The 576,716-nt window shown below is 46.7% G+C and overlaps 1 long non-coding RNA gene across 1 annotated transcript; it reads left to right on the top strand.

Moving 5' to 3' along the window:
- The first annotated feature begins 317,286 nt into the window (after positions 1–317,286).
- LOC138250490 (uncharacterized) lies at positions 317,287–554,509 on the top strand. Its single transcript, XR_011195022.1, has 3 exons — positions 317,287–317,327; positions 320,263–320,345; positions 553,135–554,509. It is a non-coding gene; the product is annotated as an uncharacterized lncRNA (long non-coding RNA).
- Positions 554,510–576,716: the final 22,207 nt, after the last annotated feature.

Here is a 576,716-nt window from a genome sequence, read left to right as displayed (position 1 = left end):
TGACCTGAAGCCCTGCAGAGAAGACAACAACTTCTTTGGCCCCAGCCCTACCGGCCTGTCTCCCCATTTTGAGAAAAACTGCAACAACGACGCATCCCACAGGGTCCAGCGACCTCTGAAGCCTCAGAGGACTGCCCTGCATCTAAAAGGACCAAGAAGCTCCAGAGCACAGCGGCCCTGTTCAACAAACCTGCAACTTTGCAATAAAGAAGCAACTTTTAAAGACCACATGTTTCCCGCCAGAAGCGTGAGACTTGCCACTCTGCACCCGACGCCCCCGGCTCAACCTGTGGAAAACTAACTGTACAGGGACGACTCCCCGGCAACTGCGAGCCCGTGAGTAGCCAGAGTTGATCCCCCTGAGCCCCCACAGCTACGCCTGCAGAGGAAATCCAGAGGCTCCCCCTGACTGCGACTGCCTGCTTCAAGGAACCGAACTCCGGTACAGGAGCGACCCCAGGGTGACCCACTACCTAGCCCAGGTGGTGGCTACCCCGAGGAGCCCCCCGTGCCTGCCTGCATCGTTGAAGAGACCCCCGGGTCTCCCCATTGAATCCTATTGAAAACCCGACACCTGTTTGCACTCTGCACCCGGCCGCCCCAGTGCCGCTGAGGGTGTAACTACTGTGCCTGCTTGTGTCCCCCCGGTGCCCTACAAAACCCCCCTGGTCTGCCCTCCGAAGTCGCGGGTACTTACCTGCTGGCAGACTGGAACAGGGGCACCCCTATTTCCTTTGAAGCCTATGTGTTTTGGGCACCACTTTGACCTCTGCACCTGACCGGCCCTGAGCTGCTGGTGTGGTAACTTTGGGGTTGCCTTGAACCCCCAACGGTGGGCTACCTTGGACCCAACTTTGAACCCTGTAAGTGTTGTACTTACCTGTGAACTTAACATTTACTTACCTCCCCCAGGAACTGTTGATTTTTGTAGTGTCCACTTTTAAAATAGCTTATTGGCATTTTTACCAAAACTGTACATGCTGTTGTGATTATTCAAAGTTCCTAAGATACCTAAGTGAAATACCTTTCATTTAAAGTATTGTTTGTAAATCTTGAACCTGTGGTTCTTAAAATAAACTAAGAAAATATATTTTTCTATATAAAACCTATTGGCTTGGAATTGTCTTTGAGTGTGTGTTCCTCATTTATTGCCTGTGTGTGTACAACAAATGCTTAACACTACCCTCTGATAAGCCTACTGCTCGACCACACTACCACAAAATAGAGCATTATAATGATCTCTTTTTGCCACTATCTTACCTCTAAGGGGAACACTTGGACTCTGTGCACACTATTTCTTACTTTGAAATAGTATATACAGAGCCAACTTCCTACACCAGTCTACACCGGTTCAGGGATCCCCCCAGCCCTGCTCTGGCACGAAACTGGAAAAAGGAAAGGGGAGTGACCACTCCCCTGACCAGCACCTCCCAGGGGAGGTGCCCAGAGCTCCTCCAGTGTGTCCCAGACCTCTGCCATCTTGGATGCAGAGGTGTGAGGGCACAATGGACAGCTCTGAGTGGCCAGTGCCAGCACGTGACGTCAGAGACCCCTCCTGATGGGTGCTTACCTTTCTCTGTAGCCAATCCTCCTCTGTGGGCTATTTAGGGTCTGATGGTACTTACACCTTGTGCTGGGTCCAGGTATCCCTTATTAGTAGATTAGTAGTGTTCTAGCAGTTTAGGCTGATAGAGGTAGCTATAGCAGAGCAGGTTAGGCTGAACTAGGAGACATGCAAAGCTCCTACTGTACCACTTATATCAGATAGCACCATATCACAAGAAACACAATAATCAGAGTTACTAAAAATAAAGGTACTTTATTTTAGTGACAATGTGCCAAAAATATCTCAGAGCATATACTCCCTTAGGAGGTAAGTAAAATACACAAAATATACACACAAACAAAATCAGGTAAGTAAACAGTTAGAAAAGTAGTGCAAACGCTGTAGAAAACAGTAGGATGCAATAGGCCTAGGGGTAACACAAACCATATATTCTAAAAGTAGAATGCGAACCACAAATGGACCCCAGGCCTAGTGTAGTGTGTAGAGGGTTGCTGTGAGTGTAAGAAAACACTAAGGGTGTCCAAGATAACCAACCCCAAGACCCTGAAAAGTAGGAGTAAATGTACCCTACTTCCCCAGAAACACACTAAAGTTGTGATAAGACATTCTGCAAAGACTACCACTGACTTGAAAGCACTGAAGATGGATTCCTGGACCTGAGGACCTGTAAAGGAAGGAGACCAAGTCCAAGAGTCACGCCAGTGTCCGGGAGGGCAGGAGCCCACTAAACCCCAGATGAAGGTGCAAAAGGGCTGCCTCTGGGTGGAAGAAGCTGGAGATTCTGCAACAACGGAAGGTGACAGGAACTTCTCCTTTGGTCAGAAGATGTCTCACGGCGTGCTGGAGGATGCAGAGTTGTTTCCACGCAGACAGACCACAAACAAGCCTTGCTAGCTGCAAGAGTTGCGGTTGAAGGTTTTGGGTGCTGCCAGGGCCCAGGAAGGACCAAGAGGTCACCCCTTGGAGAAGGAGACTGAGGGGCGCTCTGCAACAGGGAGAGCCCATGCAGAAGCAGGTAGCACCCACAGAAGCACCTGAACAGGCATTCAGAAGACCTGAGCACGGCGGTCGTATCAGCACAACAAAAGGGAGTCCCACGAAGTCGGAGTCCAACTCAGCGAGTTGCCAATTGCAGGACGGAGTGCTGGGGACCTGGGCTAGGCTGTGCACAAAGGAAGTCTTGCAAAAGTGCACAGAAGCCCCAGCAGCTGCAGTTCACGCAGTACACAGGCTTACTGTCTGGCGTGGGGAGGCAAGGACTTACCTTCACCAAATTTGGACAGAAGGGCCACTAGACTGTTGGGGATACTTGGGTCTAGCTCCTGTGTTCCAGGGACCATGCTCGTCAAGATGAGAGGGACCCAGAGGACCGGTGATGCAGAAGTTTGGTGCCTGTGTTGGCAGGGGGAAGATTCCGTCGACCCACGGGAGGTTTCTTCTTGCCTTCCAGTGCAGGGTGAAGGCAGACAGCCCTCAGAGCATGCACCACCGGGAAACAGTCGAGAAAGCCAGCAGGATGAGGCGCTACAATGTTGCTGGTAGTCTTCTTGCTACTTTGTTGCGGTTTTGCAGGTGTCCTGGAGCAGTCAGCGGTCGATCCTTGGCAGAAGTCAAAGAGGGAAGTGCAGAGGAACTCTGGTGAGCTCTTGCATTCGTTATCTGGTGAGATACCCACAGGAGAGACCCTAAATAGCCCTCAGAGGAGGATTGGCTACAGAGAAAGGTAAGCACTTATCAGGAGGGGTCTCTGACAGCACCTGCTGGCACCGGCCACTCAGAGGTGTCCATTGTGCCCTCACACCTCTGTATTCAAGATGGCAGAGGTCTGGGATACACTGGGGGAGCTCTGGGCACCTCCCCTTGGGAGGTGCTGGTCAGGGGAGTGGTCACTCCCCTTTCCTTTGTCCAGTTTCACGCCAGAGCAGGGCTGGGGGGATCCCTGAACCGGTATAGACTGGCTTATGCAAGGAGGGCACCATCTGTGCCCTTCAAAGCATTTCCAGAGGCCAGGAGAGGCTACTCCTCTCAGGCCCTTCACACCTATTTCCAAAGGGAGTGGGTGTAACACCCTCTCTCAGAGGAAATCCTTTGTTCTGTCTTCCTGGGACTGGGCTGGCCAGACCCCAGGGGGGCAGAAACCTGTCTGAGGGTTGGCAGCAGCAGTACCTGCAGAGAAAACCCCGGGAAGTTAGTTTGGCAGTACACGGGCTCTATGCTGGAGTCCCGGGGATGCTTGGAATTGTCCCCCCAATACCATTCTGGTATTGGGGTGACAATTCCATGATCCTAGACATGTTACATGGCCATGTTCGGAGTTACCATTGTAACGCTACATATAGGTATTGACCTATATGTAGTGCACGCGTGTAATGGTGTCCCCGCACTCACAAAGTTCAGGAAAATTGCCCTGAAAAATGTGGGGGAACCTTGGCTAGTGCCAGGGTGCCGTCACACTAAGTAACTTTGTACCTTATCTTCACTGAGTGAGGGTTAGACAAATAGGTGACTAATAAGTTACTTAAGTGCAGTGTAAAATGGCTGTGAAATAACGTGGACGTTATTTCACTCAGGCTGCAGTGGCAGTCCTGTGTAAGATTTGTCTGAGCTCCTTATGGGTGGCAAAATAAATGCTGCAGCCCATAGGAATCTCCTGGAACCCTAATACCATGGGTACCTAGGTACCATATACTAGGGAATTATAAGGGTGTTCCAGTGTGCCAATCAGAATTGGTAAAATTAGTCACTAGCCTGCAGTGACAATTTTAAAAGCAGAGAGAGCATAAACACTGAGGTTCTGGTTAGCAGAGCATCAGTGATACAGTTAGGCACCACACAGGGAACACATACAGGGCCCACTTTATGAGCACTGGGTTCCTGGTTAGCAGGATCCTATTGACACAGGCAAAAACAAACATACATACAGTGAAAAATGGGGGTAACATGCCAGGCATGATGGTACTTTCCTACATCTGACGTCCAATATTTATACCTGGGGCCCTTCCTCTGGAAGGTGGGAGAAGCTTCTAGAGGTTTCCCTTTGAAGTTCACAGGCATCCTGCCTTCCCTGGCTCCAGACTAACCACAAGGGGTATGCAGCCCTCTGTGTGGAGGCAGGACACAGCCTATTCAAGTGTAGGTAGAGTTGTGCTCAGCTCTGCCCTCCCATGATGGCAGTGATGCCCCCCAGGCACATCTAAGCTCCATATTGTGTGTGGCTGTCTTAGATGAATACACTGAGCCCAGCTGTCAGCTACACCAAGTGATGTGACCCAGACACAGGTTACAGGCACTCAGGGGCATATTTATACTCCATTTGCACCTAATTTGCATACTTTTTTAATGCAAATTCGGCTCAAAAGTAACTCCATATTTATAATTTGATGTTAGACCCATCTAACGTCAAAATATTTGAGTTGCACCATTTTTTAGATGTGTGAACCTACCTTGCATCAAAGAGATGCAAGGACGGTGCTCCCATCTACAAAATGGTGCTAACCCCATAGCCCCATATTTATCCCCCCGTACTTAAATAACATATAGGCGGGAGGAGGGGCTAAATAATGATGCAAAGCTTGCTTTGCACCATTATTTAACACCTGGGTCAGACCAGGCGTTAGGGGACCTGTGGACCAATTTACATGGTTAAACACCATGAAATGGGTCCACAGGAGCCCTCCTCAAGCTCCAGGAACACCCCAACCCACACCACAGGGACACCAGAGGATGAGATCCCTATGGGTCGCAGCATTTCTTTTGCCACCCATAGGGAGCTCAGAAAATTCTTACACAGGAATGCCACTGCAGCCTGAGTGAAATAACGTCCACGTTAGTTCACAGCCATTTTACACTGCACTTAAGAAACTTATAAGTCACCTATATGTCTAACCCTCACTTAGTGAAGGTTAGGTGCAAAGTTACTTACTGTGAGGGTACCCTGGCACTAGCCAAGGTGCCCCACATTGTTCAGTGCAATTTCCCTGAACTTTGTGAGTGCGGGGACACCATCACACGCGTGCCATGTAACATGTCTAGGATCATGGAATTGTCACCCCAATACCATTCTGGTATTGGGGGGACAATTCCATGCATCCCCGGGTCTCCAGCATAGAGCCCGGGTACTCCAAACTAACTTCCCGGGGTTTCCTCTGCAGCTACCACTGCTGCCAACCCTCAGACAGGTTTCTGCCCCCCTGGGGCCTGGGCAGCCCAGTCCCAGGAAGGCAGAACAAAGGATTACTTCTGAGAGAGGGTGTTACACCCTCTCCCTTTGGAAATAGGTGTGAAGGGCTTGGGAGGAGTAGCCTCTCCTGGCCTCTGGAAATGCTTTGAAGGGCACGGATGGTGCCCTCCTTGCATAAGCCAGTCTACACCGATCCAGGGACCCCCCAGCCCTGCTCTGGCATGAAACTGGACAAAGGAAAGGGGAGTGACCACTCCCCTGACCAGCACCTCCCAGGGGAGGTGCCCAGAGCTCCTCCAGTGTGTCCCAGACCTCTGCCGTCTTGGATGCAGAGTTGTGAGGGCACAATGGACAGCTCTGAGTGGCCAGTGCCAGCAGGTGATGTCAGAGACCCCTCCTGATAGGTGCTTACCTTTCTCTGTAGCCAATCCTCCTCTGAGGGCTATTTAGGGTCTCTCCTGTGGGTATCTCACCAGATAACAAATGCAAGAGCTCACCAGAGTTCCTCTGCACTTCCCTCTTCTGCCAAGGATCGACCGCTGACTGCTCCAGGACACCTGCAAAACCGCAACAAAGTAGCAAGAAGACTACCAGCAACATTGTAGCGCCTCATCCTGCCGGCTTTTTCGACTGTTTCCTGGTGGTGCATGCTCTGAGGGCTGTCTGACTTCACCCTGCACAGGAAGCCAAGAAGAAATCTCCTGTGGGTCGATGAAATCTTCCCCCTGCCAAAGCAGGCACCAAACCTCTGCATCAATGGTCCTCTGGGTCCCCTCTCATCCTGACAAGCATGGTCCCTGGAACACAGGAGCTGGGTCCAAGTATCCCAAACAGTCCATTGGCCCTTCTGTCCAAACACGGTGGAGGTAAGTCCTTGCCTCCCCACGCCAGACAGTAATCCTGTGTACTGCGTAAACTGCAGCTGCTCGGGCTTCTGTGCTCTTTTGCAAGACTTCCTTCGTGCACAGCCTAGCCCAGGTCCTCAGCACTCTGTCTTGCATTGCCCAACTCGCTGAGTTGGACTCCGACTTCTTGGGACCCTCTTTTGTTGTGCTGAGTCGACCATCATGCTCAGATCTTCTGTACACCTGTTCAGGTACTTCTGCGGTTTCAGCCTGCTTCTGCATGAGCTCTCTCTGTTGCTGAGCGCCCCCTCTGTCTCCTCCTCCAAGTGGCGACCTCCTGGTCCTTCCTGGGCCCTGGCAGCACCCAAAATCCTCAACCGTGACTCTTGCAGTTTGCAAGGGTTGTTTGTGGTCTTTCTGCATGGAAACAACTCTGCATCCTCCAGCACAAGTGGGACATCTTCTGACCAAAGTTCCTGGCACCTTCCGTTCTTGCAGAATCTTCAGCTTCTTCCACCCGGAGGCAGCCCTTTTGCACCTTCATTCGGGGTTTAGTGGGCTCCTGCTCCCCCCGGACACTTGCGTGACTCTTGGACTTCGTTTATATGTCCTCAGGTCCAGGAATCCATCTTCAGTGCTTTGCAGTCAGTTTTTGTCCTTGCAGAATCCCCTATCTCGACTTTACTGTCTTTCTGGAACAGTAGGGTAACTTTACTCTTACTTTTCAGGGTCTTGGGGTGGGGTATATTGGACACCCTCAGTGTTTTCCTACACTCCCAGCGACCCGCTACACACTACACTAGGCCTGGGGTCCATTCGTTGTTCGCATTCCACTTTTGGAGTATCCGGTTTGTGTTGCCCCTAGGTCTATTTTTCACTATTGCATTCTATTGTGTTCTACAGTTTTTGCACTACTTTTCTAACTGTTTACTTACCGGATTTGGTTTGTGTGTGTATATTTTGTGTATATTACTTACCTCCTAAGGGAGTATATCCTCTGAGATACTTTTGGCATATTGTCACTAAAATAAAGGGGCATATTTATACTCCGTTTGCGCCGAATTTGCGTCGTTTTTTTTAACGCAAATTCGACGCAAAACGAACTCCATATTTATACTTTGGCGTTAGACGCGTCTAGCGCCAAAGTACCTGGAATTAGCATCATTTTTTTGCGTGAACACCTTCCTTGCGTTAATGATATGCAAGGTAGGCGTTCCCGTCTTAAAAAATGACTCCGATGCATATGCGTCGTATTTATACTCCCGGGCAAAAATGACGCCCGGGAGTGGGCGGGTCTAAAAAACCCGCATTTGCGCCGGATTTTAGCGCCTGGGTCAGGGCAGGCGTTAAGGGACCTGTGGGCTCAGAATGAGCCCAGAGGTGCCCTCCCCTGCCCCCAGGGACACCCCCTGCCACCCTTGCCCACCCCAGGAGGACACCCAAGGATGGAGGGACCCACCCCAGGGACATTAAGGTAAGTCCAGGTAAGTATTTTTTTTACATTTTTTTTGTGGCATAGGGGGGCCTGATTTGTGCCCCCCTACATGCCACTATGCCCAATGACCATGCCCAGGGGACAGAAGTCCCCTGGGCATGGCCATTGGGCAAGGGGGCATGACTCCTGTCTTTGCTAAGACAGGAGTCATTTCAATGGGGGATGGGCGTCGTAAAAAAATTGCGCAAATCGGGTTAAGACGATTTTTTTGCCTCAGCCTGACTTGCCCCATTTTTAGACGCCCAAACGCCATTTTTCACTACGCCGGCGCTGCCTGGTGTACGTGTTTTTTTTTCACGCACACCAGGCAGCGCCGGTCGGCTAACGCCGGCTAACGCCATTCAATAAATACGGCGCCCGCATGGCGCTTCAGAATGGCGATAGCCGGCGCTAATTTTTTTGTCGCAAAACTGCGTTAGCGCAGTTTTGCATCAAAAAGTATAAATATGGGCCAAAGTACCTTTATTTTTAGTAACTCTGAGTATTGTGTTTTGTTATGGTATACTACTAAGTGATATAAGTGGTATAGTAGGAGCTTTGCATGTCTCCTAGTTCAGCCTAAGCTGCTCTGCTATAGCTACCTCTATCAGCCTAAGCTGCTATAAAAGCTCTAATCTACTAATAAGGGATAACTGGACCTGGTACAAAGTGTAAATACCACAAGGTACCCACTATAAGCCAGGCCAGCCTCCTACAATGTGTGAGAAAAACTGTACGGGAGAGTAACATCCATTTTAACTTCACTTTTCCTCTAGGTCAGCACCCACCAAAAGAAGGGGATTTGGCGTGCCATCGCCAAGGCAGTGCGGACCCTGGGGGTCTACCATAGACGGAGCACAAACTGCTGGAAAAGATGGGAGGACGTGTGCCGCTGGACCAAGAAGACGGCGGAGGCCCAGCTGGGGATGGCCTCCCAACGCGGAAGGGGTGCCCTTCGTACCATGACCCCCCTGATGTACCGGATCCTAGCGGTGGCATATCTGGAGTTGGATGGGCACTTGAGGGCATCACAGCAGCAACAAGGGGGTGAGTATAGTCTCATTCAGCTGTCCCTGCGCGCATTACAAGGTGTCTGGGTGGGGGAGGTGGGCTGTGGGTACCCCTATGCCAGGGCAGACGCACAAAGGTAGATCCATTGATTTGCAGCCTCATTCCCTGTCCAACCCCAAAAGTAGTATTTGCCCTCTACACCTAGTCAGGCTCCTATGGCTTCTAGCTGTGCATAATATGGTTCTCAACAGAGTCCCCTATGGGCATGTGCTTTCCCCTGCCCTGTCAGTGCATGGCTTAGTGCATAGGGCTGCTCCCTGTGTGTTGTGTCTGCCAACGGTGGTAGTGTTGCATGCATTGACTATGTGTCTCTTCTGTCTCCCCCCCTTTTTGTTTTGTCACCCTGTGCTTGCGTGAATTAGCATCATCTGGTGGAGGAGCAGTGGCACCAGAGCAGGAGGGATCTGCATCCCACATGGCCCTGGAGGGTGAAGTAATGGAGTCCAAAGGCACCAGTGGGAGGGAGGTTGAGGGGAGCTCCACGATGGGGACAGGAGCAGACACCAGCGACTGCTCCTCTGATGGGAACTCCCTTGCGGTGGCTGGCACCTCTGTGCCCACCACATCAACAGGTACAGCCGCCACCCCCCCACCAGCACTGCCCTCCCAGCAGCCCCTCATTGAGTTTCCCGTGCGCGCTCATCCAGGAGGGTGGGCATCTCCGTCGCCCCAGGCACCTCAGCCCCTGCCCCAGTCAGCCCTGCTGCCCTCAGTGAGGAGGCTATTGACCGCCTGAGATCCCTCACTGTTGGGCAATCTACCATTTTGAATGCCATCCAGGGTGTTGAGGAAACAAATGCATACCTGGAGGGCATTCATTCTGGCCAGGCGGCCCAACAGAGAGCATTTCTGGCTCTGGCCTCAGCACTGATGGCAGCCATTGTCCCTGTGTCCAGCCTCCCCCCTCCAACTTCCTCTACCCAGACCCAATCCCCTGTACCTCAGCCTATCCCAAGAACACCATCAGACCAGCATGCACACTCATCAACACACAAGAGTGGACATGGCAAACACAAGCACCACACATCCCGCCGGCACTCACACAAGCACTATCCCCATGCAGATACACCAACATCCACTTCCTCCACTGTGTTCCCCCTTCCTCCACTTCCTCCCTCCCTGTCTCATCTCCACTCACACCTGCATACACTACATCATCATCCACTACCTCCATCACCAGCACGCCCATCACCACACACCGCTCACGTGCACTCACCACCCCCACTACCATTCACACATCCCCTGTGTCCTCTCCCAGTGTGTCTGTGAGCCCTCCTCCCAAACTACACAAACGCAGGCACACACCCACCCAACAGCCATCCACCTCACAACAGCCTCTGGCCCATGCACCTTCCCCCAAATTCAGCAAATGTACACCTCCTATAACCACTACCTCTTCCTCCACTCCCAAACCCCCTCCATCTTCCCGTCCCAGTGTGTCTAAGAAACTCTTCCTCGCAAACTTTGACCTCTTCCCTACACCTCCCCCCCGTCCTTCCCCTAGGGCCAGGCTGTCCAGGTCCCAGTCCAGCATCTCAGCCACCAAATCCTCCAGACCAGTGGTCTCAGCAAGTCCAGTCACATCGCGGGCACCACCCATCAGGGCTGCCAGTGTGCCACCTAGCGAGGCCAAGGAGCAGACCATTCCGCCACCTGCCAAGGTGAAGAAGGTGCCCACATGCCAAAGGGAGAAGCTGCACCTACCAGCAAGCAAGGGTTCCTCCAAGCCAAAAGGGGACAGTGGAAAGGCACCAGCAGCGACATCGAAGGTGGGGAAGGGACACAAGCCAAAGAGAAGGTCAGGACAGGGCACGGAGGCTCTGGCTGAGGGACCAGAGTCACCCCTTCTGTCAACCACAACATCAACCAGTACGGCAGTGGGCACCGCCACCTGCACCGCCACCTTCACTGCCACCAGCACTGCCATCTGCACGTCTGCTGCCTCACCAACAGTCCCCAGCATCATCCCCAGTGGGCAGCCGTCCAAGGCTGCAGGAGACGTCCTGCTGTGTCCCTCAACAGGTGCAGACACATGCACCACCGCCAGCACCTCCGCCACAGACACTGCCGCAACCACCGCCACCAGCCCCGCGGCGTGCTCAGACAGTGCCACCACAGCTGACATGGCAATCATCCCCAGTGGCCAGCCGTCCGAGGCTGCAGGAGACGTCCTGGACCCTGCCCAGGGTACATGAGGCATGACTCCCAGCACTGTTTGTACCAGCAGGTGCCAGGCGAAGTAGCAGCAGGGTGGAGTGTGTCTCTGCCTCCATGGAGTATCATGCTACCTGTTCCCAGGCAATCTCATGGCACACACACCCAGGTGGGGGAATGGGACCTGCCACACTGCATGTGAAGCACTCTAGGCACCAAGCCCCCTCCAGAACCAGTGGAGATTCACATCCACTACCTCAGTCCTTGGCAGGATGAAGCACTCTGGGCACCAAGCCCCCTCCAGAACCAGTGGAGATTCACATCCACTACCTCAGTCCTTGGCAGGATAAAGCACTCTGGTCATAAAGCCCCCTCCAGAACCAGTGGAGACTGTTATCCACTTGAGAGACTGTGGCTTTGCACTCCCCAGGATAAAGCAGTGGGCAAACCACCCACTGGAGAGACTTAAGAGACTGTGGCTTTGCACTCCCCAGGATAAAGCAGTGGGCAAACCACCCACTGGAGAGAGTTGAGAGACTGTGGCTTTGCACTCCCCAGGATAAATAAGTGGGCAAACCACCCACTGGAGAGAGTTGAAAGACTGTGGCTTTGCACTCCCCCGGATAAATCAGTGGGCATGGAGCCCCATTGTGGAGCAGTGGCGTCGCCCGTTCATCCGGCTGAGGCGCCTCCCCCTCCCCCTGAGGTGCCTGTTTATTTTCCATCAGATGCCCCTGCAGTGTTCTCTCCGTTTCGAGTCAGGTATCTTGTGTGGGCTTCGCCCATGCATTTTGGGACACTGATCCTCGGACATTGATTTGATTAATATCCGGACATGTGTAGTTGGTGTACATACTTGTATATACTGATTTTTTAATTTGGCCTATCTGATTTTTATTGATTACACTCGTAACAATCATTTCCTTTTGTCCTTGCATTCTACCAGGGGGTGACGGGGTGTATATGTGATGTTGCTGCATGTATTTGTGTGTATGGTGTTGTGGGTGAGGGTGAGGGGTGGGGGTGTTGCGTGTTGTGTGGGTGTGTCACTCTCTTTTCCCTCCACCCCTCCCCTGTGTGCTAGGTGCAGTACTCACCGTGGTTGTCGCCGGCATCTTTGCTGCTCCTGATACAAGAGGAGGTAGACCAGCATGGGCAGGACCTGTAGTTTGGGCTCCATGGCGTCCTGGTTGTTCGTAAAGTGTCGAAAGGTGAGTGGTTTCCGTTCCAAGTCCTGTTTCAGCTGTGCTTTTGATGGCGTTGGTACCGCCCCAGAAAAGCTGGTGGATACACGTGTTGTAATACAGTGGGCGGAACCTTGTGTTCTGCCTGTCTATTGGCGGTTACCGCTGCGGTGTTTCTTTCTACCGCCATGGCAGTCGGAGTGTTAAAGTGGAAGTCTATGTTGGTGGTTTCCGCCATGGTCGTGATTCCATTTTATTTTCCGCCAGCCTGTTGGCGGTATTACCGCTGCTTTAACACCGACCGCCAGGGTTGTAATGAGGGTCAAAGTGGCTTCATGCGTTGTGCATAGTCAGGAATGTATGTTCTGCCAAAATTAAAAAAAACAAGTAAAGAATGTAATTTCCTTAGCGTATTTGGTGGGTTCAGTTGTGCACATTTTTCTAGGAAGTGTGGGTCCAGGCTCTTTACTTCGTTTGATAGCTCATATCCCAGGAACAGTACACTGAGAAAGGCGATCTTACTTTTCTTAAAGTTGAATTTATAACTGACTTCTGCAAACCCCACAATTATGCGATCGGCTCTCACAAGAGGAATGTTCAGGTCGTCGTTTGTGAGATAAAGGTCATCCACATAGGATAACGCCTCAGGATCAGTATCATGTAATATTGACGTTACTCGGGCTGAGAACATCCCTGGGATGTTCTTATAGCCCTGGGGTAAACGGCAAAAGTGTTTTTGTGAGCCAAATGAGAATGCACTCAGGTCCCTACTTTCTTCCGCTAAATTCTGGCAGAAGAACCCGTTGGATATATCCAACGTCGTTTTATATTTTTTGTGCACCAGTGCCGTGCTATGTGAATTTTGTATAGCATAGGTACGGGTATGGCTGTTTAAATGTCTGTAATCTAAGACTATTCTATAGGAATGGTCTGGCTTTGCACCCGGGAATAACGGGTTATTCATTGCAGAGGCGCAGGGCTCAACTACCCCCTGATATTCCAGCTGAGTGAGGATCTCCCTCACTGGAGCTTTCACCTCGTGTTTAACTGGATATTGTGGCTGAGACTGGGGTGTAGACCTGATTGGTATTATATGACATGGAGACTCCCTGTCCCAACCTACATGATTGTGATATAATGCAGGTGCCTGTGCTAGAGCCCAACTGACAGCTTAGGCTTCCTTTTTAGTCGCTGGAACAAGATTAGAGAAACAAGGCAAAATTACATTTTCCCCATGTGGGAGCTTACGGACGGGTTCAAGTGGCCAATCTCTTTTGGCCAATAGGATGTCACAATTAAGTTTGTCCCAAAAGATCACACCGATGGTGTGTTCCACGTCTCCCTCAATTTGGATCTTTAGATCATAAAGTCTATCTGGTGGGAGTACACACCTGTCGGCCGTTTCAACTGCAACAAAATAGCTAGTTGCTGTCGCATCCAGATGTTCTCTCAGACTCTGGCAACAAATTGTGACCTCTGCTGCGCTGTCTAGCAGTGTCACTGCCCACGTCTTGTTCTTCAGCAAAGTTCTCAAGCGTATTGCCATTTTTAAGTGGTAGTGCGGCCACTTTTTTCTTTTTAAACTGTGACTTTTTTGTGAAGTCTTTTCTTCTTTTTTTACTGTAGACTGTGGTGAGTCTTTCTTTTGTTTCACATAGTCCGGACATTGGTCTGGACAGCCCCCTGTCTCGCTACACCTATCCGGAGCATCCTGAAAGGAACGAGAGGGGCGTGAATCAGTATATCTATCAGGAGTTCTAATATTCTCCCTATTTCTGACAGTATATCTCCTTTCAGAGTTCTCCAGATGTGGAGAATCTGCTCTCTGCTTCTGTCCTTCTTTAAATTGTTTTGGCTTCTCCCAGCGCTTTTTCAAACTCTCTTGTGTCTGTTTGGTACCTTCCTTAGAGGTGGTACTGTGTACTTCCAATTTCTTTGGCTTGGCTCCCAAACGATCCCATCCTATACTAGAATATGTATCAGAAATAATTTTTGTTAGCTGTCTCTCTTTTTCCAAATGTGGAGTTTCCCGGAGATGCTGGCGTATAGCCAGTGCCACAAATTCCCCTTTAATGTTACTGAGTATTATCAAGGATACTGCGTCATAATTATGCCTCTATTTCATCCCCACATCTAGGACAGGTGCTGCCCCATGCTCATTCTGAATATGTTTTAACACTTCCGGTAAAATGGCAAGTGTTGGGGTACCATGTGTGGTAGTATATATTGCAGCGAGGGTACCATCCCAAAGGGCAAGCACATTGTTAGAATTCTGTGTTTCTCCTGCGGTCCCGTATGGGGAAACACAGCTTCCAGCTGATTTGTTTTCTGGGCTATCCAATAAGGTATTTTCTCCCGTTCTGTGGGTACGTTACCCATAATAGTATGTACTGTTTGTGGATTAATGCCAGGATTCAATTGGTATCCAACAGGTGCTAGTGGTGCTGGACGCGCTGGTGTTGTGTTCAAAGTCTGCATTACGAACTGAACAACCCTTCTATACAATGTTACAATTTCATTATATGAGTTTCGCAGATCTGCTACTTGCATATTTTGCATATCTGGGTGAGGTGTGTATGTGGCAAACATAAGCCAAGTTGGTCCATCATTACTTAAAGGACCTAATCTCACTTGTTGTATAACATGTGGTAGGGCGCCTTCAAACCAATTCTGATGCTCTTGATAGGTGAGCGGTATTTCGTGATACTGGTATGCTTGGTTCCATTGAGGTACATTAGCAATTCTATATGTGTGAAATGTGACTGACCTGGCGTCTTCCTCAGGAAAGGTGACCAAGGCATAGAACGTTTCTGTTTGGTAAGCTTCATTAGCTTCTACTATGAAAGTGACATCCCCGCCCTCTTCTCTTAAGCCATGCGCTGCTAGATGTAATGTTAATGCTTGTCTAGCATTTTCAGGAATGTCTATGTTCATATTTAAAAGGAGGAAAGAAAAAAGAAAAATGTTTTCCTTCTTGTGTTGGAACATCAAGTGGGGAGTCTATTCCTTTTTAATGAGTTTGAGCTCGAACAACCTACAGCCTACTCAGGTGTTCCCTGTTCAGCTCAGGAGGATTTCCCAAAGACCACGGTCATCTCCGTATAATGGTACTTTATATCGGGGTACCCGTAAATTAGTGCCTAAACACCATCGTTGGTGGTGCCATGTCGTAGTTTGGACTCTTGCTGTGGGCAAAACTGCTGATTCAAGGATGACAGTACTGATGTTTGTAGGTGACTATGCCTATCCTACAACAAGTTGCAACTGTAGTCCCCACCCTTCCGGCTCACTAGCAGTACCTCATCAACAACCCAAACAGGTAAAGGTGATTTGTGGCAGCCTTTACGCATGGACTCAGAAGTATAACATCTCAGGGAGTGTCGTGGTTAAACAGAGATTACCCCTCTCTCACAGATATATTATGTCTTAACCAAACACAGGCAATGACGAAGATGCAGTAATGTTTCATTAGTTTTGTTGAATACTATGCGGTAAATCGTATTGGCTGCAATGAGGAGAGCTGGGTATGTTAATCCTAATCTGCCAATGCCATGTCTCTGGAAGGAGCCTCCAACCCTGGTTACCTTGAATGAGGTCTCGAGCTCAGACTTCAGAAGAACACAAAGTCTGGGTAAGTGTCAAGACGGCATGCAGCATCGATAGCAACAATGGTATCTGGTCGGTATCCCTCTGATTATCTGTCTAAAGTGTGATATATTTATATAGATCTACTTGGACCTCTGACGTAGGTTGTTCCAAAAAAATAGATAACGCTGCATGCTTGGGGCAGTAATTTCTAATGTGAGCACCTACAGTTTGTTTGTCTTTGTTGTATGAGTTTACGCCTTAGCACCGTGACACTGATAACATAACTCTAAACAAAAAGGCCTAACTATAAACAAGGCAGCCATCTTGGAAGAATTAATTAAATAAATGGTCTAAGACAGAGCAAGCTAAGTAGGTTAAAAGTCACTAGGTAACAGGGGCACAAGTCTGCAAGCCAAAGGCTAAGCTAACTCCTGTTATCCATTTAAAACAAACTAGGATCCACTACACCAGAGTATTGCTTGGTTAGCCTCTTGCCTGAAATCTCTGCAAGCATTGCAATGCTTGTTCCTCAAACTCCTCAGTCTCCCTAAAGTTACGTTTGAGTCTAAGAAACTCCCCAAAGGGGATAGTATTCTTCTGTTTGTAAGGATGCCCAGAACTATAGTGCAATATACTATTTCTTGCTGTGGGTTTCCACAAGGTTCGGCTATGTAGCACTTTATCCTTCACATACAGCTACAAGTCCAAAAATGTTATTGTGTGTTTATCATATTCTAATGTCAGTTCAATGTTTCAAGAATTGGGATTTAAGAAAGTGTGATATGCCCGCAAGTTTTCCTCTGACCCATCTCAAATACAAAAAATATCATCAATGTACCAATACCACACAAATACATGGTGATAGCCACCATGTTGTTTCTCGTTCCATGCATGTTCTCTCTCATACCAACCTATGAATAGATTGGCATAAGAGGAAGCAAACCTAGCACCCACAGCTGTACCCCGCAATTGATGGAAGATTTTTTTCTGGAACAGGAAAAAAAAATCCAATGCAAAGTGTGTCATGTCCACAAGCATTTGTATATGTTTATAATGATTCACACTCTTGAATGAAAAAAAGGATTGTAATACCTGTAGACCATGTGAGTGAAAAATAATGGTATAAATACTCTTAACATCCATAGTTACCAGAAAATATGATTCCTCCCATAGTATGCCAGATCATTTTTTTTAGCAAATCCTTGGTATCTCAAAGATATGAAAGAAGTGCACTTACCAATGGAGACAAATATATGTCTATATACTCAGTCATCCTTTCAGTTAGGGAACCAATACCTGAGATAATAGGTCTACTTGGTGGATTAGTACCCCCTTTATGTATTTTTGGTAAAAAATAAATAATTGGAATAATAGGATCCTTGACCAATAGATAACAAAATTCCTCTACATCAAAAAACCCTTCTTTATACCAACTATTCAATAATGTATGACATTGGTCCATAGCCCTATTGTAATCCATACGATGACATTTTTCATAATCTGTATTTACATTCAATTGTCCCAGAGCTTCCCGTTCATAGTTGTCAAAATCCATTATAACCACATTTCCTCCTTTGTCTGCTTCCCGTATAATAATAGTGACACCTTGTTTAAGACCTTTCATTGCTGCTAACTCTTTCCTAGTGAAGTTGTTAACATATTTGACGCCATGCATCATATCAAAATCTTTGACAAAAAGATCATAGACTATATCTATCAGGTTCTCTTTTAGAAGAATGGAAACAAAGGTGGATGTACAGGCCAATCCACTATCCTGAAGATTATGGTCCTCTATTGACACATTGTTTTGCTAAATTCTCAATGTCCAGCATATCAGACTCATCCAAGCCCATAAATAGATGTGTATTAGATAAGTCTTGTATAGTCAAGGAAGAATAGTTGGGTTCTAATGCAACAGGTTGAGGTGTGACAGGTTTGTTAAAATAATTGTTTTTTTAAGTTCCAATAGTCTAACAAATCTATAAAGGTCAGATTTGACTTGAAAGTTGTCACAATGGAATATCAGAGAGAAGGATAAGCCTTTTTCTAGGACCTGCATCTCATCAGAATTAAGCTGCCTTGATGATATCTTAACTATCAAAAAAGATTCAAGTCTCTTGTCCCCTCCTTTGTCATTGACCTGGTTTGAACCCCTGAAATTAGTGGACCACCTCCTGGTACGTTTCTGCCCACCCCTACTTCCTCTCTTTGGGTACGTTCTTGATATAATTTTCTTTCCTGATTCCACAAGTTTTCTGCCAATCTCATTTTCTTTAATTAGTCTTATAAAACTGTTGTTGGATTTACTCATCTGACATATCTTGCCATCTGTATGGTAACTCCTAGAATCTACACTTGAGGAGTCTGAGAGTTAGATGCTATCTAACAAGGGTGTTTTAATTAGGAGTTCTCTCCCGTAACCTGAATCAAATTTACAGGCATATGAATAAATGCACCCGGAATTATAGTCTCTTTCATCCCGGAATAACTTGGTACATTTCCTGTCTTTGATCTCTTCCTGGTACCTTTCCAGTACACCTTCCAAAATGTAATAATTCTATCTAGTACCCTATTCTAATTTAAGGTCCAAAATAGCAGTTTTGGTATCTTCAATTTCCTTCCTCAGTGTCGCCATTTTGATACCTGCCTCTTCAATTAATATCCTCATAAGATCATTAGAGGTTTCCGATAATTTCCTTTCCCATTTTTCAGACTCTTCAGCATCTAGGTCTTCTACCAATGGCAAAAATATTAATGCGTAGAACCTAGAACACTAGGAATCCTACCAATTTCCAAATATCTTTTTAAAGTTGCAATTTCCCACCATTTTGGGGATTCCTTCTAGGTGAGCGATTCTAATTTGAGAAGTAAATTCCGTAATCCCATAGGGGTATTGCTCCTACCACTCCTTATTTCTACAGTAGATGTATTAAAAAGGTTTCCCGCCAGCTATTCTGGGGTTTTAAGATAATTAGTCATTATTACAAACAAGAACCATTACAAATGATCAAGAATCATACAATAAAAATGACAGGTACCCACTGTAGTCAGTTTACCCCCCTGACTAAGTATTCCACTATACCACAGAAAAGTGGAGAGAAAAAACTCAATACTAGAAACATTTACACAAAAACAAATTAAATATACCAGGAACATTAAATAATTGAAAAATAATTATTATATTATTCAATTAATACAAATTCATTGTATCAAAAAGACAAGACAAATCACTATGTCTATCACCTATCTGATCATGAGAATTGTTTCCCATATAACATTTTCAGCAGTGAAATGCACCAATAATATTACATGTACATTATAATTGCACCTATAATGTTCATAGCATGTACATCATATATTGATTATAGTTGCCAAAGTGTATCCACCCACAAGAAGTAGCTGAAGTTGCCATCCATTGTAGTTGTCAATACGTGTTTCGCGGAATATCCACTTAAGGGCTATACATAGATGGCACAAGAACAAGAAGAACACAAAAAGAAAACCTAGAAAAATGTGAAAAAATATTACACTGAATTCAGACCTAAGATCTTCAACTAACAATCTATCTTGCACAATGTCTCATAGTACATCATAGGGAACATATACTAGTTACTAGCACAAGAGACAAATATGTAATGACAAAAAAGAAAAGCAAAGGTAGAATGTATGTATATCAATCTGTCTCTGTATCAGCCATTAATGAAAAAGAGAAAAGGAAAAATAGCAGAACTTCAAAAGGCCATATTAGTGAAGAAATAGTCAACCAGAATCGACACCTGAGCAAAAGCACCTTAATAATTCATTAAAATATGAAAATTGACAAAATATACCTACAAACATAACCAAACATATATAGTTATCAAAATTCATCCAAAAACAGACCAACATAACCGTCTTAACTCCTAAAGTAATTGCTTCATAATACGCAACAAAACTCATCAACCAAAACTGATAACTCATAAAGGGCCTGAATAGGAAAACAGATGTAGATATATCAGGTCCCTGCTCCTCTTGCATATTCACACAAAATATAATATCAAAACAAACCAAACATCATTTTCATACCTACTCATACTCTTTTTCATCTATTCAAATACTCCATCACAAAGAAACTGTACATATCCTTTGCCATATGTGACATCTTCAACACGTACACACTTTGTTTATTTTAGTCACTGATTTAACTCAGATCGGTAACTAGGAAAAAAAAAGGAGCTACCTCATTTTGTAGGTGTGCACATGCATGGTGTGTGTGCCTACATAATGATTTCGCCAGGCAGCGTCAAGGGCTTTTAAAAAAAAATCTTTAGCCATGGTGCTAAAAAAACAAAGGCAAGAGGTCACAAAGGTGAGACCTATTGGCTCTGCCAATGCCTATTGCTTTCTGTCACTTTTTCCTTTGTTTGTTTTAAAAAGTATGGACCATTTTGTCCTTGTTCTACAGCAGTATTGTGTAACCTGATATGCTGTCTAATTTTCCAAGATGGCAAGAACAATGAGGGCCCAATTCAGAAAGGTAAACCGAGACCTGCAGTCTAGGGCCAAGTTTCAGAAAGGTTGTGTGTCCCGTTTGTGTTACTTTTGCAATGCAAACTCAACGCACAACCTTTTGGGGATTAACAAACTAACGCAAATTGGTGTTTACGTTGGTTTCTATCGAAAAGTAATGAAACACAAAACGCTGCTCTGCATTAATTTGTGCCATGGGGCATTAAACAGGTTGTACATGCAACCACTTGTGCTTTTTGAGGCAAAACTGTGTCTACTAACATTAGTTTTCTTTGCACCAAAAATGAACATCTTTTGAAAGCAGGTGTTAAATGGAGAAATGTTTCCATTTCTCCCCCCTTTTCCAACTTTGCTTTTGTTGAGCACTGTACAGCTAACATACAAAATGGGAACAGTTTTAAAGTGAGTCTAAGCAGATGATTTTGTACTGGAAGTATACCCTTCCAGTACAGAACTTATTCTAGCCTCACACACAAACCCTTGCACTTCGGTGCAAAGGTGTGTGCATCGCTTTGGGCACTGAAAATCTTCATCAGCGCTAGGGAGATGGAAGGAAAGTGCAATATCTGTGTGAATATGGCACTCTCCTGCTCTTTCCCTGTCACGCAACGTAGCACAACATTTTTGGCTCCTGCACTGCTGTGCCTGACAAGTTTGTCTGGGCCTAAGACCTGAAGTTCAAGGTCGATATCCACAAAGGGACCTATGAGTAATATCTTTACATTTGTGGATTGGGCCCTCAGTTTCAATGTACTATAGTGGCAGTCTCAAGAACTGGTAGGACTGAAGAGACGTCCTCAGTATCCATATAACAGCTGACCAAGAACTCTCAGGCAAAGCATAAATGTTCTCTTGGGCATGGTTTAAATAGCTTTGGCTGAACCTCTCCCAAGATGACATTCTCACTGAATTCTTATAGGAAACCTCCCCTATCACCATTGATTCAGAGCTCATTGGAAAGCTCCACAGCCGCACTTGGATTGAGGGCCTGATTGAGATCATGGAGGACGTCTGTCATAACAGTGACGGACATCCCATCTGCCACAATCTAAATCCCGTAGAATAGGATTTAGATTTCGCCCGATGGGATGTCCATCACCATTGCGATGGAGTAACTTGTCCGCCAATATCTAAATCAGGGCCTTAGCCGGGATATGAACCAAAGAGTGGGAATACAGTAACATACATGGGTTACTTTTTTTTAGAGAGTTACCTTTTTAAATCTAACTCCCATAGTTGACATTCAAAGGATTAGAAGGAATACAGCCTGTGGATATGTTGCGTGATTAGCGGATCCTGACTGTAACCCCTCCCAAAAGTCCCCCTACTCATATAGATTTATCAGGGTGTCTGTGGTTAAACCTTTTTTCAGTGTTAAATCATGAGTCAAGGATTCCCACAGCCTATTCTCTGGATCATATCACCACCAATCAATCAAACAGTACAGCATACCACTTGAACATCTGGAGTCTAGGATACTTTTAACTTCAAATTCTTCATGGTCATCAATATCTATAACTGGCAATGGTACAAAAATCTTTATCTTTTCATGACAACTCCTGAGTAACGATGCAATTTTTTTTCGATGGATACAAAAATTGGATAGTAAATTCAGCTGCATTACAAATGAGTTAATTAGCAGTCACCTCTATGATTCTATGTACTCAGGTTGAATTTGTTTTCTCTTAGGCCCTTGAAGTTGCAAATTCAGTTGAAAGTCAGACTCTGTCACCTTCTAGGAAAAGAGTTTCTTGCTGATATTTTCGACCTGCATATAACTTATGATCCTCCCTACATTTTGGTAAGCAATATGGAGCTGTTTTCATTACTTTTCATAGCTACCCATAAAATTATTTTGGAGGGGTGGGCTCCGGCCTTCGGATGGGGCTGGGGCGGCCCTCTGGGTGTTGAGCCACAGTTGCGGCTAGATCTTGGCCCTGGAGATGTGGCCAGCCCCCGCATGCGGAGACGGGAAGAGGCTGTGGGCTGGAGTGCGGAGGTGTGGCAGCGGCCGTCCAGGCCGAGATCCGGGATGACTGGAGGTGTTGTGGGCACGCCCTGCCGGTGGTGGATCCACGGCCGGTAGGTCGGGTACTGGCAGTGCGGAGGAGCCCACGTGGCCTACAGTTGAGGCCGGGGCTGCCTTCTGAGCGTTAGGCCGCGGCTGGATCCTGGCCCTGGGGGTGTGGCCTGCCCCCACATGTGGAGAAGTGAAGAAGCCGGGGCCAGGAGTGCAGAGGTGCGGCAGTGGCCATTCATGCCGAGATCCGGGGGAGTTGGAGGTGTTGTGGGAGTCCCCCCACTGGTGGCACCTACTGTGGAGCTGTGTGTGGGCCCCGTGAGGCCGGTTGGCCCTCTTCCTTGCATGGGAGAGCAGAGTCTGCAGGGAAGAGAATCGGGCCCCGCCCGGGAAGAACAGGTGGATGTCTGCATGTGGTGAGCATCCGGAGAGCAGTGATTCTGGCGCAGTGAGGGGCAGCGGCGGCTACATCAGGCCGCTTGGATCGGCACTCGTCTGCCCAGGCGAGGGAGTGGAGGAGAGGCTGGGGCCACCAAGGAGGGGTTGCCATGAGGGCCCGTGAAGCCTGGCGGCCCCTCCCTTGAAAGAAGACGCTCAGCCTGAGGGCAAGGTGCTCAGAGGGTGTTTGGGGGGGAGCCTGAGGTGGCAAGGCCTCCCCCGAACTTCCTGACCATGCGGTGCAGCGCAGCCTGAAAGTAGGTGAAGAGACCCTGGGAGGAGTGGGCAATACGCCAGAAGAGGCATCGTGACGCTTCGGCTTGGCGAGACGACATGGGAAGGACAGGGCTGGCAAACAGTCTCTGGCGTCCCAGCAGCGCATCGATTAGTTCACCACACAGGCAGCCCTCCAGGGTGTGAGCGATCCGACATTAGGGGGTTCCACCGCAGAGGGGGTGAGCACGATCCTCCAGGCCATTCAGTGCTCACAACTGGCGGTTGAGACTAAAATTGGTGAGGTACGTGAGGACGTGGGCCTGTTGTGGCAGGATCTGCGGATGGCAGTCGGCCGCATCACGGAGGTCGAGGATCGAGTTTCTCAGGCAGAGGACGAACTTGCAGAGCTCAAAACTTAAGTTGCCCAGCTGATGACCCGCACGGACGAATTGCACCACTGAGCCGAAGATGCAGAGAACCTTCCAGGTGCAATAACTTATGCTATCGTTGGATTCCCAGAAGGAACGGTGGTGGGCCAGGCGATCGAGTTTTTGGAGAGCTGGATTAGATCCTGGGTACCAGAGAAGCATCTCTCCCCCTGGCTTGCAATTGAATGGGCCCACAGGGCGCCCGCACCCAGACCTCTGCCTGGGGGGCCCAGGAGGCCAATGATCGCACAATTTTTTAACTTCAAGGATTGCAACACCATCCTTAGAGAAGCTAGAGCGTGCCCGGACCTCTGTTGGGACAACCACAGAATCTTAGTATTTCCATACTAAACCCGGGAGGTGCAGACCAAGCGCTGCTCCTACAAAGGAGTTAAGCAAAAGCTCAGGGCAATGCAGTTAACCTACATGCTCCTTTACCCTGCCCGCCTTAAAGTCCTCATGGACGCGAAGTCCTTCTTCTTTGACTCACTCGAAGTGGCGTGAGACTGGCTGACTGAAGAGAACCGGCTGGCCGGAGGGGTCCCTTTGGACCCGGGGGGGCTCCCCGGGTCCTAGCCAAGTTGATCTCCCGGGAGCACTGGGGGGACGCAGACGCACCCGGTCCCGCCGTAGGAAACGGTGTGGTCCGGGCTGTCCGCCGGCTGGGGACTCATGGTCGGGGCTCCCATGTCCTGCCGGGGGGACCCCCTTGGACGTTCTCGATGAGAAGAGGCCTGCACGGGTTGTGGAAGAGGACCGCCTCAGCCAAACTCCCTCACTCTCCTGAAGGGCATTTCGCTCAGACTTCCTGCAGCCGGGGTCACCTAGGAATGTGTTCTTCCTGTTTGACACTGGGTGTGGGTGGAGAGGTGGCTATATTGCAGATTTCTGACTAAATGGAGGAGTCCACCACTCCACACCAATGACAGACTCTCTGTGTTCAAGGTTTTGGTTGGGTTTATGGGCGACAGATGCTCAGGGGTGGAAGTATTGGGTGAGGGGCTGTTGTGGGGGAGGGGAGTCACTAACTTCACAGCAATTGTATGTTTTACTGTGGTTGTGTTGCTGTTATTTTAACTTTGCTTCTTTTAGGTGGTCACATCCAGGCCCAATGGCAGACATGCTAGATATATCCTTTCTAGTTCCCCTCATGCGCAGTATCCCCTGATGCAAGTACTTTCATGGAATGTTAACGGGCTCCTAGATAAAATTCAGCGGTCCGTGGTTTTTAGTGCCCTCCACAGATACGCCCCCTCCATGGTCCTCCTCCAGGAGACCCACTTACTTGGTATTCATTGCCCCATGCTCGAAGGTTTTTCTAAGGGCTCCAGGGGGGTCGCTGTTCTGCTGCATCGCTCCTTGCCGATAGTGATAACCGCTACCCAGTTGGATCCACAGGGGCGCTATGCAGTGGTGTCTGGCATGCTCGGGGGCAGCTGATTAATATCCTGAGTGCCTATGCTCCTCCTGGAGCGTTTGAGCGGTTCTAGCTTGCTCTCCGGGACGTATTGTCAGGGCTCCCTCCGGGCCTGACCTTGCTGGGTGGGGACTTCAACTCCGTCATAAATCCAGCACTGGATATCTCCGGTCCTCTGTCCGTGAGTCGTTTCTACCGGGCCTCTGTACTGGGCAGCTGGGCCGAGAACCTTGGTCTATGTGATGTGTGGTGTATATGGCACCCTAGAACCCGGCAGTACACTCACACGTCAGCGGCGCACCACACTCCTTGGACTGCCTGTAACAAGGGACCCGACTCCTGGACCAAGCACTGCACTCGCAGCCCCGAGGACCTGAAGGAACAGAACCTCTGTATAGGATTGACCCCCAGGCGACCCTCTGCCTAGCCCAGGTGGTGGCTGTCCCGAGAAGCCCCCCCTTTGCCTGCCTGCACCGCTAGAGTGACCCCTGGGTCCCTCCATTGAAGCCTATTCAAAACCAGACGCCTGGTTTGCACACTGCACCCGTCTGCCCCTGGGCCGCTGAGGGTGTGTTTTGTGTGCCTACTTGTGTCCCCCCCCAGTGCTCTACAAAACTCCCCTGGTATACCCCCCGAGGACACAGGTACTTACCTGCTGGCAGACTGGAACCAGAGCACCCCTGTTCTCCATAGGCACCTATGTTTTTTGGGCACCTCTTTGACCTCTGCACCTGACTGGCCCTGAGCTGCTGGTGTGGTAACTTTGGGGTTGCCTTGAACCCCTAACGGTGGGCTGCCTATGCCCCAGGACTGAGACTTGTAAGTGTTTTACTTACCTCCTAATCTAACCTTGTAGGAAAGTACCATCTTGCCTGGCATGTTACCCCCATTCTTCACTGTATATATGTTGTTTTAGTTGTATGTGTCACTGGGACCCTGGTAACCCAGGGCCCCAGTGCTCATAAGTGTGCCTGAATGTGTTACCTGTGTAGTGACTAACTGTCTCACTGAGGCTCTGCTAATCAGAACCTCAGTGGTTATGCTCTCTCATTGCTTTCTAAATTGTCACTGACAGGCTAGTGACCATTTTTACCAATTTACATTGGCTTACTGGAACACCCTTATAATTCCCTAGTATATGGTACTGAGGTACCCAGGGTATTGGGGTTCCAGGAGATCCCTATGGGCTGCAGCATTTCTTTTGCCACCCATAGGGAGCTCTGACAATTCTTACACAGGCCTGCCACTGCAGCCTGAGTGAAATAACGTCCACGTTATTTCACAGCCATTTTACACTGCACTTAAGTAACTTATAAGTCACCTATATGTCTAACCTTTACCTGGTAAAGGTTAGGTGCAAAGTTACTTAGTGTGAGGGCACCCTGGCACTAGCCAAGGTGCCCCCACATTGTTCAGAGCCAATTCCCTGAACTTTGTGAGTGCGGGGACACCATTACACGCGTGCACTACATATAGGTCACTACCTATATGTAGCTTCACCATGGTAACTCCGAATATGGCCATGTAAAATGTCTATGATCATGGAATTGCCCCCTCTATGCCATCCTGGCATTGTTGGTACAATTCCATGATCCCAGTGGTCTGTAGCACAGACCCTGGTACTGCCAAACTGCCCTTCCTGGGGTTTCACTGCAGCTGCTGCTGCTGCCAACCCCTCAGACAGGCATCTGCCCTCCTGGGGTCCAGCCAGGCCTGGCCCAGGATGGCAGAACAAAGAACTTCCTCTGAGAGAGGGTGTAACACCCTCTCCCTTTGGAAAATGGTGTGAAGGCAGGGGAGGAGTAGCCTCCCCCAGCCTCTGGAAATGCTTTGTTGGGCACAGATGTGCCCAATTCTGCATAAGCCAGTCTACACCGGTTCAGGGACCCCTTAGCCCCTGCTCTGGCGCGAAACTGGACAAAGGAAAGGGGAGTGACCACTCCCCTGACCTGCACCTCCCCTGGGAGGTGTCCAGAGCTCCTCCAGTGTGCTCCAGACCTCTGCCATCTTGGAAACAGAGGTGCTGCTGGCACACTGGACTGCTCTGAGTGGCCAGTGCCACCAGGTGACGTCAGAGACTCCTTGTGATAGGCTCCTTCAGGTGTTAGTAGCCTTTCCTCTCTCCTAGGTAGCCAAACCCTCTTTTCTGGCTATTTAGGGTCTCTGTCTCTGGGGAAACTTTAGATAACGAATGCATGAGCTCAGCCGAGTTCCTCTGCATCTCTCTCTTCACCTTCTGATAAGGAAACGACTGCTGACCGCGCTGGAAGCCTGCAAACCTGCAACATAGTAGCAAAGACGACTACTGCAACTCTGTAACGCTGATCCTGCCGCCTTCTCGACTGTTTTCCTGCTTGTGCATGCTGTGGGGGTAGCCTGCCTCCTCTCTGCACCAGAAGCTCCGAAGAAATCTCCCGTGGGTCGACGGAATCTTCCCCCTGCAGGCACCAAAAAGCTGCATTACCGGTCCCTTGGGTCTCCTCTCAGCACGACGAGCGAGGTCCCTCGAATACAGCGACGCTGTCCAAGTGACCCCCACAGTCCAGTGACTCTTCAGCCCAAGTTTGGTGGAGGTAAGTCCTTGCCTCACCTCGCTGGGCTGCATTGCTAGGAACCGCGACTTTGCAAGCTACTCCGGCCCCTGTGCACTTCCGGCGGAAATCCTTCGTGCACAGCCAAGCCTGGGTCCACGGCACTCTAACCTGCATTGCACGACTTTCTAAGTTGGTCTCCGGCGACGTGGGACTCCTTTGTGCAACTTCGGCGAGCACCGTTTCACGCATCCTCGTAGTGCCTGTTTCTGGCACTTCTCCGGGTGCTACCTGCTTCAGTGAGGGCTCTTTGTCTTGCTCGACGTCCCCTCTCTCTTCAGGTCCAATTTGCGACCTTCTGGTCCCTCCTGGGCCCCAGCAGCGTCCAAAAACGCCAAACGCACGATTTGCGTGTAGCAAGGCTTGTTGGCGTCCTTCCGGCGGGAAAATACTTCTGCACGACTCTCCAAGGCGAGAGGGATCCGTCCACCAAAGGGGAAGTCTCTAGCCCTTTTTGTTCCTGCAGAAACCTCAGCTTCTTCTGTCCAGTCGAAGCTTCTTTGCACCCGCAGCTGGCATTTCCTGGGCATCTGCCCATCTCCGACGTGCTTGTGACTTTTGGACTTGGTCCCCTTGTTCCACAGGTACCCTAGATTGGAAATCCACAGTTGTTGCATTGCTGGTTTTTGTCTTTCCTGCATTATTCCTCTAACACAACTCTTTTGTCCTTAGGGGAACTTTAGTGCACTTTGCACTCACTTTTCAGGGTCTTGGGGAGGGTTATTTTGCTAACTCTCACTATTTTCTAATAGTCCCAGCGACCCTCTACAAGGTCACATAGGTTTGGGGTCCCTTCGTGGTTCGCATTCCACTTTTGGAGTATATGGTTTGTGTTGCCCCTATCCCTATGTTTCCCCATTGCATCCTATTGTAACTATACATTGTTTGCACTGTTTTCTAAGACTATACTGCATATTTTTGCTATTGTGTATATATATCTTGTGTATATTTCCTATCCTCTCACTGAGGGTACACTCTAAGATACTTTGGCATATTGTCATAAAAATAAAGTACCTTTATTTTTAGTATAACTGTGTATTGTGTTTTCTTATGATATTGTGCATATGACACTAAGTGGTACTGTAGTAGCTTCACACGTCTCCTAGTTCAGCCTAAGCTGCTCTGCTAAGCTACCATTATCTATCAGCCTAAGCTGCTAGACACCCTATACACTAATAAGGGATAACTGGGCCTGGTGCAAGGTGCAAGTACCCCTTGGTACTCACTACAAGCCAGTCCAGCCTCTTACATTGGTTGTGCAGTGGTGGGATAAGTGCTTGAGACTACTTACCACTCTTGTCATTGTACTTTTCATAAGAGAAAAATATACAAAACAAGGTCAGTGTATATACACATAGCCAAAAAGTTTTGCATTTCCTCTTTTCACTCTTTTCTAAGTGCTGAAAAGTACTTCTAAACTTTAAAAAAATTCTTAAAAGTTTAAAAAGTTTTTTCTGTCTTTCCAAAAAGTTCTGAAAACTTTTTTCTCTTTGTCTATCACTTTAACTCTCTCTAAAAATGTCTGGCACAGGCCAAAATGTTGAACTGTCCAAACTTGCATATGATCACCTTAGCTGGAAAGGAGCAAGGAGTCTCTGCATAGAGAGAGGTTTGAGTGTAGGGAAGAATCCTTCCTTAGAACTGTTAATTAACATGCTTAGAGTACAGGATAAGGCCATAAGTGCCCAATCTGGTGAAAAAGTAGCTAATGGTTCTCAATCTAATCCAGGGACTCCCCCAGGAAAAGGTTCAGGAAAGAAACTTCTCAGCCTGCCCATTACTAGACAGTCTAGCATAGTTGGTACAGAGGTTGAATCACACCATACTGGTGGTGTCCTCTCACATTATACTGTTAGCCAAGCTGTTAGGGTGCCCTCTGTAAGGGACAGGTCTCCTTCTGTTCATTCCCATCATACCTCTGTATCTAGAAATGTCCCTCCCACCCACCCTGATGACAGATTGTTAGAAAGGGAGCTCAATAGATTGAGAGTGGAACAAACCAGACTGAAGCTCAAGAAGCAACAGCTGGATTTGGATAGACAGTCTTTAGAAGTAGAGAGGGAAAGACAGAAGTTGGGTTTAGAAACCCATGGTGGCAGCAGCAGTATTCCCCATAGTCATCCTGCAAAAGAGCATGATTCCAGGAATCTTCACAAGATAGTTCCCCCTTACAAGGAGGGGGATGACATTAACAAGTGGTTTGCTGCACTTGAGAGGGCCTGTGCTGTACAGGATGTCCCTCAAAAGCAGTGGGCTGCTATCCTATGGCTATCATTTACTGGAAAAGGTAGGGATAGGCTCCTTACTGTAAAAGAAAATGATGCTAATAATTTCCAAGTTCTTAAGAATGCACTCCTGGATGGTTATGGCTTAACCACTGAACAGTACAGGATAAAGTTCAGAGAGACCAAAAAGGAGTCTTCACAAGACTGGGTTGATTTCATTGACCAGGCAGTGAAGGCCTTGGAGGGGTGGTTACATGGCAGTAAAGTTACTGATTATGACAGCCTGTATAACTTGATCCTGAGAGAGCATATTCTTAATAATTGTGTGTCTGATTTGTTGCACCAGTACTTGGTGGACTCTGATCTGACCTCTCCCCAAGAATTGGGAAAGAAGGCAGACAAATGGGTCAGAACAAGAGTGAACAGAAAAGTTCATACAGGGGGTGACAAAGATGGCAACAAAAAGAAGGATGGTAAGTCTTCTGACAAGGGTGGGGACAAATCTAAAAATGAGTCTTCATCAGGCCCACAAAAACACTCTGGTGGGGGTGGTGGGTCCAAATCCTCCTTTAATCAGAACAAGGAAAAGAAACCATGGTGCTATTTATGTAAAATAAAAGGCCATTGGACAACAGATCCCAGTTGTCCAAAGAAAGGCACCACAGCTCCTACCACTACAACCCCTACTGCTACACCTAGTGTCCCTACTAATAGCAGTGGTGGTGGGAGCAAACCTACTAATAGCCAATCCAAGGGAGTAGCTAGGCTCACTTTTGGTAATTTAGTTGGGGTTGGTCTGATTAGGGAGACCACAGAGGCTACTTTAGTCTCTGAAGGGGCTATTGATTTAGCCACTTTGGTTGCTTGCCCCCATAACTTGGAGAAGTACAAGCAACTAACCCTAATAAATGGTGTTGAGGTCCAGGCCTACAGGGACACAGGTGCCAGTGTCACAATGGTGATTGAGAAACTGGTGCACCCTGAACAACACATACTTGGACACCAGTACCAAGTAACCGATGCTCACAACATAACACAAAGCCACCCCATGGCTGTTGTAAATCTCAACTGGGGGGGGGTAACTGGTCCAAAGAAAGTTGTGGTAGCTTCAGATTTACCTGTAGACTGTCTATTAGGGAATGATTTGGAGACATCAGCTTGGTCAGATGTGGAGTTGGAGGCCCATGCAGCTATGCTGGGCATTCCAGGGCATATTTTTGCTTTGACAAGGGCTCAGGCCAAAAAGCAAAAAGGACAGGGAAGCTTGGATCCTGGAACAATGGACCAAGTGCTCCCTAAAGCTAGGGCTAGTAGAAGCAAACCACTTCCTACTATCCCTCCCTCTACAGTGGATTCTACTTCTGAGGAAGAAGAATTCCCTCCCTGTGCAGAACCTACACCAGAGGAGCTGGAAGCAGACACTGCTGAGCTTTTGGGTGAAGGGGGGCCTGCCAGAGAGGAGCTGAGTGTGGCACAGCAAACCTGTCCCACATTAGGGGGTCTCAGACAGCAAGCTGTCAAACAGGCTAATGGGGATGTCAGTGACTCTCACAGAGTTTACTGGGAGGACAACCTCTTGTACACTGAGCATAGGGATCCTAAACCTGGAGCTGCCAGGAGATTAGTGATTCCTCAGGAGTACAGAAAGTTCCTCCTAACACTGGCACATGACATTCCCTTAGCTGGGCACCTGGGTCAAATGAAAACTTGGGACAGATTGGTACCATTGTTTCATTGGCCTAGGATGTCTGAGGACACAAAGGAATTTTGTAAGTCCTGTGAAACCTGTCAAGCCAGTGGCAAGACAGGTGGCACTCCAAAGGCACCCCTTATCCCACTGCCTGTGGTTGGGGTTCCCTTTGAAAGGGTAGGGGTTGACATAGTTGGCCCCCTTGACCCTCCTACTGCTTCAGGCAATAGGTTTATCTTAGTGGTAGTGGACCATGCCACAAGATATCCTGAAGCTATTCCTTTAAGGACCACTACAGCTCCTGCAGTGGCAAAGGCCCTCCTGGGAATATTTTCCAGGGTGGGCTTCCCAAAGGAAGTGGTATCAGACAGGGGAAGCAATTTCATGTCTGCATACTTAAAGGCCATGTGGAAGGAGTGTGGTGTAACTTACAAGTTCACAACACCCTATCATCCACAAACAAATGGACTGGTGGAGAGATTTAATAAAACTCTCAAAGGCATGATTATGGGTCTCCCTGAAAAACTCCGCAGGAGATGGGATATCCTTCTACCATGCCTCCTTTTTGCCTACAGGGAGGTACCCCAGAAAGGAGTGGGCTTCAGCCCCTTTGAACTTCTTTTTGGACACCCTGTTAGGGGTCCACTCACACTTGTAAAGGAGGGTTGGGAACAACCTTTAAAAGCTCCTAAGCAGGATATTGTGGATTATGTACTTGGCTCAGATCAAGGATGGCTGAGTACATGAAAAAGGCCAGTAAAAACCTTCAGGCCAGCCAAGAGCTCCAGAAGCAATGGCATGATCAGAAGGCTGTTTTGGTTCAATACCAACCAGGGCAGAAAGTGTGGGTCTTGGAGCCTGTGGCCCCAAGAGCACTCCAAGATAAATGAAGTGGACCCCACACAATTGTTGAACAGAAGGGTGAAGTCACCTACTTGGTTGACTTAGGCACTGCCAGGAGTCCCCTTAGGGTGCTCCATGTCAACCGCCTGAAACCCTACTATGACAGGGCTGATCTCACCCTGCTCATGGCAACAGATGAGGGACAGGAAGAAGACAGTGATCCTCTACCTGATCTCTTCTCTTCCACAGAACAAGATGCTCTTGTGGAAGGTGTAGTTTTGGCTGATTGTCTTACTGCTGAGCAGAAAGATAATTGCATAAATCTCCTAGGACAATTTTCAGAACTCTTCTCTACTGTGCCAGGCGCCACTTCTTGGTGTGAGCACACTATAGATACTGGAGACAGTTTACCTGTCAAAAGTAAGATCTATAGGCAGCCTGACCATGTCAGGGACTGCATAAAGCAAGAAGTTCAGAAAATGTTGGAACTAGGAGTGGTTGAGCACTCTGACAGTCCATGGGCTTCTCCTGTGGTACTGGTACCAAAACCCAATTCTAAAGATGGAAAGAAGGAAATGAGGTTTTGTGTAGACTATAGAGGTCTCAACTTGGTAACCAAAACTGATGCTCACCCTATACCCAGGGCAGATGAGCTCATAGATACACTGGCATCTGCCAAGTATCTAAGCACTTTTGATTTGACTGCAGGGTATTGGCAGATCAAATTGTCAGAAGATGCTAAACCTAAGACTGCATTTTCTACCATTGGAGGACATTACCAGTTTACTGTAATGCCTTTTGGTTTGAAAAATGCACCTGCCACTTTTCAGAGGTTGGTGAACACAGTCATGCAAGGGCTGGAAGCTTTCAGTGCAGCATATTTGGATGATATAGCTGTATTTAGCTCCAGCTGGGATGATCACCTGGTCCACCTGTGGAAAGTTTTGGAGGCCCTGCAAAAGGCAGGCCTCACTATCAAGGCTTCAAAGTGCCAGATAGGGCAGGGTAAGGTGGTTTATCTGGGACACCTTGTTGGTGGGGAACAGATTGCACCACTTCAGGGGAAAATCCAAACTATTATTGATTGGGTTCCCCCTACCACTCAGACTCAGGTGAGAGCCTTCCTAGGCCTCACTGGGTATTACAGGAGGTTCATTAAGAACTATGGCTCCATTGCAGCCCCTCTTAATGACCTCACATCCAAGAAAATGCCTAAAAAGGTATTATGGACAGCAAGCTGTCAGAAAGCTTTTGAGGAGCTGAAGCAGGCAATGTGCTCTGCACCTGTCCTGAAAAGCCCTTGTTACTCTAGAAAATTCTATGTCCAAACTGATGCATCTGAATTAGGAGTAGGGGCAGTCCTATCACAACTTAATTCTGAGGGCCAGGATCAACCTGTTGTTTTTATTAGTAGGAGGTTGACCCCTAGAGAAAAGCGTTGGTCTGCCATTGAGAGGGAGGCCTTTGCTGTGGTCTGGGCTCTGAAGAAGTTGAGGCCATACCTGTTTGGCACTCACTTCATTGTTCAGACAGACCACAAACCTCTACTTTGGCTAAAACAAATGAAAGGTGAAAACCCTAAATTGTTGAGGTGGTCCATATCCCTACAGGGAATGGACTATACAGTGGAACATAGACCTGGGAGTAGCCACTCCAATGCAGATGGACTCTCCAGATATTTCCACTTAGACAATGAAGACTCATCAGGTCATGGCTAGTCTTATTGTCCTTCATTTGGGGGGGGGTTGTGTAGGAAAGTACCATCTTGCCTGGCATGTTACCCCCATTCTTCACTGTATATATGTTGTTTTAGTTGTATGTGTCACTGGGACCCTGGTAACCCAGGGCCCCAGTGCTCATAAGTGTGCCTGAATGTGTTACCTGTGTAGTGACTAACTGTCTCACTGAGGCTCTGCTAATCAGAACCTCAGTGGTTATGCTCTCTCATTGCTTTCTAAATTGTCACTGACAGGCTAGTGACCATTTTTACCAATTTACATTGGCTTACTGGAACACCCTTATAATTCCCTAGTATATGGTACTGAGGTACCCAGGGTATTGGGGTTCCAGGAGATCCCTATGGGCTGCAGCATTTCTTTTGCCACCCATAGGGAGCTCTGACAATTCTTACACAGGCCTGCCACTGCAGCCTGAGTGAAATAACGTCCACGTTATTTCACAGCCATTTTACACTGCACTTAAGTAACTTATAAGTCACCTATATGTCTAACCTTTACCTGGTAAAGGTTAGGTGCAAAGTTACTTAGTGTGAGGGCACCCTGGCACTAGCCAAGGTGCCCCCACATTGTTCAGAGCCAATTCCCTGAACTTTGTGAGTGCGGGGACACCATTACACGCGTGCACTACATATAGGTCACTACCTATATGTAGCTTCACCATGGTAACTCCGAATATGGCCATGTAACATGTCTATGATCATGGAATTGCCCCCTCTATGCCATCCTGGCATTGTTGGTACAATTCCATGATCCCAGTGGTCTGTAGCACAGACCCTGGTACTGCCAAACTGCCCTTCCTGGGGTTTCACTGCAGCTGCTGCTGCTGCCAACCCCTCAGACAGGCATCTGCCCTCCTGGGGTCCAGCCAGGCCTGGCCCAGGATGGCAGAACAAAGAACTTCCTCTGAGAGAGGGTGTAACACCCTCTCCCTTTGGAAAATGGTGTGAAGGCAGGGGAGGAGTAGCCTCCCCCAGCCTCTGGAAATGCTTTGTTGGGCACAGATGTGCCCAATTCTGCATAAGCCAGTCTACACTGGTTCAGGGACCCCTTAGCCCCTGCTCTGGTGCAAAACTGGACAAAGGAAAGGGGAGTGACCACTCCCCTGACCTGCACCTCCCCTGGGAGGTGTCCAGAGCTCCTCCAGTGTGCGCCAGACCTCTGCCATCTTGGAAACAGAGGTGCTGCTGGCACACTGGACTGCTCTGAGTGGCCAGTGCCACCAGGTGACGTCAGAGACTCCTTGTGATAGGCTCCTTCAGGTGTTAGTAGCCTTTCCTCTCTCCTAGGTAGCCAAACCCTCTTTTCTGGCTATTTAGGGTCTCTGTCTCTGGGGAAACTTTAGATAACGAATGCATGAGCTCAGCCGAGTTCCTCTGCATCTCTCTCTTCACCTTCTGATAAGGAAACGACTGCTGACCGCGCTGGAAGCCTGCAAACCTGCAACATAGTAGCAAAGACGACTACTGCAACTCTGTAACGCTGATCCTGCCGCCTTCTCGACTGTTTTCCTGCTTGTGCATGCTGTGGGGGTAGCCTGCCTCCTCTCTGCACCAGAAGCTCCGAAGAAATCTCCCGTGGGTCGACGGAATCTTCCCCCTGCAACCGCAGGCACCAAAAAGCTGCATTACCGGTCCCTTGGGTCTCCTCTCAGCACGACGAGCGAGGTCCCTCGAATCCAGCGACGCTGTCCAAGTGACCCCCACAGTCCAGTGACTCTTCAGCCCAAGTTTGGTGGAGGTAAGTCCTTGCCTCACCTCGCTGGGCTGCATTGCTGGGAACCGCGACTTTGCAAGCTACTCCGGCCCCTGTGCACTTCCGGCGGAAATCCTTTGTGCACAGCCAAGCCTGGGTCCACGGCACTCTAACCTGCATTGCACGACTTTCTAAGTTGGTCTCCGGCGACGTGGGACTCCTTTGTGCAACTTCGGCGAGCACCGTTTCACGCATCCTTGTAGTGCCTGTTTCTGGCACTTCTCCGGGTGCTACCTGCTTCAGTGAGGGCTCTTTGTCTTGCTCGACATCCCCTCTCTCTTCAGGTCCAATTTGCGACCTTCTGGTCCCTCCTGGGCCCCAGCAGCGTCCAAAAACGCCAAACGCACGATTTGCGTGTAGCAAGGCTTGTTGGCGTCCTTCTAGCGGGAAAACACTTCTGCACGACTCTCCAAGGCGAGAGGGATCCGTCCACCAAAGGGGAAGTCTCTAGCCCTTTTTGTTCCTGCAGAAACCTCAGCTTCTTCTGTCCAGTCGAAGCTTCTTTGCACCCGCAGCTGGCATTTCCTGGGCATCTGCCCATCTCCGACGTGCTTGTGACTTTTGGACTTGGTCCCCTTGTTCCACAGGTACCCTAGATTGGAAATCCACAGTTGTTGCATTGCTGGTTTGTGTCTTTCCTGCATTATTCCTCTAACACAACTCTTTTGTCCTTAGGGGAACTTTAGTGCACTTTGCACTCACTTTTCAGGGTCTTGGGGAGGGTTATTTTGCTAACTCTCACTATTTTCTAATAGTCCCAGCGACCCTCTACAAGGTCACATAGGTTTGGGGTCCATTCGTGGTTCGCATTCCACTTTTGGAGTATATGGTTTGTGTTGCTCCTATCCCTATGTTTCCCCATTGCATCCTATTGTAACTATACATTGTTTGCACTGTTTTCTAAGACTATACTGCATATTTTTGCTATTGTGTATATATATCTTGTGTATATTTCCTATCCTCTCACTGAGGGTACACTCTAAGATACTTTGGCATATTGTCATAAAAATAAAGTACCTTTATTTTTAGTATAACTGTGTATTGTGTTTTCTTATGATATTGTGCATATGACACTAAGTGGTACTGTAGTAGCTTCACACGTCTCCTAGTTCAGCCTAAGCTGCTCTGCTAAGCTACCATTATCTATCAGCCTAAGCTGCTAGACACCCTATACACTAATAAGGGATAACTGGGCCTGGTGCAAGGTGCAAGTACCCCTTGGTACTCACTACAAGCCAGTCCAGCCTCCTACAAACCTTTACTTACCTCCCCCAGGAACTGTTGATTTTTGCACTGTGTCCACTTTGAAAATAGCTTATTGCCATTTTTACAAAGACTGTACATGATATTGTTTTCATTCAAGTTCCTAAAGTATCTAAGTGAAGTACCTTCCATTCAAAGTGTTTACTGTAAATCTTGAACCTGTTGTTCTTAAAATAAACTAAGAAAATATATTTTTCAATATAAAAACCTATTGGCCTAGAGTAAGTATTTGAGTGTGTCTTCCTCATTTATTGCCTGTGTGTGTACAACAAATGTTTAACACTACCCTCTGATAAGCCTACTGCTCAACCACACTACCAAAAACAGAGCATTAGAATTACCTACTTTTGCCACTATCTTACCTCTAAGGGGAACCCTTGGACTCTGTGCACACTATTTCTTACTTTGAAATAGTATATACAGAGCCAACTTCCTACAGTAAGTAATTACAACATCAAAATTATTACAGAACAACTGTAAGGAAATGCCTCCTCGGCATAGTTACCTCCTGATTTTTTGCCTCTGCTGATGCTAAGTTTTGATTGAAAGTGTGCTGGGACCCAGCTAACGGTACCTTTGCTTCCACAATTGGCACAGCCCTGGCACTCAGATAAGTCCCTTGTAACTGGCATCCCTGGTACAAAGGGCCCTGATGCCAGGGAAGGTCTCTAAGGGCTGCAGCATGTCTTATGCCACCCTGGGGAGCCCTCACTCAGAACATGCACACTGCCTCACAGCTTGTGTATGCTGGTGGGGGAAAAAGACTAAGTCGGCATGGCACTCCCCTCAGAGTGCCATGCCAACCTCACACTGCCTGTGGCATAGATAAGTCACCCCTCTAGCATCCCTCACAGCCCTAAGGCAGGGTGCACTATACCACAGGTGAGGGCATATGTGCATGAACACTATCGGGGTCATTACAACATTGGCGGTAAAAGCCGTTTACCGCCGTGCAGAAGACCGCCAACACACCACTGCGGAAATCCGCCACAGCTATCATGACCCACAGCACGGAATCCGCCAAAATTCAGACACCGACACAAGTCCGCCACACCAAAGGTCAGCGATAAACTGGCGAAAACAAATCCTCCACCGTCAAGCCAACAGAAATACGCCCACACTATCACAACACACGAATCCACGCGGCAGTCTTTCAACCGCGGTATTCTATTGGCGGTACACACCGCCGCGCTCAAAATACACACACATTTACAAAACACAACCACATTGGATAATTCGAAATACACACATCTGATACACATACACACCCCACACCCAATACAATATAAAACACACACCCACATCACCCACAAACCCCTACAACAAAAATTGAGAAAGGAGCAAAGAGAGAGACACTACAAACTACTACCAAGCATCCACAGGCACACCAGACCATCACCCATACAACTTCCACGCACCTCACACAACACACCACTACATATCAACACACTTATCACCACACACACCACTCCACAGATCACCCATACTACCCCATGGCACGGCAAAGATACCCCAGGTTCTCGGAGGAGGAGCTCAGGGTCATGGTGGAGGAAATCGTCCTGGTAAAGCCACAGCTATTCGGAGCACAGGTGCAGCACACCTCCATAGCTAGGAAGATGGAGCTATGGCAAAGAATAGTGGACAGGGCCAACGCAGTGGGACAGCACCCAAGAAATCGGGAGGACATCCGGAAGAGGTGGACCGACCCACGGCGGAAGGTGCTTTCCATGGTCTCAAGACACCACCTTGCGGTTCAGCGGACTGGAGGCGGACCCCCACCTCTTCCCCCATAACTAACAACATGGGAGGAGCAGGTCTTGGTGATTCTGCATCCTGAGGGCCTCGCAGGAGTAGATGGAGGAATGGACTCTGGTAAGTCAAATCTTCACTATTACATCCCCCACCCTACCTGCATGCCATCACATACCCCCACCCTCACCCTCACCCCCATCACTCCAACTCCTCACAAATGTCCCAATATCAAAAGCCACCCATCCCAACACCAAGCCCTGCATGCAACACCAAAGCATGGACACCCATCACCAAAGCATGCCCACTGCACATACCCATTCACCCCCCTAAACCATCATCACACAAGGTCCCACACAGGAATGCAAGCACTGGGGTACACGTTCACCCACCCATTGCACACCATGGCACACACAGATGTAATAAACATCCTTTTATACCCCTGCAGGACCCCTACCCAACGTCACCGGACAGGAGGGTCCACACATGTCCTCACCACCAACAGAAGAGGCCCACAGTGATGACAACACCTCTGTCCAACTGGATCTAGATGACCAGCCCGGCCCATAGGGAACCTCTGGACAGTCGGTTCCCATCACACAGTCACAGGCCACTACAGAGCTTCCACCCTCTGGAAACACCACCACAGAACCCACCCAGCGGGCCCATACCTCTGTCCCCAGGACACGTCAATCAGCAGTGTGTCCACCACTACAGGGAACCCAGGCTAACCCACCACCCCAACAACAACAGGGGCCTGGGGGCAGTGGTAGTGGGCACACGGTCCAGGGGACGGAGGCCCAGGAACACAGGGGAACTGGGAGGGCTACTGTGCAACAGGGGAAGGACAGGCCAAGGGAACCCATTCTCCACGAGGCCCTCTCCTCCATCATGGGAGCCTACCACCACTCCCAGGAGACAATGGCAACGGTACTAGCCAAGTTTCAGGAGACCCAATGCCTGCAGGAGGAACAGTATTTGGGCTTCATGGAGGAACCCAGAACCATCAATTCCACCCTGGGCACCATGGTAGGGGTGCTGAAGGAAGTACTCAACACCAGGAGGAACACTCTGGCACAACAAGGGGCCCCTGACACTAGCATGGATGATGAACTGCCCACCACCTTCGCCGGCGCTAGTGGACAGGACGCCCCGCCACAGGACCACCACACCAGCACCCCACCCCCTGCAGAGGGAGAACCACCCCACAAACAGTCCCTGAAATCCAGGACAAAGACAGAGAACGATGCCATGACCCCCGCCAAGAAATGAGACCACCCTGAATGTCATCTTTCTGTCCCACTTTGTCACCCTGTCCGTCCTCAAACTGCCCCAGCTCCACTTCCTATGCCTATTTGGGCAATGCACCTGTGAGACTAATAGACTGGACTCTGCCAGAAAACATTCCTCCACCATCACCCCTCATAATTTTACAACACCCTCCAATATTTAGCACTTAAATAAACACCCTTGAAGCACAAAACAATCTGGAGTCAGTCTGTGATATCGAAAGTGTGTATAAGCAATTACAGTGACAAAATGCTCTTTTAATTGTAATGTTAACATACCTATGTCACACAGCACTAGTCCATGAAGAAACAAAGCAGATGGCACACAGTGGGACTCACATCTGTGAAATCGTAAGGGAAAGTGACAACTCAGTGACCATACACTGGGTGAAAACGACAGACAGAAGAGAGGTAGTTGTGTCAAAGTACATGTAGTTGGCAGGTCTGTACTCTTACCTGTGTCTCACTGGAAATATTGCAGGATCACCGCGTTCCTGTTGTCCATGTCCTCTTCTTCTGCTTCCTCGTCTTCACTGCCCACAGGTTCCACAGCTGCAACAACACCGCCATCTGGACCATCCTCCTGCAGAAAAGGCACCTGTCGTCGCAAAGTTAAGTTGTGAAGCATACAGCAGACCACGATGATCTGGCACACCTTCTTTGGTGAGTAGAATAGGGATCCACCTGTCATATGGAGGCACCTGAACCTGGCCTTCAGGAGGCCGAAGGTCCGTTTGATAATCCGCTGAGTTCGCCCATGGGCCTCATTGTAGCGTTCCTTTGCCCTTGTCCTGGGAATCCTCACTGGGGTCAGTAGCCATGACAGGTTGGGGTAACCAGAGTCACCTGCAAATGGCGAGGGACAACTGTTAGACACACACTAACCTGTAGGGATATCCACAGACCCAGACAACCATTCCCACTGTCTTTCTTCCAGGTGCTCACCTAATAGCCACACACGGTGCCTCTGGAGTTGCCCCATCACGTAAGGGATGCTGCTATTCCGCAGGATGTAGGTGTCATGCACTGAGCCAGGGAACTTGGCATTCACATGGGAGATGTACTGGTCTGCCAATTACACCATCTGCACATTCATGGAATGATAACTCTTCCAGTTTCTGTACACCTGTTCACTCCTGCGGGAGGACCAAAGCCACATGTGTCCCATCAATGGCACCTATGATGTTGGGGATATGTCCCAGGGCATAGAAATCACCTTTCACTGTCGGCAAATACTCCACCTGAGGGAAAACAATGTAGCTCCACATGTGTTTCAGCAGGGCAGACAACACTCTGGACAACATGTTGGAAAACATAGGCTGGGACATCCCTGATGCTATGGTCACTGTTGTTTGAAATGACCCACTTGCAAGGAAATGGAGCACTGACAGCACCTGCACTTGAGGGGGGATTCCTGTGGGATGGCGGATAGCTGACATCAGGTCTGGCTCCAGCTGGGTACACAGTTCATGGATTGTGGCACGGTAAAGCCTGTAGGTGATGATCACGTCTTTCCTCCATTGTCGACAGGTCCACCAGCGGTCTGTACACCGGAGGATGCCGCCATCTCCTCACCTATCCCAGCAGACGGTGCCTATGAAGGACAAAAGCGAGCACAGAGTCAACCAACTTAGAGGTACGTACCCACAGCTGACACAGAACACGAATCCTAATCCGAAAGGTGGCCTGTATGTGTGTTGAGTCTAGGCCTAGGTATGTGTGACGCAGTTAAAAATTAAGCCATGTGGGCCCCTGAAATGGCGGCTGCCTGACCTCTAAAGTGGGACAATGGGATGTGAGGTAACTGCCCTGGCGTTGTACACCGTCGCGGTAGGCGGTCGAAGACCGCGGCGCAATGCTGCATTGGTTAACATTGGACCCTGTGGGTCCCAGGAGCCAATGACGATGTACGCCGGCGGTGACGGTACGCACCGCCGCAGACGTGACCGCCATTTTCTGTCTGTTCAATCACTTGATACCTGATCTTCGACAGGAGAGGACCTACACTGCAAGTGCTGCTGTGACCTCGGTCTGGAAGAGACAATGGCTCGAGTGTCTGGGGAAAGGGCCCCTGCCTTCACATCGGAGGAGTTGGAGAAACTCGTGGATGGGGTCCTTCCCCAGTACACGCTACTTTACTGTCCTCCAGACAAACAGGTAAGTACACTGGGAGCATGCTGTATGGGCTATGCCTGTGTGGAGTGGGGTGGATGAAAGATGGGGGTGGGGAGATTGAGGCGTGCATGAAACGACGATGAATGCATGTGCCACATGGCAAGGGTAGGGATGGGGGCCAATGACTGTGATGCTGCAGTTGGTAATAACATTTCTCTTCCCCCTGTACAATTCATCTAGGTCAGCGCCCACCAGAAAAAAGATATTTAGCATGCCATCGCCAAGGACGTCCGGACCCTGGGGGTCTACCACAGACAGAGCACCCACTGCCGGAAAAGATGGGAGGACATTCACCGCTGGAGCAAGAAGACGGCGGAGGCTCAGCTGAGGATGGCCTCCCAACGTGGGAGGGGTGCCTGTCGCACCATGACCCCCCCTGATGTTCAGGATCCTGGCAGTGGCATACCCGGATTTGGATGGGCGCTTGAGGGCATCACAGCAGCCACAAGGGGGTGAGTACACTCTCATCCTGCTGATTTTGCGAGCAGTGGAGGTGTCTGGGTGGGGGAGATGGGCTGTGGGTTTCCCTAGGCCAGGGCGAGTTTAGTAGGCAAGGTCCCTCTGTAACGCAGGCCATGTGGCACCCCACCCCACCTCTGTAGAGTGCCAAGTACACCTAGTCATGCCCATGTGTCATCCATGTGTGCAGATGTCGTCCATAGCCTTGTAGGCCATTTCCCAGGGATTGAACAGTGGAGCCCAAGAGCGCGGCGTAGTGCAGGGGGCTTCTGTGTCTGTTGTGTCCGTCAACAGTAGCGGTCATGCATGCACCCAACATGTCTTTCTTCTGTCGTCCCCCCCTTCTTGTGGTCTCCCTGTTCTTGTGTGCATTAGCATCATCAGGCGGAGGAGCAGTGGCACCGGAGCTTGAGGGAGCTGCATCCCACATGGTCCTGGAAGGCGACACTACGGACTCGGAGTTTACCAGTGGGACGGAGGGCGAGGGGAGCTCCACGGCGGGGACAGGAGCTGACACCAGCGACACAGACTCGTCCTCTGATGGGAGCTCCCTTGTGGTGGTGGCCACATCTGTGCCCCCCGCATCTACAGGTACAGCCGCCACCCCCCCTACCAGCTCCGCCCTCCCAGCAGCCCCTCAGCCTTTGCCACGTGCTCGCTCACCCAGGAGGGCGGGCATCACCTTCGCCCCAGGCACCTCAGGCCCTGCCCCAGTCACCCCTGCTGCCCTCAGTGAGGAGGCCATTGACCTCCTCAGGTCCCTCACTGTCGGGCAGTCTACCATTTTGAATGCCATCCAGGGTGTAGAAAGGCAGTTGCAACAAACAAATGCATTCCTGGAGGGCATTCATTCTGGTCAGGCGACCCTTCATAGAGCTTTTCAGACTCTGGCCTCAGCACTGATGGCAGCCATTGTCCCCGTCTCTAGCCTCCCCCCTCCAACTTCCTCCACCCAGACCCAATCCCCTGTACCCCAGCCTATCCCAAGCATACCTTCAGACCAGCATGTACACACGTCAACACACAAGGGAAACTCAGGCAAACATAAGCACCACACATCCCACAGGCACTCACGCAAACATCACACACATGCAGACACACCAACATCCACTGCCTCCACTGTGTCCCCCTCCTCCTCGTCTCCCTCCTCCCTCCAGTCTCGTCTACACTCACACCTGCATGCACTACATCTACAGCCACTACTGCCATCACCAGCACACACACCACCACACCCCACTCACGTGCAGTCACCACCCTCACTACCATTCACACGGTAGTGTGTAGATATTCACACGTCCCCTGTGTCCTCTCCCAGTGTGTCTGTGACGCCACCTCCCAAGATACACAAACGCAGGCACACACCCACCCAACAGCCATCCACCTCACGACAGCACGCATGCACCTTCACCCAAAGTCACTAAACGAACACCTCCTACAACCACAACCTCTTCCTCCAATCCCAAACCCCCTCCAGCTACCAGTCCCAGTGTCTCCAAAAAACTTTTCCTGTCCAACCTTGACCTCTTTCCCACACCTCCCCCACCCCGTCCATCTCCTAGGGCCCAACTCTCCAGGTCCCAACCTAGCACCTCAGCCACAACATCTCCGGGACCAGTGGTGCCTGTAATCACGGGAATCTGGAGTGCACCGGCCACCAGGGCAGCCAGTGTGGCACAGAGCCACAGCAAGGACAGTCCCCCACCTGTCAAGCATCAAAAGTTGGCCAGTGCCCGGCGGGAGAGGGGGAAGACTCCAGCCACCAAAGCCGCTCCCAGGGGTCCCGGTGGGAGTGTGTAGTCAGCTGCGACACCTTCCAAGGTGGGGAAGGGCCACAAGAAACACAGCAAGTCTGGGAAGCGCAGCACGGCGGAGAAGACCACCATCATCCCCACTGCCCAGGAGGCACCACCATCATCCCCGCTGCCTAGGAGGCCACCGCCAGCACCTGCCCTGCTGCCCAAGAGGGCCCTGTCATCATCCCCGCTGCCCAGGAGGCCATCGCCATCAACCCCACTGCCCAGGAGGCCACCGCCAGCACCTGCCCTGCTGCCCAAGAGGCCACCGCCATCATCCCGCTGCCCAGGAGGCCACCGCCAGCACCTGCCCTGCTGCCCAAGAGGCCACCGCCATCATCCCCACTGCCCAGGAGGCCACTGCCATCATCCCCGCTGCCCAGGTGGCCACCGCCAGCACAAGCCCCGCTGAGCTAGAGAGGACCGCCAGCACAAGCCCCGCTGGGCTAGAGAGGACCACCAGCACAAGCACCGCTAGGCTAGAGAGGACCGCCAGCACAAGCCCCGCTGGGCCATGAAGGACCGCCAGCACCAGCCACGCTGGGCCAGACACGACCGCCAGCACCAGCCCCGCTGGGCCATGAAGGACTGCCAGCACCAGTCCCGCTGGGCCAGACACGACCGCCGCCACCAGCCCCGCTGGGCCAGAGAGGACCGCCAGCAGCTGAGTCACTGCAAAGGAGCCCGCCGCCTCAAGCACCGCTGAACAGGGCACCGCCGCCTCAAGCATTGCTGAACAGGGCACTGCTGCTCAAGCACCGCTGAACAGGGCACCGCCGCCTCAAGCACCGCTGAACAGGGCACCGCCGCTACAAGCACCGCTGAATAGGGCACCGCCACCTCAAGCACCGCTGAACAGGGCACCGCCGCCTCAAGCACCGCTGAACAGGGCACCGCCGCCTCAGGCACCACTGAACAGGGCACCGCCGCTACAAGAACCGCTGGCCCATGAGCGCCAAGGGCACTGACGCTACTGAGTCCGTCACGAGCAGGATGAAGCACTCTAGGCACCATGCCCCCTCCAGAACCAGTGGAGATTGTCATCCACTACCTCTGTCCTTAGCAGGATGAAGCACTCTGGGCATCATGCCCCCTCCAGAACCAGTGGAGAAAGACATCCACTACCTCTGTCCTTAGCAGGATGAAGCACTCTGGGCACCATGCCCCCTCCAGAACCAGTGGAAACTGTCATCCACTACCTCTGTCCTTAGCAGGATGAAGCACTCTAGGCACCATGCCCCCTCCAGAACCAGTGGAGACTGTTATCCACTTGAGAGACTGTGGCTTTGCACTCCCCAGGATGGAGCAGTGGACAACCCACCCACTGTATAGACATGAGAGACTGTGGCTTTGCACTCCCTAGGATGGAACAGTGGGGAACCCACCCACTGTATAGACTTGAGAGACTGTGGCTTTGTACTCCCCAGGATTGTACAGTGGGCAACCCACCCACTGTATACACTTGAGAGACTGTGGCTTTGCACTCCCCAGGATGGAACAGTGGGCAACCCACCCACTGTATAGACTTGAGAGACTGTGGCTTTGCACTCCCAAGGATGGAACAGTGGGCAACCCACCCACTGTATAGACTTGAGAGACTGTGGCTTTGTACTCCCCAGGATTGTACAGTGGGCAACCCACCCACTGTATAGACTTGAGAGACTGTGGCTTTGCACTCCCCAGGATTGTACAGTGGGCAACCCACCCACTGTATAGACTTGAGAGACTGTGGCTTTGCACTCCCCAGGATGGAACAGTGGGCAACCCACCCACTGTATAGACATGAGAGACTGTGGCTTTGCACTCCCCAGCATTGAACAGTGGGCAACCCACCCACTGTAGAGACTTGAGAGACTGTGGCTTTGCACTCCCCAGGATGGAACAGTGGACAACCCACCCACTGTATATAGACATGAGAGACTGTGGCTTTGCACTCCCCAGGATGGAACAGTGGGCAACCCAACCACTGTATAGACATGAGAGACTGTGGCTTTGCACTCCCCAGGATGGAACAGTGGGCAACCCACCCACTGGAGAGGCTTGAGAGACTGTGGCTTTGCACTCCCCAGGATTGAACAGTGGGCAAACCACCCACTGTAGAGACTTGAGAGACTGTGGCTTTGCACTTCCCAGGATGGAACAGTGGGCAAACCACCCACTGTAGAGGCTTGAGAGACTGTGGCTTTGCACTCCCCAGGATTGAACGGTGGGCATGTGGCCCTCTCGTGGATTTGGTGTTGTGCACTCAACCGGCTGAGGTGCCCCCCCTTTCCCTCCCCCTGAGGTGCCTGTTTTCTTGCTCTCTGATGCCCCTGCAGTGTTCTCTCCGTCATGGTCGGAGATCTTGTCTGGGCCTCGTCCATCCCGTGTGGGCCCAGTGTTCCACAGACTTCATTGGAGCACTACCTGGACTACTAAGCTTGGTGTATATTTTGTTTATGGTGTATATATATATATATATATTTTTTTTTTGCATACTTGATTTTAATATATTACAATAGTTACACTCATTTCCTTTTGTCTTTGCATTCTCCCGGGGGGTTGGGGGGTGTAACTATAATGTATCATGCTGCATTCTTGTGTGTGTTGTAGTGGGTGAGGGTTGGGGTGGGGGTGTTGCGTGTTTCGTGTTGCGTGTGTGTGTCCCTGTTTTTTGCCTCCCCTGTGTCGTAGGTGCAGTACTCACCGTTGTCTTCGCCGCCGGCGTTCGTGCTCCTGGTGGAGGAGCAAGAAGATAAGGGCTGGCAGGATGTGCAGCTCTGGTTCCATGGCGTTCGGATTCCTCGTGGGGTGTGTAGAGGTGAGTGTTTTCCCTTCGAAGTCCTGTTTCCGCCGTATTTTTGTCCACGGTGAATCCGCCCCAGAAAAGGTGGCGGATTGGTAGGTTGTGATACTGTGGGCAGTACTTTGTGTTCCACCTATCTGTTGGCGGTGACCCCCAAGCTGTTTGTCTGTACCGCTGTGCGGTCGGAGTGTTAAAGTGGCTGTCTTTGTTGGCGGTTTCCGCCACGGTCGTAATTCCAATTTTTTTACCGCCGGCCTGTTGGCGGTCTTACCGCCGCTTTAACACCGTCAGCCAGGGCTGTAATGACTACCTATGTCCATACAGTGTCTAAGCAAAACCTTAGACATTGTAAGTGCAGTGTAGCCTAAGAGTATATGGTCTGGGAGTTTGTCAAACATGAACTCCACAGTTCCATAATGGCTACACTGAAATCTGGGAAGTTTGGTATCAAACTTCTCAGCACAATCAATGCACACTGATGCCAGTGTGGAATTTATTGTAAAATGCACCCAGAGGGCATCTTAGAGATGCCCCCTGAATACTAATCCATCTACTAGTGTTAGGCTGACCAGTTCCTGACAGCCTGCCACAAACCAGGCGAGTTGCTGGCCACATGGGGAGAGTGCCTTTGCCCCTCTGTGGCCAGGAACAAAGCTTGTACTGGGTGGAGGCTCTTCTCACCTCCCCCTGCAGGAAATGTAACACCTGGCGGTGAGCCTCAAAGGCTCACCCCTTTTGCTACAGCACCCCAGGGCATCCCAGCTAGTGGAGATGCCAGCCCCTCTGGCCATTGCCCCCATTTTTGGCAGCAAGGCTGGAGGAGATAATGAGAAAAACAAGGACGAGTCACCCACCAGTCAGGACAGCCCCTAAGGTGTCCTGAACTGAGGTGACCCCTGCCTTTAGAAATTCTCCATCTTAAGTTTGGACGATTCTCCCAATTGGATTAGGGATGTGCCCCCATCCCCTCAGGGAGGAGGCACAAAGAGGGTGTAGCCACCCTCTGGGACAGTAGCCATTGGCTACGGCCCTCCCAGACCTAAACATGCCTCTAAATTTAGTATTTAGGGGCACCCAAGAACCCAGGAAATCAGATTCCTGGAACCTGAACTACAAAGAAGGACTGATGACCTACAAGCCAGCAGAGACGACGGACGACAACAACTGCTTTGGCCCCAGCCCTACCGGCCTGTCTCCTGAGTCAAAAACCTGCAACCAGCGATGCATCCAACAGGGACCAGTGACCTCTGAAGCCTCAGAGGACTGCCCTGACCCCCAGGACCAAGAAACTCCTGTGAGCAGCGGCTCTGCTCAACAACAGCAACATCTTTGCAACAAAGAAGTAACTTTTAAAGAACTCATTCTTCCCACCGGAAGCGTGAGACTTCACACTCTCCACCCGATGCCCCCGGCTCAAGATCCAGGGAACCAACACCACAGGGAGGACTCCCCGGTGACTGCGACCCCGTGAGTAGCCCGAGACGACCCCCCTGGACCCCCACAGTGACGCCTGCAGAGAGAATCCAGAGGCTCCCCCTGACCGCGACTGCCTGTAACAAGGGACGCGATGCCTGGACCAAGCACTGCAATCGCAGCCTCCAGGACCTGAAGGAACCGAACCTCAGTGCAGGAGTGACCCCCAGGCGACCTGCTGCCTAGCCCAGGGAGTGGCTGTCCGGAGAAGCCCCCCCTGTGCCTGCCTGCACCGCTAGAGTGACCCCCGGGTCCCTCCATTGAAGCCTATTTAAAACCCGACGCCTGCTTTGCACACTGCACCCGGCCGCCCCTGTGCTGCTGAGGTTGTGTTTTGTGTGGCTACTTGTGTCCCCCCCAGTGCTCTACCAAACCCCCCTGTTCTGCCCCCCGAGGACGCGGGTACTTACCTGCTGGCAGACTGGAACCGGAGCACCCCTGTTCTCCATAGGCACCTATGTGTTTTGGGCACCTCTTTGACCTCTGCACCTGACCGGCCCTGAGCTGCTGGTGTGGTAACTTTGGGATTGCCTTGAACCCCCAACGGTGGGCTACCTTGGACCCAACTTTGAACCCTGTAAGTGTTGTACTTACCTGTGAACTTAGCATTTACTTACCTCCCCCAAGAACTGTTGATTTTTGCAGTGTCTACTTTCAAAATAGCTTATTGCCATTTTTGCCAAGACTGTACATGCTATTGTGATAATTCAAAGTTCCTAAGATACCTGAGTGAAATACCTTTCATTTAAAGTATTGTTTGTAAATCTTGAACCTGTGGTTCTTAAAATAAACTAAGAAAATATATTTTTCTCTATAAAATCCTATTGGCCTGGAATTGTCTTTGAGTGTGTGTTCCTCATTTATTGCCTGTGTGTGTACAACAAATTCTTAATACTACCCTCTGATAAGCCTACTGCTCGACCACACTACCACAAAATAGAGCATTAGAATTATCTCTTTTTGCCACTATCTTACCTCTAAGGGGAACCCTTGGACTTTGTGCATGTTATTTCTTACTTTGAAATAGTAATAGTATAGGCTTCAATGGACATAGGGGTGCCCCGGTTCCAGTCTGCCAGCAGGTAAGTATCCGTGACTTCGGAGGGCAGACCAGGGGGGTTTTGTAGGGCACCGGGGGGGGACACAAGCAGTCACAGAAAGTACACCCTCAGTGGCACACGGTTCAGAGTGCAAACAGGCGTCAGGTTTGCAATAGGATTCAATGGGGAGACCCGGGGGTCTCTTCAGCGATGCAGGCAGGCACAGGGGGGTTCCTCGGGGTAACCACCACCTGGGCTATACAGAGGGTCGCCTGGGGGTCACTCCTGCACTGGAGTTTGGTTCCTTCAGGTCCTGGGGGCTGCGGGTGCAGTGTGGTTTCCAGGCGTCGGGTTCCTTGAAGCAGGCAGTCGCGGTCAGGGGGATTTCCTCTGCAGGCGTCGCTGTGGGGGCTCAGAGTGGTCAACTCTGGCTACTCACGGGCTCGCAGTCGCCGGGGAGGCCTCCCTGTAGAGTTAGTTGTCCGCAGGTCGAGCCGGGGGTGTCGGGTGCAGAGTAGAAAGTCTCACACTTCCGGCGGGAAACATGTGGTCTTTAAAAGTTGCTTCTTTGTTGCAAAGTTGCAGGTTTGTTGAACAGGGCCACTGTTCTCGCGAGCTTCTTGGTCCTTTTAGGTGCAGGGTAGTCCTCTGAGGCTTCAGAGGTCACTGGACCCTGGGGGATGCGTCGCTGTTGCAGTTTTTCCCGAAGTGGGGAGACAGGCCGGTAGGACTGGGGCCAAAGCAGTTGGTGTCTCCGTCTTCTCTGCAGGGCTTCAGGTCAGCAGTCCTTCTTCGTCTTCAGGTTGGAGGAATCTGTCTTCCTAGGTTCTGGGGCCCCCTAAATACTCAATTTAGGGGTGTGTTTAGTTCTGGGAGGTTAGTAGCCAATGTCTACTAGCCCTGAGGGTGGCTACACCCTCTTTGTGCCTCCTCCCGGTGGGGAGGGGGGACATCCCTAATCCTATTGGGGGAATCCTCCAACTGCAAGATGGAGGATTTCTAAAAGTCAGAGTCATCTCCGCTCAGGACACCTTAGGGGCTGTCCTGACTGGGGAGTGACTCCTCCTTGTTTTTCTCATTATCTCCTCCAGCCTTGCCGCCAAAAGTGGGGGCAGTGGCCAGAGGGGCGGGCATCTCCACTAGCTAGGATGCCCTGTGGCGCTGTAACAAAGGGGGTGAGCCTTTGAGGCTCACCGCCAGGTGTTACAGTTCCTGCAGGGGGAGGTGAGAAGCACCTCCATCCAGTACAGGCTTTGTTCCTACCACAGAGTGACAAAGGCACTCTCCCCATGTGGCCAGCAACATGTCTGGTGTGTGGCAGGCTGGCAAAACTAGTCAGCCCACACTGGAAGTCGGGTATGTTTTCAGGGGGCATCTCTAAGATGCCCTCTGGGTGTATTTCACAATAAAATGTACACTGGCATCAGTGTGCATTTACTGTGCTGAGAAGTTTGATACCAAACTTCCCAGTTTTCAGTGTAGCCATTATGGTGCTGTGGAGTTCGTGTATGACAAACTCCCAGATCATATACTCGTACGGCTACCCTGCACTTACAATGTCTAAGGTTTTGCTTAGACACTGTAGGGGCATTGTGCTCATGCACATATGCCCTCACCTGTGGTATGGTGCACCCTGCCTTAGGGCTGTAAGGCCTGCTAGAGGGGTGACTTATCTATGCCATAGGCAGTGTGAGGTTGGCATGGCACCCTGAGGGGAGTGCCATGTCGACTTAGTAATTTTCTCCCCACCAGCACACACAAGCTGGCAAGCAGTGTGCATGTGCTGAGTGAGGGGTCCCCAGGGTGGCATAAAACATGCTGCAGCCCTTAGAGACCTTCCCTGGCATCAGGGCCCTTGGTACCAGGGGTACCAGTTACAAGGGACTTACGTGGGTGCCAGGGTTGTGCCAATTGTGGAGACAAAGGTACAGTTTAGGGAAAGAACACTGGTGCTGGGGCCTGGTTAGCAGGATCCCAGCACACTTTCAAATCATAACTTGGCACCAGCAAAGGCAAAAAGTCAGGGGGTAACCATGCCAAGGAGGCATTTCCTTACACAACCCCCCCCCAAACAAAAGAGGATGAGACTAACCTTTCCCAAGAGAGTCTTCATTTTCTAAGTGGAAGAACCTGGAAAGGCCATCTGCATTGGCATGGGCAGTCCCAGGTCTGTGTTCCACTATAAAGCCCATTCCCTGTAGGGAGATGGACCACCTCAACAGTTTTGGATTTTCACCTTTCATTTGCATCAGCCATCTGAGAGGTCTGTGGTCCGTTTGAACTACAAAGTGAGTACCAAAGAGGTATGGTCTCAGCTTCTTCAGGGACCAAACCACAGCAAAGGCCTCCCTCTCAATGGCACTCCAACGCTGCTCCCTGGGTAGTAACCTCCTGCTAATGAAAGCAACAGGCTGGTCAATGCCATCATCATTTGTTTGTGACAAAACTGCCCCTATCCCATGTTCAGAGGCATCAGTCTGCACAATGAACTGCTTGGAGTAATCTGGAGCTTCTAGAACTGGTGCTGTGAACATAGCTTGTTTCAGGGTGTCAAAGGCCTGTTGGCATTCTATAGTCCAGTTTACCTTCTTGGGCATTTTCTTAGAGGTAAGTTCTGTGAGGGGTGTCACTGTGGATCCATATCCCTTCCCAAACCTCCTGTAGTAACCAGTCAAGCCAAGGAATGCCCAACTTTAGTCTGGGTTTTTGGAGCTACCCAGTCCAGAATAGTCTGGATCTTGGGTTGAAGTGGCTGAACTTGGCCTCCACCTACAAGGTGTCCAAAGTACACCACAGTACCCTGCCCTATCTGACATTTGGATGCCTTGATAGAGAGGCCTGCTGCTTGCAGGGCCTGCAAAACCTTCTTCAGGTGGACCAGGTGATTCTGCCAGCTGGATCTAAAGACAGCAATATCGTCAAGATAAGCTGCACTGAAGGACTCCAAGCCATCAAGGACTTGATTCGCCAACCTTTGGAAGGTGGCAGGGGCATTCTTTAAGCCAAAGGGCATTACGGTAAACTGATAATGCCCATCAGGTGTGGAGAATGCTGGCTTTTCTTTTGCTCCTGGTGCCATTTTGATTCACCAGTACCCTGCTGTCAAGTCAAAGGTACATAAGTATCTGGCAGCACCCAGTTTATCAATTTAATTAATCTGCCCTTGGGATGGGATGGGCATCTATCTTGGTGACAGAATTAAGTCCTCTGTAGTGCACACAAAACCTCATCTCTCTCTTACCATCTTTTGTGTGAGGGGTGGGGACTAAGACCACTGGGCTAGCCCAGGGGCTGTCAGAGTGTTCAGTGACTCCCAATTCCAGCATCTTGTGGACTTCCACTTTGATGCTTTCCTTAACTTGGAGAGACTGTCTGAAAATGTTGTTTTTGACAGGCATGCTGTCTCCTGTGTCCACATCATGGGTACACAGGTGTGTCTGACCAGGGGTTAGGGAAAAGAGCTCAGCAACCTGTTGTAAGACTTTCTTACAGTCAGCTTGCTGTTGGCCAGAGAGGGTGTCTGAATAGATCACTCTATCTTCTGAGCCATCTTTAGGGTCAGTGGAGAGGAGATCAGGGAGAGGTTCACTCTCAGCTTCCTGGTCCTCATCTGTAACCATCAACATGTTTACATCTGCCCTGTCATGAAAGAGTTTGAGGCGGTTCACATGGATCACCCTTTTGGGGGTCCTGCTAGTGCCTAGGTAGGTGACCTGACTCTTTCTCTCTAGCATTGGGTAAGGGCCACTCCTTCTGTCCTGAAGTGCCCTGGGAGCCACAGGCTCCAGAACCCAGACTTTCTGCCCTGGCTGAAACTCAATCATAGCAGCCTTTTGGTTATACCACATCTTCTGGAGTTGTTGGCTGGCCTCAAGGTTTTTACTTGCCTTTTCCATGTACTCTGCCATCCTGGAACGTAGGCCTAGTACATAGTCCACTATATCTTGTTTAGGCTCATGTAGAGGTCTCTCCCAGCCTTCTTTTACAAGAGCTAGTGGTCCCCTTACAGGATGGCCAAACAGAAGTTCAAAGGGGGAAAACCCTACTCCCTTCTGAGGCACCTCTCTGTAGGCGAAAAGCAGAAATGGCAAGAGGACATCCCATCTCCTTTTGAGCTTTTCAGGGAGCCCCATGATCATGCCCTTCAATGTCTTGTTGAATCTTTCCACAAGACCATTGGTTTATGGATGGTATGGTGTGGTGAATTTGTAAGTCACCCCACACTCATTCCATATGTGCTTCAGGTATGCTGACATGAAGTTGGTACCCCTGTCAGACACCACCTCCTTAGGAAATCCCACTGTGGTAAAGATACCAATGAGTGCTTTGGCTACTGCAGGGGCAGTAGTGGACCTAAGGGGAATTGCTTCAGGGTACCTAGTAGCATGATCCACTACTACTAGTATGTACTGGTTCCCTGAGGCTGTGGGAGGCTCAAGTGGACCCACTGTGTCCACACCCACTTTTCAAAGGGGACCCCCACCACTGGAAGTGGAATGAGGGGGGCCTTTGGATGGCCACCTGTCTTACCACTGGCTTGACCGGTGGCACAGGAGACACAAAACTCCTTTACTTTCTGGGACATGTTAGGCCAATAGAAATGGTTGACTAACCTCTCCCAAGTCTTGGTTTGTCCCAAATGCCCAGCAAATGGAATATGATGGGCTAAGGTCAGAATGAGCTTCCAAAACTCCTGAGACACTACCACTCTGCTAGTGGCACCGGGTTTGGGATCCCTTGCATCAGTGTGAAGGTGTCCATCTTCCCAATAGACCCTATGTGTTCCAGTGATTTTTCCTTTGGTTTCCTCAGCAACTTGCTGCCTGAGTCCTTCAAGAGAGGGACAGGTTTATTGCCCCTTACATAACTGTTCCCTTGTGGGTCCCCCTGGGCCTAAGAGTTCAACCTGATAAGGTTCCAACTCCATCGGCCCAGTTCCCTCAGAAGGCAGAACTTCTTCCTGGGAAGAGAGGTTCTTTTTCTTTTGTTATGTTGAAGCTGGTTCCCCAGTCTTCTTTCCTTTTCTCTTGGAGGGTTGGGCCTTTATTCCAGGCTCCAACACCTCTTTTTCACCTTGAGCTCTGCACTGTGCCCTTGTCTTGACACACACTAGTTCTGGGATACCCAGCATGGCTGCATGGGTCTTGAGTTCTACCTCAGCCCATGCTGAGGACTCCAGGTCATTTCCAAGCAAACAGTCTACTGGAATATTTGAGGAGACTACCACCTGTTTCATGCCAGTGACCCCCTCCCCATTCTAAAGACACCATAGCCATGGGATGTACTTTAGTCTCATTGTCAGCGTTGGTGACTGGATAAGTTTGGCCAGTCAGGTATTGTCCTGGGGAAACCATTTTGTCTGTCACCATTGTGACACTGGCACCTGTATCCCTCAGGGCTTCTACTCTAGCCCCATTAATAAAGAGCTGCTGCCTGTATTTTTGCATGTTAGGCGGCCAGGCAGCTAGTGTGGCTAGGTCCACCCCACCCTCAGAGACTAATGTAGCTTCAGTGTGGACCCTGATTTACTCTGGGCAACTGTTGATCCCACCTGGAGACTGGCTATTCCAGTGCTAACTGTAGTAGTAGTAGAAATGGAACCTTTCTTGGGACAGGCCTTGTCTCCAGTTTGGTGTCCCTGCTGATTACAGCTACGACACCAGGCCTTTTTGGAATCAACGTTTTTACCCTTGTACCCAAATGAGGATTGTGAAGAGGCTTTGGACCTACCCTCCTGAGCAGGTTTTTGGGGACCTGTAGAAGACTCTTTACTTTTTCCCTTGAATGTCTCAACACTCTTCCCCTGGGGAGTCTTTGTGACCCCTTTCTTTTGGTCACCCCCTGTGGAAGTCTTGGTCACCCTTGTCTTGACCCAATGGTCTGCCTTCTTTCCAATTCTTGGGGAGAAACTGGACCTAGGTCTACCAGATGCTGATGCAGTTTATCATTGAATAAATGACTTAAAAGGTGTTCCTTCATAAACAAATTATACAGCCCTTCATAATCATTACACCACTCCCCGTAATCCAACCATCCAGTGTTTTGACTGAGAAGTCTACAAAATCAACCCAGGTCTGGCTCAAGGATTTATGAGCCCCCCTAAACCTAATCCTCTACTCCTCAGTTGAGAATCCAAAGCCCTCAATCAGGGTAGCCTTCATGAGGTCATATGATTCTGCATCTTTTCCAGAGAATGTGAGTAGTCTAACCCTACACTTTCCAGTGAAAATTTCCCAAAGGAGAGCACCACAGTGAGATTTGTTTACTTTTCTGGTTGCACAAGCCCTCTCAAAAGCTGTGAACATTTGGTGATGTCATCACCATCTTCATATTTTATTACAATCCCTTTGGGGATTTTTAGCATGTCAGTATTCTCTCTGACCCTATTTAAGTTGCTGCCACCATTGATGGGAGCCATCTCTTGTCTTTCCCTTTCTATGGCTAGGAGCGGTCTCTCCAAAGCAAATCTTTTGGCTATCCTGGCTAACAGGAGGTCATCTTCATTGAGGCTGCCCTCAATGCTTCCAGAGTGTTGGACTCCCTTGTGGGAGAAGCAGCATCTCTGACTATCACTAGTGGAGTCAGGGTTTGAGAAACCCTCAGCTCCCTAACTAGGACAGGAGGGGGAAATTCTCCTCCAGGGCCCTAGTTTCCCCCTCTGTAAGGTTGTCTTCAGAGGGGTGGTCTCTAGCAAACTCTGTCAAAAGCTCCTGGAGCTGTACTTTGGTAGGGTTTGATCCAGTTTTTATATTTTTTATTTTACAGAGAGTCCTTAACTCTGACATCCTAAGATGCAGGTAAGGGGTGAGGTTGAGTTCCACCACCATCTTATCTGTACTAGACATTATTTCTCTAAAAGTTGGGATACTTTTTAAGAATCTAAAACTATCGTTAGAACTGAATCCAAACTTTTACAAACTTTTAAACTCTAAAAGAAATGCTAACAGGGACCTACACCAGGCCCTAGCAGGACTTTTAAACATTTAGAAAAATAGCTAAAATTTCACAAATCTGCTTCTAATGAAATTTTTTGGAATTTAGTTGTGTGATCAGGTATTGGCTGAGTAGTCCAGCAAATGCAAAGTCTCAGACCCCACCGTTGATCCACCAATGTAGGAAGTTGGCTCTGTATATATTATTGCAAAGTAAGAAATAGTGTGCACAGAGTCCAAGGGTTCCCCTTAGAGGTAAGATAGTGGCAAAAATAGATAATACTAATGCTCTATTTTGTGGTAGTGTAGTCGAGCAGTAGGCTTATCAGAGGGTAGTGTTAAGCATTTGTTGTAAACACACAGGCAAATAATGAGGAACACACACTCAAAGACTCACTCCAGGCCAATAGGATTTTATATTGAATAATATATTTTCTTAGTTTATTTTAAGAACCACAGGTTCAAGATTTACATTAAACACATTAAATGTAAGGTACTTCACTTAGATACTTTAGGAACTTTGAATAAAAGCAATATCACATACAGTCTTTGTAAAAATGGCAATAAGCTATTTTCAAAGTGGACACAGTGCAAAAATCAACAGTCCCTGGGAGGTAAGTAAAGGTTAGGTTTGTAGGTAAGTAAAACACTTACAAGTCTCAAAGTTGGGGCAAAGATATCCCACTGTTGGGGGTTCAAGGCAACCCCAAAGTTACCACACCAGCAGCTCAGGGCTGGTAAAGTGCAGAGGTCAAAGAGGTGCCCAAAACACATAGGCTTCAATGGAGAACAGGGGTGCCCTGGCTCCAGTCTGCCAGCAGGTAAGTACCCGCGTCCTCAGGGGGCAGACCAGGGGGGTTTTGTAGGGCACTGGGGGACACACAAGAAGGCACAGAAAGTACACCCTCAGCGGCACTGGGGCAGCCGGGTGCAGTGTGCAAACAGGCGTTGGGTTTTAGATAGGAAGTAAAGGAGGGACCCGGGTGTCACTTCAACGATGCAGGCAGGCACAGGGGGGGCTCCTTGGGGCAGCCACCACCTGGGCTAGGCAGAGGGTCACCTGGGGGTCGCTCCTGCACTGGTGTTCGGTTCCTTCAGGTCCTGGGGGCTGCGGGGTGCAGTGTTGGTTCCAGGCGTCGGGTCCCTTGTTACAGGCAGTCACGGTCAGGGTGAGCCTCTGGATTCTCTCTGCAGGCGTCGCTGTGGGGGCTCAGGGGGGTCGTCTCTGGTTACTCACGGGCTTGCAGTCGCCGAGGAGTCCTCCCGGAGGTGTTAGTTTTCTGCAGGTCGAGCCGGGGGCGTCGGGTGCAGAGTGGAAAGTCTCACGCTTCCGGCTGGAAACGTGAAGTCATTAAAGTTGCTTCTTTGTTGCAAAGAAGTTGCAGGTTTTTTAACAGAGCCGCTGTTCACTGGAGTTTCTTGGTCCTTGGGTGCAGGGCAGTCTTCTGAGGCTTCAGAGGTCGCTGGTCCCTGTTTGATGCGTCGCTGTTGCAGTTTTCTTCGAAGTTGGGAGACAGGCCGGTAGGGCTGGGGCCAAAGCAGTTGTCGTCTCCGTCTTCTCTGAAGGGCATCAGGTCAACAGTCCTTCTTCTTGTTAAGGTTGCAGCAATCTGGTTTCCTCAGTTCTGGGGTGCCCCTAAATACTGAATTTAGGGGTGTGTTTAGGTCCGGGAGGGCAGTAACCAATAGCTACTGTCCTTGAGGGTGGCTACACCCTCTTTGTGCCTCCTTCCTGTGGTGGAGAGGGGACACATTCCTAATCCTATTAGGGGAGTCCTCCAAACTTAAGATGGAGGATTTCTCAAGGCAGGGGTCACCTCAGCTCAGGACACCTAAGGGGCTGTCCTGACTGGTGGGTGACTCCTCCTTATTTTTCTCATTATCTCCTCCAGCCTTGCTTCCAAAAGTGGGGGCAGTGGCTGGAGGGGCGGGCATCTCCACTAGCTGGGATGCCCTGGGGCACTGTAACAAAAGAAGTAAGCCTTTGAGGCTCACCGCCAGGTGTTACAGTTCCTGCAGGGGGAGGTGAGAAGCACCTCGACCCAGTACAGGCTTTGTTCCTGGCCACAGAGTGACATAGGCACTCTCCCCATGTGGCCAGAAACATGTCTGGTGTGTGGCAGGCTGGCAGAAACTGGTCAGTCTACACTGGAAGTCGGGTATGTTTTCAGGGGGCATCTCTAAGATGCCCTCTGGGTGTATTTTACAATAAATTGTACACTGGCATCAGTGTGCATTTATTGTGCTGAGAAGTTTGATACCAAACTTCCCAGTTTTCAGTGTAGCCATTATGGTGCTGTAGAGTTCGTGTTTGACAAACTCCCAAACCATATACTCTTATGGCTACCCTGCACTTACAATGTCTAAGGTTTTGCTTAGACACTGTAGGTGCATATAGTGCTCATGCACATATGCCCTCACCTGTGGTATAGTGCACCTTGCCTTAGGGCTGTAAGGCCTGCTAGAGGGGTGACTTACCTCTGCCACAGGCAGTGTGAAGTTGGCATGGCACTCTGAGGGGAGTGCCATGTCGACGTACTCATTTTCTCCCCACCAGCACACATAAGCTGAGAGGCAGTGTGCATGTGCTGAGTGAGGGGTTCTAGGGTGGCGTAAGACATGCTGCAGCCCTTAGAGACCTTCCCTGGCATCAGGGCCCTTGGTACCAGGGGTACCAGTTACAAGGGACTTACCTGAGTGCCAGGGTTGTGCCAATTGTGGAGACAAAAGTACAGTTTAGGGAAAGAACACTGGTGCTGAGGCCTGGTTAGCAGGGTCCCAGCAAACTTTAAAATCATAACTTAGCATCAGCAAAGGCAAAAAGTCAGGGGGTAACCATGCCAAGGAGGCATTTCCTTACAGGTGGTCTTGTCAAAATGTTTGTATTTGTTTGTTAACCTCCCTCTTCTTCTTTTGGTGAGCTTTATGCAGTGTCTTCGCTCCGCCTTGATATGCCTCTTCTGGTCTGGCCGGCAGCCCAGAATTGCTTGGGAGAAGCTGACGCTTCCGTTTGAGTTGGGTGGCCTGGCTGCCCTGGATCTGGAGCTATACTATCTCTGTGCTCAGGCTCATTTTGTACACTATTGGCTGCGTCCGGTCCGATATCTGCTGCATCTTGTGCCTGAAGCCGACGCGGTGTGGCCGGATGGGTTGCCTCGCATACTTGGGAACCCTTACCAGCCTAGGACGCGCATCGTTGACACTGTGCTGAGTACCGCGCGCGCTTGGACTGCGTTGATGCGTCGCTCTGGGGTGGGCGTGCCCTTTGCCCCCTCGCTGCCGGTTCTGTCGGTTGCGGATGCTGAGATGTTTCGAAATGGGAAGCTGCGCGGCTTTCTTCATGATTCAAATCTAGCTGCATTGGGGGACTGGTTTGTGGATGGTCATCTGATTTCTCCGGGGAAGGTGCTTGGGGGCGGTGATGCCACTGCTTTGTGGCAGCTGTATGCTCTGCGAGTTTGCCCCATGCTGCGTGCTCGATACTCTGGTTCTTCTGATACTCCATTGGTGTGTCAGGCTTTGGAGGTGCTCAGTCGCCGGGCTTATTACTAAATTGTACAATTGTATGCAGAATCAGCGCAGTGGGGTTGTGGGGTTAGATAGGAATCACTGGGAGGCGGATCTCAGTGTGACTATATCGGAGGAGGAGTGGCGGAGATGTGCGCATATGCGAGCTCTGTCCCCCAATTATAGGCTGCGTTTGATCCACTTCAAGTTCCTGCATCGCCTCTACTACACCCCACGAGGTCTCTGTTCTATGGGCCTTCACGCAGATGCGGGTTGTGAACGGTGCCACGCCCCTGATGCCGGAGTCCTTCACCTCGCGTGGGAGTGCGCCGAGGTCCACGCTTTTTGGATGGAGGTCATTCATATGATGGAGGAGATGACTGGTTTGGCACTGCCCCTGTCACCTCGATTGGCGCTGCTTGGCTGTGTGGATAAGGTGAAGCAGACCTATAGGAGGCTGGTGGGACTGCTTCTCCTGCTGGCCAAGCATAGGGTTGCTATGTGTTGGGGCCGGGCTCCTCGTGGATCGGATTGGTTGCGTTATGCTTCTTATTGCAAAGAGCAATTGATGATTTTTTGGGAGCTGGCGCTTGAGGGTTCGCGGCCTCGTGGCATATGGGCACCACTGCGTACTTTCCTGGAATCTTTATAGTGCAGATGTGCATGTATTCTGTGTGTGACCATGCGGCGAGGGGTCTGATCTCTGATGCATTCTACTGTGCTGTGCTTATAATATGTAGCAGCTTGGATGTTGCTCACCACTGTGCCCTACCTTCTGCCCGCCCCTTCCCTCTCTTCTCTCTGTCTCTGTTGGTTTTGTGTTAGTTCCTAGCCCTATGAATGCTAAATTTCTTGTCTAATGTTCCTGGGTTTATGGTATTTACGTGTACATTGCTATGGTAAGGGCTCCTTCGATTGCTCCGGAACTTTTTGAGGATGTACATAGGTCGGCATCCTTTGGGTGCTTCGGCGTCCAGTAGTGGGGTCCTAGATGTTGACTGGAACGTTGTTACATTGGCAATGGTTTTTTTGTTCATTGGGCTTGTCTACTGTTGGTTTCATTGTTGGTTTTATTGTATGTTTCATATAATATTCAATAAAATAAAAAAAAATGTGCGGCCCTGCCTTCTTCACCTGCCCCTTGAGGAGTAACCGACCTGTCCTGCCGCTACAGGCTCCAAGAAACTGGGAGAGCTGCCAGTGCTCCCAAAATCTCCAAGATGAACTCCCTTAGAGTAGAGGAGCTGCTCCCCTGCATTCTCAGGCACCTAAGAAAGAACTGTGAGGACGGGGACCGCCAAAAACCCAATGCCAGACATCAGCACTGCACCCAAGCCACCTAGCCCGAGCTAAAGTGGGCCAATGGTGTCATTGTGGTCCCCAGCCCTCCAGAGACGAAGACCACCCAAGCTTGCCCTCTGTGGATTTCCTACCGGCTTCTGCAACCTGATTCTGCAGACCCCCCTCCACTGCGACCTCCTCTGGTGACGGTAAATCTGACCTCTACATTCAAACACCCTAAACCAAGGAGAAGAGGGACACTGGTGTCCCTACATGCCAAGCTTGTGAGACCCAAGCCCACCTGTTCGGTGCAACTCCCCCTCCCAGTCCATGCCTGCACTCTGTTTCTGTGGGCCTCCTGCATCACGACTGCCTCTAGTGACGGTAAACCCAACAGTCCAAACCACCTCTGTACGTGAACGTCCCAGACTGAGGAGAACTTGACCACCGGTGTCCCTACATCCCCAAGCATTGCAAGAGCTGAACCCTCTTGTGGTTCACTGGGACTGGACGCTTGGTCCACCCCTGCAGCAACTTTGTGACCGGACCAATCCCCATAGATTTATAAGGGGCACCTGAAACTGAATTGCACCGCTGCACCTGGCTGCCCTGTTGGTATGGCATTGGGTCTTGCCCCATATTGACCCTAAGACCAGGAGACTGGTCTTGTAAGTCTTTGTACTATATCTGTAGACAGTTCTTGTTCTTTCTCCACAGGATAACATTGCTGCACTAGAAAAACGCACAGTCTACTGTTGACAGCTAAAAACATTCAGAACTCAAAAAGTACTCACCTTATTCCGATGATCTTGGTATCTAAATTAATATAAAAGTATGTGTTATTTTTGTAAATTGGTGTTTGATTTCTTTATTGAGTGTGTGTCTAATTTACTGCATGAGTTTGTGTTTTACAAGATTAGCACTACCCTCTGATATGCCTAATTGCTCGACCACACTACCCAAAAAGAGAGCATTTGGGATGTCATTTGTGCCTCTGTGATAACTTCTGGGGATGGCTTGGACTCTCTGCCCAGTGTACCTCATTTTGGTCCATTATATAAGGAGCCATATTCCTACATTGGTGGTTGTAATGATATTTGTGTTTTGACCACTGACTCCATGTTGCACTTAGCCTAGCAGTACACTGTCACATTAGTGAGCATCAGCTTCATTTTGCATATTGACTTTATTTTAGCATTAGCCACCGCCCCTTTAAAAGCTGCAAGTAGTTTTCCACGTTATCATGTTTTTATTCTGCTTGTTTTCGTGTTCTTTCCCACCAAGGGCTTAGGCTGATGAGAATGTACATGGATGGCAGGGAACGGTTTTGTTTTAAAAGGGCACCTTGGAATTTTAGTCAAGTCCCAACGTGGTCTTTTCAAAGCTGGCCTAAAGTAATCAGCATTTTTTTAAGAATAAACCTATGAGGAGGGAGTTTCTAGAACTTTCCTCTCTTGTTTGTTCAAAGTATAAGAGGCTAAGACCAGATGGACCGGAGAGTTATTCAGATCTGAGGTGTGCTATCTTTCCATCTTTCCTGTAAGGATAATTGATCTCTCTCTCTCCACGATCGATTCTGGGATCTGGTGATCTGATGCTGATAGGAGGGAGATGAAGCAGATGTGCCTGTGCCTCAAGGTGATGCACACTTTTTAATTCTTGTTATCTGCTTTGCATTGTGACATACATATATATATATATATATATATATATATATATATATATATATATTCTCAAATAAAGCAGTTTCCTTACTGTAGGAAAAGGAATCCGAACACCATGGTAATGCAATCATATTTTATTGACGCGTTTTGGCCGTAGCCTTGTTCACAATACCATTCCAAATCATTCTAACCACATAAATACAAAAAAAACATAAAACATAGACAAAGGACCAATTTCGAGAGCAAATTCCCCAGGGCAGACTACTGCGGCAGCCATTTTGGAGTGTAGCTTGTCACATAACAAGCCCAACAGAAATAACAAACAACATAATAAAGAATGATTTGGAATGGTATTGTGAACAAGGCTACGTCCGAAACGCGTCATTAAAATATGATTGTATTGTCATGGTGTTCGGATTCCTTTTCCTAGAGTGAGGAAACTGCTTTATTTGAGAATATTTGGGTTTCTGGGACCCGTACTGGATCTCTCAAGAATCCGCCTCGGCATTCCATTCCACCAGAACAGTGTTCGTTTGTTTATATATATATAGAGAGAGAGAGAGAGAGAGAGAGAGAGAGAGAGAGAGAGAGAGGGATACATATATTTGCTGTGTATATTGCAGTGGAGAATCATTTGTACATGATTGCATTGCTGTGACCATTTTTAAATATGTGCTTTCAGCATGTTGATCTTCCTTTACAAACCTTGCAAAGTGAATTAATAAATGTCTTCTTTAGACTAAGAAGCACATTCCAGAGATTTGTGTCAGTGCATGAGTGTTTCAGCTCAGTCATTAGTGAAGCAAAACAGTGGTACAGCAGTGGGATGAAGACTTTGCCTGTACTGTACTACTCTGTCAGCATTGTGATTCCACTAAAGAATCCACAATTGACCTTAGGTGCGAAAACATTTTTCAAGTTATAATCTTTTGCATTTTTTTCTAAATTTATAATCTGATCTGTCAGGGCCTTGTATAAGTCCCACAGTCCTGTTGTGTTTAGAAATGTAAAAAAGTATTAGATAGTTAGTGTAGGAAGCTGGCTCTCAATATTGTTCGCTAAAATTAAGTATACTGGTCAGAGTCCAGTGGATCCTCATTGGTTTTGCAGAGGCAAAAGTAGATAGGATTAATGCTCAATTTTGTGGTAGTGTGGGTGTAGGAGGCTGGCCTGGCTTATAGTAGGTACCAATGGTGCTTACACCTTGTGCCAGGTCCATTTATCCCTTATTAATAGTTTAGTAGTGTTCTAGCAGCTTAGGCTGATAGAGGTAACTATAGCAGAGCAGCTTAGGCTGAACTAGGAGACATGCAAAGCTCCCACTATACCACTTATATCATATAGGTACTATATCATAAGAAAGACAATACTCAGAGTTACTAAAAATAAAGGTACTTTATTTTAGTGACAATGTGTCAAAAATATCTCAGAGTATTTACTCCCTTAGGAGGTAAATAAAATACACAATATATACATACAAACCAAAATCAGGTAAGTAACACAGTCAGAAAATAGTGCAAACACTGTAGAATACAATAGGATGCAAAAGACCTAGGGGCAAAACAAACCATATACTAAGAAACTGGAATGCAAACCACGAATGAACCCCTAGGCTAAGAAAACACTAAGGGTGTCCAAGATACCCCACACCAAGACCCTGGAAAGTAGGAGTAAAGTACTACTATTTCCCCAGAAACACTCTAAAGTCGTGATAGAGGATTTTGCAAAGACCACAACAGACTGCAAAGCACTGAAGACGGATTCCTAGACGTGAGGACCTGCAAAGGAAGGGGAAATCCTTTGTTCTGCGATTCCTGGGACTGGGCTGCCCAGACCCCAGGAGGGCAGAACCCTGTCTGTGGGGTGGCAGCAGCAGTAGCTGCAGAGAAAACCCCAGAGAGCTGGTTTTGCAGTACCCGGGGTCTATAGTGGAGTCCCGGGGGTGCATGGAATTGGCTCCCCAATACCAGATTTGGCATGGGGGGACAATTCCACAATCTTAGACATGTTACAGGGCCATGTTCAGAGTTACCATTGTGAAGCTACACATAGGTATTGACCTATATGTAGTGCATGCGTGCAATGGTGTCCCCGCACTCACAAAGTCCGTGGAAATTGCCCTGAACTATGTGGGGGCACCTTGGCTAGTCGGTGCGACTCGCAATTTCCGAATCGCGAATCGCATGTAGAATGGTGTCTCAGACACCTTCTGCGAATCTCAAGGGGGTCGCAAAGACCCACCTCATTAATCTTAATGAGGTGGGTCGCAATTTGCGACCCCCTTGAGATTCCCTGCACTCACAGGGATGGTGGCCTGCTGCAGACAGCAGACCTCCATGTCTGTGACTGCTTTGTCAATAAAGCAGTTTTTTTGTATTGCAGCCCGTTTTCCTTAAAGGAAAACGAGTTGCAATACAAAAAAAAACGAAACCATTTGGTTTAGTTTTTTCAGCGTAGGCAGTGGTTCATTGGACCACTGCCTGCTCTGAAAAAACATTTTTTGTGACATTCACAAAGGGGAAGGGGTCCCTTCCCTTTTGCCAAGGAGTTACCACCCACTTCAAGTGGGTGGTAACTGTGAATTGCTTTGCGCCCACTTTCGCGGTCACAAAGCAATTCTGCATCGCGGCTGAGTCGCAAATAGGAAGGGAACACCCCTTCCTATTTGCGAGTCGCATTCCTATTTTGCGAGTCGGTACCAACTCGCAAAATGGGAATGTGCATCGCAATGGCCGTTTTGCATGGCCCAAACTGCGATTTTTGCAGTTTGCGCCATGCAAAACGGTTACTACATCTGGCCCTTAGTAACTTTGCACCTAACCTTCACTAGGTGAGGGTTAGACATATAGGTGACATATAAGTTACTTAAGTGCAGTGTAAAATGGCTGTGAAATAACGTGGATGTTATTTCACCCAGGCTGCAGTGGAAGTCCTGTGTAAGAATTGTCTGAGCTCACTATGGGTGGCAAAATAAATGCTGCAGCCAATAGGGATCTCCTGGGACCCCAATACCCTGGGTACCTAGGTACCATATACTAGGGAATTATAAGGGTGTTCCAGTGTGCCAATTGAAATTGGTAAAAGTGGTCACTAGCCTATAGTGACAAATTTAAAGGTAGAGAGAGCATAAGCACTGAAGTTCTGGTTAGCGGAGCCTCAGTGACACAGTTAGGCACCACACAGGGAACACATTCAGGCCACAAACTATGAGCACTGGGGTCCTGGCTAGCAGGATCCCAGTGAGACACGCAAAAAACTGACATATGTATAAAAATGGGGGTAACATGCCAGGCAAGATGGTACTTTCCTACACTTACCCATAGTAGCCCATGCCCTGGGTACCTAAGTATTTTTTATTAGGGACTTATAGTGTTAGCTAAAGGTGTATCCAATTACTTTTACAATGTATTAGGGAAAGAACACTGGCACTGGGAACCTGGTTAGTAGGATCTCAGTGCAATCCAGTCCAAGTTGAATTCAGAAACCATGCAAAAAGTGGAGGCACTGCAACAGGATGCTAGTTTCTAACAACATGGAGAAAGCAAGCCAAAATCTTCAGGCCACTAAGGAGCCTGAAAAGCTCTGGTATGACCAAAACACTGCTATGGTTGAGTTAAAACCAGGGCAGAATGTTTGGGTGTTGGAGGCTGTTGCTCGCCAGGACAAGTGGTCTGGGTCCTATACCATTCTTGAAAAGAAAGGTGAAGTCACCTATTTGGTGGACTTAGGTAGTTGCAAAAACCCCAAAAGAATTATACATGTCAACCGCCTAAAACCCTTCTATGACAGAGCTGATGTGACTATGCTCATAGTTACATATGAGGGACAGGAAGAAGAGAGTGAACCTCTCCCTTATCTCCTCTCCAGATACCCACAAGATGGTTCTGTGGATGACGTGGTCTTATCAGACACCTTCACAGAACAACAGCAGGCTGGTTGTAGGCAAGTCCTCAACCAATATGCTGAGTTATTCTCCCTGTCCCCTGATTGGTGTACCCATGATGTGGACAATGGGGACAGCTTGCTCGTCAAAATCAAAATTTACAGTTAGACCATGTCAGGGACAGCATACAAGCTTAAGTCAAAAAGATGTTGGATTTAGGCGTCATTGAACCCTCAGAGAGTCCCTGGGCTAGCCTAGTAGTTTTAGTCCCCAAACCTCACTCAAAAGAACAGAAAACGTAGATTAGGTTTTGTGTGGATTACAGGGCCTCGATTCTGTGACAAAAACTGATGCACACTCAATCCCAAGAGCTGATGAGTTCATTGACAGACTAGGGGCAGGGGCATATCTGAGTACTGTTTATTTAAAATCAGGGTACTGGCAGATTGGCCAGAGCCCAGGAGCAAAAGAGAGTTCAGGATTCTCAGGTAAGGTTGGTGAACCAAGTCCTTGCTGGGCTGGAATCCTTTAGTGCAGCTTACCTAGATGAAATAGCTGTCTATAGTCCCACCTAGCAGGATAACCTGATCCACCTAGGGAAGGTTCTTGAGGCTTTGCAAAAGGCGGGTCTCACTATCAGGGCCAGTAATTGCCAGATAGGGCATGGTAAAGTTGTTTACTTGGGCCATTTGGTTGGTGGAAGCCAAGCTCAACCAAACCCAAGATTTGTACCGTTCTGGCTTGGGACCCACAACCCAGGCACAAGTCAGGGCATTCCTTGGCTTGACTGGGTATTATGAGATTTGTGAAGGATTATGGCACCATAGTTTCACCCTCATTGAGCTAACCTCCATAAAATGCCCAAAAAGATTAACTGGACAGTGAGCTGTCAAAGGGCCTCTGACTCTCTGAAGAATGCTATATTCTGTGCTCCAGCCCTACAAGCTCCAGATTACTCCATGCATTTTTTTTGTCTAAACAGATGCCTCAGAACCGGGGGTAGGAGCTGTCCTAGCCCAGAAAAACGATGATGGGCATGACCAGCCTATTGCTTTTATAAGCAGAAGACTACTCCCTAGGGAACAAAAATGGAGTGCCATAGCGAGGGATGCCTTTGGTGTGGTTTGGGCCCTGAAGAAGCTGAGGCCACACCTGTTTGGCTCTCACTTCATAGTTCAGACTGACCACAGGCCTCTCAGATGGCTACAACAAATGAAGGGTGGAAACCTTTAACTACTTAGGTGGTCCATTTTCCTACAAGGGATGAACTTTCAAGTGGAACACAGACTTGGGACTACCCATGCCAATGCAGATGGCCTTTCCAGGTTCTTCCACTTAGATGATGAAGACTCACCATGGAAAGTGTAGTCTCATCCTCTTTTATTTGGGGAGGGGGTGGAAATAGTGTGAGAAAAGGCCTCTTTTGTCATGGTTAGCCCCTAGTTTTTGACTGGTATTTGATGTAGTCTCAAACTTGTCAGTGCCCAGGGCCCCTACTAACAGGCTTTCCCGGACCAGATCTCTTTCCCTAAAACTGCTGATATGCATTGGCACAATTGGCAACACCTTTAGCTGCCACTATATGTCCCTAGTAAATGGTACATAGGTACTCAGGGCATGGGGTACTAAGGGTAGGCCCCTGAGGGCAGCAGCACAGAATGTGCCACCCTCTTGGGCCAAGCACCCAGCACTGCCATTGAAGGCTGAGTGTTCTGATGCAATCCTAAAAGACAATCTTGACATGACACACAGCCTGTGTACCCTGTCCACTACACACTGGGGCCCTCATTACAACCCTGGCGGTTGGTGTTAAAGCAGCGGTAATACCGCCAACAGGCCGGCGGAAATACAAATGGGATTACGACCATGGTGGAAACCGCCAACATAGACAGCCACTTTAACACTCCGACCGCCACGGCGGTAGAAACAAACAGCGCGGCAGGCACCGCCAACAGACAGTCAGGAGACAAAGTACCGCCCACTGTATTACAAGAGGCCTATCCGGGGCAGAACCAACGCGATCAAAAGCACGGCCGAAACAGTACACAGAAGGGAAAACACTCACCTCTCGACACCCAATGAGGAACCAGGACGCCATGGAGCCCGAACTTCATGTGTTACCCATGTTGGTTTACCTCCTCTTCTACCAGGAGTACGAACGGCAGCGGTGGCGACCACGGTGAGTACTGCACCTACAACACAGAGGAGAGGGGGAGAAAAGAGAGTGACACACACAAGCAACATGCAACACACCCACCCTCACCCTAACACACAACAACATACACACAAATACATGCAGCAACATTACATATACACCCCCCACCACCTGGAAGAATGCAAGGACAAAAGGAAATGATTGTAACGATTGTAAGCAAGAAAAATCCATTAGTCACAATTCAGTATATACAAATATGTACACCCAACTACACAAGTCCGGATAGTGTACTAATCATTGTCCGTGGACCACTGGGCCCAAAATGCATGGGCGAGGCTCACACATGATACCTGACTGGAAACAGAGAGAACACTGCTGGGGCATCAGATCGAAAATAAACAGGAACCTCAGGAGGAGGGGGAGAGGGGTACCTCAGCCTGATGAACGCATAACGCCACTGCTGCACGAGGGGGCTACATGCACATTGATTTATCCTGGGGAGTGCAAAGCCACAGTCTCTCAAGTCTCTCAAGTGGGTGGTTTGCCCACTGCCTTATCCTGGGGAGTGCAAAGCCACAGTCTCTCAAGTCTCTCCAGTGGGTGGTTTGCCCACTGCTTTATCCTGGGGAGTGCGAAGCCACAGTCTCTCAAGTCTCTCCAGTGGGTGGTTGGCCCACTGCTTTATCCTGGTGAGTGCAAAGCCACAATCTCTCAAGTCTCTCCAGTGGGTGATTTGCCCTCTGCTTTATCCTGGGAGAGCAAAGCCACAGTCTCTCAAGCGGATAACAGTCTCCACTGGTTCTGGAGGGGGCTTTGTGCCCAGAGTGCTTCATCCTGCCAAGGACTGAGGTAGTGGATGCCTTTCTCCACTGGTTCTGGAGGAGGCTTTGTGCCCAGAGGGCTTCCTCCTGCCAAGGACTGAGGTAGTGGATGCGATACTCCACTGGTTCTGAAGGGGGCTTTGTGCCCAGAGTGCTTCATCCTGCCAAGGACTGAGGTAGTGGATGCCTTTCTCCATTGGTTCTTGGGGGGGCTTTGTGCCCAGAGTGCTTCATCCTGCCAAGGACTGAGGTAGTGGATGTGATACTCCACTGGTTCTGGAGGGGGCTTTGTGCCCAGAGTGCTTCATCCTACCAAGGACTAAGGTTGTGGATGTGATACTCCACTGGTTCTGGAGGGGGCTTTGTGCCCAGAGTGCTTCATCCTGCCAAGGACTGAGGTAGTGGATGCCTTTCTCCACTGGTTCTGGAGGGGGTTTTGTGCCCAGAGTGCTTCATCCTGCCAAGGACTGAGGTAGTGGATGTGATATTCCACTGGTTCTGGAGGGGGCTTTGTGCCCAGAGAGCTCCATGTGCAGTGTGGCTGGTACAATTCCCTCACCTGAGTGTGCTTGCCACGAGACACGCCATGGAGGCAGCGACAAACCCCTCACTGCTGCGGCTGCACCTTCCACCTGCAGGTGCAAACAGTGAAGGAAGCAATGCCTCATTGAAGCTGCCTAGGGTTCCGGAACTCTCCTCCCGCCTCAGACGACTGACCACTGGGGATGGTAGCCATGTCAGCCGTGGTGCCTGTGTCCAAGGACGCTTCAGGGCCGGTGGCGGTACTTGCTGCAGTGTCTGTTACAGCGGTGCTGGTGGCAGTGCATGCATCAGCACCTGCTGATGGACACAGCAGGACATCTCCTGCAGCCTCAGACGGCTGCCCACTGGGGAAGAGGCTGGAGACTGTCATTGAGGCTGTAGACGTGCCGGGGGGCGGTGCAGGTGGCAGTGCAGGTGGCGGTTGTAGCGACAGGGCTGCTAGCGGTGTTCGCCGCCGTACAGTTTGGCGTGGTCGTGGACAGAAAGTGTGACACTAGTCCCTCAGTCGGTGCCACCATGCCCTCTCCTGACCTGCTCTTCAGCTTTTTGCCCTTCCCCAGCTTTGATGGTGCCGCAGTTGTCTTGCCACTATCCCCTTTGTTTTTTGCTGAGCTGTTGGTGGCTGGTACTTTTGGCTTATCTCTCTGGGATGTGGGCACCTTTTTCACCTTGGCAGGTGGCAGAATGTCCTTGCCCTGGCTACGTGGCACACTGGCAGCCCTGATGGGAGGCGCACTCAATGACCCCGCAGTTGCTGGCACCACTGTGGCTGGGGATTTGGTGGCTGAGGTGCTGGGCTGGGACCTGGAAAGCCTGGCCCTAGGGGAAGTACGGGGGGAGGTGAAGGGAAGAGGTCAAGGTTTGCCAGGAAAAGTTTTTTAGACACACTGGGACGGGAATATGGAGGGGGTTTGGGAGTGGAGGTAGAGGTAGTGGTTGTAGGAGGTATACGTCTGCTGAATTTGGGTGAAGGTGCATGAGCCAGAGGCTGTTGTGAGGTGGATGGCTGTTGGGTGGGTGTGTGCATGCGTTTGTGTACTTTGGGATGAGTGCTCACAGACACACTGGGAGAGGACACTGGGGATGTGTGAATGGTAGTGGGGATGGTGAGTGCACGTGAGCGGTGTGTGGTGATGCGCGTGCTGGTGATGGAGGCAGTGGCTGAGGATGTAGTGCATGCAGGTGTGAGTGGAGACGAGACAGGGAGGGAGGAGGAGGACATGGAGGAGGGGGACACAGTGTAGGCAGTGGATGTTGCTGTGTCTGCGTGGGGATGGTGCTTGTGTGAGTGCCTGTGCGATGTGTGGTGCTTATGTTTTCCTGAGCCACTCTTGTGTGTTGATGAGTGTGCATGCTGGTCTGATGGTGTGCTTGGGATAGGCTGAGGTACAGGGGATTGGGTCTGGGTGGAGGAAGTTGGAGGGGGAGGCTAGACACAGGGACAATGGCTGCCATCAGTGCTGAGGCCAGAGCCTGAAATGCTCTCTGTTGGGCTGCCTGCCCAGAATGAATGCCCTCCATTTGTTTGTTGCAAATGCCTCTCAACACCCTGGATGGCATTCACAATGGTAGATTGCCCAACAGTCAGGGATCTCAGGAGGTCACTAGCCTCCTCACTGAGGGCAGCAGGGCTGACTGGGGCGGGGCCTGAGGTGCCTGGGGCGAAGGAGATGCCCACCCTCCTGGGTGAGCGGCCATGGGACACACGCTGAGGGGCTGCTGGGAGGGCGGTGCTGGTAGGGGGGGTGGCGGCTGTACCTGTTGATGCTGTGGGCACAGAGGTGCCCGCCACCGCAAGGGAGCTCCCATCAGAGGAGGAGTCGCGGTCACTGCTGTCTGCTCCTATCCCCGCCATGGAGCTCCCCTCACCCTCCGTCCCACTGGAGGCTTCAGACTCTGTTGTTTCGCCCTCCAGGGCCAAGTGGGTTGCAGCTCCCTCCTGCTCCGGTGCCAATGCTCCTCCGCCTGATGACGCTATTGCACACAAGAACAGGGAGACCACAAAAAAGGGGGGGGGGACAGAAGAAAGACATGTTCAGTGCATGCAACACCACCAACGTTGGCGGACACAACACACAGGGAGCAGCCCTCTGCACTACGCCATGCACTGACAGTTCCTAGAACTTTCAGCTGACCATGAGGTACGAGGCCTAAGACCAATTGCTGCACACCTGGAAGTCACAGGAGCCTGACTAGGTGTTGATGGCTATTACCACTGGTGGGTTTCGGGTGCCACATGGCCTGCCTCACAAGGGACCTTGCCTACCAAGTTCGCCCTGGCCTAGGGGAACCCACTGCCCACTCCCCCATCCAGACACCTCGTAATGCGCGCAGAGTCAGCTGAAAGAGAGTGTACTCACCCCCTTGTGGCTGCTGTGATGCCCTCAAGCGCCCATCCAACTCCGGATACGCCACAGCCAGGATCCAGAACATCAGGGGGGGTCATGGTGCGATGGGCACCCCTCCCAAGTTGGGAGCCATCCCAGCTGGGCCTCCACCGTCTTATTGCTCCAGCGGTGCAGGTCCTCCCATTTTTTCCGGCAGTGGGTGCTCCGTCTGTAGTAGTCCCCCAAGGTCCAAATGTCCTTGGCGAAGGCACGCCAAATACCCTTCTTCTGGTGGGTGCTGACCTAGAGGAATGGTAGAGGGAGAAACGAAATTACTTACCCGTCCGGACCGTCATAGTCATTGCCCCACAGTTCGCACCCTTGCCCTGATGCACATACACTCCCCATCTGCACATGCAGGCCTCAGCCCCCCCCCATGTATCTCCCATCCACACCACTCCAAACAGGCATTGCCCATGCAGCATGCTCACAGTGTACTCACCTGTTTGTCTGGAGGACCATAGAGTAACGTGTACTGGGGGAGGACCCCATCCACCATTTTCTCCAACACCTCCGCGGTGAAGGCAGGGGCCCTTTCCCCAGACACATGAGCCATTGTCGCTTCCAGACACAGGTCACAGCAGCACTTGCAGTGTAGGTCCTGTCCTGTTGAGGGTCAGGTATCAAGTGAGTGAACAGACAGACAAAATGGCGGTCACATCCAGGGCGGTACGTACCGTCACTGCCGGTGTACATCGTCATTGGCTCCTGGAACCCATAGGGCCCAATGTTAACCAATGCAGAATTGCGCCGCAGTCTTCGACCGCCCACCGCAACGGTGTAGAACGCCAGCGCAGTTACCTCATATCCCCTTGTCCCACCTTACAGGTCAGGCAGCTGCCATTTCAGGAGGCCACATGGGATGGCTGTTAACTGCGTCACACCTATCTAGGCCGGGAATATAGACAGATGCCGGCTCATTGCGGATTAATAACGTTTCTGCAAATAACACATTGTGATACCTCAGTGTTGGATGACTCTCTGCTCGTTGTTCTCCTCCAAAGGGAACGTCCGCTGGGGCAGGTGATAAGATGGCGGCATCTTCCGGTGTACAGACCCCTGGTGGACCTGTTGACAATGGAAGAGAGACACATCCTAGTCACCTACAGTTTTGATCGTGCAACAATCCAGGAACTGTGTGACCAGTTGGAGCCGGACCTGATGTCAGCTATCCGCCATCCCACATGAATCCCCCTCTAGTGCAGGTCCTGTCTGTACTCCATTTCCTGGCCAGTGGGTCTTTTCAAACAACAGTGGCCATGGCATCAGGGATGTCCAAGCCAATGTTCTCTAACGTGTTGTCCAGAGTGTTGTCTGCCATGCTGAAACACATGCACAGCTACATCGTGTTTCCTCAGGTGGAGGATTTGCCCACAATGAAAGGTGACTTTTATGCCCTGGGACATATCCCCAACATCATTGGTGCCATTGATGGTACACATGTGGCATTTGTCCCCCCGCAGGAATGAACAGGTGTACAGAAACCAGAAGAGCTACCATTTTGTGAATGTGCAGATGGTGTGTTTGGCAGACCAGCACAGCTCCCATGTCAATGCCAAGTATCCTGGCTCAGTCCATGACGCTTACATTTTGAGGAATAGCAGCATCCCTTATGTGATGGGGCAACTCCAGAGGTACCGTGTGTGGCTAATAGGTAAGCCCAAAGTCCCCACACAGTTTCATTTGCTGTCTGGGTATGGGGCTGTCCCTAAGGGTTAGTGTGTGTCTAACAGTTGTCCCTCGACATTTGCAGGTGACTCTGGTTACCCCAACCTGTCATGGCTACTGACCCCAGTGAGGAATCCCAGGACAAGGGCAGAGGAACGCTACGAGGCACATGGGCCAACTAGGAGGGTGATCGAATGCACCTTCGGTCTCCTGAAGGCCAGATTCCAGTGCCTCCATCCGACAGGTGGCTCCCTATACTACTCACTGAAGAAGGTGTGCCAGATAATCGTGGCCTGCTGTATGCTGCACAACCCGGCTTTGCAACGCCAGGTGCCTTTTCTGCAGGAGGATGGGCCAGATAGTGGTCTTGTGGCAGCTGTGGAGTCTGTGGACAGTGAAGAAGAGGCGGCAGAAGAAGAGGATATCGACAACTGAAACAACATCATCATGCAATACTTCCAGTGAGACACAGGTAAGAAGATGCCACTGCTTCCCACATCTCATTCTGTTGTTGGCACTAGCATAAGTCTGTCTTTTTCATTTAGTGTATGGACGCTGACTTGTCACTTTGACTTTCCATTTCACAGATCTGGGTCCCACTTTGTGCCCTCTGCTATGTTTACTGTTGGCCTACAGCTGTGTTACATTGGTATGTGAACAAGTAAATTGACAGTGCTATATTCCATAGTTATTGCAATTACACATTTGTGAAAGCACAAACTGACTCCAGATTATTTTGTGATTGAAGTGTGTTTATTCCTGTGCTAATAAGTGGAGGGGTTTGTAAAATGGGCTGGGGGGATGGTGGAGGAATGTCCATGGCAGAGTCCAGTCTATTTGTTTAAGGATGGACAGGGTGACATAATGGGACAGAAGGGTGACATTCAGGGGGGTCTCATTTTCTGGCGGGGTCTTGGCAATGTTCTCTGTCTTGTTCCTGGATCTCAGGGACCGTTTGCAGGGTGGTTCTCCATCTGCAGGGGTGGGGTGCTGGTGTCCTGTTGTTCCTGTGGCGGTGCCTCCTGTCCATTAGCGCCGGCGAAGGTGGAGGGCTGTTCATCGTCCATACTAATGTCAGGGGCCCTTTGTTGTACCACTGTGTCCCTTCTGGTGTTGAGAAGCTCTGCCAGGACCCCTGCAATGGTGGTGTTAATGGACTTCAAGTCCTCCCTGATCCCAAGGTACTGTTCCTCCTGCAGCCGCTGGGTCTCCTGAAACTTGTCCAGTACCGTTGCCATTGTCTCCTGGGAATGATGGTAAGCTACCATGATGTTGGAGAGTGCCTCGTGGAGAGTGGGTTCCCTGGGCCTGTCCTCCCCCTGTTGCACAGAAGTCCTCCCAGTTTCCCTGTTATCCTCTGCCTCTGTCCCCTGAACCGTGTGCCCACTGCCACTGGCTTGTGACAGTGTCAGGGGAACCGACTGTCCGAGGTCCCTGATGGGCCGGGCTGGTCATCTTGATCCAATTGTGCGGAGCTGCTGTTATCACTGTGGGCCTCTTCTTTGGGGGGGACTGGATATGTCTGGCACTTCCTGTCTGGTGACGTTGGGTAGGGGTCCTGTTGAGGTGTAAATGCATATTTATTGTATCTGTGTGTGCCATCTTGTGCAATGGGTGGTTGACCCTCTACTCCAGTGCTTGCATTATTGGCTTGGTGGTTGTGTGATTGGTGATTTTGGGGCATGAGTGAGTCTCTGTAGTGGACATGCTTGGGTGATGGGTGTCTATGCATTGGTGTTACATGCAGGGCTTGGTTTTGGGATGTGTGGGTTGTGTTGGTGGGGTATCTGTGGGTTGTTGGGGTGATGGGTGTGAAGGTAAGGGTGGGAGTATGTGATGGCATGCAGGTGGGGTTGGGGGGATAAGGTAGTAAAGATTTGCCTTACCAGAGTCCAGTCCTCCTGCTACTCCTGCGAGGCCCTCAGGATGCAGTATTGCCAAGACTTGCTCCTCCCATGTTGTTAGCTGTGGGGGAGGAGGTGGGGGTCTGACGCCAGTCCTCTGAACCACAATCTGGTGTCTGGAGACCACGGAATGCACCTTCCCCCGTAAGTCGTTCCACCTCTTTCTGATGTCATCCCGTGTTCTTTGATGCTGTCCCACTGCATTGACCCTGTCGACAATTCTGCGCCATAGCTCCATCTTCCTAGCAATGGATGTCTGCTGCACCTGTGATCCGAATAGCTGTGGCTCTACCCAGACGATTTCCTCAACCATGACCCTGTGCTCCTCCTCAGAGAACTTGGGGTGTCGTTGAGGTGCCATGATGTGGTGTGGGTGATGTGTGAGGTAGTGTCTGTTGTGATGTGTGACGGGGTGTGTTGGTGTGTGTTGTTTGAGGTGCGTGGATGTTGTGTAAGTGATGGTGTTGTGTGTCTGTGGATGCTGGTGTTGTTTTAGGTAGTGTCTCTCTGTGGCCTGCTTTCAAAATTCTGGTAGTAAGGGTTTGTGGGTAATGTGGGTGGGTGCTTTATATTGGATTGGGTGTGTGGGTCTGGTGTGTGTATGTGTATCAGGTGTGTGTATTTCAAATTGTCCAATGTGGTTGTGTTTTGTATATGTGTGTGCATTTTGAGCGTGGCGGTGTGTAACGTCAATGGATTACTGTGGTTGAAAGACCGCTGCATTGATTTGTGGGTCGTGATAGTGTGGGCATATTCTTGTTGGCGTGACGGTGACTTGTGTGTGTGTCTGTATTGTGGTGGATTCCGGGCTGTGGGTCATAATACCTGTAGTGGAATTCCGCGGTCGCAGCGGTATGTTGGCGGTATTCTGCACAGCGGTAAGCGTGATTTACCGCCAGGATTGTAATGAGGGCCTGAATGTACCAAAGGTAAGTCTCCCCTCTGGCAGGCCGTCCAGACATAATGCAGGGTGCACTACATTGAATGTGTAGGCATAGCTGCATGAGCAATATGTACCTACTGTGTCCTTGCCAAACCTGGGACATAGTAAATGAACAGGGAAGCCATTTTAATACATATCTTGTAAGAAAGTAGCCTCTTTCTAGCATGGTTACACACATTTTTGGCTTGTTTGTGAGTGTTTGTCAGTGTTTTTTTTACTGTCTCACTGAGATCCTGGTAGCCAGGACCCCAGTGCTCATAGTTTAAAACCCTGTTTGTCAGTGTGTTTTGCCTGTCTCACTGGGATCCTGCTAGCCAGGACCCCAGTGCTCATAGTTTGTGGCCTATGTGTGTTGTCAGTATGCTTGACTGTGTCACTGAAGTTCTGCTAACCAGAACTCCAGTGCTTATGCTCTCTCTACTTACTATATTTGTCACTACAGTTTAGTGACTCCATATTCCAATTCTGATTGGCACACTGGACCCTCCTTATAAGTCCCTAGTATATAGTTCCTAGGTACCCAGGGAATTGGGGTTCCAGGAGATCCTTATGGGCTGCAGTAATTCTTTTGCCACCCATAAGGAGCTCATACAAACCTTTCATCAGTACTGCCACTGCAGCCTGAGTGAAATGGTGCACACACTATTTCACAGTCATTTTACACTGCACTAAGTAACTTATAAGTCAACTATATGTCTAACCTTCATTTACTGAAGGCTAGATGCAAAGTTACTGTGTCTGAGGGCACCCTCACACTAGCAAAGGTGCCCCCACGTTGTCTAGGGCCAATTCCCCGGACTTCATGTGTGCGGGGACACCATTATAAGCATGCACTAAATATATGTCAATACATATATTTATCTTCACAATGGTAACTTTGAATATGGCCATGTGAGGTGCTTAAGATCATGGAATTTTCCCCCAAATCCAAATCTGGTATTGGAGGGCCAATCCCGTGCACCCTGGGGGCTCCACCATGGACCCCAAGGACTGCCAAACCAGCTCTCTGAGGTTTTCCACTGCAGCCCCAGCTGCTGCCACCTCGCAGACAGGTTTCTGCCCTCCTGGGGATTGAGCAGCTCAACATTTCCTTTGGGAGAGGGGTGTTATACCCTATCCCATTGGGAATAGGTGTTACAGGCATGGAGGGGTGGCCTCCCAGAGCCTCTGGAAATGCTTTGAAGAGAACAAATGGTGCCCTCCTTGCATAATCCAGTCGACACCGGTTCAGGGAACCCCAGTCCCTGCTCTGGCACGAAACTGGATAAAGGAAAGGGGAGTGACCACTCCCCTGTCCATCACCAACCCGGGGTGGGGCCCAGAGCTCCTCCAGAGTGTCCCTGGCGTTAGCCATCTTAGATTCCAAGGTGCGGGACCCTCTAGAGACTTCTGAGTGGCCAGTGCCAGCAGGTGATGTCAGAGACCCCTCCTGATAGGTGCATACCTGGGTAGGTAGCCTATCCTCCTCTCGGGGCTATTTAGGGTCCCTCCCCTGGGTGTTTCCTCAGATTCGGTTTACAAGATTCCCCAAGGACTTCTCTGCATCCTCTGCTTCAGCTTCTGACTGTTGGATCAACCGCAGACTGCTCCAGGAACCACTGTAAGTGCAACAAAGTATCCAGGACGACTCATGTGACCTGCAATTTCAGCTCTAGCCAGCATTTGCAACAGTATCCAAAGTGTGCACGCTCTGAGGACTGTGTGTCTTCACCCTGCACCAGAAGAACCGAAGGACTCTCCCATGGAGTGACGGAGTCACTTCCCTGCTTCTGCAGGCACCCTTCTGCAATGACAACTGGTACTCTGGGACTCCACTCCTGACAACGAGAGTGCTCCCTGGAAGACAGGTGGTAGACTGAAGTGACCCAGATTGTGCAAAGGTCCAGCTGGCCAAATTTGGTGGAGGTAAGAGCTTGCCACCCCCTGCTGCAACAGTATCCCTGTGCACCATGTCTTCTGCAGCTCCTTGAGCTTCTGTGCACTCCTTCCAAGAATCCTTCATGCACAGTATAGTCCAGGTCCCCAGCACTCCATCCTGCAATGCACAGCTCCCTGAGTTGTTCTCCCGCAGTGTGGGACCTTCCAGTGTAGTGCTGCAATGACTGCACTTTGCATGTTCTTTGTCCCTGTGTTCTGGGACTCCTGTGGGTGCTGCCTGGTCTTCTGAAGGCTCCTTGAAGTGCTGAGAGACCCCTCTGTCTCCTCAGTGCGAGTTGAGACCCCCAGGTCCCTATTGGGTCCAGGCAGCTCCTATTTGATTCAAACTGCATACTCGCATGAACCAAGGCTTGTTGGCGGAATCCAGTGACGCAAACAGCCTGCATCCAACAACTCAACGTGGGACATCTCCTGCCCTTCCCGGACTCTTCTTCGACTTCTGGTCTTCGTTTCCTCTCTCCACAGGTCTTCAGGTCCAGAATACCATTGTTTGTTGCTTGCAGTCTTGCTTGGTTCTTGCAAAATCCTTTATCCCAACTTGTAGTCTGTCCTGAGGAAACTTGCTGTACTTTACTCCTGCTTTCCTGGGCTCTACGGTGGGGTACTTTACTTACCTTTTGGTGTTTTCCTACACCACCAACGCCCCTCTACAGACTACACTTGCCTAGGTTGGAATTCGACATTCGCATTCCACTATTTTAGTATATGGTTTCTGTTGCCCCTAGGCCCATTGTAATCTATTGCATTTTCTACTATTTGTACTGTTCTATGACTGTTAACTTACCTGATTTTTGGTTACTAGTGTATATACTGTGTATATTATGTACCTCCAGAAGGAGTATTGCCTCTAAGATATTTCTGGCCTTGTGTCACTAAAATAAAGTACCTTTTTTTTAGTAATACTGAGTATTGTCTTTTATTGTGTATAAGTACTGTGTAACTATAGTGGTATTGCAGGAGCTTTGCATGTCTCCTAGTTCAGCCTAAGCTGCTCTGCTATAGCTACCTCTAGGCAGCCTAGGCTGCTGGAACACTGCCTTCATTTCACTAATATTGGATAACTGGACCTGGTATAAGGTGTAAGTACCATAGGTACCCACTACAAACCAGGCCAGCCTCCTACAGTGCTGGACACTGGTCAGCATGAGTTTCACAACTACATTATGTCTACTCTGAACCATGGGTTGTTTCTTATCAAACAACTCAGAATGAGAAATTCAAACTGGTACCAGTCTTGGATTTATTACGAAATTTACCCAGGAGTCACTTTAGAGGTGCCCCCTGCAAAAACTAACTACTCTGGCATGGTTGCTGGTCGGTCACAACCAGCCTGCCTCCACCAGACAAGCTTCTGGAACTCTCGGGTCAGAGATCCTGTTCTCTGGGTCCCAGAACAAAGCCCTTCCTTGGAGGAGGTGGAAACGCCCCCTCCCTCAGGAATGTGAGCTTCAAAGGGATTACCACCCTTGAAACTCGACCCCCAAGCCTGCTGCTAGCAGCAAATGTCCGCCACCATTGCAAACCCCCACTTTAGGCGGGAGGAACGGTGGGAAAATACACAAAGAAAAGGAGGAGTGTTCATCCCCAGCTTGCACCAGCCCTAAAGTGTTGCATGCGAGGTGACCAGCTCCAATTCATTTCCCTCTATCCTGCCTGAAAGGAAAATATCCAATCAGGTGTAGGGAAGTGTCCTCTGCCCACAGGAAGTGGTCACTTAGTGGGTGTAGCCACCCTGAAGAAGATTACCCATTTGTCACTACGAGGAGTTCCCCTAAACGCCCACTAAATACAGTATTTAGTGGGCATCCCTAGATCAAGGAATCAGATTTCACTGACAAAAGAAGACCAGCAACAAAGAAGACCCAAAGCTCAAGAACTGCAAAAACTAACTACTCTGGCATGGTTGCTGGTCGGTCACAACCAGCCTGCCTCCACCAGACAAGCTTCTGGAACCCTCGGGTCAGAGATCCTGTTCTCTGGGTCCCAGAACAAAGCCCTTCCTTGGAGGAGGTGGAAACGCCCCCTCCCTCAGGAATGTGAGCTTCAAAGGGCTTACCACCCTTGAAACTCGACCCCCAAGCCTGCTGCTAGCAGCAAACGTCCGCCACCATTGCAAACCCCCACTTTAGGCGGGAGGAACGGTGGGAAAATACACAAAGAAAAGGAGGAGTGTTCATCCCCAGCTTGCACCAGCCCTAAAGTGTTGCATGCGAGGTGACCAGCTCCAATTAATTTCCCTCTATCCTGCCTGGAAGGAAAATATCCAATCAGGTGTAGGGAAGTGTCCTCTGCCCAAAGGAAGTGGTCACTTAGTGGGTGTAGCCACCCTGAAGATGATTACCCATTTGTCACTACGAGGAGTTCCCCTAAACGCCCACTAAATACAGTATTTAGTGGGCATCCCTAGATCAAGGAATCAGATTTCACTGACAAAAGAAGACCAGCAACAAAGAAGACCCAAAGCTCAAGAACTGAAGTCCTGCTGCACCAAGAAAAGGTGCCACACCCTGCCTGCTCCACCCGGGACTTGACAATTGCCTCTGACAGGTTGCTTCAGCGTTGGACAGACTCTACAAACTGCCAGAGAAGCACCACTCTTCAAAAATCTCCAAAGATCTCCCTCCAGAGCTAAGGCATCACTCTATTGTAACAAGGAACCAAAGACCCAGTGAAGGCCATTTCACTGACCTGCTGCTGATCAAGAAACCAGACACCCCCACCGTCCCCCCTACTATTCCTATTACCTGTAGAACCCCTTGCAGCGGTAATTCGGAGCTCTAACCTAATATCAGGAATTTCAATCCCAGGCGGATGCTCCACCATCTACCTCTATGCAGGCGATGTTTTGCTCACTCTCACTGACCTACCCAACTCTTTACCAGCTCTCAAACAGATATTAACTGAATTTGAACATCTTTCGGGCTACCGGATAAATTGGGATAAAAGTGAGGCTCTTCCCCTTTCCCCTGTAACAGTCAGCTCCTCCCTACAAGGCTTACCAGTTAAGAGGAAACACTCACGTCTCTGCTACCTGGGCATTGATATAATAGAGGCCTAGAAAAAATAGTGACAGATAACCTAGATCCCTTAATTAATAACATGAAACGAGATTTTGAGAAATGGAAACAACTAGGACTCTCCATGTGGGGCAGAGTACAAGCAGTACCCTCCCTAGATTCCTCTATGTACTGGGTATGCTCCCCCTACATATACCACTAGCCCTCCTCCGAGAGATCGACCGCTGCATCCGTGCCTTCGTCTGGGGATCCATGCGCCAATGACTGCCCAGAGCCACATTACTAGCCCAACATGAATTCAGAGGTTTAAATCTCCCTTCCGTAGAACACTTCTTCCGCACTACACCTATCGTAGCTGACCCTCTTACTTCCGAATGTACGGGATCCACCACTTTGGGTGACAGTGGAAAGGACACTTGCAGAGGCTCCTCACGACCTACAGATAATATATAACACAGACCTGATGGGCCAACGAGCCACCAACCCCATGTCTTATCCAGGTGACTGGTTGACACCTGTTTCACACGCTCGACTGCATCTTCCACTAAGAGAGGAGTCACTTTCTCATCTAGTGCTTCCCATAAAACCAGCGCTGCCCACCGGTTCAGGAGTCCTGCCACACCAGAGAACGGGTCAGTTGCTAACCACCCGAGAATGGATCTGGCTTGTGCTCTATGTTGCCTTCCGCTCTCTGCCCCATTTTTCTTACGTCCCCAAAGAGGCATTATTGACTTATACCCCACTCCTGGTACCAAAATGTCTTATCCAGGTGACTGGTTGACCCCTGTTTGGTATAAGTCAATAAGGACGCTCAATGAAGGACCACACGCCAATTATAAATACAATTTAGCTTTATTAGAATTTCAGGTAAATGTAGGCATTTAGCACATTAACAATAGTAGAATAAGAATAGCAATGAAAAGCATCTATTTATATAGAAGTACACTACAAAGAGCATCTATGCATATATATAAGCAAAGAGTTATTTGACAGACATAAGCTTTGATTAACTGTATACCAAAATGCATCACACTATGATGTTCAGGAAGCAAAATATAAATGAGTTGAATACTTCAGATAAGCTTTGATTTACTGCACACCAAAATGCATGTTTCAGTTACTGCAGCAGGCTCACACTACGATGTTTAGAAAGCAAAATATAAACGAGCTGAATACTTCAGATTATAAACACAGTGCAAGCATAAATAATCAATCATAATAATAGAGCAGAGAAACAAAGGCCTTTCATCCCTGTGTGTAACTTAACTTAGTCGACAAAATGCTGGGAAGCCCTCTACAGCCTGCTTGGACCTCTCTCCCCCTCAAGCATCACGGTTAGCAAAACAGGGAGGCAGCGCTGGGCCATGGCAGCTTTCACAACTCCATCTGCGAGCTTCAAATCCCTCACCCTCACTTCAGTGCTTAAATAATTCGAAGCTTGGATTCTATCTCTTTCTGGCATTTTCTAGCTATGTTATCAGCACTTGGCTGCTCTGCCCTTGCCCAGCCTTTGTTTTCATTCCATCTTCTCCCTGTACTCTCGTTCTCAAGGTTGAGACGGAGTCTTCTACACAATCAAGCTTGAAAATAATATCATGAACTTTTCCACGTTGTTCGGGGGTTTCAGCAAGCATCTCGCCCATCTACACTGCTCAAGCTAATTAACCTTTCTCGTCACAATGTCTTCGGCACCTTTCACTATACTGATCACTCCACCTCTTAGATGAGCGCGATGCATGCGAAACAGATATAATTTATTTTGACATTCCGCTAGCTAGGTTGCTACTAATACTTGTCAGCGTTATTCTAAGTTCCTGCATCTTAGTATAAAGCTGTTTTGTGCATACATATAGTTTACATAGTATAGTCATTAGCGTAACACAAACAATCAATAACCAAATTAGCTGTTGTAACATTATATTTAGGGGCATATTTATACTCCGTTTGCGCCGAATTAGCGTCGTTTTTTTCGACGCAAATTCGGCGCAAAACCAACGCCATATTTATACTTTGGCGTTAGACGCGTCTAGCGCCAAAGTATGAGGAAAGAGCGTCATTTTTTTGCGTGAACGCCTTCCTTGCGTTAATGAGATGCAAGGTAGGCGTTCCCGTCCAAAAAAATGACTGCGACACAAATGCGTCGTATTTATACTCCCGGGCAAAAATCACGCCCGGGAGTAGGCGGGGCAAAAAACCCCGCATTTGCGCCTCTTTTTAACGCCTGGGTCAGGGCAGGCGTTAAGGGACCTGTGGGCTCAAAATGAGCCCACAGCTGCCCTCCCATGCCCCCAGGGACCCCCCCTGCCACCCTTGCCCACCCCAGGAGGACACCCAAGGATGGAGGGACCCATCCCAGGGACATTCAGGTAAGTTCAGGTAAGTATACATTTTTATTTTTTTAATATTTTTTTTTGGCATAGGGGGGCCTGATTTGTGCCCCCCTACATGCCTCAATGCCCAATGACCATGCCCAGGGGACATAAGTCCCCTGGGCATGGCCATTGGGCAAGGGGGCATGACTCCTGTCTTTACTAAGACAGGAGTCATGTAAATGGCGTCTGGGCGTCGTTAAAAATGGCGCAAATCGGGTGGAGGCAATTTTTTAGCGTCAACCTGACTTGCACCATTTTTAAGACGCCCTAACGCCATTTTTCCCAACGCCGGCGCTGCCTGGTGTATGTGGTTTTTTTCCACGCACACCAGGCAGCGCCGGTCTGCTAGAGCCGGCTAACGCCATTCAATAAATACGGCGCCCGCATGGCGCTTCAGAATGGCGTTAGCCGGCGCTAAACTTTTTGACGCTAAACTGCGTTAGCGCAGTTTAGCGTCAAAAAGTATAAATACGGGCCTTAGCGTCTTCATAGCTCCTAGTGCCCAGCCTAAGAAAATGTCATACCAATGATGCTCAGTTATTTGCTGGATGCATGAAGCAGTGTGCATAAGCTGTTTAGCGTTTATGGTCATCAGTATGGCTGTATCCTTGGTGTATGTAGCTGCCATATCAAATTTAGCAAAGGTAACTTATGCGTAGTGCCTGATTGCCTCTAATCTGGGTAGCTTAACAACAAGCGAGATGTTCCACTCTAACTACGCACGCATTTGCGTCTGTAATGTGGTTATGGTGAACTTAGTCGGTCAGTACAATATGTGAGTGCTTATGTCAATAATGCTGGTAATATTGCACATACACATTACTTGCTCTCCGGTGGTTTGTATAAATCCGTTAGCAAGTAAGGGATGATTAATGACATAACGTATGCTCTCTGTCCCTATCTGATATAAATCTGTGCCATTTAATAGGATAAGGTAACCATTCATATTCTCCCAGTATTGTGTGAAGACATGGATCAAGCACCCGTCCAGTGTAGGTACATACCCAACACTTGGACCAATCTGCACATCTAGTGAGATCTACAGTGTGATTTGTTTAATCAATCCACTTTTTGTCACTGTGAGGTATCCACCATTCTTTTACTTATCACTACGGGGAGCAATATAAAGGGGCACCATGGGCCATATTTATACTTTTTGACGCAAAACTGCGCTAACGCAGTTTAGCGCCAAAAAAATTAGCGCCGGCTAACGCCATTCTGAAGCACCATGCGGGCGCCGTATTTATTGAATGGCGTTAGCCGGCGTTAGCCGACCGGCGCTGCCTGGTGTGCGTGAAAAAAAACCACGTACACCAGGCAGCGCCGGCGTAGGGAAAAATGGCGTGTGGGCGTCCTAAAATGGGGCAAGTCAGGCAGAGGCAAAAAAAACTTCTTAACCCGATTTGCGCCATTTTTTTTGGGCGCCCAACCCCCATTAACATGACTCCTGTCTTAGCAAAGACAGGAGTCATGCCCCCTTGCCCAATGGCCATGCCCAGGGGACTTCTGTCCCCTGGGCATGGTCATTGGGCATAGTGGCATGTAGGGGGGCACAAATCAGACCCCCCTATGCCACAAAAAAAATAAAAAAAAAATACTTACCACAACTTACCTTTTCTTCCCTGGGGTGGGTCCCTCCATCCTTGGGTGTCCTCCTGGGGTGGGCAAGGGTGGCAGGGGGTGTCCCTGGGGGCAGGGGAGGGCACCTCTGGGCTCATTCTGAGCCCACAGGTCCCTTAACGCCTGCCCTGACCCAGGCGCTAAAATCCGGCGCAAATGCGGGTTTTTTAGTCCCGCCCACTCCCGGGCGTCATTTTTGCCCGGGAGTATAAATCCGACGCAATAGCATCGGAGTCATTTTTTAAGACGGGAACGCCTACCTTGCATATCATTAACGCAAGGAAGGTGTTCACGCAAAAAAATGACGCTAACTCCATGAACTTTGGCGCTAGACGCGTCTAACGCCAAAGTATAAATATGGAGTTAGTTTTGCGTCGAATTTGCGTCGAAAAAAACGACGCAAATTTGACGCAAACGGAGTATAAATATGCCCCCATATGTCAGGAGGAAGATCACTTCTTGCTATATCAAAAAGAGCATAACACATTTCTTCCTCACAGTGAAACTGTATGGGCTTTACCCATATTTCTTCAGGCAAATGCAATTGTTGTCTCCAATATTCACCCTGAAGCCGTCCCTATTCTGCTTCAAACTCTGCATACTGTTGATTAACAATGCTTTGCTATAGTATGCACTGGATGCCCTTAGTCACTGTTTGTGTGTTTTAAAAGCTTTTTTATTTCTCCAATTGTTCATAAGTGAAATTATGCCATTTGCCAATCGCGATACAACCCATGCAGGACTTTCCATACTTCTTGTGAGTGTGTGGGCCCCCATTGAGAAATTACTTTTATGGCCTCTCCTGTACTATATCCTGTAGAAGATGGCTGATTCTTAATGGCTTCAACATCAAAAGAATTCAGGGCCCCTACCCCGATTCCGGTGGCCCCAGCTATCAAGGACTCCAGATCTCTTCTAATGCGTAACTTTGGCATGGGCCTAAACTGTGGTGTCCATGGTGCACATAATGGATCATACTTTGAGACGTTCCCCTTGGCAATATTTATCTGTAACACAATACGATTAATTATGCTTGCATGCAGAGCTTGCTTACGTCCTATTCTATATCGAACTATAGAAACGTTGCTTAAGTTGCTAACCATGTGTCTTTCGGTTACATAAAACATGAAGGCTGGTAGTTTGGAGTATCGAACTCCTTTGGTTCCATTGTTCATTGTAACAACCACCATATGTCCTGGTATCACAATATTTACATATCATGTTTAGCATATAACTTAAAGCCTGTACTGTTGCTGGCGTCCCCTGCAACTCGTTCAGTCCGTTGGCATGTCGGATTTGCTGTCCTGTTACCTTCCGGGTCACAGCTTTGGCAGCCATCCACTTGCCTCCAGGTACCTTCACGTTGCAAAGTGAAACATTTCCCTGGTCATCAGTTACGTTAGCGGCTTGAGGTGCACAAGTGACATGAAGGTCCGTAATGACATTCTCTGCTATCATCAACGCAGATGTCATTGTTTATGACCATGGGGTAGGTCTCACTGCAGGCACAAAATATAGGTCCATTAAAGTTCTTTAAAAGTACAATATACGTACTCCCCACCCCTTGACTCAATATCTCTCCTGTCTCTGGCTTTTTCCCTGGATAATTCACCCATACTTTTCTTCCTGTGCTTCCGAATCCTCCCTCACCTCTCTGGGTATTATCGGGTCGGCAGATCTTTCTTCAATGTGTGGGGTGTACGCTTGTTCACAAATCAATTGTGCAAGTCTGTCATGTGCTGATGACTTTACAGTAGTATCTCCTTGGTTCAGTACTACTGCTTTAACCTCTCCTCTAAAATCTGGGTCTATGACTTCCCCTAGCACCGACACTCCCTTGATGGCTAGGCTGGATCGAGGGGCAATTCTACCATATGTTCCAGGTGGTACTCTTACTCCTATTCCTAGGGGAACAGTCTTCACCTGTCCCACGGGTATTTCTCCATCCTCTGGAGCAAACAGGTCCAGTCCTATACAGCCAGAGGTAGCCTGTAAAGGTAATCGAGGTCGAGGGTCTGTTTTCCAGACAATCATTGTGTGGGTGATTTCTTTATCATGCCTTTTCATCCGAATGAAAGGAGTCTGCTGCCCAACTGGTCTCTTGTTCAATTCGAACAAGGCTTTGTCTAAATTACTACTCCATGCTTTTAGAGTCTGATGTGCTGATAACTTTTTTAGCTGTTCTTTCAACAATCCGTTATATCTCTCAATCGTGCCTGCAGCTTGTGGATAATAACTAAGGTGTAAAATCCACCGAATTCCCTGTTCCTGCGCCCAATCCTGCACTGTTTTACCTGAAAAGTGTGTACCCCTATCTGTTTGGATTTCATCAGGTACCCCATAATGTTTTATCAGGTGGTTTAACCCTTGCAAAGTGGACTTCTGATCTGCAGACTTACAGGGCATACCCAACATAAGGCCAGAGTAGGTGTCCACCATGGTCAATACGTAGCTTTTTCCTCCTTCCTTTGGTAGCGACCCGATATAGTCCAATTGCCACACTGTAGCATCTGCGGTTCCTCTTCTGATATGGCCGCTAGGCTTCTTTTGCAGGGGCAGTTGTCTTATCTGGTTGCATGTGGGGCATTCCTTTACTGCTTGTTGCACCTGTACTTTAGTAACTGGAATCTGTCGTTGCTGTGCCCAGTTTGCTAGAGCAGCTTCAGCCTCCTCATTGATGACCACTGTTTGTGTTTTGGCCATCTGATCTGCGGTGTTGTTGAATAGAGATGCAAGTGAGGTGTCCGATGGGCAATGGGCATCCACATGTCCCACATAAATTTGAAATTTTTGCCCTTTCTCCCACATCTCTTCCCATAGCTGCTTGCCTCCCCAAATGGGGGTGCCTTTGATTTTCCATCCATCCTTGCGCCAAGTCGGGCCCAGCTTACAAGTCCTTGGTAAGTGGCCCAGCTGTCAGTGTACACAAACGTTTTCTCTCCGATGGGGCCTGTTCGATCACTGCTGCTACCCCCTGCAGTTCTGCAAGCTGGCTTGATCCATTATCTCCTCCTCGCAGCAACAGCGTTTCTGTAGCAGGCTGGAATGCGACTGTTTGCCATTGTCTTTTTCCTTGATGGTACCGGGCAGTGCCATCTGTAAACCATGCATTTTGCTGTTCTTCTTCAGTGAGTTGTTCAAAAGACGGGGCTGTCTTAAATGGGGAGGATTCCATTTCAGAGGGCTCTGGCGCAGGGGCCATTGCCTGCAAGTCCACTGCCCCTAGCGTATCTTCTTGTAACTTCAACACTCCTGCTGGTCCCGGTTTTGCCCCCTGCTGCAGATACCATTTCCACTTCACGATGGTAAACTCCTGCACTCTGCCTACTTTAGTGCCAACCCCTCCTTCTCTCGTCCAACCTAGTAAGGGGACCCTCTTTTTTCCCTGCCTCTGCCATAGGCTCCACATCACTACATCATCTACATCATCCTGTACTATCATTTCCAGCTCAAACGGGTCTCCTCCTGTGATGGGACCTAACATAAAAGGATTCTGTAATGCATCTTTTGCCCCAGTGTCCCACAATCTCACCAACCATTTAAACGAAGGCTCTGCAGGCATCTGCCTAAACATAGGGGTTATCTCCAACAACTCACTCTGCGTATAATCTCTTACCAAACTAGAATTCTGTATTTGCCCACCATTCATTCCCTTTTCACCTTCAATTTCACCTACACGTCCTTCTCCACTTTCAACTCCACCTAGTTCTGTTACACGTACTTCCACCTCATCCTCCCAATTCCAGTCATCATTGTCTGAGACTGTTCCATCCCAAGTATATGGATCCAAATTTTCTTTGCATACCAATGCCCTCACTTGCACAGTTGAGGGTATTTTAGGCTTCTGCCTACTCTTCTGTTTGCATACCAGTGCCCTCACTTGCACAGTTGAGGGTATTTTAGGCTTCTGCCTACTCTTCTGTTTGCGTACCAGTGCCCTCACTTACACAGCTAAAAGCATTTTAGGCTTCTGCCTACTCTTCTGTTTTGCTACTCGTACTGCTAATGTGGTGCACCTTGCCTCCATTTCATCACCCCGAGTCACTGCACTTTCTATGGTCTCTTTCATAAGTAACTGCCTTTCCTGCAAGGCTGCAACCTCATCCTGCAGTTTTGTCTTCCTGTATACCATACGGAGCGCAGACAGGAAAAGCCATCCCACTTGCCCTGCCGCTTTCAGCTCCAGCTTCTCCCCTCTTAGTTTCACACTCTCGACTGCATCTTCCACTAAGAGAGGAGTCACTTTCTCATCTAGTGCTTCCCATAAAACCAGCGCTGCCCACCGGTTCAGGAGTCCAGCCACACCAGAGAACGGGTCAGTTGCTAACCACCCGAGAATGGTTCTGGCTTCTGCCCCATGTTGCCTTCTGCTCTCTGCCCCATTTTTCTTACGTCCCCAAAGAGGCATTATTGACTTATACCCCTCCTGGTACCAAAATGTCTTATCCAGGTGACTGGTTGACCCCTGTTCGACATAAGTCAATAAGGACGCTCAATGAAGGACCACACGCCAATTATAAATACAATTTAGCTTTACTAGAATTTCAGGTAAATGAAGGCATTTAGCACATTAACAATAGTAGAATAAGAATAGCAATGAAAAGCATCTATTTATATATAAGTACACTACAAAGAGCATCTATGCATATATATAAGCAAAGAGTTCTTTGACAGACATAAGCTTTGATTAACTGTATACCAAAATGCATCACACTACGATGTTCAGGAAGCAAAATATAAATGAGTTGAATACTTCAGATAAGTTTTGTTTTACTGCACACCAAAATGCATGTTTCAATTACTGCAGCAGGCTCACACTACGATGTTCAGGAAGCAAAATATAAACGAGCTGAATACTTCAGATAAGCTTTGATTTACTGCACACCAAAATGCATGTTTCAGTTACTGCAGCAGGCTCACACTACGATGTTTAGAAAGCAAAATATAAACGAGCTGAATACTTCAAATTATAAACACAGTGCAAGCATAAATAATCAATCATAATAATAGAGCAGAGAAACAAAGGCCTTTCATCCCTGTATGGAACTTAAGTTAGTCCACAAAATGCTGGGAAGCCCTCTACTGCCTGCTTGGACCTCTCTCCCCCTCAAGCATCACGGTTAGCAAAACAGGGAGGCAGCGCTGGGCCATCGCAGCTTTCACAACTCCATCTGCGAGCTTCAAATCCCTCACCCTCACTTCAGTGCTTAAATAACTCGAAGCTTGGATTCTATCTCTTTCTGGCATTTTCTAGCTATGTTATCAACACTTGGCTGCTCTGCCCTTGCCCAGCCTTTGTTTTCATTCCATCTTCTCCCTGTACTCTAGTTCTCAAGGTTGAGACGGAGTCTTCTACACAAACAAGCTTGAAAATAATATCATGAACTTTTCCACGTTGTTCGGGGGTTTCAGCAAGCATCTTGCCCATCTACACTGCTCAAGCTAATTAACCCCTCACGTCACAATGTCTTCTGCACCTTTCACTATACTGATCACTCCACCCCTTAGATGAGCGCGATGCATGTGAAACAGATATCATTTATTTTGACATTCCGCTAGCTAGGTTGCCACTAATACTTGTCAGCGTTATTCTAAGTTCCTGCATCTTAGTATAAAGCTGTTTTGTGCATACATATAGTTTACATAGTATAGTCATTAGCGTAACACAAACAATCAATAACCAAATTAGCTGTTGTAACACTATATTTAGCGTCTTCATAGCTCCTAGTGCCCAGCCTAAGAAAATGTCATACCAATGATGCTCAGTTATTTGCTGGATGCATGAAGCAGTGTGCATAAGCTGTTTAGTCGGAGTCTTCTACACAAACAAGCTTGAAAATAATATCATGAACTTTTCCACGTTGTTCGGGGGTTTCAGCAGGCATCTCGCTCATCTACAAGAAACCAAAAGCAATAGTACCAAGGAAGATAGTCATAGGATTAGGGCGCTCACAGTGAGTCCATATAGTAACATTCCAACTTAATCGTGGCACGGTGCTCCTGGCAAGAGGATCTTCCTTAATCCTCTAATGTTTCAAGGGAAACTTAACAGTGGACAAAAACAAATGTCAGGGCACTCATGAATCCATGATAATGCATCCAATCTTCATTGAACAATGACAATAATATCTTGTAGAGTTCGAGCCCATTTAATGTGTACAGTATACAGTTCAGCACAACAAAAAAGGCCGTCCTTGAAATCAAAGATTATGTAGCAATCACAGCCGAAATTCTTGTTCCCAGTATCGGAACTAGCGACGCTAGTTCCGATACTGGGAACGCCGCGAGATGACTTGATCGTGGTGTGTTCCCCTACTTCAGATAATATTCATTATTAGAAAGGTACGATTTGACACTACTTCGTAAATATTAACAATGTTGGACTGACTATGCTTATAAAGACATTGCAGAATTTGTAAGAAGATTATTTCCACTTAGAATGCTTACTTAAATTAAGCCCTGATGAAGTCCTTAAGAGAACATTTTCTCATAGGATGAAACACGTGTTGGCTGTGTTTGCTACAAGAATTCAATGGATTCATGAGTGCCCTGACATTTGTTTTTATCTCGCTCATCTACACTGCTCAAGCTAATTAACCTTTTGCGTCACAATTTCTTCCGCACCATTCCCTATACTGATCGCCCAATAATTGGAGCCATGAGGAAAGCTTGGCAACAGGCACACCGCTCTCTGAAAATAGACCCATATCTACATGACCGAGCCCCCCTATGGGAAAATAGAGGGTTTCAGATAGGAGGTAAGACCATTCACTGGAGGGACTAGTATCTAAAAGGTATCATAAGGATAGACCAATTCATTTCGGTAGACAGCTGGAAGATGTTTAGAGAACTCCAGGGCGAATTCGATCTCCCCGAACACTATTCATGGCTCTATCTACAGCTACAACACTGTCTAGTACAACGGCTAGGACGTTCCCCCCGACGACTGGCACACTCTGCAATACTCCAATACCTAGAAGCAGGGGGCCAAATGAAAGGGGCTGTGTCGGGCTACAAGCGGTGTTGAATCGGCACCTCTTCTCACTACCACTTCTCGATTCCCTTAAGGATAAATGACAAACCTGACTACAGAACGATTACGAGCTAGATGACTGGGCTGACCTAATTAAGGCTAGAGATCGAGGAGCCCGTGAGGCACGCCTGAAATTCTGTCTTTTCTAGACTCTACATGACTGGTATTGGACCCCCCAGAAACTATGTGCGGCACGACTCCTATCCCATGCGTCATGCTGGAGATGCCCTCACACTCATTGTGACCTTACCCACATCCTATATGATTGCACCGCCATACAACCCTTCTGGCGGGCGATAGGACGTACTCTTAGGGAGGTGTTACCTTTACAGCCAACCCTCACACCATCTCTCATACTCCTACACGATACAGGGGAGCTGCAACATCTCTCACGACCCCAAAGACGATTATTGCATACCGCACTGGCTACGGCAAAATTATGTATCCTCAGACATTGGTGGGCAACAGCTGCTCCCTCCCAAGAAGAGTGGATCGGCGCAATGTCTCAGGCGGCCTCCCATGAACGCCTCATATATGACCCGCAGGATAAAACGGACGTATTTTTACAAACATGGTCACCCTTCCTACCCGACCTGACAAACTAAGTTTATCCTACGACGGACAACAACCACCTAATTTATACAAACAAAAGATTACCACTTCCCTATTAATTTATGCAATATTACCCTCAGCTATATTATATCCCCCTTCCATCCCCTTGATGGAGCCGCCTGAACAATGATGTCTCAACAATGACGTCCTTTTTGACTACTCCCCCGCAACTCAAATCTGCACAGATTATTTATTTTTCCAACCCCAACGCTCCCTTGCCCCCCACTTCTACCTCATCACCTCCAGTAAATTATCATCATTACTGTCCTCCCTACTTTCTAGCACCACCATCTCACCTACTACATAATCCTGATTCTATATGTGTCACCCTTACACCCCACACACACCCATTTTTTTTTTTCCTTCTCTTCTTCTATACCATCGCCCCCCTCGGTCACCATCGCTATAGCCACCACTGTCATCACCACGATCACCATTGTCATCCTTTTTATTATTATTACTATTGCCATAATTGGTGCTATTATCCTCATTGCCCCTCTCAACCTTCCCTTCTCAGGATTGACATCGTTATCATCCTCTGCAATACTATCCAACTAAGTTGAACACCCCCTAATAGTGGGAACATCCCCCTCCTTAGCAATAGATCATTTCATCACCAAGCTAACCCAGGCCGCGAATCACTTTCCTACACATTAGAATAGAACAACACACCTATCTCCGACCAACATCCCTTTAACGGAGACCGCCCGAATCTACTCCCCCCACATCATTACTTATTGAGTCTTTATAATCCCCTCTGTGCAACTGCCCTCCTTTTGGCCCCCTGAATCATCTCTTTAACTGACAGCTTCAACTAGTGGAATCTGGACAACAGGAAAGAGAGTGGACTACCCACAATGGGATTAGTTTCTGAGCAAGGTGTCCCTCCTCAGATGAGCTCCGCCTATCCAGCTGTCAAACTCCCACTACCTTATATACTTTAAACAAACTGGAGAGGAGAATTCTGGAAACTCCTCCTCCCATCCGGTGAGCAGTTGTTCAAACGCTGGCCATACCAGGTCGGTGTGGAAAAGAGCACGCTAGAGACTGGCCAACTCTCAGAGTGTTTTTCCAAGACCGGGCTGTTCCCTGCTTTACCATAAACATTCTCAGCCTTGTACATCTTATCATCCTTACTCCCCCATGTTATGTGCCCATCCTTCAGTGAGAAAGAGTGAAAACACTTTGCACAAGCTGTGCGCAGAAAAATACCTGCGCCACCGATGTGACGGTGTGTGACGCTAAGCTCAGCACAAAATGGAGTCAGTGGTCAAGATGGAGCTGGTAGTTAAATACAAATAGCATTACAGCTATGAACACAAATAGCACTTAACATTATATTTATTTTGTTGTTATGGATATTGTGAGCGACATGACACTCTGATCCCAATGTAATAAATGTCACATCCACAATTAAAATTGATCCATACACTATAATCAATCAATTTGTGTTTTATATGCAAATTACTGCTAAACAAAAACATTTCTGTATGATTCAAATATGAGTGTAATTAACTTTATTTTACATTTGTTTTATCTAGGAATATTAAAAACAAATCACCCTTAGCTTCTGTTTGCCAGAAGGGTTACTCCATCAAATGTGACATGCATACCATACACATAATTACAAGTAAGACACTATGGTGGTCATTCTGACCCTGGCGGTCTTTGACCGCCAGGGCGGAGGACCGCGGGAGCACCGCCGACAGGCCGGCGGTGCTCCAATGGGGATTCCGACCGCGGCGGTAAAGCCGCGGTCGGACCGGCACCACTGGCGGGGTCCCGCCAGTGTACCGCCGCCCCATTGAATCCTCCGCGGCGGCGCAGCTTGCTGCACCGCCGCGGGGATTCCGACCCCCCCTACCGCCATCCAGATCCCGGCGGTCGGACCGCCGGGATCCGGATGGCGGTAGGGGGGGGTCGCGGGGCCCCTGGGGGCCCCTGCAGTGCCCATGCCACTGGCATGGGCATTGCAGGGGCCCCCGTAAGAGGGCCCCTACAAGTATTTCACTGTCTGCTGCGCAGACAGTGAAATACGCGACGGGTGCAACTGCACCCGTCGCACAGCTTCCACTCCGCCGGCTCGATTCCGAGCCGGCTTCATCGTGGAAGCCTCTTTCCCGCTGGGCTGGCGGGCGGTCTGAAGGCGACCGCCCGCCAGCCCAGCGGGAAAGTCAGAATTACCGCCGCGGTCTTTCGACCGCGGAACGGTAATCTGACGGCGGGACTTTGGCGGGCGGCCTCCGCCGCCCGCCAAGGTCAGAATGAGGGCCTATATAATGCACCTGCAATAAAGTGAAAAAGGATTTTCTATTTGTTACATTGTCATGGAGTAACTTACCCAAAAAGTGGTAAGTGAGCACCAGCGTGTGGTACTTAATGGTAGCGCACAAAGCCAGGCCACACTATTTGAATTCATTGGCTTTGTATCCCAGGGTTGTTTGTACTTATTTCATACATTAGCAAAGGGATCTGTCCTACGCAACATGTCACCTTCTGGCTCAAATAAGCTTTTGCACAAGAAAGTTGTTTGTTGCTGACATTTGTGCTCCTCTGCCTTGTGCACTTTAGCTTAATGTAGCAAGAGTGCGGGTGCTGAGCTGTAGTACATTGTGGCCTACTAGTCTCACTATATGTTGCAATTAGAGAGCTGGAATGAGCTGCAGATTTGAAATATTGTTTACATTTTTGTATGGAATAGCCAGTGCCAGTCACTTGAAGAGCATCCCACACAACAATAGTAAAACTCCTGTGATTTGTCGTAAGCAGGGTTGAACTGGCCTTACCGCCACCCAGAGGACTGCTTTAAGGTTGGATGAACTTACTTTGCTGATATGGCTCCTTTCCATTCAAGGCCTCCAGGGATGTTGGCTAGTTTGAACATTTTTACCAGGTCGGATTGCTTTCCAGTCCTGCCCTAGGCATTAATATTGTCCATGATCTGTTTTTGCATAATGTTTTGGAGTTCACCTACGCACAATATAGGGAAGGGAAAACAAAGCAAACTCACGTCACTGAAGGGCATAATCCAAAAGTACTATTGGTTTGATAATGGCTCTGTAATTAATTAGCAGAAAGAGTGCTGATAGTAGGAAATAGGTGATATGATTTTAGGAAGCTGGCCTGGTGTGTGGTGGATACCTAAGGTACTTACACCTTATACCAGGTCCAGGTATCCCCTAAAGCCCATGCAAAAAACTGTAGTCACACAGCACTTACACACATGAAAGAAAACACTCAGTTGTATAAAAATAAAGGTACTTTCTTTTTGGTCACACAATACCACAAAATACTAGAAGGGCAACCTTCCAATAGGAGGTAAGAAATACACTAATTATATACACTAGTAAACAGTAATAGGCATAGAAAATGTTAGAAAACAGTGCAAATGCAGGTAGACAATAGCAACACTAGGGGGAGCCCAAACCATATAGTTAAAAATGGAATGCGAACACAAGACCCCCACCTAGGTAAGTGGAATGTGTAGAGGGGAGCTGGGAGTACTAGGAAACCACAGAGGTAAGTAACACAGTTCTCCCCAGCAACCAGGGAAGCAGGAGTAAATCACTAGAATTTCCCCAATTCACCCAAAAGGAATGAAAAGAAGAAAAGAAGACACCCAGACAAGACTGCAAGAAACCAGCGGTTGATTCCTGGAGAGGGAGACCTGTGGAGAGAGAGGACCAAGTCCAAGAGTCACAGTGGAGTCCAGGAGGAGAAGATGCTACTACCCACCCAGGTATAGTTGCAGGAGTTGGTCGTCGGTGATGAGAAGGTCAGCACTGCAGCCGGAGAAGAATTTTGGAGGGGTGCAAACGATGTCCCACGCCGGGAGGAGAATTGCAGTTGGGTGTTGGTGCAGGAATTCCACCAACAAGCCTTGGCAAAGACAAATATTATGGTTGGCAGAAAGTGGTGCTACCAGGGACCAGCAAGGCCCATGAGGACTCAACCCAGGAGGGGGAGTCAGAGGGGACCCTCGGCAACACAGAGTGCCCACAGAAGCAAAGGCAGCACCCACAGGAGTCCCACAGAACGGGGACACATGAGTCGCAGAAGAGCCCATGCAGCACAACTGAAGATGGTTCCTATGCTGCAGGAGAACCATGCAGAGGGCTGTGCGTCGCAGGGAGGAGTGCTGAGGGCTGGAGCAGCCTGAAGATCCCTTGGAGGAGATGCAAATAAGCCTTGGCAGCTGCAAGAGACGCTGTGCACATGGGCACTATCCTGCATGGGAAGGCAATGGCTTACCTCCACCAAAGTAGGATAGCTGGCAGCGAGGACCAAGAATACTCCTACGGACCACCACCCGCGATGCAGGATCCACGCAGCTCAGGATGAGTGGAGATCCACGCAGCCGGTCATCATTGCAGTAGGTGCCTGCGGATGCAGGGGAGTGACTCCTTCACTCCAAGGAAGATTCCTTCTTCCTTCTCATGCAGACTGAAGACTTGCTGCCCTCAAAGGATACACAGCCAGGGAAATGTTGCAGAAGCAAGAAGGAGCTGTGGAAACAATGTTGCAAGAAGAGTCTTCTTCGTAAATGCAGATTGTTGGTTCCTGGATGGTCCAGCCGCAGTTCTGAAGGACACAAGTAGAAGCAGAGGGTGCAGAGGAATCCTGCTGGAATCTTGCAAGCTGAATCTGAGGACCTACCCCAGAGGAAGACCCTAAATAGCCCGGAGAGGGAGCTTGGTCACCTAACCAGGTGACCACCTATCAGACGGCGGCTCTAACATCACCTGCCTGGCCACTCAGATGCTCCCAGAGTTCCCTGACAACCTTGAATTCAAGATGGCAGAACCCAGGGACCCTCTGGAGGAGCTCTGGGCACCACCTCTGGAGTGGTGATGGACAGGGGAGTGGTCTCTCCCCTTTCCATTGTCCAGTTTCGCGCCAGAGCAGGGACTGGGTGGGGGTCCCTGAACTGGTGTGGACTGGTTTATGCACGGAGGGCACCAAATATGCCCTTCAAAGCACACCAGTGGTCTGGGAGGCTACCCCTCCAAAGCCAGTCACACCTATTTCCAAAGGGAGAGGGTGTTACCCCTTCTCCCAAAGGAAATCCTTTGTTCTGCCTTGCTGAGCTTGACCAGATCAAGCAGCAGGAGGACAGAAACCTGTCTAAGGTGTGGCAGCGGCTGAGGCTGCCTAGAAAATCCTAGAAGACTGGTGGCAGCAATGCTGGGCGTCCTCTAAGGAGCCCTCAGAGTGCATCGAATCATACTTTCAATACTTGCAACAGTATTGGGGTATGATTCAGACATGTTTGATACCAAACATGCCCAGGTTCGGACTTACCATTATGTAGCTTGACATAGGTAGTGACCTATAACCAGTACACGCGTAAAAAGGCGTCTCTACACTCAAGAAGTCCATGAATATGGAGCTGGAGTTTGTGGGGGCACCACTGCTAGTGCAGGGGTGCCCTAACACATAGGTACCTGCACCCTGCCCTATGGGCTGAGAGGGCCTGCCATAGGGGTGACTTACAGTGACCTGGTGCAGTGACCTGCAATGAAAACAGGTGTGTGCACCCAGGCAGGCTGCCGTGGCAGGCCTGCAGAACACTTTGCATGGGCTCCCTATGGGTGGCATAATATATGCTGCAGCCCATAGGGATCCCCAGGTACCGCAAAGCCCTGGGTACCTGGGCAGCATATATTAGGGACTTACATGGGGGGACCAGTATGCCATATGTGGGGAGAAAAAGGTACAGTTACCAAGTTTTAAGGGAGAGAGCTTAATCAATGCGGTCCTGGTTAGCAGGATCCCAGTGGAAACAGTCAAACTCACTGACAACAGGCAGAAAGTGGGGGTAGCCATGCCAAGAAAGAGGGTACTTTCCTATAATGAGGAAAACATCTTTAAAAAGTAGAGTAATACGAGGGCTGTTTATTGTATGTTCAAAGAACACATCAGAGATCAGTGCGTTAAAAGAAGACACTTTTTTATTCGATAAAGCATGTTTAGTTTGCCCCCTTTTTAGGTTTCGCCTGTATTTAATATAAATCTTCAAAGGGCTTACATCCTGCCCCCTTGCTTTCCTTGCTTTTCATGAGTTCCTGTACTTGTCACTTACTTTTCCTCCATTTCTATTGGCTGTAACTCTATTTCCTGCATTTACCAATGATTGTACCTCGTGTGTTTGCTCTTATCAGTGTCCCGAGGCCCAAATACTGTCTTCATCCTTTTCGGTGTCTAAACTTATTTTTTTAATTGATTTGCTACTTTACACATAGCGTGAACCCCAAAGAAGGTATCTTAACTCATCACAGGCACAATGAAATTATGGCCCTCATTACAACCCTGGCAGTCGGTGATAAAGCGGCGGTGATACCGCCAACAGGCCTGCGGTAAAAAAAATTGAATCATGACCACGGCGGAAACCCCCAACACAGATAGTCACTTTAACACTCCGACCGCCACAGCAGTAGCAACAAACACTGCGGCGGTAACCGTCAACAGCCAGGCGGAAGACAATGTACCGCCCACAGCATTACAACAGGCCTATCCGCCAGTTTTTCTGGGGCGGTACCAACGCCATCAAAAGCACAGCGGAAACAGTACTCTGAAGGGAAACGACTCACCTCTTGACACTCAAGGAAGAACCACAACACCATGGAGCCCGAGCTGCACATTTTTCCAATGCTGGTGTACCTCGTCATAAACCAGGAACACCAAAGCCAGCCAAGAAGACCACGGTGTGTACTGCACCTAGCACACAAGGGAGGGGTGAGAGGAAAAAGAGAGTGACACACAGACGCAACACCCCCACCCCCACCCTTACCCCCAACACCATACACACAAACAGATGCAACAACATTACATATACACCCTGTAACCCTCAGGAATAACGCAATGGATTAAAATGAGTGTAATAGTGCAATTTTAGATAAATACGCACTTAAATCAATAAACAGTATGTACAATATATACAAAAGGAGGGACAATGCCCACTCCAAAATGTCTGTGGCCACCAGGGCCATAACACATAGGCCAAGGCCACACTTGACTCCTGCCTCAATACAGAGAGAACACTGCAGGGACATCAGGTCGAAAAAACACAGGCATCTCAGAGGATGGGAAATGGGGGGGGGGCACTTCAGCCAGAAGATGGTACAACGCCACTGGCCTGGAGGGGGATCCATGCCCACAGCTTGGTCCTGGGGAGTGCAAAGCCACAGTCTCTCAAGTGGGTGGTTTGCCCACTGCTTGGTCCTGGGGAGTGCAAAGCCACAGTCTCTCAAGTGGGTGGTTTTCCCACTGCTTGGTCCTGGGGAGTGCAAAGCCGCAGTATCTGGAGTGGATGGCTTTTCCACTGGTTCTGAAGGGGGCTTTGTGCCCAGTGTGCTTCATCTTGCCAAGGAGGGGGTGAGTAGATGCCTTCTTCCACTGCTTCTGGAGGGGGCTTTGTGCCCAGTGTGCTTCATCATGCCAAGGAGGGGGTGAGTGGATGCCTTCTTCCACTGGTTCTGAAGGGGGCTTTGTGCCCAGTGTGCTTCATCCTGGATGGTGCAAGGTCACAGTCTCTCACCTGGGTGTCACACCTACAGGTGTCGCAGGGGCCAGTATGCACTGCATGCCATGTAGTCACGACTACTCACTGCTCGCCAGCGGTGACGGCTGCTTAGTGGATGGCAGTTGTGCTGCAGGTGGCGGTGCTGTCAGTGGTGGAGGAAGGCTCCAGCCCTTCCCCTGCATCCTCGGACGGCTGCCCACTGCGGCTGCTGCTGCTGGCAGTGGTGCTGCTGGCGGCGGGGCATGTGGCGTTGCTGGCAGCGGGACAGGTGGCGGTGCTGGCTGCGGGGCAGGTGGTGGTCCTGGCAGTGGTGGGGGTGGCTCCAGCCCCTCCCCTGCAGCCTTGGATGGCTGCCCACTGGGGCTGCTGCTGCTGGCAGTGGTGCTGCTGGCGGCGGGGCAGGTGGCGGTGCTGGCAGTGGTGGGGGGAGGCTCCAGCCCCTCCCCTGCAGCATCGGACAGCTGCAGTGCCATGACTGGTGTTGTGTGCCCCTTCTTTCCCTTGGCAGATGGTGGTGCCTCCTTGCTTCTGCCAGCTGGTGTTCCTTTACTGCCCTTGCTGGCTGGTGGTGCATCCTTCCCCTTGCTAGGTGGCGGCCCCTTCTTGGCCTTGGCAGGTGGCGGCCCCTTCTTGACCTTGGCAGGTGGGGCTGGCACACTGGCTGTGCTGACGGGTGCCTCCTTGGAGCCTCTCACACCTGCAGTAGCTGCAGAAACCACATTGGCCGTGGACTTGGTGGCTGAGATGCTGGGCTGGGTTCTGGCTACCATGCCCGAAGTGAAAGTCAGGTGGGGGAGGGGTAGGGAATAGGTCAATGTTGGCAAGGAAAAGCTTCTTAGGGACACTGGGGTGGGAAGAGGGTGAAGGTTTGGGAGTGAAGGAAGAAGGAGTGGTTGTAGGAGGTGTCTGTCTGCTGTGTTTGGGTGCAGGTACATGGGCTGGATGCTGTTGTGAGGTGGATGGCTGTTGGGTGTCTGAGTGCTTGCATTTGTGTACTTTGGGAGGAGGGGTCACAGACACAGTGGGAGAGGACACAGGGGATGTGGGCATGTATGTGGGGTGCTGACTGCCCGTGAGGGCCGTGTAGTGATAGGCATGCTGGTGATGGAGGTAGTGGATAAGGATGTAGTGCATGCAGATGTGAGTGGAGATGCAACTGGGAGGGAGTTGGACAACGAGGAGGATGGGGACACAGTGGAGGCAGTGGATGTTGGTGTGTCTGCATCTGGATGGTGCTTGTGTGAGTGCCTGTGGGATGAAGTGTGGTGCTTGTGTTTGCATGTGCCAATTCTGTGTGTTGATTTGGGTGCATGCAGGTCTGAAGGTGTGCATGGGATAGGCTGGGGTTGAGGGGATTGGGAATGGGTAGAGGAAGTTGGAGGGGGAGGCTGGAGACAGGGACAATGGCTGCCATCAGTGAGCTGGCCAGAGCCTAGAATGCTCTGTGTTTGGCCGCCACGCCAGAGTGAATGCCCTCCAGGTATACATTTGTTTGTTGCAAATGTCCTGCTAGACCCTGCATGGCATTCAGTATGGTTGACTGCCCAACAGAGAGGGATCTCAGGAGGTCAATAGCCTCCTCACTGAGGGCAGCAGGGCTAACTGGGGCAGTGACTGAGGTGTCTGGGGCAAAGGAGATGCCCACCCTCCTGGGTGAGTGGGCACGGGAAACACACTGAGGGGCTACTGGGAGGGTGGTGCTGGTACAGGGGTGGCGGCTGTACCTGTAGTTGGGGTAGGCACAGAGGTGTCCGCCACCACCAGGGAGATTCCATCTGCAGAGGTGTTGCTGTCGGTATTGTCCCCTCCTGTCTTCGTTGTGGTGCTTCCCTCTCCCTCTGTCCCACTGGTGCCCTCACTGTCAGTGGATTCGGTCTCCAGGCCCATGTGGGATGCAGCTCCCTTTGTAGCCAGTGCCTCTGCTCCTCCGCCAGATGATGCTGATGCACACAAGGACAGGGTGACAAAACAAAAAGTGTGGGGAAGAGACAGAGGCTACACTTGGTCATTGCCAGCAACAACACTACCATTGGCGTACACAACCCACAGGGAACAGCCCTATGCACTAGGCCATGCATTACCAGTTACAATGCTAGTCACCAGGCCATGGGGTACAGTGCCTAACGCCATTAGCTGCACACCTGAATCCCACAGGACCCTGCCCAGTAGTAGATGCGCAGTAACATAATTGGGGTTGGAGTGCATCTGAGCTTGCCCATCATTGAGCCTACCCTGCCATGTTCGCCCTGGCCTAGGGGCACCCACAGCCCACATCCCCCACCCAGGCAATACCTTTACATGCACAAAGTCATGATTCTGAATCTGTACTCACCCTCTTGTGGCTTCTGTGATGCCTTCAAGCGCCCAACCAACTCCGGATAGGCCACCGCCCTGATGCGGAACATCAGGGGGGTCAGGGTACAACGGGCAACCCTTCCTCGTTGGGAGGCCAGCCCCAGCTGGGCCTCCACCGTCTTCCTTGGCCAGCGGCACAGGTCCTCCCACCGTTTGCGGCAGTGAGTGCTCCCGCTATCAAAGACCCCCAGGGTCCGCACCTCCTTGGTGATGGCACTCCAAATACCCTTTTTCTGATGGGAGCTGACCTGCAGAAAAAGATACATAACAAAAGGTATTAGTCATACCGTCCGGACTGTTACACTCACGGCCCACCATATCCCTCCCATCCCCTTACGCATATACATTGAACACCATACATGCAGAACTCTGCCCAGGACCCCTCAGACTTCCCCCCACACAAAGCTTACACACGCAGCACTCCATACATTCATGCCCCATGCATCATGCGCACAATGTACTCACCTGTTTGTCTGGAGGACCATAAAATAGAGGGGACCCAATCCACCAGTCTCTCCAACTCCTCTGAAGTGAAGGCAGGGGCCCTTTCCCCTGACACTTGAGCCATTGCCGCTTCCAGACACAGGTCACAGCAGCACTTGCAGTGTAGGTCCTCTCCTGTTGAAGGTCAGGTAGCAAGTGAGTGAACAGATAGAAAATGGCGGTCACGTCCACGGCGGTGTACATCGCCATTGGCTCCTGGAACCCATAGGACCCAATGATAACCAATGCGGTGTTGCACGGTGGTTGTCGAGCGCCAACCGCAACGGCGCACAACGCCAGCGGAATTACCTCATTTCCACTTGTCCCTCCTCACAGGTCAGGCAGCTGCCATTTCATGGGGGCACAGGCCATGGCACCTAACTGCGTCACAGCAGACATAGACACATCAACTGACTTACAAGTTCACATACTGTTTCTGTAAAGCAAAAATTGCATATGTTTGAATATGACCTTCTGCTCACCGTTTTTCACCCTAGAGTTCAACCACTGAGGATGAATAGGAGATGGAGACATCCCCCAGTGTACAGACCCCTGGTGGACCTGGCGACAAGGGAGGACAGGCACATTATCCTAACCTACAGACTTGATAGGGCCACAATCTAAGAACTGTGTGCCCAATTGGAGCAGGACCTGATTTCAGCTATCTGGCACCCCACAGGTATACCCCCTCTAGTGCAGGTCAGTGCTCCATTTCCTGGCAAGTGGTTCCTTCCAAGCAACAGTGGCCATGGCATCAGGGATGTCACAGTCTATGTTCTCAAACATGCTGAACAGAGTGTTGCCTGCCCTGATGAAACACATGCACAGCTACATCGTTTTCCCCCAGGTGGAGGATTTGGCCACAGTGAAGGCTGACATCTATGCAATGGGACATATCCCCAACATCATTGGTGCCATTGATGGTACACATATTGCCTTTGTCCCCCCCCTCCCCCTGGAGAAATGAACAGGTGTTCAGAAATCTAAAAAGCTTTTACTCTCTGCATGTGCAGATGGTGTGTTTGGCGGACCAGTACATCTCCCATGTAAATACAAAGTATCCTGGCTCTGTGCATGATGCCTTTATCTTGACGAATAGCAGCATCCCATATGTGATGTCTCAACTTCAGAGGCACTGGGTGTGGCAAATAGGGGAGCCCATGGTCCCCACCCAGTTGATGTAGGTATATGGGTGTGGTGTTGGCCCTAATGGTGAGTGTGTGGCTAACAGGCATCCCTCGATATTTACCGGTGACTCTGGTTACCCCACTCTCTCATGGCTACTGACCCCAGTGAAGAATGCCAAGACAAGGGCAGAGGAACGTTACAAAATGAGGCACATGGGCGAACAAGGAGGATCATTGAGCGCACCTTTGGCCTCCTGAAGGCCAGATTCCGTTTGCCTCCATCTGACAGGTAGATCCCTGTAGTACTCACCCAAGAAGGTGCGTCAGATCATCGTTGCATGTTGCATGTTGCACAACCTAGCCTTGAGACGCCAGGTGCCTTTTCTGCAGGAGGATGAGCCTGGGGATGGTTGTGTGGCAGCGTTGGAGCCTGTAGACAGTGACGAAGAGGAGGCAGAGGAAGAGGATGTGGACAACAGAACTACAATAATTCAACAGTACTTCCAGTGACACACAGGTAAGACACTGTAACTTCACCTTCCATTGCAGTTTTGTGTTGGACATTGAACATGGCAGCCTGATTTCCCTATTTCTATGGCCACTTACTGTACCCTTTGGCATCTCTATTTTCAGATACATATTTCAATTAATTGACAGACTCCATACTTGTATTAGTTCCAATGGGGATGTGCAATGGGCTGGGTTGATGGTGGAGAACTGTCCAGGATAGAGTCCAGTCTATTGGTATCATAGATGCATTGTCCAAGGGGGCATAGGAAATGGAGCAATGTCAGTTAAAGGTGGACAGGGTGACAGGGTGGGACACAAGGGTGACAATCAGGGGAGTCCTATTTCCTGGCGGGGGTCTTAGCAATGTTCTCTGGCTTCTGCCTGGATTGCAAGGACCTTTAGCGTGGTGGTTCTCCTTCTGCAGGGGGTGGGGTGCTGGTGGCCTGTTGTTCCTGTGGCAGGGCCTCCTGTCCACTAGTGTCGGCAGAGGTGGAGGGCTGTTCTTCCGTATGGCTAGTGTCAGAGGCTCGTTGGTGTGCCACTGCCTCCCTCATGGTGTTGACTATGTCTGTCAGCACCTGTGCAATGGTGACCAGGGTGGTGTGGATGTCCCTCAGGTTCTCCCTGATCCCCAGGTACTGTCCCTCCTGCAGCCACTGGGTCTCCTGCAGTTTGGCTAGTATCTGGCCCATGGTCTCCTGGGAATGGTGGTATTCTCCCAGGATGTTGGTGAGTGCCTCATGGAGATTCGGCTCCCTGGGCCTGTCTTCCCCCTGTTGCACAGCAGTCCTCCCAACTTCCCTGTTGCCCTGGGCCTCTGTCCCCTGAACTGTGTGCCCACTGCCACTGACCCCAGGTCCCTGATCGTCCTGTGTTTGTGGGGTTGCCTAGGGTCCATGTAATTGTGGACACACTGCTGATTGACGTGTCCTGGGGACAGAGCGATGGGCCCGCTGGGTGGGTGCTGTGGTGGTGTTTCCTGAGGGGGGAGGCTCTGTGGAGGTTTGGGAATGTGGCTGGGTCACCGACTGTCCAGAGGTCCCTGATGGGCCAGGTTGGTCATCCTGATCCAGGCGTGCAGAGCTGCTGTCATTACTGTGGGCCTCTTCTGGGGGGGACTGGATGTTGCTGGCACCTCCTCTCCGGTGACGTTGTGTGGGGGTACTGTGGGGATGTAAATGCAGTGTTATTGTTTCTGCGTGTGTCATCTTGTACATGGGTATGATTTCCTCAATGGTTGTTATTAGCAAGGCAACTTTGGCTTGTTTGAGTTTTGATTTGGTTGGCTAAGTGATTGTCACTAGTGTGCATGCTATGATGATGGGTGTCCATGCAGGTCTGTGATGGTTGTCCATGCATTGGTGTTGCATGCAGGGCTTAGTATTGGGATGGGTGGGTTGTGAGGGTGGGGTATATGTGAGGTGGTGGATTGATGGTGGCAAGGGCAGGGGTGGGGTATGTGATGGCATGCATGTAGGGGGGTGATAGCAATAGAAATTTGACTTACCAGAGTCCAGTCCTCGTGCTACACTTGCCAGGCCCTCAGGATGCAGTATCGTCAAGACTTGCTCCTCCCATGTTGTTAGTTGTGGGGGAGGAGGTGGAGGTCCACCACCAGTCCTCTGTACAGCTATCTGGTGTCTTGCTACCATGGAACGCACCTTCCCCCGTAGGTCGTTCCACCTCATCCTGATGTGATCCCTTGTTCTGGGGTGCTGTTCCACAGCGTTGACCCTGTTCACAACTCTACGCCATAGCTCCATCTTCCTTGCAATAGATGTCTGCTACACCTGTGATCCGAATAGCTGTGGCTCTACCCGGATGATTTCTTCCACCATGACCCTTAGGTCCTCCTCAGAGAACCTGGGGTGTCTTTGTGGTGCCATGGGTATAGTGTGAGGGGTGTGTGCGAGGGTGTGTGGGGTGATGTATTGGGGTGTGTGCTGTGAGGTGCGTGGATAGTGTATGGGTGATGGTGTTCTGTGGCTCTGGTTCTGTGGGTGCTCTTGGTGTCTCTCTCTCTCTCTGTTGTAGATTTTTTTGGAGTCGTAAAGGGTTGTGGGTAGTGTGGGTGGGTGTTTAATAGTGGTGTGGGAGTGTGGGTGTTGTGTGTGTCTGTGTATCAGTTGTGTGTAGTTTGAGTTGTCCAATGTGGTGTTGTTTTGTTAGTGTGTGTGTATTTTGAGCGCGGAGGTGTGTCACGCCAATGGTTTACTGCAGTTGAATGTCCTCCGCGGTGATTCGTGGGTCATGATGCTGTGGGCGTATTTCTATTGGCGTAAAGGTGTGGGTTTTGGTACTGCCAGTTTATCTCTGACCTTTGGGCTGGCGGACTTTTGTGTGTGTCTGTATAGTGGGGATTTCTATGTGTGGGTCATAATACCCGTAGCGGTATACCCCTGCAGTTGCAGTATGTTGGCACAGTCACCATGGCGGTAAGCGGCACTTACCGCCAATGTCACAATGAGGGCCTATGTAATTTGCACAGGAACTGGATGTTGTGCCTCCCACCGAGACTCAAACTCTGATCGCAACAACACTGACCTATCCCATGGGAAAACGCGCATTCACTAGCCCACCCCCACTCCCCCCAGGGGCCAAAGCAGGCACCCACTCTAGTTTTGTTATGTATTCTATCTTTATGTTTCATATGCCTATCAATGAACTATGACTCCCTATGCGTACCTGATGGAAAACAGTGCCTTGTTTCCGCCACTGAAAATACCTAAAATAACATTGTTGCATAAATAAAATGCCTTCTGCGTTTACTTCGAGACAGACACTTGTACTTCTTGAGAGTCGTTTTTTCAGTATCTATGGCAGCGCTGATAAGAATCCTGTTTCAGACATAATTTTTCAAAAACGTCACAAAATTTGAAACTTGAAATCTCACCGTAGATAGCGATCATTATGCTTTTTCAACAAAGCCACTGTCAGCTGCATTCTACTTATTCTGAGCCCGGGAGACCGGTGAGGCTGATTCTTTTTACTTATTCTGCTTCCACCACTATTAAATACGCCCAGCGCCCGGTGTTGCGGTCGCCTTAACTCAGTGGCTGCGCTTGAGCTGTACCCATATATCAGAAAGTTGGTCGTATTGCATTGACTTCACGAATCTTGGAGGCACCATTTATGGGCCACTTATTAATCTGGGTGTTTTTGTACCTCACCTACTCAGATATAGAACTATTTAGGATTTTCACTCTTCCGCTCCTACAGTTTTTGTTGTTCCCATCGAAATGCTTATAATGTGGAGGACACAATTTCTCCTCCCTTGCCACTTCAACACGGAACTATCTTCTTTAGCACTCTTAGAGCAAAGCTAATTTTTCAAACCTTCCCAAACTACTGTAAAGCGCCTTTTCTACACCAGAGCGGTTTTATAGTCTATTTTGACAATTTCAGGTTGTTTTCTAGCACCAGGATCCCTTTTGGGCTACAGCTCAATATGTAAACAAATCTAACGCCTCCTACTTCTTGACATGAGAGGAACTCTGTTTTGTTTTACAGAGAAGTTCACTGGCACATGCAGTGGCATAGATGGCTTTCCTATGATCTTGTTGGATTAGGATAACTCAAAGTCTGCAGTGCACACATTGCACCACTTTGTAACACTTTGGCCCGTATTTATACTTTTTGACGCAAAACTGCGCTAACGCAGTTTTGCGTAAAAAAAATAGCGCCGGCTAACGCCATTCTGAAGCGCCATGCGGGCGCCGTATTTATTGAATGGCGTTAGCCGACCGGCGCTGCCTGGTGTGCGTTAAAAAAAACGACGTACACCAGGCAGCGCCGGCGTAGGGGAAAATGGCGTTTGGGCGTCCAAAAATGGGGCAAGTCAGGCTGAGGCAAAAAAATCGCCTTAACCCGATTTGCGCCATTTTTTTACGACGCCCAACCCCCATTAACATGACTCCTGTCTTAGCAAAGACAGGAGTCATGCCCCCTTGCCCAATGGCCATGCCCAGGGGACTTATGTCCCCTGGGCATGGTCATTGGGCATAGTGGCATGTAGGGGGGCACAATTCAGGCCCCCCTATGCCACAAAAAAAAAAAATATATATACTTACCTGAACTTACCTTAATGTCCCTGGGGTGGGTCCCTCCATCCTTGGGTGTCCTCCTGGGGTGGGCAAGGATGGCAGGGGGTGTCCCTGGGGGCAGGGGAGGGCACCTCTGGGCTCATTCTGAGCCCACAGGTCCCTTAACGCCTGCCCTGACCCAGGCGTTAAAATCCGGCGCAAATGTGGTTTTTTTTGCCCCGCCCACTCCTTTTTTAAGACGGGAACGCCTACCTTGCATATCATTAACGCAAGGAAGGTGTTCACGCAAAAAAATGACGCTAACTCCATGAACTTTGGCGCTAGACGCGTCTAACACAAAAGTATAAATATGGAGTTAGTTTTGCGTCGAATTTGCGTCGAAAAAAACGACGCAAATTCGGCGCAAACGGAGTATAAATATGCCCCCTTGCGCCGCATTATGACTGCGGCAGGCATAATTTATGGAAGAAGGGCGTTTTTCTGTTAGGGGGACAACAAAAATGGCGCAGTGGAATCTGAGAGATTCCACGGAGAAATTTTTATTGGCTATTTTTAACACCTGCACAGAGCAGGTGTTAAAAGGGGGCATACCATTCTTTTCAATGGGCCCCTATGTAACATTTTGGCACTAATCCTGCACATTTGGCGCTAATCCTGCACAGTACCTCAATAGCGTCAAATATTTTGACGTCATTGCCCCTACTGTGCACCATGGTGTGCTGTATATTTAATACAGCGGACACATGGTGGCAGTAGAGGGGCACTAAGGGACTCAAGAAAAGTGGTGCTGTATTGGATGCAGCGACACTTTTCCTAAATTCAGGTCTAAATTTCAATTTGGAAGAGGAAAGTTAAAAGCGTTCCTTCCAGATTGTGAGTTGCTACAGTATGTATCAATGGTTTTTGGTTGACCCCAAGTTGAGATAGTAACTCATTTGCAACCGATTGGTTGTTTTCCCCTTTGGGAAGTGGTGAGGCAATTCCTTGCTTATCTTGTTCATCACAAAATAAACATAGTTCGGCTCTCCTGAGACACAGACCCCTTAAATGGGGTCATCAAAGAATTTTCTCTTCCTGTAATGCCGGTTCCAGGGAAGTAATGACCCAGAACCACAAAAGCTTAAATTTTCAATTGTTAAAATGTATGTCAAGCAGGTTTGCTACTTCTTTTAGTAAATGGTCCAGAAATGTCCCTAGTTGATGTGTACTGTCCAAACAATGACTCGCCCGTATTCTTTACAAACCTTCAAGACAAATGTAATTCGCATCAAGCAGCATACATAATTCGGGGCAGTGACCTTAATATGATATTGTACACCCACCTTGGCAGATTCAAAAAGAACCTCAGATTGCTGCCACAGGCTTCCACGAATATCAACCAAATATTGCAAATGGAAGGATGTATGGACATCTGGACAGTATGACTCCCTAACACTAAACAATTTACTTTCTACTCATTGGTACACAACTCTTGCGCATGAAACACCAAACAATTTACTTTCTACTCATTGGTACACAACTCTTGTGCATGCATAGATTATTGACCAGTTCCCAGACACATGGCATCTTGGGTTGTGAACACACCTAAAACACTACCTGATAATTCCCCAGTTATAGTAATACTAATGTGCACCCCTTCACCTTCATGCAGGCAAACTAATGCTTTCATGCTAATACATTACAAGACCTCACTTTAAAAATAGATAATTGTACTGCCATAACAGAATATTTTCAAATCATTATAGGTTCCATGAACAGCTTTGCATCAATCTTGGAGGCGTTCAAAGGCTCACATATGTGGGGTCTGTCTACTTGGTAAAGCAGGAGTGCCACACGCCTTAAGAAACAAACTTACCAAGCTGAAAGTTCGATTAACCCAGCTGGAAATACTATACGATGGTAAGTGCTCAAATCAGGTGCTTGTTGAAATTAGAGATCGACTCTGAGATTGTAAAAAGTCTTTGAACCAGGGAACTAAATCCATTAGGCTAGCCATCTAGACGGAGAGAAATTGGTGAGTGACAGACCTGGTGATAGATTGGCCTGGACATTTCAAGGTCAACTCAAACAACACATACCATACACCATGACATCAAAAGAAAAGAAAAAACTTTTAATCCCTTGTGAGAAAAGGTCTCCTTTGTCATGGTTAGTCCCCACTTTTGGCCTGGTATTTGATGTAGTCTCAAAGTTGTTAGTGCCCAGGGACCCTGCTAGCCAGGATCAATGGGCCAGGTCTCTTCCCCTAAAACTGTTGTGATGCATTGGCACATTTGGCAACACATTTAGCTGCCACTAAAAGTCCCATGCCCTGGGTACTTAGAAACCCAGGGCATGGGGTATCAAGGGTAGGCCCATGAGGGCAGCAGCACAGATTGTGCCACACTCTATGGCAATGCATCCAGAAGCAACCAGCACTGCCATTGCAGGCTGAGTGTTCTGATGCAGTCTGTAGGAAAATGCCACTATTGGCATGGTCACCTCCCGATTTTTTGCCTAGTGTTGATGCAAACTTTGATTGGGGGTGTGCTGGGACCCTGCTAACTAGGCCCCAGCACCAGTGTTCTTTCCCTAAAACTGTACCTTGTTTCCACAATTGGCACAGCCCTGCCACACAGTTAAGTCCCCTATAAAAGGTACCCCTGGTACCATGGGCCCTGTGGCCAAGGAAGGTCCCTAAAGGCTGCAGCATGTATTATGCCACCCTTAGGAACCCCTCACTCAGTACTTGTACACTGCCTTGCAGCTTGTGTGTGCTAGTGGGGAGAAAAGACAAAGTCGACATAGCACTCCCCTCAGAGTGCCAAGCCCACAAACTACTGCCTGTGGCATAGGTAAGTCACCCCTCTAGCAGGCTTTACAGCCCTAAGGCAGGGTGCACTATACCATAGGCAGGGCATAGCTGCATGAGCACTATGCCCCTATAGTGTCTAAGTCAAACCCTTAGACACTGTAAGTGCAGGGTATCCATAATGAATATATGGTCTGGGAGTTAGTCATTACGAGCTCCCCCACACCATAATGGCTACACTGAATACTGGGAAGTTTGGTATCAAACTTCTCAGCACAATAAACCCACACTGATGCCAGTGTGGGATTTATTGAAAAATGCAAACAGAGGGCATCTTAGAGATGCCCCTGTATGTTATCCCAACTGCTAGTGTAAGTCTGACCGGTTTATGCCAGTCTGCCACTTCCAGACGAGTTCTGACCACATGGGGTTAGTGCCGTTGTGCACTCTGTGGTCAGAAACAAAACCTGTCCTGGATGGAGGTGCTTCACACATCCCCCTGCAGGAACTGTAACACCTGGTGGTGAGCCTCAAAGGCTCAAGCCTGGTGCTACAATTCCCCAGGGCACTGCAGCCAGTGGAGATGCCTGGCCCCCGGACAAGCCCCCAGTTTTGGCGGCAAGTCCACAGGGATCACCCCCTCAGCCAGGACCACCCCTAAGCTGTCCAGAGCTGAAGTTACCCCCTCCTTGAGAATCCTCCATCTTGCTTTTGAGAATTAGGACCAATAAGGATAGGGATGTGCCCCCATCCCCAGAATAAGTCGGCGCAAGGAGGGTGTTGCCACCCTCAGGGACAGTAGCCATTTGCTACTGCCCATTGACTCTAACACCCCTAAATTTAGTATTTAGGGGCGACCCTAAACCCAGCTCTTCAGATTCCTGACGACCTCAAGAAAGAAGAAGGACTGCTGAGCTGAAAACCCTGCAGAGAAGAGACGGAGACAACAACTGACTCACCCCCAGCCCTACCGGCCCGTCTCCTGCTTCAAAAAGCTGAAAGAGAAGAAGCAACGCGTTCTGCAGGACCAGCGACCCCCTGCATCACCGAGGACCAAGAAACTCCTATGGACAGGGCACCTGTTCACAAAGAAGACAAAGAAACCATCTTTAGAGGAACTCTTACCTCACTCCAGAAGCGTGAATCCAACTACTCTGCACCCAACACCCTCTGCCCGTGTCCAGAGAAAACAACTAGCCGGAGAGGATCCCTAGGCGACTCTGACTACGTGTCCACCCTGGGCTGACCTCTCTACACCCTCACAATGATGCCTGCAGAGGGAATACCAAGGACCCCCCTGACCACGACTGCCCAGGACGAAGATATCCGTTGCCTGGAAACACACAGCACCCGCTGCCCCCAGGCCCGAGAGAAACCGACCACTGGTGCGGCAACGACCAGCATGCAGCCCTCACCCTTGCCCAGACTGTTGCTTGCCCGAAAGACCCCTCTGTGCCCTGCCTGCAGTGCCTAAGTGACCCTCAGTTCCCTCAATAGAGTTCTATTCAGAAGCCGACACCATGTTTTGCACCAGTTTCCTACACAATCCTAAAACACAGCCTCAACAAGGCACTGCAGGCAGCTTGTGTGTCCTGTCCACTACACACTGCATGCACTATAGGTAAGTCACCCCTCTGGCAGGCCTTCCAGCCCTGAGGCAGGGTGCACTATATTTTATGTGTGGGCATAGTTGCATGAGCAATATGTACCTACTTGTCCTTGCCAAACCTGGAGCATCGTATGTGTAGGAAGTTGGCTCTGTATATCATATCTCAAAGTGAGAGATAGTGTGCGCAGAGTCCAAGGGTTCCCCTTAGAGGTTGATAGTGGCAAAATGAGATAATACTAATGCTCTATTTTGTGGTAGTGTGGTCGAGCAGTTAGCTTATCAGAGGGTAATGTTAAGCATTTGTTGTACACACACAGGCAATAAAGAGAACACACACTCAATACTTAACTCCAGGCCAACAGGTTTTTATATAGAAAAATATAATTTTCTTAATTTATTTTAGAGCCACAAGATTCAGAATTTAAGTAAGTACATAAATTGTAAGGTACTTTGCACAGGTAAGTATGGAACTTTGAATTAAAACAGTAATGTACACAGTTTTTGGCAAAAATGGCAAATATCTATTTTGAAAGTGGGCACAGTGCAAAAATCAACAGTTCCTGGAAGAGGTAAGTATTGGTTAGTTTCTCAGGTAAGTAAAGCACTTAAAAGTTCAGTCTCCTGGGCATAGGCAGCCCACCGTTGGGGGTTCAAGTTAACCCCAAACATCCAGCACCAGCAACATAGGGACAGTGAGGTGCAGAGGTCAAAGTAGTGCCCGAATAGCATAGGTGAATATGGAGAATAAGGGTGCCCCCGTTTTAGTCTGCTAGCAGGTAAGTACATGCATCCTCGGGGAGCAGGCCAGGGGGGTTGTGTAGAGCACTGGGGGGGTCACAGACAGGCACACAAAATACACCCTCGGCAGCACAGGGGCAGCCGGGTGCAGAATGTGAAGTAGGTGTCAGGATTCAGATAGGAATCAATGGAGAGACCCAGGGGTCACTCTGGCAATGCAGGCAGGGCACAAGGGGGCTTCTCAGACAAGCCACTGACTGGGCACAGATGAGGGCCACCTGCTGATCACTCCTGCACCGGTAGTTGGTTCCTCTCTGTCCTGGGGGCTGCAGGTGCAGTGCTTTTTCCAGGCATCTGGTTCCTTTCTTACCAGGCAGTCGCGGTCAGGGGGAGACTCTGGATCCTCTCTGCAGACGTCACTGTGGGGGTGCAGGGAGGTCGTCACAGGGTGTCCACGTCGTGGGAGTTGCCTGGGGGTCCTCTCTGCAGTGTTGATTCTTCTGGACACGAGCCGGATGCAGAGTGTGGAGACTCATTCTTCCAAAGTGAGGATGGAGTATCTTTAAAAATGGTTTGTTTATTGCAGTTTTGGACAGAGCTGTTGTTCACAGGAGTTTCTTGGTCCTTCAGGTGCAGATCAGTCCTCTGAGTCCTCAGAGGTCGCTGGTCCCGCTGGATGCGTCGCTGTGCAGGTTCTCTGAGTCTTGAGTAAGGCCGGTAGGGCTGGGGCCAAGTCAATTGTTATCTATGTCGTCTCTGCGGGGCTTTCAGGTCAGTAGTCCTTCTTCTTGTTTCAGGTTGCAGGAATCTAGTTTCCTGGGTTCAGGGTTGCCCCTAAATACTCAATTTAGGGGTGTGTTTAGGTCTGGGGGTAGTAGCCAATGGCTACTGCCGTTGAGGGTGGCTACACCCTCTTTGTGCCTCCTCCCTGTGGGAAGGGGGCACATCCCTAATCCTATTGGGGGGAATCCTCCAAAACAATATGGAGGATTTCCTAAGGCAGGGGTCACCTCAGCTCAGGACACCTAAGGGGCTGGCCTGACTGGAGAGGGACTCCTCCTTGTTTTTCTCATTATCTCCTCCAGACTTGCTGCCAAAAGTGGGGGCTGTGTCCAGAGGGGCAGGCATCTCCACTAGCTGGAGTGCCCTGGTGTGCTGTAACACCAGGCTTCAGCCTTTGAGGCTCACCGCCAGGTGTTACAGTTCCTGCAGGGGGAGGTGTGAAGCACCTCCACCCAGTACAGGCTTTGTTCCTGGTCACAGAGTGCACAAAAGCACTCACTCCATGTGGCCAGAAACCCATCTGGATGTGGCAGGCTGGCAGGAACTGGTCAGCCTAGCACTAGTAGTTGGGCTGATATACAGGGGGCATTTCTAAGATGCCCTCTGTCTGCATTTCTCAATAAATCCCGCACTGGCATCAGTGTGGATTTATTGTGCAGAGAAGTTTGATACCAAACATCCCTGTACTCAGTGTAGCCAATATGGAACTGTGGAGTTTGTGTTTGACAAATTCCCAGACCATATAATCTTTATGGCTACCCTGTACTTACAATGTCTAAGAATTGGCTTAGACACTGTAGGGGCATAGGGCTCATGCACATATGCCCTCACCTGTGGTATAGTGCACCCTGCCTTAAGGCTGTAAGGCCTGCTAGAGGGGTAACTTACCGAAGCAACTGGAAGTGGGTTGGGGCATGGCACTCTGAGGGGAGTGCCATGTTGACTTAGTCTTTTTCTCCCCGCCAGCACACACAAGCTGTGAGGCAGTGTGCATGTGCTGAGTGAGGGGTCCCCGAGGTGGCATAATACATGCTGCCGCCCTTAGAGACCTTCCCTGGCTACAGGGCCTTGGTGCCGGGGTACCATTTACAAGGGACTTTGTTGTGTGCCAGGACTGTGCCAATTATGGAGACAAAGGTACAGTTTTAGGGAAAGAACACTGGTGCTGGGGCCTGGTTAGCAGGGTCCCAGCACATTTTCAATCATAACTATCAACAAAAGGCAAAATGTTAGGGGGTAACCATGCCAACAGTGGCATTTTCCTACAGCTGCATTTTTAATAATCTTGAGACGTTGGATCAAATAAGCCAGAAGACCCAGGTACAAACTTTTAGCATAATCAAGTCTAGAAGTTACCACAGTATGGAGAAAGTATGTACAAAGATCGAGTATGCTATTAGACAGAGTGACAAAGGCACTCACCCCATGTAGCCAGAAACCCATCTGGATGTGGCAGGCTTGCAGAAACTGGTCAGCCTAGCACTAGTAGTTGGACTGATATACAGGGGGCATCCAAAAAGAATGCACTTTTGTAGGGTTCTGAACAATGGATTTCATACTTTGAATGAAATGGTTGAAGGTCAGAATTAAACCAATCAATGTGCAAGAAAACACATTTTGAAAGTATATCGTAATTCTACATCATGGAGTTTCTCACTGAAACCACATGTACTAGAATACATATTTTCACAGTCAGTGTGAGTCTGCTAAGCCAGGGAGGTGAGATCTTGAACATGCAATTTTGCTGAAACTACATTTTAATATTCTTACCAAGGTTGTTTCATGCCTGTGAAAATACATTCCAACGTTATTCTACTGAGACATGAAAACATGAGTTTGTCACAAGACAAAAAAGTGTATTTTTCTTGTGTGTGATTGGAGGAGGCTGGCCTGGCTTGTAGTGGGTACCAAGGGGTACTTACACTCTGTACCAGGTCCAGTTATCCCTTATTAGTGTAGAAGAGGTGTTTCTAGCAGCTTAGGCTGACAGAAAGTAGCTATAGCAGAGCAGCTTAGGCTGAACTAGGAGACATGCAAAGCTCCTACTATACCACTGGTGTCATATGCACAATATCAGAAGAAAACACAATACACAGATATACTAAAAATAAAGGTACTTTATTTTTATGACAATATGCCAAAAGTATCTCAGTGAGTATCCTCAGTATGAGGATGACAAATATACACAAGATATATGTACACAAATACCAAAAATATCCAGTAATAGCAAAAGGAAGTAATGCACGCAGTGTAAAGTTACAGTAGATTGCAATAGGAGCACATAGGTATAGGGGCAACACAATCCATATTCTCCAAAAGTGGAATTCGAACCACGAATGGACCCCAAACCTATGTGAGCTTGTAGAGGGTCGCTGGGACTGTAAGAAAACAGTGAGGGTTAGAAGAATAGCCCACCCCAAGGCCCTGTAAGGTAGGTGTAAAGTGCACCTACAGCCCCCAGAGAGCACAGAAGTCGTGATAGGGGGTTTCTGCAAGGAAGACCAACACCAGCAAAGCAACAACTGTGGATTTCCGGACCTGAGTACCTGTAAGACAAGGGGAACAAGTCCAAGAGTCGCGACAGTGTCGAGAGTGGGCAGATGCCCAGGAAATGCCAGCTGAGGGTGCAAGGAAGCTGTCACCGGATAGAAGAAGCTTTGTGTTCTGCAAGAACGAAGAGGACTAGGAACTTCCCCTTTGAAAGATGGATGTCCAACGTCATGAAGAAGCTTGCAGAGGTGTTCCCACGCAGAAAGACCACAAACAAGCCTGGCTAGCTTCAAGGGTCGCGGCTAGGGTTTTGGGTGCTGCTATGGCCCAGGAGGGACCAGGATGTCGCCACTTGGATGAGGAGACAGAGGGGGCACCCAGCAAGTCAGGGAGCCCTCACAGAAGCATGCAGCACCCGCGGAAGTACCGAACAGGCACTTGGAAGAGGAGTGAACCGGAGTCCACCCGAAGTCAGAAAAGGGAGTCCCACGATGCTGGAGGACAACTCAGAAGGTTGTGCACTGCAGGTTAGACTGCCGGGGACCCAGGCTTGGCTGTGCACGAAGGAAATCCTGGAAGAGTGCACAGGAGCCGGAGCAGCTGCAAATTACACGGTACCCAGCAATGCAGTCTAGCGTTGGGAGGCAAGGACTTACCTCCACCAAACTTGGACTGAAGAGTCACTGGACTGTGGGAGTCACTTGGACAGAGTTGCTGAGTTCCAGGGACCACGCTCGTCGTGCTGAGAGAGGACCCAGAGGACCAGTGATGCAGTCTTTCGTTGCCTCCGGTTGCAGGGGGAAGATTCCGTCGACCCAGGGGATATTTATTCAGAGATCCTGGTGCAAGAAGGAGGCAGGCTACCCCCAGAGCATGCACCACCAGAAAACAGTTGAGAAAGCGGCAGGATGAAGCAATACAAGGTTGCAGTAGTCGTCTGTGCTACTTTGTTGTGGTTTTTCAGGCGTCCTGAGCAGTAAGCGGTCGATTCTTTGGCAGAAGGTGAAGAGGGAGATGCAGAGGAACTCTGGTGAGCTCTTGCATTCGGTATCTGAAGAATTCCCCAAAGCAGAGACCCTAAATAGCCAGAAAAGGAGGTTTGGCTACCTCGGAAGGAGGATAGGCTAGTAACACAGGTAAGAGCCTATCAGAAGGAGTCTCTGACATCACCTGCTGGCCCTGGCCACTCAGAGCAGTCCAGTGTGCCAGAACACCTCTGAATTCAAGATGGCAGAGGTCTGGGGCACGCTAGAGGAGCTCTGGGCACCTCCCCTGGGAGGTGCAGGTCGGGGAGTGGTCACTCCCCTTTCCTTTGTCCAGTTTAGCGCCAGAGCAGGGCTGGGGGATCCCTGAACCGGTGTAGACTGGCTTATGCAGAGATGGGCACCATCTGTGCCCATCAAAGCATTTCCAGAGGCTGGGGGAGGCTACTCCTCCCCAGCCCTGACACCTTTTTCCAAAGGGAGAGAGTGTAACACCCTCTCTCTGAGGAAGTCCTTTGTTCTGCCTTCCTGGGCCAGGCCTGGCTGGACCCCAGGAGGGCAGAAACCTGTCTGAGGGGTTGGCAGCAGCAGCAGCTGCAGTGAAACCCCGGGAAAGGTAGTTTGGCAGTACCCGGGTCTGTGCTAGAGACTCGGGGATCATGGAATTGTCTCCCCAATGCCAGAATGGCATTGGGGTGACAATTCCATGGTCTTAGACATGTTACATGGCCATGTTCGGAGTTACCATTGTGATGCTATACATAGGTAGTGACCTATGTATAGTGCACGCGTGAAATGCTGTCCCCGCACTCACAAAGTCCGGGGAATTTGCCCTGAACGATGTGGGGGCACCTTGGCTAGTGCCAGGGTGCCCACACACTAAGTAAATTTGCACCCAACCTTCACCAGGCGAAGGTTAGACATATAGGTGACTTATAAGTTACCTAAGTGCAGTAGTAAATGGCTGTGAAATAACTGGACGTTATTTCACTCAGGCTGCAGTGGCAGGCCTGTGTAAGAATTGTCAGAGCTCCCTATGGGTGGCAAAAGAAATGTTGCAGCCCATAGGGATCTCCTGGAACCCCAATACCCTGGGTACCTCAGTACCATATACTAGGGAATTATAAGGGTGTTCCAGTATGCCAATGTGAATTGGTGAAATTGGTCACTAGCCTGTTAGTGACAATTTGGAAAGCAGAGAGAGCATAACCACTGAGGTTCTGGTTAGCAGAGCCTCAGTGAGACAGTTAGTCATCACACAGGGAACACATACAGGGCACACTTATGAGCACTGGGGCCCTGGCTGGCAGGGTGCCAGTGACACATACACTAAAACAACATATATACAGTGAAATATGGGGGTAACATGCCAGGCAAGATGATACTTTCCTACACCCCCCCCCCAAACGAAGGACAATAAGACTAGCCATGACCTGATGAGTCTTCATTGTCTAAGTGGAAATATCTGGAGAGTCCATCTGCATTGGAGTGGGTACTCCCAGGTCTATGTTCCACTGTATATTCCATCCCCTGTAGAGATATGGACCACCTCAACAATTTAGGGTTTTCACCTTTCATTTGTTTTAGCCAAAGTGGAGGTTTGTGGTCTGTCTGACCAATGAAGTGAGTGCCAAACAGGTATGGCCTCAACTTCTTCAGTGCCCAGACCACAGCAAAGGCCTCCCTCTCTATGGCAGACCAACACTTTTCTCTAGGGGTCAACGTCCTGCTGATAAAAGCAACAAGTTGATCCTGGCCCTCAGAATTGAGTTGTGATAAGACTTCCCCTACCCCTAATTCAGATGCATCAGTTTGAACAATTAATTTCTTGGAGTAACATGGGCTTTTTAGGACAGGTGCAGTGCACATGGCCTGTTTCAGCTCCTCAAAGGCTTTCTGACAGCTAGCTGTCCACAATACCTTTTTAGCCATCTTCTTGGAAGTGAGATCATTAAGTGGGGCTGCAATGGAGCCATAGTTTTTAATGAATCTCCTGTAATACCCAGTGAGGCCTAAGAAGGCTCTCACCTGGGTCTGAGTTGTAGGGGGAACCCAATCCACGATTGTTTGGATTTTCTCCTGAAGTGGTGCAATCTGTTCTCCACCTACCAGGTGTCCCAGATAAACCACTTTCCCCTTCCCTATCTGACACTTTGAAGTCTTGATAGTGAGGCCTGCCTTTTGCAGGGCCTCCAAAACTTTCCACAGGTGGACCAGGTGATCATCCCAGGTGGAGCTAAAGACAGCTATATCGTCCAGATATGCTGCACTGAAAGCCTCCAACCCTTGCATGAATGTATTCACCAACCTCTGAAAAGTGGCAGGTGCATTTTTCAAACCAAAGGGCATTACTGTGAATTGGTAGTGCCCTCCAATAGTCGAAAATGCAGTTTTTGCTTTAGCACCCTCTGATAACTTGATCTGCCAATACCCTGCAGTCAAATCAAAGGTGCTTAGATACTTGGCAGACGCCAGTGTATCTATCAGCTCATCTGCCCTGGGTATAGGGTGAGCATCAGTTTTTGTTACTTGATTGAGACCTCTGTAATCCACACAAAACCTCATCTCTCTTTTTCCATCTTGTGAGTGAGGCTTTGGTACAAGCACCACAGGAGAGGCCCATGGGCTTTCAGAGTGTTCAACCATTCCTAGTTCAAGCATTTTCTGAACTTCTTGTTTTATGCAGTCCCTGACGTGGTCAGGCTGCCTATAGATTTTACTTTTGACAGGCATGCTGTCTCCAGTATATATTGTGTGCTCACACCAAGATGTGGTGCCTGGCACAGTTAAAAAGAGTTCAGAAAACTGACCTAGGAGATTTATGCAGTTGTCCTTTTGCTCAGCAGTAAGACAGTCTGCCAAAACTACACCTTCCACTAGAGCATCCTCTTCTGTGGAAGAGAAGAGATCAGGGAGAGGGTCACTCTCTTCTTCCTGTCCCTCATCTGTTGCCATGAGCAGGGTGAGATCAGCCCTGTCATAGTAGGGTTTTAGGCGATTGACATGGAGCACCCTAAGGGGACTCCTGGCAGTGCCCAGGTCAACCAAGTAGGTGACCTCGCCCTTCTTTTCAACAATGAGATGGGGTCCACTCCATTTGTCTTGGAGTGCTCTTGGGGCCACAGGCTCCAATACCCACACCTTCTGTCCTGGTTGCTACTGAATCAGAACAGCCTTCTGGTCATGCCACTGCTTTTGGAGCTCTTGGCTGGCCTGAAGGTTTTTACTGGCCTTTTTCATGTACTCAGCCATTCTGGATCTTAGGCCAAGTACATAGTCCGCTATGTCTTGCTTAGGAGCTTTTAAAGGTTGTTCCCAACCCTCCTTTACAAGTGTTAGGGGACCTCTTACAGGGTGCCCACAGAGGGGTTCAAAGGGGCTGAAGCCCACTCCTTTCTGGGGTACCTCCCTGTAAGCAAAAAGGAGGCAAGGTAACAGGACATCCCATCTCCTCCTGAGTTTTTCAGGGAGTCCCATTATCATTCCTTTGAGAGTTTTATTAAACCTCTCTACCAGTCCATTTTTTTGTGGATGATAAGGTGTGGTGAAGTTGTGTGTTACACCACATTCCTTCCACATGGCCTTCAAGTATGCAGACATAAAGTTGCTACCCCTGTCTGATACAACCTCTTTTGGGAAACCCACCCTGGAAAAGATTCCCAGGGGGGCTTTTGCCACTGCAGGAGCTGTAGTGGTCCTTAGAGGAATAGCTTCAGGATATCTTGTGGCATGGTCCACTACCACCAAGATAAACCTATTGCCTGAAGCAGTAGGAGGGTCAAGGGGGCCAACTATGTCAACCCCTACCCTTTAAAAGGGAACCCCAACCACAGGCACTGGAATAAGGGGAGCCTTTGGGGTGCCACCAGTCTTGCCACTGGCTTGGCAGGTCACGCAGGACTTACAAAAATCCTTTGTGTCCTCTGACATCCTAGGCCAGTGAAACAGGGGGACAAGCCTTTCCCATGTTTTAATCTGACCCAGTTGTCCAGCCAAGGGAATGTTGTGTGCCAGAGTTAGGAGGAACTCTCTGTACTGCAAGGGAATGACCAATCTCCTGGCTGCTCCAGGTTTTGGATCCCTTGCCTCTGTGTACAAGAGGTTGTCCTGTGAGAAAACTCTATGTGAGTCACTGACATCCCCATTCTGCTGTTTGACAGCTTGCTGTCTGAGACCCTCTAATGTGGGACAGGTTTGCTGTGCCACACTCAGCTCCTCCCTGGCAGGCCCCCCTCCACCCAAAAGCTCAGCAGTGTCTGCTGCCAGCTCCTCTGGTGAAGGTTCTGCACAGGGGGGAAATTCTTCTTCATCAGAAGTAGAATCATCTGTAGAGGGAGGGATAGTGGGTAGGGATTTACCCTTACTAACCCTAGCTTTAGGGAGCACTTGGTCCATTGTTCCAGGATCCAAGTCACCCTGTCCTTTTTGCTTTTTGGCCTGAGCCCTTGTCAAAGCAAAAATATGCCCAGGAATGCCCAGCATTGCTGCATGAGCCTCCAACTCCACTTCTGCCCAAGCTGGTGTCTCTAAATCATTCCCTAGTAGACAGTCTACAGGTAAATCTGAGGCAACCACAACTTTCTTTGGACCAGTAACCCCCCCCCCAGTTGAGATTTACAACAGCCATGGGGTGGCTAAGAGTGTTGTTATGAGCGTCTGTCACTTGGTACTGGTGACCAAGTAGGTGTTGTTCAGGGTGTACCAGTTTCTCTATTACCATGGTAACACTGGCACCTGTGTCCCTGTAGGCCTGAACCTCAACACCTTTTATTAGGGGAAGTTGCTTGTACTTATCCATATTAAGGGGACAAGCAACCAAGGTGGACAAATCAATGGCACCTTCACAGACTAGCACAGCCTCTGTGGTCTCCCTAACAAGACCAACCCCAACTAGATTACCAAAAGTGAGCCCAGCTAGTCCCTTGGATTGGCTATTAGTAGGCTTACTCCCACCACCACTGCTATTACTAGGGGCACGAGAGGTTGCAGTAGGGGTTGTGATAGTGGGAGGCTTGGTGCTTTTCTTTGGACAACTGGCATCAGTTGTCCAATGGCCTTTTACTTTACATAAAGAGCACCATGTTTTTTTTTACTTGATTAGAAGAGGATTTGGACCCACCACCCCCACCAGAGTGTTTTTGTGGGCCTGATGAAGACTCATTTTTAGACTTGTCCCCACCCTTGTCTGAAGACTTACCATCCTTCTTCTTGCCATCCTTGTCACCCCTGTATGAACTTTTCAGTTCACTCTTGTTCTGACCCATTTGTCTGCCTTCTTTCCCAATTCTTGGGGAGAGGTCAGATCGGAGTCCACTAGATATTGGTGTAACAAATTAGACACACAGTTATTCAGAATATGTTCTCTCAGGATTAGATTGTACAGGCTTTCATAGTCAGAAACTTCACTGACATGTAACCACCCCTCCAAGGCCTTCACTGAATGGTCAACAAAGTCTACCCAGTCTTGTGAGGACTCTTTTCTGGTTTCTCTGAACTTAATCCTGTATTGTTCAGTGGTTAAGCCAAATCCATCCAGGAGTGCATCTTTCAAACTTTGCAGTTATTGGCTTCACTTTCTCTGACAGTAAGGAGCCTATCCCTACCCTTTCCAGTGAAAGATAGCCACAAAATAGCAGCCCACTGCCTTTGAGGGACCAACTGTAACACACAGGCCCTCTCAAGTGCAGCAAACCACGTATTAATGTCATCCCCCTCCTTGCTTTCACCAGAGCTCAAGCCAAGAAGCAAAAAGGACAGGGTAACTTCGATCCTGGAACAATGGACCAAGTGCCCCCTAAAGCTAGGGGTAAGAAGGGTAAATCCCTACCCACTATCCCTCCCTCTACAGATGATTCCCCTTCTGAGGAAGAGGAATTTCCTCCCTGAGCAGAACCTAACCAGAGGAGCTGGCAGCAGACACTGCTGAGCTTTTGGGTGGAGGGGGACCTGCCAGGGAAGAGCTGAGTGTGGCACAGCAAACCTGTCCCACATTAGAGGGTCTCAGACAGCAAGCTGTCAAGCAGCAAAATGGGGATGTCAGTGACAGTCATAGGGTGTACTGGGAAGACAACCTCTTGTACACAGAGTCAAGGGACCTAAAACCTGAAGCTGCCAGGAGATTGGTCATTCCCCTGCACTACAGAGAGTTTCTTCTCACCCTAGCACATGACATTCCTTTGGCTGGGCATTTGGGCCAGACGAAAACCTGGGAAAGACTTGTCCCCTTGTTTCAATGGCCTCATGTGTCAGAGGACACAAAATACTTTTGTAAGTCCTGTGTGACCTGCCAAGCCAGTGGCAAGACTGGTGGCACTCCAAAGGCCCCTCTAATTCCACTTCCAGTGGTTGGGGTGCCCTTTGAAAGGGTAGGACTTGACATAGTTGGCCCCCTTGACCCTCCTACTGCTTCAGGCAATAGATTTATCTTGGTGGTAGTGGACCATGCCACAAGATATCCTGAAGCATTACCTTTAAGGACCACTACAGCTCCTGCAGTGGCAAAGGCCCTCCTGGGAATCTTTTCCAGGGTGGGTTTTCCTAAAGAGGTGGTGTCAGGCAGAGGTAGCAACTTCATGTCTGCATACCTAAAAGCAATGTGGAAGGAGTGTGGTGTTACCTACAAGTTCACCGCTCCTTACCATCCACAAACAAATGGTCTGGGTATGATAATGGGACTCCCTGAAAAAGATGGGATGTCCTGTTACCTTGCCTCCTTTTTGCTTACAGGGAGGTACCCCATAAAGGAGGGGGCGTCAGCCCCTTTGAACTCCTCTTTGGGCATCCTGTAAGAGGTCCACTTACTCTTGTGAAGGAGGGTTGGGAACAACCTTTAAAAGCTCCTAAACAGGACATAGTAGACAATGTACTTGGCCTAAGATCCAGAATGGCTGAGTATATGAAAAAGGCCAGTAAAAACCTTCAGGCCAGCCAAGAGCTACAAAAGCAATGGCAAGACCAGAAGGCTGTTCTGATCCAGTAACAACCAGGACAGAAGGTGTGGGTATTGGAGCCTGTGGCCCCAATAGCACTCCAGGATAAATGGAGTGGACACCATCTAATTGTTGAAAAGAAGGGTGAGGTTACCTATTTGGTAGACCTGGGCACTGCCAGGAGTCCCCTTAGGGTGATTCATGTCAACCGCCTAAAATCCTACTATGACAGTGCTGATCTCACCCTGCTCATGACAACAGATGAGGGACAGGAAGAAGAGAGTGACCCTCTCCCTGATCTCTTCTCCACCACTGAAGCAGATGCCTTAGTGGAGGGAGTAGTGTTAGCAGATTGTCTGACTGCAGAACAGAAAGACAACTGCATCAATCTCCTAAGCCAATTTTCAGACCTCTTTTCACTTGTACCAGGTACAATATCCTGGTGTGAACATACAATTGACACTGGAGACAGCCTGCCGTCAAAAGTAAAATTTATAGGCAGCCTGACCATGTCAGAGACTATATTAAACAAGAGGTGCAGAAAATGTTGGATTTAGGGGTGATTGAACCTTCTGAAAGCCCCTGGACTAGCCCAGTGATGCTTGTACCTCAACCTCACACCAAAGGTAGAAAGAGAGAGATGAGGTTTTGTGTAGATTACAGAGGGCTCAATCAGGTAACCAAAACTGATGCTCACCCTATACCCAGGGCTGATGAGCTCATTGATACAAAGGCCTCTGCCAAGTATCTTAGCACTTTTGATCTAACTGCAGGGTATTGGCAGATTAGATTGGCAGAAGATGTTGAACCCAAGACTGCATTCTCTACCATTGGAGGGCACTACCAATTCACAGTAACGACCTTTGGTTTGAAAAATGCACCTGCCACTTTTCAGAGGTTGGTGAATACAGTCCTGCAAGGGTTGGAGGCTTTCAGTGCAGCATATCTAGATGATATTGCTGTCTTTGGCTCAACCTGGGATGATCACCTGGTCCACCTATGGAAAGTTTTGGAGGCCCTGCAAAAGGCAGGCCTCACTATCAAGGCCTCAAAGTGCCAGATAGGGCAGGGGAAAGTGGTTTATCGGGCCACCTGGTTGGTGGAGAACAGATTGCACCACTACAGGGGAAAATCTAAACTATCATGGATTGGGTTCCCCCTACAACTCAGACCCAGGTGAGAGCCTTTTTAGGCCTCACAGGGTACTAGATTCATCAAGAATTATGGCTCCATAGCAGCCCCTCTTAATGATCTCACTAGCAAGAAAATGCCTAAGAAGGTGTTCTGGACAGCTAGCTGTCAGAAAGCTTTTGAGGAGCTCAAACAGGCCTTGTGCTCTGCACCTGTCCTAAAAAGCCCATGTTACTCCAAAAAATTCATTGTTCAAACTGATGCATCTGAATTAGGGGTAGCGGCAGTACTATCACAATTAAATTCTGAGGGCCAGGATCAGCCAGTTGCTTTTATCAGCAGAAGATTGACCCCTACAGAAAAGCATAGGTCTGCCATAGAGAGGGAGGTCTTTGCTGTGGTCTGGGCACTGAAAAAGTTGAGACCATATGTGGTAGGCTACTGGGGGGACAGAGGAGTCTGAGCCTTAAGTAGGGTGAGTGATTTTATTTATATATTTAATCTAGTGCAGTTCAAGTGATGTACAGGTGTTGTGATGTTTGTAAGTCTTGTTGATTCTTCTGTTATCTTTTAACCATCTTGTCTTTACTCTTCCTTTAGGCTCGGTGGACGTCAGCTCATCTTGTCTCCCGCAGATACCGAAAAAATAAACACAGGAGATACCAAAGGTAAGTTGGTTGTGGGGTGTTTTGTGTGGGTTTTTAGGGTTGACATGCAAGGAGTGAGGGTTCTCAGGGTTTGGTGGTGGAGGGTGCCCAGCTGTGAGGGTGTGGGGCTCAGGTACTTTCGGCACGCTCTGTCTCTTCTATCATTCAGAGCTATGCCCCAAAGTGCTCTCAAATGCTGCCCCGGTGTTCCCTTTCCCCTGGCCCACCTCCGACCCTCCCTTTGTTTCCCCGGTTCCCTTCCCCTGTGCACCTATTGCTCTTCTGTGGGTTCTCTGTCCTAAGAAGGACCGTACCTTGTTTAGCCACGACCCTCCAGGGTCGTGGCGGTATTTGTAGACCGTTGTGTCTCAACTTCGAGTGGAAGCTGCCTCCCGGGTCTCTGGAGTCTTGTCAGGGCTGAAAACCTCCCTCTCGGCGTCCGGCGGTCTTTCCTTCTCCGTCTTCCTCGGCTCCGCACGAAACTCCCCCTCCTTGAAGTCCATCGTTTCTTTTCTCTCCCGAATTCGGAAATCCGTGGATGAAGCGTCCGATGGCGTTCCCATGGTAACATGGGAACGCGGAAGTGTGTTGAGAGAGACGCGCGAACGGCGCCAGCTCAGGGAGTCACAAGACGCGGTCGAGGAGACCCGTCTACACTCCTCATCCCATGATCGGGACTGGTAGAGGACCGAAGAGGTGGGGAACCAGGACAGATAATCGGCAGGACCCTGATGAGTACCCGGTACGTGGCGGACCTGAAAAGTAAAAGGTTGGAGCTCAAGAAACCATCGCAGCACTCTAGAATTCGAGTCCTTATGGGAGGCCAACCAAGTGAGAGGGGCATGGTCGGTATAAAGAACGAAAGGTCTGCCCAAGAGGTAATACTGCAAGTTTTCCACAGCCCATTTAATGGCCAGACACTCCTTTTCAATAGCGGGGTAATGACACTCTCTGGGAAGGAGTTTTCTACTGATGAAGACAATGGGATGATCATGACCCTCCCTGTCAGGTCACCTTGACCGACCTTAGAAGCGTCGGTATACAAGTGGAATAGCCTGGTAAAATCTGGACACTTAAGGACTGGTTCGGTTGTAAGGGATCGTTTTAATTGCTCAAAACTGGCGAATTGAGAATCGGATAACGGGGCCAAAGTGGAGGGGCGCTGTTTTGTTAGGAGATCAGTGAGAGGGGCGACAATCGTGGAGTACTGGGGTATAAACCTCCGGTAATAGCCCACTAAACCTAAAAAGGAACGTAGGTCTTTCTTGGTCTTTGGCATTGGCACTTGTGATATGGCCTCAATTTTATTTTTCTGGGGTTGGAGAGTCCCGTTACCTATTAGATAACCTAGATAGGATATTTGCGTGTTCCCCAGGGTACATTTCTTGGGATTAGCCGTCAGCCCGGCTTCCGCCAAGGCAGTGAACACTTCATTGAGATGGTGTAAATGATCGGGCCAAGTGTCGCAAAAATGAGAATGTCATCCAAGTACACTGCTGCAAAGTCATGGAATGGTTTTAAGAGCCGGTCCATTAAGCGTTGAAAGGTAGCTGGGGCCCCGTGGAGACCAAAGGGCAAGACAGTAAAGTGATAAAGGCCTGATTGGGTCACAAAAGCTGTTTTCTCTTTGTCCTCCGGTGCGAGGGGAATTTGCCAGTACCCCTTTGTTAGATCGAGTGTGGACAGGTATTTGGCTCTCCCTAACTTCTCTAATACGTCATTTACACGGGGAATAGGATACGTGTCAAAGAGTGATATGTCTTTTAGCCTACGGAAGTCGATGCAAAATCAAACAGATCAGTCGGGTTTTGGAACGAGAACCACCGGGGAACACCATGGGCTCACAGAGGGTTCGATCACCTTCAGGGCTTACATTTTGTTTATTTCTTCTTCAATTATATGTTTCCGGGCTTTGGGTATGCGGTAGGGGCAGAGACGAATAGTCCGACCCTCAGGTGTTTTGATTTTGTGGTGGATTAATGAGGTTCTCCCTGGCGTCTCAGAAAAGAAATGTGAGTGATGTTGTAAGAGGGAGGATAGTTGGGACTTTTCGGTTTCGGTAAGAGAACTGTTTATGCATGGAGCTTCTTCTGGTTCCTTGCTGCTAGTGGGGTAGAGCTCTAACCCTAGACCCGTGGATGGTGTGATAAAAAACCCGTCAGCTGATTTGCTAGTGACATCCTCCGGTTGTTCCCATTTTTTTAGTAAGTTTACATGGTATATTTGGGTTTTTGTGAAAGGCTTGGCGGTACAAAGGACTCAGACCCGTATATAGGAGAAACCTAAAAGGTTTTTTTATTGATTGTGGTAAAGTCTAAACTGTTCGTATAGTGCAACAACACAAATGTCCTTTTAGGAATCGCTTCCCGTAGGGTCTTCTTGTTTTTAATGTTCTGTTTTTATTCCTTCTCTCCTAGGTCTTTGTGGATTCCTGGGTCGCGTCTCTCCCTCTCGTGGTCCCGGAAAAACAAGAAGACAGGAACAGGACAAATGGTAAGTGGCGTTGTGTGGGGGTTTTTGGGTTAAGTTAGTAAAGGAACGTGAGGGGGGGAGGAGAAAGTAGCGAGGGTGGTGTGTTAGGGTGTACAGGTATAGGGATATACCTTTGTGAGGACGTGGTGGGGAGTTTTCAGGGTTAGTGGTCTCACACGGCTTTAAGTGCTCAGCCCAGCTAGTCACCCTTTACTGCTCCGTCAGCGGTGACCCCTTTGGTTCCAACCCCCCCCTTTTATCCTAATTATTATTTACAGAATACCACTGTCCCCTCAACAAGGACCGTACCTTGTAAAGCCACGACCCTCCTGGGTCGTGGCGGGGCTTGCTTCCTTCGGTGTCTTGGATTCTTGCTTCGTCGTTCTTCTGGCGTGCCGCCCTCTCCTTGGATTCGGCTCCAGCGTCTTCCTCTCTCAGGGTTTTGTCTCCGTCTTTCCGACGCTCCTCTCCTCCAGCGAGCCCCGCCCCTCTCCCTTGGAAGTCCGTCTTTTGTTGTGCACCTGACACGCGGAAATCCGGTGTCGATGTTCCGGGCGGCGTCCATGCGTCCCCATGGAAACGCGTAAGGGTTTCGGAAGAGGTGCGCGAAAGCCGCTAGTCCGTAGAGTCTGTAGACGAGGTCGATGAGACCCGTCTACACTCCCCATCCCAAGATCGGGACTGGTAGAGGACCGCAGAGTCCGGACAGCGGGACAGAAAATCGGCAGGGCATTGATGGGATCCGGAGATGTGGCGGACCTGAAAGGTAAAAGACTGGAGCTCAAGAAACCAACGCAAAACTCTCGAATTAGTGTCCTTATGGGAGGCCAACCATGTCAAGGGGGCAAGATCAGTGTAGAGGACAAAAGGCCTGCCCAAGAGATAATACTGTAAACATTCTATGGCCCACTTTATCGCTAGGCATTCCTTCTCGATAGCAGGATAGTGACACTTCCTGGGAAGGAGCTTGCGACTAATGTACACCATAGGGTGGTCATGACCCATCTCGTTGGGCTGAGCTAAGACGGCTCGAGACCGACGTTGGAAGCGTCGGTGTAGAGGTGGAAGGGCTTGGAAAAATCCGGACACTGTAAGACCGGTTCCGTCGTAAGGGAGTCTTTGAGCATTGGAACCCCTGAATTTGAGAGGCAGTAAAAGGGGGAAGTTTGGTGGGGAAATGTTTCTTCAGAAGGTCGGTGAGGGAAGCTGCAATTGTGGAATATTGCGGAATGAATCTACAGTAGTATCCTACCAATCCTAAAAAAGAACAAAGTTCTTTCTTGGTTTTGGGGACAGGTATCTGTAAAATGGCCTCAACTTTATCTTTTTGGGGACGTAGGACCCCGTTACCAATAAGGTAACCGAGATAAGCAATTTGAGTTTGACCTGGAACGCATTTCTTTGGATTGGCCTTAAGGCCGGCCCTCGCTAACGTGTGAAATACTTTTTCTAGGTGATGTAGGTTTTCCGACCATGAATCGCTAAAAATGACGATATCGTCGAGGTATGCTGCCGTGAACGCCTGGAACGGTCGTAAGAGCCGGTCCATCAAGCGCTGAAATGTAGCAGGTGCTCCATGAAGACCAAAGGGAAGAACAGTGAAATGGTAAAGACCAGATTGGGTTGCAAAGGCTGTCTTCTCTTTGTCGGAAGGGGCCAGTGGGATCTGCCAATAGCCTTTCGTTAGGTCTATAGTAGACATATAGCGGGCATTTCCTATTCTTTCCAGTACCTCGTCCAACCGAGGAATAGGATATGTGTCAAATAGAGATATGTCGTTCAACCTCCTGAAGTCAATGCAAAACCGGATGGACCCATCCGGTTTTGGAACAAGAACAACCGGGGAGCACCAAGGGCTGTTGGAGGGTTCAATGACCTTTAGGGATAACATTTTCGTAATTTCTTCTTCAATGATATGCTTCCTTGCCTCGGGGATCCAGTAGGGCCATAGGCGAATGGTCTGGCCCTCCGGTGTTCTAATATGGTGTTGAATCAGAGAAGTCCGGCCGGGAGTCCCTGAAAAAAAATCTGAGTATTGTTGTATCAATGTGGTTAACTGGCTTTTTTCTACTTTGGACAGGGAATAGTTGACACAGGGACTTATGCATTGCTCTACGTTTGGGGTGGGATAAAGGTCAAGACCTAACCCAGTGGTTGGAGTGATTAGGAACCCAGTAGCCGGGAGGTTAGGAGTGTTTTCAGGTGTTTCCCATTTTTTTTGAAGATTAATATGATAGATTTGGGTCCGTTTTGGATGGTTATTAATTTCAATAAGATAGGTGACGGGAGAAACTGCTTTTACTATACGGTAGGGTCCTTGCCATTTGGCCAGTAGTTTATGTTCGGATGTGGGTCGCATTATTAGAACCTGGTCGTTAGGTTGGAAAACCCGTAGTTTGGTGCCCTGATCATAATACGTTTTTTGGTTTTCTTGAGCTTCTTCTAAATGTTTTCGTACTTCCTCCCAAATAGTTTGCAATTGTGATTTTAACTTGTGGATATATTCGAGTAGAGGCTTTTCTTCGTTATCCTCTTCCTCCCACATTTCGGCTGCCATGTCAAGTAAGTTACGGGGTTGTCTCCCAAATACCAGTTCAAAAGGAGTATGTCCATTGGAGGATTGTTCATGAGTCCGGATAGCATAAAGAACCAGAGGTAGTTTCTGGTCCCAGTCTTTTCCAGAGTCATCTACTGTTTTCCGTAGTAACGTTTTAATGGTGCGGTTATATCGTTCCACTAAACCATTCGTTTGAGGATGGTATACTGCGGTTTTTATCTGAGAGATCCCTAGTGTTTTACATATCTGTTTCATAAGGGCCGATACAAAAGGAGTTCCTTGATCAGTTAGGATCTCTTGAGGAAAACCTACGCGGATTTTTTTTTTTATCATGGCTTGGGTGACTGATTTCGTGGTTGTGCTGGTAAGAGGGACCGCCTCAGGATATCTGGTAGCGTAGTCCATCAAGACGAGTATATAGGTGTGACCTTTAGATGACGGTAAAAGAGGGCCGACCAGATCCATACCCACGCGTCTAAATGGAGTGTCTATAATAGGTAGAGGTTGTAAAGGGGCTTTCCTCAAGGCTCCTGGTTTTACTAACTGACACCTAGGACATTGTGTGCAGTATTTTCGGATGTGTGCATAAACTCCGGGCCAATAGAAGCATCTCAATAAGTATTCTTCCGTTTTTTCTCGCCGTAATGTCCACCCCCTGGTTGGTTATGGGCCAGGAACAGGACCTGAGTCCGGTAGGCCTCTGGTACCACTAGTTGTTTCTTTTCTCCATTTGAGGTCATAGTGACTCTATATAGCAGGTTTTTATGCACCAGGAAGTAGGGACCTACCTCCCCGGTAGAATCTGCTTTGGCATTCTTCCATGCATGGACGAGGGTGGAGTCTTCCCGCTGGCTAATTCTAAAAGAGGCTGGGACATTATCAACGCTGGCTACCATCCTCTCTGGGGAATTCTCGGACCTGTCTGTGGCATATTTTCGTTTCTCTTCTCTTTTTTCCTTCCGGGTTAGTTTCTTCCGGTCTGAGGAACCCTCAATGTGACAGTTAGCAAATGGGGCATCCAACCACCAATCAGAAGATGGTTCTGGTTTTCTGGTTTGGTCTAAGAGATCAAGGAATCAAGAGTAATCTGTGCCAATGACACATTCTTCTATTAAGTGGTCCATAATCGCTATGGGAAGAAAATCGTGATATGTCCCCCATTCTATTCTGACCAATTCTAGGGGGTAGTTGGCCTTGTCTCCGTGAATACAACATATAGTAACCCACTGACTCGGGCCAGGCTTACGTTCCTTACTAAGGGGGTGATTCTGACATTGGCGGGCGGCGGTCGCCGCCCGCCAAGCGGGAACCGCCAGAAGACCGTACCGCGGTCAAAAGACCGCGGCAGTCATTCTGACTTTCCCGCTGGGCTGGCGGGCGACCGTCAAAAGGCCGCCCGCCCGCCCAGCAGGAAAGCACCAGCAACGAGGAAGCCGGCTCCGAATGGAGCCGGCGGAGTTGCTGGTGTGCGACGGGTGCAGTTGCACCCTTCGCGATTTTCAGTGTCTGCGAGGCAGACACTGAAAATCAATGTGGGGCCCTGTTAGGGGGCCCCTGCAGTGCCCATGCCCCCAGGGGCCCCACGACACCCGTTACCGCCATCCTGTTCCTGGCGGTGAAAACCGCCAGGAACAGGATGGCGGTAAGGGGGTCGGAATCCCCATGGCGGCGCTGCAAGCAGCGCCGCCGTGGAGGATTCCCTGGGGCAGCGGGAAACCGGCGGGACACCGCCGGTTTCCCGTTTCTGACCGCGGCGGTAGAATGCCCACGGAAGCACCCCCAGCCTGTTGGCGGTGCTTTCGCGGTCGTTGGCCCTGGCGGTCGGTGACCGCCAGGGTCAGAATGACCCCCTAAATCTCTACGGATCACCGACTGGCTACAACCTGAATCAATCAAGGCCTCTATTGGGGTTCCATTTATCCTTATGATTTGTTTGAAAGTGTTATTCCCTTTTCCAATACACAACACCCTACCCCGGGTGACTCCTATTTCCATGGGTTCAACCTCTTCATTTTTTTGGGACATCCTCTTGCAATGTGACCCCATTCGCCACAACTGAAGCACTGTGGTCGTTGCATAGGGCTAGAGTCTCCACTTCTAGGATGTCCAGGCTCCTCGAAAGTTCGTCGAGGAGGATATTTGAGGGGTCCTATGGGTGGTTTGCTTAGGTTCCTGGGGCCCAGAGTCTTAACATCCACAGACCGGTGGTAAGCGCAACCAGATCGACGGCCAGTTCGGTATCTATCTTAGGGTGCTGTCGTATCCAGTTTCAGGTACTACCAGGAAGGGATTGTTCCAGGATAATTGCTTTAATGACGTCTTCGCAGTCTGTCCCTAACGGCCCCAGTCATTTCAGACCCAAGTCCTTAACCCGAAAATAGAAAGTACGGGGATCTTCGTTCTGTCCCCATTTCACTTTTTGAAACTTCATTCGGTATCGTGACCCACTCTCTCTAGAATACTTTTCTTAATGTCCTTATTTGGGGTAGTGCCCCCGGGATTTGCAGCCTGGTAGGCAGTTTGAAGGATACCTGTCAGAAGGGGGGCGATATATTGGCCCCACCGGTCTTCAGGCCATTGAGCTGAAGAGGCCACCCGTTCAAAGTTTGTGAAGAAGGAGTCAGGGTCTTCTCCTTCCTGAACTTTTGCAATACCGAGCTGGGAACGTTAGGGTCGACTTTGCTGGCCGCAATGGTGTCCGTCAGTTTCTGCAGCGCAGTCTCGTGCACCAGCTGGTTACTAGCCATAATGGTGGCTTGACTTTTCAGAGCTGTTTGAAGGGCCTCACGATCTTCCTTTGCCTCTCTTTGTTGTGCCTCCCACACCAATTGCAGGTGGCGCTGGCTCTCAGCCAATTGTTTGATCATATCCTCTAATGTGGGTTTCTCCCCCATTGTATCGGTCCTTACGCACTGCCTGGGAACCTAATCCCACTTCTGACACCACTGTGGAAGGCTTGGCGGTACAAAGGACTCGGACCCGTATATAGGAGAAACCTAAAAGGTTTTTTTATTGATTGTTGTAAAGTCTAAACTGTTCGTATAGTGCAACAACACAAATGTCCTTTTAGGAATCGCTTCCCGTAGGGTTCTTGTTTTTAATGTTCTGTTTTTATTCCTTCTCTCCTAGGTCTTTGCGGATTCCTGGGTCCCGACTCTCCCTCTCGTGGTCCCGGAAAAACAAGAAGACAGGAACAGGACAAATGGTAAGTGGCGTTGTGTGGGGGTTTTTGGGTTAAGTTAGTAAAGGAACGTGAGGGGGAGGAGAAAGTAGCGAGGGTGGTGTGTTAGGGTGTCACCCTTTACTGCTCCGTCCCCGGTGACCCCTTTGGTTCCAACTCCCCCCCTTTTATCCTTATTATTATTTACAGAATACTGCTGCCCCTCAACAAGGACCGTACCTTGTAAAGCCACGACCCTCCTGGGTCGTGGCGGGGCTTGCTTCCTTCGGTGTCTTGGATTCTTGCTTCATCGTTCTTCTGGCGTGCCACCCTCTCCTCTCTCAGGGTTTTGTCTCCGTCCGTCCTGCGCTCCTCTCCTGCAGCGAGCCCCGCCCCTCTCCCTTGGAAGTCCGTCTTTTGTTGTGCTCCTGACACGCGGAAATCCGGTGTCGATGTTCCGGCCGGCGTCCATGCGTCCCCATGGAAACGTGTAAGGGTTTCGGAAGAGGCGCTCGAAAGGCGCCATTCCGTAGAGTCTGTAGACGAGGTCGATGAGACCCGTCTACAGTTCTTTTTGGATGTGAATTCAGTTCGATGAGGTAGGTGACGGGGGAAACTGCTTTTATCACTCTATAGGGTCCTTGCCATTTAGCTAAGAGTTTATTTTCAGATGTTGGTCGCAGTATGAGAACTTGGTCATTAGGGTGGAAAGATCGTAATTTAGTCCCTTGGTCGTAATACGTCTTTTGATTTGTCTGTGCTTTCCTAGATGCCTTCGCACATCTTCCCATATGGTTTGTAAATGTGATTTCAGTTTATGGACATATTCCAGTAAGGGTTTCCCTTCATCTCCTTCCTCTTCCCATGTTTCTGCGGCCATATCAAGGAGACTACGTGGTTGTCTTCCAAAGACTAATTCAAAAGGACTATGTCCTGTGGAGGATTGTTCATGAGTCCAGATGGCATAAAGGACCAGAGGTAGCTTCTGGTCCCAGTCCTTTCCGGAGTCATCTACTATTTTCCTCAATAGGGTTTTTATGGTACGGTTGTAGCGTTCCACTAAACCATCCGTTTGGGGGTGGTATACAGATGTTTTATCTGAGTGATCCCTAATAGTTTACAAATCTGTTTCATAAGGTTTGATATAAAAGGAGTGCCTTGATCAGTGAAGATCTCTCGGGGAAATCCTATTCTAGAGTAAAAGGTTATCATGGCTTGAGCCACCGTTTTCGTAGTCATGCTGGATAAGGGAATTGCTTCTGGATATCTCGTAGCGTAGTCTACCAGTACCAGAATGTAGGTATGACCTCTGGATGAGGGAAGGAGGAGTCCGACCAGATCCATACCTACGCGACTAAAAGGAACCTCAATAATGGGTAGGGGTTGTAACTGAGCTTCCTTGGGGGTTCTTGGTTCCGTTAATTGACACCTAGGACACTGTAAACAGTGTCTCCTGATGTGAGCATAGACCCCTGGCCAATAGAACCTCCGTAAGAGATACTCCTCAGTCTTTTCTCTACTGTAGTGGCCAACCCCTGGCTGGTTATGAGCTAAGAACAGGACCTGATTTCGATAGGGTTCGGGTACAACCAATTGTTTTTTTTCTCCCTTTGCAGATGTGGTTATTCTATACAGAAGATTCTTCTGTATTAAAAAATAAGGACCCACCTCGTTTGTGGACTCTGTTTTAGCCATGTTCCAGGCGTGACAGAGAGTAGGGTCTTGCCGCTGACTAGCTCTAAAAGAGACGGTTGTGTCACTGGTTCCTGCTACTAGTTTGTCCGGGTTTGACTCATCCCTAGACTCCTGATATTTTAGTTTCCCTTGTCTTTTCTCCCTCCTGGTTAGTTTTATGCGAATAGGAGGACTCTCAATAAAGCTGTTAGAAAAGGGTGCTTCTGTCCACCAGTCCGGGTATTGTTGGGGTACTCGGGTTTATCTAGGAGGTCATAGAACCGGATATAGTCCGTCCAGATGATACAGTCTTCTATCAGCCTGTCCATAATCCCCACTGGGAGGAAATCGTGATACTCGCCCCATTCTATCCTGACGAACCCTAGTGGATATTATTCCTTGTCCCCATGAATACAACAGATAGTGACCCACTGGCTTGGTGCTGGATCTGTTGGTTCCAATAAGTCTCTGCGTATTATGGATTGACTACAACCCGAGTCAATTACGGCGTCTATAGGATTTCCATTTACTTTGATGACCTGTTTGAACTTATAATTTCCCTTGCCTGTACATAATACTCTACTCCGGGTGACCCCGATTTCCATGGGTTCGACCCCGTCATTTTTCCTGGGACATGCCCTCGCAATGTGTCCCCACTCCCCATAACTAAAACACTGGGATTGTTGCATAGGGCTACCCTCTCCATGTTTGTGGGGTACGGTTTCTTCCAACGGATGTCGCAGCGAATATTTAAGGGGGGCCAGGGTTGGTCTTACGGTGGTTCTGGGGTTTATGGGTTTAACATCCGCAGATCGGTGATAGGCACAGGCCAGGTCTATGGCGAGCTCCGTATCGACCTTAGGATGTTGTCTTATCCAATTCCGGGTGCTGTTCGGAAGAGAGTCTAGATATTGTTCCAGAATAATCGTTTTTATTACATCTTCTCTGGTCGTTCCTAGGGGTCCCAACCACTTTAATCCCAAATCTTTAACCCTAAAGTAAAAAGTGCGAGGATCTTCACTCTGTCTCCATTTCACTTTTCTGAACTTCATCCTGTAGTATTCTGCGTCATGACCGACTCTTTCTAGGATACTACTCTTAATATCCTTGTATGGTGTGGTGCCTCCTGGATTAGCGGCCTGGTAGGCTGTCTGTAGAATTCCTGTGAGGAGCGGTGCGATATACTGTCCCCACCGTTCTTCAGGCCACTGGGCAGAAGAGGCCACACGTTCGAAGTTTGTGAAGAAGGAGTCTGGATCTTCTCCTTCTGGGAATTTTTGTAAGACAGAGCTCAGGACATTAGGGTGTACCTTGCTGGCTGCTATGGTGTCAGTTAGTTTCTGCAGCGCGGTCTCATGTACGAGCTGGTTGTTAGCCATGATCGTAGCCTGGCTTTTTAAGGCTGTTTGGAAGGCTTCTCTGTCTTCTTTTGCCTCACGCTGATGTGCCTCCCAGACTAGTTGGAGGTGTCGTTGGCCCTCCGCCAGTTGTTTAATCATGTCTTCTAGCGTAGGTTTTTCCCCCATTGTGGGTACCACACAGTAGCCTCTCAGGTTAAAATCCCACTTCTGACACTACTGTGGTAGGCTACTGGCAGTACAGAGGAGTCTGAGCCTTAAGTAGGGTGAGTGATTTTATTTATATATTTAATCTAGTGCAGTTCAAGTGATGTACAGGTGTTGTGATGTTCGTAAGTCTTGTTGATTCTTCTGTTATCTTTTAACCGTCTTGTCTTTACTCTTCCTTTAGGCTCGGTGGACGTCAGCTCATCTTGTCTCCCACGGATACCGAAAAAACAAACACAGGAGATACCAAAGATAAGTTGGTTGTGGGGTATTTTGTGTGGGTTTTTAGGGTTGGCATGGAAGGAGGGAGGGTTCTCAGGGTTTGGTGGTGGAGGGTGCCCAGCTGTGAGGGTGTGGGGCTCAGGTACTTTCGGCACACTCTGTCTCTTCTATCATTCAGAGCTATGCCCCAAAGTGCTCTCAAGTGCTGCCCCGGTGTTCCCTTTCCCCTGGCCCACCTCCGACCCTCCCTTTGTTTCCCAGGTTCCCTTCCCCTGTGCACCTATTGCTCTTCTGTGGGTTCTCTGTCCTAAGAAGGACCGTACCTTGTTTAGCCACGACCCTCCAGGGTCGTGGCGGGATTTGTAGACCGTTGTGTCTCGACTTCGAGTGGAATCTGCCTCCCGGGTCTTTGGAGTCTTGTCAGGGCCGAAAACCTCCCTCTCGGCGTCCGGCGGTCTTTCCTCCTCCGTCTTCCTCGGCTCCGCACGAAACTCCCCCTCCTTGAAGTCCGTCGTTTCTTTTCTCTCCCGAATCTGGAAATCCGCGTCTGAAGCGTCCGATGGGGTTCCCATGGTAACATGGGATCGCAGAAGCGTGTTGAGAGAGACGCGCGAACGGCGCCAGCTCAGGGAGTCACAAGACGCGCTCGAGGAGACCAGTCTACACCATACCTGTTTGGTACTAACTTTATTGTTCAGACAGACCACAAACCTCTACTTTGGCTAAAGCAAATGAAAGGTGAAAACCCTAAATTGTTGAGGTGGTCCATATCTCTACAGGGAATGGACTATACAGTGGAACATAGACCTGGGAGTACCCACTCCAATGCAGATGGACTCTCCAGATATTGCCACTTAGACAATGAAGACTCATCTGGACAAGGCTAGTCTTATTGTCCTTCGTTTGGGGGGGGTTGTGTAGGAAAGTACCATCTTGCCTGGCATGTTACCCCCATTTTCACTGTATGTATGTTGTTTTAGCCCTTGTGTCACTGGGATCCTTCTAGGCAGGACCCCAGTGCTCATAGTGTGTGCCCTGTATGTGTTCCCTATGTGGTGCCTAACTGCATCACTGAGGCTCTGGTAACCAGAACCTCAGTGTTTGTGCTCTCTCTGCTTTTAAAATTGTCACTGCAGGCTAGTGACTAATTTGACCAATTCTGATTGGCACACTGGAACACCCTTATAATTCCCTTGTATATGGTACTTAGGAGATCCCTATGGGCTGCAGCATTTCTTTTGCCACCCATAGGGAGCACAGGCAATTCTTACACAGGCCTGCCACCGCAGCTTGAGTGAAATAACGTCCATGTTATTTCACAGCAATTTTTCACTGCACATAAGTAACTTATAAGTCACCTATATGTCTAACCCTCACTTGGTGAAGGTTAGGTGCCAAGTTACTTAGTGTGTGGGCACCCTGGCACTAGCCAAAGTGCCCCCACATCGTTCAGGGCAATTTCCATGCACTATGTGAGTGCGGGGACACCATTTCACACGTGCACTATACATAAGTCACTACCTATGTATAGCGTCACAATGGTAACTCCGAACATGGCCATGTAACATGTCTAAGATCATGGAATTGTCACCTCAATACCATTCGGGTATTGGGGGGACAATTCCAGGATCCCCCGGGTCTCTAGCACAGAACCCGGGTACTGCCAAACTGCAATTCCAGGGTTTCCACTGCAGCTGCTGCCAACCCCTCAGACAGGATTCTGCCCTCCTGGGGTCTGGGCAGCCCTGGCCCAGGAAGGCAGAGCAAAGGATTTCCTCTGAGAGAGGGTGTTACACCCTCTCCCTTTGGAAATAGGTGTGAAGGGCTGGGGAGGAGTAGCCTCCCCCAGCCTCTGGAAATGCTTTGATGGTCACAGGTGGTGCCCATCTCTGCATAAGCCAGTCTACACCGGTTCAGGGATCCCCCAGCCCTGCTCTAGCGCAAAACTGGACAAAGGAAAGGGGAGTGACCACTCCCCTGACCAGTACCTCCCAGGGGAGGTGACCAGAGCTCCTCCAGTGTGTCCCAGACCTCTGCCATCTTGGAAACAGAGGTGTTCGGGGCACACTGGACTGCTCTGAGTGGCCAGTGCCAGCAGGTGAAGTCAGAGACCCGCTCTGATAGGCTCTTACCTCTCTTGGTAGCCAATCCTCCTTTCTTGGTAGCCAAACCTCCTTTTCTGTCTATTTAGGGTGTCTCCTCTGGGGTATTCTTCACATAACGAATGCAAGAGCTCACCAGAGTTCCTCTGGACTTCCCTCTTCGACTTCTGCTAAGGATCGACCGCTGACTGCTCCAGGACGCCTGCAAAACAGCAACAAAGTGGCAAGACGACTACCAGCAACATTATAGCGCTTCATCCTGCCGGCTTTCTCAACTGTTTCCTGGTGGTGCATGCTCTGGGGGCTGTCTGCCTTCACCCTGCACTGGAAGCCAAGAAGAAATCTCCTGTGGGTCGACAGAATCGTCCCCCTGCTAACGCAGGCACCAAAAGACTGCATCACCGGTCCTCTGTGCCCCCTCTCATCCTGACGAGTGTGGTCCCTGGAACACAGGATCTACGTCCAAGTGACCCTCACAGTCCAGTGATTCTTCAGTCCAAGTTTGGTGGAGGTAAGTCCTTGCCTCCTCACGCTAGACTGTAAACCTGTGTACTGCGTGATTTGCAGCTGCTCTGGCTTCTGTGCACTTCTCCAAGGATTCATTTGTGCACAGCCTAGCCTGGGTCCCCAGCACTCCGTCCTGCAGCGCTCAACCCTCTGAGTTGGACTCCGACGTTGTGGGACCCTCCTTTGTGACTCTGAGCCAGCTCCGGTTCACAAATCTTTTAAGTGCCTACTCTGGTACTTCTGCGGGTGCTGCCTGCTTCTGTGTGGGCTCTCTAAGTTGCTGAGCGCCTCCTCTGTCTCCTCCTCCAAGGGGCGACATCCTGGTCCTTCCTGGTCCCCAGCAGCACCCAAAAACCTCTACCACGACCCTTGCAGCTAGCAAGGCTTGCTTGCAGTATTTCTGCATGGAAATACTTCTGCAACCTCCAGCATGTGGTGGGACATCTTCCATCCAAAGGTGAAGTTCCTAGCTCTCTTCGTTGTTGCAGAATCCTAGGCTTCTTCCATCTGGAGGCAGCCTTCTTGCACCTTCATCCGGGGTTTCCGGGGCTCCTGCCCCCCCTGGACACTATTGTGACTCTTGGACTTGGTCCCCTTGCCTTGCAGGTCCTCAGGTCCAGGAATCCGTCTTCAGTGCTTTGCTGGTCTTTGTGGTTCTTGCAAAATCCCCCTATCACGACTATTGTGTCCTATTGGGGTAGTAGGGGTACTTTACTCCTACTTTTCAGGGTCTTGGGGTGGGGTATTGTGAGAAAGTAGCCTCCTTCTAGCCTTGTTACCCCCACTTTTGGCCTGTTTGTGAGTATATGTCAGGGTGTTTTCACTGTCTCACTGGGATCCTGCTAGCCAGGGCCCAGTGCTCATGGTGAAGACCGTATGTTTTCAGTATGGTTGTTATGTGTAACTGGGACCCTCCTAGCCAGGACTCCAGTGCTCATAAGTTTGTGACCTATATGTATGTGTTCCCTGTGTGATGCCTAACTGTCTCACTGAGGCTCTGCTAACCAGAACCTCAGTGGTTATGCTCTCTCTGCTTTCTAAATTGTCACTAACAGGCTAGTGACCAATTTCACCAATTCACATTGGCATACTGGAACACCCTTATAATTCCCTAGTATATGGTACTGAGATACCCAGGGTATTGGGGTTCCAGGAGATCCCTATGGGCTGCAGAATTTCTTTTGCCACCCATAGGGAGCTCTGACAATTCTTACACAGGCCTGCCACTGCAGCCTGAGTGAAATAACGTCCACGTTATTTCACAGCCATTTACCACTGCACTTAAGTAACTTATAAGTCACCTATATGTCTAACCTTCACCTGGTGAAGGTTGGGTGCTAAGTTACTTAGTGTGTGGGCACCCTGGCACTAGCCAAGGTGCCCCCACATCGTTCAGGGCAAATTCCCCGGACTTTGTGAGTGCGGGGACACCATTTCACACGTGCACTATACATAGGTCAGTACCTATGTATAGCGTCACAATGGTAACTCCGAACAGGGCCATGTAACATGTCTAAGATCATGGAATTGTCACCCAAATGCCATTCTGGCATTGGGGACAATTCCAAAATTGTCACCCCAATGCCATTCTGGCATTGGGGAGACAATTCCATGATCCCCTGAGTCTCTAGCACAGACCCGGGTACTGCCAAACTGCCTTTCCCGGGGTTTCACTGCAGCTGCTGCTGCTGCCAACCCCTCAGACAGGTTTCTGCCCTCCTGGGGTCCAGCTAGGCCTGGCCCAGGAAGGCAGAACAAAGGACTTCCTCAGAGAGAGGGTGTTACACCCTCTCCCTTTGGAAAAAGGTGTCAGGGCTGGGGAGGAGTAGCCTCCCCCAGCCTCTGGAAATGCTTTGAAGGGCACAGATGGTGCCCATCTCTACATAAGCCAGTCTACACCGGTTCAGGGATCCCCCAGCCCTGCTCTGGCACGAAACTGGACAAAGGAAAGGGGAGTGACCACTCCCCTGACCTGCACCTCCCAGGGGAGGTGACCAGAGCTCTTCCAGTGTGCCCCAGACATCTGCCATCTTGGATTCAGAGGTGTGCTGGCACACTGGACTGCTCTGAGTGGCCAGGGCCAGCAGGTGACGTCAGAGACTCCTTCTGATAGGCTCTTACCTGTGTTACTAGCCTATCCTCCTTCCTAGATAGCCAAACCTCCTTTTCTGGCTATTTAGGGTCTCTGCTTTGGGGAATTCTTCAGATACCGAAAGCAAGAGCTCACCAGAGTTCCTTTGCATCTCTCTCTTCACCTTCTGCCAAAGGATCGACCGCTGACTGCTCAGGATGCCTGCAAAACCGCAACAAAGTAGCAAAGACGACTACTGCAACCTTGTATTGCTTATCCTGCCGCCTTCTCGACTGTTTCCTGGTGGTGCATACTCTGGGGGTAGCATGCCTCCTTTCTGCACCAGGAGCTCTGAAGAAATCTCCCGTGGGACGACGGAATCTTCCCCCTGCAACCGCAGGCAACAAAAGACTGCATCACCGGTCCTCTGGGTCCCCTCTCAGCACGACGAGTGTGGTCCCTGGAACTCAGCAACTCTGTCTAAGTGACTCCCACAGTCCAGTGACTCTTCAGTCCAAGTTTGGTGGAGGCAAGTCCTTGCCTCCCCACGCTAGACTGCATTGCTGGGTACCGCGTGATTTGCAGCTGCTCCGGCTCCTGTGCACTCTTCCAGGATTTCCTTCGTGCACAGCCAAGCCTGGGTCCCCAACACTCTAACCTGCAGTGCACAACCTTCAGAGTTGTCCTCCGGCGTCGTGGGACTCCCTTTTGTGACTTCGGGTGGACTTCGGTTCGCTCCGCTTCCAAGTGCCTGTTCTGGTACTGCCTGCTTCTGTGAGGGCTCCCTGACTTGCTGGGCGCCCCCTCTGTCTCCTCTTCCAAGTGGGGACATCCTGGTCCCTCCTGGGCCACAGCAGCATCCAAAAACCCTAACCGTGACCCTTGCAGCGATCAAGGCTTGTTTGCAGTCTTTCTGCGTGGGAACACCTCTGCAAGCTTCTTCACGACGTGGGACATCCATCCTCCAAAGGGGAAGTTCCTAGTCCTCTTCGTTCTTGCAGAAACCAAATCTTCTTCCATCCGGTGGCAGCTTCTTTGCACCCTCAGCTGGCATTTCCTGGGCATCTGCCACTCTCGACATTGTCGCGACTCTTGGACTTGGTCCCCTTGCTCCACAGGTACTCAGGTCCGGAAATCCACTGTTGTTGCTTTGCTGGTGTTGGTCTTCCTTGCAGGAACCCCCTATCACGACTTCTGTGCTCTCTGGGGGTTATAGGTGCACTTTACACCTACTTTTCAGGGTCTTGGGGTGGGCTATTTTTCTAACCCTCACTGTTTTCTTACAGTCCCAGCGACCCTCTACAAGCTCACATAGGTTTGGGGTCCATTCGTGGTTCACATTCCACTTTTGGAGTATATGGTTTGTGTTGCCCCTATACCTATGTGCTCCTATTGCAATCTATTGTAACTTTACATTGCTTGCATTACTTCCTTTTGCTATTACTGCATATTTTTGGTATTGTGAACATATATCTTGTGTATATTTGGCATCCTCATACTGAGGGTACTCACTGAGATACTTTTGGTATATTGTCATAAAAATAAAGTACCTTTATTTTTAGTGTATCTGTGTATTGTGTTTTCTTATGATATTGTGCATATGACACCAGTGGTATAGTAGGAGCTTTGCATGTCTCCTAGTTCAGCCTAAGCTGCTCTGCTATAGCTACCTTCTTTCAGCCTAAGCTGCTAGAAACACCTCTTCTACACTAATAAGGGATAACTGGACCTGGTACAGAGTGTAAGTACCCCTTGGCACCCACTACAAGCCAGGCCAGCCTCCTACATTGGTTGTGCAGCGGTGGGATAAGAACTTGCAACTACTTACCACTTTGTCATTATGTACCGTCCATAAGAGAATAATATACAAAACAAGTTCAGTGTATGTACACCTAACCAAAAAGTTTTGCTTTTCTTCTCTTACACTATCTGCTAAGTGCTGAAAAGTCCTCCTAAACTTTCAAAAAGTTTCAAAAAGTTGAAAACGTTTTTTTCTTGTTCCTTAAAAGGTCCTGAAACTTTTTCTATCTTTTATCTGTCTCTAAACCTTTTTCTATCATGTCTGGTGTAGGAACTCCTCTTAATTTGGTCAGTACAACATATGACAATCTTAACTTTAAGAGCCTAAGGAGTCTCTGCATTGCTAGAGGTTTAGTGGTAGGTAAGAACCCTTCTAGAGAGTTACTGTCTAATATGCTTATTGAGAATGATAAGGCCCAGGGTGGCACCTCATCTGAAAAGTTGATAGATAGCTCACACTCTCACTCAGGGGAGCCCCTTGGGAGAGTGTTACAGGGTTCCCTTCTTAATCTGCCCCTTAGAAGACCACCTAGCAATGCTGGTAGTAATAGAAGCTCCCATCACAGTAGGGATGTTTTTGTTCCTGTAGGCCAGGTTGTTAGGGTGCCAACTGTTAGGGACAGGTCTCCCTCTGCTCATTCAAATCTTTCTTATGTGTCAAAACATTCCCAACCCACCCACCCTGATGACAAGATGTTAGAAAGGGAACTCAATAAGTTGAGAGTGGAAGAGACCAGGCTGAAGCTTAAACAGCAACAGCTGGCTCTAGACAGGGAATCCCTAGACTTAGAAAAAGAGAGACAGAGGTTGGGGTTTGGACTCCATGGTGGCAGCAGCAGTATTCCTGATAGCAATTCTGTGAAAGAGCATGATTCTAGGAATCTGCACAAGATAGTTCCCCCTTACAAGGAGGGGGATGACATTAACAAGTGGTTTGCTGCACTTGAGATGACCTGTATGGTACAGGGGGTCCCTCAAAGGCAGTGGGCTGCTATCCTATGGCTATCTTTCAGTGGAAAGGGTAGGGATAGGCTCCTTACAGTGAAAGAAAGTGATGCCAATAATTTTACAGTTTTGAAGAATGCACTCTTGGATGGATTTGGCTTAACCACTGAACTATACAGGATTAAGTTCAGAGAAACCAGAAAAGAGTCCTCACAAGACTGGGTAGACTTTGTTGACCATTCAGTGAAGGCCTTGGAGGGGTGGTTACATGGCAGTAAAGTTTCTGACTATGAAAGCCTGTAGAATCTAATCCTGAGAGAGCATATTCTGAATAACTGTGTGTCTGATTTGTTACACCAATATCTAGTGGACTCAGATCTGACCTCTCCCCAAGAATTGGGAAAGAAGGCAGACAAATGGGTCAGAACAAGAGTGAACAGAAAAGTTCATACAGGGGGTGACAAGGATGGCAAGAAGAAAGATGGTGAGAAGTCTCAGGATAAGCATGGGGATAAGGGTAAAACCAAAGATCGTTCTTCAAATCCTAAACACTCTTCAGGGGGTGGGAATAAATCAAATTCTTCCTCTTCTTCACAACATACACACATTAAAAAGCCTTGGTGCTATGTGTGTAAAAATAAAGGACATTGGCAAGGGGATAAGTCCTGTCCAGGTAAACCCCCTGAGCCAACCACCACTAATACATCAAACTCTAGTGCCCCTAGCAGTAGTGGTAATAGTGGTGGGACTGCTGGCAACAGTCAAGCTAAGGGTGTAGTTGGGTTCACTTATGGGTCCATCATAGAAACTGGGGTAGTCAGTCCAAAGACAGTTTCTGTCACACCTACTGGCATTGGCCCTGCCACACTGGCTGCTTGTCCCCTTACAATGGATAAGTACAGGCAGACAGTTTCAATAAATGGTGTTGAGGCCCAGGCCTACAGGGACACAGGTGCCAGTATCACTTTGGTGACTGAAAACCTAGTGGCTCCTGAACAACACATCATTGGACAACAGTACAAGATTATTGATGTCCATAACTCCATTAAGTTTCTTCCCTTAGCTATAGTTCAGCTTAGTTGTGGTGGAGTTACTGGCCCTATGCAGGTGGTAGTGTCACCTAGCTTACCTGTAGACTGTCTCTTAGGTAATGACCTAGAGACCTCAGGTTGGGCTGAGGTAGAGTTTTATACCCATGCAGCCATGCTGGGTATCCCTGAGGAATTGTTCCCTCTCATTTCTACTGAAATGAAAAAGCAAAGGAGAGAAAAAGGCCTGAAAACTCAGGATCCCTCTCCAACAACAGGTAAAAAGGGTATCACATTATCCCCTAACCACCCTGCCATTCAGGATACCATGCCTGTGGTGGGAGAAACCTCTCCTGGGGTGGCACCTGTACAATGGGAATCATCAGCTGGCATAGCTGTACTCCCTGAGGTGAAAGTACCTCTCTGTGAGATAACTAATATTGGTGAGAAAAAGAGCACCATTTTAGTTAACATGGATCATCCCTCCAACCCTCCCAGAGAAACTTTAGTGCAGAAACCCTGCACTGCCTCACAACACTTAGGACAGCAGCCTGCCCTAGTGTGGAGCTCATAGGACAGCATCCCTGCCCTGCTCCAACTCAAGAGAAACAGCATCCCTGTTCTTTCTTACATCCCTATGGACAAAGTTTTTGCCCAGCTATGGTTTTACTGAGACAGCATCCCTGTCTGGCATTCTCATCACTAGAAATAGGTCCAGTGGACAATTCCCACTGTTCTAAACTAAAACTTACTAATAGAAACTCTGAAAATATATCTTCACATTGTTGGTTAGCTAAAAAACTTCAAACAGGGTGGTTTACATCCCCACAGGGAAGTAACCATATAGTGGATGATAAAGGGAGTAACCAGTCTATTGCAAGGCTACTCTCCACTTATCACCACTTAGACAATAAAGTCTCAACTGGCCAAGATTAGCCTTATTGTCCTTCATTTGTGGGGGGGTTGTGTGAGAAAGTAGCCTCTTTCTAGCCGTGTTACCCCCACTTTTGGCCTGTTTGTGAGTATATGTCAGGGTGTTTTCACTGTCTCACTGGGATCCTGCTAGCCAGGGCCCAGTGCTCATGGTGAAGACCCTATGTTTTCAGTATGGTTGTTATGTGTCACTGGGACCCTGCTAGCCAGGACCCCAGTGCTCATACGTTTGTGACCTATATGTAGGTGTTCCCTGTGTGATGCCTAACTGTCTCACTGAGGCTCTGCTAACCAGAAACTCAGTGGTTATGCTCTCTCTGCTTTCTAAATTGTCACTAACAGGCTAGTGACCAATTTCACCAATTCACATTGGCATACTGGAACACCCTTATAATTCCCTAGTATATGGTACTGAGGTACCCAGGGTATTGAGGTTCCAGGAGATCCCTATGGGCTGCAGCATTTCTTTTGCCACCCATAGGGAGCTCTGACAATTCTTACACAGGCCTGCCACTGCAGCCTGAGTGAAATAACATCCATGTTATTTCACAGCCATTTACCACTGCACTTAAGTAACTTATAAGTCACCTATATGTCTAACCTTCACCTGGTGAAGGTTGGGTGCTAAGTTACTTAGTGTGTGGGCACCCTGGCACTAGCCAAGGTGCCCCCACATCGTTCAGGGCAAATTCCCCAGACTTTGTGAGTGCGGGGACACCATTTCACGCGTGCACTATACATAGGTCACTACCTATGTATAGCGTCACAATGGTAACTCCGAACATGGCCATGTAACCTGTCTAAGATCATGGAATTGTCACCCCAATGCCATTCTGGCATTGGGGAGACAATTCCATGATCCCCCGAGTCTCTAGCACAGACCGGGGTACTGCCAAACTGCCTTTCCCGGGGTTTCACTGCAGCTGCTGCCAACCCCTCAGACAGGTTTCTGCCCTCCTGGGGTCCAGCCAGGCATGGCCCAGGAAGGCAGAACAAAGGACTTCCTCAGAGAGAGGGTGTTACACCCTCTCCCTTTGGAAAAAGGTGTCAGGGCTGGGGAGGAGTAGCCTCCCCCAGCCTCTTGAAATGCTTTGATGGGCACAGATGGTGCCCATCTCTGCATAAGCCAGTCTACACCGGTTCAGGGATCCCCCAGTTCTGCTCTGGCGCGAAACTGGACAAAGGAAAGGGGAGTGACCACTCCCCTGACCTGCACCTCCCAGGGGAGGTGCCCAGAGCTCCTCCAGCGTGTCCCAGTCCTCTGCCATCTTGGATTCAGAGGTGTGCTGGCACACTGGACTGCTCTGAGTGGCCAGGGCCAGCAGGTGACGTCAGAGACTCCTTCTGATAGGCTCTTACCTGTGTTATTAGCCTATCCTCCTTCCTAGGTAGCCAAACCTCCTTTTCTGGCTATTTAGGGTCTCTGCTTTGGGGAATTCTTCAGATACCGAATGCAAGAGCTCACCAGAGTTCCTCTGCATCTCTCTCTTCACCTTCTGCCAAAGGATCGACCGCTGACTGCTCAGGACATCTGCAAAACCGCAACAAAGTAGCAAAGACGACTACTGCAACCTTGTATCGCTTATCCTGCCACCTTCTCGACTGTTTACTGGTGGTGCATACTCTGGGGGTAGTGAGGTACTGGGTTTTTCAGAACCGGTACTGATCCGGTAACCCAGCGGTGCCAGGGTACACCCAAAGACCTCGGGTACTTTTCTGATTCAGACTACAGAAACTCAGAGTCTTCTAGGTGAAGTAAAAGATCGAATTTATTGGCTGCAACCAATTGACAAGCGTCCTAGAAGTACAACAGCACGACTTGTATGTTCTCAGGAGACTGTGGCCCTCATTCTGACCCTGGCGGTCGGCGGAGAGGCGGCGGTCGGACCGCGAACAGACCGGCGGTCCAAAAAATGGCATTCTGACCGCGGCGGTCACCGCCGCGATCGACCGCCACTTTCCCACTCCGACCGCCACGGCGGTCATGACCGACGGGCTGGAGTTTGCGCACTCCGGCCCGGCGGTCGACCCAAGACCGCCAACCGTATCATGACCCTGCTTACCGCCGCGGTTTTTGGCGGTCGGGAACCGCCATGCGAACCATGGCGGTAGGCACTATCGGGGCCAGGGAATTCCTTCCCTGGCACTGATAGGGGTCTCCCCCACCCCCCACTACCCCCCACGAGTCCTCCCCCCACACCCTCCACCCCCCCAGAGGTGGTACGAACCCCCTGCCCCCCCACCCCGACATGCACATACACGCACCCCGACATGCACTCACCCCCAACATGCACATATGCACACCCCCTACACACACACATACACAACGGGGGCACATACCCGCACACATACATGCCAACATGCGCACCCGCCGAACTACACACATTGCCCATAGGCACAGCAGCACCCCCCGCCCGCATGCACGCACTCACACACCCCCTCTACACACCCCCATGCACGCACACATCACACAACACCCCCCCACCCCCTCTCCTCACAGACGATCAACTTACCTTGTGCGTTGGTCCTCCGGGAGGCGACGGGAGCCATAGGGACGTGACCGCCAACAGAAGACCGCCAACAGAAGACCGCCACACAGAAATGTGGGTCGTAATTCTGGGGGCGGTGTTCTGCTGGCGTGGCGGTGGAGGTTGACCAGTCTCCACTTTCCCGCCGACCGCCAGTGTGGCTGCTGGCGGTTTTCCGGCAGAACGCTCCCAGCGGTCGGAATACGCGCAGCGGCATACCGCCGCGGTCGGCGGTCTTTACCGCGGCGGTAACTCGGCGGTCTTGCGAAAAGACCGCCAAGGTCAGAATGAGGGCCTGTGTGTCAATGCAAAATCAGGTTTCCTTATATACAGTTTTTTAAGCTTCAGGCAAACATTCTTGACATTTTGGTTGGTCATTCACATGTTTTCACTACAAAGGAAAAAACAGTGTCATGATGAAACCTCATATTTCATGTCATCCAACCCATAATAAATTACCCGGCAAGGCCTAGAATTTCACATCAGATAAGTGTGGACCCCCAATAAAAACGGGCACCTCCCCCTCGTAAAGTAAGAAGAAGAAAAGAGCAGGTGCAAGTGTGAGCAAGATTAGGCAGGGTGTGTGAGCGATAATAAGGGTTTTATGGCATGGTGTGCCTTGATGCTATCTGATTCGGCCACTGGGAGAGGGACTGACCAAACAGGTTTGGCCTGAGGCAATGGTTCCAGCTTGCCCAGGTCAGAGAAAAGTCAATCAAGGTGTACGTGTCCTTGGAATCAAATCCGACTGTATTAGAAGCCTATGTGAGGGCAACTTTTAAAATGGCTGCCGTGTATAAAATGGGAGCCACGAGTGCAAGACGAGAATGGCGATTTCGAGGTGAAAACGCTGCTGGAATTGAGCGAAAATGCTGATGCTTAGTGTACTAGTCATTATCGGTCTTTTGATACTAAAATCGTACTGTTGTGGCAAAGCAGATTACATGGGTCCAGAATTTTTAGAACCACAAACCCTCCTTTTGCCCTTACATAGGCAATAAACCTATTCTCATGCTAATCTGAGTCCAGGTCTATGTTTCTAAAGTCGTTGAGATGTTGCTGTAACATCATCCTAGTATTTAGCTCGTCTCTTGGTGCAGGTGTCCTTATGCATGATGTAACACAGAAACCACATATCGCAGGAGCACACTACACGCATAGACAGAACAGAAAAAGAATGGCCAATATAATTCCAATGACCATTAGAATCTTCCATCCCCATGCTGATATCAGTTCCCAGAACCATCCCATTAATGACCAATCTCCTTTATCTAAATGAATAGATTCGGAAATTCTATGCAGTTTGGAGATGGCCTGGTATACTGTTGGAGCGTTATCTGGGACAAAAACACAGCAACTCGACTGGATCAATGTACATACTCCACCCCGGTCTGCAAGGATGACATCTAATGCGACCCTGTTCTGAAGGGTCATAAGACGATCCGACTGGAGCTCAGCAGTCAAGTTACCAAGGGCACCAGCGGTTTCAGCCACGGTGGATTCAACCACTCTTATCAATTGCCTTATACTCCTGCTGTTACTTATTTGTCCCCAGAACGGCAGAAAACCCTTTACGAAGTCCCCAAATTCTTGTCCTGCAGTGTCTTCTTCACTGAAGACGCCTCTAACTATCCTTGTCTTGTGGTAATCTGCCGCTGCTGTGTAGGTAGGGGGCAACAGGAACGAAACGAAGCATGTGCCCGAAAAGTCAGGGGGCAACCATGTAAAGGCTCTATCATGGCAGATGAAATAGGTACCCTTAGCTGCCAAGAGCGGAGGGGAGGTCTGAGATGCGAAGACATATGTCTCAGTGCAGACGCTTTCCCCTAGCTGAGCTCTGGGATTCTTGCCAGTACCTTGCAGACACAGGTGACCCTGATGGGGTACAACCCAAATCAGGGAAGATATCTTAGCTTGCTGTTTCTCATTCATTGTGGCTTCATATCCGGTCATGTTCCATCCTATATACGCCATTGTCTCATCTCTGGGGATAGTCTCGTAGGAGATATTGTCCTTCATCATGTCTATGATTCCTTTAACCAAAGCATTTTTCTTAGGGTTGTCTTCCGCAAAACGTAGGGGGTAGTGTGCATAGATGAATATCGTTCTGAATGCCCACACGGAACCATTGTGGCTAAAAGGCAGGATCAGATAAGGGATACCTTTATCTGCTGTGTGAGGCATAAGACCACACACCCAACAGTTAGTTGTATTTATCACTAGTTGGTGTTGGTGCAAAAGCTGGATGAAGGAGTTATTAATGAATTCTAGTCTCCTAGCAGATTCATGTTTAGGGAGGAGTTGAAAACAATGTGGGGAAACAGTGGAAGGAGGAGGTGCAGACGAGGTAGTGGGTGCCAATATCACATTAAAACAGAATAAAATATATCCCATAAAAAACATAAGTATACTAAATAACATAAAAATGCACAGCAGCAAAAACCGTTTCCTGGTTATCGTTTCACATATTCTCTTCTTGAAACTCAGTCTTTTAACATGTTCTCCATTTTGGAAAGATTCCATCCTCTAACCGTTGCCGTTCGTGGCGGTTGGTTTACTTCACTTAGGAGTGTTCTGAATGTTCCAGGCCGCCCTAGAACAAACCAGACCTGTAGACCTTGTGTCCACAGGCTACCCCCCTAAGTCTTTTCAGCCACGATCCTACAGCCGAACCCGGATGGAGGTTCAAAAAAAATACAAAAAGCAAAAAGTCATTCAAAAATAATTTTCCATATTGGAGAACTTTGCTAAAGAGAAGAAAAGTAAACTATTTTATTTGTCCTTTATTCTTGGTCGTAGATTATAACGGTTAGTCCAAGGTATTGTGTGGTCCTGAAAAAGGAGTTCAGGTTCTGTAGTGTCCAATCGAACTGACGGTGATACTGCTGATTGTAAAATGTCATCACTTTCTTTCTCAGTGAGTGTTCCTTTTATTCGTGCATCGCTGAAAGCAGAAAACGTGGCACGGTTTCAGTCTCTGAGTCGGCGACACCTTCCTGGACCCACCGGTCACATGGCAGAGGTAGGGGTACCCTTTTGCAATGGGTCCCATGGATCCAGTGTTTCTTCCCTTCTACTCGAACAGCTGATCTTGTGGAGAGAAGAACGAGGTGCGGTCCGGTCCACCTGGGCTGCTCGTTTTTGGTTCGCTGAAAGTTCTTTATTAAAACCCAGGATCCAGGCTCAATAGGATGACCTGGAGATTCAGAGACCGGAGGCAAGGTGTCGTGGACCTGTTGATGTAAGACACGCAATTTAGCCGTCAATTCATACAAATAGTCAAGCAAGACAGGATGCTCTATCTCGCTGAACTTCTTGGGCCTAGGCACTCCCCATATATTGGCCTGGCGGCCAAAGACTATTTCGTAAGGGCTAAGTTTCACTCGTGAATGCACAGTCATTCTGGTTGATAGGAGTGCTAAGGGTAGAGCGTCAGGCCATTTGAGACCAGAGCTCGCTTGTATCTTGGCCAATTTTAGCTTTAGAGTGCCGTTATAGCACTCTACTAATCCAGCTGATTGGGGGTGATTTGCAGCGTGAAACTTTTGGTTGATGCCTAGCCCTTCGCATACTTTCTTCATCACTTGACCCACAAATTCACTTCCATTGTCACTCCAGATCATTCTCGGCATTCCGAATCTAGGGAAGAACTCTTTCACAAGGGCTTTGGCTGTGGATAGCGCAGTATTGTCTTTTAGGGGATAGGCTTCCACCCATCTTGAAAAGGCACAAACAACGAGTACATATTTTAAGTTGTTGCACCTCTCCATGTGGATGAAATCTAGCTGCAAAACCTCAAACGGATACGTAGGAGGTGCAAAATGACCAGCTGGAGTTGGGGTTCCTCTACCAGGGTTGTGTTTCAGGCATACCATGCAATTTCTAACCACATTTTCTGCGCACTTGGGAATTCCTGTATTTTGCCATACTGGGGCCAACAACTTACAAATCCCTTTCACACTGATGTGAGCCATTCCATGAGCCATTGTAACTACTGCAAGCACATACGCATCGGGTAGCAACCATCTTTGATGTTCTGACAACTCGACCCAACAACCATTCGCATCCAATTTACCCGCACTTTCTCTCCACACACTCAATTCTCTCTCTGGGGCTTCAGCTTGAATCGACTTCACGCTTTCTATCGTGTCTTCACACATTCCAACATCACCAATCCATCTTGCAGGGCCCGCGACATACATTCGGCTCATCACATTCCTTGCCGTTTCTTTTGCGACCCCCTTCAGCAAATGCATTCCCACGCCCAAAATTAATGGGCCACACCAAACGCATATTGGCTATCGGTATAGATAGTCACTTTCATTCCTTTTGATACTGTACATGCTCTTGTTAGGGCTATTAACTCAGCTGCTTGGGCTGAATTATGTGGGATACGTGCAGCTTCAACAATCGTACCCAAAGTTGTCACAGCATACGCCGCAGTCGTGTCACCATTCGGGAGCTTAAAGCACGAACCATCCACCCACAAAGTACCATCACTCTTTGCAATGGGAGTGTCCAGAAGGTCTATTCTCCCTTTCGTTTCTTCTTCTGTTCTACGGAGACAATCATGTTGTTCAGAAGTATCTAACTCCGTCACAATTGGCAATAACGTAGCTGGGTTAAGTGTAGTGCATCTTTTTATATGTACATGGCTTGCTAACAATGTCAACTCGTAACCTGACAATCGAGCACTAGTTAAATGCTGTGTCTTGGTTCTGTTTAACAACGTGTCCACTGCATGTGGAACCATTACGATTAATGTGTTATTCATCACTAAACCAGCAGACTGGCGGATAGAAACAGCAGCTGCCGCTCTTAAGCAGCTCGGTAGTGCCTTAGCTACTGGGTCTAAGGTTGAAGAGAAATAGGCGCATGGATGCTCTCTGTCTCCAAACTGTTGTGTCAAAACTGCTAACGCACAGCCTTCTTTCTCATGGACATACAATGTAAAAGGCTTGCTGTAGTTGGGGGTACCCAACACAGGAGCTGAACATAATGCATCACGTAATTCGACAAAACTTTTCTGACAATCTTCAGACCATGGGACGGGATTCGGTATATCTTTACAAGTTAATGCCACCAAGGGTTTGGCTATTAATGAAAAATTAGGTATCCATTGTCTGCAATATGATGTAATATCCAAGAAAGCACGCACTTCTCTTTGTGTTCTTGGCACACTCATTGCTGCAACAGCTCTGATTCTCTCTGGGGTCAGTTGCCTTCCCTCCTTCGAAAAGAGATGACCTAAATAGGTCACTTCTTTTTGACAATACTGTAACTTTGAAAGGGACACTTTGTGGTGTAAATCAGATAAATGACGCAATAATGACAATGTTGCTTCTTTGCAGATCTCCTTAGTATCTGCGGCAACTAGCAAATCATCGACATATTGAATGAGAGTGGCGCCATCAGGTAACATAAGAGTGTCAAGTTGTGCTTTCAAAGCCTGACTATAGATGGATGGACTTTCACAATAGCCTTGAGGAGCTCTCTTAAATCTGAAGCTTCGTCCTCCCAAATTGAAGCCAAAAATGTCCCTGCTCTCTTCTGCAATAGGGATGCTGAAGAAAGCATTCTTCAGGTCTATTACTGAGAACCAAGTGGCTGAAGCCGGAATCATTGTCAACAATGCAGTGATATCGGGGACGACTGGAAACTGTGGCACAACTATTTTGTTCACCTGTCTAAGATCAATTACAAACCTATAAACAGGTGGCTGAGTAGGGTCAGTATGCTTCAAGACAGGCAAAACAGGACTATTGCAAACGTTGCCTCTTGTCTCTTCAATTACATCCTTCTCAATCAGATCACGAATAATTGCCATCAACGCTTTTTCCCCTTCACTAGAGATCTTGTATTGGGGAATACGTGGCATTTTAACATTGGCTTTTAATGTTATCACATATGGCTGAATTTCCAAAAGACCTACATCATTAGGTCCAGTAGCCCAAAGAGTATTAGGAAGAGACGAAAATTCTGATGGAAATCTGTCCTTTGACAAATACATTGGTGAAACCACTTTCTTACCCAATGTGAGTTGCACTCCAGAAGGAGAGCAATACAATGTCGCATACAATCTCTTTAACAGATCTAGTCCTAATAAGTTCTCGCCACAACCTGTCGTCAAAATAAGGGGTGTTTCAAATGAACAAGGTCCAACAGAAAGAGATATAGGGTTAGAAATCGGATTTCTAACTGGGGCGCCGGAAAAACCTACTGATACATTTGTTTCGCCAGACAAAGGTGCGCCAGGGAGTTTTGAGTGCATAATAGAACTCTTGGTAGCACCAGTATCCAACAGAAAAGGTTCTGACACACCTGATGCAATCACCTCAACATAAGGCCCACTCTGATCTACTGGAACTGAAACAACTCCCTCTCTTTGTCTATGGCTGTCCTAGCAATCATTACTGTCCAAATGCTCACCCTCTGTATAGTAATCATCAGTATAGTACTGAGCCGTCCTATCAGATGCATTAACCTGTTGATCAAATCTGTTCATTGAGTTTTGAGGGAGGAATGGGCGCGCGTTCTGGGGAACATATCCACGTCCTGTTCCTCTAGGTGCTTGTGGAACACCTCGACCTCTTAAACCGGAAGTATCATTTGCGCGCTGTAGCAAAGCAGGGCAACTATACTTGAAATGACCCTCTTCCTTGCAATATGAACACTGATTGGGACCTACTGGGATACGTGGTTGAGCATACTCGGCTCTTTGCGGGTTTCTCTGAAACGGTTGGGGCTGATAGTTATTCTGATAGTTTTTCTGTGCACCACTATTCTGACCACCACGTGGCGGGTACGCTTGTTGTAACAGAACCTTCGTTTTCAAATCTTTTGTTTTCTTCTCTACTCTATCTCTCTCATCTTTATCTCTATTTTCGTAGTACTGTGCAGTAGCCAATATTTGTGCTGAAGAGGAAACTGCCCAAGAACTTTCTGAATCTTTAAACTTTTTACACAACTCAGGAAGCAGATTATGCACAAATTTATCGACGAACAAACGTTGACCACCTTCCGTGCTCATATCTTGACCACTGTGGTCCACAAACGTTTCTTCAAACCTGGTGAAGATATCTGATACCGTTTCTTCTTTCTTTTGCTTACATGCAGATAATTTATCCCAGTTTACACGCATCGCAGGCATTATAGTTTTCATGTAATCAATAATCCTACCAGGAAGCTCTGTCACTAAAGGCTCAGGTTTAGCACCACCAATTTGTCGGGCATCTGCAGCAGCAATATTAGCCCATGTGTCACCTAATTCTTGAGCATGGTCTGCATGGCGAATCTTTCCCCATAAAGGCTGTGGAACAACATTCCCAAACAACATGTCTATGTCCGCTAAATTCATAATGCAAGACCCCGCAGTCTGTGACAATTCCTTGTAATACCCTGTAGGATTCTTACGGGGATCAGGCAATGTCTGCTTAAGGGCTAAAACTTCAGCTCGCTTCCATGGAACGTGTACCCATACACGCTGGAAATGAGGCAGGACAGGTGGATTAGCGTTTGGGTCCCCTTCCCTCCACTGTGGGGGAACTTCTCTCATGGGGTACTGTTTCCCTTTCTTTTTAGCAGAAGAATCATATTTAAACAATAACCTGGAAACACCTTCAGTCCTAAACGACAATAACGTCGCAACTGCTTTCTCGACATCTGAACCCACAATCAAACCTGTCGAAAAATCAAACCGTACACGACACAACTTAGGCGGATTGGGCTCCAAACCATTTTCCTCTAAATCCTCAGAAAGGAAAGTACACATTTTCTCAAAAACGTATCTCTGTTTCGGTTCTTCCCACTGATGGAAGACATCCATAACAGACTCTAGTTCATATCTCGCTGGTTCAGTAACCCATTTATGCGCCAAATAATTCAGTGTCTCTTTCTCCATACCATCAGGCAATTGGCTACGCAATTGCTTACGCTCTGTAACTGGGGTCGTAGCTAATGACCCAAAGAGAGGGGATAAAAGACTAGTCACAGTGTTTGTCATTCTCTGACGGATAGAGGGAGAGGTTGACAAATGAACAGGAGGAAAAACAGAATGAGACAAGGCAGAGACAGAAGCAGTATCAGAAACAATACCAGGAGTGGTAGTCGCTATAGTAGTCAAAGTTGTAGGAAGTAAAGGCAGAGCAGATGTCAAAGCCGGTGGCCCTTGAGAAGGCTGCACCGGAGGAATAGGAACCAACTGAAGAATAGCTGGTGGGTGCTGGGGAGGAGCAGGAGGCAATGCAACCACTGGTTGTGCAACTAGAGGTTGCGGAGGTGCCGTTGCATTCTGCGCATAGGGTGGTGGCGAACTTAGCAAATGCGACATTAGGGGATCTTTTTCAGAGTCTTTTGCTGCATCTTGCTGAAGAGGCGACAAAACTGGATAGCATTTATCTACTGTCATTTTATGTCGCCTATGCAACTGCTCATTCAACTGTTCTGCTTCGTTATCTTTAAACTGTATAGCAGCTTGCATAATCGAAATACCTTTTTCTCTCTTATTTTTCTTAGCTAATTTAATTTCCTTTTGCTTGGCCTCTTTACGCCATAAGCGGAAAGAATCAAACATTGCCGGCCGGGCTTTCTTCTTAAAAAGTCTAACTTCGAGGTTATCTAAGATTTCTGTGTCAAAGCTACCATTTTGGGGCCATTTTAAAACACCATCTTTTCTGGTGTAACGGATCCATACTTCATTATATGTGATGGGGCCTACTCCGTGCTTCACATATAGTTCATAAGTTGGAGTTCCAATCGGAGGAACCGGACATGAGTCCTCCAACCGGGAGTCCCTTTTACAACCAAGACAAAACAAATTTCCAAGTCTGCTAAGACCAGGCATCTTCGCTCACTAGTCTAGCTTCAAACTTCAAAGGATTATCGTTTACGATAGTCTCGTGAATACACGAGTCCTTCGGCTTTGGTACTTGCAAGTTCCAAATCAAAGTGATCCCGAAGGGATACCAAACCAAATGTCCAACTTAAGGACCAAACCAAGTGTCCAACTAAGGACCAAATCAAGTGTCCAACTAAGGACTGGGAGACGCTCCACTTATACTTAACTGAAAATATCAATGACGTCACCAGAAGACTCGTCTTATCGTTTCGCTCTACCAAACATCAAGGGTCCAAATCAGGGCGATAGCCAGGGCAGCAGTCCTTCGTAGCCGTCGGGAAGCGGGGCACCTCGCAGCAAAGACTTTCGGACCACGTCGACATGCAGGGGTCGATTAAGTGGCGGCCTTCCTCCAGAATTTTCACACGAAGCTCCTCACGAACCTCAGGCTTGGACCGCTACCGCTGGTATCGCCCCACGTTGGGCGCCAACTGAGGTACTGGGTTTTTCAGAACCGGTACTGATCCGGTAACCCAGCGGTGCCAGGGTACACCCAAAGACCTCGGGTACTTTCCTGATTCAGACTACAGAAACTCAGAGTCTTCTAGGTGAAGTAAAAGATCGAATTTATTGGCTGCAACCAATTGACAAGCGTCCTAGAAGTACAACAGCACAACTTGTATGTTCTCAGGAGACTGTGTGTCAATGCAAAATCAGGTTTCCTTATATACAGTTTTTTAAGCTTCAGGCAAACATTCTTGACATTTTGGTTGGTCATTCACATGTTTTCACTACAAAGGAAAAAACAGTGTCATGATGAAACCTCATATTTCATGTCATCCAACCCATAATAAATTACCTGGCAAGGCCTAGAATTTCACATCAGATAAGTGTGGACCCCCAATAAAAATGGGCACCTCCCCCTCGTAAAGTAAGAAGAAGAAAAGAGCAGGTGCAAGTGTGAGCAAGATTAGGCAGGGTGTGTGAGCGATAATAAGGGTTTTATGGCATGGTGTGCCTTGATGCTATCTGATTCGGCCACTGGGAGAGGGACTGACCAAACAGGTTTGTCCTGAGGCAATGGTTCCAGCTTGCCCAGGTCAGAGAAAAGTCAATCAAGGTGTACGTGTCCTTGGAATCAAATCCGACTGTATTATAAGCCTATGTGAGGGCAACTTTTAAAATGGCTGCCGTGTATAAAATGGGAGCCACGAGTGGAAGACGAGAATGGCGATTTCAAGGTGAAAACGCTGCTGGAATTGAGCGAAAATGCTCATGCTTAGTGTACTAGTCATTATCGGTCTTTTGATACTAAAATCGTACTGTTGTGGCAAAGCAGATTACATGGGTCCAGAATTTTTAGAACCACAGTAGCCTGCCTCCTTTCTGCACCAGGAGCTCTGAAGAAATCTCCTGTGGGACGACGGAATCTTCCCCCTGCAACCGCAGGCAACAAAAGACTGCATCACCGGTCCTCTGGGTCCCCTCTCAGCACGACGAGCGTGGTCCCTGGAACTCAGCAACTCTGTCCAAGTGACTCCCACAGTCCAGTGACTCTTCAGTCTAAGTTTGGTGGAGGTAAGTCCTTGCCTCCCCACGCTAGACTGCATTGCTGGGTACCGCGTGATTTGCAGCTGCTCCGGCTCCTGTGCACTCTTCCAGGATTTCCTTTGTGCACAGCCAAGCCTGGGTCCCCGACACTCTAACCTGCAGTGCACAACCTTCTGAGTTGTCCTCCGGCGTCGTGGGACTCCCTTTTGTGTCTTCGGGTGGACCCAGTTCACTCCTCTTCCAAGTGCCTGTTCCGGTACTTCTGCGGGTGCTGCCTGCTTCTGTGAGGGCTCCCTGACTTGCTGGGTGCCCCCTCTGTCTCCTCATGCAAGTGGCGACATCCTGGTCCCTCCTGGGCCACAGCAGCATCCAAAAACCCTAATCACGACCCTTGCAGCTATCAAGGCTTGTTTGCGATCTTTCTACGTGAGAACACCTCTGCAAGCTTCTTCACGACGTGGGACATCCATCCTCCAAAGGGGAAGTTCCTAGTCCTCTTCGTTCTTGCAGAAACCAAAGCTTCTTCCATCCGGTGGCAGCTTCTTTGGACCCTCAGTTGGCATTTCCTGGGCATCTGCCCACTCTCAACATTGTCGCGACTCTTGGACTTGGTCCCCTTGTTCTACAGGTACTCAGGTCCGGAAATCCACTGTTGTTGCTTTGCTGGTGTTGGTCTTTCTTGCAAAAACCCCCTATCACGACTTCTTTGCTCTCTGGGGGTTATAGGTGCACTTTACACCTACTTTTCTGGGTCTTGGGGTGGGCTATTTTTCTAACCCTCACTGTTTTCTTACAGTCCCAGCGACCCTCTACAAGCTCACATAGGTTTGGGGTCCATTCGTGGTTCGCATTCCACTTTTGGAGTATATGGTTTGTGTTGCCCCTATACCTATGTGTTCCTATTGCAATCTACTGTAACTTTACATTGCTTGCATTACTTCCTTTTGCTATTACTGCATATTTTTGGTATTGTGTACATATATCTTGTGTATAGTTGGCATCCTCATACTGAGGGTACTCACTGAGATACTTTTGGCATATTGTCATAAAAATAAAGTACCTTTATTTTTAGTATATCTGTGTATTGTGTTTTCTTATGATATTGTGCATATGACACCAGTGGTATAGTAGGAGCTTTGCATGTCTCCTAGTTCAGTCTAAGCTGCTCAGCTATAGCTACCTTCTATCAGCCTAAGCTGCTAGAAACACCTCTTCTACACTAATAAGGGATAACTGGACCTGGTACAGAGTGTAACTACCCCTTGGAACCCACTACAAGCCAGGCCAGCCTCCTACAGGTATCTTGGACACCCTCACTGTTTTCTTACAGTCCCAGCGACCCTCTACAAGCTCCCATAGATCTGGGGTCCATTTGTGATTCGCATTCCACTTTTGGAGTATATGGTTTGTGTTGCCCCTAGACCTATGTTCATCTATTGCATTCTATTGTAATTCTACACTGTTTGCATTACTTTTCTTACTATTACTTACCTGTTTTGGGCGTGTGTACATATAACTTGTGTATATTGCTTACCTTCTAACTGAGGGTACTCACTGAGATACTTGTGGCATATTGTCATAAAAATAAAGTACCTTTATTTTTAGTAACTCTGAGTATTGTGTTTTCTTATGATATTGTGCTATATGATATAAGTGGTATAGTAGGAGCTTTGCATGTCTCCTAGTTCAGCCTAAGCTTCTTTGCCATAGCTACCTTCTATCAGCCTAAGCTGCTAGAAACACCTCTATTCTATTAATAAGGGATAACTGGACCTGGCACAGGGTGTAAGTACCACAAGGTAGCCACTATAAGCCAGGCCACCATTCTACAAGGATGGAGTGCTGGGGACCTGGGCTGTGCTGTGCACAAAGGAATCCTTGCAAGAGTGCACAGAAGCCCTAGCAGCGGCAGATCACGCAGTACACAGGAGTACTGTCTGGCGTGGGAAGGTAAGGATTTACCTCCACCAAATTTGGACAGAAAGACCACTGGACTGTCGGGGTCACTTGGATCCAGCTCATGTGTTCCAGGGACCAGGCTCGTCAAGATGAGAGGGGACCCAGAGGACCGGTGATGCAGAAGTTTGGTGTCTGCGTTAGCAGGGGGAAGATTCCGTCGACCCACGGGAGATTTCTTCTTGGCTTCCAGTGCAGGGTGAAGGCAGACAGCCCTCAGAGCATGCAGCACCAGGAAACAGTTGAGAAAGCCGGCAGGATTAGGCGCTACAATGTTGCTGGTAGTCATCTTGTTACTTTGTTGCGGTTTTGCAGGCGTCCTGGAGCAGTCAGAGATTGATACTTGGTAGAAGTCGAAGAGAGAGATTTAGAGGAACTCTGGTGAGCTGTTTCATTCGTTATCTGAAGATAAACCCACAGGAGAGACCCTAAATAGCCCTCAGAGGAGGATAGGCTACCCAAACCAGGTAAGAGCCTATCAGGAGGGGTCTCTGATGTCACCTGCTGGCACTGGCCACTCAGAGATCTCCATTGTGCCCTCACACCTCTGCATTCAAGATGGCAGAGGTCTGGGACACACTGGAGGAGCTCTGGGCACCACCCCTAGGGTGGTGATGGACAGGGGAGTCATCACTCCCCTTTCCTTTGTCCAGTGTTGCGCCAGAGCAGGGGCTGGGGGATCCCTGTACCGGTGTAGACTGGCTTATGCAAGGAGGGCACCATCTGTGCCCTTCAAAGCATTTCCAGAGGCTTGGGGAGGCTACTCCTCCCAGGACCTTAACAACTATTTCCAAAGGGAGAGGATGTAACACCCTCTCTTAGAGGAAATCCTTTGTTCTGCCTTCCTGGGACTGGGCTGCCCAGACCCCAGGAGGGCAGAAACCTGTCTGAGGGGTGTCAGCATCGGTAGCTGCAGAGAAAACCCCAGAGAGCTAGTATGGCAGTACCCGAGGTCCATGCTGGAGCCCCGGGGATGCATGGGATTGGCACCCCAATACCAGATTTGGCATAGGGGGACAATTCCATGATCTTAGACATGTTACACGGCCATATTCGGAGTTACCATTGCACGCGTGTAATGGTGTCCCGCACTCACAAAGTTCGGGAAAATTGCCCTGAACAATGTGGGGGCACCTTGGCTAGTGCTAGGGTGCCCTCACACTTAGTAACTTTGCACCTAACCTTCGCTAAGTGAGGGATAGACAAATAGGTGACTAATAAATTACTTAAGTGCAGTGTAAAATGGCTGTGAAATAACGTGGACGTTATTTCACTCAGGCTGCAGTGGCAGTCCTGTGTAAGAATTGTGTGAGCTCCTTATGGGTGGTAAAAGAAATGCTGCGGCCCATAGGGATATCCTGGAACCCCAATACCATTGGTACCTAGGTACCATATACTAGGGAATTATAAGGGTGTTCCAGTGTGCCAGTCAGAATTGGTGAAAATGGTCACTAGACTACAGTGACAATTTTAAAAGCAGAGAGAGCATAAACACTGAGGTTCTAGTTAGCAGAGCCTCAGTGATACAGTTAGGCACCACACAGGGAACACATATAGGCCACAAACTATGAGCACTGGGGTCCTGGCTAGCAGGATCCCAGGTACACAGGCAAAAACAAACTGACACACAAGTAAAAATGGGGGTAACATGCCAGGCAAGATGGTACTTTCCTACAATGAGCATTTAATAGGGATCAGAACATATGAATGTATATTCCTCAGTGATTACCACAAAAAAATCCTGTGTATTGTACCGAAATGATTATCATTATTAGTATAATGGTCTTATCTAGCTTAAGTGTTATTGTAGAAAAAGTCCTGATTATAAGTTGCATAGTACTGGGATAAGTATAAAATCACATGTGATTTTACTGTTACAAAGCGGTAATTTTTCACCAGTACCATGCAATTAGTTACGAGTAACACCGCTTGCGGTTTCATCACATACATTTTCCATCTACTCTGAGCAAGTGGTATATATATGTGCAGGTATTGTGGTGTGGCGGAGGTTGAGGGAGAGTTTGAGGGAAATGTAGGAACAAAAGGGAAACATTTTTCTAGATGAAAAAAAGTGTAATGGTATTTGGCTCCTTCAGCCAAAGTGTCATGCTTTTTCCCGACTGTTTTCACCTACCAGAAACATTACATTTAGTTCTTCCCCCCATCCAGTAAAAGTGGTTGGGGAAAAACAAACAACTTAGAATCAAGTGAAGGCAAAAAAATCGTGGGGTACTGTAGATCTACCTATGTTATACTCTGGGCCTAGGTGGAAGACGACTATAAATATAATCCTACTTCTTAGGCAACGGAATGTCCTGGATTTTGGTATAGAAAATCTGGTTACCCAAATTACTAGAACATTCTGCAGCTTGGGAGCGACCAGGGCGTGAAGCAGTGAGTGCTCCCCCTTCTGGATATACGCAAACCGGAAGGCGCCCACCCCTTGCGAGTGTCACCTGACTAGAGGCCTGTAGTCTCACGTGCGCGTGCACGGCAGCCAGGCATGCTGAGGATATCGTCGCCGCTACTGGTGTTGGCGCCGTTGTGAATTAAAGACAGCCGATGTCCAGATCCGCTAGTTTTCGTGTGTGAGGAAGTAGCGGAAAACCGTGTCAGGCAGCCGCCTCTCCAATCAGACCCTTTATTTTGCTAGTATGGGTAAGGGTTCCACTGCTACCAGGATTCAAATGTAATCATTTACAGACGGTAGACCTGAATACGGGACGTAAGGAGCAAGCTCTCGTGCTTAGCTGATAACTCTACAATGTGCCACAGTGGGCCCTCGTTCCAAATAGCCAGGTAATTAATCCCATTTCGTCGTGAAATGACCAATAGGATATTTCCCGAACCTGAAAATTAGAGAAATACTCAAGCAGTATCTTTTCACATTCCGTGCAGGCATTCCTAGTTTTTCCTCACAGACGCTATATGGCCTTGATTCCAAGCGTCCTGGTGTGGAAAGTTAATGCACTTGATAAATTCCTACACCGCGAGGTTCTGGATTCAACAGGTGCAATATCTTTAAGTTTCTCTGCAAACAGGTGTTGGGGTTTGAATGATAAAAATTTGGGGCACTTGTAATTGAGGTCACTGGGTATGTAAATGTTTAAATATCTGAAAATGAGTTTTCTTGAGATATCGTGTACGTAGTACGTTATACATGAAATAGAACCTGACTTACGTCAGGGAGTTATAATAATTTTTAAGGCTGATTGTGTGGTGTTTACCGATTTGCACACTGTGATAGGATGGAATTAATGCCTAAAGTGCTACTTATTGTACGTTAAAGAGCAAAATGCAAACATCTTGTTAGGAATTATAATGATTGTGTTGCATTTGAATTATACAATGGCATGATTTTTATCCACTAATGTGAAGGGCTGTCTTTAACCTGCATATCACAAACCTATTAGTGCATGTTCTACCTTTTACTTATAAGAGGTCAATAAAATAAGAATGGTTGATAATAGCCTTTCAGGTGACTTGAGAGTGGTGATCCCGTTTTGTGCATTCATATGAATACATAATGCATCTTGAAAACGTTTTGTATTGATTTTCCAATAGTAGTACACAGCTGTAAAAAGCAAACACTTAAGCAACCACACTGACAAGCCCCAGGCACCCCAAATCTACTTTTGTTGCTCTTAATGACAACTTAAAACAGATCCAGCAGCATTAATCAATGAATCTCGTCCCATCCACGTGGATTTCGTATAACACCTCCCAGTTTTCATGTGGCATTACTTGAATTGCTTCCCTTGAAATATCCCCTGCTCTTTTAACACCCCCTATGGTAAGGCCGTCAAGTGTCTGTCCTGTTGCGATACTCACCATGGGGCCCATATCTTTCATATTTCATTCTGGGCGTTTTAGCTGTGTGTTCTTTAATTATGCCATGTGTTATATTGTTCCATTATCTTATATATACCATTACATTGAAGTTTTTGGTACTGACATGCAGTTCGATCCACCACACAAATTCCTGCAGAATAAAGGGGATCCCTTCCAGTTGTTTGGAAACGATGGAAGGAGCAATTTCAGGCATTACTTGTAGTAATTGATGCCAACAAAACGAGTGTGGAACGCATGAAGGAATTTTTTTCTACATTGCCTTAGATCCACGAGGCAAGAGATTTTCAGGATTTTACGAACAGTTGAGACACCAGACAATAAGAAAGAATATGGTGAATTGGAAGAGGCATTGTTGAGAGTGAAAGGGGGGGAGGGAGGATATGCCAACTATTAGCATTACCCTTGAACAATACAATTTTTACACCAGAAAACAAAAGGAATGAAAATCTTTTGACAAATTCATAACAGCACAACATGCATTGTCTACCACACGAGAATCTGGTGTACTTACTTAAAAAATGATTAGGGACCAATTGACGGTTACTATGAACAGCAAGCGCATCCAGGAGAAATTTATGGGTCATAGGAGACCCACACATGACAAGGTTGTCAAATTAGCAAAGGCCACTGAGCAGTCCGTTTCATGGGTGTTAGAGGTGATTGATTAGCAACCTTGGGAGCTGTGCAGTGTTGTCGGACAATGAGAGTCAGAGGGGAACAAGCCCATAAAGGGTGAAGTTAAAATGTCCTGTTATCGATGTAGGATTTTGTCTCATATGACTTCTTTTAAGAACTGCCGAGTCGTAGGCAGTGATTGCAACATCTGCGGGTACACTGGGTATTTTAGTTTAGTGTGCAGAGAAGGTCAACAAACTTGGAAACCAAGGATAGCTCAGATTTTGGGTGACACAATTTACAAGGAGCAGAATAATTGGAGCATGTAGGAGTTCCAGAAATAGTTTTAGTGTTTAAAGAGGCCATTGGGAAGCCTGACCAACAGATGGATAAACTTCCTGTGTGCATGTTACCTGTACTTGACACAGATGTATTGGTTATGGTGGACTCTGGGCCACCATATACCATAATCACCATGGAAATAATATTTATAGTGAAATTTGTGCATACCTTTGTGCTATTGGCAAGACAGGACACAGGAGCTGTTGATGGGAGGTCAGTTGAATTTAATGCGTACTTTTGTGCCAGTGCCCAGTTTAAGGGCAGAAGTGCTGACATAAAAATATGTGTAACTCTCAAGGGTGTTTGTGTTCTTGGATGGAAGAACCCAAAGACTCCTCCGAATTTTAATGAACCCAAATGCACCGTCTGGTGTTAGCTATCCAGGAGGATAATAGTGCTATCACTCTTTTTTTCCAAGGATCTTTATTGAGTTTCATGACAAACCTCTGGTTACATATCATATGCGAAAACAGAAGACTTTTAGTTCAAATACTTATAAACAAGAGCATAACAATACATGGAACCTCCCCACCCCCCATTCCATACTTGTGCAAGGCTTGTGATTTTAAAACAGTCAGAAATGTAAATATATTGGTGGTTCAGCAAAGCTATTCGATCCTTTGGACAAGGAAGTATTGTGCTGATCAGTAGGCTCCACAGTATTCGTTTCTCAAAGGAGGGCCATGAGTTTTGACCAAGCCTGGATATCGTCTTCTAGTTTAGCATCATCACAGACATTTTTCATGGAAACCTCCTCCATCGTTGCCCACCCCAGGAAGTTCCTGTGCCAATAGGGGGGTGGGGTGGGGTGGGGGGGTGTTGGTGGGGGGGGGGGGGGGTTTGGGTGGGGTGGGTGGGTGGGGGTGTCTCATTCATCCATTTTAAGGCAATGCAGCATTTTGCTAATGTGATGCCTAGTAGGACAGATTTCCTGCTAAGGCCCATTATCACTTGTCGAATTTCTAGTGGTACCCTCCACCCAAAGACTGATATTTTCAAGTATAGACCGCCAGTTTGAGGAGAGGGTTGAACAATTCCCAACCATGTGTATTGAGTCTGCCGCAGGGCTTCGATATCTGAGGCATGCATCTGAGCATGTGGGGTATACAATTTGCAGGGTCTCGGGCGATAGGTATGTTTGATGTATATAGTTGTATTGTGTGAGCATAAACCTAGCATTAGAGCTTGCTTTACAGACCCCCTCATGAGTACGTATCCAATCCTTCTTCGGCATTGTCTCTGGCAGTACTCCCTCCTATTTAGTCTGGATAGGTAGGGGTTTCATTGGCAAGTCTTCCAGCAACTCTCTATACAAATGGGACACCAAACGGCGCCCCCATCCATCTCTGTCAATGTCTCAAAATTGACAGAGATGGGTGGGGCTTCAGGAAATGTGGGGCAGATTACCCTCACCATGGCTGAGATTTCTTGGTAGTGTAAGAATTGATCTGTGGCTAAGTGGAAGATTTTACCACCTTAGGATACGTAATCTCGGTATAAGTCCCCTAGAGTGATACAGCCTTCATCTCTCCATTGCTGGAGTGACATAGATGCTGCTATCTTTTGGAAGGGTTGCGGTATCCAGAGCGGCAAGTCTGGTGAGTAGGGCACTTGTAGCACCCCTTGACAGCTCCCTCCCATATTGTGGTCACTAGTCAAATTAGGTAGGGCGTTTCAGGGGGAACCCGGAGCCACTCATCAATAGTGTCGGTAGAGATCCATCTGCATGTATGCCCCACTCAGGTTTTTTTTTCCCCCAAGAGTCCCCTATATCTAGCCAAGAGATGGCATGTTGTAAGTGGCCTGCCAAATAATAGAGTTGCATGCAAGGAGCCTCAACACCCAATTGCGACCATGGCCTCTTTAATGTGGATAAGCTTACTCGCCTATGGTTGCCTGACCATAGCAAGTTTGCTAGTAGGCTATTGATTGTTTTGAAGTAATGGCGTGGGATCACGAAGAAGGTTCCCTGGAGGACATACAGGCATCTAGGGAGGAGCAACATTTTTTCAATGGCTGGTTTCCCCATAAGGGAAAGAGGCAAGTCCTTCCAGTAGTGGACGGATGACTGAAGGCTCTGGATCACCCTTCCAATGTTAAGTTCCAGAAGAACTTCCTCTGTGGGACCTGATGGATTCCCAGATATCGGATGTCTTGTAATTCCCAGGGGAGCTCCGCCAAAGCAAGAGTCTCAAGGGGGGCTCCCATCATAGAATCCATCGGATAGAGTTGGGACTGAGAGAGGTTAACCTGTAGCCTGGAGATTTCCCCAAACTCCTGCAGCAGTATGCGTATGGAATAGGTTGGCCGGCATAGAACGATTAGGGTGCCCTCTGCATAAAGGGAGAACACTCTACAGTGATTCCCCAGCCATTAGTTTACGCAGTCTGACTGCTAGGGGCTCCATGGCAATCGCAAACAGTAGTGGCGAAAAGGGCAGCGCTATCTCGTACCCCTGCACAGATTAAGCAGTCCGGACACCTCCTGGCCAGATCTCATGGGGGCTCGAGGGTTCGTGTATAGGAGTTAGATCCACTGCACAAATCCGGGCCCCACTCCGACCTTTCTTAGGACCTACCATAGATACGCACAACTTATAGATTCGAATGCTTGCTCAGTATCCAAAAGAGCCAGCGCCAATTCGTCATCTCGAGTTCACGAGGCATGATATACATGGGCAAGGCGTCTCAGATTATGCAGTGTGCTATTTGAGGGATAAATCCTGATTGGTCCAAGTGCACCAAAAACATTAGGTGTGGGAGAAGATGGTTCCCTAGAATGCTATTAAGTATCTTGACGTCTATATTTGGAAGGGAAACAGGTTCATATGCTGCCATCACAGTAGGGTCCTTAACAGGTTTGTGGATTATAACATAAAAATTATAGGCCTGAAAATATCATAGAACCTCTAGGTTCTATGATATTTTCAGGCCTCATTTTTTTATGAAAGTGACTGAGAATGAGACCAATCATACTTCACTTTCAGTTTGTTTTTAATCTTGGCCTACACCTCATACTAGCTGAATAAACTGGTGCTGTTACCTGAGGTTTAGAGCCAATTTTAGTTATTTCCTCTCCTGATTTAGTGCCTGCAGATAGGCATTGTCCACAACATAGTCGATGACAGCAATTGCTATTAAAGAACTCCGGCAAAGAGCCCCCTTCTGGGGAGTCCGTCAAACATTGCAGAGCCGGTCCGTCGAGGAGCATTCCTGATGATAAGGCATGCCATCCATTGGGATTTGTGAGGGCTCTTGCTCCCAAAGAGTTAGGTTTCCCTGCTTCTCTATTCTGGAACAGTGTACTCTGTTTTTTTGTGATTAACTACATTGGGAGACTGTACACTGGACCACTAATCTCCCTGTCCCTTCCTTGTCGTTTTGTCCTTCACGTTATGTCCTATCTCTTCGGTCAGAAAAGAACATGCAGAATAGAAAAGACGTTGCATAACATGTTTAGTACGGAAAACTACTTGCACCTTTAACGTGGCAGTGAAGCTAAGGCTAAGCTGAATACAAAATGACTGAGAGTGGGGAACGGAATTTCTAGTAAGTAATCTGCAATGGTCTGCGGCTGGATTAGTCTCTAGTCAGCATAAATGGTACTTAAGTGAGAATGAAAGACTGCGTAAATGGTTTTTGTGTAGAAACCGGGTTTCCTACTCCTTATCTTGTAAAAACAGGATTGGGGATTGAGAGTTTTCCTGCTTCGCCAGTCGGGCTAGCATCGCTCCTGTCTTATCTCCCTCTGCATGCAGTCTCTGTCGGTGCCCAGTGAAATTATGTTTTTCTAATCTACGCAGTCATCTAAAAGGGCCCTGCGGGCCTGATGCCAGTCCAGTAGACATTCTGGAAGTGTGGGCAGTGATCTCTATTTCGCCCAGGGTCTGCTTGCGCCTCTGATTGTCTCTATCAAGTTGGCACAGGAAAAAACATATGTTGTCTTAAGGCAAACTCCTCGAAGGACAGATTTTATCGCCTCACAGTCCGTACTGCCCAAGGTACCCCAATTGTTCTGGAAGTAGGGTGTTAATGTATCTGTAATTGTGGCTACAAAAGAGGAGTCCACAAGCGTCTCTGCCCAGAGCCTCTGAAGCTGTATCACAGGTCTGCCAGTCATTTTCCCGTGCGTCATCAGAAGTGGTAAGTGGTAAGTGGTCTGATAGATAAATGGACAAGTAAGAGATTCTGGAAACTAGGGGTGCCAAGGTAAAAGCAACCAAGCAGTAGTCCAACTGACTGTAGGTACCCTCAGCTGGCGTGTAACAGGACATTTGTGTAGTGTTTGAGTTTCTAACCTGTTAAAGGTCAGTGAGATGGAGTTCACGTATTAGTTCAAGTAGTGCCCCAGTCATTCGGGGTTTGGTGCACTGTCGTAGTGAACGATCAAGACTACCATTTAGGGCACAGTTACAATCGCCGGCCAGAATAATGTTGACTGCTAAAAATGGGGAGGTGGCCTGTACCACATTGGAGATAGTGCTATCACTCTCTTGTCAAAGAGTTTCCTAAAACATTCTTGGAGGATCTTGGAAATATGACTGGTTTCAAACAGCACATTAATTTGAAACACTAACATGTACCCGTTAGGCAAAGAGCAGTGCCTTTGTGTATACAAAAGGAATTGCATAAAAGCAATAGGGGCTTGTGCTTGTGTGTTGACCTAAGAGCTCTCAATGCAAATATCATTTAGAGGCATCCCTTGCTAAGGGTGAGCGAGTTCATTTCTGTTGTTAATGGAGCTTCAGTGTTTTCAATGTTGGACTTGCAACAAGCATTATATCTGGTTGAAAGCCCTACCTCCAGCCAATAGGTCTAGGAGAAATCAGCCAGAATTCAACCAGACTTTTGAAAAGTCTCCTTGACTCTTTGGAGTGGAAGGATATAGGAAAACTGGCTGACCTTTGCCGGGCCTACTGTACCTTTCATACTTCTGCCAGGGTCATACCCTCTGGGGTGCTGACCTACCTCAACTATGACAAGCCGCGACCTAAATTGGTCCTGGGATTGGACTGTTTCTCTGTCAACCTTTTCTCCTCCATCAAATTAGGTCTGTGAAGTACCTACCTCCCCTAACCCTACCTTAGCTAGGACAACACCTAGTTGACCCAAAGAGGTCACCCAACAGTTGAGTAACACCACCATGACCAACAGGATCTGGAGTCCTACCCTACTCCTTATCAAGGAGTCTACCCCCCACTCCAAGGACAGTGCTTCCACAATGGCCAGCACCTAGCAGAGGCTACTTATGGCTGTCAGTGCCCAGAACCACACCCAAAGCCCTACTCTGATGGGCGGAGAGACTTTCTTAGACGATACTGTGAGTTATTAGGGCCTCTCCAACCTTTCAGAGCGAGAGGGCTGCCATCTCAGGTGGCAGACATCCTCCTTCCCCCCCTTTGTTCTGTCAGTTCAGGGAGGACACCATGATGGCACAATTGCCTAAATCTCTAAGACTTATCTGTCAAGAAGGGCCTCACCAATGCCAGTCTCAGGGCCCTTCCCTCAAGAGTGGACTTATTCTTCCAGCTTGTTTCTTTTCTCTGGGTCCTATGTCTCCTCACCTTTTAAGGACTGGACCTTCAGGATCCTTAGGACAGGTAGCCCCCTGGGGCACAGACCAGGCTCTGGGAAGTCATTGCCTAGGAGGCAGTCTAGGGTGAGGTTAGGACTGATTACTACCCCATGCCAGCAAAGGGTACCTCTTACCTCTAGTGACACTAAGGCCACAGGGTGGTTTCTTTGACTTCCCCTGGGGGTTACGCTAACTCTTTATGGTTTTACTGGCACTTCAGGACAGTGGAGGAGACCCCATTCACCTTGAGGTAGTGGAAGAACCTACTCCCAAGCTAAGCGATCAGCAGCTTACCATCTAGATACTTCTTCTGGTTGAAAGCTGCTTAGGGACAGCTTATCTGGGGTGTCCTTCTCAAAGGCTACACTAGCCACCCCATTTCTAACCGCCTTTCTGGGGCTTGCCACATCTCTTTGGAGTCCTGGCTGTCTAAGAGTTTCTTGAGGCCTAGGTCCATAGTTCTTTGCTGGTTGGAGGTGGGCTGGGTCTTGTTCCTCTCATTGTGGCTCTGGGGTTCTGAGGGAACCTCTTTGATAGATATATTACATCCCTTGTTTCCCCCTCTGGCCTAACTCCCACTTATTGGGATCACTGCCATTCGTCTTCTTGGGTACTCTTATGCTAAGAGACTCATCAGCTATATTGCCTAGCTCTCTTGGGCCAGTTATCTTACAGTCTAATAGATTAACTTTGCTGAAGGGCAATTTGTAAGGATGGGCTCCTTGTCCAACAAATTACAGAGCCCATCATAGGTACCTACGTGGTTACCTTTGACCTAACCATTCTTTGCCTTTGCTTATGCATCCCCAAAGTCCACACGTCTGAGTTGCCCCTTGTGTGATGTGCTAAGGTTGTGTCTATACTTCTCAGGAGTGAGACCAAACAACTCGGCAAATGCTACCTTTATTTGTGGGTAGGAGTCTGCTACCTCATCCTCAAGGGTAAGCAGACTATTTATACCATCTACTGGTACTAACTCCCATAGTAGTATTTTCTGGCGTTGTATAATCACGTTCTTCACTTTGATAGCTCTGTCATATGAAGCCAGACCCTCATCTATGTCATCCTGTGTTACATAGATGGGAACAATTCCTTGGGGCAATATGACTTTGGTACTCCTGTCAGATACTTGAGTGTCTCTATTGCTGCCACCATTCTCTTTGGGCCTCATGCTCAGCTTGGTTCTACTTTCCTTCAAGGCCAGCTTCCTTTCTGTCCAGGCCAGGGCTCTGTTTCCTCCCGCTCCAGGGCTGCCACTTCCTTTTGAAGCGATCTCATGCCACTGTGTGAGCTCCTTACACTACTGGGTGGTGAGTGCACTCTTGGCTTGGGGTTGGGTTGTTGTAAGGATCATGTCTTCCAGCACAGACCCTCCTTTTTAATTGCAGCTTGAAGACGTATTGAACATTCAACAAGTGATGAACTGCATCAAATACACGTTTCTGGCTTGTGCTTGTATTCTGAAAATGTATAATTAACATCTATGATAAGCAAGCTCAATCAAAAACACATTCAGGTAATTTAGTAACTATTTAGCTTAGAAGTTATTCCAGCAGTTTCATAAATTTTATGACAGTTTCCCTTCCACAATTCTATTACTTAAATCACTTGCTTTTAGACTTTTTTTCTTTGCGTTTTATATTCTGAAACACATACAGTACAGGTTCCATTTTTAGCTATATTTTACATTTTAGTTAGGCTGTCCAGCTTGTTTGTCTATATAGGCCTCAACTCCATTTTGACTAACTGAGGTTTATGTAGAATCAGTGTCATGACTATTTTGTGATACAGATGTCACCTGACCTTCTCTTTCCAAGAACTGTAAAAGCGTCTAGCTCTTCAGTCAATGACACAGATTCAACCAATAAAGAGACATTTGTCTGGATCAGATGTCTCTCTTCCACTATATCAGGGATGATTAAAACACCTATTCACATATAACCAAGATAGTGTAGTCTGAATTGATGTACTCTAACCGTATCTGCGCTTATGGGCACATCTGGAAAACACATAATCTATGTCAGACACTTCTTAACTTATGTCAGAAATTCCAATCTCTGATAAGATTCAACAAATAAGGACTGTCACGTCACTTGACCACTTAGGAGAGAAATTTCACCCAGGTAGCAGACACAGATCGTAGATTCAGATGAGCCTGCCACCATAGTTCACCCCCAACTGAAAGAGCCTCAAGCAAGAATCCCCGAAGCTCTGCCTTCACAAACTAGTGACAGGATTGTATTCTCTCGTAGACAGTCTCCTAGTTCTTGGCATTGTGCTCAAAAAAGGTGACAAGCTGTTCCAAACGGACAACAAATCCTGTTGTCCAGGTATGTGCACCACATCCAAAACTCAAGTGTATTATTTATTCATCTGCTACAAATAGCATAGCACTTAAAGGCAATTTTCTCCCTGTTTTCACTGATTTGGTAAAGCGTATTTGTTTTTTTAAATCTTTTGATGTTACCAATATTAGGTGTACTAGATTCTGGCATTTTAACATAACTATTTTAAAATGAATATTCAGTTTTTTAGTGATCTTGAGTGTGTAAATCATCATTGAACGATTGGATTACCACTACTCCGTGTTAATAACCCTAAAGCATTGACACCGCCTCAGTCATATACTGGGTGGGGTTCAGAAGGGATACAATGACATGACTTTCACATTCAGCACTGGTGCATTAGACTACATTCACTTGTGTTGCCTGTGGGTGTGAAAACCAACCTTGTAGAACTGAGCCAGAGACAGTTTATGCAGCAGACAGGAGGGCATCCTCCCTCCTCTCTGTTTTCTTCTCCACTACGTTGGTAGCGCTTTTTCCAGCGGTGTTGAGCTCTGTGGGCTTCCTCCCAAGCTCTGAAGGCCTTCACCAGATCCTCTCCCTTTACCTTTTTTATCCGTCTACCGTTACACAATTTCACCAGAACCTTCCTTACGATGGTAGACAGATTGGTCAAGCCAAGATCCATGTTCCCATTGCTCACAGTGACTTCCAGGAACTTTTCAAAAACTTATTGCAGTCTTTTAAACTTTTTGAACCTTTATTAAACTTTGTCACAGCTTTTAAAACTCCTTTAAAAGTTCAGCAGTACCTTGGAAACAATATCCATGCAGACAGTGGAACTCTGCAACTACTTGGTAAATATAAGGACTCTTTTTGGGTGTCAGCTTAGGCTGATTCTCGGTGTCTCAACATGAACAACTTTTTGGTGATGCTAAACACGTTCTGGATCATACCACGAGGCACCAATTTGAGGATGTAGGAAAGTACCATCTTGCCTGGCATGTTACCCCCATTTTTACATGTATATACGTTTGTTTTGCCTGTCTCACTGGGATCCTGTTAGCCAGGACACCATTGCTCATAGTTGTGGCCTGAATGTGTGTACCTGTGTAGTGACTAACTGTGTCACTGAGGCTCTGCTAACCAGAAACTCAGGGCTTATGCTCTCTCTGCCTTTAAAATTGTCACTATAGGCTAGTGACCATTTTCACCAATTTCATTAGGCACAGTGGAACACTCTTATAATTCCCTCGTTTATGGTACCTAGGAACCCAGGGTATTAGGGTTCCAAGAGGTTCCTATGGGCTGCAGCATTTCTTTAGCCACCCAGAGGGAGCTCAGACAAATCTTACACAGGACTGCCACTGCAGCCTGAGTGAAATAACACACACGTTATTTCACATCCATTTTACACTGCACTTAAGTAACTTATAAGTCACCTAAGTGTCTAACCCTCACTTAGTGAAGGTTAGGTGCAAAGTTACTAAGTGTGAGGGCACCCTGGCACTAGCCAAGGTGCCCCCACATAGTTCAGGGCAATTTCCCTGGACTTTGTGAGTGCGGGGACACCATTACACGCGTGCACTACATATAGATCAATACCTATATGTAGCTTCACAATGGTAACTCTGAATATGGCCATGTAACATGTCTAAGGTCATGGAGTTGTCCCCCCCATGTCAAATCTGGTATTGGGGTATCAATCCCATGCATCCCTGGGGCTCCACTATAGACCTCAGGTACTGCCAAACCAGCTCTCTGGGGTTTTCTCTGCAGCTACTGCTGTTGCCACCCTACAGACAGGGTTCTGCCCTCCTGGGGTCTGGGCAGCCCAGTCCCCGGAAGGCAGAACAAAGAATTTACTCTGAGAGAGGGTGTTACACCCTCTCCCTTTGGAAATAGGTGCTAAGGGCTGGGGAGGAGTAGCCTCCCCCAGCCTCTGGAAATGCTTTGAAGGGTACAGATGGTCTCCACTGGTTCAGGGAACCCCCAGTCCCTGCTCTGGCACGAAACTGAACAAAGGAAAGGGGAATGACCACTCCCCTGTCCATCACCACACCAGGGTTGGTGCCCAGAGCTCCTCCACTGTGTCTCAGACCGCTGCCATCTTGAATCCAGAGGTGTGAGGGCACACTGGAGGCCTCTGAGTGGCCAGTGCCAGCAGGTGACGTCAGAGACCACTCTTGATAGGTGCTTACCTGACTAGGTGGCCAATCCTCCTCTGAGGGCTTTTTAGGGTCTCTCCAGTGGGCGTTTCCTCAGATAACGACTTGCAAGAATTCACCAGAGTTCTTCTGCACCTCTCTCTTTGACTTCTGCCAAGGATCGATGTAGGAAGTTGGCTCTGTATATACTATCTCAAAGTAAGAAATAGTGTGCACAGAGTCCAAGGGTTCCACTTAGAGGTAAGGTAGTGGCAAAATTAGATAATGCTAATGCTATATTTTGTGGTAGTGTGGTCGAGCAGTTAGCTTATCAGAGGGTAGTGTGAAGCATTTGTTGTAAACACACAGGTAATAAATCAAGAACACACACTCAAAGACTTACTCCAGGCAAATAGTTTTTATGCAGAAAAATATATTTTATTAATGTATTTTTAGAACCACAAGTTCAAGATTTGAAGTAAATACATAAAATGCAAGGTACTCCACACAGGTAAGTTAGGAACTTTGAATTAGAGCAATAACATATACAGTTTTTGTTAAAATGGCAATAAGCTATTTTAAAAGTAGACAGTGCAAAAATCAACAGTTCCTGGGGGAGTAAGTATTGGTTAGATTGTGAGGTAAGTAAGACACAAGTCTCAGTTCCTGGGCATAGGCAGCCCACCGTTGGGGGTTCAAGACAACCCCAAAGCTACCACACCAGCAGCTCAGTGCTGGTCAGGTGCAGAGGTCAAAGGAGGGCCCAAACACATAGGCGCCTATGGAGAACAGGGGTGCTCCGGTTCCAGTCTGCCAGCAGTTAAGTACCCACGTCCTTGGGGGGGTGGAGGGGGGGGCAGAACACAGTGGTTTTGTAGAGCACTGGGGGGGGGAACACAAGTAGGCACACAAAACACCCCCTCATCGGCACACGGGCGGCTGGGTGCAGTGTGCAAAGCAGGCATCTGGTTTTGTATTGGTTTCAATGGAGGGACCTGGGGTTCACACTAGCGGTGCAGGCAGAGCACAGGGGGGCTTCTCGGGCCAGCCACCACCTAGGCTAGGCAGAGGGTTGCCTGGGGGTCACTCCTGACCTGAAGTTCGGTTCCTTCTGGTCCTGGGGGCTGCGGGTGCAGTGCTTAGTCAAGGCGTTGGGTCCCTTGTTATAGGCAGTCGCGGTCAGGGGGAGCCTCTGGATTCTCTCTGCAGGAGTCGCTGTGGGGGTCCAGGGAGATCGTCTGTGGCTACTAACAGGACGCGGTCGCAGTCACTGGGGATTCCTCCCTGTGGTGTTGGTTCTCTGGATCACGAGCCGGGGGCGTTGGATGCAGAGTGTGAAGTCTCACGCTTCCGGCGGGAAGAGTGGGGTCTTTGAAGTTGTAGAAAAGTTGCACGTTTGTTGCAGTTTGTTGAGCAGAGCCGCTGCTCGCAGGAGTTTCTAGGTCCTGGGTTTTAGGGCAGTCCTCCGAAGCTTCAGAAGTCTCTGGCCCCTGTTGGATGCATCACTGGTTGCAGGTTTTCGAGTCACAAGACAGGCCGGTAGGGCTGGGGCCAAAGCACAACTACAGGACTTGTAGTTCAGCAGTCCTTCTTCTTGTTTCAGGTTGCAGGAATCTGATTTTCTGGGTTCTCGGTTGCCTCTAAATACTACATTTAGGGGTGTGTTTAGGTCTGGGAGGGCAGGAGCCAATGGCTACTGTCCTGGAGGGTGGCTACACCCTCTTTGTGCCTCCTCCCTGAGGGGAGGGGGACACATCCCTAATCCTATTGGGGGAATCCTCCAAAACTAAGATGGAGGATTTCTAAAGACAGGGGTCATCTCAGCTCAGGGCACGTTAGGGGCTGTCCTGACTGGTGGGTGACTCCTCCTTGTTTTCCTAATTATCTCCTCCATCCTTTCTGCCAAAAGTGGGGGCAGTGGCCGGAGGGGCGGGCATCTCCACTAGCTGGGATGCCCTGTGGCGCTGTAACAAAAGGTGTGAACCTTTGAGGCTCACCTCCAGGTGTTACAGTTCTTGCAGGGGGAGGTGAGAAGTACCTCCACCCAGTGCAAGTTTTGTTCCTGGCCACAGAGGTGACAAAGGCACTCTCCCCATGTGGCCAGCAACTCGTCTGGTTGTGGAAGGCTGGCAGAAACTGGTCAGCCCCACACTAGAAGTCAGGTTGGTTTTCAGGGGGCATCTCTAAGATGCCGTCTGGGTGCATGTTAAATTAAATTCCACATGTGCATCAGTGTTCATTTATTGTGCTGAGAATCTTGATACCAAATTTCAGTGGAGCCATTATGGGACTGTGGAGTTCTTGTTTGACAAACTCCCAGACCATATACTCTTATGGCTACCCTGCACTTACAATGTCTAAGGTTTTGCTTAGACACTGTAGCGGCATAGTGCTCATGCACATATGCCCTCACCTGTGGTATAGTGCATCCTGCCCTAGGGCTGTAAGGCCTGCTAGAGGGGTGATTTACCTATGCCACAGGCAGTGTGAGGTCGGCATGGTACTCTGAGGAGAGTGCCATGTCAACTTAGTTATTTTCTCCCCACCAGCACACACAAGCTGTGGGGCAGTGTGCATGTGCTGAGTGAGGGGTCCCCAGGTTGGCTTAAGCCATGCTGCAGCCCTTAGAGACCTTCCCTGCCATCAGGGACCTTGGTGCCAGGGGTACCAGTTACAAGGGACCTATCTGAGTGCCAGGGCTGTGCCAATTGTGGAAGCAAAGGTACAGTTTAGGGAAAGAGCACTAGTGCTGGCACCTGGTTAGCAGGGTCCCAGCACACTTTCAATCATAACTTCAGCAAAGGCAAAACGTGAGGGGGTAACCATGCCAAGGAGGCATTTCCTTACAATTGACCACTGACTGCTCCAGGACAACTGCAACAAAGTAGCCAGAAGACTACCAGCGACATTGTAGGACCTCATCCTGACGGCTTTCTCGACTGTTTACTGGTGGTGCATGCTTTGGGGGCTGCCTGCCTTCATCCTGCACTGGAAGCCACAAAGAAATCTCCTGTGGGTCGACTGAATCTTCCCCCTGCTCCAGCAGGCACCAAATGTCAGTGTCGCGGGTACTCTGGTACTCCTCTCATCCTGACGAGCGTGGCCCCTGGAACACAGGTGGCGGACCCAAGTGACCCATACTGTCCAGTGGTCCAACTGTCCAAATTTTGAGGAGTTAAGTCCTTGCCTCCCCTCTCCAGACAGTAATCCTGTGCACCGCGTGAGCTGTAGCTGCTAGGGCTTCGGTGCACTTTTGCTAGGAATCCTTCGTGCACAGCCTAGCCCAGGTCCCCAGCACTCAGTACTGCCTTGCTCAACTCCCTGAGTTGACCTCCGACTTTGTGGGACCCTCTTTTGTAGTGTTGAGACGACCACCGTGCTCAGTCTTCTTGAACCCGTGTTCAAGGACTTCTGCGGTTGCTGCCTTCTTGTGTGTGGGTTCTCTGTGTTGCTGAGGGCCCCCTCTGTCTCCTCTCCCAAGTGGCGACATCCTGGTCTTTCCTGGGCCCAGGCTAGCCCCTTTGTTTTCAACTGCGACCTTTGCAGCTAGCAAGACTTGTTTTCGGTCCTTCTCCAAAGAAACAACTCTGCATCCTCCAGCACTCCGTGGGACATCATCTGCACAAAGGAGAAGTTCCTAGCTCCTTTCGTTGTTGCAGAATCTTCAGCTTCTTACAATCGGAGGCAGCCATTTTGCACCTTCATCCGGGGTTTAGTGGGCTCCTGCCCCCCGGACACTTTTGTGACTCTTGGACTTGGTCCCCTTCTTTTGCAGGTCCTCAGGTCCAGGAATCCGTTTTCAGTGCTTTGCAGTCTGTTTTGGTCTTTGCAGAATCCTCTATCACGAGGTTTAGTGTGTTTCTGGGGAGGTAGAAGCACTTTACTCCTACTTTTCAGGGTCTTGGGGGGGAGTATCTTGGACACCCTTAGTGTTTTCTTACACTCCCAGCGACCCTCTACACACTACACTAGTCTAGGGGTCCATTCGTGGTTCGCAGTCCACTTTCTTAGTATATGGTTTGTGTTGCCCCTAGGCCTATTGCATCCTATTGTATTCTACAGTGTTTGCACTACTTTTCTAACTGTTTACTTACCTGATTTTGGTTTGTGTGTATATTTTGTGTATTTTACTTAGCTCCTAAGGAAGTATATCCTCTGAAATACTTTTGGCATACTGTCACTAAAATAAAGTACATTTATTTTTAGTAACACTGAGTATTGTGATTCTTATGATATAGTGCTATATAAGTGGTATAGTAGGAGCTTTGCATGTCTCCTAGTTCAGCCTAAGCTGCTCTGCTATAGCTACCTTCTGTCAGCCTAAACTGCTAGAACACCTCTAATCTACTAATAAGGGATAACTGGACCTGGCACAAGGTGTAAGTACCATCATGTACCCGCTATAAGCCAGGCCAGCCTCCTACAGAGGAAATGGGGTGTATTATATTCTGTGGTTGAGACCTCATTATGTTATACACTCACTAACTTCTTTGGCACCCTTAGGTTTCATTGGGCAACTCTTTAGCTCAACGCTGGGTAGCTGTGATTTGAGTAGAAAAGCGTGCTGCGTACCATAAGCTATGATTACCTTGCATACCCCTTAATGCTCATGAAGACATTAGAGCATTGTCATGCAACTGCATACAGGAAAATATTTGGTCTCCCTAAAACAACAAGACGCACAGTGTTTGGAACTTGGGCTTGTGAACATTGAAATTGAATGTAAAAAGGATGTAATTAAATACTATACCAAGTGGTCAGAGCACATGCAGATTCCCTGGAAAGGAGCCTTGCGCATCATATTTCAAGACTATAAGAGTGAGTGGGCAAGGTACCTCTACTGTGCTACAACCACATCAAACTTAAGCACAGAATGCCTGATCAATCCAGCTGTTACACTGCAGCACTTGAAGACCACTGTAAAGAAACAGGGCAAGCTTCTGTCAAAGGAATAAGATCTAAATGAAATAAGGCACATCCCAGGTGCCACAGGGCTTGTAAAATCCCATGAAGATATTCCCTGGCAACCATACTTGAGGGCGGCTATGGTAAGACAAGCCCTAAGGAACATATTGATGACTAAACTCCTGACACTGCCTATACAGGAATACAGGGCCCACTGCAAAGCAAGACCTCCAGGGCAAAGGAAGGGCAGGGCGTGCCCTTCCACTCTGAAATCCGTAGAACACTTAGGGGCAGATTTACTATCCTTCCCGGCAACACAGCATAGTAGTCAAAAAATCTGTGCTGCGTTGCACAAGGAGGGAGGAGGAGAGCGCCATATCTGCAGAGGTATGACTCTCTCCTCCCTTCTCCCCAGCAGCAGTGCTGATTTCAGCTGCTGCGGGCCACTCACATACCTTTTAACCCCTGGTTTTAAAAGTGGTGTTAAAGTTTTATCCAAAACCCTGTCTCACATTTTTAATAGATAGGGTTTTGAGTAAAAAAGGATGGTTTGTACAATGGGAATGCCCATGTAACGCCCCCTTGACGCAAAGGAATGGAAAGCAGCGCCTTGTGCTAATTTGTGTTACTTTTTATCATTTTCTTTGCAAAACAAGTTTTTTTGTACTGGTTTGCTTAACTTTCATGATTCAAAGCCAGCGCAAAATGTTGATAGATCTGGCCTTTAGTATACTGTTGCCCATCGCTGATTCTCCAAAGGCGAATCCTCTTAAGGCCTTTGATTTTGCAGCATGGCATAACGTGCAAAGAAGCTGTGGTTTATGTTGTCTCATCTGATGTCCCCATGGAGCTAGCATGAATTGGCAAGTTCTTTGCAGCAGTTGGAAGGATACCGGGGGATCATAGTCCACACATGGGTATATCACATGGTTACATCAACTATGAACTTGCATGAACCCGAACAGTGAGCCCGCAGACCGAAGGACTCGCAGACTGCTCTTCGCCGGGGCCAGTATTGTACTATTTTCATTGGATTTTAAGGCCCCTCTTATGCCAGTCCTTTCTTAACCTCGCAACACACTTGCACTTATTACCATTGCTTGTTGTATCCTGTGCAAGCAGATTATTCCTTGCACATCACAACAGTTTCTATTGATTCTGCTATAGGGATGGCTGTTTTTAACTTGCTTTTTATAAAACACCTGCATTAGTTCGAGTCTGTGGCACTTTGCACTTTGAAACATATTTGCACTTACTTACCTCGTTTGCCTTTACTGCTGACCGAGCATAAATACACACACACTGAAGGAATCTCTGGAATGTACTTCTTAGTCTAAAGAAGATCTTTATTAAATCACTCTGCAAGGCTTGTAAAGGAAGGTCAGTACAACTGAAAGTGCACCGTTTAAAATATGCTCAACAATTAAGTGAGAACATGTACAAAGGATCTTCAATCTACAAAGCAAATATTTACATGAAAGATACATATGTACAGTGCAAAGCAAATAATTACTAAAAATTAATCACCATAGGGCCCAGCTGCTTCCTCAACTTTTTCTCAGTAGCTTCAAGCTGTAGACTCTGAGATCGGCTGCGGAAGACAGAGTTCTGCCCTCATGGGGTGTCAGGCATTCGATGTCACAATCCTGACTGAAGTCTCTGAATCTTCCACTGTCCATCCTGGGACTCTTATATACCATAAACAAGCCAGAGGGAAGAGTTCTAGAACTCCCCCCGCGCCCTGTTAGTCAAAGCAACTTCAGGTCAATTTTGAAAGAAACACATTTGAAATGGGCAGGTTTCCAAGGTGTCCCTCCCAAAACTAAACCATTCCCTGCCCTACCATAAACATCATCCTAGTACATCCTCATTTTGCTGACTGACTGACTCCTCCACGTGGTGTCCTAGCCCTTGGGGAGTAAGTTCACGCATAATAAAAACATGAACGAGAAAACACGTTGCAAAACATGTTTTGCATGGAAAAATACTTGCACCTTTAACGTGGCGGTAAAGCTAAGGCTAAGTTGAATACAAAATGGAGTCTGTAACTTGTGACCGCTAATGTGATGGGGGACAGCTAAGCCAAGTGCAAAGTGGCGCGACATGGAGTCAGTGGTCAAAACACAAATATCACTACATTACCTTGCGTGCTTCATCCTGTGTTATCAGACCTTTCCTTACCAGGGTGGCTTTCAACTTGTTTTTTATGAGACACCTCTATTTGTCTGATTATATGGCACATTGCACTTTGAAACACACTTGCACTTACTTGCTTTGCATACTGCTTCCTCATGTGCTATGGACAATTATTATGCTGCCCCAGCCATGCGATGAAAGACTAATACTAATTAATTGGATACCAGTGGCTCTGGGGTTACCTGCATTGAATGTTGCACTTTCGTCCCAAACTTGCTTCCTGCCTGATTTGTAGAGCATTGTTTACTATGGTATATAAATGAGACAGAGTATTATTGGTACTAAGTGTCTGTCAAAGGGCAGACTACATACCATGCCCTATAGTTTCACAATGGCCCTTGGTTTTACTATATCAGTCTCATAATGTGATTTTAATTTGTGGATTGTAAAGGACTTACTGTCGACCACCTGTATGTTACGCTATGGAATAGTAAAGATTTTAGTCACAATGTGATTTTGTGATTGTGATTGTGGATTGAAGATGATTGACTGTCTCTTTGTTACACAATGGAAATATGGAAATGTAAATATTTTTATTAATCATACTTGATCTTTGTGTCCGCCTTTAGTAATTGTTTTTTTTTTTTTTTTAGGATAAAATCCTCAGAGTTCAGGCAGGCTAAAATAACTGGGGCAAAAAATCTATACAGAAAACCTGAATCTGCTATGGTAGCTGTTTCCAGTTAACATTATCAAGTTGCCCCTTCTAGAGGTTTTGGAGTCCATTAGGTTTATTTAGTTTGGACTTGGGCCTAAATGTTGCCTTGGTGTTAATAGACTTGTTTGCAGCACTAGACACAGTCTATCATAACATCCTGCTGCACAGGCTAGAGCACTTTCGAGCGATTGGCTTGGCACTTGGCTGGTTGAGTTACTTCATGGCGCAATGGGAACAGGTGGTTTAAATGAAGCCACATGCCTTAGATGCTAGGAGACTGAGGTGGCAAGTGCTGCAAGGCTCTTGCGTCAGCGCCAACACTTGTTAATATCTATATGTCGACCTTGGCAAACTTGGTGGAATCTTCCAATATCACAGTCATCTTATAAGCAGATGACACTCAACTCTTGCTCACATGTGATGGGGACTCAGAGGCCAAGAACCGCATTTGCTGGCTGTATGGAGGCAGTGTTAGTATGATTGATGGTCAATTGCAATTTAATCCAGACAAGTCCGAAGTCCTATTGTTTGGTCGTGATCCCCTTTCGGGGTGGTCTGGACCATGGCCCAGGACTGTTCCACCTTCACCAGTTACCAGAAACGTGGGGGTATTGTTGTACATCCAACTTTCATTTGGGGACCAGGTGTCAGCTGTAGTTAAATCTTGCTTTTGGATCTTCTGCATGCTGTAAAAAAAAAAAAAAAAAGTTTTCTTCCACACTACTCTCAGGTGACGGTTGGGGGGGGGGGGGGCGAGGGAGGTCTTTGATTCTCTCTAGGCTGGACTTTGCCAACTTTATCTATTTGGGTCTGTCAGATTAACTGACCCAACGATTAGAAATGATGCAGAATATGGCTGGGCGCGCCTTCTGTTTAAAATTCCCATGTGCTCTGCAGTGTCTCCATAGCAAGAAAAACTTCACTGGTTACCAGTGCGGCAACGCATAGTGTTCAAGGCTTTGACAGTTGCTCACCAAGCTTTTTACAACAAGGGGCTAGCTATCTTATTGAGCAGATGAAGGAATACCACCCTGCAAGGCCACTTCGGTTCAGTAATGGTGGTCTAATTGTGGTTCCCCGCTTCAGAAGGCAATGTTGTGGTGGTTCCTCCTTTATGGTCTTAGCTACCAAGCTGTGGAATCAACTTCCTGCATGTATAAAATCTATTACGAAGGAAGACATTTAAGAAAAGAAAAAAAAAAAGTTGAAAACTCCTTCAGTATAATACATGCCGGACAGCCTTTTTTAATAGCTAAGCACTACAGAAGAATCTCTCATTCATTCATTCATACAATAAACATCTAATTACTTATCAAACTTTTTGAAACTTTAGGAAACTTTGTCACAGCTTTTAAAATACCTTTGAAAGTGCAGCAATTTCTTGCAAACAATGTGCAGACTGCGGAACTTGAGAACTACTTGGGAAACACAAGGACTTTTTTTTTTTGGTCACCTTAATTGGATTCTCAGTGTCTCAACATGAACAACTGTATGGTAATGCTAAACACAAGTTCTAGATCCTACCGCTAGGCACCAATGTGAGGAAATTGGGTGTATTATATGGTGTGGCTGTGCAACCTCACTGTGTAATACTCACTAACCTCTTTAGCACCCTTCGGTTTTGTTTGTAAAACCGCAGCTACCCACGGTTGAGCTAAAGGCTGTGAGCAGCAAGGCTTACACAAAGGAACAAGTATAAAGCATGTAAATAGCACAAAAACAATTGATAACGGAATCAGCAAGCCACTTGTTGTGGGTGGGTGTTCAGAGCACTGAGGGCCCCCAGGACTCGTCCCAGGCGGAGGGGGTGAAACCCATGGTAAGGACCTCGGTCTTGTCAGAGTTGATTTTCAGGCAGCTGTCCTTCATCCAGGTGGCGACTGCCTTCATTCCATTATGGAAGTTGCTTTTTGCAGTTGGAGGCTTGAGGGAGAGGTTCAGTTGGGTATCGTAGGAGACGATGTTGAGTCCATGGTTCCTGATGATGTTAGCAAGTGGGGCCATTTAGATGTTGAAGAGGGTGGGGCTCGGAGAGGAGCCCTGAGGAACTCGGCAGCTGATCTCTGTCCGTTGTGAGGAGAACTGTGGGAGTCTGACTCTGGTTTCGGCCGTTGAAGAAGGAGCGGATCCACTCTAAGGCTTTGCTGCTGATGCCGGCATTATGGAGTCTAGTGCGGGAGGGTGTGATGGGAGATGGTGGCGGAGAGGTTTTGGGCATGAGGAATGTGGTTTTGCCTCGGTCGAGTAGAGTGTGAATGCCATCTATTGCTGTGCGGAGTGCAGTCTCAGTGCTGTGGTTGCTTCTGAAGCCTGATAGGGAGGGATCCAAGGTGTGGTTTATTTTGATGATTTCAGTGAGTTGGGTGTTGATGGCCTTCTCTGTGACTTTGGCTGGGAGGTATATTGAATCAAAGTTTTTTTTCATCAACCGCAAAGAAGCATTGACAAAAGCAAGGTCCTCAGAAATAATGACTTCAAAGGTAGAAGCAATCCTCAGTCAGTTCCAGGTATATTTATCTGTTGCATTTGTTTCCCGTGGAAGTGGTCCTGATGCCAGTGATTCCTGAAGATGCTCAAGGATGCTGTTGGGGTCTTCCTGTGGCTCATTGTCAGTCCTTGTCACACCTTCAACGTCTTTCGTAGTCTTTTTGGTGCTGGTAGAAATCCAGCTGCCACTTGACTGACAGTTGCCTGCTATCTCAGTTACAACCAGATCCTTTCCTTGGAGATGACTCTGCTTCTGGGTGACGAAGCTGTACATCGACTCCTCTCACAGGTTCCGTGAACTTGTGTGCAACTTTGAGCGTCAGGTCCTGGACGGCAGCTTTTGACAGCGTTCTGACTGTTTTTGGCTGCCAGCTTGCCCCAACAGGCCTCTCAGCTGTCTTGGCCCTGTGCTGTGAACAGTTGTTTAGCAAACTTACCCTTGGAGTCGCCTTGCTTTGGCTGGAAGTCTCCCCAAGCAGGACACAACAGACACAGTTCCTCTTCTTTGCTAACCACCAGGTTCAGCAAGTGTTGTCTATGCCAGTGTGCAGGGGTTGCCTTTTTTTTTATACTCAGGAAATGCCCTCAGTATAGGATGCAGTTGGTAGCCAGTGGGTTACCAGGTTCCATCCCTCCTGATGACCACTTCCTGTGAAGTGTGGCATCTGGCTGTCTCAGAAGGCACCATTCTGCTCTCTTCCAATGCAGGCTTCTATTGTCTCTTTTCCTGAGAATCATTAGCACGTCTCTTTATGAGGGCAGAAACCTGCCTCTGCGACAGGCTTCTTGTGCAGCCGTTAAGGGCACAGTAGACTAAAGGCAGCAAAGTGGCAACTTTGTAAAAGTTGCACACCTCAAACTTTTACATCAATTTCAGACTCATAATCAAGTTATGCTTAATGTAATGAGTTGTTTGATACCTTGGAGTATCAACTTTAGTAGAGTTCAGGAGTTGGCACAGCCGAGGGATCACCGTGTAACCCTGTACCACTCCCCAAACCTGTAAAAGCCCGGGGGACCCCATCCTTTTGAAGCCCTACATGAATAAAAAGGGAGGGGGTGCATGGTCTCCCGGCCCCCCGCCTCGAGCCTCAGTAGGCCACTGGGACTCAATCACCCCAGGCTGATCTTAAATGAGGGGGAGGTGTGCAGTCCCCCTCCCCAAGCATGTTAAGTCCTTGGAGACCCCATGTCTCAGGGCACAGTCAGTCCTTGTGTTCCATGAAGCCTATGACTGGGACACAATAGTACCCCTGCCCACAAGAGCACTGGCAGGGAAACATATGTCTGTCCCCACACCAGAGGGCGCATTCTTAAAGCTCCTGACTTGTGGGAGCAGACATGCCTTCCCTGCCATCAGGAATGCCAAAGGCTGTGCATGGGAGGTTTTGGCTGTTCTCGGGGAGTTGTAACCAGGGATTGGCTGAAGACCATGCACAACTGGTGAGGGGGTGACTTTATGGATGCTAATTTTAAGGAAATGTCTTTTTTGTACGTTCACCCCCCGTTTTTTTGACTGATGCTGCTGGTTTTTAGACTCTGATAGTGCACTGAGACTGCCTAACCAGACCTTCGCGCCAGTGCCCTGAATCCCAAAACGTGTATGTTACATTGGCTACACCCAGTTGGCAGAGGCTAATTTAACTAAGTTCATAGTACACGGTACCCAGGGTAACCAGGACCTGAAAGTTAGGGCGTCACCCCAGGGATTGCATCGCTGATTGTGCCACCCTGGTTGTGACAAAAGTAAAAGGAGTCTCCTAGCCCCCAATTGCAACCCGGCAGAGCAGTTTCAAACTTCTAGCCATCTTTGCTATTTAAAGCCATAGCAAAGTCAAATGCCCCCTGAAACATGTGTAAGCAACCCCTATGGCAGGCCTACTGAGGCCTAAGGCAGGGTACAGCATATTTCATTGGCACAACATGTATTTTTTGTGTTCTGACAGGAAAAATGTAAAACTGTTGTTTTTTCTGTGGCAAGACTTGTTGCCCGGTTGGCAATGGCAGGGTTACACAATGACCCCCTTAGCTTTGCTAACTCCTGAACGGTGTAACAAAAGTTGATACCCCAAGGTATCCAACAACTTGTTGCATTAAGCCTGCCTTGATTCTCAAGTCAAAATTTATGTACCCAATTACATTGTGCAACTTTTTAAAAGTTGCCACTTTGTTGCCTTCAAGCTCATGTGCCCTTAACAGTTGCACATGTAGCTGGAACCAAGACCACTTTCTGGCCTCCTGTGAAGACATGCTAAGGACTCGTTGGAAAGGAGTCATTAGGGGCCTACACTGGAGAGAGGTGTTAATTACCTCCTGCAGAAAGCCAAATGTGTTGGCCCAAAAGGTGAGCGTCCGAGCTGAAGTCACCTTTCAAGAGCAAACAGGAAAGAAGACAGCCCCAGTGTTTAGACAGAGTAGCTGGCACCCGGGAATGAGAAACCTGCTGTTAAACCAGCTTTTGAGGTACGTATAGCCCCTTTGGTAGCAACATATCTGTATTGGGCTCAGGAGCTCCAGATGCCAAGAGGGGCTCAACCATATTGGGTGTGTGCAGAATGGAAAATTTTGGGATAGCTGTGGAAGCCATTCGTTCTTTGTGCTGGAATCCAATAATCCCCTATTCTGTCAGTTGATAGTGATGACAAGGTCTGCAAGACGTATCTAAGGGCAAATTTCCTCAGATGAACTAATGTTCTCTGCTTAACAGCTTGCATTGCAAGGCTTGCACAGTAAGACATCTCACATGGCATGCATTGCCTTTCCTGCCCAGAGATAGCAATAATTCAACATATCTATAACCATATATAGTCAAAGGCCCAAGGACTCACTTCTGATTGGGTTGGATTAGTGAAGAATCATCAAATTTACTCATGTACTAAGCCCCCACCATGGGCATTCAAGCTGTTTCTGTATGAGTTAGTTAGTTAATTTTTTTTATTGGGTATGCTGATGATTTTGTAATTTTTGCATTTAGATCAACAACATACTACATATTTGGGTATAATGCTGAACTAGTAATTGTTTCTGCATTATGACTGGATGTGTATTTTCACGCCTTTGTGCTTTGTGGTTTTCACAAATATAAAAGATCATGTGTAAGTTACCCAGATTGGGCTTGCTGCTGTCAAGTTCTCGTGCCATGAATTCATGTATAAACTCTCGGCTATGAAACTTGACAGCTGTCTGTGTTTCCTTTATTGAGGGTCCACATTTGGTGGAGAATGGGGTCATGTGGACAGTGAGACTATGGCTGCTCTCTATTTTTGGGGATCACTTCTGTCTCCTTATTTCTTTTTTTTATCCTTGCTGATTTGGATGTTTTGCACCTGCTAGCACAGAGCAGTGACTGCCCAGTTCTCATGGGGCACAGTTTTTCCCCACTATCTACCCCCTGACTTACTGCATACAACGGGTGCCTTTGGCAGTTGCTTGTTAGCGGATTCTGGATGTCTGTGGGGTCTCTAGTTGTACCCCAGGGTTTTGCCCTGGTACAAGAGGATGATGATTAGGGTTTTGCATTGGGAGACCGTCATCCCGGCCTCCGTGCATGCATATGGTTGGTTTTACACAGCCTGCTGAGGCCACTGGGTCCCCAGTGTGTAACGCCTGACTTCTCATTGTTTCACCACGTACCAACGCATTGTCTGCCAGATGAGTGCTTCACTAAGTACCGAGGGTAGGTTATAGTAGGTGTTAAGTTTTGTTTTGGTGTTGCTTGTTATCTTTGCACTGGTCTAGTTTACATTATCATGAATGTTGTAGTCTGATATTATACTCATTGTAGGTGAGGGTGATTTCCACTTTGTCATTGTTTATGTTTTCCACTTAGATACCCTGTTCGTTTTAGCATTTTCAGTATCGCCACAAGGTACATAGTGTTTATTTGCTTTCCGGTGCTTGTGTATTTTGCTCTTGATATGCAGTGACTGTCTCCAAACTCCGAACCCCCCCCCCCCTTTCCGATTGTTCCCCAGGACAGCCCCTTTGGGATGCTTTGGCCGTTAGGGTCACTCCCTGCTTTCTTGTTTATGAATGAAAGAGGGTTCACCACTGTCTGCAAGTATCTTGTGTGCTTATCCTGTGGTGGATTCCGGAGTTTTTTTTTTTCACACAGACTCGGTTTCACCTGTTGACTTCCACCTGAGAGTCCTACAAAAAGCAGGGGAGCCTGGCCACTGACTTTATTTTGACTTTCCGGTCCCCTTTCCTTTGGTGGCAAGGACTAATAGCACCCTTCGCTTCTCAAGGCACTTCCAACCTTGTGGCAAGTATGCATGCTTTAAGATGAAATAGTATTGTGTGACCTCGTCCCCTGAGTTTTGGTCTGGATGCATGTTGCTCTGCTCCTTACTAACAGCACTGTGCAAGGGTTGAGTGCAGAGGAATATGGTGTATGTACAGGTGTGACTTAACCCCTGGTCCTCCACAGGTATGAGCCCGGGTAACTCGTCCTAGGGATACCCTACTGTACCTTTGTTTGGTGCTAGTGGAAGTAATCATCTTGCTCTAGGGACAGTTAACACTTGCAACAATGGGCCAGCCAATGAGCAAAGGGGAGTTGGATAATAGCAAACCTGCCACACCTAAAACATTGCCCGCTTATCAAATGGCGATGCACCACAACCTTAGTGCATGTTTGTTCTTGGAAAAGTGGCACAGGTTGACTAGCAGGAATTATTTGCAGTTTCCCTTGGGTGCTATGCTTGACTTGCAGAAACTGGGATACTTGAGAGAATTATTATTGCTGAAAGGAAATAAAATGCGTCTGACAGAGTGGGACTCCTTCTAGATGTGGAATTTTAAGTGTGCACGATTTGAGGATGACGAGTGATGTCATGATAAAGGTTTATAAGGAACTGTTGGCATTATGAAAGAATCCACAGGTGTTGGCCCAGGATCAGACGATTGGTGAAAACTGGCACAAGTTTCAGCTTGATGTTAATGGAGTATATCCCTGCCTTTCCCTGTCTAGTGCGTCGGCAGAGGAAGCCGGTGAGGATACAGATACTCTGGCTGAGGACTTTATAACAGGGTGAATGGGAACCCGCCCCCATGCACCAGCTGTAGATGTCCCCACAGTTGAGAGCAGTGCTACAAGTGATGAACCAACTGAGCAATTAATAGGGCTGCAGCTTGCGAGCAGCTGCACGCCTTGCTCAAAGAGGAGCTTAGCAAAGTAGATTTCGATAATATTTCAGACCTCCCATATTGCTTCATCATGAGGAAGAAAGCTGTGCTTGCGACGAGGAAGGTACTGGAGGAGCGCAACCAGCTCGCTAAGAAATGTGGAATGAGAGAAATACTGCTGCAGAAAATCATTGATTCTGCTTGGCAGCAAAAGTTCTATGAAATACTTGATCATGCCATGACACTGCAAATGTATAGCTCTTACGATGGGACTTTTACACTTAAATAAAACACACCCTGCATAATAATAAGCTATTAAAGGGAGCGTGCAAAGGGCCGTCTCAGGTTCAGTTATGGGGATCCTAGTCGGCAACAGTAACTACACTGTTGTAAGGGACTTCAAAACAGCTATATTTCCTGATGAAAGATAGCAAAAAGTGTCCTGCTCTGCTTTCTGATTTGGTGGGTCGGAGTTTGCAGGTTTCCCAGCTCCAGGACGATTATGACCGACAATAACAGGAAAGGATTCTAGTGTTAGCAAAGGCAGGGTTGCTTGAGACCTTCCTGAAACTTTGTGCTACTTATGTGCAGCGTAATCAGGCCACTGACCCCAACCCCGTTTCTTCCCTGTCCCTCCCCTCACAGTGTGACTGGGTTGTGGCCAAATTTAGGTAAGTGTGCAAATAAGACACACTGCAGGGGATCCAATCAACCATACGTTGGTTTCCAGAGGTTCAAATCCGATCACCTAATGCTCCAATTTTTAAGGTAGTCGGTCGAGCAGTTGGGTTAATCCAGTAGATGTGGTAAGTATTTGTTGTACTCACAGTATCAATCATGCACCCACACACACTCAATTAATAACTCGAGACCAAATTTATAAACATACTTCAGATTTTAATATGATTTAAGACCAAGATGTGTAAGATACTTTAAGTACTTTTTGAGTTACGGATTTTTGAAGTTTTAATATAGTCTTTCTGTGCATAATTCCGCACCATAGGAATCAATAGGCAGTCACTTTTAAAAATGCATTAAAAATTGTACTGTTAGGTTACCAGTCTCTTCTTTCACAGAATGGTCAAAGCAGTCGATGGGCACACTGTGCAAGCTGGAGAGCCTCAGGTGGCTCCTGGTTCCGGCAGGAGCATAGCTGGAAAGTATTTTGGCACAAGCACAGGGCCACTTGGAGGGGCCACCTGGAAAAGGAGAGGGTTCACAGGTTTAAAGGTGGTACCTTGGGCTGTCGAGGCCGCAAGGTGTTAGCAACCTGTGGCACACAGCTGGTTCCACAATGCAGGGCTCAGGACTGCTGGAAGCAGGGTGAGTTGGAGGTCTTGTAGGCTGTGTGCATTGGAGCCCTTTGGAGCTGGAGGTAAATATTCTTCTGGGTTCCTTGGAAGACGACGAGAGCGCTCTGGTGTGACGTCTGGGGTATTCCTCCTGGTCCAGTTGCAGCTCTGAGAGAGCTGTTTTTGCTGTTGTCCGACGTGCACAGACCAGCCACCTAGGGTATTGGCACAACTCGGCCACGGAAGGGCGCAGTGCCACCAAAGTTGGCACACTTGTAGGTCTTGTACTGGCTGTTGTTGGTGTGTCGTCAGGTCCGGCTGAGATATCGGCTAATCGGGGAAGTGACCCTCACCAGTTTGCTAGTTCTTGCTGGTTTCTTTTGCTTCTTGAGTGGTGCCTCCACTCCGGAGGGTGATCTCGGTCCAGTGGTCAGCTCCTCTGCAGCGGCGATTGTCAAGATTCTGGTGCAGCAAGCAGGGGTCTTGGAGCCTCTTCTGGTGCAGCAGGTCCTCTGTTCTCGTCCTGTCGGGTTCTTTGGTGCTGTCTTCTTTTCTTGCTTATAAATCTGGTTTCTTGGTCTAGGGGAGTCCACTAAATGCTGAATTTAGTGGCCATTTTAGGGGGAATCTGGGAGGGTCCAATGAGACACTTACCCTTGTGTGGCTACAGGCACTACAGTGACCACTTCCTGTGGGAAGGGTCACTACCCTAAACCTCTTTGGCTATTTTCCTGCCATCTAACATGGAGGAAAATTAAATGGGGGGTCCACTTCGCCTGCAAGCCCCTAGGGGTGGTACATGCTCAGTGAGACCCCTCCTACCACCCTTTGTGTGGTTTCCTGCCTTTTCTCCAGCCAAAAGTGGGGGCTGACAAAAGGGAAAGCCATATGCTGCTAGAAGCAGACCTGGGGGCTTGAGTTTCAAGGGCAGTAGCCCTTTGAAGCTCACCACCAGGAGAGTGCAAATTCCTGAGGGGCGGGGTGTTACCTCTTCCACCCAGGAAGGGCATTGTCTCACAAACCAGAGAGACAGGGCTCTTCCCCCAGTGTTTGTGTAAGGCTGTCTGGAGGTGGCATACTGGATGGAACCGGTCACTAACCATACCAGTTAGGTTAGCTTTTGCAGGGGGCACCTCTAAGGTGACCTCTGGGTACATTTAGGGATAAATCCAATGCTGGTATCAGTTTGGATTTATCTTCCTGAGTGGCTTGATACCAAACAACCCAGAGTTCAAAGTCGCCATCATGTAGCTGGGGAACTCGTGTTTGACCAGTGTCCAGTACATATACTTAAAATGGCTGATGTGTTCACTCACTAGTTCCAGGTTTGGCAAGGACACAGTGCAGGCATATTGCTCATGCAGCTGTGCCCTCACATATATTATGGTGTACCCTGCCTTAAGGCTGGAAGGCCTCCTAGAGGGGGACTTACCCATAACATAGGCAGAGTAGGGTGGACTGGGCACACAGGGAGTGTGCCATGTCGAGTTTGTATTTTAGGTTGGCCCCAGAACACTCTACCTGCAATGGCCATGCTGGGTGCATCTGGATGGCAGGGCCCTAGAGGGTGGCACACTCAGTACTGCTGCCCTCAGAAGCCTGCCCCTACTATCCCATGCCCTGGGTACAAGTGTCCCATTTACTAGGGACTTAGTGATATTTAAGAGTGTATCAAATTGTGGCAAGCATCACAACGGATTTAGGGAAAGAACTCTGGCCTAGGAAACCTGGTTAGCAGGGGCCCTGGGCAGTACAACATCTAGGACACCTCAACATTAGGCAAAAGGTTGGGGGGGCTAACCATGTAAACCGTGCAAAAAGAGGCCTCCTCTCACAAGGAACGCAAGCATGCAGTGACCTGGCTGGTGAATGCACCTGGGTGAAAGGAGGGAGGGTAGTCCAATGATCTGGTATCAGATAAACTTGAGGAATTAATAAAGCACCTGAAGTCAAAGATCGTGGAAGATGGAGTATATTGGTCTAAAATAGTGAACACCACACAAGAGAAGGCTGAGAATATAAATGTGTATTGTGGTTGCCTATTGCAGATTTACCAGCAAAACAGTGGCATGCGTGACTGTAGGAAAGTACCATCTTGCCTGGCATGTTACCCCCGCTTTTGACTTGTGTGTGTATGTTTTTGCCTGTCTCACTGGGATCCTGCTAGCCAGGACCCCAGTGCTAATAATTGTGGCCTGAATGTGGGTTCCCTGTGTAGTGCCTAACTGTGTCATTGAGGCTCTGCTAATCAGAACCTCAGTGCTTATGCTCTCTCTGCTTTTAAAATTGTCACTGCAGGCTAGTGACCATTTTTACCAATTCTAATTGGCACACTGGAACACCCTTATAATCCCCTAGTATATGGTACCTAGGTACCCAGGGTATTGGGGTTCCAGGAGATCCCTATGGGCTGCAGCATTTCTTTTGCCACCCATAGTGAGCTCTGACAATTCTTACACAGGACTGCCACTGCAGCCTGAGTGAAATAACGTCCACGTTATTTCACAGCCATGTTACACTGCACTTAAATAACGTATGTATGTATGCCGTATTTATAAAGCACATAAGACACCTATATGTGAAGGTTAGGTGCAAAGTTACTAAATGTGAAGGCACCCTGGCACTAGCCAAGGTGCCCCCACATTGTTCAGGGCAATTTCTCCTGACTACGTGAGTGCGGGGACACCATTACACACGTGCACTACATATAGGTCAATACCTATATGTAGCTCCACAATGGTAACACCGAATATGGCCATGTAACATGTCTAAGATCATGGAATTGTCCCCCATGCCAAATCTGGTATTGGGGTGCCAATCCCATGCATCCCCGGGGCTCCAGCATGGACCCTGGGTACTGCCAAACCAGCTCTCTGGGTTTTTTACTGCAGCTACCGCTGCTGCCACCCCACAGACAGGCTTCTGCCCTCCTGGGGCCTGGGCAGCCCAGTCCCAGGAAGGCAGAACAAAGGATTTCCTCTGAGACAGGGTGTTACACCCTCTCCCTTTGGAAATAGGTGTTAAGGGCTGGGGAGTAGTAGCCTCCCCAAGCCTCTGGAAATGCTTTGAAGGGCACAGATGGTGCCCTCCTTGCATAAGCCAGTCTACACCGGTTCAGGGATCCCCCCAGAACTTCTCTGGTGCGAAACTGGACAAAGGAAAGGGGAATGACCACTCCCCTGTCCATCACCACCCCAGGGGTGGTGCCCAGAGCTCCTCCAGTGTGTCTCAGACCGCTGCCATCTTGAATCCAGAAATGTGATGGCACAATGGACAGGTCTGAGTGGCCAGTGCCAGCAGGTGACGTCGGAGACCCCTCCTGATAGGTGCTTACCTGACTAGGTGGTCAATCCTCCTCTGAGGGCTATTTAGGGTCTCTCCTGTGGGCTTCTCGTCAAATAACAAATGCAAGAGCCCACCAGAGTTCCTCTGCATCTCCCTCTTTGACTTCTGCCAAGGATCGACCGCTGGCTGCTCCAGGACGCCTGCAAAACTGCACAAAGTAGCAAGACGACTACCAGCGACATTGTAGCGCCTAATCCTGCCGGCTTTCTCGACTGTTTCCTGGTGGTGCATGCTCTGGGAGCTGTCTTCCTTCACCCTGCACTGGAAGCCAAGAAGAAATCTCCCGTGGGTCAATGGAATCTTCCCCCTGCTAACGCAGGCACCAAACTTCTGCATCACCGGTCCTCTGGGTACCCTCTCATCGTGACAAGCGTGGTCCCTGGAACACAGGAGATGGATCCAAGTGACACCGACAGTCCAGTGGTCCATCTGTCCAAATTTGGTGGCGGTAAGTCCTTGCCTCCCCATGCCACACAGTAATCCTGTGTACTGCGTGAACTGCAGCTGCTAGGGCTTCTGTGCACTTCTGCAAGGAATCCTTTGTGCACAGCACAGCCCAGGTCCCCAGCACTCCGTCCTGCATTGCTCAACTCGCTGAGTTGACCACCTGTTTCGTGGGACCCTCCTTTGTCGTGTGACGGTTCCGTTTTCTTGAACCCATGTTCAATTACTTCTGCGGGTGCTGCCTTCTTGTGCGTAGGCTGTCTGTGTTGCTGAGGTCCCCCTCTATCTCCTCCTCCAAGGGCAGGGATGTGGAATTCCTATCGCCCGACGCCCGGGACATCTTGTTTGGGGTCAAGGGCAACAAGTTTTTATGTTTACTTTGTCCTTGGGACAAGTAGGCCCAACCCTCTGCAGCCCAAACCCTTTGGCTGCCTGTTTACAGAGAGTGGAGCTCTCTGCAGTTGAGGTAATGTGTTTCCAAAAGATAATGCTGTTCGAACTTGTATTTATGGTTCATTATTTGAAAGCCTTCATTATTAGGGTGAGTGCTGTAAATAAATGTTTTAAGGTCACACTTCACTAATGACGTTGGTTCCAGTACAAAAAAAAATAAACGTGTATACACATGTTTGAAAAGTTTAGGCTATGAGGCGAAGTATAATGCTCCCAGAATGCTCTCTGATTAGATGCAAATGAAGTGTCTTTTAGTAAAATGTGTTGATGCATTCTAGTATTTCCCAAAAATATTTCTAATGGGAAATCAGTGTAACCATTTTCAACACGATTATGGGAAGCAGGAAAATAAACAAACACTGACAAAGCCAACTGATCTGACATATTTTTTATAAGTCTTTTAGTTTCATCAATGCGTGTCTTGTTTTGACATGGCTTTTGTAACACTTTATTGTTTTGGGAGCTACCAGGCCCTCAACATTGTAACAAACACTGGCAAAAAAAAAAAAAAGGTTTTTGAACTCTAAAAGCACATGTTGCCACCAGTGGCATAACAAAGGCCCCGCAGCCGCCCTCCAGGGGGCCCCTTCAACACAGCACCCGCCCTGAGTGAGTCTGGAGAGGGGGCTCCACCATGTTCTTTGCAAAGGGGCACCCTCCAGTTTCGTTACGTCACTGATTGCCACTGTAGTTCCTGACACTGAACAAAACTACTTTGTGTGCCAATATGCTCCTTGTGGAAGAGCAGAATGCGATCACTCACAGTAAAGCCAGCCGAAAGAGAGAGAAATAGAAGTTTAATAAAAACAAAATGTCTTTGTTAACACGAGACCTAATTAGGGACCAAGACCCACATGTAGGTAGCTTTTTGCATGTCGCAAACCGCGACTTTCGCTGTTTGCGATGTGCAAAAAGCACATTGCGATGCACAAATCCAGTTTTGCGATTTGGTAACCTGGTTACCGAATTGCAAAATGGGTTTGCAACTCGCAATTAGTAAGGGGTGTTCCCTTCCTAATCGCGACTCGCAGTGCAATGTAGGATTGTTTTGTGACCACGAACGCGGGCGCAAACCAATCGCAGTTTGCACCCATTTCAAATGGGTGCTAACACTTTCGCAAAAGGGAAGGGGTCCCCATGGGACCCCTTCCCCATTGTGAATGTCACTGTAAAAAAAAATTCAGAGCAGGCAGTGGTCCTGGGGACCACTGCCTGCTCTGAAAAAATGAAACGAAAACGTTTCATTTTTCATTTTTGTAATGCATCTCGTTTTCCTTTAAGGAAAACGGGCTGCATTACAAAAAAAAACTGCTTTATTGAAAAGCAGTCACAGACATGGTGGTCTGCTGTCTCCAGCAGGCCACCATCCCTGTGAGGGCCGCCATTCGCCAGGGGGTCGCAAATTGCGACCCACCTCATGATTATTCATGAGGTGGGCATTTGCGAAGCCCTTGCAAATCACAGATGGTGTCAGGGACACCATCCTACATTCGGATTTGCGACTCGCAATTTGCGGGTCGCAAATCTGAACCTACCTACACGTGGCCCCAAATTCTTAAAGAAAGTCACAAAAGTGCACCCATGGTATATGTCTTACCCCTATAAAATATTTGTGAACTGTATTTTAGCATGGGTAAATACGCATGTGTAGATTTGCTCATGTGAAAATCTGTTGAGCATTTGCAAGTTCATTTTCCCTCCAGCCACTTTCTTCCCAACCCTGGAAGAAGTTCTAATTCTGCCATTGTCAGGAGTAAATGTGCAACCTTTCTTATTATGGGAAAATATTAGAGAGAAGCTGGTGAAAATCTTTAAAACATGCAGGTTAGTAGGTTTGCAGACTCAAAGGCATTCCAACCCTGGAACTATTGCTTACTGCTTCCTCCAGCCCCAGTATGCAGATCTGCAGAAAGGTGGCAAAATAAGGAAATTGCTACAGTAGGGATTGAAACTGCAAGTATTCAAGCCCTACTATGGTAGTAGCCCTGGCATAATCAGAGAGGCTATTATCAGAGCTCTTACATAATGAGATTGCTGCCATAATTTGTCGCCACACTACATGGCACCAAAGGGACAAGTAGATCTTTTTACAGGACAAGTAGATTTGAGAAGCAACCTGTCCCCTGGACACGTAGATATTTTAATAAATTCCACACCCCTGTAGGGGCAACATCCTTGTCCTTCCTGGGCCTGGGCAGCACCCCTTTCCTTCAGCCACGACCTTTGCAGCTAGCAAGGCTTGTTTGTGCTCTTTCTGCATAGAAACAACTGCATCCTCCAGCATTCCGTGGGACATCTTTTGTGCAAAGGAGTAGTTCCTGCCATCTTCCGTTGTTGCAGAATCTTCAGCTTCTTCCACCCGGAGGCAGCCATTTTGCACCTTCATCCAGGGTTTAGTGGGCTCCTGCCCCCCCGGACACTTGCGTGACTCTTGGACTTGGTCCCCTTCCTTTACAGGTCTTCAGGTCCAGGAATCCGTCTTCAGTGCTTTGCAGTCTGTTGTGGTCTTTGAAGAATCCTCTATCACGAGTTTAGTGTATTTCTGGGGAGGTAGGGTCAATGTACTCCTACTTTTCAGGGTCTTGGGGTGGGGTATCTTGGACACCCTTAGTGTTTTCGTGCACTCCACGCGACTCTCTACACACTACACTAGGCCTGGGGTCCCTAAGTGGTTCGCATTCCACTTTCTTAGTATATGGTTTGTGTTGCCCCTAGGCCTATTGCATCGTATTGTATTCTACAGTGTTGGCACTACTTTTCTAACTTACCTCGTTTTGGTTTGTGTGTATATTTTGTGTATTTTACTTACCTCCTAAGGGAGTATATCCTCTGAGATATTTATGGCGCATTGTTACTTAAATAAAGTACCTTTTATTTTTAGTAACACTGTGTATTGTGATTCTTATGATATAGCGCTACATGATATAAGTGGTATAGTAGGAGCTTTGCATGTCTCCTAGTTCAGCCTAAGCTGCTCTGCTATAGCTACCTCTATCAGCCTAAGCTGCTAGAACACTACTAATCTGCTAATAAGGGATAACTAGACCTGGCACAAGGTGTAATGACCATCAGGTACCCACTATAAGCCAGGCCAGCCTCCTACAGTGACCCTTTAGGGTAAGGCCTCCCAGCTGTTGTGACAACCTTTGTGCAGGACCTCTGCCTGGGAATACAGACGCACTTACAAACATCCTTTGTCTGCTGGCAAAAAGAGCCCATGGAGAAGGTGTGCTCCCTGCAACAAAGTGGTGCGCAGTCTACTAAACACATGTACAAGCGATGGAATAATAAGGTAAGGGTTAATGGTTGCCCAGGAACAGTATTACCAGAACAATGGTAAGCAGAGTAGAGGAAGAAGATGGAATAGAGGAAGGGGCGGAAGTAGGGACAGGCCAGTGGGAGGTAGGGCAGCGTTGCAGCCCCATCACCCACCAATTGCTTCCACTGTAACCAGCCCAGCCATTAGCGTGCTAGCGGCCCCTTGCTGAACACCTCAGAGTCCCGGGGAGGAGGGTTAGTGGCTCAGAATATGAGGAATGTGTAGGTGGTCCCCATATCACCCATATATCTTTGACACCCCGCCTACCAAGCCATCCCATAGTACATAAGGCAGGCCCACTGCAGCACACAAATGCACCGTCCCTCCTGCCCCAGCCCCACCTACCAGCAATAATGCGCAGTGGACATCAGATATGGACGTGACTGATGGGTATTGCCCACCTTACCCACCACCTCAGAAAACATTCTAGGGCTGACAAAAGGAGGCAACTGCCTGATGGCTCCGGCATTTGAGGCCAACCAAACAGGTCCGTATGTTATGGGAATAGTGCTGGGCAAGACTAATTCATTCCTGGTCGACACTGGAAACACTTGATCTATGCTGAAGGCATCGCAAGTGGCTGATGCGCCCCTTTCAGGAACACAAATAATGACAGTCTAACAGGGAATGTTACCCATGCAACATCCCTATACCTCGTGTGAAGAAGGCCTCTAGGGGCCCAGATGGGCCCCCTGTAGACCAATTTACCCAGTACCACTGTGCATTGAACACAATGGTGATCCCTTCATTTCCTGTGGTACCCAAACCGACAACTATACTGTCAAACATCACTGTAAGAGCCAAATACTTGAGTTTTAGACCTTAGCTCTGCCCTATTCATCATGCCGCTAGATCACGCTAGCCAGTACCTGTTCTATTTTACGTTCAGATAAGAGGTATACCTGGTATCGTCTTGCTCAGAAGTAGTCACCTTCCAAATTTACCCAGGCGCTCAAGAAGGATCTCTACTGCCTTACACACCTGGGAGGTTCCACCCTCTTCCAATACATTGATGACCTACTGATAACTTTGCCATCACAGACAGCATGCACCACTGACCCTATTTCCCTCCTATGTCATATGTCCTGAAAAGGTTATAAGGTCTCCCCTAAGAAGTTGCATTTATTGTACCACATTGAAGTACTTGGGCCATAAGCTATCGGAAGGAACACAGCAATTGCTGCCTAACAGGATCTCCACTATCACAAGCTTTCCTAGACCCTACACACAGAATGAAGTGGCAGGTACTGCTGCCACTGGATACCAATTTTCTTTTTGATTGCTCATTCCCTGAAGTTCCAACACACAAGGATGTGTCTCACCATGTGCCGCGGTCCAACAAATGCCACATGGCTTTCCTGACCTTGAAGCATGACCTCTGTGTTGCCCCATGTAGATGGGGAAGCAAAGAGGATTGCTCTTACAGGTTGTGAGCTAGCTATAGTTCATATGAAACACACCACCCATGCTACAGAAAAAATAAATGATCTAATGTGTTTTGACCCACTGCTCATTCAAAAAGGGCTGATGCTTTTGGAATAAGAGAGGCAGGAATGAAAGTGTGTGTAGATAGTGGATGGGTTTTGGACTGGACCAAATGGTAAACTATGTTTGCCTATTCAGTGTTTTCACCTATGGGTACGCCTGTTGCGCGGTCCCTCCCACATTGGCTGAGAGATGGTATGATTGAATTTTTTTCACAATGTTGGTACAATGCAAGGTTTTGTCAAGGAGCAGAACGTTTATGCAAACGTTGTACTGTATGTGCACAGTACAGTGCTGGAAAGGATTCACCCACTGCACCTGGCCATTATTCATCTCCACATGGACCATTTGAAAGCCTCCAGCTTGACTTTATTGATATGCCACCCTGAGAGCAAGTACAGGCGTGCAATGGTTGCCGTTTGTATGTTTTCCAAGTGGGTGGAGGTATGTCCAACTAAGAACTGTGGTGCGCAAACTGTTGCTAAATGCTCAGAAAAGGAACTGATCCCACAGTTTGGGATTTCATCGCTGTTGAGCTCTGACAATGGACCGACATTTGACTCTCAAATGATTAAAGGGCTTTGTAAGGGATTTGTGGTCGCACAAAAACTGCACTGTGCTTACCATCCTCTAGCAGCGGGTGCAGTGGAATGCAAGAACCATGTGCTAAAGAAGGAAAAATGTGTGCATACGTTTGGTATCAAACATGTTGGAATCATGCATCTACACCAATTCCAGTGTTAGTTGCATGATAAAGTGTACTCTGAGGGTTCCTTAGAGGATACCCCAGTTCTGCCTATGCCGACTTACAGGGTCTAGCTGCAAGCCATGCTGCTGCTGACCCCAGACCCTGTTCTGCCTTTCTGCTGTGAGCCAGACTCAGGCCAGAGAAGCAGAACAAAGGGAGAGGTGTGACCTCCTCCCCCTCTGTAGGAAAGTACCATCTTGCCTGGCATGTTACCCCCATATTTCACTGTATATATGTTGTTTTAGTGTATGCGTCACTGGGACCCTGCCAGCCAGGGCCCCAGTTCTCATAAGTGTGCCCTGTATGTGTTCCCTGTGTGATGACTAACTGTCTCACTGAGGCTCTTCTAACCAGAACCTCAGTGGTTATGCTATCTCTGCTTTCCAAATTGTCACTAACAGGCTAGTGACTACAAGCCAGGCCAGCCTCCTACACCCTCTGTATTAGGTGTCTAAGGGGTGGGGTATGGTGGGGTGGCCTCTGAGCGCCACCAGACTGCTTTGAAGGGCATATTTGGTGCCTTCCTTGTATAATCTGGTTTGCACCAGTTCAGGTTCCCACCCTGATGGAAAACTACACAAGGGCAGGGGAGTTAACCACCCCCCTGTCCAGCTCCTCCGTTAGGGAGATGTACAGAGCTCTGCCAGGTGGCCACTTGATTCTGCCATCTTGGAAACAAGATGGACAGAGGCCCCTAGGAGCATCTGACTTGTTAGGCCAGGAAGATGACGTCCCTCACTTCCTCTGATAGGTGGGTGACTTCAGAGAGTGACCAACCCCCTTTTAGGGTTACTTAAGTGCTCCCCTGTGGGTGCGTCCTCAGATGGGTTGAGCAAGACTCTCCAAGGAACTCTCTACAAGACATCTGCTGTTGGCCTCTGGAACCACTGCTGGTCTGATTTGGAACCAAAACATGTCTGCTTCTGGTGGAAAAGCTCCCATTGCAACATTGTTTCTCCAAATCCTGCAATAATTCTGCAACATCCAAGGCTGTGCATCCTCCAGGGTCACAAGGGCTCTGTTTGCACCTGGAAGCAAGAAGGAATCTCCCTTGGAGTGAAGGAGTCACTCCGCTGCATCCTCAAGCACCTTAAGACTGCGTCGACCAGCTGGTGGGTTCTGCTTTTCCACAGACATCCAATGACCCTGCAACACAGGTGGTCAGTCTGTTGCCTCCTCTGGGTCCATCTTATCTTCGAACCAATTTGGGAGACTGTGGGCCCCTGCTTCTGCCACTGGACTGGAACCCCTGTGCACTGTCTGTAGCAGTTGCCACGGTTTGCTGACTGTTCCTCCCAGAGATCTTCAGGCACCAAGACGGCTCCAGCACTCTTGAACTGGAAGATCCGCCCCTGTCCTGCAGCTCCTGTGACGTGGGACTTCTGTTTTGTTGTGCTGCTGAGACCTCCTGGTGACTCCCTGTGTCCATTGCCTGTGGGTCTCTCATTGGGGAGCTCTATCGAATTCTGGTGGCCTTCCTGCAACTGAGGGACAGGCCTGACTCCCCCCTCCTTGGTAGAGTCTCCTGGACCTTGCTGGTCCACAAAAGTTTACAAATGCTTGTTATTCTCCTGCTTGCATTTGCCAGTGCTTGTTGGTGACCTGGCTGGTCACTGAATCTCCTGTAATCCGACGATCTTCGAGGGACCGTTCGTAGGTGACCCCTGGGATCTCTTGCTGCTCTTGGACCCTGCAGCTGGATTTCTTCTTCCACCGAGTTGCAAGAACTTCACCTTCAAGGGGGTGGGCATTGCCACCTGCACCTCCTGGGCACTTCCAAGGGTGCTGGACTCTGTCCCCTTCCTTTGAAGGTCCTCCAAGTCCTGAATCCATCCCTGGGTTCCACAGCAGCTGGAAAATCCGAGGCTTCCACTTACTTCTTCAAAGAGAGAGTCCCTTCTACCCTCTGCATCTGGGTCCCTGGTGTAAGTACTCCTGTCTTCTGGGTATCCTGGGGTAGGGGCACTCTCCATTCTTCCTCTTTTCTGTTGGTATCGGGGTCCACTGGGAAGGGTCCTGAATTGTAAAAAATTCAACCACTACTCTCTGTGTTAGCCTATGGGACAACTGAGTGGGTAACTGCCTTGTTCCTGTTTGCTGCGGATACTCACCTCTGGTGTTTCTATCTGCCCCAACCCCTATCTAACTACCACACTTACCTTGGATGGGGGTCAATATTTCACATTCCACTTTTTTTTAATATGGTTTGCACCCCCCCCCCCCCCCCCCCATAGGGCCCTGTGTTTATTTATACTGTTTCTGATGGTTATTTTGTGTTCATATTGTGTGTAGATATCTCCAAAGGCAAATACCAAGTTAGTTTAGTAGCAGTTATTTTTGCAACACTTGTGTGGTTCTTTCTTGTGAGTGAGTTACTGTCTGACTACTGTGGTATTGCAAGTGCTTTACATTCCTCTTGGAGAAGCTTTATCTGCTCGCCTCAGCTACCCCTAGAGAGTGTTTGCTATCTGGACACCTATTCACTATCACTAAAGCTTGGCTGGACTCAGCATAGGGTGTCACACCGTAGGTATGTACCATAAACAGAGCCAGTCTCCTATGAGACCCATTGAAAATTTGTTTGGCTGGCCTATGCACATTCCCAACCACATGTCAGTTGCCCCATTGTCTAGTCTGACAATTCGCCCTTGCAGTACTGCAAGAAAGTAACAGACATTGCAGAGACATTGCGTCGTCTTCGTCAGTACTGCAGGCCCTTCCTAATTCCACCTCACTTGCTGGACACTATCTCCAGCCGGGAGATTGGGTCTGGGTCAAGGCCCACACCAAAAGTCACTGCCTCCATCCTCAGTGGACAGGGCCATTTCAGGTGCTGCTGACTACAGCCATGGCTGTAAAGTGCAAGGGGCTGACTTCCTGGATTCACAGCTCCCACACCAAGAAGGCACACCCACCATTAGAGCAACAAGAAGGACCAAGGGTGTCAAATGCTCAATCAGAAACCCCTGCTAAGGAGCACTGTTACAACCTCTGCTCTAGAAAAGTACCTAGTATCGCGTGCTGGCAACCACTGACATTCCCAGAAAAGTACTGGAATTTTCATATCATATAAGGATCAATTTGGAAATGTCTTCCCTTGAAATGCCTGGCACCTCTCCAAAGACAGAGAATATATGGCCATGGGTGCGGACTGTGGTTTGTACCCCTGTTCCAGCAATGATGATAACTTCATTGGTAATAGTATTCGCGGACAATATTGCCATACCACTCATGGTAGGGTGGGTACCAACTGCTAATGCAGCAGAGACTTTACATTTCTCATCCCATGTTGACAATGTAACAAAGATAGCAAATGTAATAGAAAGTGACAAGTAAAGTGATGGGGGTGGAGGGTGTGTGTAATATGATGGAAACAAATATGTTGAAATTATGGAAATGTATGTGACGATAATTAATATTTTGGGTTATGTCTGCACACACCTGCCTACAGATGCCGAAGACAAAATTACATAGGATGTGGTGCCACTCTCAAAGTATGTGGGGTGTAATATGGCAAAGAAGATACTGTTCACCAAACTTAAAATAACAGTGCGAGTAGCACGCCCCCTACCTGGTAGAAATACATCATCTAGAAGACATGCAACTGACTATCACAACACAAAAGCCTGTATGTCTATCCGGCCACTGTAAGGGAGTGGTCACTACTAGCACATTTTGAAACACCACAAGAGGGAATAGAGGGTCAGCATGGCCCGACACATGGAACTCTCTGGGGGATAAGGATGCAGGTGAATTAATGGGTTCCAAGGCTAGAAGTAGCTCATGTCTCTCTCCTATCCAAAAATATCATGATCAGTAGAGCAGGTACGCACCTGCAAGAGGAGGCTCGCAAAATGGCTGGAGAACATGATTACAGGAGTGGGTGTAGTGGCGCCGCCATAGAGATGGCGCATATCAGCCATAGAATAAATTAGTTAGCTGGGAAGATTGAAAATATGGCTGATTCAAGTGCTTCTGCACTAGGAAACATAATTGAAGAATTAACTGCGATAAGTGATACAAAACAGTATTGCTCTAGACATCATCCTGTTCAAGGAGGAGAAGTATGTCAGGTCATGCATTAGAGGTACATCCCTGACAATAGCAGTAACATTAAGATGGTAATAGGGAACATAAAGGAAGTAGAGCAACAGACACACGACATACAGGGGGAGACCTATGGGCCTCTGTGTTACCCTGACTGGGGGACTGGGGAACTTGGCTGGTAGAAGTATTGATAATAGGTGTAACAATATTGGTAACCTTGTGTGTCCTTGTGCAGGTGGTGCCACTGTGCCTCTCCTCTGTTGAAAGGGGCTGTTTTGCAAGGGTGGGATAATGGCTCACCAATACAGCAATATGTAGAAATGAAGGTGATTTCTCAGCAAACCAAATGTGTTGGGGCCCTCCTCTACTGAGGACAATCAAAGACCGGAAGGACTGATAATTATAGAGGAGTAGTTGTGGATAGTGGTTATCATTGATTATCAGATGATGGGATATGGAAGCCATTCTTTCTTTGTACTGGAATCCATTGATCCCTTGTTCTGTCCGGTGATAATCAATGTTGACAAGGTCTGCAAGACATATCTAAGGGAAAATGACTGCAGATAAACTAATGTACTCTGCTAAACAGCATGTAATGCAAAGCTTGCACAAAAGACATCTCATTTGGCAAGCATTGCCTCGCCTGCCCAGAGATAGCAATAATTCGACATATCTATAACCATATATAGTCAAAGACCTGAGGACCCACCTCAGATTGAGTGGGGATTGTCAGAATCATCGAATTTACACATGTACTAGACCTCCACAGTGTGCATGTGAGCTGTTCCTGTATCACGCTTGTATTAAAAGTTATTTCTTTTTTGATTGGATGGATATTCTGATGATTTTGTAATGTTTGCCTTTTAGCTGACTGACATACTACACATTTGGGTATAATGCTGAAGTAATCATTGTTTCTGTATCATTTTTAAATGTGTATTTTCACATCTTAGTTGTTTTCAGGAATAAAAGATAATGTCTAAGTTCTGAAAGTTGGACTTTCTGCTGTCAAGCGCTTGGTCCCATGAATTCATGTATAAACTCTTGGCTATGAACTTGATAGTTGTCTGATTTTTTTTTTTATTGAGGTTCCACAGAGGCAGATTCCACAATTCTCAGGAAGTGGTCATTCGGAGGGAGGGAACCTGTTATGCCTATTGGCTGCTAACTGCGTCTTACCTGAGGGCATGTTCGTAGCATAAATAGGTCACCCCTGGCACCCACAACTCGCATCTCATCTGGACTGAAAGAGAAACCAAAGAAGGACTGCCCTGCTGCACCATGGAACACATCAAAGTGTCTGCACTGGTGTGAACTTCACCTGCTGAACCTTGTGGCCAGCAAAGAAGAGGTACTGTGCCTACTGTGTCCTGCTTGTGGACAAGTCTTCTCCCAAGCCCATCCGAAGCAATGAGACTCCAAGGGTCAGTTGGATGACCTCCTGTTCACAATTCAGGGTCACAACAGCTGAGAAGCCTGCTGGAGCAAGTTGGTAGACCAAAACCGTCAGACCGCTGCCAACGTCTACTCTGAAGTACCAGAGACCAGGACTCGATGCTCAAAGTTGCACCTGAGTTTGCTGAGCATGGGAGAGTTGTTTATGTGCAGCCTGATCACCCAGAAGGTAAGTCATCGCCCAGGGAAGGATTTAGCTGTGGCAGTGATACCAAGTGACTTCTACCAGCACTGAGAGGACTTTGAGAGACAGTAACCCTGTAAGAGGGCCGCCTCACAACCTTCGTGGACTGAGGAGTAGCTGCAGGAAGACCCCCACTTACCGCATTGCAACTACCGCATCTTTGACCATCGTGAGCATTCTTCATCCCTTGCATTAGGACCACTTCCATGCGAAACTTCTGCAATTGATGTAAGCGCATGGAACTGACATAGCGTTGCTTATACCTTTGAAGTAATCGTTTCTGAGGACCTTGAATTTACCAGTGCCTTCACGCACTTGAGTGAAATGCTCTGATTTTTTTTGTACCCTATAAATTATAGATCTTCGGGGCCTCCAGTGGGTATAGTTCATTTTGATGTCTTAAAATACATAAGTCAAACTTTTTATTTTTATAAATTGGTGTCGGACCTTTTGAATTCCTTGTTGATTTCTTCTTTAATTTTTTAGGTGCTGTTTAAATGCTATACACTTGTTCTTTTATGTAAGCCTTGCTCCTCAGAGCCACAGCTACCCAGGGTTGAGCTGAAGGTTTGAAATACGAGCAGGGGTTGGTAAGCATCTTACAATGTGAAGTAGAACAACTCTGCTATATAATACACCCCATTTCCTCACATTTATCTTGCCATATTTAGGCCTATGCTGCATTTCTCAACTGTGTCTTGACCCTCCCACCCATAAAGCTGAGGATACCTCACTTTCGGAGTATGGGACTTCTTCCCACCATGCTAGGGGTCAAAAATTCTGTAAGGAAAAGCAGGATGGAGGAGATTGGTGCAAGGAAGAGAGGACAGCTTAGAATGACCTCAAAATGTCCACCTTCCTCCTCTTGTATGTCATTTCCTCATTGTTGTGGAAGGTGGATATCTCCACTCCAATTGTGGAGTTTCTGTCCAGTATGCAGATGGGACCGTCTTTACACAGGTCAGAGGGGGGGGGGTGGTGTGTGTGTGTGTGTGTGTGTGTGTGTGTGTGTGTGGTGGGGGGTGCAGGAGGCTGGCCTGATTTCTAGAGGGTACCTATGGTACTTATGCCTTATACCAGGTCCAGTTATCCCTTATTAGTGAAATGTAGTCCGTGTCAAGAAGCCAGGCCCTCTAGGGGTAGTGTGGATGAGCAGCAAGGCCTAACTAGGAGACATGCAAAGCTCATGCAATATCACTTTAGTCACACAGTACTCAGACGTGTGAAAGAAATTACTCAGTGTTACAACAATAAAGGTACTTTATTTTGGTGACACAAATGCCAAAAATACAAAAGACTATACCCCCTTAGGAGGTAAGTAGTACACAAATTATGTACACTTGTAGGCAGAAATAGTTGTAAAAACAGTTAGAAAACAGTGCAAATAGTGAACATCACATTAGTTGGAAATGGGCCTAGGGGTAACACAAACCATATACTAAGAAAGTGGAATGCAAAACTAGGTTTCCAACCTAGGCAAGTGTAGTCTGTGGAGGGGTGCTGGGAGTGTAAGAAAACACCAAAGGTAAGTAATAAAACCCACCCCAGATCCCAGGAAAGCAGGAGTAAATCACAGTAACTTTCCTAGAAGACACAAGAACACAAGAAAGATTATTATGCAAGAACCAGAAGAGCTTGCAAGACACCAATGATGGATTCCTGGACCTGAAGACCTGTGGAAGATCGGTACCAAGTCCAAGAAGCACTGAAGAGTCCAGGGAAACAGGAGCCCCTGTTAACCCGGATGAAGGTGCAAAAGAAGAACCACTGGTGAAGAACAGTCAGTACTGCTCCCGAGAAGATGGATGGGGATTCCTTATTGGTGCAGTTGATGTCCCACGCCGGATGGATGATTGCATTCTGGTTTGCGTTGCTGGATTCCGCCAACAAGCCTTGGCACACCCAAAGCTCACGATTAGTGGAAAATGGTGCTGCCCGGGACCAGTAGGGACCTGGTGGACTCTACCCAGGAAGATGAGACGGCGGGGGTTCTCAGCAACTCAGAGAGCCCTCAGAAGATCAGGCAAGCGCGCACAGGTACAAAGATTGTGCAAATGGAGTCCCACGCAGCACGACACAAAGGGATCCCACTCCGCCGGAGAGCCATGCAGGAGGCTGTGCGTTGCAGGAAGGAGTGCTGGGGGCCAGAGCTGCACAAACAACTTTATGGAAGGATGCCAGCAAGCCTTGGCAACTGCAAAACACATGGTGCACGTGGATACTGTCTTGCGGGGGAGTCAAGCTCTTACCGCCACCAAAATTGTTCCATTGGACGTCTGGACCACTTCAGTCCACCACCTGTGTTGCTGGATCCACTCAGTTCTTCAGGAGAGTTGACTCAAGCCACCCATCGTCGCTGCAGAGGGGTGCCTTCTGAAGCAGGTAAGTGACTACTTCACTTCAAGGGAGATTCCTTCGTTCTTCTGGTGCAGGCTGACGACAGATAGTCCTCGGAGGATGCACGACCTGGAAACCGTTGCAGTTGCCGGCAGGAGCCGAAGATACAATGTTGCAGAAGTTGTCTTGCTTCTTTGTTGCAGTTTCTAGACTTCCTGGAGGGTCCAGATGCAGTTTCTAAGGTAAGAAGATAAAGTAAAGGATGCAGAGGAGTTTTGCAATCCAAATCTGACGAACCACCCTAGAGAGAGACCCCAAATCACCCTGAAAGGGGGATTGGTCAGCTACACAGGTAAGCACCTATCGGGAGAACTCTGAGCCCCATGATAAATTGGAATCCAAGATGGCAAAACCCAGGGACACTCTGGAGGAGCTGTGAGCACTACCCCTGGGGTGGTGATGGACAGGGGAGCGGTCACTCCCCTCTCCTTTGTCCAGTTTTGTTCCAGAGCAGGGACTGGAGTCCCTGAACCGATGTAGACTAAATTATGCAAGGAAGGCACCATCTGTGCCCTTCAAAGCATTCCCACAGACTCTGGGAGGCTACCTCTCCCATGCCTGTAACACCTATTTCCAAGTGGAGAGGGTGTAACATACCTCTCCCAAAGGGAATCCTTTGTTCTGCCTTCCTGGGCTTGAGCTGCTCAAGCAACAGGAGCGCAGAAACCGGTCTGTGAGGTGGCAGGAGCTGGGGCTGCCTGAAACGCCTCAGAAGGCTGTAATGGCAGTAATGGGGGTCCTCTAAGGAGCCCCCAGAGTGCATGGAATCATACAACTGATGCTTGCAAAAGCCTTGGGGTATGATTCCAACATGTTTGATACCAAACATGGCCATATTCAGAGTTACCTTTGTGAAGCTGTACATAGGTAGTGACCTCTGTACAGTGCATCCGTAAAATGTTGTCCCCGCACTCAAGAAGTCCAGAAAAATGGTCCTGGATGACGTAGGGCACCTCTGCTAGTGTAGGGGTGCCCTCACGCACATACTCTGCACCCTGCCCTAAGGGCTGGAGGGCCTGCTATGGGGTGACTTTTAAGTGACCTGGTGCAGTGTAAATGGCAGTGAAAGGGTGCATGCACCATTTCACACAGGCTGCAGTGGCAGTTCTGTAGAAGCCTTAGTATGGGCTCCCTATGGGCGGCAAAAGAAATGCTGCAGCCTATAGGGATCCCCTGGAATCCCAGTGCCCTGGGTACTTAGGTACTACATACTAGGGACGTAAAAGGGGTGACCAGTAGGACAATTTTGGGTGAAATACTGGGTTACCAGTATCCAGTGACATAAAGAGAGAGAGAGAGAAGGCACCTCTTATGGTAATGTTGTACAACACAGTATAAACTCGAACTAGCTTGCAAACAAATTTAGGACAGCAAACATTCTTTCAATATTGGCTCCTGTACATATGTGATCTGTTGAACCTCTGCAATACTGTGGTTGGACCTATGTAGGGTATGAGGAGAGAGAACATAAATGACTTTATAACACGAATGCCTCTATTCTGCTTGTACTATAACATGCCTACTTCCATGCATTGTGCGTGGGTAATGTTGTGTATTGTGTTGTAGTGTTTTTTTGGTTATGTTTGTGATACAACTCCAGATGCAAATATAGGCCCAGAGTGAGGTGTTAACATTATTACACATGTCCTTGAAATCTCCAGGAACCAAGCGATGTGCAAGAAGTGACTTGACGGTTGTCCGGTGCCAAGGACGAGACCAGCTCGTCCTTCTATGGGCCCCGGGGGGTGGGGGGGAAGGGGTGCTAGCGCTCTCACCAATGGCTAAGCATCCCCCTCCCCTCGGATAGAATGGGAATCGCCCCCCCCCCCCCCCCAAAAAACAATCCTGTAGCATCTGATGATCACACGGTGGTGGGGGTGGGGGGGACTAGCAGAAAACTACTATTTTTATTAGGCCAGTCTGCCACCAAGGGGGACAGAAACCACTAGAAACCAAGGACTTTTTTTTTGTCAGTTTCAGGTAAGGGGGAGTGACCCCTTAGCCAAGGGTTGCTACACTGGGGGGGGGGGGGGGGGTGGCAAATTGCCTTTAGGCCATGTCTGCCCCACTTGGGGGTAGACTTGGCCTATTTTTATTACACCAATATTCCCCAAAGGGGGGAAGAAACCACTAGACACCAGGGCTTTTTATTTTTTTGCGTCAATTTCATGAGAGGGGAGTGACCCCTTAAGCAAGGGTCGCTCCCCTGCCAGGGCAAATTTATTTGGTGCCATTTCTGCTCCCCTTGGGGGCAGATTGGCCTATTTCTATTAGGCCAATCTGACCCCTGGGTAGGCAGAAACCACTTAGGGACCAGAGATTGGTGTGTATGTTTTGTTTGGGGGGAGGGGCAGCCCCTTAGGCAAGGGCGCTCCCTATGGGGGCACATTACTATTGGACATATCTGGCCCAGTTTGGGGCAGATCGGCCTATTTTTGGAAGGCCCATCTGCCAACAAGGGGGGTCAGAAAGCCCACCAGAGACCAGGAAAGATTTTTTTTCCATCAAAATAAGAGGGTGGGGCCATACACCCACCCCAAATAAATGGGGCCAAAGTTGTCCTGCCCACTAGTGGGCAGATGGGACAGTTACCCCCGATCCACACCCCTTGGGGGTGGGGGCAGGAAGTCTACTAGATGCAGGAAATTAACAAAAAAAAGAAGATATAGTGTAGTAGTGGCTACCAACCAGTATGGGCCTGGTTATGCCTCCACCCCAACTGAAGGGGGTAAGTCTTTCAGTTCTCCCCCGCACACTAAAACATCTTACCCCCTGGCAAGCAAGAGGACATTTGATTATTTTGGTTTTACATTTGGGCCATGAGAGCTTGGCTAACTCTCAAAATCGTCCCACTTGAATGGTGAGGGCTGCACTTTTTGGACTTTCGGACGCTGCCATGTAGAAAAATCCACAAGACCTAAACACACATGAGAACTAAACATCTGGGTGATTCCAGGGTGGTGTGCTTTACATGCACCCCACACCATTCTTACCCACAATGCCCTGCAAACCTCCAACTTTGCTGGAAATCACACATTTTTCCCACATTTTTGTGATGGAACCTTCCGGAATCTGCAAGAATCCACAAAATTCCTATTACCCAGCATTGTCTCATCTATACCAATAAAAATTCTGCCCCACTTGTCAGCCTTTCAAACTGCCCTTTTGGACCCGCTTTGGATCCCCCACAATTAAGACATGTTTTTGGCTCTTCCCTTTCACAGGCACTTGGCCCACCTACACAAGTGAGGTATCCTTTTTACCGGGAGACTGAGGGGAGCGTTGGGTGGGAAGAAATTTGTCCCTGTGCGGTGATCCCACACAGAAATGTGGGGAAAATGTGAGATTCTTTTTTTTTCTTTTTAATATTTTGGAGGATTCTGGGAAAGAAATTATTGGGGGATCCACACAAGTCACATCTCCCTGGACTCCCTCAGGGGTCTAGTTTTCAGAAATGTCTGGGTTTGTTAGGTTTCCTTGTACAGCTGCTTTACCCAGGACCAAAAACGCAGGTGCTCCCCCCGCACAAACAGGTAGTTTTGTATTCAATTATTTTTATGTGTCCAGATAGTGTTTTGGGGCATTTCCTTTCGTGGGCATTAGGCCAACCCACACAATTGAGGTACCATTTTTATTGGGAGACGTGGGGGAACGCTGGGTGGAAGGAAATTTGTGGCTTCTCTCAGATTCCAGAACTTTCTGTCACTGAAATGTGAAGAAAATGTTTTTTGTTTTTTTTTGGCCAGAGTTTGAGGTTTGCAACAGATTATGGGTAACAGAACTTGGTAAGAGCTCCATAAGTCACCCCTTCTTAGATTCCCCTAGGTGTCTAGTTGTAAAAGAAAAAGGCACAGGCTTGGTAGGTTTCCCTAGGTGCCGGCTGTGCTAGAGATCAAAATCTACAGCTAGGCACTTCCCAAAAAAGTGGTCAATTTTCAGTGTAAAAATGTGATGTGTCCACGTTGCGTTTCCTGTCGCGGGCGTTAGGCCTACCCACGCAAGTGAGGTACCATTTTTTTCAGAAGACTTGGGGGAACACAGCAGAACAAGGGTTACTGCCTCTTGTCTTTCTCTACATTTTTTCCTTACAAACGGAAGACAGTGTGTAAAAAAGACGTGTATTTGAGAAATGCCCTGTAATTCCCATGCTAGTATGGGGACCCCAGAATTCAGAGATGTGCAAATAGCAACTGCTTCTCAACTCCTTCTCTTGTGCCCATTTTGGAAATACAAAGGTTTTCTTGATACCTATTTTTCTCTCTTTATATTTCACCAAATGATTTGTTGTATACCCATTATAGAATGAAACCCCATTGTTAGGTGGAGCTCATTTATTGGCTCTGGCTACCTAGGTCTCTTGATGATCGTAACGGTATATTGTTTTAAAAAATCTGACATCGCAAGAAAAAGTTAGAGTAAAACGTGAAGATTTATTTTTTTTTAACCTCAATTTCATTTTTTTTTTTATTTTAGATGTTATTTTCTGTAGGAAAACCTTGTAGGATCAACAAAAACGACCCCTTGCTGAATTCAGAATGTTGTCTACTTTTCAGAAATGTTTAGCTTTCTGGGATCATTGGTTTCACACCCATTTCTGTCACTAACTGGAAGGAGGCTAAGAACAGAAAAAATAGTAAAAATGGGCTATGTCCCAGTAAAATGCCAAAATGGTGTCGAAAAATGTAGTTTTCTGATTCAAGTCTGCCTGTTCCTGTAAGCTGGAAAGCTAGTGATTTTTAGCACCGCAAACCCTTTGTTGGTGCCATTTTCAGGGAAAAAACCTCAAGCATCCCTTTTTCCCATTAAAAAAAAAAAAAAAGTGAATCTTCACTTTATTTTGGCTAATTTCTTGGTCTCATTCAGGGGACCCACAAACTCTGGGTACCTGTGGAATCCCTAGGATGTTGGAAAAATAGGACACACATTTGGCGTGGGTAACTAATGTGTACTAAAAGTTTTGAGGGCCTAAGCACATACTGCCCCAAATAGCCCAAAAAAGGCCTGGCACCTGAGTGGGAAAAGGCCTGCCAACGAAGGGGTTAAATGTGTTTATTTGTAATCATTGTTACTTATTTCATCTTACTTTATTTTTATGGTGTTTTTATTTTAAGCCCCTACCGCTATTATTTTTATGTGGGACTGTAGCAATACCAGTGGTTGGCCGTGTGGTGCTTGACTTACTTCAACTCTGAGCTGGAGTAATTTACTACTGTTGAGGTCTCTTTGGCTGTAGTCATTTTATTACTGAAGGGTGGGTGCATGTCCCTTACAATTCTTTCCTTAGTCCTCCATAAACCCCTCTGATTTAGTAGTAAGTATTCCCCATTTTCCAGGCACTTTCCATCCCAACTACACTTAAAACCAAAATGTATTGTTACATGTGGATGCAGTTGGGGTAGAGGTCTCTGCTCAAAAAAAATAGTAGAAGCAGAGGGGAACCTCTGCACATACGTTTGTGATAGCATCTTGAAGTATGTTTTATATTACAAAATGTATTACAAGATGCATGTTGTGTATAAGCCCCATAGTGTCAGCAAATAACAGATTAGCAATTGCCACAGTCCCCATAGTGAAGAGCAGGAGTGTGTTCCTATATTGAATTGAGGCTCTCAGTCCCCACGGCACCCTTGTTATATTATAGTGATGATATTGATCTTCCAAATGCATCACTGGATCCCCAGATAGCAAAACGTGTTTCACTTACATTGTATACCTTTTTTCAGGATTTTTTTCTAGGGTTTTCACTGCCAGGCTCGCCTGCAGATAGAGGACCTTTTTATTGCGGTTTATGTGCAGGACGGAAGCATCTGTACAGCTGTCTAATTCTCGTAGGAGCAGAGGGATCGAGACCTATGGTTGTCTTAAGTGTAGTAGTGTCAACAGCATCCAGTGACACTGTATGTATTGTCTCTTTTGCCCAGATTCCCCATGGTCGCATTTATTTCACATGATCCCCAACAGTTAATGGGCTACTATGGTGAACAATAATGGATACAACAGACAACCTTGCTTGGTGCCCTTCTCTAGATTCCATTTGTCAGGTATCAGGCCTCAAGATCTAACCTGTGCCATGGGCTCTTGATATTGCAGACTAACCCAACCCATGTAGTAAGGTCTGAAGCCCACTCTGGCGAGAACTTCAAGCATATATTTCTAGCCAAGGATAACACATGCCTTTTCAATATTGAGTGCCTTCTGTGTGCATTACATGACTAAGGTGTCTCGGATTCATACGTTTACCGCAGTCCAGAAATAATCTGCATTGGTTCTCCTGCAAATATGTGCTAGAACTCCTGTGGGGTAACAAGACCCAAGATGTTTGCAGGTTTGCAAATTCTCCACCAAGATCTTTCACTGAATATTAGAATTCACCTTCCAGAGTAAACTTGGACAGTATGCCAGCATTTCCAGGTTCTGAGAACCATTACCAGATTGGGAAGCACCACACTAAGTTAGAGTTCTGCAAAAGTTATCCAAGAAGGAGCATTCCATGTTAGTTCTTTCACATACAGTGTCATGTTGGTACTGTTTTTCACACATCACTTGCTGAAAACCTTCTGTTGTGATGAGTACATATCCTAGCTTGCGAGGTAGAATGACAGTCCCATCATATTTTTAACTCCCACTTTGTCTCATTACTACTATCAGTGACAAATATATGTTTGAACTATTGGATATTATAATATCCATAACAGTACCCTCCAGGGAGTTGTTCTGTCTCAGGACGAGGTTTGAAAGAATTTCTATAATTAAAATGTTTCACCAACTGATGAACATGAACAGACTCAGTAGGTTTCCATGATTGCTCCTCAGGCACATGCCCCTTCCAGTCAATTAAATATTGCACTTTTTTTCTTGCTGTCATAGAATCTAATATGGTATGAAGTTTGTGTTCAGTTTTGGAGGATAAGATAACAGACGAAGGAGTTTTATGTAACAAAGTACACATCCTAACTGATTTTACGAGAGGCATATGAAAACACCTGATGGATTGTCATTGTTGAAGTAAACACCATTTTTACCAATTCAGGGTTTATTATTTTGGCACTTGATAATCGTTCTATGAAATGGGTTGTGATTTGATGTTGATTGATATTGTTTATTGAGTCCACAAATGCCCTAAGGCATATTGGCACTGGCATATAAGTGGTTAGAAGTAACAGGAAATTAGTGGAAAAGTGGAAAAAAAACATGGTTTGAGTTTTTTTTTTCTGAAACTGGTCATGTTCTGCTGATTTTTCAACTGTCCTGGAAGTTGGTTCCAGAGTTTGCAAGTGGACAATACAACACTTCTGCCGCTCCATTTGAGAACTATAACTGTTTTGGAGGCCGCTGAGTTTAAAGCTTTGCCTGGTGTATACCACCTAAATTTCTTTCAGATATCCTGGTCCTAGTTCGTGAAGAGATTTATATGTCAAACAGAGTGGTTTGAAAGGCACTCTTTTCTTAACAGGGAGCCAATGAAGCCCCACTAGAGCCTGCAAAACATATTGATATTTAGGTGTTTTCTTTAGGGACAAGCAGCCGTGTTCTGCAGCAGTTGGAGTTGATATAAACATCGTTGGAGAATGTCCTGGAAATAGGGCATTACAATAATCCAGTCTGGACAGTACCATCACAATAACGACTGACTTCTGAAGGTCAAAGTGGATGAATGGAATACGTTTGCTTAAAGTGATTAATAAGAAGAAACCAGAGGTGGTACTTTTAGTTACTTTGAGCTCTGAATGTTAAAGTAGAATCAAAGACCATCCCCAGATCTCTGACTTTCTGTACTGGGTTTGTGAGGGGCCCAAAACTGGTGGGTTACAAAACAAGGTATCTGTACCAAAACTTACAGTTTTTTCAGAATTGAATTTGGCCTTTTATTTTTATCCAGCTGACAACGTCCCACAAGCAACTATTGAAGAAGTAGGAGGGATCTTCATCATTGTTGGGAATAGATACTATAATTGGATTGTCATCTGCTTTGGAAATAGTGGAAAAGCCAAATGTCCGGATCAATTTAGCCAGGAGAGCAACATAAATATTAGAGCGTAGGCCTCAAAGACTACCCACATGGTAATGTAAATGATTTTGATCTAAAGTTTCTGAGGAAGACTGACTGTTCTCTATTTGTGAGAAAGGATCGAAGCAAGTAGAATTCTGTTTCACAAATCCCAATCTTGGGTAGGCGATCAATGAGGATAGAGTGGCTCACAGTGTCAAAGGCCGCTGACTGGCATAAAAGATCAGAGCAGCCTTCCTACCCTTATCTATAATAATTGATCTTACCTCCTGGGTGGTCACTGTTGGGGCCAATTCTGTACTGTGGTTTGTTCTGAAACACTGTTGGACCACGTCAAGGATCTCGTCCTCATTTATATATTTCAATAGGATGGTGTTCAGATGTATTTCTAAAATATTTCCTGATCAATCAAGCACTAGTTTTTTTCCTTGTTGAGGTTAAGGGATTGTTTCTTTAGCAGGGAAAGGATGGGAACCTTTCTTCATTCATAAGGAAAGTGACCAGAAGAAAGTATTGAGAGGGGTTACCACTGTTAATACTATATCATGAAGAATTTTTGGGAGATAGGGGGTTTGACTGGGCCCCTGATTTGGTGCAAGGTATTAGCTCCAACACTCCTCCTTTTAGTGAGAAGATGGAACTCGTCCAACTCTGTCTCACCATGGACTAATAGTTAATCTACTGATGCACTAAAATTTAAATTGACGCTGGCATCCAGTTCTTCATACACCACCTCTACTTCATTCTTGAAATAACTGGCTAACTTATCGCATAGAGGCTGGCTGTGCAAACTGAGGCTCAAAAGGGGTTTAACTGTTTTCGAAAACTCTATTTTTTGCTTGGTAGATTATCTCAGTACAATACTGAGTTTTTTTGGTAGTTGCATTTTTGTATTCCTGAATGAATTGTTTGTTTAAATCTTGCTGTTGAATCATAATCTTTTCTCCATATCCTCTTCTGCCTGGTGCATTTTTGTTTTAGCACCCTGAGGTCTGAAGAGAACCAACGGACAGAAGATTTGGTTTTGTGACTTTTCAGGAGTTTGCTGGCGGTCAACTGTGAGACTGCAATGTTGATCCATTCTGCGTAATAGCTGTATCTACCTTTTGATCTTCTTGGTGGGGGGGGGGTGTATTAAAAGTTATTTTATTTTTTATTTTTTTGTTCCATGCACCGTTTTCAATTATCTGCTCCATTCTATTAAGCCTGAAGAGCGTGAGTTTTAGGCTAAAGCTAACAGCATTGTGGTCTGACCAGGTGATTGGGAGGTCTCTAGGTGCACATCCAAGCAGCTAGTAAAAATGCCATCTAAAGCATGGCGTGCTGTATGTGTGGCATCATATACTAATTGTTTGAGATTAAAACAACTCATTATCAACGAGTTGTTTATTCCCTTTGTTGCAGAGATATTCCAAATGGTCAAAATTCGGATAGTGCATTCAAGATTAGATATATTCACTTAGGGATACTAAATAAATTGGCTTATGGTCTTTGGGGTCGGTAAATCAAGAGTCTTTTGTTTATACTATCAATTATTTTTGTTGGCTTGCAGGAAATTTCAACAAGATAATGTTTTCAATGTAATTTAATCTAAAAACGCAAGCTCTAACAGGATCTGCATGATGCCTCAAGAAATGTGCAAACTATGCAAAATTAGTCACACACGGAGTGCAGATGTTAACACAAATAATGTAGTAACAGCAAGTCCGACTGTAAGTATGTTGATGTGATAGTTTATCTCATAAAACTAAAGACACCCAGAATAGTTAAACACCTAAAATTACTCTTGAATTAACAAAATAGCAGCAATTTAGAATGTTAGTTGGAAAAAAGCGGGAGATATTCTTTCCATGTAACTTTAGTTGTTCTGAAGCTAACCATACGAATTCTCTAGTTTGATATTGTGGTGTGTCGTAGGACTCTTACCTGGGGGGTAGGACTGTGTAGTTCAGGGTGGCAGCACCACCGAGTGTGGATGACTTAGTCAGTCCCACACCGTCTGGAAACTGTCAACATGACTCCTTTGGCAAGGTAGCAGCACCTCACTTAGACCTAGAAAGTAAAGGTGATTTGTGGCAGTCTAGAACATAACACTCTGACTCCTCAGGGAAGTCATGGTGACCAGACCATGCCCATTTTCTCAGCTACACAAAGTCTCACACATGCCAAGGGAAACAAGTTGATGCATAATAAGTTTCAATTAATTATAGCAGTTGCTTTAGATTATTAAAAGTGTGGGCTGAGATAATTAGGCAGATGAAACATCATACAGCGATCATTGTCACTGAGTGGATAGAATAAACTATGCCACAATCCTGGTATGATCCTAAAATCCTAATGATTCCTACTTACATCCTAAATGTCTAAGACCTGAGAGCACAGTGGTGTTAGGCCTTCTGACAATCACGGCCTATGGGAAGAGACGTGACCCAATACCTGAAAGACAGGCAAGGGGTCTACCTGTTGTCTACTGGCAATCCTCCTGGTTGGAAGTAGAGTCAGTCTGGATCAGCAAAGCTGTCCATGAAATAATGTACATCCTCTGATGGCCATGACTGGCATGCCCTCTACCCTTTGTAGGCCCACATGGTGTTTATATATCAAACAGAACTGTGTTTTAAGAACAGGCCTGATGTGAAAATATGTCTAGAACCGAGGTTTGTCTTTGTAACTCCTGGAGTGGCAATATTAATTAGAATATCATGTACCGATCGTAACAGCCTTGAGCAGGGCACTGAGTGAAATGCATGTGAAGGTGCTGATAAAATGTGCAACACGAACAACTATTCCTTCTCAGAAAAGGGAGCTGATTAAAATATATAAAAAAAACAAGCTGAAAATTAGCAGTGTTCAAAAATATTAAAATATGTATTTAAAGGCACAGGCCACTGGCCTAATGCTGAGATGAGTTCCCAGCCTAGCTACTAAGGGGAACCCACAACAGGTGCAGATCATCTTTTTCTGTTGGAGAATATCTTGTTGTTCATGTACCAGTTCAGGGTTCTCCAAGCCTTTGTTGAATGAGATTGATGTTTTTCTACAGTTAGCGAGAGGACTGATTGGGCCACCATTTCAGATAAGACTCGGATAGTATCCTTGATGATTTAAAAAAAAAAAAAAAAAAAAAAAACTGAGTAGTCTTGTTGGAAGACTGTAAAGAGTCATTGTGCCTGACTTATGCTAGCCAGAGATGTTTTATCCCAGACTTTTTATAAGACATGCAGAATAGTACCTTGATTCCCCTGATATATCCCCAGCTAAAAGCATCTTGAGGGATCCTCAGGGCAAACTCAGAATTCTGCAGTATTCCTGCATCACAAAATTAGCACTAACTCATAGTTAATTTTGGCTACAGGAAAACTAATGCGATATTCCTGGGCTGCATGTAATGGACACATTGTGACAAAGCCATCACTTATTCCCCCACAATGAGTTCAATTCCTGTTATGTTTCTATAAACAAATATCCTCCAGGGGAAGATTTTTTCTCCTATCATGTTAGTCTTTACTAATCTTCACACAGTCCAGTTAATCCACTGCACGTTGGACTACATGCCTTCTTTTTCTTTTTATCCGTTTAGGTGACTTTTACTGATTCTGCTGATTTGCACTGGAACTGGGATTTGTTAGACAATTTCAGAGATGTAGTCTTGGTATCTAAAGATCTGTGTTCTGATCTAGTCTGGTGGATGTGGAGAACAGTTTTTCAGCTGTGGAGTTTATCAAGCTGCCTTGTCCATATGGATTAGTGTGCGCAAAGCGTACTCGGCAAAGGTCCTGTCTACCTTCACAAATTGACTCGCCACTATGTATCGGCCACAAACCTCCGATCAGGTGATCCAGCAACACTTTTTCAAGCATTGCAGAAGATTTTCACGGGTCCAGGGATAAAAACTCTGAGATATCTTTATCGTTGACTTGTTACTTGTTTTGCCTTAACTAATGACCAACCTAACAAAAATCTCTGGAATGCACTTTACAGTTCAAAGAAGACATTTATTATTATTTCGTCACGAGGTTCCTAAAAGGAGATTAGCATGTTGAAAGCACACGTTTAAAAATAGTCACAGCAGTAAAAGGAAAATATACCAAAATGATTCTCCACTGCAATGTACACAGCAAATATACATATTTATATTATATTATAATGCAAAGCAAATAATGAAGTAAAAATTCATCACTGTAGGGCCTGCCAAGCTCTTCATCTTTATCATGCCAGCAAGACGATGGCCCCGTTCGACTGCGAAAGAGAGAGAGATCTCCACCCTCAAGGGACAGATATCAAGCATCTGACGTCAAGAATCCTGATTGAGGCTGCTCACTCTCTCACTGTCGCACTGCGTCTTGTTATATCTTAAAAAAAACAAAAAGAGCTTTCTGGAAATACCCCCTCATTTCGTAATTCAAACATGCTGGCTAGTTTAGTTATGCTTTGAAAATAACACGTTGGCGTTTGGCCACAATCCCAAGGTGTCAAGTCAAAACAAGGCCGGTCCCTGCTGTCTCAGTACATCCTTACCAACCAAAGCCCTTGGTGAGAAAAAACACGAAAACAAGACAAAATGCACAGTTTACAATGTGGAAAAGTACGAGCAGATTTAACATGGCAGTGTCTATTGCTACAATAAAATCAATAGGCTGCTAAACTGAATACAAAATGTACTCTGCAACTGATGAACACTGGACAGATAATCCAGGTGCATAGCGGTGCAACACAGTCAGTGGTCAAAAACACACATTTTACTGAATTCCGCCCTTTGATCAATGACTTTGTGTACTTCTCTCTTTTTTTGTTGTTTTTTTAACCCATCCTCAGCACCCGACATCGCCATAGTCATCCCGGACGGCTACAAGATCACCTGCAGAGACCGCACCAACAGACTGGGAGGAGGGATCGTCATTGTCCACAGGAACACCATCAGAATCTCGACCAACACCAAAGACACCCTCAGCACCGCCGAGCACATGCACTTCCAAATCCACATCGATCCCAAGACTACCCTCATCTACAGACCCCCCGGATCTCGACCACAGTTCAGTGACCCCATTGCCGACGTCATCCGCACTCAAGCCCTTGCTTCTACAGACTACATCCTCCTCGGAGACCTGAACTTCCACCTCGATAACACCAATGACAGCAACTCCACCGCCCTGCTCGCCAACCTTGGACTCAATGCGCCACGTCACCCACCCACTCCGCAGGATACAGGCTTGACCCCATCTTCTCCGCCAGCAGCCATATCGGCTTCAGCTGCACCACTGAACTCCACTGGACCAACCACCGCTGCATCCACTTCACCTTTGAGAAATCCACCATGCACCACCACCCGCAACCGTTTCCCCGCTGCAGCTGGAAGAAGACCACCAACGACCAACTGGTCTCCGCCCTCGCCTGATCCCCACCAGCCAACAGCACTGACACAGCTGCCCACAACCTCAGGCAATAGATCGACGATTGTGCCAATGCTCACCCCGATCAAGAAACCCTCCTACAACCGCACCTTCAGAAAGGCCACCTGGTTCACCACTGACCTCCAGATCTCCAAACAGACTTGCAGAAATCTGGAGAAGTGGCACTAAGGACAGACACCAGCCACCCACACGGCCCTCAAGAACGCCATCCGCAAGAACCACCAACTCATCCGGACCACCAAGAGATCCTCCTTTAAAGACAACAACGTGGACAACAGCAAAGAGCTCTTTAACATCGTGAAGGAACTCTCCAACCCCAGCTCCAGCACCGACATCCCACCTTCGCAAGACCTCTGCGACTCCCTTGCCACCACCTTCCACCGCAAGATCGCAGACATCCACGACTGCTTCAACACCCAAGACCTCACTGGCAGTCGCCAACACCTCAAACTCACCGCCCCCCAGCCACACCAACCTCCTGCTCTCCTCGACCCACGTCAGCGACGATGACACCACCAAAGTCATGAACACCATTCACTCCGGTTCACCATCTGACCCCTGCCCGCACCACATCTTCAACAAAGCGAGCTCCATCATCGCCCCCCAACTCCGGATGATCATCAACCGCTCTTTCGAGACCGCCACCTTCCCGGAAAGCTGGAAGCACGCAGAGATCAACACCTTACTCAAGAATCCCAAGGCGGACCCAAAGGACCTCAAAAACTACCGGCCCATCTCCCTGCTCCTGTTCCTGGTGAAGGTCATCGAGAGGATCGTCAACAGGCAACTGACCCACCACCTTGAGGAAAACAATACTCTGGACCCATCCCAATCTGGTTTTCACAGCAACCACCGCACCGAGACCGCCCTCATCGCTGCCACAGACAAAATCAGGACCCTCCTGGACAAAGGCGAAACAGCAGCCCTCCTTCTCCTTGACCTCTCGGACGCCTTTGACACCGTCTGCCACCACACCCTGCGCACATACCTCCACTACGCAGGGATCTGTGACAAAGCCCTGGACTGGATCACCTCCTTCCTCACCAGCAGAACCCAGAGAGTCTCCCTCCCTCTTTTCTGATTTGAAGCCACCAAGACCACCTGTGGCGTACCACAAGGCTCTTCTCTCAGCCCGACCCTCTTCAACATCCACATGGCACCGCTCGCCAACATCGTCCGATCTCACGATCTCAACATCTACGCCGACACCCAGCTAATCCTCTCCCTCACCAAGGACCCCGCCACCGTCAAAACCAACCTCCACTAAGGTATGAAGGCCGTCGCCAACTGGATGGAGAACAGTCACCTAAAACTGAACTCGGACAAGACAGAGGTCCTCATCCTTGGCCCCACCCCCTCCGCCTGGGACACCTCCTGGTGGCCGACCACACTGGGAGCTGCACCGACGCCCACCAACCATACACGCAACCTGGGTTTCATCTTTGACATCGCTCTCCATGACCCAACAAGTCAACGCCGTCTCATCCTCCTGCTTCAACACCCTCCGCATGCTCTACAAGATCTACAGGTGGATCCCTACCGAAACCAGAAGGACGGTCACCCAGGCCCTAGTCAGCAGCAGACTGGACTACGGCAACCCTCTGTACGCAGGAACCACCGGCGATCTCCAGAAAAGACTGCAACGAATACAGAACGCCTCCGCAGGCCTCATCCTCGACATCCCCCGCCAGCCACATCACAGCCCACCTGAAAGACCTACACTGGCTGCCCGTCAACAAAAGGATCACATTCAAGCTCCCCACCCACTCCCACAAAGCACTCCACAATGCCGGACCAGCATACCTCAATGATCGACTCACCTTCTATACCTCGAACCGACAGCTCCGCTCCGCCACCCTCTCCACCGTCCCACGCATCCACAGGACAACAACCGGTGGCAGATCATTCTCCTACCTCGCTGCCAAGACCTGGAATACCCTCCCCATCCACTTACGACAGACCAAGGATCTACTGACCTTCTGGAGACACCTCAAGACCTGTCTGTTAGAGCAGTAGCAGCCAACGCCCCCAAGCTCCTTGAGACCCTCACGGGTGAGTAGGGAACTCTACAAATGTACTGATTGATTCTTAAAAAATAATAATAATAATAATAATAATTACAAGCCATTGTACACAGCAACATAAGGAAATGATAAAAGCAATCACTATAAAGCAATGGAAGTGTATTAACGTATTATTGGGATAACTTACTGAATAGTGTCTCTAGGATAGCAAGTTGGTATAGAATTAGATGGAAACATCATGAGTTCTAATCATGTAAAGGTACACCTCCCAACTGTAAGTTTTGCTGGAATATCAATGTTCCCATATGAGAATAGGCAGCCAACTGGCAATTTAAACATGCTTAATGAGACTGGCAGCAGTCATCATATGATATGGGTTAGTTCCAGTGGAAATGTTCTATATTCTATTCTGTATTAGAATGCCGGACATTGTATAATGGGGATTTGGGCTGATAGCAAAAAAAAGGGTCTCACATCCTGTAATCTGAAGAGGAGTTGTACTAACAGAGCATGTATTTCTAAAAATAACTGCAATGCCACCTCCCCTAGAGGGTCTGTCCAATCTACTGATTTTATAATCTGGAGGAAGAGCATTAACAATATCGGGAGCTGAACTATCATCTAACCATGTTTCGGTTAGAAGTAAAATAAGTGGTTGTATTTGTTCCAAAAGAATGTGAATATCTAGCTTGTGCGCCCCTAAATAACGACAGTTGGTCAACAGGATAGTATGTTTGTTGATTTTCCGAGGCAGCTTTGGGTCAAAGATAAGGGAAGGGGCCCAATTGCACCCTGTGAATGTGTGGCTCTTATTGCTAGGATCTATGGAATTAACACATAAACTATGTGTCCCTAAGTTGAAAGCATAAAAAGTATCCCTATCATAACACAATGATACCCTGTTAACTATAGAAGAGCCAGAGCTTCTAGGCTCTGGGCTCGTTCTGGCGCAGACGGGCTTGCCCAGCGTCACGTACATCTGGTCTTAAAATAGGCCAGACGCCGTCAAAACTAGAGCGCTAACCCCAATATGGCAGTCAGAAGTGGGAAATAGCAAGATGGTGATAGACAACAGGGCTCCCCTCCACTCTCAGCTGCCACTAAAAAAACAGGCCCTTCTGTGGTGAGGGGAAACCTCAATGTAAGTTTAATATGCACTTGTACTTAGTGCAGCGTTTTAATGATACCGTACCATGTGAAAAATGTAAAAGATTGTGAATATATATATTTTTTTTTTTACTTTTCATAAAATCTTCATAAAAACAAAATCATACACACAGCTCCCAGCTTAACATAACATCCCCAAAATTGAGCACCGAAAAACAGTATTATATGCCTTGCGATCGCGCGTTGCAAGTGTTAGGAGACAGCAAAAACCTCAATGTCTTCCTTCCGCTGCGCGTTGCGTGCATCTGGTCCTAAAATAGGCCAGACGCCGTAAAAACTAGAGCGCTAACCCCCAATATGGCGGTCAGAAATGGGAAATAACAAGATGGTAATAAAAGAACAGATTTTAAAAGAGAGACTAAAAGCCACTCAAGATGGAATGGACGATGACAAGATTGTGAAACCTAACAGAAAGCAGCAAAGAAAAAGAAGAAAACGCTTGGTGTACTACCCAGCTGATGCTAAACTAAGAAATGAACTGGAAGTCAAGGGTTTGTTCTTCAACATTTTAGTAAAACTACCAGGTCAACACGAAGGTCAAACCACTAGCCAACATTTTTGGCTCAAGATGTTTCAGCCCTAATGCCTCTTGTTCAGGAATCAGGGCTTTCCAACACACCAAATCTTTCAAACTTATTTAACTCCTTCCTCTGCATTTGACAAACGGTGTGTAAGACGAATGCCCAAGTAGGAATATTATTCAGAAATCATGAATTTTCAGTTTTAAATGAGATTGTTATTGCGTCAGGAAGAGCACTATTGTTGAATGTAACTTGGGACTTATGATAGATTTAGGCCCTAACTAAGAGTTTGGCAGGTGGAAAAGGCTGACTCCCGCGGTCAGGCTACCGCTAGTGCAGTCCCCACGCTGCTGCCCCTATTAAGAGCTTCCAACTCGGCCAGCAGGCGGACACATAGTTTCTACCCGCTGGCCTAGCAGGAAACAGCCCACAACATTGACGCCGGCTCATAATTGTGCATAGAGTGCACCAGCACCCGTTGTGCTTTTCACTGACTGCAAAGCATGACATATTAGCACACATTGACACAACTGGACTGCCACTGCGGCCCTGGTGGTCTTAAGACTGCCAGGGCTGTAATGAGGGGTTTAATATACTGATGGCACTCCACTTCTTTCTTTTCAGGAGAATGAGGAAGCACAGATTTTATTCAAACAGTGTCTGAAATAAGTGGTTTAGTGGTTTAACAGCAGTTGTTTAAGTTAAACTAATAAAACACAAATCCTTTTCTTTAGGACAAAGTGCTCTTCAGATCCCAGCAATTGGTGGCCAGTTGAGCTTCGTTCTACCCCAACTACCATCCCAGTAGTAAGAAACGGGATACCAATATTTCTTTGAACCTTAAATTCAGACCATTTCCTCTCTTGTTTTGCTACCCTTAAATCTTTAAAAAATATTTTTCACTAATAGCATACTCGATCTTTGTCCATACTTTCTCCATACTGTGGTAACTTCTAGACTTGATTATGCTAAAAGTTTGTACCTGGGTCTTCTGGCTTATTTGATCCAACGTCTCAAGATTATTCAAAATGCAGCTGTAGGAAAATGCCACTGTTGGCATGGTTACCCCCTAACATTTTGCCTTTTGTTGATAGTTAGGATTGAAATTGTGCTGGGACCCTGCTAACCAGGCCCCAACACCAGTGTTCTTTCCCTAAACTGTACCTTTGTCTCCATAATTGGCACAGCCCTGGCACACAACAAAGTCCCTTGTAAATGGTACCCCTGGCACCAAGGCCCTGTAGCCAGGGAAGGTCTCTAAGGGCTGCAGCATGTATTATGCCACCTCAGGGACCCCTCACTCAGCACAATGCACACTGCCTCACAGTTTGTGTGTGCTGGCGGGGAGAAAAAGACTAAGTCAACATGGCACTCCCCTCAGAGTGCCATGCCCCAACCCACTTCCTGTGGCATAGGTAAGTTACCTCTCTAGCAGGCCTTACAGCCTTAAGGCAGGGTTCACTATACCACAGGTGAGGGCATATGTGCATGAGCTCTATGCCCCTACAGTGTCTAAGCCAATTCTTAGACATTGTAAGTACAGGGTAGCCATAAAGATTATATGGTCTGGGAATTTGTCAAACACGAACTCCACAGTTCCATAATGGCTACACTGAGTACTGGGAAGTTTGGTATCAAACTTCTCGGCGCAATAAATCCACACTGATGCCAGTGTGGTATTTATTGAGAAATGCAGACAGAGGGCATCTTAGAGATGCCCCCTGTATATCAGCCCAACTACTAGTGCTAGGCTGACCAGATCCTGCCAGACTGCCACATCCAGGTGGGTTTCTGGCCACATGGAGTGAGTGCCTTTGTGCACTCTGTGACCAGGAACAAAGCCTATACTGGGTGGAGGTGCTTCACACCTCCCCCCTACAGGAACTGTAACATCTGGCGGTGAGCCTCAAAGGCTCGAGCCTGGTGTTACAGCACCCCAGGGCACTCCAGCTAGTGGAAATGCCCGCCCCCTGGACACAGCCCCCGCTTTTGGTGGCAAGTCTGGAGGATATAATGAGAAAAACAAGGAGGAGTCACCCTCCAGCCAGGACAGCCCCTAAGATGCCCTGAGCTGATGTGACCCCTGCCTTGGAAAATCCTCCATCTTGCTTTGGAGGATTTCCTCAAATAGGATTAGGGATGTACCTCCCTCCCCAAAGGGAGGAGGCACAAAGAGGGTGTAGCCACCCACGAGGACAATAGCCATTGGCTACTGCCCTCCAGCCCTCAACACACCCCTAAATTGAGTATTTAGGGGCTACCCTGAACCCAGGAAAACAGATTCCTGATGACCTGAAGCAAGAAGGACTGCTGACCTGAAAGCCCCGCAGAGACGTCGGACAAAACAACTGACTTGGCCTCTGCCCTACCAGCCTGTCTCCAGACTCATAGAACCTGCAACAGAGACGCATCCAGCGGGAACAGCAATCCCTGCCGACTCAGAGGACTGCCCTGCAACCCAAAGGACCAAGAAGCTCCAGAGGACGACGGCTTTGTCTGAACATCCAAGAAGAAACCATCTTATAAGGGACTCCAGCCTCGCTCCGGATGTGTGAGTCCCAAACACTGCACGAAAACCCCCAGCTCGTGTCCAGAGAAACCAACACTGCAGTGAGGACCCCCGGATGACTCCCACAACGTGGACACCCTGAGATGACCTCCCTGCACCCCCACTGCAACACCTGCAGAGAGAATTCCAGAGGCTCCTCCTGGCCGCAACTGCCTGGTAACAAAGAACCCGACGCCTGGAAGAAGCACTGCACCCGACGCCCCCAGGCCTGAGAGAAACCAACTACTGGTGCAGGAGTGACCAGCAGGCGGCCCATGTCATTGCTCAGTCGGTGGCTGGCCCGAGAAGCACCCCTGTGCACTGCCTGCATCGCCGGAGTGACCCCCGGGTCCCTCCATTGATTTCTATCTAAAACCCGACACCTACTTTGCACACTGCACCCGGCCGCCCCTGTGCAGCTGAGGGTGTATTTTGTGTGCCTGTTTGTGACCTCCCAGTGCTCTACCAAATCCACCTAGTCTGCTCCCCGAGGACCCAGGTACTTATCTGTTAGCAGACTTGACCCGGAGCACCCCTAGTCTCAATAGGCACCTATGTTATGTTATTTGGGCCCTACTTTGACCTCTGCACCTGACTGGCCCTGTGTTGCTGGTGCTTGGTGTTTGGGGTTGACTTGAACACCCAACAGTGGGCTGCCTATGCCCCCGAGACTGAACTTATAAGTGCTTTACTTACCGGATAAACTAATTTGTACTTACCTGCCCCAGGAACTGTTGATTTTTGCAGTTTCCACTTTTAAAATAGCTTATTGCCATTTTTGACAAAACTGTGTACATTACTGCTTTAATTCAAAATTCCATATTTACCTATGCCAAGTACCTTACAATTAATGTACTTATTTGAATTCTGAATCTTGTGGTTCTAAAATAAAGTAGGAAAATAATATTTTTCTATATAAAAACCTATTGGGCCGGAGTTAAATCTTTGAGTGTGTGTTTTCATTTATTGCCTGTGTGTGTGTACAACAAATGCTTAACCCTACCCTCTGATAAGCCTACTGCTCGACCACACTACCACAAATAGAGCATTAGTATTATCTAATTTTGCCACTATCAACCTCTAAGGGAAACCCTTGGACTCTGTGCACACTTTCTCTCACTTTGCAATAGTATGTACAGAGCCAACTTCTACAGCAGCTGCTTCCCTGATTTTGAAAATTATTTTCCAACAGCCAGTTACGCCTCGTTTGAGTCAGTTGCACTGGCTGTATGTGATCAAGCATATTCAGTTTAAGGCACTAACCTTTACCTACAGAGCAATTACAAAGTCTTAAGCATTTCTACATAATTGACATTTTTCTTCAGATGTCAAAGTTCATTATTATCAAGAATCCAATCTTTATTGGTCCTTCACCCTCTGCCAGCATGTTACCTTGATTGGGCGTCTTGTCCCACAACTTAATCAGGGCTTGTTTAATCACGGATGTGTCTTTTGTCTAGTGTGTCAGTGGATGGCCTTCGGGCCACCACTGCTTTCGGACCATAGTTGGCACTGAAGCTCTGCTTCATACATAATTCCCAGCCTTGGCTGGGTGCTGAGGAAACCATTGAAGCCAGCTCACATGGTGCGAGCCTCGGCAGCAACGTGCTGTTCGGAGTTGGAATGCTCCTCATCAAAGCCAAAACCATCGCTGGTACCAGAGACTTAAGGTCCTGTTCCGAAAACCCCAGCACTGACTTCTGTCGAACTGTTAATCCCAAAAACTCCAGGACAAGATTGACTCTTGGCAACAGCACATTGTGATTCACCTGCACATGGGCTGGATCCTCCCCTGCTTACCAGTACTGGCCCACAGGCTTCTAAATGCCAGCTGAGCTTTGAGGAGGCCATTCATGTGCCCATTTACGTGAAACATTATAAGAAATCTACAAGGCTACCAGCCCTCTGCCGGACATTGACTTACCACCACCCCCAGCATCTCTACTGAGACCACAGCATTCCCCATCCCCACATGATTTTCCACCTGACCCCTTTTCATACCTATCTCAGGAATCACTGCACTCAGACACGAGGAGACCTGAGGGATACCCAAGTTAAAACGCCCACATGGTGATGCCTGGGACTCTATCCCCAGCGTAACTCTCACCTCCTGATGACTAAACATTGAGCTGCTAGCTAGAGCAGCCTCGTAACACAGGGTCGACATGCATGTCAACCTGATAGAAGATTTGCTCTGCTAAATCCTCTTTACCACCCGCTGTTCCACCCAATACCTACCCATGCTCAAAGGCATACTGCAACCAGCCCCTGATGTCTTTAAAGTCCTAGTCAGAGCTGGAGTTCTCACTCCCTGGATGGATAAAAATATAAGGTGTTCCCAACATACCCCATCTACATTTGGGGCCAACCCAGAGACTGCCTGGCTGTGTGAGGTGTGTACCATCAGGGAATCATTCATGCATCACCAACTTGATTGGTCCAATTTCCCATTATGACTTTGCCTACTATAACGAAATTGAGGAGCTTCTGCAGTAACTCCCAGATGAGCACAGAGAGGGGAGACGATATAGTCTCATAGGGCAAACTCAACACAATCACCTCCATTCGGTGTGTCCACAGTGCCTCCCACACTACTGCTCGGGGCATCAACATAAGCATTTTCCTACATAGGCATGCTTGGCTCCGTATCTCAAACTTCAAGTCTGATTGTAGGAAGTTGGCTCTGTATATACTATTTCAAAGTAAGAAATGGTGTGCACAGAGTCCAAGGGTTCCCCTTAGAGGTAAGATAGTGGCAAAAAGAGATAGTCTAATGCTCTATTTTGTGGTAGTGTGGTCGAGCAGTAGGCTTATCCGAGGGTAGTGTTAAGCATTTGTTGTACACACACAGGCAATAAATGAGGAACACACACTCAAAGACTTACTCCAGGCCAATAGGTTTTTATATAGAAAAATATATTTACTTAGTTTATTTTAAGAACCACAGGTTCAAGATTTACAAACAATACTTTAAATGAAAGGTATTTCACTTCGGTACTTTAGGAACATTGAATTATCACAATAGCATATACAGTCTTGGCAAAAATGGCAATAAGCTATTTGAACCCCTTCCCCGCCAGGGACGTAATGGTTACGTCCATGGCAGCCCCCGTGTGGCGCCATGGACGTAACCATTATGTCCTGAATGCTGCCCTCGGGAGAAGCGCTAGCGGTCCTCCCGAGGGCCGCCCCCCCCACCCCCCCTAGGTCAGGGCTGACGGGGGAATCCCTTCCCCTTCAACCCCCCCCCGTGACGTCAGCGCGCTGACAATCACACAACCTCCCCCATCGCGCTGGAAGCAGAGCTTCCAGCGCGATCGAAAGAGAAATGCTCAGCATTTCTCTTTCGATCACGTGGGGGAGGCCCGGAGGGGCTTCAAAGGGAAGGAAATGTATTTCCTTCCCTTTAAAGTCTCTCCGAGGGTTTCAAAAGCCGGATTGCTTGCAATCCGGCTTTTGAAACCTCACTAGACACCAGGGATTTTTTTTTTTTATATGTAATTGACAGAAGGGAGCGACCCCTTGGGCAAGGGTCGCTCCCAGGGGGTCATTTTCTTTTAAGGCCTTTTCTGCCCCCCCCTGGGGGGGGCAGAAACCTCTAGACACCAGGGATACTTTTGTTTTTTTTGTTTTTTGATTTGTTTTCTTTTGTGTTTTAGGTGTGGGATGCGACCCCTTAGGCAAGGGTCGCTCCCATAGGGGGGAAATTATATTTAGGCCATTTCTGCCCCCTTTGGGGGCAGATTGGCTTATTTTTATGAGGCCAATCTGCCCCCAAGGGGGGCAGAAACCACTAGACACCAGGGAGTTTTTTTTGTTTGTTTGTTTTTCACGTAAGGGGAGCGACCCCTTAGGCAAGGGTCGTTCCCATGGGGGGCAAATTTATTTTAGGCCATTTCTGCCCCCCATGGGGGCAGATCAGCCTATTTTTATTAGGCCGATCTGCCCCCACGGGGGGCAGAAACCACTAGGCACCAGGGATTTTTGTTGTTGTTGTGTTTTACAGATGGGGAGCGTCCCCTTAGGCAAGGGTCGCTCCCCTGGAGGGGCAAATTGTATTTAGGCCATTTCTGCCCGCTTTGGGGGCAGATCGGCTGATTTTAGGTCAATCTGCCCCCAAGGGGGGCAGAAACCACTTGGCACCAGGGATCTTTTTTTTGCGCCGTCACGCAAGGGGAGCGACCTTGTAGGCAAGGGTCGCTCCCTGGGGGGGGGGGGGTGAGGGGGCAAATTTATTTTAGGCCATTTCTGCCCCCCCTGGGGGCAGATCGGCCTATTGGTATTAGGCCGATCTGCCCACAGGGGGGGCAGAAACCTCTAGGCGCCTGGGCAAATAGTTTTTTTGTGTTTTTTTTTGTTTGTTTGTTTTTTTAGAGATGGGGAGCGACGCATTAGGCAAGGGTCGCTCCCCTGTTGGGCAAATTGTATTTAGACCATTTCTGCCCCCCTTGGGGGCAGATTGGCCGATTGTAGGTCAATCTGCCCCCAAGGGGGGCAGAAACCACTAGGCACCAGGGATCTTTTTTTTGCGCCATCACGCAAGGGGAGCGACCTTGCAGACAAATTTATTTTAGGCCATTTCTGCCCCCCCTGGGCCCGGCTGAGCTAGAGGCCAAAATCCACAGGTAGGCACTGTTTTCTATGAAAAAATTTGATGTGTCCAGGTTGTGTTTTGGGCCATTTCCTGTCGCGGGCGCTAGGCCTACCCACACAAGTGAGGTATCATTTTTATGGGGAGACTTGGGGGAACGCTGGGTGGAAGGAAATTTGTGGCTCCTCTCAGATTCCAGAACTTTCTGTCACCAAAATGTGAGGAAAATTTGTTTTTTTTGCCAAAATTTGAGGTTTGCAAAGGATTCTGGGTAACAGAACCTGGTCCGATCCCCACAAGTCACCCCATCTTGGATTCCCCTAGGTCTCTAGTTTTCAAAAATGCACAGGTTTGGTAGGTTTCCCTAGGTGCCGGCTGAGCTAGAGGCCAAAATCTACAAGTAGGCACTTTGCAAAAAACAGCTCTGTTTTCTGTGATGTGTCCACGTTGTGTTTTGGGGCATATCCTGTCGCGGGCGCTGGGCCTAACCACACAAGTGAGGTACCATTTTTATCGGGAGACTTGGGGGAACGCTGGGTAGAAGGAAATTTGTGGCTCCTCTCAGATTCCAGAACTTTCTGACACAGAAATGTGAGGAACATGTGTTTTTTTAGCCAAATTTTGAGGTTTGCAAAGGATTCGGGGTAACAGAACCTGGTCCGAGCCCCGCAAGTCACCCCTCCTTGGATTCCCCTAGGTCTCTAGTTTTCAGAAATGCACAGGTTTGGTAGGTTTCCCTAGGTGCCGGCTGAGCTAGAGGCCAAAATCTACAGGTAGGCACTTCGCAAAAAACACCTCTGTTGTCTTCTAAAAATTTGGATGTGTCCACGTTGCGCTTTGGGGCGTTTCCTGTCGCGGGCGCTAGGCCTACCCACACAAGTGAGGTATCATTTTTATCGGGAGACTTGGGGGAACGCTGGGTGGAAGGAAATTTGTGGCTCCTCTCAGATTCCAGAACTTTCTGACACAGAAATGTGAGGAACATGTGTTTTTTTAGCCAAATTTTGAGGTTTGCAAAGGATTCTGGGTAACAGAACCTGGTCCGAGCCCCGCAAGTCACCCCTCCTTGGATTCCCCTAGGTCTCTAGTTTTCAGAAATGCACAGGTTTGGTAGGTTTCCCTAGGTGCCGGCTGAGCTAGAGGCCAAAATCTACAGGTAGGCACTTCGCAAAAAACACCTCTGTTTTCTTCCAAAAATTTGGATGTGTCCACGTTGCGCTTTGGGGCGTTTCCCGTCGCGGGCGCTAGGCCTACCCACACAAGTGAGGTATCATTTTTATCGGGAGACTTGGGGGAACATAGATTAGCAAAACAAGTGTGTTTGCCCCTTGTCTTTCTCTACATTTTTTCCTTCCAAATATAGGAGAGTGTGTAAAAAAGACATCTATTTGAGAAAAGCCCTGTAATTCACATGCTTGTATGGTCACCCCGGAATTCAGAGATGTGCAAATAACCACTGCTCCTCAACACCTTATCTTGTGCCCTTTTTGGAAATACAAAGGTTTTCTTGATAGCAATTTTTTACTCTTTATATTTCAGCAAATGAATTGCTGTATACCCGGTATAGAATGAAAACACACGTCAGGGTGCAGCTCATTTATTGGCTCTGGGCTCCTCGGGTTCTTGATGAACCTACAAGCCCTATATATCCCCGCAACCAGAGGAGTCCAGCAGACGTAACGGTATATTGCTTTCGATAATCTGACATTGCAGGGAAAAGTTACAGAGTAAAACGTAGAGAAACATTTATGTTTTTTTCACCTAAATTTCAATATTTTTCTTTTTCAGTTGTTATTTTCTGTAGGAAACCCTTGTAGGATCTACACAAATGACCCCTTGCTGAATTCTGAATTTTGTCTACATTTCAGAAATGTTTAGGTTTCTGGGATCCAGCATTGGTTTCATGCCCATTTCTGTCACTGACTGGAAGGAGGCTGAAAGCACAAAAAATTGCAAAAATGGGGTATGTCCCAGAAAAATGCCACAATTGTGTTGAAAAATTGGGTTTTCTGATTCAAGTCTGCCTGTTCCTGAAAGCTGGGAAGCTGCTGAGTTTAGCACCGCAAACCCTTTGTTGATGCCATTTTCAGGGGAAAAACCACAAGCCTTCTTCTGCAGCCACTTTTTCAATTTTTTTTAAAAAAAACAAAATTTTCCCGGTATTTTGGCAAATTTCTTGGCCTCTTTCAGGGGAACCCACAAAGTCTGGGTACCTCCAGAATCCCTAGGATGTTGGAAAAAAAGGACGCAAATTTGGCTTGGTTAGCTTATGTGGACAAAAAGTTATGCGGGCCTAAGCGCGAACTGCCCCAAATAGGCAAAAAAAGGCCTGGCACAGGAGGGGGAAAAACCTGGCAGCGAAGGGGTTAAAAGTAGACACTGCAAAAATCAACAGTTCCTGGGGGAGGTAAGTAGAGGTTATGTTCACAGGTAAGTAAAACACTTACAGGGTTCAAAGTTGGGTCTAAGGTAGCCCACCGTTGGGCGTTCAAGGCAACCCCAAAGTTACCACACCAGCAGCTCAGGGCTGGTCAGGTGCAGAGGTCAAAGTGGTGCCCAAAACACATAGGCTTCAATGGAAATAGGGGTGCCCTGGTTACAGTACCCGCGACTTCGGAGGGCAGACCGGGGGGGACACAAGCAGGCACAGAAAGTACACCCTCAGCGGCACCGGGGCGGCCGGGTGCAGAGTGCAATCAGGCGTCTGGTTTTCAATAAGAATCAATGGGGAGACCCGGGGGTCTCTTCAACGATGCAGGCAGGCACAGGGGGGGGGGCTCCTCAGGGTAGCCACCACCTGGGCTAGGCAGAGGGTCACCTGGGGGTCGCTCCTGCACTGGAGTTCGGTTCCTTTGGGTCCTGGGGGCTGCGGGTGCAGTGTGGTTTCCAGGCGTCTGGTTCCTTGAAGCAGGCAGTCGCGGTCAGGGGGAGCCTCTGGATTTCCTCTGCAGGCGTCGCTGTGGGGGCTCAGGTGGGTCAATTCTGGCTACTCACGGGCTCGCAGTCGCCAGGGAGTCCTCCCTGTAGTGTTGGTTTTCCGCAGGTCGAGCCGGGGGCATCAGGTGCAGAGTGGAAAGTCTCACGCTTCCGGCAGGAAACGTGTGGTCTTTAAAAGTTGCTTCTTTGTTGCAAAATTGCAGGTTTGTTGAACAGGGCCGCTGTTCTTGGGAGCTTCTTGGTCCTTTTAGATGCAGGACAGTCCTCTGAGGCTTCAGAGGTCGCTGGTCCCTGTTGGATGCATGCTGTTGCAGTTTTTCTTGAAGTTGGGAGACAGGCCGGTAGGGCTGGGGCCAAAGCAGTAGTCGTCTCCGTCTTCTCTGCAGGGCTTCAGGTCAGCAGTCCTTCTTTGTCTTCAGGTTGCAGGAATCTATCTTCCTCGGTCTGGGAGCCCCTAAATACTCAATTTAGGGGTGTGTTTAGGTCTGGGAGGGCAGTAGCCAATGGCTGCTGGTCCTGAGGGTGGCTACACCCTTTTTGTGCCTCCTCCGTGTGGGTAGGGGGGCACATCCGTAATCCTATTGGGGGATTTCTAAATGTAAGAGCCACCTCAGCTCAGGACACCTTAGGGGCTGTCCTGACTGGGGAGTGACTCCTTGTTTTTCTCATTATCTTCTCCAGCCTTGCCGCCAAAAGTGGGGGCAGTGGCCGGAGGGGCGGGCATCTCCACTAGCTGGGATGCCCGGTGTCGCTGTAACAAAAGGGGTGAGCCTTTGAGGCTCACCGCCAGGTGTTATAGTTCCTGCAGAGGGAGGTGAGAAGCACCTCCACCCAGTACAGGCTTTGTTCCTGCCCACAGAGTGACAAAGGCACTCTCCCCATGTAGCCAGCAACATGTCTGGTGTGTGGCAGGCTGGCAAAAACTAGTCAGCCCACACTGGAAGTCGGTTATGTTTTCAGGGGGCATCTCTAAGATGCCCTCTGGGTGTATTTTTTACAATAAATTGCACCTGGCATCAGTGTGCATTTATTGTGCTGAGAATTTTGATACCAAACTTCCCAGTTTTCAGTGTAGCCATTATGGTGCTGTGGAGTTTGTGTTTGACAACCTCCCAGACCATATACTCTTATAGCTACTCTGCACTTACAATGTCTAAGGTTTTGCTTAGACACTGTAGGGGCATAGTGCTCATGCACCTATGCCCTCACCTGTGGTATAGTGCACTCTACCTTAGGACTGTAAGGCCTGCTAGAGGGGTGACTTACCTATACCACAGGCAGTCTGAGGTTGGCATGGTACCCTGAGGGGAGTGCCATGTCGACTTAGTAATTTTCTCCCCACCAGCACAGACAAGCTGGCAAGCAGTGTGCATGTGCTGAGTGAGGGGTCCCCAGGGTGGCATAAGACATGCTGCAGCCCTTAGAGACCTTCCCTGGCATCCGGGCCATTGGTACCAGGGGTACCAGTTACAAGGGACTTACGTGGGTGCCAGGGTTGTGCCAATTGTGGAGACAAAGGTACAGTTTAGGGAAAGAACAATGGTGCTGGGGCCTGGTTAACAGGGTCCCAGCACACTTTCAAATCCTTTTGCATCAGCAAAGGCAAAACGTCAGGGGGTAACCATGCCAAGGAGGCATTTCCTTACACTGATGTACAGTAACACCTGTTCAATGTGCCGTTTGACACCAAAACCTCCTTGGCCTGCTGGTTGACCAAATGCTGAAAGAAATAAAGCTATAGAGACGGCAAAGGCTGTGGTGGGCACACTGCAAACACCCACTCATCGCAGGTGCATTCGCTGCACACCCTATTATGGAGGCTCAAAGACCCCCTCCCCCAGTGTCTCCATGGCTTTTCAATGCTCACAGGCCCAGCAGTCCCCCTCTTAAGGCTACTTGAGAGGGTCCTAGAGCTTCAACAGTGCCAACAGGGGAGGCAAAGATGGCTCCCTCGAGAACTGCCACCATCACGGAGGCCTGACTTACCTCTCCAACCCTCCACACCACCATCCCCCCGCCAAGCACCCACCCGTCCTGCCGATCACAGAACACCTGTAGGGGTGAATCTACGATTGATCTTCCCTTCATGGCGGAACATCACACTTAACCAGCTGGTGTTGGATATTATGCAACATGGTTGCTGCCTGGAACTTATTTCCACTCCTCCCATCTTGCCACCCTACAAACACAGACTATTCCCAGAATACAAACGTCTGCTCAGGGAAGAGGTGCCCATTCTCAAATGGGCCATCGAGCCTGTCTGCAGGGCACAGGAATGTACTCACTGTACTTTTGATCCCCTAGAAGGATAGCTCCCTATATATATTGTAGAACTCTGGCACTTCAAAGAATATATCCTCCCAGAGCACTTTCACATGGTCACTTTTTAGGACTTTATTCTGCTTCTTCAGCAAGGTGACTTCATGGCTGCTCTCAACCTGATAGACTTCTGCTTCCACATACCAATCCACCCAGTTCTTCGCTGCTATCTCAGGTTTGTGGTCAGCAGAAAACATTAATAGTTCAAGGTGTTTCCATTCGGTGTCCCCACCACACCTCTGTCTTCACCAAATGCCTCACAACAGTGACTGCTTACAAGTGCAGACAGGTCATCCACATATTACCTTACCTGAATGACTGGCTGATCAAGAGCGTCACTGGCCTACAGTGTAGCAGCCACATACAGGTCATGATCAACCTTTTGCACCAGCTGGGGTTTACGATCGACTCAACCCTTCCAGATCCAACCCCACTTGGAAGCAATTCTCAACTCCGAAATCTGCATGGCCTATCAAAACACTGCTCGAATACAGTCCTTCTAGGCACTGCTTCCTGTCTTCCAACCAGGTTAACAGGTCACGGTCAGGTCAGCCATGCACCTTCTTGGCATGATGACTTCTGTATTGCCGTAGTTCCTCCTTACCAGATTGCACATGCGTCCATTCCAGGAATGGCTAGCGCAGCAATGGTCTCAGGCGGAGGGTCATTGGTACAACATAGTGTTGATTGACTGCCACACCTCACTCTCTGCAGTGGTGGAACAACAGCAACCTGTTGCAGGGATGCCTTTTCTCAACCCAGTTCCGCATAAGACTGTCACCATTAACGCCTCTCTTACAGGGCGGAGGGGCTCATTTATAGGACCTGACCGTCCAAGGAGCCAAGACACCAAGGTCTCCTCGACAGTTATCTTGAACTGTTAGCCATTCACCTAGCGTTGAAGGCTTTCCTATCACACCTACCGGCAATGTTGTCCTCATCCAGACGGACAGGATGATAGCTATGTACTATCTAAAGAAACAGGGCAGCACTCATTTCCCCCCAGCTGGATCGACTCGCCCAGGTCCTTTGGTAGTGGTGTCCCTGGCACAATATCCACCTGTTTGGTGAGTACCTCCAGGGAGTGGACAATGACTTCACCAACCTCCTTTGTAGGATGTAGCAGGAAGTCTACAAAAAAGAACTCCAACCACAAGTCTTTCTCCTGTATTTCCAGTGTATGTGGTTTCCCAAAGATAGACCCCAGAAAACGCCAAATACCCAAGCTTCGCCTTTAGGTTCCATGGACAGTGCACTATGGAGGAACTACAAAGGGGTATTTGCCTACTAATTTCTGCCTTTCCCCCTACTTTGATTTTTGGTTGTGAGGCTGCGGCAGACGTCTCTCACCCCCACTTGGGCCCGCCAGCCCTAATTCACGACCCTGCAGGAAATCTCAGTGATTCCACACTTCAACAGTCGGCACTGTCTCACACAGAACCATGAAGAAATCAGGCACTCAGACCCCAGGATGCTCAATTTTGCAATCTGGCTCTTGAGGTCCTACAATTTTCCCCTAAAAGCATGAGCATCTGGAATGAAGCATGCAGGCCTACCACACATGCCTGTTAAACTTTTAGATGGAAACGCTTTGTCCATTGTCATTCCAAACAAATCAACCCTTTGAATCCCAGGGTCTAAGACATTGTATGCCACCTACTCCACTTGGAGACATGAGGTCTGGCCTTCACTGCCATCTACTTTCACTTGGCTGCCTATCTTCAGAACAGGCAGCACGCCTCCCTCTTCCGAATACCAGTCATTAAGGGAGGGCCTCAAGAGTCTTCCATCCGGCCCTGGCTTGGAATCTCAACATTGTCCTCACACGGCTTATAGGCCCTCCGTTTGAACCCCTCTACTCCTACCCTCCTCCATTTTTGTTCTGTTTTTAAACATTTTATAGGTTTTGCAGCATAAAACCTAGAGACCGAAACATTTACAACATACATGAACTCTGGCATCAAAAGAGCATAACCATTATAGGAGTCTATCCTTTTTTCCCACCCAGTGTCTAGTCATATGTCTGGTTAAAGATTGACAATCCAGCGGTCGGCAGACTTGTAGAGCCCTTCTAGTCACCCGTTATGGCATCCAGATACTGGTAGTGTTCAGTTGATTAGCCAAATAGCCAGGTCTCCAGGGACTTTTGGAACTCTGAATGAGATGTGGTGCGCTGGAGATGAAAGGGTAGCTCGTTTCATGTCTTGACTGCTAGGTAGGAGAAGGAACGACCTCTTCTGCGATGAGTGTGGCGAGTGAGGGTTAGATTAAGGGAAGCGGAGGTGTCTGGTGGGGTGATGGAAGTTCAGGTGGTGGTTCATGTAGGTAGGTCTGCAGTTGTATTGGGCCTTGTCTGCGAAGTTCAGGAGCTTGAACTGTTTTTTTTTTTGTACAGGGAGCTAATGGAGTTCCCTGAGGTAGGGTGTGATGTGGGTTCATCTAGGGAGATCCAGGATGAGTCTGACTGCAGCGCGCCCTATCTGATCAGTAGTAGTTGGAAGAAGTGAGCTGCGATCGGCTGGACATTAGGGTCTGGGTGATGGTGCATCTTGAGGTAGCCATTTAAAAAACTTACAAAACATGCAAAGGATGAAGGAGCAGGAGGAGACAGAGTTGATCTGAGCCGTCATGGTTACATTGTTGTCTAGAATGATGCCTAGGTTTGTAGCATGGTCACTGGGGTTAGGAGCAGGTACGAGTTCTGAGGGTCACCAGGATGCGTTCCATGGGGTGCTTTTTGTTTTGAAGATCAGTACCTGTGTCTTGTCTGTGAGTTTCAGGCAGTTGCATTCATCCAGTTGGCGATGTCCGTCATGCAGATGTGGAAGTTGGTTTTGGTGTTGGTGATGTCTTCAGACAGAGAGAGGGAGAATGATTTGTCTCGTCGGCATAGGCTATGATGTTGAGTCTGTGGAATCTGATGATGCTGGCCATAGGTGTTGCAAGGAAATGTCCCTTTTCGCATGTTCACCCCCACATTTTTGGACTGATGCTGCTGGTTTTTGATTGAGCGCACTGAGGCCTGCTAACCAGACCTCAGTGCCACTGATTTAACCCTGTACAATTTGCATGTGAAATTGGATACACCTAATTGGCAAGACCTGGCTTACCTAATTCCCTAGTATATGGTACTTGGGCCATGTAAGACAGTGTGTCCACTCAGGGCAGTGGCGTAACAAAGGCCCCTGCAGTGCGAGGGGCCCGAGCTCCAGGGGGCTCCCTCAGCACAACAGCTGGGCCTGAGAGCCGGAGTGGGTCCCCTCCATGTACTTTGCAGGGTGATCCTCTCAAGTTTCTTTAAGCCACTGACTGAGGGCTGCAGCACTGTTTGTGCCACCCTTCATGTGACATGGTACAAGATGACTCCCAGCTTGCCACTGCAGACTGAAAAGACACGGTTTTCACTGCCAGTTGTACTTTGCCATTTAAACCAATGGCATAGCCACCCTATCCCTTAACAGTATTTGTACGTCTCCCCTAAGGAAGGTCTCTAGAGTCCTATGGCAGAAAACTTTATTTTGTTATGTTCCATATGTTTTATGATCTGTCTAAGCAGCAACACTTCAAAATTGTCATTTTACTGTGGGAAAAGTTGGTAGTCAAATTAAACATGACATTAAATTTGACCTAATGCACTGGTCTAAGTTAATGTCACTATTAAAGGTAGGCAACTTTTAGAAAGTTGCTACTCTGTGCTCTGCTCGTCCAGTGGCCTCGCAAAGGAATGTACACTCTCTGACTGCCTGGGAAGACTTGGGAACAATTCCCAAACTTGGAAATAAGGCAATGCCAAAGCAGCGAGGTGTCACCTCCTCTGCCAGGATGGCCACTTGGGTGGGGTTAGTCCAGAGGCATGTTTCAAAGGTGAAGATACCTTTGATGGGCTACCTTGTCCAACACCCCTACGCAGGAGGCCTTTACTTCTTGTAGACAGCTTGAAGAGACCCCTAAACCATTTTTACCCAGGGTTTGTTGCACAGAGGTAGCCACACCACTAGGATGGGCTACCTTACGTCTCATGACTGAGGAAGTCATGCCATCTTGAAGGGGGCAAGAATGTGACTCTTTAGGATAGCCAGATACCACACATCGCAGGAGGTAAGAGGGGACTCAGTTATGACGGCGTGAAGACTGGCTGCCCCTCACTTAAGGGCTGTAGTCAATTCAGTGGTCCGCGTCTTGGACACCCGTTCCTGCCACGGTCCGCTTTTTGGCTAAATTTTCCCTTTGGGCACTGTTTACGCTGCCCTCGCTCTTTACCCTCTTAAGTTGCTTACCTGTTATTGTTGTTTTCCTCTTTTCTTATTTTTTCTTTCTTTTTTTTTTTGCCGTAGCCATGTTTCTTCTTCCCAAGAGTCTGTGTTCTTTTCCCTGCATGCTTTGCTCACTACCTTTCTATAATATGGCTATTCTTCCCTTCACCTGAATGTGGTCTTTCCCAATCCCAGATGGTGTCTTCAACACTTCCTGCATGTCACTTCCTGTTTCAGTGTATAAGCACAGTTGGTCTTCTGTTACTTGCGTTGTAAACACTTCCTTCATGGTTGTGCTCCTCGCTCCCGTATCCTGTGATTTCAGATTTCTCCTGTTCTTTTTCCATCTGCAGCTTGTTCCACTTCTTTTTTTGTGATTTTGTTATTCTTTTTTCAGGAGTCCTTGATTCTGAGGTTTTTCCCACATTGGGTTTTTTCCTCTGGGACTTCTTCTGGAAGTTACGGCCTGCTTGGTGTTTTATTACCAGCAGAACCGTGGTTACTGGAAAGAGTCGCCCCTACCTTGGTCAATCCAGAACAAGCAGGAAACCAAGTGGTGCCCAGAGACTGGCTGATTATAGCAGTAAGAAGCACTCAAGTCGTGAGACCAGTAGCCTTGGCTAGTGACCTCATGGTCCCCTCAGGATATTCTAGGATAAATATGCCCCCTCTGGCATGTTCAACCTCAGTGCTCGCTGTACTTGGATAAAGGACGAGAAGAAGACCACTTTGCATGCATTGGCACACCTTGTAACCCTGCAAAAAGAACTTTGTGGGACCCCGAGATCCGTGGACCCAAAACAGTATTTGTGAGTGTACTGCATGATGCACTGCACAGTAAGGCTTCCCAGCCATACCATACAGTACACCCAAATCCTCACAGGTGTCATATAAATGTTGAAGAGGGTGGGGCTGAACAAGGATCCTTGGGGTACTCAGTTGATTTCCTTGGGGTCAGGTGAAGGGAGCAAAGCTGGGTTTTTGCCTTCTTCAGGTGAGAGAAGTGGCAATCCATCTGAGAGCGGTTCCTTTAATGCTTATGTTGAGTGTTTGTTGGTGGGAGACCATGTAGAAGGCTACTGAGTGGTCTAGGAGGATCAGAGCCACAGTCTGTTCTTGGGCGAGTAGTGCTTAGATGTCATCGGTAGCTGCATTGAGGGCTTTCTCAATGGTGTGGTTGCTGCAAAATCCAGATTGGGAGGAGTTGAGTATGAGGCTATTCAAGATGTTAGGAGAGTTGTTGGATCTGGCTTTTTCTAATACTTTGGCTGGGATCAGTTGCAGGAAGATCAGTCAGTAGTTGTTGGGTTCACTGGGGGCTGTCAATGGTTTCTTCATTAGGGTGTTAACATCTGCAAGATTCCAGTTCTCTGGAGAGATGGCCGTGGCAATTCCATTGAACAGCGTGGTGAGGATGTGGCTGATTCTGGCTTCCCCTAGGTTGAAGATGTTGGGAGGGCATAGGTCTGTTGGGACCCCTAAGTGGACAGAGTTCATGATAGAGGTGGTGTCCTGTGGGGTGAGCTGGCTCCATTCGGTTAGCTGGATGTCTGTGGTGGTAGCGAAGTCCTTGGGTTACTTGTAGCAACACAACAACTTAATGCCCCAACTTGCCTCTTATCTATACTGTTACTAGACTCACATTCCCAACGGCCCCATTCATTCCTCCACATCATGTAATTCCCATGGGTCCCACATTTTGTAAAATTTCGTCGGTGGTCCTCGTGTCTGGTATATTGTTCTCTCTGCCCGCATGCACCAGTCCATTGAGATGAACGGGGTGTGGTCATGCTACACAATAGTTGTATGAAATCCATCCAGGCCACCCTCAGGGCTATGTTGCAGAATATGAGGGCACTAGGGCATTATCTGATCTCCCCACATTACTTAACACCCCACTTGTGGTGTGAGATTGATTGCAAGGCGTGTGACCTGCTCAAAGTGGTGACTTACATGTTGGCAGAAGACCCATGTCATTGGAGGCCCTATCAATTCTATGTAGTCTGGTGCATGTATAATGTGCTCTGTTTAATATCTTGAGTTGTATGAGCCTGAATCCTGCCGGGATTGCATCCTCCCTAGGGTTATCTACATGCTTCTTCCCAGTCTGGGTCTTCTATGATTCCCAAGTCCTGCTCCCATCTGTCTTTAGCTGCTCTAAGGGTTTCAGGCAGTTCGGGGTGAGCGCAGTGGCGTACAGAAAGGTGAAGGGGAGCCTACAAGATAAGCTGAAGGCCTCTCCACACTCACATCTGTAGGGGCTGAGTGGGGGGGAGGGGCTCCAGTATGGGTAAGTGTGGAGGTGCGGGGTCCTCTATTACATCCTTAGGTGAGCGTTTGTATGAAGTTGGCTCTGTTTATTCTATCTCAAAGTGAGAGATAGTGAGCAGAGTCCAAGGGTTCCCTTTAGAGGTTGATAGTGGCAAAATGAGAATACTAATGCTCTATTTTGTGGTAGTGTGGTTGAGCAGTAGGCTTATCAGAAGGTAGTTGTAAGGAAATGCCTCCTTGGCATGGTTACCCCCTGACTTTTTGCCTTTGCTGATGCCAAGTTTATGATTTGAAAGTGTGCTGAGGCCTGCTAATCAGGCCCCCGCACCAGTGTTCTTTCCCTAACCTGTACCTTTGTTTCCACAATTGGCACACCCTGGCATCCAGGTAAGTCCCTTGTAACTGGTACCCCTGGTACCAAGGGCCCTGATGCCAGGGAAGGTTTCTAAGGGCTGCAGCATGTATTATGCCACCCTGGGGACCCCTCACTCAGCACAGACACACTGCTTGCCAGCTTGTGTGTGCTAGTGGGGATAAAAAGACTAAGTCGACATGGCACTCCCCTCAGGGTGCCATGCCAACTTCACACTGCCTATAGGTATAGATAAGTCACCCATCTAGCAGGCCTTACAGCCCTAAGGCAGGGTGCACTATACCATAGGTAGGGCATAAGTGCATGAGCACTATGCCCCTACAGTGTCTAAGCAAAACCTTGGACATTGTAAGTGCAGGGTGGCCATAAGAGTATATAGTCTGGGAGTCTGTCATGCACGAACTCCACAGCACCATAATGGCTACACTGAAAACTGTGAAGTTTGGTATCAAACTTCTCAGCACAATAAATGCACACTGATGCCAGTGTATATTTTATTGTAACATACACCCCAGGGGGCACCTTAGAGGTGCCCCCTGAAACCTTAACCAACTATCCGTGTAGGCTGACTAGTTTTAGCAGCCTGCCACACACCAGACATGTTGCTTGCCACATGGGGAGAGTGCCTTTGTCACTCTGTGGCTAGTAACAAAGCCTGTACTGGGTGGAGGTGCTTCTCACCTCCCCCTGCAGGAACTGTAACACCTGGCGGTGAGCCTCAAAGGCTCACCCCCTTTGTTACAGCACCCCAGGGCACTCCAGCTAGTGGAGTTGCCCGCCCCCTCCCTCCACGGCCCCACTTATGGCAGCAAGGCCGGAGGAGATAATGAGAAAAACAGGGAGTCGTCACTGGGCAGTCAGGACAGCCCCTAAGGTGTCCTGAGCTGAGGTGACCCCTGCCTTTAGAAATCCTCCATCTTGGTTTTGGAGGATTCCCCCAATAGGGATAGGGATGTGCCCCCCTCCCGTCAGGAAGGAGGCACAAAGAGGGTGTAGCCACCCTCAGGGCTAGTAGCCGTTGGCTACTAACCCCCCAGACCTAAACACACCCCTAAATCGAGTATTTAGGGGCTCCCAGAACACAGCAAGATAGATTCCTGCAACCTAAGAAGAAGAAGGACTGCTGAGCTGAAAACCTGCAGAGAAGACGGAGACACCAACTGTTTTGGCCCCAGCTCTACCGGCCTGTCTCCCCACTTCTAAAGACACTGCTCCAGCCACACGTTCCACAGGGTCCAGCGACCTCTGAAGACTCAGAGGACTACCCTGCATCTAGAAGGACCAAGAACTCCCGAGGACAGCGGCTCTGTTCCACAAAGACTGCAACTTTGCAACAAAGAAGCAACTTTGAAACAACACATGTTTCCAGCCGGAAGCATGAGACTTTGCACTCTGCACCCGACGCCCCCGGCTCGACTTGTGGAGAACAAACACCACAGGGAGGACTCCCCGGCGACTACGAGACCGTGAGTAGCCAGAGCTGACCCCCCTGGGCCCCCACAGCGACGCCTGCAGAGGGAATCCCGAGGCTCCCCCTGACTGAGACTGCCTGCTTCAAAGACCTGACGCCTGGTAAAGACACTGCACCCACAGCCCCCAGGACCTGAAGGATCTGACCTCCAGTGCAGGAGCGACCCCCAGGTGGCCCTCTCCCTTGCCCAGGTGGTGGCTACCCCAAGGAGCCCCCCCCCCCCCTTTGCCTGCCTGCATCGCTGAAGAGACCCCTTGGTTTCCCATTGAATCCTATTGCGAACCCGACGCCTGCTTGCACACTGCAACAGGCTGCCCCGTGCCGCTGAGGGTGTACTTTTTGTGCTGACTTGTGTCCCCCCCGCCCCCCCATGGTCTGCCCTGCGAAGACGCGGGTACTTACCTGCTGGCAGACTGGAACCGGGGCACCCCCTTCTCCATTGAAGCCTAAGTGTTTTGGGCACCACTTTGACCTCTGCACCTGACCGGCCCTGAGCTGCTGGTGTGGTAACTTTGGGGTTGCTCTGAACCCCCAACTGTGTGCATTTTTCAATAAATCCCACACTGGCATCAGTGTGGATTTATTGTGCTGAGAAGTTTGATACCAAACTTCCCATATTTCAGTGTAGCCATTATGGAACTGTAGAGTTTTTGTTTGACAAACTCCCAGACCGTATATTCTTTATGGCTACCCTGCACTTACGATGCCTAAGGTTTGGCTTAGACACTGTAGGGCCATAATGCTCATGCAACTTAGCCTTCACCTGTGGTATAGTGCACCTGTAGGAAAGTACCATCTTGCCTGGCATGTTACCCCCATTTTTATTAGTATGTATGTATGTTTTTGCCTGTGTCACTGGGATCCTGCTAGCCAGGACCCCAGTGCTCATAAAGTGTGCCCTGTATCACTGAGGCTCTGCTAACCAGAACCTCGGTGTTTATGCTCGCTCTGCTTTTAAAATTGTCACTGCAGGCTAGTGACTAATTTTACCAATTCTGATTGGCACACTGGAACTCCCTTATAATTCCCTAGTATATGGTACCTAGGTTCCCAGGGTATTAGGGTTCGAGGAGATCCCTATGGGCTGCAGCATTTCTTTTGCCACCCATAGGGAGCTCAGGCGATTCTTACACTGGACTGCCACTGCCGCCTGAGTGAAGTAACATCCACGTTATTTCACAGCCATTTTACACAGCACTTAAGTAACTTATAAGTCATCTATATGTCTAACCTTCACTTAGTGAAGGTTAGGTGCAAAGTTACTTAGTCTGTGGGCACCCTGGTACTAGCCAAGGTGCCCCCGTATTGTTCAGGGCAATTTCCCCGGACTTTGTGAATCCGGGGACACCATTACACGTGTGCACTACCTATAGGTCAATACCTATATGTAACGTTACAATGGTAACTCCGAACATGGCCATATACCATGTCTAGGATCATGGAATTGTCACCCCAATACCATTGTGGTATTGGGGGGGACATCCCTGGGGCTCCAGATACTGCCAAACTAACTTTCCGGGGTTTTCTCTGCAGCTATCGCTGCTGCCAACCCACAGACAGGTTTCTGCCCCCCTGGGGTCTGGGCAGCCCAGACCCAGGAAGGCAGAACAAAGGATGTCCTCTGAGAGAGGGTGTTACACCCTCTCCCTTTGGAAATAGGTGTGAAGGGCCTGAGAGGAGTAGCCTCTCCTGGCCTCTGGAAATGCTTTGAAGGGCACAGATGGTGGCCTCCTTGCATAAGCCAGTCTACACCGGTTCAGGGATCCCCCCGGCCCTGCTCTGGCGCGAAACTGGACAAAGGACAGGGGAGTGGCCACTCCCCTGACAGCACCTGCCAAGGGGAGGTGACCAGAGCTCCTCCAGTGTGTCCCAGACCTCTGCCATCTTGGATGCAGAGGTGTGAGGGCACAATGGACACCTGAGTGGCCAGTGCCAGCAGGTGACCTCAGAGACCCCTCCTGATAGGTGCTTACCTTTCTCTGTAGCCAATCCTCCTCTGAGGGCTATTTAGGGTCTCTCCTGTGGGTATCTCCCCAGATAACGAATGCTAGAGCTCACAAGAGTTCATCTGCACTTCCTCTACGACTTCTGCCAAGGATCGACTGCTGACTGCTCCAGGACGCCGGCAAAACCGCAACAAAGTAGCAAGACGACTACCAGCAACATTGTAGCACCTCATCATGCCTGCTTTCTCAACTGTTTCCTGGTGGTGCATGCTCTGAGGGATGTCTGCCTTCACCCTGCACTGGAAGCCAAGAAGAAATATCCCGTGGGTCAACGGAATCTTCCCCCTGCTAACGCAGGCACCAAACTTCTGCATCACCGGTCCTCTGGGTCCCCTCTCATCCTGACCAGCGTGGTCCCTGGAACACAGGAGCTGGGTCCAAGTGGCTCCAACAGTCCAGTGGCCCTTCTGTCCAAATTTGGTGGAGGTAAGTCTTTGCCTCCCCACGCCAGACAGTAATCCTGTGTACTGCGTGATCTGCAGCTGCTCAGGCTTCTGTGCACTTTTCCAAGACTTCCATTGTGCACAGCCTAGCCTGGGTCCCCAGCACTCTGCCCTGCATTGCCCAACTCGCTAAGTTGGACTCCGACGTCATGGGACCGTCTTTTGGGACTCTGAGTCGACTGCTGTCCTCAGGTCTTCTAAGTGCTTGTTCCGGTACTTCTGCGGGTGCTGCCTGCTTCTGTGGGGGCTCTCTGAGTTGCTGAGCACCTCCTCTGTCTCCTCCTCCAAGGGGCGACATCCTGGTCCTTCCTGGGCCCCAGCAGCACCCAAAATTCTCAACCGCGACTCTTGCAGCTAGCAAAGCTTGTTTGCGATATTTCTGCGTGGAAACACTTCTACATCCTCCAGCACGCCGTGGGATATGTTCTGACTAAAGGAGAAGTTCCTGGCACCTTCAGTTGTTGGTGAATCTTGGGCTTCTTCCACACGGAGGTAGCCCTTTTGCACTTTTATCCGGGTTTTAGTGGGCTCCTGCCCCCCCTGGACACTTGCGTGATTCTTGGACTTGGTCCCCTTCCTTTACAGGTCCTTAGGTCCAGGAATCTGTCTTCACTGTTTTGCTGGTGGTTGTGGTTCTTGCAGAATCCCATATCTCGACTATACTGTCTTTCTGGGGTAGTAGGGTAACTTTACTCCTACTTTTCAGGGTCTTGGGGTGGGGTATTTTAGACACCCTTACTGTTTTCTCACAGTCCCAGCAACCCTCTACAACCTACCATAGGCCTGGGGTCCATTTTTGATTCGCATTCTACTTTAGAAGTATATGGTTTGTGTTGCCCCTAAGCCTATGTCTCCCTATTGCATTATATTGTGATTCTACATTGTTTGCACTACTTTTTTTACTGTTACTTAACTGATTTTGGTTTGTGTACATATAATTTGTGTATATTACTTACCTCCTAAGTGAGGGTATCCTCTGAGATACTTTTAGCATATTGTCACTAAAATAAAGTACCTTTATTTTTAGTAACTCTGCGTATTGTGTTTTCTTATGATATTGTGCTATATGATATAAGTGGTATAGTAGGAGGTTTGCATGTCTCCTAGTTCAGCCTAAGCTGCTTTGCCATAGCTACCTTCTATCAGCCTAAGCTGCTAGAAACACCTCTATTCTGCTAATAAGGGATAACTGGACCTGGCACAAGGTGTAAGTACCACTAGGTACCCACTATAAGCCAGGCCAGCCTCCTACACTGTGTGAATCTCCAGACCATCCTCTGTTTTACGTTGTTGCCCAGTCAGTTGAGATTCTAAGAGAGGACTCTGAGGCTCGGGGGGTTCTCACCCCACCTGTGCTTCCGTCATGTCTGTAATACAGCTTGAGTCCCTTCAGGTGTGATTGACCTCTCTCTTGTGTCTCTCCTTGATGCCATTGTGAACACTCCACCTTCCCCAGCTCTCCCCTCCCTAGTACCTCATGCGATGAGCTCTGAACTACCCATCCTCCCCAGTGCTTTGAGGTTGACGGTCATGCCTATCCCATTAACTTTTATATAACTGCTAATGGTAACAATATGATCTGTAGTCCCTCTAGTGGGTGCTTGATGTGTGGTGTCTGCATGGCCCTACCAAGTGGCTGCTGTGCCTCCAGCTGAATCCTCTTGTCCAAGTCTCTATTGCGGATATGCTTATTCACTTCAGGCCAATTGCGCCCATGCACTGCCTGCTCTGCATGCTATGGCTTGTGCAGCCGCCCCCTCCCAGTGTGCTCCGATCCAGTGTCTCCCAGGGACTCTACTCCACCTCCACCGGCACTCCATGTCACCCTTTTGTAGCCGGTCGGCAACCCTCCAGCCAGTCCCAGCACTTCGACAGGGAAGTGAAGAACCAAGACTTCCCTTCTGACAGGATATTCAGTTTTGCCTGGAATGGTTCTACTTTTATTTTATTAAGTGATCCACGCAGCGCTTGCACTTGTGTGTAGTCTGGGAAGAACAGGATATCTAGGTTGTCCATTCTTATCAGGCCCTGCTGCCTCTATGCGTTCAATAATGCATCACAAACACTATAGTTGAGTAGTTTCACAATCATCAGTCAAGGCTGCACCCCCGGCCTGGGCTGAACCCTGGGTACCTGGTGAGTTCTCTCCACCACAAACTACTACACATAAGTGATCTGGTGCAGTGTAAATTACTGTGAAAGGGTGCATGCACCATTTCACACAGGTTGCAATGGCAGTCCTGTAGAAGCTTTTGTGTGGGCTTCCTATGGGTGGAAAAAGAAATGCTGCAGACCTTTGAGGTCCCCTGGAACCCCAATACTCTAGGTACCTATGTACCATATACTAGGGACTTATAAGGAGGCACCAGTATGCCAATTATGAGAGGAATACTGTGTTAGCAGTATCCAACAACCAATTTTAAAGGGAGAGAGCATAAGCACTGGGGTCCTGGTTAGCAGGATCCCAGTGACAGTCAAACACACTGACAAACAGGCCAAACATGAGGGTAACCATGCTAGAAAGAGGCTACTTTCTCACAGCTATCTCTCTCTGGTCAAGCACGACGCAGAGCGCCTCCTCAAGCAGTCCGCTTTGAGGGCTCTGTATGCTCACCCGTTGTCCTCCGCACTCTCCCCATACTCCATGGTGTTTCGGGCACCCCTCCTGCCAGTGTGAGAGTGGAGGAAGCCTGATCTCTGGCTGCTTCTGTCGTCTAAAGCAGAGCTCAGAAGTTTCACTCCGGCTTGGACGCCATCTTGGCCACGCCCTTGTTCAATCCATTTAATCAACCCTTCATTGCAGGTTACACTGAAACCATGCCTGCACTTGATATACTTTGGGACAAGTGTAAGATTCTAGCGCTTCTGCTCTCAATTTATTGAAAGAGGATTGCAACTGTTAAAACTACAAAGTTGTCACTCTGTTCAAATAATTTAAGAGCTGCAGCTTAATCTTGGATAATGCTGCGAATATAATTTTTCCGCTAAGACTCTTACGACAGGCAAGTCTGTCTTTTATTGAGTGGGAAGACTACATTGAAGTTTTTTAAAACTATGTATTGAAGATTTGATGGTTTGAACTTCTCTTTGGGTAGGAAAAAAGGCATTATTACATGGCTTAGGAAAAGCAGCACATCTTCAAGTACCTACCACCCAGTTGTGGATCCACAGGGAATAGTGATATTGCATGTGTAAAAGGAGGCCAAAATAAGGCTGATGGGATGGTTGCCAAATCAGTCAATACAGTTATGATGTGACAAATGTTGTATACACAGCTGCATAGACCAGGTGAATTTATGGCAAGAATTGGGGGATTAACAACTAATTGATTGTCCAATGCAGAATTAAAAAAAAAAAGCTAGTAACCCATCACTACTGGAAGCACCAAAGTAGATTGTGCACAGGGGAAATTATCCAGAAGGATGTAAGAAGGAAAAGCATTGGAAGGGGCTGTTACTGGTGATGTACACCATGAAGCCAACAAGAAAATCACAAAGTTTGGAAATGGATATCATGGAGAAAACAAAGGTTGTAGGACAATTAACAACCCCATGTTAAGTGTGGGCACAGTGTTTTGCCATTCATGTGTAAACCTATATCATAGAATTTTCAAATTGTTGTGCCATAAGTAGAGAAGGTAGGAGGTGTAGTTGCCTGAATGTGTTGAAATGGCATCAGGAACTGAGTGGCAGCCTTAGAGGAAAGTGAGGAGGCAAAGGTCAATAGAGTGGTGAGTGTTGGTGGTTTGGAAGAGGCTGGAAGAATGAAGAATCAACACAAAGCATTGTTTTATGTGAGGGGCTGAGAGGTAACTTTGATGGCTGGACTCTCGCTTCTGGTACACAACAGTTATACAAGAAGGCTATGTGGTAGGGAGATAATTTAAATGCAAAGAACATCAATTCAAAGTATATCATGTCAGTAGCATTAATGTGGTTGCTGACATGTGGACAGACATCACGTTTCAGGACAGGTTTGTAAAAGTGGTCCATCTATTTAAGGGTGGGTACAACAATTGGTACATCCTTATAAACCCTAGAGTACCAGACTAAATAATGGTAGAATGGAAAAAGATTTTGAAGTAAAATTAAATATAACTAAAGGTTATGTGCAGAAGATTGTTTAAAGAAATGGTCAATACCTGTAAAAGACAAGTCAAAGAGAACTCCTGTTATACTTAGGGATGAGGTGAAACGAATGCTGAAGCAGACATTTGATGTAATAACGTGGTTAAATCAATTTGGTGTCCCCGTCGACCGCCAGTATGGCTGCTGGCGTCTCTCCGTCCGGAAAAGGACGGAGGGCTGCCAGCAGTCATAATACGCCAAGCGGAAAACCGCCACCACTGGCGGTCTACAGCACGGCGGTCCCTCAGCAGTCTTGTCAAAAGACCGCAGAGGTCGAAATGACCCCCCTATATGTCCTAATGCTCTAATTTTTATGGTAGCTTGGTCGAACAGATAGGCTAATCTTGGAGAAGAAGTACATATTTGTACTCCCAGTATCAATAAATGAGACCACACACTCAAAAGAGGAACTCGAGACCAATTTACAAAAATAGTTCAGATTTTTATAAAAATGTTTAAGTCCAAGAGCCTCAAAATCGGGTACGTACTTTTTAACTAAAAGGTGAGTCCGTTGGGTCCCCTTGGATTGTAGAGGTCGCAAGGGGTGGCACGGCTGGTTATCCTGTGCAGGGCCCAGGGAGGCTGGGTGCAGAGCAGATAGGTGAGGCAAGAGCTGTGAGCAAAGGTGCCCTTGGAAGCAGGAGGAAGGTCACTTTGAAAGTCAGGTGGAGCTCAGCAGGGCCACTCGGGGTGGTTCTTATGGGTCCTGAAGTCCATTGACTGGGGCTTGCTCCTGGTCCTTTGGAAGTCCGGAGTGGACTTTTCTTCTGGGTGTCTGACGTTGTGGGTCCAGTACCCCGGGCTTTTGCACGATTCAGCTACTAGAAGTTGCAGTGCTGCCAAACTTGGCACACTTGCAGGACTTTTCCTCTGGGTCCATCGGATGAAATTTGGTATAGCTGCTGTGTCTGGTTCCTTGGTCTGTGGCTGGTCAGTGAACTGGACTTTACTAGTCTTTTTTTTCTTTGTTGCTGGGAGTTATTCCTTCACGCTTTAGGGAGATCTTTGACGATTTTCAGAAGGGCGGAGGTCCTCAGCAGCGATTGTCGAGTGTTGGGTGCAGCAGGGATGGTTTAGCACCTTTTTATTTATTCAGCAGGAATGCAGTTCTCGAGCCTTGGGTCTTCTTTGTTGCAGGCCTTCTTGTGTCCTTGAAATCTGATTTGCAGGTCTAGGGGTACCCACTAAATACTGCATTTAATGGGTGTTTAGTGGAGTACCTAATAGTGCCAATAAGGCATCTAACTTAGGGTGGCTGCACCCATTATGTGACCACTTCCTGTGGGCGGAGGTCACTTTGCTATCCCCGATAAGCTATTTTCCTACCAATCAAGAGGGAGGAAAATTAAATGGAGAGGTCACCTCGCAAGCAACACCTGGGGTGGAGGTGTGTGAGAGCTGCGGGTGGCCACTCCTCCTGCAGGGCTGGCGGTTGAGTTTCAAGAGCTGCAAGCCCTTTGAAGCTCAAGGGCAGGGCTGTGCACATTTCTAGGGAAGGTGGTGTAACCCCTCTGCCCAGGAAGGGCTTTGTTTTCTGGAAGTAGAGAGGACAGATTCTCACCCCAGGGTTCCAGAATCTTGTCTGGTGGTGGCAGGCTGGTTGTGACCAGCAATCAACCATGCCAGGGTAGTTAGCTTTTGCAGGGGGCACCTCTTGCAATAAATCCAATACTGGTACCTGTATAGATTTATCATTTTGAGTTGTTTGATACCAAACAACTCAGGGTTCAGAGTGGCCATCCTGTAGCTTTGAAACTCGTACTGACCAGTGTCCAGCACATGCATGTAAAATTGCTTCTCTGTTCACAAACTGTGTCCCAGGTTTGGCAAGGGCACAGTAGGGGCATATTGCTCATGCATCTATGCCTGCACATGCAGTACAGTGCACCCTGCCTTATGGCTGAAAGGCCTGCCAGAAGGGTGACTTAACTAGATTGCATGCAATGTGTAGTGGACAGGTGACATAGGCTGTGTGCCATTTCGGTTTTGCATTTTAGGATCGCACCAGGATACTCAACCTGCAATGACAGTGCTGGATGCCCTTGTCCCTGAGGGTAGCACAATCTATTCTACTACCCTCGGGGGCTCACCCTTAGTACCCCATGCCCTGTGTATCCAGGTACCATTTACTAGGGACTTATAGTGGCAGCTAATGGTGTTCCCAATTGTGCCACTGCATCACACTAGTTTTGGGAAAAAGATATGGCCCAGGGAACCTGGTTAGAAGGGGCTGTTGACATTGACCGCTATGAAACCACATCAAATGCTAGGCAAAACATTAAGGCTAACCATGTCTAAAGAGGCACTTTACTACAGGATCTTTACCTAAGACTTCTGATAATGCTTTCTCTGTCTTACTATTCGGTGTAATAGATCTGAAAATTCAGTCATAGCAACTTTCTTTGATTCTTGGAAAAAATGTTGACAAGCAGATTCCATGTTTTGCTGATAACAATATTGTCAATGGTGCTGCAGGTCTTCCGCTTATTCCCTGCTCTGGCTTCATCAGGAAAATCACCATGGCATAGTTTAATTTGCAGGGTAATACGCAACAAAGTGGCATCACTGTCACTGAAGGTACAAAATAATCCTTGCAAAGATATAGCAGCACCAGAAAATCTTTCTCAAAATCCAACAGAGATACAAGGTTCAGGTCTCTCCCTAAAGAGCGACATGCTTGAATATGAATGATAGTGACAATATGTATGGCACTCCTTTTTCTCCAGTATTGGATATGTCATAGATTCACATGCTTGAATAATCTCTAGTGTCATAGTGTGAGTCCCACGATATCCTAATTTAGCAGTAAATTACAAAGCCATAGGCAATAATGGCAATGAATAGTCACTGCAATGGCCTATCTCTATCTTTTTTTTTTTTTTTTTTTTTTTTTAAAGGGCCTAATTTAAACCATAGCCAATTAGGCGGCAGCACCCTGTAGTACACTCCCAAGAGAGGCTGAGTCCCCTAGATTTTCTATTGCACGTCATATGAGAGGGAGTCCCCATGAGCTCTGCTCAGTTTTTTACTCAGTATTTACTCACATTTGGTATGCTACTTCTCTGCAGTATCACAATGTAGGAATTGTCTAAGAAAGGCTTAATCAGACCATGTGGATCTTGTGGTAAGAAAAGGTTCCATTCTGAAGATCTTCATAAGGACTGTATTTATTGCCTGCATTCACACCACAAGGTGAAGGACTGTGAAAGATGCCGAAATGTTTTATCCAAAATCCTCAATGTTAGACAGGGAAGATTATTATTGTGGCTACAAAAACTCAAAAATAAGACTATAGTTCTTTCTGAGGAGGAAGACAGTGAGAATTCCATCACCTCACAGGAGAAACTTAAGAACAGAGGGGCCCCAGGGTTCACAAAAAGCCTATAAAAATAGTTTCAAGAAGACACACCCTTAGTCTTCTAAATGCCCCTCTCAGAAAGGAAAACAAAATACCATTCCTTCTGATGTGAAATCTGAACCCTCAACTCCCACCTTGTGCCTTAAAAATAAAAAATAAATTCCTTAGAAACCTGCACTTGTTAAAATTCAACTAGCAATGAAGCCTTTGTCGATGACTGCAACATCAATGAAACATTGTAGGCGTCTACAAAAATAAGAACACAGACGGATGCTTCTGGCCCGTTGATGACAGTCTCGTCGACGAGAGTTCCACCTCTGAAGACGACGACTACACCATTGACGATGTCCACACTGTCTGCGACGACACTGTCGATGACCGTCACATGCTGTCGACAGCAACACAGTCGACAAAGCCTTCTTCGATGACACCATTGCCAAAACAAAGGAAACCATCCATGCTACTCCTCACACTGGATTTGCCATCGTCCACATTCTTGTTACCAAGACTCTTTTTTTTTTTTTTTTACACATATGCAAATATTTTCTTTGCCACCTAGTCAGTTGTTGGACTTGGATGACTTTGATGATGGGCCCTTTGGACCAGGTCATAGTCCATCGCAACTTCATGTATAGTATCATGATAATGAGTAAGAGGCTGCTTATTATGAACAGGCACCACCAACAGAACAGGGATAAGTCCAGACAGTACATCAAACCTGCACATGAACCCATGATCCACCTTCCAGTAGCTTTAGTGCATGATTTGGAAGCAATGTTGAAGGACTGTCAAACATTTTCCTTCATCTGCAGGTGCAACACCCTTGCCGCCTGATCCACTACCTCCATCCTCAGCCTCTCCAGCTCATATGCTGCCTCTTACACCTACGATGATGCCAGTTTCAATAATAGCTATGCCTCCAAAGTAGGACCCATCTTTGTCCGAAGATGACAGAGAAGAGGTAGAAATTCAAGACACAGTCAGCTACAAATGAGTGGGACGAATACCTTATTCCAGCACCATCTCCCCAGCATCTAAACCAGTTGATTCTCCACCAGAGGATATCGGTGGTTTTCATTTGTGGAAGGAAAGAGCGGCAAAGAGGTTTCAGCTTCCAGTAACAATAAAGCAGTCCGACTGCTTTCTCTGTGACTTCAAGGAGCAGTCAAGGAAGTCTGAGGGGAGCAATCCCTGTGATTGACTATATTTGGGAGGACAGCATAAAGATAAGGAAAATACTACAGTACCTGCAGTTTTGCCTAGAATTGATAAGAAGTATAAGGCCCCTGTGTACTTTACCACATGTTTGGTAGTACACACAAAGCCATATTCAGTGATAACGCAAGTTGCTCATCGATTGTCGAAGAACCCTTCGGCGCCCATCTCAGCACCACCCGACAAATATTTTCCACCATTTCACGCACTACTGTTTGTGCTGCATATTATTTGGCAATCCTGGGCAGATAGGACTGCCAGATGTGGTCAGATGTTGCGCCATACTTGAGTCTTCGGCTGGATGACAAAGCAGAAGCATGAAAAATAATAGTAGAGGGAAAGGGGTCTGTGTCTGAAATTATTGACTGGGCTATAGATATAGCCTCCCTGGTGTTTTGTCAGCTTGCAGGGTCAGCGGTCCTTTGACTCCAAGGCTGGCATAAAGCAACAATGTTCCATCGTAAAGTACATGCCTAAATCTTACACATGCCGTATGACGGTGATGTGTTATTTGGAAAGCACATTGACAATATTTTACAAGCAATAAAAGCACAGACAGACTCGGCAAGGTCATGGTAACACTTGAGTTCAGAAAAAAGAGGAAGCTATTCCTTTCGCCCTGGCTAGCAACAATAACAATCTTTCCAGACCTACTAGTCTTTTCGTCCTACCTATCAGCAGCATCAATCATATTGTGCACCACCAGTGGCTGCATGCTCAAAATAACAATCATGGCGAAAGCAATACGCTCAAACAAGAGATACTATCAGAATACACTGATAAGGTCTTAGTGCCTGCTACACTCCCCTTAGCCCCTCTGTCTCTGGGAGCCTGCATTTCTCGTTATTACCATCAATGGCAGAAAATTAAGATGGACAAGTGGGTCCTCGATCTCATCAGGTATGGCCACACACCAGAGTTCAAGACAACTCCACCTTCTCATTCAGCACAAAGATGACCTCATCTCATCTCCACCTGCTCAGGAAGGAGGGTCTAGCCATGCTGAAAAAAGGTGCTATAGAGAAAGTCCTACACTCTCAAAAGAGAATGGGCATCTATTTTTGCTTTTTACTAGTAAAAAAAAAAAATCTGGAGAATGGCGTCCCATTCTAGATCTCGGAAAACTCAACAAGTATGTGCAGAAAAAATATTTTCGAACGGTCACCCTCCAAGAGTCTCCATCATTGAGACTTTGGGCCTGATTACAACTTTGGAGGAGGTGTTAATCCGTCCCAAAAGTGACGGATATACCAACAGCCATATTATGAGTCCATTATATCTTATGGAACTGGTAATACGGCTGGTGGTATATCCGTCACATTTGGGACGGATTAACACCTCCTCCAAAGTTGTAATCAGGCCCTATATGTCCAGCCTGGATTTTCAGGATGCGTGCTTTCACATCCCCATCCATCCCAAACATTGAAAGTTTCTCCACTTACGGTAACAGGCACTTATTATCAATGCAAGGTTCTTCCCTTTGGTCTCAGGTCAGCTCCCTGGATTTTCACCAAATGTCTCACTTCACTAACAGCATATCTCCTCAGTCAGCGACTGCCTCTTAAAGGCACCACCCCTTCATCAAGCATCTGAGGCTTCAGCAACTTGCCTACAACTGTTTCAGTTTCTGAGACTGTCAGCTACTAAAAGTCTTTTCGCCCTCACATAGGATAACCTTTCTAGGAACAACCCTGAATATATTACAGGGTAAGGCATTCTCATCAGCAGAAAGGCAAAACAAAAAAATCATGATCTCGACTCATTGCCTTTCATAAAGAGTCAGTTTTGGGCTGTCATCTCAAGTCGCTTCTCAGCTTGAAGTCATCGGCCATCTTTTGATACCTTGTGCCCATCTCAGGATGAGACCTATCCAAGAAGAGCTGGACTAACAGTGGGTCCAAGTGACTGGTTCATTCAACGATCTCATTTGAATTACACCAGCTATGAGAACGGTGCTTCCTTGGCAGCAAGCCTCCAAAAATCTGGGCTAACCTTGCTCTCTCCAGTTAAAGAATACATAATCGCAACAGGCGCTTCCTTTAAAGGCTGGGTAGCCTATCTCCAAGTAAGTGGCAGATTGAATCTTTCCTTATCCAAGATGCACATCAGCTTCCTAGAACTGAATGATTTTTCTAGCTCTTCAGTCCTTCCTACCAAGAATACAAGGCTCATCCTTATTATACAGACAACACCACACCACCAGCATGCATCACCTCAAAACACAAGGTCTTAGGTCTCTGGAGGCGCAGTGAATATGGGAATGGGCTCTGTTATCTCAGATATCCATGAGAGCAGAACATCTACCAGGTGCGAGCAACAAACTAGCCGACGCCTTGAGCAGAACCAGTCAATCCTATCACGAATGGGAAGTCAAAAAACCAGTTCTCCACTCCATATTCCAGCAATGGGGAAGCCAAACTTGGATCTCTTTGCCTCCTACAAAAAAAGAAAATGCTGGTGCTACATAAGCTGGGAATGTCAGTGGGTGTCATGGGTGAATGTGTTTTTGATAAAATGGTCAGAGATCTATGTATATGCTTTCCCCCATTCTCTCTCCTTCCCAGACTTCTCAGGAAAATGAAGAGGGGAACCACGCCATCTGATCAGAATTGCTTCACGGTGGTCCCAACAACAATGTTTCACAGAGCTCCTTCTGCTCTCCAAATCGGAACCCATTCGCATCCCAGTAACAAATTCAACAAGTTCAAAGATTGGACCTAGACATCCGTCAGGAATGTAGGGATATATTATCCAAAGCAAGAGCTGAATCCACAAACAAAACATACAAATTAAAATGGAAGCAATTCTGTGCATGGTGTCTACAGAATAATCTACATCTGCTTGAAGCGTCACTGGAGCAGTTCTGCCTTAACTCCTTTCTCTTACTAGATCAGGATTAGTGCACACGTCTGTCAAGGTTCACCTAGCTGCAATTTCAAGATACAGACATTCTTTACATTCTTTCGCCCTCTGTTCTACAAAAATAGTCAAACAATTCATGAAGGGGTTATTCAGAGCTTTTCCCCCGATACAAACTCCTCCTCCAGAATGGCATCTCAATGTGGTTCTTTCCCAGCTTGTGAAACCACCATTCAAACCTATTCACAAGGCAGCAGTGAAGTTTCTTACTTGGAAGGTCTCATTATTATTGGCTGTCCCTTCTGCTAGAAGAGTCAGCGAAATTCAAGCCTTTTGCAGCGCAGGAACCCTTTCTGCGCTTCACTGAGGACTATGTACGTCTCAGGAAGTACCTTTTTTTTTTTTTTTCTTTTTCAAAATCCCTCTTCACCAGCTGAGAGGTCCTTACATACTGTAGACAATAAAAGATGTTTTAAATTGTATTTGCAATGTCCTGAAAAAATTTGACAGACTGACCAATTGTTAGTGTCTTATGGCCCATCCTTACGAGTTACTTCAGTCACTAAAGCTATTATTGGAAAATGGATTTCTGCTATCATCCAGTTGTACCATTTAAAAGCTGGCAAACCACACACAGATAAGGCTAAAGCACACTCCACAAGAACACTATCCACCTCAACTGCTCTGTTTGCTGATGTCCCGCTGAAAAACATTTGCCGTGCTGCAACTTGGAAGAACACCCACACTTTCACGCAGACTGGAATCGGCACCCTGCAGCTGTAGAACAGGCGATGTTATGTCTTCTCTTCCAGTAAGGTAAGCCTCTGTTCATGGAGGAGTTTTATTGATTTTCTGCTTTGATTCATGTAATGTTTTTCTGTAATACACGATTGCATTAATGTATATAAAGTCATTCTAGTTTAGATATGTATTAAGTTGTTAACCACCATCTTCAAACGATAATTAGATCATTACAATGTTTAACTACAATAACTGCTTGCTATTCTGATTCAAGCAAGTGAATCTATGAAAGATCAAACACTGGAGAAGAAAATGAGTTACTTCCCTGTAACTATTGTTCTCCGTTATTGGTATCTTTCATAGATGCACATGCAACCCACCCTCCTCCTGAGAGGCTTTCCTTATTTAGCCAACGATAACTCTTATCACACTGAAAATTTGATGGACTCAGCCTCTTTTGGGAGAGTTCTATAGGGTGCTGCCACCTGATTGGTTATGGTTCAAGTTTAGTACTTTTATAAAAAGGCTATTGAAGTGACTATTAATTGCCATTGTAGTCTATGGTTATGTCATTTACTGTTTGCTTAGGATACCGTGGGACTCCTACTAAGATGACGGGGATGATTTGAGCAAGTAATTGTATTTATATAGCACTTACTATCCTTGATGAGGCATCAAAGCGCTTTTAGACGAGCAGAACTCTACTCCGGAACCCAAAGGGATTAGTGGTGGATTAGTATGGGGAAATATCAGTATAGTATTTATATGCTTTGATTTGAGCAGAGAATATTTGAGTTAGTTAGAAGGTTTGAATAAAATAAAGGAGTGATTGAGTATGGAAGAAACTAGAAGTGTTAATCAGGAGTTTATAGTAATAGGATGAGGCTTGGGCAGAGTAAAGGAGGGATGGAGGAGGTAAGAGTCTGAAAGGGGTTGGGGAGATCATAGTAGTAGAAGGGGTTTTTCATGATTCAGAGGGGAGATGAGGGGAGAATTTAGTAGGGTTGTTTGGGAAATTATACTAGTTAACTGAGGTTCGGGTGAGCCGGTAGAGGAGGGAAGAGCTTAGGCAGGGTTATTTGGAAGATCATAGTAGTAGAATGAGTTTGGGATGAGTGGGGATGGAGGATAGATTGATAGAGGTATAGGGTGATTGGGTGACAGAGTAAAGCTTGTGCGAGAGAATGTTTTTTAAAGTATTTATTTTCTTTATTTTCCTCTTTTACTGTAAGACTAAAGTAATAAACAGACTTTCAAGAGTAGCAATATTTGAGTTTAATTTATTTGTGTACTTTCAGGGATGTGGAATTCCTATCGCCCGACGCCCGGGACATCTTGTTTGGGGTCAAGGGCAACAAGTTTTTATGTTTACTTTGTCCTTGGGACAAGTAGGCCCAACCCCCTGCAGCACAAACCCTTTGGCTGCCTGTTTACAGAGAGTGGAACTCTCTGCAGTTGAGGTAATGTGTTTCCAAAAGATAATGCTGTTCGAACTTGTATTTATGGTTCATTATTTCAAAGCCTTCATTATTAGGGTGCGTGCTGTAAATAAATGTTTTAAGGTCACACTTCACTACTGACGTTGGTTCCAGTACAAAAAAAAAAAAAAGTGTACACACATGTTTGAAAAGTTTAGGCTAAGAGGCTAAGTATAATGCTCCCAGAATGCTCTCTGATTATATGCAAATGAAGTGTCATTTAGTAAAATGTGTTGATGCATGCTAGTATTTCCCAAAAATATTTCTAATGGAAAATCAGTGTAACCATTTTCAACAAGATTATGGGAAGCATGAAAATAAACAAACACTGACAAAGCCAACTGATCTGACATTTTTTTATAAGTCTTTTAGTTTCATCAATGCGTGTCTTGTTTTGACATGGCTTTTGTAACACTTTATTGTTGTGGGAGTTACCAGGCCCTCAACATTGTAACAAACATTGGCAAAACCCCCCCAAAAAGTTTTTGAACTCTTAAAGCACACGTTGCCACCAGCGGCATAACAAAGGCCCCGCAGCCGCCCTCCAGGGGGCCCCTTCAGCACAGCACCTGCCCTGAGTGAGTCTGGAGAGGGGGCTCCTCCATGTTCTTTGCAAAGGGGCACCCTCCAGTTTCGTTACGTCACTGATTGCCACTGTAGTTCCTGACACTGAACAAAACTACTTTGTGTGCCAATATGCTCCTTGTGGAAGAGGAGAATGCGATCACTCACAGTAAAGCCAGCCGAAAGAGAGAGAAATAGAAGTTTAATAAAAACAAAATGTCTTTGTTAACACCAGACCTAATTAGGGACCAAGACCCACATGTAGGTAGCTTTTTGCATGTTGCAAACAGCGACTTTCGCTGTTTGCGACGTGCAAAAAGCACATTGCGATGCACAAACCCAGTTTTGCGATTCAGTAACCTGGTTACCGAATCACAAAACTGGTTTCGACTCGCAATTAGTAAGGGGTGTTCCCTTCCTAATTGCAACTCGCAGTGCAATGTAGGATTGTTTTGTGACCGCGAACGTGTCTCCAGCAGGCCACCATTCGCGAGGGGGTCGCAAATTGCGACCCACCTCATGATTATTCATGATGTGGGCATTTGCGAAGCCCTTGCGAATCACAGATGGTGTCAAGGACACCCTCCTACATTCGGATTTGCGACTCGCAATTTGCAGGTCACAAATCTGAACCTACCTACTTATGGCCCCAAATTCTTAAAGAAAGTCACAAAAGTGCACCCTTGGTATATGTCGTACCCCTATAAAATATTTGTGAACTGTATTTTAGCATGGGTAAATACGATGTGTAGATTTGCTCATGTGAAAATCGATTGAGCATTTGCAAGTTCATTTTCCCTCCAGCCACTTTCTTCCCAACCCTGGAAGAAGTTCTAATTCTGCCATTGTCAGGAGTAAATGTTAAACCTTTCTTATTATGGGAAAATATTAGAGAGAAGCTGGTAAAAATCTTTAAATCATGCAGGTTAGTAGGTTTGCAGACTCAAAGGCATTCCAGCCCTGTTACTATTGCTTACTGCTTCCTCCAGCCCCAGTATGCAGATCTGCAGAAAGGTGGCAAAATAAGGAAATTGCTACAGTAGGGATTGAAACTCCAAGTATTCAAGCCCTACTATGGTAGTAGCCCTGGCATAATCAGAGAGGCTATTAATTGCTGCCATAATTTGTCGCCACACTACATGGCACCAAAGGGACAAGTAGATCTTTTTACAGGACAAGTAGATTTGAGAAGCAACCTGTCCCCTGGACAAGTAGATATTTTAATAAATTCCACACCCCTGACTTTTCTAAGAATGTATGCTGGAACAACGCATGCTGGAACTATGCATGCCTGAACAACACGGTCGGAACAACGACCGCGTTGTTACCACGAATGCCTTTACCACGAATGCCTTAACAAAGATTTTTCGTTGTAAAGGCATTCCTGGTAAAGGCATGTGGGGAATGGCATGCATGGTTACAGCATGCAACACCTCTGACCCCCACCCCTAAAATTACCACGACCTCCTCCCCCCAAAAAAACCGCCCCTACCCCTAGAACAACCCCAACTCCCCACCCTGCCCCTAAATTACCGTGACTCTCCACCCTGCCCCTTAAACCACCCCAAACCCAGCCCGTAAAACCTAATACCACCCCAGCCCCAACCCTAAAATTACTGTGACCCCCCCCACCCTGTCCCTAAAACCACCCTGTGCCTAAATGACTGCGACTCCCCACCCCTAAAACCATCCCAACTCCCCCAAACCTAAAACCTAAACTACTCCAACCCTGCCCCTAAAACTACTGCAATCCCACCCCGCCCCTAAAACCACCCCAACCCTGTGCCTAAATTACTGTAACTCCCCACCCCTAAAACCACCCCAACCCCACCCCTAAAATTAAAAAATACCCTAACGCCCCCGCCCCCAAAACTAAAAATACCCTGCTGCTAAAATAGCCCCAGCCCCACTTACCTGATCACGTCATCCTCCGAAGCGGGGCACCCTTCTTCTGTGCCTTAACAACGCATATGCGTGGGTCAGCACATGCGTGGTTAAGGCACCGAACAAGGAAGTTGTAGTTAACAAAAGTGTTGTCCCGCTTTTGTTGTCCACGACTTTGTCGTTCAGGAGTCGTGGTTCGGGCTGCTTCCCCTTTTCTAACATTATTTTATCTTTCCTCAATTTTCAGTAGTGAAATGCTTGCTTGAAAAAATAGTTAGGGAAGCGCTGACACACACCCTTTTTTTTAACCTTATTTTATTGATGATTTCTATATTCTGTTAAGTCTGTGTAGGTGAAGTTGTGAATCTGTGAAAGATACTAATACTAGAGAATCGTAGTTACAGGTAAGTAACTAATTTTCTTCCTTGCCTTATCAGAACTATGTGAGAATAATGCTAGTATAGACTCATCAAAGCCAATGGAGAGTGTAGATGGAATAACTCTCATTCCTGCCTACAAGACAACCTTCAAATAAAAGGAAGGGTTTTCAGGTTCTCACTGGAGACTCATTGACAAAATCAGAGTGTAAGATTACTCAAAAGTGTAAACTCACATGGCTCTAATCCATAAAAAAAGAGGGGGGAGTCAAATTTATGAGTGTAAGTTACTTCTGCTAAAACTAAACTTCAGTAAGGCCAGCACCATGCAAGGGCAACCACTGATGCTACTCCATCCTCCCATGGAAAATAATGAAGACAGGGACTGAAAATAAAACAGTAAATAAATGTTAAATTAAATCATTTAAAATTGTTACAAATATACATAAATATAATCTAATGTTAAAAATAAATAAAAAGAAATATGTATTATTATATTTTAACAACCCCTTTATGAATTTATATAATGATGTAACATTTTTATTAAAATACAATTCTATTTTGAATGATTTCTATCCATTACATTTAATAATTATCAATGCATACTAAGAACGTTAATTTATGTAGAAATAATACTTTTACACATCAGAAACCAATTTTAATTGAACTCAATGTATTAAAGATTTCATTCAAAATGAAATTAATAGTGCCGCAGCACGTTTTCTTTTGTTCCTATTTAAAATAAATACATGCAGATATTTTTTTAATAATTATCATAAAAATATTGTTACTAATTACTAATTTGTTATACATTCTAATAACCATAACCTATTTTAATTTTCCCTATACTCTACCGTAGGGACATGTTCACACTGACTGCAGAGTCTCCCTGTGATAAACGATAGGCAAAAGTATAAAAGTTCATTTCAGTCTAAAAAACTCCAAGGGATGTATATCCTTCATATACTCCCTCCTGTTGTTGGCCACTCCTTCACAACCTAGATTTAAACATTTTTGGGAAAAGGTCCTTGGGTGAGACATCTCCGAGGCTAGTTGTGGCAGACTTTGGAGAGATATTCCACGATTTAACCTTTGTATTAGCATGCGAGATGACCATTATAAACAACTATTTGATTGGAATCTCTACCCCACTAAACTCAAATCTTTCCAACCACATCTATGCTTAGGGGATGCGGCCTACAGGGTTTGCTACATCTGGAGGGATTGCCTGCCCATTCAGCCATTCTGGACTGAAATACTTGCTCAAATCAGAGACTCCAGGGTATCCGATACCAGATAGCCCCCGACTTTGCATTACTAGGTTTACGAGAGGATATCCTTAAGTGTCAAGCCATGGGTGACAGGACCATACTATGGTTGTGTCTTGGTGTATCCAAGCTAAGCTTAGCAGTGGCATGGAAGAAAAAAAGGAGGGCCATCACTATCACAGTGGCCCGACAGGCTATGGCAAGCCGTCACAGTGGTAAGACTAGCTGACACATTTATGGATAGTTATAAAACGTTTGAATTCATTTGGGGCCCCTTAGTGCTATAATTCTTCCAGAGGTTTACCCCTGTGTGTCTGCCCTACCCACACCAGAGCTCCCCCTCTTCCAATTTTAGGTTGATGAACAGCGGTGGGATGCCTGGGGACCGAAGTTGTCTTCCTGGCCTGTTTATATCTGGCTGTCTCCTCCCCAGCCACCCCACCCCGAATTTTCCTGCGATTTCTTCTTTCTGTTCACCACCTTTTGGGGATATTGTTCTTTATTGTTCTGGAGGGGAGAGGGAGGGGGAGGGAGAGGAGAGGGGGTCTTTACATGATTCAGAAACCTGACAGCAATGGTGATAAAATCTGTACTGCTCTATGAGAAATGCACCCCAAGGTTCACTGAATTAGGTGACCCAGAATATGGTGGTATTTGGAATGTCTGCTGTTGCCAATGTTAATGTATGCATAAAACTAATAAAGAGAACTTTGACAAAAAAATAACTTTGAACTACAATCCAGGTGGACTTGACATTTTATCCTTTTATCAAGGAAACACTTAGAATTACCACCTAGATCACATTTTTGTTAAATAACAGTAATCGAGACAATACATTCAAAATATTGTCAGTATAAGTCAATGAAGTAGGACAGTAGATATTAATGAAACTGAACTCATGCCCATACAGTCAATTCATTAGTCTTCCCTTGATCACAGTTAACTTTTTGGATGGTAAAATCAGAGTGTTAGAATAAAATGCTTACCCTGCACTCCTGTCTAGGTTGCAACCAGTCCAAATGGAAGGGAAACAATCCCATTTTTTTCTGTATTAACTTAACTTTTTTTTCTTTGCATTCATAGTTTACCTCATCAATAAGTCTTCATTGATAACCTGAAAACCCTCCCTTTTGTTTGAAGGTAGTAAAGTTACTCAAATGTGTAAGAGTAAATTAAACGTGTAAATTACTCACAGGTGTAGGTTCCCTTTGTGAATAATCCTGTACATGCAACATGATTTTATGTTTCAGGTCTGCACATGCATATTGCAGAGAAAACTGGCATCACATGCTGCTCATTTTTAAAGATATTATTTGAATTCTTCACACTATTATCTAAATATTGATTAACTAGCCACAATTCATTTTCACAGAAGTATGGTTATATTAGTCCTAAAACATGCACTTAGCACTTTTGGAACATCTAATAAGAGAAAAGAAAGCTCTGTAATTTGTGTAGAAAATCTAGTAAATCAAATCATGATGCAGCACAAGTCAAGAAGGAGGTAGTCCACCAATATAAGTTGTACAAGAAATTGATGAGGATTGCTAAAAATACTGAAACTAAAAGGTTCTGGGACTTTTACCATAGAGCATACTCCTATAAAGTCAAGCTCATTTTGGAGATGGATTAGCAAATTGTCATCCCAATACCCGCGGTACATAATCTAAAAGCTGCAGTATGGGTGAAATATATAACTGCCCTATATATATATACAATTGCGGCTAAAAAAACACTTTCACCAATTCCGACCTCACTTCAAAAAGTCTTCCAGGAAATGCGATAACTAATAAGACCACTGATAATGAACAGTGATCAACAAACTTACTATCAGAAATCGGCATCCTGGATGTACACTGGCAATCATTTTTAAAACCCATCCTGCTTTTTGTCTAAATTCACTAATACATAAGATAATAGATATTTCTCTTGTTTAATACCATCATCCTAGTAGGGAGCTTCTATCTTCCCAATACATAAAAAAGGGGGGAATGGACCACCTGTAGAATTAGTCTTATAGCCCTTCTGTACGTTGAGGCAAAATATTTTGCCTCCTTGATTATTGAAAATGTGAGGGAGTGGGCAGATTGCCATAATTTGCTAACTTGGCTCCAAACTGGATTTAGGAGAAATTGTGTAATTGATAATGTTGCTTTTGCACTGCTTCTACACTACTGTGCAACTAACAGCCTACTTCATGCATGCTTTATTGATTTCAATAAAACTTGTGACAGTATTGACAGACAGCTGATTTGGCACAAGTTAGGCAAATAGGGGCTTGCATGCAGCGCACTCAATGCAATAATAGCTTTATATTCCCATAATGAATTCAAGTAAAGCTAGGGACAGGTGAAACCCTGACTGAAAAGTTTTCATCAAGAAAGTCTTGAAACAGGAGTGTGTATTGGCACCCATTTTGTTGACATTAAGCAATCAATAAGAAATTGTAAGGCATTTCCACTGAAACTAAACAAACACTTGTTAAATGTTCTCCAATATGCCCACTACACCATCCTATTGGACCAGTCTGCCATAGGTCTCCAACACTCCGTGGTAAATCAGAAACACTATTGTAGGAATAACACTTTAGAAATCAACAAAAAGCAAAGCAAAGCAAAACAAAATTATCATAATTTCAAAGGGTCGAAATAAACCCATGAAAATATGGAAGATGGCCCCACTTATTAGCAGTGCTACTTCTTAATCCCCCCCCCGATCACTTTTTTGAGTCTTCAATGGTATCTACCTACGCACACATATGGGCTTGAAGCCTTCCTCAGCAAATCGTTCAATGGCTCAACTGGGCACAGTTGAAGCTATATAAATCAATCTTCAGGTTAGGAAGGTAAGCCCAACTTCGTCTGGCATTTGGTTGTACAGAGCAATCATTGACTCGAAATCCTTCTTTACTGAAATTCTGGTTTAAGCTAATTAGGACGGACAAAGGCACCTTTAAACATTATTTGTGTCTTGAAATTTAATTTTAAGACCAATTCATGGCTCCTGGCCATTCAGACAATCCTTGGCGACTTGCTGACGACTGCGACATAGAGTTCTAATATCACTAACGAAAACTTGAAATCAACCCTTAAAAGAATGGTTAAACCCAAATCCAGAATTGTTGATCTAAAAATATTGCAAGCAAAGCAGCATAATTTGTTTGTAGCCTCCTAAACGCTCAAATGTACCTACTGCTGTCACCTTCTAATAAGACTAAACAGGTTTTCAAAACAACCTCTAGGCCTTTTTAACGTAGGATAATTTGTCCAAAAAATTGAAATATTATAGAGCAAATGCAGCCTGTCGCTTTTGTCCTTATTCCAAGTAATTATTTGTGCATGCCCAGCTTTTCTTTGTGTGAGGAAGAAAGTCTTAAGGCAGACTTTTCGGGACATGAACGTAAGAACCTGTTCTGAGGCCATAATGTATTGATTTCAAGGGTATAATGGTAGGCTAATGTTAACTTTTACTGCTTTTATATGTATTTTACATACTAAATAGGCTCCAGGTTTTATTCAGTTTTCTTAATTTTGTAATCGTTTTTATTAATTACCAAATAAAGATGTTTTATTTCACATAAGAAGGCATTTCATTGTGGTCTGGAAATGGTGGCCCACTGCAAATGACTTTAATGCCGTGAGCAAACTTCATGCGACTAAATGTAAACAACAGATGGCCTATTCGGCTTTGGAAAGCCCTGCTAGAATGTTGATCTGCAAACTAAGCTTGCAGTGAGCCTGCGGCTTCACACTTTAAAAGCTCTGAAGTAGGTTTCTCAAAGACGATTCTGTTTTTAAAAGGCCAGTGAACTGTCACTACGATGTGATGTGGCCCTGTGGCTTGTACTGCTGAGTTACCCTGCTCTCAAAATCATGTGATTCCAGGGAAATCACCTTATTTTCCTGTGCCTACAAACATGCATACCATGTCCCAGTGTAAATGTTAAGAGCAAATGGTCAAATTTCAGAATATAAGTCACTAAAATCTGCGCCTTTCAGAAGGGGAGTGTTGTATTGCATGTAGAATGTTCTGTGAAGGTGTTCTTAGAAAGAACGCTCTTGCGCAAAGTACATGGATGATATGAAGTACAGGGGGCAGTTCCGGCCGAAACGAGTTCTGCCACTCAAGTTGTTTGGCTGTATTCAGCATCCATCTTGAGTGTATTACGCTTTGGAAGGTTGGAGAGTAGCACATTTTTGTTTGTTTTGTATCATAATGTGTGCTGCTCAGACATTTACCCTCACTTCTCCACAACCATTTTTGATTTCTACAGGATGTCCACAAGTAAAGTGGCAGGAATGGAAAGAATACTTTTTGAACTACTTGGAAACGATAGAGGATGAGGATCTCGCTCAAGTTAAAAAGAAGAAACTTTTGTTACACAGTCTTGGACCTCAAGGTCTTAAAGTGTATAACTCAATCGAGAAAAAGGTTCGGCAAGATGGTGACTCAAATGTTTTTTTTACATGCCTTGGAGGTCCTTGACAGATCCACGTCAGTCTGCATTGCTATTGACAGATTTAATTTTTTCAGTCGGAAACAAGGAAAAACAGAATCTATAGAGGAATAGGTCTCTGATCATATCCAAGAAAGATTGTGGGTTCATGGGGAGTTGCAATTAGAAGAAGTCATTGCTTCTGTCGAAGGCTGAAATTTTTAATAAGTGTGCAAAGGCAATTTTAGCTGACAAAAAAGGAGAGAATATCGTCAGTAAAGTAAGGTATAAAAAGAATAAAGTTAAAGATGACAGGCAACGAATTGAGAAAAAGAAAGTAGAGAAAAGATATCGCTGTGGGAGCAAGGAACATTTAACGTATAACAAAAAGTGTTCTGCTCGTGAGAAATTGTGTTCTATTTGTGGAACTAAAGGTAATTTTGCCAAAGTTTGTAGGAGAAAGGTGTCCATGATTAATAATAAATCCGATTCAGAGTCAGTATCGGAATCTGGATCTAGTTCTAAAGAATAGGAATGTGTTTTAGGCATTGATAATACCATTGATTCCTTTGTTTATGGTGAAATTAGAGAAGTAATTGGAGAAGGGAATCCTTGTGTCAAACATTTTAAGTATACAGTCCAGGAACAAACCCGTTTGTGAAATCTGTTTGGGTGGAGTGGAGATATTAATCGTTGCTGATTCCGGTTCTCCATTCACAATAATCAATAAGGAATTGAGGGAAGAAAAATTTAAGAATGTTCTGGATCCTTTTTTGCTCCCTCCGGATGTTTCACCAGAGAGCTTCACAGGACAGTCTATACCTATGGTTGGGTTCAGAAAAGTTGTGTTTGAATTCAAAGGCAGGAGAGCATTGGGCAAATTGTATATTTCTGAAGAAGGACAGGCAGTTCTTGGATGGTTGGATCAGAGAGCTTTGAACATTGTATTAGACCCCAGTAGTGTGGAACAAGTGAAGATGGTGTGCGATAATGATGGTTACGAGGCCAGATAAAAAAAAAAAAAACTTTCCAGAAGTATTTTCTGGAGACATAGGCACGCTTAAGGATTTTACACATAAGATCATATTAAAAGAACAATGCCATGCCAAGGATACTTAAATCTCGAAGCATACCTTGGGTGATTTGAGAGGAAGTTAGTAGAGAACTAGAGTCACTCTTAAGGAAAGGCATAATTAAAGAGATTGATGCATCTGAATGGATTTCTCCATTGGTGGCAGTACGTAAGGCTAATGGAAAGCTTTGTTTGTGCGTGGGCTTGAGGGAGTTGAATAACAACATTGTGGTGGAGAAATTTCCTTTGCCAAAAATAAATGAAATGCTGGCTTTGACAAAGGACAGGAAATGGTTTACTTCCATAGATTTGTCCTTGGCATATCACCAAATTAAGTTACATGAAGATAGTAAAAATGTAACTGCGTTCATGACTCCTCAGTGGTGTTATCGTTATGTCCGTATGCCATTTGGTCTGGCCTCTGCTGCAGCGGTTTTGCAGAAACTAATGTTTAAACCCTTCAAAGACATGAAGGGTGTGATTTTCTTCCAGGATGACTTTATAATTATGGGGAACAATAAGATGCAGCATGATACCAGAGTAAATAAGGTGTTGGGCATTTTGAGGGGTGAGGGTTTGACGGTGAAATTTTCCAAATGCAAATTTGGTGTGGAACAGTTGAACTATTTGGGACATGAAATTACAGCAGGGGTTATTAAGCCGAAGCAGGAATTATTGTCTGCTATTAAGGATGCTCCTGCACCTAGCAATAAGGATGAATTGAGATCGTTTCTTGGTCTGGCAGAATTTTCTGCAAGGTTTGTCAGGGATTTTTCAGAGAAAACATTTAATTTAAGACAATTGTTAAAGGAAGAGTGTAAATTTACCTGGTCTGACACTGCAAAAAGATTTTGAGGGAATTTAACAGGAGATTTGTTTAGGAAACACTAGCAGGCTTTGATCCTAAACTCAGCTCTATTCTTACTACAGATGCTAGCAATAACGGTATTGGTGCGGTCCTAAGTCAAAAAAATGTCAAAGGTAAGGATGTCACCATAGCGTTTGCTGCTAGAGCTTTGTCTTCGACAGAAGAAAGATATTCAGTTATAGAAATGGAGGCCCTACCAGTAGTATGGGGGCTAGTGCACTTTAGGAACTTTGTGGGGTTTTGATGTTGAAGTGAGGTGTGATCATAAACCCTTAATAAAGGTACTGTCTACAGAGGGTCTTCTGGAGGCCACTGCTAGAATAGCTAAGATGTCAATAAGGCTTTTGGATTTCAAATATAACTTGGTGTATGTTCCGGGTGTTAAGAACAAAGTTGCAGACTGTTTATGTAGATTGTTGTTACCTCTAGAATAAACTGTGGAAGATGTTGAGGAATTCAGTGTAGCATGGATAAGCGCAACTGAATGGAGTGCTATTAATAGCAAGGTTTAAGATGAAGCATGTTTAGAGGATCAACCGTTACCTACATTAAAGGAATATATTCAGTAATTCTATACAATGTGGTAAGGGGAGATAGGATTGTACCACCAAAAAAGTTGAAGGATTCTATTATCAAGATAAACCATGAAGGGCACTTAGGTATTGTCAAAACTAAGTTAAGGGTTAAGGAGAACTACTGGTGGCCAGGTATGGATAGAGAAATAGAGAGAATGGTTAGGAATTGTGACTTGTGTTTGAATGCTGATAAGTCTCTGGCTCCCCTAAAGCCAACGTTGCATCCTATTCCATGTCCTGAAATGGCATGGGAAGTTGTGGGTGTGGACATTATGGGTCCGATTGCTGAGGAAAATGTAGAATGGTTCATAATCGTGGCGATTGATTTATTTATTTTTCGAATTGTCCAGAAATCAAATTTGTTAATAAGGCCACTTCAAGTAACATATTGATATTTTTGGATGAACTTTTCCAAAGAGAGGGGCTGCCTAAAAAAATTATCACAGACTATGGGGTTCAACTCAAGAGTAGGGAAGTTGAAGACTTTCTAAGTAGGAATGGCATTGAGCACAGATTAGTATCGGCTTACCATCCAAGTGGAAATGGTGAAGTGGTGAGATTTAATCGGGTCATTAAAGACTAGTTACAGCTTGCTAAATATAAGAACGTTGATTAGAAATCCAGCATTAAAAAATGATTTGTATGTATAGAACCACCCCGACTGTGACAGGGTACAGTCCGTTTACCATTATGAGGGGAAGAATTCCATTTATGAAGGACAATTGAGGTTGGTTGAGCAATTCGAGGTTGAAAGAGTGGTCTTCTGAGGAGGTTAAGAAGAAAGTTCAAAAAGCACGAGAGACGTATAAAGGTTATGTTGATTTTTAGGAAAGGTGCTCATGCAATAGATTTAAAAAAGGGAGATTTGGTTTGAGTTAAGTTACCGGGAAAGGTTAAAAAAGGGGATAGCAAATTTTCAGAACCTAGAGTAATTGTTGAGATTTACAAAAGTTCAGCCAAATTGAGTGATGGTCGAGTTTGGCACGAGTCGTTTCGCAAAATGTAAAGGGGAATTAACAGTGTTAGGAAAAGATTCTGCAAAGGACTATACAAAGGATTCTGTGATAGATTCTGCAAAAAACGACTTCTGGTTGGATGCTGTACAAGACAATGAAATTCCCCCATCTTGTCGAAGTGAATTGAGCAATGAAATTGGGGAAGAAAGCTTCCGAAGTGAGAATGCCAGGGCTAGCAATGATAGTCCAAGTGATAATTCCAGGGCTATCAATGGTAGTCCTGGAAGAAGGGTAGAAAATGGGTTCTAAAAAGGAAACAAGGTAGAATCGACAAAAAGCCGGCATATTTACGTGATTGCATTGTGAAGTAGTTATTCTAAGTTCATATGCATTGTTCTCTTTTAATATGCATTGTTCTCTTTCATTGTTCTGTTTGTTTTTTGTTTTTCACTTCTCCTCTCCTTGTTTTCTGTGCTCATTTGGACAGTTCTGTTCTTAGCTCGCCTGTTCATTAGATAAAGGGGGAAGATGTGTTGTATTGCCTGTAGAATGTTCTGTGAAGGTGTTCTTAGAAAGAACGCTCTGGGGTAGAATGGAGGAGAGAGAGAATGTTGATGGGAAAGTGGAACGGGGACAATTGGTTGGGACAAGGAAATGTACAGAGGTGTTGGTGTTATGGAAGAAGACTTGTAAATAACCCATACTACAAACTACAACTTGTTGGTGACTTCATAACAAGAAGTTTCATATATGCAACAAACACTTATCATTTACCTTATAAAATCCACAATGCTGAATACCTGATTTGTGAGTATTTGTTGTCTATATAGGAGTCTTTCAGTGAACATTTTTATGCGTGTATGTCACATTGCTGCCAGGCCAGCATGTAATTTCTCAAGGCTATATGGTTTCATCTTTTTGAAACAGTGTGTTGTCACAAATGGGACAGCAGGCTCCCAGCATCTGCCTGATTTGGAGTTCATAGTTTTGCATTGTAGTACTTTGTTGATTAATAAAGATGAAAGGTGTTTTAATACCATTACAATAGAAAATAAGCCTTGTGCAAGACAAAAGACTGGTACCAACGGCAACTGATTGTGCTTGTTTGAAACTGTAGTCAGACCATTATGTTCCATTAAGTGAGAAATGTTTTGGTACAAAAGCTGCTATGTACACCTGCGAGGCCGGCAGATTAGACCGCCATATCGTGACACTGGTGGTGATCCGACCGGAACACAGCCAGTACTCCGGCATTACCGCCAGTGCGGACGGACCGCTGCGGCCGGCGGTACACATCTCCAGGTCATCGGAGAGCATGTTTGTGCTAAGTATATTACAAAGTAGCACACGGACAGGATTTCCGGGGGGCTCGCACCGCTGCGAAAAGCCTGGCCGAAATGAACAACATAAAAGAACCTTCAAGAGCACACAGAACCATTGATGGCGAAGACACCAACCGTAGGTACACCCACCTAGCACACTCTGGAGGGTAGGCCATTATTGCACACCCACACATAATACATACACCCAGCACGGCCAGTGATGGCCACACACATGCAAACACACACACACACACACACCACGGCCAACATACATGTGCCTTACACCACACCGTGCACACACACACAAACACACACACACACCACTGACACTGATGAACACATTCATACACAACACCACTGAGTCACACAACGCAATCAAAAACAGAGGCACACCGCACGCACACATCCACAGGACAACACATACTGGAAGCAACACGTAACAGCACACAACCAATCCAAACCAAAACACTGCCAAACAACGTGTCAGGTCACATGCCACGTCCACCCAACATACATAACACATCACAAATGCAGCTATACACACATCGATCCACACAACGCTACGACACAATGCCACACAATACCAACACAACAAAAGTCGATAGCACAAGTCACCTACACAACTCATGCTGCTACACAAACATATCACATAAACAGAACCGCCCCCCCCCCTCCAGATCACACATATACAACATATATATGTGGAATGAAAGGTAGAACAAGTATGTTACTTTAGACACCAACAATATTAGAAAAATCCAATTATATACAAGATAGGCCTACTGGCCAGTCCAAAACTCTACATTGCCCCAGGCACACTGGGCAAAGTGTCTGGCCCTAACTTAACTCCTGACTGCAAAGTGGCCCCCACGTGGCAGGGGCATCACTGGGGCAGGCAGGCACCTCAGTGGTGAGGGGGGGGCAGAGGTGGGGGCTTGGGTTTGGGAGGGGTGTTATTTGGTGTGGGTTCTTGGGTTTAGGTTTTGGAGAGGGGTCCTTTTGCTTGCATTTAGGTTTGGGAGGGTGTAAGGAAATGGCTCCCTGTGGCAGTTACCCCCCACTTTTTGCCTGATACTGATGCTGACTTGACTGAGAAGTGTGCTGGAACCCTGCTAACCAGGCTCAAGCACCAGTGTTCTTTCACCTAAAATGTGCCATTGTTTCCACAATTGGCACACCCCTGGCACACAGATAAGTCCCTTGTAAAAGGTACCAGTGGTACCAAGGGCCCTGTGACCAGAGAAGCATATGTTGTGCCACCTTTAGGGACACCTCACCTAACACATGCACGCTGCCATTGCAGATTGTGTGTGTTGGTGGGTAGAAAAAGGCAAAGTCGACATGGCATTCCCCTCAGGATGCCATGCACACAAACTGCTGCCTGTGGCATAGGTAAGTCACCCCTCTAGCAGGCCTTACAGCCCTAAGGCAGGGTGCACTATACCACAGGTGAGGGCATATCTGCATGAGCAATATGCCCCTACAGTGGCTGTCTATTCTTAGACATTGTAAGTACAGTGTGACCATATTAAGTATATGGTCTGGGAGTTTGTCAAAAACGAACTCTACAGCTCCATAATGGCTACACTGAATACTGGGAAGTTTGGTATCAAACCTTTCAGACTAATAAACCCACACTGATGCTAGTGTTGGATTTATTAAAAATGCACACAGAGGGCATCTTAGAGATGTCCCCTGTATTTTACCCAATCCTTCAGTTCAGGACTGACTGGTCTGTGCCAACCTGCTTCTGAGAGACGAGTTTCTGACCCCATGTGGTGAGAGCCTTTTTGCTCTCTGAGGACAGAAACAAAGCCTGCACTGGGTGGTGGTGTCTAACACCTCTCCCTGCAGGAACTGTAACACCAAGCAGTGAGCCTGAAAGGCTCAGGCTTCGTGTTACAGTGGCCCAGGGCACTCCAGCTAGTGGAGATGCCTGCCCCTGGACACAGCCCCCACTTTTGGTGGCAAGTCCAGGGTAGATAACGAGAAAAACAAGGAGGAGTCACCCACCAGTCAGGACAGCCCCTAAGGTGTCCTGAGCTGAGATGACCCCTGCCTTTAGAAATCCATCATCTTGATTTTGGAGGATTCCCCCACCGCAACGCCTGCAGAGGAAAAGCAGAGGCTCCCCCTGACTGCGACTGCCTGTAACAAGGGACCTGACGCCTGGAACCAACACTGCATCCGCAGCCCCCAGGACCTGAAGGAACTGAACTCCAGGTTACTTCCTAATTAGAACCAGATGCCTGTTTGCACTCTGCACCCGCCCACCCCTGTGCCGCTGAGGGTGTATCTTCTGTGTGCCTGCTTGTGTCCCCCCCGGTGCCCTACAAAACCTCCCTGGTGTGCCCCCCGAGGACGCGGGTACTTAACTGCTGGCAGACTGGAACCGGGGCACCCCGTTCTCAATTGAAGCCTGTGTGTTTTGGGCACCTCTTTGACCTCTGCACCTGACCGGCATTGAGCTGCTGGTGTGGTAACTTTGGGGTTGCCTTGAACCCCCAACAGCTACCTTGGACCCAACTTTGAACCCTGTAAGTGTTTTACTTACCTGTGAACTTAACATTTACTTACCTCCCCGAGGAACTGTTGATTTTTGCAGTGTCCACTTTTAAAATAGCTTATTGCCATTTTTTGTCAAAACTGTACATGCTATTGTGGTTATTCAAAGTTCCTAAAGTACCTAAGTGAAATACCTTTCATTTGAAGTATTACTTGTAAATCTTGAACCTGTGGTTCTTAAAACTAAGAAAATATATTTTTCTATATAAAAACCTTTTGACCTGGAGTAAGTCTTTGAGTGTGTGTTCCTCATTTATTGCCTGTGTGTGCACAACAAATGCTTAACACTACCCTCTGATAAGCCTACTGCTCGACCACACTACCACAAAATAGAGCATTAGTATTATCAAATTTTGCCACTATCAGTCTCTAAGGGGAACCCTTGGACTCTGTGCACACTATCTCACTTTGAGATAGTGTATACAGAGCCAACTTCCTACACCACCTAATACTGTACTTGTAACACACAATAGTAAAGTGGACATTACGCTGAAGTATACAAAATCCATTTGCCCATGTAGACTGAACGTGAGCCATCCTAGATTACTGGTGCTGCCCCAGACAAACACTCTTGACACACACAAACATGTGACACTTCCATTTGACAACACCATATTCCCACAGGTAATTAGCTGTATGTAACATGTTTGACATACAGATAATCGCTAGTCCGTCTATAACGCAGCAAGTACTGCACATGTCCTGTCATTGTAATCAGTCCACCTAACTGCATGGTCCATGAATGTCACGTGTAAAGCCAGTTTGGATGTGTGAACATGGTCAATTTATGCACTTGTGGCTACAATTCATCCAGGACGCACTAATTAATCACCCACAATACACTGACAACATGTAAAATGGGAGCCACCTATTCTGCATGCACAGGACAGATGGAAGTAACCTCATCCCACTGGCGTTAGTAGTCATCGCAGTAGGTGGTCGTAACCGCTGTGTAACTCCTCATTAAATAACGATGTTGCCTATTGGGGACTGGGGCCCAATGATGATCTCTGCTGGCAGTGACGGTCATGTACGCGGTGGCCGTGACCGCCGTTTTCTGTTGCAAAGGTCACTTGACTCATGGCACTCGTGCAAGCAAGACCTGTGTCTGCTGCTGTGTACTGTCTCTGGGAGACATTATGCCACGTCCTGCAGGAGACAGGACCCCTGGCTTCCCCCAGGGGGACTTGGAGAAGCTAGTGGACGGATTCCTACCCCTGTATGGACAGTTGTATGAGGCACCAGAGCAGCAGGTGAGTCCAATGTTAGTGTCCTGTCTGTGAGGCTGAAAAGCATTGCGATGCTGCACACGGAGTGGATGCATGCAGGTAGCAATGGAGTTGGTGCTTTTGTGCTGTTGACACACTGTGTGGGCATGAGATGTGTCTGATGTGTGAAGTTCACTGCTGTTGCTGTGATGCCACTCTACATGACTCACCTTCTGTCTGTGTCATCCATGCAGGTCAGCGCCCATCAGAAGAAGGGGATTTGGCATGCCATCACCAAGCAAGTGCGGACCCTGGGAGTCCATGGCCGGCGGAGCACCCACTGCAAAAAGCGATGGGAGGACCTGAGATGCTGGTCCCAGAAGATCGGTGAGGCCCAGCTAGAGATGTCCTCCCAACGAGGGAGGGGTGCCTGTCAGACCCTGACCCCTTCCCCCCAATGGCATGTATTTTGGCAGTGGCCTACCCTGAGGTGGATGGGCGCTTGAGGGAAACACAGCAGCCACAAGGGGATAAATACACACTCACACCTCGCTAAGTTTTGGACTGTATGGATTTAGGTAGCCTACTAGTGGTAAGATGTAGTGGAGATCATTGGGTGATGCACGTACTGCAGGGTATGTGCCACCCTGGCAGGATTTGTATAGAATATGTGTGGTTATACCATGCAGATAGTGACTTATGAGGGGACTGATTACATGTTTGGGTTTGTCTGGACACCCTTCACATATTTTAAGAAACCTTTCCCTTCCATCAGTATACCTGAGGTGTTAAGGCAATGCGATCAATATCACTCTGCCACAATGACAAGAGGTTATCTCTGTGTTATCAATCTACTGCCTTTAACTGAATGTGTAGATGGCTGCAGGGGACCAAGTACTTACTGACCACATTGTACAGGGATTTGTGGCTACACCCTCCTTGTGCCTACTCCCTTTGGGGAGGGGGCCACATCCCTGTTCCTATTGGCAAAATCCTCCAAAACAACATGGAGGATTTTCCAAGGAGGGGGTCACTTAAGCTCTGGTCACCTTAGGGGTGGACCTGGCTGAGGGGGTGACTCCTCCTTGTTTTTCTCATTACCTCCAAAAGTGGGGCCTGTGTCTGGGGAGGCAGGCATCTCCACTAGCTGGAGTGCCCTGGGGCATTGTAACACGAAGCCTGAGCCTTTGAGGCTCACTGGTAGGTGTTACAGTTCCTGCAGGGGGGAGGTATGAAGCACCTTCACCCAGGGCAGGCTTTGTTTCTGGCCTCCGAACAAAAAGGCTCTCACCCCATGGGGGCAGAAACGTGTCTCAGTGGCAGGTTGGCACAGACCGGTCGGTCCTGCACTGAAGGATTGGATAAAATACAGGGGGCATCTCTAAGATGCCCTCTTTGTGCATTTCTCAATAAATCCCACACTGGCATCAGTGTGCATTTATTGTGCTGAGAAGTTTGATACCAAACTTCCCAGTATTCAGTGTAGCCATTATGGAACTGTGGAGTTTGTTTTGACAGATTCCCAGACCATATACTTAATATGGTCACACTGCACTTACAATGTCTAAGAATGGACTTAGACACTGTAGGGGCATTTTGCTCACGCAGCTATGCCCTCACCTGTGGTATCATGCACCCTGCGTTAGGGCTATAAATCCTGCTAGAGGGGTGACTTACCTATGGCACTGGCAGTGTTTAGTGGGCATGGCACCCTGAGGGGAATGCCATGTCGACTTTGCCATTTTCTACCCACCAACACACACAATCTGCAATGGCAGTGTGCATGTGTTAGGTGAGGGGTCCTTAGGGTGGCACAACACATGCTGCAGCCCTTGGGGACTTTCCCTGGTCCCGTGGCCCTTGGTACCACTGGTACCTTTTATAAGGGGCTTATCTGTGTGCCAGGGGTGTGTCAGTTGTGGAAGCAATGGTACATTTTAGGTGAAAGAACACTGGTGCTGGGGCCTGGTTAGCAGGGTCCCAGCACACTTCTCTGTCAGGTCAGCATCAGTATCAGTATCAGGCAAAAAGTAGGGGGTAACTGCAACAGGGAGCCATTTCCTTACACCCTCCCAAACCTAAATTCAAGCAAAAGGACCACTCTCCAAAACCTAAACCGAAGAACCCACACCAAAGGACACCCCTCCCAAACCCAAGCCTCCCCCTCTGCCCCCCCCCTCACCACTGAGGTGCCTGCCTGCCCCAGTGATGCCCCTGCCACGTGGGGGCCACTTTGCAGTCAGGAGTTAAGTTAGGGCCAGACACTTTGCTCAGTGTGCCTGGGGCAATATAGAGTTTGTGAGGTACTGCTAGTGAGCTAGAAGGTTGGTCCGTCAGCTGCCAACTGGTGTTAGTGACTCAGTCACCTACAATGCAGCCGTGCTACCGCTCAAATTCAACAGTCTTGTTGTTATGCGAGAGTCCTTATGACACACCAACACACTGATCTTTTGTAAAATGCAAGTAAATGTGACAGGATTACAAGTACAAGACAAAGGAATAACTGGCATGGATTGTGAAGGCCGCAATGAATACTGGTAGAGAACCATACATCCATGTGGATTTGACTTCAGTGGAGGAGAAGGTGGGAGCATTTGTACCCGAGATGGTTGCCTTTATTAAGGGGACTAATAGTGGCTATCTTTGATTTTAATAATCATTCATATTTTTCTGTGAATAGACATTTTGTGATGAATATTATTTCTTAATTTATTTGACTGGGACAATAAATTATTCATTGGCTGCTTTATGTCAAAGGATTTGAAATGCAAATTTTAATGAAGAATATATTTTTCTGAAATCAAGTGGGTGGGTATTCTGGGAATGGTCATATGTCATGTAGGTCACTTTTGCTTGTGAAAAAGTGTGCTTATGACACCATGAGTCAATGTAATATTACTGTGACCATTAAAATATATTATAATCACAATCTATATATTTACCTAAATCTTGAGTCACACATTTATTCTTATATGTTTTTATTGAGTTTCCCTATTTTCCTTAAACCAAAAGAACATATACAGCTTTGTATTTATTTCAGTTACATATTGGTACAAGCAGGGACTGAGTTCAAGCAACATTAATTCTGTGATTTGTCAGCAGTGAGTCTCTGTGCCGCATTAACACTCCATATCAACGTCAAAGCGTTTACTATACAGGGACATTTTAAGTAATAAAACAATACTTAAAACTGTGAAGCAATTCAAAACCTTACAGTCAAAATAAACTCTGTTTTGACTTTGCTTGGCGCTGCTCCTTCTGTGAGCTGTGCAGTTTATTTTGCTTAATAGAGGTGTTGAGTTTGTGTCGGGCTACCCAGTCTGTGTCTGAGGAACTGGGTTGGCTGCCATGCTAGCCTATTGGACTGGAGGGAAGGAAGATGCCAACACCCCCCGCCCCCCCTACCCAATTCTATGAATGTGGCAAGCACTTCCATTGCGCAGCTAAGGGCTCCTGGTGTTGTCTCCTCCATCTAGGAGGCTACTCTCTCAGCTGTCAGACAGGTTTCTACCTCTTTATTTCACCTCGTGTGCAGTGCACCCTGTGGAGTCTTCCAGTGGAGGGATGTGTCTCTACGGACTAGGCACAGGACTAGTTCTGCGAACCTCCAGCACTTTCTTTTTGATATAGAGGCCCAACAGGCATAGCTTGACTGTGTGCATGTCTCGCCTATTGAGTGCACATTCGGGCTCAGACCTAACCCCACAACCAGAGGAAAGCCATCAACGGGCAGCTCCAAACCATGCGTGCGAAGTTCATGTCGGTCAGGGTATTTCTGGGGCAGCAGTTTGTGAATGTGCATAATCACGTTAAACCTATGGAGTGTAAGGTACTTCATATGCGGTAGTTGACTGGTGTTCTGTTGGTCCTTGTACTCCAAGATACTGTCTATCTTCGCTCCAGTGTCTGTTCCCACACTATAGCCCTAAGCATCCTACCCAAAATGCCCTCCCATCTAGTTCGGATGCCTGGGAGGCAGGGTTCGCAGCAACTTTTGTTCAACCAGGTTCAACTGACGTACTTTCCCGAATGTGAGTAGGGTTTAAAGTGTTATATTTGCCCGGGGTTCAGGTCTTGTCTCTCCCACCAGGCTGTATTTTGCCCGCACAATTGCACTGTATGTCAGAAATTGCGTGCCTGGTAGCCCGCTGTCTGTCACTAGGGCTCCGAAGGGTACTCTAAGAATAAATCGCTCCTAGCGTTTCAAAACCTGCTTCGGTCCTGCCCCTCAGCTTCTGTTTGTGAGGTTATTTCCCTTTGTGTGTGTGGGCAGTCCCACCCTTGACGCATACATGTCACCCATTTATGGCATTGCAAGCCGGTAGCCAAGAGTTTCAGCTTTCTGGCTGGGACTAGTTTTTCCCCCATCAGCAGTGCTACCAATGCTCCCTCTGTGTGGTTGGAAATTCCCCCATTGCTTGGGTGCTTCAGCACACTAGCTAGCGAGCAGGCCACTGCAATTGTATGACTAGGTAATTACAATACCTAGTTCGGATCATTTCGAACTAGAACGTTAAGATCTTGAACCATTGTGTGAATCGGATCAGGAGATTAGCGAAGTAATAGAGTACTCTGGGTAGTACATTCATTTTAGACAGGGCTAAACTAGCCATGATAGCACTGCGCAGCAAGGAAGTAGCCAGAAAATTAAAACATCCCTGACATTGAACCAAAGCTCTTATGGCACCAAAAACGCATATCAAGTAATTGAGACCCTCCACAGAGAAGCTTGCTTGTCTTTCATCCAGGCATCCATCCATCCATCCATCCATTCATCTTTTCATCCTTCCATCAACCTGCTGATAATCACCATTTCACCTGTACATTCTGTGATCTCTTTAATCTTTTATCCAACATTGTCTGTCACATTCCGTCCATACCTATCCATCTATTTTCAAACCTATCCATCAAAGGTATCTATCCTTTCACTGTCATGCATCTTTTCATTTATCCACCCCTTTATCCATTCATCGATACTATCCCTCATCCATCCACCCTTTTGCTCATTTATCTATCCTTTCACTTGATCATCTATCAACTCTTTTACTCAGCCATCCATTCTTTCACTCATCCATCCACCTTTTCACTCGCTCCCCTTCCCACCCTTTTGCATTATATTCCTTGGTCTGCCGAGCCGCAGACCGGAGAGGATCATCAAAAACCCCACCAATCACCACTGTAGCTGGTAAAACGGGGTTGATGATGCCCTTGCTGCAAAGTGCCCTGAAGGTTCCCCCCAGGTTGCCATCCAGCATATCCGCATCCGAGTGGTAGATCCCAATTCCCAAGTATTTAGGGCACCTTGGTTCCCATCTGACTCCACACTCGCTCTTTGGGCACCTGTTGATAGCGACCTACAGGATATGTGCATATTTTTTGCCAGTTAGCACACAAGCTCAAGACTCCCCAGCTGTTCTATTTGTTCCATGGTTCCCCTCTCCCTGACGCCTGCTCTCAGAGGTGAAGCTGTATAAAACTGCAAATATAGGGAAACTTTATGCTCACCATCCTACAATAGGATGCCCCTCCCCAGGCCCTCAATGCAGAGTATAGTGAAAAAGGAGTCCACCGTCTGAGCGAACAACAGCTAGGAAATGGGGCAACTCTGTCTGGTTCCTCTGTGGATCTTAAAACGCCTGCTATATGTATTGACCGGTCAGTACCCTTGCCTGTGCGCCCAAGAACAGCAGTGTGACCTATTTATTGTATCCCTCAACCAGATTCATCTTACGTATGACAGCTGTCTGGTATCCCCCGTATAGGGTGTCATACACTACTCTGAGTATGTCAACTTACAATACTATTGCGCCTGGGTTTCCGTCTCAGTACAGTCTACTGATATTTTAGTAGGTGTTTCACTGGTGGATGAAGCCATTTTGGTCAGAGTGTATTAGATGTTGCATGTGGGGCAGTAAGCAACTGCCAACACTTTGCTCAGGATCCTATAGTCTCTGTTCAACATCGAGTGGTCTATATAGGCCGCATCGAGCACATCACCTGACCATTTAGGTACCAAGATGATTAAAGCCTCACTAGTGGTGGCTGAGTGGGATCCACAATCAATTGCCCCCACATACAGCTCTGCAAGTTTAAGAGCCTGGAGGGGCACGTAGGTCTGGTAAAATTCCTCTGCCAGGCCATCTTTTACCATCAGTTTGTTTTCCCATGCTAGCTCCTTGATGACTTCTCATATTTCAAGTTCTGTTACTGGCTACCCCGTTATCTGCCTGTCAGCCTCAGTCAGTTGTGTAAGACCTGCCCAGTCTAGGAAATCCTTGATCAGCATAGGTCACTTGATAGTGCTGGGTGAACACTGTGTATCTTCTTCTGGGCATAGACAGGTGTGGCCACAGGTCCCATGATGCAAGTGATAGGGTGCCCTCCCTCAACTGGTTGAACCAGCAAGGAGAGATACAACAGGCTGTTTATGATTTCCCCTCATTCCCACATTTGTGCTGCCAGGTCCAGTTGCTGATCAAAGATCTTCAGTCTCTCCAGTGTGGCGGCATGTTTCTTCTTCTCCAGAGATCTAAGAGAAGTCACTGATTCTAACATGTGTTCTCACCAGCTGTCTAACTTTATCTTTCTAAAAGGATAGGTCTCCAAGTGTTTTTCTGACACCCATAGTTTGCCTGGTGCAGTGACCCCTCTCTACAGCTTTGAAGGCATCCCACTGTGTATTTGTGTGTGTAGCTGTGTGCAAGTAATCCCTAATGGAGACAGCCATCGGGTTTTGCAACCCGTACTCTTGTAAAATTAAGTGCAGAGTCTCTAGGTAGGGATGGATAGTATTAAGGATCTGGCCCAGTTTGTTTGTTGGGACTGCATCGTGGGGTCTGCTGATAGGCAACGCAGGCTCCTCCATTGTTTCCCTGCCTCTAGGTGGCCCCTTCAGCACTTGGGATCTCCTCAGCAGGGTGTCCCTTGTGTACATGCTCCCCCCGCGGGTTTGGTGGTTTTCAGGGGATAATCAGTGGCCCCTACTTCCCTGTACTATCCTGCGGTCCAGTGGATGCTGCTGCGTGGGGAGAGTCATCTGCCGTGGGAGGGTTGAGATCTCACTGTCTGCGCTCCTTCGCTGCAGCAGTCGGCAGCCTGGGTTAATGCGAGCCTCCCTAACCCTCCCAGACAAAACAGTCTCCCAGTCTTGCAGGGGTATTCAGGAGCCCTGCAGTGGGTTCAGGGCCCTCCTCACAGGCTGCTCTGCCTGTTTGCTGGGGTCTGCACTGGTGGGGATGAGGGAAGAGTGGAATGACACACTCTGGTCAGGACAGGCCTCAGTGTCACATTGTCACTGCTCCTCCTGTGTCCCTATTTCTCCGGGCCCCAGCCCATTCTCTGTGTCCGTCACCCACCACTGTTGTCTTTGGTAGGGAGGACCGGCCCCTCACTTGTTGCGCAGCACTTTCCTGTTTGCCTGGGCTCTTGGCAGCAGTGTTTGCAGCCGTCGGGCATCAGCTTGGTTGCCATCACTGATGGCCACCAGCTTGTTTCAGCTTGCAGGGAGGTAACTGGGACCACTATTAGCAGTCACAGGTGTCTGCGACAGCCTCACGGGTAGGCAGAGGCGGTATAGTGGCATCCCTGGCAGCTCCAGACTGCGAAATACATCTACATGAGGTGGCCAGTGAAGCATTCAGGTAAGTGCAGCTGCCTTTGTGCTCGGCCAGTGTTATCTTGCTACACATATTTAACATTGTCTATTTAGTTAGTTAATTTAATATTTTAAGTGTTCAAAATCTATATAAAAATTGGTAGTGACACCCTTCATTCAAAGGATTGGGATATTTTTATTGAAGGTAAAAAAAAAAAGAAATAGCTGTTTTTGTTTTTATTTACATAATGGGCCTGTTGCATGATTATTCTTAGTCTTTAACTTGAATCCTACCGTACCTTTTTATTATGTATAATATATAAATATCCCACATGCATAATATTGAAAATGTAAGGCCAAATCATCCTTGTATAGCATGATGATTGTAAACTTTCACAGATTTTAGATCAATTTACATTCCAAAGATGTATATTAAGTACGATACATAAAGCAAAGTTTGAAAAATAAAGATTAGCTTCTACAGATAAAAATATGTATGTTAAATCACATACACACAACGTTAAATATTATAAATTGTAACACTAAAAAACTTCTACAAATCCTATGTTACTGGGTTTGCTGGAACAACCACACCATTTCCTTATATTTTGTAGATTTTTTTACATTTGATCTAGGGCATGGAAATATGTGATACTCTAGGAAATATGTTTTCTTAAGACCACATCTTCATTGTAGAGTATCATGTGGCACTATAAAGAACCCCAAACAAACTCATTTGAAATAGTAAATGCTTAATAAAATAATAATTTGCAAAAACATTATCATGTATACATGTTTTAAATGTACTGTCAAATGAAAGTTCTAATTCTGTAAACAAATAATGTATGTTTTCGGACGTTCAGAAGTGTATTGAATATTTATAATGCTGTTCACTCTACTTATAAAAAATTACACTTTGTCTTAATGTTATGAAGTAAATTTAACTTTGGTAATCTCTTTTTCTTTCTGATCCGGGCAATGAATCTTATGATGTAATGAGAAAACAATGCCATCTTTGAGCTTATCTTGCCGTCCTTGGATGACAAAACATTTTCTCAACTCTTGGATGTATCGGACAATTCCTCACCAATCCTTGCAAAGGTTGACAATGTTAGTGTCTCCACAAGTTCCTCAACCTACTTCTTGACTAAGAACTGAAGACACAAGAGACATTCAGTTCTGACTCTCCTTTTTTTAATCTTTTTTTGGTAATTTTCTACACTGTGGTTAATTTCGAGGCGTTATTATCCTCTCTTCTGAGGGATCATTCCTTTATGGAAGAAGAAGCCTCACACACCTATTAGTGTCATGCTTCATCATTGGCTACTTCTCCCTAGCCTGGTAAGACAGTGCCACCAGGGCAGACTCAATCGCCAAGAAGATTTCGTGCAGGAGGGAGTTCTTAAACACTGGTGGAAGGCGTGATGGACACTTTTTTTGGCTCCAAGGGATTGATGATGCTAAAGTTGATATAGCCAAGATCGTCAAGAGCAGGAATTGGAAGACAATGTCTTCAAATTTTACTCAAATATAAAAACAGGTAGAGAACATTAATTCTTCCATTAAAATATTCCAACAGGGACTGGAGTACACAATGTACTCCTTCATACCAGTTATGGGTGTCTTCAATCAAAACATTATCGCTACATTAGCATCTCACCAAACGCTTGTCAGGGTTTTTATTACACTCACTGATGTTTTACGAAGCATTAGGTATACAACTTCTTCCTCTGGTGCATCCTCAGTGCACTTTGCTCTCAATTTGTCTGTTCCTGCAAGACCTAGTGAATATTAGGATTTATCAGAGGATGAAGATGTAGCCATACATATTGTGTGGTATAGTGTTGGAAAATAGCTAGCAGGGAACCATCATTATACAATTTTTACATTAGTCCTCAACTTCTCTTAGTATCCTCTTTTGTATTCCATGAGCAGGCCTATATTGGTGTAACTGTTTATTTTCTTAGTATATCGCATATTTAAAGCTTTATTTTCTTGGATAATATAATTTGTACTTTTAAACAGTCACAACATATATTTGGATTGCCTTTTCAGTATTCTTCACTTTTCTATGAAGTCAATTAAAATAGATTCGTTCTGCCTTCATTAATACTAATACATATTTTCAGTGAAGATTGGTGGTGTTCATGTATATTTTCTGAAATGCCTTCACATAGCTTCAAGCATACTATACAAAGTGTATCTGATTGTGCTCTAACGTTTCTATAGAAATGTAAAATAAATTGTGTGTTTTCACACTATTTTAGTTATTGAGGCCTACGCTAATTATAAAAAAATGTAATTAAGACTTGTTTGCAAATCATGTAGGGTTTTTTAAAGGGAGGTGACTGTTATGCGATTAGAACATGTATGAAAGTATCATTTTAATTTTCATCATGTACACGTCAGCATACTAAGATCCTGAGGTCACTAGAAGCAAACTCATGAATGTAGACCAAATGATTACATATTATGTCTTGATTTACATGACCATTTTCATAGTTCTGCTGGCTGACTGCTTTTCTTTTGTCATTCTTTAAATCAGATTATGCATTTGTGTGTTAGTAAATATACACAATATTAACTGCTTGGCAGCTAAGCGTTTTCCCTCTAGAACGCTAAGCCTTTTTTTGTTATTTGGGGGTACTTCACGATTACATCTTCATAACTTGTTTTCCACACAAGGTATACATGCCAAATTCGCTTCCTTTTTTCCAACATTCTGGGGATTGTGAATGGAAAATAGTCAAAATATTTACAGATTATGGTTGTTTTGCAAAAAAGGGCAAAAGAACTATCCAAGAAAGCATAAAAATGTTTCTCTAAAAATATCATCAAAAAAAGATTTGCTGTGCTAGGACCACCGTCTTCCTAGTTTTCAGGTACAAACACAGTTGTATAAAGGACACATTTTCAACCAGTTTTTTCTTTTTTCTAAGAGAGTAATTTTTTTTCTTCTAAATTTTGTAATTTCAGCCTACTTGCAGTTTGTGGTGGAAATAGGTGCGATACCCAGAAAGCTCTATATGTTTGAAAAGTAGACATAAATCTGAATTCAGCAAAGGGGCCATCAAGGAAAAAGCCACTTGGACTACATTTTCATCTATAAGTTCTTGTCTCGATGAAAAGAAATATACTATTACGTCTGATAGACTGTTCTGGTCACAAGGGTATATGGGGTTTGTAGATTCTCTTAGAACCAGAGATACCCAAAGCCCACAAATGAGCTGCACTTTACAATGCTTTTTCATTGTGTGCTATCTATATAGCAATTCATATGTTAAAATAAAGCAGTGAAAAATGACTACTAAGGAAACCTTTGTATTTTTGTAAAGATACGTATGATTCTTAGTTTAGGACCAGCGGTCATTTGTACACCTCTGAATTGGAGAGTACCCATACTATCATGTGATTTAGAGGTTATTTTGCAAAAGGTTTTTTTCTTGCACTCTGGCGTACATTTGAATGCCACAAATGCAGAGCAGACTAATTGGTATTAACAAGTTTTCTACCATTATGTGTTCCCACATGTCTCCAGATGAAAAAATACTCCCCACTTGTGTGGCTAGGGCTATCCCATATTTTTACAATGTGGGTACCTGCAGAAGTTTGGCTCTAGTTCAGCCAGCACTTACAAAAACCTATGAAACTCATGCAAACCTACCTCACTCTTAAAAGTACACACCCAGGGGAGTCCAGGGTGGTTCGACTTGTGACTCTCAGTAGTTTTTCATATACAGAAGGTCTTACAAACCTAGAACTTTGGCTAAGAAAAATACATTCTTCTCTACTTTCTGTCAGAGGAATGTCTGGAGTCTGTCGGGAACCACACATTTCATACTACCAAGCATTCCCTCATATCTCCCGATAAAAATGGTACCTCCCTTGTGTAGCTGGGCTAGTGCCTGCAACAGGAAAGGGCCCAAAACAAAAAAACACTTCAGTTATTTCCACTGAAAACTGACCCTTTTATTTATTTTTTGCAATTTGGGTAGCTGGGGATTTGGGGGCTTAGCTTAGCCAGCACCTAGGGAAACCTACAAAACTATTACATTTCTAAGAACTAGACAAATGGGGGTTGTTCAGGCTGGCGTGACTGGTGTGGACTGTCACTGGATTGTCTCACCATAAAGCCCTTAAAAACCTCGGGCTATGGCTAAAAACACAGTTTCTTTGTTTCTGTCAGGGAAATGTCTGGAATCTGTGCGTAACAACAAATTTCTAGTCACTCAGTGTTCCCCTATGTTTCCCAATAACTACGGTGTCTCACTTGTGTGACTCGGCATAGCGCTCAAAACCCAGCAAGTACTCTAAAACCATTTCACTGAAAATTGTCACTTTTTTTTTTTTGTGTGTGTGCAAATTTTAGGTAGCTGTGGCTTTTGGGCCCAGCTCGCCTGGCACCCAGAATAACCTGCCAAATTCATACATGTCTAAAAAGTAGACAGCTGGGGCAGTCAAGAGTTGCATAACTTGTGTGGCTCTCACCAGGTTTTCATAACCAGAAGGCCTTATATACCTCAAACCTCGGCGAAAAACACAAATTATTTTCACATTTCTGCCAGGAAAATGCTTGTAATCTGTGAGGAGCCCCAGATTTCTGACTACCCAGTGTTCTCTCATGTCTTTTGATAACAATGGTACCTCACTTGTGTGACTGGGGCTAGCACCTGAGATTAGAAAGAGCCCAAGATGCAATATTGACGTTTCAAAATGTTCCACTTAACGCTAGTAGCTATGAGTTTTGGGCCCTAAGTAAGCTGGCACCTAGAGACACCTACCAAACTCTGTTTGAAAATTAGACTTTTGGGAGAGTCCAGTTTTCTTACCCACAATCACAGTTCCCCTATATCCTCCCATAAAAGTGGTACCCCACCTGTGTGGGTGGGGCTAGCGTTCACACCAGGATAGGATCCAAAACGCAATGCGGCAACATCAACAAAAGGGGTGGCTGCAGTTTTTAGACTCGGCAGCCACCCTGGAATCTACCAAACCAACACGTCTGAAAACTAGGCACGCAGGGGAGTTCAGGTTTGTGTGTCTCATGTGGATCCCTGTAGGAAAGTACCATCTTGCCTGGCGTGTTACCCCCATATTTCACTGTATATATGTTTTAGTGTATGTGTCACTGGGACCCTGCCAGCCAGGGCCCCAGTGCTCATAAGTGTGCCCTATATGTGTTCCCTGTGTGATGACTAACTGTCTCACTGAGGCTATGCTAACCAGAACCTCAGTGGTTATGCTCTCTCTTTGCTTTCCAAATTGTCACTAACAGGCTATTGACCAATTTCACCAATTCCCATTGGCATACTGGAACACCCTTCTAATTCCCTAGTATATGGTACTGAGGTACCCAGGGTATTGGGGTTCCAGGAGATCCCTATGGGCTGCAGCATTTCTTTTGCCACCCATAGTGAGCTCTGACAATTCTTACACAGGCCTGCCACTGCAGCCTGAGTGAAATAACGTCCATGTTATTTCACAGCCATTTACCACTGCCCTTAATTAACTTATAAGTCACCTATATGTCTAACCTTTACCTGGTAAAGGTTGGGTGCTAAGTTACTTAGTGTGTGGGCACCCTGGCACTAGCCAAGGTGCCCCCACATCGTTCAGGGCAAATTCCACAGACTTTGTGAGTGCAGGGACACCATTACACGCGTGCACTGGACATAGGTCACTAACTATGTACAGCGTCACAATGGTAACTCCGAACATGGGCATGTAACATGTCTAAGATCATGGAATTGTCACCCCAATGCCATTCTGGCATTGGGGAGACAATTCCATGATCCCCCGAGTCTCTAGCACAGACCCGGGTACTGCCAAACTACCTTTCCCGGAGTTTCACTGCAGCTGCTGCTGCCAACCCCTCAGACAGGTTTCTGCCCTCCTGGGGTCCAGCCAGGCTTGGCCCAGGAAGGCAGAACAAAGGACTTCCTCAGAGAGAGGGTGTTACACCTCTGGAAACCTTTGGAAAAAGGTGTCAGGGCTGGGGAGGAGTAGCCTCCCCCAGCCTCTGGGAATGCTTTGATGGGCACAGATGGTGCCCATCTCTGCATAAGCCAGTCTACACCGGTTCAGGGATCCCCCAGCTCTGCTCTGGCGCGAAACTGGACAAAGGAAAGGGGAGTGACCACTCCCCTGACCTGCACCTCCCAGGGGAGGTGCCCAGAGCTCCTCCAGTGTGCTCCAGACCTCTGCCATCTTGGAAACAGAGGTGCTGCTGGCACACTGGACTTCTCTGAGTGGCTAGTGCCAGCAGGTGACGTCGGAGACTCCTTCTGATAGGCTCTTACCTGTGTTGCTAGCCTATCTTCCTTCCTAGGTAGCCAAACCTCCTTTTCTGGCTATTTAGGGTCTCTGCTTTGGGGAATTCTGTAGATAATGAATACAAGTGCTCATCAGAGTTCCTCTGCATCTCTCTCTTCACCTTCTGCCAAAGGATCGACCGCTGACTGCTCAGGAAGCCTGCAAAACCGCAACAAAGTAGCAAAGACGACTGCTGCAACCTTATATCGCTTCATCCTGCTAGCTTTCTTGCCTGTTTCCTGGTGGTGCATGCTGTGGGGGTAGCCTGCCTCCTCTCTGCACTAGGAGCTCTGAGGAAATCTCCCGTGGGACGACAGAATCCTCCCCCTGCAACTGCAGGCACCAAAAGACTGCATCACCGGTCCTCTGGGTCCCCTCTCAGCACGACGAACGTGGTCCCTGGAACTCAGCAACTCTGTCCAAGTGACTCCCACAGTCCAGTGACTCTTCAGTCCAAGTTTGGTGGAGGTAAGTCCTTGCCTCCCCACGCTAAACTGCATTGCTGGGTACCGCGTGATTTGCAGCTGCTCCGGCTCCTGTGCACTCTTCCAGGATTTCCTTTGTGCACAGCCAAGCCTGGGTCCCCGACACTCTAACCTGCAGTGCACAACCTCCTGAGTTGTCCTCCGGCGTCGTGGGATCTCCTTTTGTGACTTCAGGTGAGCTCCGCTTCACTCCTCTTCGTAGTGCCTGTTCCGGCACTTCTGCAGGTGCTGCCTGCTTCTGTGAGGGCTCCCTGACATCCTGGTCCCTCCTGGGCCACAGCAGCATCCAAAAAACCTAACCGCGACCCTTGCAGCTAGCAAGGCTTGTTTGCGGTCTTTCTGCGTGGGAACACCTCTGCAAGCTAATTCACGACGTGGGACATCCATCCTCCAAAGGGGAAGTTACTAGTCCTCTTTGTTCTTGCAGAATCCACAGCTTCTACCATCCGGTGGCAGCTTCTTTGCACCCTCAGCTGGCATTTCCTGGGCATCTGCCCAATCTCGACTTTGTCGCGACTCTTTGACTTGGTCCCCTTGTTCCACAGGTACTCTCGTCCGGAAATCCACTTTGGTTGCTTTGCTGGTGTTGGTCTTCCTTGCAGAATTCCCCTATCACGACTTCAGTGCTCTCTGGGGAATATAGGTGCACTTTACACCTACTTTTCAGGGTCTTGGGGTGGGCTATTATTCTAACCCTCACTGTTTTCTTACAGTCCCAGCGACCCTCTACAAGCTCACATAGGTTTGGGGTCCATTCGTGGTTCGCATTCCACTTTTGGAGTATATGGTTTGTGTTGCCCCTATACCTATGTGCTCTCATTGCAATCTACTGTAACTTTACATTGCTTGCATTACTTCCTTTTGCTATTACTGCATATTTTTGGTTTTGTGTACATATATCTTGTGTATATTTGGCATCCTCATACTGAGGGTACTCACTGAGATACTTTTGGCATATACCTTTATTTTTAGTATATCTGTGTATTGTGTTTTCTTATGATATTGTGCATATGACACCAGTGGTATAGTAGGAGCTTTGCATGTCTCCTTGTTCAGCTTAAGCTGCTCTGCTATAGCTACCTTCTATCAGCCTAAGGTGCTAGAAACACCTCTTCTACACTAATAAGGGATAACTGGACCTGGTACAGAGTGTAAGAACCCCTTGGTACCCACTACAAGCCAGGCCAGCTTCCTACAATCCCACAATATTTTCTTTCTCACAGTGCCATGAAAATTTCTAACTTTGCCTATAATCAAGCATTTTCTTGCATTTTTGTGAGGTAAATTTCTGAAATTTGCAAGGATCCACAAACGTTCGACTGCTAAGTGTTGCCTTACTTGCCCCAGGCCGAATTTGGAAGATGCTGTCTCAATCCAAATGATCTTGTGGCAACGCTGTAACATTATCTACAAAATGCAGCAAATATGTGTCTTGACTCATGGTTGTTTGGGAAAACTGGCAATTGCCATCAAGGGACTTATGGACTAATTTACAGCCAGTAATGGCTTACTTTGCAGTTCCATCAAAAAAGTTGAACCCCCGGAGCTGGTTTTCATGGCGATTTGTCGAAGTCCATTGGGTAACTATATGTTGTATCTTAAGTATGGCACTGTTGTCCCTCAAAACTGTTCTGCATACAGGAATTTACTTTAGATCACAGCACCCCAACATAAGTATGCGGAGCATAATTAGTAATTTTTCAAATATCCAACAGTTTTTATACCAGTCTTTGACAAAAATCCTCTTTTTTTGTAACCTTGTGGTTTATTCACATCAATAAAAAGTCCTCCTTGACTTTGTTCATTCACATAAGGTCATAGGCAATACTTTTTTGTAGTCAATCCATATAGTAATAACCCATAGTCCATCCATGCAATGACAGCCAACACGTGTTTCGTCACAAAGGGACTTTTTCAAGGCTGCGAAGAGATGAATAGTTATACTTATAGAAGAGCAAGGTTAGAATCTAAGGGCATGACATAGCCAAATAGAGCTCAGTTGCCAAATGTAAATGGATGTAAAACACTGTGCATATGTCAGAAAAGATGCCACATTTTTATTATTCCCGAGAAGCTAAAAACACAGCCACGCTGAATCCCAAAGATGCTTGATAAGACAAACTTCTTAGTAAACATGCAGTAAGTGTGTATGAGTATAGAAAAACTGTAACCACGTTGGAGACAAAAGACCCTACGTCCGAGACAAACCAACAAGTAAAGAAATGGTTAAAATCAATGTTCAATCCTGTCAACCTACCAGAAAAGTTAGAATGATGAGTCCTGTATGCTTTCAAACCAGTCAAATGCGAGAAATCTGAAGTATTATTATGTATGTATAGGTTAATGTGTTTAGAAGGAGTGACTGGTGTGATGTACATAATGCTCACGGATCATGTAATTTATAGTGAGCCAAAGGAATGTAGAAATTTTACCAGCAAGACTTGAGATGAAGTTTTGCAAAAAGTACCTGTGTTATAGAAGTGTTATAGGGCATCTGTCCTTTCATGGTCCAGACACTGTATCTTCAGTAATGCCCCCAATCCGAGCGAATTACAAAATTTCCAAACTATGTGGCATTATTAGCTATTTATAGGACCATGATAAGTCCTATATCTAATCAAAAACAAGTAGAAAGAAGGCAACAAATGGAGAATTAAAATATATATCTATGTGATACAAATAGTTAATGTGCAGTAATAGTGTAAAGACATGAATTCCACTGAAAACAATATAAGGTACAATTCCAAGGGTCCAGGTGTACCCCGACTTATTACAAAAGGGGACATGTGCATTCAAGGAGATATAACCATATGGTCCAATTATAAGAGGGCTCAGAAGGGAGAATGGGGGGGATTCCTGAATGTATATTTTATACAGGAAGGTGGTCAAAAATGTGTACATAAGACCTTTCTAGTAACAAAGCTGTATTGTAAAAAGAATTTCGGCACTTCATAATTTGCAGTGCTATGTCTATGATTATAGTACCCCTTATATAGAGGGTGAAAAAGACAGAGAAATGACCCACCAAAACAGAATGTATATAATTAATACTTAGCAGTACATACAATAGGAGTATCAACATTTGAATCGGCACAAGGGAGCGAGTATAGGGCAATGTAGTATGACCTGCTAAGTTTACGGTATAAAAGTATATAAAAATATTACATCATGACCATGGAATAGCCAAATCAGCTGGTGGCCAAAGAATGTACAATAGCAATGTACAGTCGAATCCCATATAGCTGTCAATACCCGCAGCAATCCAGTCGTGCAATACTAATGTACAAAAGTGACCCCGATACGACATTAATAGATGTCCTTCATTAAAAAAACAGCTGTGACCCATATATCCGACCAGACCCTTTTAGCATTATCTACAAACATACAGAGGTGCAACTACCAGTTGGTAGTTGAGCGAAGCATCCACCCTCTGAAGTAAATGGGAATGGATCTGAAGACATGTGCAAAGCGAGCGTAAGTAGAGCCATTGAAGAAATAGAAAGAGGACTAGTGACACTAGAAACCCTCATAGCATCTGAGTAACGACGGCCATATTAGAATGTATAAAGGTGGCATGTGTACACTGTGTGTGTGATGGAAAATGCATATAGTGAAATATTCAAATAAACCCAAGATACTTTAAAAACAGTAGAAGAAAAGGAAAGGGGGAAAGGAAAGTTGCATATGTCGTCGGGAAGGAACCTGAAGATGTGTGCAGTGTGAGCGTAAGTAGTTACATTGGTAAGCTAAAGAGAGGACTAATGTCAATAGGAGTACTCATAGCACTTGGATAACAGTGGCCATATTGGAGTGCATAAGAAAGGCATATATAAATATATACTGTTTCGAATAACCGTAAAATACATTGTATGTGTAGTGAAAAGCGTATATGTTGGTATGTTCCAAGACACCTAATTGCTTTCAAACAGAAAAGTTGTAGAGTGACAGTAAGTCACAAAGGGGGCAATAATGCACAACTAAAGGTGTAGTGTACATTGGCAGATATGCAAGATCGTGGCCAACATAGCTCAGTGAAATTAAAGATAATGTAAATATGGCCCAGGCAATGGGTAAAATGTATGTTCTTGAAATGATGAACCTGTACATGATCTATAAAGATAGACTATTGTCGTCAAGAGTAAGGATATATAGTAGATGTGCATAATGCACATATATGACCTTGTTGGTTAAAGAATAAGTATTGTATGTATTGAGACAAAACAATTAAGAGAACTTTTATCATATCTAAATATGTTAGAGGCAGGAAAAAGACACACACAACGCACATACTAAAGACAATGAAGGTTAAAGAGAGGATGGAGAAGATGAAAGTAGAATGCACCAAACACTGTGGGTATGCATATGGTTTTTCAGTAGCATACCAGATAATAACAGTGTAGATCTTTGACATGTTAAGTAATAGAAATACTGTGATTCCCGACATCAAATTGTGCCCAATTTGTTAACTTTATGAATCGTCAGTGTCCTATCAGAAACACTGGTCATAGACAACGCAGGCCTCATACCACTTGTGCTAAAAACATTAAAATGTTGATGAAGAACAGAAAAGCCGGGGAGAGGGGGAAGTGGACCACACCAAACACTATAAATGTACATGTAGTTTCCAGATAATGTAACAGATAGAAACATATACAGATATTACATTGATGTCTTCTGCATAGGCCAGCGGTACTCAACATGTTAACTAAAAGAGAAATGGCTATGTATTATAGAGCCTCAGATTATGCCTAATTGAAGTGGCATCATAAGTTGTAAGTCTCATATCCGAAAATATTAGTTGTGAACATATATTCTTATTCTAGGAACACATGTAATTCCTTATCTATATTCAAATGATATTCAACAGCTTGTAATTTAATGATCCACCTAGTTTCACATTTTCTCAGTTCCCTATTCCTATCATCCCACCTGGGGTGATTGGTGATTTGGGTAATGCCATGGAATCTGATCTTTAGAATTTCGGACTCTGTGTGAAAAGTTATTATGTGCTGCTAGCGGATAGTTCGGGTTGTTATTCCTAATGGCTCTAATGTGTTCCTGGATCCGTTCCTTAGGTGGACGGATAGTACTGCCCACTTATTAGTCCACAAATGGATACAATACAATACACCGTATATTTAGTGTTACAATTGATAAGTTGTTGAATAAGGTGGATCTCACGTATGTTGTATGAAAAAGTCATATTTTTATTCACAGCAAACTGACAGGTAATGCAGCCACCATATTTGCAAAAAAACAGAAGGTTTGGGACGACATAGCTGGGACACAGTACATTTCTCTGTGTATGTCCCCTACTATGTACTATTGACTGCCTCTTGCCTAGTATCCTGCCTAGACAAGTGTCCAACAACAATAGATGCCAATGACATTTCAGTATGCGATACACCGCTGAACTAAAAGGACTAAATTTGATTACCATAGAGAAACTCTGTTCTTTGCTATTATTATTATTTTTGCGAATAAGTAAAGTCCTGTGTTTTTTAGATGTTATACGTTTTTTAGCTTGTGAAATTTCATGGCTCGAATATCATCTGTCGGAAACGTTCCAAAATATTTAATTCTTGTAAGAATATCGCATCATCACTGCAATTGAGTCTAGTTCTAGTCATTTCCCCATAGGGGATGGCATTGATTTGAGCACTTGTACGTACAAAACAAATTATACGCTGTTAGTTTTCTGTAAATCCTAGACAGTATCTTATTGTCCACCGTGGATAGAATAACATCCAGAAATTCAATACGATCCAACCCCACGTGATGTGTGAAAACCAGATTGTAGCATTGTTATTCAAGTGGCATATAAGGATATTCAAATCAGAGGTAGTACCTGTCCAGATGATAAGTATATCATCTATGTATCTTCCCCAAAACAGGATGTGTTGCAAGATATTGGGCAGACAGTCTGTCCATAGATGTTGTTTCTCAAACTGTCCCATGTACAGATTTGCATAGGACTTCAAAATTTGGCCCCCATGATCGCTCCTTGAGCTTGTCTACACCAGTTGCCATCATGTAAAAATACATTGTTCTCCAAAACCAAACATGTGAGATCTATGAGCATATTGGTGTGCTCAAAAAGAGTTGCATCTCTGAAGGAAAGTGTGTTAGCCAACACTTCCAGACCTTTTTCTAGAGGAATAGATGTATATAGTGAGTTAACATCCAGACTAACAAATTTACAGTCATTTGTTCAATTAACATCTTCCAATTGACATAGTAAGTTCCTAGTATCTCCATACAGATTAGTCTGCTCAACCATATCATCCAAAAACACCAATAAAGAGCTGGAAGAAACTGATAGGTGTAGGAAGCTGGCTCTCTAAATAGTACAGTAAAATGAAGTACCGGGACAGAGTCCAGTGGATCCACAAAGGTTTGCAGAGCCAGAAATAAATAGGACTAGTGCCCTTTTTGTGGTAGTGTGGGTGAGCAGCTACGCTTATCAAAGAGTTGTGTTAAGCACTTGTACTCACAGAGGAAATAAATGAGAAACTCAACGAATAAATCTGAGACCAATTTCGAAAAAAACCAGTTGCTTTTATATATGCTTTGAACCAAAGAACTTTGTTATAAGGTAAGCAGTTTTTAAATGAAAAATACTTTGCTGTTTTAAAAATCAACACTGTGCAGTTTTAAGAGTCTTCAGTGTTAGCCTATGGAAGGAAAACAAGAATGCAGTTTCTCAGTTAAGCACACATCTTACAACCCTAGTCTTCAGGGTTTCAGTCTGGCTCCAGGCAATGAACAGGTTGGTACCAAGTGTGCACCAACAGTGGCACAGTGGCATCTGGGTGCCAAGGTCGAAGTCCGAGTCGGTGGCCAATGTTAGTCAATGGAGACTGCAGGGGACTGAAGACGTGCTGCTCCCAGGTAAGTACAGGCAGTGTCAGAGGTTGGTCTCTGGGGGTTGAAGCAAGCACGGGGTGCACAAGGCAGCACCAAACACACACCATCAGTGGCACCGGGGCGGCTGGGTGCAGTGTGGCAACAAAGCATCTGGTGCCCAATGCTATCCAATGGAGACAGAGGGTATCCGATGCAGCGCTGCTTACAGGTGAGTAGAGCGAGGTCAGGGTGGATCTCCTGGGGTTGAAGCAAGGACAAGGGGGCCACAAGGCAGCACAAAACTTACACGCACAGGGGCAGCCGGGTGCAGAGTGCCAACACAGTGTCGGGCTCCCATTGTTAATCCTTGCAGGAGATCACTTTCAGAAATGGGCTGCAGGCTCTAGCCAGGGGGCCGGGAGAGGTCATCCCACAGCTGCCCAGGTAAGTTAAGATGCTAGGGGTCGTAGGGACACCAGTGGTCTAGCTCCCGAAGGCCCCAGGGCTTGGGCCGTGGGCGTCAGGAACAGAGGTTGTTCCATGCGACTGTTTCGTGGTTCCTCGGGCAAACTTGTTTCTTCTTTGGAGATATTTCTTTTGAACAGGTCTGCTGTCCATGGGAGTTCTTGTTCTTTATTGAAGGCAGGCAGTCCTCCCAAGGCTTTGGAGGTTGCTGGCTTCAGGACAGTCATCTTCTGGGCGCACGTTTAGGGTGACTACAACCTTCCTATGACCACTTCTTTTAGGAAGTGGCATATCCCTAACCCTATTGGCCTTGTTCCTTGAATGCAAGATAGAGGAATTTAAAAAGTAGAGTGCATTTCAGCTCGTCCACCTTAGGAGTAGGACTGGCATGAAGTGGGCACTCCTCCTAATTTACCCAATCTCCTCTCCCCATTCCCTCACCTCAGTCAACCCCCAGTCCTACTGCCAAAAGTGGCATCAGGAACTGGGAGTCAACCTCCTCCACCATTTGGAGAGACGTGGATCGCATTTCAAAGGTGACAAGGCCACTGAAGCTCCCTACCTTGGAATGTTTATCCTGCCTGGGGAGGTCACACTCCTGCACAGAGCAGGCCTTTGTTCTGATCCCTCGAGAGCATTTGCTCTAAACTCAGGGGGCCATAACTGTTTAAAGTGGCTGCACTGGGTCTGACCAGTTAGTGCCCACTATAGGAGTTGGTAGGTTTCAAGGGGGCCCTAAGGTGCCCTCTAAGTGTATGTATTAATAAATCCATAACTGGATTAGTTGAGGGTTTATTAATATGAGATGTTTGATGCCAGACATCCCTATTGTCAACAAAGCCATCATCTAGCTGGGGAGCTCGTAATGACCAGTGTCCAGCATGTGCACTTAAAAAGGCTGCACTGTTCACTTACTATTCCTGAGAATCGACAGACATAGCAGAAGCATATTTGCTCTTCATATCTAATATAATGCACCCTTACTTTAGGGCTGGAAGGCCTGCCAGAGGGGTGACTTGCATACAGTGCATGCAGTGTGTAGGGGACAGGGCATACAGGCTCTGTGTAGTGTGGTGGTTAAATTTTAGGTCTGCAGCAAGACACACCGCCTGCGAAGTCAGCACTGTGTATTGAGGTGAGAGGGTCCCTGAGGGTGTGTTGCAGCCCCCCTCAGGTGCCTTCCATTAGTACCCCATGCCCTAGTTACCAGGGGTACCATTCACTATGCACTTAAAGTAGCAAATAAAGGCTTGCCAATTGGGAAAAACTGTGTAGTTTTAGGGAAAGAGATCTGGCATGGGGACCTGTTTAGCAGGACACAGTGCACTTTCAGTCGAAATTGCAACAGAAACTAGTCAAAAAGTGTGGGGGAGGTGACCATGTCAAAAGAGGCACTTTACTAGGCAAAAAACTCTCTGAATTAACTACACCCTGCAAGACCACTAAAGGCAGGCAACGCCTGCTGCATCTTGCAGGGGCGACCCAGGTTTCAGCTCTAATAAGGGAAGCTTTTCAGGTCCTGGGTGCAATTAAGCTGTACTATGGACACATCAGTGTCTTCTTCTAAATAAGGAACTAAATCAGTGCTAATAGTGGATTAATCATCAGATAATTCCTATTGGACAGAAAGTTCACTGCCAGAATCTTGTACTTGGACCTCTGCCTTGGATGCAGAGTGTGTCTCAGAGACCGATTCAAAAAGCAAAGCAATAAACTGCTGGGGAGTTCAGCAGTCGAGCAGCCTTCATGCTTTATAATACAACTGTTACAAAACAACTATAGATAACACTGTCAATTTAGAACTCACCAAACTGTGACTATATCAAACAGTAAATACAGCTAATGAAGCATAATAAGCAGAGTGCTCCATATTATATGTAAGGGCATAGCTTCATGAGCAATATGCCCCCACTGTCCTGGCCAAGCCTGGGACATAGTGAATGAACAGAGCAGCCATTTTAATACATGTGCTGGACACTAGTCAACACGGGTTACCCAGCTACATGATGGCCACTTTGAACCCTGGGTTGTTTGGTATCAAAGAACTCAGAATGATAAATCTTAACTTTATTCCTAAATGAACCCAGGGGTCACCTTAGAGGTGCCCCCTGCAAAAGCGAACTATCCTGGCATGGTTGCTGACTGGTTCTATCCAGCCTGCCACCTCCAGACAGCCAAAATACAAACCTTGGGGGAGAGTCCTGTCTCTCTGGTTTGTAAAACAATGCCCTTCCTGGGTGGAGGAATTAACACCTCTTCCCTTAGGAATGTGCCCTGCCCTAGCGGTGAGCTTCAAAGGGCTTACCACCCTTGAAACTCGATCCTCAGGCCTGCTGCTAGCAGCAGATTGCCTCCCCCTTTGGGAACCTCCACTTTTGGCAGGAGTAAAGGCAGGCAGGAACTCACACAAAAAGGGTAGGGGAAAGTGGTCCCACCTGGCATGCCCCACCACTAAGATGTTTGCCTGTGAGGTGGACACTCCATTTCATTTTCCTCCATCTTAGATGGAATGAAAATAACCAATCAGGGCTCAGATGCCAACTGATTTCCAGCCAAGTTGCAATCCTGCCTCGCCCACACTCTCCGAAAACGATTGACTATCACACATGACTTTTCTTAATTCCCGAGGTTCAAGCAACTGGAACAAAACCTATCCTATAGCTGGGAAAAATGAAACTCATAAAACAGGGCAAATCAACTGTGGGGCCGAATATACTCCCATTAGCAACACTAGTGAGTCTACTCTAACCCCCGCTCTCGCCCAGTCAGACTATCTTAAATCTTCTGAAATTCATATCGAGGGAACAGATAAGGAGCGCTGGGTGATTGAGATTAATTTAGCAACAGACCCACTAGATCACAGCAAACCCGCAAACCCACCTCTACTCCAGGTTTCTGATTGGCTTAGACCACCCCCTGTCCCAGATGGGGCTGGAAGCACCCTAGACACGACCGAGAAGGGCATATTGCTTCCCCACGGTACCCTAGCCCCGAGAGAGAATCCCGTGGCTGAAGCTCCCCATAACAAACCAGATGGCTTAGATACCATCCTCAGTTGGAACATTGCCGGATTGGAGAGTAAAATGAACAACCCTGAATGGGGAAAATTCATAGACAAACATAAAATATGTCTCTTCCAAGAAACATGGGCGCTGGAGCCTAAATATAGAATCGGTTACAAAAGTTACTGGGTTCCAGCAAATAAGGTGAATTCAGGGAGACCCTCAGGTGGCCTGCTAATATGGCTCAGCTGTTCTCTCAAATGCCAAATTGAACCAATTGACTTGGGCTGCCCTGATCTAATGGGTTTATCAATACCATCCCTTAGAGAGAAACCACTTTTAATAATTAACATCTATAATAGGAGCCTGGGCAATAAATATGAGTCCAACGCACTGACTATTTTAGACAATTTTCTCACCGATAAATCACCCACTCATTTTATTCTTATTGCCGGAGATTTTAACACCACTTTTGAACCCTACTCACTGGCCCAGGAACTATATAAAGATGAAGATGCTCATTGGGGCATCCCCCAGCTGGTGTCAAGCAAAAGACCTAAAATCAACAGACTATCGTACCAGCTCATGGACATTACATTGGCACACGGTCTCCGGGCTTGCAATGGCCGCTCCCGTTCGGATCTTAACCTTCACCCCACATTTAAACGTGGGTTGCAGAAGAGCCAGATTGATTACATCTTGCTCGACATCCGCCTTTGGGGTCACATGGTCGATATGAACATCACAGAACATGAGGAAAGCGACCATGAACCATTGATTTTATCACTCAGGAACCTACTACCCCTACTTGAAGCCTCCTGCCCCAAGTCCTATAGTCAGCAGCTCGCACTGACCAACAACAGGCGAAATGTTAGATGGAAATCCCTGAACACTGACATAACCACTTTGGCAAAAGTGTACTGGCAGCTGGCGGATCATATGGAATATATACTTCAACCCACGAAAGATAGTGGTGGGCTTATAGCAGCCCACACACTGTTTTTTAACTCTTTAAAAACTCTACTTACTAAAGAGTCGGCAACAGAGCCTAAACAGAACTCTAACGCAAGATGGTTCAACACTGCATGCAGAAAAGCACAGCATAAGTTGCTGAGAGCCCTAAGAGGTGGCCAGATGGATTATATAAGGGAAGCTAGAAAAGACTACAAAAAGGAACAAGGTAGAGCCCGTAGGGAATGGGATGAATCAAGATGGGTCCTCCTCCTGGAATCTGCTAAAACAAACGACACCACGAAATTTTGGAAATTGGTAGCTGATGCCAGCAATGAACCACACCGTTCGCCTGGTGCCTCAATACTCCCTGCAGAATGGTCCGACCATTTTTCCCAATTATACCTGGGGACCACCGATGCTGCTTCCCGGGATCTGATCCATATCATGACCTCCGAGACCCCCAAAATTGAATTCACTTTGGCAGATACCAAGGCTGCGATTATCTCAATGAAATGGGGAAAGGCCCCCGGCCTTGATAAAATACCAGGAGACCTTTACAAGTCAAATCCAGATGTATGGGCCCCATACCTAAACCTCATCTCAAACGAGATAGCTGCTGGAGCACCTGTTCCGAGCTCCTGGTTGGGAGCAGAGATAGTCCCCATTTTTAAGAAAGGCGACCCCTCTAACCCTGCCAACTATCGCCCAATCTCCTTACTCGACAACTTCCAAAAAATCTATGCAAAGCAAATTTTGTCCTGTCTAGAAGACTGGATTTTAGAAACAAACGCCATCTCTGACCTACAAGCAGGGTTCAGACCAGCAGTCAGTACTATAGATCAGGTACTAAGATTTTTAACAATAAAATGGAAAACTGTAGAAATAGGAAGGGGTAACCTTTACGTAGTTTTTATTGATCTCAGAGCCGCGTTCGACCTGGTCCCCAGAAACCAGTTATGGCTGACGCTAGCCAATATGGGTGTCCCGCACGGCCTTCTGAAACTTATTACCCGCCTACATGAAAATACCTACGCCCAAATCAGGAACGGCAAGAAGGGTGATCTCACAGAACCAGTGGCTATTGATAGGGGAGTTAGACAGGGGTGCGTCCTGGCCCCAACTCTCTTCCTATTATACATAAACAACTGCATCAAGTACTTAGCAAACTGCACAAATGATTCTCCCAAGCAGGCTGGAACCAAAGTCCCCTGCCTACTCTACGCAGATGACACTATTCTTTTGTCTAAATCACCCATGGGAATTCAAAACTTGGTAAATCAGTTTGGTGTTTACTGCAGAAATTATGGATTAGACATAAACCATAAGAAAACCAAACTTATGATATACAGCGCCCCGAACAAGAAGCTCAGCGCAAACACAAAGATGGATCTGACTCCCCTGGAGAGAGTAATGGAATATGACTACTTGGGCATTAGACTATCCGACAAGGGCAGCTGGGAGCCAGCCATAAGGAAAGGGGCACTAACAATTAGCCAAAGATGTGGAGTAATAGGACGCAAAGCTAGCACTGCCACAAGCCCCCCTCTGATCCTTATCTCTGAAATATATAAAGCACAAATCCGTGCTGCGGCCCTATATGGAGCAGAACTTTGGGGATCACATAGACAGATGGATACTCTCCAAACCAAAGAAAACAACTTCCTCAGACACATATCTAGACTGGGGAGGGGCACGCCAATGCTCCCCCTCAGACTGGACCTGGGCTTAAATAGTATCAAAGACATAGCATATCTAAGACCACTCCTGTATTGGGTTAGACTATGGAAAACAGACGAACTTGAACCCTACAGGGCAGCAGTTAAAGAACTATTACCACCTCATCACGGATGGGAAAAGGTACGGTGGCTCAGGGAGATGAAAGCGGCATGGACCAAACTGAGTCTATCCCAGTACTGGGAGAACCCCGAGATGATTCCTGGCAGTGCTAAACGCCTGATCAAAGAACATTATTGGGCAAAAATCAACAAAGAATCTCTCTGTTCACATGTGTCAGGTCGGCTGACAGCTGAATTCCTGCTGGTCAAACACGTTCCCTTCCCTGAAAGCTCCCTGGATCTACCCATACCAGCCCGTGCTCGCTCTCTACTACTCCAGCTCAGGTACGGGACATTGGCGGTTAATAGCTACACGGCTGGTTGGTCGACTAACAGTTCCCCATCGGACAAATGCATAAATTGTCATTTATGCAAGGAAACAGCTGAACACATCCTATTTTTCTGCCCTCTGTACAAAGGCCCCCGAGGGAAGTGGATTATTCCCTTGTGCAGAACACTCCAACCACTATCCCGCAACAGTCTATTCAGAATATGTAAATACGACACTTCCATACTGATAATCAGCGCTGTTTCTAAATATCTGGCAGCAGCATGGAAAATTCGTAATAGGACTATTCTAGATTTTAACTCACTGTTTGAAGAGTTGTCTTGAAAACAGTAAATCAGCATCCTGTTATATCAGCCTTGGGCTCTAATTGTAAACCGCGACTTATTGAGCACAAAAAATCGTATCTCTGAATAAGTGCTATATTGAGTTATTTTAACCAAAGTGTTTTATAAATTTAAAATTATACTTAATTTTATAATTGTCAAGATGCAATTTATTGGATTAATTAACCCAAAAGAACTAATTAACCTAGAGCATCATCTACCACTGTCTGACTTCTTAAATTTTTTAATCAGTTTTACTGCCTGGAGTTTCAGTGCCTGATTTTATATAGAGATGTGCCACACAACAGCTTTTACGTTATCATTATTCTACTGTTCAGGGTTATGTACAGGGTAAGATCCAGAGACTATTCCGAGCACCTCTTTCACTCCTCCTATTTATGTAATCTTTCTCAGGCAGCTACTGGACCCCTACTTTTTTTTACTATTGTTCCTTTTATTGTGTACTGGTCTATGGTTTTTATCTTTCTGTACGTATGTATATATTTTTTAAATCTTTTAAATGGCCCAAATTTGGACCGAATAAACTATTGATTGATTGAACCAATCATGGTTAGGGAAGTGACCCTTCCCACAGGAGGTGGTCACTGTTGTGGGTGTAGCCTGCCAAAGGTAAGTGTCCCATTGGACGCTACCAGGTTCCCCCTAAAACACCCACTAAATTCAGTATTTAGTGGGCATCCCTAGATCAGGAAACTAGATTCGAAAGACACAAAGAAGACCAGCCCTTAGAAGATCCAGGGCAAGAGAACTGTTGACCTGCTGCATCAAAAAAAGGCTCAAAGCCCTGCCTGCTGTGCCCAGGACTGGACAATCAGAGTTGCGGAGAAGCTGGACACTAGCCTGACCTCAAGAACCCCAGAGGATCTCCAGGCTTCACCATTTGCCCAAGAACTCCCTTCAGAGTGGTGGTACCACTCTGCAACAACTTAAGATCCAGCAACCCATTGAGGGTCACTTCACTGACCGGCCGATATCTATTGAACCAGAAGTCGCAGCTGGACCAGATGGCACACCGACCAGGAGAACAACCCCGCAAGTGTTCCAAGTTTGGCACTATGCCCTCCAGTGGATGAACTGTACCAACACCCTGGGTACTGGTCAGTTGATGTCGGATACTTGGAAAACTAGCTTGCCCAGAGCTGAAAAAGGACCAGGAGGAAGCCCTAGTTGAAGGACTTGAGAAACACCACTGATCTCCTGCCAGAGTACCCCTGTTGGTCCTGTAAGTGACCTTCAAAGAGACCTACCTCCAGATCCAAAAGGGCATATTTGTGCACAGCCTCTGGTTCACTGATTTGCTCTGCCCCCGGCCGCCCTGTGCCCTGCAATGAAGAACCATTTGTGCCCCAAGGGTCCCTCACCCTTGTGACTTCAACCTTCCGACCCCAACAAACCACCTTTAACTTGACCAGAGCAGACCTTTTCCAAGTGGTCCCCCCTCAGTGGCCCCGCACCAGCTCCAAGAGACTTCCCACCGTTGCTCCTGCTGGAAACAGGAGCTGGCCGAACTTCTCCAGCTGGCACAGCTTTCCCACCAAGGTCTTCGACCAGCATGCAAAAGCGGAACTTAGTAAAGCAACTGTGTGATTGTATATGAATTTTTAAAGGTCTCTTCCTATTGATTCCTGGGGTGCTAAATTGAGCATAGGAAGATTGCTTTTATTAAAACTTCAGAAATCCATATCTTCAAAAGTACTTAACCAGTTTTGATAATCTTAGTCTTAAACTTTATTTAAAAATCTAAAGTATTTTTATAAATTGGTCTCAAGTTATTCCTTTGAATGTGTGAGTTACATGATTGATACTGAGTACAACAAATGCTTTGCACTTCTCCAAGATTGGCCTAACTGCTTGACCAAGCTACCTCACAGATTAGAGCTTTGTGTGATCTTGCTTTTACCTCTGAAAACCTGTTTGTGGTTGCCTGGACCCTCTGCACTGTGTGCCTACTTTTGCACACTACATAGAGAGCCAGCCTCCCACAGAGTCACTTGATGGTATTTTGCGTAATGTAGCCTCACATTTAGGTGCACATGGGTGGCTTTCAGCTTGCATTCTTGCACATCTACATTTTGCATCGCTTTTGTAGGAAAAGCCATTCAATATGCCACAAAAGATTGTTACACTATCGAAACATGACACAAAGGCCGTTGTTGTCAACATTTCTTTTGCAGAGGCACTCCCAAACCTTTCGCCTTCACCCATCCTGTTTTCTGAATTAAATTTTTGTTTGCATCGGGACACTAGCTCTAATTAGCAGTGGTAAAGTGTACAAAGTACTTTTGCTGCCTCCCTAAAACATGGGTCATTTGGCTTACACCTGAATGGCATATTTATTACTTATAAGTTGCTAGTGTATGGTACTTGTGCCCAAGGCCTATAAATTAAATGCTACCAGTGGAACTCCATTACCCATAGTGCCACCCACTTAAATATCACTTTAAAACATCTCAGGCCTGCCATTCCAGTCTATGGTGCAGTTTTAAAACTGCCATTTGGATCAGACAATATAAACCTTTTGCTGGGCCTAAACCTTCCTTTTTAAAACATGTCACCCCAGTGGTAGACCCTAAACAGCCCACATGGTAGTGTGCATTTACTTTAAAAGGTAGTACATGTGTTTTTAAGTTGTACTTGTCCTGGTTTTGAAAAACTCATAAACACATTTTTCACTAATTTAAGGCCTACCATGCCCATAGAATAGCATTGGGTTACCTTATTACCTTTGATTATGTTCTAACATTTGATTGGGAACAGATAGAAAAGCCAAGTTTGGACTCAAAAGAATTGCAATTGAAACACATACTAATGGGTAATGTCAACTTTTAAGGCACAGTTCTGAAAAAGCCACTTTTAGGAAGTTGCTGTTTTCTTGTCCTAACCATTTGGTACCTGCAGCCAGTGCCGTATATCACATGACTGAATAGCTTGCTAGTTGTCTCCATAAGGTATCCTTAAACTCAGGTACAAAAATGCACTGTTATCCCTTATCTTACCTGATTGTTAAGAGTGCTAAGTGATAAGGGAAGCACTTTTAAGAACCTGATGTAGGACAGCTAGAATATCACCCTCACGTCAAATTCTAGCACCGAGTATAAGTATTGGGCCTTCTGTACCACATCTTTAGTACACTCCTGGGCCTGTGGACACCATAGAAGGACTGCCTTGCTTTGTTCTTCTGTAGGACTTCCCTGCTGCCTGAGGCCTGCCTTGTTCTCCACAGGGCTGCCCTGCTGCTACCAGAGAATTGCCATGCTCCTTGAGACCTGCCTTGCTCCTCTTGGACTGCCTGCCTGCTTGAGGCCTGCCCTGCTGTCTGAGAAGGGAGACAGGACCTGCTTCCTTCATCCCAGTCTAATTGTGGGTGACTACAATGGTCAGTTTGTTCCCCTGTAGATCAGAACAGGAGGTCAGCAACCAGGTCCACAACAAGCTCCAGACAACTGCCTAGAAGGCCTGCAGCTGGACCTCCCTGAGCCCTGCTGACCTTTGCTAGCTTGTGTCCGTGATTCTCAAGAGGTGCCTCCCTAGTTTCTGGACCCTTAGCTGGCATCAGAATGAATTCTGCTGCAAGAAAGGAGAAGTCCTAAAATTGTAAGCTCTTTGCGATAGCAAACAGGCCCATTTTCACTAAGAATCTGCTGTCCACAGTGGCTGCCAACGCTAAGCTCTGATTTATCGACTCTTCGCCTACAGCACCTGCCAGTGATGACTGGCAACACAACATCAGCACATTGTGCTGAAGCAAAGATAGCCCGAGGTAACCGTCAATCTGAAGCTCCTGTAATGACCATCTTTGACACCTGACCAAACCTTTGTGATACATCGTCAACCGTCCGAGATGTCAGGCCTTCTCTTTGCCCTACATGAACGACCATCTGCAATGCTCTCCCTGTGTCTCGAGGCCTCCTCCACTGTGAACTTGACTTGTCATGCTGAATTTTGAGAAGGAATGTTGACAGCGGGGCTAACCTGCTTCCTTTATCTGGACCATGTTCCATTGCGGTCAGCCGGAATTTGTCACTTTCCCCTGGTCTAGCATTACCAGATGACCTTGAGTGGCACTATGTGGTTTTAGGAGCTATATCTACTTAAAAGTTTAGAAATTGCATATCTCTGGTTCTACTAATTGCATTTTTGTGATTCTGGTATTTTATTTCTTGACATTTACTCTATTTTTGTTATTTGCTCTTGTGTTGTGTTTTCACTTTAGTACTGTTTTTTGTGCCACAAAAATTCTTAACCCAGTACTGCCTGCTTTTGTTTCTCCCTCTTCCTTCCATCCCCTCCAAATAGAAACCAGATTTGAAGCCACGTTTCCTTCAGGAGGGTGACATTGTAAATGTGAGGAGGTGTTTTATGGGGATTATGGCACGTTTGACAGGGTTTTGAGAGCTTGTCTGGTGTGATTGTCACTGTTACTGTATTTTTATTTTTTTAAAAAATATTTTTTTATTGTTTTATTCAGTTAAGCACAAACCAAAGAAACAAACATTAATTCAGCAGCAAGGTACCTCGCATTATTCGGGGGGGATTGAAACGCGCAGATAGGGGACATCAGTCACACAGCACTCTCAGTCTGCGCCGCCAGGTATTCATTCAAAGGGTTCCAAATATCTTTGGGACGGGATCTCTCTGGCATGAGTTCCCAGTATACTAACAGCTGGTCATGGCAGAAAGCCGCATCTCGTAACCAATCCGATCTGCGGGGGGCTCTCCCTCGGCCCCAGCACATTGCTACTCTTCGCTTAGCCAGCAGCATGAGTAGGCCCACTAAACGTCTATGCGGGCCATGCACCTCGTCCATATATCCCAACAGCGCTATCTTAGGAGAGAGGGGTATCTCCTCCTCTGTCATTTCAACAATCGACCGTCTTATCTTCTCCCAAAACTTATACACTTCCGCACACTCCCATGCCAGGTGAAAGAAGCCCGCGTCCGGAGCTCCGCAGCGGGCGCAGCGTGTGTCCGCTAGCAGTCCCATGGAATGTAGTTTCCTAAGCGTATAATATATTCGGTGCAGAAACTTGAAGTGCAGCAAGCGCAGTCTATAATTCGGGGACAATATCCTCATATGAGCACAGCAGCTGCGCCACATCGCTTCCGGTATGGGCTCCCCCACATCTCTCTCCCATGCAACCCGAGCGGGTACCACAAGGCCGCCCCCCGCTCCTGCACAGCATTATACAGCTTGGTTATCAACTTGGAGGGGGATCTCGCGCTACAGAGTGCCTCCAAAGCCCGAAACTCGGAGGGAGCATCCAGCTCTTCAAAAAAACGATCCCACAACAAAGCGCGGACACGGAGAGCACAAAAGCGCTGCATCGGGGTGCCATCACAGTTCGAGAGTGCACCAGGGACATCCAACAGCCGGCCGTCCACCACCCAGTCTCCCAGCCCCAGCAAGTCAGCGTCTCGTAGAAACCCGCGCACCCCTCCATCCAGAAACATCTGGGCATCCGCCACCGCCATAACAGGCAGCGATGGAGCAAAGGGAGCCGACATCCCAGCCCGCCGCATCAACTCTCTCCATGCTCCCGCAGTGCAGGAGAGCATATCTATTCCTCTAGAACGGGGGGGAACCCGCCCGCCGAGCGCACATACCAAGCCGTCAGGCCAGACAGAATCACTCCACGTGCAAGGTGTGGCATATAACGGGTCGGATTCAGCCAATAGTACGCGAAATGTGCCTGTGCACAGTGATAATATAACTCCAGGTCTGGGGCTGCCAATCCGCCTCGCTCAAATGGCAGCGTCAATTTCTCCCAAGCGATGCGGGGCTGACGCCCCGCCCACGCCAGCCGTACAAGCGCAGATCTCAGGCGCCGGAAATAAGCCTTAGTGAGTGGCAGGGGAAGATTCACGAATAAATACAAAAATTTAGGGAGTACCACCATCTTAGCAATAGCAATGCGACCAGTCAGCGAAAGGGGCAGAGCTCTCCAGACCTCCACCTTTTCCTCTAGCCATGTCAGCGCTGTCCCGTAATTAGCAAGCCGAAGCGTTTCCGCGTCGCGGCACAGGTGTATGCCTAGATAACGTACTGGCCCATCTGCCCAAACCAAAGGGTATCGCGAATCGAATCGAATCTCTCTACACTAGGGGTTAGTGGCAGGATCATTGATTTCGACCAATTAATAGTGACCCCAGAAAAGTTCCCAAAGCGAACAATTTCATCTAGTAAGATATCTAGATTTTGCCCGATATTGCGCACATATATCGCGATATCATCTGCATATAAAGATATCAAGACAGGACGTTGCCGGAATTGTAGGCCGCTATTACTATATTTCTGTTGCAGTCCTGCTGCCAGAGGCTCCATAGCAGCCGCAAAAAGAAGCGGAGACAGCGGGCAGCCCTGTCGCGTTCCCCGCGAGACCTGGAATGGGGCTGATATACCCCCGTTAAGGCGCAACCTGGCAGTAGGCAGAGTGTACAGCAACCTGATCCAATTCACAAAACGCGCGCTGAGACCCACTCGGTTCAGAAGCGCAAACATATATTCCCAGGCCAGAGAATCAAAGGCCTTAGCCGCATCAAGAAACACTGCAGCCACATCATCGCCTGTCTCTAGTGTTCCCAGCACCGCAAAGAAAGTGCGCAAATTATGGCTCGTGGATCTCCCGGGAATAAAGCCCGATTGATCTGGAAGCACCATTCTAGAGAGTAGTGGCTGTAGTCGGGTCGCTATCATTTTTGCAAGAATCTTATTGTCAATGTTTATCATGGAGAGTGGACGATACGAATCGCATCGCGTCTGGTCCTTCCCTGGCTTCAAAATAGTTATTATTAAAGCCTCCCGGAGGGAGGTCGGAAGCGACCCCGTCGCCAGAGACTCCTCATACACCTCCAGCAAATAGGGGGCAAGGATGTCCCCATATTCTTTATAAAAGGCAGGGGTCAAACCATCGGTGCCCGGAGACTTATCCCCAGGTACTGTTACTGTTTTAGTATTGTTTGGTATTGTCTGTAGTTTTTTTTTTAGTTATTTTATTTTATTACAGACCTTAACTGAGTTGTACATTTGTCATTGTTTGTCTCATCTTTGTTTATGTATAGTTTGTTTGTGTCTGTTAGAGGTAGGTAGGGGGTGAGTCAGGTTAATTTTGAGGAAAGGGAGGTAAAAGCTTTGCAATGGCTGGTACTATACTGGCCACCACATACGCTTGGGGAAGACAGAGTGAGACAGAGTTATCCTTTGCTGGAAAGAAGGCAGAAGTGGGCGAGGGTTACCCGTCACATTACAAATACTAGTAACGTCTTGCAATTTGTGCCGCAGGTTCAACATCGTTAGGCTGAAAGTCTTGTATCGTGAGAGTGGTCTTCGAAAATATTTCGGCATTGAAGCTGCTAATGAAGTTGGTAAGCTACAAAGTTTAATACATCTAATTTATAATTTAAAATAATATTTTAAATAATACAATTAAAACTGAAATTACTTTTTATTTTTGTTATACTCAATTTAATGTTATTTTTTTATAATGTAAACTTTGATGAATAATATTATTGAAATTGGCTTTCTAAACTAAAACTGTATTGTAAACATGTCAGTTATTTTAAGTGTTCATATAAACCATGCAGGGTCTACTGTGCCTAAACCATGCGGCCTGGGTTCTGGAATATGTAATGTCATCTGATAAATCATAATTTGCCAATTTAAAGTAGTCAATGTAAAAATTGTTTAAAAATGTGCTTTGCATTGTTATGTTTCCTAAAGCAACACATATAGGTTGCTAGGTTGTATAGGTTTATAAAAGCTTTGCATGATTAAACATTATTATATATTTTTTGCCAACACATTTTATTGGTTTTAAGAAGGTAAACATCACTACAGTAAAACAGAGTGACAAGATCAACAAGAACAATGGTGCTGTCGTTTTCTTTGGGGTAGGGCTAACATCAGATCAAACAGGATTGTTCACCCTAGAACCCTCCGCAGACAGAATAAGACCCTTATCCCGAATGACTCCATTTTTCAACATGACCATACATAGTATGCAGGAACTTGCCCTCCCGGGTCTCACACTGTAGACAGGTATACGTCATCGCCCCATCTGCCAAAAACGCTCAAAACAAGGTGGGTGCAACCAGTCCTCTGAACATCAAATCCACCCAAGGTAGTCCATGTGCCAAGGTTTCTGGGCCCCTGATACGTCAACAGTCTTAGAAAGGAGTCTGTAAAATTGAAATTTAGTTAAAATAGAGGTAGCCAGTTGAACTAGGAGGCTATTGGGGCACAGAAACTTTGGCACATGATGGACTACCTTGGGTGGATTTGATGCACAGAGGACTGGTTGCAGCCACCTTGCTTTGAACTTAGGAAGTCACAAGGAATGTGAAGTGGGCAAAACATCTTGCTGGGCATATAATTCAGAGTAATAACATGCAAAGCATTGGGAGATTTCCAACTCCCTGCTCCACTATGAATGTATCAGGTATAGTAACCTAATAAATTTCATAAAATAGGTAGGTTCCCTCTTCTTCGTTTGCACAGCTTAAGTTAAACATTACTACAACACAGTGATCCATAGTTGAAGCCCTGATGAATGCCCAATACTTATTTAGTCTGTCAAAGGGCAGAAACATGTTGGCAGGACTATAGAGGAACATAAGGGTAATTATACGTCTGTAACGTCCTTTGAGTGTACTTTCTAGTATTTTTAGACATCCCTCTAGTGCCACCAAATACAAGATACTTTGTGGTTTACTCTAAGGGATTGTTAACCTTAGTAGATGGGTTCCAAGAAATTATCCAGAAATACAAATTTTTGTCAATATTTTGAATGTTGCAGGAGGCCTTCTTCTAATTCCTTGCTCCTGTTCCATCAGGGAAATGACCAAGGAGGGGAGCTGATCTGCAGGGTGATGTCTATATAAGGGGCATCACTGTGAGTGATCCGCAAATCTTAAGGAAGGCACAACATAATCCCTGTAAAGCTAGAGTAGCACAAGAACATATTTCACAAAATCCAAGTGTTACAAGGCTCAAGTATCAACTCCCTAAGGAGCAGTGTGACAGTTTGAATAAGAATAGGCCTGTGTCATGTACCTGTCTTACTGAATCATATCCCCACAGGGAAAATGAGAGGAAGTACAGTCTGCAAGATATTTATAACATATCTATTGGTATACTTGAGCTCTTACCATTGAAATGTGCTGCATGGCACATACGTTCTATTACTGCAGGAAAAATGGGATTGTGGCTCTTCCATTTGGTGTGGCTATAACTTAGACAGAAACACTGAAGTACCAATTTTATTTCAAAACTCTGGCTTTACCATCCAGGAGGTTAACAAAGTGGTTAATGAAGTTTGTCATGGGTGGAGGGTATATGGAATGGGCATGATATAATTCTCATTAATGTCTTTTGTCCAACTTAATTGAATTATAAGGACAATATTTTGAATGTATTGCTTCAATTTCTGATATGTAGTAAAAATGTGTTTGTAGGTAGTGATTTTAAGTGTTTCATTGATACAAAGCGTAGGGTGTCATGGTCAACAGTCCACTTGGTTTGTAGTTCAAAATTACTTTTAAGTATAATTTGTGACTTACATTTTCAGGACACTTACAAAGTGATGCATCTAAATGGCCCTGGATACACCCAGATTAGCCCTATTCCTTACACTAAATCATGTATTAATGTAATTTTTGCCAGTCCATCTGAAAAGGTAAGTTCTTCTAGGGTTATCCCAGTTTTCTTCTCCAAAAACATTTTATTGAAAGTTGGTCTTTTGAGCCTCGGGTGCAATAAAATAAATATATAATAATATAAACAATAACAGTCTTGATGACTTCTCTATTTGTGAATGGGTCAGGTACAAGTATAGGAATTGGCAGTCTCTTAAAGTTATTTTCCCTTCAATAAATGAGTATTGAAAGGAAATTAAAGCCAATGCGCAGTACTTCTTTTATTTATGAATTCAGCCATGTTTAGAAGTATTAATTTTGGGTCAGGGGGTATGTGTAGTGATAAGACTGTGCAAAGACATTCTATAACCCCTTCGCAGAATTTCAGCACATGGCACTCCCACAAGGGTGCATAAATGTGCCTTCCGATCCTTGACACTGAAGGCATTGTGGTGAGGCTGTCACACGTACGCGCCAAAGGCGCTGCCTTGTATAATACACCCTAAGGCGATATTTCAGTTCTGTCAAGCATACATGTGCGGAAATAGCCCCTCACGGAGCAACTGCACTGCTTCGACCCAGTCATCATCATCACCTAAGATTATATCTTACTTCTCCCAGGACCATTTCAGAGCATCCAGTGTTTGTGGGCTATTAACAATCAAAGAGTGATATATATTGGATAGCTTGTGAGCTCCCATATCTCCCTGCAAGAGCTTGCACTGCAAGTATGTGAAATCAGGCAGCTTTGCCAAGGACTTAACATAAGGCAGTAGAGCATGACGTAACTGCAGGTATTTATGAAACTGGGTGCGATGCAAATGGTATTCATTCTGCAGTTCTTGAAAGGATTTTAAATGGGTCCCGTTCATTATGTCTCCTAACAATGTAACCCCTATCAGGTCTCATCTTCCGAAGTCCTCCAATTGGGCCACCTGCCTCATGCCAAAGTTTGATCACTACCTGTGTCACCTGGGGTAGGTAATTGGACCTCTGGTCATTGTATAACAAGCCAAGTATGGAGGTTCCGCCTACCGCCCACTTTTTAGCTGCATAAATGGGGTCATTATGATGGCCGCTCCACCATTTATTAATAACTAGAGTAGGAAGCTGGTCTGGTGTGTGGTGAGCAACTATGGTGATATCACCTTATACCAGTTATCCCTTATTAGTGAAGTGTAGGCACAGCCAGGACTCTCTAGACGTAGCTGTGCAGCCAAGACTTATCTAGGAGACCTGGAGGAGGAGCAAACAAGCCTTGGTAGCTGCAAGAGTCGTGGTGAACAGGGGTACTGTCCTGTAAGGAGAGGCAAGGGATTACCATCTCCCAAGTTGGACAGCTGCTAGAGAGGACCAAAGGGACCACTCCAGACCACCACCTGTGATGCAGGATTCACGCAGTACCGGAGGAGAGCAGATCCACACAGCCGGTCGTCCAAGTTGGTGCCTGCAGATGCAGGGGAGTGACTCCTTCACTCCAAGGGAGATTCTTTGTTATTACTTGTGAAGGCTGAAGACTTGCTTCCCTTAGAGGATGCACAGCTGGGGAAGTGTTGCAGTTGCTGGAAGGAGCCGGAGAAACAATGTTGCAGAGCGGAGTCTTCGCTGATGTTACAGATTGACAGTTCCTGGAGGGTCTAGTTGCAGTACCAGTGGCCAGAAGATTAAATAAACCATGCAGAGGAGTCTTCCTGGAATCTTGCACGTTGAATCAGAGGACCCACCCGAGAGGGACACCCAGATAGCCCAGAAAGGGGGGGGTGGGGGAGAGGGCGTAAATGGTCACCTAGCACAGTGACCACCTACCTTATCTGGCCACTCAGATGTCTTCAGGTGCCTCTGCACACTTTGGATTCAAGATGGGAGAATCAAGTGGCCACTTGGAGGAGCTCGGGGCACCACCCCTAGGGTGGTGATGGACAAGGGAGGGTCACTCCCCATTCCTTTGTCCAGTTTTGCACCAGAGCAGGGACCAGGGGTCCCTCTACTGGTGCAAACCGGTTTATGCAAGGTGAGCACCAAATGTGTCCTTCACACTATACCAGTGGCTTGAGGAGGCTACCCCTCTCAAGCCATGTAGCACCTATTTCAAAGGGAGTGTGTGTTTCCTCCCTCTCCCACGGGAAATCTGTTGTTCTGCCTTCTTCTGCCTGAGCTGGTCAAGCAGCAGGAGGGCAGAAAACTGTCTGAAGGGTGGCAGCAGCGCAGCTACCTTCAGAATCCCAGAAGACCTGTAGAAGCAGTGTTGGGGGTCCTCTAAGGAGCCCAGAGTGCATGGATTCAATCAACCAATACTGGCAACAGTATTGAGGTATCATTTTGACATGTTTGATACCAAACATGCCCATGTTCGAAGTTACTATTATGTGCCTGGACACAGATAGAGACTTATGTCCAGTACACGGGTAAAATGGCTTCCCCGCACTTACGAAGTCCAGTACCTTCAGCCTGCCCTCTTGGCTTGGAGGGCCTACCGTAGAGGTGACTTAGTGACCTGGTACAGTGACATCTAATGAAAGGGTGCATGCACCTTTTCATGCAGACTGCAATGGCAGGCCTGCAGACACATTTTGCATGGGCTCCTTTGATTGGCACAATACATGCTGCAGCCAGTGGGGAACCCCTGTTGCCCGAGTGCCCTGGGTACCTAAGTACCATATACTAGGGACTTATATGGGGACACCAGTATGCCTATTGTGGGGTGAGCAGTCCTAAGCAACAAAATTTAGAGGGAGAGAGCACAATCACTGGGGCCCTGGTTAGCAGGATCCTTAAGAAAACAGTCAAAGCATACTGACAGCAGACAAAACGTGGGAGGTAACCATCCCAAAAAGTCTGTACTTTCCTACAACTAGGAAGTGGGAAGCCACATAATATGAATACAAATCTACCGCAGCTATACCATCCTCAAGCATAGAAGAGAAGCATGTGGCCAAGGATATATGAGGAGTCCCTCCATCCCATTTCCTAGGGAGGGAAATCATCTAAAAATCGAGGACCTTCCCATAAGGTAAAGAGGAAGAAGCAACCACGTTTTATACTCCTTGTGTCTTGCCCAGCAACGGCTCAATATTTTTACTCCATGACCAGTCTTCGTCTGTCGACAGATACATCCTCCGGTATTTAGAACCCTTCTCCTCTACTCAAATGCCTGGTGCCCAGTACATGGGAATCTCATATCCATTGAGAGGTAGGATGGCGGACCTATATTTATTTGGAGGCCGGATGTCACCCCAAAGATACATATATTCTCAAGTATACGCGTCCCAGTGATATTGGGGTCTGACATAAAAATTATGATATCGTCCGCATATAAAGTATTTCTTTCCAAGATATCTTGGGGGGGCATTCAAAGCCTCTAACCAATGAATCTATTTTGGCCCATTCAGCCAAGGGTTCTGTCACCGGCGCAAATAATAAAGTTTAAAGTGGGCATCCTTGGCGTGTAGCCCTTTGTATCTGAAAGGTCTCGGAGGTGTGCCCAGTGATTCTGACGGATGCTGATATATCTGTATATAGCAGCTGAATAAATGTGATAAATCTGGGTCCAAAATTAAGCCCATGTAATAAAGTGAACAAATATGTCCAGTCTACAGAGTCGAATGTTCTGTCTAGGTCTGCTAAGATAGCATCTGGGCCTCCGAGGCAACTGGCTAAAGCCAGCACACTAGAGGCTCTCCCTATACTATGGTGTGTTGCCCAACCCATCATAAACCCAGCCTGGTCCTGGTGAATTAACTCTAGGATGTATGATTGCAATCGTTTTGCAAGTGCCCTTGCAAGGAGTTTGACCTCGATATTTAACAACAAAATTGGTCATAAGTGTGCCCTGTATGTGTTCCCTGTGTGACGACTGTCTCACTGAGGCTCTGCTAACCAGAAACTCAGTGGTTATGCTCTCTCTGCTTTCTAAATTGTCACTAACAGGCTAGTGACCAATTTCACCAATTCACATTGGCATACTGGAACACCCTTATAATTCCCTAGTATATGGTACTAAGGTACCCAGGGTATTGGGGTTCCAGGAGATCCCTATGGGCTGCAGCATTTCTTTTGCCACCCATAGGCAGCTCTGACAATTCTTACACAGGCCTGCCACTGCAGCCTGAGTGAAATAACGTCCACGTTATTTCACAGCCATTTACCACTGCACTTAAGTAACTTATAAGTCACCTATATGTCTAACCTTCACCTGGTGAAGGTTGGGTGCTAAGTTACTTAGTGGTGGGCACCCTGGCACTAGCCAAGGTGCCCCCACATCGTTCAGGGCAAATTCCCTGGACTTTGAGTGCGGGGACACCATTTCACGCGTGCACTATACATAGGTCACTACCTATGTATAACATCACAATGGTAACTCCAAACATGGCCATGTAACATGTCTAAGATCATGAAATTGTCACCCCAATGTCATTCTGGCATTGGGGAGACAATTCCATGATCCCCTGAGTCTCTAGCTCAGACCCGGGTACTGCCAAACTACCTTTCCCGGGGTTTCACTGCAGCTGCTGCTGCTGCCAACCCCTCAGACAGGTTTCTGCCCTCCTGGGGTCCAGCCAGGCCTGGCCCAGGAAGGCAGAGCAAAGGACTTCCTCAGAGAGAGGGTGTTACACCCTCTCCCTTTGGGAAAAGGTGTCAGGGCTGGGGAGGAGTAGCCTCCCCCAGCCTCTGGAAATGCTTTGATGGGCACAGATGGTGCCCATCTCTGCATAAGCCAGTCTACATCGGTTCAGGGATCCCCCAGCCCTGCTCTGGCGCAAAAGTGGACAAAGGAAAGAGGAGTGACCACTCCCCTGACCTGCACCTCCCAGGGGAGGTGCCCAGAGCTCCTCCAGCATGCCCCAGACCTCTGCCATCTTGGATTCAGAGGTGTGCTGGCACACTGGACTGCTCTGAGTGGCCAGGGCCAGCAGGTGACGTCAGAGACTCCTTCTGATAGGCTCTTACCTTTCTTACTAGCCTATCCTCCTTCCTAGGTAGCCAAACTTCCTTTTCTGGCTATTTAGGGTCTCTGCTTTGGGGAATTCTTCAGATACCGAATCCAAGAGCTCACCAGAGTTCTTCTGCACTTCTCTCTTTACCTTCTGCCCAAGGATCGACCGCTGACTGCTCAGGACGCCTGCAAAACCGCAACAAAGTAGCAAAGACGACTACTGCAACCTTATATCGCTTCATCCTGCTAGCTTTCTCGCCTGTTTCCTGGTGGTGCATGCTCTGGGGGTAGCCTGCCTCCTTCTTGCACCAGGAGCTCTGAAGAAATCCCCTGTGGGACGACGGAATCTTCCCCCTGCAACTGCAGGCAACAAAAGACTGCATCACCGGTCCTCTGGGTCCCCTCTCAGCACGACGGATGTGGTCCCTGGAACTCAGCAACTCTGTCCAAGTGACTCCCACAGTCCAGTGACTCTTCAGTCCAAGTTTGGTGGAGGTAAGTCCTTGCTCCCCACGCTAGACTGCATTGCTGGGTACCGCGTGATTTGCAGCTGCTCCTGCTCCTGTGCACTCTTCCAGGATTTCCTTCGTGCACAGCCAAGCCTGGGTCCCCGACACTCTAACCTGCAGTGCACAACCTTCTGAGTTGTCCTCCGGCGTTGTGGGACTCCCTTTTGTGTCTTCGGGTGGACTCCGGTTCACTCCTCTTCTAAGTGCCTGATCCGGTACTTCTGCGGGCTCCCTGACTTGCTGGGCGCCCCCTCTGTCTCCTCATCCAAGTGGTGACATCCTGGTCCCTCCTGGGCCACAGCAGCATCCAAAAACCCTAACCGCGACCCTTGCAGCTAGCAAGGCTTGTTTGCAGTCTTTCTGCGTGGGAATACCTCTGCAAGCTTCTTCACGACGAAGGACATCCATCCTCCAAAGGGGAAGTTCCTAGTCCTCTTCGTTCTTGCAGAATCCACAGCTTCTACCATCCGGTGGCAGCTTCTTTGCACCCTCAGCTGGCATTTCCTAGGCATCTGCCCACTCCCAACATTGTCGCGACTCTTGGACTTGGTCCCCTTGTTTCACAGGTACTCGGGTCTGGAAATCCACTGTTGATGCTTTGCTGGTGTTGGTCTTCCTTGCAGAAACCCCCTATCACGACTTCTGTGCTCTCTGGGGGTTATAGGTGCACTTTACACCTACTTTTCAGGGTCTTGGGGTGGGCTATTTTTCTAACCCTCACTGTTTTCTTACAGTCCCAGCGACCCTCTACAAGCTCACATAGGTTTGGGGTCCATTCGTGGTTCGCATTCCACTTTTGGAGTATATGGTTTGTGTTGCCCCTATACCTATGTGCTCCTATTGCAATCTACTGTAACTTTACATTGCTTGCATTACTTCCTTTTGCCATTACTGCATATTTTTTGGTATTGTGTACATATATCTTGTGTATATTTGGCATCCTCATACTGAGGGTACTCACTTAGATACTTTAGGCATATACTAAAAATTAAGGTACTTTATTTTTATGACAATATCTGTGTATTGTGTTTTCTTATGATATTGTGCGTATGACACCAGTGGTATAGTGGGAGCTTTGCATTTCTCCTAGTTCAGCCTAAGCTGCTCTGCTATAGCTACCTTCTATCAGCCTAAGCTGCTAGAAACACCTCTTCTACACTAATAAGGGATAACTGGACCTGGTACAGAGTGTAAGTACCCCTTGGTACCCACTACAAGCCGGGCCAGCCTCCTACAGATGTTTACCCAATTGAGACACACAAGCATTCAGAAAGTCACTTGGGAATCCATTAAGGCCTGGGGCTTTGCCCATGCAAAGGCCATTTAGTACGAGAGCAAGTTCGCTCTCCGTCAAGGCCTCCTCTCAGACTCTCCTCTGCAGACAATGTACACAAAGGTAAGTCATTCACAAAATCCAGGATCAGTTAATTTTGGGGCCAGTGCATGTGGATCTGTTATGAGGGTGTTAAGTTGCGCCTTACTAACTGTAAGTTTTGTACACATGATTGTTGGCAGAGTTGAACTAATAATTTACCTGATTGGTCCCTCTTTGGTAGATTCTACTCTGCCTGGCGCGCCATATTAGTTTAACTTCATAGATAAATAGCTGGCCGAATTGTTGTTGCACCAGGGTGAGTTGCCTGCGTACCTCTCAGTTGGCCAGAGTCTTCTCACCCTTTTCAAGTGATTTAATACGAGCTTCTAGAGCCTTAGGCCCATATTTATGGATTTTAACGCAAGACTACGTTCGTGCGGTCTTAAGTCAAAATCCATAGCGCCATTCCAGAGCGCCAAATCAATGGAATGGCACATGTTGGCGAAAAGGACAGGCTAGCGTCTACACAAAAGACGCTAGCGAGGTGGGGGGGGTGAAATGGCAGGAGGGGAAAACACATCAGTGGGCCAGGAATGACATGCTACGCTGGTTAGGGGCAATAATTATGCCGCTAACCAGCCTAGCTTCATTTCCTGACGCACTACCACCCAAACATGACTCCTGTCTAAGTAAAGTCAGGAATCATGCCCACCACCCAAATGGCCAGCCTGGGGGACCAGTGCCCCCTGTGCCTCTGCATGGCCATCATACCCAGTGCCAGGCCGAGGGCCCCATGTAAGGGGCCCCCCAATAACACTAATTAAAAATAAATAAATATATATATATATATATATATATATATATATATATATATATATATATATTTTGAACAAAGACTTCTGGCAGCGCACTCCGTAAAGGCAAATAAACTTGATTTATTCAGTGCAATAAACAAAAAGAACGACTCGTTTCGACTTAACAGCCTTCTTCTCGGTTTGAAAGTCTTTTCTTTCTGTTACTATTTATACGCTCAAAGGTAGTGACCTTTTACAATGCATTGTGGATATTGCAGTACTGTTTTTTTGAAAAATATAACACACAACTAATCTTTTTATACCTATTTCTGTTAACTTCATAAACCATAAGGCAACAGTGTTTATACCTCAATACATCTTAAACATGAATTTGTCAACATATTTTACAAGAAAGGAACATCTCAATATTATGATAAATGCACTCTAATTATAAATCATCAATCCACTCGAAGTTGGTAAGAAATTTCTGCACAGTTATTTCAAACTTAATAAGTACTTTGTTTAATTGAATTATGGCCAATTTATATGACAGATAAATCTTTTTTTCATATATAATTATTTTTCAATGTCATTATTTTTGTAATCACTGAAACAACATTGCTCTCATCCTTAGTATTCAAAATAATCAAAGATGTACAAAAAGTTCCTCATCTTTGTTAGTCCCAAAGGGTATAGAAGTTCTCAATTTATTAACATACCTGGATTGTAGTTGCCTTAATTTCCTAATCCTGTCACCACCTCTTTCATGCTCTGGAATATGGTCCAAGCAAAAATACCTTAGAGTTTTCCGATCATTGTTTCCATACATGTTTAAGTGTTTAGTAACAGCATAGGATAAATCATTATGTTTAATTGCCCTAATATGCTCTAAAATTCTCTTTTTCAGCATGCAGATTGTACTACCCACATATTTTGCGCCACAATGGCATTCTATCACATATACAGTGAATTTAGTATTACAGGTTATTCTGTGCTTAATATGCATATCAGTTCCATTAGGCATTTTCACAAGTTTCATTGACTAACCAATCTTACAAGCTTTGCAATTATTACATTTAATGAAACCTTGCTGTTCTGCTAACCAAGATTGTTGATTTATTTTATTTTTTTAAAGATGAATGGCTTTTCACTATATAATCTTTAACTGACAGAGCCTTCCGGTATGTAATCATTGGTCCTGAGCCCATCTTGGGTCCTAAATCTGGATCCCTACATATCACATGCCAATGTTTACATAATATATTCCTTAACAATCCACTTTCCTTACTATAGTTCATTATCATCCTTACCCTATTTTCATCAAATAGCTTTTCTTTTTTAGAGTGCTGTGAAAATAACAGCTCATCCCGATTTAACGGTTTTCATAACGGCTCATCCCGATTAACGGTTTTCATTCTTTCTAAATTCTTCATCAACATTTTTATGATTGTACCCTCTTTTTCTGAACCTTGTTATAGTCTCCTTGTATTTTAATTGTACGTCCTTCTCACTAGAACAATTTCTGCGCATTCTTACTAGTTCACCATATGTAATGCTCTTTATTAAAGGTTTGGGATGAACACTTCCCCATGTAATATGCTATTTGTTGCAGTTTCCTTACGAAAGACTGTTGTTTCTAATTTGCCATTCTCAACATAAATTGTGATATCCCCCAAGAAAATAATGAGAAATATATGTTCGATGGCATCTGTCGCTGTAGATACACATGGTATGCATGAGCTCGCCATCTGGTGTTGGGTCGGAGTGTTACAAGTTGTTTTTCTTCGAAGAAGTGTTTTCGAGTCACGGGACCGAGTGACTCCACCTTCTGTGCTCATTGCGCATGGGCGTCGACTCCATCTTCGATTGTTTTCTTTCCGCCATCGGGTTCGGACGTGTTCCTGTCGCTCCGAGTTTCGGAACGGAAAGTTAGCTGAAGACGGAAGATTTTCGACGGTATCGTTGCGATCCGGTTAGAGATAGACACATACGACGACGCGTTCAACATCGAAGCGCCTCGGTGCCCTTCGGGGTAGATTTCGGCACCCCGTCGGGGCCTAGTCGGCCCGACCGCGTGGAGGACAACGCCGATGGATCGGACCCCGTTTCGATTCTGCCCCGAATGCCACAACAAATATCCTTATACGGACCTACACTCGGTCTGTAATCTGTGCCTGTCACCCGAGCACAGCGAAGAATCCTGTGAGGCCTGTCGGGCGTTCCGGTCCCGAAAAACTCTGCGCGACCGTCGAGCGAGAAGACTCCAGATGGCGTCCACGCCAAAAGAGCGTCCACAGTTCGAGACAGAAGAGGAACAGGAGGAATCCTTTTCCATCCAGGATTCAGACTCCGACGAGCTACACTCTACAAGAACTGTGAGTAAGACGTCGAGATCAAACCTTAAAAAAGGAAAGAAGGCCCAGGGGACGCCACTGCCAACCGGCCATGGCTCCACCCAAATTCTCGGTGACCAACAATCGGCACCGAAAAAGGCCCATTCAGTGTCGAGATCGTCCGACTTCGGTCGAGACACCGGCACGCAGCCTCCTCGGGACCGAGAGAGTGCTAAACAGAAGCATCGACACCGAGAGTTCGGTGTCGACACCGATCGACGCCGAGACAGTGGCGCCGAAGACCATAGAGGCCAAGAATTTTCGGCACAGAAAAAGAGGAAGGTTACCTCGGAGCCGAAAAAACAATCGACAGGGCTTTCGGAGCCGAAAAAAGCGACATCAGACCCTGTTTCTGGCTCCTATACCGAAGAGCATTCTATGTCTTCTCAAATGAAGAAACATAGATTTGAACAAGAACTGCAATCCACTGACGTGGATCACACGCAAAAGCGTATCTTTATTCAGCAGGGGACTGGGAAGATCAGTACCCTCCCACCTGTCAAACGAAAGAGAACGCTTCAGTTTACTCCTCAGCAACAAACAACACAAAAGGTAACACCTCCTCCCTCGCCTCCACCTGTAACTCCGGCTTCGCCAACTTACACCCCGTCACATTCGCCAGCTCACACCGCCATGAGCCACGACGACCAAGATCAGGATGCGTGGGACTTGTACGACGCACCAGTGTCTGATAACAGCCCAGACACATACCCAACTAGGCCATCACCACCGGAAGACAGCACAGCCTACTCGCAAGTGGTGGCTAGAGCAGCTCTATTCCATAATGTGGAACTACACTCGGAACAAGTAGAGGATGATTTTTTATTTAACACCCTCTCCTCAACCCACAGCTCCTACCAAAGCCTGCCGATGCTCCCAGGCATGCTACGCCATGCAAAGGACATTTTCAAGGAGCCAGTTAAAAGTAGGGCAGTGACGCCTAGGGTGGACAAAAAGTATAAGGCGCCTCCTACGGACCCTGTCTTCATCACCTCTCAGCTGCCACCAGACTCTGTGGTGGTAGGGGCTGCCAGAAAACGGGCAAACTCACACACTTCTGGGGATGCACCTCCCCCAGATAAAGAAAGTAGGAAGTTCGATGCAGCCGGGAAGAGGGTTGCTGTCCAAGCAGCAAACCAGTGGCGCATCGCAAATTCACAAGCGCTGCTAGCGCGATACGACAGAGCCCACTGGGATGAGATGCAGCATCTCATTGAACATCTCCCAAAAGATCTGCAAAAAAGAGCAAAACAGGTTGTTGAGGAGGGTCAAAACATTTCCAACAATCAAATACGCTCCTCCATGGATGCAGCAGACACGGCCGCAAGAACCATTAATACGTCGGTTACCATCCGTAGGCACGCATGGCTCAGAACGTCTGGATTCAAGCCAGAAATTCAACAGGCAGTGCTTAACATGCCAGTAAACGAGAAACTTCTGTTCGGTCCGGAGGTCGACACAGCTATAGAAAAGCTCAAGAAGGACACTGACACTGCCAAGGCCATGGGCGCACTCTACTCCCCGCAGAGCAGAGGATCTTATAACACCTTCCGCAAAACACCTTTTAGAGGAGGGTTTCGGGGTCAGGCCACACAAGCTAGCACCTCACAATCCGCACCGCCCACCTACCAGGGACAGTACAGGGGAGGTTTTCGGGGCCAGTATAGAGGGGGGCAATTCCCTAGGAATAGGGGAAGATTTCAAAGCCCCAAAACCACTACCAACAAGCAGTGACTCACATGTCACACACCCCTCCCACACAACACCAGTGGGGGGGAGGATACGTCAATATTACGAAGCATTGGACAAAATAACTACAGACACATGGGTCCTAGCAATTATCCAGCATGGTTATTGCATAGAATTCCTGCAATTCCCTCCAGACATACCACCAAAATCACAAAATTTAACAAAATACCATTCACAGCTTCTAGAGATAGAAGTTCAAGCACTACTGCAAAAAAATGCAATAGAATTAGTACCAAGCACACAAATAAACACAGGAGTTTATTCACTGTACTTCTTGATACCAAAAAAGGACGAAACACTGAGACCAATTCTAGACCTCAGAGTAGTAAACACATTCATCAAATCAGACCACTTTCACATGGTCACACTACAAGAAGTGTTACCATTGCTCAAAAAACACGACTACATGACAACCCTAGACCTCAAGGACGCATATTTCCATATACCAATACATCAATCACACAGGAAATATCTAAGGTTTGTATTCAAAGGAATACATTACCAATTCAAAGTATTGCCTTTTGGTTTAACAACCGCTCCAAGAGTATTCACAAAATGCCTAGCAGTAGTCGCTGCACACATCAGAAGGCAGCAAATACATGTGTTCCCGTATCTAGACGACTGGCTAATCAAAACCAGTTCGCTCACACAATGCTCAAACCACACAAATCAAGTCATACAAACCCTCTACAAACTAGGGTTCACCGTCAACTTTGCAAAATCAAACATTCTGCCAAGCAAAGTACAGCAATATCTAGGAGCCATAATAGACACGACAAAAGGAGTAGCAACGCCAACTCCACAAAGGATCCACAATTTCAACAGGGTCATTCAACACATGTCTCCAAACCAAACAATACAAGCAAGAACAATACTACAGCTCCTAGGCATGATGTCCTCATGCATAGCCATTGTCCCAAACGCAAGACTGCACATGAGGCCCTTACAACAGTGCCTAGCCTCACAGTGGTCTCAAGCACAGGGTCACCTTCTAGATCTGGTGTTGCTAGACCGCCAAACTTACCTCTCGCTTCTATGGTGGAACAGTATAAATTTAAACATAGGGCGGCCTTTCCAAGACCCAGTGCCAGAGTACGTAATAACAACAGATGCTTCCATGACAGGGTGGGGAGCACATCTCAATCAACACAACATAAGAGGACAATGGAACATACATCAAACAAAACTGCATATAAATCATCTAGAATTATTAGCAGTTTTTCAAGCACTAAAAGCTTTCCAACCAATCATAACCCACAAATACATCCTTGTCAAAACAGACAACATGACAACGATGTATTATCTAAACAAACAAGGAGGAACACATTCAACGCAGTTAAGCTTGTTAGCTCAAAAAATATGGAAGTGGGCAATCCACCATCAGATTGGTCTAATAGCACAGTTTATTCCGGGGATCCAGAATCAGCTGGCAGACAATCTCTCTCGAGATCACCAGCAAGTCCACGAATGGGAAATCCACCCACAGATTCTGTACACCTACTTCACACTCTGGGGAACACCACAAATAGACTTATTTGCAACAAAAGAGAACGCAAAATGCCAAAACTTCGCGTCCAGATACCCACACAAGCAATCCCAAGGCAATGCCCTATGGATGAACTGGTCAGGAATATTTGCTTACGCTTTTCCTCCTCTCCCTCTCCTTCCTTACCTAGTAAACAAATTGAGTCAAAACAAACTCAAACTCATTTTAATAGCACCAACTTGGGCAAGACAACCCTGGTACACAACACTGCTAGATCTGTCTGTAGTACCACACATCAAACTGCCCAACAAACCAGATCTGTTAACGCAACACAACCAACAGATCAGACACCCGGACCCAGCATCGCTGAATCTAGCAATCTGGCTCCTGAAATCCTAGAATTCGGACACTTACAACTTAGCCAAGAGTGTATGGAAGTCATAAAGCAGGCCAGAAGGCCATCCACTAGACACTGCTACGCAAGTAAGTGGAAAAGATTTGTTTGGTACTGCCATCATAATCAGATACAACCGCTAGATGCAACTCCAAAACATATAGTAAATTACTTGCTCCATTTACAAAAAGCAAAGCTAGCCTTCTCTTCTATTAAAATACACCTTGCAGCAATATCTGCATACCTGCAAACTACCTATTCAACTTCCTTGTATAGGATACCAGTTATCAAAGCATTTATAGAAGGGCTTAAAAGAATTATACCACCAAGAACACCACCTGTTCCTTCATGGAACCTAAACGTGGTTCTAACAAGACTCATGGGCCCACCTTTCGAACCCATGCACTCTTGCGGAATACAATTCCTAACCTGGAAAGTTGCCTTTCTCATCGCCATTACATCTCTAAGAAGAGTAAGTGAAATTCAAGCGTTCACAACACAAGAGCCTTTTATACAAATACATAAAAATAAGGTCGTCCTACGACCTAATCCAAAATTTTTACCAAAAGTTATTTCACCATTCCATCTAAATCAAACGGTAGAACTACCAGTATTTTTCCCACAGCCAGATTCTGTGGCTGAAAGAGCACTACATACATTAGATGTCAAAAGAGCATTAATGTACTACATTGACAGAACAAAGAACATCAGAAAAACTAAACAGCTATTTATTGCATTCCAAAAACCTCATGCAGGTAACCCAATATCAAAACAAGGTATAGCCAGATGGATAGTTAAATGCATCCAAATCTGCTACCTTAAAGCAAAAAGACAACTGCCCATTACTCCCAGGGCACATTCAACAAGGAAAAAAGGTGCTTCAATGGCCTTTTTAGGAAACATCCCAATGCAGGAAATATGTAAGGCAGCCACTTGGTCTACGCCTCACACATTCACCAAACACTACTGTATAGATGTGCTATCCGCACAACAAGCTACAGTAGGTCAAGCTGTATTAAGAACTCTATTTCAGACAACTTCTACTCCTACAGGCTAAACCACCGCTTATGGGGAACTAACTGCTTACTAGTCTATGCATACCATGTGTATCTACAGCGACAGATGCCATCGAACTGAAAATGTCACTTACCCAGTGTACATCTGTTCGTGGCATCAGTCGCTGAGATTCACATGGACCCACCCACCTCCCCGGAAGCCTGTAGCAGTTCAGAAGTTACCTTCAATTTTGTACATTTGTATATATTACTTAATCCTTTAATAGGTACATACTTACATTTTTCATTGCGCGGGCACTATTACTATAGTACAACTCCTACCTCACCCTCTGCGGGGAAAACAATCGAAGATGGAGTCGACGCCCATGCGCAATGAGCACAGAAGGTGGAGTCACTCGGTCCCGTGACTCGAAAACACTTCTTCGAAGAAAAACAACTTGTAACACTCCGACCCAACACCAGATGGCGAGCTCATGCATACCATGTGAATCTCAGCGACTGATGCCACGAACAGATGTACACTGGGTAAGTGACATTTTCAATATATATATATATATATATATATATATATAAAAATAATAATATGCCACTACTAATCACTTCTTGGAAAGAAGAGAAAGTTACAGCCACTCGTGTCACTGAAAATAAATTTCATGTGTCAGAATAAACAAAACAGCTATCACAAAAACACTCTAACGCGTTTCAGGAGGCAAAACTCCCTTGTTCACAGAGATAATTACAGCCATTTCCCTCTCTATTTTACACACTACCAAGAGCAATAACATAAAAAACTGACTCTATTTCCTTTACAGAATAATGGCTGCCATCTTTAAATGTACCATAGGTACCATTCACATAACCACTAATAAGCATGAAAATCAACCTTATTCAATGAATTCTTCTAATAATTATAATCCATTTATATATTTGTATATGTTTTTATATCTAATATTGCGTCCTGTATACTTATAACAGTTAACTTGATATATAATTTTCTTCAAACAATACTTCTTATTTTAAATGAATAAATTCCGAAAAATCCCACCTAAATAATCATACCTCTTATAATTGATGGACATTCTAAAGGCCATACCAATCGTAAAGTCCTTGGATTAAATTGATATAATAGCACTTTTGCTTTTGTATATTCAATATAAACTCCTGTCGAGAGATAGAAATTAGGAAACATTAATAATATCAAATCAAAACAATCAAAATTCATACAATAACATAACTAGTACTAAATCTGAATAATCATATCAGAAAAGCGAATACTAGCGTCACGACTAGTTAGTGCAAATGTACAGATAATTCTTCGTCCCTATTCAACCCTATAGGGTCCATTGTGTTGCATTTTATAATCAGCCTGGATTCCAGTTTCCTCAAATCCAAAGTCCTATTACCACCTCTTACTCCCATATGGATCCTATCAAGAACCATGAACTGTAGTTTGTTTACATTTTTATCATGATATTCATTAAAATGCCTGGCCACAGGATATGACTTGTCTTCGTTCTTGATAGCTCTCATGTGCTATAGGACACGTTTTTTTGCCATATGGATCGTACTTCCGATATGCAAGACACATGTTTCCTTATTATGAAGGATTTTTTCAGTAGTTCGATGGATTATAATTATTAGAGGAATTCATTGAATAAGGTTGATTTTCATGCTTATTAGTGGTTATGTGAATGGTACCTATGGTACATTTAAAGATGGCAGCGATTATTCTGTAAAGGAAATAGTCAGTTTTTTATGTTATTGCTCTTGGTAGTGTGTAAAATAGAGAGGGAAATGGGGGCTGTAATTATCTCTGTGAACAAGGGAGCTTTGCCTCCTGAAACGCGTTAGTGTTTTTGTGTTAGCTGTTTTGTTTATTCTGCCACATTAAATTTATTTTCAGTGACACGAGTGGCTGTAACTTTCTCTTCTTTCCAAGAAGTGATTTGTAGTGGCATATTTAGGGTTCGCGACCCTGTTACAGCCTGCCGCGTCAGGGGCTGACTTATTCGAGTTCTTTCATGTGTATATATACCTGTGAACAAGGTCCGGTGAGACCGAAACGCGTCAGGGGATTCCTGTTTGTTTGTTTATGATCTCACTAATGTATTAAAAGTTAAGGTATTTTTGGCACAACGACAGAGTGCGGTTTTCTCTTGCTAAAACAGAAAGAGAATCTTGTTTTCTGAAAATATGGTTGTCCTGCCTCAAACCAGCACCACCGGAGAATTAAGTGCGCCGTAACACGCAGATCAGGACATCTTTCCTTTCATATATATATATATATGTGTATGTATGAATTTATCTTTACCTCTACTTGCCCAGGATTAGCCCCCCCCCCTCCAATCCTATGGCATCCTTCTGGTGTGGGTGTTCCTGGGCTTAGGGTGGGCACCTATGGGCCCATTCCATGGTGTTTAGCCATGGAACTGGGTCCACAGGTCCCCTAACGACTGGTCAGACCCAGGCGTTAAATAATGGCGCTTAGCACCATTATGTGGTTCTGCCTACTCCGTGCAGGTAATTTTTGTGCCAGAGTATAAATTGGCGTTAGGGGGTTAGCGTGATATTGTGGATACAAGGTAGTTTCCCCCATCCACAGTATGGGTGCTAAGCCCTATATTTTGACGCAAGACGTGTCTAGCATCAAAATATAAATATGGAGTTAACTTTACACCGTTTTAGCGTCACAATAAATGACGTTAAAACAGCGCAAAACAAGTATAAATATGCACCTTAATATCTTCTGTTTTACGTCTCCTTTCCTCTGTGCAGAAGCTAGTATTAATGCCCTGCAACACGGGCTTTCGTACCTCCCACTGTGTACACATCACAGACCCATCAATGTAAGTAAAGAACTCTGCTATTCCCTTGGTCATAATTTGGCGATATTTGGATGTCTGCAGGTGCCCGGGTGACATTGGTTGGGCCTATGAGCAGGGTCATCAATAGTTGAGAGTGATCAGATAATTCCCTGGTCAATACCTCTGTTTATGGCTCTCTGTGCATGTATTGTGGGAATTAAGAAATAATCGATCCGTGAAAGTGAGACATGTACTGCTGATAGATATGTAAAGCCTGGCTGTGTGGGATGGTGTAGCCTCCATATATAGGTGAGCCTCAGCGCACCCACCATCACAGCCAGCCTTGTTCTGTCAGGCCCATGCACCTGCGGCTGCCTATGACTTCTGTCTACACTGAGCTTCATAACATCATTCCAGTAACCCATAAACTGCTGGACCCCCCCCCTCTTACCCCCCCCAACATCCCTCCTCACCATCCCTCCCTGGTACAGACCCCCACAGGCGAGTGATGCTATCCAGCAGAGGCTGTCCCAGTAAAGGTGAGAGTATACACAACACATAGTAGGAAATCTCCCCTTATAGTGTCCCGGTCACTGCCATATAGCGACCCAACCACTCTGCCCAGACCTTTTACTCCATGTATGGCAGAGAACGTTGAACTAGTATGCATCTTCCCCTAGAGAAGCTGGAATTATATAACTGTTGGTGTCCTTATTTAGCCAGGCTCAGAGCCTTAGTCTCAAGAAGTTGTGTCTCCTTCAGCATTAAGATGTGTACCTCGTCATGGTTTGCATATTTCATAACCACTCCATGCTTAATACAGTCAAGCATCCCCTAACATTACATGACGAGATCTGAACTCCTCCTTATAATGCATTAGGTCTCCCCATAGATAGATGTCTGCTTGAATTATGGGAGGATCAGCCTGGGAGTAGAATGCAAGAACATGACTAAGTGTATACCAACAGTACGAACAAATGTCCCATCCCTGTACTCCATAAACTTTGAGGTATCTTTCACGGCATGCATTCTGCAGAACTCCAACCGGGAGTACCCATGATCTGCAACCACCCGATGCCTAACACCCATATCTGATCATCAAGGTGGAAAAATTACAATATTCCCTCTGTTGTTCGCCCCTGGAACAAGTTGTGCCGCTTCAATCCAGCATTTCTGCAAGAGCAACTTTTCTCCACCTCTCCCCCTCCACTGCACTGACCCACCTCATATTTTTGCCTTAGTCCCCCGGCTGCACCACGTAGAGTGGGATCTATTCCATTTCTTCTTAGAGGCTGTGGTCTGACAGGACCCATCCGGACCCTGAGAGGAGTCGGAGTCCGAAAGCGGAGGAATATGTGGCCTCAGGACATAACCCTCATCAGTCCAGCAGACACCTCTTCCAGAGTGGGAAAAAAGTGGGTCTGTGACTCGTAGACAATACTCATGGGAGGTGGTTACAGCAGTATATATGACAAGTTGAGGTCTCTTAATCTTTGTTTGGCTTTAGTGAACGTATGTTTCTGCTGCTGCACCATCTTCGTGTAATCCGGGAAAATCATGATGGCTGAGTTTTAGCAAGTAAATTTGGACTGTGTATGGGCATACTTAAAATGGCGTCTCTATCTACAGAATTAAGCAGCCAGGCTGTTAAAGGGCATGGGCGTGCTGCATGAGATGATTTCTTTAACAGGGCCCTGTGCGCTCTCTCCACTACAAAACACGTGGATAGGGACCCTTCAAGCATCAGTGAGCGGATCCAATAACCAAGAAAGGCATCAGATGAGTTTGCCTCCCACAGCCCTTGGGGTATCCCACGAATCACAAATTATGTTTGCGTGCTTCCCTCTCATCATCCTCAACCTGCGATGTCAGTTCTTAGGTGATCTCCCCCACGCTCTGAGCCTTACGTTGCAGGGTATTCACTGAGTCCTCCACTCCTGAGACCCTAGTTTCAGCCTCAGTGATTCGTTCTACTGCATTCCACAAGTCTTGTTTTAACAAAGTAACATTGGAGCCGACTAGTGCAATCTTTGCGTCGAGCATGTTTCTTAATTGGGTAATGGCTTCCAGTAATGTTGTGGTGTCTGGGTGCACCACTGGCTGTCACCTGGGGATTATGAAGGATTACTGCAGGCCACCGAGTGCATCATGGTCATCCGCTAAGCCATGGCCATGTTTTTTCAGTTTTATGCTCAGATAATGTTAGCCCCCAAGTTTTATGGTACTGTAATAGATTCTATTTTGCTGCTTTATCAAAGGTCAACCTTTCCAAAAGTGAATGCCTGTATGTACAATTGAAAGAACCGGTTGAAGACTTGGAACTCAGAGTTGTGCAAAATAGTTTGAAAGTCAGTGGATTTCTGTTTGGGGGAAGGTGGGAGCACACATAATTTAGACAGTCTGGCAAGGGATTGCTTTTTGGGGTTTCTGTCTCTCAGCTTGTCAGAAAAGATCCTTGTAGCTAAGCCCAAGTTTCTTGCAATTCTCTTGTATGTGGCAGTAGTTTTCCACCTTCCCAGATTCAGAGGTCAGTCTTCCACTTTATTTGGTGAGGGAAACATGAATAAGTTGACTCTCTTTTTTTTTTTTTTTTGTATATGGAGGCTATGATCTAGGTCTCCTCTTTGTATTAAGGAAACGTGTTTGTCTAAAGATTCTGCTGAGCATATTTTCTGGGCCGACAATGTGCCTTAAAGTGTTTATGCTAGCAAGTCAATATTTTTCATACCTTAATGCTGGTGTCCTTTTGTTCAAAGAGGTGGTGATTTTGTTTTTCTTATATCTAACTCCCCATGACTCCAGTTCTAGCCTTTTGTCAACTGTATAAAAGATTATTCATAGAAAGCGCATAACCTACTCCTCTTTAAATGGGTTGAATTTTCTCCTCCTGTGGTTTATGCTCGTGTACGATACTTGGTTCAAGACTACATATTTAAAGAATTTTTTTTAAATAATTCTCTATTTGCAGTTTTAATATTGAAATCCCATACATGTAGCACAACAATAATAGAGAAAAACAGTATCAGTAGACATCTTAATTTGGAGGAGCAAACCTATTCACATACTACTGCAAAGGTATGTAAAGCATCCCCGCCTTCTGTAACATATAAAAGGGTCTAGATATGTTTCCATGGACCCTCAACATCAAACTAGCTGCTCCGCAAAGGGAACCAAGAACAACTAATTTAACCAAACAGTCAATTTCTCACATTGTATGTCTGTGGTAGCAGAATGGATGAGAAATGTTCTTAAACTCAATAGTGAGAAGACTGAGGTGGTGCTTTTTGGAACGCGCTCCTCGATCTGGAAAAATGTTTGGTGGACAGATTCCCTTGGCACCTTGCCTGTCCCAGTTGATAAGGTTAAAAATCTTGGAGTGATTCTGACACAGAGATCTAGCTCAGTGGATAGGCCAATCACACAGTTTCTGCTTGCTCCTGGCTTATTAGAAGGTAGAAAAAGAAACTTTCCCTTCATTCCTGTCTCAGCACTGAAGCAGGTTGTGGTGGTGCTGGTTATGTCCAGAATTGATTATTGCAACACAATCTATCTGGAATCTAACATCAGTACCCAAGCAAAAGTGCGGGTGGTACAGAACGCTCTTGCTAAGGCTGTTCTGGATATTCCTAATCGCCTATCTGCATCAGCAGGTCTGGATGTGCTTCTTTTGCTCTCTATTAGAAAGCGTATAAAATTTCAGGCTATCCATATGGTACACAAAGATTTTTATCAAGTTTGCCCAGTGGAAATAAATGTTCCATGTTCCCAATATAGGGTCTGGCCAGCCTGACCTGCGCTAACCCTGTGAAGCATGGCTTGCTCCGACAGAATCCCAGAGCGTAAGTCCGATAGCCACATCTGTATGGAGGGCAAGAGCTGACTTCCAGCTCATGGCTATCGGTTGTTTAGCGAGAATCTGGTCCAAATCAATGAATTTATTAGGAGGCTTACATTTGGCTCTGCATGTGGGAGCCCCAGCAGACAATGCTGTGGGTCTTTTGGCATGGGAGAGCTCAGGGCTTCTGATGTTCAGCGGAGTACTTGGTCCCAATAAGAGCTGATGGTGGGACAGGTCCAAACCATGTGTATGAAGTCTGCCTCATCAGTGGAACACGGGGGAAGGTATCCCCCTGCACTGTCTAAAGCTTTTCTGTGAGCATGGTAGTCAATGTAGCTTCCAAATACATCTCTAGGGTTTAGAGCAGTGCAGTGAGCTATACAGGCAAGTGATGGCTCACTGGGCCCCACTGTGTGATAGGGGTTATAGTGGAAACTGAAATCTCTGGCTCATCATGTGTCCTATGCCAAATTTGGAGCAGGTTACGTGTATGAGTACCATAAATAAGGAAAAAACCCAGTGGAATACTGTAGTCATCAACTAGGACTTGAAAGGAGTATAAGACATTCTCTTTGAAGAGGTCTCCCCATGTGGTAAGGCTCACCTCCGTCCACTGGCTCACGTCTTGCCTCAGTGGAAATGTGGAGTACGCCAGCATCACCCAGAGGGGTAAACCTCACACATATAATATAAGTGTACAATGTTTGACCGTGTAGGTTCTCCAACTGGCCCTAGCCACCCACATAAGGACATTGCCACCATCCTTTGGAACCACCTCATTGTAGCCCAGTAACCATTGCAATACCGCAGATGGAGCTGTTCCACCATACCGGTGTCCTAATTCAGACATGTTATTTCCAGCTAGCCAGCGTGTTGGTCACTTCTACTAGGCTGCTGCATAGTACTATTCTTAGTGTGGTACCCCCAAGCCACCCTCAGTCAGTAGGATGTATAACTTCCATATTGTTACATTCTGCCTTATCTTACCCCCAGATCAGGGTTATCAGAAGCAAGCGGAGCCCTGCAAAAAATGTCTTGGAGAGCAGGACCGGGAAAGCAAAGAAGAAATATAGCAGTCACAGAAGTACCAACATTTTAGAGAAGACTGTGTCCCATAGAAGGGAATGAAATGGTCATCCAGAATGGCATCGGACAGTGTATCCCAGTCAGGGCCCTTACTGTATGACCGTCCACCAGGTCTCTGTCCATATGTTGTACACTGATCCCCAGATATTTGAACGTGTCGTAGCTCCATTGGAGGTGGACGCACAGGAGCCTCTGTCTTTGCTCATGTGTAGTTGCTGTTAGAGGAAAATGATGAGACTTTTCCCAATTCACTTTCAAGCCAGATGTTTCACAGAATAATCGCAATAGGGCCAGAAGTCAAGGGAAGCTGTCTGTATCTTCGTGAAACTATACCAGCCCCTTCTCTGCGTACAGTGATATTAAATGCCATCTTTCTGTGACCCAAAAGCCCCAGTCAAATGCCCTCCACGAAGCGCACACACAAGGGGTTCCGTGGCCAGAGCAAAGATGACCATTGAGAGGAGACAAACCTGTTGTTTGCCACACTCGATATAGAACAGGTAAGATATAATATTACCCATCTTCACCTACCCCATAAGCTTACTGTACAGCAGTGCAATCCATTGCAGAAATATGGGGCCCACACTAAGCCCATGAAGGATGTTTATGAGGTATTCGCACCCCAGAGTATCAAATGCCTTCTCTGTATCTAGAAAGGTGACCCAGGGGTTGGTGTCTGATGTATTTGTCCAATCCATCACCATGAAAAGGGGTACAAATTTAAGAAGGTGTTCCTGCTGGGTATAACACTGTTTTGGTCAGGCTTTATATGGTGTGCTATGGGTAATTGTCGTTTGACCAGTACCTTCCTGTAGGAAAGAACCATCTTGCCTGGCATGTTACCCCCATTTTTTATTTGTGTGTCAGTTTGTTTTTGCCTGTCTCACTGGGATCCTGCTAGCCAGAACCCTAGTGCTCCTAGTTGTTGCCTGAATGTTTTCCCTGTGTGGTGCCTAACTGTCACTGAGGCTCTGCTAATCAGAACCTCAGTGCTTATGCTCTCTCTGCCTTTAAAATTGTCACTGCAGGCTAGTGACCATTTTTACCAATTTTAATTGGCACACTGGAACTCCCTTATAATTCCCTAGTATATGGTACCTAGGTACCCAGGGTATTGGGGTTCAAGGAGATGCCTATGGGCTGCAGCATTTCTTTTGCCACCCATAGGGAGCTCAGACAATTATTTCACTCAGGCTACAGTGGCAGTCCTGTGTAAGAACGTCCACGTTATTTCACAGCCATTTACCACTGCACTTAAGTAACTTATAAGTCACCTATATGTCTAACCTTCACCTGGTGAACGTTAGGTGCAAAGTTACTAAGTGTGAGGGCACTCTGGCACTAGCCAAGGTGCCCCCACATGGTTCAGGGCAATTTTCCTGGACTTTGTGAGTGTGGGGACACCATTACACATGTGCACTACATATAGGTCAATATCTACATGTAGCTTCACTATGGTAACTCCGAAAATGGCCATGTAACATGTCTAAGATCATGGAATTGTCCCCCCAGGCCAAATCTGGTATTGAGGTGCCAATCTCATGCATTCCTGGGCTCCGGCATGGACCACGGGTACTGCCAAACCAGCTCTCTGGGGTTTTCACTGCAGCTACCGCTGCTGACAACCCACATACAGGCTTCTGCCCTCCTGGGGTCTGGGCAGCCCAGTCCCAGGAAGGCAGAAGAAAGAATTTCCTCTGAGAGGGTGTTACACCCTCTCCCTTTGGAAATAGGTGTTAAGGGCCTGAGAGGAGTAGCCTCTCCTGGACTCTGGGAAAGCTTTGAATGGCACAGATGGTGCCCTCCTTGCATAAACCAGTCTACACCGGTTCAGGGATCTCCAGCCCCTTCTCTGGCGCAAAACTGGATTAAGGAAAGGGGAGTGACCACTCCCCTGTCCATCACCACCCCAAGGGTGGTGCCCAGAGCTCCTCCAGTTTGTCCCAGACCTCTGCCATCTTGAATGCAGAGGTGTGAGGGCACAATGGAGGCCTCTGAGTGGCCAGTGCCAGCAGGTGACGTCAGAGACCCTTCCTGATATGTGCTTACCTGACTAGGTGGCCAATCCTCCTCTCAGGGCTATTTAGGGTCTCTCCTGAGGGCTTCTCTTCAGATAACGAATGCAAGAGCTAACCAGAGTTCCTCTGCATCTCCCTCTTCGACTTCTGCCAAGGATCGACCGCTGATTGCTCCAGGACGCCTGCAAAACTGCAACAAAGTAGCAAAAAGACTACCAGCGACATTGTAGCTCCTAATCCTGCTGGGTTTCTCTACTGTTTCCTGGTGGTGCATGCTCTGGGGACTGTCTGCCTTCACCCTGCACTGGAAGCCCGGAAGAAATCTCCAGTGGGTCGATGGAACCTTCTCCCTGCTAACGGAGTCACCAAACTTCTGCTTCACCTGTCATCTGGGCCCTTCTCATCGTGGCGAGAGTGGTCCCTGGAACACAGGCGCTGGATCCAAGTGACCCTGACAGTCCAGTGGTCCATCTGTCCAAATTTGGTGGAGGTAAGTCCTAACCTCCCCACGCCAGACAGTAATCCTGTGTACTTCGTGAACTGCAGCTGCTAGGGCTTTTATGCACTTTTGCAAGGAATCCTTCGGGCACAGCCCAGGACCCCAGCACTCCATCCTGCATTGCTCAACTCACTGAGTTGACCACCGGCTTCATTGGACCCTCCGTTGTAGTGTTGAGACGACTGCTGTGCTTAGTTTTCTTGAACCCGTCTTCAAGTACTTCTGCGGGTGCTGCCTGCATGGGCTCTCCGTGTTGCTGAGCGCCCCTCTGTCTCCTCCAAGGGGCGACCTCCTGGTCCTTCCTTGGCCCGAGCAGCACCCATTTTCTTCAACTGCGACCTTTGAAGCTAGCAAGGCTTGTTTGCGGTCTTTCTGCATGGAAACAACTCTGCATCCTCCAGCACGGCTTGGGACATCTGTGCAAAGGAGAAGTTCCTGGCTTCTTCCGTTGTTGCAGAATCTTCAGCTTCTTCCACCCGGAGGCAACCATTTTGCACCTTCATCCAGGGTTTAGTGGGCTCCTGCCCCCCCGCCCAATCCCCCCCCCCTGGACACTTTAGTGACTCTTGGACGACAGGGACAGGAATCCGTCTTCAGTGCTTTGCAGTCAGTTGTGGTCTTTGCAGAATCTCCCATCACGACTTTAGTGTGTTTCTGGAGAAGTAGGTAACTTTACTCCTACTTTTCAGGGTCCTGGGGTTGGGTATCTTGGACACCCTTAGTGTTTTCTTACACTCCCAGCGACCCTCTACACACTACACTAGGCCTGGGGCCCCTAAGTGGTTCTCATTCCACTTTCTTAGTATATGGTTTGTGTTGCCCCTAGGCCTATTGCATCCTATTGTATTCTACAGTGTTTGCACTACTTTTCTAACTGTTTACTTACCTGATTTTGGGTTGTGTGTATTTTACATACCTCCTAAGGGAGTATATCCTCTGAGATATTTTTGGCACATTGTCACTAAAATAAAGTACCTTTATTTTTAGTAACTCTGAGTATTGTGATTCTTATGATATAGTGCTAAGTGATATAAGTGGTATAGTAGGAACTTTGCATGTCTCCTAGTTCAGCCTAAGCTGCTCGGCTATAGCTACCTCTATCAGCCTAAGCTGCTAGAACACTACTAATCTACTAATAAGGGATAACTGGACCTGGCACAAGGTGTAAGTACCATCAGGTACCCACTAAAAACCAGGCCAGCCTCCTACACTTCCCAAAGATGATAGTCTGTGTTTAAAAGGGAGAGGGGATGATATGAACCCAAAAGCAGGGTATCTCTGCCTGCTTTGGGAAGGACCACTAATGCCGCTTTTATGCCCACTGAGTATGAAGAGTCAAAGACCTGGAGGAAGCGTGGGGTAAGCTGTGGATCAAAGAGCGAGAAGAACTCCACAAGCCAACAATCTGTGCCAGGGAGTCCTGCCTCACACCATTTGTTTGTGCTTGGGAAATCTTGTCCCCTGTCAGTGGGGCTTCCAGGTCCACGCAGTGGGGAAACCTTCAATTTGGGGAGGTGCAGTGCATCCAGGAATGTCAGAGTCATGGTAGTATCCGCTCCTACCGGAGCCGCATACAACGTGGTGTAGTAGGAACAGAAGGTGAGGTTGATTTACTCCTGGAAGTTGATATTGTTGCCTGTCCCGTTGTGGATAGTAGCGATATGAGTCCTGGGGGAGTCAAAACATATGACCCAAGCCAAAAGCCTGCCCACTTGATCTCGTTCAGTGTGTTTCTTGGCCAACAATTCCCTGTAGTCCAGGTGCCCAGTTTCTCCAAAACTGCTTTATTTGCAAGCTTTGCCTCCACTAACAGGAAACTGGCTGCCTAATCTGCAGGTAACGCTAACTCGTATATTCTAATTTCTTTTTAGAAACTGTGGAGTTTCTTTTGCAGCCTCAATTTGTTGGCGTAAACAGTTTAAATGGCCAAACTCCTTAGGACCACCTTAAACACATCCCATTCTATCCAGGCATCTGAGTCAGAGCCCTCGTTCTCAACAAAGTATGACTTAATGTGGTCAGAGGATGTTGCATAACGTCATATCCAGTAGGGCTTCCTCTGGAAGGCACCAATTGGTATATGCCATCATGCTCGGCACCATGCTAAGAAGATCTGGAGTTGACTGTGGTCATTAAATGTTCGTCTCAGGTATTCAGCCTGTAACACCTTGGAGAGTGCAGCGGCACTAAAGTAAAAGATATCTATTATAGTGTGGAGGTCGTATAAACTAGAATGGTAGGAGTATTCCCTAGCTGCTGGATGTAAGCAGTGCCAGGTGTGTAACACCTGGGTGTGGGACACCCATTGCTGCAGATGCTTTGATAAGGCAATAGACTGTCAGTGGATTCAAGCTAGCCTGGCTGATGAGAGGTAATACCCCAAAACGGGTCCCAAGATGCTTGTTTCTGGTCCAGGGAAGTCCTGGCCTGACAGTTTGTGTGGACTGTTCCCATGGGCAGCAGAGTCGAGACTGATTTGCATATGGCTGGGTCCAATCTGGGTTGGCATGCTGAGAAAAAAAAAAGATGGATTGGGATGCGGTCTGAGCGATTGCCAGTAGCTGAGATCAGTTTGAGCATTCGATCCATTTCCTTGTTTTTGCATTTGCCATTCTCAGTGCACTGAATAAGCACAAATGTGGGTCCTAGACTCATTTGCCACTGGACGCAAGCTAGCCTGCTTGATGAGGGGTGATATCCAGAAACCAGTCCCAGAATGCTTGTTTCTGGTCCATGGAATACCTGGCCTGGCAGTTAGAGCTGAACTGTTCCTTGGGATGCAAGGTCAAGACTGATTTGCATATGGCTACGTCCAAACTGCGGTGGCATGGTGAGCAAAAAACGATGGATTGAAATGCGGCTTGGTGATTGCCACTGGCTGAGATGAATTCAAACATTCTACACTTTGTTGTTTTTGCATTTGTCTCCCTAAGTGCAGTGGATATGTCCAGACATGGATCCGGGGCTCACTGCGCCATTGAATTCAAGCTAGCCTGGCTGATGAAGAGTGATACCCTGAAACTGGTCCCAGGATGCTTCTTTCTGATCCAGGGAAGACCTGGCCTGGCAGTTTGGGCTAGACTGTTCCCGTGGGAAGCAGGGTCTACTGATTTGCATATGTCTGGGTAGAATCGGGGGTGAGCAGTTGCCAGTGACTGAGATTAATTCAAACATTCTATCCATCACCTTGTTGTTTCTGCACCTGTAGTATGGAGTCTCTGTGCCTGTAGTTGAAGAGGTGGGCAACCACTGGTCCCAGAGGAGCGCCAGGAAAGACAGGTGTGCCCAATTACTTGTGGGTCTGCTCCACAGTAAAGAAGGTGGACAGTTTACCTCCTTGAACAGCCTGTGTGAGCCATTCTTTGAGGTAGAGCTCTTTGCTAGGGCCTTCTCACATTATTGCATCCTAATCAACCGTTTTGATTCTCAACTTGTTTCTTGAGGTAGCTTACCTGCCCCTGAAGGGCTTAGATATGAGTCTACCTCCGTGACCACTGGTCTGAGTGTGGCCAGTGCAGACCTCGAGTTCTCCACCAGTTCTTTCAGTTTCTTATGGTACTACTGCATGAGGTCCATGTTGTTGTATCTTTGTTATTGCTATAGTGTTAAGTAATGTATTTTCCCATGTTGTCGGGCTCGCGCTAGCTGCGCGCGCGAGCCAGACAACAGGGGAATGTTAGGAAGGGAATGTTCTTGGGAGTGGGGAGACGGTTGGTGGAGAGCGGACCGGAGGAGTGGATGTCACTGGTCCATGTGCTGCAGCCGGGGCTCTTTTATCAGGAATAAACTAATTTCTTTCACCGCGATTTCTCTGCCGGCCTTTCTTTATTCATACAGAGAAGATCTTCATAACAAATTTGGCGACCAGTTGGTGCAGCCCCGGCTTTCACGCGTTCTTGTTCTCTTAGTGATAGTGAATTTCTACGTTCGTGGGTTTGTGAATCTGCGGACCCAAAGGCTGTTCACATTCATTGTGAGTACTTAGTTTTTTTTTTTTTTTTTTTTTTGACGCGCACGTAGCGCAGACTTTTGTGCTACCACAGCTGACGTCAGAGTGGGGAAACTAGACTGTCGACCTAACGCTGTACTAACACGAGCTTACACGTTGCTTAGCAACACTAAATGCTTGTGCTCGCGTACAGCGCGTCTTTTAGAAGCTGTTCTACAATGTCAGAGTAGGAACTCTGACAACTAGAATGTTAACCTTCGCATCTAATTTTACTATCTAAGCTTCTGACACAGTATTGAATTTATACCGGTATTAAGTGAAATTAAATTCCGTGGTGAATTCTAAGTGTAATAACATAACTACTAATGGCTTCTAGTAACTTAAATGTACCACCACCTCAACCTTTCATTCCTGGAACTGGCGATATTTCTACAAAGTGGCAAGAATGGCGGGAATACTTTATAAATTACATTTCAACGTGTGATGAAGAGAATGATTTCTCTGCTGAAAAAAAGAAGAAAATCTTATTACATTGTTTGGGACCACTTGGTCTGAAAACATACAATAGAATTGAAAAGAAACATAGAGAACATGGAGATGCTTTTTGTCATGCTTTGGAAGATTTAGATAGATACTATGCTCCTACTGTTTGCGTGGGAATTGATCGTTACAAATTTTACCATAGGAAGCAGGAGAAGGAAGAAACCATTGAAGAATATGTATCTGCTTTAAAGAACTTAGCTTTGACATGTAGGTTTGGTGTCTTGCACGACAAACTTATAAGGGACCAGATTGTTATGCCTGCAGCAAACCAAAACATACAGGACTGTTTATGGACTAAAGGAGAATCGTCTCTACAGGAAGTCATCGATGTTGTTAAAAAAGCAGAACTGACTGGAAGATGTGCGAAAGCCGTTCTACATGGAAGTAAAAAAGTGATGACACTAAACCTGGATCAGACAATCTTGTAAACAAACTTAGGGAGATGAAGTCTGGGTCCGACGGGTGCTCAAGGAAAGACTACACCAGTAAAAACAAAAAGAAGATGAAGAAGGATTTCACTAAAACTAATGTTACATGTTTTAGATGTGGATTAGTGGGACATTATGCGAATGATAAAAGCTGTCCGGCCAGGAACCAGAAATGTTCTGGTTGCGGCATTAGTGGCCATTTTGTTAAAGTTTGCAGGAGGAAAAAAAGAGTCGGCGATAAAACTATTAGAGAGTGCAACGGACTCAGCTTCTTCCTCGGACAGTGAAGACAGGAACATGTGGGTGCTCAATGTAAAGGATCATGAATCTTCGACACTGGATTTCCAGCGGAAAAAAACGAAATGCGACATTTCTATTGGGGGTGTCACCATCACTTTTACTGCTGACTCTGGTTCACCTTATACTATTGTAAATTAACTGGTTTGGTTAAAAAAGTTTGAACATGTTATTGGTGGGCTTCTAGACAGTCCTGATATCCCTCCAAAAAGTTTTACTGGGGAGCCAATCCAGTTGATTGGTTACAAGAAAATGTTATTTTCTTTCAAAGATTGTAGGGCAGAATGCAAATTGTATGTATCTAAGACTGGGCCGTCAGTTTTAGGTTGGTGGGATCAGGGAGCACTGGGAATGGTTCTAGACCCAAACCGCTCTGAACCTGTGTCTGTAATACATGGTGGCGAGATGAGTGATGCAACTATAAGAGATTTGTTTCCACAAGTATTTTCGGGAACCATAGGCAAGTTAAAAAAATTCCAACACAAAATCATACTTAAGGATAACGTGGTACCTGTTATCCACAAGGCCAGAAACATCCCCATAAGCATTAGAGATGAAGTGTCTGGAGAGTTAGACAAGTTATTGCAAGCAGGTATTATTGAGCAGGTGAAATCATCTGATTGGATTTCACCGTTGGTTGTAGCGAGACGTTCCATTGGCAAGTTAAGATTGTGTGTTGATCTTAGGGACCTCAATAGAAATATTTTGGTGGACCAATTTCCATTACCCAGGATCAATGAAGTGGTAACCTTAACTAAAGGTAAAGAATGGTTTACCACCATCGACCTTACTTCTGCGTATCACCAGATTTCATTGCATCCTGATAGCCGTAGATTAACCGCGTTTATTACACCGTTTGGGTGTTATCAATTTGTTAGGGTGCCATTTGGGTTAGCATCTGCGGCTGCTATGTTCCAAAGGCTGATGTATAAACTATTCAGTAAGATGCGTGATGTATTTTTTTTTCAAGATATATTAATTATGGGAGATACGAAAGATAATCATGATGCTAAAGTTAGAATGGTTCTCCAGGTGTTAGGAGATAATGGACTTACAGCAGAACACAGTAAGTGCAAAATAGCTAGGCGAAGTGTCACATATTTAGGACACGAAGTAAGTGCTAAGGGCATCGAACCTAAAGCTAGTCTGGTACAGGCCATAAAAAATTCACCTGCACTTACAAACAAGGATGAAATTAGAGCATTTTTAGGCCTGGCGAAGTATTACGCTAAGTTTGTCCATATTTTTCTCAAAAAACTTTTCCCATTAGGCAATTGTTAAAGGGTAAGTGTGTATTTAAGTGGCCTGCAGAATGTGAAACGGCTTTTGAAATAATCAAAAGAGACATTATCCGGGCACCTGCTCTACAAGGATTTGACCCAAACCTGCAAAGCATTGTTACTATGGACGCCAGCAGTAAGGGGTTGGGAGCTGTACTCTCACAGATGAATGAGAATAATAAGGAATGTGTAATTGCGTTTGCCTCCCGTTCAATAACTGATACTGAAGCAAAATATTCTGTCATTGAGAGGGAGGCTCTTGCGCGCGTGTGTGTGTGTGTGTGTGTGTGTGTGGGGGTTGGAACATTTTCGAGCATTTGTATGGGGCACTAATGTCATTTTGCGGAGCGACCATAAACCCCTCACCAAAGTTTTAATGACAAAGGGTTTGTTCAAAGCTTCCCCACACATTGCTCGTTTATCCATGAGACTTTTAGATTACAAGTATGAAGTACGTTATGTACCGGGGGTCAAGAATAAAATTGCTGATTTCCTAAGTAGGATGCCCTTAGCCAGTACTGATGAAGATGTGAAGGAATTGGAAGATTGTTGGGTAGCTGACATTGTACAAGATATTCAGGGTATTACTGAAGATGAATGGAATAAATCTGTGGATGAAGATCAAGTTTTAAACAATGTTCAAACCATGTTGTGTGAGGGGGGTGGCCTCATAAAAAAAAATTGGGATGAAAATGTAAGGTGATTTTGGTTAGTGAAGGATGAGTTGTCTGTAGAGGGCAATAAGTTGATGCGCAATGGGAGAATTATACCTCCTGAAGTACTTAGGAATAAGGTTTTGGATTTGTGCCATGATGGCCATCTAGGAATATCTAAAACAAAAAGCAAAATTTAATAATTGTATTGGTGGCCAGGAATAGATGTGGCTGTGGAAAGAAAGATAAGAGAATGTATTCTGTGCAATGAATCAGAAAAAGCTTTATCAACATTTAAACCACCGCTAGTTCCTATCAAGTGTCCTGACATGCCTTGGGAGAAAATTGGTCTAGATGTTACTGGTCCTATACATGCGGAGGCGGAGTGCAAATATATTGTGGTAATGTATGATAATTTTTCTAAATGGCCAGAAATAAGTATTATGACCAAGGTAGATTCTGGGTCCATTGTGAATTTTTTTGATACGGTTTTCTTAAGAGAAGGTTTCCCTAAAGCTGTAATTACGGACAATGGGCCGCAATTCATTTCTGAAAAATTCAAGGCTTTCTTATCGAGGTGTGGCATAAAACACATTACCACTAACCACTATCACCCGGCTGGTAACGGTGCTGTTGAGTGCTTCAACAGAGTGTTGAAGAACAGCATACAGCTGGCAGAAAATGCAAAACTATGTTGGGAAAAAGAAGTGTGGAGAACGGTTTGGTCATACAGGACCACACCTTGCAATTCTACTCGACATAGTTCTTTTGAGATAATGAGAGGTAGAGTACCATTATGGAAGGATAACATTGGTTGGATGACAGATGGTAGGAAGAGCGGTTGGACTGTTGAAGGTGTTAGGGAAAATATTAAAATAGCGCAAACACGTTCAAAAGAAAACTATGATGTAAAACACAAATGCAAGGCTGTAGATATACAAATAGGTGATTTGGTTAAAATGAAAGTCCCAGGCTTCAAAAAGTATGGAATGGGAAAATTCTATCCGCCCTTGAAAGTTGGGAAAATTTTGTGTAATGCAGTACTACTCGAAGATGGGAAAGTGTGGCATTTAAGCAGGGTTTCTCCATATAAAGGAGGTGAAAATCAGAGTATGATTGAAACCAAATGGTTAGTGGATGATGAAACTGGAAACAGCATGTGCTCACAAAGTGAGTTTGGGGTTCCAGTACAACAGGCCAATGAAGCACAGGTCAGTAGAGGCAATGGAATTCCTATACAAGATGATAGCATAACTGAAGAAAGGGAGAAAAAAAATGTTCGAGAAGGAGGTACGACAGGGGTAATGGGTAGGTTTAGTAGGTGTGGCAGGAAAATCACAAGACCGGGCAAGTTTAGTGACTATGTATGCAATTGAGTCCAAATTCTTTGTGAAACTAATTAGTATATGATATGTTTCTTATAGTCATTAGACATTTTTGGATATTGATGGAATCAGAATGATGTTGTGTTATTCAAGGGAAATGTTATACTGTATATAAAAAAAAAAAATTGTGTAAGGAGGAAGATGTGTTGTATCTTTGTTATTGCTATAGTGTTAAGTAATGTATTTTCCCATGTTGTCGGGCTCGCGCTAGCTATGCGCGCGAGCCAGAGAACAGGGGAATGTTAGGAAGGGAATGTTCTTGGGAGTGGGGAGATGTTTGGTGGAGAGCGGACCGGAGGAGTGGATGTAACCGGTCCATGTGCTGCAGCCAGGGCTCTTATATTAGGAATAAACTAATTTCTCTCACCGTGATTTCTGTGCCGGCGTTTCCTTATTCATACAGAGAAGATCTTCATAACAAATTTCAATCCCCAGTGTATCAAGTTGGCGTTCCAGGGAGGATTTCATGTTGACTTGCAGGATCTCGTCAGATTTTCAAGAGTGATTTGACAACTTGTTCTCCAGTGTCACGTTGGTAACAAGCAGAGCATCCCCTCTGTTCTTAGCCATGCTCCCATTCATATGTAAAGATATGGTTAACTTGGGCAGGAATGCTACTTATTCCAATTGGGGATGGAATGACCAGACTTGAGACTCTTTTCATAACGTTCTGAGTAATGTTTTTTACTCCTGGATCAAATTATTAGTTTATTTTCCAGGTTAGGAGTCTCATAGGCCAAAGACGCTGAACAAATGTATATATTTTCGATTCTTTTTATTTTTATGTTGCATTTAAGTGAAAATGTGTAAGTACTATGGGGCATATTTAAACTTTTTGCCGCAAAACTGCGCTAACTGCAAAAAAAATGCCACTAACCAGCCTTGCGCCATTTCCAGGTGCACAACCATCCTAAAACATGACTCCTGTCTGAGAAGGGACAGGAGTCATGCCCACCACCCCAATGGCCAGCACAGAGGACCAGTGTCCCCTGTACATGGCCATTGCACCCAGTGCCATGCGGGGGCCCCTTGTTAGTGCCCCCATTGTCACATAAAAAAAAACATCCCCCAATACTTACCTATACTTTGTCTGCTTACCTGGGATGGGATCCCTCATCCTGAGGTGTCCCTCTGGTGTGGGTGGGGGGTGTTCCTGGGGCTTGTAGTGGGCACCTGTGGCTTTTTCCATGGTGTGTGACCATGGAAATGGGTCCACAGGTCCCCTAACGCCTGGTCTGACCCAGGCGTTAAGTAATGGAGCTAAGCAGGCTTTTTTTGGGGCCGCATACAACCCGTGCATCATTTTTGCACAGGGGTGGGGAGGATAAACATGGGGGTGGAGGGATAAATATGGTGCTGTGGGGATAGCACAATTGTTTTGGAAGGGAACGCCTATCATGCATCGCTTTAACGCAAGTTAATGCATCCAAAAAATGGTGCAAACTCATATAATTTGACGCTAGAACTGTCTAGCGTCAAAATTTAAAATATAAATATGGAGTTAAGTAAAAAATGACACAAATGCTGCGCAAACAAAGTATAAATGTGCCCCTATATCTGCTATATACACCTGTGCACAACTACTGTTGAATTTAGCACCGTGAGCGTTTTTTACTTGGTTTGTTGCACCACCTAAAACATGGACTAGCTCACATATAAAAAAAAAAAATCTTTTTTTTTTTTTTTTAATTGAGAACGGTTTTTAAAACTTAAAAAACAAGCTCCCTCTGTGAGGCTTACCCATTGCACTTCAGATGTGCTAACCCCTTTTGTGTCTGTAAGGCCCATGTTTATGGTGCTCTTGCGTCATTCAAACGCCACATTTACATAGTTGTGCAATACTTGCATTGCGCCACTTTGTAACCCCTTGCGCCACATTAAGCCTGCGCCAGGCATAATATATGCAAGGAGGCGCTCTGGCACCAGGGGGCGGTAAAAATGGTGCAAAGTAATCTGTGAGTCCTTTGCGCCATTTTTTATCTGCATTTTTTAACACCTGCTGAGTGCAGGCATTTAAAGGAGGCTCCCATTAGTTACAATGGGCCTCTGGGTGCTTTGCAGGATTAGCGTCCTAATTTTGTACATTAATCCTGCAAAGCACTGGACTGGTGTAATAACTTATGACGCTAGACCCCTGACTACCGCCATGGTGTGCCGTATTTTCAATACAGCGCACACATAGTGGCATTATAGGCGTGCTTAGAGGGCGCAAGAAAAGTGGCAGTTCACAAGGTGCAGCGCCACCTTTAATAAATCTGCCCCTAAGTGTGGGATACCCAACTGTATAATTTCCAATGGTGGGAAACTGAGTTTGTGCTTTTCCCTGCTCTCTGGGTTTAATAAAGACAAAAAAATATCAAATAAATCTGGAGCACCCCTTTGCCTTCTCTGCAGTTTGGGGGAATAAGGGATGGTGGAGTGTGATGTACGTGCAAATTTGTGTGCCTTTGGAATGCTAGGATAGTGGCAGACTCCCACTCTGGGGGCTGATCCAGAGATAGTAGGTCGTTGCTTGGTCGTCTATCATTCCCCTCTCAGCTGTGCTTCGTTAACTATGGGCAGGTGTCCAGTCTGTAGCCTCTCCCTTGCCTTCAGGAGCCTGGGCAGTGGCTGAGTCTTCCAGGCCGGGGCTTGGCAAGGGTTCTACCTTGTTTGAGAACATCTTGGAAGTAATTTGAGGTGAGAACCTCTGCTGCCACGCAGGCTTGTACATTGTATTGGGCAACAACTAAGCAGGGGTAGGTCAGATCGAAGCCTATGCTGACAAAAGGTACTGCCTACCCCTAGAGTCGGCAGCTCTTTCCTGCCCTAAGAAGCTGGTCAGCAGCAGCTTGTGAGAATAAGCCTTCGATATGCACTTGGACCTCTGCCACTTTGCAAAGAGGGTGCGGCCCATGGCATGTAACTTTTGTTCCCTCAGGCCCTGCCCACCTCTGGCAATAGCTTTGTGCTTTGTTCTGTAGGGAGATGCCAAGTGAGCTGCTTTTGCCTTCTCCCATTCCTGCTCATACTTACCTAGTAGGCGAGACACCATCATCATTAAACTGTGGTCCATTCAGGTTGCTCGAAAGGCTCTGAGTTTTTCATGTGTGTTGTCTATCAAATGCTACTGAAAATAAATGCACAGTTGTAGGAAAGAGCCTCCTTTGACATGGTTATCCCCCATTTTTTGACTGGTTTCTGGTGAAATTTTGACTGAAAGTGCACTGGGTACCGGCTAAACAGTTTCCCAGAGCCAGATCTTTCTCCCAAAACTGCAGACGTTTTTCCAATCGGAAAACTCTTTAGTTGTCACAAGTCCTTAGTAAATGGTACTCTCAATACCTAGGTCATGGGGCACTAAAGGCCTTTTAGGGCTACAGCACAGACTGTGCCACCCTCAAAGACCCTCCTGCCAACTGCACACACTGCTGCCATTGCAGTCTGCATGCCTTGGTGCAGCGATAAAATGAAATCATCACGTGACCCACAGCCTGTGTACCATGTCCCCCTAACACTGCATGCAGTATATGTAAGTCAACCCTCTGGCAGACCTTAAAGCCCTAAGGCAGGGTCCATTATTTTACATGTGTGGGCACAGCTGCATGAGCAGCTATTCCCCTGTTATGTCTGTCGTTTCATGTGCTGGACCCTGGTCATAACAAGTTCCCCCAGCTGCGTGATGGCCTCACTGAAGATAGGGATATTTGGTATCAAACAGCTAATATTAATAAACCCTCACTGAATCCAGTGATGGATTTATTATTATATGCACACAGAGGGCACCGGAGAGGTGCCCCCTGAAAATCTACCAAGCCCTAGCATGGTCACTGACTTGTGCAAACCAGTACAGCCACCCTAGACAGTGTTCTTGCCCCCTCGAGGGCTCAGAACTAAGTGCTGCTCTGGGAGGAGGCGATAACACCTCATCCAGGCAGGATGTACATTCCAGGGCGAGGAGCTTCATGGACCTTGCTGCCTTTGAAAAACGACCCAGGCCTTCCCAAATGGTAGAGTAGGCCGTCCCTCTGTTCCTGACCTCGCTTTTGGCAGTAGGACTGGCGGGAAAATTAGTTAAATTAGGGCTGCCCACTTCATGCCAGTCCCACCCATAAGGTGGACGAGCTGAAGTAGACACTACTTTTTAAATTCCTTCATCTTGTTTGGAAGGAATTAGGCCAGTGGGGTTAGGGCTATGCCCACTTCACAAAGAAAGTGGTCATAAGAAGGGTGTAGTATCCCTAAAGGTGAGCAGCCCATTGGCTACCACCTGGCAGCCTTGTTACGCCCCTAAATTCAGTGTTTAGGTGGCACCCCTGAGCCCTAGAACTCAGATTCCTGACGACCTAAGAAGAGCCGGACACTACACAGTCGTACCAGCAGAGAAGACTGCAGACACCAACTGACTTGGCCCCAGCCCTACTGGCCTGTCTGCGCTCTCAACGATTCTACATACAGAGACGACCCGTCCTGCAGCCCTGTGACCAACAAAGCCCTGGAAGGACTGCCTGCCTCTGACAAAGACCAAGACGTCCCATGGACCGTGGACCTGTTGAGAAGAAACCCACCTTAATTAAAAATAACTCTGCCCTGAGGAACTGTGAAACCGCACCCCGACCCACCTCTGCACCCAATGCCCATGGCCCGCATCCGAGTGGCCCACAGGTCCTGTGAAGGTTTCCCAGCAATTCTGAGCCCCAGCCCACTGTGCACCCTCAATCGAAAGACACCCCCCCCTTGATCGCGACCCCCCCAGTAAGCTGTTCTCCAACGTCAAAGGACACCCCTGCATCCGAAGCCCCTGGACAATGGGGAGCTTGACCGATGGTGTCCCTGACTCACTCAACATCCAAACTTACCTGGGAAGCTGTGGGTTTTCTTCATTCAGCCTTTTGGCCTGAGCCTGCAGACGTTTTCTAAAACTGACCTCTTCCATTGACTTGCATTGTACTTTATTCTTGGAAGAAACCACCACAAAATACAAGACAGTTAAACCACCCTCAGGAGGTAAGTAATACACTAAATATATACACTAGTAATCAGAAACGGGCATAGAAAAGGTTAGAAAACAGTGTGACTAGAAATAACTAATAGTGACCCTAAAGGGAGCACAAACCATATACTACAAAAAATGGAATGCGAACAAGGTACCACCACCTAGGTGAGTAAAATGTGCATAAGGGCTAGGAGTACTATAAAACCACTGCAGTAAGTAACACAGTACCCCCACAGTGACAAGGAGTGCAGGAGTAAAACACTGGATTTTCCCCAAGCCACCCTAAAAGAGGAAAAGAAGACACCCAGGGAGGATTGCAAGAAAACCAGTGGTGGATTCCTGAAGAAAGAAGACATGTGGAGAGAGGGGACCAAGTCCAAGAGTCACTGTGGAGTCCAGGAGTAGGAGTTACCACCCACCCAGCTGTAGATGCAGGAGTTGGTCGACGGTAATAAGAACAAGTCAACACTGCAGCCCTGGAGTTGGTGAAGAGTTCCTGATGGATGCAGATGAAGACTCAAGCTGGTAGGAAGATTTCAGATGGGTGTCAATGCAGGAAGTCCACCAACAAGCCTTGGTAAAGGCAAACTCACGGTAAGTGGAATGAAAGTGCTGCTGGGGACCAGCAAGGCCCAGAAGGACTCAACCCAGGAGGGAGAGTCACAGGGGACCCTCAGCGTCGCAGAAAGTTCACAAGAGCAGAGGCAGCACCAACAGGAGCCCCACGGGATGGGGACACGGGAGTTGCTTCATCTTTGGGCAGCCGACCCAGTTACGGCGCCTTCGTGCCCAAGGGATTTGGCTGAGGGGCCTTCGGGTTCCGCGCCGGTGGCTTTGGCTCCAGCCACCGAGGTCACTTCCAGATCTGTGCGCAAATCTGCACCGACACTGGTCGCATCTTCAAGACCTTCCCCAGCGCCGGGTTGATTGATGCTCCCGACGTTGGTAGTGCCCACTATTGATGTTGACCCAATTCTTATCCCCAACTCTGAGTCAGAGCGGCGTCGGCCGACGCCGCCATCTGCTTCGGAGGGGCCTATTTGCCCCAGGTCGGATTCTGACCCTTTTTCCTATGGGTACGAATACGGGGATAAATTGGAGGGGTCCCTGGACCCTTATGAATACCAGGATGACCCTGCTATGGACTGGGCACAGATTTGGGTGAAGCCAGTGGTCTGGATACTTCACCTGGCGCTGGCATGCTGTCTCCTCTTACAGTGGCTACGGCGGAGGGAGCGACTATAAACCTGCCTAAGTCACACCTGACTCCCTCTCAGACGCTCCCTTCATTGGAGCTGTTCTGGATACAGTGTAATTTCGAGCTTTTATCCTCCTAAAAACAGAGTCCAAGACACTCAGGCTATGATTCCGATCTTTCAGCCTCGGTCTTGGGTTTCAGTGAGACTGACTCTGACTCTGAGGCTGCTGGGCCTCATGGCCTCCTGCATCCTGCTATTTACACATGCCAGATGGCATATGCGGGCTCTGCAGTGGGACCTGAAGTTCCAGTGGGCGCAGCCTCAGGGAAATCTCTCCAGCATGGTCCAGATCTCGGAGGTGATTGCGAAAGACCTGCAGTGGTGGCTTTCGAATCCAAATTGAGTCAAAAGCAGATCCCTCTGCCTTACCCAACCAAATCACTTCTGGGTTGGGGTGACCACATAGGAGAGGCGGAGATCAGAGGCCTCTGGTCTCCGGCGGAGTGGGGGCTCCACATAAATATGCTGGAGCTCCGGGCGATCAGGCTTGCGTTTAGAGCATTCCTTCCCTCTCTCAAAGGGAAAGTGGTGCAGGTGTTCACGGACAACACTACAGCCGTGTGGTACTCCAACAAACAGGGTGGGGTAGGGTCCTGGACCCTTTGTCAGGAGGCACTACGCCTCTGGATGTGGCTGGAACATCAGGGCATTACCCTGATGGATCAACATCTGGTGGGCTCTCAATGCCAGAGAGGACGAACTCAGCTGCCGACACAGTCGGTCACAAATGGCGTCTCCATCCGGAGGTGGTGCAAGGTCTCTTTCAGCAGTGGAGAGAGCCTTGGTTAGATCTTTTCTCCTCCACAGAGAACACGCAATGTCAGCTTTTTTGCACGTTGGAGACGCTTTTCATCTTGAGTGGAGCTCCGGCCTCCTTTACACCTTCCCTCCTATCCCTCTTCTGCCCAGAGTTCTCAAGAAAATCAAGTACGACCGGGCCCAAGTTACCTTGGTGGTTCCGGACTGGGCTTGAAGAGTGTGGTATCCAGAGCTATTGAGCATGTCCATCGATCCTCCACTCAGAATGCCTCTTTGGGCGGATCTTTTGTCTCAGCACCAGGGGACGTTTTCCACCCGAACCTGTCCAACCTCCACCTTCATGCATGGAGATTGAGCGGCAACAGTTGACAGCATTTACCCTTCCACCCGTAGTCTATAATATTATCTTGGCTGCCAGGTGTCCATCGACTAAAACTGTGTACGCCTGCCATTGGAATAAATTTATGGCATGGTGTAACAACAAATCTGTTGATCCCCTTTTTGCCCCTCTGTCAGAGGTTCTTCTGTTCATTCTTTCTTTAGCCCAGCAGAGCTCTGCTTTGGGCTCCCTTAAGGGGTATTTGTCTGCCATTTCCGCCTCTCTTAGGCTACCTAATCAGCCCTCACTCATTAAATATCCTATTGTGAGTAGGTTCTTAAAAGGGCTCACCCACTTATTTCCTCTCACTCCATTTATCATGCCTCAGTGGGATCTTAATCTTGTAGGTACTTATTTGATTTGTACCCCCTTTGAGCCAATGCATAATTGGCCCTTGCGGCTCCTCACATTCAGTACTGTCTTTCTGATTGCTATCACCTCTGCTCGCAGGGTGAGTTAGCTTCAGGCCCTTTCTTCATAACCTCCATACTTGTCTGTACACCCTGACAAAGTGGTGTTACACACTAGAGCTTCCTTCCTTCCTAAGGTGGTTACACCATTTCATGTAGGCCAGTCCATCACTTTGCCTGCCTTCTACGCACCCCCACATCCTTCCTATGAGGAGGAGAGACTCCACCGTCCGGACCCAAAAAGAGCGTTGGCGTTCTACATCAATCGTGCTAAAGCTTTCCAGGTGGACGATCAACTCTTTGTTGGCTATGTGGGTGCGAATGAAAGGGAAGGCAGTGCAAAAGCGTACTGTAGGAAAATGGCTCCCTGTTGCAGTTACCGCCGCTTTAGGCCTGATATTGATGCGGACTTGACTGAGAAGTGTGCTGGGACCCTGCTAACCAGGCCCCAGCACCAGTGTTCTTTCACTTGTGAATGTACCATTGTTCCACAATAGGCACATCCCTGGCACACAGATTAGTCCCTTGTAAAAGGTACCTGTGGTACCAAGGGCCCTGTGACCAGGGAAGGTCCGTAAGGGCTGCAGCATGTGTTGTACCACCCTAAAGGACCTAACACAGGCACACTGCCATTGCAGATTGTGTGTGTTGGTGGGGAGAAAAAGGCAAAGTTGACATGGCACCCCCCTCAGGATGCCATACACACAAAATACTGCCTGTGGCATAGGTAAGTCACCCCTCTAGCAGGCTTTACAGCCCTAAGGCAGGGTGCACTATGCCACAGGTGAGGGCATAGCTGCATGAGCAATATGCCCCTTCAGTGTCGAAGTCCATTCTCAGACATTGTAAGTACAGTGTGGCCATATTAAGTATATGGTCTGGGAGTTTGTCAAAAACAAACTCCACAGCTCCATAATAGCTAGACTGAATACGGGGAAGTTTGGTATCAAACTTCTCAGAATAAAAAAACCCACACTGATGCCAGTGTTGGATTTATTACCAAATGCACACAGAGGGCATCTTAGAAGATGCCCCCTGTAATTTACCAAATCCTTCTGTGCAGGACTGACTGGTCAGTGCCAGCCTGCCACTGAGGGACGAGTTTATGACCGCCTGGGGTGAGAGCCTTTGTGCTCTCTGAGGACAGAAACAAAGCCTGCACTGGGTGGAGGTGCTTCTCACCTCCCCCTGCAGGAACTGTAACACCAGGGGGTGAGCCTCAAAGGCTCATGCCTTTTGTTACAGCACCCCAGGGCATTCCAGCTAATGGAGATGTCCGCCCCTATGGCCACTGCCCCCACTTGTGGCGACCAGGCTGGAGGAGATAATTAGAAAAACAAGGAATAGTCACCCACCAGTCAGGACTGCCCCTAAGGTCCCCCATGCTCTACAAACCTCCCTGGTCTGCCCTGCGAGGACGCGGATACTTACCTGCTGGCAGACTGGAACCAGAGCACCCCTGTTCTCCATAGGCGCCTATGTGTTTTGGGCACCTCTTTGACCTCTGCACCTGACAGGCCCGGTGCTGCTGGTGTGGTAACTTTGGGGTTTCTTTGAACCCCCACCAGTGGGCTGCCTATGCCCAGGAACTTAGACTTGTAAGTGTCTTACTTACCTGACAAACTAACCATTACTTACCTCCCCCAGGAACTGTTGATTTTTGCACAGTGTCCACTTTTAAAATAGTTTATTGCCATTTTTACTAAAACTGTGTATGCTATTGCTCTAATTCAAAGTTCTTAACTTACCTGTGTGGAGTACCTTGCATTTTATGTATTTACTTCAAATCTTGAACTTGTGATTCTACAAATAAATTAAAAGATATTTTCTATATAAAAACTATTGGCCTGGAGTAAGTCTTTGTGTGTGTTTCTCATTTATTGCCTGTGTGTACAACAAATGCTTAACACTACCCTCTGATAAGCCTACTGCTCGACCACACTACCACAAAATAAGAGCATTAGAATTATCTAATTTTGCCACTATCTTACCTCTAAGGGGAACCATTGGACTCTGTGCACACTAGCTCTTACTTTTAGATAGTAAATACAGAGCCAACTTCCTACACGTACTATCTCTCGATGGCTGCTTCTTTGCATCAAAATGTGCTACGCTTTGGGTAAAAAGCAACCTCCTGAAGGCTTGCATGCTCATTCGACCAGAGCAACTGCAGCTTCCACTGCGTTAGCACGCGGAGTTCCTGTCCTGGACATCTGTCAGGCAGCTACGTGGCTGTCCCTGCACACGTTTGGTACGCATTACTGCCTGGATAGTCAGGTCTTTGGGGACGGCTACTTTGGTCTTGCAGGACTTTCTAGTATGATCTTGGTTCGCAGCCCACCACCGAGGTTGGCATTGCTTGGGTATCTATTCTAAGGTAAGGAATCTGCAACTAGTAGTCTCTATCAGATGTACAAGTTACTTATCTTCGGTAATGAAATATCTGGTAGAGACATATTCTAGTTGCAGATTCCTTACCGCCCACCCATCCTCCCCGCTTGCAAACTGATTTCTAGGGACAGGGATTCCCCCTTTCAGGTCCTTAGCTCTGGCGCACCAATTTCAGTGTTCTTAGCGGCTCTGCGCTCTGGCGTGGAAAGTTGTTAAAAGAAACGGACGTCACTGCGCGAGGGCGGTGTCCATGTACTACTCCCGACGTCATCACGACGACCACGACGCCTGCGTAGTCGACCGACACCACCTACCGATGTACAAGGGTATTGCTCGAAGAAAAAATCTCCGGATCCAGTCTGACGCCTGGGGGAAAATTCTAAGGCAAGGTATCTGCAACTAAAATATGTCTCTACCAGATATTTAGTTACCGAAGGTAAGTAACTTGTACATTATTTTAATTTGGGATCAAGTCGGGCCTAATTTAATGATTTGTTTGATACTTGAGCATCAACTGGTGGTCCTATTCATGAGTTAGCACAGCTCAGGGGTCAGTGTGTAACTCTGTACTTGCAAGACCCCTTGTCAGTAAAAAGTGACCCTCTAAGGTACAGGCCCTTGGTACCATACTAGGGGCTTACAAGTAGCTTAGCTTATGCCAATTGGGTATAAGCCAATCAAAACATACACATCGTAAGGTCAGGGCTCTGGTGCTGAAGTCTGGTTACTATGCTTCAGTGCTCTAGAAAAACCTGCAGCATCAGGCCAAAACTTTGGGGGTGACCATACAAAAAGAAGCATTTCTGTACAAGGTATATCATTTAAAGTTCTACGAAGGATTAACTTTGGCCCAACGTTTTTTTCATAGCTCAGCCTTTTATATACAAATTACTATAATCCAATAAAGGAACTATTGTCCATTGACACAGGCCTTACTTTCCCATGGTTTAGACATGTTCAATCCTGAAATTAAAAAAACTGGGCCTTGGATCTTTTTGGTCGGACCTTACATCAATGACCCATGCCTCGAAGCAACAGCTGCTATTGTGCTTTTATCTAAACTAATCTTTTTTTATTCCTCCACCTCAGGGAAACTGAAACATTGATTCCTCCACATAATCCCTCATTTTTAGATATTCACCTACAGAAATTGCCAAAAACCTTATATCTGACATTTCGTTACGTTAAACTTGAAATGGGGGCTTTTACAAGTTTTGGTATGGTACACTTGAAGTAGGGTCCTTTACATCCAGGTGGAATGCTGGCCAGGAGCATTAACCTTAACGATCATTACACAGTGTGCTCCTTGGCAGCAAAAGAAAATGCATTTTTTTTTTCTTCTGATCTGCATACAAAAAGATGAGAAATAAATGGATATGCACACTCTGTAATCATCTAGCCATTACGAGGCACATTGACACGCTCAGGGTACCCTAATGGTACTAAAGGTAAATACATCTATTCACACAGTGGCCGCCCTAAGTAAATACTTACTTGTAGTAGGGTTGATAAGGAAAGAAAAAGACCAAAAATGTTAGACCTGGTTGAGGAGGGCTGTTGGCTAAAGTATGCTGGGCTGTATCACTATCACTATCACTGTATCACTGGGATGTTCCCCTATCCAAATTATTGATCAGTCAAGAAAAGAAAGAATCTTATACTTAGAAAATATGTGTTTGGGTGTCATGCATTTTCTCCAGTACGTAATAGGAGTCCTTTGCTACTTTGTATTATCACCCAGCGGGGGAAATAACCTATCGAATAGTGAGCTTGTTTTGTAGCACTTATATATCATTGTGGTACTAGATATTTTATATTCGGTTTTATTATATGTTTTATCTGATTTTAAGGTACATGTAATGTAATTTAGTATTTCTGTCTATGGGCGTAGAATGGATGAGAAATGCTATAACTGTTATAATGCACATTGCAATTTTTATTAGGACGTAGAGTTCAAGTGTACCACCCAGAAGTTGTACTATTTTATGAAACAAAATGTTTTATTAATTGTATGTTTTATGGAATAAAAGCTTTACGAAATAAGCATTCAATTACTATAGGAGTATTATGGTCATTTGTACCTTTACCAACTCCTTTTCCTTCTGTTTAGGTGTAAGACAGAGGTACCCTGTATCACTTTTTACATTTTTTTAATTTTTTTTATCGTTGTGGCAGCTAACCCAATCTTGCTACATTTTGGGATGACAAGCCGATTAAGTGGATTACTGTCCCTGTAGGTATGGTCGCTAAATTGTTACATCTGCTTACATTAACAATGTGTCAGAATTTTGCTCAGACAATAGATCAATCCTTCAGATATTTCGGTATTGCAGCAGATTTATGTGATGGAAACTTCTAGTTGAAGATTCCTTACCTTTGAATTTCACCTGTGCGTCAGACTGGATCCAGAGAATTTTGTGAGTAGTACCCCTGCGTGTTGTCTGGTGACATCAATCGGCTCTGTGTCTGTCGTCCGCATTGTCTGTGGCAGATATGACATTGCGGTTCCTAAATAGGTGTCACCCCTCCGATGGCGTCAATTCAGTGCTTGCTGGTGTGAAAAGATCCTAAAACAGCTACCCTTCAATCATTTTTGACTGGCTTTTTCAACTTTTTGTCGAAGTTTTTTCGAGTGTTCTGCTCCTGATGCATTGAGGATGTCATCCAGAAAGACAGGTTTCAAGCCCCATGTATCCTGTCATCAGGCGATGTCCATGATGGATCAGCACCTCAAGTGTCTTTGTTGGATGGAGCGCAACCACGACCCAAAGTCGTGCTCTGAGTGTCAGGCTATGCATGCAGAGGCTTTGAGGGAGTGGTCCCAAAAGCTTGACGGCCCAATGCTGGACTCCGCAAGTCGAGATCTCAGTGAAGAGGACGGTCCTGGGATCAGTTGCATAGTCTTCTATCATCGTCGTCCCACACCAAGTCCTCTGGGCATCAGGTAAGTCGAAGCACAAGAAGAAATCTAAGAAGTTGAACCTTTCTTTTATTGCTTCTCGTCTGTCGGCCGTTGAGATAAGGGAGCGTTGACGTTCTGGGCCTTGCTCTGCAGAGCCTGGACCTGGGCTGACTCCGCACCTCCCTGAGATTCCAGGAGCCGGAGCAACGTCTGCCCAGCTTAAAAGTTTTATAAGACCATGCGCCTCATTTATGGGCAGTCTGACACCACTGGATTGTCGTTGGATCCTGTGGAGTCAGAAGGGGGTCACTTTGGGTTCTGCACCAGTATCTCTCACCTCGGCAAGAAGGGGCACCCATAGATCCTGTCCTAGATATGGACTGATGTACCACCCCTATGCCAGTCTTGACGCTTCCAGTGCTGTTCATGCCCGGCACCATACCCATTGTAATCCCCAACTCGGATATGGAGCGGAAGGGCGGCGTATGACACAAATTCTGACGCCAACAGGAGCCTTGCCTCCTAGGTCGCATCCTGAGCCTCTCTCTTGTGGGTTATGTTTTGGTGATATATGGGAGTGCCCGCTGAACCTTCTGGAATACCAGCCATATGTAGAACAACCCATGGACTGGCATGCAGACTTGGGTGAAGCCAGCGGATTCAATACTTCGCCAGATACTGGTATGTTTTCTCTTCCTTCTGTGGCTACGGAGGAGGGAGCTTTCTACTCTATGGTGGTGAGGAATGCAGCTGAGGTGCATGATAACGAAGATACTGTAAGAACCAGAAGAGACTGCAAGAAACCAACAATGGATTCCTGGACCTGAAGACCTGTGGAAGAAGGGGACCAAGTCCAAGCAGCACAGAAGAGTCTAGGGAGAACAGGAGCCCCTGCTAACGTGGATGAAGGTGCAAAAAAACCACCACCGGTGAAGAATCAGTCAGTACTGCACCCAAGAAGATGGATGCAGGTTCTTGGTTGGTGCAGATGATGTCCCACGCTGAATGGATGATTGCAGTCTGGTTGGTGTTGCTGGATTCTGCTAACAAGCCTTGACACATGCAAAGCTTGGGGTTAGCAGAAAATGGAGCTGCCCGGGACCAGGAGGGTACCTGGGGGACTCTACCCAGGAGGGTGAAGCAGAGGGAGTTCTCAGCAACTCAGAGAGGCCACAGAAGGCCAGGCATCATGCACAGGAGTCCCACAACAGAGGGACAAAGAAGGTGCAAAAGGACTCCCATGCAGCACTACAACAAAGGGTCCCACGCTGCGGGAGAACCACGCAGGAGTTTGTGTCACAGGAAGGAGTGCTGGAGGCCGGAGATGCACTGTGCACAAAGAACTTCGTGGAAGGGTGGAAGCAAGCCTTGGCACCTGAAAAACATGTGGTTCACGGGGGTACTGTGTTGCGTGGGGAGTTAAGCTCTTATCTCCACCAAAGTTGGACGTCAGGACTACCGGGACCACTTCAGTCCACCACCCTTGATGAGGATCCACGTGGCTCATCAGGAGAGGGGTCCCACACAAATCAAATCAAATCATAAATATTTATGAAGCGCGCTACTCACCCGTGCGGGTCTCAAGGCGCTAGGGGGAAGGGGTTACTGCTGCTCGAAGAGTCAGGTCTTGAGTAGTCTCCGGAAAGCAGAGTGGTCCTGGGTGGTCCTGAGGATGGTGGGGAGGGAGTTCCATGTCTTGGCCGCCAAGTAGGAGAAGGACCTCCCACCCACCGTGGTGCGGCGGATGCGAGGGACAGCGGTGAGAGCGAGGTTGGCGGAGCGAAGAGGACGGGTGGGTGTGTAGAAGCTGAGGCGGCGGTTGAGGTATTCGGGTCCCTTGTTGTGGAGGGCTTTGTGTGCGTGGGTGAGGAGTCGGAAGGTGATCCTTTTGTTGACGGGAAGCCAGTGCAGGTGTCTCAGGTGGGCGGAGATGTGGCTGTTGCGGGGTATGTTGAGGATGAGGCGGGCGGAGGCGTTTTGAATTCGTTGCAGACGTTTCTGGAGTTTAGCGGTGGTTCCTGCGTATAGGGTGTTGCCATAGTCCAGGTGGCTTGTGACGAGGGCGTGGGTCACGGTCTTTCTGGTGTCGGCGGGGATCCAACGGAAGATCTTTCGGAGCATGCGGAGGGTGAGGAAGCAGGAGGATGATACGGCGTTGACTTGTTTGGTCATAGTGAGAAGTGGGTCCAAGATGAAGCCGAGGTTGCATGCGTGGTCTGAGGGGGTCGGTGCGGTGCCAAGGGCTGTGGGCCACCAGGAGTCATCCCAGGCGGTCGGGGTGTTTCCGAGGATGAGGACTTCCGTTTTGTCTGAGTTCAGTTTCAGACGGCTGAGTTTCATCCAATCTGCGATGTCTTTCATTCCATCTTGCAGGTTGGTCTTGGCGCTGGTGGGGTCTTGGTGAGGGAAAGTATCAGTTGAGTGTCGTCGGCGTAGGAGGTGATGATGATGCTGTGTTTGCGTACTATGTCGGCGAGGGGGCTCATGTAGACATTGAAGAGTGTCGGGCTGAGCGAGGAGCCTTGTGGGACGCCGCAGATGATCTCGGTGGGGTCTGAGCGAAAAGGTGGGAGGTAGACTCTTTGGGAGCGGTTGGAGAGGAAGGAGGTGATCCAGTCCAGGGCCTGTCCTTGGATCCCGGTGGAGCGGATGCAGGTTATTAGGGTGCGGTGACAGATGGTGTCGAAGGCAGCCGAGAGGTCGAGGAGGATGAGGGCGACTGTTTCTCTGTTGTCCATCAGGGTTCTGATGTTGTCTGTGACTGAGATGAGGGCGGTTTCTGTGCTGTGATTGGCTCGGAATCCGGACTGAGAGGGGTCGAGTAGGCTGTTGTCTTCAAGGAAGTTGGTAAGTTGCTTGTTGACGGTCTTCTCTATGACTTTGGCAGGGAATGGGAGGAGCGAGATGGGGCGGAAGTTCTTCAGGTCGCTTGGGTCTGCCGTAGGTTTTTTCAGTAGGGCGTTGACTTCAGCGTGTCTCCAGCTCTCGGGGAAGGTAGCAGACGAAAACAAGCTGTTGATGATGGTCTGGAGGTGCGGGGCAATGATGTCGTCGGCTTTGTTGAAGATGAAGTGTGGGCAGGTGTCCGAGGGGGCACCGGAGTGGATGGAGTTCATGGTGGCTTTGGTCTCTTCCGTGTTGATGTGAGTCCAGGCATTGAGGGTGATGGCTGAGGTTGTAGGTTCTGTGGTGGTTGGCTGGGTCTGGTGTCCGAAGCTGTCATGTAGGTCGGTGATCTTACGATGGAAGAAGGTGGTGCGGGAGATGCAGAGGTCTTGTGAGGGCGTGATGGCGTTGGCGTTAGGGTTGGAGAGCTCTTCGATGATGTTGAAGAGTTCTCTGCTGTTATGGCTGTTTTTGTCCAGTCTGTCTGTGAAGAAATTTCTTTTGGCGGCGCGGATCAGTTGGTGGTGTTTGCGGGTAGCATTCTTGAGGGCAGTCATGTTATCTGCGGTGTGGTCCTTGCGCCAGGCTTTCTCGAGGGTGCAGCAGGTTTTCTTTGATTCCTTAAGGGTGTCGGTGAACCAGAGAGGTTTTTTGGTGTTGGTCTGTCTTGGGAGACGTCTGAGGGGAGCGAGGTTGTCTGCGCAGTTGGTGATCCAATTTGTGAGGCTGAGGGCTGCGTCGTTGGGGTCGGAGGAGAAGGTGGGTTGGTTGTCGTTGAGAGTGGAGAGAAGCTGTTCCTCGGGGATTTTGTTCCACTGTCGACGTGGGATGGGTTGTGTGCGGAGGTGGCGAGTCTCGCATCAGAAGGTGAAGTGGACACATCTGTGGTCGGTCCAGTGTATAGCTGAAGAGTGGCTGAAGGATACGTGGTTGCTAGCGGAGAAGATGGGGTCTAGCGTGTGTCCGGCGATGTGGGTGGGGTGTTTACCAGTTGCTTGAGGCTGAGGTTGGCGAGGTTGTCGAGCAGGGCGGTGGTGTTGGGGTCGTTGTTCTGTTCCAGGTGGAAGTTGAGGTCACCGAGGAGGATGTAGTCCGGCGAGGCAAGGGCGTGCGGGGAGATGAAGTCAGTGATGGAGTCGCTGAAGAGGGCGCGTGGTCCAGGGGGTCGGTAGATGAGAGTTCCTCTGAGTGTGGTCCTGGGGTCGGTGTGGATCTGGAAGTGCAGGTGTTCGGCGGCGAGGGGGGGTGTCTTTGGTGGAGGTGGTGACGTTGATGGAGTCCTTGAAGACGATGGCGATTCCTCCACCTACTTGGTTGGTGCGGTCTCTCCTTGAAATCTTGTAGCCGTCGGGGATGGCTATGGCGATGTCGGGGGCTGCGGAGGCGTTCATCCAGGTCTCAGTGATGAAGGCGACGTCCGGTGCGGTGGAGTCCAGGAGGTCCCATAGTTCAACAGCGTGCTTGTGGACGGAGCGTGCATTGATCAGGATGCATTTGAGGTGGTTGTTGGCGCGTGGGCTGGCGGGCGTGGTGTTTTCGCGGTGGAAGGTGAGTTTGCAGTTGTGACATACGAAGGGTCCGTGGGTGCGTTTCTGGTTGGCTTGGAAGCAGGTGCTGGAGCGCCCCGGGTTGAGGGCGTGGAGGGTGACGGCATCGTAGCGGTGCTGCAGGGTTTGGGAGTGCTGGTGGCCAGGGGTCGTGGCGCTGGGCGCGGTCCGGGCGCAGACAGGCTTGCCTTTGGCGCGCCAGAGGCGCGGCCGCCATAGGAGGGAGGAGGGGGGGGAGGAGGGGGTCAGCTGGGGGCGGGGGGCAGGAGTGGGGCGACGAATGGGAGCGGGGGCGGGGCGAGCAGGTGGCGGGAAAGTGGAGGGTGGGGGGGGTCAGGTAGAGGGGAGACAAGATAACCAGTCGTCGTTGCAGAGAGGTGCCTGCTGAAGCAGGGAAGCAACTCCTTCGCTCCAAGGGAGATTCCTTCGCTCTTGTGCAGGCTGAAGACAGGTTGTCCTCTGAGGATGCACAACCGGGAAACAGTTGCAGTTGCTGGCAGGAGCGGAATATACAATGTTGTATAAGTCGTCTTTGCTTCTTGATTGCAGTTTTGTAGAGTTCCTGGAGGGTCCAGATGCAGTTTCTTCGGTGAGAAGGTGAAGTAAAGGATGCAGAGGATTTCTTCCGGAGTCTTGCAATCCGAATCTGAAGAAACACCCAGAGGAGAGAGACCCTAAATAGCTCCAAAAGGCGGATTGGCCAGCTAACAGGTAAGCATCTATCAGGGGAGGGCTCTGATGTCACCTGCTGGCACTGGCCATTCAGGTGCTCTCAAAGTGCCCGCCAACTTGAAATCCAGGATGACAAAACCCAGGGACCCTCTGGAGGAGCTCGGAGCACCAGCCCTGAGGTGGTGATAGACAGGGAAGTGGTCACTAACCTTTCCTTTGTCCAGTTTCACGCCAGAGCAGGGACTGGGGGTCCTTGAACTGGTGTAGTCTGGAGTATGAAAGGAGGGCACCATCTGTAGCCTTCATTGCATTTCCAGAGGCTTGGGGAGACTACCCCTCCCAAGCCTGTAACTCCTATTTCCAACGGGAAAGGGTGTAACACCCCTCTCTCAAAGTAAATCCTTTGTTCTGCCTTCATGGGCTTGAGCTGCTCAAGCAACAGGAGGGCAGAAACTTAACTGTGAGATGGCAGCAACTGGAGCTGCCTGGAAAACATCAGAAGGAAGGGAATAGCAGTACTGGGGGGTCCTTTAAGGAGACCCCAGAGTGCATGGAATTATACAACCAATGCTTGCAAAAGCCTTGGTGTGATTCCAGCATGTTTGATACCAAACATTCCTTTGTTCGGAGTTACCATTATATAGCTGGACATAAGTAGTGACCTATGTCCAGTACATGTGTAAAATGGCGTCCCGCTCTCACTACGTCCAGGAAAGTGGGTCTGGTGTATGTGGGGGCACCTCTGCTAGTGCAGGGGTGCCCTCACACGTAGGTAGGTGCACCCTGTCCTTTGGGCTGAGAGGGTCTGCCATTGGGGTGACTTAGTGACCTGGTGCAGTGACCTATAATGAAAATGGGTGCATGCACCCACTTCACGCAGACTGCAGTGGCAGGCCTGCAGAACCCTTTTCATGGGGTCCCTATGAGTGGCAGAATAACTGCTCCAGCCCACAGGGATTCCCTGGGCTGCAATGCCATGGGTACTTGGTACCGTATACTAGGGGCTTACGTGGGAGTACCGGTATGTAAACTGTGGGATGACAAGCAGAGTTTTGGGAGAGAGCATAATTCCTGGGGTCGTGGTTAGCAGGATCCCAGTGAACAGAGTCAAACACACTGACATCAGGCAGAAAAGTTGGGTAACCATGCCAAAAAGAGGTAACTTTCCTACAGCTGCCCAGCCTCTGCATGGCTGAGGGCAGGGGATCCACGGACCCTGTGGATCAGGTGGCCAGATGTCTGGACATTAAAAGCTCCTGCCCCAATTTAGCAGCAGTGTTTAAGCTTTTCTTGTCTGACTCTTCCTCTCTCGCTCCCCCCCCCCCCCCACCCCCCCACCCCCACCTAAGGCCAGTTGGAGGCAGGATTCCTCAACACCTGATCCGCTGGCAACCCATCACGTCAGACAGGTGGGTTTTGTTGAAAACTCGAAGAGGCTACTCCCTCCCCTTTGAAACTACCCCTCCATCCATGCCACCATCCTATGATTTGATGATGGAGGATCACTTGTCCTTTCTCAGCAAGGAAGTTGTGGCTCTTTTGGCCAGGGGAACCATAGAGTGTGTTACTGTGCCAGAAGTGGGTCGTGGTTGCTATTCCAGCTACTTTCTGGTACCAAAAAGGACAAAGACTTCCACCCTACATTAGTCCTTTGGTTCCTTAATCTCTTCCTTAAGAAGGAGAAGTTAAAGATGCTCACTCTGGCTCAGGTTCTATCTGGCCTGAACCCAGGTGGTAGTGTTAAACTTGCAGAAATATTATTTCCACATCCCTGTCCTGCCTGCCCACAGCCTTTATTTGCGGTTCACTGTAGGCCATGAGCACTTTAGTTTCTGTGCTCCCCTTTGGCCTTACCAGTGCCCCTCAAGTGTTCACCATCATTCGAGGGGCAGCTCATCTGTGCAGATCAAGAGTTTGTTGTCCCTTATCTCAATGACTGGCTGTTGAAGTTGGTCTCGCCCCATGGCTGTCCAGACTACAGCATACCTCCTGCATTCGCTGGGGTTCACTACAAACGTACCAAAGTCACACCTGGCTCCTTTAATCTGAGCTGTTCTGGACACAGAACAGTTTGGGGCTTATTCTACTGAGTGGTGAGTCCAGGATATTCAGGCTTTGATACAGATATTGAAGCCTCTTATCCCGAATTTCTGTGAAAATACTCTGAGGCTGATGGATCTCATGGCCCCTGAATCTGACCGGTGACAGATGTCAGATGGCATATGCAGTGTCTGCATTGGGACCTGAAGTTCCAGTGGGTGCAGCATCAGTGAAATCTCTCCTACAAGGTACATATTTCAGAGGGAATTACAAAAGATCTGCAGTGGTGGTTGATGAATCGCGACTGGGGCAGACATAGATTCCTCTCCCTTCCCCAGCCAGATCTGACAGTAGTGACAGATACGTCACTCCTGGGATGGTTCAGCCATCTGTGAGAGGTGCAAATCAGAGGCATCTGGTCTCCAGCAGAATCCGGACTCCACATCAACCTGTTGGAGCTCTGTGCGATCTTGCTGCCATTAAAAGCATTTCTTCCCTATATCAAGAGAATGCTGGAGCAGGTGTTCACAGACAATACTGCTGCCATGTGGTACTTCAGCAAGCAGGGCAGAGTGAGGTAGTGGACCCTTTGTCAAGAGGCTCTGCGCCCCTGCTTGTGGCTTGAACAGCAGTGCATATGCCTGCCAGTTCAACATCTGGCGGGCTCTCTGAATGCCAGAGCAGACAAACTCAGCTGAAAATGTGTAGTTGATCACTAATGGCAGCTCCATCCGGAGGTGGTACAAGGTATCTTTCAACAGTGGGGAGAACCTTGGTTAGACCTCTTCTCCTCTGCAAAGAATGCTCAATGTCAACAGTTATGCACGTTTGAGTTTGCAAGGCAGCAATTGCACAGAGACGCTTTTTGTCTTGAGTGGAACTTGGGCCCTCCTGTTTGCCTTTCCGCCCATACCACTTCTGTCCAGAGTTTTCAAAAAGATCATGAATGACCTGGCCCAAGTAATCCTAGTGGCTCTGGACTGGGCACGGAGAGTCTGTTATCTTGAGCTGCTGAGCGTTTCCATTGATCCTGTGCTCAACTACCCCTTCGGGAGGATCTTCTCTTGCAGGGGAGTGTTCTGTGCCCAAACCTGTCCACTCTTTTTGCGTGGAGGTTGAGCGGCGACAGTTGACAGTTTTTGACCTTCCTACCGAAGTCTATAGCATAATCTTAGCAGCCATGCATCCCTCCACAAAACGGTATATACCTGTCAGAAGAAATTTGTGGCTTGGTGGTGTTGACCCCCTTTCTGCCCCTCTCTCGTAGGTCATGTTGTTCATACTTTCTCCATCCTAGCAGGGCTCTGCTATGGGCACTCTTAAAGGTTATTAGTCTCCTATTTCGGCTTTCTCGAAGTTGCCTGATCAGCCTTGTTTGTTTAAGTCCCCTACTTAGATTCTTCAAAGGTCTTATACATATTTTTCTCCATCCCCATTCATTATTCCCCAATGGGATCTGAATTTGGTTTTGAAATTTCTGATGTGCGCTCCTTTCAGGCCTCTCCACAGCTGTCCTCTCAGGCTTCTCATTTTGAAAACAGCTTTTCTTCCTTCCCTCTCTGCGAACTGGTTTATAGAGATGGACTCCTCTTTCAGGGCCTTAGTTTTGACGCACTAGTTAATTTCTTTATTGCTTTGTGTTTCTGGTGTGGAAAGTCTTGAAAAGAAACTGGCGTGAGCATGCCGCGGTGGCACCTGTATAGGAACGACAATGTCATATCTCAGACGGTGGACACAGAGCCAATCAGCGACACCTGTTGGCGAGCAGGTGTACTGCTCACAAAAAACTCCGGATTTAGGGGGTCATTCTGACCCCGGCGCGCCAGGGTTGGCGGGAGCACCGCCGACAGGCCGGCGGTGCCCCGCAGGGCATTCTGACCGCGGCGGTTCGGCCGCGGTCAGATGCGGAAAACCGGCAGTCTCCCGCCGGTTTTCCGCTGCCCTTGTGAATCCTCCATGGCGGCGGAGCGCGCTCCGCCGCCATGGGGATTCTGACACCCCCTACCGCCATCCTGTTCCTGGCGGGTCTCCCGCCAGGAACAGGATGGCGGTAGGGGGTGCCGCGGGGCCCCTGGGGGTCCCTGCAGTGCCCATGCCAATGGCCAATGGCATGGGCACTGCAGGGGCCCTCGTAAGAGGACCCCACTTTGTATTTCAGTGTCTGCTATGCAGACACTGAAATACGCGACGAGTGCCACTGCACCCGTCGCACCTTCCCACTCCGCCGGCTCAATTCTGAGCCGACGTCCTAGTGGGAAGGCCGTTTTGCACTGGGCTGGCGGTCGGCCTTTTGGCGGTCGCCCGCCAGCCCAGTGCAAAACCCCAAATACCCTCAGCGGTCTTGCGACCGCGGAGCGGTATTTTGGAGGGGGGAACCCTGGCGGGCGGCCTCCGCCGCCCGCCAGGGTGAGAATCACCCCCTTAGTCTGATGCCTGGAGGTTATTCAAAGGTAAGGAAACTGCAACTAGATATTGTCTCTACCAGATAAGGTGTTACCAAAGGTAAGTAACTTGTTATTTTTTGCAGCTTCATCCAAAGCCAACCTCTCTAAAAGCACATTTTTAAGATTCAAAGTTGTGCTGGAATGTAAGTCCAGAGTAAAACAAACAATTGTGTTTTAGGTTTTGAGGTCTCGCTGTCCAGGAATATTCTTTTATCTAAGGCAGAGTTTCTTTCAGGCCTACTGTATGTTGGCAGTAGTTTTCATCCGCAACACGATTAAGGGAAGCATGTACTAAGAGAAAGAGGAAATAAATGGTCTTTGTTTGCTAGTTATTGGCTAAAATGTGTTGTGTGTAGAACTTAGGCAGGAATATGTATCTAATACACTTAATTCAGAATTCTGCCCTGAATTATTTTGCAAAGGTTAGAAATCAATATACCTTGAATCAAATACTTTTCGATAAAAAAATCCAGTAACTGGTGAAGAAAAATTGGCAAATGCCTCTTCTAGGTGTTTTTCCAGTGTATTTTGTGACCTACAATTGTGTGCTTTTCTGGGATTCGTAGCATAGCATCTGTTTGTGTCCGAGAAAATGCTGTATGTGGCAAAAAATGTTTGGGAAGTGGCATGGTGTTCACACATTAATGCTACTGCTGTTCTAACAAAAGAGATAGTGATTTTTACCATGATTAGATAAAGCTCCTCTTTTTATAGGTTTTGAAACATTGTCAACTGTTTAAAACATGCCTTATGGAGAGCTTCAAGCCCTTTTTAAAGGAGTGAATCTTTTGCCTCCTGTGGTCTATGCTCTTGCCCCATTCTTGGTTTGAGATTATTTGTGTATGGATATACTCAAATGGGGCAGATATGCTATGTACTCTGGGTATGGGATCACTAATGTTTTCTGTTGTTTTTTTTCCTGAAATACATGATTTGTTTTCCCTTTATTGGTCGAGGTTTCCTAGGGCAAAAAGCTTGGATTGAGTCAATATCTTTGTGTTTCTGTATTTTTTAACCAGTCACCTAACTCTCAAATTGCATTTAAATGAAAAAGTTTCTATTGACTCCAATATGTTTTAATGATTTTAAGTGTTGTTGATTTAAAAAACGTGTGCACCTAATGTTCAACTTAACATTGTATGTGTGCGTTACTTGATTTATTGTTGTGCCACCTGAAAAATTGACTGGCTAACAAGTATTGTGTTTTTTATACTAATAAATGTTTTTGAAACTTAAAAAATGGTTCTCCTTTGGTGAGGCTCACCCATTGCACTTTAGATGTGCTGACCCCTTTGATGTCCACAAATAAGGGATACTTGACTGCATGATTTCCGGTAGTGGGGGACTACATTTGCACTATCCCCAATCTCTGTTTTTAGGAAAGACAAAAGAAATCAAAATCTAGAGCATCCCTTCCCTTATTCTTTTTTCCATATTTGTTGCTGCCGTAGCTTGGGGGATGGGGTGTGCATGCAGACTAATAGACCTGGAGAATGCTACAATAGCTGCAGTTTCCTAATCTGGTGGCTGATATAGAGACAGGGCAGTAGTCCATGATTTGGTGACAGGTCTGCACCTCTCAGCTGTGCCCCAGGGGCTGTGAGTTGAATGTCAATCTGTAGCTTCACCAAGCCTTCAACAGCCTGGACAAGCTGAGTCCCACAGACAAGAGTCCAGCAAGGGTTCGGCTGCATTTGTGGGAATTCAAAAAGGTGTCTGGATCTTATGGTGAAAACCCCTGCCATCGTGCAGCCCTGTTCCTGCCACTGGGCAAAGTCAATCCATTTCCAGGCAATGCACATTGGATGGCCAAATGCAGAAAAATGCACTGCCTACTCCTAGAGTGGGCTTTGGTGGCAGTTCTTTTTGGCCCTCAGAAACCCCAAACCTCTGTTACTGGGCTCAGTTTCACTTGGCAAGCACTCTTATGCTTTCTGTATTCTGAGGTTGGACACTGAGTGAAAATATATATAAAACAAGTTGCTCATTGACCCTGCTGGTAGGAGGGGCTTTGCCACATTCAAACGTAGCTGACTATTGGAAGTCTGTGGGAAGCTGCTTTGGGTACTTAGCCGCACCTGCCCTGCTTTTCATGGCTAGTCACTTTCCACCCCCATGTTCTACCCTCCTTCTGTTCTTGGCTCTGTAGATGTCATCATTGCTCTGCAAGGAGATGTAAAGTGGGCTGCCTTCGACCTCTTGCATTCTAAATCATACTTACCTGACTGGGGAGTTACCATGGTCACGTGCCTGGGCTCTTCCAGATACTCCAGAAGCTCCTGCCGTTCCAGCAGTGGCGTTACGTCTCTTCAGCATGTGATTAGGAAACTCTTCTTCGCGGAGATTTCTGTGAGAATGGTGGCTTCCCAAGTCATTGAAGACATCAGAATGAATGACTTGATGTCCAGTCTGTGAGTGCTGCAAATGGAAATTTGATTTGGACAATATAAAATTGACTGCATGACTGCATGTTTGCTTGTCATGTAGGTAAAATCCTTAAAGTGATTTTCACCACCTTTTCTTTATTTGAACAGTGCCTCAAGTGCTTTAAAGAATTCTGAATATATTGTTAACACATCCCCAGAAAAGGTTGGTGAATGTTTCCTTGTTTAATATACATCATTAAAGCGCTGATATAATCACTTGGCTAAATCAGTTTTGTGTAGTGTAACATGGTGTCAGAATCAGAGACGATGGTGGTGTAAAGACTGCCTACTTTAAGTGACTTTAAAAAGAGGCCCAACCCTTAAGGACGTAATGTATATACCAAGTACTATCAGATTAGGAGGAGCTTAAGGTATGATTTTCTATCTGGCTCAACCAAAAGGTCCAAGCAATATAAGTTGGAGGGGAACTTGGAAGATTGTACTGTATCTTTTTGCAGACAATGTATAAATACTGGTCTTAAAACAGCTGAATGTATGGCTGAGAAAATTTGCAGTCTTTGTGGCTTAAGGGTTTTAACAACTGTCTCTTCTTACACCTTAAAAATGAAGGCTAAACAGAAGGAACATTAACCTCTCCATCAAAGTAGAGGGAAGTCAATGGAGGACGTTGAGGAAGAACTGATGAAACTGAGGGGCATATTTATCACTTTTCGGTGCAGGGCAGCGAAAGCAAGTCACCTTGTTGCACATTTATAACACAAAGGAAGAGTATTGAGAGTAATCAAACCCCACACAGACTCCTGTTTCATCAAGGAACTGCAAACACAGTGTGTGTGGGGGTATCGGGCACTGCCTCTGAGTTTTTAACAACGAGGTTGACTCCGCCCAGGTAATATCATCTCACCTGGGTGGGGCTAGGTGGTCATATGATGAAGCATGACACTATAATGTGTGTGAGACCACCTAGTCTGTAAAGGGAACTCCCTCACGCACCCAAGTGCCACTCCCGACCCTCTACGTCCATGAAGGTAATCGCCTAACCGGTAAACACTGAATAGACTATGAGTAACCTATTCCCTATACCTTGCTGCCCAGCCCTGCGTCAAAAGGAAAGGCCAGTTATGTGCGGTATTTAAGCAGTATGGCACATTCTTGTCCTTTCCACTGCGCTGGTGCCATTTTGGCAATCTAGCGCCAATGGAAGCACTCTTGCTCCATGGTGCAAGGGTGTCTGCGCTGTAGGCAGAATTGTTTTTTGTGCAGAAAAGGGTACCTTTCTGGGGTACCTTTCTGCGCAAAAACAGTCCTGGGAGGCATTTTCCTCTTTCTATATTTGCTGCAAAATGCAGGACACAAAGCGGAATAAACAAGGAGAAGTAAAGATATTGCTCCTTGTTGCACCTCCTCTGGGGAGGCATAAGGTTTTCGCACGTCTCCAGGTTTACAAAGTCTTGCAAATCTGGAGATGTATCAAAATCCATGGGTGTTACATTGGAAACACCCACTGCAACACCAATGGAACACCTCCCTTGCGCAGTGTCAGGAGGACACAGAGAAAGCACACATAGAAAGGGATAAAAACGAAGAGAAATAAAGGTATTTCTCCTCATTGCACCTCCCCTTTGGAGGCATAAGGTTTTGGCGCGTCCCCAGGTTTACAAGGCCTTGTAAATCTGGGGATGCATCAAAATCCATGGGTGTTGCATGAGAACACCCACCGCAGTGCCCATGGAAAGTCTCCCTTGTCCAGGGTAAGGCAACACAGTGATTTGTACTGCCTTGCGCTATTCCATATCTGAGGCCATTCAAAAGCCGTGCAAAGTGGCTTTGCATGGCCTCGTAGATATGATTTCATAGTGTTCGTCGCTGTTGCTTCACAAAAGGTGATACAACAGTGGCACAAGGGTCTTATAAATATGCCCCTTGGTGTGGAAGAAGAATGTTTAAATTTGCAAAGTAGTTTCTGTGTCTGAAACAAAGACTGGAAAGAACAGTGAGCTCAGTGATGGAACTTCACCAGGTGTTTATTATAAAGCAGTATGGCTCCCACAACTGTAAGATTTGCTTGTCCGATTACATCAGAAATGTTCCAAAGCAACTAGGGGGAGTATTGAAAAGCAACAACTTTGAAGATAATGAAGAGACTGACACTGGAAGCTCTATCCTAGTATCCTTCACAGGTTTACTTAATTAAATATTCAAGATGTACCTTGACCCACATGAAGAACTCCAATCAAAGATACTGATGAGGATAAAACATAGAATATACTTGAAATAATTAGTAAACCTTGGGAGACTCACCCTGCCTCTCTCCCAAAAGCATCTCCTCTTAGTAAAATGGAGTGACAGAGTGACTTCGAACTATATATGAAGGTTAGTTAGTACAACACCAACAATATTAGTTACTGTAAATCAACAAACAGTTGTGGGGCTCATTTATGTTCTCCATTTTAGTTTAGTTTTACGTTTTACATTTTATACATTTTAGGCTGACACTGCTTTTAGCCATGACATTTAACACACATTTTGCTTACACAATCTTATTCTGTGAATACACTGTACATGTTGCTTGTTTTAGTAAGCCCTTTTTGCTTTATTATCTGTACACTCTGTTCAAGGCTAGAAACATAGAATAAGATATCCTAGGGCTTGATTGTCCATTGGAGGCAGCACCTGAAACCTAGACATATTGTTGCATTCAAGCTGCACCTCGAACAGTCTGGTTTTGAATATATAAACGATGCACTGCCCTGTGGGGGTCAGAGAAGCACTAAGGCCACAACTGTCCTGGAACGCATCCTGTGTTTGATATGCAGCTCTGCTGATGCTGATTTTCCATCTTGCAGATAAGGATTGCCAACTTCAGTCTAGATGGTTCTCCCGGCTCCGCCTTCCAGGAATGGAGGTCTTAGTCTACTTATCTAGATTGGGCGTAGGGTACACTCACTATGCTCTCAGAGTGTAGGTAGTGATAAGGAGAAAGATAGAGATAAGATTGCCATGGTTGGATTATTCATTTTATTCACCATGCTGGCACTTCTGGTTACAATGCTTTGTTTAATCTTCCTAACAATGGTAGCTTGTTCTCTCTATGCAAGAATACAATTGTTTCAATAAATGTTTTAAAAGCTTTATTTGTATCTTTATTGTGTTTACTATGGGTAAGCATGAGTAAAAAAATGAAAGGGTGAGATCTGTGTCCACAACTTTCTCCAGAGTCAGTGTGTCCCGTTCAAGCATGTTGAAAGCATCTGTTACCATGGAAAGGTTCGGAGTTCAGGTGAGGCACTGTGAGCTCGCTAGGAATTGGGCTGACAGTTCCTGATGGTGTAGGCAGACTCAGTCCCCCACCCCCCGTCCTGAAGTTGTCATCCGAATACATAGTCCTACATTTTAGTGGGAACCCTAAAACGTGCCTCCACCAGTGTTTATAGGTCAGGTGCTTATTCAGTGGGTCTCCTGAGTAGTTCTTGTGTTTGCCCAAGGCCCCTTATTCACCTTAAATTGGAGACTTCCGCCATCTAGGGGAATAACCCTCATCAGCATTATATATATATATATATATATTATACCTATATTTGTTTGTAGGTTGTTCATTCTTGGATCATTTAAAAGGATCTCCAAATATATTATTTTCCCTCTTTGAATTCCATTTATGGAAGTGGCAAATGTCATTAATATTCCTGCTGATTGCAGATGTGCTGTAAAAGCACATTTAGCATTACATGGGCTAGCTAATTTTAGTGGAGATGTTACCTTTGTGTTTGAGGCTTATGAACCTTATAAAGCAGAAGTATTTTACTCATGGGCCACTTTTCTTGCAGTCAGTGCTAATACACAAACATATCACACATACACTGAAGCTGCCTTACCAGGCCCAAATGGAGATTTTAATGATTTAGAAATTGCATTAACATATCAGGCACATCAACATTTGTTCCAAGGCGCCTTACCACATGTATTATAAAACATTAGAATGGGTCCCCTCAGTAATGATAGGGGTACACCGCCAGTCTTAGCTGGTTACACACCATAACCAAACTTAGCATCCCTAAATGCAGGAGAGTTACGTACTTAGTACAACAGTCTAGTTACACTGTACAGACCTTTAACAAAGTTTTTGTGCACAGTAACAACTGCCTTAGCATGACGTGCTGGTGACAACATCCTTTAGGGGCCCTGAATTTCAACCTGGGGTGGGACTATGTCCCCCAGGTACCCTTGCGACAGAACCTGCGCTCATAAGCGCCCTCCCATTCACGTAGCACGGGGATGGGCCCATCTTTGCACTTTATCGCCTGACAGAGGTTGGGCTGGGTGTTATTATTATCAAAGAAGTAAGTTATAAACTCATTACTTTTAAGACTGACTTAACTCAGTTATACATTCTTTTTCATTATCGTGCCATTTTGAGATGGTGAAACGAAAGGCTGTGGATACTCTTATACATGCCAGTGGTCCAAAAAAAAAATCATCTAGGAAATGGCTTAAAAATAAAACAAGTCTTATATCCAATCAAGGAAGTCATTCCTTAGAAGACATAGACATTCTAATAGAAGAAGTGGAGGCAATTTTAAGAGATAATTCAAACTCATTTCCTTTACAACAGGGTCTCCCCGTTACAAAAATACCAGACATATTTAAGAAAAAAAAAAAGCGGCAGCCTAATTCCTCAAAGGAGATTGAATTAAAAAGGAATACTGAAACATCGGGGTTGGAACTATCCTGAATACCCTGTAGTGGGTTGGACATAGCGTCGAGTATCACAGATGGCCTCCCTGTCCCCCTGAGGTTTTGGTAATACCTATGATCCCATGCTCAAATCGGTACGGGCCCTTGGGAAATGATGAAGGACTTTGCAATGCTACTATACACAAACGTATTGGGACGTGTACGGATGGTGGTGTCGATATCAATCCACCTTCTGGTTCGGATAGACCACTGACACTGCACGACAACCTTGACTTGGCTTCTGTCCATCGTAAATTAGATGAAGTGAGGAATTTGGTGGTGTTATTGATTAAACAATTGACCAGGGATTCTGGGTTGCCATGTGGTTGTAGCTGCTCTCAACCAAGATTGGACGTACCCTACTCTGTTATGAGGGGCACATCCACTATTGCAGCTGTAACTGGCTCTCAGGTTTTGAGTGGAGCAGCCACCCCACCAAATCATTGTTTTGAGTCACCTGATGATGTTTTACATCCGGTTGGGATGAGAAGGCTTGCACCTAAGAAGCAGGCTCAAGCTCTTAGGAACCAAGGAGGTACACTGTTCATAGTTGAAGTACCGAAATTGTCTCTAGGGGTTGTGGAAACCCAGGATTCCTTGTTAAATAAGGTTATATATTGGCTGAGAGTCCAGCGGAAATGCCTTTCTGTTATCCGTGCAGATATTGTGGAGGTGGATCAACTTTGTCAGCCCGGATCCAAATTTGACTTTATTTCCATTTGCCTTGTGGACAGGTTGTTAATGAATAATCTTATTGACTTTGAATTGCATACTTGCTATCTCAGAAAGTCTAGTGGAGTTGGTATTAGACTTAAATCCTCTCCACCCTCCGCCAATTTACCTATAAATTATGTAGATGCAAGTGGCAGGAAGGCTGATATTAGCTGTAAATGTGTTCTGAGATCCACAGGAAATAACTTGCACCTACCACAAGGTAGTGATTGACTACCCACCGGTTCCAATTTAATAACTTCTAGGTGGGTAGGCCAGGGGTGTTTAATAATTCTGTTGGTCATGGGGAAGCCCAGTGTCTTGACTCCAATTTTGCAGCTTCCAACTGAGGTTTGGCGGGTAGGCCTGGGGTGTCTATCGAGTCAGATGACTACAGGGAAGTTCAATGCTTTGAGCCTAGTGATGTGGGAACTAGAGCCAAACTTTCTATCATGTCTTGAAATTTGGCTGGGCAGGAAATTGTTGGATCCTGATTGGGCCCCTTATGTAAACAAGCAGGATATATGCTTATTCCAGGAAACTAGGACTCTGGACCCTGTTTCCTTGGATGGGTTTCTATTTTACCAAGTGATTGCCTTACCCGCGGATGGAAATTTTTGGTCGTGCCAAGGGAGGCGTACTGATATTGCTTAACCCCTTTGCTGCCAGGCCTTTTCCCCCTCCTGTGCCGAGCCTTTTTTTTGGCTATTTGAGGCAGTTCGCGCTTAGGCCCTCATAACTTTTGTCCACATAAGCTAGCCAAGCCAAATTTGCGTCCTTTTTTTCCCAACGTCCTAGGGATTCTAGAGGTAGACTTTGTGGGTTCCCCAGAAGGAGGCCAAGAAATTAGCCAAAATACAGTGAAAATTATTATTTTTTCAAAAAAATGGGAAAAAGGGGCTGCAGAAGAAGGCGTGTGGTTTTTTTCCCCTGAAAAGGGCATCAACAAAGGGTTTGCGGTGCTAAACCACCAGCTTCCCAGCTTTTAGGAACAGGCAGACTTGAATCAGAAAACCCAATTTTTCAACACAATTTTGGCATTTTACTGGGACATACCCCACTTTTATGATTTTTTTTGTGCTTTCAGCCTCCTTCCAGTCAGTGACAGAAATGGGCATGAAACCAATGCTGGATCCCAGAAACATTTCGGAAAAGTAGACACAATTCTGAATTCAGCAAGGGGTAATTTGTGTAGATCCTACAAGGGTTTCCTACAGAAAATAACAACTGAAAAAGAAAAGTATTGAAATTGAGGTTAAAAAAACAGCAATTTTTCTCTACGTTTTACTCTGTAACTTTTGCCTGCAATGTCAGATGTTCGAAAGCAATCTACTGTTACGTCTGCTGGACTCTTCTGGTTGCGGGGATATATAGGGCTTGTAGGTTCATCTAGAACTCTAGGTACCCAGAACCAATAAATGACCTGCACACTGCAGTGGGTTTTCATTCTATACCGGGTATACAGCAATTCATTTGCTGAAATATAAAGAGTAAAAAATAGCTATCAAGAAAACCTTTGTATTTCCAAAAAGGGCACAAGATAAGGTGTTGAGGAGAAGTGGTTATTTGCACATCTCTGAATTCCGGGGTGCCCATACTAGCATGTGAATTACAGGGCATTTCTCAAATAGACGTCTTTTTTACACACCTTCTTACATTTGGAAGGGAAAAATGTAGAGAAAGACAAGGGGCAATAACACTTGTTTTGCTATTCTATGTTCCCCCAAGTCTCCCGATAAAAATTATACCTCACTTGTGTGGGTAGACCTAGCGCCCGCAACAGGATATGCCCCAAAACACAACGTGGACACATCACAGAAAACAGAGGTGTTTTTTGCAAAGTGCCTACCTGTAGATTTTGGCCTCTAGCTCAGCCGGCACCTAGGGAAACCTACCAAACCTGTGCATTTTTGTAAACTAGAGACCTAGGGGAATCCAAGATGGGGTGACTTGTGGGGCTCTGACCAGGTTCTGTTACCCAGAATCCTTTGCAAACCTCAAAATTTGGCTAAAAAACACATTTTCCTCACATTTCGGTGACAGAAAGTTCTGGAATCTGAGAGGAGCCACAAATCTCCTTCCACCCAGCGTTCCCCCAAGTCTCCCGATAAAAATGATATCTCACTTGTGTGGGTAGGCCTAGCGCCCGCAACAGGAAATGGCCCAAAACACAACGTGGACACATCACATTTTTTCATAGAAAACAGTGCCTACCTGTGGATTTTGGCCTCTAGCTCAGCCGACCCCAGGGGGGGGGAAGAAATGGCCTAAAATAAATTTGTTTACCAAAAGGTCTGTCTAATCCATATACAATCAGGGAGATCTATAAGTTGTTTCTCTCGTAGGGGATTTCCATGTATAGTCTTAAGCACTGAATAGTTCCGCGCGCCTGCGGGGACCCCGGAGCACTGTTGTGAAGTATATTCTTAAGTGCAATTATCAGCCCTTTGAAAAAAAAGGTCTGTGAAAAAACACTTAAGAATAACAATGTGCAGCCTATGTGAACAGCTACACAGGCCAAATTGTTATAAGAAAAAACAGTTGTAGTGTAAATTCACGTTTAAACATCTATTTCTTCTATAAATATATAAACAAATACATTCTCATATTTTATTTACACCTATCATGAGAATAAAACAATGCAGGGCAGTGTAGCCCATAGGCTGCCATTATACAGAATGAAAATAGAGCTGTGCCTTTAAGAAAGTAAAGTCTTCCTGTGTTTCCCATCATGCACAGCAAAAGGCAGCTGCCTCAGTTCTTTTTTCTGGCTCCTTCTGACAGGACCCTGAAGCATTGAGCTCTACCTCACATAATCTTTTTGTGACAGAAATTCAGTAAAAATCTTTTGAATTTCAATTTCACTCGACGTTTTTAACATGGAGTGATCATTTCCTATTTTTTTCTGTTAAATTCTGACAGAATTTTGAGGTTTTTCTACTTCAGAAATGCCTTCTCTTTTTGACAAATGCCCTTCTTGTGGCAGGAAAAAGGCTAAAACAGATCCACATCGGGTCTGTATAATTTGCCTTCCATCCAGCCACAAACCGGAGTCGTGTGACATCTGTAAAACTTTCTCCAGAAGGACTCTTTGTGACAGGGAGAAAATCCGACTCCAGGCGAAAGAGGACAGGAGAAAAAGTGGTCATTCTACCACAGAGCGAGGAGAAGGTCAGTCTTCTACCAGGGCTCACCCTGTTTCCTCTAACTCCAACCAGACCTGCTCAAAAACGGCACAGGTCTCCGACGACGTCGAGGGCGTCGACGTCGAGACAGGGAACGGCGCCAACATGCTCGCCGTCGAGGAGTGGTTCACCGGCGAGAAAGAGACATCGTTCGCCGTCGACAGCTATTTCGCCGCCGAGACGGCGTGGACACTCGCCGTCGAGATCTGGGTCGCTGTCGATACGGCGAGGAGTTTCCACGTCGAGGAGATCTGAGTCTGGTTCGCCGTCGACACGGCGAGGGTGATCAACGTCGAGGGAGAGTGCTCGCCGTCGGAGGCGTTTGCCATCACCACAGTGACGTCGAGGGTCGTCGTCGAGAGGTTCTCAACGGCGAGAAGAATCGACGTCGAGTGGCACTCGCCGTCACCGTACTTCGACGTCGAGGAGTGTGTCGACGTCGAGACGACAATCAAAAAGGCCTAGAAGGGTTTATACAACGTCAGAATCCTCGGCCTCACTCATCCTGCTTCCAGCGTCTCCACAACTGCAGTGGCACCCGTCGCATATTTCAGTGTCCCCTCTTACGGGGGCCCCTGCAGTGCCCATGCCATTGGCATGGGCACTGCAGGGGCCCCCAGGGGCCCCGCGGCACCCCCTACCGCCACGGCGTAGCGAAATCCAGGCCCTTTGTGCTCAAGAACTTTACACGGTTTTTCATTCTGCGAAAGTGGTAATGAGAACTCGTCCAAAATTTTTACCTAAGGTAGTCTCCGACTTTCATGTGAACCAAACAATTTCATTACCGACTTTCTTTCAAAATCCAACTACTCCTGCTGAGAGAACTCTGCACTCTCTGGATGTAAAGAGAGTCTTGAAATTTTACTTGGACAGGACAAAAAGCTTACGGAAATTACAACAGCTTTTTATTAACTATGGCCCAGTTAGAACAGGTTTGGGCACGTCTAAACAATCTTTATCCAGGTGGATTGTTTCATGTATAATGTTATGTTATCAGTTAGCAAACAAATCCCTTGGTGGTAGGCCAAAAGCCCACTCTACTAGAGGGAAGGCAGCTACTGCAGCCTTGATGAGAAATGTCCCTTTGGCAGAAATATGCAAGGCTGCCACTTGGAAGTCGGTCCATACCTTTACTAAGCATTACTGCCTTGATACAGACGCTAGGGCAGATGCGCAGGTTGGACAGGCCTTGCTCAAGAATTTATTTGCATGATTCATCTTTTGTCAGTATTCTTCTGTCTACTCCACCGCGTTTATAGGGATGGGCTTGCTACTCTATTCAGTGCTAATGACTATACATGGAAATCCCCTACGAGAGAAGGAATGGTTTCTTACCTGTAACTCCAGTTCTCTCGTAGGTGTATTTCCATGATAGTTATAAGCAACCCTCCCTCCTCCCCGGTTGAGTTGACATAGAACAAGTTGCCATGAATATTATCGAGGTTGGTACTCCAACAAATGTTTTGTTTCTTCATGTCCGGTTACAAGCCTCCAAAAAGAACTGAGGCAGCTGCCTTTTGCTGTGCATGATGGGAAACAGGAAGACTTTACTTTCTTAAAGGCACAGCTCTATTTTCATTCTGTATAATGGCAGCCTATGGGCTACACTGCCCTGCATTGTTTTATTCTCATGATAGGTGTAAATAAAATATGAGAATGTATTTGTTTATATATTTATAGAATAAATAGATGTTTAAACGTGAATTTACACTACAACTGTTTTTTTCTTATAACAATTTGGCCTGTGTAGCTGTTCACATAGGCTGCACATTGTTATTCTTAAGTGTTTTTTCACAGACCTTTTTTTCCAAAGGGCTGATAATTGTACTTAAGAATATACTTCACAACAGTGCTCCGGGGTCCCCGCAGGCGCGCAGAACTATTCAGTGCTTATGACTATCATGGAAATAGCCCTACGAGAGAACTGGAGTTACAGGTAAGAAACCATTCCTTACTGGTGTTTATGGCGGATTATGAGGGACATGAGGTTGTCGATATTCCAATCCTTAACATCCATGAGATATTGATACATAAGCTGCAAAACTGTTTTTTTTTTTTTTTTTTTTTTACAAAAGAACTCCCATTAAACCATTTGTTCATTTAACAAAAAATAGAGAATGGTTCAATAAGGATTGTTCAAAGGCCAAACATTTATTGAAACTAACGATTGTGTCCCGCTCTTAGGGGGCGATCAGAACAGCCAGACTAGCCTATTATAAAGTTATAGCACAGGCAAAGAAAAGTTGGTATGATTTAACTTGGCAGAACATGCTTAATGCTGCCAGACTTAATAATATGTCCTTTTGGAAAGTATTATCTGACAGACAGACAGAGGGCAAGAATATAACTTGTACCCATATTCAACCTGAGAGTTGGGTGGATCATTTTTGTAATCTTTATGCTATGCCATGTGCGTTTTCCTCTTGTAACCTCTGCTCCCAACAGTTAGCTGTAGTGAGTTCACTGTTTGGTGATCTGGGAAATGATGCGTGTAAACAGGATGATTGTATTGTTTTCACTTTGGAGGAAACATTAGCCACAATTAACTCCCTGAAACCCTCCAAAGCCCCAGGTCCAGATAAGATACCAGGGGACCTATATAAGTCTGAGCCAGTGATTTGGTCTAGTTATATAAATATGATATGTAATGCAATACCGGGGGGGGATTAATACCCAGTATGTGGAAAGGGGCTGAAATAGTTCCTATTTATAAAAAGGGAGTGGTGAGTTCTCCTGGTAACTATAGACCTACTAGCCTTATTAATAATCTTTAAAAAAAAATTGCTAAACAACTTTCGGGAAGGCTTCTAGATTGGGTTGATACTCATTATGAGATGTCTCAACTTCAGGCAGGCTTTCGCCCCAAAATTAGCACCATGGATCAGGTTTTTAGGTTGGCACTTTTACACTGGAAATATGTAACACTTGCTAAACAGAAATTGTATGTTGCCTTCGTGGACCTTCGGTCTGCATTTGATATGGTTCCTAAAGGGAAACTATGGGATGTTCTATATAAAATAGGTATCCCAACGAACATAATTCACCTCCTACAGCTGCTCCATGAGGGCACATAGGCTCAGGTGAGGTGGTGTTATCAGGGCAAATTGACAGATCATATTGCTATTCAACGGGGGTGTTCATCAAGGGTGTGTTTTGGTACCAACCTTATTTACTTTATATATAAATGAGGTGGTACAAGCTGTGTCTCACTGTCATTTTTTAAAACTGTTATAGTTTATAATTAGGCACGCTTTGGGATATGCACTGACAGATTTTATTGGTTTTACTGTTAATAATGAATGATGTTCTTATTGAGTGCTATATATTTCTTTTTATTGAATTTTATTGTATATGTAATAATATGAACAATATTGTTTCTTTTTGCTTTGATGGCTTACGACCGAATAAAGCTTGTGTTATGTTGAACTGCCCTAGCACTGGCTGTTCAGGCTGCCCATAGTCGGAGGCCATTGCTGAGTCTATTATTAGACTAATCATAGGCACAGCTAACTGTTAGCTGTGCCTGCGATTAGTCTAATAATATCAATGCTGTTATGGGTAAGATTCCCACCAAATAGGAGGATGTTCAGTTCTGGATTGCACAAAAAACAATTCAGCCTGAAGGCAGTGTGTCTCCCTTTATGGGACCCCAAGATAAACCCAGAATTCTCACCATGTGCTTACTGCTTGGAATGGTTCCCCATATTGACGACTACTCTATTTGGGACACAGTCTTTGCTGCAATCGATACCATAAGACATGATACACCTTCACTTGCTGTTTTGCCTGACATGCTAAAGCAGATACGAAATAAGTACGGGCAGCCTCGGGCCTGGGTTTGGGGGTGAAACTAATTGGTAATTTTGCTACCATCTCCTCCATTATTTCAAGTAATTTTAAAGGGGAAGCAGCTATGCAGGTAGTCTCCCAACAACTTGCACAGGTTGTGGTTGCAGACCAGGAAAGCAAACAAACAGAAATTATTGCTGAACCTATACGCCAAGATAATTTGTGTAACAGACCAAATAAGCCACAGCTTAGAGGTAGTTTTTAAAAGAACAATACCAAGCAAACACCTGGGTTATCTAAAAAACGCTGAGACAAAAAAGTGAACAAAAAAATTAAAATCACAGGGTCGAGCTCCGCAACCGGAGGCCTCTGATAAAAGTTATAACTTACATAACTATGATATTTGAAAACAGACTGATAGGTATCAGTATGCTGGTACATGTCCTTCTCGTTCCTTTTTAGGCGTCATCGGACAAACGCTCTGAGAGAGGGGGCATTCAGAACATAGACAATAAGAGTATAACAAGATTCACAAGAGCGCATCTGACATTATCATAAAGAAGAAAGAGAAACTTCTACAGCAAAAAAAATCAATAAAAAAAAAGGTTGAGGGGATTTTGGCTAAATAAGCCACACATATTGAGAACTCTCCTTCAGGATGTGAGCAGTGACTCTGCTACGTAGTGCAGCAGAGATCACAATAGTTTGTCAGCCTCTTTAAGGGTTTATGGATGCAAAAGCAACTAATGACTTCATTGAAGTAGAAACCCCAAATCATCGGGTCACCCGTCCGTGTAGGCTTTACAAACTGAGAGGAATATTTAAGAGCCCCTAGCGCCACCGGAGCATCACATTTAGTGATGCTCCAGTGGCGTTAAGCCACAAAAAGTGGCTCAATGCCACCTTGTAAATACAGCTGCTTCACATGCAGCTCTTTCTGTGGAAGGGACGTGCAATGGGTGTTGCTATGGGCATGCCACAGCATCACCTATTGCATTTTGATATTGCCCCAAATTTGAGTTTTTGTAAACCTAAGGCAGCGCCAAAATCTAATGGCACACTAGGGGTGGCATTAGCAGGGCTCAATGAGGAAAAATGATTTAATTTCTCCTAGTTTTGTGCTCTTTCTAAGTTTGCTGCATTCTGCAGCACACACAGAAAGAACAAATCCCCATTTAAGAATGTTTTTGTGCAGAAAGGCGTTCCTACCAGCACAAAAACAATTTCCCCCTCAATGCATCCAGGTTTACACAGTGGTGTAAGGGTTGCTGCATTGGCACACTGCAACAGATTCAGCGCTGGTGCAAGGGGCAACGCGGGTCCGCCGTAGTCTATTAAATACAGTGCATCCCTGTGTTGTGGAAATTTTCCCTTAAATCTGGCCCTGAATATACAAATAAGGGTGACATGATGTTGACTATTGAAGTAATATTCTGGTAAAATTTAACAGTTAACTATGACATTCTCTCGGCAGAGGTCGATTGGCTGCCAGAGTTTGTTTGAGCAGTCCTACAAGGGAAAGAAGTAATATTACGATCTTTCTCTGTTCTTCTTCCTAAGGAGAAGTTAAAGAGTATGCCGCAGAATGTGCTCTTGCACATGCCCCGGCATTTTACAACACCCATGTAAGCTGGGTTAAAGATTCACCTTAACATAATATGGCCATAAGGTCTAGGCCACAGGTGCAACCACATTATCAAATTAAACATGAAATGAAAGCTCTTGTGAAGGAAAATCTGTCACAACCAGAGAACCAGGGAGTAATTCAACCTTGTGTATCTCCTATGAATATCCATTTATTCCTGGTGGCTAAACCAGATCACTCCTACCTCAGTCTTCGATTATAGACATTTAAACAGGCACACAGCACATTTGCAATTCAAAATTTACATAGTACTGCTTGAATGGTTAACATTGTCCGTTTAAAACCCTGGAAAGGAGAGATATCACTTGTTTCTCCGCGCGAGGCGCACAACGCCATTTCGTTTTTGCTGGCTCTCTGAGGGGAATAAGAGCAGTCCTGGACTCTTTACTGCCAGAGTAACGGCGATTTTTACATATTGACCCAGAAGCAATGTCCTATGTGGAATATGTATATGTGTGTGTGTATATATATATATATATATATCACAGATAATGATTTAAACACACACTAAGCCAGAGTAGATCACTTTGTTTTGGGATTTGCTGAACATGGCTACAAATTCAATAAAAAAAAAAATGAAAGTGCCGTTCTGATTGTCCTTTTTTTTTAGGATATGAGTTATCAAATGAGGGCAAGAGCCTGGCACCATATTTCCTAGATACATATGCTCTATTACAGCTGCCAAACATTAGTAAAAAAATTGCAGTCCTTGTTGGGATTCTTCAATTTTAATAAAACATACATACCAGATTATGCACTACACATTAAACCTCTGTATCATTTAAGTTGCCCTGCTTTTTCCAGTACACATTGGGCATCAGAACTTATACAAATTCTCAGAGCACTACAAAATTACATGCTTGCATCTCGGAATTTACACACGCATGTGTCAACAGTACAAATTTGGTAATCCATATAATAGCGGATATAACAAGGTTACGCATATGACAAATTTAATAAGGGTGAACCTGTACCCATTGCATGTAAAAAAAATTATATTCTAATGTTGAAATGCACTTTGCATTCACTTAAATACAGATTGCAGCTCAAATGGCTGTCATGAAGGAAAGACCTTTGGCTCAGGAGATAAGCATGATCTTGGTTACTCCCATTCCAGCCTTAAAGGCTAGCTTTCCCAATGCGAAAGTCTCAAACTAGATGGATACAGTGGGCTGCTTTCCTGACTGCTACTGATGTGGACTCTGGGCTTGATTACGACCTTGGCGGATGGAATTCGCTGTCACAAACATGACGGATATCCTTCCCGCCGTTTTGCAAGTTCCATTTGATATTATCAGTAGCAGCTGCCACTGAACGGGAGTGGCGGTGGGGTTGTTTAAAAAAATAAATAAAAGAAAACACTTACCGGCTCCTTGGAGAGATGCGTTCATCTCTCCTCCGTCCTCGCCCTCTTCCCAGCAGCACACAGTCTCCCAACCAATCATGACTCTGCTGTCACCAGCATGACCGCAGCGTTGGGGTTGGTGTGAGCAGCTTGGTTTGGCGCTCACACAGGGAGTGAAGGCCTGTGCACTTTCTGGAGAAATGCAAAGTGCACATGTCTGTGGTGCACATACCCTCATCCTCCAGCCCCCCTCCAGCCCAGTCCGCCCTAATCTGGCTCACAGGAAAAATAAAATTATAATGACATAGTGTTATTATAATGTTATTTTTCCTTGTACTGGATGCAGTGGAACGACGCTCCTCCACTTTAGCGGAGGAGCCGCTGCTGGATATAATGGTACTTGTAATACGGAGGATGGGATATCCATCATGTTTGTGGCAGAGTATCCCATCCGCCAAGGTCGTAATCAGGCCCCTAAGTCTTTGACCCTACTTCACAAACCACAATTTCTCCAATATGAACAAGAATACCCCATCCCCACTAATATATTGCCTCTTGACCAGTATAAACAGATAGGCTCAGATTTTTAAAACAGTCATGGAATGCAGTGCAGCAGCCAAAAATGCTGCACTGCGTTGCCTCCCCTCTTCTTAGCACCAGCACAGATATTAGCTGCCAGGGCCCACACACACACACACACACACACACACAAATCTGCTCCATGGTGCAAAGGTGTTGTGTGAGTCTAACATTAGCTTTGTGCTGGAAGGGTTAGAAGGAAGAGGGTTAGGGAAGAGCCGGTGTTAAAATGAGGCACCCATAGAAACCGATGGGCCTCCTTGCACTTTGCTACACTAGCGTCAACTCAGCTAGTGTAGCAAAGCGCCAAATGCCCAAAATGGTTATGCTATTGTACTAACTGCCGCCATGGTGCGCAACCATGGTGTCATTAGGTGCCGGTAGGGGACGCAGAAAAAGTAGCACGTCAGCTTTGATGCACCACTTTTTGATAAATATGGGCCTTAGTTTCAGATAAACTGCTTCATTGATTGTACCTAGATCATTGCGGTCCCTTAAATTCTGATGGTGCATTGACATTTATTCTTGTTGCTGTAGATTCTTGCTCCAGATTCTTATGGGTTGGCCACAGCGACCAGCTGACACTTGCACTGTTATTAAAGATTTGCAAGTTTTCATCGGGACATATGCAGTAGCTGCATTTCATTCAGAGTTCAGAGCAGTGCCCTGCTTTTGCCTCTAAAGCTTAGAGATACCATGTGAACTTTGCATGCGGCTGTGCATTATTCCTCTCCATAGCAGTCTGAGGGCAATTTGATTCTGTAGAGGAAATCTTTTACTTAAAGCAATCCTTAACTGCCAGAGTATTAGGTTCAGGTCAAAGTTGGGGCCATCACTTGTATGGAGTCAGGAGAGCATTAAATCTGCTTAGTACATCTTTGGGTGGCGATACCTAATATGAGGTGCTGTTTGGCATCCAGATGTGCGTTCCAGATTTCGACAGTCCTAGTGCAGTAGCTACAGATATGCCTTTTGACATAAATGAATGCTTCATTGTCTTACAGAAACTACAAGACATCCAGGATGAGTGTTCTCATGAACATAAACAAGGTTCTGCCACTGATGGAGTGAAGGAGCAACCAGCACATTCCATCTGGATTCCAAAAGTTGGGAATCTAGTTTGAGAGACGATTGCAGTGAAGAATACATTTGGTTAATCATACCGTGCACCAGTGCCAGTCATCAGCATTCAAGGTACCAGAATTGTGATTTTACCACCACTTGCTAGTCGTAAAGACAAAAGATTTGACTCATCTGATCAACTAAAGTTGCATCATGTGGCACATTCTACACAATATGCCACAAGGATTCCTGGGTAGTTCCCAAACTCCTCTCACTGCCCTCCAGTAAATACTGCTATAAATACTGAATAGTACTAATATTGTCCCCTAGGCTGGGGAGGGTAGAGAATTAACTTTTGCTAATTCCTGTTCCATCTGCAAATGCAAGGCATACATCAGATGCAAGTCTACAGTTTGTTACTGATACTTAAAACAAAAGAGTTGTTAGAAATTGGATTTCTAGTTGGCAAAGGTGTACACCCTGCCCAAGCGGAAACGACAATCCTAGCCAGGGTAAGTCACCACACACCCTAAACTAACCTGTGTTCACTCCTTATAGCTCGGTACAGAGCAGTGAGGCTTAACGTAAGAGGCAATGTGTAAAGTATTTGTACAATACTTCAAATAGTGAAAACACGACAAAAAATATACCACACCTGGTTAGAAGAATAGAGCTTAATTTAATAAACATAACAAGACCAAAACAACAAAAATCTAAGAAGTAGAACTTGGGAAATGAATTTTCAGTGAATAAACTGAATTGTAGTGCTTAAAAGCAAAAAGCGCCAATCAAGGTTATTTGGTCACGCTGGATTGGGTCAAATCTGGAAAGTCAGGCTGACCTCAATGGAGCATGGGTTGGATACAGAGAGCAGTTTTGTCCCGACGAGAAAGTACCTTGTTTGCGTCGACTTTGAGGACAAAATGCAAGGAGCAAAGGAGGTGATGTGCTGGTTTCCATCCAAGGGATGTAGGCAGTGCATTGGCTCTGAACCATGCAAAGTTGGGAATGGAAGTGATGCTGTGCCCTTGATCCTCCCAGCGGTGGTGCGTCGGCATCGATGGAGATGCACCAGTTCGGAGCAGTGCATCAGCGTTAATGCATGGATTTTGGTAGCTGCAGTGCTTTATACCCACTTTCAAGGGACCAGGACTAGTGGCCCTTCAACTATCAGATGGCAGAGTCCAGGTGCTGTAGGTGATGAGTTGAAATTATTTTCTGTCCCTGAGACTTCAAAAGAACAGGATGCAAGCCAGCAAGCCCTTGTAGTCACTTTGGTTCTTGGTGCAAGTGTTGTGGGTCCAATCCTTCTCTCCCATGCGAGGAGAGCAGCAGGTCAGCACTGCAAGAAAGCACTTCTTCTAGAGCAGCAGTCCACCAGAGTAGCAGTCCTTGTAGCAGCACAGCAGTCCTTTTCCCTGACAGAGTATCCACAGGCCCAGAAGTGCATACTGAGTTGGTAGTGTCACAATTCCAGGTCTTATACCCAGTGGTGCCTTTGACGTGGGAGAGACTTCAGAAAAAGGCTTTGAAGTGCACAAGGTCCTCCCTTCCTGCTCTGGCCCCATACTCAATACATGGGTTAAGCAGTCATTTGTGTGGGGTCATGATATAGCTTATTCATGTCTAAGTGTGAGGCTACGTCGAATCACTAACACCCATCCCGCCCAAGATGGCCTATCAGGATGTTGATGGCCCGTCACTCACACCTAAGCTCCCTTTTTATGAGGCTGTCTAGAGGGAATGCACAAGCCCAGCTGTCACCCCACCCCTGACATGTATTGGAGACAGGCTGCATGCACACAGGGCTAAGAGTAGGTAAATGCCAATCTTTTTTTCTTTTTTTTACAAGTGCCATTTTCAACATTGTAACAATAAATCTGACTTTACCATGAAAGAGGAGTTATCATTACAATTCTATAGGACCTAAGCATGACTTATCTACCCTTTCCCAATGATGAATTACAGCTTATTAAATGTAATAAAGAATCCCCAGTGTTATCCTTTGAGAGGTGTATATGCCTCACAGTAGTGAAAAATTAATCAGAGTTTTTCGCTACCAGGACATATAAAACGTAAATATTATCATGTCCTGTCTTTCAGTTGCATAGCACCCTGCCCTGTGGGCTCCCCAGAACCTGCCTTAGGGGTGACTTGTATGTAATAAAAGGGGACTTGAGGCTTGGCAGGAGGTTTTAAATTCCAGGTCAACATCGCAGTGTAACATTGCATTCAGGCTGCAATTTTAAAGTGTTACTTAAGTGGGTGGCACAATCAGTACTGCAGCCCCACATGTAGCATTTAATTTACTGGCACATGTTGCACTTTTACAAGGACTTAAAAGTAAATTGAATATGCCAATTGATTATATGCCAATCAAACAATATTTAGGGAGGAAGCACAAGCACTTTAGCACTGGTTAGCAGTGGTAAAGTGCACAGTCCTAAGTCCAACAATTATGAATTCAGCAAAAAGTGGAAGGAAAAAGGTTTGGGGTGGCCCTGCAAAGAGGGCCATTTCCAAAAAGAGTAATTTAGGATGAATCACCTTAGAGTTATCTACCAGTTCTCTTAATTAATTTAGGATCCTTTTTCCACACAGACTGCTTCTGGTTATTTTGTCACAATTGATTACTTTTCTGCTGTTTCTTTTCATACTTCACTACATGGCATACATGCTTTTGTTCACTGGTTGAAGCACACTTATCTGATAACTCCATGGTCTTAAATGTGGATTGCCATTTAATTGGTTTTCCTGCTATTGTGGATTGCACTGGTGACTGTTTTCTTATTGTTTATGAATGGACACTTTATCTCCCTGAATGCTCTGCTGTAGAACTGGTAGCAGAGGTGTTGAAATCTTGTTCATCTTCACATAAACCTGACCTGTACTTTCCAGTCCCTAATAGAATTGTTTTGGAAAATGTCCCATATATTACTTTGGTCCTACAGAAACTCTGCAGATTGCTTATGTTTTTAGGGTCGCTATGGATGACATGATAACACCAAGTCTTATTTCTGAGGAATGGATGTAAAATCAGTGGTCACTGCTATTTGAGCTTGAATATCATAGTATTTGAAAGTGAGGATATGTACATGAATTCTGATAATTATGTTGAAATGTTTTTTACCATCACTTTGCCATCACTATTTACATAGAGGTAGTACTCCACCCACAGTTTTTAATGACACACAATGAGAACATTGCTCAACTCCACCACTGGGTAGCTCCAAAACATATTTAGACAAATAAGCATATTTGTCTGGACATTATATCTAACATCTACTATCTTATTGTAAACTGACCCCTCAAAAAAAAAAGGAAAAATATGCTGACCCCAGACAAAATTATTTTATTAAAATTCATAAAGTAAAGGCTATGAATATTCAAAAGAAGTAATTTATTTAAAATCTGTTGGAGGTACAAAATATTGGTATGTATAGGGAATAGATGCCTTATTTAGAGCCTGTGTAATTCCAATATAAATTATTTTTCTGAACAAAACAGTGCAGCAAATTCTTATGTGTGTCTAGTAAAGATTAAATAAATTAATTAGCCCAGTATTCTCTCTGTTGCACGTTTTCGATAATTGGCAACATGTTGTAAATTAGATTGAAGAGCAGCTCGGTGACATGGTACAAATTGATAGATACAACACTTTCAGTCCCCAACAGGTAGTTATCATGGCCAGTGGACACACATGGTTGTCATGCATATTTTTTAAACTCCTCACAGGGTTTTGAATCAAGCAGATTGGACCTGTGTTACATCCAGTTCTAACACTAAGGGGTTGTTACTATCTAAAGCGTGGGGAAGTTATGCTAGCAACGGTTGTAACATTCCACTTTGTCTCCAGTAAAATAACACCACTCTCTCCTCTCTAATGACATGGTTTTGCAAGATTTCTTGTTCGGTCTTAGCCCACCGCGTCCCAAAAGATTTCTTTATGCTACTACTAGTGAAATTTGGAAACTCTTAGATGGAAGCTGTAGCTCGTTTAAGGCAAATCGATCTGGCTAATTAGGAAAGAGCATTGGTTGTTAATGAAAAGAATGTTGTCAACTCGTATTTACACTTTGAATAACCATGTATCATCTGCAATTGATATTATACAAAATTATGACTTGTTTTTATTTTGTTTTATTTATTTTTTTACAACGTGGGCACAGTCAACTTAGATAAATTATGCAGTTGAGCGCCACACTACAGGTTTTAAAATCAAACTGCGTGCCCTGGAAACATGTTAATGAAACTGAATTTTTTCTGCCTTTTAATTTAACACTTATAATGTCAAATAAAGATACTACATATACAGTGGTGGATATTAAAAAATTAGATAAGTTGTTGAGACTCCATCAGCAGTGTGGTTAATTCATGGGCTGATCTCACTGCCAATTTCAACGCTTCAGTTCACATCCTGTTCGACACTTTTTTCCAGTAGGCAGATAAGCTCTGTAGGAGTGTGTTATCCACAAATATGGAAATTGCCCTCTGATTACAAATGGATGAGTGAGGAAAAGGTTATCTTTCTCAAGGGAAACAAATATGAAACCTCACTAGGTCACTCAAATACTTCTATACAGGTGACATTGCACGGGGTCCTACTTTTTAGTGAGAACCATATAACAGTAGAAACATTCATCTATAGAGAGTTTGGAGGAGATGATTTCAACTAGCACTATAAATCCCTGATAACCAGCAGAAAAGCATCTGCTCATGCTCATTGTTAGATTCTGTATTTGCTGGCTTTTATTTGTATTTATTTATGGGCGTAAGGCAGGCAATATCACTATTGAGGAAGCTGAAACAGCCAAGGATATTTAAATATGAATGAAAAGGAGGGAGGCAAAGGGTGAAGCTACTGAACAGACTGGTTTTGAGAGGAATGACTTGAGAGACTTGGGTGATTAGAACGAAAGAGGTCAGCCAATAGAGGGAAAAGTGGAAGATGCTTTTATCCCAGTGTTGAAGAGAAAGCCCAGGAAAAGATCGGGAGACTGAACTTCAAGTAAAATACCATAATGGCTTTTAGATTTGGATGTTTTCTGATGTTCCTCTGAAGAAGTATTAACTTTAGGTGTTTAGGTAATGATGCTAAATGTTCATCAGTTTTTGATTTTTGGAGGCAAGAAAACTTGAAATTAATTTTTTACAGGAATGTGCTATTCCAGAAATGTTGAATTGTGGCCCCTTAATTTTGTTGGATTTCAATTCTGACCACATTACAGAAATACTGTAGAAAGCTGGCTGTCTGTGCAGTGTATCAAAAATAGGGGTACACTATGCAGAAAGTGCTGGCGACCCCTCCTGGCTTTCAGGGGTAAAAGTGATAATCCCAGCATAGGGATAGTGTTAAGCATTTGCTGCTGCACACATAGTAATTGAGACACACTCAACAAAGTAATCTGACACCAGTTTATAAAAATAACACTTATTTTTATATGAAAATAGATACAAGATCATCAGAACCAATAAGTACTTTTTGAGATATGATTTTTTTTATATTTTGAAAAGTTGACAGTGCAATTTCTGGAGTGGGGATTTCCTCCTTTGAGGAAAAGACATACTACATTCAGGCACTTAATGATGAAGAGAACTGTTCTTCTGGACTTAAGGTAAATATGGGGCAAGGTCCAAAGCAGAACCAACAGGTCACTTCGGAGGCACTGAGGTGTCCGGCTGCAGAGGTGCTTTTCAGCCTCTGGTGGCCTAATGTTATCCTATGGGAAAGAAGCAGACTCTGCATAAGGGTATTTATCAGTCACTTACAGGACTGTTCTTCTGGACTTGAGGACAGTATGAGGCAATGTCCAAGGCCACACAGGGGGGGCACCCTGGGGCGCTTTGGAGCATCTGAGTGCAAATGAGCAAATGTGTGTTACGACATCAGTTGTCCCATTCACTTTAATGGTGGCTGTAAGCAGGGACTGTGGGGAGGCAGTCGGGGGAAACCCACGTGGTGAGGGGAGCTTGGCCCTTGAGATCCCCTGGAATGTAGGGACACTGTTGGCCCACTTCTCTTCTGGCTGTGAGGGCTCAGGTGCAGTGGTGTCTTTTGGCGTAGGGTTCCGGTGCAGGGGATACTCACATTTGGAGGGACCCTGCAGAAAGAGACTGCAGGTAGCTTCGTAAAGTCCACTGTTGGCAAACCTAAGATGGGCTTTGGCTCTGGAGGGCTTGTGGACAATGCTGCCACAGTTAGCCCACTTCAACTCAGGCTGGGGGGCACGGGTACAGTGGTGCTGTCCGGAGCTGGGTTGTGGCAGCGTGGAGTCCTCGTGAGTCGTCTTTGGTACCTTGTGAGCCTTCAGGGTGCAGGGAAGCACCTGCGCTATTCCAAGGCAGATCCTGATTACTTCTGAAAGAGTTGGTAGTGCTTTTGGAGGCAGAACAATTGTGGGACAAGTCGTCTTTGGCACAGTTGTCTAGGACAGCAGGCAGGCTGGCGGGATTGGGACCAAGTCAGTTGGTGCTCCTCAGTTCATGATTTTTTCTGCTCTTGGGGTTCTTCTTCCTTAGTCCAGCGAATCTGAAGTCCTGGTATTGGGGCGTACTCTAAATACTCAATTTAGGGGCATTAAGGGGAGGGAAGGGTAGTAGCCAATGGGTTACTTAACCCTGGGTCTCTACAACCCCTGGGTGACCACTTCCTTTGGGGAGTGGTCATCATCCTGTCCCAGAATTCTTAATTCCACCACACACAATGTGGTAAAATTCATAACTTCGTGTTCACGTCATGGCTGGACACCCTAGAGGTGTGTCCATCCTGGCAGTGCAGTCCTGCATAGCTAATTGTCCTGCCTGTCAGCAGGTGGTTGTCTCTCCCAGGTCTGAGAGAAGGGGGGGTCGCATGCCAGAGGCAGCAGGGACTTTGAAGTCCCTGGCCTTGTGTGCGGATTTACTAGCCATCTTGTTGGCATAGGTAATAACCCCTCCTGCCATAGCAGGCATTGTTATTGCCCTCAGAAAGCAGAGGGTCTCATTCCTCTGTGGTGGCAGGCTGGTCAAAAGCCAGTCAGCCAGCACATTAGAGGGCTAGTAGGTTTCAGGGGGCACTTTAAAGTGCCCTCTGCGTACATGTCATAATAAATCCCATACTGGTATCAGTATGGTTTTACTAAGATGAAGCGCTTGATAACAAACACTGATATTTGGAGTGTAGATTAAGTAGCTGGACTTACTTGTGCTCACCAGTGTCAAGTTCATGCTTTAAGAATGGAATTAAACATCACAAGGGCATATCTGCTCACATGTATTATAATGCACCCTGCCTCAGGGCTCTTAAGACCTGCTGTAGGGGTGGCCTACATATATTGTATGAGGTGACTTTGGCATTTCACAAAATGCGTGTGCCCCGTCAGGTTTTCACTCGGGGTTTGCACTGTGACACACAGTCTGCAGTGGTAAGCTGTGTGCAATTTGTGTGTGGGTCCCCTAAGGTGGCGTAAGTTATGCTGCAGCCCTTAAGGACCCTCTTTAGTATCCATGCCCTAGAAACTAAGGCACCTTTTACTAGGGAAGTACCAGGGTGCCCAAGTCTTGTGCCAGTTTAAACAATTAGACATTTAAACTGTCTTTAAGGAAAGAGCACTGGCACTGAGGTCTGTTTAGCAGGCCTCAGTGCACTGACAAAATCTAAAATCAGCATCTAGTGGAGGGGCATTTATAAAGAAGCAGAGATTCCTACAAATAGGCATTTTATTTTGTATTTCAGACTTTCCCATTCAAAAAGTACAACAGGTAGTTAAAGGGAGATCGGCTTGCAGCAGCTAGGCGGAGCCCATAGGCCTTACTGCTAGATTGCTCTTCCTATCTTCCCACTGTGCACTCGGTGTCTTTCATGTCAGGATCGGCATGCAGTGAAGCTATGCAGCAATGAGATGGAGCTACAACAGACTCCAATGCAGACTTTTAGACTTTTTGTTGTCTTGACATCAAACTTTGGTGACGTTATCACACCCGAGCCGTCTTTTTTGTGAGTGCCTTACACACCAGTTTATCGGGAGTTGCAGCTGTTAGTAAAAGTTCAAAAGATTGAACTCAGTGGGACCCCATGGGTGTTGTATTGAAGTTGCATTAAAGTCCCTCCTGCTCTTTTTGCCCTACTTCCTTCCCCACTGCTGTGCTACTGCTGTGCCTTTTACTAGTTTTCCCTGCTCATGTATCATAGGTAAGCGCAAGAAGATACAACTGGCGTAATTCGAAGCGGCACTTGTAGGAAACTGGCTCTGTATACACTATATCAAAATGAGATAGGCTCCTCAGAGGTGTAACAGAGGCTAAAGTAGATAATACTAATGCTCTATTTTGAGGTAGTGTGGTTGAGCAGTTAGGCTTATCAGAGGGTAGTGCAAAGCATGTGTTGTACACTCGCAGACAATAGAAGAAGCACACACTCAATGACAAAGCCAGACCAATAGCCTTTAAAAAGCAAAAATGTGTTTTCTTAATTTATTTCTAGAACCACAAGATTCAAGTTGCAGGTAAGTACTTCAATGGAGTAGTATTTCATTCATATATCAATAATACTTTGTTTGAAATCGCTAAGTTACACAGTTTTTGAAATATTGGCAATTATCTGTTTTGAAAGTTGACAGTGCAATTTTCAGAAACAGCTGGGTGCAAAGGTCAAAGTTGAGGTAAATTTAACATGTGCTCCTACGGAGACTGTTGGCATTCGGTTTCAAATCTGCTTGGAGGTAAGTACCTGTGTCTTCGGAGGGCAGACCTGGGGGATTTAGAGAAGCACCGTGGGGCCACAAGTCGGTACCAAACATACACCCTCAACGGCACAGGGACGGCCGGGTGTAGGGTGCAAACAGAGCGTCTGGCTCCCAATGCTTTTCTATGAGGGGATCCCGAGAGTGACTTGGATGATGTAGGCTGGGCCCAGGGGTCGGTTTGGGAAAACCACAGACTGGACAAGTCGAAGGGTTGCCTGCTGAACGTTGTTGCACTGTAGGTCAGTTTTCCCAAGGCCTGGAAGCTGCAGGTGCAGTGGACATTTAGGCGACGGGTATCATCGGCTGGAACTTTCACGGTCAGGGGGGTCCTCTGGATTCACACTGCACGCGTCGTCGTGGGGGACAGGAGAGGGCAGCCCAAGGTGGGCACTTGCTCGGAATCACCTGGGGATCCTCTCTATTCAGTTGGGCCACCTGGACATAGGCTGTGGGCGTCTGGTGCAGAGTGGTCAGGACTGACACACCCTGGGTGGTGCTAAAGTCCTTGGGTGGTGTTTCATCTTGGACAGGACCCTGTCTGTAGGAAAGTAACCTCTTTCTTGGCATGGTTACCCCCTTTTCTGCTTGATGTCAGTCTGTTTGACTGTGTTCACTGGGATCCAACTAACCACGAACCCAGGGATTATGCTCTCTCTCCCCAAACTCTGCTTTTCATCCCACAGTTTGCATACTGGTACTCCAACATAAGCCCCTAGTATACGGTACCAAGTACCCAGGGCATTGGCGTACCAGGGAATCCCTATGGGCTGCAGCAGTTATTCTGCCACCTATAGGGGGCCCATGCAAAGGGTTCTGCAGACCTGCCATTGCAGTCTGCGTGAATTGGATGCATGCACCTGTTTTCATTATATGTCACTGCACCAGGTCACTCTAAGCCACCCCTATGGCAGGCCCTCTCAGCCCAGAGGGCAGGGTGCATGTACCTATGTGTGAGGGCACCCCTGCAGCAGCAGGGGTGCCACAACATACTCCAGACCCACTTTCCTGGACTTGGTGAGTGAGGGGATGCCATTTTACGTGTGTACTGGACATAGGTTACTACCTATGTCCAGGTACATAATGGTAACTCCGAATCTAAGCATGTTTGGTATCAAACATGTTGGAATCACACCCCAATACTTTTCCAAGTATTGGTTGTATGATTCTATACACTTTGTGGGATCCTTAGAGGACCCCCAGCATTGCTTCCACAGCCTTCTGAGGTTTTCCAGGCAGCCCCAGCTGCTGCCACCTCACCGACCGGTTTCTACCCTCCTGTTGCTTGAGCAGCTGAAGCCCAGAAAGGCAGAACAGAGGATTTCCTTTGGGAGAGGGGTGTTAGACCCTCTCTAGAAAGCTGCCGCTTGTTGCAGTTATCCCCCCACCTTTTGCCTGATATTGATGCTGATGTGACAGTGTGCTGGGATCCTTCTAACCAGGCCCCAGCACCAGTGTTATTTCCCTAAAAATGTGCCATTGTTTCCACAATTAGTACACCTCTGGCACACAGATAAGTCCCTTGTAAAAGGTACCAGTGGCACCAAGGGCCCTGTGACCAGGGAGGGACCGTGAGGGCTGCGGCATGTGTTGCGCCACCCTAAGGAACCCTTCACCTAACCCATGCACACTGCCATTGCAGATTGTATGTTTTGGTGGGGAGAAAAAAGGCAAAGTCAACATGGCATCCCCCTCAGGGTGCCATGCCCATAAAATACTGCCTGTGGCATAGGTAAGTCACCCCTCTAGCAGGCCCTACCGCCCTAAGGCAGGGTGCACTGTACCACAGGTGAGGGCATAGCTGCATGAGCAATATGCCCCTACTGTGTCTAAGTCCATTCTCAGACATTGTAAGTGCAGTGTGGCCATATTAAGTATATGGTTTTGGAGTTTGTCAAACACAAACTCCACAGTTACATAAAGGCTACGCTGAATACTTGGAAGTTTAGTATCAACCCCCCCCCCGATGCCAGTGTGGGATTTATTAAACAAATACACACAGAGGGCATCTTAGAGATGCTCCCTGTATTTTAGCCAAACATCTATTGTAGGACTGACCGGTCTGTGTCAGCCTGCCACTAGCAGATGAGTTTCTGACCCCATGGGGTGAGGGCCTTTGTGCTCTCTGAGGCCAGAAACAAAACCTGTCCTGGGTGAAGGTGCTTCACACCTCCCCCTGCAGGAACTGTGACATCTGGCGGTGAGCCTCAAAGGCTCAGGCCTCGTGTTACAGTGCCCCAGGGCACTCCAGCTAGTGGAGATGCCCACCCCTGGACAAGCCCCCACCTTTTGGCAGCCAGTTCGGCAGGAAACTTAAGAAAAACAAAGAGGAGTGACCACCTCTCTCGGCCTCCCACCACAGCCCCTGCCGATCGCTGACCCCCCTCGGGGCAGTTGGCACACTGCTCCCGGCCCAATGTGAAGAAGAGGAGCAGGAGCTGGAGAGAGGCTTGTGTGACAGCCACATGCATCTGTTGACGGTCAGAGGGGGCCCGTTGGCCCGTGATCACGCGGCTTCTTAGATGGCAGCGCCCATCGGAGCTCAGGCGTGAGCTGGTGGCCATGGTCAGGAAAGGCATTGGGCAAGGGTAGCTGGCATCAGGGGCCCTACGGTGCAAGAGTGAGAGCCTGCCTGGAGTGCACAAGTCAAGGAGCGCAGAGGAACCTGTTGACGGCCTGAGGGGATACTGCGGCCCCTCTCAGGTTTTGGAGCACACTGAGGCACAGGGGTGTAGCGGCGTGGTGGACGGGAGCTTGCTAACCAATGCCCCCCTACCTTGAAGCGGGACACCACAGTGACCCGAGACTGGTCAGTGGGTCTACAGGAGAAGAGAGGCGCTGGGCTGCTGGGGCCCCCGACCCACCGCTCACGGAAGCCTCACAGAGGCTCTGAACAGTTAAGGACTCCTAGAGACCACAGGGAAGCAGGCCTGACCGAGGCGATCCTCTAGTGACTTAGAGGCGGCCCACGCCTTGGCGGTGGACACTCTTGGGAGGCGGGGGTGAAGACCAGGGCCGGGTGGTGAAGAGGCAAAGGAGGTGAGAGAGAAATCCACAAAGCTGACCACAAAGGAGAGCTTCCAGAAACGGGAGGGGCATTCTTCGGGTCCCAGGGCCTTGCCCGCCCCATAGAACACCCTACACAGGAGATCTACCAGTGGCCGGGAGCAGGTGGGTTACTGGCCTTGGTCCCACCAGAGCTGGAGAACAGTGGCAAGGGTAAGGGAAACGCAACACCAGACCGGCAGTGAGTTGCCACTGGGGGTGCCACATGAGCGCAGTGAGGAGATGACATCCGACGGAGGGAGAGGGGGGCCAATGGCCTCAGCAAACATAAAAAAAGACAGATCAGTGAAAGACAAGCAGGCCAAGACCATGTAGGGTAACTTTAAGGGAGACACCCCCACAACGGCATGGCGTTGTAGGAGTCTGGCCTGGCTTATAGTCGGTACCTGATGGTACTTGCACCTTGTGCTAGGTCCAGTTATCCCTTATTAGTAGTGTCCTAGCAGCTTAGGCTGATAGAGGTAGCTATAGCAGAGCAGCTTAGGCTGAACTAGGAGACATGCAGAGCTCCTACTATACCACTTATATCATATAGCACTATATCATAAGAATCACAATACTCAGTTACTAAAAATAAAGGTACTTTATTTTAGTGACAATGTGCCAAAAATATCTCAGAGGTTATACTCCCTTAGTAGGTAAGTAAAATACACAAAACATACAAACAAACCAAAATCAGGTAAGTAAACAGTTAGAAAAGTAGTGCAAAAACTGTAGAATACAATAGGATGCAATAGGCCTCGGGGCAACACAAACCATATACTAAGAAAGTGGAATGCAAACCACAAATGGACACCTAGGCTAGTGTGGTGTGTAGAGGGTCGCTGGGAGTGTAAGAAAACACTAAAGGTGTCCAATATACCCCACCCCAAGACCCTGAAAAGTAGGAGTAAAGTTACCCTACTTCCCCAGAAACAAACTAAAGTTGTGATAGAAGATTCTGTGAAGACCACAACTGACTGCAAAGCACTGAAGACTGATTCCTGGACCTGAGGACATGCAAAGGAAGTGGAACAAGTCCAAGAGTCACGAAAGTGTCCAGTGGGGGCAGGAGCCCACTAAATCCCCCGGATGAAGGTGCAAAATGGCTGCCTCTGGGTGGAAGAAGCTGAAGATTCTGCCACAGCGGAAAATGCCAGGAACAGAGATGATGTCCCATGGCGTGCTGGAGGATGCAGAGTTGTTTCCACGCAGAAAAAACGCAAACAAGCCTTGCTAGCTGCAGAGGTCGCGGTTGAAGAAAATGGGTGCTGCTCTGGCCCAGGAGTTGGCCCCTTGGAGGAGGAGACAGAGGGGCTGCTCAGCAACACAGAGAGCCCAAGCAGGAGCAGGCAGCACCCGCAGAAGTACTTGAACACGGGTTCAAGAAAACTGAGCATGGTGGTCGTCTCAACACTACAAAAGAGGGTCCCACGAAGCCGGTGGTCAACTCAGCGAGTTGAGCAATGTAGGACGGAGTGCTGGAGACCTGGGCTGTGCACGAAGGATTCCTTGCAAAAGTGCACAGAAGCCCTAGCAGCTGTTCACGCAGTACACAGGATTACTGTCTGGTGTGGGGAGGCAAGGACTTACCTCCACCAAATTTGTACAGATGGACCACTGGACTGTCTGGGGTCACTGGGATCCAGCTCCTGTGTTCCAGGGACCACGCTCGTCACAATGAGAGGGGACCCAGAGGACTGGTGAAGCAGAAGTTTGGTGCCTGCGTTAGCAGGGGGAAGATTCCGTCAACCCACAGGAGATTTCTTCTTGGCCTCATGTGCAGGGTGAAGGCAGACAGCCCCCGGAGCATGCACCACCAGGAAACAGTTGAGAAAGCCGGCAGGATTAGGCGCTACAATGTCGCTGGTAGTCTTCTTGCTACTTTGTTGCAGTTTTGCAGGCGTCCTGGAGCAGTCAGCGGTCAATCCCTGGCAGAAGTTGAAGAGAGAGATGCAGAGGAACTCTGGTGAGCTCTTGCATTCGTTATCTGAAGAGAAGCCCACAGGAGAGACCCTAAATAGCTCTCAGAGGAGGATTGGCTACCTAGTCAGGTAAGCACCTATCAGGAGGGGACTCTGACGTCACCTGCTGGCACTGGCTACTCAGAGGCCTCCATTGTGCCCTCGCACCTCTGCATTCAAGATGGCAGAGGTCTGGGACACACTGGAGGAGCTCTGGGCACCACCCCTGGGGTGGTGATGGACAGGGGAGTGGTCATTCCCCTTTCCTTTGTCCAGTTTTGCGCCAGAGCAGGGTCTGGGGGATCCCTGAACCGGTGTAGACTGGTTTATGCAAGGAGGGTACCATCCGTGCCCTTCAAAGCATTTCCAGAGGCCAGGAGAGGCTGCTCCTTTCAGGCCCTTAACACCTATTTCCAAAGGGAGAGGGTGTGACACCCTCACACAGAGGAAATCCTTTGTCCGGGAGGGCAGAAGCCTGTCTGTGGGTTGGCAGCAGCGGTAGCTGCAGTGAAAACCCCAGAGAGCTGGTTTGGCAGTAACTGGGGTCCATGCTGGAGCCCCGGGGATGCATGGGATTGGCACCCCAATACCAGATTTAGCATGGGGGGGGACAATTCCACGATCTTAGACAAGTTACATGGCCATATTTGGAGTTACCATTGTGAAGCTACATATAGGTATTCACCTATATGTAGTGCACGTGTGCAATGGTGTCCCTGCACTCTCAGAGTCAGGGGAAATTGCCCTGAACAATGTGGGGGCACCATGGCTAGTGCAAAGGTGCCCTCACACTTAATAACTTTACACCTAACCTTCACTAGGTGAGGTTTAGACATATAGGTGACTTATAAGTTACTTATGTGCAGTGTAAAATGGCTGTGAAATAACGTGGACATTACATCACTCAGGCTTCAGTGGCAGTCCTGTGTAAGAATTGTCTGAGCTCCCTATGGGTGGCAAAAGAAATGCTGCAGCCCATAGAGGTCTCCCGGAACCCCAATACCCTGGGTAGCTAGGTACCATATACTAGGAAATTATATGGGTAGCCTGCAGTGACAATTTTAAAGGCAGAGAGAGCATAAGCACTGATTAGCAGAGCCTCAGTGACACAGTTAGGCACCACACAGGGAACACATATTCAGGCCACAGGTATGAGCACTGGGGTCCTGGCTAGCAGGATCCCAGTGAGACAGGCAAAAACAAACTGTCACACAAGTAAAAATGGGGGTAACATGCCAGGCAAGGTGGTTCTTTCCTACATGCGAGCGGGCAATGTAGAAGGCCCAATCATGCAGTCCTTCCTCAAAGGGCTATTCCTATCTTTGAAAGAAGAGTTACAGGTATTAAAGTGTGACCTGTCCCGGGACCTGAAGGAGGTGAGGCACAAGCTAGAAGCAGTTGAAAAGAGAGTGGCCACCCTGGAGGAGCACGAGCACAACCGCGACAAGGAGATAAAACAGGAAGAAGTAATCTGTCTACAAGAGCAACAAATCATGCTCCAAGCACACACTGCGGACCTAGAGAACTGCTGGAGGCTGAATAACATCTGCATCAGGAGAGACACAATGGCAGCCGAGGAGGATGACATCGTCCAGTGTGTCAGTTCCCTCTTCCGCCATATTCTAGGGGAGGACTTGGACAATGAGGTATGAATGGACAGAGTACACAGAGTGGGTACACCGAGACCGGCCCATGTACTCCCTGCAGACATCTTGCTATGTGTCCACGATTTCCCCCTTAAGGAGCGTATTCTCTGGCTAGCGAGGGAGCAGCACTCGCTGCTCCTCTATCAGGACTTGGCAGCAATTGCTCTGGAAAAGAGGAGAGACTTTAGACCGATCACCTCATATCTCTGGTGAAAAGGGGTTTCCTACTCATGGGGCCACCCCTTTTGTCTGGTCTTTTGATGGGAAGGCATCGAATGCGTTCTCTGAAGGAGGCCTATAGTCTGCTGCAACTGGGGATGAATTCGGAGGACCATCCACACTCGCTGAGATCCGACCGCAGGTGCCGGAAGCGCAATCGATGGCAGACAGTCCTGTTGTGTGACGACTTTCTATCCTCAAACTAATCTGTAAATTGGTTAACAGACACTAGCCCATTTTACATATTAGCGTCAGAGAGGGAATTAGTGAATGGGTGGAGGCCTACCGGCCCATGACTCTGCACCTGCACAACCCCAAACATCTTTAAAGTCATAACGCTCAATGTTAAGGGTCTGAACAACCCAACTAAGAGCCGGGCCATCCTTTGCTACCTGGAAAGCACCAGGGCAGACTTGTGTCTCTTACAGGAGATGCATCTACGGCCCGCAGATCATCATAGGTTACAATCGCGGGCCTTCCCAATACAGCAGTTTTCCTAACAAGAGAACAAGGTAGCGGGAGTGGCACTTCTAGTTTTGTGATCCTTCCATGGTAAGGCGGTAGACGAAATCGCAGAAATACTGGGTCAGCTATTAGTCTTCAGGATACACCTAGGGGACTTCCAGGTTGTCGTGGCATCTATTTATGCACCCAATGAGAATCAGGAGGGGTTCATACGTTGCGCGCCAAGAGACATCATGACTACCCGGGACAGACAGGTACTCACAGGGGGTGACTTAAATATTGTCCTCAACAGCGACTGGGACAGGTCTACTTCTAGATATGGGGGGGTGGGAGCTATGCCACCAAGGGGACCAGAGAGACTGGAGTAGTTAGGACTGAGTGATCTCTGGAGGAGTAGGCACCCCCACAACTAGGGACTACAACTTTCACTCTCAAGCACATAAAACATACACCCTCATCGACGTCTTCCTGGCTACTAGACACGTCCAGCAAACCGTGAAGGAGATAGGCATAGAGCCACGTGCCCTGCCTGATCACGCAGCCGTCTCCCTTACACTTAAACATTCCTACCCAGCCCAAGGCTCCTCCACCTTGGTGGCTCAGGACCACTCTCTTGTCAGGGCCAGAGGTGGTGGCCCAGATACAGAAGGCGATCTCCAGCTTTTTAGATATTAACGACACAGCGGACACGCCAATCTCCCTCTTGTGGGAAATGTTGAAGGTGGTCATAAGGGGGTGAGTTGTTTGTGATTTCAGCAGCAGACAACAAGACCTGACAAGAGGGCCCAGCTACAGCTGGAGGTGACAGAACTCCAGAGGATTCACAAAAGAACTGGGGCGCAAGGGTCTGGAGAAAGCTCAGTGCAGCCATGGCTCCGCTAGCGAGTCTAGACATTGATAGGGGGGGGAGTACGCAGCGCTTTGGCTGCATCATTCCTTTTAGGTGGGGGTGTGGGGGGAGGGGAGAAACGCGGATGCCTCTTGGCCAGTAGACTTCATGCCCAGAGACAATTCACATTGGTGGTGACAGTCAGTTCATGGGATGGGACAGAGGGGGGTCAGTGACCTGCAGATAGCTGCGGCATTCCGGGACTTCTACCGGGACCTGTACACACCCCAACGGTCCAATATAGATGCCACCCGGCAGTATCTCAATGGCGCACGCACAACACAACTCTTGGTGGTTGACGCAGCCCCACTTGAGGCTCCTATTCGAAAAGAGGAGGTCATGTTAGAGGTAGCAAGGCTGGATGCTCTGAAATCCCCAGGAACAGATGGCTTCCCGAGCCTGTTCTAAAAAAAAACAACAACAACAAAAAAGTTCTGGGGGGGACATGCCCCAACATTGACCCTCCTTTTAACCCCATCTCGGGACCAGACACAATGCCGACATCCATGTTAGATGCATCCTTCGTGGTCATTTCAAAACTTGGGAAGGACTACTCAACATAGACATTAAATTGCTCATGGGCATCATTGCTTCCCCCCTGATCCCGCTGATTCCCAGCCTGGTGGATCCGGACCAGGCAGGCTTCATTCCACACACGCAGCGCGGGGACAATACCAAGCAGGTCATGCACGTAATAGAAAAAGGTCAGAGGTCGGGGAGAGAACAAATGCTGCTCAGAATTGATGCTGAAAAGGCATTCAACCGGGTCCACTGGCCACATCTACAGGCAGCTCTGGAGCACTGGAGGCATGGGTTCCTGGTTCCGACCCTGGATTACTAGTGTGAATAGCCATCCGAAGGCCTTAGTTGGAGTCAAGGGGATAACATCTGCCTCATTCCTGGTGGGCCGACAGACCTGACAGGTGTCCCCGCTTCCCCGCTGCTGTTCGCTGTCTTCATGGTGTCCTTCGAGTAGCGCATGAGGGACAATCCAGAGATCTTGGAGGCCATCGTTGGGAGTGAAGAATATGTAATAGCACATTATGCAGATGATGTGGTAGTGGCTCTGGACAATCTACTTAGGGCCCTCTCGGCTTTTCTGAAGGAGGTGGAGACCTTTGGGGAGGTGTCTGGTTTTAAGATTAAACCTCTCAAAATCACAGGCTCTCAGCCTTACGCTCCCGAAGGACACGGTGGAGTTAATGGCTCAGCAGTACCCGTTTCACTGACAACCGCACTCCATTACGTATTTAGGCGCCCAGATAGCTAGGACAGTTGCGGAGTCCTCACATCAGCGACTCTTCCAGAGTGTCAGATGAGATCTGGCCCAGTGGAGATCCCATCCCATCTCATTGCTGGGCAGAATAGCTGCCATAAAAATGTTGGTCTTGCCCAAACCCCTATTCCTCTTTCAGGTGCTCCCAGCAGAGCCCCCGCCTGGCTCCCTCAAAGGGCTACAGCGCAACATCAGCCACTTCATAAGGGTTGGTGGGAAACCTAGAATTGCCAGTCACCTCTTTTCAGTCACTGCTGAGGGGTGGACTGGGGATCCCAGATCTTCAGCAATACTACAGGGGGCCCAACTTTGATACCTGATAATGTTCCCGGCCAGAGTCGGATAGGCGATGAATCTCTATGGATCGAGCAGTTGCGGGGACCAGCCTCTGGAAAATACCCTTTCTTCTGCTTTGCCATAGACCTCGAAGTATGTACTCCTTCCTCATCACAGCAGCAACAATGAAGGTGTGGGATCAGGTGGCCTGTGCTAGGGGGCTCACAACTTTCCCTTCTCTGCTGACCCCCCCATAGTGGGGAATCTGGAATTCATGCCATGCCAGAGTCGGGGTTCCTACCGGTCCTGGTCCACCCCAACATGTCGGTCCATTGGACACTTGTTTGATGAATAGGGCATAATGCCCTTTGAAAGTTTAAGGAAGGCACATACATTACCTGAGACCGAGAGAATGCAATAGCTCCAGATTCATCACTGGGTGAGGAACCCAATGGCGTATGAGGGAGCATATCGACCCCTCCTGAAGTTTAAGGTATGATTACTGACTAAGACAACAGACAAGCAAATAATCTCAGACTAGTACGCCCTGCTACAGACCGCAGCCTTGCAATCTAGAACCCAGAGCCAGGTGAGATGGGAGACAGAACTGGGGAGATAGTTCACATCCGCGGAGTGGGAGGCGATTTACTATAGGGTCAGACACTCGGCACACAGCGCAGCAGGCACAGAGACTGTAGTGAAAATAGCCACGTATTGGTACCTTACTCTGGCTCGGCTCCATAGGAGCGACAGCTCACACTCACCTCTGTGCTGGAGAGTATGTGGTGACTCAGGCACGTTGACCCACCTCCTATGGGAATGTCCAAAGCTGGCCCCATACTTGGAGGGTATTTTAGATGAAATAGATTGCCACATGACCACTTAACTTAAGAGATTTCCAGCCTACATTGTTCTGGGCCTTCTGATCCCCTTGATATTTCCACTCAAATCACTAAAGGGATGCCAGATTAGCCTAGCTCTAGGCACAGCCCTGCAAAATGTCTTGACACATTGGGGTTCCCCACACAGTTGGGGAAGCCCAACTGTGTGGGGAACAGTCTGCTATGGCAGATCCTGGGGATGGAAAGGCTCACTCGTACCCTTAAGGCACATGCCACTCTTATAGAGAGCTATGGCACCCGTTTTTTACTCTACTCGCTGGGGAATTCCGAGAGCTGACCTGCCCTAAATACTCGACTCCTACGTCTCACAGAAGATGACACTTCCCAGAGAAACGATAAACAGTAGGACACCATAATAGCACTGGATACACTCTTCATAGTTCAATTGCTATAGGGGCACCAGGGGATGGTGGTTAGGGGAGGGGTTGAGGGTTGGGGGGGGGGGGTATTGGCTGATGCCTGTTTTGTCTCCTTCGTTTCTCTATCTTTTGGAGGGCACAGCTCCGCCCCTTGTTTATTTTGCCTGTTGAAACTCAATAAAGAAATTGAACCATAAAGGACTCCCATCTCACTCCAGAAGCGTGGGTCCTAACCACTCTGCACCCAATGCCCACGGCCCATGTCCAGGTGGTCCACCGAGCCAGAGAGGGTCCCCAGGTGATTCAGAGCAAGTGCTTACCCTGGGTTGACTCCGACACAATGACGCCTGCAGAGGGAATCCCGAGGACCCACCTGACCACTAAAGCCCCGGACGAAGATATCCGATGCCAAAGGACCCACTGCACCCGCAGCCCCCAGGCCTTGGTGAAACCGATACCTGGTGAAGCAATGATCAACAGGCGGCGCTCTTCCCTGTCCGACTGGTGGTGTACCCGAGACATCCCCCCTGTACTTCGTCTGCAGCCTCTGAGTGAGCCCAGGGTCCTATCATAGACCAACATTGGAAGCCCGATGTCCTGTGTGCACCCTGCACCCAGCCATCCCTGTGCCACTGAGGGTGTGTGGTTGGTGCCTACTTGTGGCCCCTCCATGCTCTTCTAATTCCCCCTGGTTTGCCCGCCGAGTCGCAGGTACTTAACTGGTGGCTGACTGTATTCTGAGTACCCCTGGTCTCCATAGGAGCCCACGTTAACTTTGCTCTTTGACTCTTCACCTCGCTGGCCCCGTGTTGCTGGTGGGGGGTGTTTGGGGGTTAACGTGAACCCCCAACGGTGGACTACCTATTCCCCTGAGACTGGAACAGTAAGATATGTACTTACCTCTAAAACTGCTTTATTTTCTTCCCCCAGGAACTGTTCAGAAAATTCACTGTGTCCACCTTTAAAATAGATATTCGATGTTTTCTTAAAAACTGTTAACTTGACTAAAGTGAAAGAAAGTTACATTGATGTCTACGTTAAGTTCTTACCTGCAACAGTATTTACATTTGAACTGAATCTTGTGGTTCTAGAAATAAAGTAACAATATGTTCGATGGCATATGTTGCTGCAGATACACATGTTTGGCACAGTCCGCTGCCTGGTGTTGGGCTCGGAGTATTACAAGTTGTTTTTCTTCGAAGAAGTCTTTTTGGTCACGGGACCGAAGGACTCCTCCCTCCTCGGCTCCATTGCGCATGGGCGTCGACTCCATCTTAGATTGTTTTTTTCCGCTGTCGGGTTCGGACGTATTCCTTTTCGCTCCGTGTTTCGGTTCGGAAAGTTAGTCAGAATCTCGGAAGAAAGCGTCGGTATTGTTCCGTTCGGTATCGGGATAGTTAGGTACATCGACACCGATCATCGGAAGACTTTGGGGTAGTTTCGATCCCCCATCGGGGCCTGGTCGGCCCGACCGCGTGCGACATCGAAGCCGATGGAACGGACCCCGTTTCGTTTCTGCCCAAAATGTCACAGTAAGTATCCTTATACAGATAAGCACTTGGTCTGTAACTTGTGCTTGTCCCCCGAGCACAAGGAGGATACCTGTGAAGCCTGTCGAGCCTTCCGGTCCAGAAAAACACTCCGGGACCGAAGAGCCAGGCGTCAACAAATGGCGTCCACGTCGACAAAACAACGTTTCGACGAGGAAGAGGAAACATTCTCGGTTCCGGAATCAGAATCCGGAGACTCCGACGTCGAACAACAGCAACAAACTGTGAGTAAGACGTCGAAAAGTAAATCCATCGACAAACCGAAAGCCCAGGGGACGCCACTGCCAACAGGCCATGGCTCGACCCATAAAACAGGCGACCCGTCGAAGGCGCCGAAAAAGGGCACGCCCATAGCGAAGACACCCGACTCCGGTCGAGGGACCGCCATGGAGCAACCTCGGAGCCGAGAAAGCGGCTCCGAGAGACAAAAACAAGATACCGGCACCGAAAAACATCGGCACCGAGAATCCATGCCGAAAGGAACCAAAATTCTGTCGGTGCCGAAACCGAAAAAAGATTCTCTCTCGGCGCCGAAAAATACCACACCTTCATCCTACTCAGAGGAACAAGGAATGAGTGGCCAAATGCACAAATTTGGACAAGAGCTCCAAAGTGTAGAATCGGACTACACACAAAAGAGACTGTACATCCAGCACGACACAGGGAAGATATCAACCCTTCCCCCAATCATGAGGAAAAGAAGGATCGGACTTCCAAAGGATGACGCACAACCACAAGCCAAAGTGGTTAAAAAAGTCACGCCTCCGCCCTCTCCACCACAGGCATCGCCGGCACAAACACCGCCACAAATGCACTCACCAGCACAAACTACCATAAGTCATGACGATCAGGATCAAGACGCTTGGGACCTGTATGACACCCCAGTGCCGGACAATGATCCCGAGTCATACCCCACAAAGCCGTCACCGCCAGAGGACAGTACCTCATACTCGCAACTGGTGGCTAGGGCAGCAGAATTCCACAATGTCCAACTGCATTCCGATCCTATAGAGGATGATTTTTTATTTAACACCCTCTCGGCTACACACAGCCAATATCAATGTCTCCCAATGCTACCAGGGATGTTACGGCACGCAAAACAAATTTTTGAAGAGCCCGTAAAATCAAGAGCCATCACCCCAAGGGTGGATAAGAAATACAAACCACCACCCACAGACCCAGTGTTTATTACTTCGCAGTTACCACCTGACTCCGTGGTAGTAGGGGCAGCTCGCAAGAGAGCGAATTCACATACATCTGGCGACGCCCCACCTCCGGACAAAGAAAGCCGAAAATTTGATGCGGCAGGGAAAAGAGTAGCATCACAGGCAGCCAACCAGTGGCGCATCGCAAATTCACAAGCGCTGCTGGCCACATATGGCCGCGCACACTGGGACGAGATGCAACTTCTCGTAGACCATCTTCCCCAAGAATACCAAAAAAGGGCGCAGCAAATAGTGGAAGAGGGACAAACGATCTCAAACAATCAAATCCGCTCTTCACTAGACGCAGCCGATACTGCAGCAAGAACAGTCAACACTGCTGTCACCATAAGGAGACACGCTTGGCTACGCACTTCAGGCTTCAAACCTGAAATCCAGCAGGCTGTCCTTAATATGCCCTTCAACGAGAAACAACTTTTTGGCTCTGAAGTGGATACAGCCATTGAAAAACTTAAAAAGGACACAGACACGGCCAAGGCCATGGGCGCACTCTACTCCCCGCAGAGCAGAGGCTCTTTCAGAAAAACTCCATTTAGAGGGGGGTTTCGTGGCCAACCCACAGACACCACCAGCCAACAAACAAGAACCACACCATATCAGGGTTCCTTCCAAAGAGGAGGTTTCAGGGGATATCGGGGGGGTCAATTCCCAAGGAGTAGGGGAAGATTCCAGACTCCAAAAACACCTCCACCTAAACAGTGACTTTCAAGTCACGCAACCCCTTCACTCAACACCAGTGGGGGGAAGACTAAGCCAATTCTACCAATCTTGGCAACAGATTACAACAGACAATTGGGTATTAGCAATAATCCAACATGGCTATTGCATAGAATTCCACAACTTCCCACCAAACATCCCCCCCAAAACACGCAAAATGTCACCACAACATTTAGAACTTTTAGGACTAGAAGTGCAAGCACTACTGCAAAAGGATGCAATAGAGTTAGTACCAGTACAACAAAAAAACACAGGAGTTTACTCCCTGTACTTTCTAATTCCAAAAAAAGACAAAACATTAAGACCAATATTAGATCTCAGGACACTAAATACCTACATCATATCGGACCATTTTCACATGGTCACACTACAAGACATCATTCCACTGCTCAAACAGCAAGATTACATGACCACATTAGACCTAAAGGATGCGTACTTTCATATACCAATACACCCTTCGCACAGAAAGTACCTACGGTTCGTATTCAAAGGAATACATTACCAATTCAAAGTGTTGCCATTCGGAATAACAACTGCACCAAGAGTGTTCACAAAATGTCTAGCAGTAGTAGCAGCACACATCAGGAGACAACAGATACATGTGTTCCCTTACCTAGACGATTGGCTAATCAAGACCAACACAGTAAAAAAATGCGCAAACGACACCACATTTGTCATACAAACCCTTCACAAACTGGGGTTTTCCATCAACTATACAAAATCACACCTAGAACCGTGTCAAACACAACAATATCTAGGAGCAACCATCAACACATCAAAAGGAATTGCCACTCCAAGTCCACAAAGAGTTCAAGCATTCCACAAGGTAATAAGTGCTATGTTTCCAAACCAAAAGATACAAGCAAAATTTGTGCTAAAACTTCTAGGCATGATGTCATCATGCATAGCCATTGTCCCAAACGCAAGACTACACATGCGACCCTTACAACAGTGTCTAGCATCACAATGGTCACAAGCACAGGGTCAACTTCAAAATCTGGTGTTGGTAGACCGCCAAACATACCTCTCGCTTCTATGGTGGAACAGCAAAAATTTAAACAAAGGGCGGACTTTTCAGGACCCAGTGCCTCAATACGTTATAACAACAGATGCTTCCATGACAGGGTGGGGAGCACACCTCAATCACCACAGCATTCAAGGACAATGGGATATACACGAAACAAAATTTCATATCAATTACCTAGAACTGTTAGCAGTATTTCTAGCGTTAAAAGCCTTCCAACCCATAACACACAAATACATTCTTGTCAAAACAGACAACATGACAACAATGTATTATTTAAACAAACAAGGAGGAACACACTCAACACAATTGTGCCTCCTAACACAAAAAATTTGGCAGTGGGCGATTCACAACAACATTCGCCTAATAGCACAATTTATTCCAGGAATACAAAACCAACTAGCAGACAACCTTTCGCGAGACCACCAACAAGTCCACGAATGGGAAATTCACCCCCAAGTTCTGAACAAGTACTTTCAAATTTGGGGAACACCCCAGATAGATTTGTTCGCAACAAAAGAAAACTCAAAATGCCAAAACTTCGCATCCAGGTACCCACACCGCGAATCACAAGGCAATGCTCTATGGATGAGTTGGTCAGGGATATTTGCGTACGCTTTTCCCCCTCTCCCTCTCCTTCCATATCTAGTAAACAAGTTGAGTCAAAACCAACTCAAACTCATACTGATAGCACCCACATGGGCAAGACAACCTTGGTATACAACTCTACTAGACCTTTCACTAGTACCGCATGTCAAACTACCCAACAGGCCAGATCTGTTAACACAACACAAACAACAGATCAGGCATCCAAACCCAGCATCATTGAATCTGGCAATTTGGCTCCTGAAATCCTAGAATTCGGACACTTAGACCTCACACAAGAATGCATGGAGGTCATAAAACAAGCTAGAAAACCTTCCACTAGACACTGCTATGCATCTAAGTGGAAAAGATTTGTTTACTACTGCCATGCCAATCAAATACAACCATTACATGCCTCTACTAAAGACATAGTAGGATACTTACTACATTTGCAAAAAGCAAATCTCGCTTTTTCATCTATAAAAATACACCTCGCAGCAATATCTGCTTACCTACAAACTACTCATTCATCGTCTCTATTTAGAATACCAGTTATTAAAGCATTCATGGAAGGGCTAAAAAGAATTATACCACCAAGAACACCACCAGTTCCTTCATGGAATCTTAACATCGTCTTAACAAGACTCATGGGTCCACCTTTCGAACCCATGCATTCCTGTGAAATGCAATATCTAACCTGGAAGGTCGCATTTCTCATTGCAATCACATCCCTCAGAAGAGTAAGTGAAATACAGGCATTTACCATACAAGAACCATTTATTCAAATACACAACAATAAAATAGTTCTAAGAACAAATCCAAAATTTCTGCCAAAAGTAATCTCACCATTCCATTTAAATCAAACAGTAGAATTGCCAGTGTTCTTCCCACAACCAAATTCTGTGGCTGAAAGGGCACTACATACATTAGACATCAAAAGAGCACTAATGTATTACATTGACAGAACAAAGCTAATCAGGAAAACAAAACAACTGTTCATAGCTTTTCAAAAACCACACATAGGAAATCCAATCTCTAAACAAGGCATTGCTAGATGGATAGTCAGATGCATTCAAACATGCTATCTTAAAGCCAAAAGAGAATTGCCTATTACACCAAAGGCACACTCAACCAGAAAGAAAGGTGCTACAATGGCCTTTCTAGGAAACATTCCTATGAGCGAAATATGTAAGGCTGCAACCTGGTCTACGCCTCATACGTTTACTAAACACTACTGTGTAGACGTACTAAATGCACAACAAGCTACAGTGGGCCAAGCTGTACTAAGAACATTATTCCAAACTACTTCAACTCCTACAGGCTAAACCACCGCTTTTAGGGGAGGTAACTGCTTTATAGTCTATGCCAAACGTGTATCTGCAGCAACATATGCCATCGAACTGAAAATGTCACTTACCCAGTGTACATCTGTTCGTGGCATTAGTCGCTGCAGATTCACATGTACCCTCCCACCTCCCCGGGAAGCCTGTAGCCGTTTAGAAGTAGATCATAAATCTTAAACATCTGAACATTTGTAAATAATTATTAGAAACTCTTAACGTACATACATATTCACTCCATTGCATGGGCACTATTTATACCAAACAACTCCATCCTCACCCTCTGCGGGGAAAACAATCTAAGATGGAGTCGACGCCCATGCGCAATGGAGCGGAGGAGGGAGGAGTCCTTCGGTCCCGTGACCAAAAAGACTTCTTCGAAGAAAAACAACTTGTAATACTCCGAGCCCAACACCAGGCAGCGGACTGTGCCAAACATGTGAATCTGCAGCGACTAATGCCACGAACAGATGTACACTGGGTAAGTGACATTTTCATTTTCTGTATAATATCCTATTGGTCTGGAGTTAAGTCATTGAGTGTGTGTTTCCTCTGTTGCTTTTGTGTGTACAACAAATGCTTAACACTACCCTCTAATAAGCCTAACTGCTCAACCACACTACCACAAATAGAGCATTAGTATTATCTACTTTAGCCTCTGTCAAGTCACTGGGGAACTCCCAGTCTCTGTGCACACTATATCTCACTTTGATATAGTATATACAGAGCAATCTTCCTACACTCTCCCTTTTGGAAATACGTGTTACATGGCTTGGAAGGGATAGCCTCCCCAAGCCACTGGGATGCTTTGAAGAGCACATTTGGTGCCCTCCGTGCATAAACTAGTCTACACTGGCTTAGGGTCTTCAATTCCCTGCTCTGGCGCGAAACTGGACAACAGAAAAGGGAGTGACCACTTCTCTGTTCATCACCACCCCAGGGGTGGTTCCCAGAGCTCCTCCAGAGGGTCCCTGGGTTTTGCCATCTTAAATCCAAGTTTGGTAGGTAACTCAGGGAGCATCTGAGTGGCCAGGCCAGGCAGGTGACATCAGAGCCCCCTCCTGATGGTAGTCATCCAGCTAGGTGACCAATCGTCCTTTCAGGCCTACTTAGGGTCTCTCTTTTGGGTGGTTCCTCAGATTAGGCTTGCAAGATACCAGCAGGATTCCTCTGCATCTCTTACGTCTACTTCTGACCAAAGAAACTGCATCTGGACTCCCCAGGACCCGACAATCTGCAACAAAGACGAAGACTTCACCTGCAACATTGTTTCTCCGTCTCCTTCCAGCTTTCGCAACATTTCCCCGGTTGTGCGTCTTCTGAGGACAGCCTGTCTTCATTCTGCACAGAAAAGAAGAAGGAATCTCCCTTGGAGTGAAGGAGTCTCTCTTCTGCATCTGCAGGCACCAACAGCAACAATGAACGGCTGCGTGGATCCCCTCTCCTGCTGAGCTGCTTGGATCCTGCAACAATGGTGGTGGTCTGAAGTGGTCCAGATGGTCCTGTCTACCAGCTGTCCAACTTTGGTGAGGTAATCCGTAGCCTTCCCATGCAGGACAGTACCCCCGTGCACTGCGTCCTTTGCAGCTGCCAAGGCTTGTTGGCACGGCTTCGAAAAAGTCTTCGTGTAGCTCTAGCCCCTAGCACTTCCTGCAACACACAGCTCCCTGAGTGGCTCTCATGCGGTGTGCGACTCCTTTTCGTATTGCTGAGTGGGCTCCATTTGCACCTTCTGTGTCCCCATCCTGTGGGACTCCTGTGCATGCTGCGGGCTGTCTGTGATGCTGAGGGTCCCCTCTGGCTCCCCCCTCCTGGGCCTTGGTGGGCTCCGACAGCACCACTTTCCACCAACTGCAAGTTTTGCCTCTGCCAAGGCTTGTTTGTGGAATCCGGACATGCAAACCCAACTGCAATCTTCATTCTGGCGTGGGACATCACCTGCATTCTCCAGGAACTTGACTCCGACTCCAGGGCTGCAGTGCTGACTTTGCTTCTGTACCGTCGACCAGCTCCTGCAATCCTCAGCTTGGTGGGTAGGGGCACCTGCCCCCACTGGACTCTGCTTTGTCTTCTGGACTTGGTCCCCTCTCTCCACAGGTCTTCATCTTCAGGAATCCACCGTTGGTTTCTTGCAGTCATCTCTAGGTTTTGAAGTTCTCTCCTTTTCTTCTAAGTGGGTGTTTTGGTGAAATTCTAGTGATTTACTCTTGCTTTCCTAGTTGCTGGGGGTGTTGTAGTGCTTAACTTTGTGCTTTTCCAGTACCCCCCGTGACCCTCTACACACTCCACTTACCTGGAAGGGAGTGACAATCTTGCATTCCATTTTATTTTTTTAACTAAATGGTTAGTGCTCCCCCCCCCCCCCCCCCCCCAGTCCACTCTTCTTTACTGTGTTTTTTACACTATTTGCACTGTTTTCTAACTATACTTAAGCCTATTTCTGACAACTAGTGTATATAACGTGTGTATTACTTAACTCCTAAAGGAGTATTGCCTTGTAGGAGGCTGCCTGGCTTATAGTTGGTACCTTGTGGTACTTACACCTTGTGCCAGGTCCAGTTATCCCTTATTAGTAGATTAGTAGTGTTTCTAGCAGCTTAGGCTGATAGAGGTAGCTATGGCAGAGCAGCTTAGGCTGAACTAGGAGATATGCAAAGCTCCTACTATACCACTTGTATCATATAGCATAAGAAACACAATACTCAGAGTTACTAAAAATAAAAGTACTTTATTTTAGTGACAATATGCCAAAAGTATTTCAGAGGATATACCTCCCTTAGGAGGTAAGTAAAATACACAAAATATACACACAAACCAAAATCAGGTAAGTAAACAGTTAGAAAAGTAATGCAAACACTGTAGAACACAATAGGATGCAATAGGACACAATAGACCTAGGGGCAACACAAACCATATACTCCAAAAGTGAAATGCGAACCATGAATGGACCTCAGGCCTAGTGTAGTGTGTAGAGGGTCGCTGGGAGTGTAAGAAAACACTAAGGGTATCCAAGATACCCCACCCCAAGACCCTGAAAAGTAGGAGTAAAGTGATCCTACTACCCCAGAAAGACAGTAAAGTCGAGATAGGGGATTCTGCAAAGGCAACAACTGACTGCAAAGCACTGAAGACGAATTCCTGGACCTGAGGACCTGCAAAGGCAGGGGACCAAGTCCAAGAGTCATGCAAGTGTCCGGGGGGCAGGAGCCCACTAAGCCCCAGATGAAGGTGCAAAAGGGCTGCCTTTGGGTGGAAGAAGCCGAAGATTCTGCAACAACGGAAGGTGCCAGGAACTTCTCTTTTGGGCAGAAGATGTCCCACGGCGTGCTGAAGGATGCAGAGTTGTTTCCACACTGAAAGACAGCAAACAAGCCTTGCTAGCTGCAAGAGTCGTGGTTGAAGATAATTGGTGCTGCCTGGGCCCAGGAAGGACCAGGAGGTCACCCCTTGGAGGAGGAGACAGAGGGGGCGCTCAGCAACAGAAAGAGCCCATGCAGAAGCAGGCAGCTCCCGCAGAAGCAGGCAGCTCCCGCAGAATCACTCGAACAGGTGTTCAAGAAATCTAAGCACGGTGGTCGTCTCAGCCCAACAAAAGTGGGTCACACGAAACCGATGGTCAACTCAGCGAGTTAGGCAATGCAGGACGGAGTGCTGGGGACCTGGGCTGTGCTGTGCATTTAGGAATCCTTGCAAAAGTGCACAGAAGCCCTAGCAGCTGCAGATCAAGCAGTACACAGGATTACTGTCTGGCGTGGAGAGGCAAGGACTTACCTCCACCAAATTGGGACTGAAGGACCACTGGACTGTCGGGGTCACTTGGATCCAGCTCCTGTGTTCCAGGGACCACGCTTGTCAAGATGAGGGGACCCAGAGGACCGGTGATGCAGAAGTTTGGTGCTTGTGTTAGCAGGGGGAAGATTCCGTGAACCCACAGGAGATTTTTTCTTGGCTTCCAGTGCAGGGTGAAGGCAAACAGCCCTCAGAGCATGCAGCACCAGGAAACAGTCGAGAAAGGTGGCCGGATTAGGCGCTACAATGTTGCTGGTAGTCTTCTTGCTACTTTGTTGCGGTTTTGCAGGCGTCCTGGAGCATTCAGCGGTCGATCCTTGGCAGAAGTTGAAGAGAAATATGCAGAGGAACTCTGGTGAGCTCTTGCATTCGTTATCTGAAGAGAAACCCACAGGAGAGACCCTAAATAGCCCTCAGAGGAGGATTGGCTACCTAACCATGTAAGAGCCTATCAGGAGGGGTCTCTGACGTCACCTGCTGGCATTGGCCACTCAGATCTCCATTGTGCCCTCACACCTCTGCATTCAAGACGGCTGAGGTCTGGGACTCTGGAGGAGCTCTGGGCACCACCCATGGGGTGGTGATGGACAGGGGAGTGGTCACTCCCCTTTACTTTGTCCAGTTTCGCGCCAAAGCAGGGGCTGGGGGAATCCCTGAACCAGTGTAGACTGGCTTATGCAAGGAGGGCACCATCTGTGCCCTTAAACATTTCCTGAGGCTGGGGGAGGCTACTCCTCCACAGCCCTTAACACCTATTTCCAAAGGGAGAGGGTGTAACACCCTCTCTCTGAGGAAATCCTTTGTTCTGCCTTCCTGGGACTGGGCTGCCCAGACCCCAGGAGGGCAGAAACTTGTCCGAGGGTTGGCAGCAGCGGTAGCTGCAGAGAAAACCCCAAACAGCTAGTTTGGCAGTACCCGGGGTCTATGCTGGAGCCCCGGGGACGCATGGGATTGGCACCCCAATACCAGATTTGGCTTGGGGGAGGACAGTTCCATGATTTTAGACATGTTACATGGCCATGTTCAGAGTTACCATTGTGAAGCTACATATAGGTAGTGTAATGGTGTCCCCACACTCACAAGGTCCGGGGAAATTGCCCTGAACAATGTGGGGGCACCTTGGCTAGTGCCAGGGTGCCCTCACACTTGGTAACTTTACACCTAACGTTCACCAAGTGAGAATTAGACATATAGGTGACTTATAAGTTACTTATGTGCAGTGTAAAATGGCTGTGAAATAACGTGGACGTTCGTTCACTCAGGCTACAGTGGCAGTCCTGTGTAAGAATTTTCTGAGCTCCCTATGGGTGGCAAAACAAATGCTGCAGCCCATAGGGTTCTCCTGGAACCCCAATACCCTGGGTACCTAGGTACCATATACTAGTGGATTATAAGGGTTTTCCAGTGTACCAATCAGAATTCGTGAAAATGGTCACTAGCCTGCAGTGACAATTTTAAAAGCTGAGAGAGCATAAACACTGAGGTTCTGGTTAGCAGAACCTCAGTGATACAGTTAGGCACCACACAGGGAACACATATAGGCCAACCACTATGAGCACTGGGGTGCTGGCTAGCAGGATCCCAGTGACACAGGCAAAAACAAACTGACATACAAGTAAAAATGGGGGTAACGTGCCAGGCAAGATGGTACTTTCCTACATGCCTCTATAGTCATTTTGGTGGTGTTACATAATAAAGTACCTTTATTTTTGTAACACTCTGGTTTCTTCCATTTGTATGAGTGCTGTGTGACTACAGTGGTATTGCATGAGTTTTGCATGTCTCCTAGATAAGCCGTGGCTGCTCATCCACAGCTACCTCTAGAGAACCTGGCTTATTGTGTAAGTACCTTAGGTACCCACCACAAACCATGCCAGGTTCCTACACTCTCCACTGAAGTTTTGGGTCCTTTTGGATGCAGGGCAGTCCTCTGGAGATTGGCAGAGGTCACTGGTCCCACAGGATGTGTTGCTGTTCTTGTGCAGGTTCTTTGAAGCAGGAGACAGGCCGGTAGGGCGTGGGCCAAGTCAGTTGTCGTCTTCTTTCTTCTCTGCAGAGGGTTCAGCTTAGCAGTCATTCTTTTTTGTTAAGTCACCAGGAATCTGGTGAGCTGGGTTCAGGAGGCCCTTAAATCCTGGATTTAGGGGTGTTTCAGGAGTCAGAGGGCAGTAACCAATGGCTTCTGTCCTGAGGGTGGTTACACCCTTCTTGTGTTCACTCCCTTTGGGGATGGGTTCACAAACCTAACCCTATTGGCCCCTGTCCTCCAAACCAAAATGGAGGATTCTGCAGGGAGGGGGACACCTCAGCTCTGGACACCTTAGGGGTGATCCTAGCTGGGGTGGTCACGCCTCCCTGTTTTCCCTAATTTTCCCACCGGACTTGCCGCCAGATGTGGGGCATTCAACTCCACTAGCTGGAGTGCCCTTTGGCACTGTAGCCCGAGGCTTGAGCCTTTGAGACTCACCACCAGGTGTTACAGTTCCTGTAGGGGGGGGGGGGAGGTGTGAAACACCTCCACCCAGGACAGGCTTTGTTTCTGGCCACAGAAAGCACAAAGGCTCTCACCCATGTGGTCAGAAACTTGTCTGAAAGTGGCAGGCTGGCACTGACTTAGCAAGTCCTGCACTAGTAGCTTGGCTAACAAACAGGGCGCATCTCTAGGATGCCCTCTGGGTACTTTTTTCAATAGATCCCACACTGGCACCAGTGTGGGTTTATTGTCCTAAAGTTTGATACCAAACTTCCCAGTATTTAGTGAAGTCATTGTGGAGCTGTGGAGTTCGTTATGACAAACTCCCAGACCAGATACACAAATGGCTACACTGCACTTAGTGTCTAAGAATAGACTTAGATACTTTAGGGGCATATTGCTCCTGCAGCTATGCCCGCACGTGTGTAATAGTGCATCCTGCCTTAGGGCTGTAAGTCCTAACTTACCTATGCCACAATCAATCAATCAATCATCCCAAAAATGTATTAAGTACGCTAATCACCCGGAAGGGTCTCAAGGCGCTGTTGGGAGGGGGGGACGGAGGGGAGATGCCGTTTTACTGCCATGTCTTTAGGTGCTTTCTGAAAGTCAGGAGGTCCTGGGTCTTGCGTAGGTTGTTGGGGAGGGAGTTCCAGGACTTGGGGGCGAGGTAGGAGAAGGATCTGCCTCCCGAGGTGATGCATTGGATGCAGGGGACTGTGGCGAGGTGAGCGGAGGAGCCGAGTGGGTGCATGGAAGTTCACTCCTTCGTTGAGGTAGGCTTGTCCAGTGTTGTGGAGGGATTTGTGGGCGTGGATGAGGATTTTGAAGACTGTCCTTTTTCTGATGGGCAGCCAGTGAAAGGTTCTGAGGTGAGCGGAAATGTGTTTGTGGCGTTGGAAGTTGAGGATGAGATGTGCAGCTGCGTTCTGGATACGCTGGAGTTTCTGCTGAAGCTTGGCTGTGGTACCAGCGTAGAGGACGTTTCCGTAGTCTAATCTGCTGCTGATGAGTGCATGGGTGACGTTTTTTCTGGTTTCTATTGGAATCCATTTGAAGGTCTTCTGTAGCATGCAAAGGGTGTTGAAACAGGAGGATGATATGGTGTTGATTTGCTGGGCCATGGAGAGAGATCAGTCTAAGATGATGCCGAGGTTGCGTGCGTCGGTGGAGGGTGGAGGGTGTTGGGGGTTGTCCGAGGGCAGTGGGCCACCAGGAGTCGTCCCATACTGTCTTGTTGGGGCCGAAGATGATGATTTCGGTTTTGTTGGAGTTGAGTTTGAGGTGGCTTGCAGTCATCCATTTGGCGGTGTCGGAGTCCGGCGTGGAGGTTTGTCTTGGCGGTGGAAGGGTTTCTGGTGAGGGAGATGACGAGCTGGGTGTCGTCTGCATACGAGATGATGGTGATTCCGTCGGGGCGGAGGATGTTGGTGAGCGGGGCCATATAAATGTTGAACAGTGTAGGGCTGAGGGAGGACCCTTGGGGGACCCCTCAAATGATCTTGGTTGCTGGAGACTGGAAGGGAGGGAGGCGTGGAAGGAGGTGAGCCAGTCTAGGGCCTTGTGCCGGATTCCTGCGTTGAAAAGGCGTGTGCGGATGGTTTGGTGGCACACAGTGTCGAAGGCTGCAGAGAGGTCCAGGAGGATGAGAGTAACGGTCTTGCCCTTGTCTACTCTGGTCCTGATGTCGTCAGTGCAGGCGATGAGGTGGCGGTCTCAGTGCTGTGTTTCTTGCGAAATCCAGACTGGGCGGCGTCAAGTGCATTGTTTTCCTCTAGGAAGTGAGACAGTTGGGCGTTCACTATCTTCTCAGCGACCTTGGCGGGGAAGGGGAGAAGAGAGATTGGGCAGTAGTTGGTGAGGTCTTCCGTGTCTGCTTTGGGTTTTTTGAGGAATGTGGTGACTTCGGCGTGCTTCCAGGTGTCTGGGAGGGTAGCGGTGTCGAAGGAGCTGTTGATTATGGTGCGGAGCTGGGGAGTGATGATTGGGCTGGCCTTGTTGAAGATGTGGTGGGGGCAGGGATCTGTGGGGGATCCTGAGTGGATGGAGTTCATGTTTTATTTCGGTTTCTTCATCGCTGGTAGGGGTCCAGGTGTGAAGCTGGTTTGGGGGGGGGGGGGGGCGGGTGTTGTGGTGTTGGTCATGTCGGTGGTGTCAGTGGTGGTGATAGTGGGTGCGGGTGGTGTGAAACTGTTGTGTATGTCTAAGATTTTGAGGTGGAAGTAGTTGGAGAGGGAGTTGCAGAGGTTTTGTGTTTGAGGGGGCCGATGGCGCAGGATTTGGGTTTGGTGAGCTCTTTGATGATGGTGAAGAGTTCCTTGCTGTTATGTGAGTTACTATCTATGCATTCTTTGTAGTAAGTCCGTTTGGTGGCCCGGATGAGTTGGTGGTGTTTGTGTATGGTAGTTGTGAGGGTGGAGAAGTTGTTCATGGAGGGCTCTTGGTGCCATGCTTTCTCAGTTTTGCGGCACTCACGCTTGGAGTTCAGTGGTGAACCATGGGGCGGTCTTGATGTTACGGGGGATGTTGTTAATTTTCAGTGGGGCGAGGGAGTCTGCGCAGGTAGTTAGCCAGTGCGTGAGGTTGTGAGCAGCGATGTTGGGGTCGTTGGTGAAGGGGGTGGAATTTGTGCAAGCTTGGCGTTCAGGTGTTCTATGGGGATCTTGTCCCACATTCGGTAGGGTGTGGTGTGTTGTCGGTGGTGGGTTTCGTGAAGAAGTGGACGCAGTGGTGGTCGGTCCAGTGGAGTTCGGTGGTGTGTGTGAATGTGATGTGGTTGCCGGAGGTGAAGATTGTGTCCAGCGTGTGTCCTGCTGAGTGGGTGCGTTGACCAGTTGTTTGAGTCCTAGGTTTGTGAGGTTATCTAGCAGGGTTGTGGAGTTGTGGTCGTGGGTGTTTTCCAGGTGAAAGTTGGTCACCAAGGAGTATTTAGTCTGTGGAAGTGAGGGCGTGGGAGCTGATGGTATCAGCGATGGCATCACAGAAAGGTGGGCGGGAGCCTGGTGGGAGGTAAATGAGGGTTCCTTTTGAAGGTGGTGGTGGCGTTTATGTGAATTAGGAAGGGTAGGTTTTCTGCGTTGTCTAGGGTGTCGAGAGTGTTGGTGGTGATCTTGATGATGCTTTTGTGTATGATGGCGATGGCTCTTCCTAGTTTGTTTATGCGGTCTCTGCGAGAGATTTTGCAGCCTTCTGGTACGGCTATGGCTATGTCTGGTTCTGATGAGGGGTTCATCCAAGTTTCCATGAGGAAGGCGATGTCAGGGGAGTGTGTAGTGATCAAGTCCCAGAGCTCGATGGCGTGTTTGTGGACGGAGCGGGTGTTTAGGAGTATGCATTTAGGGCAGCTCTCAGGCTTAGTTTGGTCTAACCGATGAAGCCAAGTTGGTGTAATGTAGTCTCTGTGAACACATTAGTAATGTGTCAACTTTCTACAACTACTCAATATAGACAATGACTCGTTTTCACGTATTTCTTCCCCCAAGTCATGTTTCCACTGTAATTTGATTGTGTCCATGCGTGTGGCAGTGTGCGGCACAGCAGGGCATGTAATCACGATATCAGCTTGCCCTCTCCCCCATATCTGGTAAAGTCTGGATTTATGTGTGTGTATCCGGCTACTGGATGAACCCTACCCAGGCCTTAAGTATCGCTGCTGGTAGGCGGCATAGGCCAGAAACCATCCCTCTGTCTCAGCCCATTTAATGCGCAAGGTAGCATATCCCATTAAACGACCATCTTCATATAGGTCGGCCAGTGTCTGCAGTGCAGCGCCTGCCAACCTGCAACGCAGAGAGAGGGATCATTGCTGGACTGTTAATTGTTGTAAGTAGGTATTTGTCTCCTGCTGTCTGAGTGGCTTGTCCCCATACTTCCAGTATCGTCCTGAACTGTAGTGGCAACCATGCGCATTTTTTCTTATGAACAAGGGGTAGAGCCAGTAGTCTACAGAGTGCAACCGGTCTGGGGAAAAGTTCAGAAACCGGGTCAGTGTTTCCCTCCATTAACCACTGTGTCACATATATTGCAGTTGGGAAGCCCTGTAATATGTATGGAGACTCTGAGCCTGCAACCCTTCGCCAGTCCAAAGCAATCACAATACCTCCAGGCTGATACATGGCCCACATTCTTCCCAGTACATGAGTTGGAGCAACTCATCGAGGCATTTAAAACAAGTAGCATTCACACGGGCATGTGTTGCAATGTATACAGACCTCTAGGTAACACAATCATGTTACTCAGCTCTGTGCGTCCCATTAAAGACATTGGGAATTTCAACAATCTGCGTATACTTTTCTCTAATGATGTGATCATCTTCCCCCACATTGGATTCATACACCTCTGACATATTCAAACTCAGAGATATACCTAAATATTGTATCAGTGTTGTTTGAAGATGTATGTTAGAGGAGCCACCACTCATCACCCGGTCACGCCCCAGAGAGCATAACACTGATTTGTCTGCGTTAAACTTGAACCCTGAGTGCGTCCCCACTGATGGAATCATATTATAAACCGCTGGTCAGGCAGTCTCTGGGTTCCGGGTGGTCAGCAAGATATCATCTGGGTACAGATATAGGGCCAGATTTAAGAAAAGTGGCACTGCACGCGTTCAGTGCCACTTTCTTCCGCTTCTTAGCGCCCACTACCACCTTCACGTGTGTGCCATATTTAAATACGGCACACCATGGCGCAGGGTAGGGGGCAATAGCATCAACATATTTTATGCTATTGATGTACTGTTCAGGGGTGCTAACCCTGAAGAGTTCATAGGGGCCATTTGTAACCAGTGGTGTGCCCCCTTTTAAAGCCTGCTTTAAGCAGGCATTAAAAGTAGCCTGCAAAAAAATGATGCAGTGGAATCTCGTAGATTCCAGTGCAAAATGTTTGTGGTTCCCCCTAATGGGGGAATGCCTCCTTTGCATTCATTATGCATGGCACGTGCATAATGTGGCGCAAAGGGTTACAAAGTGGTGCAGTGTATGCATTGCACAACTTGGTAAATATGGCGTGCCGATTTTTGGAGCCTAATGCCGTATTGGGGTAAAAAAATGACACTAATGTGGGGCTAGTGCTTCTTAAATCTGGGCCATAATTTCCCTTTTATCCCCCATTGTCACCCCATCTTCTGCATGTTTATCTCTGATTATGTTTTCTATTGGTTCAATGACCAAAGCAAATTTAAGTGGGGGAGAGGGCATGCCTATAAGGGGCCTCCCTCCACTTGCCAGCAGTCAGAGACCATGCTTCCCACTCTAACTCTTGCTCTACTACTGGTATACAGACGATTGAACCACTTCAAGTAATCCATCCACAGTCTGTATCGTCGTAATGCTTGGTCCATAAACAGCCAGTCAACCTTCTCAAAAGCTTTGTGTGCATGAAGACTAGCTATGACGTAAGGCTCCCCCTCTTTCTCAATCTGCTCCATTATTAGAAATGCTTTCCTAATGTTGGTGGTAGTAGTGCGACCTCCCACTAAGCCTTCCTGGTCTGGATGTACAATGTCCCCAGCCACTTTATCCAAGCGGTGAGCCAGGATCTTACCCAAAATCAGCATCAGTTTTAATCCCAGATAACGGCCGGCACGATTCACAGTCACTGGACTTCTCCTCGTATACATTTATTTTATGGCCCACCTGATATCTGTTTCACCTATCAGGGGAACTCAACACCTCCCTCGCCTCGCTCCCTACTCATGGCAGGCGTGCTTCATCTAGAATTTTTGTTAACCCCATCAAGTCCCTATGGGTCTGTTGTGCATATAGCCCAGAATAGAAATCTTGAAAGCTGCGCAGAATATCATCCTGCTCAGTAAGGTCTGCCCCGACAGAGTCCCTTAGTGTTATTACTGCGTTTCCTACTTTCTCCCTATTGGCTAGCCACTCAAGGAGTCTGCCCGGTGTATCCCCCTTTTCATGTTGTACTTCTGTGTATGTCCTAAAGTCATGTTTCCCAAGTATTCTCTTTGTCTCTGATTGGTTGCTTGTATTCCTGGGTCCTTAATGCCCAGGGCTGAAGCTGCCACTGTAGCAGTAGTGTCACATATACCCAACCCCTTAGTTCTTCCACCAGTGGAGCATGATCCAAGAGTGTACGGTCCGCTGCCTGCTCTGGGTGTGTAAATTGGCAATGGATCCTTGAGAATGTACCATGAGGGTACCCTCGTGCACTGCCATGTGTTGCCCTTCATAATTCCACTAGGTTCATTGTGTCTATAGCTTTCAATAATGCCTTTGAGGTTCTACCCAAAGTCCTAGCCATTGATCTGGTGCTATCCAGTTCAGTGTCTAGTATACAATTTAGTCACCCAACCACACTAAATTATGATGGGCTTAAGTCAGCAGCAGATTTGTAACTTTTTCAAAGAAGTCCACAGTATCTATTTTGGGAGCATATGTGTTCACTAGTATTGTCGGCATGCCGCCAGTCGCCCTCACCACTCCAATATATCATCCGTCAGATGCTTTGAGTTCACTGTCTACTGTCAAGGGGGGGGGGGGACACTAGCGTCCACCCACAGTAATACCCCTCATGCCAAAGAGCTAAAGATAGTATACCGCATTCTACCACCCCACTTTGTGGGCAGTTTCTTATATTCCTGCAGTAATAAATGCGTTTCCTGGAGCATCACTATCTTGGCATGTTGTTTACGGATGTAGGACCATATCCTTTGCCTTTTAACAGGACTGTGGATTCCCTTAACATTCCACAATGAAATAGTCAACCCCATGAGCCTGAGAGGTCTTATCCCCGTGTCTTTGTGCTGTCTGAATCGAGTCGTTATACTTCCTGTTGTATACTCGCTCTCTCCGGGTTATAAACATTAACTTCCCTCCAACACCCTCCCATGTGACCTACCCCAACCTGGCCAACACAAGTGACACATGTAGTGTTCGTCCATCCAACATCAGAAACAGACATCCCTCTTAAAGCATGCTGTCCCCTGAGCACCCTGGCATGGGCCCTCCCAGAAACTACATCGCCGTGAAGTAAGCATGTATCAAGAAACAACCACATGTATAGATCTCTTCTCTCCCCGTCTGACTTGCATAGAATGCTCAATCTTCTGTATTGGACCCCTCTGGTCATTGTAAAGCCAATATTGGTAGTTCCTTTCTGCACCCCCCTGAGCATCTCTAAGTTGGTTTACATCATTCTTCTTCGTGTAAGTAAATAAGGTCACTCAGCAGCCGGGATCAGCCCACATAATGTTAATCTCAGCACTTCGGTCAGTGACTCTCAATAAAACTGCTTGACTTCCTCAGCCTGGTTGGAGAAATGCCTTTACACCTGAAAATCAACTCTCATTCGTGCAGGTGGTAGCAAAGCGTAAGCCCAGCCTTTATCTTGAAGTCGTCTCCACCTCTATGAATGTTCTGTGTCTTCCCTCCATAGTCCGGGTAGAAGGAAATGATTCCCGTTGCATTCAACCTTTTCCTGCTGTCGCACTGCTGCCAGTATACCCAGTTTGTCATTATAGGGCAGCATTTGGGAGGTCAGCATATGAGGCTGTGCGCCAGCAGTGGGTCTACCAACAGTGTCCTATGTGCTCTGTCAGGTATTCCCTCCCCAGTGTCCAGCCCTGGCAACACAGTGGGCAGCCACTTCTCCAAGAACTGTTTGACTGGCACTGATTCGGTGCCCTCCTGCACCCCGAGGATACGCACAGTTTTTTGGTGTGACCTGTTCTCCAAATCTGCTAGTTTGGTCTCCTGTTGTTGCAATCACCGTTCTTGATCTGCCAGTTGGCTGGTGTGGGTACTCTGGGTCTCGTGTGTGCCATCAGCCCTGGTGTCTAAATCTTTCACCCTTTCTCTCATTTTCTCCATGTCCTGGCGAAGTAGGGTCAACAGTGACTGTCACTGCATCGATTTTCTCGGTGGTGGTTCTATTCCTTTCCAGGATCAGATTCTTAATATCAAGGGTAGGTGGTGTCATCATCTCACCCGTCAGCAGCTCCCACTTGGGGGTGCCGCCCTGTAACATTCTGATAATGCCCTCCTCTATTGTGTGGTGTGGGTTGGGAGCTGCCCCGGGGACCCCTTATGTTTTAGAAGGCATACATGTGCAGAGAAGGTGCACAGATGGGCCTCCAGCCCAGGGCTTCTGGGAGCGTCCATCCCCTCCAGGCGCACACCAGCAGATAATCTCGATTTGTCTGAGGAGAGATACTCCCCTCCTGTATCAGCAGTCCTCTGTTACATGACCTGTGCCCCCTCTATTTAACTGGTGACATGTCTATGTTCTCCAGTTGAGGGGGCAAGGGGTGTGCGTGCACTGTAATGAACTGCTCTCACTGTCAAAAAGTCTCTAACAAGCACTTCCTGCACCCCCAACCTGCTGCGTACTCTAATAGTCCTCAGCAGACCTTGTTGGTAATGTTGATGGGGCTCCTGTTGTTGCAGTCCTTTGTGTTCACTCCATGTTACAGTATACTGGCCTCCCTCCGCACACAGCAACCGTTCTCTCATTCCCAGTACCTCTGCCCACTGTTAGTTGGAATCTTTCATACTGCGGCGAGACAGCCGCTAGTGATTTTTGTCTCTTGCCTCAGTTTGCGTAAGTGGCCCTCCCTGTATTTGTAAAACCTCTCAGCCCTGACTCACCCCCTACAGCTGAGCTAGATAGAGGGCTCAATGTGCTTGTGTTTCCTCCTGGGATTTCGGCTCGGGCAGGTCAGGCCACTAACTAGTGCTCTTGAGCCTGGGGCTTGTGTCTTATCGCTGGCGAGAGCAGCTGCCACCTATGGGGGATGGCGCGGTCTGGACTTATGCAGCTGGCCGGAACTTTGTGCAGATAAGTCTTATCGGTCGGCCATCTTGGCTCCTCCCCTAGGTGGAAAAAAGTTTGGAGAGCAATAGGGACAAACAGATTAGACAACAGCAAGAGCTTAGCCAGCCGTCACAGAACTTCAGAGATTTTTTTTTTTAACCTTCAGCAGAAAGTTTATGAAGATAGCCAATGAATCGGTAAACTCCTAGCATGGACCATCCGGAGTAAAACGAGCACTAATCACATGCACACTGTTTTAAATCTGTATATCAAGAGACAAACAAATAATCCACAAAAATGAGATAGCACAGGTGTTTTAGCAGCATTACCGGAATCTGTATAAAAAAGTAGATCAAGTTTCCATGACTGAGTTGGAACGATATCTGAGCTCCTTCGGGCTCCCTTAATTGTCTCAATCAGATAGGAATGGTCTTAGTGAGGAAATGTATCTGCCCTAGGTTGAGACAGCATTAAAAACCAATGCAAATGCAAAAGCAGGTAGAAGCGTCTGTATCCCAATAGAATTCTATAAAGAATTAGCCTGCAACTTCTACCTTTTCTGACAGAGGGGATAAATGTGCCTAACTTGTTCACTGAAGCATTGGTTGTCAGCTTCCCAAAACAAAATGTCCCCTCTTAATGTCAACTCATGTATGCCAATTAGGATATTAAATTTGGACTATAAGCTTTTTGCTAACATGATTGTGACATTAATCCCTACCAGGCAAAATGTAATTCAAAAAGGCCAAAATGGGTTTATATCCCATAGATTAATGTTAGCAAATACAAGTTATCTTGTTCAGTCAATCAATTACTTTTCTAAGAATAATTTAAAAGTGGCAGTGATCTTAATTGATGCTGACAAGCCTTTTGATCTGGTCAACTGGGAAGCATTATTTGCTATCTTTCCAAAATTTACCTCAAGCAGTTTTTACCAATGCTTTATAATGTTCATCACGGGACAGAAGATATTGTTGAATAACAAGGAGATCCGCATGGTGGCAGTTCAGCGAGGTACCCACCACTGTAGTCTGATGTCTCCGCTTTTGTTTACTGTTTTTTGTTGAGTCCTTGGCGATCAAAATACATAATATGCCTTGGGTTATTCCCCTGGTAGAGGGAATGTAAAAAAGTGTTTTTTTGCAGATGAAATTATTTTACATCTTGAAGGTGTTAAATTTTATATATATATATATTTTTTTTTCCAAGGAGCGCTCAACATAATTCAGGAATTTAGCTTGGTGGGGGGTATAAGATCATCTACTCAAAAACCGAAGTTTTGTTATTTAGGGTAGAAGTGAGCAGATGGTCAGTGTTTGCATCAGCAGCTGGCTTTTATTTGTCCAGTACACTGCTTGGGAACCTTTGTCACCTCAAGTTTTGCATACCCGTTTCATCTCAACTACTTGACCATGTTGAGGGAAGTTACAGATCAATTAAATAGATGGGCATTACTTCCATTGTAGATAATTGGACAAGTTTTATTGATAATGTTGATTTTACCTTTATTTTTGTTTGTTTTTAATAATATCCCAATCGAGGTGAATAACTCATATTTCCAGGAATCCCTCCTCGGTAAGTTTATATGGAGGAACAAACATCCTAGAGTTTATTTGGCAGTTTTGCATTTGAATAAAGAACAGGGGAAGAGTTAGCTTTACCTCAGTTACAGGATTATCTTACATCCTTCTTAAGCAGTATGGTCTCAATCAATCATCCAGGCAAGGTATTTGATAATTTTTTCCTGAATCAGATGATCAAAGAATCAGAAATCGCTTTGCCGGCTTTTGTAAAAACGCTAAATTACTGAAAAAAACTAGATACAAAACGATACATAATTTGGTGACTCATAGTAAACAGTTTTTTTAAACAAACGGAATATCCCTATATGTCATTTTTTTAAATATAATTAAAGGAGTATAAATACATGGGATTGATGATTCCAGGAGTTCTTTTAGAAAGATGAAACGAAAAATGTTTTGTTAAGAAAGATGTCTTTACTAATCAGAGGTTGAAAACTTGGGCTGAGGTCGAGTTAGACCTGCAGCCTGGGCAGAGTGCTCAATCCCTTTTTAGAGTTTTTGGCAGATAAGTAGCTTTTTGAAATTTATGTGCAATATTGAATGAGAGCTTTTTTACATTGATGAAATTAGTAGCTAAGAATGGACTGCTGGGTGTAGGGAATTGGTATACAGTTCAAGGACTACACTGAAATGTAGCATTGATTCATAATTTTTTTTTAGATATGATTAATAAGATTACTGGTTGTAATAAAATGCTACTAGAATGGCAGCTTAGAGTTGAGACAGGGCATAAAGCTCTTCGAGCAGCATATTTTAAGAGATTGGCATTTCCTTCTAGATGGCTAGTATATTATACTCCCAGCACTAGTCAGAAGATTAATCAAGTTGTATCGGGCCAGTTTTTCAGGTATCAAATTAATGTGCTGGAAATGGGCCCCATTCTTTTTTTTTTTTTTTTTTTTTTTTTTTTTTTTTAACTTTTCCTATACTTCATGGTATTTGGAATCAGATCATTTGAGGCTTAGGTAAAATAATGGGCCTGAGTCTTAAACCTTATTCTGCTGTGGTATTATTTAGTTACTCAAGGCTGTTTAAAATACTTGCCAGGGACGAACAAAGATTTATCTACATAGCCATTACAGTAGCACGCCCTTTGGTTTTGCAAAGTTCAAGCCAACAGAATCTCCCACAATGGCCCAGTGGATAAGGAACATGTCCACTAATACAGGGAGTGCAGAATTATTAGGCAAGTTGTATTTTTGAGGATTAATTTTATTATTGAACAACAACCATGTTCTCAATGAACCCAAAAAACTCATTAATATCAAAACTGAATATTTTTGGAAGTAGTTTTTAGTTTGTTTTTAGTTTTAGCTATGTTAGGGGGATATCTGTGTGTGCAGGTGACTATCACTGTGCATAATTATTAGGCAACTTAACAAAAAAAAATATATACCCATTTCAATTATTTATCATTACCAGTGAAACCAATATAACATCTCAACATTCACAAATATACATTTCTGACATTCAAAAACAAAACAAAAACAAATCAGTGACCAATATAGCCACCTTTCTTTGCAAGGACACTCAAAAGCCTGCCATCCATGGATTCTGTCAGTGTTTTGATCTGTTCACCATCAACATTGCGTGCAGCAGCAACCACAGCCTCCCAGACACTGTTCAGAGAGGTGTACTGTTTTCCCTCCTTGTAAATCTCACATTTGATGATGGACCACAGGTTCTCAATGGGGTTCAGATCAGGTGAGCAAGGAGGCCATGTCATTAGATTTCCTTCTTTTATACCCTTTCTTGCCAGCCACGCTGTGGAGTACTTGGACGCGTGTGATGGAGCATTGTCCTGCATGAAAATCATGTTTTTCTTGAAGGATGCAGACTTCTTCCTGTACCACTGCTTGAAGAAGGTGTCTTCCAGGAACTGGCAGTAGGACTGGGAGTTGAGCTTGACTCCATCCTCAACCCGAAAAGGCCCCACAAGCTCATCTTTGATGATACCAGCCCAAACCAGTACTCCACCTCCACCTTGCTGGCGTCTGAGTCGGACTGGAGCTCTCTGCCCTTTACCAATCCAGCCACGGGCCCATCCATCTGGCCCATCAAGACTCACTCTCATTTCATCAGTCCATAAAACCTTAGAAAAATCAGTCTTGAGATATTTCTTGGCCCAGTCTTGACATTTCAGCTTGTGTCTTGTTCAGTGGTGGTCGTCTTTCAGCCTTTCTTACCTTGGCCATGTCTCTGAGTATTGCACACCTTGTGCTTTTGGGCACTCCAGTGATGTTGCAGCTCTGAAATATGGCCAAACTGGTGGCAAGTGGCATCGTGGCAGCTGCACGCTTGACTTTTCTCAGTTCATGGGCAGTTATTTTGCGCCTTGGTTTTTCCACACGCTTCTTGCGACCCTGTTGACTATTTTGAATGAAACGCTTGATTGTTTGATGATCACGCTTCAGAAGCTTTGCAATTTTAAGAGTACTGCATCCCTCTGCAAGATATCTCACTATTTTTGACTTTTCTGAGCCTGTCAAGTCCTTCTTTTGACCCATTTTGCCAAAGGAAAGGAAGTTGCCTAATAATTATGCACACCTGATATAGGGTGTTGATGTCATTAGACCACACCCCTTCTCATTACAGAGATGCACATCACCTAATATGCTTAATTGGTAGTAGGCTTTCGAGCCTATACAGCTTGGAGTAAGACAACATGCATAAAGAGGATGATGTGGTCAAAATACTAATTTGCCTAATAATTCTGCACTCCCTGTATAATGTTTGTATTTTTTATGCTTTGAGGAACAAGAGCGTAGCTAAATTTGATGCTATCTGGAGAGTTTTTGACTGATGAATGCAATTTACTTCTTTAAAATCCCAGCTAATTATTTATCTCCGTGAGACATGCTCTTATAATATTTTTTTCCTTTGGCATGAAGTCAGTGTGAGGGGGATAAGGAAATCATCATATATCAGTGAATTCTTTTAAGAGAGCTATTTGCTGGATATTCCTTTTTCCATGGTATAAGCATACGTCACTTTATCAAATTAACTCTTGTAATTTTATGGCTTTTTGGGAGACTGTAAAGTGTCTTTAAGCTGTTCTAAAACACAATCTATTTTGTATCATATTATATAAATGGCATGATGTCTAGTTCAAGATAGATTTTTCTCAATGATAATTATGATATTGCTTATTGATATCCATAGTTTAAAGTCTAATATTTATACAATAAGCACTTTTTGGTTGATTATAGTATATTGGCATATAACAACATAATGAGGACTTATTCAACCTATATGGGTTGCGCTTTTCACATTGTCATGTCAGTAAGCAATGGAATAAGTAATGTTGGATGCTAATATCAAAGATTGTCAAACACTAACACCCTTTGCATTGTTAAATTGTATATGGAATTTAATTTGATTTTTGGTATTGGTTTATAGTGCTCAGCAAAAAAAGGTAGTTCAAGGGAGACTGTGTGTGGATGGTATGTAATTTGGACATGACATTTGCGTCACTAATATATATTGCCCTACCTCATTGACATTCAGGGACAGTGTTTTGAGTTTACTACTACAGCTTCTTTTATGTAACATGAATGTCTTTTGGGGAGGATTTTAACTCTCAACTGGAGATTAAAGACAGAGGGGCATATTTAAGAGCCCCTAGCGCCACCAGGGTGTCACTTTTCGTGACGCTATGCCCTGCGCCATATTTAGAAGGTGGCGTTAGAAAGAGTGGCTTAACACCAACTTGTAAATACTGCCCCTTCATATGCAGCACTTTGCGTGGAAGGGGCGTGCAATGGGTTTTGCTGTGGACGTGCACTGCAACACCCATTGTATTTTGACGGTGCCCCAGATTTGAGTTTTCATGAACCTGGGGCAGCACCAAAATCTAATGCCACCCCAAATGCTTTTATTTCTCCTCGTATTTTGCTCTTTCTGTGTGTACTACATTTTGCAGTACACATAGAAAGAGCAAATTGCCATTTAAGATTGTTTTTGAGCAAGAAGGTGTTTTCCCCCTCAATGCAGCCATCCTATTACAGTGCAAGGATTGATGCATTGGCCCACGGTTGCAAATTTAGCGCTGGTGAAGGGGGACATAAAAGGGAATGCCCTATTCAATTAAATGCGGCGCATCACTGCATTGTGAAAATGAAGGTGCATTATGCTGCCAAATTTGGTGCAGCACTGTAAACCATCATCTTCCAATAAATCTGGCCCAGAATGACTTGTTTTTTCAGTGTATCTTGACAGTAGCTCTAAAGCATTATTTAACATTGTTGCTGACTTTCACTTGCGGGATACCTACAGCATTTTACAGTCAAATGGCCAGGATATCCCTGGATTAGTTCACATTCTTCCACACATTCTTGTATCAATTTTATCTCTGCAAGTCCATTTGAAAAAATAGTTTCAGCAGTGTTCATTACAGTTTTCTTTTAAGACCATAACCTCATTGAAATTGGCTTCTCTAGATGAGCAATACCTTTTTGAAGGAAAGAACTGTGAAAACTAAATATCAAATTACTCGAAGACTGGGTTACCTGTTAAAAGTTTAAGAATGACCACAATTAGCAATTCCTAAAAAATGTTTACCCTCAATAAATGAGTGATGGTAGGATATTAAGATCGATACAAGGTCCTTCTTTATTCATAAGGGAACTAGGGTTGCTAGAGATAGAAGAAATAGAATAAACAATTTACAAATCCCGATCCATACTGTTTCCAAGCTATTGAAGCACTGGTTTGATGTACAATCTGACATTATGTTGTGTAAGTAGAAAAAGTTGTCATTGTACACTGATTTTACCAAGGGTTTCCTTCTCTCAATCGGAGCTCTATTTTTGGAGGAAAAATAGGCTTGCTCTAGATTCTTCTTTTTGAAACCTAAAGCTGGTGGCAGAATTATAAGTGCCATTTTGGACTGAAATGGTAACCAGCATAGCACAACTGAAGGTATGAAAGAAGGTGTACAGATTTTTTATAAATAACGTTATGCTCCTAACAGTTCAGACATTGTGACTGCAAATGTTTTACTACATTTACAGTGTTTTTTTTGTCATAAGAGAATAAAGAAAAGCTCGAAAGGGTTCAGCATGTTAAGCTGTAAAGATGTATGCTACATTTTGGGATCCAGTTGTTTCTGATACTCTGTTCCCAGATTTCTTGAGGGCAGTCCAGTGTTCAGCTCCTCTGCAGCGGTGATTGTCAGGTCCTGGGTGCAGCTGGCAGGGTTTGGCACCTTTTTCTTGTGCAGCAGGTCCACATTACTCATGCCTTGGATCTTCTTTGGGCTAGTCTTCTTTGTCCTTTCAAATCGAATTTCTTGGTCCAGGGATGGCCACTAAATACTGAATTTAGTGGGTGTTTTAGGGGGAATCTGGTGGTGTCCAATGGGACACCTACCTTTGGGTGGATACACCCACTGTATTGACCACTTCCTGTGGCAAAAGTCACTGCCCTAAACCTAATTGGCTATTTTCCTTCCATCCAAGATGGAGGAAAACAAAGTCGAGGCGCTACCTCGCAGCCTACACCTTAGGGGTGGTGTGTGCCAGGTGAGGCCTCTCCTCCTACCTTCTGTTAGGTTTCCCTCCTTTGTTGCCGCCAAAAGCGGGGGCTTGCACAGGGGGATGCCAGCAGGCTTGGGGGTCGATTTTCAAGGGCAGTACACCCTTTGAAGCCCACTGCCAGGACAGTGCACATTCCTAAGGGATCAGCTCATCCACCCAGGAAGGGAATTGTCTTATAAACCGGAGAGGCAGGACTCTCCCCCAAGGTATGCATATTGGCTGTCTGGCGGTGGCAGCTGGGTAGGATCAGTCAGCAACCTTACCAAGATAGTAAGGGTGACCCCTGGGTACATTTAGGGATAAATCCAAGACTGACACCAGTTTGGATTTATGATTCTGAGCTGTTTGATACCAAACAACCCAGGGTTCAGAGTGGCCATCATGTAGCAGGGAGCATCTCTTGTTGGCTAGTGTCCAGCACATGTATTAAAATGGTTGCTCTGTCCCAGGTTTGGCAAGGACACAGTTGGGACTTATTGCTCATGCAGCTATGCCCTCACATATAAGATGGAACACCCTGCTTAGAGCTCTAAGGCCTCCCAGAAGGGTGTCTTACCCATAGTAAATGTTGGTGTAGTGTAGACAGGGTGCACAGGTAGTATGCCATGTCAAGTTTGTGTTTCTGGTTTGTACCAGAACACTCAGCCTGCCATGGCAGTGCTGGATGTGTCTGGATGCATGCCCCTAGAGGGTGGCACAATCAGTGCTGCTGCTCTCAGGGGCCTCTCAATAGAGCCCTGGGTACATAGGTGCCCACTTACTAGGGACTTAAATGATAGCTAAAGGTGTATCCATTTGTGCCAATGCATCACAACAGGTTTAGAGAAGGAGCTCTGGCACTATAATTTCTAGGACACATCAACATCAGGCAAAAAGTGGGGGGACAACCATGTCAAAAAGATGCCCTCTCACACAGCAGGTTAAGGCACGTGTGATATACAGTTGATAAGTAGAGATGAGATCAGGCAAAATACGAGGCAGGACTACATTTACATTTACAAGGAAGAGGAAGGAGGAAGCACCGTCTGCTGAAGTTCAACCAAAAAGGAAACAAGGACCGGACAGCTGAGTCCATCTTACAAGGTCCATCTTCAAGGGACCTCACTCCGAGCTCTGAGTCCCCAGAGCCCTTCTCCCCCACCTATTGAGCCTCTGTTAGTGCAGGACTTTGTAATTGCAGCTGTAAAAGTAGTAAAAGCTAAGTCAGTCAAAGAGACCAATACCCTTCAGTCTGGGGGAATGGCCCCCGTGGGCAAGGAGGATAGACATTCGAGCCTCCATGCAGCTCTAGCCAAGCCTCGTAAAATATCAGATTACTTTGGGCAATAAGCAGGACTAATGACTCTCAAGCCCCCACCTCCTCATCAATTTTGGTTCAGAGTCAGGCCCCCGATCAGAGAAGGGACCTAGAAGATGAAGGAAATCATCTTCCACCACTCTCCCCCATTATTAGCACCCTGTAGGGTAGAACTACAAGGGCCAGATCCATGGATAAGGATTTCAAAGACATCAAAGATTTCAAAGATTGCCTCCCCGCACCAGGAGGGTCTTTGCCCACCACAGATGGCCAGGGCCTAGTTTTATATTCCCCGGCGTGGGAAAGCCTGACCAACCAGCACCCTGCCTCTTCTGGTCAGGCTAGTCCAATAAACCCACTCAGTGACGAGTGCAAGGCCCCATGGGGCATGGGGAGAGAGAGTGGTGTCAGACTCATTCAAGGAGTTCTAAATCTAAATACTACTATTTCCCTGCAATCAGTCCCAAAAAATGCAGCCCAGGAGGGCTATCCCTAAGTGCATTGGAGGAAGGTGGGGAGGTATGGCTACCCACTCAGATTAATCAAGCCCCCATTACCCCCACCCCCCCAAAGGGTAGCCCAAAGAAGTGACTCTAATAACCCTGCTGCCATCCTGGCTCCTGCAACGGACATATGGGTGGCAATTTTGAATTCTATGCAGACAACAGTAACATTCCTGCAGTTCCAGTCTCATAAAATGGACATTCAGGTAGACCTGTTAAACACCCTGGCAGTATTTGTCACAGGAATTGATGGCAAATTACAAGAATTAAATTCATTAATAACAAGGATACAAACAAATCAACTTATGGACTTTACTATCTGCTCCTGCAAGGAGTTTGTAGATCGCAGAGTACAATTGCCAGTAATCTTCAAAGACATTTTGAAGGAGATTTGCCGTCCAGGTAAAGAAGCAGGCACGTGTGTGGAGATCTCTTTGCCACTAAGTCTGCCCGTATTCCCTAAACCTCTAGCACCTTCAGAGCAGAAACAGTATAGCCAGTGAGGACCCCCAGCTACAAGGTTAAGTAACTCATAGGGGAACGTAATCAGAGAAACAGTTCTGGCGGCCCAAGGTAAACCCCTTGCCACCATCCTTCAAAGTGCAGGAGGAGGATATGGGGTCAACCCCTCCACCCCTCCGGCATCACAGCCCTGGACATTAGATCATGGGATGCTCGTGCCCCCGCCTCGGCAACGGAAGGGCCAGAGTTGGGAGATACGGCTAGGCTATCCCAGGACTGGCAAGTAACCATTTTGTTGCTGTCCTCTGAATATAATCATTTGGAGTTAAGGCCTCCCCTAGATGGGCGAGCAGAGCAGAGGGGACACCCATTGTAGGGGAGATAGAGGCCACAGCATGGAACAGTCATTTGAGGTCAGACAGAGCGGATATCGAAATAGCACAGTCAAGTTTGGCAGATAGCTTAAAGCAGAGCAGGTAGGATCGAGGTTTGCAGTTGTTATGGACCTCAGAGTACAAATCCAGAGGTCCGCAAGATGTGCTTAGCCGCTCTACTATTCGCAAGTTAATAAACGCACTCCCTAACCTGGCACCAGTGACTTCTGATTACATCACCACTATAAAATTTATCTAAGCGCAGGGTAAGCAGCAAACGGATCCAACCGTTGTGATATTTGCATCACCAGAACTACCAGCACAAATCATGGAAAAGAGAAGTATCCTGAAAGATTGGGGAATTTGATGTATGCTTCCACCTTGGGGAAAGATAACCACACCCGCTGCTGCAGGCAAATTATCCAAAGAAGAAAGAAGTAATCACCTGGTCCGTCGTACGATGAGTAACTGGTAAGTCCCATGTTGGAGACCCTGGCCAAGACCAGACAGGACAAGGAGTGGCAGCCCAACCAGATTTAATAATAGAAGTAAGGGAAGAAGAGGGCCGAAGAACAGCAACATCCTGACATCCCCCGAAAGAAGGCCTCTCCCAAGACAAATGGTCTTTGCTTCCAACAGTGCCAGCCCCCAGATAACCCCCCTAAAGCCTGAATGCCAGTCCAACAGTCTCCCCCGATGCAAGGATCATTAAGTATCTGTTCATGGAACATAGGGGGCCTTCAATCAAAGCTGGAAGACGCAGATTCCTGGGCACTTTTGATACTGTAATGCTGCAGGAAACATGGGCACTTACGAACTTTCCTCTAAGTGGTTATGAGGAATTTAATAAGCCTGCAGTGAAACACAACACGTTTGGAAAGGCAAAAGGAGGTTTGTCAATCTATATCAATTTCAAGCTTAGGGCAAAACCGTCCGGAGGTCAGATGGGAGATTAGCCCTTCCAGTGGGTTCGCTTGGATGGCTGGGCAAACAATAATCATGATCCTTTGGTCCTGATCGTGTCCATTAATCCCAAAAAGAAAATGCTGGAAGCTAACAAACTGCTAAAACATCTGCTCCACATAAAACATGCATACAGTTCTGACTATTGGCTTGTTTCAGGAGATTTTAATCTCCATTTATTCCACATACCAAGTGAGGGTCATGTAAAATTAGCAGTTCCACTGCCCATTCAAAGTCTGCCATACAGAAGAAAGAAAGATAAAATTGGGGATGAGCTAATTAAGACCTGTGGGATGGCAGGTTTCTTTACATTAAACGGGCGGTTGCCATCAGACTCACCCCCGGTCTGGAGCCACTGAAAAGGTGGTTTCATACCTAGATTATACCCTGGTGAATGCCCCCTACTTAAATTTGTGAGGGATTTCAGAATTCAAGATCACCCAGAAAGTGATCATAATCCGCTAATAATTACAATTCAGGCCAAATTGCCTATCCAGGAAGAAACAAACCTCCTCAAAGGGGAACTTATTCTGAAATTCTAAAGCAATTAAGATGGAGCTCACATTCGGTCACAGCTCAAACAGAGGAAGTGGTTGGAAAACATGACCAATTAACCACTAAGGGCAGTTGTTGTATGGGAGTCCTTCACTATAAGCCTTATTAAGTAGTCTCTAGGGAGGGACAGGTTTAAGGGGGCACACCTGGGTTACAGAAATAGCATACTCATGCAACGGGCAGTACGACAGAGGAAATCGGGGTGAAGAGGCTTCTGAGACAGTTGTCGAATCATCTGACTGACTGGATCAATTTTAAGAACCCTACGGAAAGAAAGGCCCCGGCTAAAGAGGGATATTTGACTCTTTAAAAGATCAAAGCAGGAAACATTATGGGCAAAATTACATTATGCATCGACATTGGGAAATTGTAGCCGGTTCTGGAGTTAGATTAACAACATTGAGAAAAGCCCCAGAGCAGCAAACAAGGCAAACGTCACAGAGGAGGCATGGGTGGGATATTTTAAATCCAATTTTAAAGAAACATCCCTGACCGATACCGACTCAGCCCAATGGGAGATGACTGTGGATAGGTCTGAGTTTCAGGAGCCCATTACCTTCAGTTCACTTGAATTAATCAAGATAATAGAAAAAACACGCCAAGATTGCGCTCCTGGCCCTAATGGCCTTCCACAGGCCCTATTTAAACAATTTACTTCAAGATGGGTGGCTTTCTTTGCCATAATGTTCAGTTACATCCTAGCAACAGGTTGCGTCCCAGACAGTTAGAAGGGCTCAATAATACACCCCATTTACGAGGGAGGGAAGGCTTCCTTAACTTCCAATTATTGCCTAGTGGCCCTTTTGAATGCATACTTAATTTTGCTTAATTGCAGCACTTAAAGCGGTGGGCCATGGACAAAGATAGGCTCCCCATTATCAAACAGGTTTCACGAAAAAAAAACAGGGCACGTTAACAAACCTCATGGCATTAAGGGGGTCATTCCTACCCCGGCGGGCAGCGGGCGCCGCCCGCCAGGCGGTGACCGCCAAAAGACCGTACCGCGGTCAAAAGACCGCGGCGGTCATTTTGACTTTCCCGCTGGGCTGGCGGGCGACTGCCAAAAGGCCGCCCGCCCGCCCAGCGGGAAAGCCCCAGCAACGATGAAGCCGGATCCGAATGGAGCCGGCGGAGTTGCTGGTGTGCAACGGGTGCAGTGGCACCCGTCGCGATTTTCAGTGTCTGCTTTGCAGACACTGAAAATCTTAATGGGGCCCTGTTAGGGGGCCCCACGACACCCGTTCCCGCCATCCTGTTTCTGGCGGTGAAAACCGCCAGAAACAGGATGGCGGGAAGGGGGTCGGAATCCCCATGGTGGCGCTGCTTGTAGCGCTGCCGTGGAGGATTCCGTGGGGCAGAGGAAAACCGGCGGGAAACCGCCGGTTTCCCTTTTTTTACCGCCGCGGTCAGAATTGCCCCTGAAGCACCGCCAGCCTGTTGGCGGTGCTTCCTCCGTCCCCTGCCCTGGCGGTCCATGACCGCCAGGGTAGGAATGACCCCCTATGTCTGGTAATTAATAGCGCAAAGGCCACAGGGACACCCGATTACAAGTGCTTTGTAGATTTAAATGCTGCATTTGATTGTGTTCTCTGAGACAAACTATGGATAAAATTACAGCAGTGGGAGTTGCTAGGGAATCTACTGAATTATATTATTATGTTCTATTCTAACACCTGGTAAAAATCAAAGTGGGAGACGGCTTGTACTTATCCAGGCCCATCAAAGCCACTGTTGGTCTGAAGCAGGGCTGTGTTCTAGCTCTGCTTCTTTTTAACCTGTATATAGCGGATTTATCTCCAGCCCTGGATAAACAGCCAGCTTACCCACCAACCCTGGGGGGGGGGGGGTCATCAAATATCCAACCTACTTTATGCTGATGCCCTGCTGCTGCTCAGTAATTCCAGAGTAGGCCTACAGAAATTCTTGAACAATCTAGGAGGATATGTGTTGGCTAATGATTTAGAGATAAATTATTGGAAATCTAAAATAAGCCCCCTCAGCCGTAAACCTACATTATACCGTAAATGGTATTTGAATGCACAGCATATTGAGGAAGTAGTAGCATACACATACCTAGGGATCAAGATTGACTCTAAAGGCACATTTGCAGGCCACAAAGAAGTAATTAGGCAGAAGGCACAAGCTTTAAATCGGGCCTTTGGAAACTTGGTAAAGTCCTTCCTTGGGCGGCCTTTAAAGCTGATGACCATAGTTATGAGAGCGAAATTACGTCCGACTCTCGCATATGGGACAGAAATAATGAGAGGGACCGAGGTGGCCATACTAGATAACCTACTAGTGAAATCAATTAAGTCTCGACTACCCAGATCGGCTTCTCCGGCCCAAGTCAGATTGGAGTTTTCTCTAATAAAGCAATCCTGGGCAAGGCCGGCAGCATCTGTCAAGGGCTGTTATAAACTATATCTAGCCTCTAAAGGGACTTTAGCAAACTTAATCTGGCAGGAAATCAATCTTGAGAGGGGCAATATGTTTAAGGCATATTGGGGGGAAAAAGGCATGGCCCGGCTGGAGCTGGGCGACCTGTGGGGCAGCTCACTACCGGCGCCAGCTTTCAGAAAAGCAGTTAACAAATCAGTTAAGATTCTGAGGCGCTAGAAGACATGGAAACTCCATCGAAACGATCACATGGATGGCTAGTCCCAAACTCCTATGCATTGGACAAGGAATCATGTATCCTGTCTGCCTCACTAACCTGAAAAACTAAACAGAGCCTCTTACGGTTGAGGTTGAGAGATATACCAACTCTTGACTTCCTACCAAAATGGAAATGAGAGGCTGAGTTGCACCCACAGGTATGTAGACTATGCCATCAGACCAGGGAGACCCTAATTAATCCATGTGGTTTGCATATGTCCAGCTCTGGGATACCAGAGCAGGGAACTACTGAAAGGAGAATTTGATACCTTAGGAGTTCGATCCTGAAGGTCAGATGTTATGACAGCCCCCGACCCAAGTAACGAAAAGTTAAATATCTGACTAATCCAGTTCCTGAAAATCTTTGCCGCCCTGATGGTCCCACCCAGTTTATCCAGTTCACGCTAGGTAAAGAAAGGGGCCCGTTCAATTACATAACGCCACATATAGATAATAGGTGTTTCCAACGTGAGGGTCTAGTCCGTTTTTTAAATGCACTTTCAATAACAGGTTGAAAAAGGTACTGAGGCCCTAGGTGTCCCTAATGTGAAGATTCTGATTATCTTGAATATATCGTCAAATAATGTGTTTGTGCCTTAGAATTTTATTCAGGTTTTCTGTGTCCTAATTATGAGGGCTTCTTTCAATTATTGTTTACTTTTTATTATCTGTACAGGGGTGTGGAATTTATTAAAATATCTACTTGTCCAAGGGACAGGTTGCTTCTCAAATCTACTTGTCCTGTAAAAAGATCTACTTGTCCCTTTGGTGCCATGTAGTGTGGCGACAAATTATGGCAGCAATCTCATTATGTAAGAGCTCTGATAATAGCCTCTCTTATTATGTCAGGGCTACTACCATAGTAGGGCTTGAATACTTGCAGTTTCAATCCCTACTGTAGCAATTTCCTTATTTTGCCACCTTTCTGCAGATCTGCATACTGGGGCTGGAGGAAGCAGTAAGCAATAGTTCCAGGACTGGAATGCCTTTGAGTCCGCAAAGCTACTAACCTGCATGTTTTAAAGATTTTCACCAGCTTCTCTCTAATATTTTCCCATAATAAGAAAGGTTGGACATTTACTCCTGACAATGGCAGAATTAGAACTTCTTCCAGGGTTGGGAAGAAAAGTGGCTGGAGAGAAAATGAACTTGCAAAGGCTCAATAGATTGTCACATCAGCAAATCTACACATGCGTATTTACCCATGCTAAAATACAGTTCACAAATATTTTATAGGGGTACGACAGATACCATGGGTGCACTTTTGTGACTTTCTTTAGGAATTTGGGGCCACATGTAGGTAGGTTCAGATTTGCGACCCGCAAATTGTTAGTCAGAGCGACTCGCAATTTTCGAGTCGCAAATCCTAATGTAGGATGGCGTCCCTGACACCATCTGTGATTCGCAAGGGCTTCGCAAATGCCCACCTCATGAATAATCATGAGGTGGGTCGCAATTTGCGACCCCCTTGCGAATGGCGGCCCTCACAGGGATGGGGGCCTGCTGGAGACAGCAGACCACCATGTTGGTGACTGCTTTTCAATAAAGCAGTTTTTTTTTTTTTTGTAATGCAGTCCGTTTTCCTTAAAGGAAAACGAGATGCATTACAAAAACGAAAAATGAAACGTTTTCGTTTAATTTTTTCAGAGCAGGCAGTGGTCCGCAGGACCACTGCCTGCTCTGAAAAAATGTTTACAGTGACATTCACAATGGGGAAGGGGTACCATGGGGACCCCTTCCCTTTTGCGAAAGTGTTAGCACCCATTTGAAATGGGTGCAAACTGCGATTGGTTTGCACCGGTGTTCACAAAACAATCCTACATTGCACTGCGAGTCGCAATTAGGAAGGTAACACCCCTTCCTAATTGCGAGTCGCAAAACTGGTTTTGTGCATCGCAGTGTGCTTTTTGCACATCGCAAACAGAGAAAGTCGCTGTTTGCGACATGCAAAAAGCTACCTACATGTGGGTCTTGGTCCCTAATTAGGTCTGGTGTTAACAAAGACATTTTGTTTTTATTAAACTTCTATTTCTCTCTCTTTCGGCTGGCTTTACTGTGAGTGATCGCATTCTGCTCTTCCACAAGGAGCATATTGGCACACAAAGTAGTTTTGTTCAGTGTCGGGAACTACAGTGGCAATCAGTGACGTAACGAAACTGGAGGGTGCCCCTTTGCAAAGAACATGGAGGAGCCCCCTCTCCATACTCACTCAGGGCAGGTGCTGTGCTGAAGGGGCCCCCTGGAGGGCGGCTGCGGGGCCTTTGTTATGCCACTGGTGGCAATGTGTGCTTTTAGAGTTCAAAAACTTCTTGGATTTTTTTTGCCAGTGTTTGTTACAATGTTGAGGGCCTGGTAGCTCCCACAACAATAAAGTGTTACAAAAGCCATGTCAAAACAAGACATGCATTGATGAAACTAAAAGACTTATAAAAATATGTCAGATCATTTGGCTTTGTCAGTGTTTGTTTATTTTCATGCTTCCCATAATTGTGTTGAAAATGGTTACACTGATTTTCCATTAGAAATAGTTTTGGGGAATACTAGCATGCATCAACACATTTTCTAAATGACACTTGATTTGCATCTAATCAGAGAGCATTCTGGGAGCATTATACTTAGCCTCATAGCCTAAACTTTTCAAACATGTGTATACACGTTTTTTTTTTTTGTACTGGAACCAACGTCAGTAGTGAAGTGTGACCTTAAAACATTTATTTATAGCATTCACCCTAATAATTAAGGCTTTCAAATAATGAACCATAAATACAAGTTCGAACAGCATTATCTTTTGGAAACATTACCTCAACTGCAGAGAGTTCCACTCTCTGTAAACAAGCAGCCAAAGGGTTTGTGCTGCAGAGAGTTGGGCCTACTTGTCCCAAGGACAAAGTAAACATAAAAACTTGTTGCCCTTGACCCCAAACAAGATGTCCCGGGCGTCGGGCGATAGGAATTCCACATCCCTGTCTGTATATGTTTTAAGATTAATTGACACTAGAGAATACTCAGCACAATAGCCCAGCATGTCATATGGGAGGACCCAAAAACCCACTATTGTATTTTTTAGATGTTTTTTATTAACTAATAAAGTATTTTCCCTACCTACCTAAATCAATTTGTGCCATTCCCAACAGGTAGTTGAAACTGTATGTCATAGGTGTCTAGCGGGTATCCCTCAGGGAGGAGAGAGTGCAGGGGGACCGGGGAAGGCAAGGTCCCTTTTGGGTATGTTGGACTGCAACCTGGCACCTGGGTGGGACCATTGTGATGCAAAATGGCCTTGTGTGACTATATAATACAATTGGCAGTGTGGAACTCCCAACCTGTCACGCTCATAGGGAAGTGTCAATACATCCCAACGGATCCTGGGGCGCTTATCCACCCAGATTAGGCAGGTTAGGAGTCTCCTAAATTCCAAGAAGAATAAATTGTAGAGCGGTATAGGAATGTTAGTGAACACATATAGAAATCTGAGGAGGACAACCATTTTAATAATGGCTATATGGCCCGCCATAGATAGTAGAAGGCGGACCCATCTCTCTACCTGTGTGGACAATCTGTCTAGGGCAGTCTCACAATTGTCTATTCATTTGGTTCTTGTACCTCTGTATGTACACTCCCAGATAGTTGACACCATGTCAGGAAAAAGTGATCGGCCGGGTGATATCTGGTTTGTGAGTGGGAAGAGTTAGTATTTGGACCAATTAACTTGTAGCCCAGAATAGGTACCAAATTGGGCAACCTCTTGTAAGACAGGGTCTAAATTGTCCACAGGGTTCCTTAAGAACAGTAGTAGATCTTCTGCATATGATATGAGCAATAGGCCTGTTTTGTATAGTAGTCCTCTATGCATCTTGGAAGTGTTGCACTAATGGGTCTTTGGTGATAGTAAAAAAGTAGGGGGGACAGCTGGCACCCCTGCCGCGTGCCTTGCAAAATCGTAAAGGTTGGGAACAAAGTATTGTAATTCTGTCTATTGGCTCAGTATATAAGAGTTTAATCAGTATAAGAAAGCTGCAGGTGTTGCCCAGCTTATGGAGAGTCGGCGTCAGAAGTGGCCACTCCGAGTCGAACGCCTTCTCCGCATCAGGAGTACCACTGCTGCAGGGACCGCGGGGTAAACTCTATTAAGAGTGGCGAATAATGTATGAAGGTTGATGGCCATTGACTGCTGTGGGACAAATCCCGATTGAGCTGATGAGCTAGTGCTATCCATCAGTAGGGATAGTAGCGTTGCTTGTAGCTTAACCAGGACTTTATCAAAGTTTAACAGTGAAATGGGCCTCTAGGAGCCGCATTTTGTTCAGTCTTTGTCTGGCTTGGGAAGAAGCGTAATTACTGCTTCTCTGAGTGTCGGTGGTAGTACACCTGATTCAAGTGCCTCAGTGTACACTTTCCTGTATGCCTCGTAAAATGCATTGGTTGAACTGTCAAACCCAGGGGCCCTAGAACCATCCAAAGCCTCTATCGCGCGGACGATTTCTGTGCATGTGCATGTGCATGTGCATGTGCATGTGCATGGTTCATCAAAAAATGTTGCGCATTCGTGAGCCACATCATGGTTACTCCGTAAAGATAGTGTGTCAGGGCGGGGTTATCAACGTTCTGGTTGGAAGTATATAGCTGCGTGTAGTAGGCGAGAAATTCATTTTGTATCCTTGCGGTGTCGTTTATTAGCTTGCCATCCACAGCGTACAGTTCAGGTATATACGAGGAGGATCTGGAGGGTCTCAGTAGGTTTGCCAGGGTGTGGCACGGTCGCTCGCCTTGCCTGTACCTCCGAGCGTTAGCATCCTTGTCCAAGTAATGTGCTTCGTGCTCAGCGAGGTCTCGAACCTTCTGCACAAAGGAGGCCCACTGGCTGTTTGATTTCATAAGATGCTGCACATTAGTCCGATTTATCTCTGCTAGCTCTTTCTCCACCCTGGACAGACTACTGCGGATGTCACGCAGGACTCCAGCGTGCTTTGCTATAGAGACCCATCTCGCATATGCTTTGGAGGCTTCGCATAAGGTGGCGTAAGAGGTCATTATACCTTTATTTAGATCAAAGTACTCTGTAATTGCTTTTTGTAGTTTGGTGCGAAAGAGTATGTCTTGTAATGCTGAGGTGGGAAATCTCCATCTATACTCTTGCGGAACGGACTGAGGAATCCTACAGGAAAGCTTGACTGGGGAGTGGTCAGACAAAGTGAGCTGGAGATGTGTGATGTGGCCCATCCAGAGTGCGGTGGCATTCAAGACTAGCTAGTTGTCTATTCGTGTGCATGTTTTATGTAGAGCCGAATAAAATGTATAAGCTGAGATATGAGTGTTTTGTATGCGCAAGGGCTCCTATAGCCTGGGGGCCTCACAGATGTACCGCAGGATCTGCAAGATCGAGGTTTGATGGTGGGATGTAACGCTGTGGTGTCACGTAGTGCCTCCAGAATCATATTAAAGTCTCTGTTCATAATAATTTGGTCTGCTGCCTTTTGGTCTGTTCAGGACAGCAGGGCTAGGAAAAAATCAGGGTCCTCTGTGTTCAAGGCATAAACATTAACCAACAGGACCTGGTGTGCAGCCAGTGATCCTGCCGATAATATATATCTGCCCTGTTCATCCGCCGAAGTGGAGATTGGATGCAACAGCAGGTTCCTATGTACCAACATACAGACCCTTGGTAAATATGAGCTATAACCGGAGCAGTACCTGCGAGGAAACCAACTAGCTGCAAATTTGTGTGGGTCTTGTAGCGGGAGGTGGGTCTCTTGTAAAAATGATTTCCATGCCCTGTGTCTATTTGGGTAATGCAGCACCTGCTTGCCCTTGCGGGGATTATTCAGTCCTCGAATATTCCAGGATATAATGACTGCCTCCACGTCAGCCCGCCCACCAGATTTATTGCCCACCATCTGTAGGAGGCTGGCCTGGCTTATCGTGGGTACCTTGTGGTACATACACCCTGTGCCAGGTCCTGTTACTCCTTATTAGTAGAATAGAGGTGTTTCTAGCAGCTTAGGCTGATCTAGGAGACATGCAAGGCTCCTACTATACCACTTATATGATATAGCACAATATCATAAGAAAACACAATACTCAGTTACTAAAAATAAAGGTACTTTATTTTTATGGCAATATGCCAAAAGTATCTCAGTGAGTACCCTCAGTTAGAAGGTAAGTAATATACACAAGTTATATGTACACAAACCCAAAACAGGTAAGTAATAGTAAGAAAAGTAATGCAAACAGTGTAGAATTACAATAGGATGCAATAGGTGAACATAGACCATATACTCCAAAAGTGGAATGCGAATCACGAATGGGCCCCAGACCCATGGGAGCTTGTAGAGGGTCGCTGGGATTGTAAGAAAACAGTCAGGGTGTCCAAGATACCCCACCCCAAGACCCTGAAAAGTAGGAGTAAATACACCTACTACGCCAATAGGACACAATAGTCGTGATAGGGGGATTCTGCAAGAACCACAAACACCAGAAAAGCACTGAAGACGGATTCCTGGACCTGAGGACCTGCAAGGCAAGGGGACCAAGTCCAAGAGTCGCGATAGTGTCCAGGGGAGCAGGAGCCCAGGAAACCCCAGATGAAAGTGCAAGAAGGCTGCCTCTGGGTGGAAGAAGACAAGGATTCTGCAACAACGAAAAGGGCTAGGAACGTCTCCTTTGGAAGGAAGATGTCCCACGGCGTACTGGAGGTTGCAGAAGTGTTTCCACGCAGAAATACCACACACAAGCCTTGCTAGATGCAAGGGTCGCGGTAGAGGTTTTTGGGTGCTGCTGGGGACCAGGAAGGACCAGGATGTCGCCCTTTGGAAGAGGAGACACAGGGGGCGCTCAGCAACTCAGAGAGCCCCCACAGAAGCAGGCAGCACCCACAGAAGTACCAGAGCAGGCACTTAGATTTGTGAACCGGAGCTGGCTCAGAGTCACAAAGTAGGGTCCTACGACGTCGGAGTCCAACTCAGAGGGTTGAGCACTGCAGGACGGAGTGCTGGGGACCCAAGCTAGGCTGTGCACAAAGGAATCCTTGGAGAAGTGCACAGAAGCCGGAGCAGCTGCAAATCACGCAGTACACCAGTTTGTAGTCTAGCGTGGGGAAGCAAGGACTTACCTCCACTAAACTTGGACTGAAGGACCACAGGACTGTGGGAGTCACTTGGCTATAGCTCCTGTGTTTCAGGGACCACGCTCGTTGAGATGAGAGGGGACCCAGAGGACTGGTGATGCAGAAGTTTGGTGCCTGTGTTAGCAAGGGGAAGACTTTGTTAACCCATGGGAGATTTCTTCAGGATTTCCAGTGCAGGGTGAAGGCAGACAGCCCTCATAGCATGCACCACCAGGAAGCAGTCGAGAAAGCTGGCAGGATTAGGCGCTACAATGTTGCTGGTAGTCGTCTTGCTACTTTGTTGCGGTTTTGCAGGCGTCCTGGCGCAGTCAGCGGTCGATCCTTGCCAGAAGTCGAAGAGGGAAGTGCAGAGGAACTCTGGTGAGCTCTTGCATTCGTTATCTGAAGAATACCCCAGAGGAGAGACCCTAAATAGCCAGAAAAGGAGGTTTGGCTACCAAGAAAGGTAAGAGCCTATCAGAGGGGGTCTTTGACGTCACCTGCTGGCACTGGCCACTCTGTGCAGTCCAGTGTGCCCCCAACACCTCTGTTTCCAAGATGGCAGAGGTTTGGGACACACTGGAGGAGTTCTGGATACCTCTCCTGGGAGGTACTGGTCAGGGGAGTGGTCACTCCCCTTTCCTTTGTCCAGTTTCGCGACAGAGCAGGGCTGGGGGATCCCTGAACCGGTGTAGACTGCCTTAGGCAGAGATGGGCACCATCTGTGCCCATCAAAGCATTTCCAGAGGCTGGGGGAGGCTACTCCTCCCCAGCCCTTCACACCTATTTCCAAAGGTAGAAGGTGTAACACCCTCTCTCAGAGGAAATCCTTTGTTCTGCCTTCATGGGCTGGGCCTACCCAGACCCCAATAGGGCAGAATCCTGTCTGAGGGGTTTGCAGCAGCAACAGCTGCAGTGGAAACCCTGGAAAGGCAGTTTGGCAGTACCTGGGTTCTAAGCTAGAGACCCGGGGGATCATGGAATTGTCTCTCCAATACCAGAATGGTATTGGGGTGACAATTCCATGATCCTAGACATGTTACATGGCCATGTTCGGAGTTACCATTGTGACGCTATACATAGATAGTGACCTATGTATAGTACACTTGTGTACTGGTGTCCCCACACTCACAAAGTCTGGGGAATTTGCCCTGAACTATGTGGGGGCACCTTGGCTAGTGCCAGGGTGCCCACACACTAAGTAACTTGGCACCCAACCTTCCCCAAGTGAGGGTTAGACATATAGGTAACTTATAAGTTACTTATATGCAGTGAAAAATGGCTGTGAAATAACGCGGACGTTATTTCACTCAGGCTGCAATGGCAGGCCTGTGTAAGAATTGCCTGAGCTCCCTATGGGTGGCAAAAGAAATGCTGCAGCCCATAGGGATCTCCTGGAACCCCCAATACCCTGGGTACCTAAGTACCATATACAAGGGAATTACATTGGTGTACCAGTGTGCCAATGATAATTGGTAAATTTAGTCACTAGCCTGCAGTGACAAATTTAGAAAGCAGAGAGAGCGTAAACACTGAGGTTCTGGTTAGCATAGCCTCAGTGATACAGTGAGGCACCACACAGGGAACACATATAGACCACAAACTTATGAGCACTGGGGTCCCGGCTAGCAGCCATGTTTTCGTCTACCACGATGGCGTGACCTCTCAAATGTGAGCTCTTTTTGCTCTGAGTCCCCCCTGACCCTCGCGTGATGGACCTCCATGTACAGCCCCGCTCGGCACCTTCCCAGGCGGATGTCCCCACATAGCCAATCTCCAGTCTGTAGCAGTTTGCACACCACAGCTCCGCGATCTCTGGGCACAATTTCAGTGTGAGTAGCCGCTATTTCGTTCCCCACTTCTGGTCTGCCTAAGCACATGGCCGCTGGAGGGGGGGGTAGGGGAAGCTGCTGCCGATCAGTCAAATCTACATTATGGGTAGACACTGCTGATAACTGGAGTTTTTCTTTTTTTTTTTTTTCTTTTTTTTTTTTTCTTTTTTTTTTTAAACTATACACATTAAGGCAGTATTAGCACCAGTAGGGGAGCCCCCCTCCAATCCATCAAAGCCTCACCTATGATCTCCCAGCACTTCCACTCACCTATACCTCTCACAGGTGGACCACCAGCAGGATCCTACTCCGCAGTTTGCAAATATCAGCACGCGCTGCCAGACCAAACTGTGTGGCCCGCACCCCAGGCCCACCCATGGCCCTTGTCACAGCAGGGCCTCTGAAGCGCGGGGCAGGCTGCGAATGTCTTGTCGTATCATGCAATATGCAAACAGGGCGGCAGTTGTGTCCCGTCTTCACAGCCGGTCATGGAAGAACCGCCCAGCACTTTGGGCTGCACCATGCAGCCCTCCAGCCCCTCGCCGCAGGCTCACCGTGGCCCCTGTCACTGCGCGGCCTTCGGAGCTCGAGGCGGGCCAGGTAAGGCCCCCGTCGGTCCTCTGGCCACATACCTCACACCGGCCCTGCACTGCTCTCATGGGCTTTCCAGTTTGTACTGCCCATGGGACAGGTCTGGCACTTGTGCAACTACGCGCAGCTGGCCTCCTCGGCGTGGATTGAGAAGAATACCCGTTGGAGTTTTGGTGCCTAGCGGCCATATTGGTTGCCGGTTTGGCTCCTCCCCTTTTGGACACAAATATTAACTCAACTGCAGACAGTTCCCTTCCCTGTAAACTGGCAGCCAAATATTTTGTGCTGCAGGGAATTGGGCCTACTTATCCCAAGGACAAAATAAACATAACCTGTTGTCCTTAACCCCAATAAATGTGACCTGGGCATTGGGCTGTAGGAATTCCACACCCCTGGTCTACTTCATATATATAATTTAAAAGTATGTCTAAAGCTTTCGTTTTTCTAATTTAGGCCTGTAGTGTTCACAGTCAGAGTCTGAACAAACTGTGGTGTACCAGGACACAAAATGTTTGACAATTTATGTTTAGTTAGAGATATGCCTTTTATATGTGAAATACCCCGATTTATTTCTATGTTTACTCAAACTAGACCAAGAAAGTGCCTTTGATACTTGCCCTACAAATTGAGAATGTAATTAGATTATGATGTATTGTATAGAAAATGTTAAAATATGTCCCTTACTACAAGCTTCCTGTAATACTGAAATGTATGGATAAACTTTAAAGATATCTTTAAAAAGCATGCAAAGAATGAGTGTTTGCTTGTTATTTGAAGGAAGTGGTACAAGATCGTATTGAAGTTCTTGGTCTGTGTTAAAAAATATATATATATATATATATATATATATATATATATATATATATATATATATATATATATATATTATAGAGGGTGGTAGTCTGCCCTTTTGATCTGAAAGTATGTCTAAGATCAAACAAAAGTTTGCATTTAGGGGTCTAAGCCACTCACTATGAGAGTTAAAACACCTGTTGCAAAAGCAGAATTTCTTCCAAGCCATCTGTATGTTTCTGTTTTCCCCTGTGCCTGAAGCTTCCTAACACAAACACAAAGGGGTGTTTTCATTTCATTTGGGAAGGGAAGCAAGAACGAGTTGCTCAGCTTCCCATGTTTAAATGTTTTGGTTTGGGTGGCAATAATGCTCCAAACATTTTCAACCACTTTCAATCTTTATCTCCAGCGTGATAGAGATGAGTATTTCTCAACACAAGTAAGAAAGTAAATTGTCTTTTTTTGTCAGTTTTTGGTTACATTTTCTAGTATGTAGGACATGGGACATGGTAGTATCCAATATCATCCCTCCTCCCTCATTCAGAATCCTGCCCATGTGTTTACTTATATGCTAGAAAGCTAATTAAGCACAAATTAAATCGGATTCCTCTGGGTTTGATTTCATCTAAGCTTATTCAAAAAGCAGTCCATGAGGAATAGCTACAGATGCCAGTTAGTGGGTTTTCTGATAAGATTTGAATATCAATTTAGGAAAAGCTTTCTGTGAAGTATCTTTTTAAAATCCATCAAGACCTGACATGGTCCGTGGTTCACAGCTGGACTACGACTTTTTCAACCAGAGAGGATGTTGCAGAATGCCTTCTGGTGTCAGGAATGGATATTTGACCTAGCCCACTAGTCACCAGTGAAATATGTTAAAAATAAAGCATGGAGTGGGGGTTTCCCACCAAGGGCATGGCCAAGCCAACACCCCAAAAAGAGTGAAACTGTCTTTCTAACGCCTTACCCCCGGCCAGATTGGAAGTTTGCCCTTATCTGCCTCTCCAGGGCTGGGGGGCACTGAAAGCCCACTTAATACCAGGGAGTACCTTTAAAAATAAATAGGAATGGTGACTGGCCACTATGGACATGGCCATGCCCCAACCCAAAAAGAGTGAAACAGGCTTTCTGCCTCTCCTGAGGCCTATGAAGATGACAGAATGCCCACTAGACACCAGATAATATTTATAAAGAACAAACATAGGGGAGGGAATGTCCATCATGGGCATGGCCATTCCTCTTTCCCCAAATAGAGTGCAACAGTCTGAACAGACTTTCTCCCTCCCCTAAGGGGCAGTTTGGAGATTTGCTCCAATTTGCCTCCCCTGAAAGGGGGGCGGGTGCTGAAAACCCACTAGACACCTTGGAATATTTGTTTTAAAAAAACACACAAGGATGTGGGGGCTGCCCACCATGGGCTTGTCCATGTCCTCATACCAAAAAGGGTGTAACAGGCTTTGTCTCCTGGGGCAGAAAGCCCACAAGAAGCCAGGGATTTCAAAATGGTGCCAGATAAAAAAATATATGGGACAATATACCGTGGCCTCAAGCCATACCTCCATTCAAGTTGGGACAGTAGTGTTGTACTGCCTACCTGGGGACAGTTAGGGGGTTGCCTCAAAATTGCACCATCAGGGTTAGCCCATTAGATATCAGGGATTTTGAATAGGCAAAAGAAAAATGTATGAGTGTTGGACTCTGACATGCGTCATACCCACACACCAAAGGGGATAATCCAGTCTTTCTTCCCTACCCAGGATCAGGCAGGGGGTTTGCCCCCAGTCTGCCCTAGGGGGGGAACAAAGCCCAGTAGACCCATGGATTTCAAAATGGCACCACAACAAACAAAAGCCCACACTAGCCTACCAGGGCCCACACTGGCACCGAGCTGTACCTCTGCCCCAGCAGGGGTAATAGTGTGTGTCTCCTCCCCTTCACACCCCCCCCCCCAGCACCAGAAGGAGGTTGTTCCAATTGGGGAGGTTTTCCCAAATCTGTTCCCCTTCTTGCGGAGTAGAAAGCCCACTAGACAACAGGGATTTCGGGTAAAAAACATGTGCAGGTGTTGCATTCTGGCACTGGCCATACCCCCATTCCCAAAATGGACAAAGCAGTCTTTCTGACCAACAAGGGGCAAACAGAGGATTTGCCTAAAATCTGCACCCCTGGGGCAGAAAGCCTAGAAGACACCATGGATTTAAAAATGGCACCAAATCAAACAAAACGATGTGACGGCCATTGAGTGACTGCCATTGAGTTGTACCTCTGTTTCAGCAGGCGCAATGGTGTTTTTCTGCACACTGCACCGCCCCTTCCCTAAAACCAGCAAACCCCCCCCCCCCCCTTTGTGTGGGGGAAAAGAAAGATGTGCAGGGGTTGCATTCTGGCATTGGTTATACGCTTACTCCCAAAAGGAGAAAGCTAGGATTTGGGCCTCCACCGGGGGTGGGGGGAAGAGAAAGAGTTGGGCACCAGATGAGCCAAAACTAAGCCCCACCCTCTTCCCTAAAGCATTAACAGTCTTTCTGCTTCCCTGCAGTATAAAACATCCCAATGGCAGGCAAGAGGAACTTTGATTGCTTTGGGTGTTGTTTTTACATTGGGGGTTGTTTTTACATATTGACCAGGAGAGTGGAGCTAACTCCCAGTGTCATCCACTTGCCATGCTGAATGGCTGCACTTCTTGGGCTTAGGCAGGCTGTCACCTCAGGAAATCTACCAGACCCAAACATTTCTGAAAACTGGGTATCGAGGAGAGTTTAGGGTGGTATGTATCCCATGATATTTCCTTAAACCGAATGCTCTGCATACCTCAAACTCTGTGGAAAAAGACATATTTTCTTTGTATTGCTGTGATGTAAACCTCCGGAATAGACGGAGATCCACAAAATGTTTACTCTCTTGAGTTCCCCAGCTCATCAGATAAAAGGAAGAAGGAGCATTCATGTTCCGGTGCCTCAGACATTGGTCCGTCCGAGGAAACAGTGTTTCACGCAGTGACACATGTTGATGCACCAGGAGCCAGCAAATCCCCGAAAATTGCCTCACAGACGGCATCCCACAACAAATGTATTCTCATTGGACAAGTCCGGCAATGAACTCATCGAGAACATCAAATGATTTACATCCATAGATGATATATGTTGTAAGGTAGGACACACTTCTAGTGCAGTTTCTAAAGGGCACCCGAAACAGCGAAAGAAGGGCTGCACACAATTAAGGGCCGGTTGAAATGACAGTGACTAGTTGCTGTCCAGTTCTTTAAAGAGTGGACCTCCAAAGTACTGCATCCTGTGTTCACAACACAGGTTGGCTGGTGGGAGCTTCACCGTTTCTCGTTGTTGAGATGAGGTTGCGATTGCGAATCAAAAATAGCAACTACAGGATACCACCAATTAGTGCCAAAGTTATTGGGAACCGCCCAAAACACACAAAAAATAAAATTAAAGTGAGTGTATAGCTTAAGGTATAACTCCAAAGACGGTCTGGAAAGTGCTGACAAAACCAGAACCTACAACCTTAAAGAAGTGTACAATCCCAGGGGTGTTAGAAGCATTAAAGACAGATCTTGTTAATTCATCAAAATGTTAAGGGAAGTTAGTATTTAATAGGGACTAGTTCTTTGCGGACAACCCTGCCACTTGAAGGTCATAGGTTTCATGGGCCGATGTGAGAGCCATATGTTTTTGGACCAAACGAGCTTTCAGCCTGCTCAACATGTCTAAATTTACATAAGTAGCAATATGAGGCCATATGTCCCCTTCTTTTATCTCATACGCAGGGGAGAAAAGTATGTTCCTGAAACAATTCACAATTTTACAGACCGTAATTACATAAGGAACGCCTGGTCACATGATACCTCAGCCTTGATCACTCAGTGTTAAGTTACTTCCATTTGAAAGTAACAAACACTGGGTGAATCAAAGGCACGGGAATACCCTTTAGATAGCAAGCCAAAATCACAATTTAGTGTTGCATGCTCCATGCAAGGACAACTGTTTACAAATCATAGCATGGCTTACAGAAGCCCTGCATTCACCACCACTAAGAAAGACCTCTTTCAAGCCATTGTAACACCTGTAATCAAAGCGTAGCTCCCACACCTCATAAATACATCAGAGGAGTTCTCCAAGATGCACTCCTTACCATTAACGTCAACTTGCATTCACGCTAAATATAGCATTCCATAGCCAAATTCTTGCTTACGCAGTTGTATTTTTGCCTCTGTAAACTTGTGCCGAGCCTCTTGGACAGCGATCGTGAAATCATGGAATATTGACACCGGCATACCCTGATACTGTAAGGGGCCTTTCGGTCGTGCTGGGCGTAGGGTACCATTGCAGTCCTTGAAATACAGTATGCGGGCCAAGATAGGTCTCGGCGGCGCCCTAGGCTCCTGTGGGCACGTCTCACCACAATCATAGTGGTGAAGTTGACACGGCCTAGCATTTCAGTTAACATGATCTCTATGAAAGTGTTTAGGCGGCCATTGTTTGTGGATTCTGCAATTCACAGGATACGGATGTTGTTACGCCGTCCTCTGGCTTCCAGGTCTTCCCTGATGTATGATGTAGCCTAGAAATTGTAGTGCCAAGGGCCCCCTGCTAACCAGGTTCCCTGGGCCAGAGCTCTTGTCCTAAAACTCTTGTGAGGCATTGACTCAATTGGATACACCTTTAGCTACCACTATAAATCCTTAGTAAAAGGTACTTCGGTACCCAGGGCATGGGGGTACTATTCGTAGGCCCCTGAGGGCAGCAGCACTGATTGTGCCACCCTCTAGGGCCATGCAGCCAGATGCCCCCAGCACTACCATTGCAGGTTGGGTGTCCTGGTGCAAACGTAAAACACAAACGTGACATGGCACAGTGCCTGTGTACCCTGCCCACCATACACTGCATATACTATGGGTAAAACACCCCTCTGGCAGACCTTCCAGCCCTTAGGCAAGGTGCACCAATGTCATAAGTGAGGGTATAGCTGCATGAGCAATATGCTCCCACCATGCCCTTGCCAAACCTGGGGCATAGTGAATTAAGAGAGCAGCTAATTTGATACATGTGTTCAACACTGATCAACACAAGTTTCCCAGCTACATGATGGCCAGTCTGTGCCCTGGGTTGTTTGGTATCAAACAAATCAGAATGATAAATCAAAACTGGTACCAGTATTGGATTTATCCCTAAATGTACCCAGGGGTCATTTTAGAGCTACCCCCTAGAAAAGATAACTATCTTTGCATAGTTGCTGACTGGTTCTGTCTAGCCTGTCACCTTTTGACACCCAATCTACAAACCTTGGGGGAGAGAGCTGTCTCTCTGGATTGAGAACAATGCCTTTTCTTGGTGGAGGGGCCAACATACCCTCCCTCAGGAATGTGTACTGCCCTGGCAGCGAGCTTCAAAGGGCTAACCTCGTTTGAAACTCTACCCCCAGGCCTGCTGCTAGCAGCAGATGGTTATCTCCTTTAGAAACTCCCACTTTTGGCAGAAGCAAAGGCAGGAAACTACACAATGGGTAGGAGGAGTGGCCCCACCTGGCATGCACTACCCCTAAGGTGTTGCCTGCAAGGTGGACACTCCATTTCAATTTCCTCCATCTTAGATGGAAGGAAAACAGCCAATTAGGGATAGGGAAGTGAACCCTGCCCACAGGAAGCAGTCATCCATGTAGTGGTGTAGCTGCCCAAATGTAAGTGTCCTATTGGACACTACCAGGTTCCTCCTAAAACGCCCACTAAATTCAGTATTTAGTGGGCATCCCTAGACCAGGTAATCAGATTTGACGGACCGAAAGAAGACCAGCACCAAGAAGATCCAAGGCACGAGAACCCTGGACTTGCTGCACAAGGAAAAGGCGCCAAACCCTGCCTGTTGCACCTAGGACCAGACAGTTGCCTCTGAGGAGCTGCTGGACAACTGGAAAAACCCCAGAGGACCCCAGGTTTAAAAAAATAGCCCAAGATTTCCCTTCAAAGTGGAGTTGCCACTTTGCAACAAGAAGAAACCAGGAAACCAGTGAGGGTCACTTCACTGACCAGCCGCTAACTCCCAAACCGGAAGTCGCAGCTGGACCAGACGACACACTGGCCACGAGGACAACCCCTACATGTGTGCCAAGTTTGGTGGCACTGCACCCTCCAGTGGTCAGACTGTACCAATATTGGTCAACTAACATCGGACACCAGGAAAACCAGGCCGCCCAGGGCTGAAAAAAGACTAGGAGGAAGCCCAGTCGAGGGACTTCAGGAACACCCCGGACCTCCCGCCAGAGTACCCCTGTTGTCCTGCAAACGACCCTTGAACCGACTTAGCTCCAGCTTCAAATGACATCTCCTCACTCACCGATTCACTCTGCACCCGGCTGCCCTGCATCGAAGAACCTGCTGTGCCCGAAGCGTCCCTCAACCCTTGCGACCTCGACACGCCTAGGGGACCCCAAGGAACCACCTCTAAACTTAACTGTGCAGTCCTTTTCCAAGTGGTCCCTCGCAGTGGCCCTGCACCTGTTCTGGAGACATTTCACTGCTGCTCTTGCCGGAACCTGGAGCCGCCTGAACGTTTCCAGCTGGCACAGTGTGCCCACCGATTGTCTCGAACAAAAAGACTATTTTAATTAAACTTAAAAATCCATATCTCCAAAGGTACTTAACCAATTTTGATAAATTTGGTCTTAAAAATTACATAAAGATCTGAAGTATTTTTATAAATTGGTCTCCAGTTAATCTTGCAACTCACACACTCAAAGGAATGATACTGTGAGTACAACAAATGCTTTGCACTTCCCCAAGATTGACTTAACTGCTCGACCAAGCTACCTTAAAAATTAGAGAATTAGGTAATCTAGTTTTGTTTCCCCTGTAAACCAAAGCAGTTGTCATATAAACATCTTCACTTTCAAATACAGTATAATATTTAAGCTCAGAAATAATAGAATCCACTGTTTTTGAGTCCCAGTCATCAGAAACAACCCTGGTGTAATACTACCATTCATTGATACTTTAAAAACATTTGGAATTTGAATAATTTGTTTAGGGCCAAATATATTGGTTGGTACTTTATCTCAACAATCTCATCAGGAACTGGAACAGCTGAACTAATCACAATGGACAAGTCTTTTCGGATCTTATTTGATGATAGGTAAAGTTTTTTAAAACCTCAACCACCAGTTCAACTGCAGAGTGTTCAGAAATATAATGACAGTATATCAGGAGAAAGAATACCATGACAAAACCAATCCAAAGCAGAAAGGCAAGCAAAGTCGGAAGAATCTACATATAATACCATGGAGAAATCCAATAGTCATGTTTAAGCCACCTTTACAGCTTACGTGCTTTTGTTCTAGATACTGTAGATGATGCTCAAGAATTTCAAGAAAAGTCGTCCGTTTCAGTAAAGTAACCAGAAGCAGCCGGTAGAAAAACTGGAGCCGGTGCAGGTGAAAGGGAACAGGTAGATGTATCCATTGGTGGTTCATAATAAATGATTCCATCCATTTGTGTTGCATTTGAAGAGTGCAAATCTAAATTCTCAACATTTCTATTCAATGATGTGGTGACAGGAATCAACAAAAGTTAATTCGCTGCCCTCCCCAAGCTTGGGATAATCATTTCTGCATTGTTGAGTGCTTCTGGATGTACATCGTGAATGGTAGTGAGAGGGGTACTGGAACTACTCTGCAGTCCCCATGGTCCACTGTGTAGGATCTGCAACATAGTGCAATTTGATGTTGTCAATTGAAAGAAAACTGTTTCTTTAGAGCCAGGCAGCAGTGATAGAATGACAGTTCTTGTTCCGTGCACTCCCAGGACTGGAACCGGTGCTCCATATTACTGGCCAAACTCCTTCACAGAATCTTTTAACAAACTAGATCCACAACTTAAGGAATCCAGTCAGTGGATGTTGGCGGCAAATCCATCATTCCCAAGGTGGCAGCATGTGTAGATGAATTTTCATTACGGAACTGTTTTAATACCTGCAAGTCAGTGACCTGTTCATTTACGTCAAAAGGTGTTTGTCATGTCCGCGTCTCGGCCATCAAGATCTGGGACATACACAGATATCACAAAAAGGACTTTGAATGGGGTACATCCTCCAAAATACGTTCTGGGCAGAATATTTAGTGCTCTGTGGACTCCAGGAGATGGAGCCAACTACGGCCTGAACCTAATACTCTAGCTGTTAAGGATTGCTTTAAGTCTCAGTTTTTCTGCTCCTCAATCGCATTTCCCTTGGGATGATAGGGAGACAAGAAATGCACTTGAACACCCATTGTTGTCATTGTGTCCCTGAATGCCTTGGAGGCAAAGGCAGGGCCCTGGTCTGGATGGAATGCTGCAACTGCATATGTCCTTGCAAATTTTTCACAACAGTTCGAGCATCAGCCGATCATTGTGGCCGCACCCATAGGAATCTGGGGCATGAATCAACAGCATCTAAGATATATTTGTATGCACCATTAGGTTGTAAGGTGCCACAATCATCCAGGTACACACATTGTACTGTTTTTTTTTAAACTAAGGAGCATGTTTACAAGAAAGTTGTGCATGGGTCCTGATGCGCCATTTTTTTTTTTTTTTTTGGGCCGCCCGTCCTACCTAACAACACCATGGTTGTGTCATATTTACAGTACGGATTGTCGTTAGGACAATAGTGTCAAATGTTTTTTACAATATTGTGGTGCTATGCTTCACCAGCATCAAATACATTGAGTCTGGTGCAGCAAAGCACAGGGAGGCCCAGTTATTAAAAATGGGTGCATTATTTTAACACCTGCTTGGAGTAGGTGTTAAAAATTATGGAAAAAATGGTGCAGTGAAATGTAAATTTAACTGCACATTTTTCTGGGTGCAAAGTGCAAGCATTGTATCACTTTGTAAATACTGAACAGGAGAAAGGCCTTCTCAACACTGCCTTAGTGTGAAAAAACAAAACATGACACTAGGGTGGTGCTAGTGGCTTGTAAATATGCCCCTAAGAGGGTGTCTGCAGTGGACATTTGATGGTGGACCCTGTAATTGGTTGGCAAATGTCACAACTAAGGACATATTGGCTAGTCTGTTTGTATACATCTGACCACCAATAGCGTTTCTATAATAGTTTGGTGGCTGATGCGACCTCTTTATGCACTGCTTTAATGAGATCTAATCTCTGATCTTGGTTGGGGATCACACGATCATCCACCCTTGTATTGTTGCAAATGCAAATTGTTGGGCACTTAAGTTGCAAGAATATTTTGCTGGATATGCTTTTGATAAGGGCTTGCAATCAGCCGAAGCTTTCACAGCAGCCAATGTTTCATCATCCAGCCTCGTATGGGAACAAGTAACCACAGCAACAGAAGCTGTAGCTACTGCAGATTTGGCAGCTTCAGTAGCCAAATTGTTTCCTACAGTGTGTATTCCAACATGCTGATGACCCTATGTATGTTCTACATGAGCCTGTGGCAGCTTATCTTTGAGATCTATTATATTTCTCCAAAATAATTTGCATTTTATGGTCTTTTCTTTGCTGTCTCAGAACCCGTTTAGGCACTGTAGTGTAAGTATTCTTTGGAGGACTGGACAGAGTAGTACGAATCACACACATTCAAGGTAGAAAGTTCAGGATCCGTGTTTTCCAGTGCCAAGATTAGAGCCTTAAGGTTTGCAAGTTGTGCTGGGCAGTCCCTTGGGGGCTGCGTGTAGGATTGTGGAGGGAGGAATATCCTATCCCTCATTACCACACAAACCGCTGCGCAAGATGTGGAGTACTGGTGTTTGGTGCCTACAGCTGATTGAGCTGAACCATCGGTGTGAATGATCCGGTCCGAGGCCACACCAGCAGGTCACCTCAGGGGGGGGGGGGGGGCGGCACTTGGGCAACCCAGTGCAGCTCAGCATCGGGTGCCCTGTATAAGACTACGGGGATCGGTCCTGTCACAAAGTTTCTGCAGGGATGGACTGGAAGCTCAGTCTAGGGGAACCCACAGGGGGTGCTTGACCGTCGAGGTCCTTGGGCAGGTGGGGATATCATTGGTCCCCTTATCCTCGGGCCGGTGGGATGTGGGTGCAGCAGGCCGGCCAAACACACATACGCACCTAGGTTTCTCCAACCCGCCTGTGTTGCCGAGCCAGGCTGGAGAAACTGCACAGACCCCAGAGTTGTGTACGAGCGGCAGAACAAGCTGCTCAGACCATTTTGATGCTGCTTTCATGCTAGATTTAGCATGAAAGCAGCACCAGGATTGCCGGGGAGCGTGTGCTAGTGTCCCAGTGAATGCTGTGACACCATATCGAGGGAGGAGGAGGAACGAGCGAGGCACCAGGAGACAGAACCATCGTGGCGAGAGGAGAGTTTTTTAAATATTTTTTTATTTTCACCCCTCTGTCTCTGCCCAACCTGCTTCTCCCCCCACCCCTACCCTTGAGATTTGCGGAGCACGCCGCTGGGTGCTTTGGTGTCTCCTGGCATTGGGTTGCAGGAGGGTCAGCAGAAACAATTTGTAGGCGTGGACTGGGGTTACAATACGACTAAGCCAGCAAGTTGGCTCAGGTCTCATGAGGCTGGAAATAGTGGGGAAATCCTTGACCCTCTTCTCCTCTGTCCAGGGCAATCGGGTGCAGAGGTGCCCTGAGGCGTCTGGTCTTTGTCTCCTGTTCTATCACAGTTGTAGGAGGGTCTGCAAAAACAGGCTGCAGACCCTGTCTGAAAGTCCACAGTGGGCACACTCTAGGTGAGTTTAGTCTCTTGAGGGCCTGGGACCACGCTGACACCGTTGGCCTACTTCAGCACGGGCTAAGTGCCTCAAGTGCAGTGGTGATGTCTGACGTCATGTTTTTGGCAGTCTTGGCCCTCAGTTCTTTCTTGGGTGACTGTGGATGCAGAGGAGCAGCTCATCTACTCCTAGGGAGTTATTCTTGGTGATTCGCAAAGTACAGGCAGCTCTCACAGTTTTTTGGAGGCTGCAGCGCCAAGACAGGTCAGGTCAGTCACGTGCCGAGTCAGTTGTGCTCCTTGGTTCTCAGATTCAGCAGGCTTCTTTTCCGTTCATTCTTTTGTATGTAGTGAATATCTGGTATCAGAGGTCCCCTAAATACTCAATTTAGGGGGTGTTAAGGGGAGTGAAGAGTAGTAGCCAATGGGCTACTTAAACTTGGGGTCACTACACCCCCCCTATATGTCCATCTTCTGTGGAGAGTAGGTATCACCCTGTCCAGAGTTACTAAATTACACCACACACAAGATGGTGGAATTTCATAGGTAGTGTCCACCTCGGGCTGGCTATCTTATGGGTGTGCGCAGCCCAAAAAATCTGACATACCTCCTGCATAGGCAATTTTCCTGCATATCCAAGTGCCAGAGGGGACCTGGGGCAGGGGGTTTGATATTTTCCTCTGAGGAAGGCCAGATCTGCTTACTGAAGATGATGGGCTCCTTTGAAGATCGAGGTGTTCCACACCCCAGCCCCGGCAGGCTTTTGTTTCTGACCTCCAGAGAGCGAAGAATTTCACCCTGGAAGGGTCGGATTCTCGTCTGCTGGTGGCAGACTGGCGAGAACTGGTCAGTAAGCTCACCAGCAGTTGGTATGTTTTTCAGGGGGCACCTCTAAGGTGCTCCCTTGGTGCATGCATTAATAAATACATCACTGTAATCAGTGAGGGTTTATTAATATATGTTTGATACCAAACATCCCTATCTTCAGAGAAGCCATCATGAATTTTCCAGCACATGTATTTAAAATTGCTTCCCTCCCACTTACTATGTCTAAGAATCGACAAAGACCTAGCAGGTGCATATCTGCTCCTGCAGATATGCCCACACATGTAACATAATGCACCCTACCTTAGGGTTGTAAGGGTGGCGTAGGGGTGACTTACAGATATTGCATGCACATGGTACACAAACTTTTGGGGGAAGGCAGAGTCCTTCCAGCACGGTCAGATGCCAGCCGGGTAACAGCAGGGCAGCAGTCCTTCTCAGCTACCAGAACCCAGCTTCCTACAATGATTCAATATTGTTCAAAAGGCAGAATGTTGGTGGACAAGGGGTATTCAAGTTCACTTTGAAGGAATTCTTGGGTCTTAAGTTTTGGATCAAAAACGTAATCAACATAAGTTGTAGTTGGAGAGGTAGCCCACTGAATCCAATGTGGATGTAAAAGTTATGCGTTCAGAACACTTGCTTTTGTGACAGCCTCAAGGGCCGGTAATGGGGTAATGGGGTAATGACAATGATGCGTTTCCATTGGGATAGTGCCTCTCCTTTATGACAGCCATCTGGACAACAGTCAAATTTTTTTCTGTGTGTACAAAATGCTGTTCAGAGTTGGAGCACAAGTGTGATTTGTATGCTATGGGTACAGTGTCACCTTCATTTAATGTAACATAGGTGAACCCAGTGCCACCAGGAATTACCCGGATGACCAAGTTTGCTTTACGTCCTGTGTGTGTTTTGCTTCAAGAATATCTAACTGCAATGCTCTGAGAATTGTATGTGTGTTCGGGTTTCCATTGTTGGCTTGAGAAATCTGGATGAATTAAATCGTAGAGTGGTCTTATGCGTTGTGCATATTCTGAAATGTAGGTTTTGCCAAAATTGAAGAAACCCAGCAATTATTGTAGTGTATTGCTGATATTAGGTGGTTATAATTGCACACATTTCTCTAGAAAGTGGAGTGCCAGGCTCTTTTTCTCATTTGATAATTTGTATCCTAAGAAAAGCAAATTTTGTTTTCTTGGAATCAAATTTGTAGCCCTGTGCAGTGAATCCCAAAATGTTACATGGGCTGATAACAATCCTAGACCGTTATACCCTTGAGGGACTCTAGAAAAATTTGATTTGGAGCCAAGCACGGTGAAAGCACTTAAATCCCTTCTTTCAGGAGCTAGATTTTGACAGAAAACTTTGGAAATATCCAAGGTTGTTTTGTATTGTTGTGCACTATGTTAAGTGCTGTGTGAACTATGTATTGCAAATGTGTGTGTGTGATGTCTTAAGTATCTATATTCTAAGACTACTCTATGTAAATGGTCCGGCTTAGCCACAGGAAATAAAGGGCCAGATTTAGAAGCTCCTAGCGCCATTGGAACGTACTTTTTTGTGAGGATGACTTCGTTGGCAGCTAAATTTAGTTCTGGTGCAGGAGGAAACACACGGTGGGCCATATTTCAGTAAATACAGTGCATCTCTGAGTTTCTAAAGTGGCCCAGTGCTGCGCTCTAAATTTTGGCACTGCACTGCTTTTTAGTAACTGGCCAAAACGTTTTTTCATAGGAGATAACCACAAGATTCAAATTGCAGGTAAGTACATTTGCACATAAGTATCCAACATAGATATCAATACTACTTTGTTTAGAATTGGCAAGTTCTATGGCTTTTTTAATAAATAGCAATAATCTGTTTTAACAGTTGAAACAGTTCCTTGGGCGAAGCAAAGTTAGCACAGTTTTGAGGTACATACAAGACTTAAAGTTCAAGTCTCTGTGGTTTAGGATGGCCACAGGTTGCGGTTCAAGTTAACCCAAACACCCAGTAACACAGGGCCAGCCTGGTGCAGAGGTCAAAGTTGAGGTTGATTTAACATGGGCTGCCAAAGAGACTGGGGGAACTCGGAATCAGGCCTGCTTGCTGGTAAGTACCCGCATCTTTGGAGGGCAGGCCTGGGGAGTTTAGAGGAGCATCGGCAGGCCACAGTTGAGCACCAAACACATACCCTCAGCAGCACAGGCAATACTGGGTTCAAACCCAGTGCCAGGATCCCAATGCTTTCCTATAGTGGACCCTAAGGGTCACAAAGATGCTGCAGGTGAAGTCCAGGGGGTTGGATCACAGGAGACCAAAGACTGGACAAAGAGGAGGGCAGCCTGCTCGACGTGTTGCACCTAAGGTCTGATTACAGAAGGCCACGGGGCTGCGGGTGCAGGGGTACCTTTTGGTGTCGGGAATCTTCGTTCGGTTCTGTGGCAGTCAGGGGGTCCTCCGGATTTAGGCTGCAGGCGTCATCGTGTTAGAAAAGAAGGGTCAGCCCAGGGTGGGTACTTGCTCAGAATCGCTTGGGTACCATCTCTAGTTGGTTGGGCCACCTGGACACTGACCGTGGGTGTCGTGTGCAGCATGGGCAGAACTTGCGGGTCTGGGGTGGTTCTGGAGTCCTTGGATGGGGTTTCTTCTTGGACAGGACCGCTGTCCACAGGAGTTCTTGGTCCTCCTTGATGCAGACAGTCCTCTGGAGGCTTTTCAGAGGTCACTGGTCCTGCTGGATGCATCGCCTTCTTTTAGCAGGCTCTTGGAAGCTGGAGACAGGCCGGTAGGGCTGGGGCCAAGTCAGTTTGCATCTTCAATTTTCTCTGCTTGGGGGATGGAGAGGGGAGGGGGGGGTGGGAAGTCAGCTTAGCCATCCTTCTTTCGTCTTGAGGTCACCAGGAATCTGATGAGCTTGGTTCAGGGGAGCCCTTAAATCCTGGATTTAGGGGTGTTATAGGGGTCAGAGGGCAGTAGCCAATGGCTGCTGTCCCTGAGGGTGGCAACACCCTTCCTGTGTCCACTCCCTGTGGGGAGGGGGACACAGACCTAACCCTAGTGGTCCCTGTCCTCCAAACTAAGATGGAGCATTTTGCAAGGAGGGGGGGTCACCTCAGATCTGCACACCTTAGGAATGGCCCCAGCTGAGGTTTTCCCTAATTTTCCAGTTGGACTTGCTGCCAAAAGTGGGGCTTTGTCCCGGGGCCAGGCACCTCCACTAGCTGTAGTGCCCTGGGACACTGTAATAAGGTGCCTGAGCCTTGAAGGCTCACCGCAGGGTGTTACAGTTCCTGTAGGGCGGAGGTGTGAAGCACCTCCACGCAGTGCAAGCTTTGTTTCTGGCCACAGAGCGCACAAAGGGTCTAATCTCAAGTGGTCAGAAACTCGTCTGGAAGTGGCAGGCTGTCACAGACTGGTCAGTCCTACTCTAGCTGTTTGGCTAACATAAAGGGGGCATCTCTAAGATGCCCTCTGGGTGCATTTTTCAAAAAATCCCACACTGGCATCAGTGTGGGTTTAATGTGCTGAGAAGTTTGATACCAAACTTTCCAGTATTCAGTGAAGTAATTATGGAGCTGTTGAGTTCATAATCACAAACTCCCAGACCATATTCTCAATATGGCCACACTGCACTTACAGTATGCATGAATGGACTTAGAAACTGTAGAGACATATTGCTCATACAGCTATGCCCTCACCTGTGGTATATAGTGCAGCCTGCCTTTGGGCTGTAAGGCCTGGCTGAGGGGTGACTTAACTGTGCCACAGGCAGTAGTTAGTGGGCATGGCACCCTGGGAAGGGGTGCCATGTCGACTTTGTCTTTTTCTCCCAACATGCTCCAATGGAGGTGTGCATGTGCTTGGTGAGGGGGCTCCCATGTGGCATAATACATGCTACAGCCCTTGGGGACCTTCCCTGGCGACAGGGCCCTTGGTACCATGGCTACCATTTACAAGGGACTTAACTTTGTGCCAGTTGTGGGAGCAATTACACTGTTTTTGGGAAAGAACACTTGTTCTGAGGCCTGGTTAGCAGGATCCCAGTACACACTCAGTCAAGTTGGCATCAGTATCAGGCAAACAGTGTGTGTGTGTGGGGGGTAACCATGCCAACAGGGGCACCTTCCTACACCACCCTCTCCCAAATGAGAGGATCAAACTAACCTTTCCCAAAGAGCGTCCTCAATGTCTAAGTGGAAGAACCTGGAAATTCCATTTGCATTGGCAGTCCCAAGTCTGTGTTCCGCTGAGAAGTCCATTCCCTGTAGGGATGTGGACTACCTCAAAAGTGTAGGGTTCTCACCTTTTATTTGCATCAGCCATCTGAGAGTTATGCAGTCAGTTTGAACAATAAAGTGAGAAACAAACAGGTATGGTCTCAGCTTTTTCTGTGAGCAAACCAGAGCAAATGTCTTCCTCTCAATGGCACTTTAACACTGCTCCCTGGGGAGTAACCTCCTGCTAATGAAAGCAACAGGCTGGTAATAGCCATTGTAGGAAGTTGGCTCTGCATATACTATCTCAAAGTGAGAGATAGTGTCCACTGAGTCTAAGGGTTCCCCTTAGAGGTTGATAGTGGCAAAATTAGATAATTCTAATGCTCTATTTTGTGGTAGTGTGGTCGAGCAGTAGGCTTATCAGAGGGTAGTGTTAAGCATTTGTTGTACACACACAGGCAATAAATGAGAAACACACACTCAAAGACTTACTCCAGGCCAATAGGTTTTTATATAGAAAAATATATTTTCTTCATTTATTTTAGAACCACAAGATTTGAGGTAAGTACATAAAATGCAAGGCACTTCATGCATGTAATTATTGAACTTTGATTCAAAATAGTAGGCACCCATGGAGAACAGGGGTGCTCCGGTTCCGGTCTGCTGACAGGTAAGTACCTGCGTCCTCTGGGAGCAGACCAGGGTGTTTTGTAGAGCACTGGGGGACACACACAAGCACACAAAACACACCCTCAGCGGCACAGGGGCGGCCGGGTGCAGTGTGCTTAGTAGGTGTCGGGTTTGCTATTGAAAGCAAGGGAGTGACCCGGGGGGTCACTTAGGCAATGCAGGCAGGGCACAGGGGGGCTACTCGGGCTAGCCACCGCCTGCGCTAGGAAGAGGGCCGCAGGCTGGTGGGTGGTTACTCTCGGTCCCTGGGGCTGCGGGTGCAGTGCTTGGTCCAGGCATCAGGTTCCTTGTTACCAGACAGTCCCGGTCAGGGGAAGTCTCTGGATCATCTCTGCAGGCGTCGCTGTGGGGATGCAGGGGGTTCCACTCGGGTTACTCATGTCATTGTAATTCCCTGGGAGTCCTCTCTGCAGTGTTAGTTCTCTGGAGTTCAAGACTGGTGGTGTCGGGTGCAGAGTGAGAAGTCTCATGCTTCTGGCAGGAAGAGAGAGTTCTTTGGAAGCTGGTAAAAAGTTGCAAAGTTGTTGCTGTTTTTGAACAGTGCCGCTGTTCTCAGGAGTTTCTTGATCCTTCGGGTTCAGGGCAGTCCTCCGAGTCCTCAGAGGTCACTGGTCCCTGTCTGATGCTTCGCTATGCAGGTTCTTTGAGTCTGGAGACAGGCCGGTAGGGCTGTGGCCAAGTCAGTTGGTGTCTGTCGTCTCTGCGGGGCTTTCAGGTCAGCAGTCCTTCTTGTAGGTTGCAGGAATCTGATTTCCTGGGTTCAGGTTCTCCCCTAAATACTAAATTTGAAGGTGTGTTGAGGTCTGGGGGGCAGTAGCCAATGGCTTCTGTCCTGGAGGGTGGCTACACCCTCTTTGTGCCCCCTCCCTGAGGGGAGGGGGGTACATCCCTATTCCTGTTGGAGGAATCCTCCAAAACCAAGATGGAGGATTTCTAAAGGCAGGGGTCATCTCAGCTCAGGGCACCTCAGGGGCTGTCCTGACTGGTGAGGTGACTCCTCCTTGTTTTTCTCATTATCTCCTCTGGACTTGCCGCCAAAAGTGGGGGCTGTGTCCAGGTGGCGGGCATCTCCACTAGCTGGAGTGCTCCGGGGCAATGTAACACGAATCCTAAGCCTTTGAGGCTCACTGCTAGGTGTTACAGTTCCTGCAGTGGGGAGGTGTTAAGCAACTCTACCCAGTGCAGGCTTTGTTTCTGGCCTCAGAGCACAAAGGCTCTCACCCCAGGGGGGTCAGAAACTCATCTCGGTGGAAGGCTGGCATAGATCATTCAGTCCTGCACTGAAGGATTGGGTAAAATACAGGGGGGTATCTTCTAAGATGCCCTCTGTGTGCATTTTTTAAATAAATCCAGCACTGGCATCAGTGTGGGTTTATTATTTTGCGAAGTTTGATACCAAACTTCCCAGTATTCAGTGTAGCCATTATGGAGATGTGGAGTTCGTTTGGACAAACTCCCAGACCATATACTTAATATGGCCACACTGTACTTACAATGTCTAAGAATAGACTTAGACACTGTAGGGGCATATTGCTCATGCAGCTATGCCCTTACCTGTGGTATAGTGCACCCTGCCATAGGGCTGTAAGGCCTGCAAGGCCTGCTAGATGGGTGACTTACCTATGCCACAGGCATTATTTTGTGCGCGTGGCACCCTGTGGGGGATGCCATGTCGTCCTTGCCTTTTTCTCCCCGACAACGCACACAATCTGCAATGGCAGTGTGCATGTGTTAGGTGAGGGGTCCCTTAGGGTGGCACAACACATGCTACAGCCTTTAGGGACTTTCCCTGGTCACAGGGCCCTTGGTAGCACTGGTACCTTTTACAAGGGACTTATCTGTGTGCCAGGGGTGTTGCAATTGTGGAAACACTGGTACATTTTTAGTGAAAAGACACTGGTGCTGGGGTCTGGTTAGCAGGGTCCCAGCACACTTATCAGTCAAGTCAGCATCAATGTCAGGCAAAACGTGGGGTTAACTGCAGCAGGGAGCCATTTTCCTGCAGCCATCATCATTGGTTTCGGACAGGACAGCTCCTATCCTGTGTTCAGAGGCATCTGTCTGCACAATGAATTTCTTAGAATAATCTGAAACTTTGAGAACTGGTGCTGAGCACATTGCCTCCTTAAAGGTGTCAGTCTTTTTGACAGTCAAGAGTCCAGTTTACTTTTCTGGGCATTTTTTTTTAGGTCTATTCTGTCATGGGGTCACAATGGACCCATACCCCTTAACAAACTTCCTATAGTAAGCAGTCAAGCCAAGGAATGCCCTGACTTTAGTCTGTTTTTTTGCAGCTTCCTAGGCCAGAATTGTCTAGGTCGTTGCCTCTAGAGTTGCACTATACCTTTACCTACAAGGTGGCCCAAGTATACAAAAATAGCCTGCCTTATCTGGCACTGTGATGCAACATTGCCCTGTCCTATCTGGCACTTTGATGCCTTGATAGTGAAGCGTGCTGATTGCAAGCCCTGCAACACCTTCCCCAGGTAGATCAGGTGATTCTGCCAGGAGAAGCTGAAGACAGCAATATTATCTAGATATGCTGCACTAAATGACTCCAAGCCAGCAAGGACTTAATTTACCAACCTTTGGAAGGTGGCAGGGGCATTCTTTAAGCTAAAGGGCATAATAGTAAACCAATAATGCCCAGCAGGTGTAGAGAATGCTGGCTTTTCTTTTACTCCAGGTGCCATCCTAATTTGCCAGTACCCAGTAGTTAAGTCAAAGGTGCGAAGGAATTTGGCTGCACCCAGTTTGTCAATCAGTTCTCCTGCCCTTGGTATAGGGTGAGCATCTGTTTTGGTGACAGATTTGAGATCTCTATGGCTCACACAGAACCACATCTCTTTCTTGTCATCTTAGATATGAGGTTCGGGGACCAGGACCACTGGGCTAGCCCAGGGACTCTGAGTGCTCAATAACCCCTAAATCCAGCATCTTGTGGACTTCTACTTTAATGCCCTTTGACTTGGTGAGACTATCTGTATATTTTGGTTTTGACAGGTAAACTGTCACCTGTGTCCACATCGTGGGTACACAGGTGAGTCTGTCCAGGTGTCCGAGAAAAGCCACCCAGCATACTGCTGTAGGACGTGCATGCTTGTTGTTGGGCAGTGAGGGTGTCTGAATAGACAACTCCATCAACTGACCCATCTTTAGGGTCATTTGAGAGGAGGTCAGGCAGAGAGAGGTTCACTCTCTACTCCTCATCAGTAACCATGAGCATGGGTCCATATGCCGTGTCATAATAGAGCTTTAGGCGGTTTACATTGATCACCCTTTTGGGTGTCCTGCTGGTGCCCAGGTCTACCAAGTAGGTGACCTAACTCTTCTTTTCTAGGATAGGGTAAGGGTCACTCCATCTGTCCTAAAGTGCTGAGGGAACCACTGGCCCCAGAACCAATACCTTCTGCCCTGGATTGAATTCTGAGAGTGCAGCCTTTTGGTCATACCACTGCTTCTGGACCTGTTGGCTGGCCTCATGGTTTTTGGATGTATTAAGCCATCCTTGAAGGGAGGCCAAGCACATAGTCCACCCCATCTGGTTTATGCTCATGGATAGGTCTCTCCCAACCTTCTTTTACAAGTGTCAGTGGCCCCTTTACAGGGTGGCCAAACATATGTTAAATGGGGGAAAACCCTACTCCCTTATGAGTCACCTCTATGTAAGCAAAAGGCAGGCATGGCAGGAGGACATCCCATCCCCTTTTGAGTTTTTCAGGGAGCCCCCTGATCATGCCCTTATAAATGTTATTGTATCTCTCAAGAAGTCCATTGGTTTGTGGAAGGTATGGTGTGGTGAGTTTGTAAATCACCTCACACATGCCTTAGGTAAGCTGGTATGAAGTTTGTACTCCTGCCTGAAACCACCTCCTTTGGAAACACCACTGTGGTAAAAATACCAATCAGGGCCTTTGCTACTGCAGGAGCTGTAGTATACCTAAGGGGAATTGCTTCAGGGTATCTGTTAGGATGACCCACTACTACCACTATTTACTGATTCCCTGAGTCAGTGGGTAGCTTAAGTGGACCCACAATGTCCACACCAACGCTTTCAAAGGGAACCCCCACCACAGGACGTGGAATGAGGAGTGTCTTTGGGTGGCCACCTGTCTTACCACTGGGTTGGCAGGTGAAACAGGAGTTAAACAACTCATTCACCTTCAGGGACTTACAGAGCCAATAGAAGTGGCTGACAAGCCTACTCCATGTTTTTGTCTGTCCCAGATGCCCAGCTAGGGGGATTTTGTAGGCCAAAGTTAGAATAAACTCCCTGAACTTCTGAGGCACTACCACACTCCTGGTTGCACCAGGTTTGAGGTCTCTGGCCTCAGTGTAAAGGAGACCATCTTCCCAATAGACCCTTTCTGTGCAGCTTTTTGCTGCCTCAGGCCTTCAAAAGTGGGACAAGTCTTTTTTGTCTCTGGCACAGCTGTTCCCTTGAGAGTCCCACTGGACCCAAGAGCTCTACCGGGTAAGGATCCAGCTCCATGGATTCAGTTCCCTCAGGTGATAAGATATATCCCTGAGAAGAGGTCTTGTTTCTTTTGCTGCTCAGAAGCTGGTCCTTCAGTGTTTATGAATTTTCTCCTGGAAGGTTGGGTCATTATTCCAGGCTCCAACACTTCTTTTTCACTCTGTGCTCTGCTCTGTGCTCTTGTTTTCACATACACAAGTTCAGGGATTCCCAACCTGGCTGCATGGGGTTTGAACTCTACCTCAGCCCATATTGAGGACCCCAGATCTTTCCCTATCAAGCATTCCACTGGGATTGCAGAAGAGACCGCTACCTGTTTCTGGCCAGTAACCCCTCCGCATTCTGAGGACGCCATGGGATGGACCATAGTGGCATTTTCAGCATTGGTAACTGGATATGTTTATCCAGATAAACACTGTCCTGGGGAAATCCATTTCTCTGTCACCAAGGTGAAACTGACAGGGTTTCTATCTTTGTCCCATTAATTAACAGGTGCTGCATGTATTTTTCCACGTTACATCGGCCAGACAGCAAGTGTGGCAGCATCTATCCCACCATCAGAGACTCAAGTAGCTTCACTGTGAACCCTGATTTGCCTTGGGCACACTATTGATCCCACCTGGAGACTCACTATACCAGTACTATCTAAAGAAGTGCTAAGGGGATTCATTTTGGAACAGGCCAAGTCGGGCCTTCTTGGCATCAAGGTTTTTACCCTTATACCCATTTCAGGACTGAAGAGGCTTGGGGTCTACCCTCCTGTGCAGGTTTTTTGTGCCCTTGTGAAGTCTCTGTTTTTGTCCTTAGGTGACTCACCACCCTTCCCTTGGGGAAGCTTTGTGACCCCTTTCTTTTGGTCACCCCCCAGTGGTAGTCTTAGATACCCTTGTCTTGACCCAATGGTCTGCCGCCTTTCCCAATTCTTGGGGAGAAATCAGACCTAGGTCTACCAGATATTGATACAACTTGTCATTGAAGCAGTTACTTGAAAGATGTTCTTTCATGAACAAGTTATAAAGCCCATCATAGTCATGCGCTCCTCTGCCAGTTATCCAACCATCTAGTGTTTTCACTGAGTAGTCTACAAAATCAACCCAGGGCTGGCTCGAGGTTTTGTGAAACCCCCCCAAACCTAATTCTATACTTATCAGTGGTGAATCCAAAGCCCTCAATCAGCATAGACTTCATGTGGTCATATGATTCAGCATCTGCACCAGTGAGTGTGAGGACTCTATCCATATACTTACCAGAAAACCGTTCCCAAAGGAGAGCTCCCCAGTGAGATCTCTTTAGTTTTCTGGTTGCACAAGCTCTCTCAAAAGCTGTGAATCATTTGGTGATAAAATCACTTACTTCACCTTCTTCATACTTTGATGCAGTCTGTAGGAAGGTGGCTTTCTTCTAGCATGGTTACCCCCATTTTTGGCCTGTTTGTCAGTGTGTTTTTACTGTCTCACTGGGATCCTGCTAGTCAGGACCCCAGTTCTCATAGCTTGTGGCCTATATGTCCATGTGCTTTACTGTGTTGTCAGTATTCTTGACTGTGTCACTGGAATTCTTCCATCCAGAACTCCAGCACTTATGCTTTCTCTGTTCACCAAATTTGTCACTATACTCTAGTGACTCCATATTCCAATTCAGATTGGCACACTGGACCCCCCTTATAAGTCCTAGCATATGGTACCTAGGTACCCAGGGCATTGGGGTTCCGGGAGATCCTTATGGGCTGCAGCATTTCTTTTGCCACCCATAAGGAGCTCATACAAAGCGTTCATCAGGACTGCCACTGCTGCCTGAATGAAATAGTGAACACACTATTTTACAGCCATTTTCACTGTACCAGGTAACTTTTAAGTCACCTATATGTCTAACCTTCAGTTACTGAAGGCTAAGTGCAAAGTTATTGTGTGTGAGGGAACCCTTGCACTAGCAAAGGTGCCCCCACGTTGTCCATGACCAATTTCCCGACTTCATGAGTGCGGGGACACCATTATAAGCGTGCACTACATATATGTTAATACATACATGTATGTAGCTTCACAATGGTAACTCCGAATATGGCCACGTGAGGTGTCTAAGATTGTGAAATTGAACCCCCCAATCCAAATCTGGAATTGGGGGGCAAATGCTATGCATCCTGGTGGCTCCACCATGGACCCCCAGTACTGCCAAATCAGCTGTCTGAGGTTTCCACTGCAGCCCCAGCTGCTGCCACCTCACAGACCGGTTTCTGCCCTCCTGGGAATTGAGCAGCTGAATCCCAGGAAGGCAGAACAATGCATTTCCTTTAGGAGAGGGGTGTTACATTCAAAATAGGTAATAAAGGCATGGGAGGGGTATCCTCCCAGAGCCTTTGGAAATGCTTTGAAGGGCACAAACGGTCCTCTCCTTGTATAATCCAGTCTACACTGGTTCAGGGACCCCCAGTCCCTGCTCTGGCGCACAACTGGACAAAGGAATGGGGAGTGACCACTCCCCTGTCCATAACCACCCCAGAGGTGGTGCCCAGAGCTCCTCCAGAGTGTCCCTGGCAATAAACATCTTGGTTTCCAAGGTGTGGGGACCCTCTGGGAGCATCTGAGTGGGCAGTCCCAGCAGGTGATGTCAGAGACCCCTTCTGATAAGCGCATACCTGGTTAGGTAGCCAATCCCCCTCACAGGGTTTCCTCTAATTCGGTTTGCAGGACTCCTCTGCATCCTCTACTTCAAATTCTGACCGTCGAATCAACATCAGACTGCTCCAGGACCTCTGTAACTGCAACAAAGTATCCAGGAAGGCTACTGTGACCGTGCATCTTCAGCTCCAGCCAGCAACTGCAACAGTTTCCAGGTTACGCATGCGCCTGCCTTCATTCTGCACCAGAAGGGCCGAAGGAATCTCCCATAGAGTGACAGTCACGTTCCTGCTGTAGCAGGCACCTCTCTGCAACAACAACTGGTACTCTGGGACTCTTCTCCTGTCGACAAACGTGATCCCTGGAACACAGGTGATGGACCGAAGCGATCCTGACTGTCCACTGGTCCAGCTTTCCAAATTTGGTGGAGGTAAGGGCTTACCTCCTCATGCCAGACAATACCCCTGTGCACCACGTGTCCTGCAGCTTCTTGGGCTTCTGTGCACTTCTTCCATTAGTCCTTCGTGCACAGCGTAGCCCAGGTCCCCAGCACTCTATCCTGCGACACTCAACTCCCTGAGTTGTTCTCTGGATCCGTTTGTGTAATACTGCGACGACTGCATTCTGCAACTCCTTTATCCCCAGTTCTGGGACTCCTGTGGGTGCTGCTTGGTTTTCTGAGGGCTCTCTAAAGTGCTGAAAGCCCCCTCTGTCGTCTCAGTCCGAGTTAAGGCACCCAGGTCCCTGCTGGGCCCAGGTAGCGCCTTTTCCCACCAACCGAGACATTTGTGTGAGCCAAGGCTTGTTGGTGGAATCCAATGATGAAAACCAGCCTGCATCCAATGACTCGACGTGGGACATCTCTTGCACCAAGCAGGAGCCCGCAGTTGTCTTCTCTTGTGCATTTCTGCTCTTTTCTTCTAACTGGGGAATCCACTTTTGCACCTTCATCCGGGTTAGCAGGGATCTTGTTCTTTCTGGTCTCTTCATCAGCTTCTGGACTTGGTCTCCTCTCGCCACATGTTTTCAGGTCCAGGAATCAATCGTTGGTGTCTCGCTATCTTGCTTGGTGTTTGCATAATCCTTTATCATGACTCCTAGTGTGTTCTGAGGAAACTTGCTGTACTTTACTCCTGTTTTCCTCGGCTCTGAGGTAGGGTGATATACTTAACTTTGGTGTTTTCCTACCCTCCCAGCGTCCCTCCACACACTACACTTGCCTTAGGGGGGAAACCTACATTCGCTTTCCACTATTTTAGTATATGGTTTGTGTTGCCCCTAGGCCCATTGCAAACTGTTGTGTTTTTCACGGTTTGCACTATTTTTATGACTGTGTACTTACCTGATTTTGGTTACTAGCTTGTGTGTGTGTGTGTGTGTGTATATATATGTGCATGTGTATATATATATATATATATATATATATATATATATTGTATAATACTTACCTCCAGAAGGAGTATTGCCTCTAAGATATTTCTGGCCTTGTGGCACTAAAATAAAGTACCTTTATTTTTGCTAACACTGAGTATTGTCTTTCTTGTGTATCAGTACTTTGCGACTATAGTGGTATTGCAAGAGCTTTGCATGTCTCCTAGTTCAGCCTAGGCGGCTCTGCTACAGCTACCCCTAGACAGCCTAAGCTGCTAGATACTGCCTACATTTCACTAGGGTGGATCACTGGACCTGGTATAAGGTGTATGTACCTCTGGTACCCAATACAAACCAGGCCAGCTTCTCACACAATCCATTTGGGGATTTTTAGGACATCATTATGCTCTCTGACCCTATTGATGTTGCTACGCTAAGCCAATTTCTGCTGCCTCCATCTTTACACCTAAGAGCTGTTGCTCCAAAGCTAATCTTTTGGCCACCCTTGCTAAAAGGAGGTCCTTTTCACTGAGGCTGCCCTCAATGTTCCCAGAGAAACTGGACTCCACTATGGAAGATCCAGATCCTGTGAACACTGTCCTTGGAGATAGGGTCCCTCGGGCCCTGATCTCCCCAGTTAGGTGAGATGGGGGGGGAGTTCATCTTCCTCATCTCTAACATCTTCCCTATATGAGGGGAGGTCTTCCTCCTCAGCCTGGTGGTCCCTTGTATACTCGGCAAAAGCTGCTGGAGCTTGACCTTGGTAGGGTTGGACTCTGTTCTAATCTTTTTCAGCTTGTAGAGGGACCTTAACTCTCCCATCCCTAGATGGAGGTAAGGGGTGAGTTAGAGTTCCACAACCATTTCCTCCAACTTAAACTAATCTTTAAATCTAAAAAAAGAAATGCTAAAGGAGACTTAACCAAGGGCCTAGCAGGACTTTTACATTTTTAGAAAAATTTGCCAACTTAACAAAATCAGTCTCTAAAGACAATTTTGGAATTTAGTTGTGTGATCAGGTATTGGCTGAGTAGTTCAGCAAATGCAGATTCGTAGATCTGCCGCCAGTGTAGGAAGCTGGCCCTGTATATACTATATCAAAATGAGGTATAGTGTGCACAAAATCCTGGGGTTCCATAGAGGCTAAAGTAAATAATACTAATGCTCTCTTTTGTGATAGTGTGGTCGAGCAGTTAGGCTTATCAGAGGGTAGTGCAAAGCATCTGTTGTACACACAGGCAATGAAGGAAGCACACACTCAACAACTAACTTCAGGCCAATTGTTTTGGATAGAAAAAATATATTTTGATACTTTATTTCTAGATACACAAGATTCAACTTGCAGGTTTGTACATTTGCGAATAAGTATCCAACATAGGTATCAATACCACTTTGTTTAGAATTGGCAATTTATAGATTATAGTGATAATCTGTTTTAAAAGTTGACACAGTGCAATTTGCAGAAACAGTTCTAGGTGGTAAGAAAAGTGAGCACAGTTTTGAGGTATGTACAAGACTTACAGTTCCAGTCAAAGAGGGTTAGGATGTCCGCAGGTTAGGGTTCAGTTTAACCCCAAACACCCACCACCATCAACATGGGGCTGGCCGAAGTTGAGGTTGATTTAACATAGGCTCACATGGAGACTGGCAGCACTCTGAATGAGGCCTGCTTGCAGGTAAGTATCAGTGTCGTTGAAAGGCAGATCTGGGGGGTTTAGGGGAGCAGCGGGGGGCCAGAGGTCAGCACCAAACATACACCCTCAGTGGCATATGGGAGGCCGGGTCTAGTGTGCAAAACCCCAGCATTGGGCTCCCAATGCTTTCCCAAAGGGGGTGTCTGGGGGTTACAAAGATGCTGCAGGTAAATTCCAGGGGGTTGGTTCCGGGAAACCAAAGGCTTGACAAGGAGGAGGGCCGCCTGCTGGACGTTAATGCACTGAAGGTCGTATTCTCCAAGGCTAGGGGGCTGTGGATACCGAGGTACCTTTTTGTGTCCGGAATCTGCGTCCGGTTCTGTCACAGTTGGGGGGGGTTGGGGCTCTGGATTCAGGCTGCAGGTGTTCTGTTGGACAGGAGGGATCAACTCCAGGGTGGGCTCTTGCTCAGAATCACCTGGGGACCAGATCTAGTTGGTTGGGCCACCTGGAGATGGGTTGTGAGCATCGGGTGTAGAGTGGGCTGGATTCGCGGATCCGGGTCAGTCCTTGGATGCATTTTCTTCTTGGACAAGGGCGGCTGTCCACAGGAGTACTTGGTCCTCTTTGATGCAGGCAGTCCTCTGGATGCTTTTCAAGGTCCCTGGTCTTGCAGGATGCGTTTCCTTCTTTTAGCAGGGCTTTGGAAACTGGAGACAGGCTGGTAGGGCTGGGGCCAAGTCAGTTTGCGTCTTCAGTCTTCTCTGCTGGTGGTGAGCTTAGCTATCCTTCTACTTTCTTCTTGTGATGTCACCAGGAATCTGACAAGCTAGGTTCAGGAGAGCCCTTAAATCCTGGATTTAGGAGCTTTACAGGGGTCAGTGTGTGGCTACACTCTTCCTGTGTCCACTCCCTTTGGGGATGGGGACAGAGAACTAACCCTATTGGTTCCTGTCCTCCATACAAAGATGGAGGATTTTGTAAGGAGGGGGGGTCACCTGAGCTCTGGGACACCTTAGGAGTGGTTCAAGCTGAGGTGGTCACTCCTCCTTGTTTTCTCAAATTTTCCCACTGGAGTTGCTGCCAAAACTAGAGCTTTGGGTGGGGGCGGGGGCTACATTTACACTAGCTGAAGTGCTCTGAAGCACTGTAACAAGAGGCCTAGACCTTTGAGGCTCACTGCCAGGTATTAAAGCTCCTGCAGGGGGGGCGGAGTGGGGAGTGTGAAGCACCTTCACCCAGTGCAGGCTTTGTTTCTGGCCACAGAGAGCACAAAATTCTCACCCCATGTGGTCAGAAACTCATCTTGAAGTGGCAGGCTGGCACAGACCGGTCAGTCCTACACTAGCAATATGGCTAACATACAGGGGTCATCACTAAGATGCCTTCTAGGTGCATTCTACAATAAATCCAGCACTGGCATCAGTGTGGGTTTATTGTGCTGAGATGTTTGATACCAAACTTCCCAGTTTTCAGTGAAGCCGTGATCACACTCGGGCATATTTATTTATACTTGTTTTGCGCTGCATTTGCGTAATTTGTTACTACGCAAATTTGAATCAAAACTAACTCCATATTTATACTTTGGCACTAGACCTGTCTAGCGCCAAATTTATGGAGGTAAAGTCATTTTTTGACGTGGAAACCTACTTTGTGTGGATGCAAAGTAGGCGTTCCCATACAAAAAATAACTCTGTGGCCTTAACTCCATATTTATCCCCGTGCTAAAATCATGCACGGGAGGGAGGAGGGGTCAAGCTTGCTTTGCACCATTTCTTTAACACATGGGTCAGGGCAGGCGTTGGGGGACCTGAGGGCCTATTTCCAAGGTGGAATACCAGGGAATAAGCCCCCAGGTGCCTGCCCCAAGGACACCCCCACCCATACCAGAGGGACATCAGAGGATGGGGGCCCCCATCCCAGGTAAGTAAAGGTAAGTATTTTATTTTTTAAAGTGCCATTGGAGGGCCCTGAAATAGGCCCCCTACATGGCTCTGGGTGCAATGGCCATGCCCAGGGGGACCCTGGTCATTGGGGTGGTGGGAATGACTCATGTCTTTTCAAAGACAGGCGTCATGTGGTATGGATGGTTTTGTGTCAGAAAATGACTCTAGGCAGGTTAGTTTTTAAAAAATATTTATTTATTTTTTAAAACTCTAACCTGCCTAACGTCATTTTTTGGTGCAAAACCCCCTTCTTCCATACCGCCAGCCCCACCCAACTAACGTAATTTTTTTTTTTTTACGCTAGCCTACCCTTTGCACCAGCTTGCACCATTCCATAAGTTGGTGCTAAGCTTATTGGTTTAAAACTGCGTTATTGCAGTTTTGCACCAAAAAATATAAATCAGGGCCTCAGTATGGCCACACTGCACTTACAGTGTCTAAGAATTGACTTAAACACTGAAGGGGAATATTGCTCTTGCAGCTATGCCCTCACCTATGATATAGTGCACCCTGCCTTATGGCTGTAAAGCCTGCTAGAGGGGTGACTTACTATGCCGCAGGCAGTGGTTGGTGGGTATGGCACCCTGGGAGGGGTGTATGTAAACTTTTTCTCTTCAGCACACAAGCTGCAATGGCAGTGTGAATGTGCTTGGTGAGGGTCCCCCAGGGTGGCATAATACATGCTACAGCTCTTGGGGACCTTCCCTGGCCACAGAGACCTCGATACCATGGGTACCTTTTACAAGGGACTTAACTGTGTGCCAATTGGGGGACCAATGGTACAGTTTTTGGGAAGGAACACTGGTGCTAGGCCCTGGTTAGCAGGATCCCAGCACATATTAGGTTGGCATCAATATCAGGCAAAAAGTAGGGGTATAACCATGCTAAGAAGAACACTTTGCTACATATGGTCTGTATTGTTCTGGTGTGTTTGTAGCTGTGAAATTGTAGAAATTGTGTATGTTTCTATCTGTTGCTAGAAAAGTGACCCAGGAATACAAAATGTCTTTTCTGTATGCATCTTGTACCTCTACCACTAATGTAACATTCCCGCCTTCTTCATTGAGTCCATGATCTAAAAGGTGTTGTGTGAGAGGCTGTCTCATATTTACTGGAATTGGAACCCATTGAGGGTTCACCATATTTTAGAATGGTAAGATTCAGAGGCAGAAACACCAATTTAGGGAATCCTTTTAAGGTTCAAGCTTAAACAGCCTACAGCCTAATATAGGTACTATTTATTTGGCTGAGGAGAATATTTCCTCAACACCACTAACGTCTTTGTAGAAGGTAATTAGGGTGTCTTTAGCATGTGAGGGACGGAGATACTTGGGAGATCCATTATGTGAGTGCCTGACCAACATTGGTGGTGCCATGTCGTAGGACTCATACCATGGGGTTAAGATTATTGGGTTTTGGGCGGCACTATCATTGCGCATCTGTGACTTGAGTCAGTCCTACACCTACTGGAAGCTGTTGACCTACTTTGTCTGCTAGCTAGCAGCACCTCATCGAAACCTAGAAAGTAAAGGTGATTTGTGGTAGGTTGATACAGATCTTGTGCCCTTACTCATTTGCACAAGTCTCATACATGCAAAAACAGAGAAATGCAGGATAGGTTTCTATTGAGCATACTTACAAGCCGCTAGCCCCACCTTGTGCCGCCCTAGGATCAAGGAAGCCTTTCTCCTCCGCCATATTTACAAAGTGACGCAATGATTACATTGCTCCACTTTGTAAACCCTTGCGTCACATATTGCTTGTGCCAGGCATAATGTACGCAAGGGGGGGGCGGCGTTGTGACTCAGGGAGGCACGAAAAAATGTTGCAGTGAAATTTACATTTCACTGTGCCATTATTTCTGTCTGCTCAGAGCAGCCATTAAAACGACGCACCCATTTGAATCAGTTGGCTTCTCTGTGCTTTGCTGCACTTGCGTCAACATTTTTGACTATAGTGTCCTAATGACCGCCATGGTGCGCTGTATTGTAAATCGGGACCGATACACCACTTTCTTGTAAATACGCCCCTATATATTTGATGATGCAACTGCATTCTATGTAAAAAAAATAAATAAAAAAAAAAGCATGAGTTGTGATTATTAGGAACATGAAATATGGGACAATGATATTTTTGACCATTAGGGACAACATATAAACAGTCCCAGCATCCTGGCATAATCATAAGGATGAGAATCCCTACCTACGATTCTAGCATCTAACATGAGAGCATAGCAGTGTTAGCTCTTTTCTACCCATACAAGTTCATGGAGGGACCAGATGAAATGTCGTTCAAAGGAACTGACAACAATTGTAAGGAAATGCCTCCTTTGCATGGTTACCCCCTGACTTTTTGCCTTTGCTGATGCTAAGTTATGACTTGAAAGTGTGCTGGGACCCTGCTAACCAGGCCCCAGCACCAGTGTTTTTTCCCTAAACTGCACCTTTGCCTCCACAATAGGCACAACCCTGGCACCCAGGTAAGTCCTTTGTAACTGGTACCCCTGGTACCAAGGGCCCTGATGCCAGGGAAGGTCTCTAAGGGCTGCAGCATGTCTTATGCCACCCTAGGGACCCCTCACTCAGCACATGCACACTGCTTTCACAGCTTGTGTGTGCTGGTGGGGAGAAAATGACTAAGACATGGCACTCCCCTCAGAATGCCATGCCAACCTCACACTGCCTGTGTCATAGGTAAGTCACCCCTCTAGCAGGCCTTACAGCCCTAAGGCAGGGTGCACTATACCACAGGTGAGGGCATAGGTGCCTGAGCACTATGCCCCTACAGTGTCTAAACAAAACCTTAGACATTGTAAGTGTAGGGTAGCCATAAGAGTATATGGTCTGGGAGCCTGTCAAACACGAACTCCACAGCACCATAATGGCTACACTGAAAACTGGGAAGTTTGGTATCAAACTTCTCTGCACAATAAATGCACACTGATGCCAGTGTGCAATTTATTGTAAAATAAGGATGCCCCCTGAAAACATACCCGACTTCCAGTGTAGGCTGACTAGTTTTTGCCAGCCTGCCACACACCAGACATGTTGCTGGCCACATGGGGAGAGTGCCTTTGTCACTCTGTGGCCAGGAACAAAGCCTGTACTGGGTGGAGGTGCTTCTCACCTCCCCCTGCAGGAACTGTAACACCCGGCGGTGAGCCTCAAAGGCTCACCCCCTTTGTTACAGCGCCGCAGGGCATCCCTGCTAGTGGAGATGCCTGCCCCTCCGGCCACTGCCCCCACTTTTGGCGGCAAGGCTGGAGGAGGTAATTAGGAAAACAAGGAGGAGTCACCTACCAGTCAGGACAGCCCCTAAGGTGTCCTGAGCTGAGGTGACCCTTAATTTTAGAAATTGGCCATCTTATGGATGGGGGATTCCCCAAATAGGATTAGGGATGTGCCCCCCTCCCCACAGGGAGGAGGCACAAAGAGGGTGTAGCCACCCTCTAGGAATGTATCCATTGGCTACTGCCCTCCCAGACCTAAACACACCCCTAAATTCTGTATTTAGGGGCTCCCAGAACCGAGGAAGACAGATTCCTGCAACCTAAAGAAGAAGGAGGACTGCTGACCTGAAGCCCTGCAGTGAAGACACAGATGACAACTGATTTGGCCCCAGCCCCAGCAGCCTGTATCCCTACTTCAACGAAAAACCGCAACAGCAATGCATCCAACAGGGCCCAACGACCTCTGAAGCCTCAGAGGGCTACCCTTCAGCTAAAGGACCAAGAAATTCCTGAGAACAGCGGCCCTGTTTAAGAAACTGCAACTCTTTGCAACAAAGAAGCAACTTCTAAAGACCACACGTTTCCCGCTGGAAGCGTGAGACTTTCCACTCTGCACCCGACGCCCCTGGCTCGACCTGCGGAAAACTAACATTACAGGGAGGACTCCCCGGTGACTGCGAGCCTGTGAGTAACCAGAGTTGACCCCTTTGAGCCCCCACAGCGACACCTGCAAAGGAAATCCAGAGGCTTCCCCTGACTGCCACTGCCTGTAACAAGGAACCAGACGCCTGGAACCAGCACTGCACCCGCAGCCCCCAGGACTTGAAGGAACCGAACTCCAGTGCAAGAGCGACCCTCTGCCTAGCCCAGGTGGTGGCTACCCCGAGGAGCCCCCCGTGCCTGCTTGCATCATTGAAGAGACCCCCGGGTCTCCCCATTGATTCCTATCTGAAACCCGACACCTGTTTGCACTCTGCACCCGGCCGCCCCTGTGCCGCTGAGGGTGTACTTTCTGTGCCTGCTTGTGTCCCCTAAGGTGCCCTACAAAACCCCCCTGGTCTGCCCTCCGAAGATGCGGTACTTACCTGCTGGCAGACTGGAACCGGGGCACCCCTATTTCCATTGAAGCCTGTGTGTTTTGGGCACCACTTTGACCTATGCACCTGACCGGCCCTGAGCTGCTGGTGTGGTAACTTTGGGGTTGCCTTGAACCCCCAACGGTGGGCTACCTTGGACCCAACTTTGAACCCTGTACGTGTTTTACTTACCTGTGAACTTAACATTTACTTACCTCCCCCAGGAACTGTTGATTTTTGCAGTGTCCACTTTTAAAATCGCTTATTGCCATTTTTGTCAAAACTGTACATGCTATTGTGATTATTCAAAGTTCCTAGAATACCTGAGTGAAATACTTTTCATTTAAAGTATTGTTTGTAAATCTTGAACCTGTGGTTCTTAAAATAAACTAAGAAAAGATATTTGTCTATATAAAAACCCATTGGCCTGGAATTTGTCTTTGAGTGTGTGTTCCTCATCTATTGCCTGTGTGTGTACAACAAATGCTTAACACTACCCTCGGATAAGCCTACTGCTCGACCACACTACCACAAAATAGAGCATTAGAATTATTTATTTTTGCCACTATCTTACCTCTAAGGGGAACCCTTGGACTCTGTGTACACTATTTCTTACTTTGAAATAGTGTATACAGAGCCAACTTTCTACAGGGCCCTTTCCTATTGTGGGACTAATCATACCCACACAAGTGAAGTAGCAATTTTATCAGGAAACATGTTGAAACATAGAATAGTAAAGCATTTGTTATTACCAATTGGCTTTCTTCATGTGTGCCTTCCAAATGTAAGCCAATGTAGAAGAAAGAGGACAATTTGAACAAGCATTGGCAAAGTCAATAAGTCTTGCCTGTGTGAGAGCTATTGGCTTTGCCAATATGTCTTATCCATGTTGTACACCAGCTTGGCAGCTGTTCAACATGGCTAAAATATAGTGGCGTGAAGGAGGATGGTCTGGAGTGTTGTAAAACAGAGTCCTGGAGTAGAGTAGGGTTTGATGGAGTGGCTTAGAGAGTCATGGAGTGGCGTGGGGTTGTGTAGAGTGGAGTATTGTACATTGGAGTGGCATAACGTGGAGTGAGTAGTGTGTTGTAGAGGGGAAGGGCATAGAGTGCAGTAGTGTCAGATTTGTGTAGAGTGGAGTAGGTAGTAAAATGCAGTGGGATAGTGTTGTGGAGTGGTGTAGAGCAGAGTAGATTGTCATAGAGTGGAGTAGCATAGAATGCCGGAGTGGCATGACCTGGAGTGGCGGAGAGTGGAGTGCTGGAGAGGCATCAAGTGGAGTAGTGAGTCTTAAAACAGAGTGGAGTAAAGTGGCATGGAGTGGCACAGAGGGAGTTGCTTTGAGTGTTGTAGAGTGGAGAAGTGTCATAGTGTCATAGAGGGCCAGAGTGGAGTAGAGTGCCAGCTTGGAGTAGAGGATCATAGAGTGGAGTGTTTGCAGAGTGGAGTAGATTGATTGACCTAGAGTGAAGTGGTGTAAGGTACTGTGGAGCAGCTCAGGGTGGAATAGAGTGTTGTAGATTGCCTTGTCATAGAGTAAATAGTTTCAGAGCAGAGTGAAGTAATGCAGGGTAAAGAGGAGGGGAAAGTTGAGTGACAGTGCAGAGGTGTTGAAATGAATGGTGTAGAGTGCAGTGGTGCAGTGTTGCGTATAGTACAATGGTGAAGAGTAGACTAGAGTGGCGTAGAGTGTATTGGCGTGGAGATGAGTGATGCAGAGTAGGTTGCTGTAGAAAGTAGTGCTGTACAGTTCAGTGGTGCTGTGTAGAATAGACTTGCATTTAGTGCCATGATGTAGAGCGCAATGATGTAGTGTGCAGTTGCAAAGAGTTCAGAGGCGGAGAGTACAGTCTTGCAGAGTAGAGTTTTAGTGTGCAGTGGTGTAGAGTGAATTGGCCTACAGCAGGGTTTTGCACAGTAGCATGCTATAGAGAGCAATGGCATATAGTAAATTGGTGCAGAGTAGAATAGAATGGTGAGGCATGCAGTGGCATAAAGGCGGTCAGGGGTGCGACGGGTGCAGTGGCACCCGTCACGATTTTCAGTGTCTGCAAAGCAGACACTGAAAATCTTTATGGGGCCCTGTTAGGGGGCCCCTGCACTGCCCATGCCAGCGGCATGGGCAGTGCAGGGGCCCCACGACACCCGTTCCCGCCATCCTGTTCCTGGCGGTAAAAACCGCCAGGAACAGGATGGCGGGAAGGGGGTCGGAATCCCCATGGCGGCACTGCAAGCAGCGCCGCCATGGAGGATTCCCCGGGCCAGGGGTAAACCGGCGGGAAACCGCTGGTTCCCTTTTTCTGACCGCGGCTTTACCGCCGCGGTCAGAATGGCCCTGGAAGCACCACCAGCCTGTTGGCGGTGCTTCCGTGGTCCCGGGTCGGAATGAGCCCCAAAGTGTTGTAGGTTAGTGCAGTGGTGCAAAGTAGTTGGTATAGTGTGCAGTGGCGTAGAGTGCATTGGCTTTTAGTAAAGTGGTCTGGAGTACATTGAGTAGAGTGCAGTGTGTAGGAAGCTGGCTCTTCATATAGTGGACCAAAATGAGGTACACAAGCAATCCCCAGAGGTATCAGAGGCACAAATGACATCTCAAATGTTCTTTTAGTTAGGCATACCAGAGGGTTGTGCTACACATGTAAGGCACACACTCATGCAGTAAGTGAGACACACACTCAACAAAGAAATCCATCAGCAGTGACACATACTCATATATAAACTTAGAAACCAAGATCATCGAAAACAGGTGGGCACATTTTGAATTATGAATTTTTATGGTTTTCAAAAGTAGACCATGCATTTTCAGATGCAGTAATGTTATCCTTTGTAGGAAGAACAAGCACTTAATGCAGGTATAGCAGAACAACTTACAGGGGCAGTTTCTCGGGCTTATGGTCAGTATGGGGGCAAGGTCCAAGGCTAGACCAACAAGTCACCTCGGGCGGCCGGGTGCAGTTCAGTGTTGGTTGCCCCGTGTAAGTCTATGGGGATCAGACCAGTCACAAAGTTATTGCAGGGGTGTACTGGGAGTCCAGTCTGGGTGCCACCACCAAGGGGGTCCAGTTCTTGCGATGCTCTGGGACCTAGGGACACCAGTGGTCCTGTTCTACTCGGTCCGGGGCATCTGGGTGCAAAGGCAGTTTGAACAATCTGGTTACCATTATCGGACGTGGCTGCAGTACCGGGGGAGGGGCACTGAAAAGGGGGCAGGCATGGACTGGGGGATGTAAAGACACCAGTGGTCTTCTCCTCGGTCCGGAGTGTCTGGGTGCAGAGGCGGTGTGAGCGGTTGGGTTTACTATTACTGGTGACAGTCATGGTGAAGGGGGGGGTCTGCAGAATCAGGCTGCAGATGCTATCAGGAAGTCCAAAGAGGGCAAGCTTGGAGTGGGCTTTGTCTCTGGAGGGCCTTGGGACCATGCTGACATCTGTTTTTTGGCAGTACCGGTTCTTAGTCTTTGCTAGTGTGCTTGCGGATACAGGGGAGCAGCTCCTCCACTCCAGGGGAGTAGTTCTTGGCAATTTGCGGAGCAGTGGCAGCTCCTGCAGTCTCTTGGAGGCTGTAGCGGCAGGACAGATCAGTTGCTTCTCAAGGGTTGGGTGCAGCAGGCAGGCCGGCAGGGTAGGCACCAAATCAGTCTTGCTCCTCGGTTCTTGGGTTCAGCATGTTTCATGTCCACTTCTCTTTTTGTGTCCAGCGAAGTTCTGAGGTTCTGCTATCTGAGGTCTCCTAAATGCAATATTTCGGGGGCGTTAAGGGGAGTGAAGGGTAGTATCCAATGGGCTCATTACCCCTGGGGGCACAAAACCCACTAGATAACCCCTTTTTGTGGGGAGAATGCATCACCCTAACCAGAGTTCCTAAATTCCACCACACGCAAGATTGCTGAATTTCTAAAGTGGTGTTCCCTTCAAGCTGTCCACCCTATATGTGTTTCCAGTCTGGAAGTGTGACACGCCGCCTCCGCAGCTAATTTTCCCACCTGTCCTGGTGCCAAATGGGCCTTGAGGTGGGGAAGGGGGGGCATCCTTCTCTGAAGAAGGCCAGTTCTGCACAGCAGAACTCCTGTTTTGGAGTGCAGGTCATCCTGTGCGGAGGGGTAGCTAACACCCTAGCCTGGACATACTTTTGTTTTCGACCTCTCGAAAATGGAGGCTCTATCCCTGGGAAAAAAGATTCTCGTTTGTTGGTGACAGATTGGCCAGCAACGGTCCGTGAGCTCATCATACCAAACATCCCTATCATCAGTGGAGCCATCAAGTTGCTGTGGAACCCGTAGTGACCAGTGTCTAGCATATTTGTTTAAAATGACTTCCCTGGTACCTTACTATGTTTAAGTATCTGCAAAGATATAGCAGGGGCATATCTGGTAGTCTAAATATGCCCTGACATGTAATATAATGCACCCTGCTTTACGACTGTAAGGCCAGCTAAATGGGTGACTTTGATATTTTACATGCATTGTTAGCGGACATGGCACACAGACTGTATGCCATGTCATGTTTTTAATTTTGGGAGCACCTTGTTGTGCAGCCAGCACTGAGTCTGCATAAGGTTGGTGCTGGGTCCCTCAGAGTGGCTCAAGTTGTGCTGCAGCACTGAGGGGCCCTCTTCAGTACCCATGCCCTAGGTGTCAGGGATACCATTTACTAGCATTTTACAGGCGGCTGAAGGGGCTGGTCCCTTGGGTGATCAAGTGACCAGGTTTTTTGTATTAGGAAAGAAACACTAGCGGACCTAGTTCGCAGGAACCCAGTGCACTTCAGTAAAACTTGCATCTAAAAATCAGGCAAAAAGTGGGAGGTACTGCAACCAGAACCCAGCTTTCTGCACAGTGGTTTAGAGTTGAGTTGGGGTAGAGCGCAGTGGCGTAGTGTAGAGTGACGCAGTGCATTTGTGTGGAGTAGATTGCTTTAGACTAGAGAGAAGGGGTGTAGGGTGGAGTGCCGCAGGGTAGAGTGTAGTGGTGCATGGTGGAGTGCTGTGGCATGAGAGGAGTGACATAGAGTGGAATAGTGTAGAGTGGAAAACAATGGCATAGAGTGTAGTGACCTAGCGTATAACATTTCAGAGTAGACTGAAGAGTTGTAGAGTGCCACAAAATGCTGTATCATAGAGTGCAGTAGTGCAGAGGAGATTAGAGTATAACAGCGTAGAGTCCAGTGGAGAGTGAAGTGCGGCAGGATAGAGTTCAATAGAATAGTATAGAGTGATGCAGAATAGAGTGCCTCAAAATACATTGGCATAGAGTGGAGTAGAGAAGAGTGGCATAGAGTAGACTGCAGTGGTTTAGAATGTAATGACAGCATAGAGTGGCATAGAGTTCAGTTGCAGAGAGAGTAGTGTTAGAGTATACTGTCATAGAGAGCAGTGGCATAGAGTGCAGTGGTGGAGAGTAAATTAGCAGAGTGCATAGTTTTTTAGTAAAGTGGTGTGGAGTTAATTGACATTGATTGTAGTGGCTTTGACTAGAGTGGTACAGAGTGGAGTAGACTGGTGCAGCATAGGCTGGAGTGGCACAGAGTGGACTGTTTAAGAGTAAAGTGTTGTAGAGTGGAATACTGTATGGTAGAGTGGAGTGGTGTAGGGTTAAGAGAAAAAAACCTTGTCTAACCATCACATTATAAATAAATAAAAGTCCTTTGGGCAGACTAGCCGAGCTCCGTAGTCTACGTAGGATTGTCAAGACAGTATTTTTCTGGTGCCAGCAGTAATGTCAGCTTTGAGTTCAGTGGCAAGTAAGGATTAAATATTAAGTCACTGACTTGTATTTCTGTCCCAGTCTGTGCAGCACTTAGAGTAGGCAGGTTTGTAAAATTGTTGAAGATTTGTATCATCCATGCTATGAAGTTGTAATTGGTCACATGATGTAAGTTTTACAAAACAATTATAAGTATTTACATAATACCATAATAAAGAAAAGGTTTAATAAACTATTCGGTCTTCTGGTAAGCAAGGCATTTAGTTTTATTTAAAATATATATATGTAATGCATACATTCTCACAGGGGTTTTCAATTCGCCCTTTGGACCCACTGGGGTGCTATAGAATAATTAACATTTTGCTTTCTTTTAGCACAGCATACAGCATGGTGCACGGTCAGCCTACTTTAGCTATTATTTTACATGACTGAGTGATAGCATTCTGCTCTTGTATAGCCTCACAACAAGCAGTCCCCTTTAGAGCCAAAGACTCCCTGGTGCAATGTTTGGTTTGACATAATCTTAAGATCATTGCTGTTAGGTAGTGTTCATGCAGTGATGTGGAGTATTTGGCATAGAGTTTATTGGTTTTGAGTTAAATGGTTGTAGGAGGTTGGCTCTGTATGTACCATTTCATAGTAAGAAATAGCATGCACAGAGTCCAAGGGTTCCCCTTAGAGGTAAGATAGTGGCAAAAAGAGATAATTCTAATGCTCTATTTTTGTGGTAGTGTGGTCGAACAGTAGGCTTATCAGAGGGTAGTGTTAAGCATTTGTTGTACACACACAGGCAATAAATGAGGAACACACACTCAGAGACAATTCCAGGCCAATAGGTTTTTATATAGAAAAATATATTTTCTTAGTTTATTTTAAGAACCACAGGTTCAAGATTTACAAACAATACTTTAAATGAAAGGTATTTCACTTACGAACTTTAGGAACTTTGAATTAGCAAAATAGCATATACAGTTTTCATACAAATGGCAATAAGCTATTTTAAAACTGGACACATAGTGCAATTTTCAACTGTTCCTGGGGGAGGGAAGTGTTAGTTTTGCAGGTAGGTAAACCACCTACAGGGTTCAAAGTTGGGTCCAAGTTAGCCCACCGTTGGGGGGTTGAGAGCAACCCCAAAGTTACCACACCAGCAGCTCAGGGCCGGTCAGGTGCAGAGGTCAAAGTGGTGCCCAAAACACTTAGGCTTCAATGGAGAAGGGGGTGCCCTGGTTCCAGTCTGCCAGCAGGTAAGTACCCGCGTCTTCGCAGGGCAGACCAGGGGGTTTTGTAGGGCACCGGGGGCGGACACAAGTCAGCACAAAAAGTACACCCTCAGCGGCACGGGGGCAGCTGGGTGCTGTGTGCAAACAGGCATCTGGTTTGCAATAGGTTTCAATGGGAGACCCAGGGGTCTCTTCAGCGAAGCAGGCAGGCAAGGGGGGGCTCCTTGGGGAAGCCACCACCTGGGCAAGGGAGAGGGCCACCTGGGGGTCGCTCCTGCACTGGAGGTCGGATCCTTCAGGTCCTGGGGGCTGCGGGTGCAGTGTCTTTACCAGGCGTCGGGTTCTTTGAAGCAGGCAGTCGCGGTCGGGGGGAGCCTCTGGATTCCCTCTGCAGGCGTCGCTGGGGGGCCTTAGGGGGGGTCAACTCTGGCTACTCACGTGCTTGCAGTCGCCAGGGAGTCGTCCCGTAGTGTTGGTTCTCCACAAGTCGAGCCGGGGGCGTCAGGTGCAGAGTGCAAAGTCTCACGCTTCAGGCGGGAAACGTGTAGTCTTTAAAAGTTGCTTCTTTGTTGCAAAGATGTTTCTTCTTTGGAGCAGAACTGTTGTCCTCGGGAGTTCTTGGTCATTTTAGATGCAGGGTAGTCCCCTGAGGCTTCAGAGGTCGCTGGACCCTATTGAACGCGTCGCTGTTGCAGTTTTTCTTGAAGTTGGGAGACAGGCCGGTAGAGCTGGGGCCAAAGCAGTTGGTGTCTCAGTCTTCTCTGCAGGGCTTTCAGGTCAGCAGTCCTTCTACATCTTAGGTTTCAGGAATCTAGTTTCCTAGGTTCTGGGGTGCCCCTAAATACTGAATTTAGGGGTGTGTTTAGGTCCGGGAGGGCAGTAGCCAATGGCTACTGTCCTTGAGGGTGGCTACACCCTCTTTGTGCCTCCTCCCTAAGGGGATGGGGGCACATGCCTATTCCTATTGGGGGAATCCTCCAAAACCAAGATGGATTTGTAAAGGCAGGGGTCACCTCACCTCAGGGCACCTTAGGGGCTGTCCTGACTGGTGGATGACTCCGCCTTGTTTTTCTCATTATCTCCTCTGGACCTGCCGCCAATAATGGGGGCTGTGTCCAGGGGGCGGGCATCTCCACTAGCTGGAGTGCCCTGGGGCATTGGAACACGAAGCCTGAGCCTTTGAGGCTCACTGCTAGGTGTTACAGTTCCTGCAGGGGGAGGCGTGATGCACCTCCACCCAGAGCAGGCTTTTGTTTCTGTCCTCAGAGAGCACAAAGGCCCTCACCACATGGGGTCAGAAACTCGTCTCTCAGCAGCAGGCTGGCACAGACCAGTCAGTCCTGCACTGAACAATTGGATAAAATACAGGGGGCATTTCTAAGATGCCCTCTGTGTGCATTTTTTAATAAATCCAACACTGGCATCAGTGTGGGTTTATTATTTTGAGACGTTTGATACCAAACTTCCCAGTATTCAATGTAGCCATTATGGAGCTGTGGAGTTCGTTTTTGACAGACTCCCAGACCATATACTCTTATGGCTACCCTGCACTTACAATGTCTAAGGTTTTGCTTAGACACAGTAGGGGCATAGTGCTCATGCACCCATGCCCTCACTTGTGGTATAGGTCACCCTGCCTTAGGGTTGTAAGGCCTGCTAGAGGGGTGACTTACCTATGTCACAGGCAGTGTGAGGTTGGCATGGCACCCTGAGGGGAGTGCAATGTCGACTTAGTCATTTTCTCCCCACCAGCACACACAAGCTGGCAAGCAGTGTGTCTGTGCTGAGTGAGGGGTCCCTAAGGTGGCATAAGACATTCTGCAGCTCTTAGAGACATTCCCTGGCATCAGGGCCCTTGGTACCAGGGGTACCAGTTACAAGGGACTTACCTGGGTGCCAGGGTTGTGCCAATTGTGGAGACAATGGTACATTTTAGGTGAAAGAACACTGGTGCTGGGGCCTGGTTAGCAGGGTCCCAGCACACTTCTCAGTCAAGTCAGCATCAGTATCAGGCAAAAAGTGGGGGGTAACTGCAACAGGGAGCCATTTCCTTACACTGGTGTAGAGTATATTGGTTTAGAGCAGAGTTGGGATAGAGCGCAGTGACGTAGTGTGGAGTGGTGGAGTGCCCTGGTGTGGAGTAGATTGTTTTAGAGTACAGTGAAGGGATGTATGGTGGAGTGGAGTGGCATAGAGTGCTCTGGGGTAGAGTTGAGTGGTACAGAGTAGAATAGAGTGGAGTTGCCTAGAGTCTGGAGTGGTGTAGAGTGCATAGTTGCACAGTAAAGTGAAATGTATTGGCATAAAGTAGAGCGGTGCATAGTAGAGGAAGTGACATAGAGTGCAGGGGTGAACAGTAGATTAGAGTGGCGTAGAGCGCAATAGTGCAGTGGCCCAGAGTGGACATAGAGGGCAATGGCCCAGAGCAGAGTAGTGAGAGTGCAGTGGTACAGGATAGTGTCCTAGAATACATTGGTGCAGAGTGGCTTAGAGTGTAGTGGCATGCAGTGCATTAGCGCAGATTCACTTGTTTAGAGTGTTGCAGAGTAGTGTATAGAAGCATAGAGTGCAGTGGCGTAGAGTGCATTGTTTTTTTTTTTTTTTTTTAAGTTGTGTAGAGGGCATTGGCGTAGAGTGCAGTGACATAGAGAGGAGTGCAATAAAGTGGAATAGAGCAGAGTGGAAAACAGTGGCATAGAGTAGACTGAAGTGGTCTAGAGTGCAGTTGCCCAGAGTGCCACAAAGTGCAGTATCATAGAGTGAAGTTTTATAGGGTGGAGCAGTGCAGAGTGAAGCGGTGCAGGGTAGAGTGCAATGGCATAGTGTAGAGTGGTGTTGAAAGCATTGGCATAGAGTGGAGAAAAGTGGCAAGTATACTGCAGTAGTGTATAGTGCAGTGGAATAGAGTAGAGTGGTAAAGCGTTCAGTGGCATAGAGTGCAATGGTGCAGAGTAAATTAGCATAGAGTGCATTGTTTTTGAGTAAAGTGGTGTAGTGTATTAGCATAGAATGCAGTGGCGTAGAGTGGAGTGGTGCAGTGTAGAGTGTTTCAGAGTAGAGTGAAGTAGTCTAGAGTGGAATGGAGCACGGTAGAGTGAAATGGTGCACGGTGGGGACAAAAACACACAACCGTCTTGTTCAACCATCACATTATGGATACGAAGACCCTCTGGGCGGACTGGCCGAGCTCCATGGTCTAAGCAGGATTGTGATCAGGACAGAGCTTTTTTTCTGGTGCCAACAGTAATTTCTCAGGGTCCAGTGGCAATAATGATTAAATATTGTCAATTTACTGACTGGTATTTCTGTCCCAGTCTGTGCAGCACTTGGAGTAGGCAGGTTTATAAAATTGTTGGTTTGTATCAACCACGCTATGAAGATGGAATAGGTCACATGATAGAGTTTTACAAATCAGTGAAAATATTTACATAATAACACAATAATAAAGAAAATACCTAACCTAGAAGGTCCTGTCGTAGCCAAGACCTTTTAATTTTAATGAAGATATATATGCAATATTACATTCTCACAGGGACTTTCTATCCGCCCTTTTGGCCCATTGGGCTGCTATAGAATAATTCACATTTTGCTTTTTTCTCCTACAGCATACAGCATGGTGCACAGACTCAGCCCACTTCCGTCATTGTTTTACATGACTTTGTGATAGCGTTCTGCTCTTGTACACCCTCACAGCAAGCATTCTCCTTTAGAGCCAAGGGCTACCTGGTGCAGTGTTTGCTTTGACATAAGCATATCGGTCTTTGCTGTTGGTGTCGGAGGCTGGCCTGGTTTGTAGGGGTACCTAAGGTACTTATGTCTTATACCAGGTCCAGTTATCCATTATTAATTACATGAACTCAGTGTCTAGAAGCCAGGCTGTTTAGAGGTAGTGGTAGGCAGAGCAGCCAAAGCTGAACTAGGAGACAGGCAAAGCTATTGCAATACCACTGTAGTCACACAGTATTTAAACACATAAGACAATACTCAGTGTTACAAAAATAAAGGTACTTTAATTTAGTTGCACAATGCCAAAAATACTTTCTAGGCTATATTCTCTTAGGAGGTAAGTAAATCCCATAATATATACACTAGTAACCAGAAACAGTAAGCACACAGTAGGAAAACAGTGCAAATGGTGAAAATCACCATAGGTTAAAATGGGCCTAGGGGGACACACAAACCATATACTAAAATAGTGTAATGCAAAAGTCTGTTTCCCACCTAGGCAAGTGGATTGTGTAGAGGGGCGCTGGCAGTGTAAGAAAACACCAAAGGTAAATAAAATACCCCACCCCAGAACCGAGGAAAGCAGGAGTAAAAAAACAGCAAGTTTCCTAAAACACACTAGACGTCATGATAGAAAATAGTGAAAGAGCCAGAAGAGACTGCCAGGCACCATTGATGGATTCCTGGACCTGAAGACCTGTGGAAGAAGGGGACCAAGTCTAAGAAGCACTGAATAGTCCAGGGAGAACAGGAGCTCCTGATAACCCGGATGAAGATGGAAAAGAAGAACCACCAGTGAGAAGGCAGTCAGTAATGCACCAAAGAAGACAGATACGGTTTCCTGGTTGGTGCAGAAGATGTCCCACGCCGGATGGATGAATGCAGTCTGGTTTGCGTCGCTGGATTCTGCCAACAAGCCTTGGCACACGCAAAACTTGCGGTTTGCAGAAAATGGCACTGCCTGGGATCAGGCGGGACCAGGGGGCCTCTATCAAGGAGGGGGAGGCAGAGGGTGCTCTCGGCAACTCAGAGAGCCCTCTGAAAATCAAGCAGCACACACAGGAGTCCCACAGCACGGGGACAAAGGAGGTGCAGATGGAGGCCCACACAGCACAACACAAAGGATTCCCACACCGCCAGAGATCCAGTCCGGAAGCTTTGCGTCGCAGGAGGGAGTGCTGGGGGGCTAAGCTGTGCTGTGCACAAACATCTTCTTGGAATGTGGCACACAAGCCTTGGCAACTGCAAGTCTTGCAGTGCACAAGGGTACTGTCTTGTGTGAGGAGGCAAGCTCTTACCTCCACCAAATTTAGACAGCTGGATGTTGGGACTGTCAGTCACTTTAGTCCACCACCTGTGTCGCTGGATCCAATGCCTGTCTGGAGAGGGGTCCCAAGCCACCAGCCATCGCTGTAGAGAGGTTCCTGCTGAAGCAGGGAAGTGACTCCTATTCCTTCGGTTCTTCTGGTGCAGGCTGAAGACAGGCAGTCCTCCGGACAATGTACGACCTGGAACCTGTTGCAGATGCTGGCAGGAGCTGAAGATACAATGTTGCAGAAGTCGTCTTTGCTTCTTTTTTGCAGTTTTGTACGGTTCCTGGAGCAGTTGACGGTTGATCCGTCGGTAGAAGATGAAGTAAAGGATGCAGAGGATTCCTGCCAGAGTCTTGCAATCCAAATCTGAAGAAAAACCCAGAGGAGAGACCCTAAATAGCCCTGAGAGGGGAATTGGTCACTTAATGAGGTAAGCACCTATCAGGAGGGGTCTCTGACGTCACCTGCTGGCACTAGCCGCTCAGATGCTCCCAGAGTGCCGCACCAACTTGGAATCCAAGATGGCAAAACCCAGTGACACTCTGGAGGAGCTCTGGGCAAAACCAATGGGTTGGTGATGGACAGGGGAGTGGTCACCCCCTTTCCTTTGTCCAGGTTCGCGCCAGAGCAGGGATTGGTGGGGGGGGGGGGGGTCCCTGAACAGGTGTAGACTGAATTATGGAAGGAGGGCACCATCTGTGCCCTTCAAAGCATTTCCAGAGGCTCTGGGAGGATACCTCTCCCATGCCTGTGACATCTATTTCCAAAGGTAGAGGGGGTAACACCCCTCTCCTAAAGGAAATACATTGTTCTGTCTTCCTGGGTTTGAGCTGCTCAAGCCCCAGTAGGGCAGAAGCCTGTCTGTGAGGTGGCAGCTGCTGGGGCTACAGTGAAAACCTCAGAAGGCTGGTATGGCAGTACTGGGGGTCCACTGTGGAGCCCCCAGAGTGCATTGGATTGTGCAACCAATACTGGAATCTGTATTGGGGTACAATTCCCATTTGTTAGACACCTTACATGGCCATATTTGGAGTTACCATTGTGAAGCTGCACATAAGTATTGACCTATGTGCAGTGCACACTTGAAATGGCGTTCCTGAACCCCCGCAGTTTGGGAAAATGGGCCTGGACAACGTGGAGGCACCTCTGCTAGTGCAGGGGTGCCTTCACAGGTAATTTGCAGCCAGCCTTCAGAATATGAAGGTATGACATATAGGTGACTTACAAGTGACCTGGTGCAGTGAAAATGGTTGTGAAAAAGTGTATGCACTATTTCACCTGGGCTGCAATGGCAGTCCTGTTAAAGCCTTTGTATGGGCTCCCTATGGGTGGCAAAAGAAATGCTACAGCCCATATGGATCCCCTGGAACCCAATGCCCTGGGTACCATATACTAGAGACTTATAATGGCAGTCCATTATGCCAATTTGGAGTGAAATACTGGATTACCAGTATGTATGGAGAGATTTGGAACCAAAGAGAGCATAAGCACTGGGGTCCTGGTTAGCAGGATCCCAGTGACACAGTAAAACATACTGACAAACAGTGAATCATACTGACAAGTAGGCTGCAAACCATAAGCACTGGGGTCCTGACGAACAGGCTAAAAAGGGGGGTAACCATGCTAGTAAGTCTACTTTCTCACAGTTGGGCGGTGCTCATTTTGATACAATGTGCCCTTGCCACATTTTTTTGTGATTACCTCGTCGTTTTACACGTTACCACCATCTGGGCAAAGGTTACAAATCATTGCCACCAGTGCACTTTCCAAATGCAGCAGTAAACGGAAAGGTAGCCTTCAACCTTTGCAAAGGACTTTACTGTACATTGCTCAGCAAAACATGACGCATTTTTAGCAACTTATGAGCTAGTTGAGGCAACAGCAATTTTTCTGACAATCTGCAAATGGTACAGCAGATGATGAGTCATGTGGCAAACCCATAATTATGCAGTAAACGGTGCCTCTGGAGAAAAGAAGTGCATAACAAGAGTGACCCTGAGTGTATATACCGCTTTGCAAAATGCGTTTAAACTGCAATAACAGAAAGCACAGTTAAAAAAAAAATGAAGATAAGAAACACCAAGTTGATAGAACACAGCTGAAAAGGATCCACAAAAACCATGTACAAGCATAAAAATATTTAAACCCATTTTTTTTTTTTTAACCACTTAAACATTAACATAAATGTTTAAGCTGAACGTATTTTGGCGCACGCTGACATTTCAAATATTTCACGGCAGACGCGGGGAGATGCAAATATCTGCCTCTTACTTTGTGAAAAGGGGGACAGGGTCTGCAGGAACACTCAAGGTCCGGTGACTGACTCGTCGGCCCGACTTCGCCCAGGCAAGATTGTAAAACAGCAGGCCTTCGACACAATAGACTCGGGTGAGGAGCAGGGTCCTAATCTTTGTGTAATTTATCATTACATTGAGATACCAGTGGTGGACGAAATGAATGTAAAATAATGCACTGTCTTGTCACTGTTACTCACCAGATTACTGGCTGGGGGGGTCCTATAGTGCCAAGGGCGTTTCGACAAGAGGACAGAACCAGCAGCAATGAGAAGCAGTAGGTTTGCCAAGCGCATTATTTTGTGCCATATGCTGTTAATCGCGGTAGCTAGAAAGGTCCTAGAAACAGCCAAAGGTCTCCATTGTAGATCTTTTGTGCAGGGATTGTTGAACAAAATGTGGCCTTGCCTGTTAAATTGAAAGCACACCTCTTCCCTTTGAACAGTAACAATTTACAGCAGATAAAGCTTGAAAAGCATACACACAACCATTTTAGAACAAGAAAATGCAAAATTCTGTCAAATATCTGGGGAATGTTTTGCCCATTTGACCTCTATTGACGCATGGGTAACTTTAGGTGGGGAGATAAATAATGAATCTACTTTGGCTCCAAAAATTGAGCGTCTCCTGCCTAAATAAGGTCTGTTGACATGTATGACACAAATAATTAAGCATAGTGTTTTCTTAACCATGGACAAATACAATAACGTACTAGGTAGCTTCTGCTCAAGAATTTCTGGCAACGAGAATATGAATCGTGTGCGGTCGAGTAAGCTCATTCTGTAAGGAAACTGAGGCCCATATTTATACTTTTTGACGCAAAACTGCGCAAATGCAGTTTGCGTTAATAAGTATAGTGCGGGATTCCAGGATGCTAGCCGTTTGCCAAGTTTATGGAATCTCACAAGCCGGCGCAAAGGGTGGGCTAGTGTCTGGGAAAATGACGTTCGCCGTGTGGGGTGGCAGTGTGGGGAAGGGGATTTTGCACCAAAAAAAGTTAGGCTGGTTAGAGGCAAAAAAAATGCCTCTAACCAGCCTAGCGTCATTTCCTGATGCAAAACCATCCATACCACATGACTTCTGTCTTAGAAAAGACATGCCAACCACGCCAATGGCCAGCACAGGGGACCAGTGTCCCCTGGGCATGACCATTCCACCCTGTGTCATGCAGGGGGCCCCAAGTTGTGCCCCCAATGGCACCTAAATAAAAAAAAATATATATATATATATATATGTATGTATGTATGTATGTACACTTACCCTACTTACCTGGGATGGGGTCCTCCATCCTCCAGTGTCCCTTTGGTGTGGGTGAGGGTCTTCCTGGGGCTTGAGTAGGGCACCTGTGGACCCGTTCCATAGTGTTGAACCATGGAAATGGGTCCACAGGTCTACTAACGCCTGGTCTGACCCAGGTATTAAATAATGGTTGAAAGCTATTTAGAGCTTCCTCCCACCTGCGGATCATTTTAGCACAGGGGGGATAAATATGGGGCTATGGAGTTAGCACCATTTTTTAGATGGGAGCACCTACCTTGCATCTTAGTGAAGCAAGGTAGGATCTAAAAAATGGTGCAGAGTCCAATATTTTGATGTTAGATGGGTCTAACATTAAAATATAAGTAGGGAGTTAGGTTTGGGCTGAATTTACTGCAAAATAAAGACGCAAATTAAGCACAAATGGAGTATAAAAATGCCACTGAATGCGTACATTCTAAATGACCAAATGCAATGGCTCAGTTTTCTTAAAGTTAAGCCTTTGGTGAACTGCAGTCTAAAAGTATACTCTCAAGTTAGCTTCGTATTACTTCATAGCAAGTATTGCACACAGGAAAAGAATACAGCTGAATTAAACAGTGTTCTATACCAACGCAATCACGAACAAAGAAAACAACCCTGCCCTGCTATAATTACCTGATACTGTAATGTGCAAATCAGTTTGGCTACTTTGCTGATGATTTTACCTCATAGAAACTTTACGGTAAAAATAAAAACAAGCATAGCGCAAACGATGTGTAGGCAAAAACTTAAATGGTTCCACAAAAGCGGATAGAAACAGTACCTGGTTGACGGGAAACCGGTGAGAGAAGCACACGAGGAACAGCATGAGGAAGAATGGTAAACAGTATGCTACAGCCAGTAGAAATGGAGGAAAATTAAGCGGCAAGCACAGGAACCAATGGAAAGCAAGGAAAGCAAGTGGGGAAGGTTGTAAGTCCCATTTAAGATTTATATTAATTGCAATAGATTTCAGAAGCACAGCACAAGCGCTGTGCAGGTGAATTCTAAAAATGCCCTCTCTATCACATCCTTGTGTAGGTACCCACAAATTCAGAGATGTATAAATAACCACTGCTCCTGAATAATGGGATCTAGAGTACATTTCAGAAATCAATAGGTTTCCTTCATACCCATGTTTCTCTATTTATATTTTACCATATGAATTGCACTATATTCGGTAAACAATGTAAGGTGCAGCTCATTTGTTGGTTTTGAGTACCTTTGGGTACCTTCGGTTTTCAGGACATTCTACAAATCCTATATATTCCTACTACCACAGGGGTCTGGCATATGTAATGGTATTTTGCTTTTGTAAATCGCCCATAGTGACAAGAAGTAACAAATAAATGGCAATTTTTTCCTACTGATTTTCATATTTTTATTTCAACAGTTAGGTTTTTTTGGAAAACTTTGGGGGGTTCTACACAAATGACCCCTTGCTGATTTCAGAACCTTGTCTACTTTTCAGACATTTATAGCTTTCCGGTGTTATCCATGGGTTTTACCCTAGTTTCTAACACAAACTTGAAGTAGGTTGAAATAACAAAAAATTAGGAATAGTGGGATACCTCTTTGAAAAATGCCACAACTGTGGCAAGAAGACATTTTTTTTTGTGATTCAGCTGGGCATGTTCCTGAAAGTTGGGAACATTGTGACTTTAGTATAGCAAAACTTTAATTGATGCCATTTTTAAGAGAAAAAACACACATTTTAGCGGAACTGTTTTTGCCTATTTTTTTTAACACAAAGCCTAGCTATATTGTGACTTTTTTTGTCTGTCCCTTCCATGGGAATCCACAAACCGTTAGAATCCACAGGAAGTTGGAAAGAAAAGATGCAAATTTGACATAGAAACATTGTGTGTACAAAAAGGTTTGGAGAAATAAACACAACACACAAAAGAGCTCAGCACTGGGGTGAAAAGACCTTAGCAGTTAAGGGGTTAACGTAGACTTTAAAATACTGTCTGAACCATTGTTTCTTCAATTAAGGCCTTGAGGGGCATATTTATACTCTGTTTGCGCCGAATTAGCGTCATTTTTTTTTTACTCTAATTTGGTGCAAAACTAACTCCATATTTATACTTTGGCGCTAGACCCATGTAGTGCCAAATTTATGGAGTTAGTCATTTATTGCAACTGGAAACCTACCTTGCCTTAATGAGATGCAAGGTAGGTGTTCCCGTGCACAAAATGACTCTATAGCCTTAACGCCATATTTATACTCCTGTACAAAAATGGTGCACAGGAGGGGTAAAAAAATGGTGCAAAGCTTGCTTTGACCCATTTTTAAAATGCCTGGGACAGGGCAGGCGTTGGGGGACCTGTGGGCCTATTTCCATGGCGGAACACCATAGAATAAGCCCACAGGTGCCCACCCCAGGGACACCCCCCCAACACCAGAGGGACTGGAGGATGGAGGACCCCATCCCAGGTAATTACAGGTAAGTATTACATTTTACTTTTTTAAAGTGCCATGGGGGGCCTGAAATGGGCCCCCATACATGGCACAGTGTGCAGTGACCATGCCCAGGGGACCCTGGTCCCCTGTGTTGGTGATTGGGGTGGTGGGCATGACTCCTGCCTTTTCTAAGGCAGGGTTCATGTGGTTTGGATGGGTTTGCGTCAGAAAATTACTCAAAGCAGGTTACTCTTTTTTTTTTATTTTTTTTAACTCTAACCTGCCTATCGTCATTTTTGCTGCAAAACTCCCTTCTTCTATACCGCCGGTCCCACCCGATTAAAGCAATTGTTTTTCACGCTAGCCTACCCTTTGCACTGGCTTGCACCATTCCATAAATATGATGCCCGGCTGGTGCGCAGAAATAGTGCAAGCAGATGCTAAACTTTTTGGTGCAAAACTGAGTTAGTGCAGTTTTGCACCAAAAAGTACAAATCAGGGCCTTAGTTTCCTGAGTCCAAGTCTAAACAAACTTGTGTGTACAATTTTGCAAAATTTCTAACAATTTCTGTTGAATTATCTATATGCTTTTATATGTGAAAGACCGAGCGTGGTTCATTTCTGGGCTTTCTCAATCTAGAAAAAAAGACATATGATACTTTTTACTCAAAATGAATTTTGGTCCAAAATTCAAGTCATTGTTTACACTTTTTTATACTCAAATGGTTACAGCATCGTCCTCGTCAGTGGTGCATTAACAAGACTCTCTTCCTATCACGTCAGGAGTAAGGCTGGGATGACCTTTGTCTCCCAACCGATTAGTTTTGGCCATCAAATCCTTTGTTGTAACTGTCAGGACTGCTGTTTTGATTTAAGAGATTCCTGTTCCAGGACGAGTGAGTTGCTTTGCCTCTAGTTCTGCCTATATGGATGATATTTCAGTTTTTTGTTCTGACAACTTTTGGCAGGGTTTATGGTACTGCAGTAGATTGTATTATGCATCCTCATCACAAATTAACCTTTAAAAAAATAAGGCCCAGATTTATGTGCTAGTCCTCCTGACTACCGCCATACAGTGCTGAATTTTAAATACGGTGCACACATGGTGGCGTTAGAGGGTGCTAGGGGGGGGGGGCAAGAAAAATGGCACTGCAGTGCCACTTTTAATAGATCTGCCTCATAGTGTTTGTATGTTAACTAAAAGGAAGATAAGCTACATTGGGGTGTAATAGTGGTAGAAGATTGCATCAAAGTACTTGCTCCGTTTTTTGGGGAGGTGGTAGTATGCATAGTCGGTCACAAAGTATGTCTAAAGTCAAACAGAAGATTGCATTTTGGGGCTTGAGGTCACTCACTCGGACAGGTAAAATGCTTGTTGTAAAGGCAGATTTTCAATCAAGTCTTCTCTACATTGCTGTTTTTCTCCATCCACCAAAACAAATACAAAGGTGGGCTTTTCAGTTTATTTGGGGAGGGAAGCAAGAATGAGTTGCTGGTGTTTCCATGTTTAAATCTGTTGTTTTGAGTAGGAAGAACACACCAAACATTGACCCCAGCTTGCAATCTTTGTTTATCTGCAATATGATAACAGTGAGTTTTTCTCAATACAAGGAAGAACGGAAATTATATATTTTTTTTGTGCCTATTTTTGGGTTAAACGTTCTGGTATATTGGATATGGTGCACGGTAGTATCCAGTAGCATACCTCTTTGAGAATCCTGCACATTTGTTTACAGTTTATGCCAGAAAGTTCATTAAGAAACACAATTTAAATGGGATCCCACTGAGTTTCTTTTCTGCTAAGTTTATTCAACAAGCATTGGCAAAGTCACCAGGTCTCACCTGGTAGTTTAACAGCTATTGGCATTGTCAGTGTTTGTCTTTTAGCAATGTTTTATAGCATGGAGTGGATTATGTGATGTGAAGTGGAGTTATGTGGGTTGGATTGGAATTGTTTGTTGTAGAATTGTGTGGCTTGGAATTGTGTGGTGTTAAGGGGAGTTGTGTAGTGAAATTATGTGGCATGAGGTGAAGTGCAATTATGTGAATAGTAATGGTATTGAGAAGATTGGAATTATGTGGAGTGAGATTCAGTGACATGGAGTGTAATTATGTGTAATGGTGTTGTATGTTGTTGAGTGGCGTGTGGTGTATTTTGTGGCATGAATTGGAATTCTGTGTTGTAAATTTGGATATATGTGATGTGTAGTGGAATTGTGTTGTGGAGTTGAATTATGTGGTGTGGAATGGAACTGTGAAGTTGAATTGTGTGGCATGGAATTGTGGTGTGCAGTGACATTATGTTGAGTGGAAATAATTGGCATGGTGTAGAGTGTATTTATGGGGTTTGCTGTTATGTAGCATTGAGCAGATTTATGTGGGAGAGTATGTGTATTGAGTAGAGGGTAATTGTGGCATTACATTATGTGGTGTGGAGTAGCGTGTTAGGAATTGTGCGGCTTGAAATTGTGTTGTATGATTTTATGGCATTGTATGGCATTATGTGGCATGCTTGTGAGAAAGTAGCCTCTTTATAGCATGGTTACCCCCCACCCTTGGCCTGTTTGTGAGTGTGTGTCAGTGTGGTTTTAAGGTGTCACTGGGATCCTGCTAGCCAGGACCCCAGTGCTCATAGAACAAAAATCTATGTCAGTATGATTTTCCTGTCTGACTGGGATCCTGCTAGCCAGGACCCCATTGCTCATAGTTTGTGGCCTAATGTGTATGCCTGTGTAGTGCCTAGCTGTGTCACTGAGGCTTTGCTAACCAGAACCTCAGTGCCTGTGCTCTCTCTGCTTTTAAATTTGTCGCTGTAGGCCAGTGACTTCATTTACCAATTTAAATTGGCATACTGTGTAGGAAAGTACCATCTTGCCTGGCATGTTACCCCCATATTTCACTGTATATATGTTGTTTTAGTTGTATGTGTCACTGGGACCCTGCCAGCCAGGGCCCCAGTGCTGATAAGTGTGCCCTGTATGTGTTACCTGTGTTATGACTAACTGTCTCACTGAGGCTCTGCTAATCAGAACCTCAGTGGTTATGCTCTCTCATTTCTTTCCAAATTGTCACTAACAGGTTAGTGACCAATTTACATTGGCATACTGGAACACCCTTACAATTCCCTAGTATATGGTACTGAGGTACCCAGGGTATTGGGGTTCCAGGAGATCCCTATGGGCTGCAGCATTTCTTTTGCCACCCATAGGGAGCTCTGACAATTCTTACACAGGCCTGCCACTGCAGCCTGAGTGAAATAACGCCCACGTTGTTTCACAGCCATTTTACACTGCACTTAAGTAACTTATAAGTCACCTATATGTCTAACCTTTACCTGGTAAAGGTTGGATGCTAAGTTACTTAGTGTGTGGGCACCCTGGCACTAGCCAAGGTGCCCCCACATTGTTCAGGGCTGATTCCCCGGACTTTGTGAGTGCGGGGACACCATTACACGCGTGCACTATACATAGGTCACTACCTATGTATTGCTTCACAATGGTAACTCCGAATATGGCCATGTAACATGTCTAAGATCATGGAATTGCCCCACCAATGCCATCCTGGTATTGGGGAGACAATCCCATGATTCCCCGAGTCTCTAGCACTGACCCGGGTACTGCCAAACTGCCTTTCCCGGGGTTTCACTGCAGCTGCTGCTGCTGCCAACCCCTCAGACAGGTTTCTGCCCTCCTGGGGTCCAGCCAGGCTTGGAAATGCTTTGAAGAGCACATATGGTGCCTTCCTTGCATAAACCAGTCTACACCGGTTCAGGGACCCCTTCTCCCCTGCTCTGGCGGGAAACTGGACAAAGCAAAGGGGAGTGACCACTCCCCTGCCCACCACCACCACCACCACCCCAGGGGTGGTGCCCAGAGCTCCTCCAGTGTGTCCCAGACTTCAGCCATCTTGCTTTGCACGGTGTGGGGGCACTCTGGAGGGCTCTGAGTGGCCAGTGCCAGCAGGTGACGTCCGAGACCCCTCCTGATAGGTCCGTACCTGATAAGGTAGCCAATCCCCCTCTCAAGGCTATTTAGGGTCTCTCGTGTGGGTTCTCTTCAGATTCTGTTTGCAAGTTTCTTTCAGAAATCCTCTGCAACAACTTCAGACTCTTCTGACTTCGGATCAAACGCAGCCAGCTCCAAGAAACACTGTAACTGCTACAAGGTGTCTACAAGAGACACTTTTCTTCATCAACCTCAGCTCCAAGTCAGCAACTGCAACAATTTCCACGGTGTGCCTGCTCTGCGGATTCCCTGTCTTCATCCTGCACCAGACGGACCGAAGAAATCTCCAGTGGAGTGACGGAGTCACACTCCTGCTGCAAGCAGGCACCTTCCAAGGTGACGACCGGTAACCTGGGACTCCTTTCACGGCGACGAGCGTGCTCCTAAGGACATAGATGGTGGACATCATCGACATAGACTGTCCTGAGGTCCTGCTGACGCAATTTGGAGGAGGTAAGACCTTGCCTTCCCCAAGAACGACGGTACCCCTGTGTATTGTGTCTTCTTCGTCTCCTGAGGCCTCTGTGCACTCTTTGCAAAATTCCTTTGTGCACGACCTGGCCCAGGTCCCCAGCACTCCACCCTGCGTTGCTCAACTCGCTGAGTTGTTCTCTGGCGGCGTGGGATCTTCTTTTGTGGTGCTGCATCAACCGCGTTTTGCACCTTCTTTGACCTCGGATCTTGCGGCTTCTGGAGGTGCTGGCTGGCATCCTGAGGGCTCTCAAGTGCTGAGAGCCCCCAGCACCATTTTGATGAAAATGCACTTTTACCGTAGCCCAGTCTTGTTGGCGCCTTTCAACACGAAATCTTGTCTGCAAAAATCTTTGCGCCGTAGGACATTTTTTGCATCATGCAAGAACCCGCTGGCATCCTCCTAGGGTGCATTTCTGCACTCTTTGACTAACCGGGGACTCTTCTTTTGCACCATTTTCTGGGTTGGCAGGGGCTCCTGTCCTTCCTGGAACTTCTTACAACTTATGGACTTGGTCCCATTCCTTTGCAGGCCTTCAGGTCCAATAATCCAGCAGTTGTTCTTTGCAGACTTGGTTGGCTGCTGCAAAATCCCAAAAAAGAAGTGTAGTGTCCTAAGGCAACATGCAGTACTTTACTCCTGCTTTTCTGGGCTCTGGAGTGGGGTAATCTACTTACTTTTACTGTATTCTTATTCTCCCAGCAATTCTGCACACACTACACTTGTCTAGGGGGGAATTTGTGATTCACGTTCCACTTTTTTAGTTTACAGTTTGTGTTGCCCCTTGACCTATTGTCTCCCATTGCATTCTATAGGATTTCCTACTGTTTGCATTGTTCTAACTATTTACTTGTCTAATTTTGGTGTCTAGTGTAAATATTGTGTATAATACTTAACTCCAGAAGGAGTATTGTCTCTAAGATATTGTTGGTACTGTGCCACCCAAATAAATACCTTTATTTTTGATAACACTGAGTATTGTCTTTACTTCTGTGTAAGTACTGTGTAACTATAAGTGGTATTGCATGAGCTTTGCATGTCTCCTAGTTCAGCCTAAGCTGCTGTGCTTCAGCTACCTCGATCAGCCTAAGCTGCTAGACCGCTACTACATTTCACTAATAAGGGATAACTGGACCCTGTATAAGGTGTAAGTACCCAAGTTAACCACTACAAACCAGGCCAGCCTCCTACAATGTTGTGGAACTTAACTATGTGGCACTGTGGAGTAGAATTGTGTGGAGTTTAATTATGTGGCATTGTGTGGAGTGGTGTGGTGAGGAAGTATGTGGCATGTTGCAAATTTGAATTTTGTGGAGTGTAATTACGTGTTTTGGAGTGTGTGTGTGTGTGTGTGTGTGTGTGTATGTATATATGTATATATATATATATATATATATATATATATATATATATATATATATATATAATATATATGTTCGATGGCATGTGTAGCTGCAGATACACATGCTGTGCACATCCCGCCATCTGGTGTTGGGCTCGGAGTGTTACAAGTTGTTTTTCTTCGAAGAAGTCTTTTCGAGTCACGAGACAGAGGGACTCCTCCCATTTCGACTCCATTGCGCATGGGCGTCGACTCCATCTTAGATTGTTTTTTTTCCGCCATCGGGTTCGGACGTGTTCCTTTTCGCTCCGTGTTTCAGGTCGGAAAGTTAGTTAGAATCTCAGAAAAATCGTCGGTATTGTTTGCGTTCGGTATCGGGTTAGTTACAACAGATCGACACCGAATTAAAAAGAGCTCCGGTGGCCCTTCGGGGTTTTTTTTTTCGATCCCTGTTGGGGCCTGGTCGGCCCGGCTACGTGTCTCTTCAAGGCTGATGGAACGGACCCCATTCCGCTTCTGTCCAAAATGCCATAACAAGTATCCATATACAGATCAACACCTGGTCTGTAACTTGTGTTTGTCACCAGAACACAAGGAGGATACTTGTGAGGCCTGTCGAGCGTTTCGGTCCAGGAAGACACTCAGGGACCGAAGAGCAAGAAGACTGCAAATGGCGTCGGTGCCGACAGGACAAGGGCGTTTCGAGGAGGAGGAAGAAACATTCTCCACCCAGGATTCGGACTCGGAGGAGATCGATCCCGAAGAAACGCCGAAAACCGTGAGTAAGACGTCGAAACAAAGAACTCACGAGAAGACCGCTAAAGCCCACGGGACGCCACCGCCAGCAGGCCATGGCTTAACTCGAAAAATAGGTGACCGTCCATCGGCACCGAAAAAGGGCGAGCTGGTGTCGAAGTCATCCGACTCCGGTCGAGATACCGGCACACAGCAATCTCGGGCCCGAGAGAGTGGCTCCGAGAAGATTCGGCATCGAGACAGCAGCACCGAAATGGGTCCGAGAGGGCACAACGCCTAAAGTAAAGAAGGTTTAGTCGGAGCCAAAAAAAGCAGCCGAAAAGGTTTCGGTACCTAAACATCCGGCCTCTGAACCGAAAATAAGTTCCTATTCAGAGGAACAAGGACTGTCCTCACAAATGAAGACACACAGATTTGGACAAGAAGTAGAGACAATAGAGCCAGATCACACACAAAGGCGGCTCTTTATTCAAAAAGATACGGGGAAGATCAGCACTCTTCCTCCAATCAAAATGAAACGTAAACTTGCCTTCCAAGACAAGGACAAACAGCCACACGCAAAGGTGGCTAAACAAGTAACACCACCACCATCCCCACATCACTCTCCGCAACCATCACCGGTAGCCACTCCTCCAATGATGTAATCCCCAACTCATACGGGAATGAGTCAAGATGACCCTGACGCATGGGACCTTTATGACGCACCAGTGTCAGATAATAGTCCTCAATGCTATCCAGCGAGACCATCGCCACCAGAGGATAGTACAGGCTATACAGGCTATGCTCAAGTGGTATCGAGAGCAGCAGCATTTCACAATGTCAGCCTTCATTCAGAACCCATTGAAGACGACTTTCTTTTTAATACACTGTCGTCTACACACAGTCAATATCAGAGTCTTCCGATGTTACCCGGAATGCTAAAACACTCCAAACAAGTGTTTGAGGAGCCTGTCAAAGGGAGAGCCATTACTCCAAGAGTAGATAAAAAATATAAACCACCACCAACAGACCCAGTGTACATCACACAACAGCTATCACCAGACTCTGTTGTAGTTGGAGCAGCGGGCAAAAGAGCCAACTCTCATACTTCAGGAGATGCACCACCTCCAGAGAAAGAAAGTAGAAAATTCGATGCTGCAGGCAAAAGGGTGGCGGCACAGGCAGCAAACCAGTGGCGTATTGCAAATTTGCAAGCTTTGTTAGCCAGATATGATAGGGCCCATTGTGATGAGATGCAACACTTTATTGAACATTTACCAAAAGAGTTCCAAAAAAGAGCGCAGCAAGTGGTAGAAGAGGGACAGAGTATCTCCAATAATCAGATTCGGTCAGCAATGGATGCTGCAGACACAGCTGCTAGAACTGTCAACACAGCAGTAACAATAAGAAGACATGCATGGCTGGGTACATCAGGATTTAAACCAGAGATCCAGCAAGCTGTGCTGAATATGCCATTCAACGGACAGCAGTTGTTTGGGCCGGAGGTGGACACTGCAATAGAAAAACTTAAGAAAGACACTGACACGCCCAAAGCCATGGGCGCGCACTACTCCCCGCAGAGCAGAGGCACATTTCGAAAGACACAATTTCGAGGGGGGTTTCGAGCGCAGACCACAGAAGCCACAACCTCACAAACAAAGCCCACTTACCAGAGCCAGTATCAGCGGGGAGGTTTTCGGGGACAATATAGAGGAGGACAATTTAAAAAAAATAGAGGAAAGTTCCAAAGTCCCAAAACTCCTCCAAACAAACAGTGACTTCAAGGTCACAAATCCCCAACACATAACACCTGTGGGAGGGAGACTAACCAAGTTTTACACACATTGGGAGGAAATAACAACAGACACTTGGGTCTTAGCAATTATCCAGCATGGTTATTGCATAGAATTTCTCAAATTCCCTCTAAACGTCCCACCGAAAACACACAGTATGTCAAAACAACATATAGATCTTCTAGGACTAGAAGTTCAGGCATTGCTACAGAAAGAAGCAATAGAATTAGTACCAAGACAACAATTAAACACAGGAGTTTACTCACTGTACTTTCTGATACCCAAAAAAGACAAGAGTCTGAGACCTATACTAAATCTCAGAGCATTAAATACCTACATCAAATCAGACCACTTTCACATGGTTACTTTACAAGACGTAATCCCACTGCTCAAACAACAAGACTACATGACAACACTAGACCTAAAGGATGCATATTTCCATATATCAATACATCCTTCACACAGAAAGTACCTAAGGTTTGTATTCCAAGTGATACATTACCAATTCAAAGTGTTGCCATTCGGAATAACAAATGCGCCAAGAGTTTTTACAAAATGCCTGGCAGTAGTAGCTGCACATATCAGAAGGCAGCAAATACATGTGTTCCCGTACCTGCACGATTGGTTAATCATAACCAACACACTAAGAGAAATCCTACACAAACTAGGTTTCTCAATCAACTACGCAAAGTCACACCTTCTGCCGTGTCAAACACAGCAATACTTAGGAGCAACAATCAACACAGCAAAAGGGATTGCCACTCCAAGTCCACAAAGAGTTCAAACATTTCACAATGTAATACAAGCCATGTATCCAAAACAAAGGATACAAGTCAAAATGGTAATGAAACTACTAGGCATGATGTCTTCATGCATAGCCATTGTCCCAAATGCAAGGTTGCACATGCGGCCCTTACAACAGTGCCTAGCATCACAATGGTCACAAGCACAGGGTCAGCTTCTAGATCTGGTATTGATAGACCGCCAAACATACATCTCGCTTCAATGGTAGAACAGTATAAATTTAAACCAAGGGCGGCCTTTCCAAGACCCAGTGCCACAATACGTATAACGACAGATGCTTCCATGACAGGGTGGGGAGCGCACCTCAATCAACACAGCATCCAAGGACAATGGGACATACAGCAAAGACAGTTTCACATAAATCACTTAGAACTGTTAGCGGTATTTCTAGCGCTGAAAGCATTTCAACCCATGATAACCCACAAATACATTCTTGTCAAAACGGACAACATGACAACAATGTATTACCTAAACAAACAGGGAGGGACACACTCGACACAGTTGTGTCTCCTGACACAGAAAATATGGCATTGGGCGATTCACAACCACATTCGCCTAATAGCACAATTTATTCCAGGAATTCAGAATCAGTTAGCAGACAATCTCTCTTGGGATCACCAACAGATCCACGAATGGGAGATTCACCCCCAAATACTGAACACTTACTTCCAAATTTGGGGAACACCACAAATAGATCTATTTGCAACAAAGGAAAACTCAAAATGCCAAAACTTCGCATCCAGGTACCCACAACATCAGTCTCAGGGCAATGCGCTATGGATGAACTGGTCAGGGATATTTGCGTACGCTTTTCCCCCCTCTCCCACTCCTTCCATATCTAGTAAACAAGTTGAGTCAAAACAAACTCCAACTCATACTTTAATAGCACCAACATGGGCAAGACAACCTTGGTACACAACACTACTAGACCTTTCAGTAGTACCTCATGTCAAACTACCAAACAGACCAGATCTGTTAATACAACACAAACAACAGATCAGACATCCAAATCCAGCATCGCTGAATCTAGCAATTTGGCTCCTGAAATCCTAGAATTCGGACACTTAGACCTCACACAAGAATGTATGGAGGTCATAAGACAAGCTAGGAAGCCTACCACTAGACACTGCTATGCAAATAAGTGGAAAAGATTTGTTTATTACTGCCATAATAATCAAATTCAACCCTTACACGCATCTGCAAAAGATATAGTAGGATACTTACTACATTTGCAAAAATCAAAACTAGCTTTCTCTTCCATAAAGATACATCTTACTGCAATTTCAGCTTACCTGCAAATTACGCACTCAACTTCATTGTTTAGGATACCAGTCATAAAAGCGTTTATGGAAGGCCTAAAGAGAATTATACCACCAAGAACACCACCAGTTCCTTCATGGAACCTCAACATTGTCTTAACACGACTCATGGGTCCGCCTTTTGAGCCCATGCACTCTTGTGAAATGCAATACTTAACCTGGAAAGTTGCATTTTTGATTGCCATCACATCTCTAAGAAGGGTGAGTGAAATTCAAGCATTTACCATACAAGAACCATTTATTCAAATACACAAGAATAAAGAAGTTCTACGGACAAATCCAAAATTTTTACCAAAAGTTATCTCACCGTTCCACTTGAATCAAACAGTAGAATTACCAGTGTTCTTCCCACAGCCAGATTCTGTAGCTGAAAGAGCACTACATACATTAGACATCAAAAGAGCGCTAATGTACTACATTGACAGAACAAAACTAATTCGAAAAACAAAACAACTATTTATTGCCTTTCAAAAACCTCATACAGGAAATCCAATTTCAAAACAAGGCATTGCTAGATGGATAGTTAAGTGTATTCAAACCTGCTAATTTAAAGCAAAGAGAGAGCTGCCTATTACACCAAAGGCACACTCAACCAGAAAGAAAGGTGCTACCATGGCCTTTCTAGGAAATATTCCAATGAACGAAATATGTAAGGCAGCAACATGGTCTACGCGTCCTACATTTACCAAACATTACTGTGTAGATGTGTTAACTTCACAACAAGCCACAGTAGGTCAAGCTGTACTACGAACATTGTTTCAAACAACTTCAACTCCTACAGGCTGAACCACCGCTTTTGGGGAGATAACTGCTTACTAGTCTATGCACAGCATGTGTATCTGCAGCTACACATGCCATCGAACGGAAAATGTCACTTACCCAGTGTACATCTGTTCGTGGCATTAGTCGCTGCAGATTCACATGCGCCCACCCGCCTCCCCGGGAGCCTGTAGCCGTTTAGAAGTTGATCTTGAACATTTGTAAATATATTACTTTAAACTTCATTATGTACATACGTATTCACTCCATTGCATGGGCACTATTACTAGCATACACAACTCCTACCTCACCCTCTGCGGGGAAAACAATCTAAGATGGAGTCAACGCCCATGCGCAATGGAGTCGAAATGGGAGGAGTCCCTCGGTCTTGTGACTCGAAAAGACTTCTTCGAAGAAAAACAACTTGTAACACTCCGAGCCCAACACCAGATGGCGGGATATGCACAGCATGTGAATCTGCAGCGACTAATGCCACGAACAGATGTACACTGGGTAAGAGACATTTTCCATATATATATATATATATATATATATATATATATATATATATATATATATATATATATATATATATATATATATGGAGTGTAATTATGTGGTGTGAAATGTAATTATGTAAGTTGAATTATCTGGAGTTGCATTGTTTTGTGGAGGGTAATTATATGGTTTGGAGTGGAATTATCTTGTGTGGAGTGGCATTATGTGAAATGGTATTATGTGTCATAGAGAGTAGTGAAAGTATGTGGAGTTGAATGTTTTGGATTGTAACTATGTGGAAAGATGTGGTGTGGAAGTGTGTAGCTGAATTATATGGTGCAGATTTACAAGATGTGTAAATGTGTGGTGTGTAGTTGAAATATGCGGCTTGGAATTGTATGTTGTAGCGCCTAATTGTGTCGTGTTTTGTTGAATTATGTGGCGTTGAAAGAATGTTGTCTATCTACTGCTGTGCTGAGGGAGTAGTGTTCAAGGGAGGTGAGATGATGCTATTTCTCTTTTCTGTCCTCTCACACCTATCCCCCCCCAACTCCCTTTCTAAATTGGCTTAACAATATCAGTGGCATCCAACAGCTGTTTCTGCCTCCCATGGGAGAGTGCTCGGATCTTGAGAGAAATCCAGCTCCAGGTGGTTGGTTTTATCACTGCTTTGAAGTTTGAACGTGGGCTCTGCTTGGGCAGGGGAGCATGGTGGTACAGGGTGGCTCAAGGTAACTCCTTTGGGCTTGTGTTAAATGAGGCATGCGTTGTCTCAGGATGCTGTGTCGGAAAAGGTAAATCTCTTTTCCCTTCTTTGATTATACAGGGCTTAAGAGGCGGCGGTGAATATATCCAGTGCTCAAGCGCTCACGAGCCCAACCAGCCTTGGTTTATGCTGACTTTGTTGTGGAATAGAACGTTCTGCATTGACTGTGGTGTAAAGTTTCCAGGCCTTTAATAAACAACTACAAAGCAGACAAAAGCGTACACTGATTTAAGGTCATCCATGTCAAAGGTAGTAAAATATCACAGTTACAGCAGATTGGATAGGGCTTCAGAATGTGCATTACTTACTAGATTTCATTGATATCAGTGCCATGTCTCTGCAAATTAGCAAAACCTACGCTATTTAATTACTGTGAACTGCTAATTGGATGATTTTATGTCCACAACACCACACTAAACAGTACTGCACAACAATGGATGATGTGACACCACATTTAGCAACATAACACCACACTAGTCAAAATGGCAACACTCTGGATACCCACATAGTAGCACACTGGACAACATGGCACCAGACCAAACAACATAGTACAACCTCGAGTAATATGGAACCACAATCTGCAACAAAAAAACTTCATTAAACCCAATACTGTGCTGCAAATAATTAAATAATGTGGCACCAGTCTAGAACAGTGGTACCACAATACATATAGTGGCGCAAGTCTAGATACAATGGCACTGCACTGAACAACATGGCATCAACATACTTGACAATATGATGCCACTATCTGGGACAACGATAGTCAATATGGAACCACGCTGGATTAATCAATCAGTCAATATTTGTGAAGCGCGGCTACTCACCCATGAGGGTCTCAAGGTGGTGGGGGGAGGTGAGAGGCCTCATCTGAAGAGCAATGTCTTGAGGTCTGAAGATGGTGAGCGACAGGCTTTGTCAGAGGTGCAGCTCTTTGCTGCAGTGTAGGTGAAAGATAGTCCTCCGTCCGTGGTTTTGCAGATGCGAGGGACGGTGGCTAGGGCCATCTGGGCGGAGCGGAGGGATCTGGAAGGAGACGCGGTGGTTCAGGTAGGCTGTTCCTGTGTTGTGTATGGCCTTGTACATGTGGGTGGGAACTTAAAGGTGATTAGCTGCTCGACGGGTAGCAAGTGGAGGGTCCTCAGGTGTTGAAAGATGTGTTCTCGGCGAGGGAGGTCCAGAATAAGTCTGGTGGTAGCATTCTGGATGAGTTGAAATTTTTTGATGTTCCTAGTTGAGGTGCTGGCATAGAGGGCGTTGCCATAGTCAATCTTGCTAGTGACTAAAGTGTGGGTGACTGTCCTGCGAAAGTCTGTTGGTGTCCATCTGAAGCTATTCCGAAGTTTGCGGAGTGTGTGCCAGCAGGAGAATGCATCATGCACCTTGCTGGGCGAAAGTAACTGCGACATTAAAATGAAGAGAAAGCTTCAGGTACAATACCTATATACTAACAAAGCAAATAAGGGGCGTATGTAAGAGCCCCTAGCGCCTCTTTGCGGCATATTAACTTAATTTATTTTGACGCGAATGTGGCCCAACGAGGCCAAAATCCCCACGCCATATTTACAACGTTGCGCATGCTTGCATTGCGCCACTTTGTAACCCTTTGCGCTACATTATGTAGGCGCCAGGCATAATGTGTGCGAAGGGGGCGTTCCCCTGTTTGGAGCTGTAATGTAGATGCTTTGGTGGGATATTCTGATGCAAATGTTAATTCACCCATGATTTCCTTTATCAAGGGACTACTTAAGTGTAGTGGCTAAAGAGTAGACTTAAAAAACAGGAGATCTGGGTTGCAATCCTGAATTTCACTCTGTTCTCCGAGTGTAGATCCTGGCCAAATTACTTTATATTCATGACTGACCTGTCCCCCCAAAACTAATTTTAAAGATTTTAAAAACTGGCTAAATACCACCCAATAAAAGGCACCGATATTTTCTACCAAGGCTGCAAGTGCCTAAATGTGAATCAATATACAACGCAGCTCTTGCGTTCCTGCTGAGTTACTCACTCATCCTCATCATCTGGTATCTCTGGTCATGTGTTCCCTGATAATACAAGTGACCCTAGCATTGGGTCCAGTCTAGAGTGAGTATTTAAATGAAGTGTCGTTATCCATACAGTGCACTGACTGACAAATATGAAACAAAGTGAGATGAGGCCTCTGTAAGCTCCGAGCTGGGCATAAGCTTTTCACCAAAGTCCTTGGATGTAGCTGTAGCAAGATTGTTAGTACTGTAGTGAAATGCACTACTGTGCACGACTAAAAGAGGCTTAATTAAAAAACAGCAATGTTCACTTGACCCCCTACTGACCTGTAGCATCCCTGAGGTCTTGTGTCCCTCGAAAGTTTTAACTGCTGAAATACTTAATGCAAATTGCTTAATTCACACACCTGCACCTAGACCATACACAGGAAGTGAACTGGCTGTATTTCACGTGTACAAAAAAAGTGATAAGAAGGCATACATACAAAGTTCACGCAGGTTTAATCAAAGTGTATGTCAAACTTCCATAAAATAACAAAACGTAGAATGCTTTGAATTTATGAAATACGGGGGTTAGTCCAAAGCGCAAGCACACATTAAACAATCACTTTCAATGAAGGACTTAAAGAAGTGTCAGCGGAGCAAGAACGGCATATTGTAATTGTACATTTGGTGGGCACAACTTACTAGTGATTCTCAAATTCTTGAATATGTTTTAAGTGCTTGATTCAATGGAAGTGGTGCAGAGCGCCAGGGAAAATGCACTAAATTGTGTGTGCAAAACACACAATGAACTAAGGAAGCCTTTATTAAAATAAAGAAGATATTTAGAAATTAAAAAAAGGCAAGCTAATGACGGTAAGAATTTCAAATCCTCAGTACCCAGGCGAGCAGACTTCAGCATTGGGGTGAGTGTATAGTATTTGAAAAGCTGGCGCACAGCAGGTTTTGACTAAATTACAAGCACTAATGTGTTTTTTGTATGGAAGTACTTGAGTTTTAAGCTTTTTAACACAGGCTTCTAACAAGCAGCGATGCAGGAGGGGCCAGGAGAAAATAACGGTTGCCCTCAAAAAACAGCTTCTGACATTTGATTTCTGTCTTTGAATGCTGAGCAAATGTGACGAGATAAGACCTAGATTTACAGGATTGTTTAAAAAAGCTAAGCAGAGCGAGTGAAAACAGGACTAATCATGTCAATTCCTTTTCAAGAAAGAAAGAAGAGGTTAGTAAAACAAATGGTGACCAGTGGATGGATATAGTGCTTGATTCCTGCTCTTCGGGAGGGCTCAACAGGGGAAGAGGCATGACAATGCATGCCATGGACAAATGAGGAGAAAGAATAAGCGAGTGACGATGGAGCCAGCAAATAAAAAGCCTGTGGGCAGTCTGAAGCCCACAAAATATGTAGAACATGTCTCTGAGGGACATTGCAAGCACTGTCTAGCCGAGACATAAAAAGCAGTCAACTGTGAAAAAGCTACACATACCAGTCAGTGGGTTTTTGGATCAGATTTCAAAGGCAATTTGGGGACATGTTCTGTTAAGTACCTATTTATCATTCAACACACATTCATGTTTCAGGGAATATGGTTGCCTACCTCTGACTTTTTTTTTTTTTTTATATATATCAAAGACAATATTTTAGATCCTCTTTATATGTCAGGAAGGGATGTTGGAGCAATCTTGTGAACACCTCTTTTGGTACTGCCCTATGGCTCAGAAGGCATGGGCTCTGGCGAGGTTACACCTATCCTCCTGCCCTAATTCAGATGTTATCTTATCTAAAGAAGTTGTGGTTTTTGGTGTGAAATGCTATATGGAAAACCAGGAATCGCTTGCTATCCAAATGTGTTGACTAATCTCCCCCAACCAAACCTCCCTATGCACTTGCTCGTTCCCGAGTATAAGATTATAAGTATAAAGACATAATAAATAAGGGTAAAGTGAACGATTATTCATAATGGCGTTGTGATTATTAGTGATAGTTTCCTGATTTTAATTTTTTTTAAAGGTGTGAATTAATGTGTTAGGTGATTTACTTGTTTCTTGCTTTATAACTTACCTTTTATTTAAGTGGTTTTAATATTTTTACCTACATTTCTTTCAAATCATATTGTAGGCAAATGCCTCTGATGGCATCGTTACCCCCTAACGTTTTTCCTTTTGTTGATGCTAATTATGATTGAAAGTGTGCTGGGACCCTGCTAACCAGGCCCCAGCACCAGTGTTCTTTCACCTAAAATTTACCTTTGTCTCCACAATTGTCATAGCCATGGCACACAGAGACGTCCCTTGTAAATGGTACCCCTGGTACCAAGGGTCCTGTGGCCAATGAAGATCTCTCAGGGCTGCAGCATGTATTTTGCCTCCCTGGGGACCCCTCACTCAGCACATGCACACTGTCTCACAGCTTGTGTGTACTGGTGGGGAGAAAATTACTAAGTCGACATGGCACTCCCCTCAGAGTGCCATGCCAACCTCACGCTGCCTGTGGCATAGGTAAGTCACCCCTCTAGCAGGCCTTGCAGCCCTAAGGCAGGGTGTACTGTACCACAGGTGAGGGCATAGCTGCATGAGCACTATGCCCCTACAGTGTCTAAGCAAATTCTTAGACATTGTAAGTGCAGGGTAGCCATAAAGAGTATATGGTCTGTGAGTTTGTCAAACGCAAACTCCACAGTTCCATAATGGCTACACTGAAATCTGGGAAGTTTGGTATCCAACTTCTCAGCACAATAAATCCACACTGATGCTCACTGGGTGAAGAAAGGAAAACATGCAGAAAGGTCCCCCATTGGTCCTGCTGATTGGTGTGGGCATTCCACATGCAAATTTTTATGACCAGTGGAAGCGCTTTTCAAACGGTGCCAGGTCATGGCTGGTCACTTTACACCCCAATGCTCATGCCCTGCTCTGCCCAGGGCCTTTGCTGTGTTGATGCTCCCAGGGTCTGGGCTAGACATTGGCTGTGTGGGCAGCTGCCCAGGGCTCCACGCCTGCTCACAGCCATGGGGCCTCGCACCTTTAAAGGCTCAAGAGTTTTGAAGCTCAAGAGGCCGGCTCACAGAGTTGATAATTTCCCCTGCTGGCCCCTCTCTCTGGGCCTAATCACTGCATCTGTATGATGAGCAATTAAACAGCTCACGTAGGACAAGGGTAAAGGAAGCAGAGAGGTGAAAAATGGGTAAGACAAACGTAATAATAAAGTGAAGGGGGAGGAGATAGGTGTGAGTACAGCAGTGAGGCAAGAGGTGCACACTAGAGCAGGAATAGTATGTAAAAGTGGCTGGACCAAAGCTTAAAGTGGCTGGGTGTAGGAGGCTGGCCTGGCTTGTAGTTGGTACCAAGGGGTACTTACACTCTGTGCCAGGTCCAGTTATCCCTTATTAGTGTAGAAGAGGTGTTTCTAGTAGCTTAGGCTGATAGAAGGAAGCTATGGCAAAGCAGCTTAGGCTGAACTAGGAGACATGCAAAGCTCCTACTATACCACTGGTGTCATATGCACAATATCATAAGAAAACACTATACACAGATATACTAAAAATAAAGGTACTTTACTTTTGGCATATTGTCATAAAAATATCTCAGTGAGTACCCTCAGTATGAGGATGCCAAATATACACAAGATATATGTACTCAATACCAAAAATATGCAGTAATAGCAAAAGGAAGTAATGCAAGCAATGTAAAGTTACAGTAGATTGCAATAGGAGCACATAGGTATAGGGGCAACAAACCATATACTCCAAAAGTGGAATGTGAACCACAAATGGACCCCAAACCTATGTGAGCTTGTAGAGGGTCGCTGGGACTGTAAGAAAACAGTGAGGGTTAGAAAATTAGCCCACCCCAAGACCCTGAAAGGTAGGTGTAAAGTGCATCTACAACCCCCAGAGAGCACAGAAGTTGTGATAGGGGGATTCTGCAAGGAAGACGAACACCAGCAAAACAATAACAGTGGATTTCCGGACCTGAGTACCTGTAAGACAAGGGGACCAAGTCCAAGAGTCGCGACAGTGTCGAGAGTGGGCAGATGCCCAGGAAATGCCAGCTGGGGATGCAAGGAAGCTGCCACCGGGTGGAAGAAGCTTGGTGTTCTGCAAGAACGAAGAGGACTAGGAACTTCCCCTTTGGAGGATGGATGTCCCACGTTGTGAAGAAGCTTGCAGAGGTGTTCCCACGCAGAAAGACCGCATACAAGCCTTGCTAGCTGCAAGGGTCGCGGTTAGGGTTTTTGGATGCTGATGTGGCCCAGGAGGGACCAGGATGTCGCCACTTGGATGAGGAGACAGAGGGGGCGCCCAGCAAGTCAGGGAGCCCTCACAGAAGCAGGCAGCACCTGCAGAAGTACCGCAACAGGCACTTAGAAGAGGAGTGAACCGGAGTCCACCCGAAGTCAGAAAAGGGAGTCCCACGACACCGGAGGACAACTCAGAAGGTTGTGCACTGCAGGTTAGAGTGTCGGGGATCCAGGCTTGGCTGTGCACGAAGGAAATCCTGGAATAGTGCACAGGAGCCAGAGCAGCTGCAAATCACGCGGTACCCAGCAATGCAGTCTAGCGTGGGGAGGCAAGGACTTACCTCCACCAAACTTGGACTGAAGAGTCACTGAACTTTGGGAGTCACTTGGACAGAGTTGCTGAGTTCCAGGGACCAAGCTCGTTGTGCTGAGAGGGGACCCAGAGGACCGGTGATGCAGTCTTTTGTTGCCTGCGGTTGCAGGGGGAAGATTCTGTTGACCCACAGGAGATTTCTTCAGAGATCCCGGTGCAAGAAGGAGGCAGGCTACCCCCAGAGCATGCACCACCAGGGAACCGGCGAGAAAGCCGGCAGGATGAAACGATACAAGGTTGCAGTAGTCGTCTTTGCTATTTTGTTGCGGTTTTGCAGGCATCCTGAGCAGTCAACGGTCGATCCTTTGGCAGAAGGTAAAGAGGGAGATGCAGAGGAACTCTGAGCTCTTGCATTCGGTATCTGAAGAATTCCCCAAAGCAGAGACCCTAAATAGCCAGAAAAGGAGGTTTGGCTACCTAGGAAGGAGGATAGGCTAGTAAGAAAGGTAAGAGCCTAACAGAAGGAGTCTCTGACGTCACCTGCTGGCCCTGGCCCTCAGAGCAGTCCAGTGTGCCAGCACACCTCTGAATCCAAGATGGCAGAGGTCTGGGGCACGCTGGAGGAGCTCTGGGCACCTCCCCTTTCCTTTGTCCAGTTTCGCGCCAGAGCAGGGCTGGGGGAATCCCTGAACCGGTGTAGACTGGCTTATGCAGAGATGGGCACCATCTGTGCCCATCAAAGCATTTCCAGAGGCTGAGGGAGGCTACTCCTCCCCAGCCCTGACACCTTTTTCCAAAGGGAGAGGGTGTAACACCCTGTCTCTGAGGAAGTCCTTTGTTCTGCCTTCCTGGGCAAGGCCTGGCTGGACCCCAGGAGGGCAGAAACCTGTCTGTGGGGTTGGCAGCAGCAGCAGCTGCAGTGAAACCCCGGGAAAGGCAGTTTGGCAGTACCCGGGTCTGTGCTAGAGACTCGGGGGATCATGGAATTGTCTCCCCAATGCCAGAATGGCATTGGGGGTGACAATTCCATGATCTTAGACATGTTACATGGCCATGTTCGGAGTTACCATTGTGACGCTATACATAGGTAGTGACGTATGTATAGTGCACGTGTGTAATGGTGTCCCCGCACTCACAATGTCCGGGGAATTTGCCCTGAACGATGTGGGGGCACCTTGGCTAGTGCCAGGGTGCCCACACACTAAGTAACTTAGCACCCAACCTTTACCAGGTAAAGGTTAGACATATAGGTGACTTATAAGTTACTTAAGTGCAGTGTAAAATGGCTGTGAAATAACGTGGATGTTATTTCACTCAGGCTGCAGTGGCAGGCCTGTGTAAGAATTGTCTGAGCTCCCTATGGGTGGCAAAAGAAATGCTGCAGCCCATAGGGATCTCCTGGAACCCCAATACCCTGGGTACCTAAGTACCATATACTAGGGAATTATAAGGGTGTTCCAGTATGCCAATGTGAATTGGTGAAATTGGTCACTAGCCTGTTAGTGACAATTTAGAAAGCAGAGAGAGCATAACCACTGAGGTTCTGGTTAGCAGAGCCTCAGTGAGCCAGTTAGGCATCACACAGGGAACACATACAAGGGCACACATATGGGCACTGGGGCCCTGGCTGGCAGGGTCCCAGTGACGCATACACTAAAACAACATATATACAGTGAAATATGGGGGTAACATGCCAGGCAAGATGGTACTTCCCTACACTGGGTCCCTCAAGTCTTAGACCCAGTAGAAATTTAAAACTGACATTGAAATGGACCCTTAACTTTACTGATCCAGTGTCTGAACAGTCGGTGTAATACACATTACCAGAGTCGTACTGGCCTGTAGGGCAATCAATGTGAAAAAAAAGAAAAACCTGGCCAGTGCTGAGCAAAACACATAGGAAAAACCACAAGCAGTGGAAATAGTCCATCTTACCACCTTGTAGTGAGACAGGTGTCTATGTACCAACTCTTCTCTTCTAGTGCACTCAGTCCTTGTGTATGTCTCTCTGCACACAAGTTTGCTGACAGTCCTATCGGAAGACAGGGTAGGGACAGGGGTTGACTCTTCTACATCCCTATTCTATCACAGCTTCTGATAGTACTCAGGGCAACACTGCTAGAAAAGGCACCACCGACCTAGCATGCTCCTATGTTTCACAGGCATGTGTTTCAGGGGGCATGCACTGCTCCTCCATGGCTTGTGAATGTGTGAAGGGTGCAGGAAGGAGCATAGCACTGATAAAAGTAAACACCCAAACTGACTGTTAGTTTGGGTGTTCATACTTATTGCATTTCTAAGCTGTTCAAGGCAGCTTCTTTTTGCGCCTGCTGATACTGGGCAAAGGTGCACTAGTGCCCTCATGCACCAACCGCCACTTATAAAAGGACTTGGGAGAGTGAGATGGTTGAAGTGTAGAGGTGGATGTAAAGGAGTAAAACAAGCAAAAGAAGTTAAGAGGCTAGGCTGAATAGTGGTGAAGATTAGCACATGGAGAGGAGAGGTAGATGTTACAGGATAAGAACCTGCAAAAGGAGAATAGAGGTGTGGGAGAGATGAAACATGAAGAGTAGAACATGGAGGGGAAAAAGTGGAGCTAAAGGTTGCAGAACCAGCAAAACATTGAGGCTGGAGAGAAAGATAAAAGGTACAAGGGAGTGCATGAATGGGAGCAGTAGATATAAAAGAAGCAGAACCATCAGGAGAACCTAAGTGGCAGAAAGAGGGAAGGGTGAGAGGTAGATGTAAGAAGGAAGGATCATAAAGTCCAGGTAAAAGGCTGGGTAAGTAAGCGGGGGAGATGTAGCTGTTACAGGGGCAGAGCCACTGAGACAAACTTAGATGCTGGGGAGAGAAGAGACAAAGGGGCATATTTACACGTCCTATAGTGCCAGGAACGTCACTATTTGTGATGCTCCGGTGACGTTGTCCATTACACAGATTTGCAAGGTGGTGCTAAACCACTTTTTGTGGCTTAACGCCGCCTTGTAAATATGCCCCCCCCCCCGCATTTTTCTGCAGCAGAGGGTCGTCCAGTGGGTGTTCCTGTGGGCGTCCCCACGCAACTCCCATTGTTTTTGACGCTGCCCCGGATTTACAAAAATGTATAACTCTATGGCAACGCCAAAAACTAAAGCTACCCCAGGGGTGGCGTTAATATGGCGCAACGAGGAGAAATGCTTTTGTTTCTCCTCGTATTTGCCTTTTCTGTGTGTGCTGCATTCAGCAGCGTACACAAAGAGCAAAACCGCTATGAATGATTATGTGCAGGAAGGTGTCTCTTCCGTCATATACAAAATAATTAAATAAGGACGATTTGGTACTTGTGTGTGTGTGCTGCAGCACACAGAAGTGCCAAGCAGCCATTGTAGCTTGTTTATGTGCAGGAAGGGACACCTTCCTGCACATAAACAATCCTTCCTTTCAACGCAGACACCCTTGCGCTATGATGCAAGGATGCCTGCATTGGCAGCTAAATTTAGCACAAGTGCTAGGGAAAACACAGGGGTGCGCTGTATTCTGGTAAATACGGCGCATCCCTGCGTTTCAGAACTGATGCAGCGTGGCGCTGCCAATTTTGGTGCATCACTGCACTGCGCCAGTTCATTGTAAATATGCCCAAAGTGTACAGCAAGGAGAAGAGAGGGAGTGAAACGGGAGCAGAATCAGTGAAAAACAAGAGGCAGTGGGAAGAATGAGGGGAAGTGTAAGACTTGGAAGAGGAAGATGGATGAAAACGATTCAGAAACAAGACAAGATAAAAGGCTGGAGGCTAAAGGGGATAGGTGAATTTAAAGGGGACAGAACAGCAAAAAAAGGTACAACGCTGTATTGAAAGATGAGGTGAAGGGTAGCACCTGGATGGGAGATGGCAAAAGAAGCAGCACCCTCAGAGAACTTCAGTAGAGGGGAGGAGAGAGGGACTAGTGAGAGGTAGATGTAAGAAGGGCAGAATAAATGGAGTCAGGCAGAGAGATGTAGTGAAGTGTAAAGCAGTGCAGTGTAAAGCATTTAGGAGATATAAAAGACAGAACCTGTACGAAACGGGACAAACCTGAGGGCATGGGAGAGATGGCTTTAGGGGGTGGCAGAATACACAAGATAAGGAAAGAATATGAGGGAAAGATGAGAAAGAGTAGAGCATGAAGTGGGAGATGGATCTAAGTGGTCATAATCAACAACAAAAAGATGCTTCGAAAGATTTTAAGGGGAGAGAGGAATGTAAATGAAGTAGAACAAGGAAAAGTTATGAGGCTGGAAGGACAGATGAGAGTTGAAGGGGAGAGTATGGATAAGATGTGTGCAAATAAGAGACTCAGAAACCAGCAAGGGAACATAAGCAGAGTGGAGAGAGAAGTAATGGTGAGAGGTGGATGGAAGAAAGCAAAGCCACGGAAAGATGGTAAGAGGTCGGGCGGAGGGAGACAGGAGGTGAAGAGGTGTAAATTAGATGGGCAGAACCAGCAAGAGGAAGTTGAAGCAAAAAAGTAAAGGGTATATTTAAGAAAAGTGGTGCTGCACCCAGTGCAGTGCCACCTTCCTTGGGCGCCCCCCCACCGCCACCATGTGTGTGCCATATTTAAAATACGGCACACCATAGCGTAGAGTAGAGGGCAATAGTGTCCGAATTTTTTACGCTATTTATATACTGTTCAGGGTTAGTGCCAAAATGTTGGTGCTAACACTGAACAGTACATAGGGGATGTAGGAAAGTGCCCCAGTTGGCATGGTCAAAACTGCCCCCACACACTAGTTCCCGCCCTCCCCCAACACACACATACACGCTCTATCTTTCTCTCTCTTTTTTTATTTTTTATACCAACTGACAGAGTGTGCTGGGATCCTGCTAATCAGGCCCTAGCACCAGTGTTCTTTCCCAAAAACTGTACCATTGTCTCCACAATTGGCACACAGCTAAGCCTCTTGCAAAGGGTACCTATAGTACCAAGGGCCCTGTGGCCATGGAAAGAACCCAATGGCTGCAGCTTGTATTATGCCACCCTGAGGGGATCCCTTGCTATGCACATGCAGACTGCCACTGCATCTTGTGTGTGCTGGTGGGGAGAAAAAGACTAAGGGGTGCCATGCCCACAAACCACTGCCTGTGGCATAGGTAAGTCACCCTCTAGAAGGCCTTACAGCTCTAAAGGCAGGTTGCACTATACCACAGGTGAAGGCATAGCTGCATAAGCAATATGCCCCTACAGTGTCTGTTCTTAGACTTAAGTGCAGTGAGGCCATATTGAGTATGTGGTCTTGGGGCTTGTCTTTACGAACTCCACAGCTCCATAATGGCTTCACCGAATACTGGGAAATTTGGTATCAAATTTCTCAGCACAATAAACCCTTCACTGATGCCAGTGTTGGATTTATTGACCAATGCACCCAGAGGGCAAAGATGCCCCCTGTATTTTACCCAGTCCTTTAGTGCAGGATTGACTGGTCTGTTCCAGCCTGCCACTAAGAGATGAGTTCCTGACCTCATGGGGTGAGAGCCTTTGTGCTCTCGGTGACCAGAAACAAAGCCTGCACTGGGTTGAGGTGCTTTACACCTCCCCCTGCAGGAACTGTAACATCTCGCGGTGAGCCTCAAAGGCCCAGGCCTCTAGTTAAAGTGCCCAAAGCACTCCAGCTAGTGGAAATGTAGGCCCCGTCTACCCTGGACAAAGCCCCGCTTTTGGCGGCAACTCCAGTGGGAAAATTAGAGAAAACAAGTGACCACTCAGCTGGGACCACCCCTAAGGTGTCCAAAGCTGAGGTGACCCCCTCCTTGCAAAATCCTCCATCTTAGTTCGGAGGACAGGGACCAATAGTGTTAGGTCTGTGTCCCCCTCCTCAAAGGGAGTGGACACCAGAAGGGTGTAGCCACCCTCCGGGTCAATAGCTGTTAGCTACTGCCCTCTGACCCATGTAATGCCCCTAAATCCAGGATTTAAGGGTTCCCTTGAACCTAAATAGACAGATTCCTGGCGACCTCATAAAAAGAAAGGACTGCTCGGCTGAAACCCCACCAGGGAAGACGGAAGACGAAAACTAACTTGGCCCCAGCTCTACCGGCCTGTCTCCAGCTTCAAAAGCCCTGCAAAAGAAAGCACTGCATCATGCAGGTCCAGCTACCTCCTGAAAAGCCTCCAAAGGACTGCCTGAATCACAGAAGACCAAGAACTCCTGTGGAAGAAGAAACGCCATCTCAGGACTCAAGAACTGCCCTGGGTCACCAAATCCTGCCCACATTTCACCTGACACCCACGGCCGAAGTCCAGGTGGCCTAACTGACTAGAGCTGATCCCCAGGCAATTCTGACCAAGTGCCCACCCTGGGTTGACCTCTCCAGTCCACCACGACAACGCCTGCAGCCTGAATCCGGAAGACACCCCCTGACCGCAACAAGACCAGTAGAAGATTCCCAACACCAAAAGGCCTTGGGGAATCCGACCTTTGGTGCAGTAACGGCCAGCAGACGGCCCGTCTTGTCCAGCCTTTGGTTTCCTGGAGCCAACCCTCTGGACTTCAACTGTAGCATCTTTATGGCCCCCAGGGTGCCCGATAGGAAAGCATTGGGAGGCCCCCCCCTCCCCCCTTTAGTATTATCTACTTTGTCCTCGGTTAAGCCTCTGGGGAACCCCTAGACTGTGCACACCATATCTCATTTTCATATAGTATATACAGAGCCAGCTTCCTACAGGGGCCCATTTTAAACAATGGTTTGCCCCCTTTTAATGCTCTGAGCAGGCATCAAAAATAAAAAATGGAGGAACAAAATAGTGCAAAGAAATATTTCTTTGTGCCATTTTTTCACACTCGCACACACACCCACCCGCCAAACAGGGGAACACCCCCCCTTAGCATATATTATGCCTAGCACAGGCATAATGTGGCGCACAGGGCTACAGAGTAAGACAATGCATGTATTGCGCCACTTTGTAAATATGGCGCAGCGCTTCATAATATCGTCACATTAGTGTAAAAAAAAATGATACTAATATGGCGATGTATGGCACCAGGGTCTCTTAAATCTGCCCCAAAGAGTCTGGAAGGAAGGTAAAAATGCTCTAAAATCTTCAGCAGGCTCAAAATTTATCCACATCTTTGGACATCTTTGTCCTTTTATCGAAAATCCTAGAAAAAAAGAAGTCCACTTCCAAATCTCTTTAATAAAAAGTAATTTACTCAGTTGACAAAATGCCAGTTGGCTTCTGACAACTGTAGAAATTTGAAGTAGAATTTCTTCCTGTGTCAAATGATTTGTGGCTGACTGTTGATCAAGGAGTTAGAACAGCCTTAGGCAACCTGGAATTTAAGGGATTTCCTATGGTGTGGATTACCTTTACCTTTTTTGGGAAATCTGAAACAACATATTTCTTTTATGTCCTAAACCACTGACTTAAGGAGTTAATTGAGTCTCCACGTTTTAATCTTAATCATTCACAGTTAGCCTTACTCATACAGTCCTTTGGTTTCTTGTTGATATTATGCACATATTGCTACCCAAATCATCTTTTCCTTCAGTGACAATCTGGTTATGTCCAAGAATATGTTTGAACATGCGTGCTAGCATTTGATTTCTGATTGAAGACAAATAATTAAAACCTTACAGTGACAAAAAAAGGGTCCTCATTTTAAAAGGTTCTCATACAGTACGTTGTCCTCTATGGTTGGCTAGTGGAGCTCGGTCCATCGCATACATTGATGGAGTCAACAAAATAAATCTTGTATTCATTTTCCAGCCATTTTCTCAGCCCTGTCGCTACCGTGAGACTGTGGTACAGCCAATTACCTTCTCAAAAAATATGCAAATGCCCTCAATGGTAATGGTATTTTTTTTTATATTTTGCACCCTTCAAATCATTCATAACAGTGCTAAGCTCCTCTTCAGAGACTGCTGCTTCGCTATGCCATTTCTTCTCAGCTTTCTGTTGGGTTTTTGGTTTGAAACCCCTGTCTGCAAGGCACTATCCATTGGTATTGTACACCGTATTAAAAACCATATTAAAAAGGTTTTTCCTTTCTGCAGCATTCCTTTCGTTTATTCCGAAATCCTATACTCTGTGCCAACCAAACTCCTGTGGCGTCCTGAAATTTAGATGGACCCGATTGGAGGGCGATTCTTCTCTTTTCTAGTTGTGCAGAACTGGAACTCTCTCCCTCTTGAGCTATAGAACAATACCTAAGTTTAATTCATTTAATGTATTTTCACTTAATAGAGAGTTAAAATATATGTATATATTTAATTAGGACTATTAATTATATTTTTAACCCTTTCACTGATTTCCCAACAGGTAAGTAGCGTCTTGCAAAGGGGCATCAACAATGGCAAATAAATAATGATCAATTTACATTACTTCCTGTGAGGTCACGTCTTATGAGTTTAAATCTTAAACAAATAGCGGCCTCGCATGTTCCTATTAGGCCCAGGGTCCTACACGTCCTAGGACCAGCCCTGGGAGCGACTCTCCCTATGCAGCCCTAGGTCGGCCTTGGCCTTCTCGCTATCTAACTCGTACTTACCAGCTTGTTTTTTCTCAGGTGCGTGGCTAAAAATTAAAATGCTATAAAACAAGGGAAACGCTTTCTGGCAGGGTTTTCCTCTCATAATGACGGCTGCTTGGGGGCGTCAAAACGCAGTTAAGTGTTCCTCCCTTACAGAAAATAACGTGAAGATTGATTTCCTGCTTTTTCAGCAGGCCCAAACTACAAAAGAAGCTAGGTTTTCGACCTGATCAAATTGACCTTGTTCTTCATGAGAGCAGAGTCTTTAACGTGATATTTACAATGTTAATTTTAGTGAACAATGCCTAAAACTACATTAGAAAAAAAAAAAGAATATGGGGCCTTTAAAAACATCCAGTAAGGCAGCATCAACCCCTGCCCAGAAATAAAGGGGTGATACTTACAGTATATGTTCAACTAATTTATACAAAGCGCAGACATTATTTTGTGGCTTAACCAATAATGTATGTTCTGTCATGGTACTAGCGTGAAGGATACAGATGGTGTTAAAACTGGTTATTTTAAAACGTATGTGACACAATGATGACTGTCAAAGGTGAACTAGTGCACATTGCGAGTATTCAACTAGGTGGCGAAATGGAGAATGTTTTTTTATACTTGGGATAGCCCAAAACGTGTAGAAAGTGTAACGCTGAGGGACGTTCCGCAAGAGACTGCACTGAACTCTACTGCACACAGTGCCAGTGCACTGGGCATAAAGTTGCCTGCAACCTCTGTGGTTCTAGGCAAATAGGGTAGATTTACAAACATTTTGCACTGTTTAGTGTCACAAGAAATGTGATACTTAGAGCCAAGGGGGCGTTACTTGGGTGGTACATGGGTGTTTACATGCAGCAATCCATGCCTTTTGATTCAAAACCCTATCTACAAGCAGTAGTAGGCAGGGTTTTGCATTTGAAAGGACGCATTAAAAGGAGAAATGTTTTTATTCCTCTGTTCTTTTCCGACTTTGCATGTATGCTGCACTGTGCAGCACACATGTATAGTGGGAAAAGTTTGAAACTGTGCCTAAGCATAGGGCCTGTTTTAAGTGGCCCTAGCACCACCTTAGTGCCGCCATAGCTTCATTTTTTTTTATGCTAAGACGGAACTACAGTGACTTTTTACATGCGCCATATTGATAAAGCAATTAAATGCATGCTTTGCGCCACTTTGTAAACCCTTGCACCACATTATGCCTGCACCAGGCGCAATGTATGCAATAAGGGTGTACCCTCGTTTGGGGGGCCGAAAATATGGCGCAAGCAAATTTAAGAGATTACCTTGTGCCTTTTTTTTTTTTCAGCACTTTTAACGCCTGCTCAGAGCAGGCGTTAAAAGGGGGCATGACATTGAATACAATGGGGGCCTATGTACTCTGCAGGAGTAGCAACAAACTTTTGGTGCTACTCCTGCAGAGTACATCAAAAGGAATTCTGATGCTGTTGCCCCCTACTGTGTGCCATGGTGCGCCATATTTTAAATACGGCGCACATATGGTGGCAGTGGGGGGAGGGGGTGCTGAGGGGTGCAAGGAAAGTGGCGCTTTACTGGATGCAGCACCACTTTTCTTAAAACCACCTGTTGGAAGGTGGGTCATTAGTTGTGTGGACTGCACAAGCAACAAGTCCGCACACGACCGCCACTGGGAACCAAACACCCCATTGTAGCGCTTGACTCTCATAGGGTAGCGTTGCAAAGCAGTCCAAGGCTTACTCAAGGGAGATGGTGTGGGCTAGTAATCCCATTCACAAGCACGCAAGCATGACACTCAATAAATGAATGTCCAGTCTGTGCTTTTTCTTTTGATAAAGTAAAAGTACATTTATTATTCACACACACTACTCAATACTATGCAACAATCTACAAATATATACAAAGTGATAGAATCACTCTGGGCAAACATTATGTAATTTCTCAGATCTCCTCAAGGGAGAATATAATCCAACAATCCACATGGCAAAACAATCCCAGTACCCCCCTTGCGACATTTGAACATTTTGACAGTATTCAACAGTACAGTGCAATGATGACACCTACATTTGTGATTAAATACTTCCATCTTATCAAGAGGTGGCTGTCAGTATCATTATTCAAATTAGCATAATCAAGGAACATATGAGACCAAATTCTAGCATTATAACCATCAGGATTACTTTGATTACTTTTGGATTACTGTTGGATTACTCCTACTTGACCATAAAATAACAGTAGAATACATGGGGCCATATCAACCTACACCTATGGTAGGCACCCTTGCACAAACAGGAACAAAAGTTCACTGAAGCTTGTGCTTCGAATATCAATCCAACCCTTGAGGGGTTCTCATGTGTCCCACCCTACCTAGGGTGGGGACACCAACTGATGTTGGGGGGAGGCTGCGCTGCTCCTGCCGCTCCCCCTGTCTCCTGGTACTCTTATGGTGGTGGTCCTATCTAGCTGGGACTACCACAGGCGTTTTGGGGGCTCAAATAGCAGCCCCCTGCCCCGAAAAGCATGCTGGGGCGGCTGCATAACTGATGAGCGGCTCTCCCGCTGCACTGGGGAGAGCCGCTGTGCCCTTTTCTTGCTGACTTTCTTCCTGGGGGTGCTGGTCCCACCCGGACACCCTCGCACCACAGAGAGGATCCCTCATTGGAGGGCGTCACAGGGAGCCGACCCCTGGCCGTCCCCGCCGGCTCCCCGCACGGGCAGCACCTCTGGGTGCTGCCGCTGGAGCCGGCCTGATGCCTTGGAGTCTGCCCGCTCCAGTGGGCAGACACAGAGATGCTTGCGCCGGACAGGATGCACGGGGGGAGTGCAGCGGCACTCCCCCTTCCTCCTTGCGTCTTTGGGGCCCCGGGATGGGGCCGGGCCCCTCCTCTCTTTGGTGGGGAGCGCGACGGCGCTCCCCCTCTTCTGCTCGGGGCCCCGGGATGGGGTCCACGGCCCCTGCTGGCCACTTTCATGGGGAGCGCGACGGCGCTCCCCGTCTTCTGCTTCGTCTGGGGGTGCGCGACGGCACACCCCCACTCCTGCCGCTTCACGGGGCCCCGGGATGGGGTCCGGGGCCCCATTTGGCCACCTTCACGGGGAGCGTGACGGCGCTCCCCGACTTTCCTTCTGCTGGGGGGTGCGCGACTTAAAGTTGTCTTTCTTTAATGAAGGGCGTGGTGGAAGGATAGTCTGTACAACATCCTTCTTTATTCAAGAGGGTAATAGGATGGCCAGGAACTGAAGGAACATCATCATTCTCAAAGCTTCAAAATCTCACTCTTCTGACGTACTCTTTCCTGTAATAGCTGAAATTTTGTTATGTAAACAAAAGCTTTCATTGTTACACTGAGTTTTGTTATAATTACCATTATTGCTATGTTAAGTTTGATTTACCAAGGGTTTAATCATCACCAGCAGGGCTCAATATTTTAAGTTTAAATCCGTTTTATTGTTCTTCAGAGTAAGAACAACACATAACTAACAATAACCTCACCTATTTCTAACTGTTGGTGAGGGGAATGGTAGTGAAAAGAGGGTGTGAAGGGGGGGGGAAGAGTCCAAGGGTCCAGCAATAGAGACAGAAGCTAGGGGTAGAAGTCGGGGAGGCGGCATGAATAGTGCTTATCGATGACCATCATCCCAGTAGCAGTAGTAAAAAAAGGGGCTTATGTAGGAGGCTGGCCTGGTGTGTGGTGGGTACCTATGGTCCTTACACCTTATACCAGGTCCAGGTATCTAGAGGTAGCTGAGAATGAGCAGCCCAGGCTTATCTAAGAGGCATGCAAAGGTCATGCAATACCACTGTAGTCACACTTAGGCCCTGATTTATACTTTTTGGTGCAAACCTGCACTAACGCAGTTTTGCACCAAAAGATTTACACAGTCTTACACTATTTCTGTGCACCAGCCAGGCACCATATTTATAGAATGGTGCAAACGGTGGACTAGCGTTAAAAAAAAGAATGACGTTAGGCGGGTGGGCCTGGCTCTATAGAAGAAGGGGGTTTTGCACCAAAAAAATGACATTACGCAGGTTAGAGTAACAAAAAATTACTCTAACCTGCCTAGAGTCATTTTCTGACGCAGAACCATCCATACCACGATTCCTGTCTTAGAAAAGACAGGAGTCATGCCCACCACCCCAGTGGCCAGCATGGAGGACCAGGGTCCCCTGGGTATGGCCAGTGCACCCAGTGCGGGCACATTTCAGGGCCCCCTATGGCACTTTAAAAAATAAAATGCAATACTTAGCAGTACTTACCTGGGATGGGGTCCCCCATCCTCCGCAGTCCCTCTGGTGTTGGTGGGAGGTTTGTCCCTGGGGAGGGCACCTGCGAGCTTATTCCATGGTGTTCCACCATTGAAATAGGCCCATAGGTCCCCTAACACCTGCCCAGGCGCAGGCGTTAATAAAAGGGGCAAAGCAAGCTTTGCACCATTTTTTTTACCCCTCTATCCAGAGGGCGTTCAGGCCATAGTCATTTTTTTGCACGGGAACGCCTACCTTGCATCTCATTAAGGAAAGGTAGGTTTCCACCAAAAAATGACTGTTTGCATCGAATTAGCGTAATTGTTTTTACTCTAATTAGGTGCAAAACTAACTTCATATTTATACTTTGGCGCTAGGCCTGCCAAGTTTATGGAGTTAATCATTTTTTGGCTGTGGAAACCTACCTTGCCTTTTCTAAGACAGGAGCCATGTGGTATGGATAGTTTTGCATCAGAAAATGACTTTTTTTTTATTATTATTTTTTTTTTTTTACTTTAACCTGCCTAAAGTCATTTTCTGGTGCAAAACCCCATTCCTTACCACCAGCCCCACCCGACTAACATAAATTTTTGTAAATTTTTTTTTTTTTTTTTTACACTAGCCTACATTTTTCAGCGGCTTGCACCATTCCATAAATATGGTGCCCGGATGGTGCACAGAAATGGTGCAAGCCGGTGCTAAACATTTTGATGCAAAACTGCGTTAGTGCAGTTTTGCCCTAAAAAGTATAAATCAGGGCCTAAGTTTCCCAGAACACACACACAAGAAGAATATTGCAAAATCCATAAGAGACTGCAAGACACCAACAGTGAATTCCTGGACAAGAAGACCTGTGGAAGAAGGGGACAAAGTCCAAGAAGCACAGCAGAGTCCAGGAAGGGCAGGAGCCCCTACCCACCAGGATGAAGGTGCAAAAGGTGAATCATTGGTGAAGAAGAGTCAGCACTGTAACCAAGAAGACAGAGCTGGGTTCCTGGAGTATGCAGGTGATGTCTCACGCCAGAAGGAGGATTGCAGTCTGGTTTGCTTCTTCGGGTTCCGCCAACAAGCCTTGGCACACGTAAAACTTGTGGTTACTGGAGAGTGGAGCTGGCGGTGACCAGGAAGGACCAAGTGGACTCTACCTAGGAAGGGAGGCAGAGGGGGCCTTCAGCAACACAGAGCCCACAGAAGCCCAGGCAGCACCCATAGAAGTTCTGCAGGACAGAAGAGTCGCAGAAGAGGCCCATGCAGCATAATGCGAAAGGCTCCCAGGCCGTGGAGAACCACTCAGGGAGCTGTGCATCGCAGGAAGGAGTGCTAGGGGCTGGAGCTTCAGGATGCCTGAAGATCTTGGAGGAAGGATGCCAACAAGCCTTGGCAGCTGCAAAGAACGCGGTGCACTGGGGTACTGTCCTGCAGGGGCAGGCAAGGGCTTACCTTCATCCAAGTTGGACAGTTGGAACAGAGGACCGTCGAGACCACTTCAGTCCACCACCTGTGATGCATGATCCATGGAACTTAGCAGGAGAGGGGATCCACGCAGCCGGTCATCATCGCAGTTGGTGCCTGCAGAAGAAGGGGACTGGCTTGTTCACTCCAAGGGAGATACCTTTTTTCTTCTGATGCAGGCTGAAGACTGGCCATCCTCTGAGAATGCACAACCGTGGAAATGTTGTAGTTGCTGGAAGGAGCCCGAGATGCAATGTTGCAGAAGGCGTTTTGCGTCTTTGTTGCAGCTTGTAGGGTCCTGGAGAGTCCAGATGCAGTTTCTCCGGTCAGAACGCGAAGTGAAGGGTGCAGAGGATTCCTGCTTGAGTCTTGCAATCTGAATCTGAGGAACCACCCAAAGAAGAGACCCTAAATTGTCCTGAAAGTGGGATTGGTCACCTAGCGGAGTGGCCACCTATCAGGAGTGGGCTGTGACATCACCTGCTGGCACTGGCCACTCAGATGCTCCCAGAGTTACTTGCCAATCTTGAATCCAAGATGGCAAAAACCCAGAGACCCCCTGGAGGAGCTCTGAGCACCACACCTGGGGTGGTGATGGACAGGGGACTGGCCGCTCCCCTTTCCTTTGTCCAGTTTTGCGCCAGAGCAGGGACTGGGGGTCCCTGAACCGGTGTAGATAGGTTTATGCAAGGAGGGCACCAAATGTGCCCTTCAAAGCATTTCGAGTGGCCTGGGAAGGCTATCCCTCCCAAGCCTGTAACACCGATTTCCAAAGGGAGAGGTTGTAACACCCCTCTCCCAAAGGAAATCCTTTGTTCTGCCTTCCTGGGCTCGAGCTTCTCAAGCAACAGGAGGGCAGAAACCTGTCTCGGATGTGGCAGCAGCTTGGGTTGCTTGGAAACCCTCAGAAGGCTGTAATGGCAATACTGGAGGTCCTCTAAGGAGCCCCCAGAGTGCAAGGAATCATACAACCAATGGTTACAAAAGCCTTGGATTATGATTCCAACATGTTTGATACCAAACATGCCTATGTTCGGAGTTACCATTATTTAGCTGGACATAGGTAGTCACCTATGTCCAGTTCACACGTAAAATGGCGTCTCCACACTCACGAAGTCTGGGGAAAATGGGCCTGGAGTTTGTGGGGGCACCTCTGCTAGTGCAGAGGTGCCCTCACACACAGGTGCTTGGCACCCTGCCCTCTGGGCTGAAAGGCCTGCCATAGGGGTGACTTATAAGTGACCTGGTGTAGTGAAACATGGTATTGAAAGGGTGCTTTTCACCTTTTCATGCAGGCTGCAATGGCAGTCCTGCAGAACCCTTTGCTTGGGCTCCCTATGGGTGGCAGAATATATGCTGCAGCTCATTGCAATGGGTACCTAGGCACCATATACTAGGGACTTACAATGGGGCACCTGTGTGACAATTGTGGGGTCAAATACAGAGTTTTGGGAGAGAGCATAATCACTGGGGTCCTGGTTAGCAGGATCCCAGTGAACACAGACACACTGAGATCAGGCAGAAAAAGTGAGTAAACATGCCAAGAAAGAGGGTACTTTCCTACAGCTTATGCCAAGAAAGAGGGTACTTTCCTACAGCTTATTTGTAAGGTGCAATGCTAGCTCCATATGTACAACCTGCTCCGTATTTTCCTGGCCAGTGTCAAAAGAAACCTGTGTGGGATCTGGCTGCGAAACGTAGATTTGTATGTATTCAGAGTGGGTGTTCTGTCAGAAAAAAAGTCACTGAAAACGGATGCATTGATATTTGCAACATTTTCCTAGTTAGACGTTTCTTCAAGATGCGTCACGTATAGCCTGCAAATGCGTCTGAATTCCTACTCCTCCAAAACTCAGGACTGATGCAATTACTTTAAAACAGGAATCTGGCCATTTGAAGTCAATTCATACCTTTGAAGATGTCTGTTTTTCACATTCCCACTAGTTATAGTAAAAATGTGAAAATCATGTTGTAGGACCCCTTGACTAAGCTGGGACCATGGTACCTATGATATCATTTACTGCAGCAAGGCTATGTGACGTTCTGTACTTTCTTGGAGGGACAGGCCAGCATTGTCACTTCTCCATGGAGGAAGTGGTCCTCAAGTCCAGGCCTGTGTGTTCCAAAGGACAACAGGTAAGAACATACATATATTCACTTACATTACACTGTGACTCAGTATGTCACACATTCTCGGGTACATACACATAAGTAGACTATGCCCACGGTAAAGTGACACATAATCACTGCATACATTACCTCATACATCAAGGACCAATGTAAATGGTGATATTCCGCAATTTTACAGTTTTTTACATTGGTCCTCATGCATTAGGCTCCAAGCCTCAATCTGAACTGACTCATCGCCTCAGATTTTTGATTCAATGCTGAAGTTGCGTATATTCTGACACCAATGTCTGCAATGTGTCTTTTTTTTAGTGGATGCATTGTGGCATCCTTTCCTTGGATGTGTCAGTATTTGACGCATACTGGGACCCCACATCATGGAGCGCCATGTTGTAAATACGACACATCCATGATATCATAAACATTTTTGCCTCTGCACAAGTTTTTTTGGACGCATTGCTACACCAACGCAACAATGCATCAGTTTTTGTAAATGAGGCCAAAAATGTCCTGGAAGGGGTGGTGTGCTAAAGAGTAGTGTTCTCCATCAACATGAGGTGGAACACTAACAGGTAAGCTGAACATGTTAACTCTCTGAAGTTCTGCGCAAGGAATTGGATGCATGTGTTCCACAGAAACTTTCAGCTTTTCAATGCTAAGGAGTTCACAAAGTTTATAAAGCCCATCAGTTTGGATTGTTACCGTCTCTGTGCGACATTTCAACAGGAGGACTTGCTTGGCTGCACACAGGACTAGTGTAATTGCCTTTCCCATGGCTCTGCAAAGAGGATAGGTCAAAGAATTGGGGAATCCTAGCAAGGTATAACTGAAATCAAGGAATATCAGTGTCATATATGTTGTCAATGTCCTCTAGTTTGTCAGCCCAGTAGCGGTGCAGTTTGGGGCAGTACCATTGTAGGTGAGTTTGTGTGCCTGACTTGTCACACATGTGCCAGCATCTTTCTGTTTCCACTTGACAGCTGTGGCTGGCGTATAATACCAATAGTGTGTTATTTTAAGTCGGGTTTCCTTCCCAGAGGAGCTACGCGCGGAGGTGTGGTATCGGTATTGGATGTCCGACCAGTCTTTTGCAGTGAAGAGACATTCACATTCCATTTCCCATCTCTGTGGAGCTGGGGATTTGTTAGGGTTTATGGGAGTATAAAGGAAGGGTTAGATGTCTGAGAGGAGGCCCTTGTCATTGTGGCAGGTGAGAAGCCACTTCTCAAAAGTGGTAAAGGGTCTGCTACCAGAGGTTTGCACTAGAGGATGTAGCACCCAGTTCCTGATAACAATGTATCAACAGTATACATCTTCTGGTATGCCATTGTTAGATCTGACTTATGGAAAATACAAAAGGCCTTGTTGGTCAAAGAGGTACCGTAACCTTTTACACTTGGCTTTTTGCCATGTCAGAACCGCTGTAACAATAATACACTGGGGGACATCTGGGTTTCCTATAATAGGCATTAGTGGTGAGATAGGTGTTGAGAGCTTCTTGGCCACCTTAAGCCATTCCCACGTCCTTCTAGTGGCCTTATGACTGGAGTGATATATACCCCTGGAGGACTGTGTTTTTTGGCCAGCCATGGTATTTTCTATATGTGGATGCCAGCGATCACTTGGTCTCTAAAGCACTATTGCGTTTCTGTGCATGGCCTAGTCTATTCCACCATATTTTATAACTTCAGCGCTTGATAGTAGCACAAGAGATGAGGAACACCCATGCCCCCCCCTCTGCCATGAGCAGGTTAGGCATGTTTTCTGGCTATATGTGTTCTTTTGCCATCCCATATGGAAATTTCAATTGGCTGTCTGAGTTTTCACAAGTAGGTAAGGGGGTGGCTGTAGGGGGAAGGTTTGCACTACATGGAGAATCTTCAGAAAAAGAGTCATCTTACCCGCTACTATCCTCCCCAGCCAAGAAATGGGACCACCCCACCGGGATTGTATGTCTGAACGAGCGTTCGCTAGCAAGGCTGCATAGTTGAATACAGCTGTCTTTCCTGTGGAGGGATGAATTTGAAGGCCTAATTATTTGACTCCTTGGGAAAAAGCTTTCCAGTTGGGTTCCATCTCCTTGAGGGAATAGTGAGAGTGAAGCCCTGAGATTGCTGTATATTTACTTTAAAGTATGAGACCCTGCCAAATGCTTCCAACTCTTGCAGTAGATGAGGCAAATAAGTGCGGGTTGTGGAATCGTAACATCATCCACATAAAGGGCGATTTTTTTGCATCTGTTGTCCCATAGTGATGTCCTTTATCAAGGGGGCTCATGCACATCCGCTCTGTTGGGTGCAAATAAAAGTGGGGACAGTGGATAGCCCTGCCTCATTTCCTTGCTAATTTAAAGGGTCTGAACAGCAGGCCATTGACCCTTACTGATGCCGTGGGACCAGAGTAGCTGCACCAATTCCATTTGCAGTAGCGAACATCTAGCTCTAGGACAAGTTGGAGGAAGGGCCAGTGCACATGGTCAAATGCCTTTTAGGTGTCAATTGATAACAGTGGTGGGATTTGGCAGCGGTTTATCTATAAGGTGTAGGAGCCATTTGGTGTTATTGCTGCAGAGCTCAATATTTTGAAGTAAGTTAAATATGTGCGCAATTATTTTTTCTGAAAGCTAAGGCGTGTGGTAGTATTATATATATACCATTTCTGATGGCAACAAACATACCACTACAGTATAAGCAAATCTATCTTTGACTTTTATGGTGATCTATATACAGTGAAACCCTTTGCGGTAGCTCTTTATTTTTTCCCGCAACATGTGCAGTTGGGCTTGTCCGATAAAGAAGAGATGGTTTTTTTTTTTAATTAGATGCTATTGGGAGACAACTGTGTTTCCTTCTAAAGAGGAGAGCACCAGGTTCTGGTGGCCCACCAGTTGCATTTTATACTACTTTCTGAAATATTATTCCTGCTCTACTGCATGTATTTCTATACTTTTTACGAGTGTACTCCTGCCCCAGCTCTAAGGGATGGATGTATAAAAACTTATTTACAAAAAAGAAAGAGGATAGAAATGATTTGAAGAACTGGGGCCCTAGTAGCTTACTAAATGCTGACCTGAAGATAGTGTCAAAATCATGTGTCTGTGGTGAACTGATCTAACTTGTGGAGTTCCTGGTGTAAAAATCCATGATAATCTACTTTTCATTAGAGATGTGTTATCTTACGTAAAAGGCTGTGGTCTGTCTCTTTGCCTGTTAAATATAGACCAGGAAACGCTTTTGATAATCTAACCCTCTTTCCTTTTGAAGGTGCCTAAGCATATTACTGTTACAATAGCGTTTTGGTTAATGGTTCCCTTACTGACTTATTTCCCATCTCCTTAGCGGTAAGACAGGGGTGCCGTTTGTCTCTGCTTTTGTTTTTCTAGAAATTGAACCCTTCATTTTAAAAGCCGATCAACTCATCAAGGGGATCATTGTCCCGTTACCTATGAGTTGTTCATGTTTTATGTGGATGATGTCTCTGTATTTTGCCCAGATAATGTTTCGATTCACCAAATGTTACGGTATTGTAACCAGGTTTTTTCTTTTTTTTTGCAGGTACAGCCAAAGTCAGCCTTTACTACAAGAGAATGCTTGTTTGTCCAGTGAAGGAGCTTATTGTTGACTGAGGTCTTAAAGACATGAGCAAGCTTATTTAAGTCCTAGTGCTTTTCTTTGGGGAAAGTGGAAGTTCTCACAGCTCGCTGGAATTGAAGGACCCAAGTTAAACAAAAAGTTGTATTGTGGAGCTTGATGTCTCTACCCCTGTCGGGGAACATTATTGTATCAAAGGCACAGTTTCTCTCCAGTTTACTTTATGTGGCTGCAAACTTCACTATGCCCCATACTTTAAGTCTCACTCGGAGTTGAACCTTTCAGCTTATCTGTGGAGGGAAGCACAAGAGAGTTGCACATGCTAAAATGTACAAACCTGTAACTCAAGGAGATAGGAATGCTACCAACATAGGGCTTTATCTCCATTCTGTTTTCATGAACAATATAGTCAAGGGAAGTATCTGCCAAAAGATGGAAGAGAGGAAGTGGACTTTACTTTGTAGTTTTTGGCTTAACATTACTGTGTGTAGAACTTGTGGTAGGATGTTTCCTGTATTACGTCTCACTCAGAATCCTGCCCTTTTGTTTATTATTTTGCCAGGAAAAGGCACTGCCTACCTCCACAGTGGACATTACTGACGGCTGTTGTGGGGCTCAGAATTCCAGAAAGTCTGCTACTGAACCCAGTTTTACCTGACAAGGTCTCTTCTATTCTTGCTGTACCCTTTTCTTACACACCATGTTCGGAATGGGAAACATCTAGCAAGCAAATCCCTCATTGGCTCTGCTGGTGGGCACTGCCACATGCAAATCTTGTTGCCCAGTGGAGGACTGTGGGAATCAGCTTTGGGTAGACCGTCGTACCGCTGGCAGTTTCCAGACAGAGTGCAGGGGCATGGCTGATCTTTCTGCCCTCATGCTCATGCCCTGTCGCTCTTGCTTCTGGTCTCTGTGAATGCCACCCTCACTCTGCAGAGAGATGCCAAGTGGACAGACTTTGCCTTCTGCCATTCCACCTCATAGTTGCCTGGCAGGGGATAAACTGTGGTCACTGATTGAATTCTTCTGGTTAACCAAGGAGGAGGCTATAGCTGTTCCAGCAGTTGCATTACTTCTCGAAATCCTTCCGGACTGGGTTTTCTGCGCAGATGGTGGCTTCCTGAGCATGCTTAGACGCTGTGAAGTTCTCACTCATTGAAGATGTCATGATGGATGGCTTGGTCTTCAGTCAGTCAGTGCTGCTAAAGAAACTTGAATTTCATCCTGATTAAATTGACTACTTGCTTTTTCTTGAGATAAAGTTTTTGAAGCGTCTTTCACCACCTTTGCTTTATTTGAACAATGCCTCAATGCTTTAAGGAGAAAAATAATTCTGCGCCCCTGCAAGTTTTCTCCATGCTTAACACAGTCCCAAAAACGATCTTGTTAATGAACATGATGAAAGCACTGATTTAATCACTTGGCTCATTCAGTTTTGTGTTACTTTTCATAATGACACATTGAGAGACATTTATGGTATAAAGACTGGCTTCTGTAAAAGCTTTTGTGACATTAAAACGAGACTAAGCTACTGAGGAACTAAGCCATATACCAAGTGCTATTCGATCAGGAGGAGCTTAAGGTATGATTTTCTATATTGGTCATCCAAAAGATGGAGGAAATGTAATTTGCAGGGACACTTGACTAAAGATTGTACTGTACATTTCTGCGCACAATATAGAAATACTAGTCATAAAGCAGGTGAATGTGTGGCTGAAAAAACATGCAGTCTTTTTTTGTCCTCATGCCACTTCAAGTGAAGGTATAACCGAACAGTTACTGCCTTACATGTTCACTTATTCAATTACGTCAGGAGCCAGTATGTTCTTTGCTGAAGGGAGGGCTTTTTTACTGTTCCTAACATCAGAGGTGTAATCATCAGCCATTCTTTTCACTGTTAACCAACTCACAATCGGGTCCCAGATGAAAATTTTGCCTCTGTCGCCCATTGACTTCTTATTCAGTTCATTGACATTTTACTGACCTCCACCTGTTAGACCCATATATGGGTCTTAGTCTCGGACCACTTCCTACATATTGTTCTTGCCAGTGAAGTTAAATAAAACAACAGTTTATCATGCTCCCAGTGGGTCTTATCTCTTACTTATTTTCCTCAAAAATCCAAAGGATATCAAAGTTGGGCTTACTACTATAGTCCGTCCCAAAACGTCTGATATCATCTTAGCCACTTTTTGACAAAACTGAGTTATTCTAGTGCAGCTGTGGAAAATATGGCTATTGTCTGCATCCTGACTCTCACATCTCGCATCTTGCTTTTACTGAACCTTGCAAGCTTCTGAGGGGCCCAATGGATTCTGTGTAAAGTGAGAAAACGATTCCTTATAAATAGGGCAGATTTAACTGTGGAGTGTAAAATGTTCAAAGATACTTGCCAAAATTTCTCTAACTCCTCCTGAGGCAAGTATCCTTCTCAGACATGACATGGTGACCTCATCTGACACGTTTAGAAGGTGTTGATACCAATTGTATTTGGGCATTTCGCTTTTGAGACAGGTCACAGACCAATCACTGAGGGATAGAGCCTTACATTAGAGATTTGTAAAGGTGGCATATTGAAACACGCTGAGGCAGTGTTTCTCTCAAGGTTGGTGACAGCAGAATTATCAGTTGTAGGGACATAGCAAAATCTATTGTGAAATAGTCCCAGCAGAGAAAGACTGATCAAGTTGCCCTCAGTTACACTGAGTAGGAAGTATTTTATTCAAACATTCATATATCCAGACTAAGGGTGTTTAGCCTATCCTGATATATAGAGGTGACAAGACAGACACTGCCCCAACATGAAGAGATATGACAATCACCCAAATATTTCCCATTGAGAGGCACATGAGGGGAGAAGAATTATAATTAGTTGATGTCATAAACACAAACATATCATATGAGACAATATTGGGGAATTTATATTTAGATGATCCTGAAGAAGGTGGTTATCATTGCTGTTGTTTACTGAAATACGTCGACAAAGTATTGAGGATATGATTTGCAGTGCAGTGGGAATCCATATATGTTGAATGAATTTAAAGAAATTGAGGAGCATAGTTAGAAAAAGCAGTGCAGGGCAGCAAGTGACCTTGCTGTGCTGCCCTGCACCACAAGGAAAGGGCAGAAATGCACTATATTTCTTTTCCACTGGCACTCAATTTGCTGCCTAGCGCCAACGCGGACACCTTTGCACTATTGTGAAAGGGTGCCTACGTTACATGCAGGATTGTTTTTGTGCAGGAACGGACACCCTCCTGCACAAACACAACCCAGGATGCCGTTTTCCTTTTTCTATGTGTACTGAAGCACACATAGAAAGAGGAAAAACCAGGAGAGATAAGGATATTTCTTCCTGTTGCGCTTGCCCTGGGGAGGTGTAAGGTTTTGACAAATTCCCAGGTTTACATTGCCTTGTAAATGTGGAAATGCGTCAAACTGCATGGTTTTTCCTTTGGAAAACACACCAGAACGTCCATGGAGCACACCCCCCTGACGCAGTCTAAGGCAACGCAGCGACTTGCCTTAAACCATATCTATGAGGCCATTAAAAGCCAAGGCTTTGCGTGGCCTTCTAGATATGGGGCTGCACTCTGCGCTGCCAGAGTGTCAGAAAGTGACACACCGACAGTGCAAGGGGCTTGTACATATGCTCCTAATTGTGCTGTGTGAGAGGATTTCCCCTGTATGATAGAAATGTGTTGTATCTTTAATGATGTAGTTTTTGTATATGTAATTTTAAATGTGGAAAATATTTTTTTTTCATTTAGAAAGAAGAAATCAAAGCCATGTATATTTTCTAAATCTTCAGTGGGTTTTGGTTGTATGTGTTTAGGTTTGATATGTATGAGGAGTGTGAATATTGAGATAAGAAGCGTACCCAGGGGAGTTTAATACCTTCTGGTTGTTACCAGTTTGCCACTTCCTTCTTCCTTGTTTGACCATTTGTAGTTCCATTTCAACAGTACTTGATTCTTAACCTGAGCCATAAACCATGCAGACAATTGTTAGTACTTAATCATCCACATACAAGTTTTTAGAAGCTCTTTCCAACTTTCCCAGGACAACAACTTATCCCCTCCATTACAAATGAAAGGTAGTAGTGGTATAATTAATCGCACCTCCAAGTTATACCAAGTATAAGTGGGTAAAGTATATCCGAAATGTTGTGTTTGGGTGGTGCTACTCGGTATTATATGCCTTACTACCTAAGGCAAAAAACAGTGATGGCTTAAACAGCCTCACTGCATATACTGAATACCATAGCCCCCAACACAGCTCCACAGCAACAAATAATATGCTGCGCTGCGTAACAAGATGAGAGCAGGAGCGTTCCTTGTTCACATAGAAATGGCACTCTCCTCCCCTCTCCCAAGAGCCGGCGCGGATTTCAGCTGCCATGTTCCACGCACACACCTTTGAGCCATAGTGCTAGGGTGTGTGCATGAGTCTAGCATAGGTTTTGTACTGGAACTGTATCCTTCCTGTACAAAATACTATGCCTAGACAAGTGGAAATGCTTTTCCTACTTTGTATGTATGCTGTACAGTGCAGCACACGTGCAAGGTTGGAAAAGCATGGAGAAATAAAAACATTTCTCCATTTAACGCCTGCTTTTCAGTGGCATTAATTTTTGGCATTAAACCTTTTCTACTGATGTTTCAGAATAGGGTTTAGCACCAGAAAGCATGGGTGGTAGGTATGCTCATGTAATGCCCCCTTGACGCAAAGTAATACAATGCAGTGTTTTGTGTTGCTTTGTGTTACCTTTTGCCACACAAACCAATGCAAATACCAATTTGTCTTGGTTTGTGAATTCCCCCCCCCCCCCCCCAGAAAAAAAAAAGTTAACATTAGAAAAAGTAATGCTAACCTGGTGCTAAACCTTTGAGAATCTGGGCCTAAGTTCAAAATTGTTACAGGTCCTCAAAATAAGGGTTTGTGGATAGCAGGTGAAATCCAATTCTTTTATTGAGATGCAGAAGCATCTTTTCTTCAATAACGGTATTTTCGACACATATTTCGTCACACTCATCACTTTTTCAAGGCTGTAAAGTACATGAAATATAATCCAATATCAATGACCGGGATGATGTCAACACTAACCGCAATCAATTAGAAATACCAAAACAAATCTTCCACCTCTGTCACCAATAGGGTTCAGGTATCAACAGCGTAAAAAAATGCCTCATCCACACCTGTGTGACATGCAGAAGCAATACTGAATAGCTGTAAAGGAAGCAAACAAAGTGACACCAACGTGATAGATAATACATCATAGTATCCGTGCTTCCAACACCACAGCGTTAAAGTGAACAAAAGCTAAAGATTCTCAGAAAGGCGCCAACTACCAACCTAATGCTCTTTAATCGAATGTTAGGTCTCAGTTAATGTGCTTGAGCCGCAAACACATCCAGCGTGGGAACAATCTAAGTAAAGCAGAAGAATTCTGTAACTAAAAGTGACTATGCCCTATGAGGGCCCATAATAGGTATATGTTGTAACTGAAGGGCAGATCCTACCTGTGATATTGTACTGATTCCTGTCTGGTGATGACTTAAGGAAAACCTGGGCCTGATCCAAGTCATATGCAGTCACAAAACGTTAATAGATGTCACCAAAACGTGTCCAAACAATCCATAGTAATGCAAAATGGTTACCTAAAGTCCCAAACATAATATTCATAAGATATATATGATTGTAAGTAGTCTTAACTTACCCTGTCACTGTGTAATAGGGTACTGCTGTCAGTAAAATTTACCCATAGCTAATGGATGTATGGCAAACAACCTATTAGGGTCACTGATGCCTGGTTAAATCAGGTAACAGACTGTACAAAAAACAAGAACAAAACAGAGTACTCCTATTATAAACCCAAAACCAAATGGGCACTGGGCTCAATATGAGATGTTTGTGACTGGTAGAACTCAACCTACCCTAAAAAAGTCTTCAGAGCAGTAGAGGAATAAATTGAGCCATAACAGAGCCAACTGTAGAACTCTTAAGACCTCATTCACGAGGCCCTAGCGCCACTAGAATGTCGCTTTTTGCAACACTCGGGTGGCGCAATGCCTTATGCCCTATTTATAAGGCGGCATTAAGCCAATTTTTGTAGCTTAAAGTGGATTTGTAAATGCACATCATTTAGCATGGAAGGGCGTGCAGTGGATGTTGCTGTGGTATTCCACTGCAACACCCATTGCATTTTGACGCGTCTCCAGATTAACGAGGAATCAACCTTGAAGCAGCGCCAAACACTAATGCCACCGAGGGTGACAGTAGAGTGGCACAATGAGGAGAAATACTTTTATTTCCCCTTGTTTTTGCTTTTTCTAAAGAGCAAAACGTCTTAAATGATTGTTTATATGCAGGATGATGTCCCTTTCCGCATATAAACTATAATTCTGCAGTACACATAGAAGTAACAAATCGCCATTATTGATTGTTTAGATGTAGGAAGGGATACCTTCTTGCACATAAACAATCATTCCCTGCAATGCAGGCACCCTTGCACTGAGGCGCAAGGGTGCCTGCTTTGGCGCTAGGCAGCTAAATTTAGCGCCAGTGCTAGGGGAAACACGGGTGTGCTGTATTTTTGTAACTACAGTGCATCCCTGCGTTTCTGAAGTAGCACAGCGTGGCGCTGTGCCAAAATTGGCACTTCCTTGAGGCCCTTAGTATTCTAGCTATATAGAGAGTGATAAAGAAGAATTAACATATATCGTCCCATAATACTAATTATAACTAATGTGGGGGACCTTTAATAACACCTACCACACAGAGATCCGTCAAGATTCACAGGGGCACATGTGTAGCGAAACAGTAAAATTGAGAATGTCAAACAATGTAATGTAGGCGACAAACCCATATTAGCAATTGGATGACTGATTACAAATACAACAGAACTGGGGAAACAAAAAAAGTATAATTTTAACATCTTCAAGAACGTGCGCAAAAATGTATAACTCAGACACTTGTAACAACTATGACCCAAAGCCATGTGTGTATCACAAATTATACGTCAAAGAAAGGGGGGATTGGGAGGGATAAAGGTCCAGTGTATATCCTCCAATGCAAGTTTAATAGTAACGTAATACACTGTTCCTAAGAAAGCCAGGGGACTGCAGGATGAGTGCTCTAGGGTCCCATAACTCAGGAGCACGAGTCCTCACACACCCAATTGGGTGTCATGCTTCATCATCGGACAAGCTCCTCGTCAGACTGGCGCTGCAATGTCTGACGGGCACCACCCAATGGGGGGCTCTTTGCCGGAGATCTTCTCGATGATGCCGCTCTCGCCCTCAGGTAGATAAAGGGGGAAGACACCGAGGAGGGTTAGAAAAAGAAAGAATCTAAAATTGGCTCTGAACCCTGTCTCGTTTTGACTTTATTCTATTAATGTCGGGTAGAGGCCAAGATTAAAATACTCAACAAAGGAGTGAAACAGAGGTAATGCTCAACCACTCTCTAACTGTATATCTCATAGTGGGGGGTCAGGAAACTACAGGACCCCACCTCTGTATTGGGTCGACATGTTTCGCGTCTCAGCGGTCCATATGGATCCAATGACGCTTCCTCAGGACCTAGTGTAAACGAAACTCCTCCAACTGTAAGCTAAATTGGCTAATTATAAATCAGAACTGACAGTCAAAACAGTAGATAACGTCAGTCACTTACAATAGTCCATTGTGGCCATAAATTCAGTTCCTATTCGTCGCCCTGGAAAATATCAATACATTAATTGAAGAGTTAATAAAAACAGAGTGAGTGATAAACTGTGTGGCAAACGGTGATAGTGTGGTGATAACATATCCATGCCAAAAAAAAGGAAAAAAGGAAGAAGTGAGACAATGTATATATGCTTACCCTCCCATTTAGAGTAAGGGCTTCCTGGGATCACGCGGGCCTACAGCCAGATGCGCATACCAAACTAATCGTTCCATAGGAAGCAATAAAACATGGGGATGAATCACATTGTTTGCAATATGGACAATGTACATTCCCTTGTAACAGTAATCAGCAAGTCACAACATTACATCCCATATAGATATTCCAATGAGTATCAGGTAAACATTTAGGACTGAAATGTGCTGAAACTAGCATTATCATAAGAGTAATAACTTATGATATACCGTCTTCGTAATCATTCACTATTCCCAAATGAAGAGCCATATCAGCGAGTGAAAATAATTATAGTTGTTTAGGTATTCAAAAGTAGACCAGAACATGATTCAAGATAATCAAAGCACCACTCAGTTAGACATAAGTTGTCACGTTATACATCACAAGTATGGGGAGCCAGCATACTATAATTATAGAGAGCCCGGGAGGCTATATCAGACAAGCTGTAAAGCGTTCTTTTTCTGACACTCGAGCAGAGTTTTAGAAACACACGTAGCGTCAGCTATACTGCACTTACTTGTGGATGCCTGGTTGCGGGTGGATACGCCTACCCTAGTTGCGCTCCCGTAGATGACTGGGAGACGCGACCGGGGCCGCATAAGAACACGCGCTAGATGAGAAAATTGAAAGCCGGTGCGCGCGTTGTTAGGAGACGCAAACGCGTCCCCGGCAGCGCGGCAGGTCGTAGAAATCGAAGATGGACTTAGATTAATGCTGGGTTGAGAAGCCGAAGATGGCGGCCATTATTAAAAGGTGGGGTAGCCCAGACGTTAGTGTATTGATAGTAGTTCGAGGCACATAGCCTACATAATGCAATTCTATTAAGGAGGGATATAAAAACTAATGGAGTCTAGGACTACGGGTGTACAATATTGCTCATCTTGGCATCAAACATTAACACAATGTGTGTTTTTTATAGAAGTGATAGTCAAACGATATAATAATCAAGGGTATATAACAAACTAGGTACCTCTCTAGTGGGCGGAGATAACACATCCTAAGACTACAGGTAAAGACTGGTCCTAATATTGTCAAAGGAATTAACGAAGCTCATATTTGATCTTAATCTCACATAGTCATGGAGTCTCTCATAAATGTTGTGTTCCCCCAATGATAAATAAAGTCAGAAGATCAGCGAGGGAAGCTCGTCCATGGGATGTCGTCATTTAATCCCTTCCGATGCGTCCCCAATTTAAACACCCAGCGCTGTTCCAGTTCAAAAAGGGATTCAGTGTTTTTTTTGGCACATGTTTGTAATACAACCCACCACATGTCATCCGGGCTGTGTTGTACCTCGATGAAATGAATACTAAGTTTCGTCGAAGTTCGTCCACAGCGAATATTGCTGCGGTGTTCGTTGATTCTAATTCTGACTGCTCTGGTGGTCATCCCTACATATTGTAGGCCACAAGGACAAGTGATCAAATAGACACAAAACGTAGTGTTACAGTTAGTATGTTTGAGCAGTCGCCAGTTGCCTATCGGTGCTAGATCAAGAGTGTCTAATCGTTTCGTTAGTGCACAGACGTTGCAGTTACCACACGGGTAGTGTCCAGTTACTGGAGGTAAGTCCCACAATGTCCCTTGTCTTTTGGATAATGCCTGTGGTTTAGGTCGCGTATGGATCAGTATATCTTTCAGATTAGTCGTCCTTTTGAACGCAAACAGTGGCTTTGGGATGTTCTCGCCGCCACTGCACAGGATATTCCATCTCTTATTGACGATTTTCTTAATGGTGTTGGACAGTGGTGTGAAGGTAGTGACACAAGTTAATTTATTCACTGGACACCTAGGGGCCGTATGGAGTAGTGACTCTCTGTTACTATATTTGGCTCGTTTGTAGGCGATATTAACCACATTGGTGGGATAGTGGCGGTCACCTAATTTATGTTTTAGTTCTGTGGCTTGTGAGTCGAAGGACCGGATGCTGCAACAGTTGCGGCGTAACCGCAAAAACTGACCAAAAGGTAAGTTATCCCTGAGTGCTTTAGGATGGAAACTGTCATATAGTAATAAACTATTACGATCTGTAGTTTTATGATAAGTGTTGGTCTTTAGTTTGCCTCCATCCATGCTGATCTCTAGATCCAAAAAAGGGATCGTGGTGGTTGAGACCGAGGAGGTAAAGTGTAAAAAGGGATCCAAATTGTTAATCCAAGTAGTAAAGGCTGTAACTTCGTCAGTGTGGCACTGCCAAATGACCAAGATGTCGTCAATGTATCGGCGCCACAATTTAATGTTGCCGTAAAACGGGTTGGAATCAAGTAGTATGAATCGTTTTTCAAAGTCATACATATAGAGACATGCTAAACTTGGAGCAAAAGTGCTACCCATTGATGTCCCTCGAATTTGATGAAAAAGCAGATCTTCAAACTGGAAAAAGTTCTCTGTCATGGCTAGGGAGGCACAATGCATGATAAAATGTACAGGTGTGGTAGACTGCAGAGTAGCAGCGAGCAGGGCTGACTCAACTACTGACAAAGTGTCTTGTTGTGGGATATTGGTGTACAGTGCTTCGACATCTAAAGTGATCAATGCTTGAACAATATCTGTGGTATTGATAGATTCAATCAGCTTGAGAACATCTTTAGTGTCTTTCAGATAAGTGGAAGATTGCTGTACAAGAGGTTGCAAAAAATGGTCGCAGAAAGTCGAGAGGGGTTCAAGAATCGAGCCTATACCTGAGACTATAGGGCGACCAGGGGGAGGGGTTTTCCCTTTGTGGATTTTCGGGAGGCAGTAGAAGTATGGAATTCTAGGACATGGTGTGTCTAGAAAATCAGCTTCTTTTTGTGTGATCCATGCATTACCGACATCCTCATTTATCATACCTCTAATTTCTGCTTGAATTCTAGTGGTTGGGTCATTGGTAATTTGTGCATAGTAAGTAGAGTCACTAAGAAGTCGGAGGCATTCCTGTCTATAGTCAACTGAATTCAATATGACTATAGCTCCGCCTTTATCTGCTGGTTTGATGGTAATACTGCTATCAGCTGCCAGCCTCTTCAGAGCGTCATTCTCATCTTTGGATAAGTTACAGAAGTGATACTTAGGTCGTAATCTGTTAAGGTCAGTATCGACCGCCTTTTCAAATGCCAAAATCTCACAAGGTGTTGCAGTTGTGGGGGGCGTAAATTTGGATGGTTTTCTAAGGCCCGAATCCAGAGGGGCACCATCGGTAGGCTGGTCTTTGAAAAAAGACTGGAGCCTGATTTTCCTAAAGAATTGTGCCATTTCACATTGAAGGCAGAAAAAGTCTTCTTTGGGGGTTGGAACAAACCCCAAACCTCTATTTAACACCATGGTTTCCTCAGGGGAAAGGGGTCTGTCAGATAAGTTGACAACTAAGTCCTTAGTTGTTGCACTTTGCCCTGGCTGCGAGTGACCATCTGGGGTTCCTCCTGAGCCCAATGTACTCTCCTTCCTCTTCCTCGTCTTCTGCCTCTTCCCCTGCCCCTGCCTTGGCCTAAAAAATACCCAAATACCCAAAATTATACCCAAATACGAGAAAAAAGTACCTCAAACATGACATCGTTATAAGCATGGTGTTCAAATTGGAGAAACCCAATGCCATCTTTTGCCAAATTTAAATACTCAAACCATGTTCAGGCATGGACAATGCACTAGGAAGCTGGCCGTTGGGGAAGCTATTGAAATGCTGTGGACATATCGGCATACACACCAAGCGAATCTGTGTATTACATGTCATCACAGAGACCACCACTTCCGCACCCCTTTATTATGCAAAAAAAAAGATCAGCTCTACATCAAACATACTGAAGTAGCCTAAAAAAGATTGAAGCAACCATATAGAGAAACTATTGTTTCACATAATGAGCCTGGAATGACGGTAATGGGAAAGGATAAGAATCCATGCAGAGAGACCACTTACCTCATGCATGTTTGAAGTTAAACCATAATGTGTCAACAAGCATGTGAAATGTAAACAAAACAGAGTAGATGTGAGAGAAGTAGTGACATGGGAGATAATGTAGCTGAGAGTGGATGAAGTAAAAGAACAAAAATAGCATCAAAGAGGCAAAAGGGACCTTTTGTCAGAGGTCACAAGAAAATTTGTGGAAGGGAAAAAAAAATGGATTGGTATCCCACAACCAAAAGAACTGACTGCAGTCTCCAAAACTTTTACTACTACAGAAAATGTTGAGAATATACCAATGGTAATTTTCTTCAACACTGTATTAACTGTGTACCAAACAAATGTTTTGCGTAGGGCACTGGGGTTCGGTTCAACATCGATGCCTGACTTTGCACAAATATATATTTATTTGTATGTTGTTTAAAATGAAAGAAACATTTTGAAGAACAACCTACCTGCCTTCTGTACTTCCCCCAGTGAAATGTCATGGAAATATTAGGGCTATACAGGGCATCCAACTTTCTCCTTCGTTAGAGAATGTAGATACATCACCACCCTCTATGGTGGTTGTTTCGTCGGAGTTAGATATTGCATCCAACCTGTGTGTGGACAGTAGTCTTCAGCCAAAATCTACATTTATCCCCAATTTACCAACAGATAATAGACATCTTTCACAAGGCTGTTATACAGGGCTTGTATAAGCTGGAAGATAAGATCAGAGCTGATCACAGACACAGAGGTGACAGTTTAACTTCTAATGAATGCAAAACACTGGATGGATTATCTAACAACCCTAACATTATTAGGGAAGCGGACAAAGGGGGAAACCTAGTTGTCATGAATAAATCTGACTACATAGACGAGATAGACAACTATCAGATGGATTAGCTTACATTGGACTCAAAAGTAATCCACTTATGGGTGGCAGTAGAGCTATTGGACAGACACGTGCCCACTGGAGAGATTTATGTCTAATCAGACACTAAGTATAAATATATGTTTAATCCTAAACCACACAGTCCTTGTCCATACATACTCCCCAAGATACAAAAATCAAGCCCCTTCCCACTTGGTAGACCTATCATCTCTGGCATTGGCTCACTTACAGAACACATTTCAGAATATACAGGGAGTGCAGAATTATTAGGCAAGTTGTATTTTTGAGGATTAATTTTATTATTGAACAACAACCATGTTCTCAATGAACCCAAAAAAACTCATTAATATCAAAGCTGAATATTTTTGGAAGTAGTTTTTAGTTTGTTTTTAGTTTTAGCTATGTTAGGGGGATATCTGTGTGTGCAGGTGACTATTACTGTGCATAATTATTAGGCAACTTAACAAAAAACAAATATATACCATTTCAATTATTTATTATTACCAGTGAAACCAATATAACATCTCAACATTCACAAATATACATTTCTGACATTCAAAAACCAAACAAAAACAAATCAGTGACCAATATAGCCACCTTTCTTTGCAAGGACACTCAAAAGCCTGCCATCCATGGATTCTGTCAGTGTTTTGATCTGTTCACCATCAACATTGCGTGCAGCAGCAACCACAGCCTCCCAGACACTGTTCAGAGAGGTGTACTGTTTTCCCTCCTTGTAAATCTCACATTTGATGATGGACCACAGGTTCTCAATGGGGTTCAGATCAGGTGAACAAGGAGGCCATGTCATTAGATTTCCTTCTTTTATACCCTTTCTTGCCAGCCACGCTGTGGAGTACTTGGACGCGTGTGATGGAGCATTGCCCTGCATGAAAATCATGTTTTTCTTGAAGGATGCAGACTTCTTCCTGTAACACTGCTTGAAGAAGGTGTCTTCCAGGAACTGGCAGTAGGACTGTGAGTTGAGCTTGACTCCATCCTCAACCCGAAAAGGCCCCACAAGCTCATCTTTGATGATACCAGCCCAAACCAGTACTCCACCTCCACCTTGCTGGCGTCTGAGTCGGACTGGAGCTCTCTGCCCTTTACCAATCCAGCCACGGGCCCATCCATCTGGCCCATCAAGACTCACTCTCATTTCATCAGTCCATAAAACCTTAGAAAAATCAGTCTTGAGATATTTCTTGGCCCAGTCTTGACGTTTCAGCTTGTGTGTCTTGTTCAGTGGTGGTCGTCTTTCAGCCTTTCTTACCTTGGCCATGTCTCTGAATATTGCACACCTTGTGCTTTTGGGCACTCCAGTGATGTTGCAGATCTGAAATATGGCCAAACTGGTGGCAAGTGGCATCGTGGCAGCTGCACGCTTGACTTTTCTTAGTTCATGGGCAGTTATTTTGCGCCTTGGATATAGGGTGTTGATGTCATTAGACCACACCCCTTCTCATTACAGAGATGCACATCACCTAATATGCTTAATTGGTAGTAGGCTTTCGAGCCTATACAGCTTGGAGTAAGACAACATGCATAAAGAGGATGATGTGGTCAAAATACTCATTTGCCTAATAATTCTGCACTCCCTGTATTGATGTATTTTTACAGCCTTTGGTTCACAACTTGCCATCCTTCATACAGGACACATAAGATCTGTTGAGTAAACTTGAGTACATAAAATGGACAGAGGACTTTACATTCGTCACCCTTGACGTCAACTCACTATATATGTGTATCCCACTGGAAAAGGGATTATCAACCCTGGATTCAACCCATAAACCAGGGATGCTACATTATAACTCACGGAAATGCTAATGGACTTTACCAGACTGTTTATGGAGAATAATGCTTGCCTACACTATGACAGTTGGTTTAGACAAGCCCTGGGGGTGGCCATGGAGGGGCAAATTTTCCCCATCGTACAAAAACCTGTACATGAGGCTCTTCAAGAAGCATTACTTATGGTCAGTATGCCAGCCAGATGTATTGGGACATATTTTATATTGGGATAGGTACATTGACAGCATTTTTGTCATTTGGACTGGCAATCTGATGAAGTTGGAAAGTCTTTTTAGCCACCTTACTGTCAATTCTCATAACATTAGTTTTACACACAATGTCAATTTTAAACAAATTCAGGGCCTCATTTATGAGGCTGTAGCGGCTTACTGCACCACTGGAGCGTAATCTTTTTGAAGCTCCAGTGTAGCATTGTGCCTGCCCTTATTTACAAGGCCATGCAAAGCCACATTGCATGGCTTTTCATGGCCTTGCAAATATGGACTCCTTTCACTCAGAACACTGCGTGAAAGAGGTGTCCCGTGGGTGTTGCGTGGGGTGTTTTCACGCAAGACCCACCGGACTGGAAGGAATCTGGCACATTCCCAGATTTACAAGTCTGGGAATGCGTCATATTCCTACGCCACCTCAAGGGTGGCGTAAGAATGACGCAACAGGGAGAAGTATTCTGCAGCACACATAGAAAGAGGAAACCATCTCTTGGGGTTGTTTTTGAGCTGGAAGGTGTCCCTTGCTGCACAAAAACAATCATCCCCACAATGCAGGCAGCCTTGCACAATGGTGCAAGGGTGCCTGCGTTGGCGCTAGGCAACAATGTGTGCACCAGCGCAAGGCGAGAGGATAGAAATGCTCCTAATCTTGTAGATAAGGCGCATTTCTGCCCTTTCCCTGTGGCGCAGGGTGGCGCAGCAAGGCACTTGCTGTGCCACAGGCCTCATAAATGAGGCCCTGAATTTTTTGATGATCCTATGGCTCTCAGTATATAAAATAACATGTCGACTGCACAGAAAGCCTACAGCTTGCAACCCTATACTACATGCAAGTAGCGCACACCCAAGCACACAGATTAGAGTGATCCCCTTAAGGAAAATGCCATAACTCTGATCAAGTACTCTCTAAAGCCAGGAACAAAATCATTAATATGCCATTTCACTCATTTCTCAGACCTTAGCTGCATACTGCGCCATTGGAGCGTTTTGTTTTTACGGTCAGGTGGCGCAGTGTGCCGGTTCATAGTTACAAGGCCACGCAAAGCCACCTTGTGTGACGTTTCATGGCCTTGTAAATATAGACTATTTACACTCAACACTGTGTGAAAGGGGCATTCCATGGGTGTTGCTTAGGTAGTTCCCACACAGCGCCAATAGAACCCAAAGGAATCTGACTCATTCCCAGATTTGCAAGTTAGGGAATGCATCAGATTCCTGCGTCACCTTAGGTGTGGTGTAAGAGTGATGCAACCGGGAGAAATATCTTTATTTCTCCCCGTTTCTCCCTCTTTCTATGTGTACTACATTTTGCAGCACACCTAGAAAGAGGAAAACACCTCTTAAGATTTTTTTGTGCATCCTTTTTGAATGTGGTAAGATACACATAGTACCATACGACCACTAAAAGAAAGAATTCAAGAGCATATTAGAGCAATTAAAAAAATAAACACAAACACATTGGCCACTACATGTATTATACAGCCCATGCGGGTTCCGAGTTGATTGACATTAGGTTCCATGGTATAGCTCAGTTGACTGACCCCAGAGATGGGGATAGAACACAGGCTCAGAGAAAATGGAAGGCCAAATGGATTGTCAAACTACGTGCAGTGTACACAGGACTCAATGTGGCTAGGGAGTTTCAATTATTTCTTACAGCATCATACTAATGTCTGGTTTAGCGTTTGGGATTTGGCAGTTTTGGAAGTGACAAACTGTATCGATCATACCTACTCAGGTTTTGTTTTATCCTTGAACAATGTTGTCACTATCTCTTATTTATTAAGGGCCTGCACTTTACATTGCAGTTTACATTGCAGTTGTATTTACGATCGCATGGACTGCATTTACCACCTATTCTATACATACTGTGGTATAGAAAACATTCAGAATTACATTTGCAAATCTAACTGTTTGAATGGAGCATATTTTTTGGGGTGATTGTTTTGGGTAATAATGTCAGTACTGGATTATTTGACTTTGGCCTCCCTCTTTCTGTATTACAGCTATTTGCACTGTGGACTGTGATAATCATTACATTGCTATGGACTATGAATGCTACATGTGACATAATACTGTCTTATGAGAATAAGTCAAAATTTATGTCAGCACTTATACAAATCATTAACATTTATAAAGCGCGCTACTCACCCGTGCAGGTCTCAAGGCGCTAGGGGGGAAAGGGGGGGTTATCGCTGCTCGAACAGCCAAGTCTTTAGGAGTCTCCGGAAAGCGGAGTGGTCCTGGGTGGTCTTGAGGCTGGTGGGGAGGGAGTTCCAGGTCTTGGCCGCCAGGAAGGTGAAAGATCTCCCACCCGCCGTGGAGCGGCGGGTGCGAGGGACGGCAGCAAGTGCGAGGCCAGCGGAGCGGAGGGGGCGGGTGGGGACGTAGAAGCTGAGGCGTCTGTTGAGGTATTCCGGTCCCTTGTTGTGGAGGGCTTTGTGTGCGTGGGTGAGGAGACGGAAGGTGATCCTTTTGCTGACTGGGAGCCAATGCAGGTGTCTCAGGTGTGCGGAGATGTGGCTGTTGCGGGGTACGTCTAGGATGAGGCGGGCCGAGGCGTTTTGGATGCGTTGCAGGCGGTTTTGGAGTTTGGATACACACCTAGGAAGCATAAATTATCTTGTGTAAAGGCCCTTAGATATAACTTGTGCATATGTAGCGTCTGTTTCAGGGCATATTCAAATTAAATTTTTCATGCAATTTACCTTAAAGATACCGATGTGTTTTTTTTTTTTTTTTTTCATCCTTCTACAGATTTTCTCCTGACCTCTGACAGAAAGTCACTTTGCCTTTTGTCTCTTTGGTTCTCTTTTTGTTCTTTTAGTTCAACCACTCTCAGCTACTGTGTCTGGCATGTTACTACTTCTCTTACCTTTACTCTGTTTTGTTTACATTTCACATGCTTGTTGACACATAATGATTTAACTTCAAATGTGCACGGATTATGTGAGCTTCGTGTCCTAATAAACGTTTCACTTCACATGGTTACAGCTTCTTATAGTGACGTTTTTCGTGTGTGTAAAACCATTTCACTTTGGTTCATACAGTTATATTGCTTCAACTGGATTATCGGATTATTTTACTTTTACAATTTTGTCCTTATAATTTTGTCCATACAAGTGAGGACTTATCAAGGTCCCTTCATCTTGTGATCTCATGACATTTGGGACCCTGTGAATCTTGACAGATCTCGGTTGGGTAGGTGTTATTATATGTCACCTAAATGTTGACTATAAGATATTGGCTAAAATCGTCTCAAAACGACTAGCCCCACTGGTACCAGCATTGGTGTACGAAGATTAAAATGGCTTTGTACCCGGTTACACGACATCCCTCAATATACGCCGCTTTTTCCGTATTCTGCGATATGCCCCTTACCCTGAGCGGGCTGTCTTTCGATAGATGGAGAAGTCATTTGATTTGCTCGACTGGCCCTTCCTGTTTAAAGTCCTACCAATATATTGGCTAGGCCCTCACTTTCTACAGCTGGTAAGATTATTATATACCCTCCTTTTAGCCGGAACCAAGATTGGACAACATGTATTGTTGCCAATCCACATTGAGAGAGGTACGAGGCAGGGATGTTACCTTACCCTCCTGCTATTCACCCCGGCAATGAAACCTCTGGCTGTTGCACTTTGGGGAGGGACATGCCTGGGGTATACCCCAAGGAGACGGTTCCATACTGTATCCCTGTATGCGGATGATCTTCTTAAATACATTAGGGACCTAACGAACGTCCCTAGAGATACTTATGCGAAGGTATCGGGTCTGCAAGTTAATTGGGCCAAGTCCTGCATTTACCCACTACTACCCACTATGGCTGATCCAGGCCCCATCCCTGTTGGTCCTGAATTAATATGGCAGCCAAGCACATTTAGATATCTTGCTCTCCAGTTAGACCATACTAAAACTGATCTTTTTGATGGGAACATAGCACACACCAATTTGGCTTCACGAAACTAAATGCCATTCTGCAAGACTCTACCATTATCTGTGATGGGCAGAGTGGCCCTCGTTAAAATAATAATTTTACCTCATCTTTTATATTACTTTGTGAATCTCCCATTCTATATCTCAACCTCCTTTTTTTGCTACATGGAGTGTTAGATACAGAGCTTTATTTGTAATGCCTCCTGCTGCAGAGTAGCCCTTGATAAACTCTACTGCCCAACGAACCTGGGTGGATTATAACTAACGAATTTAGAGCACTACTACTTACCTGCATAAATACAGTGGGTGGCCCGTTGGTTCTCCTCCTGATACCTCTTGGGTACCACTACTAAATTAAATGTATGGTCACATCACAAATTGCTACATTTATTTCACCCTTGTACCAAGTCCCCTACCCTGTAACCCCTATTTTTTAACTTAGCATACCGCTAGTATGGTAGGTGTTGTTACCTTACTAGGGATCTAGTCCCCTATGAACCAGCCATCCTACTGCTGGGGACACCATGTGGCACTTATGTTACATTCACCAATGAATTATCTCCCTGGCATGCAGTGGGGATTCACACATTGGGGGATCTTTACAATGAAGGTATGCTCCACACTCAGGATGCCCTGATGACATTGGCTTGTCCCCAGGAACCTTTTTATTATGTAGGTCCATTAGGTGTGCGCTACAGCGAGCAAGGGGTGACTTGACAAGGGAACCCCCAACACATCTCACATTGCAATACCTATATGTGTTTAGTGAGGGGTGGCACCTGGTATGCTGGATAGTGGCTCCTTACTTCTGGTCCACTCACAGCTCTACGTGGGCAATGGGAGGTGGATAAAGGGGGGCCATTCACTGATAAGGAATGGGTGACATTATTAGACGATTCCACGTTCATTCCACGTAATATGAGATTTCGCCTAATACAATACTATGTTACACAGAGGGCCTATCTTACCCCTTAACAGATACTGATGCTGTACTGACGCTGCATGCCCACGCTGTCAAGGGGTGGGAGCAGATTTGTTACACACATGGTCTTGTCTGAACCTACAGCACTATTCGACTGCAATCCTCAGTCGCTTAACCCATTGTGTGGGCTGCTCTGTACCACAAACATGGGAAACCTGTATCTTGGGGTTGTTTCCAAGGGGCAAAAAGCTACGAGATATGTCCTGTTTCCTAGATTTTAGCTTGTTGTTGTCGAGGCACCTTATAACTCGCAGATGGCGCTCCCCCGATCCACCGACTTATGAAGCCTAAATGCAGTCACTAAATGTCTGGGCAAGAGTGGAAGAAACAGCTTTTCGTTGTGAAGACATCCTAGATCTACGCAAATATCCACTCACATCTCAGTGGGAGTTGATCCTAGCAGATCTCTACATGCCACTTATCACAACACCGCATACTCAAGAGGCTCTGCTACAAGTAGTGTCTATTTGTGATGCATCATCCCCCTCATTTTCTCCAACTCTGAGCAGGCAGTGACACTTTGTGGACAGTAATCACAACTGAACGATAATACGCTAGTTGAAGTCACTGCTGGTCTTTTCGGGAGAGCACGTCAAGCTAGGTTCCCCTGCAGACTGCCGTCATCCACAAAAAGTGACCGCTTTCGGCATGCTACTTCCCAAGGGGCCCCCCATGTACCAAGGGATGGGCGACCATTAGAGGTTTCTGACAATTAGTGAACTTCAATGTAAGTGACTATATGATTTGTTTGACATTTTTGCAAACTTTCGGTAATATAGACAGGAGAAGTCTTATTATGTATTGGTCCTTAAGAAGCGTCATAGGATCTTGTTAGACCACTGTACGCGAAACATGTTGACCATGTCCTAGGAGCCCGACGATAATCTCCTTAAGCTCTTGCACCATGCAGAAAGTGGTTGAGCCTTATTCCTCATTTTACACTTTCCTTCTGTTTTTAATCTTGGTCCCGGTCTTATTCCATTGATTAATTAAATTGACTCGCTCCTATTAAGACTGGGAACCAATTTTAGCTTTCACTCTCCTGCCAGGATTAGCGCCTGACCGCAACACCAGGTCTTGTAGTGTCCGCTACCACGGCTGCTACCTAAAAGATCTCCGGCAAAGAGCCCCCTTACGGGGAGCCCGTCAGACATTTCAGTGCCGGTCTGACGAGGAGCTACCCGATGATGAAGCATGACATCCTCTCAGATGTGTGAGGGCTCTTGCTCCTGAACTTTAATGTTCCCCTAGTGATTATATTTTTCCATTTGGAACAGTGTACACCTTTTTTGTAAGTGACACTTTGTGGACAGTAATCACAACTGAACGATAATACGCTAGTTGAAGTCACTGCTGAAATTGTGCATTGGAGATGCTTTTTATGAAGACTCGGGCATATTTACACTCTATTTGCACTGAATTTGCGTCATTTTTATTTATTTTTTTCCACTCTAACCTGCCTAACAAAATTTTTTGGGTGCAAAACCCTCTACGTCCATACTGCCAGCCCCACCCGACTAACGTCATTTTTTTACACTAGCCTACCCTTTGCACTGGCTTCCACCATTCCATGGTGCAAGCCAGCGCTAAAGTTTTTGGTGCAAAACTGCGTTAGTGCAGTTTTGCCCCAAAAAGTTTAAATCAGGGCCTGAGCACCCCAACTATTGTCCCACTGGACTAACTATAAAAGGACATTGATTTGATTTGCCTATACCATCCCCCTTTCCTGAATGTGAGTTAATGCATATCGCATACATGTATTATCTACGTGCTTTTTGCTATGTTAAATGAATATTGTATGCATTTCAATATAAATGTAATAAAAACTAAATAAAAATAAAAAATGACAGATAAATGTAAATTCTTCATCATTAGCTACATAGCTAGAATACTAAGGGCCTAATTTACAAGGATCTGGTGCATTGGCTCCGATTGAGCAGTTTCCTCGCGTCACCCTAATGTCACCCTGGTAGCCTTGTATTTATAATACAGCGTTCCAGGTGCTAGCTAGCGCAACTGTGTCAACATTACCCATTTGTGGTGCTTTGATGGACTAGAGTAAAAAATGTTGACGCTATTCCAGCAGATCTCTGGGAGGCCCATTAAAAAGAGCCTAGCGCCAGTTGAACGCCTTCTCTGGGCAGGCATTACAAAATGACACTGGTATGGCGCAGTGAAATCTTGTAGATTTCACTGCTTCATTTTTTTGGGCGTCCCTGTGGGGGAATGCCTCCCTTGCATATATTATACCTTGTGCAGGTATAATGTGGCGCAAGGGTTTGCAAACTGGCACACTGGTGACATTGGACTGTTTTGCGCCACCATAGCGTCATTACAGTGGTGCAAGGGGTTTGTAAATGAGATCCTAAGAGCTCTACAGTTAGCTCTGTTATGGTCACAATTTACTCCACTACTACTTTGAAGTCCTTTTTAGGGTAGGTTGAGTTCTACCAGTCAGCAAATACTCATATTGAGTCCAGTGCCCATTTGGGGTTGGGTTTATAATATGAATACCCCATTTTTATCTTGGTTTCATACAGTCTGTTACCTGGTTTGACCATGCATCAGTGAACTAATAGGTCACTTAAACTTCATCTGTAAGTTACGGATACTTTTATGAGAGCATTACCCTAATACACGGTGTCAGGGTAAGTTAAGTCTACTGACCATCAAATACATCTTATGAATATTATGCTTGTTACTTTAAGTAACTGTTTTCCATTGCTATGGGATTGTTTGGACAGTTTTTGGTGATGTCTTTTACCGTTCTGTGACTTGGACAAGTCCCATGTTTTCTTTAGTCATCATCCGTACACTATCACCGGTAGGGTCTGCCCTTCATAAACGACATATGCCCTTTATGGGCACTCTTAAGGCATACTCTGATTTAGATGCACAATTATTTTTCTTTACTTAGATTGTTCCCATGCTGAATGCGTTCGCGACCCTACCACATTAATCGAGTCCTAACATCCGATTCAAGGCTATTAGTTTGGTAGTTGCCACCTTTCTAAGAATCTGCAGTTGTTCACTTCAACACTGTGATGTTGAAAGCATGGATACTTTGCATTATCTATTTTCTTTTATCTATCACGTTGATCACTTTGTTCACTTCTCTTATTGTTATTTACTATTAGTTGTGCATGAGAGACAGGTGTGGATGAGGCATTCTTTTTTACGTTGTTGATACCAGAACCCTATTGGTGAAAATTGTGGAAGTTTTTTGGGAACTTCCTATTGATTGTAGTTAGTGTTGGTATCATCCTTGTCATTGATATTGGATTGTACTTCATATGCTATACAGGCTTTAAAAAGTAATGGGTGTAAGAAAATGTGTCGGCTGTTGATGTCAAAATACATGTTTTGTGAAGAATGGATGCATCTGCATGTCAATAAAAGAATTTGAATGGACCTGCTTTCCACAAACCTTCATTTTGAGGTCTTGTAAGAATTTTGGACTTAGTCTTGAGTGCTATGGTATTAAACTTTTCCTCCCCATGAAGTGCCCCCAGTTTTTAATCCTTGTGTCTATAAGGGCCAGCCAGGCAATCAGCCTGACACTCTGGGGTTCCTGTGGAATCCCAAATCAGAGACATCACATTCTACTATGGTATGCATAATAGCACTCCAAATTCATATCATAGCTTTACTTTAACATAATTTTCATAAAAAATCATATTTATAAATTTTTGAAGAAAGTACTCTTTTATTGGGCCCTCTATCATTGTTTTGTACGTAGTCCTGACACACGTCTCATCTGGATGAGAGGGTAACATCCTGCAGTTCTTCATCCCTCCCTCTCTGATGTCCAGCTATACTGTTGGGTGTTCCAAATCATGCAATTTTCGTGGCTCAAATTAACTGGAATTTAAAAACTCCCCCTTTTCTTATGCCTTTAAAATCAAGGCTGCAGAGAAGGAGGAACAATTACTTCCTCATCGAAGTAGAAGG

The sequence above is a fragment of the Pleurodeles waltl genome, chromosome 1_1 (assembly GCF_031143425.1).
Source record: "Pleurodeles waltl isolate 20211129_DDA chromosome 1_1, aPleWal1.hap1.20221129, whole genome shotgun sequence".
In the NCBI taxonomy this organism is placed as follows: Eukaryota; Metazoa; Chordata; class Amphibia; order Caudata; family Salamandridae; genus Pleurodeles; species Pleurodeles waltl.
The sequence above is the reverse complement of the archived record's forward strand: the minus strand, read 5'-3'. Positions and strand labels throughout refer to the sequence as shown.